The 576716-nt window shown below is 45.9% G+C and overlaps 2 protein-coding genes and 4 long non-coding RNA genes across 14 annotated transcripts; 4 read left to right on the plus strand and 2 right to left on the minus strand.

Moving 5' to 3' along the window:
• The first annotated feature begins 22650 nt into the window (after positions 1–22650).
• Positions 22651–282469, plus strand: TEAD1 (TEA domain transcription factor 1). Of its 9 annotated transcripts, XM_042907370.1 has the most exons (14): positions 22651–22838; positions 108365–108620; positions 211795–211859; positions 214249–214311; positions 214401–214463; positions 227927–227938; positions 228777–228911; positions 230124–230170; positions 231047–231108; positions 232753–232877; positions 248562–248735; positions 271112–271252; positions 275618–275770; positions 281732–282469. In XM_042907370.1, exons 2-14 carry the CDS (start codon positions 108464–108466, stop codon positions 281843–281845), a joined length of 1311 nt encoding a protein of 436 aa, XP_042763304.1. In that variant the 5' UTR covers positions 22651–22838; positions 108365–108463; the 3' UTR covers positions 281846–282469. The 9 variants fall into 9 exon arrangements, with proteins under 9 accessions (XP_042763304.1, XP_042763305.1, XP_042763308.1 ...); XM_042907371.1 differs by lacking the exon at positions 214249–214311; XM_042907375.1 differs by lacking the exons at positions 22651–22838; positions 214401–214463; positions 227927–227938 and adding exons at positions 231630–231673; positions 231725–231766 and having other exon boundaries at positions 108380–108620; positions 231047–231112; positions 232777–232877.
• On the minus strand, positions 110229–148968 carry LOC122201456. The gene is made up of 4 exons (XR_006194175.1): positions 148349–148968; positions 135144–135320; positions 131789–131947; positions 110229–110725 (listed from the first exon to the last, which is right to left on the minus strand). It is a non-coding gene; the product is annotated as an uncharacterized LOC122201456 (long non-coding RNA).
• Positions 189136–193441, minus strand: LOC122201457. The gene is made up of 2 exons (XR_006194176.1): positions 193073–193441; positions 189136–189255 (listed from the first exon to the last, which is right to left on the minus strand). It is a non-coding gene; the product is annotated as an uncharacterized LOC122201457 (long non-coding RNA).
• Positions 282470–335436: 52967 nt separating the features above from the next.
• On the plus strand, positions 335437–337600 carry RASSF10 (Ras association domain family member 10). The gene has a single exon (XM_042905153.1). The coding sequence runs from the start codon at positions 335672–335674 to the stop codon at positions 337184–337186; it is 1515 nt and encodes a 504-aa protein (XP_042761087.1). The 5' UTR covers positions 335437–335671; the 3' UTR covers positions 337187–337600.
• A 31608-nt stretch (positions 337601–369208) lies between these two features.
• LOC122200290 lies at positions 369209–394105 on the plus strand. Its single transcript, XR_006193779.1, has 3 exons — positions 369209–369620; positions 372223–372341; positions 393945–394105. It is a non-coding gene; the product is annotated as an uncharacterized LOC122200290 (long non-coding RNA).
• Positions 394106–513542: 119437 nt separating this feature from the next.
• On the plus strand, positions 513543–521304 carry LOC122200021. The gene is made up of 3 exons (XR_006193698.1): positions 513543–514416; positions 514529–514846; positions 520207–521304. It is a non-coding gene; the product is annotated as an uncharacterized LOC122200021 (long non-coding RNA).
• Positions 521305–576716: the final 55412 nt, after the last annotated feature.

Raw genomic sequence — 576716 nt, forward strand, 5'->3', positions numbered from 1 at the left:
TGCAATCAATCAGAAGGGAAATACAATAAATGAAATCTCATTAAAATGAAGTTTCCCTATCAAAACACAACATCAAGTGAATGAAAATACAAGCTGCTGACAGGGAATAGATATTTGCAGGATACATATCCATCAAAGGAATCCTATACAGAATATGCAATATGTTCTGGCAAACCACTAAGTAGAGGACTTTCCCAAAAATGAGCTGATTTTTTTTAAAATTAAACAAACAAACCACATAAGTGGATGACCAACTGACTAACGAATGAAAAATTGTACAATATCATCAATAATCTGAGCAATACAATTTAAAACAATAATCAGATACTACAATACCCACCCTCCAAAAAGACAACATCAAGTGTTGATGCTAATGTGAAGCAATTGGAATGCTCATACATTACTGAGGAAGTTTAAATGTGGAAAACTGTGGAAAACTGTTTGAAAGTGTCCATTGTATTGGAAGAAATTTATACCCTATGACCTAGCAATTCAATTCCTCGGTATATACCCAACAGAAACAAATGCTTATATCCACCAAAATCACATCCAAGAATATTTAAAGCAAGAGTATGCACAATACCCCCAAACTGGAAAGCACGCCAATGTATATCAACAGAATAGATCAATAATAGATCAATACATGCCGATATGTATCAACAATAGATCAATCAATAAATAACAGTAGAAAAGATCAATGTATATCAACAGGAGAATAGATCAATACATAGATCAAAGCGGAATAGATCATAGAATGGAGTTATCCATAGTAATGAAAAAGTATTAGTAATTACTAAGTGCAAGGAAATGGATAAGTCTTTGAGACATATTGTCAAGCAAACAGAAACACAAAAGAAGAAATTTTATATGATTCTATATATATGAACAAGCAAAAATAATTACTAATTAATTATTATTTTATTATAATAAAAAATAATTAATAATGATTGACATCAGTATATATTCAGGGTATTGACAGTGAAGGTGCATAAGAAACATTCCAAATCCTGACCCACATGATGGTTAAACAGGTTTATATATAGGTAAACTTTCATTTTAGCTGTGAAATTTAGATTTGTGTATTTTGTGGTATGTAAATTACAGTTCAATAGGAAAAACCCTCACACCTAAGTCTACATGAATCTATAGTAATTTAGACAATGTAGCATTTGTGTAGGAATACACAAATGGGTCAGTGTCCTATGATAAAGAACTTGGAATCACAAATATGGGAATGCACATTATAAAGAAGTATTTACACATCAGTAGGTAAAATAAGAACTATTCAACCATGTGTTTCTGGGACAACAAAGCAGCCATCCAGGAAAAACTTAACTTGAGTGCTTGCTTTACACACCAAATGAATTTTGAATAGATCAAATGTTTGAGTTGAACAGTTACAACTATCTATATAGTAAGGAAAGTATTCCTAAATATGATATAAAACACAAATGTCACAAAATATTGATTCATTAAATCAATATTATTAAAATATTATTATTATTAAATATTATTCATCACGAAACCTTCATAAACAAAGTCAAAAGACAAAAACTTGGGGAAAATGTATTTGCAACTCCTGTTACAAAGGGTTAATTCCCCAAATATATAATAAGTTCCTGCAAATTGAACTAGAGTATAAATCCAACAACCCAAAAGAACAATGGGTAAAGGGTATGAACAAGTTTCATGAAAAGAAAGTTAGGGGTGCCTGGATGGCTCAGTGGGCTAAGCATCTGACTCTTGATTTGGCTCAGGTCATGATCTCATGGTTTGTGAGAGAGAGCCCCAGGTGAGGCTCTGTACTGACAGCATGGAGCCTGCTTGGGATTCTCTCTCTCCCTCTCTCTTTCTGCCCCTCCCTCCTTCTCTCTCTCTCAAAATAAATGAATATTTTTAAAAAGGAATAAAGTTAAAAAAAGAAATAGCTATGAAACATATGAACATATCACTTAAGCTTTTAAACTTACTCAGAACAAGAAAGATTCAAGGAGATAGCGTTTTTTAACCCACTACAATAGCTAAGATAAAAAGGTTAATTTTTAAGGATAAGAGAAACAGGAAACTTCATACTGTGTATAGGCACATAAATTGGTGTAACCCTCTGTGAAAGTGACTTGGTAATACATATCAAAACTAAAAGTGTGCATATCTTCAGGCTCAGTAACCCCACTTTTTGGGGGGAATACCTTTTCCATCTCTCAATTCTTTTTTTTTAAATGTTTTATTTATTTTTGAGAGAGAGAGAGGCAGAGTGCAAGCAGGGAGAGGCAGAGAGAGAGGGAGAGACACAGAATCCAAAGCACGTTCCAGGGTCTGGGCTGTCAGCACAGAGCCTGATACGGGGCTCAAACTCATAGACTGTGAGATCATGACCTGAGCTGAAGTTGGCTGCTTAACTGACTGAGCCACCCAGGTGCCCCACCCACCCCACTTTTAATAATATATCTTGCACATATCCACACATATATACCAAATAACGTTCCAGGTCTTCTGTGTGTGTGTGTGTGTGTGTGTGTGTGTGTGTGTGTGTGTGTGTGGTATTGTTTGAAATACAAAAGACTGGAAAGAATCTAAATGGCCGTTAAATAAGCTATCTCCGTACAATGAAATATGCAGCATGTAAAGAGCATTGTGTATTGGTGTGAAATAGTCTTCAAGATACATAATCGTGTTTTTTAAAAACTGAGTTGCAGAATGTTCATCAGTGCAAAATCGGGTAAAGAGAGCAACTGGTTACAAGATAACAGACAGTGTAAAAGGGTAGCAGACAGGGTTGGCCAAGTGACAATCCATCCAACCAGTGGCATGGGGTAGCAATTACCCACAACACAGACAAGAACCTTGTTAGCTCCGCCAATACAGACACTATGGTTGCAACCAACAGCAGGCTTGCTATGGTTACCACCATGAGAAATGATCCCAGCTTTTACTAAAACCCTTTATTCCATTAACATGACAAAAGTGTGTGTATCTTCCGCTGGTCATAGCTTTACATCTGATTTCAGAGAGTAGATTATTAACTTTTTGCAACTTGTGACTTAAAAGAGAGAGAGAGAGAAAGAGAGAGAGAGAGAGAGAGAGAGAGATGTTACTAGAAATGTGATGGTTACCAGGAATAAATACTCCACTAAAAAGGTTGTGGATTATATTGCTTGTCTTCTACCTCAGATTCTTTTTGTTTTATGACTTAACAGTGCTTTGAACTTGGTGAATCTTTTGTTTGACCTCCAGGAGTTAAGTCTTTGTATTCCACAGTAATACAAATTTTAAAGTAGAAAATGCTTGCTTTTACTTTGTAAGATAAGGAAGTATCCATATACACAGATGTGCTCATTCCTAATTTTTTTTAGAGTCTCTTTATTTTGAGGGGGAGAGAGAGAATGCGAGCAAGGGAGGGGCAGAGAAAGAGAGAGAATCCCAAGCAGGCTCTGCCTGCTGTCAGAGCAAAGCCCTACGCAGAGCTCAATCTCACGAACTGTGAAATCATGACTTGAGCCGAAATGAAGAGTCAGACGCCTAGCTGACTGAGCCACCCGGGTGCCCATCATTCCTAAATTTTAACAGAGGTTAGTACAATCAACTCATGAATACACAACTATGCTTACTTGTAATGTATTGTACAGAACATCAGCAGTTGAAAGGTGAAACAATTGTACCGTATTTCCTGCGGCTTTTTTTGTAATGATCGTGGTATTTTATGTTTATTTACCGCAGGTGTGAGTCAGCTCCACGATATCCCTTTTTAGAGGGATATCATGAATATTAGCTATAAAATGAGGAAGGAATCCTCAGTTTCAGTGTCTTGATCTAGTGTTAGGGCAACATTAAGGCACACAATTATTTTATATAAGCCGTTGGCTTTTTGCTAACTTAAACGTTATCAAGTCAAAATTCACATGTTACACAAAAGTTTAACTCTGTAAGTGTTCCTCTTCCCTTTTCAATTGTATGCATATCATGCTGCATTCTGATTACTTGCTCTCATGGTATTTAATGTGGATTGATTTTACAATGTGCTATTCACTTTCAAATGTGCACCTCAGCTGTTTTCTCTTCTGTAAATACAATGATGCTGTAATCTCCTTTTAGAATGGCCATTTTATTTCAGATTTTTTTTTAATGGTTATTCATTTTTGAGAGAGTGAAAGACAGTGCATGAGCAGGGGAGGAGCAAAGAGAGAGGGAGACACAGAATCTGAAGCAGGCTCCAGGCTTCGAGCTGTCAGCACAGAGCCCGATCAGGGCTGGAACACGTGAACCAGGAGATCATGATCTGAGCCAAAGTCGGACACTTAACCGACCGAGCCACCCAGGTGCCCCTACTTCAGATCATTTTAATGGCCATTAAATTGTTTCATTCAAATAAAATACTTGTAAGATAAAAAATCAAAGTGGATAAACAAGATATGAAAATATGATGTAATCCACAGTGAAAAGAAATTAAATAGACCCCTATATATCAATACGGCTAGATCTTAGAAATTTTATTTCAAAAGGCAAGTCACAGAATATGATGGATAGTATAATGTCATATTTAAGGATTTAAAAACATACTCTGGGGGCACCAGATTTAATTAAAATTAAATCTGTTTTGGGGACACCTGGGTGGCTCAGTCAGCTAAGTGTCCAATTTGGCTCAGGTCATGATCTCACCATCTGTGGGTTTGTTTGAGCCCCACGTCGGGTTCTGTGCTGACAGCTCAGAGCCTGGAGCCTGCTTCAGATTCTGTGTCTCCCTCTCTGCTCCTCCACTGCTCACGTGCTCTCTCTCTCTCAAAAATATTAAACATAAAAAAAAATTTTTTAAACAAAAATCTCTTTGGAGCACCTGGGTGGCTCAGTTGGTTTGGCGTCCTACTCTTGATCTCAGCTCAGGTCACGATCTCACCATTCATGAGTGTGAGCTGAGCATTGGGCTCTGCACTGACAGTGTGGAGCCTGCTTGAGATACTCTCTCTTCCTCTCTCTCTGCCCCTCCCTGGCCCACTTTCTCTTTCTCTCAAAATAAATAAACATTAAAAAAAATTTTTAATCAAATCTCTTTGTTATTTACTAACTTTTTAGTCTTAAAAAAGTATAGCTTTATAATGATTTGTTGTAAAAATAGATTTGTCAGTGTAGGAGGGTAAAATATAACAGTTTATTGACTTGATTTAGACCTTCAATATTGAGTCATAAAGTATGTGAGCCTCTATTTGTAATCTATCCTAGACTACGAAAATGTAAGGAACTGCCTAGAAGTAAATATGACAATTTTCAGTTAGCAATTTTCAGTTCTGAGTGGTGGAAACACAACTATTTTACATTAAACTATTTGTTGTATTTTATGATCAGTTAAAGTTTTTTTTTTAATGCCGAGTGGTTAGTTTTATGATATAGTACAATGGGTGATACTTATTTTCTCCTTTATAATTTTCTCAATTTTAATATAATGAACATGTGTTGTTGTTGTTGTTGTTTTAATCAAAAAGAACAAAAAGGATTTTAAAATGTAAGCAAGCCATTTGGAATGAAGGCAATTTTAAGAACCTGATCCTTGTATGGGCCTGTTTGAGCTTTTTAATATTTAAAGGAAAAACCGCTCCCACAGGCCCGGTGAGTCCTTCACTGACATGCACCAGTCATAAGTACAACAGGGGTTTGGAATGTAGGAGTTAAAGAGAGAAAGTTAGGACAGATCTGGTCAAGTCAGTGGACTTCTAGGAACACAAACATACCCCAACTGGGATGGACAGTGGAAATGGGGAGCTGGGGGACCGGCAGTCAAGGATCTTAGGGCACATGAACTCAACCCTACCTTATAGGATATTGCTGTCCAGTGTTTTAATTGTAGCCAGGATTCCTCCACAATTTGACATTATTTTTAAACTTTTATACAATGTTTGCTTAGAGTTACTGACATATTTATAAACATGTTCATCATTATTTCACACTCCTCACATTTCCATATGGGTTCATTTTCCATTTGGCTGAGGTAAATCCCTTAAAATTTCCTTTTGTGAAGATCTGTGGGTGGTGTAATCTCTGATATTTGTATCTGACTGAAGTTTGGGGAGTTTTTTTTGTAATATTTTTTTTTTACTTCTAGCCCATTCTTGAAATATATATATATCATATATATATATATACACACACACACTTTATATTTATATATTTATATATATTTATATATTATATTTATATTATATATATGTGTGTATATATATACATATATATGTAGTTAAGTGGATTAGAATTGTAGCTTATTTTCTCTAAGCATAATGAAGATGTTATGCTTCTGGCTGGCATCAGATCTTCTGCTGTTGAGAAGTCAGATAACAATCAATGGTGCTCCTTTATAGGTGATGTGTCTTTTGTCCCTAAGTGCTTTTAAAATCTCTTTTTCTCTGGTGTTCTTCAATTATCTGATGATGTGTCTAGAGATGGGTTTTGTTTCTATTCACCCTGCTTTGGATTCACTGGAATTTCTGCCTTAAAATTTTTTTTAAGTGTTTATTTATTTTTGAGAGAGAGAGAGACAGACAGACAGAAAGACAGAGCGTGAGCAGGGGGAGGAACAGAGAGAGGAGACACAGAATCCGAAGCAGGCTTTAGGCTTTGAGCTGTCAGCACAGAGCCCGATGTGGGACTTGAACTCACAAACTGTGGGATTATGACCTGAGCTGAAGTTGGACGGTTAACCCACTGAGCCATTCAGGTGCCCCCAGAATTCCTGCATTTAAAGATATGTTTTCAACACTTGTGGAAAATTCTCAGTTATCATGAATTTGAATATTTTCTCCTTCATATTTTCTTTATCTGTTTTTTAAACAGCTTTATTGATACGTAATTTATGTGCCACAAAGATCACCTGTTTAAAGTGTATCATTCTTGAAAGAACAAATATTGTTAAAATGTCTGTACTACCCAAACCATCTGCACATCTAATGTACTCCCTAACAAAATACCAACAGCATTTTTCATAGAACTAGAACAAATAATCCTAAATTTTGCCTGGAAGCACAAAAGACCCTGAATAGTGAAAATAATCTTGAAAAAGAAAAACAATTCTAGGTTTCAAGTTAGACTACAAAGCTGTAGTAATCAAAACAGTATGGTACTAGCACATAGATTAATGGAACAGGATAGAAAGCCAAGAAACAAAAGAGGCAAGAACATGCAATGGGAGAAAGACAATCTCTTCAACAAATGGAGTAAAAGAATGAAATGGGACCATTTTCTTACACCAAACACAAAAATAAACTCAAAATGGATTAAATACCTAAATGTGAGACCTCAAGCCATGAAAATCCTAGAAGAGCACAGGCAGTAATTTCTCCGACATGGGCTGTAGCAATAATTCTCTAGACATGTCTCCTTAGGCAAGGGAAATAAAAGCAAAAATAAAAAGCTTCTGCGCAGCAAAGGAAACAACCAAAAGAAACTAAAAGTCAACCTACTGAATGGGAGAAGATATTTGCAAATGACATATTTGAAAAAGGGTTGGCATCCAAAATATGTAAAGAACTTATACAACTCTACACCAAAATAATAACAATAATAATCCAATTAAAAATGGGCAGAAGACATGAACAGACATTTCTCCAAAGAAGACATACAGATGGCCAACAGACACATGAAAAGATGGTCAACATCACTCATCATCAGGGAAATGAAAATCAAAACCACAATGAGATACCACCTTTCATCTGTCAGAATAGCTAAATTCAAAAGCACAACAGACAGCAGTGTTGGCAAGGATGTGGAGAAAAAGGAACCCTTGTGCGTTGTTGGTGGGAATGCAAACTGGTGCAGCCACTGTGGAAACCAGTAGGGAGGTTCCACAAAACATTTAAAATAGGACTACCCATATGACCCAGTAATTGCACTACTGGGTACTTACCCCCCAAATATGAAAAAGCTAATTCAAAAGGATGTATGTACCCCTGTATTTATTGCAGCATTATTTTTCAATAGCCAAGATATGGAAGCAACCCAAGGGTCCATTGATATATACATGGAGAAAGATGTGGTAATATCTACAATGGAATAGTGTTCAGCATAAAAACGAATGAAACCTTACCACGTGCAGTGACATGCATGGAGCTGGAGAGTATAATGCTGAACAAAATAAGTCATAGAAAGATAAATACTGTATGATTTCACTCATATGTGGAGTTTAAGAAAAAAAAACAAATGGACAAAGGGGGGAAAAGAGTGAGACAAACCAAGAAACAGACTCTTAACTTTAGAGAACAAACTGATAGTTACCAGAGGAAAGGGAGGGGTGGGGAATGGATGAAACAGGTGACGGGGATTAAGAGTACACGGATTTGATGAGCACTGAGTATGGAAGCGTTGAATCAGTGTTGTACACCTGAAACTAATACAACACTGCATGTTAACAACACCAGAACTAACATTTACCACTTAATAAATAAACAAATAAATGAAGCGTATAGTTCCATGGTTTATAGTATATTTAGTGTTGTACACCATGACTCTGATTTAATTTTAGAACACTTTACCTCCAAAAGAATCACTGTACCTGTTACTAGTCACTACTAGGCATCTCTATCCCACCTGCTTAGTTCAAGGAAACCACTCATCTACTTTCTTTTCCCAGAGATCGGCCATTTTGAACATTTCATAGATTGGCCTATGTGGGAAATTTCATGTAAATAGAATCCTACAATACGTGACAATTTGTTAGTGGTTTATTTCATTTGCCATAAGGTTTTGGGATTCATTCACGGTGTAGTACCTTTTTATTTCCAAATAATATCCTATTGTATGGATCTACCACATTTTGGTTTTCATTGGTGACTTGGGCTATTTTCCCTTTTTGGCTATTGTGAATATGCTGCTATGAGCACCTGTCTGTAAGTTTTTGTGTGGAGGTATGTTTTTATTTCTCTCTTGTAAATACTTAGTAATGGAATTTCCAGGTCCTGTGTTAACTCTGTGTTTAGGATTTTTTTTTTCATTTTTTTTCATTTTTTTAATGTGTATTTATTTTTGAGAGAGAGACAGGGAGCGTGAGCAGGGGAAGGGCAGAGAGAGGGGGAGACACAGAATCCGATGCAGGCCCCAGGCTCTGAGCTGTCAGCACAGAGCCCGACGTGGGGCTCGAACTCACGAACCACGAGATCATGACCTGAGCTGAAGTCAGATGCCCAACCGACTGAGCCACCCAGGCGCCCCATTAGGATTTTTTGAGGAACTCTCAGACTGATTTCCAAAATGGTTGCACCATTTTCCATTCCCACTAGCCGTGTGTGGTGGCTCCAGTTTTCCATCCCCATTATCCCTTTTTGGAAAGATGACTAGATGAATACTAGACATTCTCCCTATATCCAACATAACTCGTAACCTCTCATTTTTTCAATCTCTTTGTATTCCAAATAAATCCTTTCACTCTATCATCCAGTTCACTAGTTCTGCCTTCAGTGGTAGAACCCGTCTTCCAAATGAGTTTTGTTTTCTTTGTTTTTTTTTTTTTTTACTTTCAACCATTAAAATTTTAAGAAGGCTCCACACCCAGTGTGGGGGCTTGAACTCACGACCCTGAGATCAAGAGTCAGATGCTCTACCAACTGAGCCAGCCAGGGCACCCCCTCAACCATTAAAATTTTAATTTGGAGAATTTCTATGTGGACTTTTCTCAGTTCTGCCAAATTATTCCATGCTCACGTTTTAAGCTTGTCATATATTCATATATTTATTTAAACATATTGTATTAGGTAGCTCAGTCTGCCATAACAAAATACCATAGATGGGATGGCTTTAACAACAGACATTGATTTTCTCACAGCTTGAAGACTGGAAGTCTAAAATCAGACGCAAGCATGGTAGGGTTCCTGGCGAGAGCATCTCTTTACCAAGTGTTAAGATGGGAGAGAAAGAGAGGGAGGGAGGGAGGGAGAGACAGAGAGACAGAGAGAGAGAAAGAGAGAGAGAGAGAGAGAGAGCGAGCACCAACTTTCTGGGGTCTTTTCCTATAAGACACTAATCCTATCAGGGCCCCACCCTTATGACCTCATTTACTGAATTATTTCCTTACTCCAAATACTGTTACATCAGAGGGTTAGGGTTTCACATAAAATTCTAGGGAGACGTAACTCACTCCATAACACGTATTGTACTTGGTTACTTTTAAGTCTTATAGTTTAGTATCTGAATACATAAAGGCTCTTCTTTGGCCTGGTATTTTATTTTTTTTTCCTGCTGTTTCATATAGATAATGCCTTGCTTCTTAGTATGTTTTGTGATTTTGTCTTACAATAGATTTCTCATTTTTGTTGGAACTTCCTCTGTAAGAATTTTTGGAGGCCTGGATTGAGTGTGAATTTTTCCAAGGAGGATTTACAATTTGTACCTCTCAGTTAACGAGGGACCTAACAATAGGGGGCCACCTTAAACAAATAACACCATCAGCTTGCTCCCCATGCCCCTCAGAACTGTGTGAATCCATGGGATGGTCAATTTGTGGCTACAAATTTTCAGGGATTCTTTTCCCTGACATCCAGCACCGAGGACAAGTCATTTTTCCTGCTGTGTCCTTCTCAGTAACATTGCTTTTCTCATTCACTTTACAGTGAGGGTAGGGTCCCAGCTTTATGTAAGATCTCACATCTGATTTGCTGCTTTTCTTAGCCCTCAGCTTTGCCTTCTATTTCCCACATGCCACCTAACTATTAAATATGAAGTAAGTTCTTTCCGGCTCAGAGAAACATTTAAAATAATGTTTAAGGGCGCCTGGGTGACACAGTCGGTTAAGCATTCGACTTTGGCTCAGGTCATGATCTCACAGCTTGTGGGTTCGAGCCCCACGTCAGGCTCTGTGCTGACAGCTCAGAGCCTAGAGCCTGTTTTAGATTCTGTGTCTCCCTCTCTGTCTGCCCCTCCTCTGCGCAGACTCTGCCTCTCTGTCTCTCTCTCAAAAAACACTTTTTTTCAAAATAAACTATTAAAAACATTTGAGGGTAATGGGGTGCCATGTCAGCAACTTCCTCTCATCTTTTCTGAATATGAGATTATTGAGAGAAAAACATATGTTCTGTTCAACCCAGCGAAATGATTCAAACTACTTGAAACAGAAATTATATTGGGGTGCCTGGGTGGCTCAGTCAGTTAAGCATCTGACTTCAGCTTGGGTCATTATCTCACAGTTTGTGAGTTCGAGCCCCTTGTCAGGCTCTGTGCTGACAGCTCAGAGCCTGGAGCCTGCTTCAGATTCTGTGTCTCCCTCTCTCTCTGCCCCTTCCCTGTTGACACTCTTGTGCTTGCTCTCACGCACTCTCTCTCTCTCAGAAATGAATAAGCATTAAAAAAAAGATTTTTAAAAAATTCAGTTACTTTAAATTTGAGCAACACAGAAAAAGCCAGAGGAAAAAAGAACATCACCTATAATCTATAATATTTTGGAATGTAGCTTTCTGGTCTCTTTTTTTGTGCATACATATGTATTCACATATACTTTTTAAAAAATGTATTTATTATGAGAGAGAATGAGAGCAGAGGAAGGGGCAGAGAGAGAGAGGAAGGGAGAGAGGATACCAAGCAGGCTCCGAGCCTGACACGGGGCTCAATCCCACTAACTGTGGGACCATGACCTGAGCTGAAGTCAAGAGTGGGTTGCATAACCAACTGAGCCACCCAGGTGCCCCCACACTTTCACCATAAACCTCTCCTGAGGCCAATAATATTCTTTTGCAACATAGAAATAAATAAATAAATAAATAAATAAATAAATAAATAAAAGATTACTTACCGATTTTTGTATATCAAGTCAGCAATGAGGCTGAGATCCAGGACAAATTTTGTCTGCCTCCACAGCCTACATTTTTTTCTCTCTGCCCTCCTGACCTTCGATCACCACTCCCTACGTTCCCCCACTGCCTCCTTGCCCTCAGACAGGAGAAAAAACCAAAACAGCACAGATTTTTTTTTTCTCACCCCCCTGAAATGTATCAATAATGACCCTGATGTGAGCCAGCTGTGTAGTTCTGCAACCCCCCCCCCCCCCCCCCCCTCCCATTCCCACATGTCTTCGCAGGCTCTCCCAAACAGGTGTATTACTTTTGAATGCACCGGCTTCATCCTCAGGGCATTTGCATAGCTAAGTGCTTTCACAGTCCCCATTTTAGGATATTCTTTTCAAGAGGTTATTTGAAATAATGCCCCCTGGTATGCCACTGGCCCCTTTTGAATTGGTGATGGGATATGTCTTGGGAATGAGTCAATCAACCGTTATATCCGCTGTGCACAAGATTCTGCATTCTTCTAAAAACTCGGGAGTGCCAAGATGGGAATGCTAATTCCTTGCCAGGAAGTATTCTGAAATTCGACTAGAGGGAGAAGAGGAAGGTCCACACAACACTACACAGTAGCATCAAGCAGCCTGAGCTCAGTGATGGGAGTCAGAGAAACATGAGGAGATTTTATTATCATAAAGACTTTACCAGAAAGGTGGGGCTTGAGCTCAGCCTCTATTGGTGGAGGGATGTATGTGGAGGAAGTATTTTTGGCAAGAGAAATAATAATGATTAAGATACAGTGGCAGGAATGTTTTCGACACGTGTGGTGGATGGTGAAGAGACGGGTGTGGCTAGAAGGTAACACAAAAAATGGGTAAGACGTTAGGCCAGTGAGGTGCCTGGCTGGCTCCCTAGGTAAAGTATGTGACTTTTGATGTCAGGGTCATGAGTTCCAGCTCACGTTGGGTGTAGAGCTTACTTAATAAAAATATAAAATAAAAGATTAGGTCTTAAAAAAAAAAAAAAGTGAGGCCAAGGACTGATTGTGGAGAGCTTTGAATGGTGTATGCAGAACAAATTTTCTTAAATGGGAAGCATCTGGGTTGGATGAGTGCCGGGTCCCAGGTGGGACTCTACATGAGGATGTAAAGCTTTTTTGCAGACAGCTCCCTAGAGCCAATTGGTAGGAAAAGAAAGGGCAAGATGGGTGGTTCTAAAGAATCAGTGAAAATTATTGACAACACTGGGGAAGCCATGCCTATGTGAAGGCTAGAGAGACAGTGCTGGTAGAGGGGAAGATGAGACACAATGAAGGGACAGAGAAAAATTAGTGGAGTGAGTTCTCCAGTGAGGTGAAGGGGAGCAGATTCCAGGATACACAGGTTGATGGAGAAGTTGGGGGAGCGCTTGTCTTTCAGAAGGAGGCAAGTCACATACTCTGAGACAGGAGGGACAGAGACTGGCCTAAGTAGGAAGAAGGAATGGTCTGGAGCGGAGAGAAGGGTGAAAGATGTGTTATCCTGGGCTAGGGCTAGGCTCCGTGGGTTGAGGGAGTGGGCAAGGAGTGATCTGGTTTGGAGAGTAACGGTGATTATGTAAAGTGAGTTTAACAGTTCAGAGGATGGATGGGAAAGAGGCAGAAAGCCTGGTGACAGAGTGCAGACCTGCAGAGGCAAATCCGTGCCCGGGCCCCATGACTAGGGACCACTGCCCACGAGTGAGTTGGGGTTCTCTTTGGGGTAGATAAATTTCTCCGTTCCTGGTTTTGCCTTCTCCCATGGCCTTGGAATTCTCTGGGGCTAGGATTACTCAGGTTCTCTGGCAGCTCGGCTGAGTAGAATTTTCTGTAATGATACAAGTGTTCTATATTTGCACTTTTTACTATAGGAGCCAATAGCTACGTGGTGGCTTTTGAGCACTTGAAATGTGGCTAGTGTGATTAGGAACTGAATTTAAAATTCTTATTTAATTTTCATTAATTTTGAAAGCCACAAATGACTGACTAGTGGTCACCTCATTGGACAGAGCAGCTTTTGAATGGCCCTTTTCTTCTTAGTGAAAGAGATAGGACAGGAGTGGAGAAACACATGGGGTCAGGTAAGTGTTAGTTTTTCCCAGGGACTACTCTGGCGGACCTTCCCAAGAATAGGTTCATAGTTTCAGAAACTTCACATTCCCTTTATTTTGCTCATGATAAACAAACTCACAAGGATCGCTTATTTTGGAGAATTTTTTTTTTCATGGCTAGATTCTGGATAGGTATTTAAGGATAGGCCTGTCCTTGAATCTGTCTACACCTGGGAAGCAGAATTCGCTATCCCAAGGCTTCTTGAAGAGGAAATGTGGAAACTGAGGAGACCATTGCACTCAGGCCAAAGTAGCTTCTGTGGTCATAGGAGGAAGTCTAGAGTTCTAGAAATAGTTCTGGCTTAGCAACAGAGAGATCTGGATTCAGACTTTGGTCCTTAAGCAAGTTAGACAAGCATTTAAATTTTACGTCTATAAAATGGAAAGAATGATACCTATCTGAAAGGGCTGTTGCAAGCATTTCATATGATGAATAACATTCATATTTATTACACATTGATCGCCAGCTAATGTACCAGGTACTAGGAATAAAATGGTAGGCAAAGCAGGTATGATTCTTGTTCCGCTAGCTTATTTCACTACCTTATGTTTTAGTGTGTAAAGATAGACATTAACCAAATAATTGCAAAGTATATATTGCATCTTTATAATATAATTGTGCTATATAAAATTACAGAGTGTGATAACGGCAGGAAGGAAGAGTACAGGTGGTATGATTTTTTTTTTAAATTTTTCTTAATGTTTATTTATTTTTGAGACAGAGAGAGACAGAGCATGAACGGGGGAGGGTCAGAGAGAGGGAGACACAGAATCTGAAACAGGCTCCGGGCTCTGAGCTGTCAGCACAGAGCCCGACACGGGGCTCGAACTCACGGACCGTGAGATCATGACCTGAGCCGAAGTCAGCCGCTTAACTGACTGAGCCACCCAGGCGCCCCAGGTGGTATGATTTTTAAAATATGTTGACACTTTTCCAAAGAAGACATCCAGATGTCTGACAGACACATGAACAGATGCTCAACATCACTCATCATCAGGGAAACACAAACCAAAACCACAATGAGATGCCACCTCACACGTGTCAGAATGGCTAAATTAACAACACAAGAAACAACAGGTGTTGGTGAGGACAAGGAGAAAGGGGAACCCTCCTGCACTGTTGGTGGAAATGCAAACTGGTGCAGCCACTCTGGAGAGCAGTATGGGGGAGTTTCCTCAAAAAATTAAAAATAGAACTACCCTACAACCCAGCAATTGCACTATTAGGTATTTACCCGAAGGATACAAAAATAAAAATGTAAAGGGGTACATGCACCCCAATGTTTATAGCAGTATTATCAACACTGATAGCCCAAGTGTCCATTGACTGATGAATGGATAAAGAAGATGTGATACACACACACACACACACACACACACACACACACACAGGAATATTACTTACCAAAAAGAATGAAATCTTGCCATTTGCAATAATGTGGATGGAGCTAGCATGTATTATGCTAAGTGAAATAAGTCAGTTGGAGAAAGACAAATATCACACGATTTCATTCATATGTGGAATTTAAGAAACAAAACAGATGGACCTATGGGAAGGGGCAAAAAAGAGAAGAGAGGGAAACAAACCACAGAGACTCTTAATGATAGAGAACAAAGTGAGGATTGATGGAGGGAGGCAGGTGGGAGATGGGCTAGATGGGTGATGGGTATTAAGGAGGGCACTTGTGATGAGCGCTGGGTGTTGTATATCAGTGGTGAATCACTCACTTATACTTCTGAAAGCAGGATTGCCCTGTATATTAACTAAAATTTAAAAATGTTTAAAAAATATGTTTGCAGACTTTTTGACACTCTGCCTCTAAAAGGCAGTACCTAATTCTTCTCTTATTGAATGTGGGCCAATCTTAGTGACTCACTTCTAATGAATAGAATATGGTAGCAGTGGTATTATTTGACTTTAAGTTAGTACGTAAAAAGGATAGAGCTTCTTTTTCTCTCTTTCCTTCCCCCAACCTCCCCTCCATTTCCTCCCACTTTCTTAATGTTTAGCTTTGAATTCAAGTCACCATGTTGTGAGAAAGCCCAAGAAATAGGGAGAGGCCTATGTAAAGGGAAACTGAGTCCTCTTATCAACAGTCAACACCAACTTGCCAGCCATTTGAACGAACCGTCTTAAAGGGGAAGCTCCAACCCCAATCAAACCTTCAGGTAACTGCATTCCCAGCTGACATCTGACCACAGTCTCATGAGACCACAAATTAGAACCACCTAGCCAAGCCATTCCCAAATGCCTGACCTGTAGATACGATGAGTGACAATAAATGATTATTACAGGGTTAAGACATTAAGTTTTGGGGATATTTGTTACCCAGCACTAGGTAACTAATGCAATAAAAAAAACCCATGTGATAAAGTTTGGGGTACCAAGAAAAACAGGAGAAAAAATAAAGAGCAGAGGAAGATATTTTTTTTTAAATTAATGCTTATTTATTTTCGAGAGAGAGAGAGAGAGCGTGAGCAGGGGAGGGGCTGAGAGAGAGGGAGACACAGAACTCAAAGCAAGCTCCAGGCTCTGAGCCATCGGCACAGAGCCCAACATGGGGCTTGAATTCACAAACTAGGAGATCATGACCTGAGCTAAAGTCGGACGCTTAACTGACTGAGCCACCCAGACACCCCAGAGAGGAAGATATTCTAAAGAGCTGTCATAACACAAACAAGGACCCTGTGAGCAAGTAATTGGTTTAAGGACTAAAAGTTATCCAGGGTGCTAGGAGCACACAGTTGACAGGCAGAGATGCAAGATGACTGAAAAGGCAGGGAGGGGTTAGATCATGCAGAGCCAGAGAATGACTTCTCCTAAATGTGGTAGGGCACTCTTGAAGAGTTTTTAGCATGTAGAGAATGTATGAAGCCCTAACAGCTTGGTTTCTGGTGCTTTTCCTAGAGATAGGAAACACCCAATGAGGACCATACTCATAGTGGAAGACCATGGTTTTGGACAGGTTGTTTGACAGGCTTGTAAGAGACCCAGATGATGTTGTCCAACAGGACATTAGATATACACCTCTAGAACTCCAAGGAGAGATATGGATTTGCATGTGCATGGTTGTAAGACAACAGCAAACACATAATAATTGAAATGAATGGAATAGATTAGCTAGAATTAGCTGCAGATCGGATGTAAAGTCAGAATGGAAGAAAACCTAGGATCTAGAACTACACAATTTAACAGCTAGCTACAGGAGAATGGGCCAGCGAAGGACAGTGAGATACAACAGAGGAGTAGGGGAAACCAGGAGATTGTGCCAGGGAGAGAGATGGTTTCAGAGAGGTGATAATCAACCATGTCAAATAACCCAAGATGGGGTGAATCAAAGGCCCACTGAACTAAATAAACTGAGTCATGAGGGCTAGAAAAACATCTGTTTTGAGGGAAGACGTGATGGAGACATGAGCCTGAATGGAGAGTGTCAAAGAATAGTGGGAGTTAATGGAGATGAGGTCAGACAATTCCTAGTTCAGTTGAGAAAGGGAGGAGAGGGCAGAAGCTTCCGTTGAGGTTGGGGCAGTAGAAGGTCATTTTTTTGTCATTGTTTTTAAGATGGGAGGCAGACCTCTGTTTACATGCTGAAAGAAAGGATCCCATAGAGAGTGAAGTTTGTGGTCTGGATAAGAGGGAATGGTGTACATGGAAAAGATATGAAAATGTGAGGGGATGAGATTCAGAACCAGATCAAGCCCTGGGCACATGGGAAGCCCTGGAATATGAGCAGCTTTTTTTTTTAATGTTTATTTTCAACTTTATTTAAACATTTTTTAATGTTTGTTTCTGAGAGAGAGAGAGAGAGAGAGAGTGAGAGAGAGAGAATGTGAACAGGGGAGGGGCAGAAAGAGAGAGACAGAATCTGAAGCAGGCTCCAGGCTATGAGCTGTCAGCATAGAGCCTGACGTGGAGCTCGAACTCACAAACCGTGAGATCATGACCTGAGCTGAAGTTGGACGCTTAACTGACTGAGCCACTCAGGCGCCCCTATTCTTAACTTTAAAAAATTGTGAAATACAACAGATACCTAGAAAGGAGTTCCTAAAAGAAGTCCGCCCTTATCCATGGTTTTGGTGTCTGAGGTTTCAGTGACCCAAGTTCACCTGTGGTCCTGAAGCAGATGATCCCATCATCAGGAGGGCAGTAGTAGCCTAGCACTGTGTCCCAATGCTTGGGTCAATCACCTCGTTTTACCTCAACACAGGTTCATTTTTACCTTCTTATACCATCGCAAGAAGAAGGGTGAGTGCAGTAGGAGATATTTAGAGAGCAAGAGAGACCACATTCACGTAGCTTTCATTACAGTGTATCGTTATCATTGTTGCATTTTATTACTATTGTGAGTCTCTTACTGTGCCTAATCTATAAATCAAACTTTATCATAGGTACATATGTAAAGGAACATAGTATATAGAGTGCTCAGCACTATCCATGGCTTCAGTCCTCCACTAGGGTCTTAGAATGTCTCCCCTTAGATAAGGGGGGGGGGACTACTGTACAAAACTTAATGGATCATTATAGTTAACATCCATGTAACCAGACAAAAATATAACATTGCCTACATTTCAGAAGTCTCCTCTCGTATTTCTTTTCTTTGTCCCAATGCCCTATTCCTCGTGGTAAGCACTATCCCAGATTTGTTGGTAATTCACGTTCTATTTTTTTTCTTTCCAGTTTTACCATCTATGTATATATCCCCAGACAATGCTGTTAAATTTTACTTGTTTTTGAACTTTATATAAGCACAATTATACTATATGGATTCTTTTATTTCATGCTTCTTTCACTCCACAGTATATTTTTTAGCATCATTCATGTTGCATGGGCCTCATTTATTGTCAACCCTGTATACTATTCCACTGTATAATTATATCACAATTTATTTATTCTTTCTGCTATTAGTGGACATATGGGTTCTTTCTTGTTTTGTTTTGTTTTTTAAGTTTGTGATCCTCTATTTAAAAAAAAAAGTTTACTTATTTATTATGAGAGAGTGAGTGGGGGGAACAGGGTAGAGGGAGAGAGAGAATCTTAAGCAGGTTCCGTGCTGTCAGCATGGAGCCTGATGCAGGGCTCTGTCCCACGAACCATGAGATTATGACCTGGGCTGAGATCAAGAGTAGGATGCTTAACCAACTGAGCCACCCAGGTGCCCTGATTCTCTATTAAAAAAAAAAAAAAAATTTATCTATTTAATTTTTAAAAAAGTAATCTCTATGTCTAATGTGGGGCTTGAATTCACAACCCCAAGACCAAGAGCCAGATGCTCTACCAACTAAGCCAGCCAGGCCCCCTCCTGTTTGGGGTTATTACAAAAATGCCCCCCCCCCCCCCAACATTCTTGAACGTGTGTCCTAGTGCACACACACCTGAGTTTCTCTTGGCTGTATTCCTAAGAGGAGCTTGTGGGTCATAGAGTACGCATCTCTTCAACTTCACTAGTTACTACCAAACCTCCCCAAAGAGGTTATACCAACTTACCCTACTGTAAGTTGCTCAACTGCATCAGAAATGAGACAAACTATATCTTTACTATTAAATAACACATCTTGTTTTCTAAGCAGTGTCTTTCTGAGCCAGGTGCTTCCTTAAGTAGGTTCTAAGGGGTCAGCTCTCCTTTCTAGCTTAACATGTTACCATTAAGTGGGTCACTGTTTCTCTTACGTGTTACCAGTTAGGTTGTTTTGTTAAGACTTGGGAGTAACAAACTCTCTTTCATCATAGGTGATACATATAATTGTTACATCTCAGGGTGGATCACCCCTACATGTGGTTGATCTTTTGCACCGCACTGCATTTGAGCGACTAAGTAGAAGGTTAAGAGCCTGAAACATGGCGCTGGACTGCCTGGGTTTGGATCCTCACTCCGTACTTTCTAGCTGTATCTCAACCAAATTATTTCACCTCTCTGTTCTGGTCCTCTGTTTGCTAATCTACAAAATGAAAATAATGAGTACCTATCTCATGGGATGACGTGGGGATTACAATGAGATAATGAATGGAAAGTATTTAGAAAAGTGCCTGGCATCTGATTGCTTTGTTATATATCCACGTTAGTTTGGGGAGCAGTAGGATCAGTGATTTTGAACATGGGCTGAAGTCGGAGGGAATTTAGGTCTTGGCTCTATTCTCTCCTGACCGTGGATCATTGGGTGAGTCATGTAAACTTCCTATACCTCAGGTCCTCACCTGTATAAACTGGGCTACTAATGGTTACCTCAGGTGCCATGAGGCTTGAGATGGCCAATTCAAAATGCCAAGTGCTGAGTATGGGTGTAGTACATGTTTAGTTGCTGTCATTTTGGCCGGTGGCAGTTACTGTTCCTGCCCTCGGATGCTGGGGTTGAACAGCTGCTGGGTCCTACGTCCATAGGTCCCATGTGCTGACCAGTGGGTGGCTGAGGAGAGTGAAAATGTGTGTAGGGACAAGAGTTATTCCCATTTGTGTGTAGGTCCCAGACAGCATACACTTAGCTAAATGAGACCCAGTCTCCTTTTAAGGGCTCAGATATGGGGGCAGCCCAATACACCGTTAACAGAATACAATAGTGTGTCTGGAGCAAGTAGCTTTGAGGGTCCTGGGGAGGAAATACCTAGTTGGGCAGTCTTCCTAGAAGAGGTTTTTAAGATAAGTCTCAAGAAACATCCATGTAAATGGGAAAAGTCGGAGAAAATATTGGTCATGAAGAACTTTGAATTCCAGGCCAAGGTACTTTTACTCTTAATTCAGTAAGAGATGGAATGCTTTATGTTGCCAGGTGGCTGGGAGATGGGAGCTGGAGTCTGAAAAGTGGTCAGGTGCACTGGGCCAACAGTGGTTGAGCAGCCCTATGGTCTGGCTTGCACCGCCGTCCAACTCTGGTGCTTTTAGAAGATGATATTTGGAGAGGGATATGCCTGGGGCAGTTTTAATGCCAAGTTAATTATGTTTTTCTAACACATTTCCAAAAAAACCAGTGCTAAGGTGGCTGGGGTCGCTATTTTAACCCTCATTGTATCATCTTATTGCATGCAAAAAAGATAAAATACATGAGATCAAATACGTGAGTACCTGCCTGGGGTGGTGGATACCTACACAAGTGAGAAAATTGTATGGAAATACATGGAAATTGTGGGTGTTCGGCACCCACAAATGAGTACAGTGAAGACTGGGGAAATGTCACTAAGACCGGTGGATTGGATCGATGTCAACATCCTGATTGTGATACAGGATACTTTTGGAAGACATGACGGTTGGGGAGAACTGGGCAAAGTGAACAAAAGATTTCTTTGCACTATTACTTTTTACAACATGCGAATCTTCAATGATCGCAACCAAAATTTCAAGTGAAAAACATTAGTAAAAGTTAGGTTTTGTAGAAAATGTGCCACAGCAAGTCATATCCTGCTTCCCTCAGTTACGCATATTTAGGGGACTTGGGGACACATAAAATAGGCGCCATTGTTTATCCTGGGACCTCAGCTGGAAAGGAGAGCAAAGAGCTTAGAAGGAAAGACGGCAACAATGCAGGAATTGCTTCATTACATTGATCTTCCAGAAACTTCACTGACAGTTACCTGTTGCCCAGCACTTGATAGACTGTTCTGCCACAGAAGGCCGACTTGCCTAGCTGTCTTGCCACCGGGTCTGCTACGTCACTTTCGCGCCTCCGAAGGTAGCGTTAAAATTATTTTTATTATAGAAGTGAAGTTTATCCACACACACAAAAGCGGTGACCTGAAGTTACCGGATGTAACATTTTAAAAACTCGAGGAATTTTTACCTGATCCATTACTTTCGGAGAGGACAACCCGCAAGGAGGAGTGGGCTTAGCTTTTTGGGCAAGTTGGAGAGGACCGTGCTAGCAGGGCAGGGTTATCACGAACTCTGTAATTACACTTTCTCGGCTATGCTACAGGTTTCGCTTCCCAACAAAAGGGCCGACTTCGACTGGAACGAGCGCTCCGAACTTTTAAAGTGAAAGAGGGGAAGACATGGCAGGCTGGGAATCCGGCTCCCGGAAGGCTTCCACGGCGCTGGAGAACCACCACCGAATTTCCAGAAAAGAAACGTCTCTTCTCCGAACTTGCAGACCTCCGCGAGTCTCGGAGCGCTCTCAGCGGCCCGCCGAGCTTCCGCGCCCCGGACGAGGGAAACTGAGGCAGGGCAGGCGCGGCGCGCGCAGCTCCGGCCTCGGCGCCCGCCGGGAGGAGGGAACCCAGGGTTCCAGAGCTCTCCGCGCGGGCGCGGGCGCCTCCTCCCCGCCCTCCTCCCCGCCGCCCCGCCCTGCTCGGGACAAAGCCCAGGCCCGCGCCGGGAGGGGGCAGGGCGGCTCCCGCGCGCGCCCCGCTCCCCCGTGGGCGCGAGGCTCCGCCCCGCCGCCCCTGCCGGGGGAGCCCGCGCCCCAACGGCTAGGCGGCCGAGCCGGGCCCGCCCCGAATCCCCATGACGTCACCGGCGGCGGCAGGCCCCGCCCCCGGCCCCGGGCGGCAGGCCGCATGACGTCACCGAGGCCCCACCCCTCCGGAGCGAGTTCGGTCCTGGCGTTCATTTCATTCCTGTCCTCATTCCGAACATTCTTAGCATCGCTCGCGCCGCGCCGCGCCGCCCGAGCCGAGCCGAGCCTCTGCAGCCGCCGCCGCGGCCCCGCCGCCCGCCGCGGGCGCCCACCAAGCACTTTGCAGACTCGCTTCCACCCTGCGGGCCGGTCCGCGCGGCGGGGCCCGGGCCCGGGGCGGCCGCGTCCGGGGACAGGCCATGCAGTGAAACCCCCCCACCCCGTCCGCCTTTGCCCGGAGCCGCGGGCAGCAGCCCAGTGCGCCCAGCCGGCCCCGGGGCAGGAGCGGTGCTAGGCAGGGGTGGGGTGGCCCGGCCCGGGGACCGGGAGCCGGGGAGGGAGCCGGGCACCGAGCTGCGGGCGGGGGAACCGGCGCCGAAGTTTGCCTCGGACTCGCCGGGCGCTGCGGCGGCTCCCTTCGCCGAGGTAAGTTGGCGCGCGGGGCTGATGCAGGGTGCGGGCGGGCGGTGCGCGGGGCGCCGGGGGCAGGGGGCCGGCGGCGCGTCCCGCTCGGGCCGCTCTTTCTCTCGCGGCTCCGCTTTGTGTGCGGCGGGCGGGCGCGCGAAGGGCCGGGGCCGGGCCCCCGCGCCCCGTTCAAGGTGAGCGGCCGGGCGCCGCCGCGCGAGTTGCCGGGACGCCAAGTTGGGCCGCGCGCTGCGGAGCCCGCGCGGCAACAGGCGGCCCCCGGCGGCGGCCCTGGAGGCGGCCGGCCGCGCCGCGCCCCCCGAGCCCCCCTCGCCCGCCCACACGCGCGCACACGCACACACCCTCACACCCTCGGGCAGTTTGCACGGTTTTCTCGGGGAAGTCAGAAGTTCGGAGCGGGCGCGGGCGGGGAGAGCCTCCGGCGCCGCCTGGGAGCCCGCAGCCGGCCGCCTCCCCCCAACCCCACCGCCCCCCCCCCCCCCAACCCACCCCGGGCGCCGGGACCCCCCGAGGCCGGCCCGGGGTCCGCGCCGACTCGTGCTGCTGGCTGGGGTTCGCTCCTTCTCAAAGATGAAAGAAGGCACGGTCGCCTTTGCCGCTTCTCCAGGACTGTTGCTGCCGCCGCCGCCGCCGCTTCATTGCACATTCAAGTGGAAAATTTTCAGGAGTCAGCAGAAACATTGTGTCCAAAAAAGACTGAGTCGCAGTTACCACCAAACCCTGGAGGAGACTCTCCCTGGAAAACTTCCCTTCGGTAGGAAATACTGGGGGATTTGTTTGTTTATTGGAAGAGAAATGATCCCCAGGAGAGGAGAAAATCAGGGTGTACTTCTAGTCTTTGTTCGTAGCAGCAACACTTGTTTTCAAAAGTCCAGAGGCCCGCTTTCAAGAAAGTTCAACTTCTATGAGTTTCTTTTTTCTAAAATGCATTTGTATATTAAAAAAAAAAAGCAAAACTGAAGCAACATTTTAAAAGAGTTGAAAACAATGGAGGGCTCACACTTCCCTTATTCTCCTCCCACGAAAATAAATAAAATCCAGATCATAATTTTCTCTGCTTTTTAATTGTCTTTCTTTTTAAAGATTTATTTAAAGCTGAATGGTGTCACTGTATAAAAATATTTATGAAACAATGAAATAGCAGCCACCAGCATTTCTCAGGAGGCTTGTTAACTTCTCAGAAGCAAGTGACTGTCTGTGATTTGCAGAAATGAAAATTGACCTCCGTAAGCGCTGGAAACTTAGAGACGGATGATGTTCCAGGAGAGGGTCATGTAAAAAGGCCTGTTTTAAAAACAGTGCCTTGGAGGGAGCCCAGGTCCTGGGACAGAAAGGTCTGCAAAACCTATCAGATTTCAAAATGGTTAAACAAACAAACAAAAAATTAAAATACTACAGATATTGCAGAGGAGCAGAACACTAACAGTTCAGGGCAACCACAAGTTTCTCCCTCCCCACCCTTCTCCTTGATTGTTTCTGGAAGTTTTGCTGGTCTGATCGCTTGTGGTGTGCTGGGTGCCTGCAGGTGGTTACCTGAATAGACGGATCCCTTGTGGAACATGTGATCAGAGCAGGCAGTGTGGGCTTCTGTCTCTGCAGTGACTCTTGCTGGCGTGTGGTGCCCGGGGGTTTCTCCGCCAGGGTACTCTGAGGCACTGGTTGGGGAGCATAGCTCAGGCTGTGCCTAGTGCTTCATCCTTTGACTCTTGGGTTTGTGCCCTTTTGTAGATAGCAGGATCTTTAGGGCCGGACTTAAATCCAACTTTGGTAAGAATCTTTCCTCTTCAGAAGGAAACAGTGGAACTAATTACAAAGTGACTCAGGAAAGACAAATGGATTAGTTGAACCTTTGTTAACAGTGAGGTTTTGAATTGTTGATTATGTTTTGGGGGGAAAAACTTATTTTTCTAATCTCAATATTTCCATAAATGGGCACAGATATTTTTGTTTAGTATTTTGTATGTGCAACTCAGTGTTGAGCTCTCAGGTTTCAGGTTTTAAACAGGGTTTATAATTCTTTGATTTGTTGTTGGTATATAAAAAAAAATGGACTGATAAGCTGTATCCATTACTGTTTCTTGCTGATGGTATAAAAGTGCCAGTGTGTAGACCATTTTATTTTTACTTTAATGGTAAGTATTATTTGGTCTGCAGTTTTAGGGTCGTAGTTTAATATCTTCCCCCCCCCCCTTTGTTTTTTTACAATTTTCAAACAAAACTAAGTGACTCTGCCTTGACAGTAAGATTTTAAAAATATAGGAAAGAATCTTTGTATAGACTCCTCGTCTCTGTGATCTTTCGTAAAGTAAGAAATAGAACTCCATCCAGAGAACATGCTTGAGAGATTGATGGAGGGTTTTTTTTCCCCCCTTTTCCCCAAACATAAACCAGGACTCACCACCATATATCCTTAATGAAATTTAATTTAAAGAGGGATGGCAACCTAGTTTAGTTTGAGCCGGATTGAAACAAATTTCTCATGGAGAGGCGCTTTTTGCATTGCGGCACTATGTGTGCTTAGGCCCTAGCGGCAAACTAATTATCTGTTAAGGGCAGGTTTGGGGCGGGGCGGCGGGGGTGGGGGGAGGGCACCACGGGAGAAGTCAGCTTCTTCTCTTTCCCTTTTCCTCTACCTCTCTGTCTTTATACAGCAGGAATTATGTATTTGGATACTCACTTTGGGGATTAATGTTCCCTTTTATTTAGAAAAAGGACAAGCAGATCAAAAGGAAAAAGGTGTTCTGTTTTTTTTGCTGCTTGAGCTTCAGTGATTTAGAAAGCGTTTTGAATTCTGATACTGCAGAACAAGTATAGGAAGGCATTTCTTAATGGGACAGCTGAAGAAGAATATATGTGTATCATTTTCTAGATCATATTTGTTACATCTTCAGTAGAAAAGTATGTAACAGGAATAGAGACTGTAGGTCCCAAATGTTAGATAGGCCTTTGAAGAAATGAGCTGTGCCATTAACAATATTTTAAGGTTCCTTGTTTTAGAAATGGATCAGTGTGACGTGGTGGTCGAACAAGAGTCTGTGCATCTGTGGGATTACTTTTCTTTCATGTCATGTATTATTACATGTTAATTGCGAGCATAATTATACTGACTGCAAATGAAAATTGTGGTGTTCTATCACTCAAAAGGTTGGTGCAGATAACTGCATGTATGAGCCAGTGTCCACATGTGGACAGTAGGTAGGTAACACTTCTAAGCTTGTATTTTAGGCACATTGACTTGTTCCCAATAAAGAGATTGTGAAAGAATAAAAAACACTGCTGAGTGAAAGCTGGGTCTACAGTTTGGATCCATTTAGTCATAAAACTTTTTTTTAGGTCTGTTTTTTTTTTTCCCCCAAAGACTGGAGGATACTGGTCAGAGCAAGCGTTGAGCTTTTTCTGTAGAACTGCAGGGAAATCAGAGCCCACCTTTCTGCTGATAAAGGCACGCATTGCAGCTTCCTCTTTAGAGTTCAGTGACTGGAACTGCAGAGGCTAGTGTCCTACTTCTGAACTCAGGGTGGGGGGTGGGTCGGGGTCGGGAAGTATATTGTAAGCTAATATATTGCCCTTTGACAAACTTGGGCTGTGCTGCTGGGCTGTTGGTATTGGGGACTGACCAATAGCTAGAATAATCTTTTATAGCTGCCTGGTGCTGTTTCTCATTTTATCTGCAGAAGTCACAGATTACCCGGTGGTGTTTCAGTTAGATCCCAAGTCAGGTTTGAACAGTATCAGTGATGCATTTGATTCTTTCATATTCACAAGGGTGATAAAATCAGGTAATTCAGGTCCATCTGAAGCCCTTAATGTTTCAGGGTTGGGCTTTTTGACAAATAGCAGTTTAGTCCCCCTTGTATTGTAATTACTACATGGTTTTGAGATCTGGGAAGTTTGAGTCTTCCCTCTTCTGGGATAGTTTGCGGAACCGTAGAGTATTTGGATCGAAATATCTGGAGTGTTTTGATTTTCTTTTGTTTCAAAGCTGTGAGCTATTGAGAGTCCCCAACCCGTTAAGCTTCTCTTCATAAGCTTCCTTGACCCTATTCCATATTTGAACTCCTAGCTGAAATTCAGTCACCTCTTCAGATACATTCAGTCTTCCTAGTGGTGCCTAGTAAGAACATTTTGAAATATGTATTTTTATTTTAGTGAAACCGAATGGGATGCCCTGAAGGGTGGGTTTTGAGGATGGTGTTTCTTACAGGGTGGGTCCCTCTCGGCTCTCAAGTTCTGTCCACTGGCTTTTTGCATGGTTGGGAGGGTTCTCAAAGTAGTTTCCATAGTCTGGGAGTCCTCGCTAATGGTGAAACCACTTGTCTGTCTTCTGATTGGAAAGAGGGGAGGGGGATCCTAGAGGCTGGTCTTTTCTATTTTGGGGTAGGCCAAGGGAAGTCTCCATCCTGGCTGTATCTGCCCCCACCCCTGCAAATTTACTTTCCCCATCAATATCTGCTATCCTCATGCAGTGCTTTCTGCCCCTTTTCACATTAGTTTTTAAGGCTGTGTCCTAGGATTTTATTAGCAGTTCTAGTTTGGGGAACAGAGCCCAGCATTGGAAAATGGGTTGAAAAGAAAAAAAAAGGAGCTTACTAATGAACAAGTTAAGCACCACCATCGTCTCCAGTGGGGAATTCTGGTTGCTTTTAGGCCTCTGACAGATTTAGATGTATGTGCAAAGTGACTGAAACACTCTTGACTGGGAATATACAGGAATGACGAGTGCTGTTGTTTTTACTGATATATAAACTGAAACACTGCTGCTAATGGTGGGAAATGTTAATTATGTGAGAACATATTGAACTTATATTCTCTGGCATGAACTTTTAAAAAAAAAATGCATGAACTGCACCGCTTTTTTATAGGCACAGCTTTCTAATTATCATAATTCAGTTCAGCTCCGCTCTTGGATGGAGTTCAAGTGCAATCTCCATTTAACTTGAAAGGAGATTTTTTTTTTTTTTTAAACTGAGAGTGTTTAAGAAAATTTGAAAACTTCATCCGAGAATGTTGTCTGCTAAGGTGTTGGTAATTGGGGGGGTTGAGATGAGCACCTTTCCATAATAGATAACTAGATCTGAATGTTAGGTTGACTGTCTTTTTTTTTTCTTTTTGCTTTGCCCTGTTTCCAGACCTGCATCTTGTACATTTTTGCATAACCAGATGCTGTGTGTTGCTGAGTTCCCTTTGAAGACCAGTGTCTTTGCCCAAATAGATAAACCAAATAAGTGAATATTTTATTACCATTAATGATATAACCTCTGTGAAGATAGGAACCTCTTTACAGAGTAGAAAGAAACTAAATGCGGAAATCTTACGAATTCATTTGCCGAAAATCCCCATTAAGCTGTGATACCAACCAAGCCTTTAGAAGGTGATCTCCTCATTTGTTCGACTTTGCATCTCAACTTGATGGCATTCTGTGACAGGAGTCATCTTTGACAGCATTCATTCCACGGTCTTGTGTCCTTTAAATTTTCTATGAGCTTAGTGCCTTTTCCAAGAAAAAAAAAAAGCTAATGAAGCCCAGGCGCCAAATCCTCTGTGGAATCAATTTTAATTGGAAGAAAGAACAACTTCAGCTGGACCTTCCGACTTTCGTCCAGCCTGACTTCTGCTGAAATGCAAAGGGAGCCCGCAGAAACCAAATGACTTCATTTGCTCTGGCACTTAAGAGCCGAATTCACTTCCACGGTGGTGAAATAAAAGGAGCCAAGTGTTTTAAATAGCCACTCCCCGAGGCCCGCCCGCCCGAGTGTTTTGAGAAAAGCGCATTGTCTGCTTGGAGCTCCAGCCGGGAGCCTGCCTGACCCGCCCTCCCCCACCAGGCAGCTCCATTTCTGGGGTTGACATCTGGTTTGTTCTGTTCACCTGATGTATACCTGCGCGCGCGGCGTGCACGCGCGTGGCCTGTAGGTAACGCGTCTTTTTGACATTGAACGTGTGCTGGGTTTCTGGTCTCTACGGGGTTCGGGGGAGGCACGGAGCTAATGGCACAAAATAAAATGTAAACACAGTAGCCGCCCCACATGCCGCTGCTGCCGGGTTTCTGTCCGAAGCTGCTTTCTGGGCAGGCGCGCCTATTGTTGCGGCAGCAACAGGCGGCAGAAGTTGGGGCACCATATGGCGGATGTGGGCCTCAGATAAGCTGTCTGGTAATTTAGCTTATCAATAGCATTTTGATATGCTCCGTTTTCAGATCACCCGTCCCCGTGGCTGGAGATGTCCTGGGGGCGAACTGATTGCGAACCATTGAAACCATTGTGAGCCAAGCTTCCTTTGGTGGAATCTCTTTGAACCCATTCTCCGTGGGGTGCCGTTTCATCTCCCAGCCTTTGGGAGACCACGGTGGTTAGAGTTAGAACCCCGTCAGCTGAGGGGACAGCAGCCCTGTCCTGTAATCTAGAACCGTTGGAAGACCTCCTCAGGTGTTTTCACTGAGAGAAAAACGGAAGACAAGCTACCTAATAGCATTTTTCTTGCAGGCAGAGCGGAGAAATTCCCATAATTCAAAATCTGCTTTTGTTTTAAACGCTGGAGAGCTAAGAGAAGGCCGATATTGCGCTTTCTTTGATAAAAGGTTTCTAGTTTTGTTGTGTGCTCAAAAGACCCTCCCCCGATATTCTTTCCCCTCGGAGTTTTACCTTAATCATAAAATATAAAAATGACTAATGCCTATATAACTGGAAACCAGGAGAAGAGTCATCTATGATTTGGAGGGAGGAAGCAGCTTCCTTTCTTTTTTTTTTTTTTTTAACTGGGAACTGTTAAAGAGGGAATGGCTTCTAGAACAGTTCTAGTCAGGTGTCTTAGGGGACCTTGGGCAAAACTACCCTGCCAGGAGGGGACTGACGGGGGTTCTTCCTGCCTCAGTTGCTGGAGCCGGCTCGGGATTTCTGCACACAGTAGGTGGCTGTGTGGAAATTTGAGGGTGTTCATCAGTCTGTCTGATCAGCCACGTGAATCTTATTCAGCAAACATTTGTGCCCCCGACACGTGCCAGGCACCAGGGAAGCAGGGTGAGACTGTCGGGCACCTTTCCCAACACACCCTCCTTGGATGTTCTCGCTCATCCCCACACTTTGACTTCTGGGTTTGTAGTTCACTGTCCATAGATCCTTTTGCATGGCTAATTCAGGATGATCCTGACTCCAGTCCATGTCAGCCTCTTTCCACTCCTGTCCCAGGGAGCCTCTGTCCCACCAGTGTTCCTACCTGCCATGTGCACTGCGGCCTTCACGAATCTTTCAACAGTCTGGACGTTACCCCTGGAGCCTTAGGAAGGCTGGGCTCGGTGCAAAGTTGCTGTGCATTTAAGAGGTCCATAGAGGTGTCCACCTCTAGTTGGGAACCATTGCTGTAGATACTCTTAACGCTTCTCCTCACGCCCGGTCAGACTAAATTTGGCCACCCCTCCTAACTCTGTGTGTGTTACCCCTTGGGAGTGTAGCGGTTGATTCCAGATGTGATTATAGAGGTGAGGTGTGTGTCAGGCTGGCTGGCAAGGGGTTTTTCAGGGCTAATTCTTGTCTGGCGGCTTGCAGAAGCGGTTTTACTTTCTGGGTAGTGGGACTGCTCATGGAGCTCCTCAGGTGGTATCCCTGACGTTGCAGGAGGGGATGGGAAGGGTGATCCTACCAGCAGCCCAGAGATGAGCCAGCTGCCGCTAAGCCTAAGCCGCACGTGCCTTTCGTTCCTTTCTTCTGTCTTCCTTGCACCTCGGGCACTTTGAAATCCAGATGCTCCCAGTTTTGTGTCGAACCGCTACTTGCCCCTGGACATTTGAACATTTACAGGTGCTATTGGGTGCCAGGGGTTGGGTGATCGGTAAAAGGTGGTCAGAGAATGGCGAGCAGTAACATGTCCCTGCAAAGTTTGCAGTTTAGCAAGGGAAACAGGCCTGTAAAGAGATCATCACAATCTGGTGGGGAAGCTGTGTATATTTTGTATGTCGTGAGTTCTAAGATGCGATGTTTTATATTTGAACACCGTGGGGGTGGGGATGTGTCTTACAGTCGTGGCTGGGCAGGCAGTGGTCCTGACCTGGTATGTGGTTGCACACACTCCTCAAAGCCTGTACAAAGAATGCAGGGAGGAAGAGCATTCGGGGGTCCGTTGTGGGGCGCTCGTTAGGATGCTCTTGTCACGAGGGTCGTCGTGTGTGCCAAAGCATGGGTGTTGATGTCTCGGAGAAGCTGTTTGAGGTATATATTACCTAACCTACTTTGCTTATTATTTTCCTCTTTATGTGCAAGACTGACATGTGATTAAAAAAAAAGTTTCAATATGTATGAAATTTCGATTTCTGAATGATAAGGCAGCATTCTGGCACGGTTGGTTTCATAGCAATGTTTCTTAGAAATCACGCTGCATGTTACACTCAATGGTGTCTTAGAGTTGAGGAAATGCTGAAGAAACACGTTTACATCTCCACCCAAAAGGATCTGAGGGATCTTTATATTATAGACAGGGGTTGTTTTGAGGGAGTGGGTCAGGAAGGGGCTTTCACTTTTTGAGCATGTGTCATTCTCAGGAGCATGAATTTACTTGTTTAACACCAGAATAAAGGGAAAATAGCTCAGTTGTCTAAGTGCTCTCGATAACATGCAAACAGCCGTGTCCCTCAGTGGTTGGGACCGAGGAACCCTTTGCAGAGGAAGTGGTGTTGGAGTTGGGGCTTGAAGGGAAAGGGTTTTATTTTCCTTTTCTTTTGGGGTGTGTGTGTGTTGCCAGATGCCATTTTGGGAGCAGAGCGGAGCTGAGTCAGTAGAAAACAAAGGACCCCCTGAAGTACTCTCCAGAGTACTGAACTCAACCCCGAGAAAAGGTGTATTGCCAATCTTTAGCTCCTACAGATCTGAAACTTGGCTTGAAGAATTAATTGGAGGAAGCAAAAGGGAAGAAAGCGGGGAGGCACCTGGTTGACAAGGGGAGTGGGAAGTTTCTGGATTCTGGTTTGGAAAAAGGCAGGAAAATAATGTGGTTTTAAAAGCACAGATTTGGAGGGGCGCCTGGGTGGCTCAGTCGGTTGAGCGTCTGACTCTTGATTTCTGCTCAAGTCATGATCCCAGGGTCATGGGATCTGGCTCCGCACTGAACGTGGAGCTTGCTTAAGATTCTCTCTCTCTCTCTCTCTCTCTCTCTCTCTCTGTCTCTGTCTCTGTCTCTCTCCCCTGCTTGTGCGCATGCGCTCTCAAAAAAATTAAAAAAAAAACAAAAACCCACAGGTTTGGTTGGAGTAGGACACTCCTCTGTTGGACCCTTGGCTCAGCTACTTACTGGTTCTGTGGCCTTGGACAAATTACCCTCTGAGTCTTGGTGTCCTCATCCCTGAGTTTCAGTAGAATGCCTCCTGTATGTCTGATACGGAATACATGCTTGGTAAATAGGCATTTCAGGTGTTCTTCTGAATGTCAGGTCTTCACAGCTTTCCTGCCAGGGCAGCCTGACAGTGTGACTCTTGAGGAATACCCAAGGCTGAGGCAGAGTTACTTGAAGAGCTGGACTGCAGGTCTCAGGCAAATGGATTCAAATCCAGGAGTGGCTGAGGTCTGAGACCATTAATCACATTGAACCGTATTTCCTCTATTAAGAAGTGATGGAGGAAACCCATCAGTACATATATAACAGGTGAGGTCGTTCCTTGCCAAGTGGTGGTAGTTTGAATTAAATGGAAATGCTTCCAAAGGGGGATAGCGGGGTGCGCCTTCTGCACCGAAAGGAAACCTCTTTCTTAGATTGCTGCGTGGAAGTCACGCTCCTAACTTGGGATTGGCTTCTAAAAGGTCTCTGAGATGAGTGAATGGAAGTCATGTTTTCACAGAGAAATTATACCTGGGGCCCTGGACCTGCTGGGGAAACCACTGAGGAATCGCCCATGGAGGTTGAAAGGATCAAGCTTCAGGTGTGAAGGAAGAGGCAGAGACGTACCTTGCCCTTCCTTTTGCTGCCCCCGTTATACTGTTTGTTTTTAATTTTCTTTGGTATCGTACTTTATTTTTTAGAGTACGCTTCACACTCAGCGTGGAGCTTGAACTCACGACCCTGAGATCAAGAGTGCATGCTCTCCTGACTGAGCCAGCCAGGCTGCCCTCCCCGCAACCACTGCACTCTTTAATACCTGTTTGGGAGCAGGTTGCTTAACTTCTCTGCTCTCAGTTTCCACACATGGAAAATGGGGCTGACGCTACCTACTCTGAAGGGTTGTGGGCAAGTTGAGGTAAGAGGCAGCTCAGCAGGCCAGAGTCCCAGGTGTGAGCACTTTTAGAACCCAGACCATCCTGTTCACCTTCGTGCTCCAAGCTCTGAGATGAAGTCTTTGCCCCTTTTATTAGACTCCTTTCTGTCTGTGGGCCTTAAATATACTTCACAGAGTGATTCACGCTTGTGGGAATGGCAGCCCATCCATCGTTTTCCCAGTGTTTTTGCATATTAAGGAGAATGTTTGTTAGTCTAAGATGAATGTCTCTTTGGGTTAGTACCCAGGCACTTCCTGGATAGATGAGCTGGACCTTTTCTGGAAGCTGGCGGGTCTCAGTCTTGTGCCCTAAGCTGGTCCTGCTGTGCTCAGATAGCCAGCTACGCTTCAGGGTGTGTCCGTGTCCCCATGCTTTAAGACTTGGGCCACTCCCTGTGACTGGTCTGAGCAGGTAAGATTGCTTTGTGTGAGCCTGGGCTTGGGACCACCAGCATTTTATTGACATCTCTTCCTGCTGCCTCTTAACCAGGTCACACAGAACTGTGTGTGAGTGAATCTGGTTCCCCAGTCTTGAAATTAAAAAATTAAAATTAGAGATTGTTAAGAGAGATGAGTGGACTTGGCCGGGGGATAGAGGCTTTTGGAGATAGGCAGGCTGACAGCTGAGGAGAGGAGAGAGGCACATTTAAAGACAATTCACAAGCTGTAAGTCTACTAAAAGCCACTGAATTACATAATTTTAAAGGGTAGGTAGATTTTATGGTGTGTGACTTCTATCTCATAGAATCAATACAGTGCTGAATCTCGTTATCGCACTGAACAACTTTGTACTCACTTGGAGCCCCTCCCACGCCCCACCTTGCATTTGCATTTGTTTTGCTGGTCAGATGATTAAGGTTGATACTCAGAGTGATGTCCTAATATGAGTTTCCATTTTTGCCTGTTTGCTGGTTTATAGTGAGAGGCCTTCAGGTACCCATTAGAAGTATCTAAGATGTAAGATGTTTTCACTTTATTTTTTTTAATGTGTATTCATTTTTGAGAGAGAAAGAGAGAGCAAGCAGGGGAGGGACAGAGAGGGGGGAGACACAGAAACCAAAGCAGGCTCCAGGCTGTCAGCACAGAGCCCGATGCGGGACTCGAACTCATGAACTGTGAGACGTGACCTGAGCTGAAATTGGATGCTTAACCAACTGAGCCACCCAGGCGCCCTGGATGCTGTTACTTTAGAAGGAGTGATTTCAGGGCCTCCTGGGTGGCTTATTTGGCTAAGCATTCGACTCTTGGTTTTGGCTCATGTCTTGATCTCACAGTCCAGGAGTTCGAGCCCTGCATTGTGCTCTGCTGTGACAGCACAGAGCCTGCTTGGGATTCTCTCTCTCCGCTCCTCCCCTGCTCGTGCTGTCTCTCTCTCTCTCTCTCTCAAAAATAAATAGACTTAACAAAAAAAAGAAAGTAATCTCAATAATGCGGAATGACTTGCTCCTTACTGATACGTGTTGGCCACATTGACTGCCCATATGGCTTACACTTGAAGCCAGAAGCAATCCAAGACCTTAATAAATACCAACAAGGAAAAACTGGGAGATCATGAGAAAGAGACACTCGAAAGTCACCTGAGGCCACAAGTCGAGTATTGAATCTGATTTGTAAATTGTCTTAAGCAGGGAAGAAAAGAACCCAGAGTCAGGTTAATTTATACCCCAACTTTCAGGTTCTGCTCTGCCCAGTTTTTGTTTTTGTTTTTTTTTAATATTTATTTACTTTTGAGAGAGACAGAGCATGAGTGGGGGAGGGACAGAGAGAGAGAGGGAGACACAGAATCCGAAGCAGGCTCCAGGCTCCGAGCTGTCAGCACAGAGCCAGACACAGGGCTTGAACTCGTGAATTGCGAGTTCATGACCTGAGCTGAAGTCGGATACTTTAACCCACTGAAGCGCCCAGGCGCCCCGGCGCCCCTGCCCAGTTTTTTCTTAATTGTAATTTGGTCTTGTTTTTTTGTTCTCCCATGAGATGCTCCCTGTCTTCCTCCTAATAACTGTTTGTGGCAGTTTTTATCCATTGGTATTTTGTAAATGGTTGTCTTCTGTTTCTTGTGGCTATGTAACTGCTTGCCTGATACAGTCCTGCTTCTTGTCTGTATGTAAACAGTAGTTAATAGCACCCTCTTTTACTCTCAGATGCCCCGTTTGGATGATAAACTATACATACAGTCATTTCACTGTTAGGAAACTGTTGAGGAAACTGGGTGACCTCCTCGAATTAAGCAGAATGGAGAGCCTATCTTGGACAGGGGGCCTTGTGCCCAGGGGTTGAGCTCCTGACAGAATTAATCTGGAAAGTCTGTCCCAGGCTGTTTCTGAGACCAGAGCTACAGTAGAGGAGCTATTCCTATAAACCTGTGTTGCATTTAACCAAGTTGCTTCAAACCCTCTGCTCTTCTGTAGATCAATTCATAATGTATTAAAAAAAAAAAAGTGTCCATTCATAGGAATGATTCAGCATTGGTTCATTTCCTTTTAGACTAGCAAAGTTTAATTGAGAAGTTTTTCCCAGTGGAATTCTGAAAGGTTTGTATTGTGTGAAATTCGGGAATTTCAGATTATATTTTAGGACTTGTGGTCTCAGTACTCTTGACATTCTTAGGTTTCAGGCTTGCTTGTCTGTTCTTTGGGAGACTGTGGGATCACGTCCTCTGATGTACCTAAATATATAAGGCAGGCAGGGCAAGTGGAGTGGAATTTAAGACATTTTAGTATTTTGCCTAAAACCGAAAGTAATTGTAACGATACTGCTCAGTTCCAGGTGGTTGTTTTGACACCACTGTTTACTTAGTTATTTTGTCATGCGCTTTAGGCAGTAACTTGGGCAGGTGTTCAGCCCACTGTGGTGTCTTTCAGGCCTGAGCTTGGAGAACTGTTTCCTTGTCGGGGCCATTCATAGGGCAAAGGCATTTTCGAGGGTCCACCAGGGGCCAGGATCTTGGTCCCTCCACTTCCAGCTGTGTAGAAAGAAGGCGCGGTTGGACAGCCCCTGCCATTAGTTCCCTTGTGCCCTTGGGCAGGCAAGTCACTTGAAAATCTTGGTTTCCCTCTCTGGGAAGACAGTGCTGGGCCACCTGTCGCCCTGGCCCGCTTTCGAGCTGAGCTTTAAAGAGATAAAATGTGAGAACCTTAGGCAGAAAGGTCCTGGAGAACTGCGTCTTTATCGGTGTCATTCCATACACAACCCCAGACACCCCTCCTAAAGGCTGGATATGTGGACCAGGAGCAATACTGCTGGGTGCCCCAATTCCCGGGCCACTCTGGGGGAGTTTGGGTAAGGAAGAGGCTGACTGGCCAGGTTCTGTCTTAAGACCGTTCTTTAGCATTACCTCATTTAAACCTAAGAGCTCCATTTGTAGTCGAAGAAAGTGAAGCTCAGACAGGTTTTAATTCCCTGCCAAAGGTCACACAGCCAGTGTGACTGTGTAACAGGGCCAGTGTTTGAAGCCAGTTCCTTGATCTGTGACTCCTCAGCTGCCAGGCCAGAAAGATTGCATATTAAGTCACCTGTCAGGTTTTATTATTATGGCATTTGAATGGAGTTAAGATAGATTATGACATTGAAATTAGAGGTAAGCTCCCCTCACTTGGTGTATTTGTGCAGAAAAGGTAAATAAAGTACACAATACCTTTGTTTTGTGTTCTTGGTGACCTGTTTTACTCTGTCTTCCAAACAAACGTGTGGCTAAGGTCCTAAAAAGTTGGGTGTGACTCTGTCAAGCCTTTTATCAGGGAATTGTCTCACCCGGTTTTGTCTTCTGGAGAAGGGGCAAGAGTCACCTCTGTCTTTTGGGTTTAGTCCTCAAAAGACTATCGGGACTCCAGGGGTGCCTGGGTGGCTCAGTCGGTTATGTGTCCGACTTTGGCTCAGGTCGTGATGTCACGGTTCATGGGTTCGAGCCCCACATCAGGCTCTGTGCTGACAGCTCAGAGCCTGGAGCCTGCTTCCCTCTCTCTGCCCCTCCCCCGCTCGTGCTCTGTCTCTCTCTCTCTCTCTCTCAAAAATAAATAAATATTAAAACAAAACAAAACAAAAAGACTATGGGGACTCAGTACCCCTCAGTGCTCAGGGTATACTGGCCATTGAAAATGAGAGGGTAAGGCTCCTGGGGACTGGGTTGATCTGAACTCCTTTGTGTTTGTGTGTATTGTGTGTGTGGAGGGGAGGTTGATATGGTTTGGAAGCGTGGGTTGATGATCCATATTGCTGTGTGTGTGTGTGTGTGTGTGTGTGTGTGTGTGTGTGTGTGTGTGTGTGGAGGGCCGCTGATGCTGTTTGGAGACCTAGGACTGGACCTTCCAGTTTCTCTGGTTTTTCTTTGGAATGTGCTCTGTTGGCAGGCTGTCAGAATATGTCAGCGCCCCCCTCCCCACCTGAAGGCCTGGATATGGAAATGGCCTTATGCCGGGGGTAGGATTTAGGCAGGCAACCTTGACTTCACTCCTTGTTAGCAAGGGTGCTTGGGAACCTGGGAGATGGGATCAGTTCCTTCCCTTCCCCGCCCAGGTGACCACCTGAAAAACACACCTTAGGCTATGTGGGGAGCAGTGGCAGAGGCTGAGGGAAGAAAGGGTTAATGGGCTTGCTCAGAGCCCTTAATAATAAGGCCCCTGAAGAAGACCTTAGGGTCTTCAAAATGGGACTGCTAATGGGGTTGCTACCCATCTTTGACACCTTGGCTGGTTTTTAGTGAGAGTGGGCTGGTTGATCCTCCTTTTCTCCTTTTCACCTGGTTCTGGTGACTTTGGTCCAAAAGGGCAAGTTGGGGCCACTGGTGGCCAATTTCTGGGCTCTGTGCTCTCGTCTTTCCCTCCTTCCCAGTACTGGCCCACTCCTTTCTTGGAATCTTCATGCTCCTGTGCCTTTTGGGTTCTTCCGCCGTTGGCCATTTTGGTTTTGCCCTAATTTTGTGTAGTTCTCTTTGTGTAGCACAGTAGCCAACAAGCATGGTTTTGAGGTCAGACCCTGGTTCTGGCTCCAGTCCTGCTTACTGGGTGTGTGATCTCAGGTAAATTTATTCTGTTTCCTCATCTGAAAACTGAAAATAATAATATGGTAAGGTGACCTGATGGAATATGGCAAATGGCCCACAGTGAGCTTCTGCATTGTCTTCCCCAACAGTTTCTGCAGCCCCCTGCCTCCGGTCCCCACCTCCCCCCAAGGTTCTGAGGGCTTTGTCCCGGCCAGAAGGGACCAGTCAGACTGGAACGCGTTTATTTGCTTTTCCATCTTCCTCTATTGGCTTTAGTTTTAAGCTTTTTCCCAGCCTCCACTCTTGCTGGATTTCCTGCTCTGTGGTATTTCTCCCTTCAGACAATTTCCCTTTTGCTTCCACGTTTTCACGCACAGACACGCATCTGCACATGTGTGCATGCCCTCTACTTTTCACCCGTGATCTTCTACTCTTGTCACTTGGAGATCTTAGAAATTGTCCCTGCAGTTCCCTAAGGTTCACCAAAAATGGCCCTCAGAAAAGCCCCATTTATCGATTCTGGTACCTTTAACCCTGGAGAGCACTGAATCTTTTTTGGCTTATGGAGTTAGCAGCACTCTCAAGAGTTGTTCCTGTTTTGAAAAGACATAACTGATAACTACATGAACTTGTAGAATTACACACATTTCTCCTACTCCTCTCTTTGACCTTGGGCAACCTCTTTAATCTTTTGGAAACTCAGTTCCTTTACCTGTAAAATGGACACAGTAGTGCCTTTTTCTCAGGTTACAGCAAGATTTAGGATGGCACCTGACAGAGAAGGCAGTGTCCCATAAGTGTTAGTGGCTGTTGACCACTGTGATTACTGTCACCCAGCAGCTAAAAATTAGAGTGCCAAGTACCTCTTCCTGTAGCATTTTTCTCTCTGAGGGAGTGGGATAAGAATAGTATCTTACTGTATTTAAAATAAAAAAAAATATTTATTTTTGAGAGAGAGAGACAGAGTGTGAGGGGGTGAGGAGCAGAGAGAGAGGGAGACACAGGATCTAAAGCAGGCTCCAGGCTCTGAGCTGTCAGGACAGAGCCCGATGTGGAGCTCGAACCCACGTACCGCGAGATCTTGACTTGAGCCAAAGTCGGACACTCAACCGACAGAGCCACCCTGGCACCCCGTGTCTTACTGTATTTTATTTCAGATTGGTCAGACTTTTTATTATGGGTGAATTCAGTACAGTAGAGGGCCTTTGTGTCCCATCATCACTTAGTAACAATCATCAACGCATGGCCATTCTTCTTTATTTGAGAGAGAGAGAGAGAAAATATGAGAGAATGAATCTTAAGCAGGCTCCCACACTCAGCGCAGAGCCTGATGTGGGGTTCGATCCCATGACCATGGGATCATGACCTGAGCCGAAACCAAGAGTCAGTGCTCAACTGACTGAGCCACCCAGGTGCCCCAACTCATGGTCATTCTTGTTTCTTCCAAATGCCTGGCTCCTCTCCCACTAGACTTCCATTCTGAAGCAATCCCAGATGTCATACCATTACATCTGTAAAGTTTCCAGTGTTTAAAAACTATCACTCCTTAAGAAAGAAAAATACTAACTGCGATATCATCACATTTTAAAAATAATTCCTTAATATAAAATATCTCTATCTATAAAAGTCATTTTTCAGATTTCCTTGATTGTCTCGTCAACGGTTTCCCACAGTTGGGTTTGTTTAAGTCAGGATCCAGAGGAGATCTACAGCTTGTGTTTGGTTATTGTGTTTCTTAAAACTCTTTAGACACCTCTCTTTCCTCCTTTACTTTTCCCCTTGAATTGATGTGTTACAAGAGCCTTGTGGTTTCTGTCTTGAGTTCCCCTCCTTCTGGATTTTATAGCTGCATTTGCATTCTCAGGGTGCCGTGTGTCGTGTTCCACAATCCTGTTTTTTCCCATAAGCGGGAATCTAGATCTATCAGCTCCATCTGGTTCAGGTTTGTGTATATATATATATATTTTTTTTTTTTTTTGAGAGGAATACTTTTTTCTCTTAAAAAATTTTTTTTTAATGTCTGGTTTTTTTTTTTGTTTGTTTTGTGTTTTTGAGAGAGTGCAAGGGGGGGAGGAGCAGAGAGAGAGGGAGACACAGAATCTGAAGGGGGCTCCAGGCTCTGAGCTGTCAGCACAGAGCCCAACTTGGGGCCCAAACCCATGGAACCGCGAGGTCATGACCTGAGCCAAAGTTGGATGCTTAGCTGACTAATCCACCCAGGTGCCCTGACAAGAATATTTCATAACTAGTATTCCCACAAGAGGTACATAATTATAATGTCCAGTTGTCTCTCTCTTTGTGATATTAACAGCCATTGATTTTTCATCTCTGCCTGTATCTGTTATTTCTTGTGGTCTTTATAAACCGCTCATATTCCAGTCCTCTTGTTCTTTGTTTGTGAGCTAGAATACTCTTACATAGAGAAACTTCTCTTATCAGTTATTTGGTTAACCTGGTGTATAGTTTGTACAAGAAAGGCAGGTTTCTGGTTTTGTTTTTTGTTTGAGTATCACTAGGCAATCATAGATTTTTAAGTTATTGGGTACATTGTAGTTCCTCCTCTGATATTCAGATTGTACCATCTTTGGCCAATTGGAGTTTCTTTAGTGGGTTCCTGCTGTCCATTTATTTGCTGTGTTCTTGAACAGAATGAACCATTTCTGCGGGATGTTGGGTTCCTTTTAACGGAAAACAGTATTTCAAGGCTACGGTGTGGACGCTGGGGTCTCCGCTCCCCCTCATCCCCACCTTGTTCAGAAATGGACCCCGCTTTCCACGTCAACGCGTTGACCCAAGGTAAAACCTGTCCTTGCACACTTGTCTCATGCTGGCCCCTTTGGCTCTCAGTCATATTTCCACACCCTTGCTTGTCATCTTGTCCTTTTCTCCCTTAAGAAAAAGGCCAAATCAAAGAATTCCCCAGGGACAGTTCATGGTTTGACACTCCTCATGAAGGCCAAAGCTCACATTAATTTAGGCTTTACAGAAGACTTCAGTCACTGCCCTCAGTCATGCCTACCCGATAGTTTGTTCTGGTCCTTGTTTAAATAACCAGAAGGTGAGAAATTCCTTATCTTATTACCTTTCGGAGCCATTCAGACTGCAGGCTCTATTTTGATGAGATTGTTGGGGTCATTTACACACATCTGTTTGAATAAATACTTGTTGAATTAAGTTTTGTACTTTGCTGTCTTGAAGTGTTTAAAATAGAACATATTTAATCTCTTGGTCATTTAAAGAATTTATCACTAATACATTATTTTCATAAGCCAAAAAAAAAATGTTAAAGCGGTGTGGTTTTAGGCAGATTTATGCAGTGGAGTCCTTAGAACACAGCAAGTGTGGTGCTGTTGTGGGAACCTGAGAGTAAGCCACTAAGCCTAAAGTGAGTGCTGTTAGACTTATTTTTAGTAATCCCTATCTTTGTTTCTTGGAAATTGTTTTGATGCCCATGTTGGTTCATTGCAGAATGTGACTGAGGAAAAAAAAATTACAAGAAAATTAAAAGCTCATTTCAAAGAGAAGCTAGAATGCTCTCCTCAGAGGGTCCATTTGGGCCTGGACTTTCAGCTTCAGTAATACTTTTTTTTTGTTTGTTTTGTTGATGAAACAAAGCCATGTGCGTTCACAGACCAGCCAACACAGCCACACAACAGAATGAGTGAATAATCCTGAAATTATCATCATTCGTGACATCCCTGAGAAATTAATCAGCGTCCTGGCCTGTGAAATTTTGGATATGCATTTAAATATGCCCCCCCATTTTTACTTTCATTTTTTTTTCTTTTTTTTTTTTGAAGGCAGTGAGCTTCATTTAATGGTTCCTCTGTATTAAAGCAATGTACCGCATTGTAGGGGTTCTTCCCTCCCCTTTCCTCCATGGGCATAGAGGGCAAGGAGCCCTGTAATTCATAGGCAGGCAGGCCTCTGTGCCCCGAGGTAAACTCGGTTCCACAAAGGGAATTTTCATTGTGGTCCTGTGGCTCCCTGACATAGTGGAGGCTTCAGGAGGCTAGTGGTAAAAGCTACCAAAGAAAAAGCTGGACCGGAGCCACTGACGTCATGTCAGTAAATCTGTTGGAGGAGCCCCACCGAGCAGCGCCTGCCAGCCGGCCCCTGCACTTTGGCCTTGCCTGGTCAACTGTTCTCGCTGTTTCCTCCACCCCCACGCCCCCCCCTCGCCTACATTGTTGTTTTCTTTTCCTTTTCCCTCTGTGTGGCTGGGCTTGTGTTGAAACCCGTACACTCTTTGAAAATCACCCCTGAAACTGGTCCTATGTTTGATGCCCTCCCCCGGGGGAAGGGAAAACCCAGGGATTGGTGGGCAGGGGAGGATTGAAAACTTGCCCCCTAGCAGGACTTCTTGATGACGAATGATCCATGAGGACATCATGGGAAACAGCCAAGGTGCCAGCTCCTGACTCTGTACTTTTAGAGAGCTTTGCTCTTCAGTACTGGGTGCGTGTGTGTGTGTGTGTGTGTCCCCTTCCCCATTTGTCTGTTTGTACACACATGTGTGCGTATGTGTGCGGCAGGGGAAAGAGAATAATGTCCAGCAGCAGAGGTTGGTAGAAGTCCCGAATTGCAGAGTTCTGCAGAGGGTGATTTAGGAGAATGAGTTCCACTAGGACCCCTTTATTACCCATTACTCATCGGTCAGCTGACCCTGAACTCTCTCCCTGGTTTGTAACTCTAACGGTTAAATCTAGAGCTACATGCTTCTTCACATCTTGGGTATTTAGAGTCGCAACCCCAGATGCGCCTGAATTAAAATATTGCTGTGCTAAATCTATTTTTACATCTAGGGCAATGACATCTAAAAATAAACCTTATCCCACCTGTTACCCACTTTTGAGAAGTTTGGATGCTTCAAGTCCTAGCTCACAGACCAGGCTCTTGATCATGGCTTCAAATGGGATGTCCACATACCACTTTTCCTGCCATTGGCGTGATGTTTTACTTCATTAACCATTGTCCTCCTGTTTATTTTTCTGTGAATATTCATTTGCAAATAAGAGTGAAGCATAGGTTCAGATTGGTTTTGAAGTTCCTGAGTCTTAGGGTCAGAAACATATTAAAAGCAGTATCTTATCCATGAATCATTAGATGAGTCAGTTCCTGAAACCACTACAAGCCTCATAGTTCTTGGCTACAAGCAAAAGCAGGAAATCCAGGCTTCAATAACTTCCTTTCCCAGTCCTGGCTGTAGTCGCATTGGCGGTTAGGTTCTGCTGCCTGCCTTTGTAAGCGGTAGGAAGATGTATGTCTGAGGAACAAAGGCACTCAAGTCAATTTACTGAAACTGTTTATAATTTGTGGTCTTGATCTGAATGTGAGGCTGCATTGGCATACCCTCTCTGCTGTGCAGCCGTGCACCTCAGCCAGGGAGGGCGGTGGGCTGGGTCCCCTGAAATGCCCCTGCAAACACAAGCCGAATGTTTCAAGGAGCTTTAATGTTCCAGTGAATCCTCAAACTTGTGGGCATGGAAGCAGACATCAGGCAGAAAGCTCTGGAGTCCATATGTACAGCTGAAGTATCAACTTCTTTTGTTCTCTGGGTTGAGAGAGAGGGAGGGTGGAGGCAGGGAGGAGAGAGAGAAAGAAAGAAAGAAAGAGGAGAGAACACACCCATACCAGCCAGCCCGAGCTCTGGCTTGTCTCTTGCTTTCCCTTGCAGTTTACTTCCTTATAAACCGGGTCTTTTTTTTTTTTTTTTTTTTAAATCCTTTTGCAGTGTTTTTCAGGCCAGTCTTACTGACTTCAAAATCGGCTCAATAACTATTTTATTAAATGTTTTAAAAAGTAAGGGGGAATATGAAGTCCTTATCTCCCAATGTAATGGGTTCACTGCAACTTGAATTTCTCTTCTTTCCCGAGCAGTCCCTACTTTTCTGTGTTCCGAAGTCAGAGCAGACATAGGTTTGTGTCTCTGCCAATTTAATGCTTTGCTTGTGAACTTATGGACTTTTCCGATTTTGAAAAAAAAAAAGTTAAAATTGAGTGTGATTCATTTTCATTTATCAACTCCTCTGTTCTTTTCCTACGCTAATTGGTATTGGCTAGCTGTGAGAAAATGGGACTGAACTTGGACTTTTTTCCCACTGGGTATATGCGGAGTCCTTGGAAGTTCTGATAGAAGTCTAAAAATAGAGTGGGCAGGCAAACTCTGTGAAAGAGATGAGGAAAAAGAAGAAGGAAAAGTGAAGTGATGAGCAGTCAGTCATACACTGATGCTGTCTTTCAGATTGAGCTTGTTTCCAATTCATGGCTGGCAATGACTCAGAAAGGTCAAATTCTATTTCAGCCTTTGTCAAGGATAAAATAAAAGCAAATGCAAAAGTTTGCCTGCCTTTTTAATGAAGCATGGCTGATTCAGAGCACAGCCAGGCTGGTGAGTGCCACTTTGTTCTTACTTGTCATTTGTATTTTGTGTTTGGGTAATTCTCGGTTCAACTTCAGTCTAGACTGGAAAGGTTCGGATAAGCTGTTGAGAAAGTTACGCTCGTTTTGATTTTAGAGGTTTGACTGAGAGTCATAATATCAGCCTTTGGTTTTCCAGATTTCAGGCTTGTAAGAAAGAAAACAAAACAAGACCCTTAGTCCTAGGTGAGTGTGTTAGGAAACCACTGGAAATATATTCCTCTTATTAACGCAGTAAGAGTTATTGTCTAAACTTGCAAGATATTTTTCCTTATGTTGTGAGAGATACAAACCCAATTATTTTTATTTGTCCTTCATCGATCTGAGCATTAACTTCTTTTTGATGTAAATTTCAGGCTGGGAGTACAGACTGAATCTGGATTGCTTACTGTCGCTGGACCAAGTTGTTCAAGGCCAGGGATTGATTCATTAATTAAAATCAATGTAAATGGATTTGTAAGCCTCCTGTAACAGATTATCTTATTAGCAACCACACAGAGCAGCCCGTGATCTGTGAGGAATGTGTTTGTTGCCCTAGGTGAAATAGACCCCGACTGATGGACTCTTTGGGGCTACTTTATGAAAAACCCAGCGGCTTTTGGGAGGAAGGAGCGAGCCTTGCTTAACCTTTACACTGCGCAGTTTCTTCCAATGGAAAATTACTTTTAGTGTGTCTGCCCCAGACAGCGTCAGTTCTGTGTATGTGTGTGTCGAATATCCCTGCAGTGGCTGCCTCTCTCACCCACCTTTGCATTCATGATCCCAGGGACATTTTCGTGTATTGGCCAGGTTCTGCCTGTTTCCAGGCAGGATTCCTGCCGAGAACCTTCCTCTAAAGAGACAAGGAAGAACCAGAAATAACTTCCCATTTGATAACAACAAAATGCTTTTTTTCTTCGACCCAAGCAACCAACAAGCAAGCTACAAAGGAGACACTTATCTGTTATTTGAGGATCTGGCTGTACAGCTGTGCTTCCTTGGAGTGAGGGTAAGGAGACAAGATGGTACCTTTGGAAAACCTTGTGGCTTTAACAAAGGTCAGAGTTCATTAAGCTGTCATTTGTATTGTTACTTGTTGTAACTGTCCCAGACACGGAGATACCTTCTGCAGTCAGACCAGCTTACCCACCTTCCCTCTGATAGTTGGATCAAGGGAGTTCATCTCCCCCAAGCTGAGTTCAACTGTCTCCTGAATATTTTGGGATTGGGACAGCAATCCTAGTTTGACTATCATGTTCGCATTATAGTTCAGGGAAAATCTAATTGGGGGGTTGACTCACGGGTGCAGAGAAGCATGGAATAAAACTGCTTTGCAGAGAGAAAAGAACAAAGCAGTTGTGCAGGGCAGGAAGACAAAAGACCTTGGGAAGTCTCGTTTGTGGATGGTTTTCCATTTCTTGGTTTCCACTTCCCCTGAGGGCTGGCTGCAGATCTTGACTCAGGGTCTTCTTATAGACCCCTTGGCCTTATTCAGGGTCTGCTGATAGACCCCTTGGCCTTATAATGAACCATGTTCTATCTTTTGTCTCCCCCGCCCCACCCCCTTAGGTTAGTGGGAGTGGGTTACTGTTAATTGAAGCCAAATGGTCTCTGGCCAACTAGTTTGCTGGGAAATAGGCCCCGTGTGGTGTTCTGGAGAAGCCCTACTCACAAAGGCAGCTAACTGTGGCAGCACATGGCTTCTGCTTGGCTTGCCATGCAGGGCTAATGTTCTGGACCCTGTTCTCCAGTGTGGATTCGGTCTGACGGAACTTGATTTTATTCCCTAGGTGTTTGGCTAACTGGGTAGTAACAATAAGGGTTACCCCTTAACTTGTGTCTCCGACTGGAACATTTCAAGGCCTTCCTTAGGCTTTTCTCCTGCTTGGTATGCCCTGTGGATTTAGGTTGTGTGATGCTTCATTCAAACGTGGCAGGTGAGGAGGAATTTTCCCCGTCATACCCCAGGGCACTGGGATGATCTGGTTGGCTGAGCATCTGGAAAGAGGCAAGCCAGGTGTGTCATTAGACCTGAGTGTCCTGCCTGGTGGCACCACCCTTCACGTCCTCCCCTCCCGTCTCTCATCAGTGTGGAAAGCATGCTGTCCGTGGCCTTTGGCAAATGCTTCCTGATGATAAATCCAATGTGTACATTGTGCACGTGCTTCAAACTTCTTCTCGGGGAATCTTCCAAATTCGTTGGGTTAGCAAATGGATGAAATGGCAAATGCCTTCTTGAGGAGACCAAATGTGTGCCCTCGGGGATGGGGTCAGGTACTAAATGCCTGCTTCCGCTACTGTTCTCCAGATTGGGGGGGCGCGGCGGGGAGAGCAGTATAAACGAGCAGGGAGGAAGACATTTAGAAACGACAAAGTAGAAGCAGTTAAAGAAGGTAGAATTTGTTCTGGAAATCCTTGTCCTGCACATTAGCAGATGTATATGCAGTATTTGTTGGCATCTTTACAGAGTTGAAGCCGTTTTGAGTTTAGGCTTGATATGACATGTTACGTTCTACTCAGTTCATAAAGTTTAGTCTGTATATTTAGAAAGTAGACACCTGGAGAGGTTTTTTTTTTTTTTCCTCCTGTAACTTGAGAGGTAGTGGGAAGGGGAAACTTGGTGGAACATTATCGGGATGTGGATATGAGGAGGGCGGATTTATGGAAGTGCGTTCCCAAAAGTCCCATGTTTAATCAAAAATAATGTTCATCTGAAGCTCTACAGTTCAGATAGTTCTTTCAGTAGGTTGACTCACTTAGCCCTCATAACAACTTGGCTTTTGTAAATGAGCAAGTGGGGTCTCAGAGGTTAGGAGGCTTGCCCAGGGTCACAGAGCAAGCAGGCAGACCGTGCCCGGGGTGCTGCTGAATCATGCTGGAGGCCTCCTTTGCTGTGTGCTCTCCAAGCTGCCATGGGAGTAGAATGTGTTAGGACAAGGCTACAGAAGGGTGACATGGGGGTTGGGGAGGGCAAGCAGGTGGGGTCTGGGGACAGGAAAGGAATAATCTTTAAAAAAAAAATTTTCTTGAAGTTTATTTATTCTGAGAGAGAGAGAGAGAGAGAGAGAGAGAGCGCGAGAGAGCATGCTCATGAGCAGGGAAGGGTCAGAGAGAGAGAGAGGGAGAGAAAGAATCCTACGCAGGCTCCACACCTACAGTGCGGGGCTCGAACTCACGAACCCGTGAGATCATTCTCTGAGCCGAGATCAAGAGCTGGAAGCTTAACCGCCTGAGCCACCCAGGTGCCCTTGGAAAGGAATAATCTTAAACTATCAGTTCAGACAGGTCTCTCTGCAGTGTTCAGAGCACAGAAAGAGCTGGAGTGGTCTCAGATGATCTGTCCACTGGATTGCAAACCAGGCCGAATGTCTTCGTCGCACAAGGAGTTTTTGTTTGTTTGTTTTAAATACTGATTCCTGCTGTTCACCCTGGATCTTCTAAGTCAGATTGGCCAGTGGTGATGCTTGGGTGGCCAGTGTTCTGAAACCTTCCCAAGTGATTCTTGTTAAGGTATCTGAGTCCCTCTTAATTCTGGCCCCAGGTCTCTTTAACTAGGAAAGTTCCATAAAATTTAGCTACTTGGCATCTCCAGGGAGCTTGTTAGACTAGCAAAATCTGAGCCTTCCTCCCCTCCCCCACCTCCAGGCCTGCTGAGTTAGAATCTTCATTTTAATAAGATTCCAGGTAAATAGTCCAATACCATTTGAGAAACACAGCTAACATCTCAGGGAAACCAGGAGACTGTGGGATGGGTAATTGCACATACACTTTGTAGGGCTGTCTTTTGCCTTTTGGGTTTCCTTGTTCTGTAATGTTTCCATGCAGAAATTAATTTTAGAGCAGATTTATCAACTCTTCCTTTATGGCTTCTAGGTTTTTCATTTGCGTGCAGACTTTCTTACTTTGAAATAATTGGAAGAAAGTCTTCTACTTAAAAAAAAAGGTCATACTTTACATACTTGAGTGTGTCTAGAATTTATTTGGTGTATAAAGAGTGACGTAAGGAATCTAGACTTTTGTACCTAATGCTTGACTTGTCCCGACACTGTTCATTGAATCTTTTCTCCATGGGTCCAGACACTGAATTCATATTGTTTGATTATCTACCTGGAGCTTTAATTACTGTAGCTCTGTCACAGGTTTTGATATCTATTTTTTTTCTTTTAAAAAAATTAACGTTTATTTATTTTTGAGACAGAGACAGAGCATGAACGGGGAGGGTCAGAAAGAGGGAGACACAGAATCCAAAACAGGCTCCAGGCTCTGAGCTGTCAGCACAGAGCCCAACGCGGGGCTCGAACTCATGGACCGCGAGATCATGACCTGAGCTGAAGTCGGCCGCTTAACCAACTGAGCCACCCAGGCGCCCCAGGTTTTGATATCTAATACAGCCACGTACTTTTCATTACTCCCCATCTTAAGATTTTTGTTACCTGCCTTTTTCTCACCAGTTTGGTTATCTATGTAATTTTACAAACACTTTGTGTAGTTCAAGAAATTTTTCAGAAACTATTTTTATTTGGGTTCTATTAAGTTTATCGATGAGTTTAGCCTCATCCCACTTGTTTTATATTTTTTGTCTTTTCTAAATTATATATCCTAGTTATTCAGAATATTTTCCAGTAACAGTCACACCAGCCTTTGTAGCAGCTATTTTGAAAGTTGTGAGAATGTATCTTCTGCAGGGTTTTATCTTTGGAGAGCTTCTCCTGATTATCCTATCCAGTAGGTGTCTTTCTCCTCAGCCCAGCTGCTGCTTATTCTGAATCACTGTGTCCTTTTCATTTCTCTCAATAAAATAAAAATAAACATCCGATTATGTGACCTACCCCCTAGATTGTAAGCCCTTCAAGGGAAGGCTCCATGCCTGTTTTTTTTGGCCAGTGTAGTTGCTCAGTGTTTAGGAAATTTCTGGCAGTTAGCGTTCAATAAATAAGGGTTAAATGAGTTGGAATGGAGAAATCCCAGTTACCAGAGCTCCTGGCCCTTTAGTTGAAGGTTAGCTTTGTGTAGAATTGTCTGGATTTGGATCCCACTTTGAATCCACCGTTGGAGGAATGACTCACGCGGATTAAAGCGAACGTGTGGTCCTTGGGGGAAGCGTTTGTTATCTACCCCTGAATGGAGGACAGGCCTGGGAGTGTTTTCATCTGTGAAAGCTGACAGGTGGTATGAATTGGTTCTGGAGAGAGGGGCTTGGTGACCACCAGTGTCCGGTGTAGCTCTGGTCACCAAGCAGGCCGTCCTTTTGGTGAAGAACGCTCTGACCCGGATTCTCCTGCTTCGAGTGTAGCCGCATCCCCCCTTTAGGTGGTTCTGTTTGTGTTTACAAATTCTTTTCAGACTAGGGAAAATAAAATATTACTGCAAAGAACTTTGCATCTTTTTTCTGTTTCTGAAAATCCTTTAGAGAAAACAGCATCACCCATTTCTTAGACCCTTTGGTTTTAAGTACAAGCACCCAACTTGTGAGCTCCACATGGACGGGAACACAATTTTCATTATTTTTATGTCATTAACACCCAAATGCTCAAGTAGTGAGGGAAACCAAAGTATAAACGTAACAGTATACATATATTTTTTTCAATTTTTAAAAATGTTTTATTTTTGAGAGAGAGAGAGAGAGAGCGAGCAAGTGGGTGCAAGCATGGGAGGGGCAGAGAGAGAGGGAGACACACAATCTGAAGCAGCTCCAGGCTCCGAGCTGTCAGCACAGAGCCCAACGTGGGGCTTGAACCTATGAACCGTGAGATCATGACCTGAGCCGAAGTCGGATGCTTAACCGACTGAGCCACCCAGGTGCTCCTATGTATATATATCTTTTAATTTTTTGTAATGTTTTTATTTTTGAGAGAGGGGGAATGCATACACGTAAGTGGGGGAGGGGCAGAGAGACAGGGAGACACAGAATCCGAAGCAGGCTCCAGGCTCTGAGCTGTCAGCACAGAGCTCGACTCAGGACTCGAACTCCTGAACCTGAGCTGAAGTTGGATGCTCAACCGACTGAGCCACCCAGGTGCCCCTGTTTTTAAATTATTATTAAAGAAAAAGCGACGTTTTATTGGACTGCAGCGGAAAGAAGTTCTGTGTATATTTTAGTTTCTGCTAGCATTCGTAAAAGTCACACTGGTCTTAAAAACTTTTCCTCCTGCAATGGGAGAGTTTCTAGAAATTGTACTTCTCGACTCTCATTGTTTCCCTTCACTCAGAGGCGAGAAGGGTGGGATGTTTGGATGGGGTTGGTCAACCACTTAAAACACTGCTGCTTTTGCTTCTTAGTCTATGATTTGAGGCCTATATTTGGGATAATTCAAAACTCCAGTAGTGTTTGAGGGCTTTAACACATTTGGTGCCAAGGGACTTGGTTTTGTAGGTTGTAAGTAGTTCAGGTGATTGTGTCTTCAGTAAAAATTACTTTCAAAACAATCACTGTGGCGACACTGCCTGAATCCACAGCCGTCTCCTTGAGCTGAGTTCGTGGGTCAGTGGGACAGCTGACCCTGCACGGGACAGAGCAAGGACACCGTCTCTAGCACAGGGCCCACCTTCCGGTTCAGCCTTTGGGCAAAACCATAGCAGCCCCCACCGGTGCCCCCATTGTCCCACCCCCTTTGCATTTGCCTTCGCTTCTTTGTGTGTACCGTGTATAGTATTTGAAGAGTGTAAGCCCGTGGTGTTTTCTTTAATAAAACTGCATTTATCCTTGTGTGGACACAGCGTGTTCTCAGAGAGTCCGCATTCTTAGAGAACATTGGGAACAGTTGACTTACATTTTTTTTCTGTTTCTTTAAATACAGCCTTCCTCTGATTTGTCAACTTTAAAACTGTTGAAAGTCAGTAGAAAAAGTTGATTGCAGGGAGAAGGGGCTATTCTGGAGTGTTTTAATTTAGTAACTGCACTTGGGAGTGCTAAGGGCTTTTACTTTTCTAGAACCTGTAGCAAAGCACAACTAAGATCTCAAACCTAAGTTGGGCCTTGCGTTTGATCTGGGAAATTGGGAGTTTGGAAAAATCAAACGGGCCTGGATAAATGAGTTGCTGCCATACTGAAAGGGCAAAAGTTGAGTCATTGGAGCATGCCGTGCCTGTGAGTCCTCACTGTCTTTTTTGGGTTCCAAATGATGGCACAAACTTTGAATTTATTGTGTGTGGGGGTCTGTGTTGGGTGCTGAGGATTTGGGGAATGAGAACTCTAGGCTGGTTCAAGGAACTTCAGGGAAGCAGTGTAGTGGGGGAGAGAGCTGTGCTATGGGGATTATCCCAGTCTCCTGTGGTGAGTCATGTGGTGGGGTGGGGTGAGGGTCTGCCAGAGAAGAGACTTGGGGCTGGGGGTCCTGAGTTCCTGCCGAAGCTAAAATAGAGACAACTTACATAGAGAATGTGAGCGGCTCATCTTTTTGGCCCCGTGGGCCATGTAGACTTTACTCCACATAAACGAGATGAATTCCTACATGGAATGCCAATGAATGACAGTATGGTGTAGGAAGCGTGAACCGTCTAGCCCCCGAGGGTGAGCGTTCTCACCCCCGACTCTCTCTGGCTGGCTCCAGAACCCTTCTTTGGATCTGCTCACGGTCTCTGTAACTGGAGACCTGGAGGAGGTAGAGCCAAGCTATGGACCTCCTTCACCCTAGTCTGTTCTGGAATGGTGAATTCTGCCTCCTCATCTGCCCTTTGGACCAGAGCCTTTTGTGTATTCTGCTCTGTGCACTGTGGCGGCCTCGGGTGTCCGTGGTCCTGGGCTGTGCAGGGCGCGGAAGTTGGAACTGACCCTCGGGCTTACCGCTGGGGAACATCACAGACGGGGTGAGCAGAGTTTCCCTCTCCCACGGCTCGTTCCTCAGACTAGTCCCCTTCTCGACTGCCTCTTGTGCTTCCTGCCTTCTATCTGTACAGCGCTTTGTGCCTTAGTGTCCTGTGGCCAAGTCTGCTGTCCTAGTTGGTCCTCACAACAATGCTGAGGGTGGAAAGTGTCAGGCTTGTTAGCTCCATTTTAGAGATGGAAGACTTGAGGCTCAGAGAGATGCACTCGGGTGTGTAAAGAGCAGAGTCCAGCTGGGGCGCCTGGGTGGCTCAGTCGGTTAAGCGGCCGACTTCGGCTCAGGTCATGATCTCACGGTCAGTGAGTTCGAGCCCCGCGTCGGGCTCTGTGCTGACAGCTCAGAGCCTGGAGCCTGTTTCAGATTCTGTGTCTCCCTCTCTCTGACCCTCTCCTGTTCATGCTCTGTCTCTCTCTGTCTCAAGTAAACATTAAAGAGCAGAGTCCAGCAAGGAATCCTGAGTCTCTGTCAGGTGCTTGTATGGCGACTCCGCCGTATGTCGCTCCGGCACCGCCTTTCTCCCAGGCTGCAAGCCTCGGTGGACCGTCTCTCTTCCCCTTGCAAAAACGATTGCTCATCTCCGTAACTTCCTTAACATTCCCTCTGGAGCTATGACCGTCTTCTCTTGTCTGGATTTCTCTAGCTGTCCCTGAGACGTGTCCGCTGTGGTTAATAAAGTTCCTACGCCATCACTAGCAGGACCCAGCAATACCTCTGTAGAGTTCTTACTGTTGGCCTTACACTTAGAGCTTGCAGCTCATTTAATTTTCACAGTAATTCTGTGAAGTAGGTGTAGGTGGTATTATCACCTCCGCTTAATAGAAGAGGATGTGGAGGCACAGAGAAATGAAGTATCTTGTCCAGAGTTGCACAGCTAGTTTCAGAGCTGGGATTCAAACCCAGACTGGCTGGCTTCTGTGGCTTTTAGTCTCTACATCTGACCCGAGACTCTGATTTCTCGAGAGCTGCCTCTTTCCTGTTTCATCACCCAGCCAGTGGGCACGTGCTCTTTGGCCTGGCACGTGAGGGCCCAGCAGCGTGGTCTCAGTGTCTCTTTCCAGCCTGGTGTCCTACGAACGGGATATTGTCATTTCCCAGATGTCCCCTATGCATGCCATTCCCTCTGCCAGGAAGGCTTCCCTTAGGAGGAATGAGGACTTTGGTGTGTGGCTGTGCCACCAGTGAGGTGTGTGAGGTCACTCCTGCTGGCTGAGCTGGGGTTTCCCTGCCCGGTCCGTGGAGGAAATGTCCCCTCACACACGGCTGCTGGGATTTAAGTGGTGCCGAACATGTGCTCAGAGAACGCCACCTGTTCTGTTTTGTTGAAATCTCCTTGTTTTGTCTGCAGCTGCCTCCTTCAGGAAGTCTTCTCCCAGCCCCTTCCCCCTTCACCAGAAGAGGATTTTTACTTCCTTTGACCCATCAGTGTCTCAATGGCACCCTCGCCATCCAGCACGTTTACCGTACTTCATACATGTCCTTCCTTCCTCCTGAACTGTAAACTCTCAGGGTGCAGACTGCGGCCCGCACACCCTCGTATCTCCACCGTGCTTTGCATACGGCTGGCATTCAGAATAGATCCATGGAGTGAGTGAATGTGGCGCCACTGGAATCCAGTTATTGTGTCCCTTGGAGAGCGGGGTGAGCGGAGCCCGGTGTCAGTGGACCTGCGGGAGCGACCATCTGTCGCCTGGGCTCTGGGTTCTGCTGCTTGTTAAAATCCTTCCCTGATAAAGCTGGAGATCCTTCCTCTTGTTTTCAAACCCAGGCTTGTGAGGTATTGTGAATTTGCACAGGCATCTTCTTTTTTTTTTTTTTAATTTTTTTTTCTTTTTAACGTTTATTTATTTTTGAGACAGAGAGAGACAGAGCATGAACAGGGGAGGGTCAGAGAGAGGGAGACACAGAATCTGAAACAGGCTCCAGGCTCTGAGCTGTCAGCACAGAGCCCGACGCGGGGCTCGAACTCACTGACCGCGAGATCATGACCTGAGCCGAAGTCGGCCACTTAACCGACTGAGCCACCCAGGCGCCCCCGCACAGGCATCTTCTAAGGAAACCAGCTAAAACCCCAAACCTCTGGAAGCACAGTGGCCCTGGATGTGCTTTTATTTTATTTTATTTTATTTTATTTTATTTTATTTTATTTTATTTTACTGATATTTGGTGAAGACCATTTTAATTATTTAAAAAATCTTAATTTTGAAGTATAGTTCAAACAGTATTATTTGCTTCAGGTATAGAACATAGGGATTCAACAGTCATATCTGTTACAAAATACTCCCCCTGGTAAGTGTACTTACCATCTGTCATCATACAACGTTATTACAGTATTATCGACAATATTTCCTATGCTGAAGTCTTTATCCCTATGACTTACTTATTTCGTAAGTGGGAGTTTTTACCTCTTAATTAACCCTTTACCTGTTTCGTCTGTCCTCTCCCCCGTCTCCCGTGTCTGGTGACAACCACTTCTCTGTATTTATGAGTTTCTTTCTGCTTGTTTTTTTTTTTTTTTTTTTTTGTTCACATCCTAGATTCAGATGAAATCACACAGTATTTGTCTTTGTCTTATTTCACTTAGCGTAATATTCTCTAGGTCCATCCACGTTGTCACAAATGGCAAGATTTCATTCTTTTTTAGGGCTGAGTGATATTCCGTTGCACATACACCACGTCTTTATCCATCCGTCAGTGGGCATTCAGGTTGCTTCCTTATCTTGGCTATTGTAAATAACGCGGCAATAAACATAGGGGTGCAGAAAGCTTTAAGAATTGATGTTTTCGTTTTCTTTGGTAAATACCCAGGACTAGAATTACTGGACTGTATGATATTTCTATTTCTAACTTTTTAGAAGAACCTCCATGCTGTTTTCCACACTGGCTGCCCCAGTCTACATTCCCGCCAACTGTGCATGAGGGCTCTCTTCTCTCCGCATCCTCGCCAACACTCGTTATTTCTTGTCTTTTTGATATTAGCCATTCTGACTGGCATGAGGTGATATCTCATTGTGTTTTTGATTGTGGATTTGCTTTTTATATTTTTTCATTTTTATTAATTTTTTTGAAGTTTATTTATTTATTTTGAGAGGGAGAGAGAGAATGAGCAGGGGAAGGGGGGTGCAGGAGGGACAGAGAATCGGAAGCAGGCTCTGAGCTGACAGCAGAGAGTCTGGTGTGGGGCTCGAACTCATACCGTGAGATCATGACCAGAGCCGAAGTCAGATGGTTAACCGACTGGACTGTCCAGGCATCCATCATGTGGATGTGCTTTTAGAGCCTGGAAGGAGGTATGTTAGAGGAACCTGACTTCTGCCAAGTCAGAGACATGTATGTATCCTGTATTCTGGCTTCATTGGCATTGTGGTTGGTTTGTTTTGGGAACTCCCCTCCATGTACCTAGACCAGAGGAAGGTGATGTGTGTTATGGGCAGTTCCCCCTACCAAGCCGAGGGAGAATGCAGTGTGACCACTCAGTTTGGTAAGTGGAATTTGCCGGAGGAGCTGCCCTTTCCCCTCTTGAGAAGTTACAGGTGACTGAGGTGTCTGAAACCAGATAGCCTGCGTCGTATTAACTCTGCTGATGAGAATGTCGCAGTACTCTCTTACACCCTCCTGGCCAGCCACTCCCACTCAGTATTCCTCGATTTCAGCCATGCTCAGCTGTCCCTGATGCCTCCCTGCCTTCTCTCCCACCTCTGTCTACCTGTGCTGCACCCTTATACCCTTGTCATTGTCCAACTCTTGTTTCTAAAGAGTAGAATGTACGTCATTTCACAGAAGCCTTCCCAGTTCCTGCAGGGCGATATAACTAAGCCTGCTTTTGTCTTCCTTAGTAACCCCACACTGTTCCTCTGCATTAGCGTCCATCGCATTGACCCCTGTGTGTTGGATTTATCCCATTCTCTCCCCGAGACCCTTGAGGGCAGGAACTTTGTATCCTGCCTGGTACACAGGAGCTCAAAGCATGCTTGCACAAGTCAAAATATTTGGATGTGATAGTCATAGCTAACATTTGCCAAGCGCTGTAACTGTTTTTTTTAGCAGGTGAGTCCTGGTTATGGTGATGGTCACTCGTTTTTGGTATCCCGTTACTTTTGAGGATATTGCAGAGCTGTCCAAAATGAAGTACAATATTTATGCTAATAAAGACATACACCGTGTGTATGCTCCAGCGTTTGCCTTGCAGAGTAGATACCCAGTGCATATCTGTGGAATGACTGAATTAATGAATGAGTGAATGAATGAAAAGAGCCTCCGTCCTCAGGGAAGGCAAGAGGGGTAGAAGGACTAAACTTCTGTACCACCCTTGAAGCTGAACTTGGTGCTTGCCTTGAGGGCTGAGGCAGGGGCTGAGCTGACGGAGCTCTCTGGGAATCCACATTTCTTCTTTGTAGTCCTTTCTGCTCTTGAGAACCAGCAGGTCTTGTGTATCTTGCCACATTTTCCCAGACCCCAGGGTTTTTCCTCTGTTCTTCAGAATCCTAGGATTCTACCACCACGTTTCAATCGAACCTGGAAAAAGTACTCATCGTTTCAAAGTCCTCACCTCGTAGTTTCAAAATCCTCTGTGAAAATAGTTGGGGTCACCGTAGCATGGTTCAGTACAGCGAAGCATCCCAATGCGCAAATGCTGGATGCTCGCCGTGGTCAACAGAGAAGCCCCACGGCTGGATTATGCGTGCTCTTGGGATCCCACCTGATGGAGGAGGGGAAGGTGCAGCTGCCAGCATCCTGCTGGCATTTGTATGTATTTATCCAGGCAAACTCGAGGACAACCGGTTCTTCGAAACACTTGACACTTAGAGAAATGAAGAGAATTTTGCTTTACGCTGTGAGAACAAGGCAGCAAAGATGGCCGAAATGCTGGTTTGTGTACCAGCTCGTACCGAAAGTTCTGTTGTGTATGCCAACATAACTATTGTATATGTGTAATATACAATGTGTATTTGTGTAATAAGCGATGTGTACGTTATACTAAGATATGCTTTACTTTTTTTAAAGTATTAAAAAAATTTTTTTTGATGTTTATTTATTTTGAGAGAGAGAGAGAGAGAGAGAGAGACAGAGTGTGAGCAGGGGAGGGGCAGAGAGAGAGGGAGACACAGAATCCGAAGCAGGCTCCAGGCTCCGAGCTGTCAGCACAGAGCCCGACGCGGGGCTTGAACCCACGAACTGCGAGATCATGACCTGAGCCACCCAGGTGCCCCATCTTTTACTTTTATGTTATGTGTGTTATAGTGTAGATAAAATTTCTTAGGAATCTCCTTTTTCCTACTGCCATTTGTTGAGTACTCAAAAAGTTTTAGCTAGAATATGTCAAATGAGGTGACAAATCATTTTTCTTTTTTTTACAGGCGTGCCTGGGTGACTCAGTCGGTTGAACGCCTGACTCTTGATTTCGACTCCGGTCATGATCTCATGGTTCATGAGGTTGAACCCTGAGTTAGGCTCTATGCTAAGCATGGAGCCTGCTTGGGATTCTATCTCTCTCCCTGTCTCTCTCTCTCTTTCTCAAATAAACATTTAAAACAATCAGTTTTTTACACTGGCTGACAAACTCTATTGCCTGAATCTCTCCAGTGTAATCTGGTAGCCCTTACTTAATGTATCTTGCTGAAACTTTTAAAATAAATTGAATGGGCTCCATTAGGCAATACGGGCCTGTGTTCTCACCATGCTTATTTACAAAGGCGGGTAAAGTGTCAGTGATGAAATCGAAACTTAGTTTGAACTCAATGTGCGAAACAAAATAAATTTGACTCTTTTGAAGTTTTACATAAATATCTGTCAGAGCCTGGTACGGAGTATCTGGGGATTTTTAGGGCTGACCTCATTGAACATTGAATTATTATGTTGTAGGAGATACATTTTAACAGTGTTTTCCTCAGAAATAAAGGGCTTAAACGGGCCAGTGAAAGTACTTCCACTCCCTCCGAGTTGAACATTTTCTGATAAGAACTATTACCCAACCTTAAAATAAAAATTTCCTGTTGCCTTACCTTTGGATTTCTGGGTTACTTTAATTGAATGGATTTCTGAGGCTGAGTGTAAAAGGTTAAAATAGGTAACATTTGCAACTAAATGTGAGTTAGGATTTTCCATATACTGTAGGCATAATAAAAGAGAAACATATTGTGGTTTAAACTTCAGTTAATGAGAGCAGTTTTATTGTATTTCTAATAAATAAGAGCTGTAACTTAAGAAATTCTAATCTCACTTTTTATCAGTTTTGTTACATATGAGGGTTATACATAAGATTTCCTTTGACGGGATGCTTCTGCCGCTAAAACCATTGCCATCTGTAAGGTAGACAGTGGAGCCACTGGGCTGCAGCATGCACTGTGACCTGGAAACTGGTCACTGAGCTCCTTTCTTACCTGCCTCTTGCGAGGACTATCAGGGTCCTCTGGTGCAGCCAGACCAGATGTGACGCTCCTGATGCACGTGTCCCTCAGTTCACGAACACTCCACGCTTGACTTGGAAGGTCAGCCTGGCTAGCGCCTGTCTGTGGTCACAGTTGTAATCTCCTGACCATCTCCATGATGCTTCTCTGCATCCTGTTTTACACTGATGGGAAAACCAGGCTGAGAGAGGACATGTAACTGGTCCAAGGTCCTCTCTTGACCTTGGCCCCAGCAATCTTTTCACCATGTGAAGTTGCACTTGTAGATCTCAGTTGCTGTGTCTAGGAGGAGGGCTTTGGTTTACAAAACTGTCTCCAAATCATTGGCTGGTTGGCGATTTTCCAGACAGTGTAAGTATGGGAAAGAAAGAACGTTTGTGGCACTTGCTCTTCAGCAGAAGCCACAATGGCGGTGGAAGACCTGTTCACTCATGGTGCTGTGCTTGTGTGACTGGGTGTTGGTCCCATGGGATGTGGAGGAAAGCAGTTGATGTGTTTGTTCTTTTGAAAACACTGGCCCGAGACCTAGGATCGCCCCTTCCACTCCTCATGCCTTCTGCTTTGGTGGCCAGCCAGCTGCCTGCCTTTGTGTTGAAAACAAGATCCCTCCACCCAAGGACATGGTAGAACTGCCTGCAAGCCACGTTAAGGCACATATTCAGGTGTAATGATGACGTCTGAATTAGTTTTCACAAAGCCTGCACCCCAGAACTTACAGATTTCACTCACAGGTGACTTCTCTGCGCTCTGCTTGTTTATTCTTGACGTATTCACGTTCCTAATGTGCTTGATTTCTCATGGCAGAAATGGCTGGAGTGGGGGGCGTTTATGGCTCTAAAGTAGACAAGGGCATCTGGTAGGGTGAGAGCTGATAGTGTAGGGAGAGGGGAGCACGACCGTAGGCACGTTAAAAAGCATGTTAAACTCAGTAGCCCTCATTGCCCTGTTGCTTCGAGTGGTCAGCTCGATCATCTAGCACCGTGGGGCACTGGGTGTTCGTAATAAGGCTGCGATCTTTCCAAGGCATCTTTCCCTATTAACGAAGACAGGGATTGAAGAGATATTCTTCAAAGGGGCGCCTGCCTGGGTGGCTCAGTCGGGAGACTGCCCGACTCTTCCTCTCAGAGTTGTGAGTTTGAGTCCCATGTTGGGTGTAGAGATTACTTCAAAATAAAATCTTTAAAACATTTTTTTGGTGGTAAAGGAATAGTTAAGTAAATCCCAGGGAAACCATATAGTATTATGAAGCTGTTGAAAGTGACGAAGTGGACTTACCTCCTCTTAGGGAGAGATGGTGAAGGGATTACGTGAGAAATTCACAGCTCGGCCTGTGTAATGCAATCCTGTTTTCAGTATATATGTATACATATATATATATGTGTGTATGTGTGGGTGTAAAATGAATACTTTTTTTTAAAGTTTATTTGGAAGAGAGCATGTGGGCAAGAGAGACTGCGCATGTGCACACAAGCAGGAGGAGGGGCAGAGAGAGGGAGAGAGAGAATCCCAAACAGGCCGTATGCTGTCAGCGCAGAGCCTGATGCGGGGCTTGAACTCACGAACCGGGAGATCATGACCTGAGCCAAGATCAAGAGTCAGACACTCAATTGACTGAGCCACCCAGGCACCCCTAAAATGAGTACATCTTACATCATCTTTCTATATGCATTAATTTGGGGGGGGAGAATCTATATCAAATGGTAATAGTGATCATTTATTTAGGATTTAGGATCAGGTAAGGATTCTCATTTTCTACCTCCTACGTTTCTGTATTGTTTGAACTGATTATAAATGGAAAACCAGGAAAAATTTTTAATTTTAGAAAGCCAACCAGCTTGGGCCCCTTTTTGAAGTCTTCCAGTTCTTTGACTTATCGGAACCTTTCTGATGTCCCTTTTTAAAAGGGAGCTTTTTATGCCTTTTAAAACTTCAACACTGTGGCACGCCCCCCCCCCCCCCTCCGCCGCCAACTTCTTAAACTTGCTCAATGGTAATGAGCAAAGAAGTAATGAGGTATTAGCAATTCATTAACGAAAGGGATGAAATTATGTATGTGTGGTTCATGAAAATAATGTGGCAAGCATCACCAGGCATCCACCATGTGCCAGACGTTTGGGTTACAAGGGTGAATGGGACGCGGCTCCTTGTTTTTCAGAGCTCATCGTGAAAGGAGGAGTGGGGTGCTTACAGTGGAAGTGATCGTAAATTGGAAGATCGCTGCTAACTAACGGAGGGCAGCCCAGCACCCAAGTGAGAAGGCAGTAGATGTGGTCCTACGTCCCCTCAGCAAAGAGTGAGCCCCTTGTCTGACCAGGCACCGTTCTAGGCACTGGGGGGCAGAGCAGTGACCAAGGCGGAGAAGACCCTGTTCTCTGGAGCTTATGTGCAGCAGGAGAGAAGCAGACCTATTGCAAAGATCATGACCAGTGCAGGGAGGAAGTGTAGAGACGACGCCTGCAGAGTGAGGGGAGGGAGGCGCAACGGTGATGTGCAGGGGGGAGGGTGGGAGAGAGCAGCAAGGAAGGGCGTGGAGACGGTGGAGCTGGCATTCCAGGCAGAGGCTCCAGCGGGCACTGCACGGGCAGGAAGTCTGCCTCGGTGTTTCCAGGGCTGGGCTGTGAGTGCCGTGTTGAGGAGTGTGGACCGTATCTGTTGGTGACTGGCCAGCCCGCGGGATTTTCACCCGGGAAGAGAGGCGATTGGATTCGTGGTTTAGAAAGTTTCCTCTGACTCTGAGGCTGGATTAAAAGGGAAAGAGACAGGGACCTTAGGGTGTGGTCACGGGGAGGCCACTGCAGTGGCTCTGGAAGAGGCAGGCAAGCCGAGTCAGAGGGCAGAGGGAAGAAAGCAGTAGAATGTGTCGGACTAATGATGGTAAGCCACCGAGATCCTGTGTGGAACAGGAACTGGGAAAGAGTGAAGTAGTTATAAAATAATATTTGTTCGTTGGAATCCACGTTTCTCTGATGCCACCTAAAAAGTCACCGGTGAGCCCTGAAGGCCACACATGGGGATTTTCCCAGCTCACCTGCCGTCTCCCTTCTAGGATATTGCATACCGTGAACCTGCCTGGGAACCAGACAGACCCTTTGTGCAGAGAAGCTGGCTGGCAGGGCTGAGGCCTGAGGGCTAGACCAGTCCTCTGCAATACTCACCTCAGTTCTTCAGTGTCTGCTTCCTGAGCATCGGGGAGAGGGCGTGGGACATGGCTTCCCGAGTCCCCTCCTCCTGTGCCTGCAGACAGGCGCCTTACCGGCTCAGGTTTTCCCGAGAATCACTGCAAGGAAACTGACAAAGAAGCAAAAGTAACAAAGTAACACAGATAGGGTCACAAGTTAACCACAGTAACAATGAAGGAAGCATGGGGTCCCTGGCAAGGTTCTGCTCCTCCTACGAAGTCATTGTCCTGAGCCTGACTCCTGGTGAGGCTGCACCAGGCTTCCTAACCTCCCGTCCCCGGGGGAGACCGTGCCAAACTTTCCTCTTTCCTACAGGTCCTCCCTGCCTCTTTTCCCGCCAAGGGCCCTCAGCCCAGTGCTGGGCCTGAAGGCCTAATTCAGGTAGTCTGGGCTGAAGGTGGAGTGGCCATTTCCAGATCCACTTGGGAAATTTGCGTCTTTTGAGGGACACTCTGTGTAGTAGCCCTTCACAGGGGCAGTCTTGGTATTTCTTCCTGGAATCACCCTGATTCTCCTTAAAAATCTCTCCTCCCCCTACCCACTCACCCATCCATCCATCCACCCACCCACCTACTATTCCTCCCTCCTTTTCTCCATCCAGTAATCTGAGCTCCTTGTTGGGGCAAAAAGCCCCGTTTTTAGCTGTAAAAAAGTCAGAGGGCTCTCAGGTCTCCTCCTACCAGTCTGACCATTTCACCCCTGGGAACTGTGGGTGGAACAGCCTCCTCCTGTGAGGCCCGATCACTTTTTCTGCCCCCACACGGCTTCAGCTCATGCTTCTGTGTGGATGACCCCTGAGCTCTGCCACTGAACTTGCTGTGTGGCCTTGGGCGGGTTCCCTAAACTCCGTCTTGCTGTCCTCTTTTGGTAAAATGGGAATAGTAACATACTTCTCTCCTGGACTGCTCTGAAGATGAACTGACATAATGTGTGTGAAGTACTCGGCAGGTTGGCTAGAACTCATTATGGGCTAACGTATTCCCACCACTTCTGCCACACTGCCGTTTGTGTTCACGCTATCACCACGGTCTGTGGTGCCCTCGGGAACTGTATCCATCATGTGGGGATGCTAGAGAAAAGGTAAAATGAGAGACTGAGTTTTTCTCTGGGTGAGAAACCATCAGATCTGGTATGCTTGGGGTTGATGAGGCAAGCATCAGAGGGCACTTTTGTTTTTTTTTTTTTTTTTAAGATTTTATTCTATTTTATTTGGTTTTAGAGCGAGGGAGAGTGAGTAGGAGAGAGGGGCAGAATGGGAGAGAGAGATTGAGAGAGAGTCTTAAGCAGACTCCACGCCCAGTGCAGATCCTGTTGTGGGGCTTGATTCCATGACCCCAGGAACATGAACTGAAATCAAGAGCTGGCCGCTCAACCAACTGAGCCACCCAGGTGCCTCTAAAGATTTTATTTTTAAGTAATCTCTACACCCAACATGGGGCTTGAACTTACAGCCCCAAGACCAAGAGTCTCATGGTGTACCGACTAATCCAGCCAGGCGCCCCACTGGCATGCCGACCGGAAAGGCTTTGTGAGAGGAGGTGAGTCTTACGTAAAACTTGGACCCGAATTGACGAGAAGCATCAGCTTTGACCCAGACGGATTTGGAAAGGTCTTTGGCCTTGTGTCTAGTCAGAGGATTCTCGAGTTTGGGGCCAGTTATTTCTTAGGGTTGTGGTTGATGTTGAGGGTCTCCTCAAACCCACGGGCAGAGCAGAGGTTGTCTACAGGCTCATTGAATGCAATGTGTGTTGTCTAATGTTAAGCCCGAGTGTTTTTAGATGTGTTAAGAGTTGGCTGTCTAAAACGCAGATTCACTTAAGAAACGTTACTGGAAGCTGTGGTCGTCTGTTGGCCTTTGAGTTTTCGATACTCAAAGCACTACTGCTACCACCCGGGTCATCTGCAGAATGTTTTGTTGTTAAAAAAGCTTCCCAAACTTGGCAAAGGCAAGAACCATAGATTTTTGCCCAGTAAAACCAGAAAGTTGACACTGGCCGCGTCTCGGCTCGTGTAACATAGCCGGAGGCTTTTAGCTGCAAGTGACAGACCTACTCAACACAGCTTTACAATAAGGAGATATTTCATCTCCTAGGATTTAGAAGTCCAGAGTTGTGGTGATCCTGGGGCTGGTTAGCTCGGCAGCTCAGTGACCTAGCCAAGGACCTGGGTCTTTCCATTTTTCACTGTGCCATCCTTTGCATGTCAGCTCCCTTCTTTCTTGGTTAGCAAGTGGCTGCAGCAGCTCCGGACATCACATCATCACACTCATATCCAGAAGTGTTTGTTCCCAGACTGTCTTCTCTCCATAAGGATGGAATGTATGGTGAGATAGCCTCTAGAAAACTCGCAAGTCGTCGCCTCTGAGGGCTCTTCACCTGCCACTCTTGGTCTGGAGAACAGAAGCCTCCTGAACAGCTGGTCCCAGGAGTGGGAAGGTCTGGAGAATGGAGTGATAGAAACACCACCCATATCTGTGTTGCCAGCAGCTTTGGCCTGGTCAGCCTCCAGATAGCGCTCTGGGGAGAGCCTGGCTGCTTCCCTGCCTTTTTTCAACAAGAGGACACCATGTGCCGGCCTAAGAACCCAAGGTAGAATGGAGAACCAGATAGGCATGGACTCCTTCGAATTCCTCCCTCCCTCCCACTCACCCACCCTCCCTCTCTTCCTTCCTTCCTTCCTTCCTTCCTTCCTTCCTTCCTTCCTTCCTTCCTTCCTCTCTCTCTCACTCACCATTCATTCATCCCTTTAGTACTTTCCCAGGGTAGCTGTAACAAAATACCACACACTGGGTGGCTTAAACAACAGAGATTTAGTTTCTCCTGGTTGTGGAGGCTGGGAGGCCAAGATCAAACTGTTGGCAGGTTTGGTTTCTTCTGGGGCCTCTCTCCTTGGCTCGTATATGGCCGCCTTCTTACCGTGTCCTCGTGTGGTCTTCTCTGTGTGTCTAGATCTCCTCCTTTTATGAGGCCTCTAGTCATGCTGGATTAGGACCCACCTTATGAGTTCATTTGGCCTTAGTTATCTCCTTAAAGAAATACCATCACATTCTGAGGCATCTGGGGTTAGGGCTTCAATATATGAATCTTGGGGGGACACCGTTCAGCTGATAACAATCCCATTTTCTCTGTTGGGTGCCAGGCGCTGTCCTAGGCACTAGGGGCATCAATGGGGGTGAAACAGACAAAAATCCTTGCCCATATAGAGCTTACTGTGGGGTAGGGTGTGGTTGTCCTCTGTTACCGATTCTGGGTCCTGTTCAGGACCATCTAACATAGTAGGATTTCAACACCTTCCTCTCCCAAATTCCTTTAAATTCCGTGTCCTGGAGTCATTCCTTCCTCAGAGACAGAGCCCAGGGTTGGAAGCACCTTGTGTTCTAGTGTAACCAGCAGAACAGGCATGAGACAGAGAAGACATCTTTTCTGCCTGGGAAGGGCTTTTTGAGGGATCAGAGAGCAGAACAGCGCTCAGGGTGTGAGGGAGGGTGAGAGGACCCGTGTGTCGGGTTTGGATGGTGGCTAAGAAAAGGACTCTGGGCACAGGGTGCTCTGTTCCTGGGGAAGCTTGTTTCTGGGAGCAGGCCAGCCCCTACATTGGGGCGCCCGGGGAGCTGTCACCCTGTGGGTGTTAGCAGGGCTCCCAGAGACAGGAACTGCCAGGCCCAAGCTTCAGCAGAAGGGGCCGGGGTCAAGGAGTCTCCTCCTGGGTGTGATTTGGATTCTAAGGAGGGTCGCCCTGTTAAATTTGAGTATCAGAACAGCAGTCAGTACATTTTTAGTATAAGTCTTTGAGTTTCCGAGAAGCAATGTTTGTGACAGTTATAGTGAAAAAATTATTTGTTGTTTACTGGAAATTCACATGTAACTGGGCATCTCGAGTTTTTATTTGCTAAATCTGGCAACCAACCCCAGCTCTAGGGGTTCTCAGATTAACAGAGGTGGTGAGGAAGATGGGGATCGAAGGGCAAGGATAATCCTAAATCCTTTTTTTTTTTTTTTTTAAATAATAGCTTGAGAAGGGAATACTGTGCTCACTTCTTCCTAAGTTTACCCTATGCCCGCTCCCTTCAACCTGAGACCGCCATTGGCCTCTTTTGTACTAAGAAACATCACACAGAAGCCTCGTGACTTAGGACAGGCTCCTTGTCCCCTGGGCTGTCAGCTCCCCTCCGAGGGCTGCAAGGAGGAGGTGTGGTCTCCACTCTGGTGAGACCTTGAGCTCAGTCTTTCCATCTGCTCTCATTTTCTGTTGCGCTGGAGCAGGACAAGCCGAGTCACCGGACCCCATCTAGCCTCATTTTCTCTCTCAGCAAAAGGGGGTGTCTCTGAGGTGGATAGGGTGGCTGGAGATGCACAGGGTGTTCTCACATTCCCTGGGCAGCCCTCGTCCCTTCCCCTTGGCTGCGGACCATCAGTCCTTACGGCTGAATCCCTGGACGCGAAACAGTGGTCAGGAAGCGACGTTCATATTTTCCTCCTGGACTCCTTTTTAGGTATTTTCAAGGTCCTGTTTCCAGCACTGCTTTTGAGTCACGGGTCAGGGGTCTTTCCGTAAACGGCCAGGTGGTAAAGATTTTTGACTTCACAGGCCACATGGTCTCTGTCACCACTACTCAGCTGTGCGGTTGTAGTGGGACACTAGCCACAGACAGTAGCCAATATACAGAGCAATGGGCATGATCAATAACATTTTAGTTTTTATTTATTTTTTTTTTTTACGGACAGTGAAATGTGAGTGCTATGTAATTTATCATTCTTCTGACTTTTTAAAAACCGCTTCAAAATGTAGAAAGCGTTCTTGTGGGCCGTACCAAAAGAGCCGGTGGGTTGCAGTTAGTTGGCCTGTGCACTCTGGTTGGCCACAACCCTGTTCTGTCACCAGCAGAGCTGTCCCTCCCCCACTTAGGGGCCGAATGACTCCTTCGCCCCGAGGTCACGGCTTCCGCTGCTGCTCCCAGGTGATCCAGGTGACCGGCTGGGTCAGGATCTTAGGTTTGTCTTTCACGCTTTCTCCAGCGCAAGTACAAACCCACATCCCGCGGTTTGCTCTGCAGAACACTTTGTGCGTGAATCTGTGAGTCTTTGGAGAATGAGCCTTTATCAGTGCGGCCTGCCCGTACGATCAGTATTGTAATGAATGCAGTTTGCGGTGATTCCAGGCTAGGGTATCGAGAGTAATTTTGAGCTGATAATAAATGGGTGAGCAGCAGACCTGAATGTGGGGCAGTTATAGGTAGTTATAGGTCTGTGCTCTAATGCTGCCTTCTGTATACAGTTATGTGTGTGCGTTTGGTATTATGTTTCTAGACGGACAGATCAGATTAGGTTTGACTTTCTGTCACCAGATGGGATCTAGCTGCACCTGAAACGTGGGTCAGGAGGCAGGGCCCTTTATCCCTGGGTGTCCTGACTGATGGAAGTTTCGTGCTTTATGGATGGAAGATGTGCTGGGCGAGGTGGACAATGGAATTACACTTCCCGCAGAAATCACTCCTGGACGGGGAATCAGGTTTGCCCACGTGCCCTGTAGCACTCATTCTTGCCGAATGCTGGGAGATGGGGTGGTTATTAGGTTATGTCAAAGTGGTGTTTGCCTTAATACACGATCCTCCAGCAATAACCCAATAACGGGAGGTGGATGGGGGGGAGCTGACCTGCATGTTTCTGAAGGTTGGAAGCATCTGGAAGTCAAGGAGGCTTTTTTCTGTGGTATTATCAGTGAGCCGTGAGGTTTCTGTACCCCACCCCTCACCCCAAGTCCCTGGCAGGCTTGAATCCACTAACATGGGGACTTCTTCCAAGGCAGTATAGCTTAGTGAACAGCATCTGGGCTCACATCGCCTGGCTCCTGGCCCACCAGTTTCCAGCTCTTTGCTTATGGGCAAATTACTTAACCTTGCTGTTTACAGAATTGTACGGTGGGGGTATTAATCGGAGTACTCGCCTTGAGAGCAGTCCTACGAGTCAAATGAGTTAATGTCTATAAAGTGTTTAGAACCCTGGCCTGCCTCATAGGCATCTTTATTGAGATACATGAGGGAGAAGTGACTTTCTTTCCTGCTAGCCTTATGCTGGAAGGTAGGGTCAGTGCACCTCTGGTAATAATGTCTCCAAGTAAGCTCGCAACCGTACTGTCTCCTCCCGGCATCGCTCATACAGAGCTGCCGAGCATACCTGGGAAAGGTACATGCTGGGTTCTCTGAGTAGTGCTTCATGGATGATGCTTGGCCCTGGGAGGACCTAAGGCTGAGATGCCAGGCCTGTCGCTTGTCTGCTGTGGGGCCTTCAGATGCCTCTACCTCTGGAGTATGAAACAGATAAGCAGGCATCTCCCCCCCCCTTCCTCCCCCCAGGACTGTCTTGGGGACATCAAAGAAGAGGAAAGTGCAAGTGACTGTAAGCTGTAAAATCCATCCTCAGAGGGAAGGCACCACCGCTGTTCCCATCCTCTTCCTCGCTGTCCTCCTGCACCCCCTTGGCCTCCCAGGCTCCCCCACCCCCCAGCTCTTGTGGGTTGAGGCTTTGATATCAGGTCTGTAGAGTCCTGTGGTTCTTCTGTAGAGATTCTGATGTTCTCCCGCTTCCTTTCCAGGTAGAATTATCAACGTGATTCAAACATGAAGTTGTGTGAGAATAGCACTTTGGTTTTGTGGAGGGGTATTTTTGAATCCAGTTTCTTTTCTTTTTCCTTCTCTAAATTATACTCTTATCTTATCCCCAGAGGGTTCTCAAGTACAATCCAAGGCCGGTCTATAGTCAGATGATGTTTTACATTTGTTTTGCTGTGATCTAAGCTTTTTTAAAAAGGAGAAATTTCATCAAATCCCAATAACCTCCGTATGAATGTTACCTTGTTTAAGTATCTTCCTCAACTCGAAATTGGGACTGAGCAGTATAAATTTTACTTCCATATGCTTTATGTGTGTCATTGTGTTCAGTTCAGGGCAGCTCTCTAACTTTCAAGAGTTTAAAAGCATTGGGGCGCCTGGGTGGCCCAGTCGGTTAAGTGTCCGACTTTGATCTCACAGTTTGCGAGTTTGAGCCTCGCGTCGGGCCCTCTGCTGTCAGCACGGAGCCTGCTTCGGATCCTCTGTCCGCCCCCCCCCCCCCCCCCCCCCCGCCCCTCGCCCACTCTATCATGCACACGTGCTCTCGCTCTCTCTCTTTAAAATAAGTAAACGTTAAAAAAAATCTTGTAAAAAAAGTTTGAAAGTGTTGCTCTGAAGTGTTCTTGGGAGTCCGAGGGTGTACTTGGGCAGGGGGGTCTGAGGGTCTTCTGGACAGCCCCTTCCGAGTTGTGGTTGCTTTCTGAGATCCCCGTGGCTGGGGGCACTATCTCTTTGACAGTGCTGTTTCCAGGAATCAGGAACAGGGCTTTACTGTCCTGGCCTGGATCCTCCCAAGTCCCCCCACCCCCCCTTCAGGGTCTCTCCAAGAGCAGCAAGCAGCCCCTGTTTGCTGACTCCGAACAGAGCAAAACTCCAGAGCAGTGTGGGGAGGGATGCAGGTGCCCGAGTGGGAGGGACTGCGGTGGCACTCTGCGGAGGGTGTCCTTGTCCCACAGCCAGATGGCGCTCGCATTAACGAGGGTGGGGTATCATCCCATGAGCCCCCATGAGAGGGAGATGCCAGTGCCTTGCCAGGTGCAGGCCGAGTGCTGGCCGAGGTAGCCCCCAGCCACAGCCACACCTCGTATTATCCCTCCAGCTCTTAGATGCCGTGCTACCTGCTCGTTCCAGGCGGCTTCTCCACACATCTCCTCTCCTCTCCCACTTCCTCTGTTTCGACTAAAAGGCCAGGCGAGGCACAAGGATTCTTTTGTGCTGAAAGGGACAAGCAGTGCTGAGAGAAATCTTAACAACCCTTTCAGAGTTGGATCTGGGAGAAGCCCAGGGTTGGAGCTGGGGTGGGGGGATTGGTTGAAATTGTGAAGAGCCTGATGTCTGGCTCGACCAGTCTTGAGCTAAGAGCTGTGAGACTCTGTGCCTTGAAAATTATGCTTTGGAAAATTAACAGGATCTAGGCTCCCCAAAAAGGGGAGGGCACGCTGGGGGGAGCATGTGCCAGTTAGCATTGCCTACAAGCTAGGGTGTGCTCATTCACTCCCCCCTTGTGGCCAGTATGGAGTCCCGTGATGGAACTCTGTCTACGCCAGAGTCCTGAGATGGAACTCTCTCTACACCACCCTACTTCAAGGCAGCAGTGGCTTGCTTCTTCCAGGACTGAACAAAATGTACTACTTACTAGGAACACGAAAGAGTTAAGCCAGATTTTAGGGCAATATCCAACAAACAGGATGCAGTACACCAATTGTGACAATCCTCTTGATTTATCTGGTCCCTGCTACCAGAACGGCGGTGGGGGGCACGTCTAGTTGACATCATTCCATATCCACATTTCAGAAAGAAATTCAAGTGCCAAAACTAGTTCTACGTGCATTAGTAAAGCTATGTTTACCAGTAAAAAAGAAAGCAAGGAACCCAGGGTGTGTTGGTGGATGGAACAGGCTGTGGTTTCCATAACCTGTAAACCCTTTTTTAATTTTATTTTGATGTTTATTTATTTTTGAGAGAGAGAGAGAGAGCGTGCACGAGCGTGCATGAGTTGGGGAGGGGCAGAGAGAAAGGGAGACACAGAACCCCAAGCAGGCTCCAGGCTCTGAGCTGTCAGCACAGAACCCGACGTGGGGCTCGAACTCACAAACCGCGAGATCATGACCTGAGCCGCATTCGGACGCTTAACCAACTGAGCTACCCAGGCACCCCAGTGAACTCGTTTTTAAAAATGTAATTTTTCTGAAGTTTATTTTGAGAGGGGTGGGGGGAGGGCTCAGAGAGAATCCCAAGCAGGCCCCACGTTCTCAGCACTGAGCCCGACGTGGGGCTTGAACTCATTAACTGTGAGATGATGACCTCAGCCGAAACCAAGAGTCAGGTGCTTAACCCACTGAGCCACCCTGGTGCCTCCATAATGTGTAAACTCCTTAAAGCATGACTGAGTCTTTGCATCTCCAGAGCCTTTTGCTCCATACGTGGTTACCGAAGCAATCTGAATTACAGACTTCTTTTCCTGGCGGGAAAGGATCTTTGAAATCCAGCTTCCTCATTTTGCTGGGGCGCAGGCAGGCGAAGCGACCTTCCAGATCTCAGGCAGTAATTGGTTGAGGCGGAGCTCCTTCCCCAGCTTCTTCTCCTGGTGAGGGGCATTTCTCATCGTATCGTGTTGCTCTTCTAATTAAATCCTGGGCAATGTCTGTGGCATGCTTAATTTCTAATTAGATGACTTTATGGATCAATTTGCATTTAATGTTAAATCTAATGTGGAAATCATTAAAAAGTTAAATCCCTAAGGAGAGGAATAGGTACGAGCTCCATGCCTATTAAAAATAACAAGTATGTGCCCTGCGTTCATACACGAAGCTTTTCATGCAGAATGGGAAAACATTACTAGGGAACGCAGAACATCCAGGTAGTCCCGTGTGCTTGTGAATTGGGGAAATGTGTGATGTTCAGATCAGACTTTACAATGCTTGTAGTAGCTGTTGTAACAGGTATCATTTTCTGCAACTTTACTGGGTGCCTGGCCTGTGGTAAGCCCATTAAGGGGTTGTTTTATTTAATCCTCAGAACAACTCTGTGAGGGAAGCTTGACTATTTCCCTTTACAGACGAGGAAACCGCGGCTTGAGAGATGAAGGTCTTGAGGTCAGCAGATGGTAAAGGCAGGATTTGAATCCAGACCAGCTTGATTTCGGCGTCGGCCGTTGAGTAGCCTGTGAGATGCTCCCGTGGGTGCTCGGTGATTATATCCCACAGAGCTCCCCGGCGGTCTGAAGGTGACATCCGTCGGATTCTGAAGTGTTTGCAGCTGATGGCAATTTGGGACGGTACCATTACTGCTTTAAGGGAGAGAGATGGGCCCCGAGACGACCAGCTGAGGCTCCTTGTCAGTGTCCCCAGGCTTAAAGAGGCAGTGGCTAGCAAGCGCAACCCTCCCCCCACCCCGTGCACAACTTATCTGCCTGGCGCCTCCTCTGGGAAGCAACTTCCATCTTGTGTGTGTGGCTTTCCTTTGGACCGTGGGTCCTTCATTAACTTCACGTAAGTTATTTTAGACTTAAACTTCCTTTATTCCCTCATTTTGTTTGACTACTTTCTGCTCCGTTAGATTGTAAAGAATGTGGTTTTGAGTCCCGTGTCTCTTAATTGCCTGCGTTTAGGGCAAAGCATTTAGTCCTAGCTACCTGTCACTCGTCTACTTGGTGTAGTTGTGAGGTTTCCTTGAGGACCTGCGAGTGTGGAGGTGTTGGGCCTGGGATGTACTCGGCTAAAAGCTATCTATTTCAGGGCGCCTGGGTGGCTCAGTCGATGAAGCGTCTGACTGTTGATTTCGGCTCAAGGTCATGGTCATGATCTTGCACTTTGTGAGTTTGAGCCCCTCATGGGCTCTGTGCTGGGAACCTGCTTGGGATTCTCTCTCTCCCTCTTTCTTTGCCCTTCCCCTGCTTGTGTGATCGCTCTAAACAAACAAACAAACAAACAAACATTAAAAAGCATTAAAAAATAAAAAGCTGCCTGTTCCTTGCTTCTCATTCCCTTCTGTAGGAACAATATCCATTTATGATTGACATGGCTGGATCTGGGAGCACTCACTTTTTTTTTTTTTTTTTTTTTTTGTCTGCCTCTTGCTGGTACCTATTGTGCATTTATTCAACTACTGTTCACATGTGGACAGCACCCCCCACACCCTCTTCTGGTGGCTGGGGACACAGTGCCACTGTGCAAAACACGGGGGATGATCTCTACCCACTCCCACCTCCATGTCTAAATACAGTGGGATGCAGGTACTACCATACTACCTGCTTGTTTATTCATTCACTCATTTTTTTCAACAAGCATTTTGAACACTTACTGTGTTCCCATTACTATGCTAAACACAGGGCATGTGAAATTGGGTAAGATCTGGTAGCTCAGAAATTACTCTGGCAGAAAAAAATGTGTCTGAGAAACACAGGTCCCTCTCTTGGGTTCTAACATTTTAACTCTGAAGTTAAATGCTCATTTGAGTAAATATGGGCTTCTAAATATGTTTTTTTCCTCCCACAGCCCACAGATTTTTTTCATCTTGGGGGGAGATGGACATTTGAGTTTGGGTGTTGGGACTTGGCGGATGTTTGCAGGATTCTTAGACTAGTGGGTCTCAACAATCCCTGTGCCTGAAGAATTGCCTGCGTGGCTGGTGAAATTCACATTCAGGTACTTCAGTCCCAGATACTCTGATTCACTAGGTGGGGTTGGGGCTTTAACCTGCAGCGGGCGTGAGTTGGATACAGGAGGTCAGATTCACACAGTGCTGAAAGAAAGTTTTAGTCTCTTCGTTTTATTAAGGTGGAGACTATTTCCCAGAGAAGGAAAGGACCTTGGAATTAGAGCCCACAGTAGACAGGATGGGCCAGGGTTTTCGAGCAAAATAGTTTGGAGTTGCAGCCGTGTCCGTCGTCCGGTAGCCTCATCCAGCTGGGAATGGGTCGTGTGGCTTCCCTGAGCGTCCCATTCCCGGCCAGTCTGCCTTGCTGGCTGAGGGATGGGATTGGAGGGTCCCAGGCCGGGCCAAGGACAGAGACTCTGTTGTCCCATGCCCAAAACTAGTACAGTGGTTTCCCAGATTCCCGCCTCATCCTCAAGAGTCTCTTGAGTTGAACGGCTGCATCTACACCCCGTGATTTCTCTTTATTTCACAAAATAAAATGCTGTAACCACAATAAAGGCAATGAAGCAAAAGAAAAAAGTTCACCCACAAACTCACCATCCTAACACAACTGTTTTCATTTTTCTTTTAGCCCTTGTCTGAGTGCAGGCATATTTCTGTATAGCTGTAATCATATGTAGGCCCAATTTTGTATTCTGCTCTTTGCAGTAAACCTTAAGCAAATGTTTTCCAAATGGTTACAGAGTCTTCGAGATGGTTTTTAATGGTCTTACAATCTATCATCTCATGGGCTGAATTTCTTTAACTATACATCTATTATTGGGCATTTAGATTTCTTCCCCCCGCCCCCTACGGTTTTGCACTATTATAAATAATACTTGGAGATATGGCTTCATCCTTATTGTAGATTATTTCCTTAGGGTGAATTCCCAAGAGCAGGATTTCTGGGCTAAAGGGCGCAAACACTGTTTGGTCTCTCGATGCATAGTGCTAAACTGCTTTCCAGGAGGGTTGTGCCAGTTCGTGGTGCCTTCAGCAGAACAAGAAGGTACCAGGTCTTTAACAACTTGGCTTGCATTAGATACTGTCGTTTTTACAAAGGTTTGGCTCAGTGGTGCCTCATTGCTCCACTGGTATTTCTGCGATTATGGTCCCGTTTTGGTATGGCTTTATTACTATTTTTTAAGATTTTATTCACCTTCTTTGTTTTGTGTCATAGGCAGGATCTAGCCATTTGAGGTCAGATTTTTCTGCTCAGGATTTTTCAGATTCTTGCATTTTTGCAGTTAAAAAAACCCAAACGAACACAAACCCAACCCAGAGCCTATCTGTATAATAAATACTCTGGACATCTTTTACGGTCGGATTAGCTGTTCGTGATCTAACTTCCTTGCAGGTTGCCGGTTAATGGGGTGAGGGGCCCCCATTTCCTGTCCCCCTCCTCGCCTGTAAGCACTGCTTTTGTCTCTTTGGAGATGTAACATGAAAGGATCAGCTTTTCAGCCATGCCCCCTTCAGCATATAAAATGAAGGTTGCCTAAATTACGTAGCACCGAGCCAGCATAAAGAAAATCACAGCGTTGTAACAAATTGCCTTTAACTGCTCTGCAAAAGTAAGCGTCTCAGGATGGAAGAAAGGTGTGTTTGAGGGTGTAATCTTAGCTTGTGGTGAAGGGTAGTCCAACTTGTTTTTCAAGTTGGTCTTGAATAACTTTGTTCTTTCTGGAATGCTCACCATCCTCAGCATGACAGAGTTTGCCTGATGACAAACCCCTTCACTCTGCCTACATACCACCCCAAGGAACTGGCCTGTTTATTTGCCTGGGGTAAATGACCGAACTGGCCTCTTTTGCAAGAGCACCTGGGATTTGATGGGCCAGTCTTGTCCCCCCAGGCACCCTCTGTTAAGGTGGCCCCTGGAGTCCCCCCCACCCCCCAACCCCGCCAGGATCCTGGTAGGATGCTTACTGTCTTGGGCTGGAGACGGCTTGATTTCAGCTTAATTTGTTAACGAAGCAAGACGGACAGCATTTTCCCTTCCCGCACACCTCTTGGGCTGTTTGAGATGAGGCACAATTAATTTATTTGTACTGTCTGTGGAGGCGTATGCCAGCTAATGCAGTGCAAGAGCTTTTATCTTTCTGTTTGTAATGAAGAGGGGCAGGCTGCTGGCAAATTGACAAGGATTACTGATGACTCATTCTCGGACTGCAGAGTGCTTTCTTCTGAAATCATAAAATGCGTACACAACACACGTGTGTGCACACATAACATGCGAGCCTAGTTCCTGTTTGACATAGGCAGAACCGGTTCGGGGAAAGTTCAGGTGCCGCTGAAAACACTGCAGGAGAGAGAGAGAAGAGGTGGACGGAGCCATGCCCCCAGCTCCCTGGCTAGGCCCAACTGAGGGCAGGACCCCTTGGTCAGTGGGGGCCCTGCCCTTTGAGACAGAAAGTCCCTGCTTCGTGCTCCAGCAGGCAGCCTTGTCCCTCTTCCACCTGCTGGTGGGGCCAGCCAGTGGACTGACCTGGGGAAGCCTGCCCTCCTGGGCTGCTTCCTACCTGAGGTCCCCAGGCAGCACTGTGGGGACTTGGCTTTGTGAGGCCACAGACTCTGGGGCTGTTTGAGGCTAGCCTGCAAGTGCACTGGGTTCTCTCTGGCCTTTGCCTGAGTCCCTAGGCCTGGGCCCTGGCTGCGGCTGTGTCAGTTGTGGGTTGCTCTGTCACTTGACCCTGACATGCTTCAGAAGAAAATAGCGTATGTAGTGGCTGACATTTGTTCGGCCCTGTACGGTACATAAGACGTTCTGCTGTTACAGCAACCCTGAGTTGGTTATATTTTTATCCCCATTTGATGGATGTGGAAATCGAGGTACATACAGGGTAAATGACACAACGATCAGGCAGTTGGCTGGTAGAAAGGTAGCAGCGATGAAAACCAAACCTTGAGAGTCTAAAACCCGACCTTGTGATCTTTTCACAACATTGATTCATTAAGGACAACGTTGAAAATATTCTCTATAAGAAATATATAACTTATTGGCCGGGGAAGGTATTCAAGAGTTCTCTGAGAGACTGTATTCATGTCTCTGCTTCTGTGGGAAAGAAAGCAGGAGGCTCACAGGATACTTTCACAAGACCTGAGAGCAATTTGGTTGTCGCATTCCGAGCAAGAAACTCTAAAGCGTATTCTAAGGAGTGTTCCTTCCTGTGTCAGACGGTTGGTCAGACTGGTTGTGCGGCGAGGGCTGGATGAAATGGCGAAGGCAGTTGACTTGCAGAGCCACGAGGAGCTTTTACAGATGAGGAAACTAGGGCCTGGAGAGAGAGAGAGAGAGATTTTTGTTGGGAGGGATTCCATTCGTTTATCCAGCCATCCAGCCGTGCATCTGGCAAATGTTTATTGAGCCTGTGCTGGGCTGAGAGATAAGGCATAGGCTCTGAATGAGGCAGACACAGTCCTGTCGTCAAGGAACCTAGAATGGTGGAGAAGATGGCCCCGCGGGCACCCGCAGTCTGGCTGCTGGGGCTGTGTTGGGTGAAGCCGGGGTGCCCTGGGCACAGGGGAGGCGCACATAACTGTTGGGCCTGTAGTCAGGGAAGACTTCCTTGAGGGATGGTACTTCCGGTGAGACCTGAAGGGTAGAGCTGAAAGTCCTTATATACGGAAAGCTGTCGACCGAACACGGGCCTCTCCATCCTCAGATCCAGCAGCAGAGTCTGTGCTGGAAGGAAGACGCCAGGTGCTTGGAGACCGCAGGTGGCAGGCTCCGGGAGACTCAGGCGTGTGTAGGAAATGCACAGTCTAGGCCCGTGCTGCACTCGGAAGGTGGCCTCCGAATCAAGATGGCCCGGAGGTACACAGTGACCCCTGGCCTCCGAGGACTTAGCATGGAAAGAGAATGCAAAACCTCCGTGGTTTTTTAAAATACCGATTACGGGCTGAAATACTGTTTCGATGTGTCGAAAAGAAGTTATTGAAATTAATGTTACCTCTTTCTTTCTGCTTTTTTTTTTTTTTTAAGTTTACGTATTTTGAGAGAGAGAGAGAGAGAGAGAGCCAGCACGTGCACAAGGGTCAGAGAGAGAGGGAGAGAGGAGAGAAGACCAAGCAGGCCCTGTGCTGTGGGTGCAGAGCCTGACTTGGCCGTGAGGTCATGATCTGAGCCAAAATTAAGAGTCAGACGTTCAACCGACAGAGCCACCGGGAGCCCCCTCTTTTTACCTTTCTTAATGAGGCGACTAGAAAACGTGCCATGACCCACACGGCTCGCCTCGCATCTCCGTTGGACAGAGATGCTCGGTGCAAAGAGAGACCCGGGAGGGGAAGGGGTTGGTGACAAGAACATAGGATCTCGGGGCAAGAGGTGAGGTTCGGGACCCCAGGGCATTGTCTGGGGGCAGTCCTTACTGTCTCTGTGCCTCACTGCAGCTTCTGTCTCACGTGGCCCTGACAGCTGAAGAGGATGAAGTCAGAATGCTCGTGAGAAGCACATGCCAATGTGGGCCGCGGTTCTCCTGCAAGTGAACAGTCCAGGACGAAGAGGCCACAAACCATGCAGTGCACTGATACTTTAAAAAACAGCTGAGAAATCCGGCCACTTGCAGAATAAGAGGCTGGTGTGTGGACAGGGCGTGCAGTACGCAATGAGCTCCAGACTGGGGGTGGATCTGTGTGAGACGTTGTGGATAAGAAAATTCCATTTCTGTTGCACTTGGCTTGCTCTGCCCCAGGAATTCCCTCACCCCTCACCCGGGAGATTTCATCCCGGCTTGTACGAGTCCTTGTTTCTTGCTTGATCTCAAAAGGCCGTTAAGGGCTTTCCCATTTCTTTCTTTCTTTTTTATCTTCGGCTTTCCCTTGCTGTCCAAAGGTAAAGTAATTCTGTGATTATTTTTGAAAGTTCATTTATTTATTTTGAGAGAGAGAGAGCAAGTGAGCATGAGCATGGGAAGAGCAGAGAGAGGGAGAGAGAGAGAATCTCAAGCAGGCTCAGCGCTGTCCGTGCAAAGCCCAACCTGGGCTTCGAACTCACAAACTGTCAGATCATGACCTGAGCTGAAACCAAGAGTCAGATGTTCACCTGACTGAGCGTGAAGCAAAGAGCATTTCTTCCTTGCTTTTCAAAAGTTCACATTTTGCCAGTTTGCTTTTACGAAGGACCTACATCAGTATGTGTTTTCTCCAACCGAAAGAACCCTGACAAATATTTTCACTTGTACAGGAAAAACTGTTACTGTACTAACATAGGTCTTTCATAAGAATGAGGTAGCATAACTTGAACTTATGGAAGGTAGAGGATACCCATGTTGTAATCTTAAAACCAGGCACTCATTGGGTTGCCTGGGTGGCACAGTCGGTTAAGCGTTCGACTTCGGCTCAGGCCACGGTCTCATGGCTCGTGGGTTCCAGCCCTGCATCGGGCTCTGTGCTGACAGCTCAGAGCCTCTGTAGTCTGCTTTGGATTCTGTGTCTCCCTCTCTCTCTGCCCCTTCCTCAGTCTCTCTGTCTCTCTCAGAAATAGACATTAAAAAAAAAAAATGAAAACAAAACAACAGCAGCCCAGCACTCATTAAGTGCTTGTTGAAGGAGTTGACATTCTACCAGTATTGCCTGAAACCTGGATGTGTTGGGTATCTGCTGGGCTCCAGAGATGCTGTGCCAAGCAGAGGACAGCCCAGCCCCCGCCCTCAAAATTCTCACCGTTGGGAAGGAGACAGTTACCTGACTGAGGGAGAGGACTGTGGGAGGCACGGTAAGCATTCCCAAAGTGCTAAATCCTGTGACTCAAAGGGCGACTTCATGAGAGATAACAGAGGTATGAGCTCAGAGGCAGTTGAGAGAGACAGCACACCTTCTTCGAAATGAAATCAAGGAGCTCAGTTTGCCTGGGATACTACCAGCCCCTGCAGTTTCCAGCACTGTGACCATGTTCCAGACTGATGTCACACCTGTATGTGTATTGATTACACTTTTCATTGTCAGTTTACAGATGCCCAAAGGTGGTGCAGAGCGTGTGGAGCAGACAGCTGTCCTCCATCGGGAGTGGCCCAGGCTAATTGGGAGGCTCTCCGGGGACCAGAGGGGCAGAGGCGGTGTGGCAGGCCCAAGCAGGGGATATTTGATGGGCACGAAGTAGCTGTGACCTGGCATAGAGGTGGCTGGCAGGCAGACGGTCGCTTCAGCGGGAGATGGCATCTGATACTCATCCCTTTGGGCTGGTTTTGTAATAGCGGCACGTAAATAAGCTGCCTCCGGTGTGTTCCCAGAGTATTCTCTGTCTGCAAAATGTCTTTAAGGAGATGTTTGACTTGCAGGCATGTGGCTGATAAAATAAATACATTTTAGAAATGTAAACCACTCTGTGAGTCTCCTCTCTCCTCTGGGAAAAATAAGGCCCTTCTTTAACCTCTTTTCTTCCCTAAGTGTAGAATTCCTGCCATGCTTTATAAGCAGAAATATTTTCGGAATGTAGCACCTGCGGAAATAAAAAGGGGCTCTGCCCACACCATTGGGCCATGGCTATTGTGTGGGTGGTTTCTCGATGGTTTGTGAAGAGATACCAGCCCTGACACTGGCAAAGCATTTGAGGAGCTGGGCCGGGGTTGGGGGAGCTGGAATTCGGAGGAGGGACGTAAGTTGTTTTTTGCTGAATTATTGTGGGCAGGCAGCTATCCTGGGAGATTCTCTCTGATACTGGAGGAGTCTTACCGTTTATTACACCTGGTTAGAACAGGCACGTGGCGCCTCGGCATGTGCCTGGCACGATGTAGGCACTTAATACATGGTTGTTGGACGAGTGAATGAAGGAACGAGGCCCCTTTCTGGGCCTTGGAGATCTTGTAGGGTGAGAGTGCCCCACGGCTTCCCTCTGCTTCTTGGAGGTTGAATGTACCGTTACTTTGCTAGCATGTGCAGTCGCCGCAAATTCTGATTGAGCGGTTCTGGGACATGGCCCTGAGAATCTGCATTTCTAGCACGTTCTGAGATGATGCCTGTGGTGCCGGTCCAGCAGCTACACCGTAAGTAGCAGAGTTCGGTTAGGGTTCAGTCAGATCATCAGGAAGTCTTTCATGAGTGCCCAGCAGCCCTTAGGGATCATGGATGAAGGCAGGGGCCTTGGTCCTAGTCCTAAAAAACGGGTAGCCATAGTGAAAAAGCCTGTAGTCCTAGTGAAAAATGAAGACTCATCCCAGAAGCTGGAGAAGAAGCATTGCAACATTATACTTCGCGGTTGACAAGTGGTCGGGGGAAGCTGAAGGACCAGAGGGCCTTGTCATGCAGGTGGCACTGGAGCCACAGCGTGGTAGAGTCAGGACCTTGGCGGTACGGTTGTGTCTGCTTCCACGGGAGGGGACACCTGTAGCTTGCCCCATCACCTGGCCATCCACCTTCAGCTTTAAATGCTCTCCTGATGGGAACATAACATCTCCTGCTTGTATAGCACTTTACAAAGCAACCCCACAGGCTTTTTCTTGAAAGGTGAGCAGAACCTTCTGAGATTGTATACATTTTACTGCCACTTGGCAGATGGGGAAACTGAGGCTTCTAGAGATTAAGTGACTTGTTCAAGGCCAGATTCTTCTTTCCAGTGGTACCCCTGGGATCCGGACCTTTTGATTCCCAGTTGAATGTCCTTTTAACCATACTCCATTTGGCCGTGATTTGGTGAGAGAGCAGAGAGGTAGACCCTAAAAGCTTGTTTGAGGATTTGAGATTGTAGGGGCCTGGAGCATGGATGCCTGAAGCGTCCATCAAGGAATTGGAGTATGTAGATGAGAGGCAACATTGAGGGTCATTTAGGCGGAGGTAACCTTCCACTCATGGAGGCTTCTCCTACAGTGCGTTCCCAAAGAGCCTTAATGCTTCCTAGAGGCACGTTTCTTTTGATGGGGAGCTCACTACAACAAAGGAAGGGCCATTTATTTAGCTCAGATGGGGTCTCCTCCGTCCTTAGCCATTAATCCTAACCCCCTCTTGCGCTGGAGCCATACATGAACATCTGATTGCTCTTTTCGTAGGGTAGCCCGTTTAGATTTTTTCTTTGTCCATATCAGATTTTCAATATATGTTTACTATGAAATAATAAAAAAGATAAAGTTTTAAACTATCAAGAATTTCACCACTCGTAGTGTTGTTAGCTTCACACTACATAGTCTCCCAGACAGGTTTTAGTGCAATTTTTGATGTGTCTATATGTTGTTTCTACAAAATGAATTATATATAGTCTGTGTGCATAATATTTTGTAATTTTGTCTTGTAAATAGAATTTGATCGCTGTCTTCCATGTCAATAAATATTTGATATTGTACTTGGTATCATTTCATAATGAGATGTGTGATTTTTTTTCCCCTCTTGTCAGATATTTTGTCTGTGCTCCCTTGTTTTTTGGCAATTTATAAACCATGCTATAATAAACATTCTTCTAGAGAGGGCGCCTGGGTGGCTCAGTCGGTTGAGTGTCCGACTTTGGCTCAAGTCATGATCTCATGGTTTGTGAGTTCAGGCCCTGCGTCAGGCTCTGTGATGACAGCTCGGAGCCTGGATCCTGCTTCGGATTCTGTATCTCCTTCTCTCTCTGCCCCTCCCCCACTTGTGCTCTGTCTTTCTCTGCCTCTCAAAAATAAAATAAATGTAAAAAAAAAATTCTTCTAGGTTAATCTCACTGCTTTTATAGTTTACGTATAAACTGTGTCATTTGAAGATGACTCTCATGGCCCCCCAAAGTTGTTCATTCTCTGGCCTCATCTTCTTTGTTCCACTTAGGATATGGAGCCAAGCACTCTTGACTGCTCCTGCTCACCGAAGTGTGCTCACTTTTGGCCACTCATCCCTCCCTGTCTGTGGGATCCAGATTTGCAGTCTCACTTTTCTTACTCTGAATGCAGCATTTCTAATCAGGACAGCCTGATGCTGCATTAGCTTTTATGGCAGCCTCATCACAAAGTCATTGAGCTTGCGGGCAACCCAATCCCTTAAGACTTTCTCATGTGATCTTCTCTACCCTATACTTGTGAGTTGATTTTTTTTTTTTTTTTTTTTTGGTAGTGGTGGGGGGGGAACCTAAGTGCATGTCTTGACATTTATCCTTATTAAATTTCCACTTCGTTAAAGTCAGCCGGTCATTATATCCTTTGAGATCGTATCAGGAGCAGACTGTCATTCTTCATAGTCACCGTCCCTTCCAACTCCCAGCCACTGGCAAATTCCAGGGTCAAATGATTCAGCAAATCCCTGCGATCCTTTACATCTCTGTCTTCCTCACTAGATGGTGAGTTCTTTGGGGGCTGAGACCATATCCTGTTACTTCTCTTAAAACAAAACAAAAAACCACACAGTTTCTACTTCCATGTTATTATAGGTGACCTAGTAGATACCCAGCAAATGTTGCCATGTGAATGATTGTTTTGCTTGAACTCCGAGGATGAAGGCACAGTTGTGGCCGTGGGATCACAGCGATGAGTATAGAGAAGTCCAGGCTGGGTCTCCGGGTGAGGTTGAAGGGACAAAACCTGAGTAACAGGTGCAGTCAAGATACGTTCAGGTGCTGCAGAGGCCGCCCAGGGTAGAGTATTTGGGCTTGAGCTAATTGTTATGATGGATCCCCACGTCTTCCAGAAAGGCTGGCAGTGCAGGGACTCCTCTGGGCACATTAGGCGTGAGTGCTTGAAGCGTGAAAACTTGAGTTGGGACCCAGGGGATGGCAGGGAAGATGGTGGTTGGTGGGAGAGCTGAGGACAGGAAACCACCTGCCCCGCTTTTGAGGACTGTGCTGAATAGTGATTGTATAGAGGGTTCTTACCTGACTCTGTCCTGTGAGTTGTAGAACCAATGGTGCCCTCTCTTTTTCTTGTCATAGTCTCAGAGTTTGAGGCTTGTAGAGTGAAGACCTACTCATGATTGATTACGCTTAGATCAGAAGCCGAACTGAAACCAGACCCCAGGAGCTCAGATCCTTCTCCTGCAGCCAGTACTCTTGAAGCCAGATCTGCGGTGTGAGGCAGCATGATGGTTCCTGCATTTACCCACCTCAGGGGCCTGCCTTGAGCCCACCAGTGCTTCAGAGTTTCAGACGCCTCATTTGTGAGAGGGGAGTAATAACTCTCCACTTGCCTTTTTGGGTTGTCGTAAAACACACAGGATGGTGTTATGAGAAGTAAGCGCTGAGCACTGGGCTTTGGACACAGCTGCTTCTAGGTAAAGGCCCGTTGAATTGGAGGACATTGAACTTTGCTGCATCTCTTAACCTCAAGAGAGTCAAGGGTCAGAATCCTGAGTGTTCCAGGTGCCCCGGTGTGGCTGTGATCTTTTCCAGGCATGAAAGCAGCTCTGGGACCCCTGCTTCCCACCTCCCAAGAGATTTGGGATCCTGGTTAGGGCAAAGGTCCTTGTTTACTAAAAGGGAAGCTTTCCTCCAGGAAGAGAGAGAGAGAGAGAGAGAGGTTCGTTAGGGGCTGGGTCCAGTCACAGGAATTTCGAGACCCCGCAGCACTGCCCAGTGGTTGTCTTGGAAATTTTAAGGGCTTCTTCACTGGCTGAAACCCTAGTTATTTGTGCAGGCTGAGCTTGCGCGTGTTTGAGGTAGACACCCAATTTCCCTGTCCTGCTTTCCCTCGGCACACGAGCGGTGTCTGTCACACTTCCCTCAACCCCAAGAAGCCTACTTTATATTCATCTGTAGATGCTTACCTACGTAAAGAGCACACGCGTCTGTGTGCGTGCACATATATGCATAGGCAAACGTGCATTCACAACTGGGTATACAGAAATACACAAACACACACCTGCATTCTTTTAAAAAAGAAAAAGATCTAAGATTGTGTTTAAGCTTGGTTTAGGCTTTCTTTTAGGTTCGCATCAAGTGTTAATGCGCTGCAGGCACTTTAATTTAGGAAAGGAAATTCAGAGGAGGAGATGGGGAGAAAATAACTCCCGCTAATTGTCAGGAATCCGAGGAGGTCCGGCGGAGTCTGGCCAGCAGAAGCCGAAGCGTTTCAGGTTCTAGCTTGCCAGTCCTTTCCCCCTTTTCCACTTCAGAAGTACCTAGGGTTTCCATTCCAAAGGATGGCCATCTCCTCCCTTCCTTCTAGTTAGCCAGAGGACTCGCTTTCCCTCTCCATTCCACCTCTCACCCCCTTACTTTCTGGCTCATTCCCACTGAGTCTTGTCTGAGCTAGTATTGGGGAAAGGGGTTTCTGCAGGAAGGATTACAAACGGGAGGGGAAGAAGAAGTAGGGAAAAAAGATCTCGTCCTGCAGTGGTTCTGGCCTTCCTGGTCCTTGTCCCAGACAGGGGTAGCAGTGGGTGGAGAGGGGGTTAACATGTCTGCCATTCCAGACGTTTCCATGTATGTTAGCTCCTCTCTGCAGAAGGAGAGAACACATGAGGAGGCCGAAGTGTGGTGACATTGAACGCATGGTCTGGTGCACAGCTGCAGAGTCGTGGGGTGTGTATTCAAAGCCAGGCCTCCACGCGAGAGCCAGGCTCCCTGCCACACTCCAGGTCTCTTGACAAGCCTCTGCCCGCCCGCCCTGCCTCCCAATCTCCTTTTTATCTTTTGAGCACCTACTGTGTGCCACACACTCTTCTAGATTCTGGGGTTATGGCTGACGTTGCTGCCTCTCACGGGACCGTGAGGTCTTTGAGGGGGGGCATGGTGGTTCCCACCTTCATCTCGGGGACGGAGCCTGGCCTGAAGTTGCCCCGTGCGTGTTGAAGGCTAATTGAATGAATGCCTGCATGTGTTTTATGACACCCGACTAAATTATGAGCAGGCTGGCCAGGTAGCTACCAGTTGTGGGTCTCAGCCAGCTGACAGAAGCAGGCCATGCTTTATCTAGACATCTAGAGAGGTCATTGAGGCCGACCCTCAGGCGCTTTGTCAGTGTGCGTGAATTGTGAACAGGGATCTCCTTTAAAATGTTAATATGATTGTGATATTTGTTTACTTTGGCAAATAGTTTGCCTCTCCGATTTCTCTCTATGAATCACCACACAGTGCCCTGCAATTCCAAATACATTCTTTTTCTTCCTCTCATTTGCTATTTTCCACGCATCCTTTTTTCTTCCTCTTTCATTTTTCTTCTCTCATTTACTATTTCTGATCAAAACCAGTACACGTGAACATATTAAGACCAAAGAGCTTATTTTTTTTCTAGCCTTCCCCCCGCCCCCCACATTGCCCCACCTAGAACAAACTATTCAGGAAAGACAGGTTTGCATGGTAGCAATGTATCTTAAAATGAAAGTGAATTCAACTTAAGGAATATAAAACTCAGAAATATTTTATTTAGGATTTTAGAGATCTTATTGACTTCAACTAGTCACTGTTATAAAGTGAGAAGTGAGGATCTCTCTTCCTTTGAACATACAGTTTATCAATGATTATTCTTAAATCTAAAAAAATATCTGTGTCTGAATATTCACTGTATTCTGTTTCACATGAAGGTATAATCTTCAAAGTTTATTGGATGATGCTTGAACATACCGATTTAATATAGAATTTTTGTCAAATTTAATGGTCATGGAATGTGATGGGTTCCAGCTGGAACCTTGATTTTTGATAACATTTGCAAAGAAATACCGTAAGTAAAGCAGGAAAAGAAAAAAGCAGGGAACATTTCTTTGAGATAGCCAAATACAGCTTGCGTCTCTTAAATGAGTTGCTATGAATGAAAATGTTTTTTTCCTTCTAAAATTTATTTATGATTTTATTGTAAGGTCTACTTTTGAAAAGTACCTTTAAAACTTATAATCACCACCTTTTATTATTTTGTTAAGAAATAGTCTGCATCTTCAGAAAAAAAACACTGCTAGAACATATTTAATATGGCCTATATATATGTAAAATATAATATAGTTAGTAACATTTATGGCACTCTAAAGAGATTCACGTTGTGGAGAATGCAGCCATGCATGGGCCAGAAGTCTCTCTGTTCTGGTGGACAGCTGAATGGACTAGAAAGAATATTACACATGAGACCTATCTAATAAAACTCCTGTTTCTGCTCCCTTGCTTACAGATGAGGAAACGGAGGCGCTCAAGGTTTAATTGATAATTAAGTTAATAATTGTTGCGTCCTATCTAACCCAGCACTGGCTCAGCAACTCAGAGTCAGGCTGTGTGTTGACACATTGCTGTCTCCATAATTCCCTGAACATCTATAATACGGACGGTTTGACTAAGTGGAAGACTAAATAAATATAAAATAAATAAGTAAATAAAAGAGGGCAGTCATTATCTCCTTTTAAATAGGCCCTCTGAGTCTCCGCTCCTTTGTCCCAGTGCCTCAAATATCCTTTACCTATAGTATTTCTTTGTAAGTGGGCAAGAATCAAAACCCGAGGCTCACGCAGGGATTTTGCTTCCTGGTTGAGGGTTTCCGCACAAGCCGCCAGCAGCTGCGTGTCTAACATTTACGTCTGCTTCCCTTGTCATTTCAGCACGACCTGTTTGGAGCTGTGAGTAGCCCCAGTGTGTGAATGTTCCAGGTTGGGCTTCCCTAAAGCTGAACTCAAGGCATGGAATCCAGACATGTTTGTGCCCTTCAGTTGGGGTTCTGTGTCCTCTGGCAGTTGGCCGACTTGCGGGGCTCCAGCCCGGAGGAGCCTGGTTTATGCTTGCTTCCCTCTTAAGAGTTTGCTCAGTGACTGGGGGGAGGGGGGGCAGATAAAAAAAAAAAAAGGAAACCTACTTTGCTCAGTAGCAGATTCAAAAATTTGTCCTCCTATGTGATACATAAACTGAGAGTAGACTTGGAGGTGTGACGAGCAGAATGGCATTAGGGGCGATTAAGTAATTATAGCAGAAACACATACAAGAAAAAAATACTGTGCTTGTATCAGCTGCCTTAAAGAATGGAAAGTGCACTATGCAAAGAACAAGCAATTACCGCCCCTGCCTTCTGAGCTGACCTCTCCAGATCAATAAAGATTTAGCAGCCTTAAAGAATGTTTTCTGATTTTAGCCCAAAGAATAGGTGCCTGACAAATTAATCAAACTGCAATTTAAACTTGACCTCAAGAGAATTCAAAGAGGCGCCCTACGCCCTTGTACAGCACCTGGCACCCGAGTGCCAGCCCAGGGTATTGGAAGACAGGCATGGAGCTTTAAGTCTGTGGGGGCTGGAGATGCTGAAAATCACCTGTTCACAGATAAATCCCCCATAGCTGATAGAGGTGGCAGTGGACTCTGGGAATCTCTGCAGGTGGATGGACCCTTGTCCTTTCAGGTTCAGGTGGGAAAATCTTGAGTTTCTGACGAGCATTGGCTTGCGTTCTTGAACCACCACCTTTCAAGACAACCGTGTTCTTGGGCTTTGAAAATCGGAGCAAGTATTCTAGGCCCTTTTTTTTCCAGCAGTTAATGAATTGACTTGGTAATTATGAAAGGTGATATGTGTTGAACCAGGTCCTGAGGACACACCCAAATAAGATAAGGGTGCCGCCTTCAGGGAGCTTGACACCAGGGGGGCAGACCGGTTGACAGGCACTCAGAGAGGTGCTCTGGTACAAGGGCATGAGGCTGTGGGAGCATGTGACCAGGCTCCCCAGACTGGACTTGGGGATCCAGGAAGGCTCCTGGAAGGAGTGCTCTCGCTGCTGAAAGGGGAAGAGTCTTGGAAAGATACATGTGGCATCTGTGTGATGTGTGAGGCCTCTGTGGGCGGTGAGGGCTCTGTCACGGATTCCACTGCCGGTACTCTTGCACTTGGTCTGATTTCTTCGCTTAGAGGTCCCGTTTTACCTTCCTACCCACCTATCTATCTACGTACCAACCTGTTTATCCATAATTTTAATTGTGGTCAAATGCATATAACCTAAATGCACTGCCTTAACCATTTTTAAGTGTACAGGTCAGTGGCGTTAAGCACCGTTGGTTTGCCCCCCGTCCTTGTGATCCATCTCCGTAACTTTTCATGGAAGACTGAAACTCTGTGCCTGTTCATGCTGCGTGCGAGTGCCGCGGGGAAGGTTTTGCCGAAGAGGGGCCAGTTTGGTCTCTGGAGTATGCGCGTCTTAGCTTACAGGGGGCTAAGGGGAGGACATTTTGGAAAAGAGGTGCCTGCACAGCAGCGGGCGAGAGACTCGTCTCTACGTTCAGGCCGTCTAGTTTGGTGGTTGCCAGTTTAGAGCCGTCTGTGCTCAGATCTTGGCCTTGCACCTCTTCTGAGCGAGGCCAGGCAGTTGATCTCTTTCTGGATCTTGGTTTCCTCATTTCTAAATGGGAATGGTGCTGGCACTTTTCTCATAGGATTGTTAAGAGGATTGAATGAATTGACCTATAAAGTGCTTCCGTAGGGCCAGGTCCAGAACGTACATGGTGTAAGCGTCCACTACTGCTGTAGAGTCCTCGGGTCTACCAAAAACAGGCTCCGATCTGTGTGCGTCTGGACTCGAAGCTTGTGACTAGTCCTAGAAAGTGGGAGAATGGCTCCTGGGGGTTCCTGAAGATAGAGAGGATTCAGGTTGACACACACGTCTGACTTCCAAGCTTTTCTTTTTTCATTCAAGTGCTCAAATGTCTCAACTTGTAGCTGATTATTTAAATTTTCTTCAAAAATTGGAGTCATTTTTGGGGCACTTGAGTGGCTCAGTCGGTTAAGCGTCTGACTTAAGCTCAGGTCATGATCTCACGGTTTGTGGGTTCGAGCCCCATGTCGGGCTCTGTGCTGACAGCTCAGAGCCTGGAGCCTGCTTTGGATTCTGTGTCTCCCTCTCTCTCTGCCCCTCCCCTGCTCATGCTGTGTCTCTCCTTCAAAAATAAATAAACGTTAAAAAAAATAAAAAAAAGGTAGAGTCATTTTTTAAAACAATAGAACATAAAACAAGTGTAAGACAAAAACCTGTAATGTCACCCTCCTAATAGTAACTATTTTTTAAAATTTCGGTTACTTTATTTTGTAGGTACAAGCATAAAATCAAAGTTTTAATTGTGTATATACCATACACAATTTCGTGAGTACATAAATATTATATAACACATGTAAGTCTATTTTATAATATATACAAATGCATATACATATAATTTCATACGCACTTCTACACATACAAGTGTGTATTTTCTAATACATATATACACAACGTTGTATTTTGCTTTTGAAAATCAATACTCTGAGAAGCTTTCCTCAATGTTTCAGCCTGTTCTTTTTCATTTTTCTTACAAATGGAGACAGTTTTCCTTTGCACTATGTACTGTGGTTTTCTTAGTCATCCCCCCGTTCATAGTATCATGGGTGATTCTGTAATGTGTATCATTGTGATCCTAATGTTTTTCTTCCATGGAATTCTCTTTTTGATAAATTTCTAGGGCGAGGATTACTAAGTGAAAGGATCCAAGCCTTTGAGGCTCTTGGTCAGTGTAGCCATTTGGGTCTTCACATCCCCAACACCATGGTGCATCCCCGGTGTCATATTCACTGCAGATGTTATTACTGTCTCTACAAGTTTGCTGGTTAGGAGCTTTACAGTAACACCTTCAGCTTGCTCGAATTTGTCATCCTTTCCCTCTCCTAGTGAAGGGGGAGAGTCACATACTTCTGAGCGACTTGTCCATTCATCTCCTTTTCTGGTTGTGTTCTTGATATTTTCTAAAACAAATTTGAATAGTTTACTTACCATAAATATTAGCTTTGTGTTGGAAAAGAATTCAGGTGCAGGAAATTTAAAAAGAGAAGGACAAAGACTCGGAGTGCCTGGGTGGCTCAGTTGGTTAAGCGTCCGACTTTGGCTCAGGTCATGATCTCGCGGTCTGTGAGTTCGAGCACTGCCTCGGGCTCTGTGCTGACAGCTCAGAGCCTGGAGCCTGCCTGGGATTCTGTGTGTGTCTCTCTCTCTGCCCCTCCCCCACTCTTGCTCGCTCTCTCTCTCTCTCTCTCTCTCTCACACACACACACACACACACACACGCAAAGACTCTTTCATTGCCCTGCAGTAGTCAGGCATGCACCCTTGCCATTGTGTTCCGGGGACGGAGAAGGAACCTCTGCTCGCCATGTGCCAGCTCTGCTGGGATGACATGGGTAGAGTCTGGACTCTCCAACGGCCTTGCTTTTCCGTTGCCTTTTGTTGTGAGCAGAAAAACAGAGCGGCTGTCCATTCTCTCGGCCCTAACGGTATGCTCACTGCATTCACAGGGTCTCCCGCACCTCCTGTCCCATCAGCACCCAGTACAGAGCCAGTGGCTAGGAGGCAATCTGTTTTCATCTGTCATGGGTCAGAGGTTAGAATGTGCCTTCCCTGACATCCTTCTCCCTGCTCCAGTTACCAGTACGGCATCCCTGTTAAGAGATCCCTCAGCTATTCCTTGATTACCTCCAGTGATGGGAGATTGACTGGCACAAAAAAAAAAAACCAAAAAACAAAAAAACAGACTTTGGGCTCAAGGTGAGGTGGATCTGGGTTTGAATGTCTCTGTTTGATAGGTGGACAAATGACTTAAAGTTTCTAAACTTCATTTTCTTCATTATCTGGAGAACGGATGTAGTAACGGGTGTAGCTCTACTTAGAGCTGTGATGAGGAGTAGGAGAAATAATAAAAATAACGTCCTGACCCCTGTGCCTCACAGACAGTAGTGTTGAATAATCGTTAGCTGTGGCTATGATTTCCATTTACTACTCCAAGGTATTTCCTTAAGCTTTTGCCATTGTATTTGATATTGTGAGTTAAAAGTGCCTCCCATAGTGACATGAAATTTGGAGTACATTCTTCCTTAGTGGAGATGTTGGTGGGCATTGGCTTTGAGCTGATTCCCGCTCCGGCCACCATCCCAGCTGCTGGGCTGGGCGGGCCTGTAATGCATCCAGGCTGCCTCTCGTTTGGTTTTCAAAGTCCGATTTACAGGCTTCTGGTTTGTCCTTCTCTTTCCTGGCTGTTGCCCCTGCCCTGGCATCCGCAATAGAGGACAGACAGAAACATTTAGAGGAAGCGAAATTCTGTTCCACTTACTCGTTATCTGTTCCCTCACACAGAAAATACTGTAGGTTAGCAAAGAGCGATGAGGTAGAGATCATGCTTCCAACTGCATAGCAATGTGCCCAGCTCCAAAATACTGCATTTACTGGGGTGATAGGTAAGCCAGTACCAGGGTGGTTGGGGCACAGGTTGGGTTGTACTTGACTCTTCTACTTATCTCTAGACTTCAGCATTTCGATATGTTTGTTTTAGCTTCCCGAGAATTATAGTTGATGATCTGAGACTTCCTCTAAGTTTCATATGATTTAACCAGACAGCTTTTATCCTTGAGGAGCCAGTGTCACGGGTGTTCGTACTCGGTGTATGGACCTTATGATTATGATGTCCCTGTTTGTCTAACCCAATTCACTATGCCCTGTAGAGAATAACTCAGTGGCAAGAGCTCCCTGCTAGTGTCTTGGGAAGTGCTTCTTATTAACGGTCCGTTTCGGTTTTAAAAATAAAATATAAAGGATTTTAATGAATTTAAGAAACAGTGCTGGTGTGATAATTACGATTTTAACCAGTGGTCTTTGGGGAGCTGGTGGGGAGGGAGGATGAAGAAAATTTAAAAAGCAAATCTTGGGGCGTCTGGGGAGCTCCGTTGGTTGATCATCTGACTCTTGATTTGGGCTCAGGTCATGATCTCAGGGTCGTGGGATCGAGCGTCACGTCGGGCTCTGCACTGAGCGTGGAGCCTGCTTGAGATTCTCCCTCTCTTTCCCTCTTCCTCTCCTCTGCTCACGTGCGTGTGCTCTCTCTCAAAAATAAAAATAAAAAGCAAACCTTGAGTTATAAGTTGCCTGTGAACAGGAGCGGTATTTAAAATATATATTAAACCATAAGGACATTGACACCAGGGAAAGCACTGGAGGCCCCGGGGTGTTCCAGGCACTTATCCTTCATGGGGATAGAGAGGAGGCCTGGGGGTTCTGGGAGAGGGGGGGCAGCCAAAGGGACAGGGCATTCCACGGGCTTGTACCATTGGCTCTTCACCAACTCGTATGGAAGTATTTCAGTATTGTAGACAACCAGCCTGGCCCTACCGGGGAGGTATTGGTGGGGTTGGTGTGGATAGTACCAGCAGCATCCACATCCCCTTTGACAGGTGTTTAGAGGTGTTAGAGGGACCCCTTGCTTGTGGCTTCCTCTGTCTCATTGCTGGGGGGACTTCTGTTATGCTGGCCTGTTGATCTCCTGGTAGGCGCTTGGAAAGTGTCACATAAGAATTAGGGTTGTCTATTTGAGAAGCACCCAGATGCATTCCTTTATTCAGAAAATACCACAGTGTGACAGGCACAGTCCCAGTCTTCAAGGGTCCCCAGTCTGCACCAGTGGCTTCCATTTTTCCCTGCTCTTGTGGATTCCAGGAATCTGTCCATAGGAGATGATTACAAGGATGTTTGCCATAACAGTGAACAGTTGGGCAACATATGAATGCGCACCCGTGGGGAAATAGTCAAATAATTAGTATACCCACAACATGGGATACTATACGTCTTAAAAATCACGAATACAAAGAATGTTTCAGGACTCAGGAAAATGCTAAGTGTGAAATGAACCCAAGACTGTAGGGAATAATAGTAAATAGTATTGACGAGAATAACATTATTTATGCAAGAAGTACATCAGAATGTGTTGTTAGCACTGACGACTGTTTGGTGGAGGACTATGGGTAAAGTTCGTTTTCTGTGTGTATTTCCAGATGTTCCAGTTTTTTGGTCATCTGTGGGTATGAACTTCACGTTTAGAATAAATGTAATATTTTTAAAATCCAGTTTAAAGTTTTAAACTTAATGTCTAATCAGCAGCTGAGTATGCCGAATTCAAACTTGGAGAAACACATTTAGAGCTTGTGTCAATTGCCTATAAAGGAAGCTGCTGACTTAGTGGGATAAAAATAAGAGCCTAGGTCAGCCTCCTCGTGCGGGTGTACCCAGCTCCTCCAGGTTTCCAGACTGTGAGGGTTCAGAGAGGCCCTAATGGGCTTGTTGAAAAGCTCTACTTGGCTTCTCATTAATGTCCCTCCCCGAGTCGTGCGCTGCTCTGCCGGCTAACCTTGTCCGAAGGTTACCCGTGGCTCTCCAGGGCTCGGCTAATTTTAAACCCGGTCGGCCAGTGCGGTGGCGTGGCATCACACTGTGGAGACACGAACAGCTCCCTGGGAGACACAGCTGGGGAAAGATGAGCTGAGTCCTGGGTTTTTTCTTCTCCTCCTGTAAGTGACCAGGCACGCTGGACAAGCCAAAAGAGCTGGGCTAATAATGAGAGCTTTTATGGTTAAAAAAAAAAAAAAAAAAAAAAAAAAATCAGGATTATTAAAGATCTTTTGCAGTGGCAGTGCCGGTTGGTAATTGCACGGTGTGATGTGTCCTGCATGAACTGTGTGAATTCTGACAGCCTGAGGAGGAACAAGCGGATGAGATCCTCTCTTCCGGGAATTAGACTGTTTCTAAAGACCGAGTGAAACTGCTGTTAATTTCACTGTGTGTGTGTGTGTTAGTCTTCTAAACCTGCAGAACTCAGCCCCGGCTGCTAATAGGTTCCTTCTCTGAAGTTTTGGATGGGATTGGGAGAGGGCTATTTCTTAAAGAAAAAAAAAAAAAAAATGAAGCACATAATCTGCCTGTCTGCGTGTTTACCAGCTGGGCTGGTTGCCACTGTGATTGCCATTTTAAAGTCCCTCCCCCGCCCCTTCCCCTTTAAGTATTTGCAATGGAGTCCTGTTCAGGGCACTGCTTGCCTTCATAATCCTCATAACCCTGCTATTTTAACATGAAACATAGATCAATGACTATAAAATAAGGTCTTGTTGGAGAACCTTTCCTCAGGAAAACACATTTTTTTTTTTAAAGAAGATCTTAAAGAATCTATTTTTTTTTTTTTCTTATTTGGATTTTTTTTTTTTTTTTTTTTTTAATCTGCCTCCCTTTCAACACCTTCCTCCGGGGGATCTAATGTGCTGGGGCTTTCACAGCGGGCTCTCGGATGAGGGATTACAATGGGAAACCAAATCCACCCCCGACACTGCCTGGCCTTGGGTTTTACCTGCCAGCTGGAGAAGGGCATTTCTTGTAACTAGGTCTGCACCCAACCCACCCTCTTATAAAACAGTTGCTAGGAGCACATTACAGAGGCATGGTGTATGGAGTATACCCAGATGAAAGAACAGTGGACGGAGAATCAATAACCTGTTAACTCGCCACCGTGATTGAAGTTAACTTTATTTGAAGCACGCCGGCTGGGTCAGACCACATCAAGCCAGCAGTGTTCCTGCATGAGGGTAGCACGGGGGTGACCTTTGGTTTCATTTTGGGAAAAGGAAAAAAAAAATGTGCGAATGCTTTTTATTAGCCTTTTCTTTCTTGAAGGTCTGTTCCTCCTTCAGCAGAGTTAATTAGCTTTGTCATGTTTGGATTTAGTTTTGAGAAAATTAAAGCTGAGTAATATCAGGGATTTGTTGAATGGGAATACTTGTTAAAACCTTCACTGACCCCAATCTGACTTTTATAAGAGAAGCAAACTAAATAAGAAAAATAAATAAATAAATAAAAATCCGCGCCCGTCCCCCCCCCCCCCCATCTCTTGCCCTAAAATAATGTTTTTAAAAGCACATTTAAAGTAGTTAAGTAGAATATAAATATAAGCTGCTCTGGATGGGACACTAAGTGAATGAGTTATTGTAGGGGCTGTAGTGGTTATGTGAAGAGCGTAGTTGTGAATTTAAAGTATATTTCTTAAAACCCAGTTCCTCTTTGACTCAAACTCAAATGTCTGCTTTTTGTTGTTGTTGTGTGTGTGTGTGTTTTTTTTCCTCCTGGGCTTCTCTTTCTGCACTTGGCCTGCTCGCTGACTGTGCAGGCCCGCTGTTATTTTGCGGTAACCTGACACTTTGGCCTGCCGACTGTAGCCCCCAGGCCCCCGGAGGGGGACTGGCTGTGAGCTGAGAAGGCTGGAACCTGTGTCCCACATGGAGCAGCTGTGGCAGGGCTTGGGCTCAGGGATCGGAGCAGGGATCTCACAGACCTGGGAGGAGGGCCTGTGTGTCATCAGTTAAGACCTCGGGTTGTGGCTCATTAGGTAACAGGCCCTACCTTGAAGGGGGTTCAGCAGAGTTGATGTTGAGACTAGAGGCTAGCTCATCAGGGCCTTTGGAGATTGGAGGAAGGTTTTTCAAGCCAGTGACTTTTTAATTTTGTTCTGTGGGTTTGGTCTAGAGTATGCCCGAGGCTGTCTTTGTGACTCCTTAGACAAGGATGAATTTCTTAATAGTCATAAAAATTGTATTAATATTTTATGTTAAACTAAATCAGGCAATTATTTATTGAGCCGGGGTGGGGATGAGGTGTAGAGATGAATGGGGCAGAGTCCCTGGCTTATGAAATGTCTGTAGTATAGCAGGAAAGACAGATATATAAGCAGTAATTATTCATTAGAGCTATATACATTTGTTCAGCAATTACGTTGAGAACCTGCAGTGTGTCAGCCACAGTTCTAAGATGTGTGTGCACTCATACCCGCTAACCTGTAAGCCTGTAGATAATGATAAATAATGTACGTAATGACTGCCGATGGTTGAGACACCCGTACTTTACACCCACTCATCATCTTTACGACAGGTAGGTAGTACTAATTCTCATTGGCACAGAAGGGGGATAAAAACACCGGGACACAGCTAAAAAGTGGAGAACTCAAAATTCAAACTCCTTGGTATTCCAAAACCCTAGGTACTCTTTATATATATTTCACTGCTTTGACATACAGGCTCTCCAGATGCACAGTGTAGTCCCTCCAGCTCTAGGGGTACCCATGAACGAAAACATGTAGCAGACATTTTTTTGGAGTTCCAGAAACTTGTCTGGTGTTGAGAGAGGATATAGGAATGCCAAGGAACTTACCGATTAGCTGGAGACTGTATCTTAAGAGACATTATGGTGAAGCATGCATGTGTGGGGATTGGAAGTTTATTTGAGGTGCTCTGGGGACACAGATGTGACTTCTCTGAGTGGAGACATCTGCTAAGGCAGATTGAGAGAGGTTGGTAGTTTTGGTCTTGAAAGGACCAATAGATATTCATTAGGCAGAACGGCTGGTGAAGGAAGCACCAGGGCAGAGGGACCCAGGTGGCGGAAGGATTGAAGCAGGCGGCCCGCCGTATCTGGGCACCACGGAGCAGTCACGTGGTCGGAATGGGAGCAGGCTGCAGCTAGGTGGTTCAGGCCACGGGTGCCCCTGTTATGCACTTGGGTTCTGGAGTGGGTGGGGATCTGCTGAAAGATTTTGAATGAGTATATGATGAAAGTCATATTTGCATTTTGGGAGCACAGGAGAGACTTGGTAAAAAAAAAAAATACATTTACTGGGGCCTCTGATTCAGTACTTCTGGCATCAGAGCTGGGATCATATTTTTAAGAAGCCGCCTATGTCGTCTCGACCTATATCCAGAGCTGGGAGCCGGCCAGAACCAGGTTGTCAGGAGTGGTAGTGGTTTGGGGACATAGGCAACTGCCGTGAGACAAGAGCAGAGTCGATGGGGATGGAGGGGAGCGGAGGGCATGCAGCTGAGGGATTGGGGGGCTGAGTGGACACTCTTGGGATTCAGTTGCATCAGAAAGGGTGGGGGGAGCGTGGGATGGTGGCCCCCGCCGTGGGTGCTGTACTCCCGTGAGTCGTGGAGCCTCTCTGAGGGGGCTGTGCTATTGGGTCCCCTCACTAAGGACCTGGAAAATCTCTTCGGGTTTCCTGGCTGCTTTTAGAGACAGACCCTCAGTGCAGAGACATGGCGTTGAAGGTGTCAGTACCCAGTCTGCCCGGTCTGTGCATATGTGAGGGTTTGGGTTTGTTTGGCTTGCTTTTGGGCCGTTTAGGCCTTCAAGTTGAATCCTGTGTGCTGAATCCATCCACATCAGTCAGTTGGACTGATGGGGAATCAACACCATGAACACTGGAGAAAGGGAGAGCCCGAGACAGAGGGAGGGCTGTAGTGCCACTCCACAGGTGGAATCCGCAGTGGATTCGGGTTCAAGGAGAGGAGTTGAAGGCCGGCGTTCCATGTTCCTCTATCAGGGTAGCAGATTGTGTTGGAAGAAGAAGAGATCCTGGACAGAAATATAAACCCAGCCCCCTTAATTTTCTTCTGAAGAGACTCCTTGGGTGTGTATGTGTATGAGTGTGTGTTGGGGAGCTGCAGAAATGTAGACTGAATCCATTTCTGGCCTTTTGCCTCCTTTACTTGGTACGGGGGACTCGCTGGCAGGGTGGGAGGGGGAGGCAGGAGTCTGGTGGCACGCCCTCGTTCAGAGCCTCCTGGGCCACGCGGAAGTGAAGGCACAGGGAGGCTGGATTCCAGAATTGGGTGCCTCAGCCTTTCTCAGTCTGTACTTCTCGTTGCCTGGGGGGTCTTGTCCCACTGTGTGTCCTTGAAGTGTTTGTGGACCGCTTGCATGCTTAGAGCTGGTTGGTGCTGTGCACACAGTAGGTGCTCACGTAGCATCTGACTTTTTTGAATGAGTGGCTTATTGTCTAAAGGGGGAATACTCGCTTATCCTGCCTGAGCCAGTTTCCAGCCAGAGCGCCAAGACTAGTGCTCCTGCTGAAGTTGAACTGGGTGTAAGCCAAGGACCAGGTTTACATTTGGAGGATAGGGATGTGGGCAAGGGTGGGGCTTTAATTGGTGTCTGAATTTGCATCCCTCTCGGTAGAAGACCTGTTTTGCAGCTGCTCCATCACTGTGTCCTCATTACATGGCACATTGCGTCTCTCATTTGAAGAGTGGGGATTCCATTATGTCAGTAACACTGGGACCAGCGGACGTTTGGGTCCACTGTTGTCTTTGGTCGTATGTCTTCGGTCAGATTATACATTCGTTCCTGTGGGCATTAGCTGATGTTTGCATGTTGGCCATTCTCAGATGTGTGTCTGTGTGAGCACAGCAGCTTAGTCCCCGTGCTGGTTTGGGGGTGACTGTGCTGTCGGCACACAGCCCTCTTTGGGGACCAGGGGAATAATGCAGGGTGCTTGAAGACAAAGTCTAATGAGCAGTAATTGAAGATCCGAGTGGAGTTCATCTGGTAGCTCTGGGCTGTTTAAACAAACACATCTGTTTACGCTGTCGTTAAAAACACCTTTATGAATTTGGAATGCTTCAGGGATGGAACACTTGAAGTTACCTAGAGAACTGTTCTGGCCTTGGACCACACTGAAAATGCTTTTGATTAAAAAATTCTGATTGCAAATTTATAAAATTATCTGTTCTTCATCCTTTATTCTCCCAAGCAGATAACACACTCGTGCGCGCGCGCACACACACACACCCCCCTTAGTGGCTTGCACACTCCTGATGTTGCTGGTATTTTCTTGTTAGCCGCTGTATGAAATAGCCCAGCCCTTTGGTCACGGTGTGCGAGGGGCCCTGTGTGATCCGCTTCAGCTTCGTGTTTTAAGCTCTGCTCCAACCTTTCTGCTTTCTTGCTTTGCCCTTCTGTCAGCACATCCCATGCACGGATACTCTTCTCGGGCCCCCCTGAATCCTGCTTGTAATCGGCCTGGTAAGTCCTGTTTAGACTTCCACAGCAGTCTGAACCTCCCCTCCTGTGACCCTCTGGTTGACCCGAGAGGCGGGATCATCTCCTGGATCTGTGCCCCAATAGCACTTGGTTCGTTCCTCCTTTGACATCCTGTATCCATTCCTTGTTCATTCATTCCTTCACCCATGGACTTATTGTTTTAGACCTTCATTCAGTCATCATTTTGGAGGAGCAGTTACTGTGTGCCAGGCGTTCTGTTAAATGCCAGGGGCGGGAAGATGACTAAAGGCATGGACCTAAGCCTTAAAGATCTCACACACCTGCAAAGGCGGCAGACACGTAAATCCCTCCTGTGCAGTGAGTGAGGCAAGTTCATTTGTCCTGGCGAGCCAAAGGCCTTCCCGGCTTCTGGCAGAAAATGAGGGAGGGGTCGGACAGCCTCCCAGAGGAGGGGCTTGAAGTCAGGAAGGATTATGAACTTCGATATCTGTCTCCCAGCTGGAAGGCTGCTCCTTGAAGGCAGGGAGGGTAGCATATTTATTTATCTCTGTTTCTGTAGTGCCTGGCACGTGATGGCGGACAGGGGAGCGGGCTATTAGAAAACAGAAGTACTTTCCGCTTTGTGTTTCTACCCTCTTTGACTTCAGAATGAATTTAAGGCGGCTTGCAAGGCTGTAAAATGGCATTAATTAAAAGGGAAATGCAGGAAAGGAGAAAGGGATGGTGTAGAGGTAAGGCCCTGTAGTGGATCTGCGAATGAAACTAAACTTGCTAACAACCTCCGTGGCTTCTCTGAGGGGCCTGCCGGTGTGGCTCAGGGCAGTTTGCGGCTGGCGAGTAAAGCCAAGGCCTAGTCGGTTGACCACAACGTGAAAAACCAAAGCAGACAAACACACGTTGTCTTGTTCGTCATCGAACTTACCTTTGGGATCTCTGTAAAGAGCAATCCGTGAGATATGACGAAGGACACCTTCACCTTCTTGGAGTAAATCCAGTGACTAATTCTTGGGATGTTCCTTTGTATGCTGATGGCGCTGCATAAAAGCGTAATTAGGTAAAAGCAGTTTACCGAGAGCGCCTGGAATACACTTGTCTCTAACGTAACTGTGGAATCAGAAAGGTTAGTTGTAGCTGCCCTTCTGCCGTGTTCCGCTTTTATGCAGTCCCCTAAGGCCACATGCCACTGTCCGAGGTCCTAGAGGGCTCAGGGGCTCAATTTCTGCTTCCAGGGAGTTTTAGGACTGTGTTTTGGGCTCCAGATACTCCCGTATGATTTGGGATGAGGATCTGTATGCTTAGATCCCTTCGAAATGGCTATTGAAAAGTGGATTGGCCAGACCCAACACCCCCACAAAAAAGGGATATCCTGATTTTTGATGGTTGAGGGGCTGGAAAAGGACATGTGTTGTGTTGCATTGTGTCCTTGGTTTCCTGAAGGTGACAGGGAAGAGTAGTTTTTTCTGGAGCCCAGAGTTTGGATCTTACATTGTGAGTACTGAGGAGGTCCATAGGGGTCTGTTGGATCTTTAGAGAGCATTTCAATGCCAGCGTACCCCGTACAAGAACTGGAGCAGAGCTTGGACTTCACAGTTCAGCACTTTAAAGTTTATTTATTTGTTTGGAGATAGACAGAACCAGCAGCAAAAGGGCAGAGAGAGAGGGGGACAGAGGATCCAAAGCAGGGGTTATGTGCTGACAGCAGAGAGATCGACACAGGGCTCGAACTCAGGAACTGTGAGATCATGACCTGAGCCGAAGTTGGACGCTTCACCAACTGAGCCACCCAGGCGCCCCCACAGTTCAGCACTCTAAAATGCCAGCTTTGTTCAGTTGTTCTTGTTGATGGACTTCTGGCCCAATCAGAAGTGAACTATGGATTTACCCAGTCCTTCTGTCTCCTTGCATACTGTGTAAATGATCCTGGGTAGACATGGGCTCGGCTGGAATGAGAGAAGCACCCTAAGTCATAGGAGCTGGAGAAGGTGGCCCGGGACCATTTCTGTAGGTGGACTAGGGAGGGCTGTTCCTGATGCAATAGAATTCGAACTCCACATCAGCCAGAAGAACTGCATCTGGGCAGGTCAGCTGTTGGGACTCAGCCCAGAGCCAACATATCATTAAGTTGGCTGGCAGCAAGCTGTGTAACTCTGAGTCCCCATGGCCTTTTGTAAGAAGGGTGACACCCCAGTTGTGACCTACAGACTTGCCACCCAGGGCGCAGCACTCTGCTTGTACGAGGCTCATGTGTAGGCACTCTTCCTGGTATGGGACTGAGATGGGCCGTTTGAAATGCTCGCCATCGGGTTTGACCAAGCACAGCGTATGTACCTCCCTGCTGTGTTGGTTTCTTTTAAAATACAAACTGTCTCCTTTTGATTTTTTTTTTTTTAATTTGTATTCATTGCCATTTAAAACGAGAAGGCATCACAGTAATCTGATGGTGAACCTCACCAACTAAGAAAGTAATAGTATCTGTAACTTAGTGACTAAGGAATATTCTTTTTGTGGTGTTTGTTTTCTTTGTTTTAAAGAATCATTGCGGGGGCGCCTGGGTGGCTCAGTCGGTTAAGTGTCCGACTACGGCTCAGGTCATGGTCTCATGGTTCGTGAGTTCGAGCTGCGCGTCGGGCTCTGTGCTGACAGCTCAGAGCCTGGAGCCTGCTTTGGATTCTGTGTCACCTTCTCTCTCTGCCCCTCCCCTGCTCGCGCTCTGTCTCACTCTGTCTCTCAAAAGTAAATAAATGTAATAAAAAAATTAAAAAAAAAAAAAAGAATCACTGGGATTGCTCTGTCCACCTCAAATATATGTTCACTTTACAGACCTACGGGAATTGAAGGGTTAGTTTTGGGGTTTTCCTGGACTGTTACCCCTGGGAAAGGTGGTAAGAATTTTCCTTTTGAACGCTCACTGAGCGCTACTTAAAAGCTAACTCTTGTGGCATTTTTTTTTCTCTTAAAGCAGGAAAGAAACTTCTGTTTCTGCCTTTGAAATGTGTTAAGTAGTCGACCTCCTGGGGCCCCATGGCTCAGGCTGTGGACCATGCCATCCAGCTCCTGCCTTGCATATGAGTGCACTGTCTTGATATCAGGTTTTCACTTTGGAATGGTCAGATTGGATAGACTGCTTGGCTTTAGGTCTGTGGCCTAGTTCCTTTTGAAGGTGTCCTGTGATGAAACAGAGCAGTGATTCGTTTGACTGGTAGTGGCGGGAGGAGAAAGGGAGAGGCAAGAATTTCTGTTCTCCAAACTGAGGGTTGATGGGGGGTGGGAGGGAGGGGAGGGTGGGTGATGGGTATTGAGGAGGGCACCTTTTGGGATGAGCACTGGGTGTTGTATGGAAACGAATTTGACAATAAACTTCATATATTGGAAAAAAAAAAAAAGAATTTCCGTTCTCACTGGCTAACAGATTCCTTAAGGGGATGGGGAAGGTGATGCCACTAAAGGCTGGTAATACAGAGCTGCATGGCATGAAGTCCATCGAAGCCTTTCTTGAACTGTCACCTGGGCAGGTACTTGGGGCTGATGGAGCCGGAGAATTAATCAGAGAAACTCAGGAGGGCAATGCTAAAGTCCTCCCGTGGGGTGCTCAGCATCATGGTCTTGGTGAAGAGGCATTGGCTTGTTGACGGATCCTGTTGTTATGGAAGTGATGTTTGCAAATGAGAAGGAGTAATTATCCACTCCTTCCTGCTGAAATTAGCATCTGTCGGCAATTGGAGTCTATGACACCAAGGCTCACTGGCTACTAATGGCTTTATGTTCTTAGCGTTGTCATTTCCTGAACGTTCTGCTCAGACAAGGACTTAACGTTCTGCAGCTCCATTTCTCTGGAGGTTGCCTCCAAAATCCAGTCTGTCAGGCTTCGCTTGCATTTCTCGGGCTACTTGTTGGCAGGTTTGGCTAGTGTCTAAAATGATGGGAAACTAGTAACTTGTCCCACCTTACGTATGCAAAAGTGATGAACCATCGTGAGTGCCTGACATTCCTACCAACTACCTGGGGAGGTGAGTCAGTATCATCACTACTCATTAGGAATTAATTAGACTGTGCTTGCAGGTGTCAGTTGGAGACAGGGCTGAGCCTTCAGCACTGCCTACATTCTCTCCCTTGGAAATCCAGCCTCCAGCTCACTGTCTAGTGAGGGTGTAGTTGAGTCTCATATTCCCAGGGAAGGTGCGCTGTGTCTGGCAAAATGACTCCTGGATTCCGATTTTCATTAATATAGGACTTTAGTCAACTTAGTTAGGTCTCTGGACCTCATAAGGTGGAGATAATACCCGATAGGAGTAGGGCAGTGATGAAATAAGATACTGCAGGTCAGAGCTTCTGGCATTGTGCTTGAAACGTGGTTCATTGGGAGAAGGTTGAATTTGGATTTGAGGTACCAGTTCACTTTGGAAGTAAAGAATCTTTTTTTCCTAGTCTTTTATTGGAGGGCAGCTTTTCTCTTATGAGGAAAATCTGGGCTGTCACTAAGATCACAGTGACCAAGAGTGATTCTCTTTCTTTAAATGGCTCTCACCTTTGCCTACGTCCACATTCTTCTGAGCTCATAGAAATCTTCCTTAGCATTCCTTTTAGTGCCACTCCTTACTGTTCCTTTTTCATTCACCCGCTCATTCAAATTTGCTTTGTTACCATTTTTCATTTGTTCAGATTTCTTCCTTGGCCACCTCTTGGGTTTCTGGCCTTCACATCCTCACCACTTTGCCTCTCTTATGACTTTTCTCATAGCTGCTATTGTCTGGTTCTATCTTCTCTAGGGGCCAGAAGAAAAGAGAACGAGACAGGGTAAAATATTGTATCTCAGAAATTTCCATTCCACTCAAAATAATGTTTGTTCATCGAAGCAGGAGTTTACCTTCTAGAGGACCCAAACCATATTTGTGTCTTTAACACAGAAGGGCAGTCGGTTGTCAGTAATTGTGATTAATAATTAATAAATTGGGTTAGACAGTCAACTCTTGTCTATCTCAACCGTGCCTGTCTTAAGTCTGTTCTCTTACATCTTCGTAATTGGGTGATTTTCTCTGGGACTCTTCTCCTTAGAACCTTGACCAGATCAGGGTGAGGGATGGGAAAGGGACCAAAGCTCTCACCCTTCTTGTGGAAAGCTTGGGTGATAAGTTCATTCATATTGATGTGAAAGAATGTTCACGTCATCCGGTTGTTGGTTCATTCTTTCATTGAGCATTATTCCACATACTGTGCTAGCACTGGGGATCCCGTGATGAGCGTAAAAGTCCCTGCCCTCAAGGAGATTGGAGTATCGCTGGGGTGCAATAACAAATCAACTTACCAAGTTTTATTATAGGTAGAGTCGATGGGAACACAAGGTAGTGTTGTGTTGGCCTTAGTTGGCTTTCAGTGTTAATGACGGAAACTGATGTACATGGGGGTTGACGAGTGCCCTGTGTTCCTGGGTTACTCAGGTGGAGATAGAGTCGTAATGCCCAGTCCATCCCTTTTCTGGTTGCCTCGTAGAGTACTGAGACATTGCCTAACAGAAGCTGTATGGATTTTTGTGACCCTCATGTTCAGTGGTGTTTCATTAATCAGGAGGGTTATTTAAAACTAACCCCTTTATTTAAGAGCTCTTAAATCACCTGTAAGTGGGTGACGTGCTTACATTATGAGAGACCCATAGAAATTAAGATACAGGGAGCAACAGAATACTGTGCCCTAGGTCATACCCTTGTGAATACGTCCCTTGAATGGAGTCAATGTCAGAAGCACCTGCATTTGACTGTCTCACCCCTTTCTTTGCCCAGACTTTTAGATTAAAATGTGAATTGGTTAACTGTATATATGCTATCACTTCACTGTAATCCTATCACCTTTCTTGAAGTGTCAGTGGGTAATTATGGAAGAACGATCCATTTAGGGAGTGTAGCTATTGGGGCCGTTAACAGGAATATTTAGGTCCCGGGTAACATTTATTATAGCGTGGCCAAGGAGACTTTTAGGAACAAAATGAGCTTTTAGAAAAGTGTTAATGACAGAAACGGAGGCACACAGAGGCTACATGGTACACAATATATCCCCCTAAGTCTCTGCAACAGTCCTGCGAGAGTAGAGTCCTTCTACCCCTTCATGATTTTTCTGTGTTGGGATTGAACTTAAATTTATGTCCATTTGTAGGTTAAACCCTGAGCTTCTACGAGATGAACTAATTTAGTCTGGGTGTTGTGGCTGGTGGATGAGCCAGGTTTACAAGCCAGGTCAGGTTGAGTCTTAATACCACGTGTTCCCTCTCCAGCCCCCGATCCTGGACTTTTCTTCATTTCCTGAGTTGAGTGAAAGTTGACTCCCTTGCTCAAAGGATGTATGAGCCGGTGAGGATGTAAGCTCTGGCACAGATACTCTCTGCTCAACTCATTTGACTAGAGCTTGTTGTTGGTAATAAGCGGGCGTTTGCTGCTGTACATTCAGGGGCCACATAGATTGCGTGGTAGTTTACCAATTCCACACATGCTTAGGATATTCCTAATGTGTGGCTGACACTCTCAGAGCCACTGGACACACGCTTCCAGGATGAGGTGGATTTTGAGCTGGGCTGGAAGGGACCTGAGGGATAGAATGCCAGGATGGTTATTTCAGTATCCAGTACGGGAGCTTTTCTCAGCCAGCCCCAGTCTTGTGATCGGAAACTCTCTGCCCAGACAGGGCCTCATCTTACAATTGGGTTGTAAAACCAAGGGCCTGTAGAACTCTGTGGATTATGTATGTGGTAGCTTCTGGGGCTATGTCCTGGCCCTTGTCCAGAGTAGGTAATTCCATCCTGCTGAGCTCCGGTTGACCAAATTGCAAGAGCCTGGACACAGCGTTCTTCCCTTTGCAGTAAATGAATAAAAACCTGAGAGCATTTAGAGCGCTGCCTGTATTGACTAAGTGGATGGATCAGTTAATGCTAGCTAATGTTGCATGCCCTAACCAAGGACTAGGGAGTTTTAGCTTTAGAGGTAACTTGAAGGGGTTGCCCACCCGACTCTGCTGCCTGTCTTTACGGCACTTCCCTCCTTGTGGAACAGTTCAACTAGCTGGAAAATTTTCCGTATGTTGAGCCAGAAACTTCTTTGGAACTTCTACAGAATGGGTCTACACCCTTCCCATGTGGCAACTCTTAGAGGTTGTTCAATGTCTACGGACACTGAGCTTGACGGTTATGATTCAGAAAGATCTTACCAGCTTTGAGCCATGCCCTAAGGGTAAAAATAATGGAATTTAATAGGAATAAATATAAACTCCCGTTTTTAGCTCCGAAGCCAGTTGCACAAGAGAGGAAATTCAGGAGCAGCACTTGGGAGCTTGGAGGTTTTATGAATCATAGGTTTATGAATCTGAGTGTCATTTATGAAGGGCTGTGGACAAACTGGGATGCATTTATGAGGGCTGGGCAGAGGGACAATGTGAATTATGCCTAGTCTGGAACATAATCAGGAGGCTGGGGGCTATTCCAGCCATACCTCAATGGGTGTTTGTTGGTGGGGGGGAGGGTTGCTCCATTTCTGTCCCTTGAGGGATAGACCCTCAGGGGATGAATAGGTAGAAGTTAACTGGGTTTTAGCCTCCCAGATGGAAGAATCTCAGCACGCCAGTACAAAGGAAGTGGTATTGGGGAGGGAGTGGGTTCCTCGCCATTGGGGATGTTCAAGTGCAGACCGCGTGACCAGCTGATGGAAGAGTTAGAGAAGATGTCAAGCATAGGATCAGGGGGTGCCGCTGTATTTTGGCCTGGAGGCTCTGTGGCTCTCACTCACACGGTGGTGTTCTCCTTAGGTAAGTCACGCTCCCCGGTCCCTCAGCAGGCCCTCACTGTCCTGGATTCTGTCCCTCCACCATCGTGGTTGCATGCTGGGCACATCACCTGTTCATCCTACAGTGAGGCTCCCTGCAGTGAATTCATACTGCTGGGAGCTGCCCAGAGCCCAGAGGGACTGGCCTGTGTTTTTTTGTGCCGTTCATTTTGTTTTGTTCTATTTTGGGGTCAGGTAGAGAAGGAGAAGGCGGGCTGGCCGCTACCTCAAAATGTTTGCTCATATTCTCGTACTTCTTCCGAGAAAGTGCTTTGGAGGTGGAAGCGACTGTCGGGTAGAGTAGTACAGGTCAGCCTGAGTTTTGTAAGACTCCTAAATCCCAACCAAAAAAAATATAATAATTTGAGAATTCGAAAAGCCCACACTGGAGACATCATGGAGTTCATCTGCAGGTCAGTCACAAGACCTTTTCTTGTGGCAGAGTTTATGCCTCAACGTTTGGCAGGTTTTAAAGTCCTGTGTTAATGCATACGTGTTGGTAAGACATGGTAAATATTTTGCTGACAAGCTCCTTGAGTGATGGGTCAATGGCAGCATTTAAAGGCAGACAACCTGAGGGTTTCTTTTATCCAGGTGCTGCTAGATCCAAAAAGCTGTCAGGCTAAGAAGCCAAACGCACCCACCAGTTACACCATTAATTGTGTCATGTTCACATGCCCCTGAGTTTCTGCACCTGGGATCTGTTGATCTATGCAGCTGGGGGAGGGCAGGTGAGAGGGGGTGCAGTTGGGAGCGAGAAGGAAAGAAGACAGGTTGCTTGCTCTCAGGGGACTGCCCTGGAACGCCGAACACGTCCCCTGCGCCCGGTGGGGCTGCCGGCATCTGCTGCCCTTCTGACCGCCTCTGTTGTAATATCGTGTGGACTTGAGGTGTGGAGGTGGATGGGATGGTGGTCACACCGAGCTGTCCCTGCTCCGGTCCTGTGCCTCCCTTCTTCGATCCATCACCAGGCGCATTTCTTCTCCCCTTTTGGGGAAGCCTTTGAATTAATGATCTGATGCCTCTTCGACAAAAGAATATCGATATGTTAGTGTGCAGACGGCAGGGGGTACTGGATTAGATCATTTTCACATTGGTGTTTGTGCCGGTTTGACATTTGTTTGGAAAGCTTATCCCATTATGACCATAGGTTACATGCATAATTTAAGGGGAATAAATCTTTGAGAAAAATTTCTGGTGCTTCTGTAATCTTCAGTGCTACAGAAGAATAAATGAAAAGACTCCCTATGGTTCTCATGTGATCAGAAATTCCAAGCAGGCTACCAGATGAAGTGCCCCGTGTAGGTGTAAAAACATTTCTGCAAATGCGCAGGCCACTTGTCGAGGTCGCAGGGGAGGCGAGGGCAGGGGCGTCTTGGTCCCTGCTGCAGGGTTACAGTCTAGAAGCTGAGAGTGGCCAAGTGAGCTGAGCGTATAGGGCAAAAGCCCCGCAGAGAAATGCTGTACAGAAGCAGATTCAGGGCAGTTGGCATTGGTTTTAGTGGTATGAGTATTTAGGATAACAGTAATCTCCTCCTTCCTCCCTCCTGCCACCGTCTTGCATTCTGGCGATCTCAGTGACACACTGACTGGGCTGATTTGACATTTTTGAGTTCTCGTGCCACTTGCCACAGTGAGGCAGACATCTTTTGTTTTACTTTATTTCCTTTTGAACCACTTGTTTTGCCGTGGACATTGGATTATCCTTGAGTAAAGTGCTCCTGGTAGATTGGAGGCATTCAGTCAGTGGCTTTTGCAGGATTCACTGTGAACTTGTAACTCCGAGTGAGTACTGTTCTCACATCTGTGAAGACTATCCAGTTTCTGCCTGCCATCGCGTTTGCGTATGAGTGTTTAACATGATCCATAAAGAACAAAAGCCGCCTGGACCCCTGGATTCCGTATTCTCCGCTAGGACCTATTTTTCGAGCAAAGCCAGTGACTGAAGAACGGGTAATAGAACTAGTGAAAGCAGTATGTTGGTCATTACCTCGTCCTTATGCTGTCTTTTCATTTCTCTCTTAGGTTTATTTTCTTGAAAAGGCTCCAGGCTCCGGCTTGGAAAATCCAACCGCCAAAATTGAGCCCAGCAGCTGGAGCGGCAGTGAGAGCCCTGCCGAAAACATGGAAAGGATGAGCGACTCTGCAGATAAGCCGATTGACAATGATGCGGAAGGGGTCTGGAGCCCTGACATTGAGCAGAGCTTTCAGGAAGCCTTGGCTATCTATCCGCCATGTGGGAGGAGGAAAATCATCTTATCAGACGAAGGCAAGATGTATGGTAAGTGGTCTGGAATGCTACGATGTGCTTTTGTAATAAGGGACGATTGTCGCTAGCCTCGTCCTGAGATCCATTCACTGGCTTGGGTTCGATGATCTTTGTGGATTTTAGTTGGCCATCAAGGGACTAAATCTCAACTAACCAGAAGAGTCCATAAAGGGCCGTCGGGAAATCATTCTCTGGGGTTTTCTTATCCTTCTACATGCTCAGCAGCATTATAACAAAAGCTCTCAAGGTCCAGGTTGGAGCATAGTCGCAGTGACATGCACAGACCCCCATGTGTCGGGGCTAGTTCTTAGGAGCACGTGGCCAGTCTCATGGAAGCCTGCCGCGTATTAGCTCCCGGTAATTGACTGGTGTCACGTGGAAACGGGACTTGGTGCTACCAGATCTCTTGATTCCCGCCCCCCACACTCCCTCCCCCCAGGAAGAGCTAGCAATATAGATGTTGATATATGAAATCTACTCATTTTTAAAAGCTGGCATTTTTGTTTTTTAAGCACAACCCTGCACAAGCCAGTCAGACATGTATGTGGCTTGCTCAGACCTTCAGACCACAATCTTAACCGCTGTGTTGCCAGTTTGCAGTTGAATGGCCAGACAAGGTGTTAGCCCCCAGGCTCTCACCAGCCTCCCCTTCCGCAAGGGGACGCTTAGCAGTGCCTTTTAAAGGAAACTTCAGGAGTGCCCGCGAAGGGAAGACTGGTTAACCAAATGGCTTGGGGTGCCAAGGGCCACGGCAAGCACCCATCCACTAGTCTGGGGCTTGTGTGCTGGGGTTGAATGTTCCCTGGTCCTTTCTGAGTGCTTCCAGCTGCAGACCTGTGCTTGCTCACCTTTTGGGAAGCAGATGGCAGGTGGTTGCCTGCACGTTCTGCCTGTCTAATTGGGCACGTTGAGTTGACAGAGCTTGTGCTAAAGAGTCTAAAGAGACGCAATCAAATCGCCGAACCTCCAAGAGAACTGGCCCAGCAGCCTACCTGAGGTTGTTAACTTATCATGGAAGTGATTTATTTCTAAATAATTTGAAAGCTCTTCCATAATAGGGTGTTGTACCTTTAATCCTGCGCCTCGTCTATCTGGGGCCGTAGGAGGCTGCTGCTCAAACTAGCACACGCGGCTAAGGAGAAGGCAGATGGTGGTGCAGCTGCTACCAGCTGTGTTCCCTGCCCTCCCCTTCTCCAACTTGGATGATGTAATGGAAACAAGGGAAATTTTGCTTTCTGCAGCCTTGGAGTCTCCAGCCTGTCAGTGTCACACACACAGGGGAGAGAGCCCAAGCCTTCATTTGTTTTATGCTCTCCTGTGATCCCTTGTAGCCAGAGAAGCTTCTTTGTGTCTATTGGTGAAATGGACTCAGGGTGAAACATATCAGCTGCTGTGGGTAGAAAGTTTCAGGGCTGTCTGTTCTCTCTCTCTCTCTCTCTCTCTCTCTCTCTCTCTCTCTCTGTGTGTGTGTGTGTGTGTGTGTGTGTGTGTGTGTGTGTATCTTTCCTGGGCTACCCTTCCTCAGCCTGGGGATATGCTTGCAGGGTCTTGTCTTCATACCTAAAAATGCACCCCCGCCCCCCATTTTAAAGGCAGAGGAAAGTACTTTAATCCTTCCGCCTCCTTTGAAGCTGATTTTATTACTAGTTGTGAAGGCAGCTTCAGGCTGCTCTCCGTTGTACAACTCCAGTTTGTTAGTCCAGAAATTGTTGTTCTCTAAAATATCGGCCGAGTATCGCACATCCTGGTCGGTAGGAACTACTACCCTTCTCTTCTCACAGAGGATACTGGAAAGGTGCTTGTGCTTTAGGAATGAGGTTTGTGGCCGAGAACTTAATTCAGAGCAAAAGTTAATTTTGTCTACTCCCGATTGTGTTTTCTTCTCTGTTGGTTTTACTTTTTAGGTAGCAGCATTGGTAGATTTCACCAGTCTGCCTATAACACCATCACAGAAACAATTTTTTTGTGGAAATCCGTGTGTTAAGTGCTCTTGTTGGTGGTCATGGGGTGTCCGAGGCACTGGGCTGAATATGGAAAAATAACCAAGAAGTTTTGGATTGGAGTCCTTTACCACCCGTGGACAGATTTGCCTTCTGCCTGAATCTCCGTTTTCTCCCCTGTGGAAAGGAAAAAGAGTCAATTAAAGTGATTGATGTCTATGGGTCCCCGAGACTTGTACGTTTGGTGATGCCGGGACTTTGTACCTCAGTAAGAGTGATCAGTATGAGAGCACTTGTTCTTGATGTATGGATTCTTTCTTTCCTTAAACCAACATTCCACCGACTTATTGTGTTAGTAGCGACCAAGCTGATTTAAAATGGGGAGGTCTTTCGAGCAAGCAGCATTAGGAATTACAACGGCTGCGGGGTCACGTGTCCGGATGGGGGGGGGCAGGAAATGCATTTGCTCCGGTGGTCTTGAAGCCATGCCCTCAACCCCCTCTCGGTGGCCAGCATGGAGGGGTGGTGCTCTGACTGGTAATTTGAAAGGGACACATGGAGTTAGCAGGGACTCGAGAGGTGCAGACGACATCCCTCAGGAGGGCTGCTGATGATTCCCCTGTGACTTTGAGGGTAAGAGAAGTTTGACGTGGGAACCTCCATAGTGAGGTCCCCGCCACTCGGGGATTGTGGATTGTGTCATTGAGCAGTGTGGGGCCAGAGGTACTGTTCCCTGGCTTCTGGCTTGTTCCGCATCTTACCATACATGAACCATGCACAAACTAGACCCAGAGTCGAAGTGTCCTAAGGTCCTAAGAGGGTTCTTTTTCTTTTGAGCATTTTGAAAATGAAAACATTGAAAGCATTTTAGATTCCGTGGAATAAAATCAAAATAATCTAATGCTTTTTAGTGAAATACCAAGTGTTTTTGACTTGAGGGGGTTTTTCCAATATTTCTGAGCATTTGTAGAGTGCATTGTGATGTCACTAATACTGAGCCATTTGAGAAGGAAGGTCAAGTGCAGCGCTGATTTATTTTGGTAATGACATTTCCTCCGTGGTCGGCAATAGGGCAAATGCAGTCTTATAGAGGGGAAAAATGGAAAGCTTTCTTTATGAGGAGGTTTGGGCCATTAGAAGAGATGGCTTGATTCTCCCTCTGCTGCCTGGGTCTGTGGGGAAGCTGAGACTTGATGTGATTGGCCTCCACGTGGACAGACTACTTTTCTGCCTTGGGCCCCTCTGTGTGGGCACCTGTCCTTAGGGATAGTTAGGAGATTGAGGCCTCTCTGCAGGCTCACTCTCTCTCTCTCTGTGTGTGTGTTTCCTGTTTTTACGTAGCTGAGTGTCTCTTTTTCTGGTAGATAGTTGGAGAGGAGATAGCAAGAGGACACAATGGGAGAGAAGTTTTTGATCAGCAAACTGGTCTGAGATTAGATTTCACGGGAACAGGCCATTAGTTTTTAAAACAAAGCCGTGAACCACAGGGATACCCAGATGTGTTTGTTTTGCAGCTGAAAACCCTAGTCTAGCACTGTGGTCCCATTATCTCCCATAATCAAACCAGGGTAGGGACAGCAGCTAACATTCCTCCACTGATTGCTTTAGAGACCGAAGAGAGCAGCACTTAAAATTTTGGACTTTGGAATTGATAGGAGGCTTGGCCCTGCCTCTTCTAGATATCAGACTTTGGGCAAGTTGCTTTTCCTCCTGGTGCCTTTGTTTCCACAACCGCAAAAGGGATTTAAATAGATCCTACTTTGGGGGACTGTTACAAGATTTAAACAAACTAATTGTGATCTGGGATTCCCCCTGCCACGTTTGGACGGTGTCTGGCATCCGGTGAGAGCTATGGAAGTGTTTGTGAACGGAAAACGAAAAGTGCTGTCTGCCATGAGCTGGGCTAAAGGCTTTCCATACGCTTTCCATCTACCGCTCCCAATGACATTTTGAGGTGGATATTCTGATCCCCACTGTGTCGACGAGAAAGCACATGACTAGTGTAAATGGTATAGCCAGAAGGTTTCAAATCCAGGTCTGTCTGACCCCCAGACCTGGGCTCTCTTCACGTGCTTTCATTCCTTGCTTGGTGGAGGTCATTATGTGTTAATTCAACAGATCAGTATTGAGCGCCGCCTGTATCCAGCCGGGTGCTGGGGGTTGTCAGGGATACAGCAGTGAACCAGACAGACACGGTCCCTGCCCTCACGGAGCCATCACAAGTTCATGTGCAGGAAACACTGACCTGAGGTCAGGGCTGTGTGCCAGAGCTTTCTGGGAAGTCTGAGGACCCTTTGAAGATGGTCACCTTCCACTTAGCCTTTTGAAACCTGTTCTTGGCCACCAACGTCCGGGGCACCTGGCCCAATGCTGGCAGGAGGAAAGCTTCTCAAATAACGCAGAGGGAGGATCCTAGATCACAAGGCTGGCCATGATGGTGGCCAGGAAGCTGTCTGGAAGATTCTGGTGCCCTGGGATCCTACAGGCGGCCTGGACAGAGCAATTGCTAGGCAATGGTTTTCTCCTTTTATGAGCAAATGTCTTGGGGGTCCTCACCTAGGGACAGCTCCATGGATGGCCCCTTTCTTGCTGGGATGCCAGACCTACTGGTTAGTCCTGGAGAGAAAAACTGTGAGGACAACAGAAGTTTGAGGGGGTGAGAAGGAAGACCCCTGTGGGCCAGTCCTCTCCAGTTGTTCAGGCTGAACCCTGCCAGCTGGGGGAGCACTGGACATGGAAGGGGCCCCTGCCTACTTCACAAAGGCACTGACAGAAAAGGGAGGGGGGCACTTGTAGTGAGGTGACAGCAGGGGATGTCAGAATGGGTGAGCATTAGTCGGTTAGGCAGAGACTAAAATCTGTGGTCCTCCTGGTTTTGAGAACTGGTTGGGAAAATGCAGGAACATCCCCTTTCAAGACCAGGAAAGTGGCCTATGCCTGTAGGCCCCAGAGGCCTTGATGTGGAAATGGCTATAAAATCCAAGCCCTGTGGGATCTCCAGGCCACTTGGAAAAGTGACGCTCGGGGCCTGAGGTGAAGTTGTTTTTCTGCACCTGGACATCATGTGGCATCTTTGATTTCCTCTTTCTGTCTGACCTGTGATTCAGGGTATTATTTCAAGTGAGTTGGCTACAAATGGGAAGCACAAAGAACTGTGCCCTGAGAACAGACTAGAAGCCCCGTAAGGCAAGGACCCCACCCTGACTGCCTTGTCAGACATAGAAGCTATCAGTGATGTTTGTCCAATACATGCATACCTGAATTATCATTGAAAACAGAGAAAGGTTGGTGAGTAATCCTGAGGCCAGAGGGGCCTCTGTTGGTAGAGGCACTGGCTAGAAAGAAAGGGAGAAGAGAATGCAGGGGGGAAAATAAGAGAGAGAAAAGTGTTTGTATATTTAACGGTCTTCCTAGATGAGGAAGAAGAAATCCTGGTTTTTGCTAGGTGCTGGCGAATGCTAATGCAAGAGGTAGGAAGGATTTCTGCCCAGGTGGGCCCAGTGGTAGAATGAGGGTTAATTCTGGACTCCTCAGAACACGTGAGTAGTAGAGGATTTTGAAAGACTTTGGTTCCTGTGAGAAAAGCAAAGCCAGCGTCATCAGCGTTTTGGCTGGGAAGTTTTTTTGTTTTTTAAAAAAAAAAATTTTTTTAATGCTTATTTATTATTGAGAGAGAGACACACAGCATGAGCATGAGAGGGGCAAAGAGAGAGGGAGACACGGAATCCGAAGCAGGCTCCAGGCTCCGAGCTGTCAGCACAGAACCCGATGCGAGGCTCGAGTTCACGAATCCTGAGATCATGACCTGAGCTGAAGTCAGACATTTAACTGATGGAGCCACCCAGGCATCCCTAGACACTCTTTTTGTTTGAGAACGTGTTGTCTTGTTTATTCCTCACGACAACCCAACGATACAGGTACTTGACAGCTGAGGAAGTTGAGGCCCAAGGTCAAATCGATTGCTCAAGGTCACGTAGTAGATAAGTAGTGGAGCTGACATCTGAAAGCAAGCCACTTTATACAATTAACAGTTGATCCTTGAGCAACAAGGGCTTGAACTGTGCAGACCCACTCTATACAGGCTTTTTAAGATAAATGTGGTACAGTATTGTAAGTGTATGTTCTCTCCCTTATGATTTTAAAAATAAGTTTGTGTTTAAAAAATATTTCCTTATTTTGAGAGGGTGGGAGGGGCAGAGTGGGAGAGAGAGAATCCCAAGCAGGCTCCACACTTGATGTAGAGCCTGACACGGGGCTCGAACCCACTACCATGAGATCATGACCTGAGCCAATGTCAAAAGTTGGACACTTAACCAACTGAGCCACCCAGGTGCCCCCAAAATAATTTTCTTTACTCTAGATTACTTTATTACAAGACTGCAGCATATACTACACACAACATATGAAATAGGTGTTCATCGACCATTTCTATTATTGGTAAGGCTTCTGGCCATCAGTAGGCTCTTTAATAGTTAAGTTTTTGGGGAGTCAAAAGTTAAACTTTTGACTCTGTAGGATTTTTGACTCTTAGGGGGTCGGCGCCCCTAACCCCTGTGTTGTTCAAGGGTCAGCTGTACATATTGATCTGGAGGGAAGTGTATGCCCTACTAGAGATATACACAGCTTAGTGGTAGGGCAGTGGGAAGTGATTGTGACTGGGGAATGCACATACCTCTGTTAGAAAATGCAGAAGAATGAAGGAGGCAGAGGCAGAGAGGCAGACTTATCTGAGCTAACTTTGAATGGGAGAAGGCCACGTAGTGTGTGTTTTTCGCTTACTTTGGATTTTGGACCCCTTTGAAAACCATAGAAAGTTGTGGTTCTTCTCCCCAGGGAGATGCATAGTTGGGTGAAGTTACAGGATCACTGCACAAAACTTCAGGTGATGTCGCGCCTAGGCTCAGACTTGCTGCTGTGGCAAGAGACGGAGAAGGGAAAGGCGAACAGATCTAAGCAGACCGTGTGAGAAAGGCACAGAGTCCTGCGAGGGCATCCCTCTGGTGCTCTTAGAAATGAGGGTGTATGTGGGAGGGTGGTGGCAGGCGGGCCTGGGCTGCCTCTGCATCATGGAGGACCGTGAAGGCCACAGCGTGGTGTCTGGTGGTCATTCTGAGGACAAAGGGAAGCCATTACATTTTTCCCGGAGAGATGACGTGACTCAGCCGGTGTTTTACGAAGCTGGCTCTGCAGGCGTGTAGGCAAGATAGATGACTATTGCAGGAGCCCAGTGGGAGAGGAAGAGGCCTGAAGCAGGTACCAGCAGTGTGGGCAGAGAAGTTCCAGATGTGGAACCAACAGGACCGGCCAACCCAGTGGGATTTGTGAAAGAGAAGGTGGGGTTGAGTGATGTCAGGGTTCCACTTTCGATGTCAGGGCCCGGAGGATGAAGTGGGGAGTGGAGACTGGAGAAGCAGGTTTGTAGACAGGAGAGGAAGGAGGAGATGAATTCTGTCAAGAGCTCAAGGCCCTGGGCAGCCACCAAGGCTGGCTGGGGGCTCGCCATCAGAGAAGTGGTCCCTTAGGCACTCCCAGTGGGTCACAGTGAAGCTGGCACAATTTTTAAATGAGGTACCTGTTGCAGTGGGACAATAAAGAGAAGTGTCTTTTTGAGAAAAAGAGAGACACATTGGTAGTTCCCCAGCCTGACCGTCATCAGCAGAAGCACTTGAGAAGCTTTTTAAGCCTTTAAGAAAAAGAAAAGGAACAAAAACTAACTCAAACCAATCAAATGAGAACCCCTAGGAAAATGGTCTGGGAATCTATATTTTTTAAAGCTCCCTGGGAAATTTGGGTGATCAGCCAGGTTGAGAGCCATAGGGCTAGGAGGCTACAGCCTGGGTCCAGGAGGACAGGAGCACATTTTTAGAGTGGGGGAAAAAAAAAAAGAAATGAGCAGAGAATGAGACTGACATTTGAAACAGTCCTTACAAGGTTTGGGTACAGGAAGTAAACTACGTTAGTCAGATTATGTTTCCTCTGTACCGAGACAGAACACGACCATGGCCTAGTCTTTGGAGAGATCTGGCCACACACAGGAGCAGCCATGAGATGGTATCTTGAAGGACGTGAGTAGTTAAAGGAAGACTTCCCTTAGGACAGGGGAGAGTGGTTAGCAGGGGACAGAAATTGATGAGGTGAGGATATATTTGGTGACACAGAACCCAGAAGTGACTTTAAGAGGGGGTAGGGCTTCTTTTACTCTGAGGCACAATGCCAGGACCAGATGGGCGGAGGGTCTGGGGAGGGCCTAATGATCGGGTCTACCGATGAGGGGAGTAAGGCCATGTGGGCCGAGGCGGGTTGCGGGCTTTGGAAAAGTAGATCAGGCTTAGTAGAGATGCTGAGGTGAGCGAAGGTATTGCCCAGCACTGGCAGGAGGCCCTGAGAGAACCTGGAGAGCCTTCTTTTCTTTTTAAAGTTCATTTATTTATTTATTGAGAGAGAGAGAGAGAGAGAGAGAGAGAGAGAGAGAGTGTGCAAGTCAGGGAGGAGCAGAGAGAGAGGGAGAGAGCATCCCAAGCAGGCTCTGCACTGACACGGGGCTCAAATCCACAAACCATGAGATCATGACCTTAGCCGAAGTCGGATGCTTAACCAGCTGAGCCACCCAGGCATCCTGTTTATTTCCTTTTTTTAATTGAAGTCTGTATTGAGATAAGTAGATTCACGTGCCATTGTAGGAAATACACAGTGATTCCCTGTACGCGTTGTCCATTTCCCCCCAATGGTTACATTTAGCAAAAACTGTTACATCCTGTCCCAACCAGAATGTTCATGTTGATAGATAACCCACCAGTGATTTTACTCAGATTTCCCCATTCTTGCTTGTACTTGTGTGTGTGTGTGTGTGTGCATGAAGTTCTGTACAGTGTTATCACCAGTGTCGACTGGTGTATCCACCACCATAGTGAGGGTGCAGAACAGTCCCAGTGCCGCTATGATCCCTGGACTTGCCCTTTTATGACCACACCCAGCTCTGTCCTGCCTCCCCCGGCTTTAACTCCTGACAACCTTTAATCGATCTGTTTCTAAAATGTTGCCATTTCCAACCTGTTATATAATGGGATCATACTGTATGGAACCTTTTGCGTTCGTTTTTTCCATGCCGTATCATTCCCTGGAGATTCATCCCCGTTGTTGGCGTGTTATCAATGGCTTGTTCCTTCTTATTGTTGAGTGTTTTCCGTGGGATGTCTGTTTAAGGGCATCTGGACTGATTCTAGTTTCTGGTTATTACAGATAAAGCTCCTATGGCCGTTGATATACACAGGTTTTTGTGTGAACGTGAGTTTTCATTTCTGCGGGATAAAATGGCCAGCAGTGGTAGTTGGGACTTTCTGGGTTTTTTTTTTTTTTTTTTTTTTTTTTTTTTTTTTTGTTGTTGTTGTTGTTTTTAACCGGTCCCCTGTTTTCCAGAGCAGCTTCACGTTTTCCCCTGCGATCTAGGTTGTCTGCATCCTCACCAGCATTTGATGTTGTCCCTTGTTTATTTTAGCCATTCTGAGAGGTATGTGGTCGTATCTCATGTGGGTTGTAATTTGCATTTCCCTAGTGACTAATGATGTAGAGCATCTTTTCATGTGCTTATTAGCCATCTGTATATTCTCTTCAGTGAAATGTCTGCTCATGTCCTTTGTCCATTTTCTAATTGGATTCTTTATATTTTTACTGTTGAGTTTAGGGAGTTTATTCTAAATACGACTCCTTTGTTGCATATGTGGTTTGCAAATATTGGCTCCTTGTCTGTTGCTTTTCTTTTCATTTTCTTCACATGGGATCCCACATTAAAAGTTTTTAATTTTGATGAGATCCAATTTATTAATTTTCCCTTTTATGGATTATACTTCTGATGGCCAGTCTAAGGACTCATTGCCTAGCCCTAGATCCTGAAGATTTTCTCCGATGTTTTGTTCAAAAAGGTGTATAGTTTTATATTTTATATTTAAGCTTATAATCAATTTTGAGTTAATTCATGTATAGGTAGAGAGCAGTACTTTTTGGGAAGCCCACTGGCGTGATTTTGTGATACATGTATTTTTTTTTCACCAGAGGATTATTGGTTCATCCATATTTTGACAGTTGTCAAAGTTGGGACCTGAGACACCAAGGTGCTGGTGATCACATGGTTGTACCAGCCTAGGTTGGGAAAGAAAGGGACAAGGGGAAGCTGGAGGGGCTACGTCATGGCATGTACTGCCCAGAGCCTCTGTTAATTAGGAGAAGAGGCAGGGTAGGAGGCTGTGGTCACGCATGGGAGAGGCAGCATCTGAGATTAGAGGTGGAGAGATTTCGAGGGATGAGTTTCGAGGTGTGGCCATGAATGTGGTCAACTGATACGAGCGTGGGTGATGACCATTGGTGAAGAGGAAGTAAAACATGGGGAACCTCATCAGCACTGGGTTCATTAATCACTTTAATGTTGAAGTGCATAGTAGTGAAGTGTGAATTTGTAAATAAATGTGCCAGAGTAACCAGATATTGGGAGAAATTCTTTGAGGACATGACCCCATGGATGTGAATGGAATGAGTTAGGTATAAGTGAATACATGGTATGGACATAGTAAAAAGCAGGTGGCAGAGTGGTGGGGTAGAAGGAACATTTAGGGTCACAAGAAGATGCTAACAGTTCCTACTTCCTTCCTCCCAACTTCTCTGGCCGTTCCCATACTATTCCTATTTGTGATGTGTCTTTGGACAGCTGTATTAGCTTTCTGTACTTTGTCACTATCATCTGTAGAATGGGATGAGGAAATCCACATATCTCTCCCTGCCTCTCAACAATGCTGAGAGAAATCCAATTGCAGATGAGAAAGTGCTTTGAACTGAATCCTAAAAAGAGTACTTTTGTGAGGTTAAGCCCCCTTAGGGCCTGTTGGAAAGGTAGGTAGGAATGTTTTGGAGTTGTCACATAGGATTAAGCTTCCCTGTCCTAGGTAGAGGGGTGTTTCGTTAAGGGAGGGTTGAACTCCCCCCTCCCCCTTCAGGGTTTCTGCCAAAGAAGGGGTCGGAGAGGGGAGATTGGGGCAAACTTGTCCAGGTCAGAGTCACATACAGTGCGGGGGACCACTGGGAGCCTGTTGCACCGCAGAGGCTGGGCAGCCCCAGACAAGTGGCCCTGTACAGCCTCCAGGGGGAGAGGGCTTGGACGCACTTGGGTGTTGTAGGCACAACCGTGGATTACAAGTCTTTTTGTTCTTCCCACACTGACTTCTAGAGCTTTAGCTCCACGCTCCCGTGGCTGTGGCCTTGCCTGTCACTTGGGAGCTTGTCTCTAAGTTCTTACTATCATTACTTATTTGTATCCCTCTCCACTGATAGGACGTACAGTGGTCATTTCAATAATTATTATTATGGTTGTGTTCTGCTGATCTCTTTAGTAAAGGTGCCGTCTTAGAGAATGTTCAACTCTGTAAATTTAAATACATAAATGTATCACGTGGTCAGGATCATAGAAATAATCTGCAGGAATTTACAACATAGGAATAGTGGTTGCCACAGGGGTTGGATTATAGGAGACTTACTCCTTTTCCCCTATATATTGCAGTATTAATGGAGTTTCTTTAATAGCGAACATATGTTGCTTTTGGAATTGGAGGAAAAAATAATTATATCAAGTTTATTTTGTCCCTCTGGTTCTGAGTAAGGAATACTCATTAAAGGAAAATGTGGAAAGTACCAAGAATTAGAAGCAAACCATATTGCCTAGGTCCACTTTGGTGTGACGTTCACTAGGGATTCGGTTGGAGGTGTGGGGGGTGGGGTGGGCTTTGCAGGGTCTTGGTGAGTGGAAGGGAAGCTGGTGCCACTGAACTCTTCAGGGCAACAGTCTTGAGGGACAGGTGGTCAGAGAGTGGTGGTGCTGGGGCAGGAAGCAGGACAGAGTGTTCTTATTATAGACTTCAGGACATCGGTCCGGGAGTTCAACAGGTGCCCTGGCCAGTTGGATCTGTCAGTCAGCTGTCCAGACCAACAGTGGAATTATTCTGACATTCGTCTATTATGGTAAAATGGCTATGGGAGAGGTAGAGAAAAGCATTCGAATCCATTCTTCTAATGTCTGCACGCTCACAGCAAAGGGACACAACAATATTAATGGGAGTTAACACACCATAACCCCTGCCGCACCAGTGCTTATCATTTAACTCAAACTTGACAGGAGTAGCGGACATGTTTTATTTTGGAGGGCTGGGAGGGGGCCTCTCTTTAAAAAAGTTTTGTTTTGTTTTTTTTTTAAAGGGTGCCTGGGTGGCTCGTTCGGTTAAGCGTCTGACTCTTGATTTCGGCTCAGGTCATGATTTCACAGTTTGTGAGATCAAGCCCCACATCGGGCTCTACACTGACACCGCGGAGCCTGCTTAATTCTCTCTTTCCCTCTCTCTCTGCCCCTCTCCTGTTCATGTTCTCTCTCTCTCTCTCTCTCTCAAAAAGTAAATAAAACTGCTAAAAAAATTTTTTTAATGTTTTTTTTTTTTTATGATCGTGTTATTTTTTGTAACAGATTCCTAGCAAATAGTCTTGTGTTTGCATTGCCTTTTGGCAGAGCTAGGTGACTTTTAGAGTATGAAAATGCTCTCGAGACTATGGTGTAGTATACATTCTCATTTGATGTAATCATTTGAATTAATAACAGGTAGGTTTCATTTGCTTGATATTTACCTTTTGTGCATAAACTGCAGATTATTCTGTCTGCCCACCTTCCCTTCTCTCAAATGCTTCAAATCCAGGTAAATAATAAAATCAAATTCACTCTTCAAAGCCTGTAAGGATATTATTTCTTTCAAGCCTCTTTCTGTATCATTGTAGTCCCCTCTTTCTTAGCTTTTCAGAGCACAGTCTGAAAGGTGTGACGTTGAAACGTGCTGCCCACGACATTCAATTTATTTAAAAAAAATTTTTTTTTTAATAGCATTACAGCCTTTTCATCACAGGCAATGAAATTGGTCATTAGCTGAAAATTTCCATAGACATTGTTCCTTTTGCAAAGGCCAGAGGAACTTTTAGGCTACCTTATAAGAGAATGCTATGGAGGAAATGCTTTGCAGCATCTGGGGTAATATTTAACATATGTTAATAAGCTGAGGGTTTTTTTTTTTTTCTCCCCCCCAGCCATTTAGAAAAGGTCCCAATTACTCTGTGTCTGCCCTCTTCCCTGGATCTGCCTTGGCTCTGTGACTAGCTTGCCATTGTGTTGAGACAGGCTTTGGCAACTGTCTCTCAGATGAATGGTTCTATTACAAACACAGTAGCTTCCGTGACAGCTTAGAAGAGATTGTTGTTTATGGCTGCTTTTATTGAGAGAGGTTCGGCGCACATTAATGTCTCGATAAAGACATTTGTACCTATAAAGTAGCCACAGCTTTAACCCTATTTGATGGTGAGTAAGGTATTGGGGCTGATGACATGGCCAGATGTGAGGTATCGGATTGCATGTTTATTCAACTGTTTCTGCAGTCTCTGTACTTCGATGTGCCTTTGTATTTGCTGTATCACAGCAACACACAGAATGCAGTGGCGATACGATCCTGCTTATGGAAGATGCTATTTGGGTTACTTGGATCGTAAGCCACGTGTATTAGGAAGCATTCTCTCAGTGCCTTGTGTGTCCTGAGACAGCAACCGCAAACAGTTGTTAGGTGAAGGGATTTGCCAGGTGGGATGACTGCGTGCACTGGGGTAGGGCACTTTTGAGATGGACGGATCTGAGTGAGGCCTGGGCTGACCGGGGCAGGCATTGCAACAGGGATTCACAATAATGATGATGAACATCTAGCCAGGGCTTGCTGTGTGCCAGGTACTATTCTAGACGCTTAACATCAACTCACCTAAGCCTCACGACAGCTCTTATGAATAGCTACTATTATCATTGCCGTGTCACAGATGAGGACACAAAGGCCCGGAAAGGTTAAGTAAATGGCTCAGGGTCATGCAACTCGTAACTCCTGGATCGGAGGTATGAGCCCCTATCGGTCTGACGCCAGCACCGGAGTCTCAACCGCCACTTGTCTGCTGCCTCTGAGGCTTGACAGAACTGTAACCTGAGGTCCTCTGGACTCCGTGTCCCTAAACTGCTGCCTGCCTGGTTTGGGAGAGAGTTTTGGTTCCAAGTAAACAACGAAAAGGGGAGAATGTGCTTTCCTGGTGTCTGGGATCCTCTTTATCCTATTATCTGGCTGGCAAACTCCTACAGGTTCTTTAAGACCCTGTACAAAATACTCTCCTTTTCTCCGAACCCTTCCTTAAACTCCACAAGCAGAGATAGTTGCTCCTTTGTGTGTGTGTGTGTGTGCGCGCGCGCACGTGTGTGCGTGTGTGCGCGCGTACACTTTTTTTTTTTTTTTTAATTAAGTTATTTAACTGTCAGAGCCTTTCAGGCGCAGTTGTTTTTACAGTGTTTGTGTCTCCATGTCCTCGGGGGGCAGGGCAGTGTCATCAGCACGTCTGCATCTTTAGCAGTTAGCATAGTGCCTGGCACACACAAGGCCCTCAAAAAATGTGTGGATTGGTAAAAATTGTTGGTAATAATAATTCCACCTTTCCATCTCTAGCAGGCATTTTTTCCCTGCATTGTTATCACATGTGCAACATTCTAATGAAATAATGAAGGCAACAGTTAGAATTTCATGGATGAGACACTGGGGCACAGAGCCCAGAGGGCTTTCCATTAGGATACCTTATTTTGAGGTAACCTCCTGGTAAAGCAGAATTTATGGTGGAACCCATAGCACCCCATCCCCATGTCTGTGTTTTTCTGTTCTGACCACATTGACCCTGTGCCTGGGTCAATGAGAATGGGAATACCTTTTCTTAGTTTACAATTTTGTGCCCATATCACCATGATTCTGCCCATATAGGATATTCAGTGGCTAGAAAGGATGGCTGAGCCTGATTTGGCTATTGTGGTGACTGAACCCACCTTCCTCCCATCCTGATTTGATTTTTATAACTATAGTAAAACATATTCCTAGAAAGCTAGTCTTTGACAATTTTTCCCCTTTGGACATACCTGCTACAGTGTGTTTGTAAGCTTATTTGACATGTCCTAAGTGGTGTCTATGCATACATATGTGTGTGCCTTACTCTTTTCAGGTTGACTGTGGATTTGGTTTAACCTGTCTGAATGTGACTTCCACAGATTATCCTAAGATGACATTGTTGATCCTCAAAGATTCATTTGAGTGAAACAGTGAACTAAGCAAGCTACTGCTGTGGAGTTTAGAAGGTTGTTAATTTCAGTTAGGGCAGGTTACCAGACCTTTGTGACCAGGTCACAAAATCTGGTTAGCGTAGATTTAACCTACCACTAATCTTGTTAGTGGCTGATTTATATGGGGGTTTGTCAGCCCATAGAAGTAAGTTCATTGTAGTTGTTAAGGGCATGGAGTCAGGAGTGGGGGCTCTCTGGGCTTAAGTCCTGGCTCTGCCGATGTGTAACCATGGATATGTTAGTATTCTTGAACCTCCATTTCCTCATCTGATAAATGGGGCTAATATTAGCACCTATCTTACAAGGTTGATATGAGGGTTAAATGAGATAATGTGGTAAAATGCTTCACATGCCCAACTCATTCTTAGAGAGAAGTATTATCTTGACCACAAAATCAGGCAAAGACATAACAAGAAAACTATCGACCAAAACCTCTTATGAATACAGATATAAAAGTTCTCAACAAAATGCTCATAGACTAAATCCTGCAACATATAAAAAGAATTACTCACCATGACTAAGTGGATTTACCCCAGGAATGCAAGGTTAGTTTAAAATCGGAATTTAACGTAATATACTTTATCAATAGAATAAAGAACAAAAATCACATGATCATCTCAATAGATGGAGAAAAGGCATTTGACAAAATCCACACCTCATCTTGATAGAAACAAACTCCTATGTGCCTACCATACTAGCCTCAGAAGAGAACTTCGTCCCTGATACGGGGCATTGGTAAAAAATCTACAGCCAGCATCATAGTAATATGATGTTTACTTAATAGTAAAACACTGAATGCTTTCCTCCTAAGATCAGGAATAAGACAAGGATGTTTGCTTTCACTCCTTCTATTCAACGTTGTGTTAGAGGTTCTAGCCAGGGCAATTAGTCAAGAAAATGAAACAAAAGGCATCTGTATTAAAAAAGGAAGAAGTAAGATTATCTCTTTCTGATCTTTTATATAAAAAAAATTATTAAAGCTAATAAAGGATTTGGTAAGGTTGCAAGATATGAGATCAATACACCAAGGTAATTATATTTCTGTACATTTGTAATGAACAGTCTAAAAATGAAATTAAGAAAGTAGTTCTGTTTACAGCATTATAAAAAGGATAACATAACTCATGAATAAATTAAAATAGACACGTGTGCCACTTTTACTCCCCAAACTACAAAACATTGTTGAAAGACATTGTAAAAGACCTGAAATAAATCAAAAGACATTCTGTATTCACAGATCAGAAGAGTTAATAGTGTTACAGCCGTCATCCCCAAATTGATCTACAGATTCAATGTAATCCCTATTAAAACTCCAGTGGACTTCTTAGTAGAAATTGACAAGCTGATCCTAAAAGTCATATGGAGATTAAGGGGATTCAGAATAGCCAGGACATAACTTGGAGAAGAAGAACAGAGTTGGAGGACTCATGCTTCCTGATTTCACAACTTACTACAAAGATACAGTCTGAATCAAGATGGTGTGGTACTTGTATAAAGTTAGACATGTATCTTGGGAATAGAAACAAGAGTCCAGAAACAAAATCCTGCATATTTATGGTCAATTGATTGTCAACAAATGTGCCAAGCTAATTCAAAGAGGGGAGCAATAGGTTTTTCGATAAATGGTGCTGGGACTACTGGGTATCCACATGTCAGGAATGAATTTGAACCCTTTCTCCACAACCTACACCATAACTAACTAAAAATAGATACTAGACGTAAATTTAAAAGCTAAAACTATAAGACCCTAGAAGAAAATATAGGAATAAGTCTTTCTATGATCTGGGGTTAGGTAAAGCCTTCTTGAATATGACACCGAAAGCATGAGTAATAAAAGTAAAAATAAATTGATACTTCATCAAAATTACAAACTTTTGTGCTTCAAAGGATACCATCAGGAAAATAAAATAACAACCTGGAGAATAGGAGAAAAATATTTTTAAGCCATAAATCTAATATGGGACTTGTATGTAGAATATAGAAAGAACTCTTGCAACTCTGATAAAGAACGTAAGTAATCCAATTAAAATGTAGACAAAGAACCTGAATAAGCATTTCTTTTGAGAAAATATACAGGTCGCCAATAGCACATTGTAAAGATGCTCAGCATCATTTGGCATCTTGGAAATGCAAATTAAAACCATGGTGAGATACCACTTCATATCCACTAGGATGGCTATAATCAAAAAGACTGATAACAAGTATTGCCATGGATGTGGAGAAGTGGGAATCCTTATGTATTATTAGTGGGAATATAAAATGGCACAGCCACTCTGGAGAACAGTCTAACAGATACTCAAAAGGTTCGACATAGCATTATCAGAAGACCCAGCAATTTTACACATAGGTATAAAACTAAGAGAAATGAAAGCAGATATCCCTATAAAAACTTGTGAATGAATATTTATAGCAGCATTATTCATAATAGTCTCAACAGTGGAAGGACCCCAAAGGTCCATCAGTGGATGGACATAAATAAATATGGGCATGAATAAAATGTGATATATCCAATCAATGGATTATAATTTGGTGATAAGAAGGCATGAATTGCCAGTACATACTACAACATGAACAACTCTTGAAAACATTATGCTGAGTGACAGAGTGCAGTTACAAGACTATATATTGTATGATTCCAGTTGTGTGTAATACTCAGAATAGGCCAGTCTTTAAAGATAGGAAATAGATTAGTCGTTACTTAGGCCTGGAGGATTTGAAAGAAATTGGGCAATTACTGTTAATGAATATGGGGTTTCTTTCTGGGATGATTAATATGTATTATATATTACATATATTAATATATGTTATATATGCATGTGCATGTGTATATATACACATACATATATACACACACAGATAGTCTACATACATACATACTCTGAATATACTAAAAATCATTGAGTTGTACACTTTAAATCAGTGAGTTATATGATATATACATTATATCTCAATAAAGCTGGTTGGTAAATGTATATACTTAGCATCCTACGTGGCCCATTGAAAATGGTCAATAAATGTTAGCTACCATTGTGGTAATTTCCTTCCTACTTTTCTTGCTACTTTTACAGTAGCAAAGATGGAATTGAGAGGACAATGCTGAGAAAGCAGGTGAACCTAGCAATTAATTCTGATCCTGGGTGATGGAGCGGGTAGAAGAAATCTGTAGGGCTCTAGGCTGGGAGCTAAATGCTGATTTAGGAGAGCTAATGGAGAGGTCGAGTGAAGTTACATGGTGCAACTGCCTGGCATAGAATCGGCCCTCCCAAACTCTTAGGTAGATTTGAATTTAGTTACCCTTAAAATGGTGGTCGAACTTAGGGCTCAAATCTGGTCGAACTAAACCAGATGTTCCTCTCAAAAGAATAATCACCACTTGTGTGTTAAAGGCCAGGGTTTTTGTGTCCAGGAGTTACTAAGCCAGATGTGCGTGTTTTCTTTTTAAATCGCAGTAAGCATGGCAAAGACCAGGGTTTTAGTTCTGGGCCTGTATATTTTTCTAGGCAGTGTCTGGGGAACCTCAGTTTCCCAGTCAGTCCCTGGAGAACAGCTTTGCTCTTGGCAGGCTGCCTTTGGGCCTGAGTGTCGGAACCCCTCGAGAGGAGAAGGGCAGAGCCCAGTCCTCATACTCTGGAAGTCAGTCCCTGCAGAAGCTCGACAGCACCATAGATCGCCATGCTAGTTACCAGCGGTTCCTCCTTTAGAACTTGGAAAACATGTGCCAACTGGGCGGGAAGGTTCTCCGCTAAGATGGGTTTATTTCCCAACATGTCTCACGGAATTTTTTCCCCCAAGGATTTACCTATGGAGGGAAGTTCCTATTTCAGTGTTGGGGGAAAACCAAGTGAGCTGCTTTTCAGATGTTTAGCCACACGCTGGCACCCAGGCTCACGCGGTACGGAGTGGCAGAGCCAAGACTCAGAATGTCCCCCATGGCCACCTGGCTGCTAAGACAGTTTGCTCTTAGTCTTAACCACTAGACCGAACTGCCTCTCGGGAATGGACGCAGTTGAGAGAGGGAGAGGTGTGAAGACAAGTGTTTTCAGGAACACTGGGGAGTCTGGAGGGCTGGGTGCCGACAAACACGGACGGAATGGCTAATGAACTGGGAAAAGGAGGATGAGTTTGAGTAACATGGCAGGTGATTGCATTTGAACCCTGAAGATCAGCTTGTCTGTGTGAGTAGCACATTTCTGGAAGAGGGACAGGAGTCATCACTTTTTTGGATACTCAGCTAGTGTTGAAGAATTATTCTGGAAGCCTGAGGAGTGACCCACAAGGAGGTGGAGGTCACTGCAGCACTCCTGTAGGAAAGGAGGATGGCTTCACCTATGTCAGGGGCTGTGGCAGTGACAGCGAGAGGCCAGGGTGGGTTAGGTCAGGATAATAGCGATCAGGCATCCAGATGGCATATAGGAGGGATCAGAAGGCTCTCTAGGGCTTGGTGGCAAGAGAAGAGATAGAGGTGTTTCATCTGTGTGGACAGCAGCGCATTTACAGACACATGGAAAAGCAGATTCTGTGGGGCAGAATTGGAGTCCTGCGTCTGAGCTGTATGGAGCTGGCAGGGCTTTGGGGTTCTCCGGGGGGAGAGGACCAGCAGGCACGTGGAAGTTCAGCGTCCTGGGTTGAGAACAGTTTGGAGGGACAGCATCTCAAGGTTTGGAGTTAAAGCCTTAGAAGTGAATGAGCTTGTGCAGGAGACAGAGAGGAGAAAGGACTAAAGAAAGGAAGGTCTCAGTGAGAACCATTGCAGCCGTAAGAGTCAGGCCCCAGCTCACGCTTGTGTGTCCGTCTTCTTACTGAGCATCCTGCTTGTCACGTGAAACCTTACAAGTGCTGGAGCCGGGGAGCCCGAATGCCTGCGTGTTTATTGTACTAAGTATGTTGAAGTCTTGAAGTTTGTCTCTTCTCGGTGTGTTGATGGGTACTTTTCCTGTGGGTTCATGGGGTGCTGAGTCTGTAGACACGTTCTACTCTGTGGCTCCCTAGGGTGAGTTAATGGGTTAGACCCTGATCCTTGTTCAGCTCCTTCGTTTAACCTAAACCAGATCTGGTCTGGATCTGATGTGTGATTTCCTTCCTCCCAGGCTCCCGGGGAGCATTGCTGGGACCCTTGCGGTCCTTTGCGTTGCAAGGAATCAGCCCCCCACCCTTAACTGTGGCTCCTGTGGGGTAGAAGTGCCTCCTTTCAGAGTCTGCTTCAGCTTGCTCTCTTGGGGCTGGCCCGGAGAGCCCAGGGACAGTAAGCGTGACCTGTCAGAAGCAGGGCCTGCCCTCTCTCTGAACCAGGACTGGGCTCCTGGTAGCCTGAGCCTGGGCGCCGCGGGGGACGTGTGGGCCTGAATGTGCTCTGTGCTGACCGGGGTGGGAGGGGAGCTGAGGGGAAGGCAAGGGCCTCTTCTGTCTGCTCTTCTAGAACCCTGAACTGGAGGGGTCTGGTGTCCTTGGTTTTTATACTTGAAGCTGGCCCAGAGATGCCCTTTCCCCAGTTCCAGTTCTGGGGGCCAGCTGGCCAGGCGTGGTCACAGCTGCTCCTACATGGCTGTTCCCTCCCGTCCCACTGATCCCGGGTTCCAGGGTGCAGAGGTCATTCCCAGTTGCCTAAGATGCCATGTATTTGAATGTCCGAACTAAAACACTTGAGAGAATAAAATGGGGCAGTATTAAGAATAACACCAGGGAAACAGAAATAAACTGAGACCTTTCAGGCAAACCAGGATATGTGATCTTCTTCTCTGTGCTTTCACTTTGGGCTCAGTTCTTAATGTACCCCCCGAAGTGGTCCCACCTCCCCTACACCCCATGACCCATGTGATTTGGGTGCCAGGGACTTACAGATCTCCATCCTTTGAGATTTGGTCTGCATAACAGAAGCCTCAGGGATCTCCCACGTTGGAAGGCCCAGCACAGGAGAAACTTAGAAGTGTGTTTCCTGGAAGTATGTTACAGAGGAGGGTGGGAGGGACGTGAGCATCTGGGCCTCTCTGAGACGAGGCCAAATAGGGGTTTAGGAAGAGAAGGTGTTCCTTTTTGAGAGTCAAGGAGGTGATGAGAGCTCTGTCCGGGGGACTCCTCAGCCTGCATGGGCCCGCATTTCTACGCAAAGCTGGAAGAACCCAGATCTCCATGGGGCCTGAGCGAAGAAGGTCCGAGGAAAGGAGATGGCTTCTCATTTGGTCTTCTCACTGTGTCCTTGAACATCTGCCTTGCCCAGGTGACCTGGATGGCCTGGATTTGACCATTTTGGAGTGAGGAGTAGGGTTGCCAGATTTGGCAAACAAAAATACAGAGCACTCTTTTAAATTCGAATTGCAGGTAAAGACTAATTTTTTTTTTAAGTTTATTTATCTTAGAGAGAGGGAGAGAGCACGGGTAGGTGAGGGGCAGAGAGGGAGGGACAGCATCTGCACTGACAGCAGAGCCTGATGCGGGGCTCAAACTCTTGAACCGTGAGATCATGACCTGAGCCGAAGTTGCACGCTCAACCAACTGAGCCACCCAGGCGCCCCAAGACTAATTTTTCTTGTATAGGTATATCCCACGCCATAATTGTATTCTATACATGACAGTCTTAGTAGTATCTGGCCAGATTTTGCTTGCTTCTGGAACGTGGGGTAATCATTCACAGTTCTGCCTTCACTCAACAGGTATTTATTGAGTCCCAACTGACACGTCAGATGCTGTTGTAGGCACTGGGGGTTTTCATTGAGCGAGAGACAACAGGAGTTCCTGACCTCCTGGGGCTTTCGTCTAGTGCGGGCAGTAGATGATAAGGAAGAGACATAAGGATGTTGGATGGTGACAGTGGGAAAGTGGAAAATAAGGTGAGAAGGGAGGATGGGAGGGGGCGTGGGGAGAGGATTCACACCTGGGTAAGGGTTTGAGGGGATAGGCCAAACAGACGTTTTAGGGGAAGAGCATCCCAGGCCTCAGGCGACGCACACTTCAAGCCCTGGTGTGCCCGGTGCGTTTGAGGAGCCGTGAGGACCAGTGTGGCTGGAGCCACGTCAGTGAGGAGGGAGAGTGTGGAAGCGGAGCCAGTGAGGTCAGGGAGTAGAGCTTGTGGAGGGGCCTCTGTAAGGACCCAGGAGGCCTTTGGAGAGGGTATTGAGCAGGGTGGGGATGTGATCTGATAAGGATTTTGTTCTGTTTTCTTTTTTTTTTGTTGTTTATTTATTTTTGAGAGAGAGAGAGAGACAAAGAGAGACAGAGAGAGACAGAGCACAAGTTGGAGAGGGGCAGAGAGAGAGGGAGACACAGAATCCGAAGCAGGCTCCAGGTTCTGAGCTGTCAGCACAGAGCCTGACGCGGGGCTCGAACCCACACACTGTGAGATCATGACCTGAGTCACGGTCGGTTGCTTAACCAACTGAGCCACCCAGGCGCCCCTGTTCTGTTGTTTTAAATTACAGTATGGTTAACATACAGTGTTATACTGAGCCGATGAGGTTTTATTTTATTTTTGGTTTTGAGAGAGAGTGTGTGCATGTACATGTGCATGTACGAGGGCAGGGGAGGGGCAGAGGGGATGAGAGAGAGAGAGAGAGAGAGAGAGAGAGAGAGAATCTTAAGCACGTTCCATGCTCAGCATGGAGCCCGACACAGAGATCCATCCCATAAACCGTGCAGTCATGACCTGAGCCGTAATCAAGCGTTGGACACTTAACCCTGCTGAGCCACCCAGGTGCCCCTGATCTGATGGGGTTTTAGGAGTCACTGGCAGTTGGTGGAGATCACGCCAAAAGCTGGCCTGGGGTCCTGTTCTGTCACCTCGCCTGCAGAGGTGGGCTGTGGGACTTGAGGTGTGCATGTCATTTAGAATAAAAAGTCGTTGCTACCAGGACTCAGCAACACTTTATAGGATCTTTGCCTTTTTCTCTCCTTTCTGTCTTCTCCATTTGAATGACGCATTCCTCCTAAACAAGGGGAGGGAAGTGTTGTGATTATCTGTACGTGTTTTCAACCCCTGTGTGATAATACCTGGTTCGAGGGACAGTTCCAAATGTTTCTTATTAAGCTTTAGAGGAATGACTTACCGGACACCGTTTACACATCTGAAGTTCCAGATAAAATACAATTCCAAAATACATGAGTTTTTGTTGGTGTTGAAGGAAGTCATTTTTCTTTGGACTAAATAAATTGAAATTTTTTTGAGGTCTCGAAGAGCTTGAAAGCATGTCTTTTGTTTCCAGTCTCTGAAAAGGAAAGGGAAGAGTGAGCTGATCATAGTTTGCAGCTTTCTTACACTTTACTGGGCTGAAGTCTGATTTAAAAATGGAGGAAAAAAAGCCAACAGACTTCACATTGACCTTGACACTAAGGCATATATACAATTAATTAATTTATTAATTTATTAATTTATTTTCAAATGTATTTATTTATCTTGAGAGAGAGCACATGGGCACCCAGGGGTGGTGTGGGAGGGGTGGGGAGGGACATTGAGAGGAGCATTGAGAGGGGGAGAGAGAATTCCTATCAGCCTCTGCGCTGTCAGCACGGAGCCCAACTCAGGGCTCGAACTCACAAACCCTGCGATCATGATCTGAGCCCAAAATCAAGAGTCAGACGCTGAATCAACAGAGACACCCAGGTGCCCCAGCAATTTATTTTTATAAAATATTTATGTTCTTTGGAAAAAAATACTGAGGCTGTAAAACCTAGACTTTTAAGTAAATGGGATCATTTTAAGTGTTAGCCAATTTGGGGGATGAGAATTATAATTCTAAAAGGAGTAGCAAATATTTTCTAAGTATCTTTAACAAGCCTGATGACTTACAGAAGACCATAGTGGTAAATTAACTTTGCTGAGTAAATTAACTTTGCTGAGTAATATTATTAATAAATATTTAAATTTTTACATATATCCATAAGGTTTATTTGAGAAGATGCAAAAAGGAAGCACTTTAAAAAAGGTAATGCAGAGGCGCCTGAGTGGCTCAGTTAAGTGTCAGACTCTTGATTTCAGCTCAGGTCGTGATCTCATGGTTTGTGGGCTAGAGCTGACAGTGCGGAGCCTGCTTGGGATTCTCTCTCTCCCTCTCTGTCTCTGCTTCTCCCCAGCTCACGTGCACTCTCTCTCTCTCTCAAAATGAATAAATGAACATTACAAAATGTGTAGTGTAGACAGACATATCAAATGTGAAAATGGATTCTTTTACCAGAGTTGTGAAGAAAACATCAAGACCAAATCAATATTTATACATATATTTTTTGTTTTAAATGTTTGTTTATTTATTTTTAGAGAGACTGAGAGAGAGCACGCATGTACGGGGAAGGAGCAGAAAGGGAGGGAGGCAGAGAATCCCAAGCAGGCTCTGTGCTGTGAGCACAGAGCTCGATGTGGGGCTCAAACTCACAAACTGTGAGATCGTAACCTGAGCTGAAACCAAGAGTCAGACGTTTGACTGAGCCACCCAGGTGCCCCTCAAGCCAATATTTAAAGTAAGAACTAAGCAGGCTTTTTTGAGGGGCTGTCCCGTGCCAGGTCATGAGATGGGTACTAAGAAAACAGAATCTCAGGGCTGACCACTGTAAAAAGCATCAGGTAAAATTCAATGAGCAGTAAAACACAGGTATGTAAATTGTGCATTTAAAAAGAAGGCCTTTGATGGGGCACCCATACTCTGTCTCTCTCCCTGTCAAAAATAAACATTAAAAAAAAGGCATTTTAGACCAAGCCTGTTTGAGCGAGTTTAGCTACGTCCTTAAGCAGGGACTAAAATCCATTGTAAACCACTTTAACGTAATTGAGTCCCAACCATGATAAATTGAGATTTTTGCCACGCCAGTTTGCATTACAGCCTAGATGCGCATTCACTTTAGGATTAGAAAGATCTAGCATTAGCATTTCTAGCTATAGGACTTGGCCATCTCTAAGCTTTAGTTTTCTGTCTGTAAAATGGGAGTCTTGAAACCAGCCTCATGGAGTGGTTTTGCCTGTTAAGTGGGTGACTCACATCGGGTCCTTGGCCAGCATAGTGAGCTCTCGGGGAGTGATGGCCCGTATCATTCTTACTGGCATTGCTGACGGAGACTCTACAACTTACGTTATTTCTTGATTTCCGAGGCCACCCAAGTTCAAGTTTTGGGTGTGCAGGTAGCATCGTTTGAATGCCTTGAGAGGTGGGGGAGCAGACAGGGGGGTTTGGCTCACAGTAGGTGGGAGGTGGGAACTCAGAATCCTGCTGAATGTGCCATCACACTTGACATCGCCCTCCAGATGGCTGTGCAGCCAGGTTGATAATTAGCTCCAACAGATGCGGGTGGAGAGTCCCCTGGGCAGCTCTTCTGCAGCGTGGGTGTGTAGTGAGAGCTGCACATGGCATCGGGAGGCCCGAGCCGGGTTGGGATGTGCAGCGGGCTCAGCTGGGCCGACGCAGGCATCGCCCTAGTCGGACCCTCCTGGGTCTCAGCTGGTGCACAGACACTGCCCCCACCCCGCAGGCTCGCAGGAGCAGATGCCACCCCTGTGGGGGGCTGTGGCCTCCAGCTGCTTTGCAGCCTCTGTCAGGCCAGGGCTGTTGAAGCTCTTGCTCTGCTATTTAAACCCATCATTGCTGGTGACCGCTTCCAGTCTTAAGTGTAGGTGGTGTATGTGTGTGCGCGTGCTACAGGTTTCAGCTAATTACCGCCGCAGGGGATCTGTCCAGCGACTGGGTGTGGGGAAGGCCAGCCCCACGGCCCCCTGCGTTAGCCCCCACCCCTACAGAGGCACCTGCTGAGCCTGCACCCAGAGAGGGGCCCTGCTGCCCCTCCAGGACCCCCCCCATCGTCAGTGGACCTTTTTCAAAGCAGGGCGAGAACCGGGGTTTTGTGCTCCCGGCCTGTGGGGACTGTGACACCAGGGCTCAGACATTAAGATGTGGACTCTGCCACCCAGGTTGAGGGAGGGCGGGCAAGTCAGCTTACCTCTTGGGATTTGTTTCCTCTATTAAGGGGCAGTGAATTGGGGGGTGGGGGGCTATTAGCCTGTTGTCTTTATCTCCATGTCCCTTGGACACAGTAAGTGCTCATGAAACAATAGCTTCATTTATAAAATGGGGATGACATTGCCCACATCCCTGAGTTGTGCTGGGGAGGAGAGACTGTTCATGTAATTCGATTCAGCTGTGGCAAAAGGGGCATGAGGTGAGGACACTCTCGTTTTCCCTTAGGTTCTGCTCCTTTCATGTCCCCAGTATCAAAACATCTCAGACACTCAGGACTTCAAAAGAAGCCCATTTGTATATCTTCACTAACTAGTTCAAACTTAACTGATTTTGACAGTGGATCTTAATGGACATGTCTTCAGAGAAAGTGTATAAATGGCCAGAAAGCACATGAATAGATGCTCAACATCACTAGCCACTAGGAGAATGCAAATTAAAACCACAATGAGATAGCACTTCATACCTGCTCTAGGAGGACTGTGGTCAGAAAGGCGAACACTAGTAAGTGCTGGCGAGGACGGGGGACGGCTGGAACCTGCATACACTGCGGGTGGGGAAAGTAAAATGGTGCAGCCTCTTTGGAAGACAGTCTGGCAGTTTCTCAAAAGGTGAAAGGCAGAGTAATTCCATTTCTACATCTCTGTCCAAGAGAAGTGAAAACATAAGTCTACACAAAGATTTGCATGCACATATTTATTGCAGTATTATTCTTACATATAGGCTTTGTGTGAATGCCTTGGTTTCTGATATGGACTGGGTGTTGGGACATACTATAAAGATTTTCCTGGGATGGCTGCTCTCCTCTTGGGTCTGTTTTGTGGGGTTCATGCCTCAGAAATGCCTAGCTTTGGCCTCCGTCATTGTCACTTTCAGAGGACAGCCCAAGTTCGGTCTGTGTTTTCAGAACACAAACTCAGGGAGTCTCCTGTAGAGACTTCTGTAGAAACCCTTATCAACTGAAGATGTCTGGTGTCTCCCAGACTTTGGTCTCCTGCATTCCTTGTAATCAGCATGGGGGGGACCCCTTCTTGTGGTGTGAGTTGCTCTCAACGCATCAGGCTTTCGAAGATGAATTCCTGGTCTGATGGAAGATTCTGGCAGTAATGGGATATCTCTTGAAGGTGCTGATAAGGGCCTCGTCAGTTTCAGGAGTGGGCAGGTCTTTCTTATAGAGGTTTCTGGTGACTGGGATACCTGATTAGCAGGCTTTTTCCTGGCCCTGTACAATGACGGGTTATAGGTGGGTGGGCGTGGGAGCAGAGCATCTTAGATATGTCTGTGACATATAGGAGTCAGTGGGTGGTGTCAGCCTCAAGGAAAGGGCCTCTTGATTGAGATTTGGAACTGACTTAAGCCAGTTCTCTAGGCATCTATTGTCTTGCATTAGAAACACAAGTTTTTCCTATAGTAAAACTATAATGGGGGCGCCTGGGTAGCTCAGTCATTTAAGTGTCCGACTCTTGATCTCGGCTCGGGTCATGATCTCACAGTTTGTGGGTTCAAGCCCCACGTCGTGCTCTGCGCCGATGGCACAAAGCCTGCTTGGGATTCTGGTTCATCTTCTCTCTGCCCCTCCCCGACTTGTGCTCTCTCTCTCTCTCAAAATAAATAAACTTAAAAAAAAAAAAACTAAAATGGAATAGGGGAAAATGTTTCTTTAGTAACAGGCAGAATACAGAGAGATAACCGTAGGGAGAAAATAACAAGCACAAGGCAAGCAGCCTTATTTATTTGGAGAACATAGCTGAAATGTTTATTGTACACAAAGCAAGTCGAACTAAAATTTCTGCATGTACTATAGGGTATAATTACAGAAACCTGAAGCTAAAGGACTAGCAGGAATTCCAAAAGAACAAACAAGCTAGACATGGACTCTGCTGTTCCTGTAAACTAAGGGTGGGGGGGCATCGTCTAGAGGTGCCCCCAATGGGAGATCAGGCTGCAGGGTGATGGGAGTCGAGCAGGTGCTCAGGACACTACTCCAAGTACATGGGGAACACTTGGAGATCACCTCACTGATTGGAAAGTTGTTTGGTGAGTACAGAAATCGGACAAAAGTGAGCGAGCATTTTTAAGGGAGATCTCGATCAGGCTTTGTTTGGTAGGTAAACAGTGCTTCTCTGCTCTGGGCCTTTTTTTCTCCAGGCAGCTGTCACTGATTCCACATATTTGGGGAGGAAGGGGCACAGTTCCAAGGGTATTACAAGAATAACCAGGAAAGGAAAGGGGAAAAACTTTTAAAATGTGCTGTATGTGCCATGGAGAAAGGTTTGGGCACAGACATAAAAATATAGGCAAATCTGAAAACTTGCTGCTTTACCAAAAAAAAAAAAAAAAAAAGATTGCTGCCTTTGATATAAGCCCATGTATATTCATGCCCTTGTGATGGGCACTGAAACGGAAATAAGGATGGTTCTCAGCGCCCCCCACCCCCCCTGCCCTGCATTGCTGTATTAAACAGTGTCCTGGCTTTAGAACGTCAGGCCTGGATATGTACAGCCTAGCTGTTAGCTGAGCAACTCCAGACAAGGCTCTCGATCTCTCTATATTTAAAATAGCTGTAGTGCTGCATGCATATGGTTGCTGTGAACATTAAATGAGATGTTTAGCATAAAGTCAAGGATCATGCCAGGAACATGATAAATGTTTAAGTGTTAGTGCCCTGCATCTTAAACAGTGGAAGTTATATGGGGCGCCTGGCTGGCTCAGTTGGTTGAGCGACCGACTTCGGCTCAGGTCATGATCTCACGGTCCGTGAGTTCGAGCCCCACGTTGGGCTCTGTGCCGACAGCTCGGACCCTGGAGCCTTCTTTGGATTCTGTGTCTCCCTCTCTCTCTGCCCCTCCCCCACTCATGCTCTGTCTCTGTCTCAGAAATAAATAAACATTAAAAAAAAATTTAAATGGCGGAAGTTATAATTGGAAATGTTTAGATTTAAGGTACACACTCATTTTTTGTTTTTCTTATTTTGACATTAGAAATAATTGAAAAGCATAAAAGAAATCAAACTCCTATCATCTGTATTTGTCCTGTTTTTCTTTCTGTGCCGATATACGTTTAGATTTTTGCACATCATTGAAAAATCTAGAAAGCTATTTAAAAAATGACCTCGAATATATGCATGTATCTGTGCACGTAAAATACTTTTATTCAGGCATTTGCCTGTTTTTGTTTTGTTTTGTGTTTTTAAAGCAGCGAGAGTAGTTTTTCCCTTCTGCAAGTAACTGAAGTGAATGCTCTTGAGTAATATATGCGATTCTTTCTTTAGGACCAGTTCCAAGAAGTGGAAGGGGATAGATAAAGGGTAGATTGTTTTCTTTAAGAGCTATATGATAATATTGCCAAATTCCGTGTCCGCCTCACTAAAAACGAAGTGGAACGCTCATTTCCCCCAGTCCATGCTCAATGTCAGGTGTTTAATTTTTTAAATGTCTTTGCTCTTCTGATAGGTAGAAAACACCTTATTGTTAATTCAGTTTGTACTTCTGTGGTTACAGGTGAGCTTAAATAATTGTATATGTTTACAGTGTATTCCCATTTCTTTCATAAATCATCGATTTAACATTTCCCCCAATTCTTCTGTTACAGTATTATTTCCTTATTAGTTTGCAGGATGTTGACCCTTCTCATGAGTATTGCAGATATAGCGATTGTGCATTACATTTTTTTTTTAAGCATTTTTAGGCACCCACTGACATGGTGAGGTAAGACTTTGTTGGGAAAAGGCATGCAGGTGTGGAATATGAATGCAAAGAGAACTCAGATGACTTCTTTATTCAAGCCCAGCAGTTGTGTTGCCGTGGGGTAGATGGAAATCTTGCTGAGCGCCTAACTTCTGGGGCCTCATTTCTCATTGCGAGTTCCCCGCAACTGTTCAGAAGCCTTGCTCACTGGGAAAATCAGGACACAGGCTGTGCCTTGAGGGTATCCCAGGTGTATGTGCACTGTACCACTTTGAAGAATTGGTTTGGGATGACCGTATAGGATGACGGAAGCGGACATTTCGTTGTTGGGGCTCTTGGAGTGAAGTGGCCATGACCTTTGGTCTATCCCACCCCATCTTATGTTTTGTTTATTCTGGCCAAATCCGATGGGAAACAGCTGTGGGATGATGGGAAGGACCTGGAACCAGTAGCTCAAATCGTGCCTCTTCTACTTATCAGCTGTGTGACCCTGCATAGATCATGCAACGTTGCTTCGTCTCAATATCCTGGGTTTGCTGTGTTGGTAAAATGAACAATACGTACGATCCGCTCGGCATGTTCTAAGCGTCCAGTAAATGCTTGTCAATTATTTTTTCTCCTCCCGCCAGACCATGAGCTTCTCTAGGCCTGATCTGTGCCATATGCATCTCCGTATCCTCATGCATATGGTGGTCCCTTTGTGATTATCTGTGAATGGGGCCGAATGGGGCTGAGGGTGTGGTGGCTTATATATCAGAGCCAACTGCTCTCTGCAGAGTTGGAATTGACTTTTAAACATTCTTTGTTTATTACTTTTACATCTATATGTAAAAGTACAAAAGCCACCTCTCATAGGTAGTCAAGGTACACTGAGTTGGGAGTGTCCTGCAAAATTTGGGGCTTAGAATCAATCCTCCCTTTAGGACATGTGACAGGCCCTCTCTGGGTTAGGGCCAGGGTGGATACTGCCCCAGCGCTGATTGTTCCCCTCCAGGAGGGCCCTCTGACATTGAGTTTCCCCGCCGTGTGGCCCAGCGGCTGCCTGTCAGAACCCACTGGGCCAGAATGGGCCTCCAGGACCCAGCCAGGCCTGTAATTGTTCCCACTCATGACAGAGCAGGGCTGCTCCTACAACCCACTGGGGGTGCCCGAGCGGGTGTGCAGACACATAATGGGCCCCGCTGCCGGGACAGCAGGCTGTGAAAGCCCTGGGAGAGGCCAGGCGCTGGAAGGCGTCTCCAGGCAGTTACTTTTCCTGGAAAGGGGGATGCCCAGCGCCCGGTGCTTTTCCCTAGCACTTCTCGTGAGGAAAGGAAATCTGGTCCTCGGTGCAGGCACCTTCTGCTGTGGCCAGGTCCAGTCTCCTAGCAGCCCTGTCAGGTGGATGGCAGTGCTGCATGGGGTCAGTTGGCCAAGCCTGCATAACAAAGGACTGTGAGCAAGGCGGCTTCAACCCACAGACATTTGTTGTCTCACAGCTTGGAGGCCAGACCGCGTAAAGTCAAGGTGTCCGTATGGCCACGCTCTCTTGAGACTCTGCGAGAGAATCTGTCCCCTCCTTCCTCTGAGCTTCTGGTGTCGCTGTAAGTCCCTGGCTTCTTTTGTCTTGCAGCTGCATCATTTCCGTCTCCACCTCCCTTGTCACGTGGTGTTTGCTCCTAGTTTGTCTTTACTCTACCTTCTTTTAATGACGCCAGTCACGTTGTGATAAGGGCTCCCTCTACTCCGGTATGACCTCAGCTAATGAATCACATCTGCTTCCATCCTCTTTCCAAATATGGCCAAATTCGGAGGTGCCGAGCGTTTGGACTTCAACCTAACTTTCTCGGGGACACGGTTCGAATCCATAATGCTCATGTTGTGTACAAGGATGCAAGTCACAAGAGGAGCAGTAATTTGGCCAGAGTCACTATTACGAAGTGTCGGGGTCAGGATTGTAACCCAGGTCAGTTTGACCCCGAAGCAAATTCCTTCTCTTTCCACTAAACTTTGGTGCATCAGAATCACTTGGAGAGCTAATGAAAAGCACAGAGGCCTTGGCCCCTCCTCTGCTGCTCCCCCGCCTGTGCCCCCTGGACCAGCAACCTCACATCATCCCGGAGCTGGTGGGAAATGTGTATTCTCAGGCCCTGCCGCAGACCTGTGGAATCGGAACCTACAGTTAACAAGGTCCCAGGATCTGTGTGCACACTCAGCTGGGGGAAGCACGCGACCGGGGGCTAGTTCACTCCGTTTCCACACGGACTGCATATTAGAATTATTTGAGAAGCTTTCAAACAAGCACACAAACAAAAACAATGACAGCAGCCTCACCCCAGGCGGTGTGAATGCGTTCTCTGATGAGGCAGTGGGCATTGTTTTTTGTTTGTTTTTTTGTTTTGTTTTTGTTTGCTTTTTGTTTTCCCAAAAACCTGCCTAGGCAGTTCTCATTCACTGTCGAGTTGAGAACCTCTGGGGCCTGGAGGTGCTCATTTCTGGAAGATGTCAAGAACCTGCAATACTTAAGTTGAGAATCTTATCTGTATAGGGTGGTCCTTTTATTTCCCTAGTAACACAGAGACTTGGCAGGGAGGGGATGTATTTCAGCAAAGACAGAATATTGGAGCAAAGAAAAACCACCCTGCTTTTCTTTCCTGATCTTACCTCTTACAAATGCCAAGTGAAGGGTAGCAACCTACTTACTGAGACCAGGAGCCTGAAAGGGGGGCATGGAGATATAGCACGTAGCAGGCGATCAGCATTTGTTGAATTAAATTGAAAAGAGACCTACACAAACAGCATGGTTTTGTCTTCCTGAGTTTTGTCCTTTAGAGAGAAGTTCTTGTATTACGTTGGGGTACCAGGAAAAGACACAGAGGTAGAGGGCTTAAGATGTTTAGTAAGTCTTGATCTATCAGCCAACACGAATGAGTTCTTGGAAGTTTTGAGACTACAGTGTAATTCTTACCACCTAGTGCTGCGGTGAGGGGGAGAGACCGGTATTCTAGTGGTGACATTTTAAGCTCTAATCCTTCACCACCGTTGGCCTGGAGAAGGAAGGTGACCATGTTCGCAGCCTCTGGCTCCTGTTTTCTCCTTAAACTCAGTGCCCATCCGTCCTTCTTCCCCCAGCTGATCCCCGGAGTGTGGGGAGAGAGCCCAGTTCAGTTTGAGGTTTGGCTGTGGCGTGTATGCAGTCGTCCGGCTGGGGTCCTCAGAGATGGTGGGAACCTCTCTGTGGGCAGGACTGGTGTCCTTCCCTCATTCCTTGGCCTTCTTGATTTCCGGGATACCCGTCCCCTCATCCTGACCGCCTCTCTTGTGAATTCCACAGTGTAGTCCTGATGTCTCGGGTGCTTTCTCGGTCATCTTTTACTGGCCTTTTTCTGCTCGACTCCACTCACTGGTTATCTTCAGGGTTTTATTCTCCTCTTTCTGGGAATTTCCTCCACTTGGTCAACTTTACTACTATCTTTATGCAAAGGACCGCTGTTTCCCTTCCAGATGGATGTCCTTTTGTCCGCAAAATGCTCCACAGGCTCCAAATGGAACCCACCGACTTCTCTTCCTTGTTTTCTTTTTTGTGTCATCGTGTGCAATCTCCTGTTTTTCCAAGCCCCTTATGTTCGAAACCTCCTAGTTAGCCCTACCATTTGATTCACCTGTGAGATATTTGTTCAGTCCCTGACTCTTTCATTCCCCTCTGGGACATCTTTCACTTGTCCATGTTCCTTACCATTCCTTCCACTCAGTCCTAATGGCCTATTTCTATTACTGTCATAGAAATTGCAATTCTTTTCCTCCTCTTCCTTCTCCCTCCCCCGCCGTGTGTGTGTGTGTGTGTGTGTGTGTGTGTGTGTGCCTTAAATTTTTTTGCATAAAATGTAAACTCTACCTTTATTCCCACTTTTATCTTCCACAGTCATCTTGGTGGCCTCAGCCCTCACCACAGTATTTTTTGTTTCCCCACACTTGACTTCCGCACCTACACTCTGTGATTGGCATATGTGAAGCCCCGTGGAAGTCTGCTGGCTGCTGATTGGAGGCGATGCATCCCGTCCTCTAGACTGTCTGTCTCCCCCTGCCTATCCGTGCTTTTCCTGTCTTTGAAGACTCCTGGTTCCAGTTCCGTTTCCACTGTGCCTTTCCTGACCACTCTATCCTCCCTTGATTTCTCCATCTTCCCTTCTCTCTTTTTTTCAATGTTTCTTTTGAGGGAGAGAAAGAGCATGAGCAGGGAAGGAGCAGAGAGAGGGAGACACAGAATCCGAAGCAGGCTCCAGGCTCTAAGCTGTCAGCACAGAGCCCGACGTGGGGCTCGAACTCACAAGCTGTGAGATTGTGATCTGAGCCAAAGTCAGCTGCCCAACCGATGGAGCCACCTAGGCTACCCCTCCGGCTTCCCTTCTGACCTGCAGAGTACTCATCTTCTCTAACACCTTTTCGTAAACTGTCTTGAATTCACTTATATTGACTTCTAACTTGTAGTATGCTGGTGTTCTGTTTCCTCAGACTGGAAGCTCCCTAAGGGCAGGGCTTGCTTGGTGTTCTGCGGTGGCCTTCAGGGGGATGTGTGGGGTTGGCTGTCTGCCTGCGCGCCTCCTGCCCCGCCTCCTCCCAACACACTCCCCAGGGGACTCCTCTGCACAGAGTAGGAACTCGGTGCCTATGGTCACATGAACGCAGGGAGAAAATTGGAACCTGTGGCGGGTATATTTATTCAAATATGTAAACCAAGCATGACTACGATGCATATGCCAAAAGTGTAAAGTTCTCATCTGTAATTACCAATTAAAAAAAAAACAAAAAAACCACTTTGTATTTACAGTGGAGTTTGGCACCAGATCAACACTTGTTTCTCCTTTGGTACAAATGTTATAAAACCTTGACTGCTCTGTTGCCATAAAAGGAACGTGAACTTCTGTGGAGGTGGTGATTTACGGCGGATGTCTCCAGGCCATGCTGTCCCACTGTCCCACCGACAAGGGCAGCAGGGGCGGTGTTGATCTAGGCTCAGTGTGGGGACTGTTTGGTCCTTTTTCTCCCCCTCTCCCTACCTCCCCACCTGAAAAACAAAACAAAACAAAAATCTGGCATTCTGCTTGCCGGTCCTGTATTGAAGTAGAAAGATTTGAACACTTGGTCTCTATCTGTTAATAACTCATTCAGGGGAAGTTTGAGGTGTCACATTAGGCTCCCCTCATCTGTGAGGGAGTTGGAATCTGTCTAAATAGGTGTGGTGGGAAAATGAAGAATACGGACTGATCTGGCCTTTTTTTTCTTGGCTTACCTACCTGCCTACCTTGGCTCTCAAGTTCGCAATGTCTGGTGCAGTCGGTAGAGCATGTGATGCTTGATCTCAGGGTTGTGGGTTCGAACCCTACGTTGGGTGTAGAGATTACTTAAAAATAAAATCTTTTAAAAAATTACAAAAAAAAAGAAATGTGCCAGGCATTGGTCTAGTCTACATGCCTTATGGATATTAATGCATTTAAATTTCACAACATTGTTACCCTCATTTCACAGATAAGGAATCGGGGCACAGAGCTGTTTGAGGGGGTTGTGAACGATCACACACTCAGCTCAGGACAGTTATTTTTATTTTTTTTTAACGTTTATTTATTTTTGAGACAGAGAGAGACAAAGCATGAACGGGGGAGGGTCGGAGAGAGGGAGACCCAGAATCTGAAACAGGCTCCAGGCTCCGAGCTGTCAGCACAGAACCCGATGCGGGGCTCAAACTCACGGACTGCGAGATCATGACCTGAGGCGAAGTCGGACGCTTAACCTACTGAGCCACCCAGGCGCCCCAGGGCAGTTATTTTTAAAAAGACACTTAATGATGACTGTTTTTCCAATAATTATCAAGGTGACTGAATGTCTTTTTTTTTCCCCCAATCAGATGTCCGATTCTATAACTTTAATTCCTATAAATTATTCTCATTCCTTTTTATGGTTATGGCTATACTGTATTTCTCTCTTAAGGTTGGCAACAGCTGTGTGTGTGTGTGTGTGTGTGTGTGTGTGTGTGAGAGAATGTGTGTCTGCATTTCAACACGTACTGAAAAAAATTTCCTACAGCGCTTTACAGTTTATAAGGGCTTTTTCACATGTTATCTCCCTTACTCCAACAGCCGTGGTGAGTAGAGTTATTATTAATTTCCATTTAACAAGTGAGGTAAGTGGCTTAGAGAGGCTAAGAGACTGGGCTGTGACTTCAACACGATTAGTACGTTGGAATTTGAACCCAAGTCCTCCTAATCCTTTGCTTTTCCGGCACCAACTTCTGTTCATGACTTGGGAAGTCCTGTCCTCTCTATTTGTCTTTCTTCCCATTCTTTGTTCTTCTGACCTGGCTCAAAAATGATGTCTTTTTGCTCATATCCCAAACTTGTATCGTAGATGGTGAAAGTAGGGGTTTGAGAATGCAATTTTTTTGAAAGAGGCAAGATTGTCAGATCCCACCAGGCATTCATTCATTCATTCATTCATTCATTTTTTGTTGTTTTTCTTTGGTAACTAAAGATTGAACGCTTTACAGGGTTTATCTTGCTGTCTTTGGACTCAGGCACCCCAGGGGAATGCGCACCTAATGCTAATAATTAAATACAGTTTCTAATAAGGGAGTTCTCTCAGTGTCACCTGCACTGGTCTACAGAATTGGGTGAGAGGCTTTTAAGGAGAGATTGGAAGCTGGAGAGCCCAGATGTATGTAAATACCCAAATCTGAAGATAACTACTTCCTGTACTTCCAGAGCTAAATAGTCTTCTGCAAAAATACTACTGTCACCCCTGTCCAGAATGAATGAGTCAGAGTTCTAGGTTCCAATCCAGTTCTCCCACCCAGCTATGTGATCTTGCATCAATCACCTGCATGCCCTCAACTGAGCTCAGTTCAGGGCGGTGTGGGAGCAGCTATGTGCCCCGCACCATGGTAGGTGCTCCAGATGGATATATAAATTAGATAAGGTCTCTCTCTTGGAGAGCGGGAGACTGCCAGGAAACACAGCTATGTTCCTGTTGTGCTGGAGATAGGCCCGGGGCCTGAAGAAGTGCTGGGAGGCCCTAAGCCATGCTGTAGAGCTGGGTGTCAATGAGGGAGTATGCCCTAATGTTGAGTAAAGTCAGCTTCCCTCCTCTGCCTGCCCATCCAACCCCACCTTCATTTCCCTATAGTATCCCTCCTTGGGTGCTCAGCGTATAGATGTGCTCAGCTTATAGATGGACACAGTAGAGAGTGGGATAGAAATGAATGGTGGTACAGAAAGGAAGCAGAACCTCAGGAGGCATGGTCTGCTCCTCTGGGAATACTGTGGGGCATCTTACCCTCCATTCTCTGCCCCCATCTGTGCCCCGGAGGACCATGTGCTTCTCCCAGCACAGGGCTAATCTTATAGATTGAGAAGTATCCTGCACGTCTGACTGTATCCCACACTGGCCTAAGAACCCCTTGCTAATGGAGTCAAGGTTACATCTTTCTCAGTATCAGCACGGTGCCGGGCACAGAGGTGTTGAGTGTGTGGATAGATGCATGGATGGATGGATGGATGGATGGATGGATGGATGGATGGATGGAGCTTGCTGGAAGCACAGTTGGAAGGAGCAAAGGAAAGAGGCTGAAGTGAGGAGAGGTGAGATGCTCTTGGGTTGTGATTGATGAAATGTAACCCAGGCAGGGAGGGGCCTGGGCTAGAACCTTTTGAAAAGCTGCCAGCTTCAAAGCAAGAATTTAACTCCTTGGTTTCACAAGAGAAGACTGAGCTTATCCCAGAAATGATTTGATTTGATTAGGCCTAATGCCTGTAGTTTGTGCTTTAGCGAAAACTTCTCAAGTTCTAGTTGGTGGCTGGTGTGAAAAGGCCATTGTGGACAGAACTGGGTTCTTGGTGGGGTAGGAAGGTCCCAACCCAGCCACTAAATCCTCTCCTTTTCTGAGCGAATGGGGCTGCCGGAGTAGAAACTAGAGCCTCTGGTAGTTTTACCCCATTTTTAAGAAAAGGGGTAACTTCATGGAGGCCTTTAATTAATAGCTACAATATCTTGAATACCTGCCATAGGCTAGGGACTGTGGTAGACACTTTAATTCATTGAATCCACCAAATAACTTTCTGAGATAGGTTTTAATGTCCTTATTTTGAAGATGGCCCCTGTTGAATAGCTAGTTGAATGGGAGCCTTGATTTGAGTCTGGGCCTGTTTTCTTCCAAAAGCTCATACTCTTAAATGGATTTCAGCAATGCCAGATCGCTGGACTTTCCTGAAGATGTTTATGTACATTATCACCACAAAGTCAAACTGAGAATCATATTATTGTATTTCATTCAGAATCATAACATGCCTTAATCCACATTCTGCCTCGGATAATGAAGGTGGGTGGTTCACAGGCTTTATTGATCCGTGCTTCTGATGGGCAAAAAAAACCCAACAACAACAACAATAAAAACCGGTTTGATTTCTGTTCTGGGGAGGCAGAACGGATCACAGAATAGCTTGGTTGAGTTTGACATTTACTTAATGTAGGTACATTTAGTGTAAGCTGAAATTAGGCAGAGGGCTGAAATAGGCCCTCAGGGGTTGCTGTGGAGTAAAAAGAGGCAGTTACACTCGGCTCCCCTCGTATTTCACGCTTGACTTTAAATATTCGTGAAGGGAACATAGATCTTTGGTTTTAACGGGATGTAGCTCAAAGGTCAGCCCTTCAGAACAGATCATTTCAGTCTCAGGGCACCAATTTTAACCTCCAGAGATGAGACCGCATTTGAGGCAGCCAGAGCTTGGTGTTCAAGAAAATCCATCAGTGATAAATCAGATCACAATTAAGTTTTTTTGTTATTACTTGTTGAGTGTCCACCGTGGGTGGGTCTTAGAAATATGAAATGATTGTGGGTTTTATTGTTTGATTTTGAGAAGTAACTAGTCACCTTTTCCACATGAGGGGGATACTCCTAAAGAAGGGTAGATCTACCTAGTCCCCTTTTGAATTCATGAGTTTTGTTTTCTGTATGATAAAGTGTATACAGTAAAATGTATCGTTTAAAACAACCATGTGTTCCCGTGTCCCCCCCCACACACCCCCACGCACCCCCATCCAAATAGTTCAATTTTGTCTCTGGACAGGGAGGAAGATTCTGTTTATGAAAGTGCCCGGCACATGGTAGGACGTGGTAGGGGGCAAGTCGGTGCCCGTGAATCTTCATTTCCCTGCATGGCCTGCTTCCCGAGAGGGACTGGTGGCCAGGTGCTGTTCATCCAGGTCAAGATGGAGAGAATGCACTTTTGTCATTTCTGCAGGCATGTAGCAAACCCAGCCGGGTCTCAGGTATTCCAGATATGAGCGATGTGCCGATTGCGCAAGGCTGGAAGCATTGCTCACCCAGAGATACAGAGGCCTGCCTGCCCCGAGCCCTTTGTTCTCCTGGTTGAAAGCAGTTAATTAGCAACTGTCTCCATAGCAACTACCTCATAGTCCAAAAACATTGTCTAGTTTTTCAGTTTAGCTTATCACACTGTTTACCTGAAGGGCTTTTCACGGCTCGGAGTCTCATTTGAGTTGGCGGTGTGCCCGTTGGAGAAGTGAATTGTCAAGACAGAAAAAACACCATGGTAGCCAGAAGCCGGGGGGCGCCTTCTCCCTAACATGACCCATGCAGGCTCTGGGTTCCGTGAAGACAGGAGTTGCGAGGGCCTAGCATTTTCACCTGTGTTTTTTGGTTTGCCAGAAAGCTGCCATTCTCTCCACCAGGCCCTGAATGAGGCGGATTTCCGCCCCCCCCCCCCCCCCCCCTTTCCCCGGGAGGCTCTCTGAGCTTTCATATTCCCTGTCTACGGCCTGTGTCTGTTATTAGTCATCTCGAAACCCTCGGTGCTCTGTGCACATTCGAGGAAATTTCACTTCCCTGAGGGTCTTGGTATTTCTGAAGGTCCTTGGATGAAGGATTATGAGGAGGCCTGTGAATTAGTCAGGGAGGCTTTGTTTTTAGTCATGATGAGGAAGGCCTTCTCCTTACCTGTGGCTTGAAGTCGATCGTGTGTGAGCAAAAGAGGACTTCACGTGGCTCGCCGGTAAATAGGAAGGGGAGCTCTGGCTTTTCGTAAGCTGGGCCACAGAGATAATAATCGTCATGGCTTTTGTTGATTGAATGCCACTGTGCTGGGACTTGGTGGAGCTTCAGCTCACATCCGCAAAGGGAAGGTGGGAGGCGGGTAGGGAGAAAGATCCCGCTTTCTGAATGCCTGCTGTGTGTCCCTGTCACGGAGGCAGGTCTTTCACAGAGTGGGGTCCCCTGGACCCCTCACAGCAATCCTGCAGACTACGTTCACTCTCACTGTGCTGAACACTGGAGACACCAGTGTTCTGAGGAGCCGTTGCCTGTTCAGGATTGTGGAATGCCCGCCCAGGTCTGTTGGTATACAGGACACAAGCTCTTGCCTCCGAGGCAAGCGGCATTATGGATGCGGGGCCTTCTGACTCAGGATTTGGTGGTGAGGCTTTGCCCATAGCTGGTGAAAGGCTCGGTTAGGAGGTGTGAGTGACACATGGCAGTTTTCTTGCAAACTCTTGCCCGAGGGGGGTGGTTACGATATGGCGGTGTATGTGTGTACTCAGATGCCTAAGTTATGTCCAGAAAAATCACGAAGCCCGGGCCTTCTGTGAGGTCTTCTCAGGTCCAGTGATAAAGTAGTGGAATTTTATCTTTAGGCACATGCACCAGAGCCCAGGTACCTAAGGAAATGTCTCTCTCTTCAAAGTATTAATCTGGAAAGACTGTGCCTTTTGACGTTTCCATTCTTCACACCTGAAAGAGGTCTTAAAAAGGGACCTCCATGGGAGAAAGTGCTTTCCAAGCTTGCAGCATATGACCTTGAATTCTGTTCAACAGAGCATTGTTGGGCACTTAGCTCCTATCACTGTGGGCTGAAGAGTGTGGCGTTTCTCTTGTGGTCATCACTTGGACCTAGCATGGATTCACTAAGAACGGCTCCTACCAGGTAGTTTCTTTCATAGCAAAGCTAATAGAGCAGAAAACTGCAGTTGATGTAGAGGATAAATAAGGCAGTTTATCTGATTTTTAGTGATGTCTACTCTGTCGAAAATAGACCTGTCCTGTGTGCTCCATGCAAGGGCTCTGATTCTAAAGTGCCGTTGGTTTAACACCTAAGGCTAATGAGCAGGTGGTAACATGGGAGATCATTTCCTGGCTGTTGCCACCATATCTCGTGTCCCAGCTGACATCTGTACGGCGGCCTGGTGGAGATGACATGAAGCTTGGAGAGGGTGAGCATGCTTGGTGTGGGCCTGAAAAAGTCTGCCCTTGCCGGAAAGTGAATCCATCTAAGAAAGAGGATATTTTAGAGGAGAGAAGGTACCCAGAAGTCCCAGCGTGGACAGTAAACATGTGACTTGGCAGTATTACGTGGGTTTTGTTGACTGTGAGATTACAGTTAAGTTCAAAAAAGTGGCCTCTGCGGAAGTGAATGTTGTCTCGGGCTCTGTTGATCGAAGAGAAGGGGATGCTCACCATATTCGATGATGCTTGGAGTCGGGTGTTCTGCTTTCTTCCTGTTTTCCCCCCTTCCCTCCCTCCGCCCCTCCTTCCTGTGTACTCTGTGCAAGGCACCTTTCCATGTGCTGGGACTACAAGGGTGGACACAAAGAAAGCTGCCTTTAAAGGGAACGTAAACATTGTGGAGCTCGTACAGAGAATGATGAAGAGAATAGAAAATCACACGGTACACAGAATCATCGAAGGGATTGGGGGTGTTTGGTCCAGCTTCGAAAAGACTCTCAGAGATATGAGACTTGTTTTCAAATATGTGAAAGATGCTCATGGGTCAAGAGGAAGCAGTTTTGTCCTGTAGACCCTAATTATAATGGAGGCAGTCAAATACTATTTTCTAATTGTCCTACCAACATGGACTTAGGCTTCTGTTCCAGGTAACAGGGAGAAGTATTCAAGCAGGGGTCAAATGACCATTTGGTGGTTTGCTGTGCAGATCAAATGATAAAGTGAGTCTCCTTTAAAATTTCTAGTCGCACAACTATGGTCGGAGAGCAGGCCTGTTATCTGCATGGAAGGCAGATGCTCGCAGTGGAGGAAGATGGGTGTCACATTTAAGATGACTTTTTTTTTTTTTTATTGCTTATTTATCTCTTTTGGTTTAACCAACTGAGCCACCCAGGCTCCCCCATTTATCTCTTTTGGGAGACAGCTGAGGATGATCAATTGAGAGACATTAGGACATTTGTAACTATAGTTTATGAGATGGGCACTTTTCATTGCAGGAGGATCCTTTTCTTCAGAATTCTAGCACAGGCCCAGTTCACGATAATTGTTACGTCATCATTATATACTGCGGGGGTCTTCATTCCTTTCTGAGCCCAGAAGTAAGGATCGTGTAACATATATCCTGGCCATTTAAAAAGGCTTACAAAATAAAAAAGGGGGGGGGGGTGCCAGGTGGCTCAGTCGGTTAAGCGTCCGACTTCAGCTCAGGTCATGATCTCACAGTCCGTGAGTTCGAGCCCCGTGTCGGGCTCTGTGCTGACAGCTCAGAGCCTGGAGCCTGCTTCGGATTCTGCGCCTCCCTCTCTCTCTGCCCCTCCCCTGCTCATGCTCTGTCTCTCTCTGTCTCAAAAATAAATAAAAACATTAAAAAAAATTTAAAAGGCATTACAGTGATTATATAAAACAACCTTTTATGTAGAACCATTCAAGTTGAGGTCTTAGGTCTCTCCGTATTGAATTTATTTCTTGTGTCTTCAAAATGCTTGTCCCTAAAGACGGTACAGATTTCCATGCACGGGACACAGAACAGTGGTCTTTTTGCTCTTGATAATTATTTACCATAGTTTTAAGACAACCCGGGGAGTTTTAGAAATTGAGACAATTTCTGCAAAATCAGGCATTGAGTGATCGGATGAAGATAAGGAGTTTCAGAAACTTGTTGAATCATTGATTCACCCTGTACCACCCAAAAAATTGATCTAGTTAAATTGAGTTAGTTTCACAGCTCTGTTTGGTGTGCCTCTGGGTTGATTAGATAGTTTTAGGGAGTTTTTTATATTCTTTCACTAGGAGTTCTGCTGACCGGTTTTTAATACCTGAATTGACAGGCTGGCTTATAAATTTCGAGGGTCTGTGTGAACTTCTCCTTAGTCTGTTTACAGTGGTAGCACTGTTGTGTTTGAATGTGACCCGACCTGCCCCTAATATTCATGGAACCTGAAGCAAGAGTAGAAGTGGAAGCTCCTATATACCATATGTCTCAATCTTTAAAAGTTTTAAACCAACAAATTATTTTCTCATCTCCTACTCTGATAAATGTACCTTCATAATAACCCAGAACCAGAAAGTTGGGGACCTGTCCCCTTTTGCATCCCACCCCTGGATATGTGGGTTCCCCAGCTGGCATAGGCAAACTCTCCTCCACTCACCACTCCCTTCAACAGCTGGTCACTCCTTGCCCCTGAGGGTACACATACTAGGGACACAAGTGTCCTTTTGAGGCCAGATTCGGGGAACTGGTCTGTGAAGGCCCTCGATGCAGACTGGGGACGTTGGTCTGGGAGTTCTGAAGCCAGAGGTTCTTGCTCCCTGGTCTAAAAGGTAAGGGGATCCCTGAGCAGGCTGTCCCCTGACCTTCAAAGACTTTACCTGGAGAGGAAGAGTATGGTTGAGAGAGGACCGGAGTGGGGCCTTTGAGGCCTACAGTTCCAGTTGGGTGCTGTGGCCTGTGTCTAAGGACAGTATTGAATGCGGATAAAAACATGACCAATTTCTAACTGACTTTCAAGCTTCTGAGCTTGAAACTGAGTTATTTCAACTGAGTAGTTGGGTTGGCCTAAGTAACGTTTGCCATTTAACCTTATAAATGATCTAAAGATCATAGTATGAGAGTTGAGTGAAAAATAGGTGAGCTCATCAGGTCGGGTTTGAATTCTATCATATTTTTTAGTTTATAGATATGGGGACCTGTACTGTGAAATCCCTGCGACTGTGAAATCACCTATAAGAATTGCAGGTTATGCCGAACAATCCAAATGAATTGGTAGGTTGGCTCCCATCGGCAAAATCTTGAGGCTGTTTGGGGCAAAAAATTACAAAATGTAATTAGTAATAAATAATTTGCTTTTCTGGGGAAGCAAATTGCGTTACGGGTTTTTTCTCCCCCTGATAATGTGTTTATTTTTTAATCTCTTAATACTTTCTATTGGTAGCACACCTGATGATTTTTAAGGCATTTTGACCCTTACAGTAGTCATGCATAGCAGATAGGATTATTTTATAGACACTAATCCAGGCTCAGAGGGGTCTGATTTGATCACAGTCTCACCTGGGGCCCAAGTTTATAGTTGCAGTCTTTTTTTGTTTGTTTGTTTTGTTCTTGGTATTTATTTATTCATTTTAAATTTAAATCCCAGTTAGTTCACATATAATGTAATGATGATTTCAGGAATAGAATTTAGTGATTCGTCATTTACGTATAATACCCAGTGCTCATCACAAGTGCCCTCCTTAATGCCCCTCACCCCTTTAGCCCTTCCCCCAACCCAGCACCCCGCCAGCAACCATCAATTTGTTCTCTGTATTTAAATCTCTTATGGTTTGCCTCCCTCTCTGTTTTTATATTATTTTTGCTTCCCTTCCCTTATGATCATCTGTTTTGTTCCACACTTGGGTGAAATCATGATATCTGTCTTTCTCTGACTGACTTATTTTGCTTAGCATAATACACTCTAGTTCCATCCACGTTGTTGCAAATGGCAAGATTTCATTCTTTTCGATGGCTGAGTAATAGCCCATTGTGTGTATATACCACATCTTTATCCATTCAGCAGTCAATGGACATTGCATTTTTTCCATACTTTTTGGGTATTGTCGATAGTGCTGCTATAAACATTGGGGTACATGCGCCCCTTCGAATCAGCACTCCTGTATCCTTTGAATAAATACCTAGTAGGCATTGCAGGTTGTTTTAAAGAATGAGGTTAAAACACTGAACCTAACAGCACAGATAAAAAGGGTATGCCAGTTTTCACAAAAAAATTCTCAAATGTGAAAGCTCTCTTTTTTTTTCTTCATAAATTTATTTGGAAGCAGTAATGTTGGCAGGCACATTGACTTGGGTAGAATAAAATAATTTTTTATCTTAGTTTTTCAAGGAAAGTGAAGCTGGTCAACCTTCAGTGTCCACACAGTTCAGTTTCTGCTCGGAACACAGTCTTTATGAAGACTAATTCTTCACAGGATACATGAAAATGTCTCCTTAACCTTAAACCTCAAAATGGTTGAAGACATTACTATGGTTCGGTGTGGTTGGATGGGTTCTTCTTCTTGGTTCTGCCATTTCTTGGCTATACCTGTGTGACATTGAGCAAGTTCTTTAACCTGTCTCCGAATTTTAGTTTTCTCATTCTGTAAAATGGGTTGAATAATAGCACTTGTGTTATAAGGTGGCTGTAGGGACTAGAAAATACAGGTATAAGAGCTTACTTAGCACATAGCAAACTAGTAACAGTAGTCAGTTCACAGAATAATAAATGGAAACTGATCATCATTAGCTCACTTGTGTGAGGAAGGTTTAAGGGTTTACGTAAAGGCGACATTTTATGGTACAAGAACCTGGGGGGGCCTGGGTGGCTGAGTTGGTTGGGCATCTGATTTAGGCTCAGGTTATGATCTCATGGTTTGTGAGTTCAGGCCCCACATTAGGCTCTCTGCTGTCAGCGCACACAGCCCACTTCGGGTCCTCTCCCCCCACCCCACCCCCACCCCCACCCTTCCTCCACTTCCACGATCTGTCTCTCAAAAATGAATAATCATTAAAAAAAAAAGAAAAAGAAGAACCTTTCCACGAGGACCTATGAAAATTACAAAGGGCTGCAAGGAAAATCCCAATGCGGATAATTTGCCTTCTCCTGGAATTTACCTGTTCAGGTGACATAAGTGATGCTTTGAAGCGCCGGAAGTGACCAGCGCTGGATAGGTGCTCAGGGCTCAGTGGTTCCTTTGGGTGCTCCGTCCCTGCCTCCTGTCCTTGAGAGCAGACTGTGGTCCTCACCCATCCCCAAAGAGTCCTGAGTTGCCAGAGCCCTTGATGTGATTGAATGCTTATCCACAATGTGGTTTTGAAGGATGCGATTTTTCCTCTTTGAGTATGAAGCGGAAGAGGATGGAGAAACAACTGGAAGTTTCTTTTTTCTAAGTGAATACAATGCACAGCCTCAGGAAACCGGGGGAAAGGATGAGAAGGAGAATTATTTTTGTTTCTAAATGCCCTATTCATCCCACTTCCCAAGTAACTTGTAGCTATCATTATTTTTAGTGATTTATGCTTAGTAAATCGTCTCGCTCAGGAATAATCAAATACTGGCCTCAGACATCGTCAGGGAGATTGCAGAGCATAGCAGGCACATACAGTAGGGCCTAGAGGGTTCCAGTTTGGAACTGGACATGGGATGAGGCAGCGGACCGCTAACCCTCCTGTGTCCTCAGGTTAGAGAAAACCCTCTGCTTCATTCTCGGGCTCCACCTTCGGCCACCAGGAACTCAGCTGTACCTTGTGATCTCCCAAGCCCTGCACCCGACAGGTCGGCGGTGTTGTTATGGAAATGCTCCTGAGGCATGAAGGAGTCTTCTTTAGACCCACGATAAAAGGGAAAAATAAAGAAAAGAAAAAACTCCTCTGTTAATCCTAAGTAACTGCTACCAGGTGAAGGCTTTTTAGAAGTGAAGGAGCTTGGGAACTTAGGGACAAATGTATGGAAGCTGGAACATTTTCTCTGTTGGGGTTTAAGCCTGGGAAAATGGCCAGTTTGAACTTAGAGACATTTTCCTGTTTTCTCAAACTAGGGGTGTGCTGGGAGAACTCTGGGCTCGTTGCCCACAGGAGAGCTGAGGAAGCTTTTGTCTTGACCTCTCTGGCTGAGACACATTTTCCTCCCTCTCTCCACGTCCCTCTGCGTCTTTTGAGTGTCTTTGTAGGGTCGCGATGTCTAGTGACTGAAGGCTCTGTGCTTTCTGGTCTGACCAGGAACTGTGCTGTACCTCCCTGGGTCTGGCAATGTCACCAGCAGTGGGTTGATGCCCAGTGCTCTGTCCTACATGCTGATGAGTACAGTAGATAACGTGACTGCAGTATTGTGATTTATAAGGAAAATATATATTTGGTCATGCAGCTGACCAAATATATGTTTTCTTGTATGTCTTTGGTCTCCATCCACAACTCCTGACTCACAGCTCCCCAAACCTGTGGAATTTCCTGTTGAGAGTGACAAAGTTGTCTCTCTTTATGTTAATGAAATGACTTTTGGGCCCCAAGTAAGGATGGGTGGCTGCTGATTGCCAGGAGAACCAACCATGTGATTAGAGGGTTGGAACTTTCAGTCCCATCCCATCCCGATTCCTCCCCACTCCCAGCCTCTGGGGAGAGATGAGGGTCTAGAGGTTGAATCCGTCTTTATTGGCCAATGATTTAATTAATACTGCCTGTGTAATGAGAAGCCTCCATAAAGACCCAAAGGATCGGGTTCCAAGAGCTTCCAGACTGGTGAACATGTGGAGATTTGGGGAATATGGTGCCTTCTGAGAAGGCGCACCCTTTCTCCATGCCTTGCCCTGTGCCTCCCTTCCATCTAGCTGTTCCTGGGTTTTATCCTTTGTAATAAAAATAAATAAGCTAGTAAGTAAGGTGTTTCTCTGAGTTCTGTGAGCTGCTGTAGAAGATTAATCAAATCTGAGGACGGGTTATGGGAACCTCTCATTTATAGCCAGTTGGTCAGAAGCACAGGTAACCACCTGGGCATGTGATTGGCATCTGAAATGGGGAGAGGGGTCAGCTTTGGGGACTGAACCCTTGACCTGTGGAATCTGACGCTATCTCCGAGTAGACAAGTGTCAGGATTGAGTTGAATTCTTTGGCACGCTGCTGGTGTCCACGAATTGTTTGTTGGTGGGGTGGGAACTCCCTGTGAACATTGGAATTTGGGTGCGGGAACCCACTTCGTCATCTTGGAGGTTTCTCATGAAGTTCTTCCCAGAGCTTTTGGTCAGAGAGGTCTCAGATAGTTCTGTGTCCCTGGCCCTGAGAGACATTTCTTCAGGCTACGGATTCTTCCTTACCCAGTGGCTGCTTGCTGTTAATAATTCTTTCCCTGGACTGGTGAGATGGTTGCTTTCATCTCTGCCTGTGACGCTGGGAGTCATTGGCACAGAGGTGGCCTGGGGCTACTTAAGCGCTCCTCAAGAGGCTTATAGAGGACATTTTGGAAGCCTTCTCAGCATCCATTCTGCTCTTCTTACCAAAAGCACACAGGCTAGCCTTCCCCTGTGTCCTTGTTTTTTTCTTTAGTGTTTATTTGTTTTTGACAGAAAGAGAGAGAGAGAGAGAGAAAGGGAACACGAGCAGGGGAGGGGCAGAGAGAGAGAGGGAGAGGGAATCCCAAGCAGGCTTTGTGCTGTCAGCGCAAAGCCTGACGTGGGGCTCGATCTCATGAACCATGAGATCAAGACCTGAGCTGAAATCATGAGTCAGATGCTTAACCAACAGAGCCACCCAGATGTGCCCCCCTCCTTGGTTTTTTTATATCATTTGGGAGGGGTTGACCTCACTCACAACTACATAGGTGGGCCATGATTGACATAAGCCAAACAAACAGCTTCTGTCCATGGGCAACTAGTTACCCAGTCAGAGCCAGTGAAATAGATGAGATTTTTTTCTTGACTTCTGAAAAAGTAAATCTTTTTTTTCGCCATAGATTTTGGTTGAGTATCTCGCATTCTATGGATGGTGTGTGAGGACATGAGGTCTGTAACTATGGTAGCATTTTTCTTTCTAAGGAACCTATGCATGTACTAGACTGGTTGGAACCAGTAGCTAACCTAGTAGGGGAGAGCTTTGTGATGATGTCATCTGAGCTGCTGGAACAAGACTTCTTAGTTAAAAGAACCACTAATCCCCCTTCCTCTGTTCTTTGCTTAAAAGCCAGTTTTAATTGTTTCTTGGAATGTGGTAACCTGATACGAAGACTCTTCCTGATGAGAATTTGGTGAAGAATTTCCAACAAGATCTTTCCAAGTCCTTATCATGAGTGGGCATCAGCCACGGCAGGTGTATTCAGGGCATAACTCCGACCTCATGCCGCTGGGGGGGTGGGGGGGGGGGAGATGTCAAGGCCAGAGATAACTGTCTGTGATTCTGGAGAGAGCCAGAGGTGGGACCCAGAGGCCCAGGGAAGTGCTGAGGAAGAGTGGGTTGGAAGAGAGCCGTGGGAAGGTTTGGACTGGTAGTAGGGAGTGGCCTTGTTCCAGTGGCATCTACCGAAGATCTCAGGGTGGATATATGTCATTAATTTGCCAAAATCCATAAAATGTCCAACAGCAAGAGTGAACCCTAATGTAAACTATGGACTTTGCATAATAATGATGTATCTGTGTAGATTCATTAATTGTAGCCAGTGTCACTCTGGTGGGGGGTGTTGGTAATGGGGGAGGCTATGCATGTGTGGGGGCAGAGAGTACATAGGTAAACTCTGTACCTTCTACTCAGGATTGCTGTGAACCTGAAACTTCTCTACAAAATAAAGTCTATTTGTCTATTTTTTTTTTTTTTAGTTTTAATGTTTATTTTTGAGAGACAGATACAGAGTGTAAGCGGGAAAGGGGCAGAGAGAGAGGGAGACACAGAATCCGAAGCGGGCTCCAGGCTCCAAGCTGTCAGCACAGAGCCCGATGCGGGGCTCGAACCTACCAGCCGCGAGATCATGACCCGAGCCGAAGTCAAATGCTTCACCGACTGAGCCACCCAGGCGTCCCTAAAATAAAGTCTGTTTTTAAAATAAAGTTCCCAGGATGGAGGTGTTGGTCCTCAGTTGTCACAGCCCGTGTGTGTGTGTGTGTGTGTGTGTGTGTGTGTGTGTGTGTGTGTGTGTGGTGGGGAGGGGATGGAGAGGTCCAATTTCTGTCCTGTTTGCAGAGTCTGATTGTTATAGATGTATTTCTCCCAAAGAGATCTCTACTTTTTCTTTCTTTCTTTTCTTTTTTTTTTTTTTTTTTTTTGTTGCTTTGTGAAGCTCTTGCCTCTATGCTGAGAAGAGCCCCTCACAGCTCATCTTGGGGTGTGACAGTGACACACACCTGTGATTGGATAGACCTCACGCTCAGCAGTGATACACCGGCCAGAGCTAACCACAGGGCCGGGGCCGTGCTCACAAATACTCTCTTATGATGCACACGGGCTTTTGGGCTTGTGGCTTTGGCCTGGTGGTTGTGGACGGAGAAAATTGCTTCCTGGGTTTACAGGGAAGGTAGGGGGATGGCCCTCTTGTCACCACTTACGCAGTGAGGGCTGCCTGGTGTGGGCACAGGAGGACGGATGTGAGGGACAGGCAGGATTTCAGGGCTTTGCAGCGAGGTGGCTGCGTGGACAGGGTAGAAGAGGACATCCTCATGCAGGGATAACCCCTCCCTGCTGTTCTGTTGACATTAGAACCCGAAAAAGGTGGGAGTGAAAAGAACACTTACCGTCTGTTGGTCCTGGGAAGACGGAATGATTGAAGGTATTTGCCTCTATCCTGGGGGAGTCTCAGCCTCTTACAGACAACAGATCTGTAAGAAATGTGGTCAGGGTTAATAGAGGGACAGATGCACGTTGGCATAAGTGTTTAAAAAACGAAAAAGTTGTATTTATTTATTTATTTATTGTTTAATGTTTATTTTTGAGAGAGACCGAGCATGAATGGGGGAGGGGCGGGGGTGGGACACAGAATCCAAAGCAGGCTCCAGGCTCCGAGCTTTCTGCACAGAGCCCAAGGCAGGGCTCGAACCCTCGAACTGTGAGATCATGACCTGAGCCGAAGTCGAACGCTTAACCGACTGAACCACCAGGCACCCCAAAATGAAAAAGTTTTAAAAAGAATTCTGAATGACTACCGTTAGCCAGTCTTTCAAATGTAGTATCTAATATGAAACTTAGGAAACTTTCCTAGAGAAAGTTTAATCTTGGAGATGCTGGAAGCCCACAGCTTTTCTTGACCTCCTCTTGGTAAGGATGAATCCCCTAGATTCAGGACCAGAGAGAGTCAGCTGCGTATCTTTACTGAGTCAGTCTCTTTGGGGAGGTGGTGGCTGAGTGCTTTTCTGGGTTCAGGAACACAGAGCCACAGAATCACCCCTAATGGGCCTGAGAGCAGGTCCTCTGGATACCCAGCGAGACTGTGAACACAGCGGTAACATAATAGAATAATACCTCTGACAGCACATGGCCAGGCTGGAAGGAAGGGCTCATGTGCCAGCAGGTGTCTGATATAAAGGAAAGGGTTAGTGACCAGGATATTCTGAACCGAGAATCAGGGCACACGGTCTGTCTCAGCAAGGTGAGTCGGGGCAGAATCGCTGGTGTTTGGATGTTCCATCCAGTGGGCTCTGCTGGGCGGATGTGGCCCCAGAGGAGTAACTAAGCCAGGTGGCAAGAGCCGGCCTGGAGCTGGGGGTTCAGTCCTAGGGAAGATGTTCCTGAGCTGAGGGTGTTGGGGCTGTGGAGGCAGTGGGGGCACGCGGGGGGCTCCCTGCGTGTCCCGGCAGCAGCTGCTACCACATTGAATGCTTGAGAGGTGGAGGGTGCCAGGGAAACCTGTTGGGTGCTTCCCCCCCGCCCCCCTACAGAATACTAGAAATGCTATCTTTCAATCTATTGTTGAGGGGATCTCCTTTAAGGGAGCTTTAGGAGAGCCCAAGTCGAGGCTCAGTGGGGACAGAGGAGCTGTTGAGGTGAGGGGAGCACCATGAGCCACATTCTGCTCTTCCGCCCCCCATGTGGACTGTGCATCCCAAGTCTGGCCTGGGAAAGTAACATTTCCCACAGCGCGTGCGTGTGTGTGCACGTGCACGCACCTGCATGTGTTCCGTTCCTTACGGTGGTACTTTTGATAAGCAGTGGAATGTTAAAGCCAAGAACTGTGCTTTTCATTTCTGGAAACGAAACACGAGAAGCTCAGAGGCCTCTGACAAGTTGAGAGCTGTGTGACTTTGTGCGAACTCCTTACCTTCTCTGGGCCTCCGTCTGCACCTCCTTCGCAAGGAGCCGCGATGAAATGATAGCCCCCGCTTCCCTCCTCGGTGGTGCCAGAGGACAGCACGCTGAACTGTAAGTTCGCCTGGGACCTCCACGTTTTGTTCAGGTTTAGCCGCCATGCTGGTGTCCTCTCCTGCCTCAGGCAGTGTCTTGAGTCCCCGCCCACGGTGGAGGAGACAGGGTGGGGTCCAGCCTGGTCCGGCTCTCTTGGACAAGGTTGAGAGGTGCTAGCCACAAGTCTGAAGCCTTGAAGAAGTGCTACAAGGAAGGTGTTTCTTTCCCCGTTGGCACGGCCTCCAGGTTCTCGACAGTTGGACACAAACAAACCGTTCTGGAAGCTGTTTCTCATTCCCCTTTGCCTCCTGCTTGCTGCCCGCCACCCTTGCTGGTCACTGGGGCTGACGTATGGGGAGGAGTGGAAAGTGGCCGCGCTGACAGTGTCTGTCATTGTTTGCTCTCTGTGGAAGGAGGATGTCTGGCGGAGGGAGAGACCGCACTCTGGCTGTTGAGGCCTGTGCTAAGGCTGCAGGGTGCCCCAGGGGTGCACAGGGGCTTCTGTCTTCAGAGGGTAGTGTCCTGGGCCACTGTTCCTGTGTTTGAGTGCTGGTTCCACTCTTGGAGAGTTTGCTCTCCTTGGAAGCAGATAGGGATGTAGCCAGTGGACGCCTTTGAAGGCGGCAGGGACGAATGGGAGAGGGTGTGAGGGCGCTGGCCAGCTCTGAAGGGGTGGGGTTGACATCCTCGGGGCCCCCACCTCCCCTTGAGCCCCTGCTGGCCTGGCTGGAGAGCTTGTATGGAGGAGGGGGGCTCTGGGGCTGGGCCAGGGAGAGTACTTTTGGCTTCAGGGAACCTGAGGAGCTTGTCCTCATCAAGAATCGCCAGCAGAGTGGAGGGGAAGTCCAGGCCAGAAATGATTGACAAGTCCGTGAATAAAGCAAGAACAGTGGGGAACATTTGTGCATGTTGCCCCCCTTCATTCCCCAGCAGCAGGAAGGGCACAGAGGTGTGGACAGGTTAGCAAATTTGTCACACAGTGAGAGGGCCGGGAATTCTCATCTCCAGTCCAGCCGCCCTCTGACCGTCCAAAAGCACGGTCCGTGTGTGTGTCTGCCCACCCAGTCGCCGCTGAATGCTCCCTCCACGTGCGCAAGGCGCATGCTTTTTCCTTTTATTACTCAGGAACGGGCGTCCAGTGCAGAACTGGGCCCCATAATGGCTGCTGACTAAGTGCTTAATGGAGATATTGCTGCTGATAAACCGCAGTTGAAAAGGGAAAGAGGCAAGCAAGCTGGCCAACATCAAAGCCAGTTCTGTTTTATAGATAAGAGTAGCTTTCATTTTGTGGGCTCCAGAGCCCCTGTCCCCAAATCTCGGAGTGAGTTTTAGAATGGAAGCTGTGTCTGTCCCAGGGAGCTAGAAGACAGGCCGGCTGGGGCTTGGAAGCCTTCCTTCCTTCCCAAAGAGCCTGGCCACTGCCCTCATTTGCAGCGGAGACCCTTGGGGCACGAGGAGGGCTCCCAGCTGCCTCTGGAATGAACAGTTCTGCTCTCACCCCCAAGAATTTCCATGTGGTTTTTGTTCTTCAAAATTTTTCATTCCTACTTAACACAGCATTTAAAATAATTCAGAAATCACAGATGTTAACTACAGGAATCTGGGGGCCCCTGGGTGGCTCAGTTGGTTAAGCATCCAACTTCCTCTCAGGCCACAATCTCCTGGCTTGTGAGTTCGAGCCCCGCGTCAGGCGCTATGCTGACAGCTCAAAGCCTGGCGCCTGCTTTGGATTCTGTCTCTCTCTGTCCCTCTCCCCCAACTCCTTCTCTCTCGCTCTCAAATATAAATAAACATTAAAAAAATATATTTTTGAATAAAAAAAACTACAGGAATCTGGAGAAGAGAAGAAGTCCCAGAAATGTAATGGGCCCAAGTTGCAAACATTGTAAAACACACTTGTGTGGCTGGGTGTGCAGTGACTTTCCCCCTTCGTTAAAACTTAGCGATGACGTGAGGTCACGTCCTTGGTCACAAGTGTTCTGGGTGAAAAATGCAGCTAATTGTAGCCAGGTGATAAGTAGTTTTAATGACTGGGTGATAATTGGACTAAATTGTAATCTAGGCAGAAGCATGGGGGACTTGACAGTCGTAGGGCACGTTTGTGTTTGTGTACGTGTGTCTACGCCCGTCTGTGTGTTGCTTCTATGTTGTTCAGTGCAGGGGTGGGGCCACAGGAGAGATGGGGTGTTTTGAGCACAGTGGCCCGTAAGAGAGCAGGTGCGGGCCACACCAACACATTAAAACTTGTTGCCTGACTTAAAGGTTGAAGGATTCTTCTGTCACTGGCTCGGGGGAAAGAGGCAAAGGCAGCAAGTCAGGATCATAAATATGACATAAACCTAATCCATTTCAATTACTGTTTATAGCACTTCAGTTTTGATTTGGCCCTGACTGAAGTCCTGTTCACTTTTCAGAAGATGGATGGTTGTTAGGACCCCAGGCAGGGCTTCTGTTGAGGCCGGGCAAGCTGGTGACGGGCCTGTCCTCTCTCTGTTGGGAGCCAAGTGTCTTTGTGAGCCATCCACCTTCACACCAGGCCTGCTCTTGGGTGGTTCTTTTGTTCTTTGTTTAAAATCGGCATTAATACCATTGCAGCCACGTCGCACCTGGGGCTGCCCACCTTGCTGTCACCCTCTGTCATTCTAGTGCCTGTGTGACCACGTTCCCGCTTGGCCCTCTGGAAAGCCCCTGGAGGGTTCTGGAAAGGCATACTAGCTGTGGTTCAATTTTCAGGACACTGGAGCCAAGACTGTCAGCCCTTTGCCCCTGGGAGCCTCTTTTCTTCTGAATATTTATTTTGCAGGGGATTTCAGGGTTGGCTCAGCAATTGAATGCAGGCAAGCCCTTTTCTGTATTCCTAGTGGCTTACAAGCCCTAAAGTAACAGAAACCATTTGTCGGCCTATTAGGGGCATTTCCACATTGGGCCCCTAGTCTGGGAGATCTGAAAGGTGGCCCTTTGGGTGACTTTCTGCTCCAGGCGATGCTCCGAATCAGTGCAAGAAAGAGGAGAAATGCAGTTTTTATACACAAGCCAGATGCAGGACTCCCAGAGAGGGAGGGAGAATTCACACCCTGTGGCTGTCTTTTACCACATCTTTTGTGCAGATCTCCAGTGCCAGGAAGGAGGGAGTCAAGGTGAAGAAGCCTTGGTTCTTGCTCTCGACACACTCGTGGTTTAGCAGAGGGGACAGAGTTGGGCACAGCTTGCTGTGTAGCGTTCTCACGTGGAGGTCTACAACTGAGAACTGCTGGACCCTCCCTCTTCTTCATCAAGATGCCCTCTCTGGGCCACACGGCTGGAGGCCTGCCAGCCTGGAATACTGTTTGTTCCCAGCTCAGATGAAGGCTCCCCGCCTTTGGTGGAGCGGCCTGTGTGAAGTTCACGTACACTGCACCACTAAAGAGAAAAGTCTCTCCTGTTCACTAGCTGCCAGATCAACAAGAACCTTGAGCCAGGCGGTCCGCGGACGCATGCAAGTCAGAAGACATTTGTTCTTTCTGGCCACCTGTTAATTTTCTTGGAATAAAAGGTACTTCAGAGCGATGATAGGTTGAGCTGACTCTTGTGTTATCCAGAAGTTAGCAAATTTTACTTTTGAGAGCGGTGGGGATAAACAGACGGTGGTCAGCCAGAAGGGGTACGAATTGCCAGCACTTGGGATTTTTCTATTCTTGTTTATGGAGAGAGAGACTGCCATGGACTTAATTCCCAACTTGTTGATATAGCATACCCTATTTTGTAATCATTTTGCCAGATGTAAACATTTCTTTTGTGAACAGTGAATTAGTACTTGGTCTATCACATTTAATGTATTCTGTGCATGTGAGCACCGGCCTCTTCAAAACTGTCGACTTCATCATCCATGTGCTGTCTCGAAATGAGATCTTGATGCCCCCCAAGTGAATTATGAAAAGCTTTTCATAGTAATATAATTGATCTACTGTTGGCCACACTTATAAAAAAAAAAAATCAATGTAACGTGTTAATATTTCATGAGTGCCCACGTTGCCAGCTTCTTGCAATGGGACCAAACTGTAGAGAATGAGAACTGTTTCACAATAGCCCCAGCACACGGACAGAGTGCCAGGAAAGAGAGTTTGGGGTTGACTTGAAAGTTTGAAGTGCACAGGGCCATTGAAAAACAATCCTCTGACTCATGTCAGATTGTTATAATTATTTAATGCCCACAATGCAGCCTTGTCCCCACGGATTTATACTGGAGAGGTTTCTTACCCACACATTGTGGTTATTAGCTGCAAAGAAAGCAGCGTTTGTTTATAGTGACATGGGGTCTATCTGTATGGCAAAGAAAACACTGCAGATTCTGTCTTCTTGTGAAGGAGGCAGGAATTTGGCAGACAACCTATAGGAAATTGGGAGACAGGCTCTCATTACTTTTCATATATGCGGGTGGTTGCCCCTAATAACCATTAAACACCTTTTATTTTTAACCTTTGTGCTAAACCCTTGAGAGAATGAAATTGAGTGCTGACTTTTCATCCACGTGATACTCGTTTGCCGGTGTGCTCCAGAGTGTATGTAGACTTGGAGTTGTCCTACCTCCATTAAACGTGGGGTCACACGCATTGTCTGTGGCACCGCTGTTAACATTTGTGTAAAGAGTGGATATGTTTTGAGCGGTTCTCACATGGCCACATCTAATTAAGCTCTTTCAAAGGACATGGGATTTGGGGTGTGTGTGTGTGTCAGAGTCAAAAACTAAAAGTTGAGGAAATAGCGCTTTGGGGGCTCTCTGGGGACATGTCTCGTTTGGAGATCAGTGGTGGTGCTAATGACCCAGAGTCAGGGCGTCCAGCTCCTTGGGAAATGAAAGCCCTTTGAGTCCGGAGGGTCAGTCGAGTCCGGCTCCTCAAAACTGCCCTCTGTCTGTGCCTTCCTTGGCCCTCCCCTCTTCCCTCACACGGAACTCTTATAATTGCCTTTGCTGTCAAAGGAGATTCAATATCAATGGGTTTCTCAAGCTTAGAGGGCGACAGGGAGACATTGAACCAGAGTAGTGTGAAATTGTCCTGAGGCACTCACAAGCTGGGGTGTGCAGATGCAATTTATAATTGCACCGGAAATACTTGTAACCTTTATCACGCTTAGTGGTGGAAATGAGAAAATCTATGTGAGTCAGCTTAGGACTGACTTGGGACCCATATAGAAGCAACCGAATCGTCTTAGGTTTGCAAGAGAACTACAAATCGAAAGCAGACACAGAAAATAGGCCAGAGTAACAGCCACTATATTTTGAACCCCAAATTAGGGCTTATGGTATGTTCCAGGCTTTTTTTTTTAATGTTTCTGGCTCAATAGGAAGTCTGGGGGATCCGTAGGAATTTGGGGGCGCTTTTGATGGTTTATGCAAACTTTGGAATTGGAGTTGTCCCAGAAACCCTGGGATGTGTGTTGACTGAAATACAGAGTAGGGTGCTGAGATGTTGCAAAGGACAAGCCAGTTTCGAGAAAGGTTGCATTTCAGTGTCATCCCCTGCCCCCCCTACTGGGTACTGGCTGGAGGCTGCCCCATCCCTTGCTTGTAGGAAACCCCCAGGGCCTTATGCGGAGGGGAGTTTTTGTTGCTGATTTAAAAAATGAGGTCACCAGAGTACTCACATTATCATCCTTCGTTTAGGCAGTGTATTTAGGTCTTACTTTTATGTGTTTATGTTACATTTCATGGTAGAAGATGTTTAAGAAGCAGTCCTATTTTGTCATCTATTGGCCCAGTTTTAAACCATTTGAAACGATGGGTTAAGAACATGTTACTGTGTCCCAGACAACTAAATGGCATATTGATTTTCTTACCCTCATTGCGAGCTTCGTGAGGACAGGGGCAGTTTCTCATTCTTCCTGGGGTTGGAGGTGGAGGAACTGAGTGAGCATCCTAGCCAGGTGGCCGGGAACTTAGGTCCTTGGAGCTTAGGGCCTGCACAGTGAGGGAAGGAGGTAGAAGGCAGCTTAGAGGGCACCGTGTGCCGTGCCGTGGAATATAAACTTCTCCATCAGTGCAGAGCCGGATGGCAAAGGTTTTAAGTGGGGAAGTATGTTGGGGGCGTGATGTGATCCGGTTTGAATGAAATCTGCCCAGGGCCCTTGCCCTGCAGTAATTTTCTGCAGCCCACAGGACCCTGCTGTTGTGGGGAACGGACAGCTCGTAGCCCAAGAGCCACAGGCGCCCCCTGCCCCCACCCACCCTCGGGGGCATCCAAAGCCTTCCTCTCTAATAGCACTTTGTCTCCTGAGAAGAAAGGCACAGTTGTTTTTCCTTTCTTCCTCTCCTCCCGCCCCCAAAGCGTTCTCCTTCTCACCCAAACCATGATCTCAGACCTTAGGAGTTACAAGTCAGACATGTCACGGAGCTTCTTTGAGATCAGTTGTCTACCCTGGTGATGAAATCGAAACACCCTAAAAGAAGCCTTTGGAGGAGGAACTTGCCAGGGTCATTAGGCATGCTTGGCGTGAGAGAGGAAATGTGATTACATGAAAAAGGGAGTACAAAGTGGTGCCTATTCCATGATTGTGGCTACTGTTCCCAGGGATAAGCCCCAGACCAGAAGGGAAGCCAGGCTGAGGAAATCCCTTGCCTTGTAGGGGCTGGGTAAGTGCAGGTTTCCCAAATTAAAATAAGTTCATCGTTGTAATGACTTTGTTGAGCCACTGATACACTGATTTAAAGAAATCAAAAGTGAGTCATTATAAGATGGCAACAGCGAGTGTGAAAATCAAGCTGAGAACCCAGGAAGGTATATTGTACGTCAGTCTATTTCCGGCTGACGGTAGAAAGGGCTTGGCAGAAGGCAAGTGTTTGCAGCCCTTTGGGGGCTCTGTACCTCCCGGCATGCTTTGTTTCATCTTTGCCTTGGTCTCTCCACTGCCCTGTCTGCCCTTAAACTTGGGGAAGTGGCCTCCTGCTGCTTTCAGGGTTTCCAGAAGCAGAGCCCCTGTTCTTCAATTGGTCCAGTTCGCTGCTATCCAAAGCCAGAATCTCTGTGGCATGACTTTGTTCAAGGCCCTGGCATGATGAGCCATTGATGGAAGTGTGTGATTTAACAACCAGTGCTTCTGTAGTGCATGGTGCTTGCTGACTCGGGATTTGTGAATATGAGGAGGCCAATGTTTTGAGTGCTGGCCCCAGCCCCATCACTTTCTTACCCTGTGACCTTGGCCTAGTCCTGAAACCTTTCTGAGTCTTAGGGGAAAAAAAAAAAGGCTGGATTGGACCACATGAAATGATACATGTGAAAACATTTAGAAATTGTCAAAGCTGTATCCACCTGCAAGAGAATATTTTTATTCATAATTGCATTGTATCTTAATGGGGACATAGAGGAGGTTAACCTCTTGCAGAGTTTAGTTTCTTCAATAAAATGGGACCATGACTGAGGCCTTCACTGGGAGTTCCCTCAGCATGCAGATGGAATTGTAGGAGCTCCTCTCCGTGGCCCTGGGGTCGGTAGAATGTCTTTGGGATAGAAGTAGGTTGCCTCCCGTGTGTCCTGAGGAGCCTACAGTGTAGGGGTCGTACTAGGTTTAGAAGAGTCATCTGGGGGCGCCTGGGTGGCTCAGTCGGTTAAGCGGCCGACTTCGGCTCAGGTCATGATCTTGCAGACTGTGAGTTCGAGCCCCTTGTGGGGCTCTGTGCTGACAGCTCAGAGCCTGGAGCCTGTTTCAGATTCTGTGTCTCCCTCTCTCTGACCCTCCCCTGTTCATGCTCTGTCTCTCCCTGTCTCAAAAATAAATAAAACATTAAAAAAAAAATTAAAAAAAAAAAAAAAAGAAAGAAGAGTCATCTGCACCCTGCAGAGGGTGGCCCCTGAAAGGGACACATCGCCGCCTCTCATTTCATTCACAGCTTATCTCTTCGGATTCCACTGGGCCACGTGGGCTGGAATTGTAGCTGCGAGTGAATTACTTTTCTGTGGTGTATCAGGAGTGTGTCCCTAAGGAGATGAAGTTGGTATAAACAGCGTGGGCATCCTGGCTGATGAGTGGGGAGCACTGATACCGGGAAGTTCATCAGGGCTGAGTTAGACTCACTGAACGGGAAATCCCTGTTTCACGTGCGAGTGGAGGTCACACAGCACCAGGGGCGCCCTCGCTTCCGATCTGCCACACTGCGGTTGTGTGATGTCCATGTCCCTTCCCGGCCCCTGCCCCTGGCGGCTTACCTCTTTGCAGCTCAGCCCTTTCACCCACTAAGTATAGTGGCAAAAACAGGGACATCAAAAGAGACAAGACAAAATGTTAGTAATGTTAGCAATTACTTCTGTGATGGGGAGAATTCTCTTGGGCATAAGAATTTAATGTTTTCGTGGGTGCTGTCTTAGTCTGTGCTGCTGGAACAAAACACCATAGACCATAGTCTCTGCTGTTTACATACAGTTCTGGAGGCTAGAAGACTGAGACCAAAGCACTGGCTTGACTCGGTGTCTGGTGGCGAGCGCTAGCTTCCTGGCTCATAGATGGCGGTCTTGTGGCTTGTCGAGTTCTCCGTGGCGGAAGGAGCACCCGGTCTCTTCAGCTCCTTTGAAGGACACTGATCCCATTCTTGAGGGCTCTGCCCTCCTGACCTAATCACTCCCCAAAGGCCTCACCTCCAGTTACCATCACACTGGGGATTAGGATTCAACACGAATTTTGGGAGGATGGAGGACACACACATTGAGTCCCAGCATGTACGTTGATGATGTACACACGTTCTATCACAATAACATTTTTACGTAGAGGGGCTTGTTTTAATCCTCGTAGCCACTTTATGCGATGGGTACTGCCATGTTCTGGTGTGAGAGATGGGGGAAACTGAGACACATGGAGGTCGAGTTCCAGAACAAGCAAGCAGAAAAGCTGGAATTTGAACCCAGGCAGTCTGGCTCCAGAGTCCCTCCTCTGAACTATGATGCCAGTCTGTTTCAAGTTAATGTGCTCCAAATATGCCGGGTATGATATTCTTCTCCCACTTGATGAATTCTCATTCACTCGGCAACACGCAACATGTGTGTGCCACCGTGAGAAGAAACTAGTCTCGGGAAACAGAGTCCTAACTTAGAGTTCCAGGCTCAGTAGAATCTCTCAGTGCCCCAGGGAATGCGTGGTGATCTCTTTCCTTCTGAGCAATGTCCACGTGACATGTCAAGTCCCATGGAGACTAGCTTTTTAGGTACATTCTTGGGGACCTCATGCTTTCTAGAGCTTAAAGAACTATGCCTTTGTATACTAGGGATATCACAGACCACAGTTCACACTGCTTTTTCTCGACCCAGATGCAGACATCTTCCTTTTCTAGCAACATAGAGGTCTGGCCTCCGACTTTTCCAGCATGCACGCGTGCGCGCGCGCGCATACACACACACACACACACACACACACACACACACACACACACACACACACACAGAGCTGCCAATACCTCTTTCTTGCTGACTATAGCAAATGGTCTGGAACCCCGAGCTACCACCTCTTCTAGAGGATAAGATTATTATCTTTTGACTCCATGGTGCTAAGGACATCACAGATACTCAATGGAAGCTTATTGAGAAAGTGAAAATGGCTTTACAGGAAATGCACATCTATTTTCATGTGTTTTTAAGTTATTGATCAGCCTGTGTGGAATCTATAGCCAGATTCGAATTGGCTGAGCATTGGTAACGCGTTTCAGTGCGCGCACCTGGGGGGGAGCACATTCTCTCACTGGACCTTCCGCCTCTGTCCACCGCTCCTTCTCCTGTTCTCTTCCTGTGTTCTTTGCAACTTCCTCCTCCTTTTTCTCCTTCTCTGCTCTGCCTCACCTGCAGGGAAGCTAGAGGTCTAGTTTCTCACACACTGGTCCTCTGTCCGTGAAAACTTAGAGTGCCCCTCTCACGAATGTAGAAATTCTTAGTTATTTTCAAGGAACGATTGCGTTACGTGGTGTACCCACCTACTGTCAGCTGTGAGCTCTGGGAGAGACAGGTGGCGTGCCCTGTCACATCCCCTCAGGATGAGAGCCCAGATCATTTATTCTAAGCCTTCCCACCCTGGCTTCTCCATAGGAGTCCATTGGAAGAGGTGGGATAGACGCTTGCCTGTGACGTGTCTGTCCTGGGAGGAGGAGGGAAGAAGGCATGTAGCCGGAGACTGCAGATGCTTCTGGAGAGGGCCGGGAAGGTGGCCTTGTGCACATGCCCTCTGCTCCTTCCAGCTACGCAGATGCCTGAGAGCTTTCCCCGGCCATGCACGCCTTGCAGAATGGTGCACTGTGGAGCTCTGCTAAAGGAACTTGCGTTTTAGGAGCGCCCCCATTCTGATATCGGCGTTGTTGCATGGATAAAATTAGCATCCGTATTAGTAACGCCCAACCCTAAGAACCATGCAATTATCTCATGATTTTATTTAATGACGGTGCTCTTTTCAGAGCTTATTGGGGTAATCTTCAGAACATGTCCTGATTACATGTTGCATGGACTACTTAACAAGTGAACGAAAAAAGCGATTTAAACCGAGCTCCAGCTTAATTTGTAGTTTTTACATTTCAAGACAGCATTCTTAATAGGTAATTATCCAGCGTCTTTTTTTTTTTTTTGACGTATGTCAATTTTTACTTGTTTTATAATTTCCCAACTCCCCCAGCACATCTCATCTTTGATAGTAACAGTGAGAAGACAGAGCCGCTATCCCAGTGCTCCTTCACCTTGCTAATCAGGCAGTCTCTCTGAGCGCTTTCGGGAATGTTTAATGACTAAAATAAGACCTTGCAGGGCTTGCGTGTGGAGCCTCGGAGGTCATTTCTAAATGGAAAGCCAAATTGCAGGCACTTGCTAGTTGCATGATCCCGGGCAGTTCACTTGACTTCTGAGCTCTGATAGTCTAGCTTCTAAAACGCTCCTACTCTATAGGTGAAGCCTGCTTCACAAGGTTGAGCTGAGGCTTAAATGAGGGACCTCTGTGAGAAGCACCTGTCCATAGAAAGTGTCAGTGCCCCTTTTCTGGGGCAGGGCAGGGCAGGGCGGGTGCTGAGACTGCCCGGGTTGCCTCACTGGTGAGTTGCTGGGGCCCTTCTAGAAGACCCTCTTTGCCTTTCCACCCCGAGATGCTTTCTCTAGTTGGGAGGAACAGGTGGGGAAGGAGAGCAGGCGCTTCCTTGACACAGATAATCTGTTCTCCCCCCAGATCATTGTGATAGTGCATCGAGCTCTGCACGGGGTGGGGTACGAGGCTGCGACGGGCATTACGCTTGTGTAATGCACTAGTGTTGTGTGACAGAAGCGTGAGCTGTGATGGCATACACACAGTGTCCGGTGTTTGGTCCAAAGTACCATTAGCGGAGGAAGGGAAAGGGAAACCTTCACTTGGCACTTCCTGTGTAGCAGGCGCAGGGGCTGCAGGGGTGAGAGGGACGGTGGTGGTTGGGGGTGCAGAGGGCGTGGGCCCTGGGGATGGGAACTGCAGCGGTACTGGGTGAGGTGTGCAGATATGTGGTGCCAGTGAGTGCAGGGCCCTGGGGGAGCCCCCTGAGTGTTGCCACTTTTCCCTTTAACAGACGGAGGTCCGCCTGCTCTGCCCTGAACGAACGGTTCTTCTGGTTCTTGGGGAGACTAAGTGATTTCGGCTTCCCACCTCCCTGAGATACCGGAAAAGGAGAACTTCTGTAAAAGCAGGAAAATGAGCTCTAGTTCTGCCCACACGCTTTGGTTTTTCCCTCTCTATCCCTGGCTAGATCTTAAATCCTTTGAGCAAGTGTTTTGTTTTGAAACTCATTTCTTACGAAATCCCCACCCCGTGACGTCCAGTTTGTTGAACCATCCGTCAGGTTCATTGCCCTTTGTGATGGCCTAGGTACGTTACAGATGACGAGGTACACCGTGGGCCCTGGGTTCTGCATGCTGTAGGCACTCAGCCGTCGTCTGCGGCCTCGTCCGAGGGGGTACACGGTAGTCCTGGCAGGCAGGTGCTGCCGTCCAAGCTGGCGGGTGTGCGCAGGGTAGAGTGCGAGCGAGTCAGAGACAGAGTTCACTCCCACATGTGGATTCTGAACCGCCGTCTGTGCCTCTTGCTGGGGCTTCTCAACTTTCACCTTTCAGAGAAAACAGGGTCTTTGGATCCAGTGCGTTCTTTCAAATAGCGCTGGATGCTGCTCGTTTGTCTCCATCCTGGAACTGCGCGCGCACGCACGTGCGTGTGTTTAAAGAAGTCCACCTGTTTTGCTAAGATAAGAGACTGTTGTGTGAAAATTGCTGCAGGGAACTCCCACTGGAGGCTTCCCTTCTGCCAGACCCCTGCAGAGTTCACTCCCAGCTGGCTTTAGGATGGGGGGAGAGGGCTGGGGCCAGATCGGTGGGTCCCCCGGGTCCGCAGTCTTGGGCAGTGGGATGAGTGGAGGGTGGAGACAGTTGGTGGGGCAGGTTCCAGGCCGGAAAAGCCATACTGACCAGGGTGCTATTAAAGAGCTGGCAGTGGTGCCCTGGTTTGCCCTCTCTTTGCCCTTCCCCTCCCCCCACTTCTCACGATCAGTGCACGAGACAATGCCGCTAAATATATTTAGCGTTCAGTAACTTTTATGTCGTATCTGTTAGTGACATTTTTGGTTCTCTGTTCTTAATTTAAAACACACATTGATTTTTTATAAAGTTGTAAGTATGTTTCCCATTTGTGTGTGATCATGGGTCATCAGTATAAGGAAATATTTATCCAACTCTCTTTTGGAAGGTCCTCAGTAAAGCCTGCGTAGACTACTTTGTACAGATTATGAATACGCATCCTCCTAAGAGCTCAAACAGGCAGGGATGTCCACTCTTGCCACTTCTGTTCAAAACTGGTTAAGGCATTAAAAAAATTCACATTATAAAACTGGTTAAGGCAATAAAAACATTGACATTATAAATGAGGAAGTAAAACTGTCTTTATTTGCAGACGAATTGAGCCTGTATATAGAAAATCCTAAGGAATGCACACACACACACACACACCCCACACCACATGAACCTACCAGAAGCAGTAAGCTCAGCCAGTTTTCAGGATACCTGTCAATATACAAAAATCAATTATATATATAGTACTGACAAAAAAATCTCTCTTAAGATGAAATTAATAACACTATCCCATTCAAAATAGCATCACGAGGGTACCTGAGTGACCCAGTTGGTTAAGCATCCGACTTCGGCTCAGGTTATGATCTCGTGGTTTGTGGATTCAAGCCCCATGTCCGGCTCTGTGCTGACAGCTCAGAGCCTGGTGCCTGCTTTGGGTCCTGTGTCTGTCTGTCTGTCTGTCTGTCTGTCTTTCTCTCTCTCTCCACCCCTCCAAAAGTAAACATTAAATTTTTTTTAATTAGAAAAGAACAAAATGGCATCACAAAATAAAATTCTTGGGAATAAATTTCACAAAAGAATTGTAAGGTTTGCACCCTGAAAACATTGCTGAGAAAAATGAAATATCTAACTAAATGGAATAGAGTCCACGCTCATGGATCAGAAGACGGAGTACCATTAATTCTTTCCACATTGGTTTATAGATTCAATATAACCCCTGCATACTTTAAAAAAAATTTTTTTTTTGTAGAAATTGACATGGTGTTCCTTTTAACACAGAAATGGAGAGGGCTCAGAATAAAAACAAAATTTTGAGAAAGAAGACGATAGAGGACTTACACCTTTTGGCTTCAAAACTTACTTCAAAGCTACAGTAGTCAAGGCAGTGTGTTGTTGCTGGTGTAAGGGTAGGTTTATGGCACTGGGTTGAGAGTCTCAAAATAAACCATAACGTTTATTGTCAATTGATTTTTTTTTTTTCCTACAGAGATGCCAAAGCAATTTAATAGAGAAAAGATAGGATGTTCAAGCAAATAGTGATAGTGCTGGGACAGTTGGATGTCCACATGCAAAAAAAAAGATAAATTGAAACCCTTAGACTCTCTCCAGAGATTACCTCAAAATGGGACGTAGACCTAAATGTAAAAGCTAAGGCTAAATCTTCCAGAAAAAAACCACAGTAAAAAAATCGTTATGACCTTGGGTTCTTAGTTCTTAGACACGTGGGACCAACTCAGTATACCTTTGCTAGCCCTGAAGACTGTCGTTTTAAAAATCTTTCTTCATTCAGTGGGTGGAAAGCAGACACGTGAGGGAACTGTATTCTCCTGTTCACAGCAAGATTGAATTCTTAAAATGTATTAACCACCCAAAGTTAGAATCTCTGGGATCTTTGTCCTGTCTTCTCCTAACCCACCCACCAGACTTTCCCAGAGAAGTAGTTGTTTGGAGAAGAACATCAAGTTGTGGAGCTTTGTACTTCAGATTACACTTTCCCTTGTCAACCGTGGGTCTACTGGGCCTGCACAGAAGGAGATCCGTAGCGATTTTTGTCCTTCCGCAAAGAAAATAGTGGAAGTAAATAGTTTTCAATAAATGAACAGTAGAGAAGGAAATGCACACAGACCAGACTAATAACAGTAATCAGTCAGGTGTGATAAGAAATAGCATGGGATTTGACATCAAACTGCTTGGATTCAAGTCATGGTCTACTTCTTACCGGCTATGCAAACTTTGGGCTAGTTACTTACCCTCAAGTCCTTAATTTCACCTGTACAATGGAGGTAGAAGCATTGCTTTTCCCTTAGTGTTGCTTTGGGCATCAAGTGAAGTAACACACCTAAGGGTTAAGCACTGAGCCCATTGTTAATTACTACAGGTTTGGGTTTCAGTTCCCTGGGTTTGGAACTCTGACTCCAAAGCTTCCATCTTGAACAAGGTTTTCCCAGGCGTCCCTGCAGAGCCTTCTTCTTTACGCTTCAATCGAAAGGTTGGCAGCACAGTCTTTTTGTCACTCCAGACGTGATTTCCTTTGGGGCTGCTGTGCTCCCTCCGGTTTGAATTCACAGAGTAACTAACTAAAGGGCAAGAGAGAATTCCTCTCAACTCTCCGTCTCCGAGAATACCTCTGGGTGCTGGTGAGGTGCCACTCATCAGTTCTATTGTTATTGTTTTTAGGGCTGTGAGCCTTCTGGATAGAACCCAGTGGATTTTCTTGAGTGCAGAAGAATTAAGCGAGGTGAGGGGAAAGCATTTAGACTTTATTATCTCCAGCGAACCATGCCTAATCTCACGTGAGCCCTAAACGTACATATCCTGCCTCTGAGTACCCTGTGAGTTCTTTACAGGCAGGAACTGCATCTTTGAATTCTCTGCATCTCCTAGGCACCTGCCTCAGCGCTAAGCAAACAGTAAGCAGTCAGGAGAGGCTGGGACTGTGCCTGGCATTTTCTGAGTTTCCAAACAGGCAAAGTTATGGAACCATACAAGGTGTCAGATGGTGTTCAGATACATAACCTCACTTTGTACTCTCCGCCATGCTTGCGGGGAGGTTATGAGATGACAACAAGCATTGCCTGTATTTTACAAACAGAAGAATGAGAGCCCAGATAAGTTAGTGCCTTGCTGAAAATGATAATAGCTCTTAAGGGAGAGCAGAGATTTGAACTCAGATCTACTCTACTCTAGGCTGGAAGCTTTATTATGCTTACACTGCAGATGGCCTTGCGCATCTGATACGGCCAGAGCCACAGGTTTGTCCTAGTGACAGACCACGCATCCTGTTTGCTTACCTTCAGATTTGCAGAGGGAAGAAAAACGTTCTTCCACATTTGTTGTGCCAGTAGTGAGAAAAATCCTATTACCAAACATATTTACTCCTGGCCCTTCCCCTCCCCCCCAACTCTGTGGACAACCGTGTACGGACTCGACATCGCGTTTCGCCCTCTTTGTGCCAGGACAGCTCAAGTGGATGCTTTTGTCACCATTTCTGCTTTCTTGGCAAGAGTTGTATCCCTAGCCAATGAAAAAATAAGTGAGCGAGAAAATGACATTTCCGGGGAATGGCAAGTAGCAGTTAGTGAAACTTTAGAAGAGAAGTAGGGTGTGCGCGCGCGCGTGTGTGTGTATGTGTGTGTGTGTGTGTGTGTGTGTGTGTGTGTTTCAGCGAGTAAGAAATGGTCACAGCAGAGTGAGCTGTTGGCTGAAGAATGTATTCGCTCTCATCACGATGGTCACTAAGGATGTTTTGAAACCCCAGGTTGAGTCTCGAGGGCCTAGGGCGCTGCCGTGCCACTGCTCCAGGACGGAGATCTCTTCCTGGTGGACACTTAATTCACAAGTGTGCTAATTATTCATCCTCCGTCAGGACAGCCTGCTGGAACAATCGCCCTGCTTGTTTGGTGCGCAGTGTGGCGTCGGACAGCAGGCCTTTTTATGTAACTGATGGCGCTGTATGTTCATATTGTTCTTTATGTACTTATTTTATAGCTTATGCAGCAGACGCTGGAGTCAATTAGCTTCTTGTCTTGCAAACTGGGCGCTGCTGTTCTAGAACCGAGTTGGAAGGGTGTGTCGAGGGCGACCGGGCCGACCTCTCTCTCCTTTCTTTTTGTGCTGTGTGGGCTGGTTTCAAGTTACAGCATTTTTATTGGCTCTTCTTTGCTGAACCTTGGTTTCAAAAGCTGGCATCTGTGAGTTGAATTTCTTAAAGGCGTAGCTTTTCTTTTCACAAAAATCGAAATCAGGAAGATCCACACAGTCCACTTTTTTTTTTTTTTAGTTGAATGTTATATATATTTTTTACAGTATGCGCTAACTGAAAAATACGAGTGAATCGTTTCTCCACTCAGTCCTTTCCTCAGTATCGGTCCACACAGCCCTTCCTGTAGAGTCCCTGCTCTTGCTTTCCATTTTTCTGTATCCTCTTCCTCCTGTCTTAATTTTAATTTTACTCTTGACTAACTGTTTTCTTCACCTGTATTTTTTGAACCTACCTCCAGTCCTTTGGGGAACAATCCAAGCAAGAGTGTAAATAAATTAGGTAAACTCTGTTATGTCTGTCCCACCAACTATTTCTGCAAAGGACAATGTTTATGAAACATGGATTTGCTGTTTTCAGCTTATGAGCGTTTTTAAATATCGGAAAGAAAATTTATTAAAAAGAAAGAAAGAAAAATGTCTTTCCTGCGTCCTCTTTCCACCTCCTGTTCTGTGGACGTAGCTCTGTGACCTGATTAATGAGTGCCTGGTGGACGAGGAGGCTCCCATGATGGGGGACCTCGTCTTGGACGGAAGTGCAGCAGGCAGAATTTTTATCCAGTGCACTTTGCCCCAGTTGACCATCCAGTTCTGCACGGCACAGACTCCCGTTACCCTTGAATCCTAAGAGCCTTCCATGGTGCCTGGCCCAAGACAAGAGTTTGAGAAAATAGATGAGAAAAATGAACGAGTAAATGAGCCCACTCCATCTTTTCCTCCCTTGTGGAAGCATCCCTTAAGCCTCAACTGCACTAGAAATCGTCCCCGCTGTGGTCACCAGGGGGCTGTAGGTGTGCCTTAGAGAGCAGCTGGGTTCTCCAGAGCAGTCGGGGCCCGCTGTGCTTCGGGCTTACTACATTGCTTAGCCTTATATTTGTCTTTAGAAGAGTTGAACTATGGGGCGCCTGGGTGGCTCAGTCGGTTGAGTGTCCGACTTCGGCCCAGGTCATGATCTCGCGGTTCACTAGTTCGAGCCCCGCATCAGGCTCTGAGCTGACAGCTCGGAGCCTGGAGCCTGCTTCGGATTCTGGGTCTCCCTCTCTCTCTCTGTCCCTCCTTGCTTGTGCTCTGTCTCTGTCTCTCTCTCTCTCTCAAAAATAAATAAAAACATCTATAAAGAAAAAAAAGAAGAAAAGTCAAACCGAAGAAAAGGACCTTGATTTCTTCCTCACTCTTGCCAACTTTGTTGACTGATTATGCTTCTGTTGATCCTCGAGACGAACGGTTTTCTTCCTTTATCTCTGTATTTATTGAACATCTTCTATAGTCGAGGCTCTGCCTCAGCATGGGAGATGGAGAATCTCCCAGTGTGGTGTTCTGCTGACCCCTTATTCCACCTGTAGAGATTAGGTATGGACTTGGGTGTTTGCAGTACACCCGTCATGAAAGCTACAAGAGTTACAGTATATTGAGCACATGCCATATCCTGCAGATGGTGCCTGGCACCTTCCCTGTAATCACTTAGGTCGTTCTTGAGACAGGACACAACGTGTGTTGGCGTCATGAGACTGTTGAAGCCATCTCTTTTTTTTTTTCCTCCGCGACACTCACCACAAGACACATAGAGGCTTTTTAGTGAAACGACTGGGCAGTGGGAGAGTTTGTAGCTCTCTGTTGAAGAGGGCAAGATCAGCGAAGTTTGATGAGTTGTGCCTTGGGAGCGGAGACATTGAGGGAGGACATGCAGGCCAGGGAAGCATCCGAGAAAGGACTTTGGGGGTGACAGAGACCCTCATCCGTTAAGAATTGGAAGAGGGAGGGGCACCTGGGTGGCTCACTCGGTTGGGCGTCCAACTTCAGCTCAGGTCATGATCTCGCAGTTTGTGGGTTCGAGCCCCGCATCGGGCTCTGTGCTAACAGCTCGGAGCCTGGAGCCTGCTTGGGATTCTGTGACTCCCTTTCTCTTTGCCCCTTCCAAGCTCACACTCCATCTCTCTCTGTCTCTCAAAAAAATAAATAAATGTTTTTAAAAAATCGAAAGAAAAAAAAAAAAAAAAGAAGAATCGTAGGAGGGAATTGGAGGAGGGCTGAGAGTGATAGTGACCAAATGAGAAAGAACATTCTGGAGACTGAGCTGGGCCTCACCTCACGTGGGTAGAGAAAGCCAGAGGACAGCCTGCCCTGCGGAGATTCACAAAGGCTGGCGGGCAGGGCACGGGTGTGTGTCCTGATGTACAAAGTGGGGGTGAGCAAGGGGTACAGAAGTGGGAAGACCCCGTTGTGTTTTAGGGGAATCAAATTCCTCTTCCATGTCTGCAGATTCCAGGATGCATGGTTGTTCCAGTGAATTCTTGAGCCTTTCTCTGATACAAAGAAATATCGACTGTGAATTCTAAGGCACTGATTCTTTTCTATTATTAGTATTACTATTATTATTTGAATTTCTGAACCCCTTGGAGGGGTTCATCTTCAGCACTGTTCGTCTTGTTATTTCTCTACTTATACTGTATCTCCTTGTGTTGTCTTGGCAGGAAACGGGCAACCCCCTGCACCCCCCGCCCCCCCCCCCCCCCCCCCCCCCCCCGCCCTGGTTGGCTTGCCTCATTTGTTAGGCTGCCTAGGAAGTTAGCTGTGGCTCTCAAGGGCTGACGCCACATCCCTGAGTCCTGGGTCCTGAGGAGGACTCAGCCCAAACCTGGCTACCCATTTGGGTGGCCTAAGAATTGGGTTGTCCTCATTCCATGCCCCTGAAGGGAAGGCTTCACCCAGTTACCTCTGGGCATGGAGACCCTCATACTTAGAGATGGGCAGGGATTAGGGCCCAGGGTCTCAGGGCCTCACTGCATGTGAGAGAGCTGCCTTTCTGTGCAATACAGCCCAGCCCCACTTGTCCTTAGGTATCTGCTGCTTGTGTGTATTTAATAAACAAAATCAAGAATGTGTTCATTCTTCAAAAAAATCTATAAGCCTGTGTGTAATACACATAAATACATATATAGACACACGTTTTTGCACATGAATTATAAATGAATCATACATATGCTATATACTAATTATATTAATAATTACATTACACACACACACATTTTAGTTCCTATGTGTCGCCCGTGTAACTGTGTAAAAAGCCAAAGATGTCAGGAGAGTGGGCGAGCCACCCTCCAACCCCACACCCATGGTCTCCTTCCCTCCACTGTTTTCTCTGGCTGAGGCTTCTGCCCTGGCCCCGTCATCTGACCCCAGGCCCCCAGTGCTGCTGGTAGGAAGGTGATGCCCTCTCCTTTCCCTTCTCCCTGTTGTGAAAACCATCTCCCTCCATTCAGTTCCCCAAATGAGACCTCTTTGGCAGATGAAGCTCTCTCTGCCTGAAATCCACCCCCCTCACCTACCCTTCAATGGCTAAACCTCCGTGACCACCCCCCCCCCCCAAGAAGCCTGCCGTGTTGGTCTGTCTTCCTCCTACTCCTTTCCAGCTTGTCCTGTCTGCATTGTGGCTTTCTTCAGAGGCTGTCTCAAACACCACTTCTTCCGTGCACTTTGCTGCAGAGTCTGCTCTTGCCCTGGCCGCCTGCCACCTAGAGGCCTTCTCCTTTCCCGAATTCCCCCAGTGACCTGAGCTGATCTTAGATGTGCTTGGTTCACCATTAATTGGGCGCATATTCCCCTCAAACTCCTTGAGGGCAGATGCTCTGCCTCATTATCTTTGTGTCTCAAAAAGGTTGCTTTTATATAGTCAAGAAATACTTGTTTGAATTAGTTTCTTATTGATTCTGGAAAGTTAGGTTTGTGGGTTTTTGTTTTTTTTTTAAGCAAAAGGAAAATGTTGTAATCTCAGTCTATGTATATGACTACTTAAATTGGCTTTATGTATTTAAACTTCATATTGTACTTACTACATATTCCTTATTGAAATATGCCACTTCCTTTAATGCAGAAAGAAACGTTTGTACTTATAATATGCCAAGCAGGAGATTTACTGTTTCCAACAGGTATAGGAGGTAGGAAGCGTCCCTCGCCTCCTTCCCCACCCCCAGACTTCAGCATATGGGATAACTGATCCTAGAACAGTCATGTGACTTGCCCTGAGGCATACAGCCAGGAAGCCAGGATCCCATATTCCCACCCACATCTCTCTGACTCCTTCCAGTGAACCGCACTGCCCCCTAGTAATGATTAAGCTGGTTACTATGTACACACAAAATGCATTAGGACAAGTTTTGCTTGTTTCCAGTTCTGAGCTCTCTCTGTATGTTGGAGCGTCATAATTTGGGGGCATTTGAAGGATTGTCTGTCCCTTAATTAAAAGTGAGCAGACTAACAAAAACCAAGATGGAACAGTGGCGGAGATAGTCACTCAGTTAATCTAGACACTCAGCAAGGGTTATAAATTCAATATAGACAACTGGGGAAAAATACTCAAAAGTTTTTGGTAAATGGTCTCCCAGCCAGACTGCTTCTTAGTAAAACAAGGGAAAAGCAGTAATGTCCCCAAGACTGTGTTTAATCTGTACATTCTTGGTAAGACCTTATCTCCCCCCTCTTTACATTGAGTTTAAGGTTTCCTTTTGCCTCTTGCCCTAATCATTAGGAACTATACTGTTGTCACAGCTCAAAACTTTCCTATTGACACATCAGTCATTTTTAAAGATCTTGAATGTTCCACCTTTATAAAGCTAACCTTTTGCACTCTATTAAAATTTAAGAACCGCTTGATTCTCCGTGAATGCCCCAGCTACTGGATCATGAAAGCATTACCTTGTGCCAAGGGCATGATTCAGTACACTCATTCCTTTTTAACAAATAATAAGAAGTTTGACTTTTCATTTACACATCCTGCCAATCGCTAACAAGTTTCCATCTCGTTCAAACACCAGATTGATCCTAAGAAATTGAAAATATTGATTTAACCCTCTGTCTGATTTGTACCGCAGGCACCTGCTAGTTCAGTCTTAGCACATTACAATTGCTTGCCTGTAATTCCTCAGGGGACCACTAATAACTACCACATCTGTCTTTTCATCTTCCGAAATTATGCTAGCAGTTGTCCAAGTCAATTGTGATTCATTTGATCCTGCTCTCCTTCAAGACATATTGCAACCAAATAGACTTGCTCACCAGTAATATATCTGATGACATAGTTAGTTCTCGTTAATTGACAGAATGATTCAGGCTTTTATGGATGGCATTAATTGGTCCCTTGTGTCCATGCAATAATTGACCAGACAGAAGAAGCAGCATTAGCTTTCACCCAGTCAGGAGAGTGTTGAGATGAGGTAAATGTAGTCAGGATGACAAAATGTCTGTATTTTTAATCAAGACTTTATCAATGAATGGAAGAAAAAGAGATTTGGGGGGAATGCGATCATCTTAATTAGGAACGCCGCACCCCAACCCACAGAGAGTGGTGTGCCGAAACGCAGGTCTGCCTCTCCCCTGGCCTTGTGGGGCTGAAATGTTTTAATACAGGGTACCATGTAGATCTGATCGATACAAGGCAGGAAAGCGCTGTTCTCTGAATTAAGATACTGAAAAAGGAGAAATAAAAACCACTCTTTTGGACATTCATCATTGGCCGCCCAACAAACGGTGCACGTAAAATCTGAAATTGTGGAATTTCGTCTTGAGTCTTGGAGAACAAGTCGGCCCCCAGAATGTTTGGATAAGTTGTCTCATCTTCCCGAAACTTAAATTCACTCCTGTCGCCATGCTGCTGAAAAGAGCTTTGGTTCCCTTTTTCCTGTCGGATCAGGCTTTTCGTGTTTAAAACGTGAACAGTCTATCACCATTGTTGATTCCCCTGTTGTTTTTGCTACACAGAATCACTCGGTATTTCCAGGGTCTGTTATGATTCAGCCATTCTAGACATTCCCACTCATTCTTCAAGAACCCTTTCTGCTGCCTCCTCTGAGTTTCTCAGACCAGATTAGTTGCTTCCTCCTCTCGCTTACTACACGTTTGGTTCCTCGTTTCCCCGACCGGAGTTGGGACTAGCCCTTGGGCAAAGGCTCTATCTGTGTACCTGACACGTATAATTATGTAAAGACTTAATGAGCGTTTGTCGAATTGAGTTGCAATAGTGATATCTTGAGGAATGAGAACTTGGAGTTTGAATCGAAGAAAGAAGGCCTGGGTAAAATTAGACATCAAGCCATGTGTATTATAGCCCGTGTCAACAAGTGGCTGGCAACCAGCGTTGGGGGTAATTACAGTTTGGTGTAAAACAAGCCATTTGAGGTGTGAAAGATAAATTGCTCGGCTCACGTTTGGAGAGGAGAGGGTGAGATAGGAGATATGCAGAATAGATTTTCTAGCATTTGATTTACTTAGATTATTCATCCTTTTTAGGTCATCTGTTACTTAGGCTGGGCAGTGGCTGGAACCGATATCCGTGGAGGCTATGGACTTGTGAATGTCTGACACAACCTCCTTTTAAGGGCAATGTGTTCTGACAGACCTGGGCTCAGCTCCCAGCCTGGTGTTTAGTTGCTGTGCCCTTGCAGTGAGCTCTTTAACTGGTGTGGGGCTCAGCTTCCTCATCTGTAAACTGGGAATAATGGTAGCGTCTGTCATAATAGAACGTCCGTGATAATGAAGGGATTATTTGGGAAGGGTATTGCATAGCGGCTGGTACACACTAGGCACTCAATAGATGATACCCATTACTGATTAAAGATCTTTTGATTCTTCCTTCTGAGAGTTCAGAAGGATGGTGAGTAAATATAGGTGTGTGTATAAGGAGGAAGTGCTTTAGAGTTTTGCAATTTTTTTTTTTTTTTTAAATCCTGCCTCTGGTTGCATCAGATGGCCATTGTCTCTGTGAGATCATGTGTCACTTCCATAGGACTCAAGAGCATCGTGTATGTAGCCCAGAACGTAGCAGAGGGAGGGCAGGAGGTGATGTGCCAACACACGGCAGCGAATACATATAATAGCAAACCTTGTTTGTTTGTTTTCTTATACTGGAAAGCAGCGTATCTGCCATTGTGAGAGTATCTGTCCACTGATTTGGAATAGACTCCCGATCTAGGTCTGGTATTTTATACATACCAAACACTGTCCTGTTTATAGGAGAAGAAATCTGTTTGGCAGTGAGATTTTTAAATGGCGAAATGTATACAAACAAACCTTGGCTTCTAACTTAGGGCTGGCTTAGAAGTACGTATTGTTTTTCTGTTAAACGTGCAGGGTTTAGCAAGGAGACCTCCTCTGCAGAGAGGTGAACCCAAGAGACCTCAAATTTGGGAAACTGGGGCTGGTACTTCTATGTGGACTTGACTGACAGCACACCTCTCCGGTTGAAAGGGTTGGCACACAGGAAGGGTTTGGTTGTGGGGTGGATGGATGGAAGGATGGATGGATGCCTTCATGCTGCTATTGGAGTTTTATTTGAGAGTCATAATCCTCTTTTAAAACATCACTGTCCATGCAATGACAAGTAAAGGGTACTGAGTGTAGTGTAAATGAGGTCAGTGAGATCAATTTCTCTTGACCCCAGCTGGGACTGTGGCATTGCAGGAGTGCGATCTTATGTGGGAGCAGAGAGCAGGCTTAGTAATTTCTGAGCCTAGCTGACTACTTTAGGGCTGGAGTGCCTTGTGCTGGGGGAAAGAGGTAATAGGATTTGGGAAAGAAGTAAAGGTAGTGGGGAGGAAGACTAGGAAAAAAACAAAACAAAACAAAACATTGCTTCCTACTAAATTGGGGAGCAGGTGGCTGAAGTCCCCGTTTTCCTTTTAGCATCCTTGAAGGAAGACAGGTGGTCACTGTTAGTAGTCTTACTCTTATGGGTTAGATTTTCGTGGACTGGTCTTGGGTTTATGAGCTGAACGAGATTTTGTGGATTCGCTGGAAATGTAACTGCAACGCTGTCTTTTCATGGGCCGGGTAATACTACCTTTCAATTTCTGACTTCAAGCCGTGGGAAACAACCCATCCTTACGCTGAGTACTCCCCCTACCCTCTTTTTCTGCCTTAAGGCTTATTTTGAGGAATCCTTGCCACGTTGTATCGCGGACAAAGTGGGGTAAAGGTGGGGAGTAAAAGCACATTGGTCCTAAGAAGAAAAAGTGGATCTCTTTTTCTTTGGCAACGATCACCTTTGAAAAGTGTTGTACTATGAAACGCAGTTTCCTTAAATACAACTAACTCAGCCTAAATGTGTGCTTTTTATTTTGTTCGGCAACTGAGCCCAAGTTAATTAATGCCGCACATCCCGTAGTGACTCTCTCTCAAGCCAGGCACACTCACATATACCCTAGTGCATAAAAGGCAAACAACTTAATTAACTTACTCTCTGTCCATAATTATCTTTAAATTAACTATTTATAACGTCCAAGCGTTTACACTGCGAGCGTATTTTAAAATCTGCTTAGAGTAAAAGGGACTGGACATGGTTGGTTACCCTCTTCATTCCTTTGTTTGCCTGCTTGGCTGTTACTTTCAGATGCCACTCTCGTCATACTCTAAGGCTGTGTGCCTGAAATTAATATCAATTTCTGCAAACACTCAAGGTTTCGTGTTTGTTGAATCTTGTTTCAAGATGTGTTCTTTTCTCCTTGAGCCCCTATGCTGTGTCAGGCCTTGGGCCCTCAGGAGTGGACAGGACAGATGGGGCTGCTGCCCTCAAGAAGTTGAGAGTCTCTTTGGAGGCCACATATGCATTGTGTTAGTTTGCTAAGGCTGCTGGACCAAAGACCACAGACTGGGTGGCTTACACAACAAAAATGGATTTTTCTCAAAAATTGATTTTCTCACAGTTTTGAAGGCTGAAAGTCCAAGATCACAGTGTCAGGAGGTTTGGTTTCTCCTGAGACCTCTCTTCTTGGCTTCATAGACCTCCACCGTCCCACTTTGTCCCTACCTGGCCTTCCCTCTGTGCACACACATCTCCTTTGGTCTCTTCCTCTTTGTACAAGAACACCAGTCATACTGGAATAGGGCCTCACCCTTATGCCCTCATTTAACCGCAATTACCTCTTTAGAGACCCTGTCTCCAGACACAGTCACATGGGAGTTCAGGGCTTCAACTTAACAAATTTGGGGGTGGGACGGACCTACAGTGTAGTCTATAAACCGTGTTTATTGTCAGGGGCTGTCTAAAATGGGAATTGACATAGTAGAAGTAGGAATTGGCTAGGCGGAGAAGAGAAACGAGGGGCGGAGTATCTCATGTTTGAAGCCCCAGAGGATATGAGAGAGAATGCAGTGGATAATTCAGTGTGACTGGACTTAGAGATAGTTACTGGGTTTTTTTTTTTTCCATCGTGATTTTGAATGCCACATACACACAGATTGTACTCTTGAATTGTACCAGCTCTCTAGAACTCAGTGTACCTTGTCCTTGGATTTGTGAGTGGTGCTCAATGTGAAAATGGGATTTTATCTGTGGAGGGTCAGGGTCACCAAATGGTATTGACCAAGTAGCCTTCTCCCTACATACTTGTGCTGCTCTGGTTGGTTGGGTTTCTCGTCTGCCCTCTCGTCCCCCGTGCCCCTGTGTAGGCAGTGTGTGCAGGAGGTAGGCACAGTGGGGACGAGACGGATTCCCCTAACAGAAACCGGAGAATAAGGGTTCCTGGCTGGCCCCAGTCAGTTAAGTGTCCGGCTGTGGCTCAGGTCCACCGTTGTACCGCTTGTGAGTTCGAGCCCCACATAGGGCTGTCAGTGCAAAGCCCGCTTCGGATCTTCTGTCTCCTTCTCTCTCTGCCCCTTTCCTGCTTATGCTCTCTCTTTCTCTCAAAAATAAATAAACGAACAAACGAACAAATGAACAAAAGAAAGAAAGAGAAAGGAGGGAAGGAAGAGGGAGGGAGGAAAGAGAAAGAAAGAAAGAAAGAAAGAAAGAAAGAAAGAAAGAAAGAAAGAAAAGAAAGAAAGGGAAAGAAAAGAAAGAAATAGAACAGAGAAGTGAAAAAAAACCCACTGCCCTGAGCCAATTACTGTTAGCATTCTGGTGTATTTTCCTTCATATGAGTTCATTTTTACTCTACAAAGTTGTGATCATCCTCCATGTTTTATTGTGCTTTCTTCATGTAAAGCATAAGCCTTTCCTATTAAATAATATTTTTTTTAATTTTTTTTAACGTTTATTTATTTTTGAGACAGAGGGAGACAGAGCATGAATGGGGGAGGGTCAGAGAGAGAGAGAGGGAGACACAGAATCTGAGACAGGCTCCAGGCTCGGAGCTGTCAGCACAGAGCCCGACGCGGGGCTCGAACTCACGGACCACGAGATCATGAACTGAGCCGAAGTCGGACGCTTAACCGACTGAGCCACCCAGGCACCCCTTAAACAATATTTTTGAATGCCTGTTTAATATTCTATTCAGAGAAAGTTGAACAATTCCTTATCTTTAGTGTGTTTCTCTTCTTTGCCCCTCACAAACATAACTGTGACAGACACCGCTTAGCAACCTTCTTCCCCAGGATTCCAGATTCTGTCCCTAAATCACACCAGGAACAAAGGTATTGTTAAGGCTTTTCATACATATAATCAAATGGCTCGCCAAAAAGGGTTGAATCAGAGTATCAGTACTTTCCTCCAACAGCAAGGTATGCTCCTGGGAGCAGAGAGGATTATTGTTGTTTTACATTGCATTACCTGCGAGGATGAACCTTTTCCCACTCTATCAAATCATTTCTGTTTCTTTTGTGAACTAGCCTTCCAAGTCCTTTGACCATCTTTGTGTTGGTGCGGTGGTGCTTTACGGGCAACAGAGGTGGGGAGGAGTGCGTGTTCTCTCTTCCCTGGTTTAACTGGCAGCAGTGAATGCTGAAAGTGATGTGAACGAGAAATTATAATGGTAATGAGAAATGAATTTATTTATGTCTGGTTTTGGAGTCAGCTAATGAGTGCAACACATTTATAAGAAAATGGAGGTCCGGGTAAGTTAAAACTGGAATTTTGAACCAGGTGTCCCTGTCCCTAAGCTGGGGCTCCTTTTTCTAAACCAGCCACCTCTTCTATAAGATCTGGTATCTGTGTTTTTACACCGATTGCTGCTGGCCCCTGGAATGCCCAACCCAGTGCTAAGCTGCTCCTGCAGGAGGATGTAAAGAGATAAGCACACTTCCTGGCGATGACAGTGACGCTGGGGATCGCCTTTGGGTAAGGAGAGACTGAAGGCATTGGCCCTCCTGTCTGGAAAGAAGAAAGTTGGAAGAAAGACATAAAGGAAGCTTAAAACCGTCTAGGGTAAATGCAGATGCATCCAGTATTTTTGTAAATGCTTGAATGTAGATGCGCTTAGAAATTACAAAGGAAGATTGTTAGGACAGAGGGTTGCATAATACATTTCACATCTTGTTACTCTGCATATCTCTGTAGCTGAAATTTAAGTGAGTCGGACATTTTGTGGATGAAGGAATGATTCAGAGAATGAATGATTCAGAGAGGAAACGTAGCTGGAGAGAAGACTCCAACTTTTTAAGGCTGAAATTATGGGTCGAGGACCAGAACGCCTTCCCCAGCAGGACATTGCAGGTGCCCACCCAGGGTGGGCTTGGTCTGAGGGGCGGAGCGGGAAAGATGAGCCATGGACGCCCTGGTAGATGGCTCTTCATGGGTTAAAGCAGGGACCGACTCGGCTGCTTTACATCATCATCTCTCATGTTTGAGGACCCACTGGATGCGCTCAAAATGAGCCATTTCACCTCCTCTTACCTCTTCCGCATCATCAACCTGCTTATTAAGAGAGAAGATCTTTCATGCTTTCTCTTCAGAGGAATTTTGGAGCCTATGGGATTTTGAAAACAACACTGTTGCCTCCGAACATACGGCATATCCCTACGAATCCTAGTAACAGGAGTGTTTGGTGTTGACACGGGACCTCCTTTTGTGAAACTGACTACGGTCAGGAGGATCCCACTGTGGAGGGGCCCTTGGAACATTGTAAAGTCTTTGGATAATGTCCAGTGTGGACAGGGCTGCGTGGCCTCTACAAAGGCCTCTGATGTTTTAGGGGGAGAGCGGCCTTTACTTTTTGATTCTGCAGTTACGATCACAATAGACTCCAGGACGCAATTCCACATATATCCGGATTAGGTTTTTCTTTCTAATTGAGGAGAACTTTGGATTTAAATCCTGCTGGAAGCAACGTTAAGGGCCTGTTTTATGCATTTACTAAATGTTTATGATGAGATGCACTTTAAAGAGAACATTTAGCATTTGCGTAAAACGTCGATACAAAACAAAGGTTTATTATTACAGAGTGGATCTGGAATGAATACTTCCCCGCTTTAAACTCATGAGTGGTGGGGATGTGGGTATGTCCCTTGGCTTTTCCTTGCTTGAATTTTGTCATCTGCAAAAAAAGTTGAAATTATTAGATGATCCCTAAAGTGTCTCCTAGAGCTAAACATTTCTGACTCTCTCGTATTAAAGTCTCTAAGACAGTTCCTCTAACAGAGTCCAGGCAGTATGGTTACAAGTATTTCCATCGTTTTTTTTGTGGGTTTTAGTGATAATATTTTGTAATTAAGAGGCTTGAGTAGATGAGAAACCACACACATGGCATGAAAGGGTTTCTCAACAGAAAATCTGTGTGGCTCAAAGTGGAGAAGCAGGCGTATAAATTTCTCTTGACAGAAAACATGTTACCACACAAGGAAATCATGAAAGACCTCTGAGCAAGCATTGCTTTTTCATAGGCTTGGGAAAGTTCCCAAATAATATATTTTTTTTCTAAAATAATTTTTTCTGGGGTACCCGGGTGGTTCGGTCGGTTAAGGGTCCGACTCTTGACTTCGGCTCAGGTCACGATCTCACGGTTCATGGGTTTGACCCCCCCTCACATCGGGCTCACTGCTATCAGCATGGAGCCTACTTTGGCTCCTCTGTCCCTCCTCCCCCCCCCCCCCCCCGCCTCTCCCCCGCTGGTTCTCTCTCTGAAAATAAATAAACTTTTTTAAAAACTTAAAAGGTAAATAGTATTTTCCTTCCAACTTTATTAAAACAAACAAACAAAAAACCTTTTAAGATCCTAAGCTTCAGAAAGAAGTCTGGTGCACACTATGTTTATTGTTGGTCCATTCATTCAGTCGATGTTAATTGATCATCTTGTATGTGCTAGGTGGTATCCTGGGGTCTGGGGATAGAAGGATGATGGGGAAAGCCCCTGCCATCTGGTACCCTGGCCACTTCTAGAGAAGGCGGTCATGGAAGCAAATGATGGATGTTGGGGGCGGTTCTGAGAGCAGGAAAGTACAACGAGCAGGAGCAGAGAAACCCCAGTTGCAGGTTGTGGAAGGCTTTATGGGAAGGTGGATTGCAGGGGCGCCTGGGTGCCTCAGTCAGTTAGGCGTCCGACTTCGGTCCAGGTCATGATCCTGCATTTCGTGGGTTCAAGCCCTGCGCCAGGCTGCTCTGTGCTGACAGCTCAGAGCCTGGAGCCTGCTTCAGATTCTGTGTCTCCCTCTCTCTCTGCCCCTCCCCTGCTTGCACCCTGTCTCTCTGTCTCCCAAAAATAAATAAATATTTTTTTAAATATGTGGATTGCAGTCTGCAGGTAGCAACAAGAGCTGGCATCCCTGCTGCAGGGGACTGCACTGACTGAAAGCCCAGGGATTGGAAGGAGGCACTGAAGACATTGGGAGAAGACTTTGTTTTAATTAAGGCCGCTCTGGTGGTAGCCTTAAGGAAGGGTAAGAGTGGAGGAAATGGAAGATCAGGAAGCAGTTAGGAGGTTACTGGGAAAGATTGGGAAGGAAATGGTGAGGGCCTAGAAGAAGTGTGGATGAGCCTGAGGGACAGATGTTTATGCAATTGTGTGTTTGCAGACGAATGGATCATGTAAGGATGGGAGTCAGAAGAAGAAGGCACATGTGATTGTGGGGGGTTCTAACTTGTGGGTGTTGCTTGGATCACCTCTGAGAAACTCACAAGACGTCACTCAAATGTGACATCTCTAGTTGACTTAGGAAACTGCTTGCCCCTTTGGTGAAACATTTATTTATTTTTAAAGTTTATTTATTTATTTTGAGAGAGAGCAAGTGTGCATTTGGGGGAGGGGCAGAGAAGAGGGGGTGGAGAGGGAATTCCAAGCTGACAGCAGAGCCCAAAATGGGACTTAATGCCATGAACGGTCGATCGTGACCTGAGCAAAACCAAGAATCTGACGCTCAACCAACTGAGCCACCCAGGCGCCCCTCCTTTGGCGAAACTTTTAGAAGCACTGACTAAAAGGGCTGTTGGCCACTGATCTCCTGACAGAAATTTAAAAAAAAATTTTTTTAATGTTTATTTAATTTTGAGAGAGAGAGAGACAGAGACAGAGCACAAGTGGGAAAGGGGCAGAGAGAGAGAGGGAGACACAGAATCTGAAACAGGCTCCAGGCTCTGAGCTGTTAGCACAGAGCTTGACGTGGGACTTTAACTCAGGAACTTGTGAGATCATGACTTGAGCCAAAGTCCGACGCTTAACCCACTGAGCCACCCAGGTGCCTCTGCTGACAGATGTTTTAAAACACACATGTGCGTGCACACACAAACTCAACTGATGCACACACACATATGTTGATTAACATTTTCACTACCATAGAGCACGTGTAGCACACAACCTACAAATACTAATGAAACATACAGTGCTTTTGACTATAAATTCCATGCAGCCAATTGATTCTCACAGTATTTTCACTATCTTCTCTTGTGTTCTTAGCTGGACTGAGGGCAGCGAGCAGAGAGTGGTGTCGCCTGCGCTCCCCAGTCTCTGCTCGCATCTGGGAAAGTGGACCCGCTGCCTCACCTCCCTTACGTACTTTCCCAGAGGGCTGCTGGACACAGGCCTGCTTTGTCAACACTCTGTCCCAGACCACACACCATTCAGTAACTGCCCTTGGGTTTTGTTTCCATTCATTCCGCCCCCCCCCCCCCCATATCCGAGGTCAGTGACCAGAGTCCAGCACATGAGACCATGTGAGTCGTGTAACTTCCAAAGGGCCCTTGATCCTTGGAACCCCACTTGCGAACCCCTGTCTCCAACAAGCCTCATTCTGCATCAGACTGATGGGCGGGCACACCCACAACCACAGCCACTTTTGTCTGTGAGCGTGTTTATTGTCGCTCTTAAGAGATGTAATTTAACGTGTCCCATAACACACAGCTCTCATCCTACTTGACCTTTCTCTAGCATATTAAATGGGTGGCTTTTCGGGCTCTTTTTGCAACTTTTATCTGACCTTGCCCTCCATGATACTACTTGACCAAGTATATTTCTTTTTTCAATTTCTCAACCTCCTCTGTTGACTCCTTCGCCTCTGTTCAACCCTCTGTGCTCTCCAGCTCCCCTTTCCTTCTGTACTCTTCCTGGTGTGATTGGCTGCTTTCAGGCTTACTTATCAGCCAACAGGCTGACTGCCGGACCCATACCTCCTGCTCAGCCTGGATCTCTTAATCCCCCACCTCGCACATCCAGCTGCTTTTACAGATGGCTCCCCGCGGGCATCTTTTTGTGCCCTCAAATTTAGATGCCCAAACGAAACTGATGGCCTCCCTTGCTCCAGTGGCCTGTGTTGCCCGCATTCTTCATTTCTAAGATGCAATACCATCTTGGAACCAAGACTATCAGCTGCCCCTGAAATCTGTCCTTTCCTTCTATACCACACGTGTCCAGAAGACCGGCCAGTGCCAGCCCTTGATCCAGTCCCCTCTCTTGCTTCTTCCGGGCTACTTCCCAAATTCAGGCTTTCTTCCCCGCTGCCCCGGATTGTTGCTCCATCCTCCTTGCCCCCCTCCCTGCCTCCAATTAGCCCCTTCCCGGCTCCTCTTCATTCACTAGTTAGAATTCTCCCTCGAGAGCCCAGGTAGGATGTTCAGGCGCCCTCCTCGAGCACTTCTGATGGCGCTTGGCATTGTCCTCGGAATGCAGCCTTAACTCTCAGCATGCCTGTCTCACTGACGCAACCTCAGCTGGGCCTCTGCTGTCCTGGCTCCTCGCTCCGTAAACCAAGCTAAATAAGTCCTCCCAACTGCTCACTCACACTGAAAGGTCTGTAATTAAATTACAGAGAAAGGTCAATCAAAACTCACATAATGGGGATGATTGTTTCTGAGTAACGGTCTTTCTCAACTTTTACTCGTTTTCATTTTCACGGCCTAAGTGACCGTCGCTTGGCTCCCGATACCTGGGTTTGGCTGAGATGATGTCATCGGGACTCCCCTCTGCATGTGCTTCACGTGGTTTGGGGGTGCTGTGTATGTCCGTAGGCGTGCCCAGCTGGCTCCACATCTCTCAAGGATAGAGGGGCCCTGTTTGCATCGGGAGCTTCTCGGTTTTCTCTGAGGTAAAAAATGAGATCTAGGCTTCATGTTACGGGAGGTCATACGTACACGGTGGCTCCCTATATGTGATCTCGTGAGAGGAACAGAATTAGATTATGTGTGGTTTTCGGAGTTGGGGTCCACATTTGATTGCTCCCCCAGGTAGCAACTTCATGGCTTTCATGGTGGGGAGGGGGGAGATTGTTCTGGAAATTTTACGCTCCGTGTCCTTCAGCCGGTTTGTTGCCGGGCCAGACCTGTCTAAAAATGGAAACAGAATATTGGGATGCTTTCTGTCTTCTCAGGCTATCAGTGGTAGCTGTCAGGAATTTGTTACTGTCTCCTAACGCCTTTTAGCGTGAGAACAGGCTAAAGGCAGTCCAGGTGGAGGAAGTTAACATTATTATGGGGATGCCAGAGAGGGACCCAAGTCTGGACTATTCATATGTGGAAGGGCAAAAAAGGGGAACAGAATTAAAAAGGAAACCCTTAGAAATATCTAACCACCATGGATCTGCCTTTTTTTGTCTTTCCCTAACTGCATCTCTTATACACCATTAGGTAGCTAGATTGTAAGTTCCGTGAGTGCAGAAGCAGTACCTTTTCCTTCCTTTGTCCTCTTCACTGTCCGCCTCCAAGTCATGCCCATAATGGGTGCTCAGAAGCCATTGGCTTTCGCATAGTATCTCTCTGCTCTAGCACAGCTCTTGAGATAGCAAGGAAGGGTGCTGATTAAGAAGTGTGTCCTCACCTTAGCATACAGACTGCACTTAAGTCTCCTCCATCACTATTCCCGGAGGGAAACTCGAAGGTGAATGTTTGCTTTGCCTTGTTTTTGGAAGGGCGACTTTGTAATTTTCTTGGGCTTTTCTAAGAATCCCTCTAATCCCAGCACCCCCCCCCCCCCCCCCCCGCCCCAGACCAGCGCTGCTCTCATAGTAGCTGTCCTTCATGCAGCTACTTGCATTTCCTGGGAAGCGTGCCATCTTCCTTTGGTTTGGGCCGTGGAGGCTCCACACTTTGAGCATTCAGAGGGAGGCAGAGGGTGGAGGACAGGAGGACACCAGAGCTTTCTATTTGTTCTCTGGCCGTTTGTGTTTGGAGGGAATCTAAAAGTAGCTAGATCTCATCATTGTGATATCATAGCATTACAGGGTACTAGCCCTTTGGGGAAACTGAGGCTCAAAAAGGGGTTTAACTTTCCCTAAAGTCAGTGACTAGTTAATGGCACAGTTCTACAGTCTGTATTTTTCCACCCCCCCCCCCCCCCACCGTTTCTGTGGAGGAATCTGGAAAGCTCTCATCTGAAAGTGTGTCCTGACCTCGTGAAGTATCAGCCTCAAGGTTACATATGTTAAAGAAATGCAGTCCGTTTTCCCCAGGTGCTGGATTCTGGTGAGCAAGCTGACTCTGAATTCCTCAAACCACTTCTACAGAGCAAAGAAAAACCAGTCAGACTAATGTTAATCATGGGAGCCTATTACAATGATATATAACTTGTCATAACACATTATAATAGTACAGCAGGTATATTTAACCCACAGAACATTCTCTGGGGGCCCTTAACTCCCTTTAAAATCGCGTTCCAAGTCTCTGTAGCAAGACGGAGTTTCCGAGACCGGTGACGCGGCCACCCCACGATGGACCAAGCCGAATGCTAGGAGAATCCTTTTTGGAAAACCCTGCCCTGTATCCCCGGGCTTAAAAGTATGTTTGGTTTTGTCAGCACCTCCAAACGGGAAGTTGAGATTTGAGGGAAAACCTTTGGTGGCTGTGCACTAAGCTTTCCCTAGAGTCGGAGTCTCGGTCGTCATGGGAACCGCACTGCTACCCCATTTATTAATGGAGGCTTGGTGAACTTCCGGAGGTACTCTTGCCCCGTCCTGTAAATTCATTCTAGAAAAATGCAGGTTGACTCTTCAGATATTTCTCTGTCACGTCTCAGGCATTCGTTCCTGGAGCCTCACGAGCTCCAGAGAATGGCCTGTGTGCAGTTTCAGAACCACTGGTTTTTATCTGGCAAGGGTGCGTGAAGGCCGTTTCCTTTCATGCTTAGATCGTGTTACTGCCTGCCTGCCTTGTTCAATAAGCAATTTTTTTTTTTATTATTATGCCGCCTTTACGAATTATGTGGATTTAAAATAAGGGGAGAGGGAATGGAAAAATTCAGTAATCAAATACATCTAAAACCTTGATAGTGGCTTTAGGAGACTCAGATGTTTCTGAGCCTTTTCTAACTTTTAAAATTCTAAACTTTGTCCTTTATCCAAAGTGAAAGGTTTCTTTCTTCCCACTTCAGTAAAGCACTTTCAGAGAATGCCTCAGACAAATGGCCTTAAAGTAAGTCTAATTTCACTAAACTAACTCTCCCCTGCCAGGCATATATTAACAGTATTGGAAGTTGCCTCCAGAATTTTTTTTTTTTTTAAGCTAATTGTTTATCTGGGAGGATGGAAATGGTGGTTTTAAGCCTTTAAGTCATTCATCATGCCTGGCAGCCTCTATTGTCTCATTGTTGAGTCTCAGCCAAGTGAGACTCCTTCTTGGTCTTGGGAGGGAGGTCCACAGATCTGGTTTTGCCAAATCTGTGTTCTGAGTCCGAGCCCTACTCTAAGGGAAGGTAATGCAGGCAGACTCCTAGGTCCCCTCAGCTTGGGGAAATGGGGACCCACTTTCTTATGTGATAGGAAAGTTTGGAAGTCACTCTCTGTTCAACGTAGAAGTGACGGCACTTCATCTGTTCTTCCCAATGTCTCCGCATTACTGTTAGTTTTAAGTGCATTTTTGTGGACGTAATAAAATATTGTTTATAGTGAGCTACAAAGTAAGTAATTACAATGTGGCGAATGAAATTCAATCTAGCTTTGTCGTGGTTTTTTGAATTTTAATTAAACCAGTCTTAGAGTAAATTATAAATGCTGCTGCTTTTGTTGTGACAAGTGACATTGGCAAAATATTAATCTAATGGATAGTTATTCACAGAAGTTAATGTCTTCTCCCGTCTGCAGGCTTTGGGTGTTTGTTTTTGTTTTAATTTTCAGTTTATGCTTTAAAAAATCCAGAGTAGAGAATAAAGTTTTAAAAACCACATGAAATAAGAACTCCATGTATGGAATATTCCATCACTGATATCTTGCCAGCCACAATTGCAAATGTCTCATTTATGGCACTGAAAACTTTTTTTTTTTTTAAGCCAGATGTCTCTGTGGTCACTTTTTTGGTATCGTGAAAGCTGGGATAAATAACCAACTGTTGACTACAAAGCCGTAATATTAAAGGAATAATCAGCCCGTGTTCCTATTAGATCATTTCCCTTTTATTGTATTTTGTAAATTACCTTGTGGTGTTGCTTAAAAGCTGCATTTTGTTGGTTGCGTGTCCCTTTAATAGCTAAATTATCCAAGCTATTTTCTTAGGAGATTCTCTTAACTTGCATTTATAATTATCTGTAAAGAATATATGTATTTTGAGTATATTAAATATTCAAAAGTTAATTTTTCTTTCTGTCAGTTTATGTGCTTCTCTCCACCCTGGCCTAAAGCTGTTCTTACGTTTTAACATTCTGATTTCTAAAACGAGTGTGAAAAATTTAATGACAAGACCTTTACACTAGTCCTGCAGGAGTTTTTAATATGATGAATTTCAGTCCAAGGGTGAGATCTTTACACATTGTTTATCTCTTTTCACCCTTCAAAGCTGACTTAGATCCCAAAAGTTAGAGTAAAATCAATTTCACCCCATAGTTTTTTCCCTCCAGCGTGCTAGACATTCCCATCGGAAAAGTAGAGCCAGTTATCCCCGCGCGCGTGCATGTGTGTGAGGATGATAAAATCACATCATTGAGTCAGTTTCCAAATACGGTTGTAGCTTGTATTTTTTATCCAGGGATTACATTGTTGCCCCACCACCGCCATCATTAGATCGTGGGGGGCAAGGGTAGAGAAGGTGCGAGACGGTTGGCTGTAGACATCCAAATATGACAGCAGAGAGTAATCTCTGCAACAATATGGCAGCAGAGCATGTGCTGACTTTAGAGTGCCAGATCAACCCCAATATTTTTTCAGGGAGGCTAAATCTCTTGTAACTGCTCAATTGGATTTGTCACTGAATGAAGTATCAGCTGCTGTTGGACAAGGCCATAAAAGCCAGCCGGCTGGCCCTTTGTAGGCAGGGCTTACCCAACGATTGATATGTTTTAGCACTTTTGGGATTATTGTGATTAAGAGGAAACCATTCTGAATGAGAGAGAAAAGAGGGTAAGGATGCACAGCCCACAGCTGGTGAGCAGCATGTGTTTGCTGCTGAGGAAGTCACCATTATGGCTTTCTCCGGGATCCTGCCCTGATTGACGGGTATGAAATCTTTATACGAAGAATCAGTGTCCTGGTTTCCTCCAGCGGCAGCTCTCCTTGCAGGGTGATGGGTATTTGGAATGTTGTGGACTCGAGCATTCTGAATGCTTTCAAAGCCCTCGGGCGCGCATGCTCACACGCCCACAGTGCCTAAACGCATTGGTCTGCGCGCACCCGAGTTAATTGAGTTAACGTGTAGGGATTTCAGGAATAACAACAGAGTGTCCTCTTTCATTTCCCAGACCCAAAGCTCTGTGACAGCCATTAAAAATATCCCTCCATGTAGTTTGTGCCCTAGTCGTTTGTATGGGTGCGACGGCGACACGGAAACGGCACAGCCAGTGGATTTGTAAACTCGAGCACCTGGCTGGGGGTTTCTTTAAGTACGGGAACCTTGCCTTGTCTTTTTAGAACAGGTTTGTTTTCAAGAACCACCTGCTCCCTGGAGCAATAGAGCTCTTGCACGGGTCTTGCACTGGCCAAGGCAAGCCCCTGTGGAGGGCCGATTGGAGTTTGAGGCTGCCCAGTGCTTGCGGGGTTGTGCATGGAGTCCGGTCGCCTCTCTGGCCATCCCGGGGAGACTGTGCCCGGTTCATGCTCAGAGTTTGCTCGGCATCCCGCACAGGAAAGAGGCCGGCTTGCCAGGTCCTGCAGAGTGTCTTTCCAAGCCTGTGAAAAGCACGAATCATCCAGCAGTAGAGCATGCTTACAGCTGGCCCTTTGCTAGCTTTGATCTGCGAATCAGGCCGCTCCATGAATGCCCTTATTGTCATGTTATGTGTACACAGTGTGTGAATTATTGAAAATAGGGAGGCCTGAGCCTCATCTGGTAGAGATTACAGTGCAGGCATGCTGGGCGAAGGTCTGTAATTGAAAATCCCCAGATGCTGTTTATTTGGCCTTTGTCACATGACCTGCTGCAGGAAGATTGTCGGAACAAAATGTTGCCTGCATGGAGAGTGGAGCCCACCCTCCCCCACCCCGAGAGTCTCCGCAGGCTCAGTCTGTACACAGCTTAAACACCTGCCCAGAGGATTTTTAAAGGCTTAAAATAGATTCGCTCATAGCATTTAAATAGAGGGCATCTTGCTTGTTGGTTTAAACTGCTTAAGCGGTTGTTGACTTGTGGAACCTTCTATCCACACAAGGGTTTGCTGGATAATTTCACTCTGAGATATCTTTGCAAAGCAACCTTCAAGTCTAGAGCCATGTAAGCAGAAGTAGTTTGGGCTCTGCCTTTTCTTAAAATCAAACTTGAGTGTGGTGAATGAGCTTGCAGATGAGGCCACGTTGACTGTATGTGTTCCTTGTCTTGAAAAATACTGTGGCTACCCAGAATATGGCTAGCTAGTTCATCTGTGTTTTATCCAGTTCATCCTTACCAATTCTACCAATGAAAAAGTTGGGAGGTTTCTTAGAACGTGTGTTTTTCTCTGTTGGATACTGAACGTTATACTCTTTGTAGGTGGTGGATTGAGGCCGGATGGTAAATCTGAACTTGATCACAGGAATGAAAAGCGTTGTCATTTTGAAGAAGGGTGGGCTGTGGGTTTCGCAGGTGCTTTCTGCCAGGGAATAAAGTAACCCCTCCCCATCCCTTTGCCCTCCCCAGTATCTATCTCAGTTGTGATTATGGGTGCCTCGTACGTTTCTTAGAGCTTGGGAAGAGGAAAGGTTCTTGGGTATTTGCCACTCTCAGCATTCACCTGGACTGTGAGTTCCTCGAAGGCAGGAGCCCCTGTCGTGTTCTCTTTATATCCCAGATATCTGCCAGCACGGTGATTTTCTGTCCTGCCAGCTCTGTCTTCCTCCCTCTCTTCCCGCCTCTTGGAAGAAAACATTCAGTCACCACCTCCTGTGTGCCGTCATGACAGTTCTTCAAATATTTTGCCTTTCAAGATGGGGCTAAAATCAGCAGTGGTGCTATCATGAAGTAGCACATTCTCAGTACTGTGCCGGGAGTTGGGGGTTCGGGGAGACTGGGAGTAGGAGGTGTCCCCTGCCTTCAGGAAGCTGATAATTTGTCAAAGAAGGTAAGTGGAAACACCCACAAGGAGCGTGTAGTATGGTGAGCCCCGTGCTGGACGCACACCTAAAGCCTGCTGAGCGGAAGGGGCAGAGCAGGCTAACGGGCAGGGAACTGGGAAGTGCCATGTGACCTGGGTTTTGGTAAGTCAGAAATAAGCCTTCAGCAGATTTGGGCGGGATGGCGGGGCGGGGGGGGGGGGGGTGCGGGGAGGGGAGGTGAGGTCATTCACACGAAAGGAATAGAACCCAACATGACATGACAGTATGTGTAGAGAGTGACAGGAAAAAAGGCAAAAAACAAGACAAAACAAAAAACGTGGGTTTGTGTATGTAACATTTTAATTTTTTACAGGGAGAATATACTGCATATCACCTGGGTAATTTGAAATTTTTAAAGGAGAATAAAAGGGGTTGACTCTCCTGAATGTGAAACTCGACCAAGAGAGGTATTCTGGTTTGCTTGTTCACGATCTCACGTAGAAAGCCCAGTGCATAGGCCACTGTTTTCTCCTTAATGATCGGCCCGTGTGTTGCTGCCTTTGGCTGCTCTTGGTTTTGCGACCAGTCGAATGTGGCCGGCGCAGCTGCGTGAATGACCGAGCGTGGCAACCACGGGAGAAAACGTCTGGATTTTTATCTCAGACTGTTCTTTAGTTGTCCCTCTCATCCTCATAATGCCCTGCTTTTATTGCTGTGGTATGGCTTTCTGCCTCAGTTTCCCTCCTGTACTCTAAGCCCCTCGAGGGCAGAGAATATGCACTGTTCCAGTGGATCTCCCACACTGCTCCTGCAGTGCTTCGTGTGACGCCTTTTGTAGAGAAAGTATTCAACAGATGGTCGTCAAGCAAGGGAGGGGAGTGCGTCGGGGCTGGATTAGGAAGGACTCGAAAGCAGAAGGACGGGTTGAGTTTTACCCTGTGTTGTAGGTGGTGGATGGAGGACGTTAAGTGGTGTACATTCAGTCCACTTCACGGCGGGGTTGTGCCCCCTTCTAGTAAGATTGTGTTCTCACTAAGCACCTAGTAGTGGCCTTGTGAGAAGTTAACTTACTGGGGTATCGAGGCTATCTTCGGAGCAGTCGGTCCAAAGTCAAGGCGTCATGAGGGTGGAGTCGGACCCCGACTCCCCCACTTAGCAGTTTGGCGACTTGGGTGGGTTTCTGAGCGTTTTGAGCATCAGTCAGCATCCACAAACTGGGAACAAGGTAGGTGCGAGGGTGACGCACACGAGCAAATAAGCCACAGCGCGCTACGTGGCCCTGACGCACAGTAGGTCTTCAGCACACACTGTTGTCCACCTTGCTCCCATCTCATTGCGTCTCTACCCACCACACAGTAGGTTTTTCGTTTCGCTTAGCCCTCAGATTAATATGTCCTCAGTTTGAGTGCAGTTTTTAAAATGTCCTTTATGATCATGGTTTCCATGTTATTTTTAAAAGAATTCCCGAGTGCCTGGGCATTTAGAATCCTCTTTATTTAGCATGTTTCCTAAGCAGTGGGCAGTCCCACGTGAGTGTCCCTTTGACTGAGTGCATGGGTAACGTGCCTCTGTACGGTAGCCGCCTAGTAGCTACAGACGTTTCTTGCTTTATTCTTCTAGTGACGGTTGTATTTACACTAAGAACTAACTTCTGGAAATCCGGCGGGGGACGTGCTATTTAATGCGATGCCGCCAGCCTGTTCATAAAGATAATTTTACAATCTGCCACGGATTACAAGAATTTTGGCCGCGCTTCGCCCTTGGCAAAAACCTAATTCCCGCTATCTTATTCAATGAACAATCCATTCTAAATTAAAAGATTATTATAGCAAGTAAGTAGGCTGCATGATGCCCGGTTAACGTTAAGATATCCTAATAAAGGGCTCCGTTTACTTGGAAACAATTTCTGTGGCCACATCCTTTTGACAGGTTCGCGTGCGGTCAAGATGTCCAGAACGGTTTCAGTGCCGCGTGGCAGAGCTGCTCGGTGTTAAGATCCCAGAAAGTAGAAGCGTTGTAGGTTTATACAAGATGCTGTGTGGCATGGCGCTCTGGACAGAGAAACCTCACATACGCGTTCCAAGCGATGAAAGCATATAGACCAAGTGCAGTGACACTGCATAATAGTCCCAGGACCATTTAAGATCACTTTGAGGGGTGAGACCCTTCCCCTGTCATTGCTAACGCATGCAACAATGCTCCCGAGTGGATCCTTCATCCCCATTTCACAGGTGAGGAAATAAGGCTCCAGAGAAGTTAAGCAAGCCGCCCCCGACTCACACAGCTTATAAGTACAAGTCCAACTTCCCCAGCAAGACTGCAAGTCCTACTTCGGAATCAAAAACAAAAACAAGTCTGCAGCATTGCCACCATTAAAGATTCTCCATGAAAAACCAACAGTTTTTGGCACTTCACATGTGTGGATTTCACACTTCTTTAAAGGCCAAATAATTAATAAATAAACAGAGTGTTCTTAGCAAAGTTTTTCATTAACAAGACTCTCCTGGGTTAATGTTGAGATTAGCTTTCTTTTGGACCAGGTCCATATTCCTGTGGCATTTGGAGGTCGGTGTGAGTAGGAAGGGGAGAGGAGGAAAGGGGCATGTGCTGGTCCCCCTTGTGCCAAGTTAAGAGAGCAGAACGAGGGTCTGGAAAACTTTGCTGCCTGTCATTGCAGTAGTCGTAACTGTAAAGGGGCTTACGGGTTTCAGGTGATACTGTTGGTGCTGCCCACTTTATACGATCTTTTTCTAGATCATTTTTTCTCTGTGTAGGAGACCTCACTCGGTCATTTATTAAAGACATTTACTGAGTACCTACTTAATAGGTGCCGGATCTACAGTCAGAGAGAACTAGATAGATTGTTTCTATGGAGCAGTTATAGCCCATAGATTGTTTCTATGGAGCAGTTATAGCCCTAGACGGGGAATGAATAGTCCCCTAGATGAGTAATCCTCGTGTAGAGCAGCAGGGGGTATGCTGGGCATATGAGAAAATGACTCACTCTGGATGGGTCCCAGAAGACCTTAGGGAGAAAATACTTCAGTTGGGGCTTACAGGGATGAGTAGGAGTTTGCAGGCAAAGGAGAAGGGAAAGAACATATGGTCTGTGCAAAGGCATAGAGGTACGGAAAAGCATGATAGTGACCTTGGGAAGTCTCCAAAGTTCTTTGTGCTAGAATAGAGGAGCCATCTACAGAAATGGGCTAGTAGGCCTAGGTACGGGCTAAGGAGTGTGTGTGTTTCTTACAGTGGCCAGGGACCTGTGGATGTGAGAAAGCAACATAATCAGATGTGGCTTTGAAAGAAAAGGCAGATGCCCCAAAGATGAGTGAAGATTTTCCCTGAGAGCCTGTGGTAGGGGGTCTGTTTAGGTTGCCGTCAAGGGCAACAAGCATGGGTTCCATTCAATCCCATATGCACCTATATTCAATCCCGTCTACACCTTGAGTGTGTATAGACACAGAGCCTACCTTTAAGGAGCTTATGGTCTGTTACACAAGGAGTCTTACTAGAGCCAGAATGTGGGCCGTGCCTTGACACAGGCAGAAGTAAGGCATCGTGGGCCCAGAGCAAAATGGTTATTCTCTGCTACGCTCCCGGCCAGAACCAAGCCATGCTGAGCGATGTGTTTATAACTCACACTATCTATCTTCTGTTACCAGTTTGCTCTGTTGCGCTGTGGTCTTTCCCAGACGCTGGTCTGCTAGGTGAGCTCCAGGCTCCTGACTCTCTGGCTCACTCTTCACATGTTCCCTGCCTTGTGCGTGTTTCAGACGGGGTTTCATGGAGGACACCCCCTCCGAGCTGGGCCTGGAAGGATTTGTTGATGGATCGTCCTAACCGTGAGCAAAACCTCTGAATGGCAGGACGGTTCAGGGAACTGAAAGCTACATTGTGCGTTTTGATGTGGCAAAATGGATTCAGGTGATGGTGGAGGTGGTATGTCATGAGAACGCAAAGTTGGGGCCAGATGGTGGAACAGCATTGAATACTATACTACGGTGGTTTGACCTTTAGACTGTAGGCAGTCGGCCATTAAGGTCTTAAAGCAGTAGCGTGGCTAAGCCAGAGCTGTGCTTTATAGGTAGCCGTGGACAGGATGGACTAGGCAGAACAGGGGTATAAAGTTCAGCTATTCATTCGAGAATTTAAAAGGTGATCATCCAGCATCTCTTTACCGCTTCGCAGAGAATGCACCACCAGAGACGCTTTCTTCATTCATATTTATTTTCCTTCTAGACATAATTACAGCAAGGATTTCTCTCCAATGTAGAAGGACTGTGTTCCATACAAAACATTGGGCGGTTTTACTTGCTTGCCTCTTTGGCCCTTGTAGTCTACTCCGAATGTGCAGTCTGTCAGCTGTCCCGCTAAGAGGAAGGACAAGACAGCGTTTTATGGGGGCCATCCCTTGATAATGTTATCAGCCGCCGTTGACTGGTAGGAGCTCCTAGAAGTGGGATTTGAGTTCTCTCCAGGCCTTTTGAAGGGGTGTGAGGAGTCAGTGCCGACTTGCCAGAGGTTAACATAGCTGTCCTCTGTATTCTTTCTGCTATGGCGATTGCTTCTAAGCCCCTGAGCGGAATGCAGACACAGGTTCTTTAAGGGACTTGCCAATGTTCACCTCCTGAAGGCCATCAGTCCATTCTGTAAACCTTTAGATTGGGAACACACAGCACCAACCCCTCACAACCCAGAACAGGCTGTCCAGCCCTTTCTGGTGATTTTCCACGTTAGTGCTGGTTTTTGGTCAATGATTTATATCAGGGATTAACCGAGACACTGAACTTCCTCATTGGTAGTGCTCTGGGGTTGGTTCAGATGCTGTTTTTTGTTTTTTGGTTTTTTTTTGTTTTTGTTTTTGTTTTTTTTTTTTTGGTGACCCTTCCTTTATTCCCAAGCTTAGCTTTGTACCCTCCTCCCATTCTGGTTGTCCATCCCTGCCATTCAGTCGTTCATCAGTGTGTACTTACTCTTGAGGACATGCTGTGTGCTCGGCCCCGGGGGTACAGTGATGCACAGACCCCAATGTGTGGCCGGTGCTCCTGTGGAACTCCCTGTCTGGCAAAGTGGGAGGGGCAGGCATTTATCACGGAAGCATTCGGATACGTGGGCCGCATCAGCTGTGGTGCACGAGAGGCACAGGCCCGGGCCGGGCGACTGGACTCCATTGTCATGAGGGTCCTTCACAGGTGTAGGTTCCTTGAAGGCAGTGGCATCTTCATACCCCCCCGTGATGCTGGCATATTGCTTGTGCTCTGCAGGTGCCATCAGTTGTCTGACTAGACGGTGACTGACCAGCTTCAGTAGGCCTTTTCCTCCCCGTGTTGCTGGTGCAATGGCAGCCATGTGGAAAACAAGGTTAATTGTTAACTCCTCCCAGGTTAGTTAATAAAGACCCTTGACTGCCTCCTCTGGCAGCGTCCATCCCTATAGACTCCCCATAGATTCAGGAGGAGTATGTGTCCCTTGGTGCCCACATCGTCCCCTACACTTGTGCTTTTGGTGTTGACTTTCAAAGCGTAAGAGAATTTTTCCTTGAGAGGAACCTCAGCTGACAGGGAAAAAAAAGGGGCGGGGGGGATTCGTGGCTACAAAGTATTTTACCACCACCTTAGAGAATCTTGCCCGAGAAAGTACTTCGTAAACCGTCTCTCTGTAGGGCGCCGCTCCTGTGTCGGAGGACAGAGCCACGTCCCGTGGTCTCGTCACCTTGCGTCTTCTTTGCTTCTTTCCACTGGGACATCTTTCCCTTTTCTGTGTTCACTTTATGTTGATGATCCCGTGTCATAGTGCATTGATCGCAGGGATGTAGCAGCCCTGCTTCTGCCCCTGTCAGTGACTCACTCCACAAACACTGAGCTGCCTGGGAAGGGGAAGCAGAGAAAAGAGGAGTACCATTGGTTCTTATTTTCAGCGACTTCTGGTTGGAGCCATGGCGTGTACCGAAACAATAGAATATAAGGCAGAAAGGATATGAACCAGCAGCGAAGAGGCCCAAGTCAGAGGCTGTGGATGTTTAAGAAAAAGGGAGGCCTCTTCTATCCAGAAGGCTCACGAAGGATGAGGCATTTGAAAGATGAGCAGAATCCAGATGTGCAGAAAAGAGTCAGGGCAATACAGGAAAAAGCAGTTGTGCGTGCGGGTACAGAGCTTGGAAAGCTCAAGGTATTAACAGGGAAGCTTCTGGTAGCCAGTAGGGTCATTGAGCTGAGTTAGGGTTTGTGAGGGGCTGTGGAAGAAGGCCCTGAGGTCTCAACCATAGCATCAGTGTCTGTTTGATATGGCTTCGTTCTAGCAGTCTGGAGAAGTTGGAGTTTCCTTTCTGATTTTCTACGTGGTTAAGAGACGTGGGGGATCCTCAGGTATCCCTCCCAGCAAGGAGAGGGCCAATGTGCAGTGACCAGAGCCCCTGCCCTGCCCCTGGGGTGGTCAGCCCTCCCCTGGTGTGAGTTTGCCTCTGAACCCCGGCTACAGCCATTAAGAGAAGGTTCCGTGCCTTACTTCTTTCTTTGTGGCTCCCTGCCTCCATTCAATTACAAAGTGGCTCTTACGCTGTGAAAGCCCAGTGTCTCTGGGCTACAATTTCTAGCCACAGACCCTGCATTTGCTGGGCCTCAAACATGACCTTGAGGCCACATCCCATCACACACCCAGCCCACAACAACGTTAACCAGTCTTCTGTCTGGGCAAGGCAAGCCCTGTGCAGACTCCTCGCCTTTCAGCTGGAGTCTTGCTCCCTGTTGTCCCTTTTAGCGGGAGATTGCACGGCCATCCGGGGCACGGGAGCAGCGATGATGGCTCACTTTCAACGCTGTTATGTTCTTTAAGAGAAAGGAAGAATAAATAAAGGCTGGATTGCGGTGCCTGGTGAGGATCACGGTAGGAAAGTGACGAGTCGGGCTTTGTCTGTCTTTGCTGCTGCCCGCTGCCTGTGGGAAAAGCAAGGGCAGCCACAGCTGCCGAGCCTCAGGCTTAAAGAAGCAAGGGGGTGTGGGTGTCTAACGGACATCTTATGCCCCAGAGTAGCTACAGTATAATGACACTTAGTGGTGAAGTGTGACATTGGCACTGAGCTCTATAAGCTATCACAAATATTGATAGAGAAGTGTGAAGGTGAGGCGTGAATGCTGTGGGCGCTATCGGGTCAGAAACTCTTGGGCCCAGAAAGGAAGTGTGGGACAGTCAAAAGAGCTTCAGGGCCGGCAGGTGTGGTTTTATGGGGTTCCACGTTCCTGCTTCTGTGTGTAAGGAAATGCCGCTCTGCCGTGTGGCATGGCCTTCCTCCCATGCCCCTCCATTCTGCCTGCCAGAATCTGTCTTAGCACTTCAGTTAATGATACTCACATTGAAGTCTTAGGAAAAGTGTTGCCATGCCTGCGGAAACCACCACAACACAAAACGCAACCGCAGCAATAAGATAAGAGCTCAGCGGATGGGCAGAGGAACGGAAAGGCATGTCGAAGCAAGTATAGAAAAAGCGAAGGAGGTGGGTACGTACGTAGTGTGTGCTGTGAGATTCTGCAAAAAAGAAAAAAAAATTCTGTATGTCTGAAATTTTTCATAATAAAACGTGGGAGAAAGTATCATCTGTCCTTAAAAGCCTAGATGATGTTCCGGTACTTTGGGGACAGCTTTCTAGACTTCCTAAATTACTGTGTCCGATTGTCCGTGTATGTTATCAGACCCTCTTCCATGGCGGTAATCCTAGTGTGACCCTTGGAGCTGGTTGGTGCTTTTATCTTAGCTTTTGTGTTGGCCAGTGACCTCCTTGTGGGCAGGCAGTCTGTCTTCTCTTTATATCCCTGATGCACCAGGCAGGCATCGTAGAAGGCGCAAAGAGGTGGTCCCCACCTGCCAGTAGGATTCATTTAGGAATGTCATGCATGCTTAACGTTGCCATTACCTTTATTGAAAGTCCTGTTTGTAATGTAAGGTTACTGGACCACCGTGTGTGTGTGGGTGTGGGTGTGTGTGTGCGCGCGCGCGCGTGCATGCTCACACACACACTCGCGAGTGTTTTAGAAGAAAGAGAAAAATTAGGGTTAACATTTCCAATTCCCAGCATTCTGATCATGACTGCAAAACAAGACTATGCTGTGTGACCCAAGGCCGGCTGCCGGTTACATCGGTGATTGTGGGTGCCCAAGCTCCCAGTCCTTGGCAAGGGAATTCTGTACTATATGGATCCACCCCATTTGGAAAGCCGTACTATAGAAATATATATAAATAGGGCTCAGATGTTCTTGTCAAGGTCACTGACCAAGATCCATTCAGAACCTTGTTGATTTCCCCAAAATATGTCCAACCCCGGGGTAGCCTAATAGATACCCCACGGTCATTTGGAATGTCATCCTTGTTTCCATAATGGTAGGCATATTTTAATTCTGGGCAGATTTAGAATTGAAAACAGAAGATTTTAATAGAATCAAAGCTATAGTGTTAATATTTGACTCAGAGGATTTATACACATTTGATGTTTCAAGTAATTATTTAAAATAATTTGGCCCGTGCCACGGGTGAGCCTTTATTTCCAAATTAAAATGTGCAATGAGGTAATTGGTTTAGACTTGATTTGGGGGAGGGTTGAAGTCTTACTACAATTGTAAGCAGTATTAGAACATTTAAGATAATTCGTTAGGTTTCTAAGAGTTGTTTAAGGGAAGGTTTTGGAAATTCAGTCAAACAATTCTAATAATTAAAAGAATTAAATATATTCTAAGTTAAATACCCAGTTTTAAACGTTTAAAGGACTTTCAATTAGCTTTGTAAAATGGAGCAAACATTATTTGAATGGCCCTTTGAATGTGATTATAAAAATTATAAGGTATGTAAGTTGAGCTTAAAACTTAAGGATGAACTAGATAGAGTGTTTACATCTGTTTTTTTGGTTTTTTTTTTTTAATGTTTACTTTTGAGAGAGAGAGAGAGAAAGCCTGAGTGGGAAGGGGCAGAGAGAGAGGGAGACACAGAATCCAGAGCAGGCTCCAGACTCTGAGCTGTCAGCACAGAGCCCAATGCGGGGCTCAAACTCACGAACCACAAGATCATGACCTGAGCCAAAGTTGGTCATTTGACTGAGCCCCCAGGCGCCCCTTGTTTTTTAAATAAATGAATAAAATACCCATTTTTAAAAACCAGGTAAGCCCAAATAGTGTTTCTGCGTACAAAGCTGCCCGCATGGTGATTAAAAAATTCACACGAAATAAAGTGATTAACCAACACTGTACTTACTAGATCAGGTGGGTGCTCAGAGTTAGTTGAATCTGAATTTAAAAGTCGAATCAGCAGTACCCCTTGTGGAGGCAAGAAACACACAGAAACCTCAAGTTAATTACCCTTCATGGCTTCAAACATGGTATGAAAGAAAGAACGCAGGGTTTCGAAAGGTGATCTTACTTACGTAAAGAACAGGGACGTGAGAGTCACAACAAGCTTCAGTGAAATGGTGGCTGTTGCGTAGTGCTCTGCGCATGCTAGGTGCTCAGCGAGGCCCTGCTGTAGACATGGTAATGTTGAGAAGTTTGATTTGACATCATTTAGCTCCGACGGGTATCATTCGCACGGACCGCAGGGTTGTGTACAGCCAAATGTGGCTGACCTGGATGTTCATCTCCCCGCGGGACCACATGCCATAAGAAATCAGTTATGGAGGTTACGTGTCACACAAGTCACACAACCGCGTCTGCTTTCACAGAAGACGGGTATGGGGGCAGGGCACGTTCCTGCCATCTGGACAAGGTTCGGGTGAAATTGCATGTAATATAGAACCCTGGATTTATTTTGTTCTGGCCACTCAGACAGCCCTAAACAGGGCTCACAGTGAGGCCCTGGGCTGGAGGATGCTTGGCTCGTCTGCAGACATTGTCATTTAGGTCTGGCTTCTGGTAATGAGGCACTCCTGGCCGGGCTGTGCTGTCAGCGAGCCTTTGAGACAAATTGCAAAATCTGTACAACCATTTGAGAGATGGAGAAGCAGACCCGAGGACCCTACAGGGGATATTGGTAGTTCTCAAAAGTTTGAAACAGAATGCTCAGAGAAGCAGTTTAAACCTGAATTTAGAGGTCCTTTTCCTGTGGTTAAAGTGTAAGTTCAGACAAGAATGAGGATGTGAGAGGATCCTGACGGGCTGGAATGATAAACTTAATCTAACAGGATGAAATGCAGTAGCAATAAATGTAAGCTTCTGTATTTGGATCTGAAAAATCCCAACTGTGCATGAAAAGACTGGGCACAGAGGTAGAGAGATATATCTGAGGAGTAGTCTATATGAAAAAGACCTCTAGGAGTTCAAGTGACGTAAATTGACAGTTTATTGTGGGTCCCCAAAATCAAATGCAGTCTTAGGCTGCATTAACAGAAGTAGGGTATTTAGGATGAGGGAGGTGATAGACTTATTCTGCTGTGGACTTGTCATAGGAAGAGCACCACTATGGTTCTGGGCTCCAGCCTATGAAAGGAAATTAGATAAAGGATGCTCACCAGATGGCTGTGGTAGTATTCCAAAAGCTGCCACAGGTAACAGGAACAGAGGAAGTTTGGCCTAGGTACAACTCCAGGAAGACCTGAAAGTTGTTAATATCTGAGAGTCAGTCAAGTGCATAGCCTCGTTCATGTGAAGAGGAACAAGGAGAACCTGGGGTTGAAAGTTCTAAGAAGCTCCAAATAAGGAGGGTCTTTTGTTTTTTTGTGTTTGTTTTTTTTTTTTCCTTTGAGAGAGAGTGTGTGTGAGCAGGGGAAAGGGGCAGAGGGAGAGAAAGAGGGGGAGGGAGGGAGGGAGGGAAGGAGGGGGGGGAGAGAGAGAATGAATGAATGAATCTCGAGCAGGCTCCATGCTCAGTGCAGAACCCCACATAGGACTTGATCCCATGATCCTGGGATCATGACTTGAGTTGAAATCAAGAGTCAGACACTCAACTGACTGAGCCACCCAGGCACCCCTTTTCATTCTTAAATATGGTTTAAGATAAAGTGGACTGCTTCCTTAATTCTATAAGTGCTTGGTTACGTTTATAAGACTCTAGGCTTCTAGCGGTAGGAGCAGATGACCCAGAGGAATCTCCCAGCCCCAGGATCCCACAATTCCTTTGCCTTCCAGTGGTGACCCTGATCTGCATGGTCCTAACACAGACATGCACGGACAGAGCCATGATGACAGGAACCTTCTAGGCAGTGCCGAGGGAGTCTTCAGAATCCTCAGACGAGCTTTCCACAAGTACACTCTTGGGTTGATCCTCATTAGCGCTGCCAGTTTTTTACTGTGCCAGGGGAGATCTGGGGGGGTGCGGTCCCTCTCTGTCACCAGAGGCTGTGTTATTGTCTCATTGGTTCTTTCTGTGTGCCCAGCAGTGTGTTGGGTGCCGGGGAGGCTTTTGGGGAACAGACAAAGCTCTTGTCTGAAGAGGTTCAGTTATGCAGAATGTCTGCAAAGTAAGGCAGCACAAATGAATTCTACAACCAGCTCTACAGCTAACAAATGTGGTTAACTGAACGAGAGGGCTTTTATTTCATGTAGTGTTATTAATACCTTTCCCCACTTAGTTTCAGGGACACATCCTCCCATGACATTATAGTTCTTCGAAGTCAGATTACCTGTTTGTGACATCTCCGTCTCCTGGTGGGGTAAAGCCGGGAGATTTTGCTTATTCTTGTAGGCATTTTCTTTCCCCTACAGGTTATAAAGCTTTGAGGTAGTTAAGTCATTTCTTTTTCTTTTTCATGAACATGATCTCGTGTATAGTTAGTTACTAGGACAGTGACATCTTTCGGGAATGTCGTTAGCCCCTTGTTGTAGGGTTTCTGTGGTCACAGCAGGTCAGTCTCCGGTGGCTCTCATGACTCTAACTGGAGTGAACTAGGGATGGAAACGTGGGTGCAGCGAAATGGGCATGGAAACTAAGACGGAAACAGATTTGTGGATTCCCGCGCAAAGCCTTGTGTTTGTTGCTCGTACAGGTTGACCACCTCTTTAGGCACAAACGTGTAAAGAAACAAAAAGGCACATTTCTACCCTCAGTTGCTGATCCTAGTAATTAAATGCCCTTCATCCTAATTTCCCCTAGCAAATATTTTTGCAAACAATCGTACTGTTTTATTTTTCTGGCATGAATAGATACACAGCTCCAACTTTGAAAATTTTTTGTTCTAACTTCCTAGCTTTCAGAGGCTTTTTTTTTTCTTTTTTTAAGTAACCCATCTTATTGTAAATTCTTCTTTCTTTCAGGTAGGAATGAATTGATAGCCAGATACATCAAACTCAGGACAGGCAAGACGAGGACCAGAAAACAGGTAAAATAACGTACCTGGACACTGTGCATGTCAGCGAATGGCCCGACGAGGCATTTTGGCTGCACTGGCTGGCTGTGCTTTGGCTCCTAGGAGCCCCCAATTTGAGTTCCCTGTAAGGACGTCAGTATTGGAGGTGTTTCCAATTGGCTCAGTTTTCACTGTTCATCATTTCAGTGACCCTTTACGATGTGGTCTCCAGAGTTCTTTTTATACACACATGGGAAAGTCTCACTGCCAAGGACAGTGTATGCACTGGTCTGGTACTGTACTTTAATACTTCTGTTTCTTTCCCGAACTGCGCATCTGTAAATGCTACAGACGCTGCAGGTGCAAGTACACTTGGAAGTCACGAAATTTTGAGATTTTGCGCATTGTAAAATCCTGGAACAATTCTGCATTAGTCATCATTTCGATGCAAAAGTAACACTGGCAGCCATGACTGTTGGCCTGAACATAATACTGAATGATGTGCGTCCAGGGAACTGTTGCTCCTTAAGCTATGGCTTTTTGTCAGTAGCTGCTGTGACTGAAATGAAGTTATAACTTAAATACCTTTGTGCAGAGTAGCGTCAGGAATTTTCCTCTGCCCTTTGTCAGGGCTCTGGCTCTCTCCTCGTTCCTTCTGACGTAAAGCGGTCCAAATCTCTGACCCAGTTCAGAACTGGAATGGATGAGCAATTCGTGTTTAGCTAAAAACGGAGAAAGAAAGAGAGAAAGGCAAAGGGGGGAAGAGCTTCGAACAAACCTCATGGGTGAGCTGTTAACAGAGCACAATTATTTTTTAATATTGACCTATGCTGATCTCTCTGGCATGGATTTTGAAAACTATCATCGTACCAAAAGGCAAGCTTAACTGTGGATCTCGTTAAGTATGAGCAGCAGACTCCAGTTCTCTGCTCAGCGATGAGTTGTTTTCATGAGTGTTTATGACGGGGAGAGCTTTTCCCCAGGAATGTTACATGTGCCCCCGCCAGGAGCCCGACTGCTGAGTCAGCACAGAGGGCCGTGGCTTCCTGCCAGGGCTCAGAGGCAGGGCACTGTCTGTTCGGTGCATGCTCCCCCCACCCTGTGACAATGGACAGTGGCCCTAGGCAAGTCAGAGAATCATGTAATAACAAAATTAGGGGGAGAACAAGTAAAAGCAGGAGCCGGATGGAGGGGTGACGATGATGGGGGAGTTCCCGCTTCTCTGTACTTTAAAAAAAAAAAAAAGGCAACTTGAAAACAAAAATCATTGAAACTCAAAGATAAAGCTAAAGATAAAAGGATCTTTTGTTACCATAAATCCTGTTTTTATAGTCAGTATAGTGTTCGAAATGGAATAACTGCCTCTCAGTCCGAGTTGCTGAACTTTTCAATGGAGGGTTCGAAATTTCCGAAATAGATCCAGTTCCCAGCATACTGAAAGCGGTGGACCTGGGCTATCTCTCTGCTGGGTCTGTGAGCCCTAGTCCCATGCCCAACCCCTTCACCGGGGACTCTTCTAAATTTAACCAAATGTAACCCACTGAAAGAGATGCAAATTTGTTTACCCAGTGGAATCATTGTGTTTCCGAAGCTGGGCTTGGCTTGGTTTCCAACACCCCGGCATCCTGGGGATGTTTTTAGGCAGCAGTTGGTGATACCTCTCCAATGTGAATTTGTTGTTCAGCAAATCGTGTGGTTTTCAACCCAGATTTTTAACAGGATGGCTGGCTGGCTGTATTCACACTTTTCGCTTTGTAATAATATGCAAATCCACTTCGCGCCCAGTCAGTACCCAAAAGAGTGGAAGGATTGAAGATATTTATAAGGGGGGGGGGGGAGAAAAAAACCCCTCTGCTGACTGGGTCTGTCCATTTCTCTGTGAGATCTAATTTACATGTCGGTATTATTTTAACATTTGCTACAGAATCCAGAGCTCTTAATGAGATCAGAATATAACCGACAGCTTCGGCTTTTTGATTCTGCAGAACGTGCTAATTTATGGATGGTCTCTTCTAAATTGAGAAGGAGGGATTTTCCCTCCTGATACTGAGAAGCTATAAATATTTTCATTTACCTCTAGCCCCACCTTTTAAATTTCATCAGGAAAACAACTCCACTCTCCCCCTCTCATCCCGTGCCCGTGATTTCTCCCTGGTGAGAAAACTAAAAGCAGCCTAACTTTCATCCTGAATCAAGTCACTGCAGTGATGACCCAGTCTGAAAAGCTTAGAGCAGCGCTGGGGGCTTGGTGTCTGGCTGGGACTGTGTATTTCCTAACTGCAGAGCTTTGTTGAGATGCAAATAACCTTCCCCCAACCCCCACCCCAAAACCCTCCCAAGGAGTAGCGATTTTATATTTGATTTCCTTTTTTTGTTTTGTTTTGTTTTGTTTTGTTTCCCCTCATAAACCCGAACAATGTAGGTGTCTAGTCATATACAGGTCTTAGCAAGAAAGAAAGTTCGAGAAATTCAAGCCGCCATTAAGGTACGTCTGGCTTGCCCAGTTGTAGGGGGCTTTTCATCTCCATGGTTACAGGCTTTTCCTTTGTTTTCCTCCCTTCCCCTACCCTGCAGGTGTCTAGTCACATTCAGGTTCTTGCCAGAAGGAAATCTCGTGATTTTCATTCCAAGCTAAAGGTATGCGCTTTCCTGCTTTTTGGCTTGTGGTTGCTATGCATCTCACTTCCTGTTTTCCATGGTGACTGGTGAATGCCTGGTGCTGGGATTCTCGTAACCTAGTTTCCTCGCATGTGAGAGCTGTTTACATTTCTTTGTGTCTAATCTCTGTTTCTGTACTAGCCTCACATTAAGCTTAGTGTGTGTGTGTGTGTGTGTGTGTGTGTGTGTGTGTCCCTAATAACAATGCAAATGCAGCAGAAAGCTGGTCTTGATAACTTTTCAGCTCAGAAACATGATTTTTTTTTTTAACCTTCAAATGTCCACCAAACAGCCCTGGGCTGGGAGAGGAAAAAAAGTCCAGAGACACAAAGTTAGCGTAGAAATAGTAAAAAAAAAAAAAAAAAAGTAATAAAGTAAAATAAAATGCATCACTTCTAGAGTAGTTCTCATGATTACTTTAAAAAATATTTAGAAGTCATTTTTTTGTACTTGTTATGTATTTTAGAGAATACTTATGAAAATATGTCTTTTCATGTAATTTTTCAAGTATTCTTTCAAAACAGTATTTTCTGCCAGATTTCTTCCACGTTGCTCAATATTGTTGCGCTCTGTTATTAAAAAAGAAATTTGAGGTGAGGCCTTTAAAAAAAATCTTAAGAGATGGGAAGGCTCTTAATCAAATCCGTGTTTGCAATTCCATTTCTACTTGAGTTTACTTTAATTGTTTTTTACATGTGTCTCATTTTCTAGTCTCTGAAAATATATTTCACAGCAAAAATGGAGGCATTGACATTTTTAAAATGCAAGTTCTCTGTATTTTCTCCCCTTCCAAAATTTGTAGTAAAAGATAAGTGACTTTTTCTTTCCATAATGCCCCATTTTAAAAATGCAAAGGAATTATAGTTTACATAGAAGAGCTTTACTTTATAATAAAAATGAATTTGTGGCCCATATTGTTGCCCTTCCCACATGCCTTTTTTTGTTGTTGTTCCATTTTGATTTTTTCCATACATTAATTAAATTTGTTTTTGTTCTAAACCTAAAGAACGAAGTGCGATTTCACAGCACTGAATGCTGAACACTGGGATCCTTCCCAAAGTCCTCCAACTTTTTTTTTTTATGCAAACAAGGCTGGCTGTGGAACAGGACTAGCGACCAGGAAGGAGCATTTGGTGGCCCTCTGCAGTGGGCTGCATGCTGGCTCGCTCGCACGTGTGGCTGATGGTGGCTGGCTTTTAGCTGACTGGCTGAGCAGTTGGAAGATTAAGATAACTTCACAGATCCTGCTTTTTAACCAAAGGTGCCGTCCTCTCTATGTGGATGTAACTCCCCCAGCGTTCGCTCAAGTTCTGACTCTGTATCTAGTTTCTCTGCGCTAACGAATTAATGATGTACAAACAAGTTTACAGACATCCATTCTGTGTTTCCATCCGCGATGTTATGAATTGCTCTATTTCTGTACCGTCTGTGTGGTTCCTACATGCTCACCCAGGGCACACAGCCCTGGACCAAAAGCCCTGTACGTGATGAATTAAGCTCTCCTGCCCAGAAGGGAGCCCCATGGGATATCGGAAGTACTCGTTTTCTTATTCAGGGATTTTGAGAGCCTTCCTCCGTGGAAACACTTTACCAGTACTTTATACGTACACATACATGCAAACACAGTTGTTGTATTTGTGTTCGTTCTTATTAAAAAAAAAAAAGATGACATTCCCCCTCCTTTCAGCCCTGGCCCACTCTCCTTTGGGACAGACACACGGAGGAGGCAGAAATAGAGGCAGTAGGGTAGCAACCAGCTCAGTGTTTCAGCTCCAAGAACCACCTCCATCTTCTTGCGGTTCCTTTCCTTCCTCCCTACCACATTATTCTTGGGAAAAGGGAGGCCTTTGTTCTTCCCATCAGCTAATACCAATGGAGTGCTCCAGGCATGGTGTCCATCACGGTGGGCAGTTAACAGTCAGCCCCCTATTCACAGAGCTGGCCGTGGAAATAGGAATGCGGAATAGAGGGCACTGTCGGATGAGTGTTAGCAGAAAGCACCCGGAGAAAACGTGGAGGGAATCCCAGGGACAGGCTGCACAGCAACAGTGCTGCTGTTGGGGAATGCAAAGACCGAGTGAGTGTATGCAAAGTCTGTTACGTGTTCTCTCATTCAGTAAGCTCACTCCAAAGTGAGTTCCATTATTCAGATTTTGAGGGATAATATTTAAGAAGCCAGGAGGTCAGTTGGTTTGCCCAAAGCTACCAAGCCCAGCACACGTCACTGCCAAGATTTGAACTCAGGTCTTTCTGACGCCTACCCCACTGGTCTTTGAGGTGGGGTTTCATCCAGTGGAGATGGGAGAGTGTTCTCAAGCAGAAGGTCTTGTGCCAGCACGCGCCATGTCGCCCCCCTTCGTGTCCCTCGGAGCTGGGCGTGCAGTTCTGACCACCAGCCCTCTCTTCAGCACCCACACTTTAGAAACAAGGCGAATTGTGAACTTTGAGCCCTTGGTCAGAATGTGGACCTAATGTGTGATTGGCACTATGGTGATTATCCGTAGTTCAGGGCAGTGAGGTCCTAGTCGCAGAGCCGCTGTGTCACCACCCAGAGGGCATTAGGCCAGCCGAGGAGAATGAGTGAGACTGACTGTCACCAGACTGGCAGGTGACAGCCAGTGGACATGTTGCTGCCTTCGCCTCCCGTGGGCATTTGATGTGAGGGATGCCTTCCTCAGCCTTCCCAACCAGCCATTACCAGGCAGGCAGCGGGCTCGTCAGGAGAGGTAGGTCTCACCGGCTTATCCGTGCTTTCCCCTTCAGGTCTGGCGTCTCCCAGCACGTTCGTGGGAGGCAGGGGTGAGCACTGAGTTCGTTGTGGGGTCAGGCTGACGGCCATACTGCCTTGGCCTCCCACACTCATTAACGAGGCAGACTCGCTGTGGAAGGTTGAAGTCATCCCAGCAGACAACAGCGATAGCTTCTGGGCGGGCCGTGGGGGCGGCAGCAAGGGTCCAGACTTCAAAAAGAGATGCCATGCTTTGCCTGGGAAGACGTAGCCAGGTTCGCCGGAGGAGGTGGCTGATGGCCTGCCCCACCTGCTTCAGCCCCGCTGCTGGGCCTTTTTCCTATGTGCTCAGCAGTCAAGGATTTGTGTTCTCTGGGGTGGACAGAGGCCCTCCTTAAAGAGAACGAAGCCAGGCTTCATCCCTCTGGCCTCCTCTGGAGTCTGAAAAAGTGGTTTGCTCACACCTGGGGCCGCCGCCAGGCGTGGCTTCCATGGGAGCCCTCCTGCCTGTAAGCCTCCCTCCTTCCTGGGGAAGGGTGCGGTCGAATTCTTTAGGCTGGTGACTTTCCAGCCTTTTTTTAAGCTGCAAACTCGTGTTTCAGGTTGAAATCTTTGTTGAAGCATTTCATATATAAATGAGTAAACTATTTTAATTGGGGCTCATGCTCTTTTAGCCTTAGCAATGGCCTCTTGGGGTGTTCCACTGAATACAGTTTGAAAACCACACTGTCTTAGGCAAAGGGAAAAGGAGGTGACTCTCCGCTGTCCCTGCAGCCTTTACAGGACAGTCCATGTTTGGCAGCCGGTTCTGCCATATTCCTGTGAAGAAACCAGTCTCAAGAAGAGCGTGGTCATGCTCATGCCCCAATTAAGGATGAGTCATCCTTACTACAAAAGTCATGCTCTTGAAAGTCTGTTAGAATGAGACCCAAAGGTCAGCCTTACTCTTCTGCTAGTGCAGAAATGGTTCTCAGAGTGCTTGCTCGTAAACCAGATCACCCCAAAATGTGTGGACTTTAGTTTTAGCTGTCATAACAAAATTTGTTTTCATTTTGTGGACATTTAAGATTTCCACAGAGATTTGAACTTTATAAAGCACAGCAAACTTTTCATGGAGAACCCAGTGTTCTAGACCCTCGAGTACATATCGGGCATAGAGAATCAAATTAGCAATCTCTGTTCTTGAGGAACACTTAACATTTCTGTTGTTTCTGGCCACAATTGGGGAAATACTAGATATCCAGTAGACTGCTCCCCAACTAGGGGGCTCTGCAGTGGAAATTGAACAGAGTGGTGCAAAGAATCCAGTGAAAAGAGTGGTCAGCTCTGAGTGTAGAATTAAAGAAAGACTTGGGGAGGGCATGCTGTTAGAACTGGGCACTGAGAAAGGAAGACAGTTCCCCTGAGATGTCGGGGTGTTTGGGGAACCATGAAAAACACTATTACTTGGAGGCACGGGATGGACCTGGGCAAGCCCAACAGAAAGGTTCCAGATCCTCTGTGAGAGAATGAGGTTCATCTCTGAGCCATGGGATGTGCTCTGGGCTGGAAAGTTCTCTCCCACCTTTTTCAGATGGATGGCTAGGTGGAGGCAGAGCTGGAGGCAGGGAGCCTAATTCAGGGGCTGCTGTAGGATCTGAGTGAGAGGGGTGCTGACCTGGACCAGGGGCAGACACACACACACACACACACACACACACACACACACACACTCTCTCTCTCTCTCTCTCTCTCTCTCTCTCTCTCTCTCTTCAGCTGGCTCCCGCTCCGGTCCCCTCGACTGCTGTGCTCTCTTCCTTCCTCAATGTTTTTTAAAGAGTAAATGATGTTTAAAACTTCTCTCCTTACTAAGTCTGAAAAGTGTACACTTTTCAATAGCAGCATTGAACATATAGGTTATTGAAGGTTGGGTTCTGTTAAAGTAATGGCAGCTCACTGAGGGGATGCATCAGTTAACTATGAGTTTCTTGCTGCTGTATTTTAAATAGGACAATATGAAAAAGTGAAGAGAGTTACTATAAAATATTTGTTTCTACCAACCAGAAATGATCATTTTCATTATGATGTATTTCTCTTCATTTTTTTTCCAGTGGAAGAAATCAAATGGCAAAATGGTATTCTTTTTCTAATTTCCTATCCCCAACCTCTTTCCCCAGCCAATCACAATCTCCTTCTTCTCCCCACCCCCTAGCAATGGTATCTTTCCTTGCCATTTATTTCCCTAAGAAAATAAATCCAGTGAAAACTATTTTCTCCTTTTGCCCCTGTCCTAAAATGAGTCTAGATTTTTATCCATCGTTTATTCTGAATTTGTGCTAAAGCCATTGGCACCAACATGAGACATTTTGTTTATGCAAAGCAGCCTAGAGGTGCCTGGGTGGCTCAGTCAGTAAAACGTCCGACTCTTGATCTCAGCCGAGGTCACGATCTCACTGTTTGTGAGTTCGAGCCCACGTTAGGCTCTGCACTGACAGCATGGAGCCTGCTTGGGACCCTCTCTCTCCCTCTCTCTCTGCCCCTCCCCTGCTTGCTCACTCTCACACTCTCCCTCTCCCAAAATAAATAAATAAACTTAAGAAATTAATAATGTATATAGAAGCCTAAGCCAAGATAGACTTGGCTAGCAGTTTGGGATGTCCTTCGCCCCAGACTGTAAGCACAAGGGAGGGCTGCAAGGGGCAAGCAGATCGAGGGGATGGTTGAGGTAGTCGAGGAGTGCTGTGAGGAGACGAAGAACCAGGAGCAGAGAAGCCGGGCCAGTAGGAAGAAGGGGTGAAGGGGTTGGCAGAGTCCCGTTGAGATTCAAGAGCCTGCTAAAATGGATAAGGAAATACAAGGCATTTGTGACCAGAGTGCCAGAATTTTGGACGTTAAGCATACACTTTGCAGTGTTTTATTTTCTGATTTAATCTTCTTGGGCTAACGGGCCTTAAGAGACAAATCAGAGCGCTAACTGGGGGTCTAAGATGGAGCTTATTAGCTTTGAGGGAATCGTTCCGCAGCGCTGGGCATGCCATGTTGTGGTCCCTGCCCAGACAAAATCCTTTTGAACCCACTCCTCTAACAGGCTCTGGGGTGGTTGTAGGTGACACACGGCTTTGTAACTAGGCCTGATTGTAGTTACAAGGTAAAGATGGAGCCACGCAGGTGCAGCGTGGGAAGGACCTGTGGATCGGTGGAACGTGCCTTTAGCAATTCCAAGGATGCCGACTTTCCTCCCTCGGACCTCGTGTCACCAGCTGCACCTGCAGACGTCACCCAGAGCAGGTTCATTTGTTGTCGCGCGTCTCCTCCTCACCCGCAGGTTAGCCCCTCACCGCGATCTCCGGCTGAGCAGTGGAGAAGCGGCAGCCTGTCAGAGAAGACAGCGTGCGGCGTGGTCCCGAGCCTGTCCCACAGCTCTAGAAGTTATTCTCTACTTTGAATTATTTCGCTCACCATTAATTGCCCAAGAGGCCATTAGCCCCCCCCCCTTTTTTTTTTTTTTGGAAGCGCAGGGATTTATTATCCCAGCCTATAAAAAGAATGCAGAAGTGTGGTCCATACATGAAGCAGTCTTTCTTTGCTGCTTAGGGTTCCTACTTTGAGCTTCCTCCTCCGAGTCTCTTATCTCGGGATGTTCAGTTGCCTCGAGGGGTTGTCCAGTCCCTGCCCAGAGGCCTCCCCTCCCTGGCGGCCGCAAAAAGGCGACCTGCAGACCACCCACCCCCTGTGGACCGTCGTCATCTTCCTGAGAAGGTGGGCCGGGCCTCCTGGGGTCTGGAGTGCCCAAGTCCAGATGGTACTCCGAGGAAAAGAGGGCTTCTTCATTCTGCCCTGACCTCAGCAGGAATACATCTTAGGCGGTGGACGTGTTCATGTCCAGCTCTGGACTCGCACTGAAGAAAAGCCAGTACTTGCTGACATTGCGTCATGCCACGAGAGCAGAGAAGGGCCCGCGAGTGTCCGATTGCGTCCAGTCGTTGGTGACTAATTTACGAGCTACATGTGCTCCCCGGGGCCGTTTTCTTCATCCTCACCATGGTGGCCTTTTGTGATTTGATTTCTGAGCAGGCCATTCTTCCCAATCTGCCGTTCCTTCCACTAAGCAGAGAGCTTAAAGTTCAAATTGTTGATTTAATTCTCCAGGAGAGTTCAGGAACTTCGCTGGGGGCGTTGCTGCACTTCACACGGCTACCTCCCGGTTGTGTCACCACCGATGCCGGCCACGAATGGGCCTGTCCACAGGGGAGACACGCCTCACTTCAGCCACGGTGCTCCCCGTGGCCTGCTGAGCCACCCCGCTCCTTCAGGCGATGGCTGTCAGCGGTACACAAGGCCACGGAAGCCTGAAACCACAGCCTCCTTTGTCCCGGCGCCAGTCCTGAGACAGTTGGCCCAGCCGCAGGATTTGGGAAATGACGCGGCACCTCTCCTGATACCTTCCGATCCTCAGGGGATTCTTTTGCACTCACCCTCTCTCCCCAGTGATATTTTCTCTGCCTTGTTTTTAATTTACCTGAGTTCAAGCTAAGGGTGGAGACCGTTTATTTCTCGGGGTTGGGTGTGTTGGAATTAGAACCTCTTATCAACCGTGTGGTGATGCGGAACTCACAGTGTAAACAGAGGGCTGAACACATTTACCTTTCTGTGTGAACTGAGCCAGGGCTGGATTTTCTTTTTAAGGGCAACGGAAACACCCTCATTCTCCGTTTTTATCGCTTGCTAGAGAAATCCCGTTGTTAATCGGCCCCCAGTGTCTACGATGCTCTAGACTACCAGAGAGCTGGAAAGTTCATGTGATCGGGACCAGGGTGTCTTAAGCATTTCGGGTCACATGCGCCCCAGAGACTGCAAGTTCGCTGAATGGCAAGGCTGCGGGCACCCTGGGGAGTGCTTAATGCAATTCCCAAGGCAGTCCTGAAGGCGCTGTTCTCGGCCTCACTTTACAAATGAGGAAGCAGATGCTCAATGGCCAGGTGACTTACCCAGGGTCCCAAGTCTGCATTTGATCTGCATTTAGCCCCAAAGCCCAAACTCTTCACATGATGTCATGCAGCTCTGCCCAAAGAATGCTGGTCAAGGATGAGGGCTCATTTCTCTGACTCAAGATGCTTTCACATCGTCTCTCACTGTTCATCGTGTCTGTATGTTTGAATTATTTAATTTTAATCTTTTAAAATGTTTCTTTATTTTGAGGGAGAGAGAGAGAGAGAGAGAGAGAGAGAGTGAGAGAGTATGAGCCAGGGAGGGGCAGAGAGAGAGAGGGAGCCACAGAATCCAAAGCAGGCTCCAGACTCCAAGCTGTCAGCACAGAGCCCGACGCAGGGCTTGAACCCACGAACCGTGAGATCGTGACCTGAGCCGAAGTTGGATGCTAACCGACTGAGCCACCCAGGCGCTTCTGTATATTTGAATTAAACAGCAGATGAGTGGTGGGAGCTGGAACTCAGTCTGGAGCCAAACTAGAGCCTGCTGCCTGCGTGGGTTCCTCTGGCTCCTCGGGAGAGATTTACTTCCTGCCTCTTACTGTCACCTCCCAGGGGAAAGGGGGCTATGGTCAGAAGGGTGCCTTTTCCCCAGCACCCAGACCTAGCTTTAGCTGACCTCAATGATAGGTTTCCTGGTAGTGTTGTCAGGCACACCTATAAATCGCCTGGATCCTCATCTACAATCTTTTATGATGCTAAGCCCCACATCAAAATTAAAGGAAACACTATTGACAGTTATAAAATACTAAATATAGCTTAGTACATTTAAAAATGAACAATAGTAAAAGCCTTGAAAATTTTTTCTTTGATGTGAATGGAGTCTCTGGCATTTGGAAATACAATAAGATGAATTAATTGCTACTCATTACATGGCAAGTCGGGAGAAGTATGAATGTGCCTTCCCCCCCTGGCATTAGCTGTTGCCCGACCGAAATAGCCCCCTTTTGTATTTACTCCTGCTTTCTCTAATAATAAGTAAATTAGGGATCATGGCTAGAAAAATTCAAGTGCCCTCCATCTTTTCTCCCAAACCATCCTACAGATTCGCGATGTTTTATGTACTCAGGGGCTAGCGCTAATAATCACAGAGGTCATGTGAATCCACATAGTGCAAGGTGAAAGCAACATCTGCAAAATGACTTTTTAGGAGAGCATCCTGTGTTTTGTCTTTTCCTGAAAAAAAGTGGTTTTGCAAGCAAATTGCTATCTTTCCTCTCCTGTACTGTATTTTTGTATTGCTGGGAAAAGTGCACTTGGGGAAAAACATTTAAGAGCTATCCAGAGATTTTGAGTCCGTGGCCTTTTTTTCCAACGTTGCCTATTTTTCCTGGTGTATCAGTGGACTTCCTTACGAATAAAGTAGATTGGAGTCTTTAAGTTTTAAACTGACGGCCCCTGAACAAACTGGAGTATATTGATTTAGTATGCTCTTCATTAAAATGCCATATATAACAGCTATAATATTATACTTGCAAGCTTGTGAACTTTATATTATCTTTAACGTTGTTGATGGCTAGTGCTGGAAAACGATAAGAGAATTGATTCCTCAGAGTAATCAAAAGCCAAGGAAGCAGAGGAAAGTGGGAATAAGACTCCCATACTGTCTGGAGACTGATTCATCACATGTCCTGGAGTCTGAAGAGTGCACTGCTTCAGCCATGTGCATTTGTGACACTGGCCGCCTTCCTGTCATGTATATTACACTGTAGACACTTTCCAAACATCGTGCACATTTAAACCATAATGAGGAGGCCGCGGTCTATGGAACCCAGAGGTATAGCAGCAGCCTTGCTCTGCTTCATGAAATATGAAAGCCTGTTTACTAAGTGGCAATAACAGTTTGGAAGGCTTCAGGCTGAGGAGTTTATGCGTGACACAGCCTGCTGGACCCCGTGTGGCTGAGGCAGGGAAGGCCATTGACAGCATGGCGTGCCAGAAATTGGACAAGGAAGAAAGTCGAGTGGGTTCTGAGACCTGCATCCCTCGGCACAGTGCTGTGTCTGACCTCATTCTTTGTTCTTAAAGCCCCCGTGTTTCCTGCTCCATAAATATTTTGCACATTTCAGACCATGGGCTTGAGTTAGGATTCAGTTGGAAAAGGAGATTTGCCTTTTCTTTCTCCATTCCCCAAATATTCAGCTTTTTTGTGGCCTCATTCTTCGTAATGTTAGGGATGGAGGGACTTAAAATCAGTAATGAGGACTCGGTGTGAAGTTGTCCAGGCTTTTTGCTAGGACGCGGTGTTCTTGTTCATGCAAGGTCACGTATAGACACGCACACACTCAGAGTATTTCCCGTCCTGTAAGACAGCACAGACCGCAACTTGGTATTGACTTAGTAACGGTTTTTAAGGATAAAACAGGGTGCTCATCCTTTGTAAATCTCATGCACATTTCAGAAATGTTGGTGTGAAAACATCTTAGAATAAAAGTATTCTGATGTACAAGCATAACGTATATTTTTGAACTTACTTAAGCATCTGTTATTTGGATAGATTAACAACCGCCCTGCCCCCTTTATTCTGGGGTGAGTGGTAAGGATGGAGTGGGACGCCCAAAAGTCCAGGATATTGGACCAGAGTGACACAGAGAAGCAATTTACTCAGGTCTGACACTTAGAGTTATAATTTCTTCCAAGCCAGGCTTGTATCTCTAGGCTGCAAATGACAATTTAGAGGCCCTTCCATTGAAATCTCAGCTTGGCATCGTTCCGTACTCCCATTTCAGATTAAGTGGGTCAACAGCCAGGCTGTCGGTTCTGATTTCAGGATCTCGCTTGCCGTGCTTATTATCTGCAGGGTTGCTTTAGATTTTAAATAATAAAATTTAATCCTTTTAATTTTCAAATACATATCATAGATAAACGGGGAGATGTTCTAAAATTAGATGAGTAGGTAGAGTGTCTCCACTTCAAAAAGGAAGGAAATCAGAGGTATAGACATTTTAGTCCATTTGCAGAAAATTGCCTATTCTCAAATAGCTAGGTCAAGTGCAGAAAGAACCTCTACTTGAGATAAAATTTCCTCTCCACACTTGGCTTTCTCTCTGTTAGGATAGGTGGCCAGGAGCTGCCCAAATTTTAACATCTTACTATCTTTTCGCCGGTGGTTTCCGGCTGTGTGTGTTAAGACGTATTTGCTTATAAATGGAACTCACAGTCCTCGCCACAAATACTTTTGGAGCCAGAAAGGCTTTAGAGAATAAAGTACAACTCTGTTTCATAGATGAAGAAAATTAGAGCATTCAATGACTTGCCCAAGGTAACGCAACCCACTACCACCGTCAGGCCGAGGCAGGTTCAAGCCAGCCTGGAGAGGCTCCTTTTACTGGCACGGAACAACCTGGTGAGCTAGGAACCACTGATTTGCTCTCCTGCTTCCGGACGTGTGTCCCATTCAGGCACGTCCTGGAACGCTGGGCAGTAAGAGTCCAACCTTACTGTGTTTAGCAAAAGGAAACGGCCATGTTCCGAAGCTGTGTGACATACAAAAGCTGGTGACTTTTCTCCTTTCCCCCTTGACTGATTTCCTTTAAAAAAAAAAAAAAAGCATCAAACTTTCATGAGCTCTTCGAAGAACTTTTCAGTCAGCGCAGCACAGGAGAACATCTCCAGCACCTCTAGTAGAATAAAAATGGGCCATGGAGATGTGGGGGAGTCCTTTCTATTTGGACCTGGACTTTTAATTCTTGAGTCCTTCCATCCACCCAAGTGTGTGCAAACACACTGTATCTGGGCGTGCCAAATCACCCCCGTCGTCAGCCTTTCATCAACAGGGGACTCTCAGGTCTGAGAGAGGCCCATGACGTGCGTTTGAAATTAAAAAAAAAAAAAAAATTGTTTGAAGTTTTTATTTATTTTGAGAGAGAGGAAAAGTTTTTATTTATTTTTGAGAGAGGGGCAGAGGGAGGGAGAGAGAATTCCAAACCAGCTCCGTGCTGTCAGCACTGAGCCCGATTCGGAACTCCAACTCGGGAACCTTGAGATCATGACCTGAGCCAAAGTCAAGAGTCGGACGCTTAGCCAGCCGAGCCCCACAGGCGCCCCGAGGATGGTGCTTTTGGGATAGAGCCAAGCCCACAGATCTTTTGTAGTTATTCCTCAGAATTTGCATCAGCCAGGCCTGCGAGAAGTCTGGGCTGCGCTGTCCCAGCTCCCCTAGCCTGGGCCCCGGAGAAGCTGTGAGGCTTGTTCCTCTCAGTGCAAGGCGCCTGTGGTGAGACCTGTGGCATTACTTCAGTTCAGAAATCACCTTGAGAGGCGTTCGTAACCTCTCATTAGGGGCTAGGTGGCTTCGGGGCTGTAGTACAAAGTGACGGGCCCAGAAGAAAACTGATGTGTTTGTATTCGTGTCAGGGCACTTCTGACGGAGACGGGCTGTAGTGTGACTAGAGCCGGGTTTTCTGTTCACACATGTGGATCACCTTCTGCGGGGATGATGAGGGGGCAGGTGGCAGGTGAAACCACGGGACCAGCTAGGTAGGAACAGATGGACTGGAGCTGGGATCTGTGTGTGTGTCAGGCTCAGCTGGGTTTAGGGCACTTATATACCTAGTCAGTTTATTCCACCATCATCATGACTTTGTCTTTTACGAGCATCGCAGTATCTGAAATGATTCAGATCTTAAAAAAAAAAAGAGAGAGAGAGAGAAGGAGAAGGAAGGAAGGAAGCAAAAATGTTGACAGAGAAAGCTAGCTTTAGGTAGAGCCTTCAGCAAATTAGCAAATGGAGGCTCAGCTCAAAGAATGTCATCTGACCAGAGGCAGTAAAGCACCATTCTAGTCCTCCGGTGCCATTCCACTGGGGACGAGCAATCCTGCAGGCTTCCTGGGCCCTTTGTGGTGCCATTCAGCTGTAGCACGTGCCTTTCGAGATGACCATAATGACCGTGTGCCAGCCAAAAAGCTGCGACATGAGGCTCCTTACTTTTTCAGTTGAGAGCCAGAGAAATGTGACAAGTGTCAAATTTTATGCAAGTGTTAGGCTCTTTGTCAAGGGGCAGCGTAAGCTTTTTGCAAATTCATGCGGTGTTCTGGCAATTACGGGGCAGAGTGATGTCTGTCTTATACCTTGGGAGCACCTAATTTGATCTTTCTTAGAAGCCCCTCGTAGTTATTTTGTAGGCTTTGGGGGGCTTTTTGTTTCTGGTTTTTGCTTGTTCGTGTTTAAATTTCTCCTTTTGGCTTTGCCTTTGGCACCTCAGCATGCTTCTGTGTCACCTCTGGGTAAATCTGTACACATTGAAGCCGAGTCAGGGCTGTTTCAGCCTGAAGTTCCCCTTGACCTTCACTCACTGGCTGACTCTGAACGGCAGCCGTGGTGGGTGCTGTCTTTACTTTACTGTCCCCATTTTGTTCCTGCTCTGATGGAGCCTGGGCCTGGTATAGATTGTATAGACCTTCTGTTAGCAGCCGGGAGGAACCTTGACTTGTTTCCCAAGCATGAAGCCTGTACCGTCAGGACCTGCCTGACCGTTTCTCCATCTGTACTGGGGAAGCCACAGAACCAGCTCGAAGGGGGTTGGGAGTAGTTTCTGAAAGGTTGGAATGGTTGGTAATCGCCCTTCTAGTTATCTGGGTCAGACATCCCTCCTAAAATGTGAAAAAAGACCCACACTCCTATGCATTTTATTGTACCCAATATTTTGTGTTTGTATAAGTATATATGTATTTTTTTAAGTGAAGAAGAAAAATACCCCTGCTTTTGTCCGCAATTCTTTTAACAAATTGTTTATTGTTGTATCCAGGTAACAAGCATGGTAAGTATTTTCACCACATTGAGTATTCTGTATTTTAGCTGTGCTTGGCAGACTTTTTGGCTAGCTTTTGTGTTATCAGCCTTGGCTTTTCTAGAAGTGACCCATCAGGGAAGGGAGAAACCACTTACCCGGTAGCAGCCCCTGTGTTCTCGGCTGTAGAGAGAACCCGTGTGGCCTTAGCCCCATGGTGGGGATACCTGAGAAAGCATGCACCCCGCCAGCATGCTGCTTGGCCCCGTCCTGGCCCCCTGCCCGCCCTGCTGCCTCCCAACCTCCCCTCACCAGGTGTCTGCCACGGCTTCTGGGCCTCGCATGACTCCAGCAGCCCCTGGGAGTGCGGCCCCGTGACTGTGCACACCGATGGGGCCTGCCCGCACCTTGTGGATGGTCCTACCCCAGATCCACAGCCACCCCTCTTTACGCCCCCTTCTCCCATCCGTATGCTTAAAAGCAAGGCCTCCCCCCCCCCCCCGCCCTTGCCTTGAATGTGTTAAGTAATTGGAGAAATCTCCCTATGGAAGCTGGAAAAATAAATACGCTGTCCACTCTTCTCAGAGGCTTCCCATTCTGTTGAAAAACAGATTAAAAACATTTTTTTTTTTTTTTTTTTTTTTTTTTATAAAACCTTGCCACTGGGTAGTCTCAGTAAAGGTTCAGAGTTAACGGTAGGTCGAGTGTGTTTTAGCCTTCTGGCTGTGTTTATTTATCCGTGCATGTTTGCTTCTCCGGCCTCTCTTGTGGCTCTGTATTTAGTCCATGTGCTCGTGGCTGTGCCTGTGGAAGCTGCCTGGTAGCCCTGTGTTCTGTATTAAGTCTGTGTGTCACTGTCACCTTCAAGGATCAGACTGCCAAGGATAAGGCCCTGCAGCACATGGCCGCCATGTCGTCAGCACAGATCGTCTCGGCCACCGCCATTCACAACAAGCTGGGGCTGCCTGGGATTCCACGCCCCGCCTTCCCGGGGGCGCCGGGGGTAAGTCACAAGCTGGTCCTGTAGTGGTGGCCCCCAGGGGTGAGGGGCCGGGCGTGAAGCCATCCACCTGGCGCTTGTTCTTGGCTCCCGGGTAGGGGAGGGAGGGACTACCTGTGGCCAGCTGATGGTGCCGGGGGCAAAGTGGTAAAAGGAGCTGGAGAGAGAAGGAGGGAGGGGGCCTGGAGAGAAAGGAAGAGGAAGGCATCCTTGGTCCCTGCAGACGTGGGATTAGGCATTACTTTGCCAGTGCCCTTCTGGGTTGTGACCTGCTGCTTCTGCTTTTTTTCCTGGCCCTTCATCTCTTTTCCTGTGTCCTCGGGGTCACTTTAAGGGAACTAAGCCCTAAAGGGACAAAGTATTCTGTTACCATTTTCCTTTTGCACCTACCAAGGGCTGAGAAGTTGAATGTTTGTTATAATCCCATTAATCTTTGAAATCATCTTCAGCGGTTCTAGTTATTGTTGCCGTTTTGCAGACAAGGTTACGGAGTAACAAGAGTTTGGGGAATTTGATCACAGTCCCATAGATAGTGACCTCAGGACTCAAACCCGGAGCCTTATGCCTCCTTTTGCAACTCCTTTTACAACAGGCCGCCTCTCCAGCAGGGGTCGGCTGGGTGGCTGGGTGGCTCAGTTGGTTAAGTGTCCGACTTCGGCTCAGGTCATGATCTCACAGTCTGTGAGTTCAAGCCCCGCGTCAGGCTCTGTGCTGATGGCTCAGAGCCTGGAGCCTGTTTCGGATTCGGTGTCTCCCTCTCTCTCTGACCCTCTCCCGTTCATGCTCTGTCTCTCTCTGTCTCAAAAATAAATAAACGTTAAAAAAAAAAAAAAAAAGAATGGAGGAAGAGAAGGGGAGGGGGAGGGGGGGTGGGGGTTGTGCCTGGATAAAGCAGTCAGACAGAATATCTATGAGCCCACCTGTAATGTGCCCAGATCTCTGTTAGGTGTCAGGGAAACATGGAGAAGCTGCTGCCTGGTCCCTGCCCTCAGGGCACTGATCTGGAGGAGGAGCCCTGGGCTGCCAGGCCAAGGATGCCACTGCCATCGTGTGCACATCGGTGGCCACATCTACGTCGAGAGAGGGTCACCGTGCAGCTGATGGAGGGTCTGAACCCACTGTCTTTATTTAGCAGGGGTTGCAGTGTGTAGGCATCCCGAACAGTGCTTCGATGTGAACTCCTAATTCTGACACCTCTTGCGTTTTGCCTTCTAGTTCTGGCCAGGAATGATACAAACAGGGCAGCCGGGATCCTCACAAGAGTAAGTGCAAGGAGGGGCTCCTCAGTGACGGCAAGGGTCACAGCCCAACCCCGGGTGGCGTTTCTCTAGGATGACTCTGCCTCGGGGCTTGCAGGAGAAAGGAGATTTAACCTGAGATCGCCAGAGTCATCTCCCATTATCCACCGAGGCCAGTAGCAGCAAGGAGACTGCTTAAGTCCAGCTCACGGCCACCTTAAGTATTAGTGTCCAGCGGGAGACAGGGAGAGAGGCCCCGTCCCTTCATGGCTTTGGAGGGCAGAGCCCGGGGTCTTCCTGAGAAGTGCCTTCCTGAGAGAGGACGGTGGAGGCGATCCTATAGCCCAGCCCATGCTGGCTTTCCCGGTGGTAAGGGCAGCTAAGAGACCATCCTGCTTGAAGCGGGCCTTGTAAACTGGACGCCGAGGGTGGTCTGGAGATAAAAACAGAAAGGAGATCCTGCCCACCTGTTCTCAAAAGAACTTGAGCTGTTTGGCCAAGAGAAGGAGCCTGAAGCACGTCCCAAACCTTGCCTGGGAGTGGTGACCCCTGACCTGGGTCGTGGCAGGGATGAGAAGAGAGGGTCCAGTAGATGTCACAGCATACAGGAATCGTGCTGGGGCCTCTCCAGCTTGTCCCACTGAAGTGGTGTGAGGCTTGATGGTTGGGTCCCCAGCACCATGCTGGCCCGTCTCAATCAGAGGGAGTCACCGTCTCTGTCTTGGCAGAGCTCTGCCTGGGCTGTGCTACCACCTGCAAGCAGGGAACCTTAATTGGGGGGTGGGGGGTGGGGGGTGGCAGGTTGGGCCCCAGCACTGGGAGACCAAGGCAAGACCTGGGGAGTAGAGTAGCCACTGCTATAGTCTTGATTTATGACTCTGTCCGCCCCTCCGCCCCCAGCGTCAAGCCCTTCGTGCAGCAGGCCTACCCCATCCAGCCAGCGGTCACAGCCCCCATTCCAGGTGAGTCTCCCAGCGGCTCCCTTGTGGAGAATGTCCCACGCAGCTGGCAGCCAGCCCGTCACACTGTGTTCCACGGCAGTGCAACCCCCACCCCCACCCCCCCCACCCTGTAGGTCCGTGGGTGCCCCTCCCTCACCCCTACTCTCCTTAAGGCTGGAAGTCAGGAGGGTCATGGATGTGTCCAGTGCCCCCAGTCTCCGCCCAGGAGCTCTTCAGATGGGTTTTTACAGAAAAGGAAAGCCGGGGGCTTCTGGCTGGCTCAGTCAGTAGAGCATGTGACTCTTGATCTTGGGGTCATGAGTTCAAGTCCCACATTGGGTAGAGAATTTACTTAACAAAAAGAAAGGGAGAAAGATTTAGATATGTCAATTATATCTCAATTGCAAAGTGGGAAGAAAAAAAAAGAAAGAAAAGGGAAGCCCATCACTTTCACCAAGACCCTGGGTCACCCTTGGAAGGGGAAGTTGTGGTGGTTCCTTCCTCATCATAAACAGGCTGGATTGGGCAGTCCACGTCTTGAGAGCAGATAGGGTTTATTTACCATTCCTTATGTCAGTAGGTTTCAGTTCCTTGCACCCTTTCTTTAACGAAGAGTTTCCAGGGAAGGCTTGACCAGGAAACCCAAATCTTGCCGGCGTACCTGCCCCATCCCCCACCTGTGCGCCTGGAGTCACTCAGCTGAACTATCCCCAGATGGGACGTGTGTTCATGTGTTACCCTCTTTTCTGATGCCATGGAACATTCTGAGAGAGAGAGAGAGAATTCTGTAGTGCTCATGACCACAGTCTTAGGAAAAGAGATTGGGGGTTGGGGGGCGCCTGGGTGGCTCAGTTGGTTAAGCGTCCGACTCTTGATCTTGGCTCAGGTCATGATCTCCTGGTTCATGAGACTGAGTCCTGTGTTGGGAGGCTTCTGTCCACACCTGCTTGGGATTCTCTTTCTCCCTCTCTCTCTGCCCCTCCCCTGCTCTCGTGCTGTAAATAAATAAATAAATAAATAAATAAATAAGGGATAGAGGAAGGAAGAAAGGAGGGAGGGAGGGAGAGGGAAGGAAGGAAGGAAGGAGTGAGGGAGGGAGAGAGGGAAGGAAGAGGGGAGGGAGAGAGGAAAGGAAGGAGGGAGGGAAGGAAGGAAGGAGGGAGGGAGAGAGGGAGAGAAGGAAGGAAGGAGGGAGGGAAGGAAGGAAGGAGGGAGGGAGAGAGGGAGGGAGAGAAGGAAGGAAGGAGGGAAGGAAGGAAGGAAGGAAGGAAGGAGGGAGGGAGGGAAGGAGGGAGATGAGCCAACACAAGAAGTGCCCGGTAGTCCCAGTGTCTCAGAGGATCTTTGCAGGATTCACCTGGGCTCTTTCAGCCTCTCTGGCCTTGGTCCCCAGCTGGGCCCCTTATCCAGGGTGAGGTGTCTTCCAACCCTTAAGCTGGGCTGAAGTTGGCCTTGAGAGGAGCCACATGACCATTGTGCCTCCGGGGTCCTTGGCCAGAACCCCACCACCGCCTGACTTAATTCTACCCCTGGACTCTGGCGGAGGGGGACTGTTGGCCTTTCCTCCCGGCTCAGCTGTTGTGCAGGGCCCTGCCCCAGTATTGGCACGAGACCCAAGGGGACGAGGCTCACAGCCTCCTTTAGAGGTGACGATTGGTCTTTCAGGTTTTGAGCCTGCGTCAGCCCCAGCTCCCTCAGTCCCAGCCTGGCAGGGCCGCTCCATCGGCACAACCAAACTTCGCCTGGTGGAATTCTCAGCCTTCCTCGAACAGCAGCGAGACCCAGACTCGGTGAGTGTACTGCGAGGTGTGCCTTGAATCCCATCCCGTTCACCTTCTCCCGCCTCCGCCTTCCTTCTCCTTTCCCCCTGCCTCATGCCTGACAAACAACCTGCATGTAAACGGGCCTGTGGGAGATGAGCCAGGCCGACTTCCAATTAAGTAGAAAGGTATTTGTGTTGACAAATAGATAGAATTTTAGAGCCAAATGCTCTGTGCCTCAAACTCCAGGGAAGGCTGGAGCTGGAAGGGAAAGGCCTTAATAGGCTCTTGTGTTTAATAAAACGTAACAGTAGGTGGCAGTTACTGAACCCTGACATGTGGCTGGCACTGTGCAAAGCTGTTTATATACATGGTCACTTTTTATCCCCACAAAAACCCTACAAGGGCGGGTACCATCTGACAGATGAGGAAACAGAGAGATTAACCTCTCAAAAGTCACACAGGTAATACCTGTTAGATGCGAGATTCCAATTCCTGTCTTTAAAACTCAAGCCTAAGCATTTAGCTTAGTTATTCTATACTGTCTTTGCTTGTTTTCTCAAGATAGCAAGTGGTTCTCTTCTTAAGGAGAAGTAACAAGATGGTATTTTAGCAGTTTGATACAGAACGCGTTGCATTATAATATAAATACCAGTCACAATGGCATCTGGACTCTGTGTGTCATTTTCTTCTTTTCTGTCTTCACCACCCCATCCAGCACCCGCCATACCATTGTTTCTCAGCCTGCGCCATCATTTCCCATACATATGTGAGCCTCCCTTCTTTCCTACCCGATGAGCCCCAGACCCTTCCTTCACTCCCACTCCTTGGCTGTGAGAATGAGCATTGCATCTGTGTGTGGGTGAGCCCACGGCAAAAATGCAGGAATCAGGAGGTTTGTCTTCGGGATCCTCACCAACTTCTTTCCGCACACTCTATCACACCCTCCCCCCACCCCCCGCCCCAGCCCCAATCTCGGGCTCCCAACGCCCAGAGGTCCCAGGCTCCCTGTGAGTTCACCGCCTTGCTGTCATTCCCTCGTCAGCAGAAAGTATCACGGGTGAGTTCACCATCCATTGTAAATACCAGCACATGGAACGATTGGAGGTGACCTCTCCGGGGTGTTTGTACTTGAGCTCAGTGGAGAGCCTCTGATGGTGGCATCAGGGAGACACCGCGAGCCATCACCAGAGTGGAGACCTAGGGGGAGCCTGTGTGTGGACCGCTGACACTTCTGTCTACAAATTGTGAACTCTGGGAGCTGGTAGTAAAATAGAGCCTGCTCCAAAATTAGGGGAAGAAAATGAAGAAAGGGATGTAAAATAAATCATTGGGCCCATTGAGGCAAGTTACTGGGGCCAGGGAGGGAAGGGCCAGCTGGATCGCTCTTCTTACGTGGCTGAGCGGTTTTATAAGAAGGGTGGTGGCGATGGCTTAAAATCTTTCTCTGTGAGAGGCACTGAGATGAACAAACATGAAGATTATCCTCCTGATTCTTTGTTTCTTCTTCTTTCTGGAAAGTACAGAGGATTCTTTGGCCAAAGTCTGGGTTTCGGCCCAGGAATGCTTTTCACTTTGCATCACGTGTGTTTGTATGGCACCTGGTTCCTTACAGAGTACGCTGTAATCGATTATTTCATTCTGTCCCCATAGGGCCCCATGACTAAATTGTTTGCCCTATTTTACAGATGAAGAAACCGGGCCCAGACAATGTTAAGACAACTTAAGATGTTTAGCAAATAAGCAGAGGGATCAGGAGCCCAAATCTATTCCGTTATACTCTTTTGACTACCGTAAACCATCCCCAGTTTTGAAGTTCTCTCTCTTCAGTACACATATCTCCTGTGTGGCAAATCTCTCTCTTTGCATGTGACCATTTTTTAAGGACCAGAACTCCGATGCACTGGGAAGCAAAAGTCCCAAGATGGTAGTTGTTTTCCCTGGTTAAAACACGATAGAATGTTTTATCGCAATAAAAAAATTTTTTTTTAATGAAAATGCTTATGGCAGCCCCGTCTTGTGACTGTCCTCTCCAATCATGGACCCATTAGGGCCCGGAATCTCTAGTCTCTCTTTTTGTTGTTGTTAGTGTTGATTTGGCTTCACGTTGTGAATCCCTAGATTCCTTCAGTCCAATCTGTAAACATTTACGAGCACCTGCGCATGCATGCACGGGTGCAACATCTAATGGGGGGACACACACAAAGCACCAGCCACTCATGAAGAGGTCATTGTGAAGTATGGTGGGGTTTCAGAAGGAAGAGCATCGAATGCCGCGAGCGATTAACGGCACAGGGCAGACTCCCTTGAGGAAGTAACCTTAGGTAGAGGATTGATCTAGCCCGAGGAAGAATAAGGGAGAAGAACATTCCAGACGTAATGACTCTGAGTATATAAAGGAGTAAGTGAAAGTTGGTAAACAGTTTTGTAAAGGCAGGACCCACCACCTCCTTGGAATACAGTCCAGAGATAAGTGTTTCGTACATGTTTAGGATTACACATGATAATCCGACTGGTTCGACTGGATTTGGCCTTTTACCGATGGAGGAAAAGGTTTGGCTCTAAAGACTGGACTTTAGCACATGACTTCAGAGGCCCCGAAATAAATGCAAGGCCTGGCGTGAGTCAACACCCTTGGGCCTCTTGAGAACATAATTATATTTTAAGGGGACACGAGTTGGGGACTGAAAGAAATTGGAATTCATTCAACAGCTACGTTTTAAACACTAACTACATGCCAGACACTGTTTCAGGTGTTAGGGATTCAACAGCAGAGGAAGCTAATCCCCATTGTCATAGAGGCTGTGTTCTAGAGAAGACAAACCAGAAGTGCATACACACACACACACACACACACACACCCATGTGGAGTGATGTTGGTGCTGAAGTGAATATAACAGTCTTTCACAGTGTGAAAATTACTCGTCCTTTAGATTAAAAAAGTATAATTTCTGAAAATAATAATACCATCTAATACATATGTTGGTGTTGCTGGCTTGCGTCATGATTTTAAAAGTATGTCTGTCAGTGCCAACCAAAGCTGTATCACTGTTGTGAAATTATGTCGTTTCCTTTGTAAACACCAGTCTCACTTTTGATGTGGCTCCTCACATTCCTGGGTTCTGGACCCTTAGTTTGCAGGGGTACACAAATGGATTTAATGTGTACAAGTGAATACACGGGGGATTGTGAATAGTAGCATATGGGTTAATTTTAGGAGAAACGTGAGGGCTTGAAGGATGAGTCTTACCGAAGGAGGAAGCAGGGGAACCTTGGGAGAACAAGGTGACTAATTGAAATTTGGGGGGGAGAATTAACAAAACTATTTAAAGCTGAGTGAGAGGGTCTCAAGCACCAGCTTCTCAGATTACATAATGTGTACTTTATTTTGCAACTACAGAGCGCTAGGGTGCTGTTACAATGAATGTAACATTTCGGGCCCAAGGTCACACTGAAAAACGTGGAGCTTGTGGATGGTTTCTTTGGCTCTCAGACTTTCTGTGCTTCTCGGGCTTTAATTTTACTGTATTTTTGTTCCAACTCTAGGAAATTGTAAAGCCATCTAAAAGAAACTCAACTGGTATCTTTTAACAATTTGGGATGTATACAGTGTTTAGAATTTAACATTAGACACGTACACACATACAGATGTGCCCCCACCCCCCCACTTCTTTCTCAGGGCTCAGGCTCCTTGGAGTCACGGGCTTATAGGCAGTGGTGACAAAAGGCAAACAAATAAATGAATGCCCTGCATCTTGTGCTGTTTTTCACTAGTGATTTCTTTCATCTTTATCACAGCCCTGTGAGGTTGGTAATTCTATTCCTTTTTATAGAAGAGGCCTGGAGAGATAGCTGGTTTAAGGGTGGCCGTGGCCAGCGTTGAACCCTGCCGGTACTCTCCCCCAGGAGGAGATGAGGCACGAACACACACTTGTGTAGCAACAGAGGCAAGAGGAGAACCTGGTTTGCCACATCCCCAGTCTAGGGCGGCCTCCCTGGTACCAGCTCTTCTGGAAAGTCACTCTTCGGCGCACTACGCGCATCACCACTGCCGCCACTGAAGACTTCTTCCTGACTGCCATCCCCGGCGATACTGGCTGCTGGTAATATTCCGCAGTACAGTAGAGGCAGTGGCCGACACCGTGCATCATTTTATTTAATCCTGTGACACAGCCTGCCCCATGTTAGGCAGTCACTTGACATTGGACACGGGATGGAGGTCCAGGCCTGCTGACTCTGCAGCCGGAGACGATGACCAAAGAGCTGCAAGATCCACTTGTATCTTCATTTTGTAGTCCGTAGCTCCGCGAAATCTGTGAGAAGCGAAGGAAGAGTAATCCGGGCGGCGAGCGCCCCCTGCTGGCTCTGCATCGTGTACAAACCAGACGGCAGCATTTCCCCAAATCGGTGGTTGTTTATATTGGTGGAAAACCAGCAAGTCAGTCCCTCTGTTACCTTTGGCTCCACTTGAAGCTAAGAGAAAAACAGCAGAGGGTGAAGAAAGGGAGGAAGAATCGAAACGACAAAGACTATTTTAGAAGTGGTTAGTAATGCTTGAAAATGCACTCTTCTGCATGATTTCACTGTTGCGTATCAAAGGACTTCCGAGTGTTAAGTGCAAGATCCTCCACCCAGGGTGGGCTGTTTAGAAGCACCTTGCCTGAAATCTGGCCGAGGGAGCCAGCTGCTCCTTTAGGCGGATGAAAACCTGGGCTCACCGTCTGTGCGTGGGGAGTGGTTTTTCCTGATAAAGCCTAGCCAACTTCCTCCATTCCCTACCCTGGGACGCGGCAGGTTCCTCCAGCCCTCCTGCAGCCCGGGCCACATCCGGCCCCACAGCTGGCAGCCCCCCACTGGTTCAGACTTCCCAGGCACAGGATTGTTCTGGATGCCAGGGCAAGCAGCACCATATGCAGGAAGAGAGTGTGTGAGTTTACTTAGGTAGGAGTTAATACAGCCAGAGAAGGGAAGGCGGTGGATTGGAGAAGGAGGGACAAGGAGAGTATTTATTCTCTTTTGGTTGGGAAGCAGCATTGCTTTGCAGAAAAAGGAGGGGAGCTCTGTGACGGGTACAGGTTTTTCCCTGAACAGGGAAAGCACACCTCGACTCACTATAGCAGCGATGACTGTTGCTGGCACTGACTGAGCTGTTTTAAAAGCACCGTATGCCAAGTATGTTGACATGGATACTGTTCTTCTCTCCAGTCTGTCAGTAAAGGAACAGAGGCTCAGAAACACGAGGGTACGTTATCAAGATCCATCAGCAGGAAGTGGCCATGCCAAGGTTTGGCTCCAGTCGGTGTTCTTAACCACCTCACTGTACCTTTGAAGAAATAAAGAAATTACTCAAACAGAAAGACCGCTGCCTTCCAAACTGTGAGCTCCCTAAGCACAGGCTGGATGTAAACAGTGCCCTTCACCTTGGGTAGAGAGTTGGGCTGGGTCTCCCCCGAGCTCCTTTTCCAACCTGGGACACCATGGTTCTTCTCAGGATTTGGGGCAAAGGAGTAAAAGAGGGAAAGACGATTGCCACCTGGACTTTAGAACACATCTCCCATCATGCTGTAGTGGCAACATGTGTATTCTGGTGGAACGAGAAGGCTCTATCTGAATTCTTACCAGCTGTGTGAGATTGGGGACCAGTGGACTCAGCCTGACTCCAGTCTGTTCATGGACATAATGGTCTTCACTGTATTGCTGTGACAGTGAACGTGAGTAGGATCCCTGGACATGTCGACAGTTCCACAAATCTACTTAAGACCTGAGCGCCTTGTAGTAATGTAGCAGGAAGTTGGGCCAGAGACAAGGAAGGGACCAGGCTCGAGAGGCTGTGCTCACCAGGTGGTTTGGATCCTGTTGAAATTCAGCGGGGAGCCAGAATGATTTTTGTTTTAATTTTCTTTAATGTTTATTTATTTTTGAGAGACAGAGACAGAGCATGAGTGGGGGAGGGGCAGAGAGCAAGGGAGACACAGAATCCAAAGCAGGCTCCGGGCTCTGAGCTTGTCAGCACAGACCCCGACACGGGGCTCGAACTCACAAACCATGAAGTCATGACCTGAGCCGAAGTCCGACACTTAACTGACTGAGACACCCAGGCGCCCCATAGCATGATTTTTTTAAATTAATTATGATTAATTATGATTTGAATACATACACACAGCCCCAAATCTATAAGCATAAAAGAATGGAGGGAGACTTCCCGTCCTTCTAATGCCTATCCTACCCCAAGTAGGTAACCACTGTTACTTTATTGTTGTGAGTCCTCCCAGAGATTTTAATACATATACTGGGTAATGTGAATATCCTCACTCCTCTTTTGAAAGACAAGATGTGGTCGGATGTGTGTTCCAGGAGAATGACCTTGGCAACTGGTTAGAAAGCAGGCTGGGGGAGAGGAGTGACTTTCCAGTCCAGGTAATGTGGCAAGGACCAAACCAAGGCAGTGGCCTGGACATGCCCAGGGGGATACAAAACAGAGAATGTCAGAGGGGAGCGACATCGTGTTGATAAAATTAAAAGGCCTTGGGGATTAATTAGCTGTGGGAGGAAGAGCATAATGGGATGACTGTGTTTTTGAGACCAGGGATGGCGCTGTAATTTGAAGAGCCGTGGAACAGAGAAGAAAGCAGGATTGCTAGGAGCTGGCCAGTCTGCTAATGCTCTTGCTTCTTGTCAAAATGAACTTGGCTGGAGTGGGTATTGGAAACAGAGAACCTCAGCGTCCTTAGGTAGTTGAGCCTAGTAATCAGCTTCTAGATGGCGTGGCCAGATATTTGAAGTTTGTCTGAATCCAAAGCCCATGGTTTAAGGAGGTTGAGGAAATGTAGAAGCAGTAACCACCATTCAGGGAGATCTTATGTTCTAAGCATTCTTCCGTGCATTTCCTCGCAGCGTGACATGGAGGGGACCGGGACTGGGACGATCTTGCGAGGACAAGGATGTGCACCCCAGCCCCACCCCTCCGGGGGGCCCACCTACAGTTCTGCAGGTTACCCCGCAGATAACCTTATTCTTTTCCACGAAGACATGTGGTCACTGTGGCCCCAGGAGCAATTTAATTTTCGTATTTTTATAGCTCCTTTCAACGGCCTAAATTCACAGATCAACGAAAATTCCTTGGTTGGATCACAGATCCTGGTTTTGGTTTGGAAAATGTGACCGGTGCAGCTCGAAGGACATGTACCATTGATGAGGCCTGTGGCAAAAAGAAAGGCAGGTGGTTTGGATGGGGAGTCGATTGGAGAAATAAAGGAATGAGCTCCGATGCAAGGTTAAAACTCCACGGACTGCCAGGAGAATCCCTGCCTGTATCACGGGCAGGGTGAAGACTTAGGGCAGGGTTTCTCTGGAGGAGTTTCTAGGCCCTGCGGTGGCTATTGAGGCAGCGCTTCATCTCAGAATGGGGTCGTGCATTCACAGGAAACGGCTGTTTGGCCAGATCCAGTTGCCAGTCCTTCAGGAGAGAGGCTCCTCCTCGCACCCCAGTTCGTGGCGTGGCAGGTGGATCTCATGAACAGCAGACCTGCCTACCAGCACCTTTTCCTAAACTTGTTTAGGAAGCAGCTCCCTGTGGTTCACACAGAACTGTCCTGTTTACTGTTTCGTTTGCCCTTCACACTGACCCCTGGAGAAGAGCCAGCCAGGTGTCATCTGCGTTCAGATGAGGGAGTCAAGACTCAGAAAGGTTAAGCAACTTGCCCCAGGCCACACCGCTCGGCAACGCCAAAGCCCGGCTTCTAATCCCTGTGTTGTTAATGGACGCCCCACGTGCTTGGAATAAATGGTCAGAGCGCACATTTGGCCTTCCCGGTTCTCCAAGGGAGGCTACAGCTGGTCCGACGGTTGGCTGCGCCCAGTGTTTAAATGCTTCTCCCCCAGGTTTTTCTGGAAGGACACAAGTGAGGCGGTGTTCCTGGGTGACAGCTCAGTGTGGTGTGCTGTGGTTTTCCCCGCTCTGTCTTGCGTGCTGCCCGGCGGTCCCCGCTGCCCATCCTCACCCAGCTGTACCCTCTCACAGCGGTGGGTGGTTTACCCTCGTGTGGGAGCTGCGCTGGGCACTCGCCATCCTTTTTCATTGCCATTGGGGGATGAGGCAATTGAAAGCATCTGGAAATCTGGGTTTTATGGACGTTTCACAGAGGCCCGGCCAGGCTCCCATCTGCTTTCCGGGGCGGGTCAGCTCCCCACGCCCGCCTCCTGCCTGGTTGCCGTCCCCGCGCACGGCCCACGGGCCTTTGCACCTGCACCTCTGCGGGGAAGTCCCGCTTCTCTCTGAGAAAGCAGCAGCCCCTCTCTAAACGTGGTGGTGGAAATGGGAGGCAGGGCCGAGGGGGTGCATCCTGGTGTGAGATCTGGGCAGGAAAGACCCAACTTGCTCCTTAGTCTTTGCTCTCAGTGCTGTTTGTTTCTGAGAAGGGCACAGGGCAGGGGACGAAGCCAAGTAGCCAGGATAGGGCTGGTGCCTCTGAGCCCTTAGCTGAGGAGAGGCCCTACCGGAGTTTGAGCCCAGCCAAGCCCTGCCCGTCCCCCCACGGCCTCCAGGCGCTGAATGTGCAGGTCATTCTGGTTGGCTCGGCCCTACAGCCACTCCCTGCAGGGCCCAGGGGTTATCGCAGGTTGCCCAGGCTGCCCTGGGGGAGGGGTGTCTGGACAGAGCCCAGGCAGGCGAGGGACAGGAAGCAAAGGTAGGTGATTTGTCCCTGTTCTGTTCCAACTTGTACATTAGCATCCCTTGACATGAGTTATTCATCTTGGTTTCTTTAAATTCCTAAGTGGATTATGATTTTTCTGGTGGTATTATTTGACAGCAGTCATTTTTCAAGGTTTTACTACGTTCTTCAAATACTTGGAATTTTTGAAACAAGTTTAGGAAAAGACCGCCATCTTTATGTCGGACGGTGTAGTGCAGCTCTGGGTGTGTCTGAGGAAGCGGCACCAAGGCCTAGGGCCAGGGGTTTTCTCTCCCCCTTTTCACAAAAAGGGAACTGCCTCATCAGAGGTCCCTGAAATAGAATCCGGTAGCAGTTCTTTTTTCAAAAAGGAGAAAAAGTCAAAATCAAACCCGAGTGGCCACTTTGGGGAGTCTGGTTTATCTCATCTGTGGTGATGGGCACTTTCAAGGACAGGTTCTGCGCGCTTCAGAGAGCGGACAGTGACCAGTCTGAAGGATAATAACAAGTTATGTGTAAGCACAGCACTATGTATTTCCCACACATTATCTGCTTTAACCCTTGTGATGCTCCTTCAAGGTGGGTTCTCTGCTTCTCCCACGTTCCACATGTGGAAGCTGTCCCAGAGGGCTGGACCCCACCCCCCATCCCCAGTGACCCCCACCAGGAAGTGGCACCCGCGCCAGATTTGGCCACAGACCCTGACTGACTCCAGAGTTCGGGCCCTCGGGGCTCCCTCTGCAGCCTCCCCAAGCAGCAGAGAGGAGAGGAGAGCCGGGAGCAAGATAGAAAGTGACTTCACAACAGATTTGGGAGAGGAGGAAAAGTCCTTTGTTCAACGTTTTTTTTTTTTTGTTTTTTTTTTTTTTTTTTTTAATTTTTGGGACAGAGAGAGACAGACCATGAACGGGGGAGGGGCAGAGAGAGAGGGAGACACAGAATCGGAAACAGGCTCCAGGCTCCGAGCCATCAGCCCAGAGCCTGACGCGGGGCTCGAACTCACGGACCGCAAGATCGTGACCTGGCTGAAGTCGGACGCTTAACCGACTGCGCCATCCAGGCGCCCCGAAAAGTCCTTTGTTAAACGCCCAGGGTAGCTAAGCCCAGGGTAGCTAAATAACCCGTTGCAAGTTAGCTTTGTTGAGTTTTTAGGGTAACATTCACCTTTGTCACTGTTTATACTGCTGTGAAGAATGGCTAGAGGGATTGTAATGACGAAAAGAGAAAATGAGCATGTTCCCAAGTCAAAAGAAATCTGTGTATTAAGGTTGTGTCAGGGGCTGCCAAGCTGTGAGACCTCCTTGATCCAGGTGGGACTTTGCTGGTGCAACATTGGTGTTTTTGGTGAACCGTCCAGGCAGACAAGGGTGCCTGTTTCTGCTCGGTCATTCTGAGGAGTTGAGCCATAGGAAGGCTCTGTGATCTGACCAAGTTCCTTTTGAGTCCAGGGAACTGTGGCCAACTAGAATAAACATCCTGAAGCACAAGTCTTAATATTTTTGTTTCCGTTTATAGTTCTTTCTCTTCCTCAAAAAAACTCCATGATATTCCAAGATAGTTTCTGATTGGCTGTTTATTTAATTTAATAAAGTCATATGTGTGCTTTGTATATAAGCCAAATTGAACCAGACTCAGCCTATAAAGAAAAGCAGTGGTCCTCTGTCCCATGTCTTCCCACCTCCTGGTCCTTCTTCTTAGGGACAGGCACTTATAAAGCCTTTCAGCTATTTCTTTGTATGTTACTGCCGTATTCCCAAATAACATGATCATACTGTATATCTCAATCCATCAATTTTGGACATTTTTTGTTGACTTCTCGCTATGGAAGACCACAACTTAGCTCTCTAAATAAATTTAGCACTTTTTTCCTGCCCATCCCCCAGTGTGGTTACGTCACAAGTTTTGGTTTGGTTAACACTCAGCGTTTGTATCACAAGCCTGTAAATTTTACATACAGCATGGTTAATGTGTGATGTGTTAGAACCATTTTCTTGATTGTAAACATTTTTTCCTGGGATTTGTCATTGCCTCTTTTTTTTTTTTAATTCAGTTTTTACATGCCCATACAAGTTCATCCTCAACGTTTCTAACAGAGTTCTCATACTCTTCTCCAGATGGTCGCATAAGTCAGGGGATCTTTCAAGTCCATTGTCCCCTTGGTGGCACCCCTCTGGCTCTCCATCCACCCTGGACCAGCTGCCGTCCAGGTCAGGGGCCCAGCTGCTAGCCTGTGCATTCTCTTACCCCTCTTCTGGATTAGGGCCCCATCTCCCTCTTGTGATTTATTCCCTCATTTTGTGAAAACATCCTCCGGCAGCTAGCTGGAATAGTTGGAGCCAGGGCTAATTTTCTGAAACCTTTACAAACCTGAGTGTGTTCAACTCTCACTCAGACGTGATGGATAACTTGTTTCTCATCTTGGTTCCCAACTTAGACTCGTGAACCCTTATTCACATCCCGTGAGTTCCACCTCTGTTCTCCTTGCTCATGAGTAACGCTGTATGGTTAGTGCTGGAGAATAGTCATTCCTATCAAAAGAGCAGGTGAATGCTGATTTAAGTCATGTGATACGAGAGAGGAAATGTTGACTGTCTTTATTCCCGACCTGCTCTATGGGAATCACTGAGAACATTTATTTACATGGGTAAATACATGATTCTGACTGTGGAGGCAATAAACTAGCTCCATATGGTCACTCTATAGGGTCTGTGAAGAAAAGGGTTTTGTGCTATTAGCTCATGGATTCCCTGTGTCTAGCATAGTGCCTGGCATAGAATGGGCCATAGGAGTGCTGGTTTGTTCCACTGAAATCCACAAAAGAAATATGCAGAATGAGCACCTTTTCTGTAGTTGTCATTGAAATGTTGATAATCCACACATCCACTGACCACCGCAGGAGACTTTTTTTTATCATTGAACAAACCAACGCTAACCTTTTTTGGTATCGAGGCAATCTAGTCTTAGGCTTTAGTGTCCATGACTTACTGACATTCACCCTGTTTCTGCTTATACGTTGCCCCCAACACTTAAGATTTTTAGTTGCTGCTACTGGTGTTGTTTTTGCCAATATTTGTTTCCTGCCCTATGTAATAGAATTGCCCTTTTTTGGTGCTGTGTGTCACCTTTAGCTTTGGGGAAACCACCATTGCTGAAAAGAAAATGGGATTTGTATGGGAAGGAGGAAGGGAAATCAGGTATTCACCCTGGCCTTCTTCCCTTATAAGGAGAACTGGCAGGATGGGAAGTAGTTAGAGCCTTACCAAATGGTTTTTAGAGTTTTGATTGCGTCAAAACTTGAACCCAAACATATCCAGTAGATCTCTTCCTTTCAGTCTTCTGGATTTGGGGGCGGAGGGATTCCTAACCTACCCAGGTTGAGTTAAGGGGAGAGGGAAGGCTGTTTGTCTCACTGCTGTGGTCTCCAGGATACCTTCTTTAGTCCTTTGTATTCTTAGAAACAAAGTCACCTCTTGGCAGGAATCAAGCCACCCAGATGCCAGCAGTCAGGGTTTGGTTTCACGTCACCAGCTTTGGAGAGGCAGTGCCCGGTTTCCTTTGGCAAAGACAGCCTGCCCTTCTCCGTTCATTTCAGCCACTCGGGCACAAAGGTAACTTCCTCAAAATAGAAACCTTAGAAGAAGAGTCTGTCTGATGCATCTGCGAATCATTATGTTTATCCTGAATTCTAATTTAACTTCTTAGAATTTTGCAAACACGAGTCAGCTTCTTTCTCTTCTCTTTTCTCAAATCAACCATCAGAAAACATAGATGTGAGTGAGTGAGAAGGGTCTAGACGTTTTCTTCTGGGAGGCGGTATGGTTGACGTTTGCGGCAAATGCTCAGGCTGTGGCATTGACAGGTCCAAGTTTTATTCTTAACTCCGGGACTATTCCCGGAAGTGTGACCTCAGGCAAGTCTGTTCATCTCTGAACTTCCATTTCCTCGTGTGTAATGACCTTAATAAAATGCCCCTGCAGTGTCATTGTGAGGCTGGGATTACCTGAGGTCACATATATAGAAAGCACGTTGCCCGGAGCAGTGAATGGATACAGCGCTTTTCCGTCCGTCGGGCACAGGAGAGGCCTACACCCCGGGAAGCTCATTGTGAGTGGGCCACAATCGAGAATTTGAACGGTCACATGGCTTCGCAACTTGCTCCCAGCTCTTGGCTTACCTGTGCTTATTTTTTCTTTGCTGGGCAAAGGGGTAGCGAAAGCACGAAAGTTCTTTTGCCTCTCCCCCCAGGATGGAGTCACCTCACATAATAGTAAACGACAACAGTAGGAATCTCAGCAGCTACAGTCGGTCCAACACCTCTTATGGGGGAGGCCCTATGCCAGGACCCTCTCTGGATGATCACCTTTCGTCTTCAGACCCGCCGTGTAGCATACATGGTGCGTCCTCGTTGCCCATGTGAGCAAGCTGGGATTTCAGGTTCTCATCTGGCTCCGGGGTTTTTGTGTTCAGCCATATCTTCATGGCCCCCGTGAAAGTGTGGTAAATTTTGCCCCCCGTTCACCTTCCTGTCCTCTTGACGTGCAGAGGTCCTGGGTTCCAGCAGGACGCTGCAGGGACCCTAGCCGTCGTGAGCCAAGAAGACTGCAAGTCCCAGCTCCTCACCTACATCCCAGCTCTGGCTGCCTGTGGGTGGCTGCCAGGGAGGAAGAGCTGGGAGTGCGGTGTTCTGCAGAGAGACTCGGATTCTATCTGCAGGTGTCCCCATAGCTCTGCTTGTGGTGCATCCTTGCCCAGAAACTCACGGCCTGCAGGGGGCACACGAAATGACAGAAACGGTGCCGCCCGGACAGGGCCGGGGAGGGCTGGGAGCTGGCTACCAGCAGAGGTTATTAAGAAGGGTTGGGTGGATGGACACGCACTCGGCCGGTCACCTGGATAAAGAAAGAACAACGCCTTTTGCCCTCAGCTCTCAGAATGGCGGGGAAGTAGAGAAAAGATGATGTGACAGCATTTGGGAACATTTACAGAAAGGTCAGAGACACTCCACTGTGTGGATCTCAGCTCCCTAACCTGGCAGTGGCTTTGACTTTGTTTTTAAAATTCTCTTCCGGTACAGGCATTGTCTGTCCTTGCATAGTGGTCCCCAGCCCCCAGTCTCACCTGAAACCTACCAGGTAGCTGGGCAGAGGCTGGGTCCGTGACAGAGCTGAACAGGTGCGCCCTTTTTCATTTCCCCTGGTGCCTTTTAGGGATTTTGAAGCTTTGGTAAAGATCCCATTCTGATGTTGAACAGAAGAGGGGCGTAGCCTTCTCCCAGAAGATGCTGGGCCCTGGCCGCCATCTCCTTATCTCCAGCACTGTGAACAACTGCCATCGGATGGGGTGTCGAGCCTCCTGCCCTCTGGTCCTGTGGCCAGAGGTCCATGGTCTGTGTAGCAAGTTATGGATTTAAACCAGCATTTCTTCAGGATGTATTTCTAGGGTTTTGTGACCACACAAGTTTAGGAAACTTTGGGTTACACTGTTAAAAACTGTTTTTTAATCATGCTAATATCTACTGTGAATCTCAAGGGTTTTTTTTTAAAACAGTAGCCAGTAATACTAGCTAGCATATATCGTTTACTGTTCATTGAGTCTGTGAGCCTAGTAAGCTCTTTCTACGCAGTTTCTCATTTAAACCCCATAGCATCCCTGGGAGGTAGAGGCCAGCACCTTCCCCATTTTAAAGACCGGGGAGGCACTTGTCTTACCTGGTTTGCCCTGGGCACAAAGCTTTGTGCTCAAGCAGGCTGAGTCCAGACCCCATGCTCTTAACCAGGATATGGTACTCTTCTGGTAGGCAACCTTGACCAAGCCTTCTTGTATTTGGGACTCCTCATTCCCCAATGGGATCAGTACCCCGAAGCACTCTAGTTGGAGAAACGTCCGTTTAAACTTAAAAGGTAAACAGGGGCTGCTCGGCGAGCAGGGGCATAGAATTTCTTGTATGAGTCCTGTTGGGTTCCGCTCTCCCCGCAGCCCCAACGCTCCACCCCCCCAGATGTGTTTGTGTCACGTTAGGTTGGTGTCAAGTGTCTTTTCTGCAGGAGAGGCAGGCACAGAGGACCTGGAGTAGGAAGTGGAGGCCAGTGGTTCTCAAACCTGGCTGCATATTGCAATTCATGTAATGACCACTAAAAATTGCTGATAGCTGGCCTCGTTTTCTGGGATTTCCAGTGAGTCCGGATGGGCTAACCAGGCACTGGTGAGGTTTAAATGTTCTTTGATAACCACTGGTTTGGACAACTCCTTTGTGGTCCAGTGACCATGTCTTCTACCAAAGCAAGGAGAAGAAAGGGTCTCTTTTCTAAGTTAAACGACTTAACAGGGTTTTGGTTGGTTGGTTGGTTGGTTGGTTCGTGACTGAGTGGCCTGTGTTCTCAGATTACTGGCCCCTTATAGCCTTGTACCATGAATCCTCTCCATGGCCTGTACTCCTCACCCTAACTTTGCACTGACAACCATGTACTGACCAGCCCCTCTGCAGAATCTTTAGACTGATTACTGAGGAGAATGGTGGGAAAGAGGCTCGGCACTCTTACTCCCTTTGGAGGAAGTAGGTGGGTACCGCTGCCCAGAGCACTGCATCCGTGCTGTTGCCAGGGGAGCTGGGGCAAGAAGTGCATTCTGGGCGATGCTGTTAGCTGACCACACACACACACTTTTTGTTGGGCTTAACTGCGAATATTGGGCTCCAGAGGGTGTTGCTGGCATTCTCACTTGCATCAGATGAAACTGGGTGAGAGGATAGTTTCTTGGTTCGGTAGTTAAAATAACTTCAGCTGTTATTTACTGCTATGTCTCCAAAAAGCCCTTTTTAGGGAAAACATATGCCCTTGTCAATGAAAGACAATGATTGTTTTAACCCTGAGCTATAATGGCTTTTCTTAACGTCTTCATGTTTTCAAAGGCACAGATCCTAGGCTATTCAAGGCGTTAATTCCAGGATTTCGAGACTATTGCTCTTTTTTTCCAGTTCAAGATGGATGTGCCCCAGGTTGATCAAAGGGTTTGTAATGGGAATGTTTCTGTTGGTTTCTTACAGTACAACAAACACCTCTTCGTGCACATTGGGCATGCCAACCATTCTTACAGTGACCCATTGCTCGAATCAGTGGACATTCGTCAGATTTATGACAAATTTCCTGAAAAGAAAGGTGGCTTAAAGGAACTGTTTGGAAAAGGCCCCCAAAATGCCTTCTTCCTCGTAAAATTCTGGGTGAGTAAGACATTGCTGTGGTCGCGGTGGATGTTGTCTGAATGGTCGCATCCTGTGTGTGAGCGCGGAGCCTGTGCGCGTGCATCCGCAGGAGCGCCTGGGGGGCCATCCCCGTGCTGACCTTGTGATACATCCTTGGGTACAGATGCACCCGGGCAGCATCTAATATCCCTGCCCGAGAAAAAGAGAGATGGAAGGCCTCTTTGGGCTTCAGGGCTCACTCGTGCCATGGCCGTCCTCACAGACGGCTGGAGTCGTGATAGAGGACATGGGGCACGACGAGACCCTTTCTGTTTCTTCTCACTCCATTAAGCAAAACGACCTATAAATTCCACTGGAGCACAGGACCTGAGGCAAAATGGGGCGGGGATGGAGATAAAGTTTCATGCTTCAAGATTTTAGAAGTGTCGGAGAACCTGCAAAGTGGCTTTTCCCCGTAGGTCCCTCATTTGTGCTTTAAAACACCGAGGGCAGATCCCCCCAGCTGCTGGGGCTCGCTCTGAGAGAGGTTTTCTGTTCTTTTCTCCACTAGTCAGGCTCGAGCCAAGAGACTGCTAACAGGTCACAGGCATGAGTACAATGTGTGTATATTGGAGGCAGCGAGACACCAGAGGGCCTGTTAGCAGTGAGTATTTATAAGTCATCCGTCTTTACAAAAATAAAATCACTGCAAACGTTTGCACTCCTTAGCATGGCATTAAAGGCCCTAAGTGAGCTGGTTCCAGGGGGTTCTTTGCTCTCCATCCTGTGCCCAGCAGTTCTGTGTGTCTGATGGATTTTTTTCCTTTTCTTCTCTCCCGTGGGGCCAGCTCCTCCTTCCTTTGAGATGGTGGCTCCTTTATTCTAGCACCTTCCTCACTTAGGCAGACCATTGATTTTCCTTTTACTCCCAGCGCATTTTGCAGTTAATCAGGTCCCATGCTGGGTCATAATTACTTGGATGTGTGTCCCACTCCCCTCTGGACCCAGGCTACCTCCGGGGCACCTCACTCATAATAGGGCTGCCGTTTATTGAATACCTGCTGTGGGCTAGGAGCCGTGCTAACGCTTTACACTCATTTTATCCAGTCCTCACAGTGTTAAGTGGGATTTGCCTCCTATCCAGCTAAGAAAACAGAGACTCAGAGATTACAAAGGACAGGCTACTTGTAGAGGGGGGGGCCGGGTCTTGTAATGAGATAAGTTTGGCTGTTGTGCCTCTGCCTGATTTCCTGGCTGCCTCATACCCTGTGAGCCCCAGCCGGTCAGGGGCAGGGCGCGGGGAGGTGGCGGGGGGGGGGGGGGGGGGGGGGGGGGGGGGGGGGGGGAGTTCTGTCCACTGAGGACTCTCCATTTCTCCAATACTACGCAAACGCCTTACACAAACAAGCCCAACGAATGGGGAAACGAATGAATAAATCAGGGGAAAAGGTATGTTTTAAATTTCTTGGAGGAGAATTTACATATTAAATTTAGTTTGTTTTGTTTCTTATATCTGTCCGTGGCAACTAGATTTCATTTTTCATTCTTCTGTATTAAATTTGGATTGTTGTGGAAATAGCCTTCTACTCATATTAATGTTCTTGGGACAAGTAATACATATGGGTAACCTGAATAAGGAAAAATCCCTTTCAGATTGGGGGCTGCCACTAGAGATTTGAATGGTCACTGGGGGTCAGTTATTATATGGTAACATAGCAGTTTTCAAAGCATGGCTTAGAGTCCCCTGGAGGGTTCATCCATATACTTTCAATGGGCTGAGAAGGCCAAAGCTATTGTCATTATGACACTGGGACATTATTTGGCTTGTGCACACTGCTGATATGCACTCTGAAGGTTCAAAAGAAGTAGGGTAAGGGGTGCCTGGGTGGCTCTATTGGTTAAGAATCTGACTTCAGGTCGTGACCTTGCGGTTTGTGAGTTCGGGCCCCACGTTGGGCTCTGTGCTGACAGCTCAAGGCCTGTGGCCTGCTTCAGATTCTGTGTCTCTCCCTCTCTCTGCCCCTCCCCCACTCATACTCTGTCTCTCTCTCTCAAAAATACATAAAACATTTAAAAATTAAAAAAAAAGTAAGGCAAAACTGCTGAAGCTTTAGCTTAATTGGGCTGGTACTCACGTACAGTTTCAAGAAAAAGAGAACTAGTCACACCAAGAATGTCCTTTATGAATTGTATTACATCTTGAACCCAGAGTACACATGGCAAATGAATGCAGGGAGCCTGCCTGCCACATCAAGGAGAACGGCTGACAATATTTATTACCAAAGAGAAAATCCTAGCTTTCTAGAAAAAATAAGGGTTTTGGAAAACTCATATCCACCTCCGTGAACTTGACAGCTTTCCAATACTTAAAAGACTTGTCTGGTGAGATCCACAGCCAAATCAACAAAAGTGACTTTTTGGTATTGTGTAAGATAAACCAGTGGATTTTAATGTAACCACGTATGAAAAGTTCACGGATATGGTTTCAGATTCCACACTGCAGCTGCGTTTTAAGAAACTGTCGCTTGTTAAGTTTTGGTATGGTATGAAATAAAAATGACCACAAGTATCTGAAGAGCCTATTGAAGTACTCTTCCCTCTTCTAGTTCCCTATTCATGTTAGTCTGGATTTTCTCCACGTACTTCAACAAAAACAACACATCGTGACAAGTTGAATGTAGAAGCATGTTTGGGAGTCTAGGAGTTTACATGAAGACACATGTCAAATACATTTGCAAAGTATGAGACAGTACTACTCTTCCAATTTTTGTCTTTGTTTTTTAAAATATGGGTATGTCCAATTAAAAGAAAAAAGATGTAATGAGTTTATTTTATTTTTTTTTAATTTTTTTTTTTAACGTTTATTTATTTTTGAGACAGAGAAAGACAGAGCATGAACGGGGGAGGGGCAGAGAGAGAGGGAGACACAGAATCGGAAGCAGGCGCCAGGCTCTGAGCCATCAGCCCAGAGCCCGACGCGGGGCTCGAACTCACGGACCGCGAGATCATGACCCGGGCTGAAGTCAGACACTTAACCGACTGAGCCACCTAGGTGCCCCAATAATGAGTTTATTTTTTAAGTAGGTAACAAATAGGGGTGCCTGGGTGGCTCAGTCAGTTAAGTCCGACTTCAGCTCAGGTCATGATCTCACGGTTCATGGGTTCAAGCCCCGCATCGGGCTCTGTGCTGACAGCTCGGAGCCTGCAGCCTGCTTCGGATTCCATGTCTCCCTCTCTCTCTCTGCCCCTCCCTCACTCACGCTCTGTCTCTCTTTCTCTCTCTCAAAAATAAACATTAAAAAAAATTTTTTTTAAATAGGTAATAAATCTTTTTAAGATGTTCTCAGTTTAAATTTCCAATACAGAGAATACAGATAGGTATAACTGACAGAAACAAAAGCCCCTTGAGGTCCTCAATAAGTTTTAAGAGCAGAAGGGGGTCCCTGAGATCAAAAAGTTTTTGAGAGCCACTATTGTGAAGGGTATAAAAAGAGGCCATTCTACTCAAGTTGATTATAATTAATCAGAAATTGTAGGATCCGATGAAAGGAAACCGTTTTCATTACTTTCACGTTAAACAGTATTGGTTTTTAAGGTTAATAAGATTTCGTATAATTAGCATGTTATTTGGATATAAAGTGGAATGGAAAGTGCTTAAAAAGTTATTCTTGTTTTTGCCTCCAAAGCAAAAACTTGGGATGATTTTAATAAACGCTTTCAGTGCTGGGCCCCTTTGGTCATGAATCCCCAAGGAATGAAGTCTAGATTGTAGCGTGTGATTGCTGGTAGGAAGTGTCCAGTTTAGAAACAGTCACTCTGGGATTAGATACTAGTTTATTAAATTAACACTTGCAAGATTAAAATTAAGCACTCCTATGAATGTGGAAGGAGAGTTCACTCCTTGAGTACAATTGTGAGCAGCACTTAACCTTTATAAAGACATTCAGTCGCAACCACGTTAAAATAAATGGGGAAAGGCCATTTGAATTAGGTTTACAATTTGCTGCAATTTGAAGTTGCACTGGCTTCCTCCGATGCCTCAATAAGAATAAATTATACTTAGAATATCTATCCTTGGGTAGCTGGTGTTTCTAGCAGGTGTTTCTGAAGCCGGTTTAACACTCCCTTTGAAATATTTTTTGTATCTGCAATTTGCTTAGTAGATTTTCTTATCTTTGCGTGAATTCAGTAAATTTCAGCAGAGATCCTGTACCCGATCTCCTTTATTCTCCTCCCTTTTTCCTCCTTCTCAAAGTGCCTGAAGTCTCTAGGGTGTCAAAGTCAGGCTGACTCTTCATTTGCCCCTACGATTGCTCCTGAAGCTGTTTTCGGAATGTCGGGCCGGCCACCTGCACCCTGGACTCAGTCGGGCTAGGCAAGGTCAGGAGTTTGCTGCGGAGGAAATACTGAGCGCTACCCTCCGAGTGCCTGTACTTGGAGGCCCGAGCTGTGGGCACCTCCGCCCTTGGCCAGCTGACACTTGAAGGTGAATGGCATGGTGGTGTGCCAAGCAGCAGTCTTTCCACTGTTCGGAGGGTGGAAGACCCTGACTGGCACCCCAGGACTCAGGTCCCCAAACATAAATGACTGGCAGAGGCAAGGGTGCCCATGTGGGTGCCCCTCTACCCTGTTGGCTCTATAACCCCTCATGCCTTAATGGGGTGGGGCACCAAGGGCCCGTGTGGATGGCTGTATATCTGGTGAGATCTTTTTTTTTTTCTTTTAAGAGCCTTATTGAGGCATCATTTACAAACCATAAAATCTACACCTTAGAAATCAGTGATTTTTAGAAAAATGTACAGAGTTACATAACCATCACTCTACTACAATTTGAGCCTGTTTGTATCAGTCCAGCAAGATCCCCCGTGCCTGTATGCAGCCGTTCCCTGTTCCCGCTCCCAGCCCCAGACAGCTACTGATCTACTTTCCGTCTGTACAGATTTGAACCCTTCAGTGTGCAGCCGTTTGCACCTCGCTTCTTTCCCCCACAGTGTTTTGAGGTGCAGCTATGTTACGGCACGCCTCTAGGTAGCCTCTTTCTATTGCCTGGTACTAGCCCATCGTGTGGACATACTGCGTTTTGCTTATCCATTCACCAGTTGATAGACTTGCGGACTGTTGACCCTTTAGGCTTTTCTCCAACAATGCCGGTATGAAGTCTTTGTGTACAAGTCTTTGTGTGGACGTTGCGGTTGCGTGTTCACCATCTTTCTTGGCATTTTTCCATAGCAGTGGAATTGCGAGGTCACATGGTAACTTCTTGCTAACTTAAGAAACTGCCCCAGGTGTTTTCTTAAGTGGTTTCGATTATTTTCCCTTCCCACCAGGTGAGATGTCAAGGGTCACTCACCACCTCCTTCAACCATTATGGCGGCCAGTATCAGGGTAGGGAGAGATGACCTTGAACGCTGTAGATGGATGAGGGGCTGGCTAGGGGGACCAGCAAGACACAGGGCACATGTGAGGTCCATCCAGGTGAGTTCAGGAGTGTTCAGGTATCTTGAGGTGCTTTGCAGCTGGGCCTTCACTCGTATGCGAGGCATAGGTGGGCGACAGATTAGGAAAGACAAGGAATCGGGTTTGATCGTGTCAGCAAAAGGAAGCAGTCAGTGCTTTTAACCATTTTCAAGCCAAGAGAGTATTCAGATTCTTTTTACTAAGAGTTACAGCGACTTTATTTGCATTTTGCCTTCTCTGTTTTTATTCTTTATCTTTTTCTTTTCATGACCCTCTCCTTATTTCCTTTCTCTTCCTTCCTGCCTCCTTTTCATTCACTCTTGTGCATTTTAATTCTTTTCCATATTTAATTACAAAGAGAAGAAGAGGCTTCTGCAGGAAGGGGAAGGAAGGGGCTTCTCACTTTTTCAGCAGTTGAACGTGACTTAATGAGTTCCTTTTTTGAGCCAGGCACTATGCCAGGTAAACATGTCCTTGATATTACTTAATCCTTGTGAGGCCCGTGTGATTTTTCCTACTTTACTTTACACATAAAGAAATTGAGTCAGGGAGAGGCAGAGTGACTTCTGCAAAGTCTTACAGCTAATCAGTGTGGGATTGGCCAAACTGAATCCACACTCTTTCCGTGAAATCTGTGCGTGGCCTCTGCAGGGGGCACAGCTCTGTCCCTAGCCCCTCTCCTGGCCTGATTTCGCTGGAAGCGGGTGACGGTAACCGATGGGAAGCAGCGTGGTTTCTGGCTGAAGTCAGCCCTGTCATCACGGGATGCCCTGGTGCACGTTACGTGGGGGCAGCCGTGAGCAGACGCTGCTACCAGGAAGTTCAGGTCGGACCTCGAGTTTTCTTAGAAAAACTGATACCTCACTGTTAGCAGCCTTTGGGGTGGGGTTAGGGGAGCAGCAGCTTCGTGTTTACATTATGATTCCAAAGGCAATATCGTAACATTCTAGACAGTCTTGGAAATATATAATTTTTCATTCATTCCTAAGTGTACCATGAATATAAGACATGTTTATGTAGCTTGAATCGGGTAATACATTAAATTAAATCTGGTATCCGGCTTTTCTCCCTTACCAGACACCCTGCCAAGTGGCCATATGCCATTATATCCCTAATTACCTTTTTTTTTTTTTTAGTTTATTTATTTATTTTCAGAGAGAGCGCTCACGCGAGTGGGAGAGAAGGAAAGAGAATCCCAGGCAGGCTCCACGCTGTCACCGTGGATCCTGATGTCGGGCTTGAACCCACGAACTGTGAGATCATGACATGAGCCAAAATCAAGAGTCAAACCCTTAACCGACTGAGCCACCCTGGTGCCCCCCTAATTATCATTTTTAATGACTACACGGTATCCGATTTGCTGGTTAAATAAGAATTTAATTATCCTTATTTTATTAAATATTGATAATATTTGTGTGTGTGTGTGTGTGTGTGTGTGTGTGTGTGTGTGTAAATAGCCAAGGTGCTGTTTTCTAAGGCAGTTGAGCGCTGAGTAGAACAGGCATCTGCATCCAGCGTGCATGGACATAATTTAAAACGAAACAACTTTCAACTGTCACTTTGCTTTTTGAATTCCTCTTCGCCTGCAGTTATTTTTTCTTTCTACTCAAAGACCTTAATCCTTCCTCATTCTCTAGAGCAACTTTTTTTAATGTTTATTTATTTTGAGAGCAAAAGAGAATGCACACGAGCTGGGGAGGGCCAGAGAAAGAGGGAGACAGAGAATCCCAAGCAGGCTCCGTGTGTCAGACCTGAGCCCAAATCAAGAGTCAGACACTTAACCAACTGAGCCACCCAGGTGCCCCCTCTATCGAAACTATCAACGAGGTTAAACATACTGTTTCACTCAACTCTGAGACCTATACTTGTTCCCATCTTAGCAGTTCTAGAAGTGGGATGCTGCTTAGAGCGGACACCATCAGTGCCTTCCTGCCCCTCCAGAGCTGTGGTCGTCCTCACCTGCCCTTTGTGACCTGAGCCAACGTGGGAGGCATCTCACCAGCCCCCTGTCGCCTTAGTTAAGTCTTTTGTACTAATAGCGCTTTGGACGACTAGTGCGCGTCTTAGCTTAAACTTGAATCCCTACTGAAAACGTCTCGGAAAAATTACAGTTAGGTGCAGGACTGAAGTTATGATCGAGGAGTGTGGAACCAGACTGGTGAGGCAACCCTTGCACTGGCAGAAAACCAGACATTTTTTCCCCTTATAAAACAGTGATGGATTAGGTGCTGTGGAGGCCCTAAGAACAGAACAGCCCCATCCGCAAATGGACCATTTCCGCACCGAGATTCACGCAGATGGGTTGCCAGTGATACGGCAGACAAGGCAGCTAATTTCAGATAAATGCCAACTGTCTTGGGATTCACCATCGGATTCCCAAAGCTAGACAGGTGTGGGTGTGATTCCGTCGTGAGTCCCAAAAGACAGAAATCCAAAGTATCACTTGCAGCTGACTTTCAAAAGAAGTTCCTTTCCAGCCACGTGTGGTTTCCTGAAGGAAGTAAACAGAATTATGGGTTTAACCAAATAAGAAACACAGCAAAGCTAATATTTTTTGAGGGGCCTCAGAATTCTACTCTCTGTCCTAACAGGGTATTCAAGTGTCAAGCTTGGGGACTCTGGTTCAAAGAAAGCCACGTATGGGGCGCCTGGGTGGCGCAGTCGGTTAAGCGTCCGACTTCAGCCAGGTCACGATCTCGCGGTCCGTGAGTTCGAGCCCCGCATCAGGCTCTGGGCTGATGGCTCGGAGCCTGGAGCCTGTTTCCGATTCTGTGTCTCCCTCTCTCTCTGCCCCTCCCCCGTTCATGCTCTGTCTCTCTCTGTCCCAAAAAAAAAAAAATAAATAAAAAACGTTGAAAAAAAAAAATTAAAAAAAAAAAAAAAAAACAAAGAAAGCCACGTGTTACCAACACGTTACTGATAACCTTGCAGCCTAAAACTATTTAGAAGAATAATTAGTATGATGAAGACTTAGTCTTAAACTTTGCTTGGAATAATGAGTAATGTGAAAATGAAATTTTATGGACATGTACCCTGTTGTTAAAGAAAAATTTTATACGCGTTTATATAACGTTTCTTTTTTCTCTCAAATTATCAAATCAGTGGTATTTTAGAAACCAAGGTATATGATGCTACCCTGTGGTTATGCGTAATATTTTGCTTTTTAAAATTCTTGGAATTGTGATCATTCAGTCGAAACAATTAACAATAAATAAATATATCTATAGTCGTTCAACTTTCTTAACCTATTTTTCTGGGGGAGGAAAAAGGCTAGTTTTACTAACCAGAGCAGATGTGAGAAGGCTTTACAAAACAGAAAGAGAAAGTGAGTTATCTGGAAAGAGGGCAGCTGTTAGAAGATGCTTTTATCTTGGTAAGAACGGAATCACATTTGTTGGACAAAATGACAGTCACTATAAATAAAACCGCTGGGCTTTATGTAAGAGGAGAAACCGGGTGCACACGGGAAGCTGCCCGAATGGCCCCCTGCGAAGTTTCAGCCTGTGTCTAATTGGATTCGGCCTGATTTTGGATTGGAATTGTAGACTGGAGTCTATCATTTGGAACCAAACCCACCCATTCCTGTTCGTGGAAAAGGAAGTTAGCAAAATGGAACGATTTGCTCCGCACATGTTTCAAACTGCTATCAGTAAAGAAAGGGGCTTTCAGTTCAACAAGCCTTCCATGTCTCCGTACTTCGGTCTCATCTCAAAATAGCATCAAGTCCCGAAATTACGAGAGCACTGTCAAGTGGTGGCATGATGTAAGTGGAGGGAAGATCAGCAAGCAAAACCACGGTGTTCGGAGGTATTTATGAGGCTAATACATAATAAATACCCTGGGCCAATTGTGGTTATGTGATCATCTTCACCAGTGGCCTGTTTTTTATAAAAAAAAAAAAACATTGCTTGGGGTGTCTGGATGACTTAGTTAAGCATCCGATTCTTGATTTTGGCTCAGGTCGTGATCTCACGGTTCTTGAGATCGAACCCTGAGTCCGTGTCTGACAGCACAGAGCCTGCTTGAGATTCTCTCCTCCGCTCTCTGCCCCCCCCCCCGCCCCGCACACCCACTCGCTCTCTCTCTCTCTCTCTCTCTCGTGCTCTCTCTCTCAAAAATAAATAAATAAACTTTAAAAAAAAAAAAACATCTCTTATCCACAAGTTCTGGTACTGCGTGTGGAGGGCTAGGCGAGTGAATAAACTTGCACACGCATCCAGTTTGGTTTGATTTCATAAGAGAAATGTCTGGAGCTTGCTGGCATTTTCTGCTTTGACTGCTGTCTCTTGCTGCTTCCTTCCTGTTTTCCCGGCCCTGCATCCTAAACTTCTTTGAAGGCCTCCCCCACCGATCAGGAATCCCATCTGTAGCTTTTGTTTACCCGGCGGTGTGGTGTATATAGCAGATTTTTTAAGTGTTTTAAAAAAATTTGTTGGCTGAAGAGTTCTTTCACTCAGCACACGTAGAAAAATTGCTATACATCAGGTGCTATAATACACCTGCCAGTTAGCCAGCTCAGATGTCGTGTACTGATAGAGTAAGCATCTGATAGTTTATGGAGTGATGCTTCTAGAGGCATTTGCCAGAGTAGGGGAGGACACCTTGAAAGAGCCCCCACGGAAGCTTTTTTCCGAGCTATCTCTGGAGTTCTGTTAGGTTCTTATAGAAATGGTTTCTTGTTTTGCATTAGTGACAGACATGTACGTCACTAGTGAGTCATTCAGTCAACTCTCAGTGCACTCTACTTTGATCCTAGAGAGCTGGGAAAACAGACTTGATAAGAGGCCGACCTTGGTGTCAGGTCTGGGATGGCAGACACATAGGCAGGTAAGTGACAGCACCATGGGATAGGAGCTGTGATGGAAATGTGGAAGCACAGAATGCCTGAGAACATTCCGGAAAGCCTCACAGACACATGGCATTTGAGCCGAATCTTGAAAGAATTTGGTCAGCGGAAGGGGAGTGGGAAGGAGTTCCAGGAAGTGGACGCTTGTTCAGAGACCGGAAATCTTACTAGGAGGTGTTGGCTGCTGAGTCTTCCAGAACTTGGAGAACGGTGAGGGTTGGGTTGGAAACAGTGATCTCTGTGGCCATCACTTTCTATTTAAAAGACTTTCTGGATCCCCCTGAAAACAAGGCCACACAGGACAACCTAGAAAATGGAAGATGCTCATTCTGCTTTTTCCTCAATCCCTTAGCCTCAGCCACAGTATGGATACTTTTTTTTTTTTTTTTAACTTGAATGCTTATGCACATCTTGGCGGGATGTAAATTGGAGTTCCCTTAAGCCCTTGGGAGACCCCATCTGACAGCTGTTCCTCTAATGCTTTCTGTCCTGGGTCATTTGGCTCAGTGGTTGCTAACAAAGCCCAGGTCAGGGGTCCATCTTTTCTTGCGCTGGGCTCTTTAACTCTGCTCCCTGCCATGGTTCCAGGCTGAGATGCTAAGCCACTGTCCCGCACAAGCCACTGCTAAGCAGAGGTCTGGGGAAGCAAACACGTGACGTCTCTGCCCTTCCCAGTATTTGCCCCATTGTTGGCGGCATGATTGGCTTGTCTGTAACTTTGCCTCAAGAGAAGCCTGAGAAGGAGAGAACTAAGGTGGCACGATCCGGGTGGTTCTTATTGCCAGACCCAGTTTTGCAAGAATAAGTGGATTATCTGGACATAGTCATCCGGACATCTTGGTCGGTTGTCTAAATACACGTAGGCCCTTGGTGATATATGACATCCTTTCTCACAGGTGGCGACCCAGAGCACATCCTACCCACCCACCACATTTGTATTTACTTTGTACATTGCAAAAGCAATATAAGCTTATTATAAATAGTCTAAGGAAATCAATAGACTGGAGAAGAAAACGTGAGATTTCCCCCCACCCCCACAGCCATGTATCCTCCTGGACTTTTTACACACATTTACAAACATTATCCATCATTCGATTGTACTAAAAAAGAATTATGCTCCATGTATGATTTGGGGGCTTTGTTTTTTTCTTAAAATATCCTGAGCAGAAAACGTCTTTGAGGGTAAGTCCCAATCTTTGTTCTTTTTGTTAACATGACTTGTTAGTAGAGTTGCCAGATTTTAGCAAACGAAAATACAGGCCACTCAGTTACATTTGAATTTCAGATAAACAACATACACGTTTTTAGTGCACACAACTTCCCACGTGATCCTTGGGAAACACACATAATTAAGAAAGTTTGTTGTTTACCTAAACATCCAATGGATCGAGGTGTCCTGTATTTTATTTGGCAACTCTGCACTTGTTAATTGATTTGTTGTCATTCTGTATAGGACTTTCCTTGCACAAAAACTCTCAACCAGAAAAAGGGTCCCGTTTCCCGATTTGGAAAGGGTGGTCTCGGGCCAGTGTTCACACACCTGATGAATGTGCTTCGTAACGGGCCGGCTCAGCTGGGAGCCCAGTACTCATTAGCTGCCTCCATTGGAAAGAACTGGCCTGTGCAGCTGCTTTGTGCTTGGGGCTGAGACCTTGGCTCTTTCATCCCAGCTACTGTGTGAAGTCACCAGTGGCAGTTACCTGAAGTCCTGTGGGTGATATTAATTGACATTTTTTAAATGAATGCCGGTATTTGTAGGAATTTGCAATGCAAACAGTCAGCCTTTCAAGCGGTGCATATTGTAATTAAAGCAAGCTTTTAAGATTCTTTGAAGTACTAAATGTTTATGAAATTCAAATAGGGGTGCCCGATCTGCACAATAAAGGGGCTCTTAGTGGAGTTTTTTTTTTTTAAATCTTCTATTTTGTAGATGTAAATATATGCCATAATTAGTGGAAAGTAACTTGAAGAGCGAGGCTGAGTTTATTCCTATTATTCTTATTTAAAACAGCTGTGGCAGGAGCCCTACAGCTGCTGTCCCGTTGTTTGGGCAAGGGCACCATGGTCCCAAGTGAACACGCTCAAAGACTCACTTCCCTATGAGCAGCTCCCTCGCTCTCCCCCAGTGCAGGTTGCCATGCGGGAGTTGTCCCATGGTCATCCCGGTGAAATTCCCCCACCGCAGTCCTCTGATGCCAGTGGGGCTGGCTTCAGGGGTCTGGGCATATGCAAATGAGTCAGGGGGGAGGGTGTGGGAGCAGCCTGCACCCTCAGAGCCTCCCCCCGCCCCCCATCAGCACTGCCTCCTGGGCTACTTCTGCCCCACCCCCCTCCCTGCTCTCTGCCTTGTTGCCCAGTGCGGAGTGATTGTCCTTTGGCGCCTGCGGGAGCAGCTGCAGGCCTACGCGGTGCCCTGCCCGGCGGAGCCTGGCCATGTGGCAGGCCTGGACGGCCGCCCACAACCAGGCCCAGCTCCCAGTGCCGCCTGCCAAGGAGCAGATGCTGCCATTGGAAAAAATTGCTTCACAATTTGAAATCTTGGTCCTTTGATCATTGCTCAGAGAGGATGAAGAGGAGAGGTTCAAAGTGGTGGTTTGAAAATGCCAGCGTCTCCTTGCCTCCATCAGTGCCTATTAGACTGTCTCTTGTCAGGGACAGTCCTCTTGATGTTTTCATCTTTGCAACCAAGCAATTCCCACTCAGCCCTTGCAAGCCCTCGGGGTGGAAGGGAGTGTCCAGCTGCCTCCTCCTTTCCTGACCCGGTGCCCCTGCTCTGTCCCCTGCCTGTGGGGTTATCTGCTTCCCCTCAGTGCCGGCAAGCTTTTACCTTCTAGAAGCTCACGGCAGAGTTTGTCACCAGCCCAGCACTGCTCCTGCGTGAGCTGTGCGTTTCCGTTCTTTGCTCAGCACCTGTAGTGCTCACGCCCTGGTCCTTCAGCCACCTGGAGCCAGGTTTTCAGAGCCCTGGAGTTGTGCACAGAGGGCCCCCTGGCCCGACCCTCCCCTCTGAGAACTCTGGATCCTACTTACCAGGGCGAGGCCTCATTTTTCCTCACCCCTAGAATGGGAAGGATCATTCTTTGAAGTATATTCCTTTTTTTAATTTTAATGTTTATTTATTTCCGAGGGGTGAGAGGGGCGGAGAGAGAAAGGGAGAGAGAGACTCCCCAGCAGGCTGCAGGGCTCAATCTCACAAACCATTGAGATCATGACCTGAGCTGAAATCAAGAGTCGGACGCTTAACCAACTGAGCCACCCAGGCGCCCCTGAAGTATATTGCTTTTATACTTCAAATTTCAAAAACATAAAACTAAACAGCGGAACAGACACATGAATAAATGGGCTAACTAAATGAGAAGTAACAGAGGAGAAACTAATCTAAAGTCTTGCCTGGTGACTGAAACGTTTCCGCTGCATTTATAATGAGTATAAGACAAGGATGATTTAGAGAAGGATTAGGGAAAATTTGATGTTTCCTTTTTTTGTTATTGTTTCTTTGCTGTCTGATGCAGTCAGCTCTCTCTGTGTGGCATTATAACTTGCTTCCACCTTGACTTTGTATCATTTCCCAGGACTTGCCCACCAGTGGACTCTGAAGTCTTTAATTGATTCAACACGCCTTTATTAATGATGGCTTTTTTGTTTTATTTGCAGAAAGAATTCTGTGACCTCTCTAATTAACTCTTTGTGGGAAAGATGGTAATTTTGTGCCTGTGTGAACAGTTATATCCAAAACTTAAGACTCGTCATAAGCTCACAGAGCAGAAAAAGTGCTTGCTTTTTCTCTTAGGAAAAAGCCATCGTGTGTCTGTACTGTGCACCTGATCCTTATAGATGGGGGCTCAGACTGGCTCTGTGGGCATTGTTTTCTGTCTTGGTTATTGATTATGAACAACCATCTTTATGCGGTTACGTCTCTGTGGATATGACTCAAGGCTCCGTCTGTATCTGTCCTAAGTGCGTTTTCGATCACTGAGTTACTAGGAACAGTTGTCAGCGTTTTTAACAGCTGCCATTTTGTTTCATGTGCCATCTCTTCCTATCACTGTGGTGGCTTCGGGAAGCAGGTCTTTCTTTGTGGTTAAAAATGGAGAAAGAGACTGAAAGAAGTGACTGCTGTCCATGCTGTTGGGTAGACGTCTGGAATGAAATAAGGATAGGTGAAAAGTCAGAATTCACAGACATCTGTAATGGATGGAAGGGGGGTCTGAAATCAAGATGGGGTTTGATAAAAATAAATGTAGGACTTGAATCCGGGGAAGCAGATGGGACCTGAAGAGCCTTGTGGGTAAGAAGAAGAAGAAGACAGGTAAGAGTAGGGGGGAAATGAATGAAAATTGCAGGATTACAGAGGTATTCTCAGGTCTGTGTGATTCCAGAAGGCAGAGCACTGGGGGGGGGAGTTGCAGGGACACAAACTGCAAATTGAGGGGTGTGGTAGGCAGAGTCACGTCCCAAGTCCGTAGCCATCGTACCTGTGAATATGTTACATCGCACATAAAGGGGAATCGAGGTTGCTTATCAGCAGCTCGGGCGAGGATCTTGGATTATCTGAGTGGGCCCAGAGTAGTCACCAGGTTCCTTAAAAGCAGAAGAGGAGGGGAACCCAGGAAAGATGAAAGTAGGCAGTGGGAGAAGGACCCAGCCTGTTGTTGCAGGCTTTGAAAATGGGGAGAGGGGCTCACATAAGGAATGTGAGTGGCCTCCAGATGCTGGAAGAAGCAAGGAAAACCAATCCCTCCCCAGGGCCTCGGGAGAGGAATACAGCTCAGCCAGGACCCTCATAGACCTGGGAGACCAACGTCGAAGTCTCACCTGCAGAAGTTTGAGATTGTGTATTTATGTTGTTTTAAGGCACTCAATTTACTCATTTGTTAAAGCACCAATAGATAACTAATATAATAGGAAAAAGAACTAACAATTAAGTCTACCCTGCATGTAGTTTTTTCTTAAAGCAATGATTTTCCTATATCTAAAGATATTTAGCCCAAAGGCAGCACAGGTCAGGATACCATAGAAAGGATTCCTGCATTTGGCCTCCAAGCCTAGTTCATATATGGGGTCTCTGTTCTAAGGCAAAATGGGCAAAGATTCCTTAAAAGGGCCCATTTGCCTGGACATCCCCCCTCCACAGCCACATCTGCCTGTGCGTGTGTGTTTAGCACTTCATAGCCCAGCCCGGACCATTTTAGGTTGGCTTGTCCCCAAAGGAAAGGATGGGATATGGTTTGAATTTGGGATTTATTGGGAAGACAAGTTTGCTGGATTTTAGCTGTTTCTTGGATTTTTATATTTATTTGCTTTTAGAAAATATCGTGCGGTCGGATAAAGCTGATGAGGCAGAAATAGTTTGTATCTGATACCAGCACATTCTTTCTTATTTTCTTGCCTTCAGAACTGTCGGAAACAGGGGGCACCTGGGTGGCTCAGTTGGTTAAGCGTCCGACTTCGACTCAGGTCATGATCTCACGGTCCGTGAGTTCGAGCCCCGCGTTGGGCTCTGTGCTGACGGCTCACAGCCTGGAGCCTGTTTCGGATTCTGTGTCTCCCTCTCTCTGACCCTCCCCCGTTCATGCTCTGTCTCTCTCTGTCTCAAAAATAAATAAAGGTTAAAAAAAAGAACAAAAATTAAAAAAAAAACAAACAAACTGAAACAGGTTTGCCCTGAGTTTTCAGTTGGGAGAAACAGGTAGGGGGGGTGGAGGGTGATGAACTACATGTGAATCTCAGACTCAAATCACAGAGTTTGCCTCCTTTGTTGTTGATTCAATACTGGCATTCTTTCTTTGATATTACCTTTGCTCCATGGGAGCTCAGTGAATGCATTTCTTTCTGGGATAATCGGAACATCCTCGGCTGACAGACAATTATCTCTCCCATCAATACCTCCTCCTAGAAAATTCCCAAAGAACAGCTGTTGATGTGGTGGGATGGCTACATGATTATTTCCCACCGTTCGAGAGTAATTGCGGAGAGTTGTAATAGCAAATTGGTTATTTACTGTTAGTCGAGAAGCCTTTTAAAAACTAACCTGATAAATGTATACTGATAATTAAAGTTTTCTCAACTGTTAGAAAAGCAAGATCATTCCAAAACCATCTGTCCCTGTTATCTAAATAAAAGCTAAAATGTGCACAGTCCTCATGACCCAGCTGTTCCACTCCTGGGAACACCCAACAGAAATGCATACACGTGTTCATCAAAAGCATGTGCAGGGGTGTTCAGAGTAGCTCTCTGATTTGGAAACATTGCCAGGGCCCGGCAGTGGTAGAATGCCTAGATCGTGGTATTTTTCACTTGGTGGAATCGTCTAGCAAGTAGCAGGTGAATGAACTGCCCACAACAGCATGCGTGAATCTCCCCCCTAAGGCTGAGTATATGAAACTGAGCACGAAGGAGTCAATCTGTGATTCCATTTATTTAAAGTTCAAAACACCAGACAGAACTAACGGACAGTGTTTTCCCCTCAAGATCACCCCTATGAGGTAAAGGGGTGATTGTACTCGAAGACAGCATGAACGGGAGGGCTTCTGGTTTCTTCATCGGGGTGCTGGCTGCATGAGTGTGTTCACTTTATGAAAATCAATGGACTGTAAACTTGTGATCTGTGCGTCTCTCTGAATGTATGTCAGACTTTAGTTTTAGGTAATAAATAAATAAGTAAATAAATAAATAAGCAAACTTCCACAACTTTAGAACTCCTAACTTGTTGAGCTAATTTCTGAGCAGGTTTTCGTAATGTATATATTTTAATAGCTTCATTTTTGATACTTCCTGTCATTAAAACCATAGATCCTCCATCACCAAGAAAAACTCATTAAAATTATTTGGGGACTTCGAAGGGACAGTGGTGAACCGAAGGTGGGATAGTAAGGACGGTCTGCCCAGGTGCAAGGCAGTAAGGACGTCCGTGGTGGTAGAGAAGTTTAATGGTCAGACCACCTAAAGATCGTTGTCACGTTTATGATCGCCATGTGCCCACGGTTCTGAACAATGCCGTTGACAAAATACTTCTAAAGAGAAAAAAATATTTTGTTGACCTAAGTCCTAAACGATTGGTGAAGTTAGTGTTTTTATTCCATCTATGCACACATATATATGCTTCAAATTAGCACACTTCTATTACGTGGCCGTTGTGTGACTTACTCTTTAGTAACACATGTGGACTCAGCCTGTGTCCGTTCCTAGGAGTAAGTTCTTGACAGTTTGGAGTCGTTTGGGCTGCAGTCCCCGTGGCTAAACCATAGACCCGGAAAGGCACCCTGATAGCACAGTCATTATGCAGACGGCAAAACAGAACTGGAGTCACTTCAGTTCTGTCACTCTGTTACTACTTTGGGAGTTCTTGCATTTAAAATTTAAAACCGTGAAACAGAGTGCCGAGTCTTACTGAAAATAATTTTGTCCAATAAAGAAAAGAGGGTCTTAAAAATGAATCCAGTCTGCTGAGGTCCACGCAGTGCGCCGCTGCCCGGGACCGCTGCTTTCTTTCACCAGCATGACTCTACGCGCAGCAACTCTGAGAGATGGGGGCATTTCTGGGAGACACGGGAGGCTGTGGACATTTCCAGCAGTTTTGCTAACATCACATTATGGCAGATACCATTCCAAACATTTTTAAATTTTATATATAGACAGATTATTTTGTGCGTTTGTTTCTATGTTTGCTTTAGATTTTAAACGTCTGAGTTAGTTTGCATCATCAATGCCAGTGAAGTGAATAAAGTAAAAAAATGGAGCATTTTTTTTAAAAAAAGGGCAGAAAAGAAAGTCTTGTGCCTAGGGAGCTGAGGTGCAGTTCTGAAGACACCTCCCTCCTGGTCATATCACTGACATAAGTAGAGGTTGGTAGTTTAAAAGAAGTAACCCAGGGTGCCTGGGTGGCTCAGTCGTTGGTTAAGCTTCTGACTTCGGCTCAGGTCATGATCTTGTGGTTTGTGAGTTTGAGCGTGTCGGGCTCTGGACTGACAGCTTGGGGCCTGGAGCATGCTTCGGATTCTGTGTCCCCTGCTCTCTCTCTCTCTCTCTCTCTCTCTCTCTCAAAAATAAATAAACATTTGGGGCACCTGGGTGGCTCAGTCGGTTGAGCGGCCGACTTCGGCTCAGGTCACGATCTCGCGGTCCGTGAGTTTGAGCCCCGCGTCGGGCTCTGTGTTGACAGCTCAGAGCCTGGAGCCTGTTTCGGATTCTGTGTCTCCCTCTCTCTGACCCTCCCCCGTTCATGCTCTGTCTCTCTCTGTCTCAAAAATAAATAAACGTTAAAAAAAAATTTTTTTAAGTAAATAAATAAACATTAAAAAAATTTTTTTTTAAATAAAGTAACCCACCCGGTTGCCTGTGCCGTTAACCACCTCCTTCCTATACTTCTCTCCACTCGTCACATCAGACTGCTTTTAACTGTTCATTGACCACATTCCCTATACTTCGCTCCTCACACCAGACTGCCTTTGACTGTTCACCAGTCTTTCAAAACAACCCGATTGTGTCAAAAACAATGAGTTTCTTTGTAACTCAAATACTATCAGTTTATTTATAGCCCATTGAAACTCTTTCAGTGCTGGAAAATTTTTTAAATGGAAGGAAAGGAAATGAAAAGTAATTTCTAATGTACCTTTCCTGCTACACATAAACTCATTATTGTATCCATGTTGGGAAGCAACGAACTATTCATCAGTAGAGCACGCAGTAATTATTATGCTGTGCCTGGGTAATGAAATAGTATGCAGTTACGAAAATGTGAGGCTGCTCACGTTTTTAAATGGCTAGTCTTTTTAAAACTGATTATTTCCGTATCAGTACTGTATGAGTTCTAAGATGTAGCTGTGTATTTTTTTGTGTTTAGTTTTTAAAGTTTATTTATTTTGGGAGAGAGAGCACGGAGATGGGGCAGAGAGAGAGGGAGAGAGAATCCCAAGGAGGCTCCACACTGTCAGCACCAAGCCTGACATGGGGCTTGAACTCATGAACTGTGAGATCACGACCTGAGCCGAAATCAAGAGACGAACGCTTAGCCAACTCAGCCACCCAGGCATCCCAACTGTGTGTATGTATGTGTGTGTGTGTATGTGTGTGTGTGTGTGTGTGTGTGCGTGTGTGTGTGTGTGTGTGTGTGTGTGTGTGTGTGTGTATATATATATATATATATATATATATATATATATATATATATTTTAAAGCAAGGTTTGAAGAGTGCCACTCTTTGTGCAAAAAAGAGGGCAGGTGTGTGCTTGCTTATCTAAGTGCTAACTCTCTCCAAAAAGACGCTTGGAAAACACTGATCACCAGTGGAGAGATTGGCAAGTTCAGGGGTAGAAATAAAATGTACACTCTTTTTCCAGTTTGATTTATTTTCTTTCTTTTTTTTCTTTTTCTTTTTCTTTCTTTTTTTTTTTACTTACCACATATATGTTTTTACTTTTTTCAGAAAAATACTAAAACCTGTTGGCACAAACTATACCATGACTGTGAGAGCATAAATCCCACCACTGAAACATACCTGAGCCACTTCTCAGAGCCTCATGTCCTCAGCTGGTGGCAGAACAAGGCAGTGGTTCCTGCGGGCCCACGTGCACGTCACATGGCAGGTAGAAAGCTAGATATAATTCTGGGCTCCCGCATGCCTGAGACTCGTTGGTAACGTTCTCCTCTGGAGGCTGGAGCTCAGTAGACCCAGAGAGCTTGGGCATAGATGTCAGTCAGCATCAGACATCATCGTTTCTTGCTAACCTGCTCTTTTCGCGGAGTCAAGCGTCAAACCTGCAAAAAACCTGAAAATGTACACTTGGGTATTTTTATTTATTTACAATCTGTGCACCATATAATTCCAAATGGCAGAATGTGAGGGAGTGTTACTAAATTTATGGGTAATATAAACCTGGACAAGTACAAGTAAAAGCAGATTGGAATCCAGTAAAAGGAGCTATACGCTGGTTGTTAGTTGCTATTAGAAATACCTGGGACAGGTAATTACTGTAGTTGAGCACTGAATTTAGCTTTGAATTTCTTGGCATGTAAGAAAAAAGGGGGAATTTAAAGCATATGGTTCTTTTTATTTGAGGCCAGGAAATCTGCAGTTTTGCCTAAGGAAAGGGACACTGTCTTGATATTCAATTCAAATGCAGATCCTCATTAAAAATATATATAGGATGACTCAGGTCTTCCTAGTGGTTACTGCCTGTCAGGGTTTGAGAATCAGCTGGTCAGAATGTGCCAGACCTCACAAACTGTGGTCTCATTTATGAGTCCGGTCCACCTGTCTCTCTCTAGCCCCCACAGTGGTGCAGATACCGTCCCTTGTCCGGACCACTTTGACAGTTTTCTGACCTGTCTCTGCCTGTGCTCTCACTTTTCCAGAGTCGTCTCCATGCTGTGTTTGGGGTGCCTTTTAGGAACTCAGATCCAGCCATAACTTGTCACTGTGCCCGTCCTGGGCACTTACAACTCCTGCATCCCTTGGTTTTAGGATCTAAGACCTAAACCCTCCTGCCTCTCCTGCCACCCTCTCTCATCCCAGCCTTTTCGTGGCCTTGTTTCTGGTTCTGTGCACCTTGTCCACACTCTCTCAGGACACATTCACCCGCCTACGTCAGCTCTCCTACCATCTTTGGATCTGAGCTGCATCATCCTCAGAAGCTTCCCTGACCCCAAAGTTGGTTCTCATGGCCCTCGATGCCTCTTTCAGGAGTGCTCATCCCTAGGGTGATGTCCTCCCTGCTAAATTGTGAGCCCGTGGCAGCAGGGACTGGCCCAGCTCGTGCTTACTCTGATCCCCAGCTCCCCACCCAGTGCCTGGTGTGCCATAGCAGATCACAAGGTACCGGAGGGGAGGGAGCCGTCAATCAGTGGTCCGGCCACTGCAGTGGCCTCGCAGCCTCCCTCCACAGTGGACACCAGACCGCACTGAGACGTTGATCCCTGAAACACAGCTCGGTTCACAGCACCTTCTTGTGCCAGAGCTTTCAAAGGGTCCCCATTTCCTGCAGCATGCAATCCACACCCCTTTTTTTAGCCCTCCATGGCCTGGGTCCTGGTTGCATTTTCCAAACTCACTGCTCCTGGTGGCCTCAGTCCTTAACACTGCAGCTGGAAAGAGGCACCCTAGGCTGCTTCTACCCCCACTGTCCCCTAAACCCATCTCTGCATGTTCACTTTGTAACCACCCCGTAAGTAATACCCCTGGTTGAAAGTAATGCCTTCCCTTGTCTGAACTCTGAGCATCTTTGACGTGGTAGTATTTCTATGTCCCTTGTAGCTCTTTTAAGACATACCTCTCACTTGTGGTCCTGTATAGTGTCTAGCATAAACCTCACACAGTAGGTAATCCTACAATACCTTAAATGAGTGGGAATTACCAATGACTTGGCATCTTTGCAAACCAGTCTTGAACAGGAGCCATTTCCCTCCTGGATGCTGTCATTTGTAATGAAGGTTCTGTTTTTGTACGTATAACAAGTGGCTAGCCAGCTGCAGATCTCCTGTTCTTTTAAATCTGTCTCCAGGTCCTGGGGCGCCTGGGTGGCTCAGTCGGTTAAGCGGCCGACTTCAGCTCAGGTCATGATCTTGCGGTCCGTGAGTTCGAACCCCGCGTCGGGCTCTGTGCTGACAGCTCAGAGCCTGGAGCCTGTTTCAGATTCTGTGTCTCCCTCTCTCTGACCCTCCCCCATTCATGCTCTGTCTCTCTCTGTCTCAAAAATAAATAATAAACATTAAAAAAATTAAAAAAAAAAATCTGTCTCCAGGTCAGTGAATGTGAGCCCAGGGCATACACTGCTTTCTGCACATATTTCAGAGACCTCCTGGATCCTTTATAACAAGGATAGAGTATTATTCTATACTGGACGCAAGAAAGCAAACTGAATAGATGCGTGTACCATTGTCATTTCACGGGAAGATTGCTGGAGTTAGTGTTCTCTTCAAAAAATGACCAGTGGGCTGCAGAACTTGTTTCTAGATCAGCATCACCTCACCACCTCCCTGCCCCCCACCCCTGCCCTCTGCTCGGCCAGAAGGATTGGAGATCTCCGCCCCCCCCCCCCCCCCCCCACCGTCACTGCTCATTGCCGTGACTCCTGTAAAGAGAAAATAACCCCCACCTCCGTTTCCTTTCCAACAGGCCGACCTAAACTGCAATATTCAGGATGACGCTGGGGCCTTTTATGGTGTCACCAGTCAGTATGAGAGTTCTGAAAATATGACAGTCACCTGTTCCACCAAAGTGTGCTCCTTTGGGAAGCAAGTAGTAGAAAAAGTAGAGGTAAGTGGGCATCTGCAGACCAGAGCCTTCATTCGGGGGCACCCTGCTACCTTCCTTTCGGCTTTCACCGGGGCAGAGAGTTTTACTTTTCTGGTGTCTCCTCCTTCTCCCCCTTTCTCTCACCTCTTTTCCCTGTCACTTCTAAAAAGACACAGCGATTTGCAAGCAAGTGGAAGAAGCCCCCACGCCACCCCTCCCCGACTGCAGGGGCCCTGCCTTGTGTGGCCAGCAGTGTTCGGTGCCCTGGTGTGGAAGCTGCTACAGACAGGCCCCGCCCCTAGGTCCGAGGGCACTTCCGGGCGTTGTAAATAGCACCTGCTTTCTAAAACCCGGACACCTCAAGCCTGGTGCGGGTGCTTCTGCCCCTTCTACTCCTTTCATTGTTCCAGACAGATTCCAGCGTGAACTGGGGTCGAATACCTATTCATAGTTTTCCTGTTGCATACCTCCCTCCCTTTCAAAAAACGTGTGTTCTTTTCAGCAGGGTGGGTTGCTTTGTGTGAATGTTTGCGGTTGACATTCCACGTAAAGCTGTATTTTCCGACGTCTTCTGCCCGTTAACCCGGTCCACCCGTCATGGCGGTCCTGGAGCTCGAAGGCCCCAGGGCCCAGCCTGACTGTGCCAGACTTGGTGCCGAGGCAGGAGAGAGAGGATGCCCTGGGCGGGAGGAGAGGTTTGAAGACTTTGGGCCGAACGATGAGGATCTGGGCTGCTGCACAGCCTTTGGCTTCCTGAGCACAGGAGGGGCATGCTGTGGATGGTGTTGAGGAGGTTACACTGGCCAGAGTGGATAGAAGGGAGTTGACTAGATGGTCGATGTCAGCTGAGGCGTCCTGAGCTTCATGAACATGGCAGCAGTGGGAATCCAGTAAAACATTTTGAATGGAACTTAGAGACTCACCAGATATTAAATACTAATGAGGAGGAAGAACCAAAGGTCACACATTTTGTGGTTGCAAGGGCCGCGCTGCCATGAGCAGAGATTAGAAAGTAAGGTATTCAAAAGCAAGTAGTCAGGGGATGATTCTAGATGCCAGACTGGAATTTGGAAGACTGAGAATACCAGTTGGGAATCCTAAGCATTAAGGAATTAAAGCTATGGGAATGGAGGGCTTGGTGCAGGGAGGGCGTGGGAGCAGTAGCCAGCCCTGGAGTGAGTGAAAGGGACACACCAGCAGAGGAGCAGAGGACAAAAATGGCTGAAGGAATTGGGGAACCAGCCCAACGCATGTCTGGGAAGCCCAAGGAGAGGGGAGGTGAGAAGGTGACCGACCGTGTAATGAGACAGGTCTGGGAGGCCTACGGCCAGATGACCTCCCATCTCCTCCGAGCAAGAGGAAGCACCATTACTGGTCAGTGGTTGGGAACGTGGAATGTTCGTGGACAGCATTGCTGCTGAATAGCCGAATTGTCAGGGCTCACCTCTAGATGGACCACCTGCCCGCACAAGATGAACCAGACAAGTTACTCTGTTTCCCAGATTCCAAACTCATACCCAAAGCTGTATATAAAGTTCAGGGAGCAGGAAAATGTTGCCTTTGACTGAAATCCCAGGAGTTTTCATGTAGAAGGTAACGTGAGTGCTGGTGGAGTTTTGTAATTAAGCGTTTAATCCATTTCGAATGTATTTCCGCATTTGGTGTGAGATGGGTGTCCGCTTCTGTTGTCTTCCAAATACACAGGCGTTTGTGTCAAAACCGTTGATTGGGGCGCCTGGGTGGCTCAGTCGGTTGAGCGTCCGACTTCAGCTCAGGTCATGATCTCACACTCTGTGAGTTCGAGCCCCGCGTCAGGCTCTGTGCTGACAGCTCAGAGCCTGGATCCTGCTTCAGATTCTGTGTCTCCCCCTCTCTCTGCCCCTCCCCTGCTCATGCTCTGTCTCTCTTTGTCTCAAAAAAAAAAAAAAAAAAAACATTAAAAAAGATTTTTTTAAGATAAAATAAAACCCGTTTATTAAACGATTCATCCTTTTCCCACTGAGTAGATCTTAGATGTACCCCTGTTAAGGTCCTGCATATCCTGGGAGCCATTCCTGGAGTCTGTTTGATTCCACCCTGTTTATCTCTCCTTGTCCCCCTCTACCATGTTGATTTGATTACACGGGCTTTATCGTATGTTCTTACACCTGCTAAGGCAAGTCGATCTTGCTTTTCTTCTTATCCATATATTTTGTAGGCAGATAACCAGCACTTATTCTTCCAAATAATTAGATCACTTTAAAAAAAAGTAAAGAAAGCCAAAAACCTTTTGATCAATGTAATTATAATCGTACTGGATTTATATGTCATGTGGGGATAAACTGCTACATTGCCAGTACTAAGTCTTTCCAGTGAAGGACGTATTTGCAGGTCCATTTACTTATCTTAATAAGATTTTGTAGTTTTTACATATACGTTAATTTATATTAATTTGTTAATGCTATTTCCTGTTTCTAGATTTTAATTACCAGAAGAGAGACAAGTTCTTGGTTTTAGCAAAAATATGTTCTATCTGGCCATCTTGCCATATTCCCTTATTTATCTCTACTGGGTTTTGCCCCTAGGTTCTTGGATTTTCTACTTATGTGGTCATAGCAGCAGCAAAAAGAGCGGCTTTATTTTATTTCTTCTTTTCCAATGTTTATGCCACTTTTCTGTTACTATTATTTTCTCGCTTTCTTTCCATTTTCTAAAACCTCCAGCACACCTGTAAAAAGAAATAGGATGGTGAGTATCCCTGTATAGTTAGTTACTGCTGCTCATAGAGATGGATTTGGTGCTTGGCCATTTAGGGTTATACTTACTGTTGGATTTTATAAATGGTCTTTATATGTAAGTGCTTTCTTTGTGTTCTTGTCATACTGAGGGTTTTTATTAGTAACAGCTGCAATATTTTACCAAATGCCTGTTCAGCAACTCTTACTATCATTTTTCTCCTATTCGTGGACATCACGAGTTAATGCATGTCCTGTGTTTGAGCCACCACAGCATTCCTGAACAAAGTCCTACTTTGGACGCACTGATGTGTTCCATTTGCTATTTTACGTTAAGATTTTTGCATCTCATAAGTGATAATCACCTTTCCTCTTTATAGTCTCTCCGTGTCCATCGATTTCCTAAAAAGAATTGGGACACCTGGTCTGATGTAGTTTCCATAACAATGAAAACAGTTGTTCCTTAAGAGTTCCATAAAACTCAGCCATCACACCAGGTGGTCTTTATGCCTTTTTCAGGGGTTCATCTCTAAACAAGTTTCTAGGCATTTCCACGGCAATTGAGATATTGGAGTTTCCTATTTTTTGGTTCAGTATTAGTAGTTTAAGTTTTGCTGGGAAAGCATCCTCTCCTCTACGGCTTTTTGCCTTACAGCGTTATGTGAAGTAACCTTTTACAAATCTCCCAATCTCTACTGTCATTGTGGTTTCGTCTCTTTTCTTCCTTAACCTTGTGAAGGCTTTATTTTATTTTGGCTTTTTAAGAACCAGCTTTTTAAAATTTATTCTGTCTCCATTTCTTATTTCTGTTAACATAGATTTGAGCTTTTATCTTTATTCATTTCCTATTCTGGGTTTTCTTTGGTTTCTTTGTGGTTTGGGTTTATTTTTGTGGGTTTTTTTTTAATCGAAGATGTGGTTTAGTTCTATAATTTTTCGTCTTTAATGATGAACTCATGAAGCTACATCATTAAGTGTCCTCCAAGTATAGCTTCATCGGGTCCCATAAGTTTTGATGTAAAGGATTTTCCTTTTCATTATTCTTGAGATAGTTTGTAATTTCCTTTTTAATTCCTCTTTGATCCAAGGCTATCTAGGGGTGTGTTTCTTATTTCTGAGTGCTTCAGTGGGAACTTCAATAGCAGTATTTTTTTTTTCTTTCCTTTTTTATTAAAGACATAAATAACTCACAGTCAGGAGCTCATGATCCGTGTTAAGTAGTTTTTTCCAAGGTAGAGAAGTTAGCTGCATTGGTTGTTGGCTGTGAGGCCTTTATAACAGTGACAGAGGATTTTCTCTGGGCTCTTTGAAGAATTGTCATTGGCTGGGCCCACTCTCCCAGGTTTCCAGGTAGAAAATCACTAAGTAGGTGATTATATTTCTTTCCAACCTTTGCTTTCTTTTCTTTCTGACCTGTACGACACTTCTTTAAAGCTATTCTGTTTACACATTTTGTTTTTTTAATTTCCAGAAAAATCCTGGATTTCTGAGTATGGCATTCAGTTTGGAAATAGGATTTTTTTTTTTTAATTAAGTAAACTACATAAATAGTACAGCATCTAGTGGATGATTCATGTTGAAAAGGAAAAATGCTTTTGCAGGCAGCAATAGCTTTTTTCATGTATCTTGAAGTCAGAAGTGTAAAAGTGCTCAACTCCTTTTTCCCTCACAGACGGAGTATGCGAGGTTTGAGAATGGCCGATTTGTGTACCGGATAAACCGCTCCCCGATGTGTGAATATATGATTAACTTCATCCACAAGCTCAAACACTTACCAGAGAAATATATGATGAACAGTGTTTTGGAAAACTTCACAATTTTATTGGTAACTGTTTTGCCTCTTTCCTCTTGGGGCAGACCCAGCTGGTGGGGAAAGACAGCAAGGTGGCCGGGCCAGGGGAGGTGACCAGGCTGTTGATCAATTACCATTTGAATCCACAGCATCCAGGGCAAGCATGGGCTCAGGTCTATAGAAGAGACGGGGTTTCGTTGGGCTGGGCTAAGCTTTTTGAAGCTTGGGAAAACTAGAATTCAAATGGGTAGTAAAAACTATGGTCCCTACCTTCTAAACTCCAGCTGCACATTAGAAAGATGTGGAGAACTTTTAAAATACTTAAAAACTTGTAAAAGCCTGACACCAAGGCCGCATCCTAGATCAGTTAAATCAGGATCTCTGAGAATAGAACCCAGGCATGAATATTTTTTATAGTTCCCTGGGTAATACCGGTGTCAGCCAAGTGCGAATCCTAGAAGCATTGTCTGCAAATCTCAAATGAGGCCAAAACTGTAAAGTCCGTGGGTTTGTCCTTCAAATACACCTTGACTCATTTCACGAAGGATTGCAAGGCTTTAAAAGAGATAACATACCTTAAGACAGCAAAACATAAACCCTCAGTACCACAAGAAATAGAAAATTAAAATAGAATGTCATGACCAGGAAGAGGGCAGAGGAAGTATTCTCCATAGGCTGAAAAGTATGGTCAAAACGTGGGCAGCTAAAAGGGGAAGTGAAAACAGTGGTGCTCAGGGTCCACGACGCGAGAAGTTTCTGGTTCCCCTGGGCAGTGCTGGGGAGTGGGGGAGGGTCCCCTCAGATTTAACTTTAAAACAAATTTCCCATGGAGGCTTCATTTGGAGACTTGGGAAGGTTGTATGAACAGTGTTGTCCTCAAAAATCTGCCTATAAAATATGCAGCAGTGGGTTTCATAATGCTCATTTTTGAAAAAGTTAGCATTCCTTGATGTAACTGAAGGAAAAATGCCAAAACAGAACTTGGAAACAGTTGTGCTAAAAGGGGGCAGCAAGACGATATTGTGGTCAAATATTCAGCCCTCTGAAGGCCTGCTTTGTTGCTCTGTTTCTAGGATGAAAAACTGGAATACTTAGGGCAGAAGTTGTTTACCAGGAGTTTTTGGATCCTTTGAAACCAGGGTTCTCAGTCAATGGTGTGCTACTTTAAGGGGAAAAAAAAAAAAAAGAAGGCGGCTGTTCCGCAACCTTCCCCAAACCCTTGATTTATTAGCTTTTGCCCATTTCCGTGGTCAGTTTCAGAGTACCAGTGGTTGCCCAGTTCATGAACTTCCTTAATATTCAACTTTCAGAAGCCAGTAGGAGCCAGCTTCTTCACACCAAATGTAAGAACTGAGTAAATAAAGGTTTAGAAATTAGAATCTTCTGCATATCAGATTCAGCCAGGAAGCTTTTAAAAATTCTGGGGCCTGGTCCCCATCTCAGATAAATAAAATCAGAACCCCTGGAGGTGGGGCCCAGCATCCTGGTTTTGTTTCATTTTTACAGCTTCCCAGGTGTTGAGACCCACTATAGGGGATGGCTAAGTGAGCCACAGAGAGCCTCAAGAGTTCACAGACACGTGATCGGCATACAATTGGCGGACAGATCATTTGGCATGTAATTTTCATTTATTCCTGAGAGGGAATCTCCGTGGATTCTCAGGCGTGTCCACGAGAAACTAGCAACCTGAGGGAGAGTTTGGAAAGCCTGTTCTTTAATAACTATTATTTACTAGTATCGTGTTCCCTGATGGTCTTTGGCAAAAACTGAGCAGTTCACGGTTTGGGCTGCTGGCAGGCACCTGTCGTATAGGTGCTTCCTGTTGCTATTTAAGAACAGGTGACTTTTGTGCTCAGATGAGCAAAAGGTGAGTGTGGCACCTTGGGGTGGACGTTGAATAGCCTCACGAATTAACCCAAACTCTCTTGAGTGAATGGGCCAGCCCACCTCTCTTGGAAGCAGCCTTAGGCATTCTTACAAACCAGTTCTAAGGTCTGTTCCAGCATGTTAAGGAATATGTCCTCATTGCCTATAACCCTACCTCACAGAGCATAGCTTGGGAAAAATCAGGCCCAGAAGAAATTAAAAGCATCTGTTGGCCACCAAACTCATGAATACTAGTAATACTCTTTCAGAACACGTGACTTCCAGCAGCTTAGATATTCAGAAAACACACCATATTATGTTAATTTCCAAAATGTATCATTAAACCACTAAATAAATCCTTTTGCTGTGAAGAACTAGGAGCTCTCAATAAATGTCTCTCAGAAATAATATTTTAGCATTTAGAAAAGCTGAAATTAAACCAGTATGCCTGGATTATGAGAGTCACATCCCCTCCTTGATAAATAAAGGAGAAGTAGTACTTCTGAGCTCTTCCTCCCAGGAAGGGTGTAGGAATACGGCCAGGCTGGCAGCTGCTGGACACAGTGGCAGGTATTTTACCAGGTATTGGGTACAAAGCCTCTGTCAGCAAGATCAATCCCAGACCTTACTGGCTGGTGAGCTAGACTCTGATTTCATCAGGATGATAGAGAAATTGAGGTGAACCCGTAAAGGGAAGGCCTTAGTGACAGTATCCAGACTGAGGAAGATAGTAGCTGAATCATAGGCCAAGCGTTCTTGTCCTCTTTGGGGGTATATTCAGACATACATACACGTTGGTAGGGACATTTTTTTCTTTCCTCCTTTTGAATCTCAATCATCAAGTCTAAATAGGACACATTGGGGGTACCTAGCTGGTTCAGTTGGTAGTGCATCTGACTTGATCTCAGGGTTGTGAGTTTAAGCCCGACGTCAGGCCTGGAGGCTACTTTAAAAAAAAAAAACAAAAAAACCAAATAGGACATTTTCTTTCCCAGAAAGTTTGCGAGAAGGTAAGGTAAATCACAGAGGTTCCAGGCACAGTGCTGAATCTTTTGTAGATGTCGTATTATGAAATTCTCACCGCAGAACTACAAGGTCATATTTATTCCCATTTTATGGATAAGGAATGTTAGGCCTCTCTGAGGTCACAGAGCTAAGGACACACATAAATTGAGACTTAAAATGATAGAAAAGACACTTTGCAGGTTATTTCATGATCATGGAGTCTGAAAATGGGGGTTTAAGATCCAACTCTACTTTATGATCTTGGTTTGAGTAAGTTACTTAAAGTCTCTAAACAGTTTCCTCCTCTGTTTACAAACAAAATGCTCACATCTGTATGCTTCACCTCAAAGGTCATTGAGAATATTTTCATTTGTTCAGCTAAACTATGGAGAGATTGTACTAGCTGCCAGAATACAGTACAAATATAACACAGTCCCTTTCCGATAGTAAATCCTGGCCTGGTAGGGGAAAGAGACGGTTACAATACCTTTGTACATTACATGGCTGCAGTATCCTTGAGAAACAGACACCTGGACATACAGAGTAGTGTAACTACCTGAGCAGTTGCCTGTAGTTGGAATGAGGTGGGAGAATTCCCAGAGATGTTAAAAGATGAGGTTTAAGTTGCCTTGATGGATAAACAGACATTTTGCAGATTTACCAAGCAAAGGGCTTTTCGGCAGGTGCATACTTAAGCGTTAGGTGCTGGGATGTGACCTAGATGGGGTGGGACAGCCGTCCTGGAGGCTCCTGAGAGAGGCAGGCGTTCCTCAAGCGATCCATCACAAAACGGATGTAAACCAAACGGTGGCTGCTGGCTGGCAGAGGGAGGTACGTGGTGCCACGAGAGCACATGACAGGAGCATTTGCCTGGTCAGGGAGGCTTCCCGAAGGAAGAAACCATTGAGGCATACCCTCCGGGTGACTAGGCGGAGAGGGTGGAGAAGGGCACTGCAGGTGTGCAGGCAAGTGGAAGGACTGGAAATGGGGGGTGTGGCTGGCGTGGAGAGAGGGAGGAGCCCAGGGAGCCAGCCAGGTAGGAACAGCCACGGGAACAGCCAGACCGAGCGGGGTCTGCTCAGCCATCGGAGTTTTTAAGCAAGAGTGTGTTGTTGTCAGATTTATATTACTTACAGGGGTTTTGTGGCTGCTGTGTGTCCCTGGGAATGTGTGAGCCAGGGTAGCTCCTGGTAGGGGAGTCTGGGTGCTTGGCTGGTCCCCTGGGCTGTGGCGGTAGAGACCGGGATGATTCAAGAGCTGTTCAGGAGGTAAACGCAGGCAGGACATGGCATTTCTTTGGACATGGGGAGAGAGGGAGAGAGGTTTCCAGGATAAGAGGCCTGCATACTTGGAGTCTGGTCTGTGAAGGAAGAGGCAGGAAATAAGACCAGGAAAGCAGGTGGGTACCAATATTGAAAAAAATCTTTATTCCCCAGAAACAATAAATGTAGATAATCTATTATTGTATCAATTCATTTGTCTAGAGCAGCATCGCTTAATGATTAGAAAAAAAGGTCTTCAAAATCAGATCTGGGTTTCTTAGTTGACAGTTGTCTAACCTTAATTTTTTTTCAAACTATCAAGTTGTTTTTTTTGTTTTTTTTGTTTTTTTGAGAGAGAGAGAGTGCAAGTGTGGGAGGGCTGTAGGGAGGGGGACAGAGGATCCAAAGCAGGCTCTGTGCTAACAGCAGAGAGCCCGATGTGGGGCTCGAACTCATGACCGCAAGTTCATGACCTGAGCCAAAGTCAGACACTCAACTGACTGAGCCACCCAGGTGCCCTGACAGTTGTATAACCTTAAATCACCTAACTCCCCTGCCTCCCTCTCTGTCAGAGGGGAGCTGATAGGGCACCTACTCATGGAGTTATTATAATATTACATGAGACGGATGTGTATGAAGCATTTAATACTGAGTAGATGTATACTAAGCAGTTACTATATGTTGGCTATTATGTGGATTGTCATTTATTCAGCAAATATTTATTAAATGGCTGTTGTGTGCCAGACTAGTTATTAGGCAACATGGTCCCTGTTCTTCAGGAATTTATAACCCATTGAATGACATGGGTATTAAAAAAAAAAAAAAAAATCTTACAAATCTGTGTGTACTTACAGACAGTACTGTGTGCTCTGATGGGGAATTACAAGTTGGTGAGACTTTAGTCATCAGTCAGAGACCATACCCTTGGATACCGAGAAGGCAAGGGAAACAACATGGGTGAAGCAGCCTGACAGAGCTGGGGGCGGGGCCCCCGATGCACTGGACTAGGCCCTCAGACTCCAAGTGTTTGAAGGCAAGGGGCTTTTAGAAAGTCCCTTGTGAGAATGGCTCTGAGAAGTAGGGAGGGGCCGCAGGGACCTGGGTCAGATCCGGTCACTCAAGATAGGAACGCAGGCTGAGACCATGGGCAAGAAGAACAGAGAGCTGGAGTCCAGCGACTTCAACCAGAAGGGGAAGTAGATGATGAGTATTGAACTAGATGAGTATTTCAAGTACATTTCGAAAGCTAAAGCCTGTATGAATGAAAAAATGAAAAGAAAGATCCTTTGACAAAATTCTTCCACCATTCCTTACTCAGCACATATTTTACTGAGTCCCAGCACTGCTGGTTAACATTGGTGAGCAGGGCATTCGTGGGGCTCATGTCTATCATTGGCCCTTGTGAAACCAACCTCGTAAAAGTTTAGGTACAAGATGGGAGGCGTTTCCTAGGGGAAATGACCCGTCTCGTGGGACAGACTGCTAGAAAATTGTCTTCGTTGTCAAGAAATTGACCCTCCCCCAAAACCCACACTAATTCTTGTGGTCTCTTTGTGGACCCAGATAATGGGTGAGGCCCTGTCCGGAAGGTATTTCTTACACATGGTACCTAAGTTCACATAGGATTCAAGTCAGACCCAGAATACCCTGAGTTTGTTGGAGAGGGCAGAATCAGGCCAGAACACCTCCAACAGTCTACCTGCTGGACTTGAGACTGTTCCTCTCCAAGCAAATCCTAGTTGTCGTGGTATAGGTGGAGTATGTCTTCATCCATGTGAGTTTTTCTATCTGTATGTATGTGTCTATGTGTGTGTGTGTGTGTATATATATATATATATATATATGCTTTTTTTTTTAACAGGTGGTAACAAACAGGGATACACAAGAAACTCTTCTCTGCATGGCCTGTGTATTTGAAGTTTCAAATAGTGAACATGGAGCACAACATCATATTTACAGGCTTGTAAAAGACTGAACATGGTTATTTATATATATAGACATCTGTATATACACACACACACATACACACACACACATATGTGCGCACACACACTCTCTCTCCATTACTGAATGACTGACTGTAAACCTCACCACACAGGGGGGTGCCCTGGCCCCGAGGTCACCCTGACTTTTTCTAAATCCTGTTTGAGTGAAGTCATTTTTCATGTGTTCATACTATCATCGTAGCTGTGAAGTTCTGGTACAGTTGTAAAAAGAGAAATTGAGTTGTTTCTATGTGTCCTTCAGATCCACAGCCCACAATTTTTTGGGAAGGATGAACCTTAAGAACCCGGGTCTCAGTCTGTAGAGACCTGTTTCTAATTGTGGTAGAAAAAATTTGAGACAGAGCATTTGCCATGGGACATTTACAGCCTTTATACAAATGTATTTAGTTCTTTTTTTTTTTTCCAACATAAAATTCTTGTTTTAAGATACAAGTAAAATTAATCTTTAAATATAAATGTAAATTAGTACACAAAACTAAGAATCTTTAGACTTATCTTTGTAACTAATTAGGGTGGAAGTTATGAAAGAATGTAATTCACTAAATTATTTTTTAAATGAAACTTTCCTTTCTTTTTTGAAACCAAATGTTAAAATATAGCCTTAAATGCTTGGTAGAAATATTCTAATGAGACAAATTTGTACTTTTTTTTTCCTCAAGGTTAAAACTAATCTCTTAATCCATTAAACTCTTGAACAGGTATTACAAAGGAAGAAAACTTCACCCCTTATCCTTAACATATATAGTATATTTAAGAAATATAAAATTGTATTGTACTAATGTGATGATTATTTAATGAAAAAAAAAGATGGCTCTTTTTGCAATAAGTAGATAAATACTGAAAATCTAAACGTACAATGTTTATAGTCTTGTGTGTGCAGTTATATTTTATATGGACAACCAAATTTTTTATAAAGATGAGTAAATGTTTGAACCACTGAAATTTAATAACAAAAATTTAAAATTGGCACGAATACTGCACTGTGAGCTGCAAAATCTAGAAAATCCTGTGGCTGGGAGAAATTTCATCAACCAAACAAGTAAAAGGCTCATCAGTTTTAGCATCTCTGCTCCCCAGAAAACTTGCAAGCATCCTCACCAGCCTGTGGATAAATTATTTCTGGTGAACCAACATGCATATTAACCTGCTGTAACTATATGTGTATGTGTGTGTTTGTGTATGCCTCTATACACATATACATGTGTAGTTATTCAACACATATTTATTGAACATTTAGTGTCACTCAATTTGCTAGGTGCTGATACGTATGTATATCTCAATCTGTGTCCATAGATCTAGCTATATTCTCACAGGACATCCGTTTTCTCAACATCTCTCAATAAGTCAGAGTACTTGTTTGAGGTCTGAGAGGCCCAGCGCCCTCTGACTTTTTCAAAGAGACTCATTTGGGAGGTTCTCTTCCCAGGAGAAATTCGACTTTCCGACCCAAATATTCCAAAGCATTGCCCAGGCACAGCTGGTTTGAAGTGGCCAACATGTCTTGGGTTATTTTTCCATAAGTGCTTCATTGGGAAGGAGAGAGGGCATACTCCCCAACTTCCCAGAGGAAAGTGACATTTTTATATTTGCCAGGCATATGTTAACATGGTGGAATAAGTTCTGTAAGTCACGAACCTTATTAAGACTTTTTCACTAAGCTGGAAAATGAACACCCTGTTCTTTCACCTCCAAGTAACTTCCCCTCTTCCCTGTCCCACCACCTGCCCTGCTTGTGTATTGATTAGTGTCTGGTGGTCATGATCATGAGGGTGTGGCTGGCTTGTGGCAGAGGGAAGGACACTGGACCAAGCCTGACCTGTTCCAAACTCATAAGCCACCGGTTCCTGGGAAGACCAGAGAAGAAAGTGCAGAATGTTTCCCATTTGCAACGCACATCCCTCATTCACACCAGTGGGATGAGATCTGTCTTCCCTCTGTAAAGAAACTAACATTTATTCTCTGATTCTAAGTGGGCCTTGGAAGGATTGGCCCCAGTTGTCCGTTCCATCTGGTCTCCAGCCTAAGCATTTAAGCTTCTTCCATGGTCATCATACGTAAGGACTTCTCTTGGTCACCCCTCCCAGGGATGCTTTTTTTGCTCCTGTCTCCTGCATCTTTCCTCGAAGGAAACCCCACTCACCCAGGACCGGGACCCTACGGAGGGGTGTAAATGACCTGCCATAGCCAGAACCATCCGAGAATTCAGGGAGAGGGGCATCCGATTCACATTCCCACCCAGGAATGGGGTCTTCTGTGCTGCCAGGAGGGCTCCTGAGGGTTTACTTTTCAAAGCACAAACAGACCCCAGAAGAGCAGCTAGAGGGTGGTTCTGTTGGCTGCAGAGAAGGGCAGACCCTGGTCTGCTGAACTCACAGAGACAGGCTGGGCCCTTTAATGCCACCCCGCCAAGTGCCCTCTTCCCCCAAATGCCTTCGTGGTTGAGTTTGGGGCATTTACACGAACATCCTTGAGGACTGCTTTTTGCTCTCAAGACATTTCTAAGATCTTTAAAATTTTACTTCTTGTCTTATTCTTCTAAAACTTTCTCCAGGGCAGATATTTTCCCTATCTTAACCACTGACCCAATCACCCAAACACTTGGCCCTCTCTCCATCTCTCTCAAATTAGGTGCTGGGGTGGGATTTGTGTAGTAACACCTAATCCAGATCTGTCTTTGGCCTTTCACCCTTAATAGCAGAGTCTTCGCCCTTTATATGTAAAGCTTCCTAAACCATAAAGAAGCCTTTCCACACCTCTGTCTTTACAGCTTTGTTTTGGGTACCATCTATCCTGGTGACCCTCTGCTACCAGGATTGAGTCAGGGACATCATGTGCTTTTACTGGAGAATTTGGAGGCTGATTTACCACAGCTTAGACAGGGAGGCACTAAAGAACTAGACTCTGGTCTGTTGGCATTTGTTTCCATCTTAGCAGGAGACCTAAAATTACAATCAGGACTTTTTCAGAACAGGTAGAATCCCAGAAGGCCTAAGCTATGCCAAGCCAGGGTTTCTAAACCTCAACACCGGACAGTTTGGAGCAGTTCCTTGTTGTGCATTGTAGGAAGTTTAACAGTATCCCTGGCCTCTTCCCCACCCTGCCTCAGCTGCCACAATCCAGAATGTCTCCAGACATTGCCTGGTATCCCATGGAGCACAGCACTGCCCCCCATTGAGAAGCACGGCCCTAGGTCTTACAGGTCACCAATAGCATATTTGAGATTTTCTGGTTTCCTTCCATTTCACCCTTAGAAGGTTTGCTCTCCTGGGAGCCTTGTTTCAGGACATTAAGAGGCAGGTAGGAATATTACTCAAATGACATTATGTCCAGGTCTCTTCCAGTTCAGAGCTTCTATTTCAGTGCAGAGTCTGTCTCGCTACAAAGTATCCCTTCCTTCATCCCTGGGGAAGTCGGGAGCAGCTGGTGGCTGTCGTGCGGATAATCCACTTGCACCTCTATGTTAGGTGCATTTGGAATTTGATCTTCATGTTTTCGTGTACCAGCTTGAAAGGAAGTTCCGGCTATTTTCATGATTCCTCAGAAGCTTATGGGTCTCCTGATCGAAGCTGTCATCATTTCAGTGAACTTCCTCTGGTCTTCTACAATCTGCCCTACCTTCAGTGCCGTTGTTAGAATTTATGGAAGCCTTTGGAACACTTCTTTTCATCTTTAGGGATGGAGGAGAGAGGGACCAGTTCTGGAAGAGGGCTGATAGGTTTTTTTTTTTAATTGAGCTACAAGAGGGCACAATCTACTGTCTTTCATTTAGCCGATGAGAAAGTTGAGGCCCAGAGTGGAAGTGACCTGCTGAAAGTCACCCAGCTAGTTAATGACAGGATAAGGATGAGGAGGCTCTGGGACCTTGTCACTTAATCCTTGGCCTCTCCTGGTGGAGGTTGTTCCTCTCCGGTGCTCAAGGCTACCTGATCCCTACAAAGGTGTGCACAAGCTCAGGTCAGAAGAGAGGGGGAAGATTAAGAACCGTCCCCCTCAGCCAGAGTAATAGCATCCCCCCCCCCCCCGCCCCATGCTGACGTTACTTCTCACATGGAGCCTCTGGTCCGCTTAGAGCTACGCGAGACACGCACAAGCAGATATGAAAGCTGATGAGCCTTTTCGCTTACCCTGAGGACAACTCACCTGCCCCAGACTCTGAGTCCAATTTCTTTTTGCCAAACATCCCAGCAGCAAAGTCCCACACTCAGACCAGCCAAAAAAGCAGCCCCGTTTCCCGGCACTTGGCGTTACAGGTCCCCAGAGGACTTAAACCCAAGGCTTCTTTAGGTCTCGATACCGTAGCGGCTTTAGCAGTCTGTTTTTGTACAACCGTAAATTATTTGAATTGTATGAGATGACAGTCGACTTTACCAAACCAGGTACATACAATTTGTATAAGTTTGTATATGCTCTGTCTGGTACACCACACCTGTCCTAACGAAGGGTAGAACCAATTCTGTGCGTTGGTGTTCACACCTGTGACATTGAGAGGAAATGTCTGCATTGCTTCTTTCTTTCTGTTGCTGTTTCTGTGGCAAAGCCCTGCACATGTCATTTCTGAAAAGCCTTAAATCTTTGAGACGTTGCATGTAGGGTGCGCAGTGCAAAAGGCTGCCTCGGAACTGTGAGCCCTTTTGTAAGCTGGAAGCATTTCTCTTACTACTGTTATTACTTTTTTAGGGAGTTTTAAATTCAGAGCTGCCAAAGCGTTCCAGTAAGCAGTGCCTTAGTGATACCTAGTCATGCCGCCGGCCTTTTCTTACCTAACCCTCCACGCCCATTTACGAAATTGGCCCAGCATTTAAAACCACGCAGGCAAAAACCGTTCTCATTTCTCTTGCGTAAGCCCATTTTTCTCCGTTTCTATAAGAAACTGGCCACACTTGGTCTAAAATCGGGAGCCGAACATGAGTGGGTTCTTTGACCGCACTCTCCAATGTATATACCAAAATGGAATGTTTTCCAACTTCATAGTTTACCATGAAAAGCAAATTGTACTTTTAACGCTGCCTTTTAAATTCACGACCAAATACTTAGCTATTTATGAACCTTCTGCGCTCTAGCATGGAAGTGCCTTTGGTTTGAGATTCCAGCTTAGAAAAGTGCTGCCGTGGTAAATTTGTAGAGAGACCAAAAATATTCTGAGATCACCGTAATGCCTTTGGTTTACCAGGATGAGTAACCAACCACAGGCCTCTGTCCACAAGCGTGCGACGCGGACCCTGCCTGTGGCCGCCACCAGTCACCAGTGGCACACCGCGGGAGGAGGGCCCCCGGGAACTGTCGTTGTCCTGTCTGTGTGTGCCAGCGACCCAGGTGTCCCCTCCGCTCGCCACCCAGCCCCGCGTCCACGTGAGGGGACTTGCACACAAACGGCAGACTTCCGGCCGGTGGACAGATCCGTCCTTCCCCTTCTGTTCGTGTCCAGTCTCTGGAGGCTCACTTTTCCATCCGGACGACCGCGCGCACTTACCTGGTTTACCATGTAAAGTATACCATGCCGAGAGCTAGAAGCCTCAAACTGAGACGACCGTGCAGAACAAAAAGCCAGTTAGGGTCATGACAATTGAAGTGTTCTTCTTACGGCGCAGATGTTGACTCTGAGTGTTGTGTATGAATGTGCTATGAGAAACTTCCAAAGAGCACCATTCACAATTCGGCATTTTCAAAGAATGTTCCAGCCCTCAAAAGGGCAACTCTCTAGAGTCCGTGTTGGCTTTTATCCAAACCTTGTGTAGCTTGGGAAAACTGTTAGAGGTAAGGAAGAGGAGTGGAAAGGACCAGAAGGCAAAAACACCAGCCAAACAAAAGCCAGGAGAGAAAAAAAAAAAAAAAAAAAAATTGTCCTTTACCAATATAGACTTCAAAATGACATCAGACATCTTTGAAAGTTAGCCTCTGAACTCTTAATGCGTATGTTCTTTCGTCTCCACCTGGTGTCTTTAAGAATACCCTGTCTGGGCTCTGAAATTTCAGGAGTGATTCCTACCCACACCAAGTTGTGAGTATAGAAATTTCTACAAGAAAAAAAAAAAAAAATCCAGTGATGAAAAGGAAACTGACCTAACACAAGCGCTAGTCAGCTGCTTGTATCCAACCCCTCCCTGCTAGTTTACTCCACCACAACTTGAAAGAAATTAATTAATTACTTGTTTCCCTGCTTCTCTTCTCAACTGTTACTGTGCTTTGTTTGGCAATAGATTTCTCCCATAAACTCATCATCGCTTCTTATCGTTAAGAATGAAGGTTTTGTGTTTAAAATGTATTGCGTTGCAAGGATAGTTTCACTGAGGTCACGCACCATTAACTGAGATGAAATATTTGTATTTATTGTCATACTTCCTAAGCTATCGCTTGTTTTATTCTTCGTGAATTTGCGTTGAGTCGGTCATATGCCACGCCCCATCACTTTAGTTCATTTGAAATGGCATTTATGTCCCCTCCTGTTCCTCATTAAATGGGGTCAGATTCCAGTAGATTCCGCCTCTCTCAGGTAGACTCTTTTGTCTGCTTTCCATTATGGTTTGCCCCTCCCTGGTCTCTGAGAGAGGCCAACAGAATCTAGGTGTAAATCAATTGGAAACCAGTCTCGTATTTCTTTATTTTTATTGTTATTTTTTTGGATCATTTTCTGTGATTAGTTTGACTGTGTAAATTAGATATTAACTGCACTTCTTAAAAAGGAAAAATACATCTCCCTGTTACCTCCTGGAAAGATTCACTTCTGTAGGCCTTTGTCAATAGGCTCACGCCTGCAGAGAAGGGGGAAAAAAAAAGAAAGAAAGAAAACACAAAAACAGTACGTGCCTGAAAAACAACAAAACAATTTTGTAACATTTAAAAAAGAAACCCGAATAGCCTTTAATTCTTTAATATGCTTCAATTTTATGTAAATTGGTTTTGCCACATGTGTTTGTTCACATTCTAAATGACTTAATGGGATTCTCACAGTCTGTGTCTTTGTGTCCCGTGTATACTATGGGCTTGTGACGGAAACGCTTCATCTGTTCAGTGGTTGCTTTGATATTGTACTGCGGCTGGGAGGGGGCTATGGAACCTGCCTGTGGGTAATAAGGTTCCTCTTGGTAGATTGGAGATCTGGGGGTGGGGGGGGGGGCAAATTCTCACACACGTTTTCTTAAACTGTTTGCAGAAACTTTCAAAAGGCATTCGGTTAAACCTCTCGGCAGTACAGTATTCCTGTATTTGTTAACGTCTGTGTTTAGGTACTGGTACCTTTTTGTTTAAAAATGTTCTAAGTGTTGGCTTTAAAGTGAATTTATCTTTAGTATGATAGTTATATGAAAATTATAGGGTTTGTGTGCAGAGAATTTTTTTATAAAGTGCTTTGTAAAAAAAAAAAAAATGTATTCTAGCTTTCGCGGTACATATGTGTGATAACTTTAATATCCATGACAGTTAAGTGCAATTATTTCATCACTCTAAAAATGCTATTTTTGTGTCAGTTCCTGCAGGTGTTTTCATGTCTTTGCAAAGTGACACATTTTGATGCCTTCTTGATAAAGTGGTAGACATTTTGTAGCTTTCTAGAAACTTTGTATTCATACGGTATCAATGAAAAATAAAGACAATGAAAGTGTGGGTTACCTTTTTTATCTGCAAAAGTGTATGCTGTTGAAAATGACATGTGATTATGTGTTGTGGGTGAGCTGTGGGCTCCATGATTCGGGTGTATGAGGCACACCCGTGCATAAGAAAGCCTTTGATTCGCTGAGTTAAGTTTACTGTGTGCTTGGCACTGGCCAAGCGTTTGTGATACAATGTGGATACATTGTTTCCTTTCATTCTTACAATAGTTCCAGTGACAGTGACATTATTACCCCCAATGGAGGCTCAGAAGAGATGGGTCATCCGGAGCCCTAACCCGTGAGTGGTGGAGCCTTAAATAGTTCACCTTCTAAGGCTGGGACTCCTGCCTCGTCCTTCCTCCCCTCTGACCCCCACATTACGACTCACTGAGAATCCGTGGACGTAAGTAGCTCAAGGCTAGACGAGAAATTTTTCAAACAGTGATGACCTTAGGCTTCTGACACAAAGACCAAGTGTACCCTGGGATCCTCCAGTCTGTGAACTAGACCTCAGAGGGTCTTGTTTCTGCCGTTTCTTTGAAATCTGAGGTCAACTGTGCCTCAAACCCCACAAGTCACTGGTGGGAGTGGGAACAGAGAAGAAATAACATCTCCTCTCCTTTGAAAAGAGACCTCTTCGGCAAGCCACAATTCAGGAGGAATGCTGTTGTCCACTGAGCTGCTCAGGGCAGAGAGAGAGGAACTGTGGAACACCTTGTGGAGGCCCTAATGTATGCCAGGCACTGTTACAGTCACTGTGTTCTCTAAACCACACACTCAAATAAAGGAGTCCTTTCCTATTTTCCAATAAAGAAATTGTGGCCCAGAGAAAGTAAGCCCTCGTTAAGGTCATGAAAGCTAGTAAGTGGCAAGAACTGAGAGGTGGAAACGCCTCCCCCCTTGCCGTTCTGACTCCACCACTGACTGTGTGGCACCCTTTGCCCTACAACTCCTCTAAAACCAGGTGCTTCAATACATTAAAAACCTCTTTCGTTAGTGCCTGTGGTTCCAGTCAACTGAAGTTCAGCAAAGATAGAGACACACGAGGTGAACATCACTGAGTAAAGGGGATTTTAAGAGTAAAGGGGAGGACAAATAAAGGCTTCTGTAAGATGAGGGAACGAGCAACTTTGCTGTGAACCCGGATCGTTTCTGACTTACTGTTGCCGTAGACTAACAAACATAGCTATACTTACAGAAAGCCAAATTAGCGGCTGCCGTTAAGTCATCAGTGAACAACTGATAGAGTTCCAATGAAAACAAAATAAAACAATGTTGTGTAAGCCTGTGAAGCCTTAGGGTTTTTTAAACTGCTTTTAGAGACACCTTTGTTCTGTTTAACATCCCCTATGTCAGATATATCTAGGTTGTTTTAACTATAGCAAATAGTCTGCCAACCACCTGACTGCATTTGTTTTTGGTTTTTCCCCAGTAAACGTTCTCCTATTTGTTTTGGCTCCCAAGACATTCAGACTTAAGCGTTGTGTTCTGTGCTGATAAGAAACCAACTCAAATGTAAAGGCATAGAAAGGTTGAAAACAAAGGCTGAAAAATATACCAATAAACCACCAAAAGAAAGCTGATAGATTATTTTCACACTAGGATAGCTCAAGGGAAAAAATTACTACTAGAGTTCATGGGGATTATTTCAAGATGATACAAGTTTTAATTGCCCAGAAAAAAATAGAGACTCTTAACTTGTATGTACTTAATAACATAGGTTCAAATTTATAAAGCAAAATTGGGCATTCTGTAGTGGGAAGGTTTTAAACAACTAAATTCATTGGGTTATTTACAGGCAAAGCAGACCAAAAAAAAAAAAGTCAGATATAGGGGATTTGAACAGCATATTTATTTTATTTTTTTTAACTTTTTTTTTTTTAACGTTTATTTATTTTTGAGACAGAGAGAGACAGAGCATGAACAGGGGAGGGTCAGAGAGAGGGAGACACAGAATCTGAAGCAGGCTCCAGGCTCTGAGCTGTCAGCACAGAGCCCGATACAGGGCTTGAACTCACGGACCGCGAGATCGTGACCTGAGCCGAAGTCGGCCGCTTAACCGACTGAGCCACCCAGGCACCCCAACATATTTATTTTAATGTGCTGTTCTAGTTTACAAAATACAAAGTGATGAACCCAACAATTGGGAGACTACACATTGTTTCCAAGCACATACTGAATTTTTATGAAAATTGACTGCGTTCAAGGCCAGGGGTTTTGAAATTATAGTCTGTGAGCCAGATCTGGCCTGCTCTTTGTTTTTGCAAATAAAGTTTTATTAAAACACACTACTAGCTCCTATTTTATTTATTTGCTGTCATGGCTGCTTTCGTGCTGCAAAGGCATAGTTGATTAGTTGTAAAAGACCTATAGCCTAAAATAATTGCTACCTGGCTCCTTACAGGAAAAAAAAAATGTTTTAGGGCACCTGGGTGTCTCATTTGGTTAAGCATCAGACTCTTGACTGGCTCAGGTCATGATCTCATGGTCCATGAGATCGAGCCCCACATCAGGCTCTGCAGTGACAGTGTGAAGCCTGCTTAGGATTCTTTCTCTCTCTCTTTTTCTGCCCCTCCCCAACTCTCCCTCAAAATAAATGAATAAGCTTTAAAAAATCATTAAAGTATTTTGCCAACTCCCATCCTAAGCCAAAAAAGCAAGGTCCTAAAAAGATGTCTGTGTTTCCTGTTGCCGAGTGTATAGGTATTCTGGCAAATGGCTATCAATTCCTTTGATGCCCTTGATGTGGCATCATAGCATTCTTCCTCAAGTATCCAAGCCTTCCCTTTGATCAGTGAGTTATGGGTCTAAGAACAGGCTTAGATCTGGAAAGGGTGAGGGACAGATAGTGATATTTCACTGGAGCAGCTGACATCTGTTCATCTAATCTTGGATATTTTATGATTAATACAATCAACACCTTCGATGGTTGCCCATCTATCTTGTCCCTATCTTACCATGGTCCACTAGCCATCTTCACAGGTCCCTGAGTGGCTAGATTCCTTGGTTTCCATCCTTTGCTGCCTGTTATGGTAGTTACTACCTTGCCTCTGACAGTTAATTGCTGCTACCTGGTCTCTGCTGTTCCAGAATCTTCGTTCACCTAGGGGAACCCAAATCCATTTCAGGATCTCCTGCCATCAACCTTGGCCTGCAGGCCACCACTGCGTTTCTCAGCAACGCTTATGCCCCGTTCACTAGTGCATTTGCTATTTTAGTGAAGGGACTATTTTCTTGGGCTTCTGGAGCACATAGTTTTATGGTAGGTGTTCTGGTCTTAAATTATACCCCCACCTCCAGGAGTGTTGACTCTTTGAACTTTCTGAGCTCTGCCTCGGTACCAAGTACCAAGGCAGTCCCAACACCTCTACTACATTTCCTCTACGCCATCATTTCCTCCAGATTTCAAGAGGCCACCCAGTAGCACACTGTCCAGCTGACCCAGGATCATCTCCAGATACCCTTACCAGGATATTAAATACTAATTTTAGAAGAGTGTGACCTATACCAAGAAACTCTCCCTAAGCTAGCCCAGTCTCAGGTTCTCAAGATTAATTCCCAGCCTCGTTCTTCTTTTTTTTTTTTTTTTTAATGTTAGCATGAGTGGGGGAGGAGCAGAAAGAGAGGGAGAGAGAGAATCTCAGGCAGGCTACATGCTCAGCGTGGAGTCCAGCTTGGGGCTTGATTCTATGACCGTGAGATCATGACCTGAACCGTTGCCAAGAGTTGGACGCTTAGCCCACTGAGCCACTGAGGCGCCCCCATTTCCAGGCATGTTCTGCCAGTTCCTGCAGGACTGAAGAGTACAGACTAGCCAAATCCTGCATTCTTGGTGATGAGCCCTTCCCTCCTGAATTAAGAACCAGATCTCCTCCACCGGACATCCTGAGGCTCCACCCTAGTAATTGATGAGGTGGGGCAGATCTTGGGGATGCAAGTACTTCATCTTGTGAGGCATCCAGTTCAGTTGAGGTCTTAACATGGTCTCCACGCAGGGGAGGCTGCTATCCCAGCAAGAGCAGGTGTACTACTCGCCCAGAGCGTTCAAAGTCTCAGTGTTTCCACCCAGATGTCCCCACCCCACGTTTCAGGGTGCTGCTACTTACTTTTAAGGCCTGACTGTAACATAGACTTGTGAAGGCTGTGAATTCAGCTCTATTTGTAATTTCTGGCTTCGTTCTCAGCAAAGTCTGCCATCAGCTGCATGAGCTAAGGATTTTTTCAAATGCTGCCAGGGAGACCTTTAAACCAGGCCCTGAGTTGAGCGTGACATTTTCTTCTTTCTGTGCACTGATTGCACTTAGCAATAACCAGCCTGTTCCACAACCGTGAATTAATACCACCCTCACATGCTAGAGCTTGTGTAATTTAGTGCGTCCCCTTCCTTGTAGACCCAGTGCCAATTTATCACAGGTGGCCGTCCTAGTGTGGTGCTACAACATTCCAGGGGACCAACTGTCCTAATTTAGATTGTCCCAGTAGACTCTTTTGAAAAAAAGACTCAAGTGCAAACATTATTTGTGAGCCTTAATAGACATTAAGATTAAATCTTAAAGATGTCACTTCAGATGATATAAGGTTAAATCACTATGAAGGTGAAATACTGTCCATCCCGTCTTAAAGAATATGAAACAAAAACAAGAGAACAACAAAGAAAAAAAAAAATCCAGCCATCTTTCAGTAATTGATGGGATAAGCAGACAAAGACCAGGAAATGTGCATAAAAATTGAAATTTTGATTATATGTATGTGCACGTTCACAGTGTATATCACGACATTATCATTCATAATTTTCAATCACATAGAGAACAATATGCAAACCATGTACTTGGCAGGGGCACCTGGGTGGTTCAGTTGGTTCAGTGGCCAACTTCAGCTCAGGTCGTGATCTCGTGGCTTGTGAGTTTGAGCCCCACATCAGGCTCTGTGCTGACAGCTCGGAGCCTGGAGCCTGCTTCAGATTCTGTGTCTCCCTCTATCTCTGCCCCTCCCACACTCATGCTCTGTGTCTCTGTCTCTCTCAAAAATAAAAAATAAAAACATTTAAAAAATTAAAAAAAAAACACCAACATGTACGTGGCAAATTAAGCAAGTGCCCATTTGTTTCAAAGGATTGCTACAATACACAATATTCTCTGACCATGTGCAATTAAGGTAGAAATTGGTAAAAAAAAAAAAAAAAAAAAAAAAAAAAAAAAAATTTAGAAAAGCCCCATATATTTGGGGATTATTAAGCATTTCTAATTAACACACGAAAATAAATCATGGAAATTAAGAAATAATTAAAACTATGTTAAAGCAATACCACCTATTAAAATATGTAGAATGGAGTTAAAGAAGCATTTAAAGGGCACTAGACTAACATGCTTAGAAACATGCATTTTAGAAAAGAAGACTAAAAACTAATGAGCTAGGCATTTGATTCATGAAGTTAAAAGAACAAAAAAAATGGAAGGAACTAATAAATATAAGAGTAATGAAATAGAAAACAAACATGTTAGAGATCAACAAAGTCAAAAGTTGGTTCTTCAAAAACACTCATAAAATATACAAGCCCTTAGCAAGATTGATAAGGAAAAGAGAGAGTACCAACCGAACAACAGTAACAGCAATGAAAATAGGAACATCACTATAGATCTTACAGATATTAATAAAAGTGCAATGAAATAAAGATATAAACTTTATGTCAATAAATGTGTAATGATAGATAAAAGTGATGAGTTCTTAGAAAACTATAACTTTGGAAAAATGTCTCACAAAGAAATAGAAATTCTGAAAAGAGCAGTGTTAAAACCCTTAAAGAAAATGAAAAACTAGTTCCCCAACAGAAAAACTCAGGCCTAGATAGTTTACTAGGGAGCATTATCAAACTTCAAAGGAACAAAATCCTGTGATCTTACACAAAATATTTCAGTGCATAGAACTATCTAAGCTTAGGTCTTCTAGAAAGCAGAGCCTGAGACAAGGATTAAGATACTAAAACTATTTGGGAAATGCTAACTCCGACAGAGTAGATGAGAAGAAAATGGAAGTCAAACAAGGGAAGTGCAGTGTGCTACATTTATGTATTGAATAGAATATTAGGTCATTCAGCATGTGAGACTAGGGGCTATTGGCATGTGGACCCTTCTGGAAAGGATTCCAGGAAGAACCATATCTTGAAGTAGTCAATGGGAGAGTAATTTGGCTGTCAGGTAACTTCCCATCTCCTAGTTCTCACGGGTCATCACCCCATAGAGATACAATTGCCTGTCCCTCTGGGTGGCACCATCCACCTATTAGCAGCTGTTCAGGAATTCAGATCCCATATCTTGTAATGTGGTGGTGTTTCATTAAAGTCCAAAAGTGGAGGGAAAACGTGGCATGTGTGGGATGTCAGTCAAGGCAGAGAAAGGAGGCAGTCAAAGGTATCTGAGAAGACGCATAAGGTTTTTTTTTAATGTTTATTTTGAGAGTGCAAGTAGGGGAGGGGCAGAAAGAGAGAGAGAGAGAGAGAGAGAATCCCAAGCAGGCTCCACACTGTCACCATGGAGCCTGACACGGGGCTCGAGCTGATGAACTGTGAGAGCACAACCTGAGCCGAAATCAAGAGTTGGATGCTTAACCGACTGAGCCACCCAAGCACCCCTAAAATTTGATTCCAAATATACTCCCCAACTTATTTTATAAAGCTAGAATACCAACAAGGACAATATGAGAAAAGGAAAAGGTTAATCTCTCTCATACGCATAAAATTGACAAAGTATTATCAATTTGAGTATAACAATATGTATAAAGCATAATGCATGATAACAAAACGGGGTTCATTCCAGGAAAGCAAGGTTGGTTTACAGTAGGAAATCAACCCATGTGATACACATCAACAGATGAAGGAAGAAAAATCACAGATCATCTCAATAGAAGAAGATAGATGTACCTGATAGAGTTCAATGTCCACTCATAATTTTTTGAAAACTTCTTGGCCAATTAGGACTAGAAGAAACCTTTTTTTTTTTTTTTTTTTTAACGTTTATTTATTTTTGAGACAGAGAGAGACAGACAGACAGAGAGTACGAACGGGGGAGGGTCAGAGAGAGAGGGAGACACAGAATCGGAAACAGGCTCCAGGCTCCGAGCGGTCAGCACAGAGCCCGACGCGGGGCTCGAACTCACTGGCCTCGAGATCATGACCTGAGCCGAAGTCAGATGCTCAACCAACTGAGCCATTCAGGCGGCCCTAGAAGAAACCTTTTTGAACTGATGGAAGGTGTCTACAAAATAATGAGCTGACAGCCATAGCATTTCTTTCAATGTTGGGAATGAGGTAAAGATGTCTGTATCTACCACTTTTGCTCAACATACTGAGGCTCTAGACAGTAAGGCAAGAATAAGAAAATACATAACGGGAATCTGATCTGTCATTATTCTTAGAAGATAAACTTGTACATGTAGAAAATCGAAAAGAATATATGGATACATTACTAGAATTTGGAAGTAAGTTTAACACGTTGCTGCCTACAGAACAATGTACCAACAATAAATTGCATTTTTGCATAATATTAAGATATAGAAAATTTCCTTAAAACATATGAAGTACTAAAGTACAAACCTAACAGAGGTCATAAGAGATCTTTGTGGAGAAAATGATAAAAGTGCTATTGAAAGGCTTTAAAGAAGACCTACGTAAACGAAGAGATCCAAATGTTCATGAACTGGAAGAATCAATTGCATCAAGTTGTCAGTTCCACCAACTAAATCTATAGATTAAGTGAAATCCAAGTAAAAACTCCATTCTCTCCACTCCCTCACTTACGTGCATGGCAGTGCAAGGGACCAAAAATAGTTAAGAAACTTTTGAAGGTAAGAACAAGCTAGAAGATTGTGCCAGTTATCAATTAATTTTCTCTCACCTCCAAATCCGCCTTCTCGGCCCTCTCCGGGAGACTGGAGCTGGACACCAAAGACTTCTTCCTTGCCGGTTGGCAAAATGTTTTGCTTTGCCAATAGAGGGCACTGGAGTTATACTGCACGACAGCAGCGACAGGAAGGCATTGGGCTCAGTCCTCCATTACCGTTATTTAGCGCAGTAGCCCAGCAGCCCTGGTGAGGCAGCTCCAGCTGTGCCCACAGGTCACCCCTCCCCCCACGGCGGGTGCTTCTATGGGGCTCCATGAGGCCACTTCTACTGTGGCTCTGACTATGCCCTCAGGCAAGTGTCTCCGCCAAGGAGGCAGCTTCCACAGACTAGCTCCATACCCCATGGCAACAGTGGACCATTCTACACACCAGCTCGGGCCCATACGCCCTGTCAGGTTTCTTTGCAACGAGCAGGCTGCATATACCTCGGCCTTCGGTTGGGAAGGCACGTGGTTCTCCAAAGGTTCTAGTTCCTTCTTTGTCCCCACTTCTTTAGCATGGAGATAGGAGCTGCCTGCTATACCGGGACTCCTTGAGTCTTCCTTCACCCCTTTTAGTAGTTAAACCCTTTTTACTAGTTAACAATTCTTTATATTACATTTTCCCTGTTATAGTAACTGGTGTGATTTCTGTGTCCTGATTCTGTGACTGACATAGGAGACTAACCCTACCAAGACATTGGTACTTATTATAAAGCCCTACTAAATAAAACTGTGTGCTGATAATGCAGGATGAGACAAATTAACAAACAGAATAGAATAGGGAGATCAGAAAAAGATCCAAGCATATATAAAACCTCGATACATGACGAAAATGGCACTACAGATCAGTGGTGTAAGAATAGACTATTCAGTAAATGCTGGGGGAGACATTGCTTAACCACCAGGAAGAATGAAAATGTATCTTGACTTTACAACATGCCCTGAAATCAATTAAAGATAAGTTAAAGATAGACATAAGAAAGGCAGAACTATAAAGTATCTAAAAGTAAACATAGAATATTTTCAAAACTTTTGATTAGGCAAGGAGTTCTTAAAAGAGATAAAAGGAAGACCCAATAAGGAAAATTTGATAAATTTAATTACAATTCACAAATTCCATTAATTATAACGATAGTGAAAGTAACTGCCCCAAACTAAAAGATATCTGTAATATGTATAATGAGGGAAAATAACAATATACAAAAGACATCATGAATCAATATGTAAAAATAACTCCGTCAAAAATAGAGAAAGACTTAAACAGTCATTTCCCCCCAAAAGAATCAGCATGGCCAATAAACCTATGGAAAGATAACTCCATTCGTAATAAGAGAAATACAAATTAACATAAGGTTTTCCCAACAGATTTAAAATTTTTTTAATTGGGCAAAAATATGGAGCAATGGAGCTTTCATACATGCGGGGAGAAGTATAAATTAGGGGAGCCTGGGTGGCTCAGTCTGTTGAGCATCGACTTTGGCTCAGGTCATGATCTCACAGTTCATGGGTTTGAGCCTTGCATTAGGCTCCATGTTGACAGGGCAGAGCCTGCTTGGGATTCTCTCTCTCTCTCTCTCTCTCTCTCTCTCTCTCTCTTTCTGCCCCTCCCAATTCATGCTTTCTCTCTTTCTCAAAATAAATGGACTTTAAAAAAAAAGAAAGAAAAAGTATAAATTGGTACAACCACTTTAGAAAACAACCCAGCATTACTTAAGAAAGGTTAGCATATTTATCATCTACAACCCAACAACGATATCTGGCTTTATAACAAATACTTTCAAAAGTGTTCCAGTGTACAAGAATGTTATAGCCCCATGGATCCAATCAGCAAAAAAGAAAAAAAAAAAAAAAAAAAAAAGAGAGGAAGAGCAGAAGAAGGAGAAGGAGAAAATACTGCAAATATCCAGCAACAGTAGAATACATGTGGTGTATCTGCAATGGGGCAGAACTTCCCTTTTATCAAACCCGCAATGGGCAATCAATCATTTGAGTTAATACCGTCGAGGGAGCATTTTGTCCAGGGCCTGCTTGTTTCCAATCCTTACCTAGAATGCCAGGGGAACTGACCCCTGGTTGGTTCTTTCTCTCCAGGCAACTTTGTCAGGTGCCTCTTGGCACCTGGCCCATGGAAGGTTCTAGAAGGAGAGGAAGAAAGGCGAAGCCAGGCCATTGTTTCCCCTCTTTCATTCCAGGAAGAGCAGCGGCTGTGTTTCCTCCAGGGCTCCAGCTCCTGTCTGAGGAACCCATAGAGTTCCAGCTTCTGCCAGTGGTCTGATGCCTCCCCCCACCGCAGCTGGGGGCAGCTTATCCATTCACTCCTCGTCCTGAAAGTGGGAGTGACGTCCTCTTCCTGCTCATCTTGTGCTTTAACCTCTCAGCACCTCCACCACCTGTGAAACCAATTCCCTGCGTCAAATTCCCTTTGTTGTAAATACTCTAAGTGGTTTCTCTTTTCCTAGTTAGTCCCTCACTAATGCAGGGGAAACTCTCTCCACTGCTCTGGTTTCCATAGCGAGGGATTTTTTTCTCTAATTACTCTTGGCTCTATTCCTTACTTGTGCCCACAGAGGTACAGTGAATTCCCCGGTCAGTGGGTGACAGACGTTGCTGCACATTCTCATCCAGGTGGGGCTCTCCTGGCGGAATTTGAGGGTGAACTTTAGCATGCACTTGAGTCACAGGGAGAGCTCTGTCCTCCAGCGTAGCCTGTTTGCAATAATGTTGATACCTGAATCTCCATCTGTCCCGTTTCTGAGTCTGAATCGGTTCCCAAGGCCAGGACAAGGCGTGCTGTTTCTCCCTGGCTTCCTCACACTCCGGCAGCACGCAAGGGAGAGATCAGATGTGCGGTTCTGCTGTGTTAGAGCCAGGAGAAAGTCGCCCCCCTCCCCAGGTCTGGCTTGTGACAGGAGGAGGGGGGAGGAATGGGGCACCCTTTCCCCACCTCTTCTCCCCAGACACGCTCTACTAAATTTCCGTTCCTCAGGGAGCTATTGAGACTATACCATAGACCCAGAAGTTCAATGCCAGGAGGAGGTAAGAACCAGGGAAAGCCAGCTTCACGGGCGTGGAACACGCGCAGCCGCAAAGGGCACCACCCTCAAATGTGCTCGTCCTTCTGTTGTGGCTGTCTTGAAATTCTTAAGACGCTTTCCCACAAGGTGCCCTGCATTTTTCACCGGACCCCTCAGATTGTGTGCTTCCCTTGTCGTGGGGTGCACCTCTCAGAAGGATCGGGCAAGTGCTGCGTGCCAAGCTCCTTGGGATTTTAAGGCCGGCCAAGCTGCCGAAAGCATCCAGGGAATTTTCCAGGCGGACAGCAGAGGGCAGTAAACTGCCGCTTAAGGCCTTCTCGCCCTAGAGGACTAGGTTTGAAGTAAACTTTTCTGAAGTTCATGGGGGGGCTGGGGGGGCAGGGAGAGCAGGCGACAGGAGTGGGGGGTGCTGTTGGCCGGTTGTCTGTTTGCGTTCACTGTGAAACTCTACACTCCTGAGCCCCAACTGCGGCCAGGTAGTGTGTGGCCCGTGCTATTCCAGTGAAGCCTGTCCTTCAGCACGGAATCAGACCCCTGTGGGGTCAGGGGGGAGCCCTTCCACAGGTTGCCTCTAATCCTTAGAGCACGCCAGCAAGGGCTGTGTTTTCATCTGCATGTTCCTGCTGAAAAACCGGATTCAACACATGTTAGCTTGATCCAGCTATGAAGTAAGAAAATGGGGATTTGAACCCTGGTCTACCTTGTGTCAAAAAGGCACACTCTTCACAAGTTCGGTCTGCAAAGAGAAGAGGAAAAAAAAAAAAAAGGAAAAGACCTTTCTTTTCAGCCTTGGCTTTGTCAGGTGGAAAGTTCCCCAGGGCTGCGTCCGGGAGCTGGCGCTGGCTCTCCCAGGGGCAGGGAGGGCAGCAAACAGGAAAACTCCCATCCGCCCGAGGGCTGTGACCTGGGCCGCATCTCTCACCAAGCAAAGAAAGGACTTTTGAAACCTCGTTTCCCACCCCCCCACCCACCCCCATCTCCTTTTTTACAATAATCCAACAGCTCTCTCTCTTGTCTTGGGAGCCCTGTTGTCCTGAGGAGCTCAGCATCGATTCCGGCCTAATGAAAAGCGTCTTCTGTGAGCGCTCGTCCAACATTCCTGATGGGCTTCTAGCGCTTCTGTAGACGGCGTTGCCTTGAGAAGCTCCCCGGAGGACTTTGCAGCCTCCTACAGGCAGGCCCCAAAGCACACAGGTGTCAAAATGAGAGAGCTGAAGTGTTTCACAGTTGATGGAACTACGATTCGGGGCTTGCGAGCGCAAATGCACGCCAGGAGAAAGCAATCCTCGTAACTAAGGAAAGCGGCCCATGTGAGGCGGTGCCTGCCTCCCCGTTGACGGGCGTTCACGATTAAAGCAAAACCACCCCAGAAAACCCACCTGTGCACCTGAGGGCTGAGATTCATTAGCCTGCGTCTAATTTAGCTTTGCCTCAGTGGCTAGGGAGTGCAGGGATGAATGGTTGAGGGGGGTAACAGTATAGGAGAGGCATTCTATGCAGTGGCTGGGCTGAGGGATCTAGACTCCCCCAGTCTGGATTCTGACCCTGATTTTAGCACTGAATAGCGGCGGGTCTTTGGGCAGTTTCTTGCATTTCTCTGAGCCTCAATGTCTTTGTCCGATAGTGGTGAGGACATCTCCCATTAGAGCGCTGTAAAAAGCGATGAGGATAATGGAGGCCCAGTGTTGACTGGACCCCCAAATGGAAGCTCGTATGTTTTCTTTCCACTGCTCCATGCCCATTATAGCCTTTGAAAGCAACTATTCTGCTCTGGCCGAGGAGACCACTCCGTACGATGTTTCCACAGGTTCTCCTGTGTCATGCTTTCTGTGAGACCTCTCAGATGTTTCCAGAAGAAAGGTATACGTTTTCAATTCATAAACAACAACAAAATAAGAAAACCATGTCTTTTTGTGCCCATTGCCCTCCCTTTGGCCCTTCGAGTAAAGAGAGAACAGATCTGGCCCTGAGTCGTTGGTACAGGGACATTCTTGAGTTTCACAGAGGCAACACCAGAGAAGCCAGACCTGTGTGAACGTGGGAAGGGGAGCCTGCAAGATTCCCACAGCATGAGGGCCCCCAAAGGTGGGACCCCACACATCAAGCCCTCCACGGACAAAGCTGGACCCTCCCCCTGTTGAGCTGGGCTGTGGCCAAGAGGCCTTTTAGCAAAGACTGTGGGTCCCACAGGGATTGATCGACTCCCTGCAAGTGTGGCTGCAGAAAGGTCCGAGCTAGCAAGATATGAGGAAAATCCCTGCACCTTCGGTGCCCCCCTCTCCAGCCCATCTTGAACAAAACACCTCTCCAGCACAACCCTGGCACTTCTTTTTTCCTCTTCATTTAATGAAGGAAAGAAAATCAAGGAGGTCACGTTTCTAGACATCTCAAGCTCCAGATCCAAACTCCCGCCCAAGGAACCGCGCACTTTTGGGAGAGCCCAGGGTGTCTCAGACAGCTCTGACATGTAGCTGGCCCGGATGCCCAGTACTGCCTGAGGCTTCTTGGGATGGTAAGTAAATGCACATATTTTAAAACTTGGAGCCAGATTTCAAAGGTGCTTTGTATGTGTTTTTACAATTAAACCAAGAAAAAAAAAAAATCCTCTCTATTTTGTGATGCAGGGATAGCTCTTTTGAAGCCGGGTGGAAAGCCAGATTTATTAAAGTAGTTACCACATGGAAACTTTAGAAGCTGCCTCCGGTCCTTCTCAGGATGACGCCCGGTATGAAAATCAACAGGCAAATACAAATGTAATTAAAATATTATCACAAAAATGTAGATCAGTGTCAACTGGATCCAAGACAAGAACTTTGACAGGGGATTTAGGCAGAGAAAGCCGGGCATTGGTTTCTAGATTTGGAGGTAAGATATGTAAAGTACTGGGTTGGGTCTCGAATACGTTCGCTCTCAAGCTATAATCTGTGAGTCTCTGTCGGTGGGTGGCCTGGGCAGGCTGTAGGGTGGGGGTGCTGATGGGGTCAAATCTGTGATGGGACATTGAGGGGGACTGAATTTCCCCTGAGGAGAGCCTGCTATTCTCACCACTAGAAAAGGAGAATTTGAGAACCTGACCCTTGACTCTTCTCTTCCTGAGATTTCTCTTAGGCTTCCTTCCCCTCCCCCACCCCTGCCCTGCAACCCTCTTTGAAGAGCCAAAGGGATTCGAGTGGCATTCCGTGCACATGCACGGGCTGCCTCCCTGGCTCTCCGCCTACAGGCTCAGGAGACACTTGCCTTGGTCACGGCACCCCCTCTCCCACCTCTCATTTAATCAGTTTCTTCCTGTAATAAATCGGTTCTGAATTCCTATACCGAGAGAACACTTTTCGACTTGACCCTGCCCACCGAAGAGCCAAACCTGAGAATCCTTGGTGACGGACCAACACGTGAAGTCCCTTTCCTGCCCTAGCGTGGAGTTTTACCCTCCCCTTATCACCGACCCTATCTGGGGACTCACAGGTTACCTCTGAACACCACTCTGGGGGCCTGCATGTAAACCACAGCCATTTATCAAGCACTTAACTATGTGGCCCAGATTCTACAGCCTTGCCGGAGGGTATGGCTGTCACCATAGTGGAGGACGTCTCCTAGTATAGGACTTGTGTGTCGTGTTCTCATACTATAGAATGACAGGGGGTATTTAATAAAAGAAAACCAATAATTAAAATAGAGGTGAAAGGGGGTGCAGGCCCCCGGCTCTGGGCTGCTTTGGAGGAGGCAGGAACCGTGAGAAGTGTGGGTCGTAGGCCCTCCTGTGCTTGCTGGGAGGTCATGGCAGTTCATCACTGCGTCGTCAGCCTTTGCCTCATGGACTTGCCCCAAGCAGCCTTCCGCCTGCTGTCTGGGCCGCAGCACCTCCACGCTCTGCCCTCCCACGATCCCATCCAACACGGAATGATCATCCAGAGAGTAATTTACAAGCCGACTCCCCTGACTTGGGCTCCGGCAAGTCCTGGCGGGTGTCTGCTGGCTTGGGTGGGGAAGCAGCCCTAGCTATAAAGCCCCTACGCACCTGCAGGCCCCAGAAGTGTCCCCCACCCACCCTCTCCTGCAATCTCCCGCTGCATCTCGTGTTCCAGCCCAAGTGCAGGGGAGGGAGATCAGACATAAAATTCCGGGGGCGGAAAATTCCTCCCACAAGGACATTCCCGCCCCCCACCCCTTTCCAATGAACCAGAAATTTTAACTCTTCAGGGCAAATTTTCAAAGCTGAGTAACTACCTATTACACACTTAAATCCTGTTATTTGTTAACAGTATTTGAATGAGTAACTTGCTCCCAAAGCCATGGGAGCGTATCTTTTAATAGAGCAGGGGCGATTAGAGATGAAAAGTACCTGTGCGGTGCGCTGCCAGAGGCTGTTCTGCCCTGGCATTCCAAGGCTGGTGAAAAAGAACTTTCTTTAGGAGGATGTAGAAGGGGGGTGGCTTAGCGGGGAGAGAGAGCACAGAGTATATCCGTGTGGCAGGAAAGGTTTGGGAATCACCTGCTTGACCACTTTGTGTGTGTGGTTCAGGGACCTGTCCTGTGACTGTCAGTTGCAGGCAAGTGTCTGTCAGAGAAACAGACCAAGGCTTGCAGGGTAGAGCAGGGATGTCAACTGGAAGAAAAAGGCCCTGAACGCTCTCTCGGGACTCCGTCTCCACCGGTCGCGCTTACAGAGAGTCACCTTCCCACGGTAATGTACGAAAACACCCTCCACTCCCCTAGCGCTGAGCCATGAGTATAGAAACCCTGGAGCAAATAAATGAGTGTCTTGGTGATGCTGAGACCCTCCAGGATGGACACTTCCAAGCCCCTTGCAGTGTGGTGTCCCTAGATGGGACTGCCAAGCCATCAGAGAAAGGTACTGCAGCTAAAGAACGAAGCCAGAGACCTGGGGGATTCTGGCACATCTCGAACACCACCAGGCTCTGAGCTCAGCTCCGAGTGCGAGCTGACACGGCGTAAAATAGCGGGTTCTCCAAGTTGGCTGCATGAAAGAATAATTACACGAAGGAGTTTGTAAAAATCCTGATGCCCAGACCACGCACCCCCAACACTCAGTGATTCAGACTCTCTGGTGGTGGGACCCCAAGCATCGATAATTTCTCAAGCTTTTCAGGTGATTCCAGCACGTACCAAATTTGAGCAGTGGTGGTGCCGAATGGTTGGAATGATTATGAATGAGACTTGGGGACCCACTGGGGAGAGAAGAAGGTTTATCAGCTTCTGGTTGGCAAAGGAAGCATTCAAACAGAGAAGACTCCGAATCTTCCTTCTTTTCGTATGAACGTTGTCACGTCCTTTGGGGGTAAAAATATTGCTCCTTCTTCCTTTGGAAGGGGAACCCTACAGCTTAACTAGCTTAACTTTTTTTTAGGTGGAGGGGTAAACTTGACTTTGTAGTGTTTATAAAATATTTAAAAAACTTTTGGGGGGGAGATAATTTCACACTTAGCATAAGAATTTCAAGAATAATATATAAAGCCCTAGTATACTTTTCTCTAGAGCGCTAGTTAATATTGTCATATTTTTTCATATATATACAGACATATATGTATATGCACATATAATACACATCCCTATATATATGTGTGTGCACACATACACAATCCCTGTGTGCATACACACACACATATGTGCATTGTACATATTTCTTTCTGACCATTTGAAGATTAGTTGCATATACCATGCCCCTCTCTATGCATTGTGCCCTTTTGATTTAATGCCATGGTATATATTTCCCAAGAACATGGACATTATCATCTTCTATAACCACAGTACAATTATAAAATTCAGGAAATGTGACATCCGTACAGTACGATTATCTAATCTACAGTCCATGTTCCAATGTTGTCAATTGTTTTAATAATGTTAGCTTTTATAGATTTTTTTTCCCCCAATTTAGGATCCTACCTAAAATCACACTTTGCATTTGTTTACAGTTTTAACTTCCTAGTAGGGAAGGGAGAGATTTACATTCAAAATTTCCTGCTGTGTAATATAACATAACATAAGGAAGATGTCCTCTGATCTTAAACAAATTATTTCTCATTCCCAAAATTCATAAACCAAAGTTTTATTCAAAGCTTCCTCAAAAGTTAAAAATGAAAAACTTTCTCATGATCTTTCAAATCTTTAGTGTCTCAAAGAACTCACAACATGTTACCATATTTAACCTGTTTTTCTCATAGCATGAACACAACATTGCCGTGTAAGGGAAATCTCCCACAATATGTGTGTGACTCAGGAAGCGTTATCTCTGGTGATGTCTTCTCAAGAGGTAACCAGGAAATGCTTCCTCTGTGAATGAATGAATGAATGAACCCCTTGCTTGGATTACTGCAATAGACTCTCAGCTGTTTTCTAGCTTACATCCTTCCCCTACCTCCCCCCCTGCTCTTTTTTTCATAACCCGGCAACCAGAATGATCCTTTTAAAAACCTAACTCAGAGCGTGTCCCTGTTCACGCTCTCAACGCCTTCTTTGGCTTCTCAACTCATTGAGAAGAGTCGCCATCTTCAAAATTACCTACAAGGCCCCGTGCATTTTATCCTGGGGACCACCCGTGCCCATCTGCTCTCTCTCTCCCTCTCTCTCTCCCTCTCTCTCTCTCTCTCTCTGCTGTCATCTTGACTACCCCTCCATCCCTTGTGTCCCCTGCTGCAGTCACACTGCCATCCGTGTGGTTTTTTGAAGGCACAAGGCACGCTTCTGCCTCAGGGCCTTTGTACTTGCTTATAATTCTATTCTTCCCCCATCTATCCACCTAGCTTGTCCTTTGCTCTTTTCAGGTCTCTGTTCAATTATAAACCCTCTCATCCCTGCCCCTGCTCTGCTCTCCAGGAGGCTCCTCCTTGTGCATTTATCTTCCTCCTCCCTATCTGATGGGCTTTGGGGGCCACATTAAAATTAGCCCATTTAAATTTTATGGAAAGTTGGGGTCCCAAATTTTGACTTCTTTCTTTAACTTCTGTTTACCAACCAGCCAATACTTTTGGAACCCCTCCCCATTGAAATTTGTCAAAGGCAGAAAAGAGCAACAGAAACTTATTCTGTTATCCAAACACTTTCCTTAGACCAGGAGGTGGCAAACAGGCCAAATCCAGCACACTTCCTATTTTTGCAAATAAAGTTTTATTGGAACGTAGCCGTGCTCATTTGTTTACATATTCTCTATGGCTGGTTCCATGCTATAATAGTAGAGCTGAGTAATTTCAAAAGAAACCATAAGGCCTGTACAGCTGAAAATATTCACCATCTGGGTCTCTACCAAAAATTTGCCAGCCCCTGCCTTACACTTCTAAATTCAGATGGCTCATGGTCTGCTTTTCAAGTCTGCAGGCCCAACTTCCCTCACTTTTTGCCAATGCATACCATGGATTGCCACCTTTCTGGACTAGCAGCTAAGCTAATGCCACATAGCTTAGATTTCGGGTATGGCAGTCTGGAAGGTGTGACCTCCAAGGTCACTCAGCAGGTGAAGGAGTACTGTTCTCAACTGCCTTTGCTTCCCTTGGCCAGACTAGTTCTAAAACCCCAGTTTAAGTATAAGGCGGGGGGCGGAGGGGTGACTGGGGGATATCTAGAGGGCTGTTTGAATGTTTGATGAATTCTAGTCCATCTTTGTAACTTTGATCCTTTACCTCCATGCAAGATGAGATCTAAACTCGCCCCCACTGAGACACTCTTGGAGAATCCCATAGCATGGGATTCCACAGAATATTCCAGAGGGCCTGGAAGTCTTTTCTCATATCCAGCAAAAGCATGGAGTGTCTTTTATCTTAGAGCGCTGGGTGCATGGAAGAGGTAATTTGAGGAAAAGGAGTGTAAGTGAAGGAAATGGGGAGGGGGAGAAAAAGCGTGTGAGAAAGAAAAGGATACTGGAAGTCACCAAGAGGGGCAGCCCTCTTCCAGTGACTGAAGGTCTAGAAGCCTGTGAGCTGTGCTTTTCAGAGCCAGGGCACCACTGAAGCCCAAGCTATCATTATGACTACAAAGCTATCTACTTATTTCAATTGTATTATTGAAAATAGTGAATCAAGCATTTTATGACTGGAAGTGACTTCAAAAATAAACTTAGTTTCCCCCCAAGCAATTAAAGAAGAGTTTAGAGTTCACTTCTGCTTAATAGATCAAGGTAGAAAATTGCATTTTCTATTAAAAAAAGTGTTCAGAGAGCTTTGGGGGAACCCTGGGTCGTAGGCCCGAGAGACAGGAGGCTGGGCTCTGTGCCCAGCTCTTTTTTTCCGACCCTGTTCATGACCCTGAGAAGTCGAGTCGTATAACCTTCTTGGAACCTCAGTTTCTCCCTCTGAAACAACCAGTGCTTGCCTCTTTGGGCAAGTTGCATGATTAATAATGACACAGTGTAAGCAAAGTTACTTTGAGGTCTTTGGATGAAAGACAAACTATAAACTCTGCTGGAGATTTACTGTCTTATTAAAGAAATGGCAGCATATAGTACTCCACTAATAAAGGCTGACAAAAGTAAGCGTTCTCCATTCATCCCGGCAAGGACAGGCTATTCATGTATTGCAAGTATGATGAGAGAGGGTGTTTCCAGGGTCATTAAACTTTATATTAATATTGCCCAGGAACATGTTTTGGATCTACGTCTATATTATCACCTGGAGTGGTAGCCAGTAGGGCCAGCCATCTAGATTTATAATTACATAAGGACTAACAACGAACAAAACGGGCATGTAGAGTAGCTTTGTCCCTTGACTTGGATACGAAGGGAATAGGAAGAATTGCCACCCAGCACATTAAGACCAGAATTCTGGTAACACAAGAAAAAGCTATGAGAAAAAGACAGAGCATCGTGTGAGGATCGCCTTGGCTGAGTGTCCTGAAAAATTAGGCAGGAAGGAGGCCTGTGTCGGTCCACATAGGAATACAGAGATTTCAAAGGTGCTCTTAATTCCTAGTATCCACGCTTCTCATCAATCCAACCCAGACACAGTCACCTCCATCTTCTTGGCCATTGTGGGTGACTCTTCTGGTTATGTGGGAAGAGTTAAGGAACGTGAATCCAGAGACTATTAGCTCTGCGATGAGCTGTGCAACCTTGAGCAAACTGTCGCCTGAGCTGTAAAATGAAGGCCCTGAGCTAATAATAAAACTAACGTCTGCTGAGCATATACTAAGTACCAGGCCCCTTTCTGTTCCTGGCGTATGCCCTCTTTTCTTCAGTCCTCTGATGTGGGTCCTATTATCTTCATTTAACAGGTGAAACTGTGGCTCAAAGAACTTGCCAGGTCTTTTATGCACAGGCATTTATTTGATAAACATTTACTAAGTGTCTACTATATATCGGTCGCCAAGAATCAAGGGAAGACATTCAGTCCTCATCCTTGACGAGCTCAGAAGGTGGAAGAGCCTCCTACTGAGAGTCTGCCTTCATCCTTAGTCTGCTCCTGCTGCTAGAACAACATACCGTAAGCTAGGGGGCTTAAACAACAGAAATTTCTTTCTCACGGTTCTGGGGCCTGGAAGTCTCCACGAACTTGTTCTGGTGAGAGCTCTCTGCTGGGCTGCAGACTTTTGACTTCTCACTGTGTCTACCCATCTGGAGATCAGAGAGGAAGCCAGCCCTCTAGTGTCTCTCGTAAAAACACCAATCCCGTTCATGGGGACTCTACGCTTATGACCTCATCTAATGCCAATTACCTCCCAAAGGCCCCACCTCTTAGTCCCATCACAGCGGGGGTAGGGTTTCTACACGTGAGTCTGGGAGGCACACAAACCGTCGGTTCATAACAGAGTCACTACTAGAATATGGAAGACTGGAAATCTGACCTTGGGTCTAAGATCTTAGCCTTGTCGATGTGCTGAATCGGTACGCAAACATGCTGCTATTTCGTCCATCTTAACAAACAAATGGTTTCTCTTGACCCCATTTCACCCACCAGCTACTGCCCCACCTTTTTGCTTCTCCTTCCAGTACTTCTGTAAGGAGATGTCTGTACTCCTCTCCAATGCCACTCCTCCTGTGCTCTCTTACACTCACCCCACCCAGGCCTTGGGTTCCACCAAACCACTGGAGTCTCATCATGGTGGTCAAGCATCTCCACATTACAGTGACTTAGTTCCACGTCCATCCTCGCCACGAGACTATGTGTTCCTCCACGGGCTAAACCGGGCGGTTCTCACTCATCATCTTCCTTGACTCCGCAGGCAACATTGGACACACTCACTTGCCGCCTCCCTCCTCCTTGATATGCTTTCTTAACTTGTCTTCCAGGACACCCCTTCCACTTGTTCGTTTTTGTTCTTGTTGGTCTGTCTGCTGGATTGTCTTTTGTTTCCCAATCTCCTTGCTTGCTCCTTATCAGTCTTACTTGTTAGTGTGTTCTCTTCTCCCCAGATTTTTGGCATGGCAGTATTCCAGGGCTCAGACCTTGGGCCCCTTCTCTTTTCTGTCCACACTCCCTGGGTACTAATGCCTGCTTTCAAGGTTTGTCATACCGCCTTGATGCAGATGAGTCTCCCATTTATATTCTTGGTCCAAACGTCTCTCAGATTTCCGACTTGAGCAACTAACTGTTGCGTGTCACCTCTGATTTGGACACCCCAAATCAGCATGTGCAGACTTACCACCTGCTGTTTTCACTGAAACACGTTCTACTTGCCGCTTTCTCCATCTCAGATGATTCTAACTTTATTCTTTGTGTTTCCGAAGCCAAAAACCTTGACTCACGCTGCACTCCGCTCTTGCTTGCATCCTCTACGTCCAAAAGATTAGGAAATGCATTTGGTTTTACCTTCAAAAGGTATTTAGAAACTGACCAGTCCTCACCATGCCCCTGCTCCTACTCTGGTCCAAACCACCATTAACTCTTACTTGGGCATCTACTCTGTGCTGGGTTTTGTGCTAGATGCCAGGAATACAGATCAGTAGGACCTAGTCCCTGCTACAGAGAGCACAGAGTCTACTGGGAAAGATAGATAAGGAGCCAGATAATTTGCATTGCACTGCAGTAAATGCTATGACAGAGACATGGAAGTCTAGAGAAGGGATGCATTCTCCATATTCCCTTATAGCTCAGATGTTAAAGCTGCTCATGCCAGCCTTATATCTTTAAACTAAGCTGACCCCACAATGTTCTAGGCAACCTAAGACCAATTAAAACAAGGCTCAGGTTCCGTTCATGGCTCCTAGACCCATTTGCTTATAATATGTCAATACCTTTTTTTTTTTTTTTTTTTTTATCTTTGCTTTCTAATTCCCTGTGTCATACTCATCCATAGATAGAACTCAGACCTTCCCAGCATTGACATTCAGTGTGTCCAGAATGTGGCCTACACTGACTTCCTTTCTCCTGGTAACTTTGGCTAATGGCTCACTGGCCCAGCTCTGGCCCCCGGGGACTCAGCCCCAGTGGGCTGGCTGGGGCTGATAAAATTCAATTCCCATTGAATTGGTGCTTCATTGAGAACAACTGGCCTCGGCATCCTTAGTAAGAGAAATGTCTATTTATCCATCCTTTCCATTTGTTTTTCGCTGTTCCGCCGGGATCCAGACTCACTAGTGTCTCTCCTTTCTCCATTCCCTCGCAGCCAATCTTGTACATGACTCTCATTTACATATGCCTAAACAACTGCCTTGGTTACATCTTTTCCAGCTAAAAGCCTTCAAAGGCTCTTTATTACCTACCCAATATGCTCAAAATCTGTTAGCAATCAAGACCCATACTTAGCCTCAAACTTCTGCTGTCTCATGTCCCAGCCATATTTCTGCATAACCACGCCCTGTCTACTCATGGAGACCATAACATGCATATGTTTGTTCATCTCCAGGCCTCTTCTGTGCCCTCTCCTTTGTCAGGAATGTGCTTCTCCACTTCTTCACTGAGGTAATATCATTAACACCTGTGCCAAGTCTCTGCCCCTGCCAGCTCACTATGACCCCTCTGAAGTCACCGTCCTCAGGCCCATATCATCAGCAACTACTCATGTCCTTACTTTCTCAGAGCATTTCTTGCAGTGTAGTTTTTATTATATGCATGTGGGGTTTTTTGGTTTTTGTCTTTTGTTTGTTTTGTAGTTTTACATTGTATTTAGCCCTTTCCTGGGCATGTTTTCTCTCTCTTGTGAACCCTCGGCATGGCAAAAGTGGGAGAGCCTAGACTTTGCAGTCAGACAGACCTGAATTTAATGCTGGTTCTCTCATTGACTAGATATGTGACTTTGAGTAAGCCACTAGATCTGGGACCTCAGTTTCCTCGTCTGTAAAATGGAAATGATAACTAGCTCGCAAAATTGTTGTGACGATCAGAGAAGACAACATACCTGAAGCTTCCTAAGAGTGCGTGGCTCAGTATTTTCTCCCTCTTTGTGTCCCGTATGGAGCCTTATACATAGCACATTTTGAAAATCTTTTGATTTAGTTTTGAAACAAAATGTCTTTTGTGAATTATGTACAATTATAGCACCATCATAGGGTAGATACAGGCACCCATTTCTGCAGTACGCTTTAGCAAAAGGAAAAGAAAAAAAAAAGCAAATACTCAGGATCCATAAATGAAGCAAAAGCTGAAAAAAAGGAGTTTCAAGTAGTATCTGATACTTTGGCTGTCCTTGGGGGTAAAGTCACCAAGTTGGGGTTCCATCTTCCATTCGGGACAGGGACAAGGCCTTCGATGAGGACCCTGCACAGATCCAGTACCTTCTAGGGGCACATTCTGGGAAATAAAGCCCGCCGGTCATGGGCTATGGGGAAGGAAAAAAAATCCCTTCTGAAAAACTGTAACCAGAAGCCAATTGTCACTGAAGGGTTATACCCACCAGGGGTTTGAGGTTCAAATGTATACTACCTGAGTGGCAGGGAGTCCCCAGCAATTCAACATGAGAAACATCCTGAGCTGGTAGCAAGGCTTCCAGAAGCAAATGCAAAACCACTTTGAAGACACCCTCGCCACCCAGGCTACGCAGGAATGCCACGAGCACCGCTGCACGTCAGCCCGCGGTCAAAGTTATGAAACACACAAGGAAACAATCACACAGGAAACAGCAGCCACAAGCAAACAACAAGGCAACAACAAAAGCAGCCAAATTAGACGCCCAGGGTAGCAATAGGTACTGCAGTGGTTAGACCGGAGCCTGTCTTCAAGGGGCATCCAGTCAGCCTGGGAAATAATTCACTAACAGCGTAAGGCAAGGCCGACGAATCCCAGTTTAATAATTACCACAAGGTAATCCGAGTAAGTTCTTCAGCTGTCAGAATGTCATTTTCTTAGAAAGCAATGCTTTACCCCGTAGATCACAAAAGGTTTTGGAACTCACAAGTTAAACCTCTTGAGGACACATAGGCACAATTTCCAGCACTAATTTGTGCTCAATAACCATTGGCTATGGGGCCAATGGAGGTAGAAGAAGGAGAAGAAACAAATTGTATTTTCTCTCCAAGGCAGGAGCCCAGCTGTGTAAAGGAAGCACTTGTGAATAAACAGGTAGAGTTTACATCAGGCACTCTCCCACCAGCCTGCTCTGACTTCTGGAGTTTTCCCAGCATGGACCCACCAAGACTATCCTACTCTCAAATGTCCCCCTGCTTTTTTTTTTTTTTTTAATGTTTATTTATTTTTGAGAGGGAGGAGGGGGAGGGGCAGAGAGCGAGGGAGGCACAGAATCTGAAGCAGGTTCCAGGCTCTGAGCTGTCAGCATAGAGCCCAACATGGGGCTCGAACCCACGAACCATGAGACCATGACCTGAGCTGAAGTCTGACGCTTAACCGACTGAGCCACACAAACACCCCTCAAATGTCCCCCTGCTTTGAATGCCCATCTCTCCAGTGCTGGGGATCGGACTGCCCTGTCCTTGGGAAGCACTCAGGCTGGGATCCGGGTCGGATAGGAAGAGCCATTACCTGCCCACCCAGCGTCTCCGGATGCCTGCAGCTCTCAGGGATGTGTGTTTTCCCGCATGAGTCTCTACTTGCTATGACAAAGTGAAATGAATTTATTCCAGCTATGTGGGCCGGCTGGAGGGGAGGCGGAAAACCTTTATCCAGGCTCCCTTACCATGTCCCCCCTTGGGGTCACCTTCATTCATTGGCTCATGCAGTCAACAGATATCTATTGAATGCCTACTTCCGTTCAAGGCTCTAGAGAGGCAGCGATGAACAAGCCTCTGCTCCCAAGTTTTCCTTTCAGGAGAAGAGACATCCAATAATAAAAACAAATCCTGGACAAAATAAATGCCGAATGATAAATGCTATGGGAAAAAGCCAAGAGGGAGAGGTGGGAGGGACCAACCCTACCTTCCCCCGGTGTTTTACATCTGCCCTATCGCCTCTACTGAACCCAAAGTGGGTTTTTGGTTTTTTTAAGCTTTAGTTTCTTTTGAGCTGCCCGTTTTGGCAGCTGAGTCTGTCTTACAGGCCCAGGGGGACGGGCGCGAGCATACAGAAGTGTCAGAATGTTTGTAGAAGTTGTCTTACCCTGCACTGACAGCTGCTATCACTCCATCTGATTCCATGGCTCACTCACACAGGCGGGAGAAGAATTCTTTCTTAATGTGAATTTTAAGGTTCTGCTGGCTGATCAATGGACTCTCTCTGCCTGCTGTTAATTTCAACATACAAAGGGGAAGTTGTCCCACAGGTAACCTTTTGAAACAAAGGCAGGGCTGGAGTGGTCATCAAGGCAATGGTTAAGCAGGCACAAACAAAATGTGAGCTGGCATTCATTTCAGCCCGCAGCAGCCTGGGCTCCTTCCTGGAGACTGTTGACAAAGGAACTTGAGAAGGCAAAAAAGCGCCTGGAATCACAAGAGGATGCTCTGAAGTGCAGGAACAGCACTCTGCCACTGGCGGCTGAGAGGATCACTCTTCTGAGTCCAGGATTAGAGAGAGCTCCGTCTGCCCACCGATCCCAGACACCAGAGCAGCTGAGAGACTCGAGGGGAGCCTCCTTGCCCACCCCCCCCTCCAGAGGATTGTTCTCCTGGAGAAGCCACCACGTCTGTGTTCCTGTAGCTTTCCAGAAACTCCTTATCCTCTCCAGGCGCCTGGCAGCCCTCAGGGTACGGAAGCCTCAGGCGAACCCCGAGCTCTTACCCGGGGTCTCCAGTCCACTGATCTCAACAGTGTGCAAGAAGCCTTTCATACTTGAAAACCCACAGTCAGGAGAGCTGAAACATCCCCCCTGTGCAGAAAGGAAGTAAAAAAAAAAGTTTCTATTTTTTTAAAAACAGATTTTCTTTATAGACTCTTCCGATGTGTTAATTTCAGGTCTTTTTTATATCTTGAGACTAAAAGGACCAACAAACCAGTGTCCATTGTGCTAGGACTAACTACTCTCTGTCTCTCTCACTCACCGACACCTTATCTGGAGCTCCCAGGTTTTCTGCCAATTCTATTCCGTAGTTACCCTCTCTCCACCCCCACATCCCTGCCCAGCTCCAGGCTTCCCCCATCACCCACCAGGACTACTGCCGTCAGCCTCCTAATATGTATCCATCCTTATGGTCTCCTATCATTTTGTGGGGGAGAGAGGAAAGGGAGGGAAGTGTGGACTGAATATCAGATTTCAAATGACTTCTGGGTTTTCCTTACGTTTATTTATTTATTTTGAGTGTGACAGAGCCCACGAGTGGGGGGGAGGGGCGGGCAGAGGAGAGGAAGAGAGAGAGTCCTAAGCAGGCTCCATGCTGTCAATGCAGAGCCCAGTGCGGGGCTCGATCTCATGAGCTGTGAGATCGTGACCTGAGCTGAAATCAAGAGTTGGATGCTTAACCGACCGATCCACCCAGGCGCCCCAGCTTCTGGTGTTTCTTGTATGGAGCATCATGAGAAGAACTTGGGGTATGTGATCAAGAAACGTTAACAACCGAGAGCAGCCAATATTCAAGAACTAAGGAAAATGCATATGCCATTGGGTCTGATCTGATAAAAATCCTTTGCATATTCATGATTGTTCACCGACAATGATAAATGAATGCTGTCAAAAATCATTCCAATTCAAACTTCTGTGGGCATATACAGATATACAGATTGTATAGATACACATAACAGAATGACAGAAAACACAAATCATTTGCATTTCATTTTTTAAAATGCTTATTTATTTTTGAGAGAGAAAGCATGAGCCCAGGAGGTTCAGAGAGAGAGAGGGACAGAGGATCTGAAAGGCTCTATGCTGACAACAGAGAGCCCGACGCAAGGCTCGAACTTGCACATCGTGAGATCATGACCTGAGCCAACGTCAGACGCTCAATGGACTGAGCCCCCCCAGGCGCCCCTGTATTTCATTGTATACTGTATTTTATTAATGGAGATGAGCACACTCATCAGACATTTATTGGGTTTACCAGACAGATGTAGGGCCACTGTGCAAGAATAAATACAGAGCTATCGTGTCTCTCAAGGGGCTAAACATGGAGTTTCAAAAACGACAGGATTATTTGGTAACTTGAGATCGATAAACAATATTCATTTGATTTCATTTGGTTCTTGAACTGTGTTGTTGGGGGAATCAGGAGGTTCGTCTTTTTTGTTGCTGTGTGCACGGAAGTACCAAATGTTGGTTTATCCATTCATCAGGTGAGGGACATGTGGGCGATTTCCAGCTTTTGGTGACTATGAATAAAGCCATTATACGCGTGTAGGTGCAGGTTTTTGTGTGAGCCTGACTTTTCATTGATCTTGGGTAAATGCCTCTGAGTGCAGTTGCTGTGGGAGCCTTCCAGTTCCTCCATATCCTTGCCAGCACTTGCAGTTTTGGACTTTAAAACATTTTTTAAGTGTTTTTTTTAAATGTTTTATAACTTCAGTCATCTAATAGGTGTGCATTGGCATCTAACTGTGATTTTCATGCACGGTTCCCTCAGGGCCAATGCTGTTTGTCTCTTCATATGCTCATTTGCTTGCTGTCCCCATATTGTCTCCAGCGAAGTAACTTCAAATCTTTGGCTTTTTAGTATTATTTTTTAAATGTTTATTTGTTTTTGAGAGACAGACACAGACAGGGTGCAAGGAGGAGAGGGGCAGAGAGAGAGGGAGACACAGAATCTGGAGCAGGCTCCAGGCCCTGAGCTGTCAGCACAGAGCCCAATACGGGGCTCGAACTCACGGACCGCGAGATCGTGACCTGAGCCAAAGTCGGTTGCTTGACTGAGCCACTCAGGTGTCCCAAATCTTTTGCTTTTTAAAAAATTGGGTCATTTATTTTCCATACGTTACTTATTTTTTAAGGTTTTTATTAGTTTTATTTATTTTTGAGAGAGAGCATGAGCAGGGGAGGCACAGAGAGAGAGAGAAAATGAGGATCCCAGGCAGGTTCCACACAGCACAGAGCCCGACTTGGGGCTCAAACTCATGAACTGTGAGATCATAACCTGAGCCGAAATCAGGAGTCAGACACAACCAACTGAGCCACCTAGGTGCCCCTCCTTACATTATTTGTAAAGAATCTATCCTTCTCGCTGCCTTGGTCCACTATTGTTATGGGTCAGCAACTCCTTAATCCTTATAGGATAGAGTCCAAACATCTTACGATGACATAAACAACACTCATAATCTGGCCCCGGACAGCCTGGCCACCTGTTTCTTTCTGCTCCCAAGCATATTCTTTCCATGGCTGAACCATACTATTTACAAGGTCGCAAGGGCTGCATCGTATTCTAAGTTTTGCACATGCTGGGTTGCATGCCCTTCTTTCCAGGTGAATTCCTACACTGCTCTCTCAAGGCCCAGATTAGAAACTTTGGAATTTTGAGACAGCTAGCAGGCTTCTGAGCTTGTGTTGCTACTGTAATATATCACTCATCTATTGATGCATAACAAATTGCCTAAAACTTAGTGGCTTAAGACAACAAACATTTATGAGCTCACAGATTTTGCAGGGCAGAAATTTGGGAGTGGTTTGGCCGGGTGGTTCTGGCTTATAGGAGGTCACATGACTCCTCAGATACAGTCATCTGAAGACTTGACTGGGGCCAGGAGATCCCCTGCCAACCTCACTTATGTGGCTTAGCAGAAGGCCTAGTTCCTTGATGGATGTTGGACAGAAATCTCACTTCCTCCGCCATTGGGTCTTTTCTCATAACATGGTGGCTCTTTCCCCAAAGTGAGTGATCCAAGAGAAAGAGGCAGAAACTGCAATGTGTTTTGTGACCTAGACTTGGAGGTGCCATACCATTACTTCTATCATGTTCTCCCCTTTTTTTAAAATTTTTAATGTGTATTTACTTTTGAGAGAGAGACAGAGCATGAGATGGGGAGGGGTAGAGAGAGAGGGAGACACAGTATCTGAAGCAGGCTCCAGGCTCTGAGCTGTCAGCACAGAGCCTGACCTGGGGCTCGAACTCACAAACTGCAAGACCATGACCTGAGCCAAAGTCGGACGCTTAACCGACTGAGCCACCCAGGTGCCCCTATCATGTTTTTTTTTTTTTTTCAATTTTTTTTAAAGTAATCTCTGTGCCCAACGTGGGGCTCAAACTCACAACCCCAAGATCAAAAGTCACGTGTTCCACTGACCGAGCCAGCCAGGTACCCCTACTTCTCTCATACTCTATTGGTCACACAAACAGTGGGGAAGAGGAGCATCCAGACTATGAGTACCAGGAGGCCAGGATCATTGGGGATCATCTTGCACACTGTCTACCAACTAAGAGCATAGACTCAAAAAGACCCAGGTTCAAATCCTGCCTCTTGCCGTGTATTAGCTGCGTTGTCATGATTAACTTACTTAACCTCTCTGAGCCCTGATTCCACATCTATAAAATATGCCTGATAGTATTAACCTTATGAGGTTGAGGTTGCACCTAAAAAAGTGGGTTGCCAGAAACCAGCTAATTTATAGTAAACACTTCATAAAAGTTAGATGCCCTTTAGAACCTCCATGTCATTTCATATCATTATTATCCTATTTTTTTTGGCTATATATGTTTCCTCTTCCTTACCTAAATTGCAGTTTTATTATTAACAACCAACGATTGAGTCCCACCCGCCAGACTCCATGTTCATGCCATCTCTCTGACAATCTGGTGCCACTGGAAGAAGAAATGAACATACTAATTGGGATCGTAAGCCCTTCCATTTCCTCCCTAGGACTTCAAGGTTACAAGAAATTCCTTCCAGATTTCTTTTGCCTGAATTATTGTTTCTATGTGTTGGTTATCACCCCCTTCCAACTCCCATCATTCCAAGCCCACGATCTGTCTTTCTTTGCTCTGCTCTGGGCCCTGGGAGCCTAACCCCTCTGGAAAGCATCACTGCGGCCCTTTGCTTTCTGGTTTCCTTTGAGTTCAAAGGGAGGCACCGATTAGAGATCAAAGAGCGGTAGAAGATGAGCTTGGAGTATTTTTTTTTTTCCTGATTCCTCCCTGTTTGGGTGCTGTGCTTCTGGCCAGGGCTGTGTCCCTCTGTGTCCCTCCTGCTGGGGTGGGTGGGACTTGCCTCTATGTTTCTAGCTCTCACTTGGCCCAGAAACACTATTTCTTCCCCATTGCCCTTTCAGGACCAGGGGTGGTGATGCCTTCCAGCTGTTGCAAATTATGGCCAATCCTAAGCTATGGTCTCAACCCCATGAACTTGCAAAATACATTATTCACTGTCATCGTTTTCCCCACAACATCACTTCTGATTAAGGAACACATTTCACAGCAAAAGAAATGAGGCAACAGGCCTATGCCCATGGGATCTACTGTTCTTACCTCGCAAGGATGGTGGGACACCCTACTGAAGACCTACTTCTGACACCCAATAGACAACATCGTGAAAGTTCAGGGTTCTGTGTTATGGGGTGTGGTATACACTTTGACACAGCAACGAGCGTATCTTTCTGTTTTCCCCATAAATAAAATCCACAGGTCCAAGTAGCTGGAAGCACTTGCTCCCAGAACTTTGTTCTGATGTCTTGGAGGTCTGAGGGCCCAAGGGAAGAATGCTCTCGGCAGGTTCCGTCCAAGTCAACCATCATGGGCTCACCGGGTCACCAAACAAAGAGGCAACGAAGGGAGTTGCTGTCCCTGCTGGGGAGTTAGGTTCTGGTAACCAAGGAGAAGGTGGAAGGCTGCCACACAGGGAGGGCCTGGAGGACCATGTCTGCAACCCATGGGATTCTTGGGGCACCTGCATGTCCAAGAGTAACACTTAGTGGACAAAACCAGGCAGAAGCACTAAACAGACCTTTTAGAAAGGGAAGTTGAGGTCATTCTACCAAGTAAAGAACCCACACCTGCTGATATCCTGGCTGGGGGCAAAGGAAGGAAACATGGAATGAGGAGTGGAGGAAGGGAGTTCTAAACAGCAATTCTGCCTGGTTATCAGCTGCGGCAACAAGGACTGTCACGACCATGCACGATTTCTTTCATACATGCTACGTCCATGTGTCCACATACATACACTTATTTCTTCTCTCTCCCTCTCTCATCCTTCCCGTACATTTATAATGTATGTAAGTCTTGGTGGCTGTAGAGGAGGCCCAAAAGGCAAGAAGACAGGGCGGTGAGGTTGTCCTTTTGAAAGATAAGAAGTGGTAATAAGGGATGATTAGCAAGAAGCAAAAGTCCGTGACAAGTTCAGAAGAAAGTGGCAAAGCGGCATATATAATTGAGCCTGAGTTGCTGGTAAACTAACTGTAAGTTAAATACAATTCTTTGGGGCACCTGGGTGGCTCAGTCAGCTAACCCCCCGACTCTTGATTTCGGCTCAGGTCATGATCCCACGGTTCATGGGAACGAGCCCCTAAATGGGCTCTGTGTTGACAGTGTGGCACCTGCTTGGAATTCTCTTTCTGTGCCTTCCCCACTCATGCACCAGCTCTCTCGCTCTCTCTCAAAATAAATAACTTTAAAAAAATAAATAAAATTCTTCAAGGAAGTCCCCACAGCTTGCTCCAACTATTTGATCCTTTCTTCTTTCTAGTGAATCATCAGGACCCGTAATACACAGGGTGACCATACGGCAATGAGATTGATTGCCACAGTCCAATTTCCAAAGTCCAAATCGGTCTCAGCACTTTGGAGCACATCCCGATCAGTGCTTGGTAATAAGGATTAACTTTGTATTCACTGCTGCCAAACTCATCACAAATGCTCTAAATCACCATAACAGTGAAAGAAAAAGGCCTGGGTCTGGGAAGGCCATGTCTCTTAACTAATCATGTAGCATGTTGGGACTTAGTTTCCTCATCCACAAAATGAAGGGGCCACCTGACATGGATGGATGATGCATCAGAATGTTTTTGGTTCTAAGTAAGAGCAAAGCTGGCTCATAGTGGCTTAAATTATAAAGGGAATTCACCGGCTCATGTAATTGAAAAGCCCATAAAGATTTGAAGAGCTTCGGGGCTGGCTCGAACACCTGAATGGGAACCAATTTCCGCCTCACGGGTTCTTGGCTCTGCGTCCTTGGTGTTACTTCGCCTCCGGCAGATCTGGGCAAACCCTTTGGTGGTAAACCGGGTTCCAGCTGTTCCCTGGGGCTGCCTGCGCTCAGGCAAGGAGGCAGGAAGGGAAAATCTTTATGCCGATGAATGTTATCAGCAAAGTGCTTGAGATTTACTCTAACCACACCCTCTGAGGTCAGGTGCCCCTTCCTGAGCCAATCACTGCCACGGCGGTGGAATGTGAGATCCCCCTGGCCTGGGTCCGCAGCTCGGTCCCTTCGCACTGCTTGGGGTGGCTTACAGCCTCCGGACAACTGTGTTGATTCCCAGGTGGAACTGGAACAGGGGGGAAGCAGGAAGGAGAGAAAGAAAGGCGCACAGTCAAGCAACACGTCTTCGTGGTTAGTGCATTTAAACTTTTTGGGGGTGAACAGAACCCCAATATATAACATATACATAATGGAACTTCTTCACTTAGCTGACATACGAGTGGGGATTTAGGACCCTTTCTTCTGTTGTTCCTAAGAGACGTGCTTAGAAACCTAGCGCCTCCTAGCCCAGGAAACAGGGATAAAAGCAATGTCCCTGGGCCCATCAGCTCTGTTCGTTGCTACTGCTTAATAAGCAAATATCTACTAAGATAACTTGTCAGCTGCCTCCAGGCACTTCTGCGGGCCTTGTGCTATTAATTCTGTGCACAGTTCTGTGAACTAGGTAGAACATTAATTTTTATTAAGAATATGCTTTATAGTTCCAGGCTCCTCAACATAAAGATTGATCGGTACCCAACTCTCATTGTTCAAGTTTACCAAAGCTTGCAACCATTTACCTAAGTTTCTGGTAGAGACCAGAGCGATGAAGCCACAGACCAGCACAAGAGGCTAAGGAATCTGACTATACATGGGTCCAGGGAGAAATGGTTTGAAAGCAATAGGAAGATAAAGGCTTTCTTCAAGTGGACAGTTACCAGAAACGTAGTTTCCTGAAAGATGCAGGGAATTAACAAAATATTATATTAAAAAAAAAAAGGGGGGGCACCTGGGTGGCTCAGTCAGTTGGGCGTCCGACTTCAGCTCAGGTCATGTTCTCATGGTCTGTGAATTCGAGCCCCGCGTTGGGCTCTGTGCTGACAGCTCGGAGCCTGGAGCTTGTTTTGGATTCTGTGTCTCTCTCTCTGCCCCTTCCCTGCTCGTGCTCTGCCTCTCTCAATCTCAAAAATGAATAAATGTTAAAAAAAAATTTTAAAAATAATTTTAAAACCCCAAAATATTATATTTACTTTTATTTGTATTTATTTTTATTTTCACATTTATTTATTTTTGAGAGAGAGAGAGAGAGAGAGAGACAAAGCATGAGCGGGGGAGGGGCAGAGACAGGGAGACACAGAATCCAAAGCAGGTTCCAGGCTCTGAGCTGTCAGCACAGATCCTGACCTGGGGCTCGAACCCATGAACGTAAGATCATGACCTGAGCCAAAATCGGACGCTTAACCGACTGAGCCACCCAGGCACCCCAATATTTACTTTTAAAGTCATGTGGAAAGCATTTTACATCTTGAAAAAGTTGCAGATTCTCTTAATAAGCACTTTGACCTAAAAATCTGAAATACTTAGACAAATTATTATTTTAAGTTCTGGTAAAAATGTACATGACATAAAATTTACTATTCTCACTTTTTTTTTTTTTTCAAGCGTATTGCTCAATGGCATTATGTGCGTTCACACTGTGGCGCAATCCTTACCACTGTTCATCTCCAGGACTTTTTTCACCTTGCAAAATGAAACTTCACACCCATAAAGCAACAATTCCCCGCCAGCATCTGGTAAGCACCCTTCCACTTTCTGTCTGTACGTTTGACTACTGTAGGTGCCTCATATAAATGCAATCCTAAGGTATTTCTTTTTTTTATGACTGGCTTATTTCGCTTAGCGTGATGCCCTCAAAATTCATCCACGTTGTAGCATGTCAGAATTTCCTCCCATTTAAGGCTGAATTGTATGTGCATCACATTTTGTTTATCCATTTATCATCTGTCGATGGCCATTGGGAGTGCTTCCACCTTTTGGCTGTTGTAAACGATGCTGCTATAAACCCGAGTGTGCACATCTGTCTTCAAGACCTGTCTTCAAATCTTTTGGATAAGCACATACCAAGAAATGAAACTGCTGAATCACGTGGATGGATAAGATACTTTTAATGACACAGTTCTGCTCTGTGAAATTCTTTAACGTATACTCAAAAGTAGCAAATGCTTGCATACGGAAGAATTCAGTGATTTCATTTTACAGCTGAACAATCGATATGGAAGAGAAAGCGACCGGACAATCTTTCGGAAGATCGAGTGGCTTCTTTCCTATTTACGGAGGTTTAAGTGATTCGGGGTTCCATTGTGTTCTAGGTTTGCATTTGTGTCAGTCTTGAAATCACAAAATCAGGTGTAAGGGATCCATAGTTTAATCCAGGTTTAACTCAGAGCACCGGTCCAAGAAAACAACGCTGTGCTTCAGGAGTGAGACAAAGAGGAGATTCTCCAGCAAGCGGGGAGAGACGGCCGGCATACTCAGATGTAACCTATTTTTGCTTATCTCTCCCACAGCCTTCCTTTTCAATCCAGACCGGCCACAGTGACAATGGAAACATGTCTCTATTTCTTCCTCAGTGGGGGAAGAGAACATCTCCTTGTGAAGATAGTTTCATTGTCTGAGAGTCATTTGTATCAAAGATTCCGTTTAATCAAATTTAGCTTCTTCTAAACATTATTTCTTAAAGGGAGTTGGCGAGTTCTCTGCAGCTGGTGCCAGCTCATAAAACAATCCTGCTTTCAAACCAAGAAATGTGGTATTGAAACTTCTCCCGACTCGATCGACTTCGCTGAAAAAAGAAAGCTAGCATTTTGCTCACATAAAATGGCAGTAACTCAAGCACAGGCCTCGTATTGTGTCCTGGGTGGCGAGCAGCTGACACATAATAATTTGGTGTTGGGACGGTTGGAGAGAGTTTGTATCTCTCTACAATGAAGAAAGGCCACACTTTGGGTCAGGCTGATTCCACCCTGAAAAGGCTGGGGAATGTTTCAGATGTGGCAACGAAGACACTGTCTCGTTCACACACTCATTAATAGGATCACCTTTCATTAATTGGGTAACAACAGATAATGAAAATTAATCGAACAAAACCCCTTTTGACATAGTCTTCAAAGGTGATGTCATAGACCATTGAATGAACCGTGTTTGGTTTTCTCTTTTTTTGCTCGGGAGACTTCTCTCTGACTGTAAGTCATACATTCCCAGGATGATTTGTGAATCAGGAACGAGGCTGGTTTTGTTGGAACAAAAACTAAGAATGTCAATCAAATATCTTCCAGAGTGTCTTTCAGATGACTGATGTCAATGCTACTTGAGACTCTCGTACCTAAACATTTCTACGTTATCACCTTGTAACCTAGGCTTCCAACAGAAGATACAAAGCTTCCACCAGAGATACAAGATTGCAGAGTATAATGAATGAGCCGCTCCTCCCCTACTCTGTCCTGTGTCTTCCTTTCTCTCTCTTCCCTGGGGCATCCCTCGCCTGTCATATGTTGCCAACATCCTACTGTGTGGATGTCCTTTATATGTATGATTACTATTCATGGAGCCAAGGTGCTAAAGAGAATTCTTGCTAAGAGCGTGCTTGTCTCAGGTTTTTTCCTCCTCGTGCAGTTGGGCTCAACTTTCAGTGTGCAGAAGAAGCCCCAGGGGAGATAGCTTTACACACAAATTCCTGGGCCTACCTCTAGAGACTCCAATTCAATGGGTGTGGAGAGGCCCTGGAATCTGCATTTTAATAAACACCACCGGCAATTCTGAGCAGGTGGCTGGCCGACCTCACTTTTAGAAGCTGTGTCCCTGAGGAGGCCCCCCTCCGCACCCCTCACCCCAGCATCTCTGCCCCAGCTCAGGCTGGTGAGGAATGAGCTCCCTCGGTGGAGAGCGGCAGGTCCCCGATTTCCCCCGATGCATTCGAGAGAGCAGCCACGCATTTCCGTAAACACAATTTGCCAGATTATTTTCTGTGGTTAATCGTTAAGAGGAACCGATTCAGGCAGTAAGGTCCAGTCACACTTGTGCACGGCTCAGGATAATTAAGGGCGGAAGTTCCTGTTTGGGGTGTTCCACGGCCGCCATGAACCGTGACTGACAGACTGGACAGGTAGGAATGCCAGACAAAATACCAGCTCCCACAGGGCTCTGTGAGCTGGGAAACTGGCCAGTGCCTGCCCCTTGGCCCTCAGTTTTCTCACGAGCGAGGGAGCTATGTCTCACTTCTCACAGGTATAAGGAAGATGACTCAAAACCCATAGAATCGAATGACTCGCCACCCTTGAGATCCAACACGAGGACATTGAGCAAAGGGCTCTGTCCCCACTGTGAGAACTTCGTAGAAGTTCTGTGTTGCCTTCTTAGAAGCTCCCCTACAAGAGGAAAACGATCCAGGGTGAAGCACATTCACATTCTTTTTTTTCTTTTTATGTTTATTTTTGAGAGAGAGAGAGAGGGAGAGAGAGGGAGAGAGCAAGCACGAGTGGGGGAGGGGCAGAGAGAGAGGGAGACACAGAACCCAAAGCAGGCTCCAGGCTCTGAGCTGGCAGCACAGAGCCCAACACGGGGCTTGAACTCACAAACTGTGAGATCAGGACCCGAGCCACCCAGGTGCCCCAGCATGAAGCCCATTCTTTAAACCAGGTACTCGACTGGACTCCTCCTCAGCCGGTAGCATTCTTAATCTTCACCATCCTTGGAGATAAAGCACCTGAGATAACTTCCTTCAGGTTACAGGGAACGGAGATGCCCTCGTTCCCGGGGCTGTATCCACAGCAAAGAGACACGGGCAGGTGAAGAAAAGGTCTAAAGGAGAAGTAGAACTCAGTGATCCCACCTGAGGCCTCTCACTTTTTAAAATCGTACGCCGTAACTGCATAATCAGGCGATACGTGACTGAATTCCTCTTGTAAAATCATTACAGAGGAAGCTAAGTTCCTCTCTGATCCTCTCCCTCGGCAAACATCTTCTTCCTCCAGGAGAGATTCACTGCTTTCAGTCTGGTACCTTTGATACCTGGCTCTATGCACGCACACACAGATATCAGTACCCCCGGAAAACATACAACGTGGTTTTATGTACATTCGTATGGGTATGTGTTTCGTGTGTATATTTTTTTAAATATCAATGGGATCCCAGCACATACATCCCTCCAAAACTTCCCTTTTGCACAGAACAATGCATCCTAGAGATCTGTTATTGCCTGTGCAGATAAACCTACTGGCTCTAGCTAACACCTCGCCTTCCAAATTATGGTTGTCCCCCAGTGCACTCAGCCAGTCCCTTACTGGTGGACACTTGAACTGTATCCATGGGCTTGCTGAAACAAAAATGGTCCGTTCACACCCCTGTTCATGCCTCCTGAGCATATGTGTGTTTCTCTAAGGTAGATACTAGAAGGTTGAATTGCTGGGACACGGGGTATGCATAGTTTTATTTTTAAGAGATATTACCAAATTGTCTCTAAAATAGGTGTATTGATTTGCACCAGCGGCGAATGAGAGGCTGTATCTCATCTTTGCCAACAATGTTATTACCGATTTAAAACATTTTGCCCATCTGCTGGCAGGAAAAGGGCATCTTGTTTTACTTAAATTTACATTTTCCTGATTTCTGGTCTGGTTGGGCATCATTTCATGTTTGTTGCCATTTATTCTTCCTCTGCTGTAGTCTACCTGTAATCTACCTGTTACCCATTTACACGACGTGTGATGATTTTGCATGATCTTTTTTTAAACTAAATTTTGCGAGTTCTTTTTACATCCTAAATTCTAAGCTTTTGGTACCTACAATGTACATGTTTTCTCCTGAGTTATTATTTAACTTTCAACACCATTGATGATATCCTTCTGTCCTTTTTTCGTCAGAAGTTTCAAATTTTGATATGGTTGTATTGACTGGCCTTTTCTGCATTTTGCTTTTTTAGATGCCCTGTTTGCGAATGCCTCCCCTCGGTTATAAGTATATTTTTGTATATTTTCTCCCATTATGAAGCCTGTGTATTTTTCTGGCTCAGAGCACTGCCTGAATCTATGCGTCTTACATTAGGGCTGGTGGATGAGCAGGGATGCTGAAATCCTGTCCGGGAAGCAACAATGTATGTTTTCAATGGGATCCAGCTGCGGGCGGGACTCAAGAGCGGGCTTCTTAGGCTGCCCAAGGGGACTGGCTTACGTTGCAGCACAAGGCTTTTCTGAGGGACATCATAAAACAAAAAGAAACCTTCCAACTACGAATCCAGAAAAGATATGCAGTGGCTTTCTCTGGAGGTGGCCACGACCCGAGACAGATATGCACTTGTTCAGGACTCTTAGGGTAGCTCCACTCGAAGAGGCTCAAACCATCTGCTCCAAGTTTCTAGGCCTTCCCATAGACAGCGTTGCCTAATGGAAATACAATGTGAGCTACATAGGTATTTATACATTTCTGGTAGCTACATTAAAGAATACATAAAAAGAGGGACACCTGGGTGGCTTGGTTGGTTAAGCGTTTGACTCTTGGTTTCAGCTCAGGACATGATCTCATGGTTCATGGGATCGAGCCCCATGTTGGGGTCGAGCCTGCTTGGGATTCTCTCTCTCTCTCTCTCTCTCTCTCTCTCTCTCTTTCTCTCTGCCTCTCCCCCCTCAAAATAAATAAATAAAAATTTTTTAAAAGAATAAATAAAAAGAAACAAGTAAAATAATTTCAAGGATTTAATCTGATATTTCTAAAACAGTGTCATTTTAATATGTAGTCTCTATAGCATATTGTTCGTGAGGTATTAAACATTTTTTTGTGTGTGCTGAGTCTTTGACATCTAGTGTGTAGTTTATACTCACAGCACATCTCAGTTCAGATGACCACATTTCAATGTCTCCAGAGCCACCTATGTCCATTGGCTACTTGTGTTGGAAAGCACAGCCCTGAGGATTAAAACCGGAATGTCCCTGGTGTGCTGGGAGGCATCTACTCAACGTGTAGGAAGGTGCTTAGGTGACCACAGTCTGAATTTTAAGTCCATTCTTCACCTTCCCCTGCAGCCCAGTCTTCTTCCTAACAAAAGGGCATCATGACGTCCATTGTTCTCAGCTAGTTGTATGGGTTAATCATCCTAAAGCCCAGTTTTGCTTGGATTATTTCCTGGAGAGGATGTTGTTGACTTTTAGGAGGAGGTGATCATTCAGCTGAAACCTGGAGGGTGGGTAGGAATTAGGGGGTCAGAGAGGACGGTATGAACAAGGGGGCAGCTGGAATGAACAGGCTGGGGGTAAAGCAGACATCAGATCCCAAGGGATGTGTAGACTCTACTGAAGTTAATGGGGGTCATCAAACATTTGGCAGTAGTGGGTATGAGAGAAAAACAAGACCAGAGACAAGGAAACTCATGAAGAAAGTGCAGGATCCAGATAAGAAATAAGCAATCCTTCCTCCCTCCCTCCCTTCCTTCCTTCTTCTTCTCCTTCCTTCCTTCCTTCCCTTCCTCCCTTCCTCCCTCCCTCCCTTCTTCTTCTCCTTCCCTCCTTCCTTCCCTTCCTCCCTTCCTCCCACCCTCCCTCCCTTGATTCCTTCCTTCCTTCCTTCCTTCCTTCCTTCCTTCCTTCCTCCCCTTCCCTTCCCTTCCTCCCTGCCTCCCTCCCTCTCTCTTTGCTTCCTTCCTTCCTTCCTTCCTTCCTTCCTTCCTTCCCTCCCTCCTTTCCTTCCTTCCTTCCTTCCTCCCTCCCTTCCTTCTTCTTCTCCTTCCTTCCTTCCCTTCCTCCCTCCCTCCTTTCCTTCCTTCCTTCCTTCCTTCCTCCCTTCCTTCTTCTTCTCCTTCCTTCCTTCCTTCCTTCCTTCCTTCCTTCCCTCCTTCCCTTTCTCCCTTCCTTCCTTCCTCCCTTGATTCCTTCCTTCCTTCCTCCCTCCCTTCCTTCCTTCTTCTTCTCCTTCCCTCCTTCCTTCCCTTCCTCCCTCCCTCCCTTGATTCCTTCCTTCCTTCCTTCCTTCCTTCCTTCCTTCCTTCCTTCCCTGCCTCCCTGCCTCCCTCCCTCTCTCCTTCCTTCCTTCTTTCCTTCCTTCCCTCTCTCTCTCCTTCCTTCCTTCCTTCCTTCCTTCCTTTCTTCCCTCCCTCCCTTCCTCTCTCCTTCCTTCCTTCCTTCTTTCCTTCTTTCCCTCTTTCTTTCCTTCCTTCCTTCCTTCCTTCCTTCCTTCCTTCCTTCCTTCCTTCCACCCTGCCACAAACATTTACCAAATGCCTACTGTGTGCAGAAAACAAAAGAGACAAGACCCATGCCCTCACAGAACTTCAATATACTGTGGGAAAGGAGATAACTAGAGAGTGATGGAGTGTGACACTCAGGTTCCTGATCTCACTTGGTGAATGGTGGGGCCATTGTCTGAGACAGGGGTTCAGGAGCCAGAGCAGGTTCAGGAAAAAAGATGATGGGTTCAGCTTATCTTTTTTGACACATGTTTGGGGTGTTTGGGGGACTCCTAAGTGGAGCTGTGCCACTAGCAGCTGCATGTACCTATTTGGAGATCAGGAGATCCGGAAGGGACACATAGATTTGGGAGCCATGACAGATCAAGGGTATGAAATCCCTGGCAGTGAATGAAAAAATCCTGGGAGGATGTGTAGCAGCAGGAGTCACAAACTCAAAGGTGCACGGCGGTCAGGTGAGTTGCGAGTGTGTGTGAATTGGGTCGTATGTGAGACATAGAAAGTGGTGGGAACGTGGCTACCTGGAAAGGATGCCCTCCACCTAAAACATCCTGTGGGCCACATATAGACCCATTTGCAACCTATAGACTTTCAGAACTCTCTCTGCCGTATCTCCCGTTTCTTATAAAGATTCTCGCGGCAGGTAGCTAGCTGTTCACAAAAATCCACTTCCGGTTCTTTGGGGTCACTGCATTTCCCAGCCTCCCTCGCCATTACAAGTGGCCGTGTAACTGGGTTCCAGCCAGTGGGACATGAGGGGAAGTTGTGTGCTCCACTTCCCGGCCATGGCCTTGAAGAAGGTAGGCCCCCTCCTCCTCTTTTCTTCCTCTGGCCAGATGAAGATGATGAAGTCTATGGGCTTTTGGATCCATCAAGTGGAAGGAACCAGGGTCCCTATATTATTGTCTAGAATAATACCACCTACCAATCAGGACATCTGCTTTTGACTATGACGTCAGTGATAAATAAACCTTTGTCATGTTTGAGCCATTATACATGTTTGGCTCTGTTTGTCACTACAGCCTAGCGTGATCTACCAAATACATTTCTAATCGAACAAATACCAAAGTAGCCCTGTCTGTGAGCTCTCTAAGGGCAGGGACCATGCCTGTCTAGTCCACTGCTGCGTCCTCAACACCAAGTCCACGGTAGAGCATGGAGTAGATACTCAATAAAACTTGTGGATAAAGCTAGGTATGTTTCATTGAGCATTTGCTAGATGAAATGTTAAATCTTTTATTGTTGTACACTGTTTCATTTTGTGTTCCTGGGAACTTTATAAGAAAGGTTCTATTATTGTCTCTTTTTTCCACACAAAGAAAACTTCTAAAAGTTATAGCTGGGTGAAAGGCGAAAGGTTCATCTAAGCAGGATGATTCCAGAACCCACACTCTAAAACACTGGTATACAACCAACCATATGCATACCTACATTAATAATTTAACTCACATGATCTCTCCCTCCAAGGATACCCTCAACCCCTTCCCTCCGCTTCTTCCCGGAACCCCTTGATTACCCTTTAATTACTCCAGCAGGAATTTCATATATATCATTCCTGTAACAGGGATCCCACATATCTGTCTGCCTCTAGAGAGAAATTATACTAACCTTAAGGGTAGCAGAATATCTTAGACATCATTTATTTTAGTGTTCCTTATAGCATCGAGGAAGATAGAGGCACCACTATGTGCCAGGCACTCTCTAGGCACTGGGGACCAAAATATACACAAGACAGTCCATCCAGTCTCACAGAAAGCTCTCAAGTCTTGTGGCATAAACAGATATTTTAAAAAATGTAACTTCTGCATATTAAGAGAGGCAGAAGAAGAGCAAGGAACCCATTCTTTTTGGAGGAGAAAAGAAAGGATTCCCAGAGTGTATGATCTTTGAGCTCAGCTTCTGGAGGATAAGTAGGCGTTTTCCAGTTGTTTAAGAGGGATCCTCATAAGCAGGGAAAGCATGTACCAAAGCATGGATGCATCAAGACATCCGTGCTGTTCTGGATGAGTGAGGTGTTGACTTGCTAGAATGTAGGGTCCACTCATTCCTTTGCTCATCCATTTATCTGACAGATACTTGAGTAAACTTAGAAGGTGCCACACATTGTACTTTAAATGCAGAGGATTCAAAAGTGAGCAAGAACAGGTAGGATCGCTACCCTCGTGGAGCTTAAAATCCAGTAGGGATTACGGCTGAGAACAAAGCTGTAACGATCACGTGTCCGGCGGGAAGGAGGAAGGGATAGCCAAACATGTGAGGACTCGGGGGAATGGGCTGAGCCAGACTATCAGAGACCTCCAATACCATGCTAGGGAGATGGAAATAGCCCTGCCTCTCTGATAGTTCTCAATCTTGTCCAGTCCCCTCACTGCCCCTGCCTACACTCAGTGCAGGCCACCGTCTCCTCCATGAAACTATATGACAATCCTCTAAAGAGACTTTTTGCCTCTCATCCTCCCCCGCCCACCGTCACCCCCAACGCAAACAGAGTGATTTTTTCAAATGAGAAGATCATGTTACGTTCTGTGGTAGGCAGAAGTCTAAGAGGGCCCTATGATCTCCATCACTCTGGTGTTTCTCTGGTGATTACGCTATGTTACACAGCAAAAGGAATTCCGCAGATATAGTTAAGGCGACTAATCAGTCAACCTTAAACACAGGGAAATGATCCAGGTGAATCTACCTGATGAAGCGAGCTCTTTAAAAGTAGAGAGTTTTCTCCAGCAAGTAGAAGGGCAAGTCACAGAGACTCAAATTCAAGGAGGTTTCCCAAGGATTCAACATGCTGTCGCTGGCCTGAAGATGAAGAGGGTCACGTGGAAAGGACCTAAGGAGGGCTTGCAGGAGTGGACAGTGAGCTCCAACCAACAGCCAGCAAGGAAACAGGGACCTCCCTCCTCCAACTGCAAGGAACTGGATTCTACCGACCACGTGAGTGAGCTTGGAAATGGATTCTTTCCCAGAGCCTCCAGATGAGAGCTCAACCCAGCCAACGCTTTGCCAGTAGGCTCGGGAGACTATGCGCAGGGAAGCCAGCCATCCTATACTGGGTTTTTGACTTCCAGAACTACAAACTAATAACTGCGTGTTATTTTAAGCCACTAAATTTATGGCGATTTGTTCCACAGCAATAAAAAACTAATACACCCCCTGGCTTCTAACCCTCCAATGAAACTCCCACCGTGGACTTGCCACGTCTCAGCATCAAAACCTTATCACAGTCCTATTAGGTGGGTATGTTATTATCATGATTTCACCGATGAAGAAACTGAAGCTTAGAGAGTTGAAATACTTTTCCTAAGCTTACTGAGCTACTAAGTGTCAGGGTTGAGATTTTTTGCTCAGCCAGTCTGAACTCATAATGCATACCCTGTGGCCTCTCACTACCCTTACGGTAGGTTCACCTCTCTTCCTGATGGACTCCTGTTCACTCATCCAACCTCATTATTTTTTTTTAATGTTATTTATTTTTGAGAGAGAGGTGGGGGGGGGGCAGAGGGAGGGAGGGGACATAGGATCCAAAGCAGGGCTCTGTGCTGACAGCAGAGAGACTGATGGGAGACCCAAACTCACGAACTCATGAGCGAATAACCTGAGCCAAAGTCGGCTGCTTAACCGAGCCCCTAGGTGCCCCTCATCCAACCTCATTCTTTGACACTACTCTCACTTCGGATCCTTGTAGCCGGAGTAACAGCCACACCACCATACTCTCTATTCCTTGACTTTGCACATATGGCTCCTTTTTTTTTTTTTTTTTCAATATATGAAATTTATTGTCAAATTGGTTTCCATACAACACCCAGTGCTCATCCCAAAAGGTGCCCTCCTCAATACCCATCACCCACCCTCCCCTCCCTCCCACCCCCCATCAACCCTCAGTTTGTTCTCAGTTTTTAACAGTCTCTTATGCTTTGGCTCTCTCCCACTCTAACCTCTTTTTTTTTTTCCCTTCCCCTCCTCCATGGGTTTCTGTTAAGTTTCTCAGGATCCACATAAGAGTGAAACCATATGGTATCTGTCTTTCTCTGTATGGCTTATTTCACTTAGCATCACACTCTCCAGTTCCATCCACGTTGCTACAAAGGGCCAGATTTCATTCTTTCTCATTGCCACGTAGTACTCCATTGTGTACATATGGCTCCTTCTGCCTGGGATGCCACCTGCCTCCTCCCTCGGTTTTCTCTTTGGCTGACCTAAATGGTGCTTTTGGCCTTGCTTAAGATGCTATCTCCCCTGGGGGTGCGGGGGGGGGGGGACGTCTTCCTTGGCTCTCCCAGGCTGGGTAGATACTATCCCAGCATTCCCCTAGCACCTCATACCTCCCTTATCAGAGCACAGAAGCCGCTGTGTTCAACACTCCACTCAGCGGGGCTCTTCACTAGATTGTGAGCTCCTTGCCGGCCAAGACTGTGCTTTGTTCATCACCAAAGTCCTAGCACAGTATCTGGAGCCAGTGGGTACTCAATAAATATTTACCAAGTGAATGAATAAAAGTACTTTATTCAGGAGGCAATGGCAGTCATCCAAGGTCTTGACGCAAGGGAGTGACCTTATCAGACCCGTGCTTACAAGGACAAGCTGAGGCCAAGTCTTGCACGCAAAGGACCACCCTCATCAACATCTGAGGATGAAGAAGTTCATTCACATTGTGGTCTTGGACTTCTTGAGCTGGGAAACTTGGCTCTTCTGTCTTCCTGACTACATCTGGATACTGGATACGCCAGAAACCGTCACGGTCATGGCTAGTGTTCTCCTACGGAGGTGGAACGTGGAAAAAAGCTCCCGACTGGGGTCGAGGGTCTCGAAATCCCACTAGAATTAGGCGCCGCCTGCCAATACAGCTGTGAGAAGCCACCGCAATCTGGGGAGCCACGACCCTGTCCATGCGGGGATCCTGGAGCCAGCCTCCGGAGAGCCCACTCAGGCCTAGCCCTCTCTATCTCCACCGAGCGCACAGTCCGAGTACCTCTCCTTAAATATGCAAATATTGGTTCCTGACAAGTAGGGCTGGAAGGCCTTCCGCATTAAAGGCAGCGCTTACTGCTCCCAGCTGGAGGTCAAGTGATGCGGTCAGAAGAGTCTCCAGTTGAGACGCTGCGCGTCTCGGTTTCCTCGTCTGCGCAAAGGGCACTCCCCAGACGACGCGGCCTTGAAGGACCAAGGGGCGCCGGGAAAGGTGAGAAAGTCAAGATGCGTACAGGTAGCTCTACACGCAAGGAGAGGAGACAGTGGGCCGAGGGAGAGGCAGCGCAACAGAGCGGCGAGTCCGAAAAGGGGCCGGGATTCCCGTGGCGGGCAGCGTGAGAGGGGGGCGGACTCGGCTCCCGGGCGCGGCGAGGCAGCGAGGGGCGGGTCCGGATGCCGCGCCTCCCGCGCTCCGGCCGCGGATCTGGGCGCTGGGGGCGGGCGGGGGAGGAGCCACGTGGGGAGGAGCAAAACCTGGAGGCCCCGGGAACCTTGGGCAGAGCCAGAGCGGCGGGAGCCCGATCCCGGGCGCACTGCCCAGGGAGAGCGCGCCGTCCGGGCCGAGCACGGCCTCGGCCATTCCAGCCTGCGTCGGCGCTTGCGTTCGGTGCGCAACCCGGGAGGAGGGCCAGTGCGGACCGGGCGAGTGTCCCAGGCTCCTAAACTGTCCCAGAGCTGCCGGGCTGCCCGCCGTCGCTGCCGCCCCATTGGGGCCCAGCCCGACCCGCCACCTGCGTCCCGGCTGCACCATGGATCCTTCGGAGAAGAAGATATCGGTGTGGATCTGCCAGGAAGAGAAGCTGGTGTCTGGTCTCTCCCGCCGCACCACCTGCTCGGACGTGGTTCGGGTGCTGTTGGAGGACGGCTGCCGGCGGCGACGGAGGCAGCGGCGGGGCCGGCGGCGGGGAACGGCCGGCGACTCTCCAGGCCGGGAGGAGCTTCGGGAACTCCTGGACGAAGACGAGGAGGACGACGACGAGGCGCTGCCGCAGGGCATGCTGTGCGGCCCCCCGCAGTGCTATTGCATCGTGGAAAAGTGGCGGGGCTTTGAGCGCATCCTGCCTAACAAGACGCGCATCTTGCGCCTCTGGGCCGCCTGGGGCGACGAGCAGGAGAATGTGCGCTTCGTGCTGGTGCGCAGCGAGGCGTCACTACCCAACGCAGGTCCCCGCAGCGCCGAGGCGCGCGTTGTGCTCAGTCGCGAGCGCCCCTGCTCGGTTCGGGGCATCCCCGCGCGGCCCAGCCTGGCCATGACCCAGGAGAAGCAGCGGCGGGTCGTGCGCAAGGCCTTCCGCAAGCTGGCCAAGCTCAACCGGCGGCGCCAGCAGCAGCCGTCGTCGCCCTGTTCGTCTACGTCGTCTTCCACAGCCTCGTCCTGCTCGTCGCCGCCGCGGGCCACCGAGAGCGCATCCGTGGAGCGCATGGAGACGCTGGTGCATCTGGTGCTCTCCCAGGACCACACCATTCGTCAGCAGGTGCAGCGGCTCCGGGAGCTGGATCGCGAGATCGATCGCTACGAGGCCAAGGTGCACCTGGACCGCATGAGGCGGCACGGAGTCAACTACGTGCAGGACACCTACTTGGTGGGCGCAGGCATCGAGGTCGACGGGCCCAGCCCGGTAGAGGAGCCCGAGGCGGCGGCGGCGGCGGCGCCGGCGCCGCCGCCCCTGGACGGCGAGGCGCAGGCGGCCGCGCTGGAGGAGCTGGCCCGGCGGTGCGACGACCTGCTGCGGCTGCAGGAGCAGCGGGCCCAGCAGGAGGAGTTGCTGGAGCGCCTCTCAGCCGAGATTCAGGAGGAGCTGAACCAGAGGTGGATGCGGAGGCGCCAGGAGGAGCTCACCGCGCGGGAGGAGCCTCTGGAGCCTGATGGTGGCCTCGACGGCGAGCTGCTGCTGGAGCAGGAGAGGGTCAGGACGCAGCTCAGCACCAGCCTCTACATCGGGCTCCGGCTCAACACGGACCTGGAGGCCGTTAAGTCGGACTTGGATTACAGCCAGCAGCAGTGGGACAGCAAGGAGCGCGAGCTGCAGGGCCTCCTCCAGACTTTGCACACGTTGGAGTTGACGGTGGTCCCCGATGGGACTGTCGGCTCTGGCGGACCCTCCCGGGAACCGCGGCCTCAGGGCTGCGCGGAGATGTGGGTGGACCAGGCCCGCGGACTGGCCAAGAGCTGTCCTGGCAACGACGAGGACTCGGATACCGGGCTGAGCTCCATGCACAGCCAGGACTCGGACTCGGTGCCCGTGTGCGAATCTCTTGTGTAAGAGGTGTAGACCACGCTTCTCCCTTCCTCGAAGAAAGCAGTGGCCTTGGCCGGCTCAGGGACTCGAAACCAGGCAGGGGGTGGGCGGGAGAGCTCCTGCCAGGTAGCATTGCTCTTCGCGGGGCCGGGGAGGGCTGGCGACACCCGCCCGGCCAGGGAGTGTGGAGGGGGTGCGGAGGCCCGGAGGAGGCAGGCGGGTCTCCATTCCAAGCTCTTTTAGGGGAAGGAAGGAGGGAGGAGGTGAGAACGTCCCGTATTGGAAAACAGTCGCCCCAGGGAAACTGACGTGGTCCGAACCCATTTTCAAAAAAAAGAAAAAGGAAAAGTGTTATGGAGATTTCAGCAATCTTCTGTATGGGAAGGACTGATGGCAGCTAGAACTTTAGTTTGTGGCATAAAGTGCTTTTAAAAGAAACTTGGATGAGAAGGAAATTCCTTGAATGTTAATTGTGACTGTGAACGTGTTAAAACTAGCCAAAGAGCGCTGGTCTCAGCCTTGCTTACATCTCTGATAAAACCCACAGGCACCCAAATCCTGGCTCTTTACATTTCTGCAGATTGGGGGATTTACCCATCTGCTACACTGTTCATCTTTTCTTTTCTTTTTTCTTTTTTTAAGGTTTATTTATTTTTAAGAGAGAGAGAGACAGAGACAGAGCATGAGGGGCGAGGGGCTGAAAGAGGGGGAGACACAGAATCCGAAGCAGGCTCCAGGCTCTGAGCTGTCAGCACGGAGCCCGACTTAGGGCTTGAACTCACCAACCGGGAGATCATGACCTGAGTGGAAGTCGGACACTTAACCGATTGAGCCACCCAGGTGCCCCATCTTTTCTTTTCATTCAAAGGCTGAGCTGTATGGAAGCCTAGCCTCGTATTTCCTCCTAGCAAACACAGTATATGGTAAAATAGAATGCTTTCCCTACAATGACCTTTTATTATTACAAAAGCCAAACATAACCCTTTTGAGATGATAGAGAATCCTGGGACACCTAATCCCTGGATACAGCTTAATGTAGGCCCTTGGGGATTTGCTCCTGCAGAGGTACCTGTGCCGTCCTTAATTTTCATTCATGTTGCCGCTTCATCCACTCAATCACTGCTCCTCCAAGAAAACTAGGAGGAAAGTTGCAGAAGCCAAGTTCAGTACAACTAAATTTGCTATTTAATGAGCACGCCGGTTGAAACTAAGACTTGAAAGCCAAGATCTTTGTTAGCATTCAGCTTTTGAACTAAGCTGTGTGATTAAAACCAACCATGACCTCAAGGTGTTTTACCCCCACCCAAGCCAACCTTCAGTATCTTTGGTCAGAGATTAATTAGTTACTTGTCCAAGCCTAAACGGAGAGGGCAAGTATCCAGGCTTACTAGATAAGGCCCCCCAAAGAAAACAAAAGAAGTCAGTCTAATAGTACACCTTGGGTGAGCAGTTTGATTAACCGTGGCACGTAGCCATAGATAAAAGCATACAAAAGTGAGCTCGAAGACAACTCGAATGACTCTGGCTCCTGCCTTTGCAGCCGCCAGGAGATACAAGCACAACACCTCTCTCCTAATAGCCTGGTGACAGAGCCCTGGTGGGGACTCAGGGTAATTGTTGCAGTTATTTCAATGAAAAGTTATCAGTTGTAGCTAGTTGTTGGCCTGTGGAAGGAGCCTGTTGGCAGTGTTCCCTCTGGAGCTCAGTGCTTCTGAGGAATGCGGGATCTAATCTGTCCTGAGGAGGTATTAACAATGGCGTGTGTGTGTGGTTTGCAGAAGCCCGGTGTCAGCCCAACCATGCAGGGGCTGGCTCTGGTTTCAACACTGCACGTGAAGATAACGTCAGAGGTCTTGCTTTAGAGAGATGTTTCTTTCCTTGGAGAGGTCGCGTCTTGGTCACCAGCGGGGACCTGCTCACCTGACCGCCCTCCAACCATTTCAGCTGTTTCCTTTGGGGAGCCGGCCCTCCCCTGCCCCTTGCCGTTACAATGCACGTGGATGTCGCAGGTTTTCAAGGAAAAGGGGGATTAAAAGGCCGTTTTCTTAATTGATGTTTTCGAAAGACATTAGCCGGTGTAATTACGGTGTTTTAGTTTCGCCCGATGCGGAAAACGTCTACGCATTTGGTCTTGAGCGTGACTGAAATGGGGAAGGGACCGGAAGAGGGCCACTGCCCCCTAGATGATCATTTGATCTCCTAAACACAAAGCCTAATGATAGCTTCCCTTTTGAGGCAGAGGCACAATCCTCGTTAGAGGGTGACAGACGCTGCTTGTCTGAATGGCTTCTGCTGGCAATGGGCTGACCTGGTGGTTTTAAAATTATTGTGTTTTTTTCCCCCCTTTTTTTTTTTTAATCCCCCAGAGTGGTAGGGGAGGTGGTTCTTAGACGTTTATTAACTCAAAAGAGAATACAGAAGTTGGCAGAACAGGACTGCCTGGCAGAAAGGGGCTGTTTTCCTTTTCACTATTATTATTATTTTAAACTTTGACGGGCTGCTGACATCAGCAAATATGCCCGAAGCCTGTAAAGCAAATGAGCCACATCACAGCGAGAAGGGCTGTGAGGTTTTCTGGTGCCCTCTTTCCAGAGCCTTCCTGTCCCGTCTACCTGGAGATGCTTCTCCAGTCAACACTTCGGGCAGCGAGGAGGCTCTGTTTATAACAAAGGGCAGCCCAGTCTGCCCCCTTTCTCCTTTCATCCGAGTCACTTACGTCCCCAAGAGCCACTCCCTGTGTGGGTAGGAGAAGGAACAGGAGGTGAAAAAGAAAGGAGACAATAGTTCCTTTTACTAAGAACTTTCCCACGCCTGAGAAAACGTGAAATTTGGATATCAAAAGGACCGAAACAGTGCCTGTGCCTAGAAAGTGCCTAACAAATGCGAGATATTTTGAAAACGTCATTTCATTTAGAAAATAATCCTCATGGCATATTAAAAAATATGCATCATGAATGCACAGCGGTGGAAGCATCCACTCAGGATGTCAGAGCCCCTGGGAGAAGGAACTCATCTCCTGCTTTCCCCGCAGAACAGGAAACCCCTGGGAAGAAGCAGCAAGCCTGTGCAGGACAGTGTGAAACAGAGGGGGCTCCCACCAACCCACCCCTTCCTTGCTGGGAGCTGATAGAATTTACCGTAACTTTGATCTTAATTATCCCATTCTCCACCATCTCCCAAACCAAAAAGACTTCCCCTGGCATCTCTGTCTGTTTACATATAAAACACGGTGGTGATGATTTGCTAATTAGACAACTTACATTCCATGGTCCTTATGATGAACCTAACAATAACATAAGTAAAAAGAAAGAAAAGTCACTCAAAATCCTGTCACCGAAAGCTTATCGCTACCAAAATTGGGCATGTTTTCCTTCCCAACCTTTTGAATTGTGATTTCATATTTTGCTGGGGTTTTCTTGTTTTTTGTTTTTTTGTTTTTGTTTTTGTTTTTTTCAGAGCACCAGCGGGGAAGGGGCAGAGAGAGGGGGAGAGAATCCTAAGCAGACTCACGACTGTGAGATCATGACCCAAGCCAAAATCAAGAGTTGCGTGCTTAACCACTGAGCCACCCAGGTGCCCCATATTCTGCTTCTTTTAAAATATATATATACTTTAAATGAGGTCGTATGTATGCTTTTATGCTCGGGTTTTGACCTGAGGCTCCATCCATCTGGTGGATACACCATAGTGCATATAACTGTTCTCATGTTAGTAAGTTATTCCCAGTGTTTTTTTTACTGTTATAAAATAACACTATGACATGTTCCTTTGTGCACATTTCTGTTTTCCCCAATAAGATGGAAAGAGACTTCCCAGGCCAAAGAGTGCAAACATTTAAGGACTTGGTACTTAATCATCAACTTTCTTTTCAAAAGATTTGTTCTAATAACAAGCTGCTATGTGTGATGGGGTCTATTTCACCACCCCTTGGCTTTCATTAGATATTACGTTTTGTTAAGAAAATATTTTTTTAATGTTTATTTATTTTAGAGAGAGAGCGCGCGCTAGTGGGGGAGGGGCAGAGAGAGAGGAAAACACAGAATCTGAAGCAGGCTCCAGGCTCTGAGCTGTGTCAGCACAGAGCCCAATACGGGGCTCCAACTCACAAACTGGAAGATCATGACCTGAGCTGAAGTTGGACGCTTAACTAACTGAGCCCCCCAGGCGCCCCATTGTTAAGAAAATATTTTAACCAAAATTAATTAAATAGTTCTTTGTGGCCCCAGGAATGCAGGGCTGGCAACCACTGACTTAAAATATTCTTAAAACAGAAATGTGGGTCATCCAACGGAAGTGTTAAGAGGATGCGGTGCTTTCCCTTCTTCCTGTTTTCCGTGTCTTCCCTGAACACCTGCTTTGGAATAGCGATCCTGTCTCCTATCAGAGCTGGCCAACAATGAGCGAGATAAGGAGAATTAACAAATAAGAGAAACAGATCTATAAAAGACAAACATTTATTATATTTTTCACCCTGAGTCTATGAGAAAAGGTTATTCTTAGAAGGTGATGAGAGAGGGGCACCTGGGTGGCTTAGTTGGTTGAGCCTCCAACTTCGGCTCAGGTCGTGATCCCCCAGTTTGTGAGTTCAAGCCCCACATTGAGCTCTCTGCTGTCAGCACAGAGCCTGCTTCAGCAACTCTTGTCTCCCTCTCTTTCTGCCCCAACCCCGCTCGTGCTCTCTCAAAAATAAACATTAAAAAAATTATTTTTTAAAAAGGGGATGATATAAGTCGCGTTTGATTTTCTGCTTCTCCCTACCCACTCCCATCTGAAATTAAATCAACATAAAATAAATACATAAGCCCATTTGCTTATTAACAGCCTCTAATGAACAGTTTTGATTTTTCTGGGAACTTCTTTCTACATGTAATAAAACACCTGAGCTTATTCTTGGAAGGGGAACATTTGACCATGAAATTTGTAAAACTATGAATGTGGAAATGTTTGAAATATATTGTTCTAAACAGACGGAAAGGAGGACGATAAGGAACTATTTTTTGCTGAGTACTTTCCAAACATCAGATCCTTGGGCTGAGTGTTGTTGCATGCATTTTCTCTGCATTCATCTTGTGAGATAGAACTTTCTAAAAAAATTTTTAATGTTTATTTATTTTTGAGGAAGAGAGAGAGAGAGACAGAGTGTGAGCAGGGGAGGGGCAGAGAGAGAGGGAGACAAAGAATCTGAAGCAGGCTTCAGGCTCTGAGCTGTTAGCATAGAGCCCGATGCGGGGCTCGAACTCGTGGACCTCAAGATCATGACCTGGGCCGAAGTTAGGACGCCTCGCCGGCTGAGCCACCCAGGCGCCCCTAGAACTTTCTAACCTCCACTCTTTACAGACAAAGAAACTGTAGAGCATTGGCATTGGAAGGGCCTCAGAGATGATCAGCTCTTGTCCACGTATTTCCACCGGGGAGGTGGAGTGCCTTTCTCAAAATCGTAGAGCCAGTAAACATCTACTAGGTGGGGATTTAGAAAAAAGACGAAGGAGGAGAAATTCCTGTGTAAATATCTGGGCATCTATCTGTCAGGTGAAGTCCTTGACAGTGGGAAAAAATTCTCACAAAAAATTAATACACTGTGTATCAGCATGGAGGTTTCGATGAATGCCCCCTCCGCCCCCCCAAAGGCACAGATGGCTAGTCAGTCACCAACAGGGACTCCTCGGCCATCAGGGCAGACAGCTGTGTGCTATTCACAATAACATCTGGAAGGTGGTACCAACCATGGCTGTGCCGAAACTGCCCCCAGCATTTTTAAGCAGGCCTTATTTCTGGTTGAGCCTCTGGGCACATGAGAATCAGCAGAGGGTCAAGGGAGGGAACGTTGGGCCCTCCGAGGACCCCTGTGCCCATGGAGTCGTGCACACTTGGTTTAAGCATCTCTGGCCACGCTCTTTCCATTGAACATGTGTAGCCCAAAAATGGATTGCTTTGAAGGCCTGCTGCTTCAGCCTCTGCCCCTCTCATCCATTCCCTTGAAATGTTTTTCTGTTTCAGACACCTCCAGGGTTCGCTAGAGCTTTCAAGGTAAAATCCACATTTCTGAGCAGAATTTATAAGGTTGTTGGTTATCCAGCTCAAGGCCACCTACTAAGGCCCACGCTCCCCTGCCTTAAAATCACAGAATTGAGTGGATCCTGTTTCTCCATTCAGGTCACGCTGCCACTGGCTGTGCAAGGGCCCTCTTCTTTCTTGTTTTACTTCATGTTTTCCTTCCTCCCCCACTCCCACCCCCATTTCTCTTCTTCCTCCCACTGTAAGCAATTCTTCTAGTGTATTTGATCTATGACCTTTCAAACCATCTTACATATTCAAGGCTGTCACGTTGCACACCTCCAGGGGGCACCATCGACCTAGGAAACTGTGTGAATCGTTTCCCTGAAGTCGAGCAATGTGCCAGCACGTTCCATTTGCTCCTATGGGTATATGTATCTTTGAAACGTAGAATGAAACAGTTGTGTTCTGATGATTAATATGCATGACCTTTACTGGACTATACAGCTCACTATATTTCTTTCTTTTTTTTCATGACATTATGTTTGTTTGAGCACTCCACATTGTGCTTCGTAAATCTAGCTCATGATTTTCTGACCTGTGTGGTATTCTGTCACTTTAATGTCTACGTTCCTTTGGGGGAAGGAAACTTAGGTTGTTCCCAATTCCTCACTTTCTCAAACAGTGTTCCACTGAACACAGGCAGAAATCAGTGGCGACATGCGAGAATTTGTCTGAGTTTGGAACCCAGAAGTTTGAGTGCCGAACTGCTCTATCGCTCTCCCGAATGGCTACACTCCCAGGTTGGGCTCTTACTGGCAGTGAAGAGTCTCCATTTTCCCCATTGCCTCTTCAACACTTCATATTATCCAACTTTCTACTGTTTACATTTTGTCTTAATTTGCATTTCTTTGAATTCTACTGAAATTGACCTTCACATGCTTTTTATCCTTCTGTTTACTGCCTGTTATCGCCCATTTTTCCTGTGGGTCTCTCTTTTCTGGCAGATTTGCAGGAATTCCTATGTGTCCTGGACACTAGTTTCTTGTTAATTGTAGAGCAAGTATAAATATCTTATTCTAATTTGACTCCATCTTAACTGTGTCTGTGGTGTCTATTGTTGAAAGATATCTGATTATAATATAGTTAAATGTAGCACTCCCACATCTCCCCATGGCTTATGGTTTAAGGTTCTTGTCTAAGAAATAAAGTCACAGAGATATGCTTCTGTAGTTTCTTCTATTAACCCCATACTTTTTCTTTCTTTCTTCTTCTCTTACTTTTTCCTTCCTTCCCTTCTTTCTCCTCCTTCTCTCATTTCTTCATCGTTGATTAACTGAAGTACTTCCACAGAAAGATTCTTCCCTTTATAAAGTGTTACTCTGAAGGACAGTTTAAAGCCTAATTATCCTGAACTATAGGACAAAAACAACATTCTTACTTTTTATTTTTATTTACTAGGGTTCAAAACAATGTGGCTGATCTCTAGCATTCTCCAAAGGTGACTAATGAGTTTTTCCTTTGTTGTTCATCTTTTGGGGAATCATTGTGGCTTTTCAGATTTAAAATATTTAATGTGTTTCAAACCATTGTGGTTATGGTCCCATCTTTGGCTAGTGGGAGCTTCTTCAGGTTGACTCCTGGATCTTTTTCCTGGATCTATTTCATAGTCTTCGAAAGCTTCCTTTGCTCTTCCTTTGTCAAGATGATCCAGGCTTGTGCTGTACCCTGTCCCAGACCTGAAATCAGCCATCACTACACAGAGCCTTGATTTTTTTCAATGGCAAATGATATTTAGAAACCACAGTCTAGATACTAGGGGTGCTCATTGCCACTGGGTTGGTGATTGTTTTTAGGACTTTCCAGTAGAAATAAAAGAGGAAATACGTTTTATTGTGTTTCCTTTTAAATTTTTTTATTACGGTAAAATACAGATAACAAAATTTGCCATTTAACATGTGTTAAGTATACAATTCATTGGCATTAAGTACATTCACAATGTTGTACAGTCATCACTGCTATCATTTTCCAGAACTTTTTCTTATCATCCCAAACAAAAACTCTGTGTCCATTAAAGAATAATTTCCTATTCTCTCCTCCCCTCTAGCTCCTGGTAACTTCTATTATCTTCTTTGGAGAAGTGTCTTTTCAAATCCTTCGCCTGCTTTGATTGAATTTTGTTGTTGTTCTTGTTGTTGAGTTATAAGAGCTCTTTATATTTTCTGAATAGTAATCCTTTATCAGCTGTGTGATTTGAAAATATTTTCTCCTATTCAATGGATTGTCTTTGTTCATAGTGTCTGTAATGCACAAAAGTTTTTAAAGTTTTGTTCAAGTTCAGCTTGTTTATTTGTCTTTTGTTGTCTATGTTTTGTTGTCTTATCCAAGAAATCTTTACAAATCAAAGGTCATGAAGGGTTTTTTTCTATTTTTTCTTCTAACAGTTTTACAGTTCAAGCTCTCATATTTAAGTCCTTGACAATTTTTTTGCCACTATTCTTTTTGTTTTTATTGACAAGTGACTTTTTGGAGGTCTTTATCCTACAATTCCTACTATATCACTTACAGGATTTCCCCCCTTTTCCTTCTTTCATCGGATGGATAGAATTTTCTTTGGCTGATTGGGAGTTGTACATTTAATTTTGCTCTTCTGCAAAATTACTAGGAGCCATACTTACTGCAAAGTTACTAGGAACCAGACTTATGTTTATTTTTCCTGAGCAAGAAACACACTACTCTCACTTTTCCGGTCTCGCGCCCTTTTCATTCTGGCATCATCTATAATTTCAGTTATAGGAAATCTTACTTAGCTAATAATAACCCTTCTCAGTCTATTTTGTTGGGATCATATGAAGTGTGCATAATATGGAGGAGAATTGACATCTTTATGATGTTGAGTCATTCTATCCAAGAATAAGATAATAGCAAAGCACAACAAATCACTCCCGAGTTCAGTGTGGCTTAAAATAATAATTTATTCTCTCTCATGCATCTGTGAGTCAGACAAGGGTTAGTTGATCCAGGCTCAGACAAACTGGACTCCAATCTGCAGGTCAGGCTTAGGTCTGTTGTATGTTACCCTCCTGGGACTAGAGGCACAGAACTTTCCCAAACATCCCTTAGAGTCGTTACAGAGACATTAGCCTAGACTTTTTCTTTTTTACATATACTTCTGTAGGCCGTGGCTCCTCAGTCTGGGTCAACACACAATTATTAAGTGCCTATTGTGTACCAGGCCTAGGGTTTAGGCCTTCAAAGGTAGGGATCAGTAAAGCAGGTAGCGTTAAATCACTACATGTACTCTCTATGACACGAACATTGGGATTTTAAACATTGGACTCATACTTTTCAGGCAGTGATTCCACTTTTAGGTATCCACAGAGTATTCGTGCAAGTGGGCAAGGATATAAGTTCACGATGGTCACTGCAGCGATGTTTGTAATGGCGAAAAATCAGAAACCATCCTAAATAGGAAAGTGGTTATAGAAACCATGTTATAATCATATTGCTGATAATATGCAGTTACTAAAATAATACAGATCTGCATTGCCGACATGGAAAAATATCTAATATATCATTAAATAAAAAAGCAAGTTAATGGAAATAGCATAAGCTCCTTACTTATTTTTATAACTTTAAAAATTACACGTTTCTTAACTTTATCCCCTGAAAGGGTCTGGAATCAATTATTGCCTGGTGGCAATGAGTACCCGCTGGCACCTATATCATGGTATCTAAATTCGTTTTGAATTTTATTTATTTATTTTGAGAGACAGCATGCGTGAATGAGAGTGGGGGAGGGGCAGAGAGCAAGGAAGAGAGAGAATCCCAAGCAGGCTCTGCACTGTCAGCACAGAAGCCAATGCAGGACTCTATCCCACAAACCATGAGATCATGACCTGAGCTGAAATCAAGAATCAGATGTTTAACCGACTGAGCCATCCAGGTGCCCCTATATGGTGGTATCTAAATACCATATTCTATTAAAAAGATAAAGGCTGCTTGAAGTAATCATAATTCCAAATCCACAGCAAGAAATAGGTAAGATGGGCTTGCCACCTCTTAGGTACTAGAAAGCAAGGAACTGTAAAGACTTAGTAGTTTTATCTAAATTCAGGAGTAACCTGAAGGCACTCCAGTGGCTAAAAATGGGGAAATCAATTTCAGTGAGAATAACAACTGTTATGGATGGAAGCACATGAAAAATGTAAAAAGCTAGGGGTTCACAATGATACTGCAAAAAAAAGAAATTAACTCATTAATCACCTTTGGAAATTGCGAGGATGTCTAGCTGTCATTCTGGAAATCAGTAATAAAGAGAATATTTATTCTCATCTGTACACACCATGCTTCTAAGTCCATCAAGCTGCTTGATGAGGGGAAGTTTTTCTTTACAAGAGAATTTTAACTAGCAAGTGCAGAAGGAACGATTACCCATATACAACCCAGCCCTAATGAATTAGTGCATGTGGAGAGTGGTCATGGATAGGTACTAAAATGAGCAGGTGTCAGGTTAATCGGAAGCTGTATGGGATGATCAGCTGATCACACTGGCACCCATGGAACATTCAGTTACAGTGTGCCTCCCAGTATGATAAAATAGGAAGCACTCAGCCCCACCTATCAAATATGGTAGCCCAAATCATGGCATCTGAATCTAATCAAGAATCTAGTGCTATTGAGGGGGTTGTAGGAAACAGGGAGAACAGAATGTGGCATGATCTTCTGAGTGTGTAATCAGCCAAATCCAGATTGTGGCAAATCCTGCAGGACAAAAGCCTGTATATAAATAGCCTAAAAGAGGGAGTGGAGATGTAATGATTACAACTGTGGATTCATTTTTTTTTTAACATTTATTTATTTTTGAGACAGTGAGAGACAGAGCATGAACGGGGGAGGGTCAGAGAGAGAGAGAGGGAGACACAGAATCTGAAACAGGCTCCAGGCTCCCAGCTGTCAGCACAGAGCCCAACGCGGGGTTTGAACTCACGAACTGCGAGATCATGACCTGAGCCGAAGTCTGACGCTTAACCGACTGAGCCACCCAGGCGCCCCACAACTGTGGATTCAAAGGAACTAAGACATATCAACGAGTTATAGACTTTATTTGGATATTAATTCAAATAAACCAAAGGTTAAAACAATTTTAATGACAATCAGGGAAAATAGAAAATAGACAATTATTAGGGGATTATTGTTTTTAGATATGATAATGGCAAAATGGTTATGTCTTTAAAAGATTTTACCTGTTAGAAATACATAACAAAATGCCATGATGTCTAGGACTTTCTATGATATTCCAAGAAAACAACAACAACAACAACAACAAAAAACTTGATGCAGAGGAGAAATAAGTAAAAATTGACGAATTGTGCCTATTTGTTGAAGCTTGGTGATGGGTACATAGGACTCATTATGCTGCTCTCTGTATTTATGTATTGGTTTGAGGATTTCCATGATAAAAAGTAACAAATAAATTGTAAAAGAGAGCACAAGAAGGAAAAATCGGGTTGTAGAACGATACGTATGTTATAGTTTATGGGTTTTTCCCCCCTTTTAATAAACCAAACAGGACAAAACTCTGTTATACCGTTATCTGGGGTTATATTTGAGAGACGGGATCAAGGAATGGTGTGGGAAGCTGTTTTGTTTTTTTTTTAACAGTATAAACCTGGGGATCTTTTGAATTTGAAATAAGAACATGTAACTTAAGTTACTTTAAAAAAAAGAATGAATAAGGCGTCATAAATAAGATATGAGCAAAGCACTGTGGGGGATTGTTTCCTGTGTCCTGGTTAAACATGGCTGCCAAAAACAGGACCTAAAAGCATGACAGTGAAGGGTGCACCTGAATAACTGGACAGGCTCAGCGTGACCCCCAGCCAACCAATCTGCTATGCCTTGAGGGATTTACAAAGTGATCACACTCTCTGGAAAAGACGGTATTCTCATCTCATCATGTGGAAGCTAAGCAAACTGTCCAGTAGAGTGACCCTGTGATTACATGCCTAAAAGAAAGTATTTAATCTGTTCATCATGGGTTAAAATACAAATTCTTATAGTTTTGAATTAATCTTTCAATGCCGGAATAGAAACAGAGTAAAACCTTGGTTTGTGAGCATAATCTGTTGCAGAAACATCTTTGTAATGCAAAGCATTCGCATATCAAAGCAAATTTCAAGAACCATTGGCTCATGTGACATTTGGCAGCACGTCGTACTTGTATTGCAAGACATTGCTCCCTTATCAAGTTAAAATTTATTAGAAATGTTTGCTCATCTTGCGATACGCTCGCAGAACAAGTTACTCGCAATCCAAGATTTTACTACTTAGTTATGAAGTGTTGTCAGTTAGTTATTCATTTTCTTCCATGTCAGTGATTGCCTGAGTTGGCCCAATTCCAGGGGGGAAATGGTAGTGGGGGGTGTAAAGGGTGGATATTAGCATCAGTGGGTCTGAAACATGGGCTCCTAGCATGCTGGGGTCCACAAACACATACCTCACACTAGGCACAGTCTGTGGGCACCTTTCACATGAATGTTCTGCTACTTTGGGAATTTTTGTAGATGCATAATTGTGATGCATATAATCAGACTCTTCAGATCCTTGCTGAAGTTAGAGGAACATTAGGATGTTATGCAGCAACTGCTGTCATGTGGGGATTTCTAAATCTTTTGATATTAGAAGGGGTTCTCATATGGAGAGAGAATGGGGCCACTGGTCTGGAGTTATGAATTATTCTTTTTAAAAATGTTTTTAATTTAGGGGCACCCGGGTAGCTCAGTTGGTTGGGCGTCCGACTTCAGCCTGGGTCATGATCTCGCAATCTATGAGTTCGAGCCCCATATCAGGCTCTGTGCTGAAAGCTCTAAGCTTGGAGCCAGCTTCAGATTCTGTGTCTCTGTCTCTCTCTGCCCCTTCCCTGTTTATACTCTGTCTCTATCTCTCTCTCTCAAAAATAAATAATGTTTTTTATTTTTTATTAAAAAAATTTTTTTAATTGTAAGTTTTTAAATTTTAGACACAGAGAGAATGGGGGAGGGGAAGATGGGGAGAGAGACAGAATCTCAAGCAGACTCCACGCTCAGCATGGAGCCCAACGTGGGGCCCAATCCCACAACTCTGGGACTGTAACCTGAGCTGAGATCAAGAGTTGGATGCTTAACTGACTGAGACAACGGGACCTTCTGGAGTAATGAATTATTCTTAAGCTGATCTTCAGGGTTGGAATTTGGGTGCTCTTTCCATTTGCTGCTTTTCAAAAAGGTAACACTCCAGGCCTATTTCTGCCAGGCTGAAGACACTTGAAGCTGCTGGGGCTCCCTTCTGCTTGCTCCAGGGTACTTTACTTATTACACAACTCCGTTATGGTTCTTGTAACACTAACTGGGTTGGGTGTTTTACTTGTGTCTCCTCCACTATTATTGGCAGGGGGAGGAGAAGTTGGGAGAGATTGAGAACAGAAATTCATTTATTCAACAAACTTACAGGCATCTGCAGGCTCAGGAGCTAGAGAGAGGTAAAGAGATGAACAAGATACACCCCAGGTCATCACAGAACTCACTGAGTAAGGCAGTGGAGGACAGATGAACAAGTAGACATCACAATACAGTATGGGAAGGTGCTATGGCTTCCATGGGAGAAGAAAGCATCGTTATAACCCAGTTTGTGGAAGCCACAGATACTGGGAACCGATGATGCTTAAACTGTGATTTGAAGAACCGGTTGGAGGTGGCCAAGTTGAAGTGGGGGAGGGAGGGACCAGTAAGTACAAAGTGCAGAGGAAGAGAGCACAAGCCCAGAACTGAGAGGCGGAAAGTGGAGAGAGAGGGGACAAATGCAGAGAGGTTGGCAGGGGCTGGGTCACGTGAGCCTTGTGTGCCATGATGAAGTCTTTGGACTTAATCTTGAGACCAATGGGAACATATTGCAAGTTTAAAGGCAGAAACCTGACCGAGCAGAGTTGTCTACCTAAATCATGACTTGGGCTGGAGTGTGGATGGTGGCTTGGTGTGTGCAAAACTGGAAGTGGGCAGAGGTATCAGGGGGCTGATTCTTCATGCAGGTAAGGTCCAGGCAGACACCTGAGTGAAGGCTGTCGTCGTTGGGATGGAGAGATAACAAACTCGTGGGACACTGAGGAGGTAGAATGGACCCACTTGGTGCTGGGTTGGACGTGCAAAGGGAGGAATCCAGAGGACTCAGATGATGACCAGGTTTCTGGCCTGAGAAATAGGTGGCTATTCCCTGAGAGGATATGGGAGGAGGGAGGGGCTTAGGAGATACAGGAGCCTGCTTCCGGATCCTGTGTCTCCCTTTCTCTCTGCCCCTCACCCACCTGCAGTCTGCCTGTCTCACTCTCTCAAAAATAAATAAACATTAAAAAGAAATTTAAAGGAAGTCTCAAACCACCAAAGAGCATATAAATCTTCCTGCCTTTGGTGAATGGGACTAAATTTTGAACACACATACCAGGAGAGCAATCTGTGCCTGAAGGTCTTACGTGACCACACATTCTTTGGAACAACAACAATGAAGGCAAACTTCTGTGCTTTGCAAAAATGAATACATTTCATTTTCTGAAGGAAAAAAAAAATGTGTCATTTAGAAAAACTCCTGCTAAGTAGAGTAGATAATCAATTTGGCTAATACCAGCTTTATGGAAGGACCTAAAAATAATGCAATTGCTGAGCAAAGCTCTATCTTTGGTGGAAAGTCTAAGACTTGGACCCATGGGTTCAAATCCAGGGTTTTCTACTGCCTCACTCTGTGACTCACTAATTTTATAGTTGGGCCAAATTATGTAACGAGAAGTTAGGAACAATAATAACCACCTCACAGAGTTGTCGTTCAAGTGATCTGTGAATTGTAATGTTGTAAACATATTAAGTTGGATGGTGTCACGTGCCTTGTCCCATTTGTTCCTTAGTTTATCCACACATTCATATGCTCATTTCATTCGTACAGTCAGAAATACCCACTCTAAGTACACACTATGTGCCACCACTCTGGCAGACCCAGAAGATAAGACATTTATTAAGATGTGGTCCTGGGGTGCCTGGGTGCCTCAGTGGGTTAAGTGTCCTACTTCAGCTCAGGTCATGATCTCACAGTTCATGGGTTCAAGCCCCACATCAGGCTCTGTGCTGATAGCTCAGATCCTGGAGCCTGCTTTGGATTCTGTGTTCCGGCTCTCTCTGCCCCTCCCCAACTCCTACTCTGTCTCTCTCAAAAATAAATAAACATTAAAAAAATTAAAAAGACATGGTCCCTCATAGTCCAGTGGGGATGAGAGATTAAAAACAAAAGCAGGGAAGATAGCAATCGAGTGGGTCAACAATTTAGAAGAGAGGTGAGGAGGCTCTGAACTAGGGGAGGGACAAAGCAGAGATCTGAGATACTGGATGGTAACTTCACTCACATGCAGTGACTCATCAATAGTAGAGGACAAGGGAGAAAGAGTAATCTAGAATGACTCCCAGGTTTCCAGCTTGGGCAAATGGAAAGATAAGACTGGGTGATTTCCTTGGATGGGGTGAAATGGGTCTTGACAAGGGGTGGGAATAGGAGGTGGTGAAGTCAGTTTGGAGTAAGTTGAGGTTCCTGTGGGTATCATCTGATGGTGGGGGAAGGGAAGCGATAGGGATCAGATGCTTAAGGAAGGGTACAGAGTGGGAATTTAAGGGGACTAAAGTTGAGCTCTGGACAAGACTAATACTGAAATAGTAGACAGAGGAAGGGAAATTCACAGAGACTAAGAAACAACACAGAAGAAAGAGAAAGTAACATCGTGGAGACCGTATGGGAGGAGTGAGTTTCAAGACAGGGGTGGCCACCTGGACCCGTGTGATTTGGTAATTTAGAAAGATAGCCTTGGAGAGAGGAGTGGCAGTGGATTGGTAGGAGGTGAAGCCGCATTTAGTGGTTTTAGGAGTGAGTGGGAAGGTGGGGACAGGAAGTAATGAGAATTCATTTGCGAAGTCTGGTATGATGTGGGTAGAGGTGTGACTGTAGTCTTCCAAGATGAAGGCCCACAGAAGGAAGAATGGAAGGTGAGGAGGAGAGTGGCCCAAGATGGGATTGGGGAAGTAGGCAAGGGCCAGAACGTGTAGAGTCCAGAAGGCTACAGGAAGGTGTTTGGATTTTTATTTGTAATGCCCTGGGAATCACTGAAGAGCATCAAGCAGGAGAATGATGTGATTAGATCCCCCTAGCTGCTCAAAGGATAACAAAGGAAGGGGAAAACTGGGCTTTGAGTTTCTCAAGGTGTAGAAGGTCTATGATGTTGCTCTGGCAGTAGATGGCTAAAGAGAATGGTTCAAGGCCAAGGTCATCAAAGCTGGGAGGCCAAAGGTGTTAGGAGATATATCTACATGGATGTTGATATATCCACAACAGCATCAGGAATTGAGATGGTGAGAGGAAAAGGTCTTGGGATGAAAGAACAGAGAAAGGTAAATCAGTGGAACCAATATTCTGAATATGGGGAAGGCTTGCATCAGAGCAGTGACTGGGGAGGAGAGGCATTAATGACCCCGTGACTCTGACCACATCTCTCCCTTGCTCAGCTGCCCCAAAATTTCCCTGTTACCCACTGGAGAAAGTTCAAACATCTTAGCACTTCCCTGCACAAGTTCATCTTGACAGCCTCACCTCCTGCCTCCACCCTCCCCCGAGACTCATTCAACTGCTTGAGTTTTCCCATTCACACCTCTCTCCCTTTGCACACACTGTTCCTTTCATCTCAAGTGTCTGTCCCTTCTTCCCACCCTTGCAAGAACCTCTCTTTACCCTTTATGGCTTAGTTCAAATGTCCTACTTCTATAAACATTTTCTCAAATGCCCCAGCTATTCAGGAAGCTGATATTTATTGAAGATCTACCATGTGCCAGACTCTGGGCAAGGCACATTCATTTGGCCTGCCCTCTGTGCTGCCCCATCCAAGCTTGCCAGGTCTGCCAACAGCATAGAGACCGGCCCAGTGTTAGAGCTTCCAGACTTGGCTCAGTAATCACTGAACCTGAGAACCAGGCTCCATTGGAATTTCATCAACAGGAAGGGCTGGGCAGGTTTCTTCTTATTCCCTTACCTTAACCCAACCTCGGCAACTTCTACAGCTATAAACAACAAAGGATACTTAATATGTGAGATGCGATGGTCTGTGAAGCAATGTTCCTGATTCATTCGGAAGTTATGGTCAGGTATTATTGCGGTACATGCTTCCTATTTTGATTTCTGGGTACCCGTGATATCCATGCCTGTAGCTAGATACCAGATGATTTTTCCCCAAGAGTCATTTGCTTTGCTGTAAGCAGAACGGAAATAACTGAGAGACTCTGTTTGGAGGGCATTCATCTTGGGGCAGAGATTACATGTTGGGTGACATAAGCACTCAATCAGAGGCCAATACATAGTCAAAAAATATTTCCCGAGATGAGCACTGGGCCCAGTTCTGAGCTAGACACTGCAGAACAAAGCTAAGCTTGGACCCAGCCTAAGCATCAGTGCTGTTGTGTGAAGAAAACTGCAGCAATGATGCCCTGGCCTGCACACCCTTTCTCATTTTTTGGCTGCCAGCCTAAGCCTCCTTTTTCTGGAAAGCCTTTGATGGGCCCCAGTAGATATGGTGAGTTGTTTATTCAAAACCATTTTCCCTTACGCATAAACTCTGTTTATATTCTGGATAGCATTGTACACAGCTGATAGATTGTACTTGTCAGTCTCCTTTATATTTAGGGGCGGCTATTAAAATGTAAAAGGAATAGGTTGGGTGAGGTTTCTGGCAAATTGCCTTCAAAGAGGCGACTTAGCGGACAGGTGCCTCCTATTTGCCCTCACTCCTGTTCTCCATTTTCATTTCTGGGCTGCAGATATTATGGCTGGAGCTTTCACAGCCATTTTGAATGATGAGGTAATCTTGAAGATGTAAGACACACTAAAAATGACAGAGAAGAAATAGAGGGCCTGGAAACTATTCTAAAAGCCCTGGACTGCCTCCTCCTGGGTGTCTTCATTTCAGAGAAACAAACAAACCTCATTTAATATGAGCCCTTATTTATTCTGCCTGTTCTGTGCAGTTGTGCCTAATCCTAACCAATACACCCCCCAGACTGCTTTATCCCTCGTATCCTGATTCATGTTCCCTTTTTTGCTTGTTTACTTACTTATTTTGAGAGTGAGAGAGCGACTGTGCCTGCATGTGAGTGGGTGGAGGAGTACAGAGAGAGAGAGAGGAGAGAGAGGAGAGAGAGAGAGAGAGAGAGAGAGAGAGAGAGAGAGAGAGAGACCCAGGCAGGCTCCTTGCTATAAGCGTGGAGCCTGACTCAGGGCTTGATCTCACAACTGTGAGATCATGTCCCAAGCTGAAATCAAGAGTCAGATGCTTAACCAACCGAGCCATCCAGACACCCCTGATTGATTTCTCTTTATAGCACTTACAACTACCTGACATTTTTATTTGTCTGTGTCCCCCATTAGAATGCAAGCCCCATGAGAATTTCTCATGGTCTAGAACAGTGCCTGGCCCACAGTATATCCTCATTAAAAAGCTGTGACACTGTTATTGCTGTTGTACATGTCCTTGTGTCATCACACACTTTGTACTTGCAATCACGCCCTTAACATCTATCTTCCCCGCCAGAATCTATACCCGTATACACAGGGGGATATTTCTACTTTGCTTTCTGTTGTATCAGCAGCATCTAACTTAGTGCCAGCATATATGTGATCGATGAAAATGCAACAAGTGGAGCAAATTTTTCTTTGCGAGAATCCTGGGCTGGGGTGGCCGGAGAAGCCAGGCTGGGTTGCCAGGAGTGGTCCCAGTGGGGGAAGCAGTCCAAGTGGGGGTGGGAGCAAGAACGGGACTGTGTCTCCCAGTGATTTGGAGACAATGAAGAAGGTCTCTTGGAAGGATCCTGGGTTGGTTGGCCAAGGGTCTGGAAACAGGATGGAATGAGAGACATGGCAGGTGCCTGATGAGATCTTTCCCCGTGCTCAGCTCCTCACCTGAAGTGAAGTTGCTAAATGCTTGGAATTCTTGATCTTATTGGATTAGTTGTTGAAAATATTGAAGGCCTGCCATTATGGGCACTGTGTGTTGGAACTGAAATAGTTTGAACACAGGAGAGGAGATAGGGAGAAAACAGGAGGAAGGAAGCCATGAGGATCACAGAACTTGGGTGGAAGACTTCAGACGGCCCAAGTGTCGAAAATTCAACTTTCTGGATGATCACGATTTCCCACTGTCCCAGGGTGAATTATGTCCCCTCAAAAAATATGGGTTGAAGCTCTAACCCTAGTACCTCAGATTGTAACCTTATTTGAAAATACAGTCTTTGTAGAAGTAATGAAGTTAAAATTGAGGCCCTTAGGGTGGGCCCTAACCCAACATGACTGGTGTTTCTATAAAAAGGGGCAATTTGGACAGAGACAGTCATGCACAGAAGGGAGATGATGTGGCCACACATGGGAGAAGATGGTCTTGTGATCGGAGTGCTGTATCTATAAGCCACGGGACATTAGGGAGCAGACACCAGAAGCTGGAAGAGGAAGAAGGACTCTCCCCTAGAGCTGGCACTGGTGCCACCTTGATTTCAGGCAGCTGGCCTCCAAAACTTTGAGACAATATGTCTTTGTTGGTTTAAGCCACTCAGTTGGTACAGCTATGTTAGGACAGCCCTCGAGATGAACAGATCTATGAGAGAGGGAGACCCAGCTAACAGCTGGCTGCAAAAATTAATTGAATTGCATTGAATTAGTGAAACTTCCTTTTTTGGCGGGGTGATGGATGCAACACTGTGTCCCAGGGGTTGTGGTAGCATAAAGGAAGTGGGCCTAACCCTGTCTGAGGATGTCAGAGGGGTGTCATAGAGTTGGGTCTTACTAGATGAGTAGCTATTCACTGAATAGGTAAAGAGAAAGGGAATTTCAGCTTATAGGAACAGACTGGGCAAAAACATGGGAGGACCTGGGTCATGAGTATGCTTAGAAAATGACTGGTGATCTCATGTGTGGAGTGTAAGTTACCTGCAAGTCAACAGTAGAGAAAATGCTGTAGGACACAGCTGGGCCAGGTTAGGAAAGACCCATATTTCTGGCTAAAAAGCTTGGGTAGCAACCTTGAGACAATCCAGAGTCCGTGGAAGACTTTAGGCAGCAGAAGTATGTTATTTCATCTCTGTTGTAGAAGACTAACTTCTTGACAGAGAGGAGGATGAACTGGAAGGATAAGTGGTGGTCAAGAGATGGCTGCAAGGGTTGAGGGTGATAATCATAATTGCTTACTATTCAATTAGTATTTTACCGTCTACATCTATATCTACTTTCTAAGCTTTGCTACTGCTTCCCCAAAACCTGAGAAATAGTTAATAATAACTATCCAGGTTTTGAGTTGGGGAGACCAAGAAACTTGCAGTCTAGACAGGTACATTAATCTCTCCGTGGGGGACAAAAGCGGGGGTGGTCAAGTACGTGGACTCTGGAGCGGACCGTCTCTATCGGAATGGGCAATTCTATGTCCTACCTGGGTGACTTTGGGCAAGAGGCTTAACTCCGGTCTCAGCCTCTTGATCCGTAAAATGGAGGTAAAGATAATAATTACCCTTGGGCTGTTGCAAAGATTAGATGAGTATATAAAGAGGTCAGAAAAGTGCCCGTCCTAACCCAGGTGTCATAGGCCTGCTATTACTAGAATCGTTTCGAGAGGCGTGATGGTTTATTTTATGTGTCAACTTGACTGGAACGCAGGCTGCCCAGGTATTTGGCTAAATGTCATTTCTGGGCGTGTCTCTGAGGGTATTTCCAGATGAAATTAGCACTGAATTGGTGCACTCAGTAAAGCAGACTGCCCTTCCCAACGTGGGTGGGCATCATCCAACCTGCTGAGAGCCTGAATAGGACAACAAGTTGGAGAGAGAAAGATTCATCCCTTCCTGCATGATTGCTTGACCTGGACATCTATCTTATCCTGTCCCCGCTGCTCCCAGTTCTCGGGCTTTCAGACTCAGAATGAATCACACTACTGGCTTTCTTAAGTCCCCGGCATGCAGACCGCAGACCGTGGGACCTCTCAGCCTGCACATAATGTGAGCCAAGTCCTTATAATAAATCCCTTCCTATACATAGCTCCTATTGGGTCCTATTTTTCTGGACTATAGAGGACTCTGAATGTTACTCCACATGGAGGGATTTGGAAAAGCAGAGAAGGGACCTAAAAAAATGTATGTGAAGGTGATGTGTGGCACGGGGGGGGGGGGGGCAGGCATTCCAGACGAGGGGAACAGAGGGTATGAAGGCATGAATTAATAAGACCACTGCATGTTAGGGGAGGTAAAGGGTATGAAGCATTGGGTGTGCATGAAGATGGTGGGGAGGGCATGATAGACAGTACACGATGGGGCACAGGATGTGAGCATGAGACCAGAGCTAGCTCTGAAGATCCTAGAGTCAGAGTGTGTAACATCGTCAGATTTGTCATGTCAAAAAGACAGCTGTGGTGGCCCTGTGTGGAGGGAAGAAACTGTGTGCAGAAAGACGAGGAAGGAGGGAAGCAATGGCTTGGGGCCAGGACTAATGCAGTCTTTGTAGACTGCAAGGGAGGAAACAGATGTGAGGCATTTCTGATTTGGAACAGATAGCCCTTGATGTCTGGATGTGGGCAGTGAGGACATCAGAATTGAATAGGAGTAAAAGACGACAGACACCATTCATTTGGACAGAGAATTTAAGGTGGGCTTAGGCTGAGGGTAAGATGTTAAACTGCACTTTGGACATGCTGGACAGGAGATGTTTTTCCGACATTCAGGTAGAGGCGCGTGGAAGGCAGTTGCAAAAACGGGTTTGGAGTTTGGTAAGCAAAGTGGAGGGGGGTGATGCCGGTTGGGTGGTCATCTACGTGTGACCAGCAGCTGAAGCTATGGAATTGAAAGGTCTTACGCGGCAAGTATGCACAACGTGAAGAGGAGAGGGCCCGCGACAGGCCCACCATAGGTCATGGTTTCTTAATTTGGCTCATGCATCAAAATCTACATCCAGAATGGAAATATGGAACTCAGCCAACATCTTGTTAACTTTCAGGATATAAAAGGCAAGGAACTGGGGATGAAATAGGTTTGAGTTTTGACTAGAGGGTCCAGGAACCAAGGGGCCTTGTGCACAACATCAAAAGGAATGAACAGCAGTAAATGATCTTTATAATAATACTTAATAATACCTGACATTTACAGAGCACCTTTCTCCAAAGGACTGGAATCTCTGCTCACACATCATGAATCTTCATAGAAAGTTTGGGAGGTCTGTAAGGGGCAGGGGAGATTATATTAACTTCTGACTCATAGTAAAAATGGGGTTTTGAGAGGACCAGGAAGTTCTCTTTGAGCGTAGAGCTGGAGAGTATTATGGTCTGGCATCCTGGTTCTAAGCCCCCTCCTGGTGGCCAGCACTCTGACCCTGTCTACTTGTCTCCATCTGACAACACAATCATGTGCACTCCCGTTCTTGCCGACCCTAGATCTCAAATCCTGTCCCAAGCCAGTCCAGACACAGAGGATGTGTGTGTTCCAGAAGAGAACCAGTTATAACAAGGCATTCTCTAGTGGAGAGAGTATAGAATTTAGAGTCCGACACACCTGAGTCCCAGGGCCATCGCTGCTTCTCACTAGCTGTGTGACGCTGGGCTCTTTAGTTTCTACTTTGGGGCCTCAGTTTTCCTAACGTCAAAATGAAGATGAGACGAGCAAACTCAGGGCTGTGTGAAAATGTGTTCATTCCACAAATGTTTATTGAGCAGCGGCTATGTGACAGGCACCGTTCTAATCCCTTAGGCTGTATCAAGAAACAAATCAAAGCTCCCTGACTTTGGACTCTTACCTTCCCAGATGGTGAGGAGTGGGAAAGGAGGAGAGACAAATATTCAATAGCGGAATAGCGGAGGAACAGAAGATCTGGTCCGTTAGATGGCGATAAGCTCCAGGAAATGGAGACATAACGTTCTATCCGGCACTTAGCACGCTGTCTGGCGAGGCACACAGTAGGTACTCCAGGAACTGGTGCTGCTATTATCCTAGTTAAGAAAAGATGAAGGGCCTGGGGCAGAATAACAGGCTGTACATTTTTATGAAAACGTGTCTATCTCTTAAACTTCAATCAGAAGTAAGCAGAAAAGTTGCCAGAGGAGGAGGAGAAGAAGATTACAAAGTGAAGAAAAAAAAAAAAAAGACCTGAAATGCTTTCAACTGATGTGTAATCAGCTGCATCTATTCTAATGACCGCTAATTAAACTGTCTCTTGTAGGCTCCCAGAGAACCTCGCTTGCCCAAACAGGTAGACTATGAAATGAACATTATAAGACCTTCAGCGTTTAAACCGAGTTTCATTTTTACCATAACTCAGGGAGCCATTTGGAAAGGTTAGGCTATTTTCTTCTAGCAGGCGGCCTTCACAAGTGACCATTTAAAATACCCATGTGTTTTTAGCTGTATTTTTAAGGAAAAGCGAACGCTATGTCAAGGACATTTCCTCCTCCCTTTCATTCGTGATGCCCTCTTTGGTTGACATAAAGGGATTGTGATCAGCGGTTTGGGCCATTTATTTATTAGTTTGGCTAGCAAACATGTATGTGGTTAATAATAAAAACGAGAGTTAAAAATTCTTCAGTGTGCACCTTTACCCTGTCACACATTTATGTGCAATGCCTAATTTAATTTTCTCAACAACGTATTGGTAAATATCTTTTACATGACGAAACTGAGGTTTATAGAGATTATGTAACTTCGCATGGTCAAAAAGCTAGTAAGAAGTGAAGCAGGATTCGAATCTGGGTGTGACTGACTACCGAGGGCTTATATTTGACCACTACTATGACTGACAAACCTCACGATAAACCAGGTAAGAAAGGTATAGTTCTGGCCTAGGAAGACCTCGCTATTCAATGAGAGAGACAGATAAGCAAACAAATAATTGTAAGACAGTATGTCACCTTGACATAATAGGCATGCTCTGGGAACCTAGATAAAAAGAACTGCCTACTCAGATCGATTGCACTGGGGAGATTTTTCCAGAAGTGATATTTAAGGTGGGTGTTGATGGATGAGTAGGAGTTTGTCTGGAAGCAAAGGGCAGGGCATGAAGGGAAGAGCATATTGAGCAAGCTTTCTCTGACGCTACAGCCCATGCTTTAAACACTAGGCTAGACTAACTACCTCCATTCATGTCATAATTAGTCAGACGTTCACTGACTATTTTTCTTGTACACTCAGGTTTTTTGAGCGAGAAAAAACAGAAACTGGCTTCAGTTCATATCAATAACCAACCTAGAGAATTCAGGTCTTACAAATGCATGTTCTCCTTGTAGATTCTGCCCTGGGGATTTTGAAATGAGTCATTTAGCTGAACTGCGCCCAAGGAGACAAGAAAGATCTCACCAGCAAGGTGCACGGCTCACTGGGCACTTGTCTGAGTATCCCAGAAACTGCTCACACTGGGCTCCAAGCCCTAAGCTCCTCAGTGAGGTGTCCTGCAAACCCTCCAGACACAAAAAAGTTAGTAACCGGGATCGGTTGACAACAGGGTTGAAGCAGAAATCTCAGAACAAGTGGTCAGTGGGAACATAGTGAAAATCACTTGTGTTCTGGACTTGTATTTGTCTGTAGTGAGAGGAAAATGATGGCAATGGGAACCACTTAAGCCTTGTCCCCCCAAGGGGGTGGTTTATTATAATCAAGTCTTTCTGTTCTATGAGAAATGAGCGTGTTTGCATTTCCACTGAGTCTCACCCATCACAGAGCAGAGCTAGGCTCATTACAGATGTTCCTGTACTAAGGGCCGTAATCAAAATGAAAGCCCTTATGTAAATCTTGAAGCGACTGGGCTGGAGATTCGAAAGTCAAACAGGGGCAACATAACTTCTAGCCCAGGTCCAGGAACACAGCTTGTATTCAAGAAGCGTCTGCTGAATGAAGTAAATAAATAACACATTAAATAAATAAAACATAAGGTAACTAGATTGATCTGATCCTCTTTCAGTGTGGACATTGTAATTAAATTAATGGGTGATTTCTGATTACAAAAGCAGAAGGAATCAAACATCTGGAACCAGAGGGACAGCACGTAGATACAGTGGCCGTGGTGGGAGCATGGAAGTATTTCCCGAGGGGTGGAGGGGGAGATGGCTCGATGAGGCAGGGGAGAGTGGGAGATCCTGGCTCATAATTAAGGAGTTGAGAGCAATGCGAACATTCTTGGGTTTCAGGTAGGGGCTGATTTACAGGACCACTGGCTGCTAGGTGGAGAACCAACAGACTGTGGGGAGCAGCAGTTGATGCCTGGAGAGCTGGTTGGGAGACGCCTTCAGGCCCCACTGAGTGACGATGGACTAGGAGGTGATGGAGGAGTTGGGGCGCAGATGGGGGTTCGAGACTGGGCAGGTGGGACCCACAGGACCTAAGGACAAGGGAGGAATTGTCATTGACTCCTGGGATTTTCACCGGAGCAACTAATGGGTGATGGTGTCATGTACTGAGATGGGGAAGAGAAGGTAACAATGTCTGGAGAGAAAGATCAAGAGGCTGGTCATACACCCACTAATTTTTTTTTTTGATCACTTGAGTGACATCCAAATGGAGACTGCAAGCACTGAATATGAGGGTGTAGCCCAGGGAGAAGGTTTAGACTCCAGAGTGTGTGTGTGTGTGTGTGTGTGTGTGTGTGTGTGTGTGTGTGTGTTGTATTAAGCAAAAATAGATTATACTATCATACTGTAGAGCAACCTGTTATTATTATCCAAAATACCACTTGCCCATATTCCTCTGACGACCTTTACAATTTTTCAATTCTTTTGTTTTAATTTTTTTAATGTTTTTATTTATTTTTGAGACAGAGAGAGACAGAGCATGAGCGGGGGAGGGGCAGAGAGAGAGAGGGAGACACAGAATCCGAAGCAGGCTCCAGCCTCCGAGCTGTCAGCACAGAGCCTGACGTGGGGCTCGAACTCATGGACCGTGAGATCATGACCCGAGCCGAAGGCGGATGCCCAACTGACTGAGCCACCCAGGCTCCCCCCTTTTTTTTTTTTTAATTTTTAAAATGCTTTTATTAAATTCTTTTTAATAGCTACATAATATTCCACCATATGAATATACCACTGTTTCCTAATTTAAAATTTTAAATGATGACATATTTGAAAAACAGAAAAGTACAAAACATATAACAGATACCCATGCACCCATCAGCTAGGTTTAATAGATGTTAACCTTTTAAGACATATTAGTCTCAGATCCCTTCATTGGACTTAAAGAAATAAAATAGTTCAGATACAAGTAAACCCCCCGCCCCTCTGCCTCCTTTCCTTTATCCCTTCTCCAGAGCCAATTAACTGCCCCGATGTTGGTATATGGGATTTCTGGGCACATTTTTGTGTACCTGCCAACATGTGTTTGCATCTGTAAATAATATATAATACAGTCTTATTTTAAAACTCACATAAATTGTTTCATGGAGTTGTATATGCCCTTTTGCCATGGCACAGATCACTTAACATTATATGTATGATATTTATCCATCTTTAAAAAGTCCTCTATTAGTGGACACTTTAATTTTATTTTTCACCTGTGTTCCTCCAACACAAATGTAGGGTGGTTTACCTGGATACATAAGCCTGAAGCTCTTCAGCCAGGTGCCATCTGTGAACACTGGCGTGAAAACCACTGCCAAGGTATTTCTACTGAGCCTAGCCCCGGAGTGGCGGCCTTGGATATTAACCCGCGGTGCCCGCAGCGGGCCATGCAGAGCAGGAGTTATGTAACGTCACGTTCTGCGAAGAATGCACGCAAAGCTGCTTTGTCATCACGTCAGCTCAGAACAGGAGCAAAGCTGTTGAATGAGAGGCTCAGAGCACAGCCTGGGCTGTTTTCTGGGTTGGGCGTTGATGGAGCTGTTTGCTTCTCTTCATCTTGGCCCTTTTAAACCTTTCTTAATTGCTTGACTCTGGAGCTGACCAGCCAGTTCTTACATCAAACACTCCTCCTGCATCCATAGGGCTTCTCTCCTCCACCTCCTCCTCCTCCTTTTTTTTTTTTTTTTTTTTTTTAATATACACCCAGCACCTCCCAGCTTTAAAAAAAAAAAAAAAAAAAAAAAAAAAAAACACTTCTGAATGTTTTCAGTCTCAAACAAAGCTTTATAGATTTCTTGGCAGGAAATCCTGAATGGAATTTGCCATTAAACTTTACTAAAGCAACTCTTTAAACAACATGTACGGAACAATCAAACACGTTTAAATGCCGGTCCCCAACAAAAGCATGCATTGTCCCTGGAGAGCCCCAAGTGGCACTAACCTGCTCAGAGTTGGAAGAGTTTACAGAAACGTAACCTATTTCATTTCACAGTTTGCCTGTTGTACGGAACTTTCCACACCCCATCAAAAGTAAGGCTTCCTGATAGCACATTTCAGAAACCTCAAGTAGCTCCTTAATGGGAGACTTCTGCTCCTCTTGGGGCAACGCGACAGCACTTTTTTCCCCCCCAGTTGAGACAGCTTTTTCATAATGACAAAGTCAAACAGAAAGTGTAATTTTGCTCCAACTCTCATTCTCCTCAGCTTCTGGCAAGTCTTAGCTAATATTTATTGAGCACTAATTATGTGCCATGGACTGCTATCTCAAGCATCACGACAACCCTGTGAGATAGGTATTGCCACCGTGTCCGCTTTCCAGGTAGGGGAACTGGGGCGTAGCAAAGTTCATGAACACATTCAGGGTCATAGGGCTTGTAAGAGAGGGAAGCACGATTTGAGCTCAAGGAGCTGGACTTCAGAGCTCATGGTCCCAAGTTGCTGGACTGATTTAACGCGTTCTAAAAAGGCTTCCAAATTTTCAGTGAGGTGGGAAAGAGGGCTTACCCCTAAGGAGCACCCACTAGGGGCTAACATTGCACACATGCTCTCGTTTTTTTAAGTCTCTTCACACCTTTAAGAGTTCTGTTATCTTCCGTGGTTTATGCGCGTGGAGGTGGAGCCTCCAAGGGCTCTCACCTGCAGAGGACGATATCTGGCTTAGGACTGAACCCAGGTTCAGTAGAGAGAACTAGAACTGTCTGACCCTCTAGAAAACGACTGAGCATCTAGAAGGTCTTCAGTAATGCTTTAGATTTATGGGTCTTTGCCCTCTTTGGCTTCTTCTTTCTGATGCAAAGGGTACACATATGGTTCAGTGGGAGAACGTCTGACTCTTCGAGTTTACAAGTTTGTTTAAATAAAGCATTCATTTATGGCCCAGATATAAAAACCTGCAAATAAATCAAAATGTCTGGCCATCGAAGATAATAAACAAGAAAGCAGCTGGTGGAGAAGACCCTCTGTGACCCCCAGGAGTTCCCCCTGTGACCATCTAGTCCTTCGGTGCCATCGAAGGGATGCCCGGCATACGCATCACTAATGTGAGTCAGATATCCACGCACACGCAAAACCATCCTCCTGTCGCCTTAACCTTGGGCCCCCAGGAGCTGGTGCTCTGCAGCATTTTCTCAGAAGTTCCCAAATGCACGAGTTCAGAGTCCTCCCCGTGGGTTGCTGGGTACATGAGCCAAAGTTATGTAAGTTAACCAAACAGAAGAAAGAGACTGTGTGAGCCGAGGTGACGGAATGACACAACCGGTATGGGAGCCACTGGCCTCAGGTGGCTGGTTGGGCTCCAGCGCAGGTGAGGGAGGCAGATCTCCACCTTTGTTTTCTTCAGGCTCCAGGGCAGTCACCAAGGGAACCTGGTCAAGGGGAACTCTGATCGAGCCAAGCTGTGGGGGAGGCCCTGACCCCTGGCAAGGTCCTGGTGAACTCTCGGAAGAGGAGGAGGTGGGGGGGGAGGAGGTCCCCTAGGCAGCGGGTGGGGCCACCAAAGAGGCCGCGGCCTCCTCTTTCCACACGCAGGGAGGACAGGTCCTGTGTTGTTGGAGTCTCCAGGGCTGGCGCGGCGGTCAGGAGGAGAGATGGGGAAGGAGGGGCAGGTGAAGGAAAGAATCTGTTCCAGCTCCGGAGCGGGCTAGGAAACGTTGCTGGAAGTGCAAAGAGAGGGAGTTTGTGCAATCAAGACTGCTCTCGTCATGTTTCAGAGGTGTGGATGTCCAGAATAAAAACACTCAGAGGAAGAAGCGGCCCCGCGTAGTGTGTTTCACATTGCTGTGGAAACAAGCCCTCAATGGCTCCCACTGTCTTCACCCAAGAAGCGGACCTGGCAGCCAGAACGTCTTTTAGAGGCTACCGAACCCCAGAATACACTCGACACGCTTTTTCTGGCGTGTGGGCACTAGCTGGGAGTCCCGCTCCCGCTTTCCTTTACCCCCCCCCCCCCCACAAGAGCTGAATACAGACTACTCTTGAATTCCAGCACACAAGCCCTGTTGAGGGCGTTGAGCAGAGTGAGAGCCCCCGTGGAAGGGGGGAGGCATTTGGACAGCACATAAAAGCTGAGCTGACCCAGTTCTAAGATTCTCATTTTGCCAAGTACAGACTCAAGTCTCCCTCTTCCCCAGCAGCTGCATGGCACTCAAGACGTAGATGTCTTAAAGCAACTGCCTCCGAGACCCTTTCAGTCCACAGGAGGTGAGATTTTTCTACTTCTAAAAATCTGACACACAAAGCCAAGCACACAAGTGCCCACTGAGTTATGAAGTCAAACGTTTCAGGATTTGAATAGGGCTGCCTGGGCCCCTTGTGGCTATTAGAGAAAACTCCCAATTCCTGTACAGAGAAAGGGAAGTTCATCTTGACCAGGGGTCTGGGAAGCATGCAGGCTCCAAGCAAGATGATGTCTTAGGAGAGAATGTTGGTGCTTGCTGGCCCCCAGGCTGTCTTTTTCAAGTGTTTATAGGGCTTTGAACCTCAGGAGAAGGAAGCCATTCAAGGGTGAGGCCAGGGTAGTTCTCATTTCTTTTTCCCTTGGTGGGGGTGGGGGGAGAGGGAAGAGGGGGCAGTGTTTTTACTGCTCTTTAAAAAGCAGTGCGAAGCCTGCTTGGGATTCTCTCTCTCTCCCTCTCTCTCTCTCTCTCTCTCTGCCCCTCCCCTGCTTGTTCTCTCTGTCTCTCTCAAAATAAATAAATAAACTTAAAAAAAAAATACTCTTGATTAGACATTCGGGAACACGTTTCATGGTTGCTATTTTCCAGAAAAGGCCAGGCCCACCACCTGAACCCACTGACCAACCTCAGCATGGCCACGAGCGAGGCGGTCAGCACTGTTGCCTCCTGACGTGGGCTAAAGGGACACACGGAGCACCACTTCAAAGAACCATCGTCAAAAAACCCAAAGCAGTCAAATGTTGAATGCCAATTTCTACCTGGGGGTGGGAAGCGGGGTACGGGGGGGTAAGCAAAGTTAAATTTTACCACAAGGAGACAAATAGACTAGTTTAAAATGGGGGACGTTCTCAGGACAATGGATCTACTTCTTTCAAAGCATTGGCATGAAACATCAAGGAGACACTTGGGAAAGAGAAACTCCCTAGCTTAAAAAGGTTTAAGAGACATAACCACCAAATGCAGCGTGAGGGGCTGGAATTGTGATTCAAGCGTACCAATTGTTTAAAAATAAAAATTAATGGGGCACCTGGGTGGCTTGGTCGGTTAAGCATCCGACTTCGGCTCAGGTCATGATCTCACGGTCCGTGAGTTCGAGCCCCGCGTCTGGCTCTGTGCTGACAGCTCAGAGCCTGGAGCCTGCTTCGGATTCTGTGTCTCCCTCTCTCTCTGCTCCTCCCCTGTTCATGCTCTGTCTCTCTCTGTCTCAAAAATAAATAAACGTTAAAAAAAATTAAAAATAAAAATTAAGAAGGAAAAAAGAAGACCGAGAAATTTGAATATGGATTTGGTGTTAGGTGATACCAGGAGATTGTTGTCAAGCTCATTGGTATATAAAGATGGTCCTGTGTCTAGATTGAAAAAACAAAACAAAGCCCAGTTTAAAAAAAAAATACATACTGAGGTGGGGAGTGAAATAACAGGAAGTCAGGAATTGCATTAGAAAAAAAAAAAAAAGATGAAGCCAATGCAGCAGAATCTTGCTAATTGTCAGGTACATGGGTTCATTATACCGGTTTTTTCTACTAGGTTATTATACAATTATACCACTGTAATTGTATGTTCAAAATTTTTCATTAAAATGTTAAGAAATTAAAAAAAAAAAATGGGGCAGAAACTCCTAAAGCAGAAGAGTCAGGTTTTCCCTTGATCTTGTTATTCTTCCTTTTCTAGCTGCGGTCAACTTGGGCAACGGAACTCTCTGGGGCCTTTTCAACCACGCCAGAACTGGACCGTGACCTTCACTGGCTCAATGACAATTTACTGTCTTTAGGATTTTCATTTATTCTCTTTACATACTGGGTCTGAAAACAACTAGAAGGAAGCCTTTAAGCCTTGAGTTGTGCTAGACACTTTCATAAGGTCGGGGCGGGGCAGGAGGAAGAGGGGAGGACGATCCTGGTGGGGGGAAGGGCAAGCAGACCGGCCAGGCTTGGTGCCCTTGTGAGGCTTACACGGGGTGCTCCAGGCAGCGTGTCAGGGACTGGCTTAGAAACCCGCGGGGTTGAGCACTGGGTGTTGTATGGAAACCAATTTGACAATAAATTTCATATATTGAAAAAAAAAAAGAAATGCAAAAAAAAAAAAAAAACCCCACAAGAAACCCGCAGAGAAGAGAAGGGGAAAACAGCGCAAAAGACAAAAGCAAAACCAGGTAGCTGGGAGATGGTGGGAAGACACTGATGTTGGACTGAAGGGTTGGCTTGGACGACTTGACCTCTCTGGGCTTTAGGAACTTCACCGCCCCCTCCTCCCCCCCCCCGCCCCCCCTCCCCCCCCCGCCCCCTCCCCCGCCTCCCAGCGTGGCACCGGTAAAAATCCCTCCCCGACAGCTACTCAGGGAAGAGGAATCGGGTCTGAGTTTAGAAAGCAAATATTTATTGAGAATCTACTCTGTGCCAGGTGCTGTTATAGGTAACAGCAACACAGGGATTAATAAAATAAGAGTTTTGCCTTTGAGAAACTCTTATTTCCGTGTGTACTTGGCCATGCTGACGAAGTGAGTGAGGATATAGAAACGAACTAAAAAAACAAACGTGTTGAAAGCCTTCTGTGTGACGGTCACTTTGTCCTGTGTTCTGTTACCTCATTTTAACCTCGCGAGGACACTCCAAGGTGTTGTTCGCTTTACAAAGGAGGAAACTGGCCCAGAGACGCTCACCACGTTTGCCAAAACCACGCAGCTTGTACGGAGTTTAGGATGTGAAATCTCCAATCCTCTCTCCTTCTCCACGGTTAGAAGCCAGCCATCTGGAGCGTTCTCATCTTTCCACAGCCAAACCGCAGACCTGTCTATACCAGCATCTAGCCTGTCCTTTCCCCTCTTGTTCAATGGAGAAAGCATGCTTCTCGGTATCACACGGATTCTGGATCCCAGAACTTCTCTTGGATCTGTTTGTAGGTATGGATTATCTTCTTTCACTCCCACTACTCCACCTGGGGCTTTTCCACCAGATCCTTCCCATCAGCGCTCAACACTCAAGCCCCACATGCCTTTCTAGCTCTCGTGCCATCCCTCTGTTCCCTTCCACAGGGACGCTTCTTGAAAGAATTGTCTGCCACCACGGTGTCCTCTGTTTGCTTCCTCACTTCCGGTTCCTCTGACCCAGTCCCTTCCCCTTGCTGCCTGTATTTCTCCAGCAAAGCCGCTCCTGCCAAGTTCAAATGGCCCCGTGATTCCCAATCCATTCTTGTGTGCGTGTGTGTGTGTGTTTTCTTTCTATATTCTTAAAAATTGCTCTTTGTAGAGAGGGATCACACTGCTAAATGTTGTTGCTACCCAGGTAATTGTATCTTAAATTTAAAGAACACTGAACTTTTATTTTATTTATTTTATTTTTTATTTGTAAAGTTTATTTTTATTTATTTTGAGAGAGAGAGAGAGAGAGAGAGAGAGAGAGAGACCGGGGTAGGGGTGGAGAGCGAGGGAGACAGAATTCCCAAGCAGGCTCCATGCTGTTAGCACAGAGTCACATGCGGAGCTCAGACTCATGAACCGTGAGACTGTGCCCTGAGCTGAAGTCTAGAGTCGGTCGCTTAACCAACTGAGCCACCCAGGTGTCCCAACACCAAACTTTTTAAAACCATGATTATTGAAAGATAATTCACATACTTGAAAATTCACCCATTTAAAGTGTACGATTCAATTGTTTTCAGGATATTCACAGAATATCCACCACAGCCTAGAGTTTAGACATTTTTACTGCCCCCAGATAAACCCTTCAGCTATTAGTAAGGGCTCCCCCTCTCTCCCCTAGTCCTTGGCAACCACCAATCCACCTTCTGTCTCTAGAGATTTGCCTGTTCTTGACATTTCATGTAAATGGAATCATACAATAGGTGGTCTTTTATGACATGTTTCTTTTACTTAGCTTGACGTTTGCAAGGGCCATCCGTGTTGCAGCCTGAATTGGTGTTTCATTCTCTCCCACTGTGTGGATACACCCCTTTTTGTTCATCTGTTCCTTAGTTCATGGACATTTGCTTACTGGTCACCCTTCAGCTATTATGAATAATGCTGCTATTGACATTTATGTAAAACTTTTGATATGGACATGGGCTTTCATTTCTTTCGGTCATACCTGTAAAAAGGGAATTGTTGAGTCACATCGTAACTCAACCTTTGGAGAACTGCACGGCTGTTCTCCAAAGGAGCTGTGCCAGGTTGCATGTCATTGGCCATGTATGAGGGTTCCAATGTCTGCACATCTTCCCTAACACTTGTTATTGTCTGTCTTTGGTCTTTGGTCTTTAGCCATAGCTTTTCTTTGTCTATTATGATATTAGCATTTTTGAAGAATTCAGCCCCTCTTCCCTTGGTGTTACTTGGACAGTCTTCATTTTAGGTTTATCTGATGTTTCCTCATGAGTAGATTCTGGTGACACGTCACGGGCCAGAACACTGCATAGATAGTACTGTGTCCTTCTTAGGGTGTCACATCTGGAGGCTCATGATGTCCATCTGTACCTCTTGGTGGCGCTAATTTTGGTCATCCGGTTGAGGTGTTGTTCAGTTCTCCACTCTATAATTACTATTTGTTTTTCTTCTTTGCAACTAATGGACATGTGTGGGGAAACCCTTTAAGATCGCTCAGATATTCTGCTCTTAGTCAAAATTTCCCCTAGATTTTCCTTCCATCGATGGCTCTTGCCTAATTCTATCTTTATAAGGATGGTTGCCAAGTGAGCATTTTCCAGCTACTGTCCTTCCTCTATATTTAGCAGCTGGTTCTTGGCATTAGGTTGTAAGCTAGATTTCTCCCTTATCCATTGATTGATTGATTGATTGATTGATTGTAAGAACATATGAATTTCTATTTTTCCTAATGCTTTATAATTCATTACTGTACTTCACTGATTTGGCCAGTGGGAGTTTCTCTACTCTGTCTCCTTTGTCCTTGTGACAAACCCCAATCCTTCTCTCTTTCTCAGCTCCATCGAGGCATAATTGACTAAATTGTAAGATATTTAAAGTGTACACCATGGTGATTTGCTAAACATATATACATCAGGAAAGGATTTCCAGCATCTGGTTAATTAATACATCCATCATGTCAGATGCTCATCCATCCGTATTTGTATGCTCTTTCTTCTCTTGTGAAAACCCTGGATCTGTACATCAATCCATCCCCTCACTTCTCAATCTTACAATCATATACACTAGTTTCAGAAGGGCTTCCCCTGTACCATTACAATAAACAAACCTACAAAAACGAGTTTGAGATTTGTTTATAATTCTTAAAATTCATAGAAGTGTGTAATGCGTATCATGAGAAATCTGAAAAATATCCTAGGGACTCAGAAACTTTCAATAAAAATCTCTTATAAGCCTGAAATACAAGCTCAGTTCTTGGATTGGAGTTGGATTTGGGGGTATTTTCTTTCTAAGGTGGAAAGGCAACTGTAATTTCCTGAGAGTAGCCTTTAATTGAAGACATGTTTGCAAATCCACTGTGTGATCCCAGAACTCATTCAAATAGGCGTTTGTGCTCGATATGTCTCAGGTTTGGCCTTGTCGGAGCATGCCAACAGACAGCAGAATCACCAGCTACATTTTGCTAAGAGAGATTGTGCCAAACTGATGCACTTGACCGCCCGAGGAAACAACTCCCTGCTCTTCCAGGTGAGACTGAAACCTGCTTACCTTCTTCTTTCTTCAAAAAATCCACAGAAGCATCAAAAATTGTCTTAAATTAGACCCAGGCCAATCTGGAGATAAGCTCCATCCCTGTCTACTCCCCTTCATTATTCCATAATCACCAGTTTGCATTTTTTGACTCACTTCCTTTATCATAAATCCCTCTACATTTGTTGACTTCTGGCCTCGACAACAGGAATGCTTACCAATGAAGAAAAGACTTAGTGCTGTGAACTAGAAGAGGAGACCCTCCCAATCTAGACAGTACAGATTGGAATGGAGTTGAGAGTTCAGGGGCCTAAGAAGTTCCTTTCCTCCTTTCTCACCCATGTAATATACTAGTTGAGAGATAGGAGTCAAGCAGATGGAAATTGACATCTCTTTATTAATGATATATCTAGGTTGGACTATGTTGGTGGATGCTATATTGTACAACCAAAAACCCATTTCAGGAAGGAAGGACTCATTCCCCCAGCTGTACATCTTCCAGAAGATCAGCTGACGGCCCTCTTTGGGGATGGTCTTGGCTGAAGGAAACCATCTTGCCCAATCTCACCTTCCAGAGGCAGCCTATACCCAATGACTGGCCCAACTTCAGAATACCAGGACTTCACCCCACTGCAATTTGGGACAGGTCTGTAGGGTTGCTGAGGCTTCTGCTGGGACTGCATTGCTGCTCAACCTCTCCCTCTACCCAGTTTGCTTCCTCCTCCCACTGTCCAGAGGTATCAATCCCAAGAGCACTGCCTTGTCAATTTCCTATAGGCTAATCTCCAAATTTGTCTGCAGAAGAACCCAGCCTGGGATGCATGCAGTCAGGGAAAGCGTCCTGGAGGTTGCATTTGACTGAGCTGTAAGACTAAAAGTGAGACAGGCAAACCAAGAGTATGTGTGATTCATCCCAGGGAACAACATAGGTGAAGGCCAGAGAACTTAAAATCTTGTGTTCTGAGTCCCAACTTCCTTCCCTGTTCCATTTAGACCTACCCAGGGCCTGACATCATTTTGGTTGTATGCATTAATAAGGATGAGTGAGCTTTTTCCATGTATTTCAGATTGTGGATTGTACCTCTTTGTTTGTTACAACAGAAGCACAGAAACAAACAATGCCAAACAGGAATAATAATGGCTCCCATTTATTGAGCTCTTACTATGCTCTAAGCACTGTATTAAGCACTTGATACATATTCTCTTATTTAGTTCTCCTAAGATCCTCTAAGGCAAATACTATTATTGTTTCTAATTTTATGAATAAGAAAACTGAGGCTTAGCCAAGTTAAGAGACCTTCCTGTTCTCCAGCATCCAGTAGGACTCTTGGCCACCTACTATAGACTCCCTTAGACAGAGAACCATGAGGGAGCATATATGAGGATGGCAGAATCCACAGCGGGTTGTGACCTCTCTTGGATGTGCACAGAGGGCCTGGCCTGAGGGCAGGACCTGCCTCAGGCAGCTTGAGGCTGGGAGACCTGACCTTGTGTGGCTTCCACCTCTCCAGCTCAGGTGGAGGTGGGTAGTAAGCAGAAAGGCCTCAGCAATGAGGAGAGAGCCATGGTTCTGAGGCTGTAGACAGTTGCCTCTGCTCAAACTAAGAGAAACTTGATAGACCAGTTTTTCTTGCCTTTGGAAAAGAAGGTGCCAGCATAAGGCCAGTGCTTAGGGATCATTCAGAGATGTTTTTTCAGGAAACAGAAGGGAGTGGGGCCAGCAAGGCATAAGGGGAGGCGTTTAAAAAAAGAAGGCCTGTGTGTAGGTTTCCCTTGCAGGTGGGGTTTCATTAACAAAAGGCACACCATGCCTCTTGGTTCTTTTGCTCAACCATCCAATCATGCATTTAACAATATCTATTGGGTGCCTACTATATGCCAGGCACTGTTCAAGGCACTCGGGCACAGCAGTGAACAAGACATTCAAGACCCAGCTCTTCTCGAGCTAATATGCTAGTGGGAGAAGATAGACCTACTCTAGTCTCCTAGCTGTCACTGGCCCTGTCAACTCCTGCTAAGCTTTTTTGGCCCGTTGCCTGCTCAAGGGATGGTACCTGGGCTTCTGCATGGTCATGGTCAAGGACGGGCAGGGTGTGGAAGTGTTGCTTGTCACCCCCACTACAACCTCCCTGTGGTAGGAAGGCTGGATTCCACATTATTCTCTTAATGGAAAGAGCTAATGCCAAAGCCATTAGCCTAGGCCTGTGGGTAAGAGGGCCCCAGGAGGCCAGCCCTAATCCCTCTGTGCCCCATCCCTGGCAAGAGGGGTGAGATGAGTCCAGATGGCCCTTACCCATGCATCAGGAGCTACTCTATGGCCAGTTCTCTAAAACCTAGGAGCCTGTTGGGTTGGCACCTATAATGAGTTGGGGCCTCCAGGCCCTGCTGCATGAAACCGAGTTCTTACTTCTCATCAAGGACTTTCTCTTGAGTGGGCAAGTCTGCTGAACTTGGGGCCCCTTTGTTTAAAGCAAGAACTACCACTGGAGAAACAGGTGTAGTGTAGAAAACAGCACTTGGTCTGAAGCAGGAGGAAAGCATGTTCTAATTCCAGGATTGCCACCTTTTAGCTGAGTGATTGGGCAAGTTGCTTGACTTCTCTCAATGAGCGTTTTGGAATATGTTATCATCCCTAACTCACAAGACTAAATAAGGTAATGGGTAAGAAAGGCTCAGGCTTGGAACACTTAGTAAACACTGGCTAGATATCAAATATTAATTGAATATGAAGTGATCTCAAATCAAAGTAGTAACTTTTTTGCTGAGCACTTGAGGGAATTGAAGGAAGTATAAAGCAACATGCCTGTCCCCAAGGAATTTTCCCTAGAGTTCAGTTGTAGTCTTGTAGAGTTCTCTGATGACAATATCGAGTGCTCAAAATTGCTAATAACTAGCATGTGGGTAAGTGTGCAAGTGTTACAAATGGGTTTCATCTACATATACAGAGAGAATTACAGACTAAGCAGGAAAAAACACCGAGGGAGCAAGTGGGCAGTTTTAAGTTCCCATACTGTATCTGGTAGGACACTTACTGGTGGGACGTAGGCACTATTCAAAGTAAAACCTTCTGAATAATGGGATGGGGGAGTGGAGGCACCCAGCCTGGGATTTGCCCTCTTCCAGGGAGTCTAACGGAGGGCTGGGTTCAGCACTGATGACAAGTGGACCTTCACTGACCCTTGGCAGTAGTCACCTGATCAAGTGGATTTTCACTGGAGAAGAACTACAGCTTACACATGAGTTTGTTGTCCAAATAGAAACAAAACCATAGATGGCCAGAGTTATGGAAGATGAAGACTCTGCAGGTGGAAGATCCCACAGCTCACTGATTATTATTGTTTCAGTCCTCGTACAATGAGAGGACAGCCCTTCGGGAGCCAGACGGGATCATGGCGGAACAGGGCCCAGTATAGCATGCAGGAGATCACGGAAGAATCACAAAGATAAGCAAGGAGAGGCATATAGAACAGAAACAGGGAAGAGGCTGTTCTTGTGGCTTGTCCTAGTGGGGAGGGACAGGTAGTGAACACCAGACCCATGTGGTTGTTTTAATTGTATACTTTATTTTCCTACTATAACTATATTTGTGCTTAACAGTTTTGTAATGTAATGTGTGTATAGTTTATCGTAGAGGGTGGGCTCATTTTAAACGAACCATTTTGCTGATATAACCTCCGTAGATATTGCCAAGGAGGGGAAGTGAATGGGCAGTTCCCATGTCCATGGCAGTCACCCGGTGCCCACCATGGGTGCACTGGTTGAGCTATTCCTTAGAGGGTGGTTCTGACTGAGAAGGTTGAGTATGGGCACCTCTCTCTAAAATGGAGAACAGAATGATTGCTGGAGGAATCCACCATACTGGCCGCTCCTTAAATTTCCTCCTATATTTTCTGCACTTGTGAAAACTGTCATCAGCCATATTTGTGGGGGCTTCAGGAATGTGACCCACTCAACCCTGTATCCACTGGTTGCTTGGTTTTAGAAACATCGCTGAGATTTTTGACAAGTGATTTCATGGTTCCTTTATTCCTGTGTGTCAGAGACAGAATATTAACTTTACACTCTAACTCGGATGCACAGAGAAAATATACCTTATTTTTCTTATATCTAGGGTAGCCTTCCCCGCTTCAATCCCACAGCCAACTCATTAGCAAAGAGAAAATGTAAGTGTTCAAATTTAAGCATAACTCAATATTAAATCTGAAAGTTTATTTAGAGTAACCTCTTTGGGATAAAATTGCTCAGTCCCCCAGATATAATTCCTCCTCTGTCTTTTTTGCTCCCAAAGATGCGTCCACATGTGTACATGAGAGGTGGTGGTGGTTTATGTGACGTCACAGCCATAGGGAAGATTCAGGGTCTTTGTTCCTTCTCGTGTACTCCTCACCGTCCCTGGAAGTATGACTCCTGACCTGGCCTTGCTCAGTTCGGTTAGGGCCTTCAAGCACCCTCTGGCTGACTCCCCCTCACCTTGGCCCTCTTAGGCTTTGGCAACTCCTCTGAAGAGACTCCCATTTGGCTTTGGCTAGAGTGTTTCCCTCAGTAGCCTGGGTACTGAGATCCCTCATCCTTCCCATGGTGATCCTTCTGGAAAATTCTTCCACTGGACTCTCAGGCATTTCTGAAACCTGTCTATGCCACACTAGGAACAAAGATGACTCAGGAAAGCTTGAGCCATACGGTCTGCCTCTGCCTGACTGTGCTGGAGTATCAGGGTGAGGAGGTGGTCCCCTCAGCTCAGTGTGGACAGCCAGGAAATTAGCCTCCTCCTCCCAGTCTTCAATGGCTTGCAGAACAGAGCCTCCGGCCTTCTTGGCTCTCTTAGACTTATCTAACCCATGGCCCTCCTAAGTTCACTGGGCAGTAACCAGCTAGAGCAAAAGCTTTGTTCTGCTACCTCCATATGCTTCTTCTGTCTCCTGCTATATCCTGGGCTAGAACATGGAGGGCTTGTCTTTTGCTTCTGTTCCATTTCTTCTTGCACAGAGTGCAATTTGTTCCTATAAGGGCAAGAGTATCTTCTCCATACCATGGAAGCGCTCTCTGAGCCGGGTCCTCCAGGCTTAGATGCTGATACCTAAGGAGGAAGACAAAAGAATTTGGAAAACCATCTCTCAAGACAGTAGCCTTGGGTGCAAAGCTATTATCCTGCTACCTAAATTGTGATTGCTGGAGCTGATTACTACCTTGGTAATTCTTTTTACGCTCTCTCTGTCACAATACCTAATCTTCTGGAAGCATTTGATAATAAAGGTCATGTACTTGGGGAGGTAAGAAAGAAGAACAATCTTAGAGATTTCAAAATGTGAGTTACCCTTCTTAGACCTGCTTCTCTGGAAAGGTCCTTCTACTTGGGCACACTGCAGTGGTGTGGGATGGAAATACCTCCAAGTGGAAAATGTCTTTGTCCCAGTCAGCCTGATAAATCTGGGTCCCAGCCAAAGACGGGATGACAGCAGCTGTAGCAGATGACAGAGGGAGATAAGAGTCCCTGAATTGAAAAACAAGAGGGGACAGTACCTCACCCAATGGGCATCTTGAAGGAGGGAAAAAAAAGAAGATACTTAAAGCATAGCACATAAAGAACTGAAATAGACTTCGTCAAATAAGAACTATTTGCTACTCTACTACTAAATAGCTACTAAATAGCCAGCCGACTGGCAGTCACCCTTCATTTAATAGATATATTTTAATAACATCTTAATTAGCACTTTCTTGTCTACCTCCCCCAACCTCAACCTTGTCTAAATAGTCATTTTCATGTATTTGAACTGTTTCCACTGCTCTGCCTTCCCAAGTGTCACCTGCATGAATGAGGCACCCTCTGTCCTCAAGGTGGAAAATTTAAGCACTAGCATATTGCCCCTTGTTATTCGTTAAGCTTTCTATGAGGAGCCTGGGTTTCTGCAGGGTCCTGGTTTCAAGAAAGCTCACAGTTCAGCAGGGTCACATAGTTCTTGCCCATTTTCTGTGTTGGGTAAATTTGCAACTGGCCGCTGGCAGAAGGCTCTGTCTGCTAGGACTATGCTCTCTTTCACGGGAGCATGTTAGGGGTCAACTTCAAGCACTATTAGCTAGGACTTACTCTCTTCATCTTCCCCATTTCCTCAGCAAGGTATCATCTTGACTGCTAGGTGCAGTACCATATATCTCCTGGAAACAGGGACACCTGAGACTTCAAACCTGTAAGGAGAGATCAAGCCTAATAGCTCAACACAAGTTTTCTGAAATCGCTGACGTAAATACATAAGGATCGCGTGCCTACTTTGTGCTCACACCATGCTTAGCACTGGAAACATAAGTGTGCAAGACAGACATCGTCTCCCCTCTCAATGGAGTTTATGGGCTGGTGGAGGAGACAGGCTTTGTTAAAATATTTGCTCAAACAAATACATAATTACAAGTGGTGATAAATGCTGTGGAAAAAAACGCAAAGTGTGGTGAGTGGAAAGAGCTGACCTAGCTTGAGGGAGGAGGTGGAATAGAAAAGTCTGTCTAAGGAGAATGAGTTTTCAACTGGGATCAAGAGGAGGACAGGTGTGGATAGGAGACCAGAGTCTGTGGACAGGGTATACAAAAGACCTGAAGCAAAATGAGTGTGGCTGCTTTCAGGGACCGAATCACACCAGTGTTACAGATTAAAGTGTGTCCCCTTCAAAAAAGATATATTGGGGGGAAAAATACGTTGAGGTCCTAACCCCGGGTACCTCAGAATACGATCTTATTTAGAAATAGGGTTGTTGCGGATGCAATTACTTAAGATGAGGTCCTACTGGAGACCAGTAGGCTTCTAATGCAATGTGCCATCCTTATAAGAAGGTGGCCACGCGAAGACAGAGACCTGGCGAGAATGCCATGGGACGATGGAAGATTGGAGCAACGCACCTACAAGCCAAGGAATGCCCACGATGCCTGCAAACCACCAAAAGCGAGGCGGAAGCAAGGAAGGCTTCCCTCACGGTTCTGGGGAGAAGCCTGGCCCTGCCAACACCTTGTGTTTGTAGCCTTCTAGCCAGAACTGTGAGACAATGAGTTTCTGTTGTTTAAGGCACTGGGTCTGTGGTACTTGGTTACAGCAGCCCCGGGGAACTTTCAGAGCGGGTGTGGCCAAGTTGTAAAACGGAGCGCAAGGGAGGAGTGTGAGACGAGAGGGGAAGAGCAGGAAGGGCCATAGACCTGTGCTCAGGATTCGGGGCTCTAGCCTCAAAGCAGTGGGGCAGCAGTGAGGAGTTTAACTGCTATCATTCAAGTCACAGTGCACACAGATCGCCGTGGTTGCGGGGTGCAAAAGGACTGGAGACGGGATGAGGGGTGTTGTAGTTTGAGTTCTCCAGGAGGAGACACTGCGATAAAGCCTGAGCTGACAATGCCTCCGCTAACCTGCTGAAGAGCTCTGGAGCGAGGACCGTCAAAGTTGTGCTACCACCTCTCAAATGATCAGACATTCCGGCTTCCCAGGGTGGCCACCTGTACGGGATGCCCTGGGAAAGGCATGACCTGAGGCGAGGTGGCCCGTCAGCAGCGGAGGCAGCCTCGGCAGGAAGAGTGAAGCTGTCTGCGGTCTACATGCCCCACGGCTGGTCAGTAAGTCCTTCCTTGAAGGGTTCTGGGCTGCTCATCTCCTCTTCTGCCACAAGACATCAATGGGGACCCCAGAAATGAAGGGCTCCAGGGGAGAGGTGACAGTGGATTGAGCCGGTGTGGTGGCAGTGAAGAGAGAGAATGTGGCCTGGTTCCGAGATGGGTTAGTAGGTGAAATGCTACATATTGCAGAGATTGAGAGGATTGAGGCTTTAAGGGAAAAGTAGGCATCAAGAAGGGCTTCCAGGCATCTGCCTTTGCCCCACCGAATGGATGATTGGTGCCATTCACCAAGTTAAAGAGCTCTGGAGAAGATCGAATATGAGAAAGTAGAAGGTCGTGCTTTCAGATGTGAAATACTATTGGATGAACTGGATATACCGAGGAATAAAAACCCTGAGAGAAACACACACGCACGCACACGCACGCGTGCACGCACATTTTGGTTCCAAGAAGAGTCCTGTGTGCTCACCTCTCATTCTTGAAAATGCCATCTGTTGTTGTACCACTATGGATTTTACCCTTTTTGCTGGAACCTGAATCAGCATCCATAATTTACCTGATAAGCACGCTGAAAAGCTGTAGTGCAGAAAGATATGAAAAGGAACTCAGACATCTGAGGAGTGAGGATGGCCCCACACACTGCACAGGAAATAATTAGCCAACTCCCGAGCCAGCGGTACCACCCCACCGATGGTATCACTTGCTAATCCAGGACTGTAGTAACTCCAAGGGTGAGGCGGGTAGGTTTGAGAGGTGAGAGAGAGCGGCGACATGAAAGACTGAAGATTAATTTAAGACCGGGAAAGAGTTTTCACCAGAAAACCACTTTGCTAAGCAGAATCTGCGGACAAGTCCAAGCAGAACTTTCCATCCAATCGAAGTTCATCAGCTGAACTGGGCTCATAATTATGCTCCATCCCACCACCAGCTGGGGCTGCCTCCTGTACCGCCCCTTTGAGATGTCAAGTTTTCCGTGGATATGTTCATTGCCTTTGACTCAGTGAGTCCAAATTCTGAAGCTGATCCTAAAGAAAATAGCCAATAAAAGGAAGATGCTGTAGGCATGATGATGTTATCAGCACATTTTATGATAGCGATATATTAGAAAACTCCTTTCATGCCAAGAATGCATCTTCACTTCGTGAAAGGTGTTGACTGTGGTCATTATGAGGGCTGTGTTACAACAGGAGAAGATGCTCGCCTAGTCTCTTTGCTGAGCGGCCGCCCTTGGGAAGCACTGTGATACATCCGAACATAAAAGTAGGCTCTGATGTGGGGAGTAAACCACAAAGATGATACGTAGCCTCTAGGAGGTCACACAGTAAGAGGGAGAGCTGAGATTCTAACCCAGATCAGTCCTTCTACAAAGCCCGACTACCCAGCCACTCATACATTTAACCAACAAATATTTATTGAGTCTCTAATATGTGCCAAGAGCTGTGTGAGGCCATGCTGTTTTGGTGATATCATCTTCCCTGGAAAGAAAGGGAAAAGTGCAGCTTTTCATATGCAGATGCAACTTCTTGTCTGAGAACTGCAATGTTTTAGATGGTGTCTTATAGTTTTTAGAAACTCATAGTCTTTATCCTCCAACTGTTTATCACCTACCCATCTTCAAGACTTCTCTCAGACCCCTTTCCCCATTTCCTCCAGCCACAACAGCTCTCTCCCCGCACTGGGTCCCTTTACCACACAGTTCACACCTAACTAGATCTTGATGAATCCTGATGGCCAGCCCTGGAGATTTATTCTTTGGTATATACTGTCTTACTCTTTACTTAATAGATGCACATGTGTGTGCATGCTCTTCTGCGTGTGTGTGTGTGTGTGTGTGTGTGTGTGTGTGTGTTCTTTCCAATAAGGCTGTAAACAGCTCCATTAATTGAAAATTGTTGAGGCTGGGAGTTCTCTGATTCATAGGCTTCACGTGCTATTGCCTCACCAAAAAGATGGCCGTATTCAAACTAAATAATTTATGTCTTCTTTGCATATTTCAACCCAGCCACGTCAAGCCTGCAAAGACTTAAAAATTGACCCAGACATTTTAAAAACGTCTCACTTAATTATTTCAACAACCTATGAATATGTGTATCAGTAAGACTGTGCTTCGTTAAGCTGTAATAGCAAACAACCCCCTGATCTTCGTTGCTCAAAACAACAATAGGTTATTTTTATTTAGGTCGGTAGGGAATCTGTTGTACTTTAAACCCACTCAGAAGCCCGGATGATGAAGATTTCTGAAATGTTCCCAATCTTTATAGGGTGAGAGGAAGAAACAGGAGCAATTCTTGCACTAGCTTACAGGTTTCCATATTTTATTGGCCAAAGTCAATAGTATGGCCATGCCTAAAATCAAGGGAGAAGGGAAGTGTAGTCTCACCAAATACCCAAAGAAGAAATAGAAATATTTGGTGAAGAGCATTAATAATTACTATGGTTTTTTAGTATTACTATTACTATTTTTTTTTCCTTTTTAGTTTTTAAATACCACGAAACTCAGATGGGTTTAACAACAGGTCCAAGGTCATACATTTAACCACAGAAGAGCTAGGATTTGAACTGAAGTCCGTCTGATAGTGGAGACTACGCCTCTTTCGCTTATTTCAGAGCTGCTTTCCGGAAAGGATGCCTTGCACATTCTTTGGGTTCTGGCTGGCCTCACTTAAATTATTCTTCTCTGTAGGGCTCTTCATTGGCTACTTCAGGTGTATCCTCACCAAACATGATGTCTGTTTGCTCTTCTAGTAGTCGATTCATTGTTATTTCAATTTTTTTAGATTTTTTTAATGTTTATTTATTTTTGAGAGAAGAGAGTGAGGGAGGGACAGAGAGAGAGGATCTGAAGCGGGCTCTTGCTACCTTTTCTTTGACAGAGCAGATGTCAGTAATATCAAGGTGAATAATATTTAGTCCTAGCTTATAAGGGTTTCATCTTTAACTGGAACAATCGCTAAAGGTAGCAAATAATTCCCAAAGCAATGTGACAAGTACTATAATGAAGACCTGCCCAGTCTTTGGATACAGGCTGTCTCCCAAAGTGGAATTAGGAAAATGGAAATGGCACACGTGAGAGTCACCATCACTGGAAGTAACCCAGACCAAGTCTGCAAAGAAAAAGTTGCAGAGATTGTGGAACACGCCTGAGCCTGGCTAGCCTGGATTTTTTTGCAAATAAGAAAGCTCAAAGCTAAACAACAATAAACTGCAGCATGGGACAGGACTGCTAACAGAAAGTAGATGGTTTGATTGGGATTTCTGAGAGGGAGGTATCCCCGATGGAAGTTTATTACTTGAGATGTAGCACTGTCAAAGTCATAGAAAAATATAGCCTGGGGAAACTGAGGCTCAGGGAGAACCAGTGATGGGTCCCAGCTCACAGAAAAATGGTGATGTTGGGATTTCACCCCAAGGCTGTCTTCCCTAAAAGTTGAATGTCCACACGTGTTCCATGTTGCCACCTGCCACTAAGTGAACCACCCAAACCAGCGGCCTGCAAGCCAGAACGTTGATGGCACTTCCAGGGGCCCCGGGAAGACTTTAATCTTGGGTTCTCCCAACCCAGCTGCCACCTTTGATTATTTGAAGTAAAAATTATACCTGTATTGGTATCTTTCAAGCCACTGCTCTAAATCTCTGAAGATAAGCATTACAGATAAATGTATGCTGCTCCGTTTATCAGTCTTTTGAAATCTCCAGTTTAGGAATGAATATGTTGGGTTGTATGTCCCTTTCAGGCTCCACCCTACCCTCCTCTCAGCCCATAGGCTGCAGGGAGAGATGCTACATCCATTTACAAACAGGATGACAGAGTAGTTAATTCTTGCTAGAGCCATTTATTAATATAGCCATGGCTCCATTACAGTGTGAGTTTCTGGAGGTCAGTAGCCAAGTGTTGTGCCTTTAAAATTACTCAGGCTTCTAGAAGAGTCAAGAGAGTTTTTTCATTTGTTTCATTTCTTAAATGCTGTCATATTATTAAAGTAATCTGGGTCAATGGAGAGTGACATGATCTTTTTGGCAGTTTATGGATAATTTCTAAGGAATCTTCCTACACTGTAGGAATCTTTCCTACATTGTAGAAAAAAGGAAATAAAATGGAGAAAGACTCCACTTTTGATCCAGATGGCATAATAATAGGGACTGGGGTTGAAATAACTAAGAAAAGACAAAATATAGAAAATAAAAGTTTTTAAGACACTGATAAGCAGGCAAAGAAAGACAGTGGTCCCGGAGATACAAGGAACAAACGTGGTGAGCCCTATGGTTGCCCAAAGTTACTGACCTGAGCTTCTAGGCCATAACTCAGGGAAGGGAACCCAAGCAAAGCCCAGCAGACTCCTTCAGTTGGGAGATGAAATTGAGAAAGCAGGGAGATCAAGGCAGCTAGAATATACATTGGGAAAAGTACCATAGAGGCGAGAGCTGCACGAAGAGAAAGACCCTTGGATCCACAAAGAGGTCCTCTTGAGTTTTTAGCAGGGTATGATCAGCACATATGTGCAAGAGAACCACCAAAGGTCAGAGAAGGAAGCATTCAAAACGATTAAAGAGGGGCGCTTGGGAGGCTCAGTCAGTTAAGCATCCGACTTCAGCTCAGGTCATGATCTCATGGTTCATGGGTTCGAGCCCCACATCAGGCTCTGTGCTGACAGCTCAGATCCTGAAGCCTGATTCAGATTGTGTGTCTCCCTCACTCTCTTCCCCTCCCCTGCTCATGCTCACTCTCTCTCTCTCTCTCTCAAAATAAATATACCTTTAAAAAATCTATTAAAAAAAAGATTAAAGGAATAGTTCCTAATGCCCATCTAGGGACAGAAATAGTCCTGCTCCTATGAGCCACACAGGAAAAACTTGTAATTCATGGGGCATTGAATAGAATATTCTAGAAGGTCTTGCCTCAGTAGTGAAGAATAATTATCCCTAAACTGATTATTGCTCTGGACCATAAAATATCACTGGATATTTTATGAATCATAAAAGCAAACCCTGAGAGGATTGAACTGTTTCCAAGTAACCGTATCCTAAAACAAAGCTCAAAAATATTTACAGGAATATAAAAATATCCTGTCCCCAACACAATAAAATTCATAGTATCTGGCATCCAATACAGAAGAGTTCTCACTTGGATACCCATCCTGAGTTCTCTCCACCTCTGCAAGACCTCTGCAAATGAAGTGTGCCCTCCCTTAGTCTCTCAGACTGCCATCAACAGAAATCGAGAAAGCAGCCTACAGCAACCCTTGTTGTCTATGAGAGGCTCTCCTCCAGCCTTCCATATGACCATCAGTCAGGAGTCCAGAGAGCAGTCAAGAGCTCTGTGTGCTCCTGACACCCCTTCCTACCCTTCTGTGATAGATAATTTTACATGTCAACTTGACTGCATCATGGGATGTCTAGATAGCTGGTCAAACATTACTTCTGGATGTGTCTGTGAGGGTGTTTCTTGAAGAGATTAGCATTTGAATCTGTAGTCTGCGTAGAGCAGGTGGCCCTCTCAAATGTGTCTGGGCTTCAGTCTGAATAGAACAAAAGGCCAGAGGAAAGTTGACTTTGCTCTCTGCCTGGCTGCTTGAGCTGGGACAGAGATTTGCCCTCATTGCTCCCAGTACTCAGGCCTTCCAGCTACACCACTGGCTTTCCTGGGGCTCCAGTTTGCAGACAGCAGATTATAGGACTTCTCAGCTTCCACAATCAAATGAGTTAAACCTTATCATAAATCTTGTGTGTGTGTGTGTGTGTGTGTGTGTGTGTGTGTGTGTCTGGTATAGATAGAAAGATAGATACGTAAATAGATAGATAGATGATAGATAGATGATAGATAGACAGACATAAAAATAAAATAGGATATATCCTATTGGTTCTGTTTCTCTTGAAAACCTTAGGCGAATACATCTTGTCTGCCTTCAACATTCCAGCTCTACCACCATTGTCTGCTTTGAGACCATCAGAACTTATCTCATTAGTCCTTCTTTATATCAGTCACCGCAAGAGGCCCAAGGTGTCCTGGTTATTCATCATCCCTTAGACTCTCATCCCCACGTGGCTCAGATGTCCCCTTTTTTGGTGAGGCCTTCCTAACCATGCTAATTCACATTGCAATCCAACCCCTCTACACCCCGAGCCCCTTTCCCTATTTTATTTTTTTCCGTAGCACTTACCCCAACTGAATATACTATATATCACTTATTGACTTGCCCACTAGAATACGAGCTCCATAAGGGCAGGGAATTGTACCCATTCACTGCTGCACGCCCAGTGTTTAGAACAGTGCTGGGTACATAGTAAGCAGCCAGTAATTATTTGAGGAATGAGGGACACATGCTGTGTCAGCATTTAACGGCATATCTATGAGTTCCTTCTTCAGAAAAGGCGGGCCCTAGTTTCTGAATGTAACCTGATGCTCAGTGAATTGCTCACAGGGTCCTTTTTGGCCAAGCATTTTACACCATCTCAAGGATCATGTGTAAGCTGCGTCTGAGCACTCACCCAGATCCACCCCCACCACTGAAGTCTCCCGGAGGACCCAAAAGGCGGGACTGTCCCATGGCCAAGAACGTACTCCCAGATCTGTGGCTCCTGCAGTTCCCCTGGCTCCGTAAATGGCACCACTTTTCACCCAGATGCTTGGTCTAAACACTAGGAATTACCTGTGATCTCTCTCTGACTGCTCACATCGGGTCCATCTCCAAAACCACTCGGAACCGGAATACTTTCCGCCATGCCAGGGCCACCGTCTCCCTGAAGCGGCCTGAGATCTGCTGCTTCTACGTCTGCTCTTGACCCCTACTGTTCATTCCCACAGAACAGAGATCTTTCCATTTGTTTACTTCTTGTATTTCAAAAAATATTTCGGTGACTTAGGAAATTGATAAAGTGGAGTACTTGATGAATAAGAATACAATAGAATAGAATAAATAGAATAGAATAGAATACGATCCAAATGTGAAATAGGTACTGAGAAAAAAGCCTAGAAGGAAACACGTGGGTATTTTAAGTGTAATTATCTCTGAGTGGCAGGATTATGGTTTGAATTTCCTTCTTTATGCTATTTAGTATTTCACAAATACTCTACAGTGAGTATGTATAGTTGCTAAGAAAACAGTAAGAAAAATGCTGAGTGACCAGTGAGGCAGCACTAATGTAGGTCAGATTTATTTAATAGATTCAGAATTGTTAATTTATGAATGTAACGAAATTTGGAGTCTGCTCATTTTGTAGATCTCCTCGTGCATCCCAGTCACTGCGCTACTAGGCGCTTTTCCCATACTTTATTTCTGTGGAAAGGGAGCCTTCTTCAAAGAGGCTAAGTGGTTTGCCCAAAGTCACTTAGCTGATAAGAGACATGGCAGATGCTAACGAGGTCTCCAGACCAGACATCCAGGCTCTACTCACTACCCCACATTCTCTTCTCTTACCCAAAGGCTGGGGTCCAGGGCAGACACGGCTGGCAAATGACTGGGTCAAAGATGGCAGGATTGAGGTTATCAGCCTAACTAAGGGGGTGAAATGGTTTGGTGAAGACACTGTCAGCCAATGTAAATCAAGTGACTAGAGCATCGTTTTACAGGCATACTTGAACTTGGAACTTATTAGCAACATGGATTTAATGTCGCCTGTAAAAGCAGCATAAAGGTAAACCTTTATTTATTCTGCTTCCTCGTGCTATAAAAACAGAGCTCATGCTCTGGGAGTTGATGAGTCTGGAAAAAGGGGTGGGGCTAGGCGCTGGCATCTCCACATAAGTCCTGACCTCTTGAGTAGAGAGGGGAGGAGCTGGGGGGGTGGGGGGTGGGAAGGGGCAACTGTGGTTTCCCTCAGTGGTCCTGAGAGACTAATCTTGTAATAAAAAAACCCGCTTCCCATTACACTCAGAATAACACCCACATGCTCTGCACGCAAGGTCCGTGCTTCTTATGTGGCCCACCATCTTTCTTCTCTTTGTCCAGAGCTCTCAGTCCCTGGGCTCTGGGCTCACCAGCCTCTGTGCTTCTGGAACTTTCCGGTATTCTGGCAGGGTCTTCACCGACTCCTCTGCTGCCCCGTTGCTTCTCCTTCATGCCGGTGCTCTGTAGACTCCCTCTCGTCCTTCGGATTTCAGCTGAAATATACACCTGAGGAGAGGCCTTCCCTGGTGACTTCATGTGAGAGACCCCCACTCCACATCACAATCACTCTCTGTGCCCTTAACCCCAGTCTTTTTTATAAGCATAACTTTTAACTGATATAATTTCAAATTCAAAGAATGTGCAAAGGATATACGGAAAAAATAGGTAAGTTGTGAAGCATGATAACATAATAAACACTTATGAACCCACCAATCAATTTAAGATCTAGAATATTAACAATACCTGCTTTTTTTTTAAGTTTATGTATTTATTTCTGAGAGAGAGAGAGAGAGAGAGAGAGAGCACACGAGCAGGGCAGGGGCAGAGAGAGAGAGAGAGAGGGGGACAGAGGATCCGAAGCAGGCTCCATGCTGACAGCAGAGAGCCAAATGTGGGGCTCAAACCCATGAACCATGAGATCATGGCCTGAGTTGAAGGCAAACACTTAACCAACTGAGCCACCCGGGCACCCCCACAATACCTGATTATTTTCTGCATAGCACTTATCAACTATCTAAAACTATATTATGTACTTATTTCTGTATATATTTTCTTTCGTATCTACTGGAAGGTAAGGTCCGATGCCTGTCTTGTTGATTGCTGTATCCCAGAGCTTAGAATGCTGCCTAGAAAATAAATATTTGAGAATGGATGAGCAACGAGGGTGAGGCAGAGAGGTCAGAGGAGTGGGACGTTACTGTCAGTGGTGAGGGGCGGCCTGCACTGTCTCCATGCAGAGATCCACAAGCCCACCAGACACAGCCCACCCCCTATTTCTCTGAAGGCTAGTCACATAACGTAAAGTGTAATGTCTAGCTATGTAGACAAAGGCACGCGAGGCCAGTTATTTTGCCATTTTGAGACTCCATTTCTGTCTCTGATAAAATGGACCATAATAGCTACTTGCGGGATGCCTGGGGTAGAGATACAAACATTCTCACCTTCCTCTGTAATACCTGAGAGAGCAGGGCCACGGAGGTACAGGCAGCTGCTGGCAGCAGGCAGCTTCAGACCTGGAGGCTGACAGGCAGACAGACAGACAGACAGATAGACTCTGGGTGGGCAGAACTGTGGCAGACAGATGCCCAGGCCACCCGGGAAGCAGTGGAAAGCCTCTCCTGCCTTCTCAAGGGCCTGCTGCATGTGCTTTGAGCCCTGCACTGATGCCCGAGGCCAGGCGCAGACCCCTAGAGTGGTGGGATGGCTGGGCCTTGAACTACCTGCTGGCAGGGATCATACAGGGTCTTGGTGCCTGAGTGGAGGATGCATCATAACTGAAAAGAACAATGAAATCTCTTTTCTCTTCAGTGAATCAGGGGAAAACTTCAGTCGAGCCTCGGTTTTTCCCCCCCAGTGCAAGTGTCCTGATTAAGCCAGTCTGTACTAAAATTATATCCAGGGGAACCAGGCCCTCAGGACAGTCTTCAATGTCTTCCTTTGCCTGGCAGGCTAATTAATTAACTCAACCAGCAGTCATCAAGCGACTAGTATGTGTCGGGAGGCCTTTTGCAGGGCCAGGGTGAGGAGGGGTAAATGCATGGGGGCAGAATAGCGCAGTCAGTATTCTCCCCCCTGGGGAAAGTGGAAGCTGGGGGGTGGTGGGGGGCGTGGGGAGGGGGGTGCAGCCAGCTCTGTGAGGGCCAGGCGGAGTGACAGCGAGCTGCTCCTTGCAGAAGGGGGCTTTTGCATTGCGCCTGAAGGATGAAGGAGGCACAGGCCCACCCACGGATGGTGGAAAGCAGTACACATGTGGGCATGGGTGCAGCAGGGAATCATTTCAGAGACATGGGCTGCAGCCACATGTTGACGGCCTTGCTCACTGGGTCCTGAAGGCAGTGGAGCAACACGATCAGGTTTGTGCCTCAGACAACCCTCGCAGGGAACAGCTACTCCTCTGCCTCTCTCACCTTCACTCACCCTTCAGCTGATCAGAACATGTCCGGTTTCCTTTGGGGGCTCGCCCCACCCCCACTCTCAGCTCGCGTGGTTCCTTCTGGTTCCTGAGTCCTGCCTATGATTCAGGCCTGGCCCATCAGTGTATTTCATTATTTTATCCCGAGGGATCGATTCAGAGCTGGGCAGATTCTCCCGGTGGTCCGGTGAGACCCTGTTCGTGGACAGTCATTGGCTCTGTCGGGGAGAAGTCTCCTGTCTGCCAGTCTTGAAGCAGGAAGCCTGCCAACCTGTGGCTGTGGGGCCACCGGTGGGAGAGGACCGGCTTGAGAACGACACCAGCACAAGGGGAAGCAGAATGAAGACCTGGATTGATCAATGATGCTCCGTGCTCTCCCTGCCCATCCTGAGGATCCTGCCAGACCCATGGCAGGAGCAGGTCCCGTGCTTCTGAAACCACCTAATGGGTAGAAACGGGCTTTTTTTCCCTGCTCTGTCTACCGGACACTGACCTTTTTTTTTTTTTTTAAGTTTTATTTATTTATTTTTAGGAGCGAGAGAGCATGCACAAGTGGGGACGGGGCAGAGAGAGAGAGAGAGAGAAGGAGAGAATTCCAAGCAGGCTCTGCACTGTCCGTCCAGAGCCTACCATGGGGCTCATACTCATGAACTGTGAGATCACGGTGTGAGCCTGAATCAAGAGTCTCATGCTAAACCAACTGAGCCACCCACGCACCCCGGGGGATTGACCTTCTTGTATGACTCTCGTTCCATAAAGACTGTGAAAACAAACCCCTCTGAAAACAAATGGGCCATTCGGGAGGGATTTCCAGTTCCTGTAATCATTCATTCATTCATTCATTCCACAAGTATTTGAGATTCTACTTTATGCCACACTCTGCGATAAGCCTATAATTGTGAGCAAAATAAACATTAGGCCCTGTTCTCATGGAGTTTGCAGCCTATTAAAAAAGACAGATGATAGGGGCGCCTAGGTGGCTCAGCCGGTTAAGCCTCCTACTTCGGCTCAGGTCATGATCTCACAGTTCGTGAGTTCCAGCCCCTCATTGGGCTCTGTGCTGACAACTGAAAGCCTGGAGCCTGCTTCGGATTCTGTGTCTCCCTCTCTCTGCGCTCCTCCTCTGCTCACGCTGTCTCTCTCAAAACTAAATAAACATCAAAAAATTTTAGATACGACGGATGATAAAATATGTAGTTAGAATGAATATGTAGTTAAAAATTGTGAAAAGTATCACGAAGGAAAAGTACAGGTAGCTATGAAATGTATTCTGGGGTATCCGATCTTACGGGGGTAGGATGGGTAGGGATCGGGGGAGTTTTCTTTAGGAACCAACAAATGAAATAGGAGCAAAAAAGAGGTGTAGGAGTTGGCTGGGTGAAGGACTGGGAGCAAGGAACTTTCCAGGCAGAGGGAAGAGCATGTTCAAAGGCCCTGGTGTTCTGTCAGCCATCTTGAAGAGCTTCCTCATCCCCACAGGCCCTCCTGGGTGGGAAACGGGGAGGGGAGGGTGGAAAAGGTGGCCTAGGAATCCAGACTTGGCTTTGCTTGGCCCTTAGACACAAATGCAACATATATAACTGCCTTGCTTCACTCCTTCATCTCTCAGTCCCAGGGCACCTTCACTCTTTCTTCCTTAAAGAAAGTCCCTGTGCAAGTATCTTGCATTGGCGACGGTAAGGGGAGGAGGCACATTGCTAGCCTGCCTCGACCATCCTTTCCTCATTTCTTCCACAGCAAGAAGGTTTCAACTGGGCTTATTCAGTTACTATAACTTAAGATTATAGTGATGATTCACTGCTTTTTTTTTTCTTGATTTGGAAATCATGCTGGATATTTAATCTCGAAGCTTTGTTGAAATAACAGACACACAGAAGTTTAAAAGTAGACGTTACATGACACTGAAAACGTAAGCAGAAAAAGAAAAAAGTGGATAAATTGACTTCATCGAATTTCATCGAAATTTAAATTTTTTGTGCTGCAAACAATACCATCAAGAAAGGGAATAAAGAGGGGTGCCTGGGTGGCTCAGTCGGTTAAGCGTCTGACTTCAGCTCAGGTCATGATCTTGAAGTCCGTGAGTTCGAGCTCCACATCGGGCTCTGTGCTGACAGCTCAGAGCCTGGAGCCTGGCTCAGATTCTGTGTCTCCCTTTCTCTGCCCCTCCCCTGCTTGTTCTCTCTCACTCTCCCTTTCTCAAAGAATAAATAAACATTAAAAAATATTGAAAGAAAGAAGAAAGAAAGAAAGAAAGAAAGAAAGAAAGAAAGAAAGAAAAGGAAGGAAGAAAAAAGAGAAAAAAAGACAAGTCGAAGAACGGGAGAAAAATATTTGAAAATCATATATTGGATAAGGGGCTTGTATCCAAAATATATAAAGAACTCTCAGGTCATCATAAAAAGAGAAAGGCCACAGGGGCGCCTGGGTGGCTCAGTCAGTTAAGCGTCCAACTTCGGCTCAGGTCATGATCTCGCGGTTCGTGAGTTCAAGCCCCGCATCGGGCTCTGTGCTGACAGCTCGGAGCCTGGAGCCTGTTTCCGATTCTGTGTCTCCCTCTCTCTCTCTGACCCTCCCCCGTTCATGCTCTGTCTCTCTCTGTCTCAAAAATAAATAAACGTTTAAAAAAAAAAGAGAGAGAAAGGCCACAATCTAAAATGGGGCAGAGGATTTGAATAGACATTTCGGCAAGATCTAGAGATGGCCAATAAGCACATGAAAAGATGGGCAACATCATTAGTCATTAGGGAAATGCAATCAAGGCCCTAAGGAGCGATCACTTCACATCTACTAGGATGACTTTAAGCAAAAAGATAGCAAGTGTTGGTGAGGGCGTGGACAAGTTGGAACACTCAAACACTGCTGGTGGGGATGTAAAATGCTGCCGCTGCTTTGAAAAACGGTGTGGCGGTTCCTCCAAACGCTAAACACAGAGCTACTATACGAGTCAGCCATTCCTTTCCCAGGTACGTACCTAAGAGAAAGGAAGACGCAGGTCTATACAGAAACTTGTATTCTAATGTTCACAACAGCATCGTTCATAAGAGCCAAAAGGTGGAAATAACCTAATGTCTACTAACTGATGATGAAATGAATAGTTGCTTTATCTATGAAATGGAGTATTATTTAGCAATGAAAAGAAAGGCAATATTGATACATGCTACAACGTAAGCCCTGAAAGCACTATGTTGTGTAAAAGAAGCCAGCACATTCAATGATTCCATTTATATGAAATGTCCAGAAGAGACAAGTCTCTAGAGACAAAAAGACTCATGTTTGCTTATGGTGGGTTGATGGGAGTGAACGGGAGTGACTGCTTATGGCTATGGAGTTTCTTTTAGGTGGAATGAAAGTGTTCTAAAATTAGATGCAGCAATGGTTATACAACCCTGTGAATATACTAAAAAACATTGAACTTTAAGTGGGTGAATTTTACAGTACATGAGTTTGTGCTTTTTTTTTTAAGTAGGTTAATGATCTCAAGTAGATCAATCAATATTGTCAGAGCCTGCGGTTGAAGTAAATTTTATCCAGATTCTGGCACAAGACACAGGTCAGTCAGAGAAAACCTCCCCAGGGGAAAAGTGTAGCGATAATAATGGTCACATTATTCACAGTGGTAACTGAAATTGATATGACCTTTATGGTTAGCAAAGAACGTCTGCATTTGCTTGTTTAAATCCTTTCACTCACATGAATCACAGGAGGGAGGCATCATCACACATATCTGACACCCAAGGGAACTGTGGTTCATGGGGTTTAGGAACAGGTAAGATCATATGGGTAGTAAATTCTGGGGCTTGAGGCAGAGCCCTGGTCCACCTGCCCCAGATCTCATGTCACTTCACTAAGCTTGGGAGGGCAGAGGCCATGCTCTGTCTTTTTACAATAGTAGCCCAGTGCCTGGCAGGATGAATACATGAATGAATGAATGAGTAATAAGTTACTTCTCTTTGGACTCTGTGACCATGTAATGCAAAGTGTGTTTCCATCTCCTCCTAGGAAAAGGAGACCAAGAAAGACAAGCTACAGGGGCCATCCTCGGCACACAACTTCGCAAAGTGCTGGCCGGCAGCCTGGTCTCCAGAAGTCACACTGACTTTATCCTTTTATGGGCATAGAGAACAAGGTGGGAATATCTCAGAGCTGAAGGCTTCCCATTTCCCGGGGCCTAGTATATGGTCCTCAGTCACCCAGTGCCCTACTGAGATCATCCTGAGGGGCACATGGATTGCTTCAGCCCCACTCCCCACGTCCTGCCATCTTGAATTCCTGATCAGCATTTGCCCTCCAGAGAAAGGTTGAACCTCCCAAGGCTGAGGTAACCCATAGCTAGTCTGTGCTGTCCAGAAGATGGCATGGGATCCCACAAAGGAGGTACAATCTCACGCAGCCAAAGGAGTCTTTACGGATGAAACCTGAACGGGACAGAGAGAGCTTTGACCTTCTGCCTAACACGTTGAGTCAGCTGGTAGTTGAGTTCGGTTGGTTGGCTGTGTCTCAGATGTCAGTAGGAGACGAAGCAAAGATGTCCTGTTTGCTGAAGTTATCCTTTCTCCATGGACCAGATGTTCTTTTGGCAAGAGCCTTGGATTTGGAATCGCAAAAACCTGGATTTAAACCCTTTTCTGTCATTTACCCTAGTGACCTCCCTAAGCCTAGTGCCCTCGCCTAACCAGTGAAAATCTCACAGTCCCCAGCTGGTAAATGGCAGAGCTTGGATTTGAATCCAGGACTCTTGACTCCACCTCCACCTGCGGTCGAATGATAGATGGCAAAGAGATGTCTAAACTGAACGCAAAAGGGCAGGCTGTGGTAAATATGAACACCTCCTCCCGGTGGCTAAAAGCCAGGAAGGAGTGAGAGAGCAGACTGAGAGAGCAGATGCTAATGTTCTCCCATTAATCAAGCCAGAGTGTGTGCTCTGTGCCCTTAAGAGGGCTTAGGACTTGGAATTGCTTCTGCTTCACAGCCTGTCTCTGGCACAGCCTGGGCTAGAGCCCTGGGGGTACTGGAGACACTGCCCAGATACGTGTCTGCTCACCTACACCCTCGGCCTGACTCCTTTCATGGCCCTTCCATTTCACAACCGTCACTGTGTCCGGGCCACACCCAGGAGGAATGGGATACACATCCCGCCAGTCTGGGTTATCTAGGTCTGAAACATACTTTGTTGCTTTGGTGATTCCATCTGGAAGTCCCCATGGAACTGAATGACTGACTTTCCTCCTTTAGCTTTAATCAAAGGGACGGCCGCTCCTACCCGTCCAAGGATGGGAGTTTCCATGAGATTGTCGGGGTCAGAGGCAAGGGCCCGGATTTTTGAATCAGACAGTGCCCTATTTAATCCTGGTCTCTGGTTATTTCTGTAGGACCTTCAGTCATGCCACTTGACCTCTCTATACTTCATTTTACCTTTCCTATAAAGTGAGGCAACGATCCCTTCGTCTAGGGCTGTGAGGTAGTGTAGTGATGTGGTAGGTGCTGAGAAGACCTCAGAAACCAGAAGGTTCTCTCTCCTTCCCGATTCTGTCTCTTCTCTTGACAGTAGAGTAGATCCACTCAAAGAAGGAAGTAGACTCCACCTGGAACCTGGGGCGGTTTGATCAGACCTCCACTGAGTCCTCAGGTGTATGTGGGGGAGGATTAACGATCTTAGACAAGTCTTCCCGGGAGGAGAGGGGCTGGGAAGTATTGGAGGTATGGAAGGCAAGGGGAGAAAAGACCAGATGGGGATGTGCTAAGTATAGTAATAAGCAGTAATAGTGATAGAGTGCCTCATTTAATTGAACACTTACTATGTGCCAACATTGTACTTGGAAATTTACATGTGTTTCTTAATCCTCCTCTCGTCATCCCCATTTCACAGATGAAGCAACCAGCTGACAAGCGTCTGGATACGCCAGTAACTGCGACTTGAAACTACATGTCACCCAGTGCTCTGGGGAAGGGTGGGAGACGTAGAGGTGGTGGTAACTCAGGCTGGCCTGGAGGTCCCTGCCCTGGGGGAGGCTCAAGTCCTCTGTGGTTTGTGACCCAGCCCGGGTGAGGCAGGAAGTATGGGGCCTCCTCAGGCAGAGGGCCTGTCTCCCCAGTTCAAATGTGAGCACCTCCAAACCAGGGCCCCGTCTGCCTGCTCCCTCTGGTAGGGGCGCAATCTGTGTTTAATGGAAGCAAGAAACACTACCGTTTTCCCCTTTTCCTTGTGGGGTCGCCCTGTGTGGAATGACGTCTTTGACAACATAGAGCTTGTCACAGTTGACAAACCACTTTCCTATCCGTTATTCTGGAGACCACCTGCCACCCAGGAAGTCTCTCCTCCTCCCCACTGCTGACATCTAAGTGGTCACCAAGTCTGGCCAATTCTTCCCTTTATAGTCGAACTCGTCTGTCCTTCTGCACCTTCCTCACTGCCATCACCTAGATGCAGGCCTCTGTCGCTTCCTCCCACGACGGCTCCATGTGCTTGCCCTGTGCTAAGCCCCCAGCTTGCCCTGTGCTAAGCTCCCAGCTTGCCCTGTGCTAAGCCCCCTTTCCATCCAAGAGTCAGAGAGATCTCTCTATCTCTCTTTTTTTAAGTGCATTCATTTATTTTGAGAGAGAGAGAGAGAGAGAGAGCACAAGCCAGGGAGGGGCAAAGAGAGAGGGAGAGAGAGAATGCCAAGCAGGCTCTGCGCTTTCAGGGCAGAGCCTGATGCAGAGCTCGAACTCATGAACCGTGAGATTATGACCTGAGCCGAAACCGAGAGTCAGATGCTTAACCGACTGCTCCCCCCAGGTGGCCCCAGAGAGATGGCTCTTAAATAAGACTCTGCTCATTTCTCTCCTGTTGCCTTAGCACCAAGTCAGCCCCTGCACAGGGCCTGAGCCACCTGCCCGCCCTCCCCATCCTGTCCTTATCTCCTCAGACCCACTTGTCCTCCCCCTGCCTGCCTGGCCAGGAGTGACCCGTGCGGCCACGTGCCTGAATCACCTGGCAGGGGAAACAGGGACCTGGAGGCACATTTCATCCCTCCCTTCATGTCATCCCCTTGTCCGCACACGCACGTCTGTCCCGCCTGGTGAAGTCACGGGCCCGGGTACATGTGCAGTAGCTCGCACCAGGGCTCCGAGGCGGGGGCGGGGTGCGGAGTGATGAACGCCCGGTCTCACTTCTGAGAGATGATGACAGCACGGAGGAAGGTGAGGCAAGACTTGGCACAAGGCACAGTGGGGACGCAGAGTCCCCAGAGCCTCCTGACTGAGAAATATGAACACGCAAACTTGGGTAAATAATGTCACTATTAGCTACCATAGCACTTGCTAAATAAGATACTTACATGGTACTCTCTTCATGCTGGACACCGTTGTAAGCAGCCTACGTGCACTTATTTGATTTGTCTGATGAGTTATCCCCATGACAACTCACTTTACAGACAAGAAAAACAAAAACAAAAAACCTGAGGCACAGAGAAGTTAAGTAACTTTCCTAAAGCAACACAGCTTGGAAGTAGTAAAGCCAAGATTTGGCTCCTGAGTCTGTGCTCTTAACCCCTATGCTCTTTTGTCAGCCTGTAAAAGTCAGGCCTGCCCCCCTGCCCGGGGGAGCGCTGTCCTCCTGCGGCCCCTCACTCACCCGGGCGTGACAAGTGTCTGTAGAATCTCCAGCCCAGAGGCCTCACCTCGCTCTGCTGTCATTCATTATTTCATTGCTGTGAGGCCTCATCCTATTTCTCAGCTGGGTTTTGATCTCCCCATTGCGGGGGGAGCAAACTGAAAGAAGATTCCTGTGAGGCATCGCACCGCAGCATTCCCAGGAATCAAAGCTGAGGGCATCTATCCGCGGAAACACTCCTGTAGGAGAAGGGTCGGTCTGAGGGTGCCCCGGGGGGCACTCCCCAGGCCTCGGTGGGCACACTGGGTCCGCGGCGCCACAGGGGCACGCGGCTCCAGGCAGATGCCATCCTGTGAGCCATCGGTTGTGGGCAGTGTTGAGTCCACAGAAAGAGAAGTGAAGGAGTGAGGAGTTGATAGGAGCAAAGACAAGCCTTGGGGAAGGCCTGCTCGGAGGGGATGAGATAAAGAGCAGGGGTGGGGGGAGGAGAGGGACAGAAAAAAGTGATAGGAGGAGCACACGCACGAAGCAAGAACTCCTATTTGTGCATCATTTTCTCTTATCCCTTATCACACCTATACACACACACACACACACACACACACACACACACACACAACAAAACCTCCGAGTCCAGTGCTGGAAGCAGGTGAGGTACGATTAGTACCACCAGTTTCCGGATGTGAAAACTGAAAACAGCACAGGCTCATGCCCCCCCCCCCCCAACACCGCACCACCACCCCCGCCCCGTGTGGCAGGTGGTAGCTAGCACCCTTCCCCACCCCCACCCCCCACCGTCCGGGAGCTTGTATCCCTCACGCAAGCCACCACGGGAGAGGAAGCAAGGGGGCCACCTGTCACATGTGCCTTTGATCCAAGCAGGAGGCACATGGAAGGAGCAGGCCCGGTGGGAGTGGGTCTCTAAATGGAGGTGTGGGTCGGGTGAGGAGTGGTGGGGGGTACAGAGCAGGTGGAGGAAGCCAGCATACACCCTAGTTAGAGAAACTGGTTCTGGGGAAGGAGAAGCAGGGGGCCCTGGGAGGGGGTTGTGCCCTCTCTCTCTCCCCCTGGTGTCTCCCTCCTCTGGCACTTACGGTCTGCCCGCCCCTCACTGTCTCCCCGCCTGCACCACCCCCTTCTCGTTCCCCCCCTGTCTGTCTGTCTCTCCCCTTTCTCATGGCTTCTTCTCTATTTTCAGGGCCCATTCTGTCTCCATGTTTCCTCTTCCCCAACTCAACTATTCTGTACCTGGAAATCTAAAACATATCTGGCATGAGGTTTGCTTACTGAATAAAGTTTTATGCTACTTGTTTTCATTTGAAAAGCAGGAGGGCAGAAACGTTTTCTTCCTTTCTCTTTGAAGAAGAAAAACCGTCTCTCCAAGGGGGATGCTTTTTAAACACCATCCTTGATGGATTCTGTGGGCAAACTAGTGTCTCCCAAGAGAGAAGACACAGGCTCGCCATCTCTGTGTGAAGGTGCCAGAGACAGACAGTTTCTGAATGAGACAGAAGGGAGACTCTTTCTCACTTTTCCTCCGAGTGACACAGACACCCGTGGGCTCTTCCCCATGATGAGATCACCCAGCATGCCCAGCAAAGTGCTAAAAAATAATTACCCTCAGCGAAGACATACAAATAAATCATTCTGCCTGGCAGAGAAAAAATGTGAGCGTGTCAACAAAACAGGCAGGCAGAGCATTCCTCCAGCTCCTGGGCTCTGAGGACAGACCCACCCCATGCCCCCGGGGCCAGGAGACATGCTGCTGCCGGCAGACCCTCACGACAGTCCCCTGGGCCCCCAGCTCACTCTGGGAGCACAAGTGGAAGTCACTGCACAGCTTTCCTCCTGGAAAGCACGCACACAGTGCGCAGAAGTGTGGCTCCACCTGCTCAGTGGGGAGTTTGTCCAGGGCTGAGCTGTCGCGGGGAGACTTGCGCCTTCATCCCGCAGCCCAAGGGCTACAAGGCCATGCCGTCAGTCATAGCGGCTCTCCATGGCTGTGATTCGGCTTCAGGAACAGGCCCTTCCGGCCACCTACACCTCGGTCAGTGGGCATCCTCGAGCCCTTGAGTTTCCCCACGTGAACTCTTGGACAGATGGAAAGAGAAGCACGTGTGATTCCGACGCCCTTGGAGGGAGGACCGGGTCCCTTCTCCCTCCCCGTCACTGCTGTAATAGGCACTCTTACTAGCTTCCAGCTAAAGCCCTTAAATCACTTTTGCCAATATTAAATAATGAGTTGGCTGCTTTCTTGACACAGCTGACACAGAGATAAGAGATTTCCCATCATCGAATAGGAAAAAAAAAAAAAAAGGCCTAGGTTTGACTCTGGATTTATTTCCTAAGACCAGATTCTTTCATCAGTGAATCATTTTGCTGACTTCCTTCTAAAGCACCTGAGACAAAGGCTGGCATTTTGGGACATGCTCACAGATGATGGAGACGGGATGGCGTGAGGGCCTCTCGCTCTCAGGGCGGAGGGAGGAGACAAACACCTGAATCCGGGTCAGCTGGCGGTGGGGGCTGGGAAGGGAGGGAGGAGTTATAAAGACTGTTCCGGGCAGAGGTAGGCACAGCCTGGGGTCGTATTCTACAGGTGGGAGGCAGTGGAGAGGGAGGTAAAGGAAGTAAGAGGGTGAAGAAAGGGGGCAGAAGAAGAGCAGAGTGAAGACTAAATTCTCACCTCTTCCTGGGTGCCTGCTTCTAAATTTATTCTGTTAAAGATGTCCCGTCTAGGGGTGCCTTAAGCGTCCGACTCTTGATTTCCTCTCAGGTCATGACCTTGGGGTTCGTCAGTTTGAGCCCAGTGCAGAGCCTGCCTGGGATTCTCTCTGTCTCTCTCTCAAAATAAATAAGCATTAAAAGAAAGAAAAAAGATGTCCCATGTAAACATAGCTTTACATTGAGAGATGCGGTACAGACTTGGCATACAGCTCAAGGTCTTTTCAGTCTTGTCGGAGTCTGTTTGGGCTTTCCAATCTGCTCCCATATTTGCACTTCTGGGAAACTTTCTTGGTCTGGATTCCCCCGGAAGCGTACCCTGAGACAACACTGTGAGTGCTGGGGCGGGGGGAGCTGGGGTGAGGAAGGCAGCCACTAAGTGTGGGGCAACTGACCCTTCCTCCCACCGAGCAAGTCTAGGAGCCAGTGTAGAATATGCATTTGGGAGTTAACTACTGCAGGAGCAAGGGGAATGGGTTCCCATTATGATTGGGTGGGAGCTGCTCCTCGGGGAGAGAGAGGGAGGGTGTTCATCCCCAGCACCTGACCTGCCCCAGGTTTGCTCAGCAGTTGGCGCAAGCCTCTGGGCTCAGCGGCCAGCCGGGTGCCGCAGTTGGAAAGGCTGGTACACATGGGGATGGAAAGAGTAGAGGCCATGGGGGTGGGACATCAACAGACTTTGCCAAAGTGACTACAGCAAGCAAGTGACCCAAAGCTGGGCATAGGGCACCTGATCCAGCCAGAAGAAACAAAACCTTACAGGGTTTGGCACCCACTGATGTGACCACTTTGAGCTTGTCGTCGGGGCTCCAGAGACATCTTTGGTCGTGAGGGACGCCAGCACTGGTGGGAAGAAGGAAGAAAAACCAGAAAGAGATAGTCAACCGGACGTGAAAGGGGAGGGCAACGAGAAAAAGGAGCAAGACGTAGGTAAGCCACTGCAAAGGAAGCATGAAATACACAATCCGCAAAACTCCAACGGGACGTGAGGTGAGCCACGCAGGTGGTGTAGCTGGTCAGCTTTTGGGAAGGTGACACAGGAAGCAGCCACAGAGAGATGGGGTTCTGAGTAGGTGGCAAAAGATTCTAGGCAGAATTCAGTCTGGAACACTGCTCTCTTTTTTTTATTTTCTTGTTCTTTCTTTGTTTTTTTGTTTTTTTGTTTTTTGGGTTTTTTTTGGCTAAATCCAGGAAGATCTACTAAGACTTATTATAAAGACAAGGCTACAGCTCTCACCTATCTATGATGGGACAATTAGCAATTAAGAATAGAAACATTAGAGCAAGAACAATAAGAATCACAACAGTCGATGTGGTTGAGAAGTCAGGTCAGGGTGGCGCCCGGTGTGACGCAGCCAGCAGTGGCTGCGGGGGACACAGATCATTGTGGTTTCCGATGTGTGTCTGCAGACACGGCCCAGGCAGCGTATGATCACAGAGGAAGGTCTGGGTGGGTGGGTCCGCACTGTTACAACCTCCAGCTGTTCCCTGTTTGAGGGCCCCAGGGAGGCGGCTCTGGTAATATAAAATGATATTAAATGCAACTCTTCCTGTTGATCCAAAACGTTGGCCAGGAAACCCTAACGTGAAGACTAGGTGAGAAGTGGCACATTGTCTGGGGGAAGTACTAAACATATCCATGCAGGACGTCTACGGTGTTAACAAAAATAGCTCTAGCAGGCGTCGAGCTATCCAGCTTTATAGGGACAAAGAGCTTGGGAGGGGCTCCCTAGGAGAGTCATGGAGGTAAGTAGTTGCCAGCCGAGCCAGGCGTGCTGAGCTGTTTCTCTTGTTCCCATTACCCTAAACCAAGTGAAGGGGCACTGACAACACTGGGGAGGAAAAAAAAAAAAGAGAAGGGTCCTAACTTACAGTCCTGAGATGAGCTGCAGAAAGTGTGGGTCTATGGTGAGAGAGACACTGAGAGCAATGTTTGTTTCATTGGAGTTTGGAGGTATATTTGAACGTAGAGACGGGTCCCTCCTCCCAGCCTTGCCCTCTGCTAAGTTGGGAAGGTAAGAAGGTCGCTGAAGTCCCCCACTAAGGCAGGGTAAAAATAGTGAGCAGGGTGCCTGGGTGGCTCAGTTGGTTGGGTGTCTGACTCTTGATTCCAGCTCAGGTTGTGATCTCCCAGTTGGTGAGTTCGAGCCCTGCATCAAGCTCCGTGCTGACAGCATGGAGCCTGCTTGGAATTCTCTCTCTCCCTCTCTCTCTCTGTCCCTCCCCTGCTCATGTTCGCTCTCTCTCTGTCTCTCTCAAAATAAATAAATAAACATTAAAAATATTTTTAGGGGTGCCTGGATGGCTCAGTCGGTTGAGCATCTGACTCGGCTCAGGTCATGATCTCACAGCTCATGAGTTTGAGCCCTGCATCGGGCTCTGTGCTGACAGTTTGGAGCCTGGAGCCTGCTTCGGATTCTGTGTCTCCCTCTCTCTCTGCCCCTAGCCCACTCGTATTCTCTGTCTCTCTCAAAGATAAATCAACATTAAAAAAATTTTTTTTAAATATTTTTAGAAGAGTGAGCAGAAAAACATCAGCTTTGGTGTGAAAAGGAAGCATGATTTTCCTTTGGGATAAACACACAAATCTTGGGGAAGATTAGGCTTGAAACATGGATTTGGGACCCTGCCAGAGAGCGTCACCTGCCAGTTGAGAGGCAACAGGAAAAGGTTGCAGAGAGGGTCGTTGCAGAAAGTGGCTAAGGGGGTTGCAAGGTTGATGGGAAAGCGCTTCCTCCTGTCATCGGGGAACTGCAGCGGGGCCAGCCATGAACATCTAGAGGCTCCCAGAGGGTGTGGACACGTGAGAGAGAAACCGTACTTGTGGGACAGGTAAGAATAAAGACACGCTTCCCCTGCCCAAGGGAGACACCTTGAAGTGGGTGTATGATTGCTTTATGTTTTAAATTGGAGAAGACCCTTTATATTCACCAAAGTCACCAGAAAGCCCTGAAGGGAAGGACGGCAGTGTGCCTGAATGCCACATCCCCTTTCCTATTTATACAACCATAGAATTTAGGCCATTCAATAAACTAGTTTACAGGCATTAACACCAGATTCACACCATAGTTACACCTTATCATTGGGGTGTGTGTATTTGGGGGTGTGCAATATTTATAAACGCCATACATAGCTCACCCCATAGTGTGGGTTTATTCCTTAGCAATAGGTGGTTTTGTTGTCTCTAATTTATGGTCCTCCGTAAAGAATCCTTCTGGCTATCTTAAAGAGGAGAACCTCAGCCAGTTGACCCCAGTCAATGTTATAGTCCCTGTTGGGGGGCCGCAGGTGGGCAGGGTAGGTTAAGAGCAGTCCTGAGTGAACTAAGTAGCTTCGTGAGAAGGTTAATGTATTTCTGGTGTCTGTGGAAGGGAAGGCAAGAGGAACCTCCTGCAATAATTTCAGGTGGCTTGGGTTCCCACTTGGGAAGAAAAGGCCCATATTTTTACTTTGACTTTTGATTCACAAGTCTTAAAGAACCTGGACTCTGCAGGAATCTGGGTGAACTTGCCCCCCTTCTCTCCCAACCCCCCACCCCCCCACTGTGTCCAGGCTCCCTACCCCATTCCCGTTTTGTCCTTGGGGAGCCATCCTTCTCCTGTCTAGAGCAGTGGTTTTCAGCCTCAGCTGCATATGAGAATCACCGATTTTTCACTGGTATTTCAAAAATACACCCATGCTAAGCTCTTACCTCCAACCATGTTTCTGGAAGTGGGGTGTGGACACAAGTATTTATTCATTTATTATTATTATTTTTTTTTAGAAACTCTTACGGTAACTCTTGTGTTTAATTAAGGTCTTGAAGATTGAGGAAGGTATTAAGCAGAGGCCAAGTGGGTCCGATTGTAGGAGACAGGGGAGGCAACGTTCTGTAGAAAGCATGGCTCCAGGCTGACACCTCTGGGCCTGGCTTTGTGAAATAGAGAAATTCATTCATTCCTCAGATATTCATGGACTGTCTACTATGTGCCCTGTACGGTGGGTATAACAGTGAACAAGACAATTAAAACTCTGTGCCCTGGTGGTGCTTACATTTCAGTAGAGGGGGCTTTCCTGATGGGGAAACACAGGTGAGGCCCGCAGAAACCCCTCTCGGGCTCTCAGGTGGGTGAGGCTGGCGAGCATGCGTCAGAGTGCTAACTGGTTGTCTGGTTTGATTAAACACATTTGCAGCAGACTGTAGGCTCACACAGCTGATCCACATCTGGCTGCTGGTCTCCCGTGTCTGGGCCAATACAGTCCCAAAGGCTCAGAGCAGCAGGAGAGACGTGTGGAGCAGGTGCTCATAGCCCTGCACACTGGGGACGATCCCAAGGCTGTGGGATGATGTTGCGGATGGTGATGATGAGCGTGCTCATTTTCACTTTAGTTTATTGTCTCACATGAGGAATCTGAGGCAGAGCCAGCCCCTGAACCAGAATCTTCCAATGTCTAGTCTAGACAGGGCCCTCTCCTGCCTCTCATCACGGCCATACTTAAGTTACCTTGAGACGAGAGGAAGGACGTCCTAGGAACCTGCTTTGGGCCCTTTTTTGCCCCAGGCTTCATGACCTGACAAATCCCTTCTGCTCGTCTTCCTCAGGATGAGATTTCAGAGGCTGGGATCAGAGGCAGCTTTGATGCAGCACAAGGCAAATGGTTCTTATCACCACCCCCACCTGTGAAATGTGTTTCTGGTGGGAAATGTAATTAGAGCCTCAGGAAGCCTTGGGGGTGGGGGGTTGCTGATGAGAACTTGGCCACGTGCTAAGCAGGTAGTGTCGAGATGACCATCTGCCCAGCCCTGTCCTGCAGGCCCACAGGTCTTGAACCTGTGGAACAGAATGGATGGAGAAGCAGCCTGGCTTCTGTGTGCTTCCAGGTCCCCTTATCCTGGCACAGAAGAGCCTTTAGGTCCGTCTCTGCCCTATTTGCGGGGAGGCCCATTGCTGAGTGTCCCCATTCTCATTTCTAGGGTCCTCTTTCTTCTTCCACCTCTCTCCCTCCCTTGTCCTCTTTCTTCCCTGGTTTGTGCGCATGCCTACTGCCTTTAGGCTGTAGAGTCCTGAGCGGCGTCCACATCTTTGGTGGCCAAGAGGTGGCTGGACCACCAGGCCACTCTGCTCAGTACCTTGGAGCCTTTCGGACTCTCCCTTGGGTTCCGAACACTAGTTGCGGACCATGTGAACTGCACAGAGAAGGGAGAAATGAGCAACATGTGAGCACAAAACTACATGCCCTGAAATGGACAGATAGCCTTTCATCTCATTGCTTGAAACACTTCCGTGGTGTCTTTGTTGCTGGCGTCGACTGAGCCAGTCCTTGTACTCAGTGCTCTACCTGTATTACCTCATGATAAGCCCATGAGCTACGTCTTATTTTCCACTCTACACTTGAGAAAACTGGGGCGTAGAAATCTTAACTTTCCCAAGGTCACACCACTAGCAGGTGCTGGATTCTCCAAAGCCCGTGTGTCTGGACTGGGTGGCCTAGGCATTGGAGGAACTGGCCTGATACAGAGACCCCCGGAACCCAAACCCAAGTGGTTTAATTGGCCCCAAGGGTAATAGAAGGAAAATAGTGGCAAATAGACAATTTCCGGATTCAGCCTGGGAGGCGAGCAGGGGGCAGATCTAACCAGATGAGCCAAGGATAAGCAAATGGAGTGGTGGGAAGGGTGGGAAAGAGGCTTCAGCCTTGAGGGGGAGGATTCAGAATCCAGGTCAGGAACTGGGCCTTGGCCACTGGCTGAGATGGGGTGGGGGTTGGGGGGGGGCGGCTGGCCCAGGGAGGAGGTGTGGCCCTGCCTGGGAATTAAGGAGAAGAAACAGGCAGAGGCCCAGTCTTTGGGGTGGGTCAGCACGGGAAGAGGAGTGGGTGGCTGTGATGTGATAGGATGTGGCAGATACGCAGATGCCCAGTATGATCCCCAATGCAGTGGTTGTTGGGTCCACTGGCACAAAAGGAGACCTGGAGCAGGGGGCACAAGGGATGCCGCTGCATGGGGCTAGACCCCAGATTTAAAGCTGAATTAACAACTACATCCCTGCAAGTCAGAGGGTCAGAGGCCCCTGGTAAATATCCTGATTCATTTTAGATGCGCTCATGAACTCGGGGAGCATGCGGATGCCCAGTTTGAGAACTGGGGAGGGAAGGGTATCAGGCAATGTGCTAATATCCCCAAAGCAAGTGCCTCTGAAATCCTACTTCATCTCTACCTAAATGATGAGGCCCCACTGTTCCTGGCAAAAAAGAGAGCAAGATGGGAGACCACCTAACCAGAGTCTGGGCTACTCCGTTGACACGGAGAAGTCAAAGACTTTTTATTCTTCCTGCCTTATTGCCTGAGAATTATAGGCTTCTTTGTTTTGTGGTGGGGAGTGGTTGGTAATGAGAGTGGGATCAGCATAAGATAAAATAATAACCAATAGATATTGAACAGTTACCATAGGCCAAGCCTAACAACGCCCCCTGAATTAGGTACTGTTATCATTTGTCCTTTTTACTTATGAGGAAAATGAGGCTCAGCAAGTTAATAATTCAAAATCTTACAGCTCATGAGTACAAATTTCACGATTTGAACCCAAGCGTAAGCCTACACGGCAGCCACAGTGTAAAACGGCTATATTCTGTGGAAGCCACGAGCTCCAGGCCAGGATGTCAGATGTAGCAGATCATCGGAATTACATATTGAATGAATGAATCAATGAATACGTGGATGAATAGGCCCTCAAGATATATTATCCAGACCTTGAGGCCGAGGCAGCTCCAGAAGGGGAGGGAGTTAAAATGAAAACTGGGTGTAGGTCCCCCTTGTCACATTAGAATTTACTTGGGAGGATGTCCCAAGATGAGGCCAAAGGCCAAAAGTCTATCAATTGCCGTGAAATGAGGAAGCCAGGCTACCCTACCTCCTTTATGCTCTTAGGTATGATTAGAGAGCATAGATGCGGTCGTTCTCGGGAATGTCACTGCTCTCTTCCTGATGTTTCAAGTCTCGTTTCCAACGTTCTATATTGTTAAATATGAATGCTGAAACAGAGTCCTTACCTGAGTTTTAGAAGCAAGTTTTTGGTTCCAGAATAGACAAATGAGGGAAACAATCCCCTGGACAAACTTGGGCCTGCAGGAGACTTTCTCTTTCACAGACGTAGCATTGAAGAATGGTAAGCGCCCAGGACAGAGGAGATAAAGAGCACTGGGGATCCAGGTCGTGGCTGAACACTGGGGAGGCAGATAATCAGAACCCAGCCCCAAGAAGGGGATGGACAAGCATATGCAGAGCCTGGGGTTCAGGGTAGGGAATGGAGTAGCAGGAGGTGTAATTGATCCAAGACTTTGGGAGGGAGGCAGATGGGGCTCAGCCTTATGGACTGCTTCAACATGGCAGCCCAATGGGGACAGAAGTGCTTGGAGGCAGGGATGTATGATGTCATACACTGCCTCCACTACCACTGAGAAGAGTGGTACTCAGGATGGGGTCCAATTTTCACCAAGTTACAATATCACAGATAAGGGGCCAAGGACAATGACCCATATCTTTCTGGGTTAGGATTACTACACAGTCTGGATCTGCAGGAGGGAGATGGGGGGGCCCAGCTGCCCATTGCCGGGGCATCTTGAGGCTACATGGGAGGAGGGGGTCACCCTCTCCTATATGCCTCTCACTACTCTTGACCCACTTAGTTTGAAGCATGTGCATGGCCAGTTTATGCTTCAGAAACTTAGTCCCACCAAAACAGTCCTCTTGATTGTTGCTTGTTATGCCTAAGACAGCAGTATGATGCTGCCTCTTACTAGTTCTATACTGGCTTTGGGTCTCCATATTCTTTGTGGACTGTGTTGTGGGATACATAATAGCAATGAAAAGGGTGTTTACCCTGTTTTAATTGTGAAGGGTCACTTCCTTCTTGGATCTGAGGCATCCAAGATGCCTTGCAAGATGGCTTGCTCCATCATCCTCCATGTACCCTAACAGTTCCTCTGAAGGCTCCAGATAGTACCTCAATGCCCGGGGATGGCTGCCCAGTTCCTCCCTCTTTAATAGGTGTCCATCCAGGACTGTGTGGGGCACACCTACATTGCCCAGGTGCTTTCCTCTGCGCTGCTTCCAAGGGCAGGTTGCTCCCTTGGTTGTCCTCTCTACTTTACATTCTTTGCCCAGAATGGGCTCCCTCCCTTCCCTCCTCTCCCTGTTGTCAAGGCACCAGAAAGCTTCAAATTCAGAACAGGATGATTAAGTAGTAGAGGAAATCACAAGAGCCTCCAAGTGTCCCAGTGCCGGATCTTTTGGGATCCTCTTTCCCTCCTTTCCTTCACTCTTCTATGCTGATTGGAGACTCTAGGTAGCCCATCCCTCAATTCCTCGCAACTTACGCAACATCCTGATTATTTGTTCAGAAACACATCTAACATCTGGTCACACCTTTTCCTCCCACCCTCTTTGCACCTCCCTTTCCTTTTCCTCCTCCTTGCTGGATCACCACCTGAGTCTCCTCTCTAGGTTGGATGGAGGGCAAGTCAAAATTCCCAGGCCAGGCAACTGCAGGAGTGAAAGCTACAATAAGGAGCTAAAGAATTTGCAAGCCCGGGACTTCTTTTTGTTTTACAACTAATCACCCTATGACTTGATTAGCTGATTTGCTAATGCCAATACATTCAGTATGGTTAATTATAGACTGTGCTATTCAGGTCAGAACACATGCAGGTAAATGAGGTGTTGGGACAATTGCTCTCCCTGAGACCTGTTTTGGATTCCAAACAATCCTAGGGTTGGTTCCTTAGGACTCCTATTAGGCTACTAACTCTTGGTGTAGTCTTGAGGGGGGGGGTTGTCCTTTCTTCTTTCTGAGGGTCAGTTTGCCATGACAGAGGTGTCTTGTGGCATTGATGGGATCCAAAGTGCTTAAAAGGCCTAATCCATTCTACCACTCTGAGGAGCCTTAACCTCCTTTGGCTCCATAACTCAATAAGCCCTAATGCTAATAAAAATGCTTCTGTAGCAGGAAAGGATGGACCTTGTAAATCCTTCGTATTTTGGGTTTGGACTTTCATCAGGCAGGATGTGGTTCAAGAATATATAAGCTTTAACAACAACACCTGGACCCAGACCTTGCATTGGCACCCTCAGTGGCCTGCACAGGACAGATATCTTGATTTATCTCAGCATGAAGAAACTCCTGGCTGCCTGCCTGCTAGTCAGCCTGGTTCTTGCTTGACCCACTTTTTTTTTTTTTAATGTTTATTTATTTTGAGAGAGAGCACAAGCAGGGGAGAAGCAAAGAGAGAGGGAGAGAGAATCCCAAGCAGGCTCCACACTGTCAACATGAAGCCCAATGTGGGGCTTGATCTCATGAACCATGAGATCATGACCTGAGCCAAGGGTCAGAGGCCTAACCGACTGAGCCCCCCAGGTACCCCTTGCTTGACCCACTTTGCCAACTCTCTGGCTACCTAGCCTCTCTCTCCCCTGCCACCTCTCTTACACACACACACACACCCTAGGCTACCTCCTTGCATCACCCATACCACACTCCTCACAGATGTTTTCTTCCTTCACAGCACAGTCTATATAAGAAGATTGAGAAAAAACTTCTAAATATTTTCTTCTTCTCCATTTCCTCTTTCCTCCAACCCCTTTGTCCCCTCTTTCTTCTTCTTTTTTTAAAAATGTTTATTCATTTTTGAGAGAGCATGAGTGGGGGAGGGGTAGAGAGAAAAGGACAGAGGATCTGAAGCAGGCTCTGTGCTGACAGCAGTGAGCCCGATGTGGGGCTCGAACTCACAAACTGTGAGATCATGACCTGGATGACGTTGGACACTCACCTGACTGAGCCGGCCAGACAACAGGGAGATGCAGTCAGACCACGTGCCCAGAAAGAGAACCAGGATGTTTGTAGACAGCACGTCCTGCCTTACTCCACAGCTGTCTGAGCCCCCAGCCTTCAAGAGCCCCTGGAAGTGCTATCCAGCTGACAGTCCCCTCCTCAGTTCACTCCCACCCCAGGCTGCTTGCTGCTCTAAGAGTCCCTTGCACAGGTACCTGTGGAAAATGGATCAATTTAGGTTACAATTATTGCTAAGTGTTGTGAGAACTCCCCCATAGAGGGCAGCTGGATTTGTAGGTCAGAGTGAATCTGCCAGGAGATAGAGAGGACATGGATGGGGAAGCAGGGCAAGGAAGGGAGGACCATTGGGTGGAATGACTGGACATTTGGGATGCCGGAATGTGCTTCTGGCCTGTGGGACACCAACCCCACTCCTTCTTGGGGAGGATGTGTGTTGATATCCCACTGCTTCTGGGTTCACAGGGACTGCTGGATTTGCCCACTAAGACTTGAGCCCCAGGAGTGGCCACACTTGATCTAGACTTTCTTACATGCCCCTGCTGTCCCCAGGCTTCTCTGCTCCAGGGGCCAGCTCCTCTGCCACCAGCTCTCTGCCAGGACCACCTTCATCTCACCAGTGCTGACTGCTCAGGACCAAAGAGTTTCTCTTTGTCCAGCAGGTGCCACAGAGCCAAGGTAAGGTCTTACCCTTCTAGAAATCTATTGGCCTTGTGATATAAGCCCCATGGAGACATAACGCTCTAACCCAAAGGCTACACTCGGTGGGGAAAATTCCAGATTTGGAATCCATAAGCATTTATAGAGTACCTACTTTAATCTGAGCCCTGGGCCAAAAATTCTCTCAACCATTATTTTATTTGAGATAACAAACTTATCAAGTACATCTAATTGTTCCCATTTTAAGACGGAGGAGCCCAAACTCAAATTAAATACCCAAGGATGCAGAGCTGGCAAATGGAAGAGACAGGATTAAAGTTCATGTCTGTCTGACTCCAAGTCAGAAGTTCAGTTGGCTTCCCTTCCCCTTGCAGTAACCGAAGCTCCCTCCCCCAGTCCATGCCATGCCCCAGCTGCCTGTCACTAGCTGCCTCAGTCTAGGTACTCTCAAATGATGGAGGCTCAGGCTACTGATTCAACTTCAGCAAAAGTAGATGGAGCACCCTGCTATAGGCTGGTCTCCTTTCTCTCTCACGCTTTGCCTCATGTGATGCTCAGAGCATCCCTGTTATGGACCCCTTCTATCTGGGCTTTTCAAAGTGGGTATGCAGTGGTGGGCAAAGAGTAGGTAACACCACAGGGAGCCATCCTACATTTTCCTAGCCAGTCAATTTTATTTAAATATTGTTTTACACAAATTACATGCAAATGCATGTGTTGATATGTATTTTTCTGATATATACGTATTTCTGATATATACGTATATTTGTAGTATTTGTATATGTAAATATATTTATAATATATAATATATTATAATAAATTTTCTTTTTTTTTAATATTAAATTTATTGTCAAATTGGTTTCCATACAACACCCAGTGCTTGTCTCAACAGGTCCCCTCCTCAATGCCCATCACCCACTTTCCCCTCCCTCCCACCCCCATCAACCCTCAGTTTATTCTCAGTTTTTAAAAGTCTCTTATGGTTTGCCTCCCTTCCTCTCTAACTTTTTTTCCCCTCTTCCCCTCCCCCATGGTCTTCTGTTAAGTTTCTCAGGATCCACATAAGAGTGAAAACATAGGGTATCTGTCTTTCCCTGTCTGACTTATTTCACTTAGCATAACACTCTCCAGTTCCATCCACGTTACTACAAAAGGCCATATTTCATTCTTTCGCATTGCCTAGTATTCAATTGTATATATAAACCACAACTTCTTTATCCATTCATCAGTTGATGGACATTTAGGCTCTTTCCATAATTTTGCTATTATTGAAAGTGCTACTATAAACATTGGGATTCAAGTGCCCCTATGTATCAGCACTCCTGTATCCCTTGGGTAAATTCCTAGCAGTGCTATTGCTGGGTCATAAGGTAGATCTATTTCTAATTTTTTGAGGAACTTCCACACTGTTTTCCAGAGCGGCTGCACCAGTTTGCATTCCCACCAACAGTGCAAGAGGGTTGCCGTTTCTCCACATCCTCTCCAGCATCTATAGTCTCCTGATTTCTTCATTTTGGCCACTCTGACTGGCGTGAGGTGGTATCTGAGTGTGGTTTTGATTTGTATTTCCCTGATGAGGAGTGACGTTGAACATCTTTTCATGTGCCTGTTGGCCATCTGGATGTCTTCTTTAGAGAAGTGTCTATTCATGTCTTCTGCCCATTTCTTCACTGGATTGTTTCTCGGGTGTGAAGTTTGGCGTGTTCTTTCTAGACTTTGGATACTAGACTTTGTCCGATATGTCATTTGCAAATATCTTTTCCCATTCTGTCGGTTGCCTTTTAGTTTTGTTGATTGTTTCCTTTGCAGTGCAGAAGCTTTTTATCTTGATGAGGTCCCAGTAGTTCATTTTTGCTTTTAATTCCCTTTCCTTTGGGGATGTGTCAAGTAAGAAATTGCTGTGGCTGAGGTCAGAGAGGTTTTTTCCTGCTTTCTCCTCTACGGTTTTGATGGTTTCCTATCTCACATTCAGGTCCTTTATCCATTTTGAGTTTATTTTTGTGAATGGTGTAAGAAAGTGGTCTAGTTTCATTCTTCTGCATGTTGCTGTCCAGTTCTCCCAACACCATTTGTTAAAGAGACTGTCTTTTTTCCATTGGATATTCTTTCCTGCTTTGTCAAAGATTAGTTGGCCATACATTTGTGGGTCCAATTCTGGAGTCTCTATTCTATTCCATTGGTCTATGTGTCTGTTTTTGTGCCAATGCCATACTGTCTTGATGATTACAGCTTTGTAGTAGAGGCTAAAATCTGGGATTGTGATGCCTGCCGCTTTGGTCTTCTTCAGTATTACTTTGGCTATTCGGGGTCTTTTGTGGTTCCATACAAATTTTAGGATTGCTTGTTCTAGCTTTGAGAAGAATGCTGGTGCAATTTTGATTGGGATTGCATTGAATGTGTAGATTGCTTTGGGTAGTATTGACATTTTAACAATATTTATTCTTCTAATCCATAAGCATGGAATGTTTTTCAATTTCTTTATATCTTATTCAATTTCCTTCATACGCTTTCTATAGTTTTCAGCATACAGATCCTTTACATCTTTGGTTAGGTTTATTCCCAGGTATTTTATGATTCTTGGTGCAACTGTGAATGGGATCAGTTTCTTTATTTGTCTTTCTGTTGCTCTGTTAATAGTGTATAAGAATGCAACTGATTTCTGTACATTAATTTTGTTTCCTGCAACTTTGCTGAATTCATGTATCAGTTCTAGCAGACTTTTGGTGGAGTCTATCGGATTTTCCATGTATAATATCATGTCATCTTCAAAAAGTGAAACTTGACTTCATCTTTGCCAATTTTGATGCCTTTGATTTCCTTTTGTTGTCTGATTGCTGATGCTAGAACTTCCAACACTATGTTAAACAACAACAGTGAGAGTGGACATCCCTGTCGTGTTCCCGATCTCAGGGGGAAAGCTCTCAGTTTTTCCCCATTGAGGATGATATTAGCTGTGGGCTTTTCATAAATGGCTTTATGATGTTTAAGTATGTTCCTTCTCTCCTGACTTTCTTGAGGGTTTTTATTAAGAAAGGATGTTGAATTTTGTCAAATGCTTTTTCTGCATCGATTGACAGGATCATGTGGTTCTTATCTTTTCTTTTATTAATGTGATGTATCACATTTATTGATTGGTGAATACTGAACCAGCCCTGCAGCCCAGGAATGAATCCCACTTGATCACGGTGAATAATTCTTTTTATATGCTGTTGAATTAGATTTGCTAGTATCTTGTTGAGAATTTTTGCATCCATATTCATCAGGGATATTGGCCTGTAGTTCTCTTTTTTTTGCTTGATATAATTATTTTCATGTAATACAGCATATTAAGTATATAACTTGATATAATAAACAATATATACAAACATAAAATACATATTTGTACTTTTACAAATATAAGTAAAAATTTATCAAAACAAATTACTATGTGATAAAGTAGGCAGGAAAATGAAATTGACCATGGTAGAAAGAATTCTAGGATGTCCCCAAAGATTTCTTGGCCCTAGTGTATGTAGGTTATGTCACATGGCCAGTTGACCTTAAGATAAGGAGCTTATCTAGGGGGGCATGATGCAATCACCTGAATCTCTTAAAAGCAAAGCATTTTCTCTGGTTGGTAGCAGAAGGGAAGTCCAAGAGATTCAAAGCATGAGAAGAATGGGCTGTGTGGGGTGTTCTCCATAGCTGAGGTGGAGGGGGCCACATCACAAGAAGTTGACAGCAGCCTCCAGCAGCTAAGATCATTGCCATTCTATAGCTAGAAAGACAGCAGGGACTTCAGTCCTACAACCACAAGGAACTGAACTCTGTCAACAAGCAGGGGGAATGTAAAAACATACCTTTCCCCAGTCAAGCCTCCAGATGAAGACACAGCCAGCTGACATCTTCATTACATTATGAGACTCTGGGCAGGGGACTCAGCTAAAACATTCCACATTCCTGGGGTGCCTGGGTGGCTTTGTCGGTTAAGCGTCCAACTTCAGCTCAGGTCATGATCTTGCGGTTTGTAGGTTTGAGCCCCATGTCAAGCTCTGTGCTGACAGCTCAGAGACTGAAGCTGCCTTCAGAATCTGTGTCTCCCTCTCTCTCTGCCTTCCCCCACTTGAATTCTGTCTGTTTCTCTCAAAAATAAATAAACATTAAAAAAGAAAAAACATACCACACTCCTGACTCGTGGAAACTGAGGTCATAAATCTAGGTTGCTTTAAGCTGCTAAGTTTCTGGTAATTCGTTAATACAGCAATAGAAAACCTATACATTGACTTTTCAGCATAAAAAATATTTCGTATTAATTTTTGGCTTGCTGTCAGCTACTATTTGGGCTTATGTTTCATGACTCTGTGAGGTTTGCTGTTTATGCTTCTACAGAGAGAAACTTTAGAGAAATTTTTTCTTTCTTTTGTGTTTGGTAACAAATGTTTATTGCAAATGTCTGCTCTTTGTCAGGTATGACTAGGCTGTCGTGATAGGTGAGACAAGTAAAATTCTCTGCTCTCAAAAAGTTCTGGTCTAGAGGAAAGTCTGACAATAAGAGAACAAATAAATACACAAGATACTCTGAGGAGTCTGAAGTGCCATGAAGACGGTGAAGGAGTGTGGGAATGTAAATAAGCCTGGAGGTAAGGCTGCAAGCTGTGGCCTTAGCTGGGTGGTCAGGGACAGCCTCTGAGAGGATGACTTTGGAGCTGAGACCTGGGTAATAAGGAGCAGCCCCAAGTGAAGAGGGAGAAATGTCAGCTCCAGGGCGTTGTGAGCCTTCCTGAAGGTAGCCCCGCCCCTGGGCATCACCACCAGGAAGGAGCTGGTCAGAACCTCCAGCACCCCAGGGCTGCCTCTGAGGCTTCCCTGAGGGCCAGCACTGCTAAGTCTCCAAGGAGGCTGCTTGGTACAGCCCAGGCTGGGATCCCGGAGACTAGTGCCACCCCAAGCCCCCTTCAGGATATTAGGGAAGGCTTGAAGGACCCGAGGTCCCCCCCAAGAGTTTTCCAGATAATCTGCACCAGTTGGGGTCTGGCCATCAGATCCTCACCACGGTGAAAGTGCTTTGTTCTCACTGGGACCTGTCCTTACGTGTGAGAGGTTTTCCTGAAAAGTGTTTGTTTTCTCTCAGGGCCTACTGCTCAAGGGCCTTCTGAGTGATCTCAGTCCAGATTCTTGCCAATCTTCCCATACCCTGCTCATATTGTTGTAGGGTCTGGTCTTTCCATTGTTTAGGGAGCCCCTTCTGCCCCTGCCCCACCCCAAGCCTTTAATGAGGACCAAGAGGAGAGGCAGTGCCGAATCTGTACAGGCAGGCTTCTCTAGGCTTCCCATCCCTGGTCACACGTGTAACATTGCAGGGCCTGGGAAAGAACTTGAATTCAGGTCCACATACCATATGGCTAAATACTTTAAAGCGATACATCAGGCTGGCAAAGTATATATAAAATGGGTTGTATTGTCAGACTTAAACAGACCTTCACAAAGACTTCTCAGACTCCTTGGAGCTCTATGCTGAATAGGTGGTGTAGGGGGGCAGGCCTCTGGCTCCCAGGCTGCAGAAGGCTGACTTCTCTCCCCCACCAATCCCCTGTTCCACCCTGAACCACAAGGGGCGTCCCTTGAATGCATGTAGACACCCTGGCCCGCATGTCCAAGCTTCACGCAATGCTCCCTGCAAACCTCTGTCCCTCAGGCCTTACAGTGTGCACCCCTTCCATGTGGTCCACTCTCAGGAAGATGGATCCAGGCAACAGGCACATGCACATCTAGAAGTGGATTCAGGGTCAGAGGGCAGGGAATTGTAAGGTTCTGGGTGCTTGGAGGCTCTAGAATGGGGTTGGTGGGCTCTGGGTGGACGCAGCCCTGTGGCCCTGTAGGCTCCTTGGCCTGTTGAGAAGGGACAGGATGCGGATGTCTGAAGTGCAAAGCCCAGTGCGAGAGCCCCTCTTGCCTGGATCTAAGAATGAGAACTTTCTGGCACTTTCCACGGTGCTGCCTGTCAGAAGCTTTTTAAAAAATTTGTCCTTAAAGAAACATTTAACACTCTCAAAATTTCTCAAATTTATGGAAAAGATGCCAAAAGAGTTCGATGAACTCCCCTTTGCTTTCTCTATAAATAACCTACAAAAATTGTGCCGAACTGTTTGAGAGTAGTTGTAGACACTGTGATTCTTACCCTCTAAATACTCTAGTGTGTGTATAGTTTCTAGTGTCTATCTTTGTCTTTTATGAATTGATAGATTTGGAGAGTACAGGCTACACTGTCCCTTGGTTTGGGTTTGTCTGGTGTTTCCTTCTGATTAGGTTGGGCCCATATATTTGGGGTAGGAATACTTCCTGAGTGATGTGCTCTTTTCGGTATATCTCATCCGGAGGCCCATGATGTCAGTTTGCCCATTACAATTCTACATGCTGATTTGCAGGTAATGTTAAACCATAAAAACATCCTGTCTCATCACACTGTTGGAAAGCATACCTTTCCCCATCTTGTAATTTTTATCAAGAACAGTATTGCCCAGGGGTGCCCGGGTGGTTCAGTAGGTTAAGCGTCTGACTTCAGCTCAGGTCATGATCTCATAGTCTGAGTTCAAGTCCCATGTCGGGCTCTGTGCTGACAGCTCAGAGCTTGGAGCCTGCTTCGGATTCTGTGTCCCCCCTCTCTCTGACCCTCCCCTGGTCATGCTCTGTCTCCCTCTGTCTCAAAAATAAACATTAAAAAAAATTAAAAAAAAAAAAAAGAACAGTATTGCCCAGTAGATATATATACTGTAAGTCACATCTTATTTTAAATTTTCTAATAGCTACATCAAGAAGGTAAGAGAAATCAGGTCAAATTAATTTTAATAATGTATTTTATGTCATACAACCTATCTAAAATATGATCTCAAACATGTAATCGATATAAAAAAATTGCCAAGGAGACATTTTAAGGTTTTTTTATTCCAACTCTTTATAACGCTAGAGAATTAATATTAATTCCTAGAAACAGTACAATAACATTTTCTACAGTAAAAGGCAGTCATGGGACTTAGAACAGAAAGGCTCTGTGAGCTCATGAACAAGATGAACACCAAAACCCCACACCTGAGACACTGTAAAAACTTCTGAAGAAACAAAACAGTCCTAGACAAAGGAATGAAAATCAGTCCAGCCTAGAACTTCCCAACAGCAATGATGGATACTAGGAGATAATGGATTTGGCATTTGATAAAAAGCTGCTCATTATTTTGCAGGGGATAATACAAGTCCCACCCCATTCTGAGAGCTTGAGAAGGCTGATGGCACAGTCCTACTGAAAATCAACCATCTTTCTGCATGCACCTGCTCCATCTTGATGAAAGGCACCACTTCCTACCTAGTGACCCAAGCCAGGCTCCTTCAGGGTGCCTTCCTCAGCTCTGCTATCCAAAGGGACACCAATTCCTGTAGCTGTTACCTCCTAAAAATCGCTCCACTCAGGTGCTCCTCCCCATCCGCCACCCAACTGCTCTTCTCCAGATTATTTTTTAAATTTTTTTTAACGTTTATTTATTTTTGAGACAGAGAGAGACATAGCACGACGGGTTAGGGTCAGAGAGAGGGAGACACAGAATCCGAAACAGGCTCCAGGCTCTGAGCTGTCAGCACAGAGCCCGACGCGGGGCTCGAACTCACAGACGGCGAGATCATGACCTGAGCTGAAGTCGGCCGCTCAACCGACTAAGCCACCCAGGTGCCCCTGTTCTACCCCAGATTATAATCATAAAAGGTTCTCAGCCTCAGCATGCCGTGGTCCACTCAGCAACCCGCGCGATCTTTCTTAAGTTCAAATATCACCATGTTGCTGTGCTGCTCGCAAACTTTTGCGACGGTTCTCTTCAGCTTTACGACAAGGTCTGAGTCTTGGGTTCAGTTCACAGGACTCTTCCTGATCTGGCCCAGAACAGCCTCTCCCGCCTCCCTCTGCTCCTTCACCCTGTGCTGCTCCTTGACAAAGCTCCTTGCAGTTGGCCGGACGCGTAGGTTGTGTCATGCCTCGGTGCGTTGACAAATGCACCTCTTCCCAGTAAACTCCTTCTCCTGTTTCCTCTAGCTGAGCACCCCCCGGCCCTCCACAACTCAGCTGGAGCATCACTTTTTCGGCCAGCCCTCATCAGATTTAAATTTGAGAATGGATCCCTTTGGCAGCTGTGAGGAAGGTGGGTTCCTCATAAGCCATGGGCTGATGGTTGGCTTCAGTCTTAAAATGCTACATCAGACATCTGGGATGTAAATTTGAAGAGCTGCCCTGATAGTCACTGCAGACAGATGGTCACCACAGAGAAAAGCTGAGTCATGGTGGTCTGGAAATGGACTACTCCATTCTCCTCACTGAGTCAAGCTTAATCAGGGACGTCATGAGAATTTTGTGTTATCTTTATCTCGAGATGAACTTCCTTTTCTTATCTAGGATCAAGACTTTTCAGCACATTCATTTGCCAGGTTACTTGGGCTGATCTTTCACAGAATAATCAAGAGTGTCAAACGATTTCCTTGTACATGAAACTGTTATAAGAGACCTCAGCTAAGACACCTGTGGCCGCTAAGGGCACACATTCTTCGGGATCCTGTGATCTCATTGGCTACCACCACACTCTTTCAGACATGGTGAGAACTATCTCCTCTCCTCATGACTCCCACGTCAGAGTTAGCTTCCCTTTCGTTGCAGGGTGAGGAGAGAGAACGAAAATCATTTCACACAGCCTTCTCACCTTACTGCTTTCCTCCACACGAACCTAAAGAGGGACTTCTGAAATCTGAGATTTCTCCTCTGTCTTAATGAGTAGAAATTGATGAAAAAATACCAACGTTGGAGGACTAAACCATTGCATTTCAGGATTGGTACCTAGCAGGGCCTGGACACGATACAGAAATATATTTGTTCCAGTAAGCTCCTCTCTAACTTTGGTTTTTGTTTTTTGAACATCTGTCCTTTTCTTGGTGGGATGTGTTCGTTAAAACAATTCGCCCTCGGGGTGCCTGGGTGGCTCAGTCTGTTAAGCGTCTGACTTCGGCTCAGGTCATGATCTCTCGGTCCGTGAGTTCGAGCCCCGCGTTGGGCCCTGTGCTGACAGTTCAGAGCCTGGAGCCTGCTTCGGATTCTATGTCTCCCTCTTCCTCTGCCCCTCCCCTGCTCACGCTCTGACTCTCTCTGTCTTTTAATAATAAATAAATGTTAAAAACAAAATTTAAAAACAATTTGCCCTCCTCCAGGCACGGGTCACTTCTCGAGGGCTACTGGTTGTCGCCCTAATGTTGGATTTTTTTCTTACCAGCTGCTTCCAAATATCTGCCCCCTTCCTTTTCTCCCTTAAACTGGGGGTCCACAAACTTTCTTTGCAGAGGGCCCGGTAGCAAATACTTCCAGTTTTGTGGCCATATGATCTGTTGCACTTACTCAATTCTGTTGTTGTAGCAAAAGTAGCTATACACACTATATAAATGAATGGGTGTAGCTGTGTTCTAATAGGATTTTGTTTACAAAAACAGTCACCAAGCCAGATTTGGCCCAGGGGCCATCCTTTGCCAAACCATGCTTTAGAATATTCCATGCAACAATGTACCCTTACAAAAATTCTCACCTTTCAGGCTCCTTGCACTTAGGGGTAGTCATGGCCAATGAGGCATTGGCAGACTACCACAATGGATTTCTGGAAAAGCTTCTTCTGTTTTCCAAACAAAGGTGTCGCCATTTCCTCTTTCATTGTTTTCTTCCTTTCGTTCAATATAAGCATGAAGCCTGGAGGGACAGAGCAGCCATCTTGTGACAGTGAGGGTATGAGAGTGAAGATGAAGGCCTATATCTAAGATGGAAAGTGTGAGTTCTGACAGCACTGGGGGTCTGGCTCAGCCCTGCGCTCTCTCCCCGGTGACTCCTTTACTTAGTTAAGCCACTGTTAGTCACGTCTTCCGCCCTTGTACTTGAACTCACTCCTAACAGCTACATATCTGAAAGCAACATACGCACACTATAAAAAATTCAGAAAATACAGACAAGCTGAAAGGAGAGGGGAAATCATACCCAGTTTAACCACCCATAAACACATGTCACAGAATGGAGAGGATGTCATCAGTTACCCTCAAACTTACCTTGCTTGGGCCATTGCAAGGTAACTGTGATTATATTTCTGAGTACAAAACCCCAAAAGAATGAGTTTTATTTGCTTTTATCAGTTTCTTCCAAGAAATCTGGATGTTGTAAACCAAAGTTTTTATAGCACTGGAGTGACAGCTCTTGCAACATGTGGTCCATATCATAAATCTTTAAAAGGGGCAGCCTTCTAGTAGCCAAGAAAACCTTTCAGACCTGAAACTCTACCTCAGGATCAAACCCCACCCTTCTCTGTCAAACATACACATGCACACACACATACAAGTGTGTGCATGCACAACCCTCCCTGGTATGGGGCGAGATGCCTTTAGATGAAGGAAAAGACCAGTAGGTTGAAAGAATAGGGTATAAAGCATGGACACTAAAATGCAAGCGGATGGAGTCTAGTATAAAACAATAGAGGGGATACAGCAGTGCAAAAAGGACACGATAGTGAATAAATGGTGTTGGGACAATTGGATTCCTAAATGTAAACAAATGAAATTAGATTCCTACTTCACCCTCTATCCAAAGTAATTTCCAGAAGGATTAAAGACCCAAATGTAAAATGCAAAACTTTAAACCTATTTAAACATATGAGATGCCTTCATGTCCTTGGGGTGGGGAAGAATTTCTTCACAAAACGTATCGTGAAGAAAAGTTATAAATATGGCTACATTAAAATCCAAAATTTTGGTACATCAAAAGACATCCCTTTTGAAATATGAAAAGATAAGCCACAGATGGGAGAAATATTTACATATATACAACTTACAAAGAATCTGTATTCTAAGCATATAAAGAAGTCTATAAATTAATAATAAGGAAAAGACAGCAGCCCAATAGAGAAATGGGTAAAGATAGAAACAAGTAACTCACAGAGAGAGAGAGAGAAAAAATGAACAGAGAAGTAACACATGAAAGATGCTCACCTTCGCTAGTCTATTAAGGCAAAGCAAACATAAACAAGTTATGTTTTCACTCATTTATGTGGCAGAGTTTATAAATAAATGTCAAGGATGTGAGAAAACAGGAAGTCCATTGGTGGAAATGTATATTGGTATAGCCATTTTGGGAGGTAATTATAATGAAATATGTTTTTTTTTTAAAGTTTATTTTTCAGAGAGAGAGACAGAGAGACAGAATGTGAGCAAAGGAGGGGCAGAGAGGGAGGGAGACACAGAATTCAAAGCAGACTCCAGGCTCTGAGCTGTCAGCACAGAGCCCAACGTGGGGCTCAAACTCACAAACCACGAGATCATGACCTGAGCCAAAGTCGGACACTTAACCAACTGAGCTACCCAGACGCCTCCGTAATGAAATCTTTATTGAGTAACAGGGTAGGGCAGAGATCAAGTTTTACTCTTCCCCAAGCCTCGTCTTGAATCTGCTCTGCAAATTTTTTCTCTGTTCATGATAGCTTCAAATGCTATGGACTAATTCATATGTGGAAGCCCTAATTCCCCATGTGACTGTATCTGGAAATAGGGTCTTCAGTAGGTAATTAAGGTTAAATGACTCATAAGGATGGGGCCCTAATCTAACAGGACTGTGGCCTTATAAAAAGGGAAGATTGATCTCTCTCTCTCTCTCTCTCTCTCTCTGTCTCCCTCTCCTCCCCCTGCCCCCTCTCTCTCTCTGCCAAATAAAGACCCAGCAAAAAGGCAGCCATCTGCAAACCAGGAAGACAGGCCTTACTGGGGAACTGAATTGGCCAGCACCTTGATTACAGACTTAGCAGCCTCCAGAATTGTGGGAAATAAATTTCTTTTGTTTCAGCCACTAGTCTATAGTATTTAGTTATGGCAGCCCAAACAGACCAATACACCTAATAATAAATATGCATGGCCTAATATGAAGAAGGAATCCTTCTGAGGTGTAAAAAATGACCCAAATATCCTTGGATTGGGAGGTTCTTCCAAAGTAATAGATACTTAATGGAATCCTATTCAAAATTACAGATTATTCTTTTACCCTAACAAGCTGATTCAGTAATGCCTCAAGAAATTACGTGAAAGGGGCGCCTGGGTGGCGCAGTCGGTTAAGCGTCCAACTTCAGCCAGGTCACGATCTCCCGGTCTGTGAGTTCGAGCCCCGCGTCAGGCTCTGGGCTGATGGCTCGGAGCCTGGAGCCTGTTTCCGATTCTGTGTCTCCCTCTCTCTCTGCCCCTCCCCCGTTCATGCTCTGTCTCTCTCTGTCCCAGAAATAAATAAAAAACGTTGAAAAAAAAAAAATTAAAAAAAAAAAAAAAGAAATTACGTGAAAATGACAAAAATTTTGGAAAATCAAAACAAAGACAAAACAATAATGTGAATGGGGCTATTTTCCCACATTGCAAAACACCATGGATTTGGTGACTTTGGTGTAGAAATAGACATATAGTGACCTAGAAACGAAGAGAGTCCAGAGATCCCCACACATCTGTGCCTATGTATATATGTGCCTGTATGTGTTTGTGTATTAAAAGTAGCATTTCAGGGGTGCCTGGGTGGCTCAGTCGGTTAAGCGTCCGACTTCGGCTCAGGTCACGATCTCGCGGTCCGTGGGTTCGAGCCCCGCGTCGGGCTCTGGGCTGATGGCTCAGAGCCTGGAGCCTGCTTCCGATTCTGTGTCTCCCTCTCTCTCTGCCCTTCCCCCCTTCATGCTCTGTCTCTCTCTGTCTCAAAAATAAATAAACGTTATAAAAAAAATTAAAAAAAAAAAGCATTTCAAATCAACGACAAAACAATGGCATACCTGATACATGGTATTAAAATAATTAGATATTTATTAAGCAAATACGATTCGGTTAGATCCTTCCCTAGCCCCATACACAAGTTAACTTTAGGTCAAGAGTTTGGCATTAAAATTTTAACTAAGTATTTGCGGTGATCATTGTATTTGATCTATTCACCCCAAAGAATTAGTTTAAGGCAATCATGGCAATCATATTTCCTTGGGCAGTAATTGGGCCAGGACATGAGGGAAAGTGTTTTGGAGCTTTGGGAAAATTTTTTTCATGTTTCTAAGGAAGAGAAACAGGAAAATACAGTCGTTTTTGGTGCTTTGGATTTTCTATGAACTCTGCATATGAAATATATATCTGCTCTACCAATCTTGCTGGCAACCTAAAATGGAGGCAGAACCAAAGATGGGATGCCAAGAAGTCAAGTTCAGGATAACCTCATTGGGCCAATGTTCATATCAGGCCTAAATCCACCCTATTTCTAGACATCTTAAGTTAAATAATATATCTCCTTATAAGAATACATGGGAAAATACTTTAAATAATTAGGAATTAAGAAGTAATTTTTAATCAGAACACAAACCCTACAATCTGTGAAAGGAAGATTGACATAATTGACTATATTTAAAAATCCATACGGCTAACTTCATTATAACAAAGTGAAAATAGAAAGCAGCAGAAGGGGAGAAAATAATTGCAAGTTACATAACAGATCAATGGGCTATTGCCCATGATCCTAAGGAGAGCCACAAGTCATAGGAAAAGTTAAAAGAAAAAACTCCAATAGAAAAATAGCAAAGGATATAAAAAGTCACTTCGCAGAAGAAATGCGATGGATAATAAACATGATAAGGTGATTGACCTCTCTGCCTGCCAAGAGAGTCAACAAGAAAACTGCTTACTGAACTGACAAAAATTTAAGTAATGATAATAATACCCATTTTGATGAAGAAGCAAGTATTGATGGGAATATAAATTCATATGGTCTTGTTGAAGGACAATCTGCTAGCATCTACTGAAGTTTTAAAGGTGCTTATACTTGAAAGAGTATATCTATACCAACTTTTCTAGAAAGATGTCCACACAGATGCTCCATCGGAATGTATGAAGGTGTCATTGTAGCATTGTCAGGGGGGGAGGGGGGAGGAAAGAACCTAAATATTCATTTTAATATTGAGCAGAAAAATTAGTAAATGATGGTATAAATTATGAACTACTATGTGGCATTTTTAATGGGGTAGATAATTATGACCTAAAGTAGAAAAATCTCCCAAGTTATATCCTCAGGAGGAGAAAGAAAATCACAAAATATATGTACATGCAGAGAGAGAGAGAAATTATATAAAACAAGTCCATTCTTATACAAAAATAAATGTTAGAATAAATCTATTATAACAATTAGATATTTTTTTACTATGTGAAATTAGAAAGCATCTCACAATTTCTGGCATGTCATAATTTAACTGGTACTGGTTTTTTTTTTTTCCTTAGATATGCAGATACTTTAAAAAAATAGATGCATCTGCCTGGTTCAGTCGATGGAGCCTACAACTCTTGATCTCAGGGTTGTGAGTTCGAGCCCCGCAGAGGATGTAGCGATTACTTACAAATAAAATCTTTAATAAAATTAAATTAAATTAAAATAAAATAAAATTAGATGCATATCAGAGCCAGTACAGCACAGACAGATAGATAAATAGATGATGAATAAACAGGTGATAGAAGACCAAATGTTTGTAACACCTTCACCTCTGTTGAATTCTGTACTGTTTGAACTTTTTACAATGAGAATGCATTTGCGAACTACTTGTGTAAACATTTTAAAAATTCTAGTTCTTCTGTTTAATCTTTACTCCCTTAAATCCTCTCTTGTTTTCCTTTTGTTTGCACTTGCCTGACGGATCCCCACCCCATCCTTTTCAACCTTTCAGTATCATTTTACGACATCTTGGGTGAGCAGTCCCTGGATTGCTTTGCTGTTTTTACTCCAACGTGAGCCTTTGCCTATTTTTAAATGGGTTTTAAAAGTGTTGACATAACCATTATGTGGCGTGTTACTTCTGTCATCTTGCCTCATGCCTTACATTTTGTTCTCCATTTTGTCCTTCACTATAGGGATAGTATTTTGTTTGCTTTAATTTCTGCAGTCATTTGGAAACTAGACTTCCTGCTTTAAATTCTCTCGGTGGTGACTAAATTAGGAAGTAATTCTTAAATTCAAATGTAGCAGCCAGCTCTTGGTCAGGAAAATGATTGTCTAGGTATTTCAGGAATAGAAGTTTACTGCCAGGGCCACACAACTTTGGAAGGACGGGGCTGTGTAGGTCGGTGGATCCCCCACCTAGATCTGAGCCAGAAGGTGTGAGGCCACTGTGAAGTTACGGGACTGCACACTTCTGCGGTCACAACCGCCTCAGGAGAACAACGAACCAATCTTCTCGAGAATGTCTCTCCTGGGCAAACTCTAATCCATATGGAGAAGGAGATTCTAGGGACTGTAGTCTTCCTGGCTTCTCTGGAGCCACGCAGAATGGTAGCAAGTTGTTAAGAGACACCAGAAGAGAACTTGTATTGTTTTACTAAAAAGTGCACATTAACATGGGGCACCTGGGTGGCTCAGTCGGTTGAGCCTCCGACTTCGGCTCAGGTCACAATCTCACAGTCCGTGAGTTCAAGCCCCGCGTCGGGCTCTGTGCTGACGGCTCAGAGCCTGGAGCCTGCTTCCGATTCTGTGTCTCCCTCTCTCTCTGCCCCTCCCCCGCTCATGCCCTGTCTCTCTCTCTCTCAAAAATAAACAAACATTAAAAAAAAATTTTTTTTTTTAAAAGTGAACATTAACATTTCACTCCTCTTTATATGGAATGAGGAATCAAGCATTCTTCCTCGAGCTACGTTTCCCCGTTTCCAGTCATTTTAACTAGACAATTTATAATTACCCATTTTAGTTTTTTATATTTATATTTCTTCTGTCTTCTAGTATAATTTCTTCAGTGTATCCTCTCATTAATACACTTTTTTTTTTTTTTTTGCAGCGCCATATTTATTACTCTTCTGCACCCAAAATGGATGCCAATCTGTACTGCATTTCCAATTCCATGGAGTCTTTTCTAATTTGGCTGACTGTGTTTTCAAGAAGTCTTGTTCCTATTTCGTACAAGAATTTCAGTAACAGTTACTGAAAACACAAGGCAAGTCGTTTCTAAAAATGTTTTTATTCCATACCCAAAAAAATCTACATCGAAAGGGGAAAATTCTATATCTTACTCTAGAATATTGGGCCATTTTTCTCCTCTTATGTTACATTGATTTTCATAGGTCTGTGTTAATTTTTCCCTCTTTGGTTATCCTTTTAGAGTGAGCTATATTCAGGGCGAGACTGGAGACTTAAATATAACTCACCCAGTTCCAGGCTGGAAAGAGAGAGGATAGTAGATTTTCAGTTCAATGAATAAGCAGGCACCATATTTGTACATTTTTGTGCACTTGACCTACTTTGAAGGCTTTCTGGACACCATGAAAGATGGATACTTAAGGGAAAAGCTCTCTCTGAAGCACCACCTAATCCATTAAATGTCCACCAATCAAATGGTGGTTTCTGTCCTAGGGTAGAAATTAAAGTATCTGCAGTGACCAGAAATGGAACTCTGATAGGCTGGCTGCAGTGCTGTCTTGCCAAAGAGCCCAGTGTTGGCTGCGGAGACAGGCTGAAAAGTCAATTCTGAGCCATCGTTAAGGAGATGACTTCACTTTCTCCAGAATCTGGAGAATGCAGATCTCTTGCTCATATATAGGAAGAACTGGCCGGGGTACACAGTGTCCAAATTCTTGGGTCAAATATGAAAAACATGCGATTACCCTGGAAGAAACGGATGGCCATTTATTTGAGCTCCTAAAGATATGGAAAAAAAAAAAAAGACATAGGATTAAAAACAAAAGTGGAATCCTTTCCAAGCAGACTGAGCCAAGAAAGGGGCCCAGGTCCTCCCCTTACCCAGAGCACCCTTCAGTCTTGGCATCCTGTGCTTTGAATCAGAGTCATTGTCTGGCTCTAATGCAAACACAGGCTTCATTGTGATTCTGCAGAGAGCCAGCCCCAAATGCACTGCTTTCTACCCGCCTGGGGCTTCTTTGAGCTTATCCCATTGAGCTATGACTCCGGCAACCAGCCAGGAGGGCCTCTATCCAGGGTGGTGCCTTGAGATTTCTGCTGATTTATTACACAAGAGCTGCCAGGTAAATCCCTTGGCTGTCTCATGGGAAATGTCAAGTCAGGGGCAAAGTTTAGGTGCTGTCCAATTGAATCTGGGGGTTTGGGTCAGAATGGATGGTGGCCAGGACCTTCCTGTTTGTTATATATGCTTCTGAGGCTACTTGGATGGACCTTAAACTCCCTGGAAAGTTCTAGAAAAATTCTAGGTTCCACGAATCAAGCGTGCTAAGGGATTTTATTGAAATCTAGGGAGTGATGCAGTACACACTGAAATGGATGAGGTTCTGTGAACTGAACTTCTCTGTGAAGCTAATAAACATGGGGATTCCTCAGCCACATTCCCCGGACTTCTCATCCATAGGTCTGTGGTTGAGCCGAGCATTCCCAACGGGCTCTAATGCAGGAGGGTCACGTGACAGCTTCCACTGAGAAAAACAGTGATTTGTGGGGATGTTGGCAAAGTAAACACTTGGAGCAGTAAAAGCGTATGGACCAAGAATGTGTTCCTCAGGAACTACAAAAGGAAGACTACATCCCGCTCCCACTGGAAGGTTGAGCACTGCTTTGCACCTAGCCAGATTTCCTCAGAAAGCAGGGTGCCTTGCAGACTCTAATAATATGCATTGCTCTCAGGCGAAGCTCTCCCAAAGGTCAAGGACAGTAGCAAGTAAAGGGAAGAAACCTTTCTTCTGTCAGGTGACTTCAGACTGATGAGCTCAACTGGGAAATCCCAGTGACAGAAACAGTGCGTTGTGATATCAATCAGCGCCCGTCTGCCCACAACCCCTTCTCCCCCGCTAAGGAAAACTACCCCACCCACATCCCCTGATTTCCAGGTGACCACATGAAGTGCCATAAGAAGGTGCATCCCTGGCCACAGCTGATTAGACCAAGGATGGGCGCCTGAACCCCAGGCAGCCAATTTTCAGGTGACATAGGACGTGAACTGGCATGAAAAGATGAACCAGGCCAATCAGATTACTTCTGGGAATCCGAATTGGGAAACATGCAGAACCCAAACCAGTTACCAGTCAGCCATAGTTTATCAGAAGGTCATATCATGGTAAGAGAGGCTAGGGGAGCTTTGATGCACCATGAGTAGGCAAAGAATGCCGGTGAGGAGGGAGAAGAAAGGAGAGCAGATAAGCAGAGACAAACAAATTTTGAGAAAATGTGAAGAATAGAAAAATGAGACACCTGGTTAAGAGCACCAGGTAAAAGCAAACGAGAAATTCTCCCCGACTCAAGGAACCTGTAAACTTATATGAGCAAGCTTGAGAGCATCTCCGTTGCTGGCAATGAGAGACACCCATAAACAGTGAAATGGGACTGACATCACACCAAATGTTCGTGTCCCCCAGGGTTCATATGTTGAACCTAATCCCCAAAGAATCAAGATGTGGTCCCTTTGGAAGATGATTAGGGCATGGTGGGGAGGGGCTTGTGAATGCGATTAGCACCCACATGAAAAAGGCCCCCGAGAGCCACCTCATCCCCTTCCACCACGTTGAGGACACTGCAAAAAGACCGCTGTCATTGAACAGGAAAGCGGACCCTCACCAGACACTGAATCTGCCAGCACCTCAATCTTGGACTTCCTGCCTCCAGACTATGAGGAATAAATTTCTGTTGTTTATAAGCCACCCGGTCTAAGGTCCTTTGTTACAACAGCCCCAGTGGACTAAGACAAACAGTTAATAAGCTCTTATTGCATGCAAGGTACTTGCTGAGTACTTAATGTATTTCTCATTTCTCATTCTTCCTCAGCTATCTCACAACAGCACTAAAATACATACATTATAGTCCTTGCCTGTTCTACTTTATCGTCCTTACTTCAGAGATAAGGAAAATTAAGAGATTGTCTAGCTCTTCACTTCCCAGGATGGTAGCCACTAGTCACGTGTTGCTCTTAAGCATTTAAAATGTGGCTAGTCCAGGGGCACCTGTGTGGCTCAGTCAGTTGAGCAACCAATTCCGGCTCAGGTCATGATCTCACAGTTCACAGGTTTGAGTCCCGCATTGGGATCTGTGCCGACAGCTCAGAGCCTGGAGCCTGCTTTGGATTCTGTGTCTCCCTCTCTCTCTCTGCCCCTCCCCACTCATGCTCTGTCTCTGTCTCCCCAAAATAAATAAACATTAAAAAAAATAATAAAAATAAAATGTGGCTAGTTCAAATTGCGAAGTGCTGTAGGTGTAAAAGCCACACCAGACTTTTGAAATTCAGCACAAAAATTTTAAAGACAACGTAAAATATCTCCTCCATCATTTTTGGTTGATAACAGGTTGAAATGACGTACGTGAAGTATCTGAACATATATCCATTTTTACGTTTGCTCTTGGAAGCCACCACTATCCTATAAAGAAGCTGAACTTGACTACGGAATGGGACACAGAGAGAGAGAGAGAGAGAGAGAGAGAGAGAGAGAGCGGTCATGTGGGGGAGCCCCTTAGTGCCAGACATCTGAACAAAGCCTTCTAGGACCTTCCAGCACAGCCAAAACGGCCAGCTGAACACAGCCTAACGAGTGTCTGAGCCAATGCCATGTGGAGCAAATGACTCAAGCCAAACACAGCCCAAATGGCAGAACCAAGAGAAATAATAAAGCGCTTTTGTTTCAAGCTGCTAAGTTTGGGGGTAGTTTGTTACATAGCAATAGATAATTAAAGTGTGCCTTCTGTAGGCAACACCCTATGATAGACAGACCCCTGGGGCCGTTCAGCCCCTGCTAGTTAAGCACTCCCTGCTGGTTGACAGCCGCTGCCCAGATTTCAGACGAGAACTTTGAGTGGTTGCCTTTCCCTGTTGGGTACCCCAGGGCCCTTTTCTTCTCCACCGAGCCTGGTGAGGAGAGAGGCAGCCATCCCAGCTCTCTCTCCTGGCACCCCTTAGAGACAGGTCCACAGGACTAGCTGCCAACAGGAGCCCGCGGGAAAGCAGGTCGCAAACACGAAGAAGTAACACGGATGCTGGACTCTTACAAGTTTTTATGCTTCATTGGGCCAGACTTTCTGATATCTCACAAAATGTAGTAAACAAGAGTGGGTGGACGCTGTTCACCTCCACTTTCTTTTCTAAGGATGGGGCTCGCCTCCCCTGGCCCCCTTCCGACTCTGTATACCAAAGTTCCTTCCAGGCCAATGTTTTCCCCATCATCATCCAGGCACAACAATAGGTTCTCCTTTGTCTCAAGTTGGCCATTTGCATTTCTGGGGCTTTCGTGCCTGGGTGACACCCACTTGATTAGACATTTGCCCCTGGTGGGCTCACAGCCCCTCATTTACATTTCCCCACAATAGTGAATGGCTTACAGGCCGGTTGAATGAAATACAGTTGCTAAATAGCTAGTGATTGAGCCAGAAAGGCGCCCTTTAAAGGTCGTCCTTGGAACATTTCAAAGCTGTGGACCACCTTTGAAAGTCAAGGCAGTGTGAGAACACTAGGAGCAACTCAACCTTGCCTCCTGCAGACATTTCGATGGCCACTTCCCACCCAGATCTTCATCGATGACCCCGGGAGAAAGGATTTAGGAGTTAAAACCAAAGCCACAAAAGCAGCGTCACCATTTAAATTCTACATAGAGTCCATGCATAAAACAAAAATCACATATGGTCGCAATTATCCTTCAATGCCTGTGAATAGAGCAGACATTGTTGTGTGTTGACAACCCTGAGTAGTAATTCTTAATAGCAGTTGGAAGTTCAAGACCGCTGAGTTACAAACAAAAGGGAGGAATAAAAGTAACGTGGATGCATAGATGTCTGTTTTCAAAGCATTTCACATTAAGACAACTGCTAAATTCCCAGCCACACTCTACACATCTCTAGCGGGAAATGAGGGACAGGTGGAGAATAACAGAAAGTCAACACTCAGCACAGTGAGGCGTTGTGCTCTCTGCTGTGTATCAGCTCACGCAAACTTTACATTCAGAATCACCCCTATTTTACAGAAGAGGAAACTGAGGTATACAGAAGTTGTGGAACTATCTGAGGTTTCCTACTAGCATGTGCTCCCAAGGGGCCGTAGTAAATGAGTTACTGGTGAAGGAAATGTAGGATCTCAATAACTGGAACTGAGAGATGGGGACGGATGTTTGGGGTGAGAGACACCCCGTAAGCAAAGGAATAGAGATGGAAAATACAGGGCAGGTCTGGACGATATGTTTTTGTGGTTGGGTCACGGTGAGGTGATGTGGGCTGGGGGAAGGGTCAAGAAAGAATTCTTGACATGTTTTTGGTGCAAACAGGTGTTTTTAGTGAACCCCGGGACAGGGCTGTGGGAAGAGTTGCACAGGGATTATGAGGAGGGATTAGTTATATACTTTTATGTTGGGGGGGTGTGGTGAGTGCAGTGGCTTGAGATAAAGGAAGTTTCCAAAAGGATGTTCATAAGCTAAAGAAGACTTTCAGGATCCTGGAGGTCGGCTATTGTCAAGCTAAGGTTGCTTTTTGCCTCTAGCAAAGCATGAACATTAAGACAGTTGAGTTCCTTGGGGAATGTCATACTCTGCCTGTGTCAAATCTTTGTCAAAGGGCTGCAAAGTGTAAGGAAATGTAATTTTCTCTACATTTCTTTTGCCTTTGTTCTTCTCATCCAAAGGATGAGTGAGATCTGGCATAGGAATCTAAGGCTGGATAACCTGGTAATGCTTGATTTACATGCCACCTTGGCTGGGCCATGGATGCCCAGATATTTGGTCAAATTTTATTCTGGCTGTTTCGATGAGAGTGTTTCTAAATGAGATCAATATTTAAATAGGTGGACCTTGAGAAAAGCAAATTTCTCTCCCTAATGGGGTTGGACCTCGTTTAAGTAGTTGAAGGCCAGAGTACAACAAAAAGATCGGCCTCCCCCAAGCAAGAGAGAAGACTCCAGCAGCCTGCTTCAGACTTCATCTGCAACATCATCTCTTCCTGGTTCTACAGGGGACAGCTTTCAGACTAGAATTGCAACATCAACTCCCTAGGATCCCCAGCCTGCCAACCCACCCTGCGGATATTGGACTTGCCAGCCTCTGTAATTGCCAATACCTTATAATAGATCTGTTTCTCTCTCTATACACATCCTATTGATTCTGGTCTTTAGAGCCAAACCGTGGGAGAGAGTCACAGAACTTGAGATCTGGAAAAAATCCTTTAGATCTCCCTCATTAGAACAATAGAAGAAGGGAGGGCCGCTTGGGTGGCTCAGTCGGTTAAGTGTCTGTCTCTTGGTTTCAGTTCAGGTTTGTGGGTTCGAGCCCTGACAGCTGTCAGTGCAGAGCCTGCTTGGGATTCTCTCTCTCCCCTTCTCTCTCTGCCCCTCCCCCACTCACCCTCTCTGTCACTCTCAAAATAAATAAACTTAGAAAAAGAAACGTTAAAAAAAAAAAAAAAAACCAGTAGAAGGGAAATAAGACCATGTCTTAGAGACTTCCAGTGGCTTGTGAAGACAGTAAACAGATGTGGCCTAGCTGCTGGCTTGGAACTCCCTTTCCAATCTCTTTTTTGCTGTCCCTTTGACTCACACACAGGATGCAGGTGGGGTTGGTGAGGGGACAGAGCTCTGCTGTGTGTTTCCCAAATACATTCTCTGCTTTCCTTCTCCAAACATGGCATATATTGGTGTTGGCTCCAAACAGCCAGTGGTGGCCGCCACGGCACATGGCCATCCTGCGATGCCAAGCACCTCACAGGTAGGTTGTGCCCAAGAGCAGGCCAGGAGCCAAGTCGGGCAAGCAAGGAGGTCCCTTCTTCTCAGCCTAACCAGCATTGACGGCTTCCTCCCCTGGCGTGATTTTAGGATTTCCCATTCTCCTCCCTACTGCATTTCCTGCTTAAAATAACTTTTTTTCCCAAGTCACTTTGGCTGCTCTCTGATTCAGGCAAAACTAGAGAGGCAAAGAAAAATAAAAACCGGTCAGTTATTTTGGCCCATAGGTCACGCTACAGAGACACCAAAAAATTACCTAATCCTGAACCTCACCCACTCTGCCCCTATCACAGCCCTAAATGTTTGAATGTTTTGCTTGCATTGTTCAAAGACCGGCTTCGTCAAGTTCAAATTTATACCTTCTTGATGGGAAGGACAGGTGTAGGCAAGCATTATGGCTCTTGTATGTGGACCACTCCAGACAAAAGTATGAGACATCTCTGCATTGCCCATTGCTTATCTCCACCTATGTTTCAAACCTACTGGTCTTCCCAGCTGCAAATTTTTTGCTCCAGTCAAACCGGTCTCTTGATTGTTCCCTAAACTTGCCTTGTGTTTTGCAACTGGAAACCTTTGCCCCCACCACCTGCCCCCATGGGATGTCTTCCCCACCTCTTTCGACCTAGCCAAATCAGATTCATTTCACCCTTACTCAACGCCAACGGCAGGTCGGCATTGGGCCAGCACCTACACACGTGTTATCTCATCCTGCAAGGTCCAGCAGAAATTCTTCTTATCTGTGAAGCTTTCTGGGACTCTCCCAACTGGAAGTGACCATTTCCTCCTTTCTCTCATGCTTATTTTCTGTACTACTCGTTTGACACTTAATGCGTCGTAGAACTTTATAAACATTCACTCATTCATTTTATTTAAACAAGTACTCACTGAATGACTATTATGTTCCTGAAACCGTGGTAGGTGCTGGAGGTACAAAGATGAAGAAGACACCCTCAGTTGTCTTCATGAGACTCAGTCTAGTGGTGAAAACCGGCACATGAGGAGACAGTTGTCATACGATATGGCGGATGCGGGTCCAAGAAGGTTTCCTATGTCATCTCTGTCCCGGTTCAGTCTTGATGAATGAGTAGAAGTTGTTCAGGCGAAGGTGGGGAGAAAGAATGTTTTTAAGAAGGACAGAAGGACATGGGCCCAGAGCTGGGGAACAGCAGAGTGCGTAGAAGGAGATTGTAAGCAGCCCCCTCTTGCCGGGGCATAGAATGTTGCTGAAGCACAGAATGTGCAAGACATAATGGGAGAGTCTGGAATACCAGGCTTAGAAGCTTGGATTCATCCTGGGGGTTGTGGTGTGCCATCGAGGGTTTTAAGAAAGGGATCGACCCAAAATTGGCAGTTCAAGATCACTCTGACTACAATGTGAAGAATGGAGAGATTTGAGGGAGGGAGCTGTAAAAAGGCTGTGGTGAGAACCTAGGCAAGAAATAAGAGGGCAGTGATATCTGCCCCAGGAATAAGGATGCTAGATTTGAGAAATATACAAGATGTGAGATATATCAAAGTCAGAGCTTTGAAGGGCTTCACAACTACAAGTGTAGAATATAAATATAATGCAATGTAGGGAATCCATTATGGAGATTGCAAAAGTGTTGTCACGGGAGACAACTGTCTGTTGTCAGGCTGAGACTGTCTTAAAAATATAAAACAGCTCATAGATTCGTCATTCTTATAACCTGGATATTTGTATGCATCACATCTCTTCTCCTAGACTGTAGGCTCCTTGAGGGCAGGGGCCCTGAAGACGCTAAAGCACATCTAGCTCTTGTGACAAGCCAAAGCCTCTGCTCTCCCTGTTCGAAGGAGGTAGATTGCATCCTGGGGAACCACGTTGCACAGCAGGCAGACCAAGAGTTTCTGCAGCAGGGGCAAGGCAGGGAAGAAGAACCAAGACATGTTTCTAACAAACCATGAGGGGGATAGCCATATCACAGCTGGAGCCAGGCAAGGCCAAGTCCACATCTTTATTCTGCCACCAGCTGAGTTGTGTGATCTTGGGCAAGTAAAATTCTCTTAGCCTCACCTCTTTTATCTATTAAATGAGAATAATATTACCCGCCTCCCCAGGTCAATTTCAGTACTATGTGAAATAATCAGTGGAGACCTTCAGGCACGTACCTGGTACTGAGGGAGCACTCATTGTTATAGGCATAGGTGTCAAAGTGTCGGTGTTTTTTCTTTGTTCCCCTCACTGCTCTGCGGGAACTCTGAAGGCAGAGACTATGTCTTACTCATGGTTTACTCCCATTTTCTACCACAGTGCCTGGCACACAGTAGATGTTCAACGAGTTCGTTGAATGAATTTGTATTATACTTAACAGTGTTATCTCAGAGCCCGGCCAAGGGCTGTTATTCCAGATTCACAGCTTACCCCCTGAAAGAGCAAAGCCAGGATACAAATTTGACTAAGATCAAAGGGGCAGAGATTATTCTAATACAAAGTAGAGCATTAGGTTCTCTGAAGCTTGATCCTGTTCTTCCTTTCTTTTCCTCCTCTCCTCTTCCTGTCTCGTTCCATTCTACATCTTGGTCCAAGGCCATCTCATTTGCTCACATGACTTAGATCTATATGTTGATGGCTTTCCAAATGTATGTCTCCAGCCCTGACCTCTCTTCTGAAGTCAAGATCAATAGATCCAACTGCCTCCTTGACATCTCCACCGGCAATTTCATATCTAAAATTGAACCTCAGACATTCCACCTAAACCTGCTCTTCTTCCAGCATGGTGCTTCTCATTGGGTGGCACCATTATCCACCCAGATGCCCAAACTCTTCATCTGGGACCTGCAACACCTCCTTCTCCCTCAGCCTCCACATCCAATAAAGTGCCAGACCTTCAAAGTCTATCTAGGCCCTCTCCTCTGCTCACAATCCCTATATTCAACACCATCATTCACACAGAGAGGGTACAACTCCTCTTGTTGGCCATTCTTGCCAAAACCTGCTTCTTGCTTCTGTTTTTAGACTGGGGCCAGAGGAATATTTAGAATTACATATCAGACCACATTATGTACTTGTGTAAAAGCCTTTAAAGGCTTCCATTACACTTGGGAAATTTCTCAAAATGCTTACCACACGTGACTTGACAGTGCTTCATGACTGGACGTCCTACTGTACCCCTCCCTCCCTCTGCTTCCTCGCCGGCCTCCCTTCAGTTTTGCAAACACCCCATCCTTCTCCAGCCATGAGGGTTTCAAATCTACTGTTTTTCATGGAAGGCTCCTACCCGTCCTACTCACTTGGGTCACTGACAATTCCATCTGCTCAGTTTAAATATTCATTCCTCAGCAGGGCCTTTCTCCTTCAAGCACACATCACAGTTCTTCCATAACCCTCTTATTCCCTTACAGCACTTAACACAATTTACAAATATACTCATTTGTGTGTTTGACATCCATCCCCTCAGCCCCACCCATGTGCACGCTTCTCCCGTGTTACCCATCGCCTTGTCTCTGGAGCCCAGCACAGAGGGCTTGGTGCACAGAACATGGTAGGTTTTTGTTGAATGAATGTGGTAAAGGCTGTGAGAAGCAGGCCAGCCAGGGGTTGGGATTGTGCAGTGGAGGCAGGAGGACCTCTGAATGGTGGTGCAGAGAAGGCTTCCAGGAAGGTAAGGATTTGGAGGAAGGTTTGAAAAATGGGTGGGATGGAACCATCCAGGGTGAGTGAGAATAAAGGAGCCGGTGGAGGAGCTTTCCATGTGGATAGACAACCCGGTAGGAGAAACCCCAGGGGGTTGTGAGAAATGGCGGGTAACCAGGATGTCTGAAATATAGGGCTTGGGACAGGAGGTAGACTGGAAAGGGTGTGCAGAGAGCTGGCTTAAATCTCCAGGAGGTGCTGATGGGTGGCCCACAGGCGTCTCCTGGACCAGATGGCCCTTCTCTTTCTGGAGGGATTGTTCACAAACACTTGTGTCCCTTCATGAGCTTTCAGGAAGGAGTTAGGGCCTAATACGGTTCAGCCCCTGCCGCTCCCTGCCCCACCCCAGCCCCAGGCATCTGGTTTGTAGGTTTGGGCCAAACCCTATTTGCAGTGGAAATGGAATGTTGCTTATTTTATGATGTTAACTGTTTCATCTAGTTCCACATTAGAAAACTTGGGACTCTGGACAATTTATAGGAAAAAAAAATTAGGACAGAATTCAAACAATTCTTCCACAGGCATTTGACTCGTGTTCGAATCATGTCCAGGTGTGAACCCTCTTTTTTTTTTTTTTTTTTTTAAATTTATTTTTGGGACAGAGAGAGACAGAGCATGAACGGGGGAGGGGCAGAGAGAGAGGGAGACACAGAATCGGAAACAGGCTCCAGGCTCCGAGCCATCAGCCCAGAGCCTGACGCGGGGCTCGAACTCACGGACCGCAAGATCGTGACCTGGCTGAAGTCGGACGCTTAACCGACTGCGCCACCCAGGCGCCCCCAGGTGTGAACCCTCTTGACTCACCGTTGAGGCCTCTAGAAAAATTCGTCCAGCTACACACATGACTTTCTGAGCTTGCTGAAAACACATGCATGGCTCCTCTATCCAATGGATTAAGGTTTAATTATTTTTTTAATCTTTATTTTTGAAAGAGAGAGAGAGAGAGAGAGAGAGAGAGAACGAGTGGAGGAAGGGCAGAGACAGAGGGAGACACAGAATCTGAAACCGGCTCCAGTCTCTAAGCTGTCAGGACAAAGCCCGACACGGGGCTCGAACTCACAAACCGAGAGATCATGACCTGAGCCGAAGTCGGACGCTTAACCGACTGAGCCACCCAGGTGCCCCTGGATTACTGTTTTAAAGGGACATTTATTAAGTGTTTTACCACTTACCCTGTTAGGTGCTTTCCATGTGTTACCTCATTTAGTCCCCACCCTCATGCCATCAGAGAAGCACTCAGATTTATCTTGTAGATAAGGAAACCAAGCTCAGAAGGATTAAGTAACTTGCCCCACATCACACAGCTTGTAGGCGTGAAGGCTGCATTTGAATGGAAGTCTGTCTGGCCTACCTCCTGTGCTCTCAGCTGGTAAGCTCTGTGGCTCTCCAAACGCAGGGCATAGTGACTGGGTTTGGGGGAACCATAAGGATTGCTTTTTAAGGAACTTTTTTTTACTTTAAAATAATTACAGACTCACAAGAAAGTTGCACAAAATGTGCACTTGCATAGCTGTAGTACAATATCAAAAACGGGGGAGTGACAGCTCAATCCAGAGTTGTGAGTTTGAAATTCAGATTTCACTAATTTTACCAGCCAGGTTATTTTTTAAGTGGCGTGAAGCTTTCAAGGGTAAAACCAAACCAACAAACAAAACCTGCACACTTTATGAAAGGTCCTTTTGAACTCCTTCTGCCCTGGGCCCTTGAACTCTCACTGATGTCCTAGGCTTCCTGAAACAGCAGATCTGAGGAGGGGAGGAATCAATACACAGAGAGATCCATTTCTGCCATCATGGGCTCCAAGGAAATGCTATATTGCCATGGGACCTCACTGAATCCATGCTGCTTTAACAGGAGAGGGCTTCCAGCAGGGGAACCCAGAGGGACCTGGTCAGACTGCCTGAGTCTGGTTGTTTGGAGACCTCTAAAACCCTTGGGGCTACCTAAGACCTGGCTCAGCCAAAATGTCTCTTTGCTCCCATTGTCTGTCTCCTGGCAGCTGATGATAAGTGATAAGCATGGGAGATAAAACAGGTTTGGGGCTGTGAACCTGCCTGAATCACTGGCAGCCAACCAGGCCATTTTTATCTGGAAAAACTCCCCCCAGTACAGCCCAAATGAGTGTTTGGGAACCTGACTCAGGGAACAATGGCGGGAAATGGAGGCCCAAGCTTGGGCGTTAGGGCCCTGCCACCCACACTCCCCTTGCACTGTTATTCCTGGCGAAAACAGAGATTTGCTTTCATTCAGACAGACTCTGTGGGAAGAGGTGCAAATGAGGTTTTAAAATTAAAAGGAAGTAGTATAATGACAAGGGAAGTGATAGGAGATTGTTTTCCAAGCTTCAGAGATTTCATTATAAATGATTCTGAGAACTCCCTCCCCGGGTATATAATGACAGCCGTACTAGTTACTATGGTAGCTCCTTGCCCACCAGGCCAGATGTCGAAGCCACGTTGGGGGTTAATTTCCTTGCCACACGGTTTCATTTAAGAATTTGAGAGACCCCAGAACAAAGGAGAAGTCAGACCTTACTGATGCAGAAGACGGTCATCCTTCTTGGTGTGGCCATAGGGCGATTGGGTTCTGGCCCCAGGTAAATCTGGTTTACTCATCTTTAACCCTGTGGAGGAGGCCATCCAGTTAGACTGACATGCACCAATGTTGCTAGAGATGACTGCTGTACCAAATGCTCAAAATCTCTCCGTTATGGTTGTGTTGCCCCCAAATTCGCATGTTGGAGTCCTAAATTCAGTGCCTTAGAATGCGACCTTATTTGGAAATCATTGTGGATATAATTAGTTAAGGTGATAGAGGAGAGGAGGGTGGACCCTAATCCAGTACAACTGGAGTCCTCATAAAGAGGGGAATTTTGGACACACACACACACACACACACACACACACACAGAATACCATGTGAAGATAAAGGCAGAGACGGGGTGATGCTTCTCAAGGAAAGCTGAAGACGGCCAGCAAACCATCAGAAGCTGAAGAAAGGCATGGAACAGATTCTCCCTCAGAACCCCTAGAAGGCAACTGCTCTGCCAAACCCCTGCCCTCAGACTTCTAGCCTCCAGAACTAGGAGACCATAAATTTCAGTCCTCGAAGCCATCCAATTCCCACTACTTTGTTAAAACAGCCCTAGCAAACCAATAACACTCTCTCAAGAATTTTGTTTTAGAAACTTGCTCAGAATTGATTTCAAGGTCACTGGCTCATGCTGTGTGAAGTCCACCTGCCTTCCACTTTCAATATTGGAGTGGATCTTGCCATATTTATTTTCCCAACACTTCTGTTCTCAATAACGCCTATAAGCAAAAACAAAGCAAATACCCCAAAAATGTTTGCTGGTGATTATGCTTAAATTAGAGCCAGTCAGCTCTTTCTGAAAACTAAAAACAAAAACCAGAACTAAAACCTAGTTGTACGCCATTCAGGAGATATTTCCTGCTGGTTCTTAGTCCGAACGGGTGAGGAAACACTAATGGTGGAAAAGTACCACTGTGTTCTCAGCAGGCACATCACACCTGCATTGGGCATAAACAGCTCCTTTCCCCTGGTTCTCGGATGCACAGAGAAGGGAGAGGCTCTCTACAGACCCAGGGGAATAACTTGCTGGCAGAAAGATGACCTAAGGAAATGACAGAAGCTGCATAAACATGATCCACAGCCCTGGTGGTGGTGGGGAGTCCTTTCACTGCAACCATCCCAACAGTGCCCTTCAGCAGAGACAACCAGGACCTGGGCTCCAGCAGGCCCTAGAAGGAATCCCTGTGACCAGAGGTCACTGGGACACATATCCCTATAGCCATGGGGTCCTGGCACTTGTGGCCCAGCTCCAAACCTTACTTGCTCTGGAGTGCTGGCTAGACATAGATCAGTTAATCTGGAAGACACCACTTGGAACCCCTAGGACTTCCTGTTCTGTTTTGAGATCCTCTTGGGGCCTCCTCTTGGAGTATAGGTCCAACTTGGGCAGTTGGCTACACGGGTGAACAGAAGGGAGAACAGACTTCTCCTTCCTCCTGTTTCCCCGTGTTCCCTCATGCCTGACACACAGCCTTGCTTGGCCTTTGCAAGGTCCTCTGCTTTCCCACCTAAATGTGAATGGTTTTGTTACAGGTGGGACAACAGAGAGGCATGCAGGTGTGGGGAGTGGGAGAGGGGGTTCTGCCAGCAGGCTGGGTCTCTACATTCCTCCCAGTGGGACTGGGTTTAAAAGATCAGAGCTGTGCCCTTTGAGGAAACAGCCAGAACTCTCCTCCCCTTAAGTGGGAAACCTCTGGTCCTCACCACAGCTGCTCTGACCTGGCTTGTCTCCAGCCTCCCTCTCAGATGACCCATTCTCTGAAGGGTGCCTGGGGCAAAAGATAGGGAGACCCCCAGGGAGTGCCTGAATGGTCCAGCACCACCCAGATGCTCACCCAACTGGAGAACTGACCTCCGTAAATGGCACCACCCCTTTTGGCCATGGATTCACTCATTAATCCAACAGGGTCCACCTTGGAGGCTTTCCAGAATCCCTTTTCTGTCTAGCTTCCCACCCTTTCACCTCCTCCATAGTCACCTTAGTCTTCTCACCTCTCTTTCCCTGCCTGGCCCCACCTCTATCCCCAGAAGGTATAGGTCTCATCCACAGGTGCCTGGGCACCCCAGCAAGAGGCTTAAGTCTTCCAGACTCTGCAGCATACGACATCAACACAAACCTTTCCCTGGCTACTGGTGACTGCCCTTCCTAACTCAGCTCAGATGTTTTTAGGCCAACAAAATCTGTTTGTTTAAACTGTCATACAGGAAAACCCAGGCAGAGGTGAGAAGGGAGGAAAACCCTGTCCCGCCACAGAAGCAGAGCAGCAAAGAAATCCCAGCCCAGCTGCACACCCTGAAGCAGCGACCAGAACTAGGCACTCGGCAGGCACACTGGCCCTGGCCTCACGGCTGCAGCTCAACCTTCCCAGCAGGGCACACAACGGGTTAAGGAACTACATTTCGACGAGTACTGTGGCCTGAAACTCAAGCTCCCAAGGTCTCTTTCAGAGTCCAGGGCCAGGGAAGTGTCTATTGTCAACAAATGCCACCACCGGACCAATAGCAGGCCAGAGTGTGGTTCTGAGATAGGGGCCTCTGCGTGTCACCAGGCAACGGGCACAAAGAAGGCTGGATCAACCAACCGCCCAGCAGACGGTGACAGTGCCCCACAGCCCCCCTGCACCTCCTGCTCCAGCAAAGCCAGGTGGGAGAGCCACTCAGTCCCAGAGTCCCCCAAGATCACATTACCATCAGTCTCATGATTTGGGGGGAAAGGAGATGGTGTAGAAAAGGCTTTATTTGGAAACTCTAGTACAATTTGGTTTATTAAGAGCTGGGCTGATGGCAAAGGTGAAGATTTTCAAGTGAAAAGGAAGTAAATGTTGCTGCAAACCATAGCAAGGCTCATACACCTTTCCTTTGCTCCCTTCCTACAAGTCAGGAGATGGCCACAACCCTAGGATCCCTCACCCAGACCTCCTGGCTTTCCCTGGGGAATGCTGGGTGGGATGCTTGTGACACATTTACTAAATTAGGCTAGAGGAGAATGTAAGGTGAAACCTAAGAATGTTTGTTTCTCATTCCTACAAAGTACACTCCCTTCCTGTCACAGAGCCAGAGCGGGTCCAGCCATCACCCAGGCAAAGCCTTCTGATCTCCAACGAATGGAGACTTGAAGAAACATTTTTATTTCATCACATACATCTTCATTCAACATTTAGAGCAAAAGAGGGCCTCAGCTAGGTGCTGGGGATGCAAAGATGAGCTGGTCATGTTTCCCACGTGGTCTGACCTTCCCCAAAGGTTCACCATCTTACCCACCCTATATGCTGAAGACTCAGATCTATCCTCCCAGCCCAGCCCATACCCCTCCTCTCCTAAGCACCAACCCAATATATCAAGTAGTTTTCTAGACACTTCCTTGTGGTTTTCCACAGGGCCCCATGCTCAAGGCTTCATCTCTCTACCACCAAACCGGTTTTACCACATGAACTCTTTGCATTAGTGGATGATACCACCCCTCCATGGGGTTGAAATGTGCCCCCCTGAAATTCAAATATTGAAGCCCTAATCTCCAGTACCTCATAATGTGACCTTATTTAGAAATAGGGTTGTTAGAGATGTAACTAATTAAGATGAGGTCGTACTGAAGTAGAGTGGGTCTATTCCAATATGACTGGTGTCCCTATAAAAAGGGGAAATTTGGATACACACACAGGAAGACACCATGAGAACAGACCTAGGGAACAGACAACCATCTATAAGCCAAGGAACACCAACGGCTACCAGAAGCCAGGAAAGAGGACTGAAACAGATCCTTCCACAGAGCCTTCAGAAGGTACATGGCACAGCCAACTCTTTGATTTCAGACTTCCAACCTCCAGAATTGTGAGACAATAAATGTCTGTTGTTCTAAGCCATCCCATTTGTGGTACTTTATGACAGTAGCCCTAGGAAACGAACACTACCTCCATTGAACATTGTCCAAGAAAGGAGCCTGGAGGGACGCCAGGGTGGCATGGTTGGTTGAGCATCCAACTCTTGATTTCAGCTCAGGTCATGATCCCAGGTTCAATCTCCATGCTGAGCATTGAGCCTGCTTGAGATTCTTTCTCTCTCTCCCTTTGCCCCTCTCCCCAGATCTCTCTCTCTCTCTCATTCTCTCATTCTCTCTTCTCTCTTGGAAGAAAGAAAGAAAAAGAAAGAAGAAAGAAAGAAAAAAAGAAAGAAAGAAAGAAAAGAAAGAAATGAGAGAAAGAAAGAAAGAAAGAAAGAAAGAAAGAAAGAAAGAAAGAAAAAAGAAAGGAGCCTGGAAGCTTCCATTGTGTCCTCCCCTCCATCAACACTTCCACTCTCCACCTGTAACCAACAATAAACCACTAAACATTGCCCATTACACCTGCAGGACACCTTGCCACCAGCCCACTTGTCTTCATTCCTGCTGTCCTCACCTTGGAGCAGGCTGCCATTATTTCAACAAAATCCTTCCTAACTGCTGCCCCTGCCTCCAATACCACCTCCTGCCTAGCTCTTCCTCAAATTCCAGCTGGAGTCATATTTCAATGTGCAAAGAGGAGATGCCTCTTCCCTCCTTAAAAGATGTCCCCCCTTGCTATTAGGATGGAGTTTTCTTCCCCTACAGGGCTCAAGAGGTAATGGGTAATGTGACCCCTGGTTCCCTCCCTGTCCCCATCTCTTGCCAGTCTCTTTCCAGTAGAGTCCTCCAGCAGTCCCAAGCTTTTTTCTCTTCCTTAAATGCACCAGGTTCTATCTGGCCACCAACACTTACATATGCTGTTCCCTCTGTCTAGAACCCATTTCCCCACCCTCTTCATCCACAGGCCTTTACTTAAATTGTATTGTAATTGCCTCTTTTTCTATTAGTGTCCCACCTCGTTGGTAAGCTCCTAGAATGGAGTAATTCCATCTATTTTTTTCATGGGTATATCTACAGTGTCTGGCATGGTGCCTGGGACATAGTAGGTGCCCACCAATCATTTGCTAATTGGCCAACTGGTAGACAAAAATGCAACTCCTATCCACGATGAGCTCAGTCCAGAGGGAAGACAATAGTGTGGACAAAGAAGCTCAGTAACACAGAAATAAGACCCGCCTTTGACTCAGCCTGAGGAAATCAGGGACATTTCACACAGGCAATAACATTTAAGTTGGGCCTTTAAAAATGAGTAGGAATTGGCCAGAATGGAGAGGGAGCAGGGTAGGAAACTCATTTTAGGCAAAGAAGATGCCAAGAGCATGCTTAGGAAATTGTGAGAATATTTTGTGTGCCTAGAACATGATTCAGCAGATATGGGCTGGGGGCAATGGACTATGAATCTTGCAAGGAACTTATTTTTGCATGTAAACCTCAACTTTTCTTAGACATGAAAGAGCAAAAAGTAAGTTTGTGATCCCTTTTTACAGTCAAGGAAGGGGATCTAAGTCCAGAAGCGCTGTTCCCTGAAAATCCTAATTCTGTTTGTTCCTGGATGTAAAACGTTTACCTCTTCAGAGCTCTGGCTAAATATTACATTTCTCTCTTTTTTTTTTTTAATGTTTATTTATTTTTGAGACAGAGAGAGACAGAGCATGAACGGGGGAGGGGCAGAGAGAGAAGGAGACACAGAATCAGAAGCAGGCTCCAGGCTCTGAGCCATCAGCCCAGAGCCCGATGCGGGGCTCGAACTCACGGACCGTGAGATCGTGACCTGAGCTGAAGTCGGACGCTTAACCAACTGAGCCACCCAGGCGCCCCTAAATATTACATTTCTGCTGAAGCTGAGCATCCGGATAAAAACAGCTGGGACCACAACTGCATCCGCTTTCCCCTACCCCAACACCCTTCAAACTCCTGACTATTCTCAAAAGAACACAGGTTGAGTGAGTAAATGTCTAACTCCTCCAAATGTCCTGGGGGATGGAGGGGAGGGGAGGCTTTCTGGGGATACCCTTTATCATTCTGAAATCTCTCTGGCTCTAATCTAATTTCAGTTCCTCTTGTTAGTCTTTTCACATATAAAGAATAATCTGTCTATATCCCCTGCATAAAATCATTTCCTATACTTGAAAGCAAGAATTAAACCACCCTTTGCCTTCTCTTCTCCAAAGAAAACAAATTTGCTTCCTTAACTGTTTTCTTGCAGAATCTATCGTCTCTTTGCCAACCTTAACTCTTTAACATCATTTTAATATTTCCCTCTCTCTCTCTCTTTCTCTCTCTCTCTCTTGGAACCAATGTATGGACCAGAACAGGAGAGAAATCATAGAGCCAAGATAGTTTTTCTTAAGATAGATGGGTGACCTGGCATAGCAAGAAAAAGAGTCCCTTCTGCACAGGAATATCTGCATGGTCCAACACAGTTCAAGTTCAACCCAGGGAAACATATGTCTGCTGTTGCACATAGCGTGAAGCCTGAGAAGGTGTGCACGGGATAAAGGAAGCCTGCTACCATGCCACCACCCATGGATCTATAGCCTGGAGCCAGCGCTGTGGTCAGAACATGGACAGGTGAGTCTGAGCACAGGCACACACACAGCTCAAGCCCAAGGGTCAGCAGTGGCCCAGCAGTGGCCCAGAGCTACGAAGTCACTTTTTGTGGTACAGGAGTGAGACATCATAATCAGCATGTTAGTACTGTTCAGGCAGCTCAATCTCATGTGAAAGAAATACCATGCCAGCCAGCAGAAGTAATTGGATTGCCAAGCCGCTTCCCAGGGAAAAGGAAAAGGGACATCTGGTTGACCTCATGGATGGGGTAGAGGGTCAGAGATATTCCCCAAGGGAAGAAATAAGGACAAAGCCCACTCAGATCCCATCTGGAATCAGGGCGACCCACCTGGACAGCACTGCTGGCTCTGCCTGGTTCCCAAACACTAGAAAGGCACTTAAAACACTTTAGGAAAGTCACTCTAAAGTGTGTGTGTGTGTGTGTGTGTGTGTGTGTGTGTGTGTTGATGCATGGAGGTCCAAAGGTGTGAGGCCTGGGCAAGGGCTTCTTTTTATCAGAGTCTAAGAAAAGTACAGGCTTGAATTCAGGTTGGAGTGACTTCAAATCACTCATCCTGACCATTATAAAATATTGGGAACCATACAAATCATAGCTTTCTATGACAAAGCTAACATGTCAAGCTTTAGAGAATAGAGAGGAAGATGTGGGTATACCTGCTGCATTGTCCCCTTCCTCCTTGTCCTGTCAAATGTTCTATTCCTGCCCCCCATCTGCTCTCGTCAACCTCACCTTCCCAGTAGGTCCTACCTCCGTCATCCTTCTGCCCTTCCTCCTTCACTTTGCTGTGTGTGAGACGGTCCCATAACTCGGAAGCCAGGCACAAAGCGCTTCACTTTCTGGTCGCATAGGGCTGGAGTGGAGGGTGCATAGGGCAGGATTTGTTGAGCAAGCCAGAGTCAGGCAGACTAACTCTAGGGCAGGGCAGGGCAGGACCTAGAAGAACAAATTGAAGATTAGGGTTATTTATGTGTCCATTTCCAGCCCTAGGCAGTGACTACTTCCCGGGAGGGACCTGCCTGCTAGTCTATCTTCTTGCATCCCTTGTGCCTTGAACAATGTCTGTCACCATGTTTGTGATAAATGAGAGGATAAAAAGATGAAGGGCCAAAGGGCCCTGCCTTTGCCTGTTGAGATTGGCTCAGGACTTGGGGCAGGCTCGACTCTGTAGGTAGAGCCATGGGCAGATCCAGCTATAAGGAATGGAGAAAACCATAAAAGGAGGTGGACCTGAGATTAAATGTCCCTTCTCTCACACCCCAGAGGCATTTCAATGTGGTTCCACTTCCTCAATGGTTGTGGCTCAATGCTGTCCTCATGCGACCACCCTAACCCCACAATAGCAGTGCTGTCCAGGGGCACCCCTCCCTCCCATCAGAGTCACAGGAATCCCTAGGCTTCCCTTTGAACCACATCGCTGCCACAGCAAGCCACATCAGAGTTGTGAAATGTCCAGTGGGTCACTCTTACGTTACAAACAGTCCCCAAGCAAGCCCCCCACTAGCAATTGTCAGCTCGTGTCCTGTGCTGAACCACCTGGGAGATCTATCAGTTGCTGTTTGCAGTCACCCAAGCACCCCAGTTTCAAATAATTAACTGCTCCCTCGGAATGCTTACCTTTGCAAAATACCGCATGCTCACCTGAGCATAAAGAGGCTCCTGATAAGACTATCAAAATTGCCTTTGAATGCTGCATAATTTATGGTTAGGTTCATACCCTTCACTAAGCTCTAGGTGACAGCCTGGCATGCAATTAACAAAACAAAACAAAACCTGGCCTCTGAACTGTTAAAAAGCCTGTCCAATAGTCCTGTCTCACAGATGGTGACTCTCGGTGCCTCCCAGCTGAGAGTAGTCGTGTGGAAGGGAGTATCACTGGAGAGGAGGCCCTGGAAACATGAAGGCAGCTGCTGCCGGCTGTGTTGGGAAAACAAGCTTTGAAACTCAGGGCTGGGATGGGCTAGCGGGGATCAGATATAGCTAGGTGAGGGGGATGGCTAATGCCTTGCTCCCTGAAGCCTGTTTCTCCTGGTTACATGACTCCTACTGTTGCTCTGCCCCCTCTCAAACCCACCCCAGCTCAGGGGAGCCAGCAGGCAGAACTCTGGACAAACTGGCCACAGAGCATCCCCCGATAGTAGGGGGATGCTCATCTGGCCCATGAGCAGCATTACCTTTTTATCAACATTCCAAATGGAATTTTAACACTCCTAGCACCTGTCACGTCCCTCAAGGATTCCTTTCACGCGTAGAAACCTCTGTATGCCACCTCTCTCGCCTCATGGTAATAAGACTCCTTTGAAATAACATTAATAATAACAGCTAATATTAATCATGCCCTTAATACGTGTCAGAAACTGTAGTAAGTTGAAACTATATTCAGAAACTACACTAGGGGTGCCTGGCTGGCTCAGTTGGTGGAGAGTGTGACTTTAAAAAAAAAAAATTTTTTTTTAATGTTTATTTATTTTTGAAAAAGAGAGACAGAGCGCTAGTGGGGAAGGGGCAGAGAGAGAGAGAGAGAGGCACGGAATTTGAAGCAGCCTCCAGGCTCTGAGCTGTCAGCACAGAGCATGATGCAGGGCCTGAACTCATGAACTGTGAGATCACGACCTGAGCCGAAGTGGACGCTTAACCAGTTGAGCCACTCAGGTGCCCTGAGAGTGAGACTCTTGATCTCAGGTTGGGAGTTTGAGTCCCACTTTGGTGTAGAGATTATTTAGAATCTTACAAAAAAGAAACTACAGTGAATATTTCTATAATTGTAACAGTATATGATTAGTCCTATTGTGGGTACTTTATACACATTATCACTCACTCAATCTTTCACAATAAGTCTGTAAATTAAAAAGAAAGCATCCAGGGATGCCTGGGTGGCTCAGTTGGTTAAACATCCAATTCATCTCAGGTCATGATCTCACGGTCTGTGGGTTCGAGCCCCACATTGTGCTCTGTGCTGACAGCTCAGAGCCTAGAGCCTGCTTCAGATTCTGTCTCCCTCTCACTCTCTGCCCCTCCCCTGCTCATGCTCTCTCTCTCTTTCAGAATGAATAAACATTAAAAAAAAAGAAAGAAAGCATTCATTCTTTTACCATTAAATACGACGTTATTTGTGAGTTATTCATAGATATCCTTCATTAGGTTGCCTTCTATTCCTAATTTAAGTGTTTCTATCATGGAGAGGTACCGAATCTGTAAAATGCTTTTTCTGTATCTATTGATATTTTGTCATTTATTCTATTGGTATTGTATGAAATTAATTGATTTTCAGATGTTAAAATAATCTTATATGCCTGGGATGAAGTTGGTCATGGTATATTGTCCTTTTTTTATGCTGCTACATTTGGTTTGCTGGTATTTTAGTGACAGTTGGTCCTTTTGTTCTTATTTTTGCTTCTTGTATGTGACCTGTCTATTTTACCCTGTGCGATGTGTCCTCATCAAAATGGTAAGAATCCAAAGACTGAGAAGGTAGCTGGATCAAGAAGCCAGCCAGCTTGACAATTGTCTGGAGCGCCCCCTATAGGAGGTCTTGGAATAATTACGAAACCTAACTGTTAACTCAAGATTTCTACAAACCACTTATTATATCAGCGGTTCTCAAATTGTAATGTGCAAAAGAATCACCTGCAGTGCTTATTAAAACACAGAGTCTTGGGGCGCCTGGGTGGCTCAGTCGGTTAAGCGGCCGACTTCAGCTCAGGTCATGATTTCGTGGTCCGTGAGTTCAAGCCCCGCTTCGGGCTCTGTGCTGACCGCTCAGAGCCTGGAGCCTGTTTCAGATTCTGTGTCTCCCTCTCTCTGAAGCTCCCCCGTTCATGCTCTGTCTCTCTCTGTCTCAAAAACAAATAAACGTTAAAAAAAAAATCCCACAGAGTCTTGGGTCCAACCTTCAGCCTGATTCAGTGAGTCTGGGGAAAGGCTCATGATTTGCATTTCTAACAAATTCACAAGTGATGCTGATGCTGATGGTTCATTATACTTTTAGTAGAACTTTTTTTATATGACTGGCTAATTGTAAGTTGCTCAGTCTCACTCTGAAATTCGCAGAATCTTACAAAGGAAATAACCACACACACACACACGCCCACCACCGCCTTGAAGCAAAGAGAGGATCCATTATCCTGATCTTCATTTCTAATTTAAAAACAAAATTTTTTTTTAATGTTTGTTTATTTTTGAGAGAGAGACAGAGTGTGAGCCAGGGAGGGGCAGAGGGAGAGGGAGACACAGAATCCAAAGCAGGCTCCAGGCTCCGAGCTTTCAGCACAGAGCCGGATGCCAGGCTGGAACTCATGAACCATGAGATCATAATCTGAACTAAAGTCGGACACTCAACCGACGGAGCCACCCAGACGCCCCTTGATCTTCATTTCTAAATACCATTCTCTGATCCAAGGAAGCAAGGACCCTTGAGAAATAGCTAACTCTAGGGCTGGGACAAAAAAATACAAAATGAGCCTGGAGGATCTTATAATGTAGAGAAAGTAAGGAAATAAAAAGAACAAAAGGATGGAACATATCAAAAGAATGAAAAAAATATCCATGAGTTCATCCTGATATAAATAAGTGAATGAACAAATAGGGAAGAGAGATGAACTTCCTTACAGAAGAATCTAAATAATATATGTAAATATTCTCCCTTCCAGGAGGTGAAACTTAATTCTCATCCCCTTGAGTATGGGCTAGATTTACCAACTTCCAAAGAAGTGGGTAAAAAGTAACTTGATGGTGGAGGAACATGGCAGATACCACGTTGACCAAGTGATCTAGGTCAACATCACCAGTGATAAGTCATCTCTGTAGCATGTGCCCCAATAAGATGCCATGAGAAGGGTACCTTACCTCTGTGATACTCCCCCCAAGTCCCATAACCCCAGTTTGATCATGAGCAAACATCAGATAAACTCAAACTGAAGACACAAACTGGGGGAAAAAACACAAATTATGTAGTTGCTGGAGGACTTGTTTCCAGAATATGTAAAGAATTTTCAAAACTCAGTAAGAAGGAAACAATCTGGATAGTTGGAGACATATTAGGGGTTACCTGGGAACAAGAAGATGGGGGTAGTGGAGAGGGGCAGAAGGGGGCAATTCCTCAGGGGTGCAAGAAAACTTTGGGGACGATGGCTATAGTCACTATCTGGCTTGTAGTGATGCAGTGATCACAGGTGCATATATATGTCAAAACAAACTAACCAGACAGTACATTTTCAATATGTGCATCCTGAATACTCTCAATGACTTTTCCTTATCTTTTCCTAATTTTCCAGAGGATACAGGGGTGAGGGATCTTGTCTCACCGGGGAGAGCCAATACATACCCTTTCCCTACGAATCACGTTCCTGGGAAGGCAAGGCAGCCAGCATTTATTGTGTAGTTATTATGTTCCTGGAACTTTCACACAGTAAACTCAGTGAATCCTTGGAGCAATCCTGAGAGGAAGACAGTAATAATGCCGCATTCCAGATTACAAAGATGAGCCTCAGGCAGTTAGGTAACATGGCTTATTATACAGCTAGTCAATAATGACAGAGGAATTGAAAAATAGTTTATTCAAAACCCAGGGGCAGGAAGGGGAATTTGTGTAACTATATTATCATAAATTACTTCCATCTCTGTTGAGTAACCTAATGCCATCCAGTTATGACTGAAACAAAAAACTCAAATAAATTAAAATAAAATATTGTTTATTAAATATATAGCAATGCTTTATATTGACAATAAGGAGGATCTTTTTTTCATAGTATCTGTATTGCATTTTTATTGAAAATCTGTTTTCTCTATTTCCACCCCATTAAATGAATATGGATAAATATTAAAGCAAATAAGACCTGACTGGGGCAGCCACATGACTCCATCTGGCCTCGGCTCTGGGTCAGATTGTGGTTTAGAAGGAAGGGGCAAAGCAAACCACTAAGGGAGCTTTTGTTATACATGGTAGCCCTGTTTTAGGTGATGCCTCTGCCCGCCTGGTTTTCTGAAATCTCCCCTCTGGATTCTCCAGTCTGGTGTCCACTCTGTGGGATAGCCATTACTTCCAGAATCACTGATGCCCACATTTCCTAAACCACAGCTGGGACTGTGGCACCCAGGGACGTTGCGCTGGACCCTGGACTGTCTGGGCAGCATTCTACGGGTTGCTGGCATGCATGAGCTTCGCACCTCCCACATCACAGACTTCTCTCCTTGTGTCTCCTCTGTCACAATCTCAGCTGGACTCCCAGCCTCCAGGCAGAGTGATCTTTCTGAAATGCAAATCTGATCATGCCATTTTCCCACTGCCAGCCCTTCGCTGATGCCTCGTCACCCACAGGCTAATGCCTGAGCTCTCTGTTTATACACAGCATCTTCATGATCTGCCTCAGCCTATTATTGTAGCTTTACTTCCTGTCCATCTCGCCACCCCACATGCCAACCAACCCCCGTTCCAAGAACAAGCCCCATTTCCTCTTCCTCTGCCAGGAAGACTCTCTCTCTCTCTCTCTCTCTCTCTCTCTCTCTCTGCAAGCTCCTACTCAACCTCCATGTTGAGCATATAACTCAGAGGTCACCTTCTCCAAAGTGACCTCCCTGACTCTTCAGGAGTTTCCTTTTTTACACTCACCAAGTACTTTGTTTCCATCCGCATATAGCCCCAAGCAAAGCTCTCTCTGTTTCCATATCTGGATCTTCCTATAGACTGAACTCCTCAAGATGGAAACTGTTGGGTACATCTTTGTGTAACCATGGTGCCATCTGTCTCTTCGTCTTATAGTTCCAGAGTCCACATGTGTTGTCTGTGTTTACCCCAAGGCCACCTGGGTGCCCAGTTCAATAGCTCTAGACCTCTGATCCATCCAGGAGCAATGCAGACTTTGTGGGAGCAGTGAAGAGTGACTCACAGGGCACACCCCACCACAAACAACTGAAAACTGCTCATCAGTTGTCTTCCCATGGAATTCTTTCCTTGGACAAGCTACAACCAGGGGCTTTTCTCTCTTCCCCTCCTCCAAAGAGTACCTGTTGCCTTGGCTCTTCTCTGTTTTTATATACATGTATATAAATGTTGCTATCCATGAGACTTGATCTTAAAAATGCAAACAGAACAGGGGCCCCTGGGTGGCTCAGTTGGTTAAGCGTCTGACTCTTGATTTCGGCTCAGGTCATGACCTCGTGGTTTGTGAGTTCAAGCCCTGCGCGGGGCTCTGTGCTGACAGCCCAGAGCCTGCTTGGGATTCTCTCTCTGCCCTTCCTCCACTCGTGCTCTCGCTGTCTCTCAAGAATAAACACATAAACTTTAAAAAATGCAAACAGAACATAAGACTGTAAAAAAAAAAAAAATTAAAGTACCATATCTCTTTTAGACCCACTTCCCAGAAATGACTGGTCTGAAGTTTTCATAACTAACTTCTCATACTTAGATCTTTATTTCATGATTTATCCATCCGAGACAGTATCTGTTGACTCCTCAGGATGAATATGGTGAAATTAGTACACATACTACCCCTCCCACTTACCTTCTCTGTTCCCTTTTCTCTTTTTTGATCTTCATGATAGCCTTAATTTGAGTTCTCCAGATGATTATCATTAAACAACATACTTACACCTCTATATCTTGATCTATCAAATTTATACGTACTTATGCACTAGCTCTTTAATAAATGCACCTACACAGCCACCTACTTCTATTTTTGTCAACCAACCACATTTCAACATGTCAAGATGGTCATAATATTTGTATGTTGTACAACAACTATAATTCAGTTTGCTTGGTCTAATGGGTTGATTTTTAAAATAGAAAACCAATAAATAGCATTTAAATAGTATGACTACGTAACTATTATTTGCTCTAGAATCGTGTGGTGTGGCTGGGTTATTAAGGAAATGGAACAGACAGTGGTCTGTGACTGACCCGTGAACGCCTGTGGTCATGGGAACTCTTTTGACTGTATATCTTAATCACCTTTTAGAGTGACAGTAATTGGTCTCTTCAAGCTTCCTTCTTCCTCTTAGGTCATGTGCCAGGAAGTTACCCTTTCCCTCTGAATCCTTGGATTTATTGCCACAGGGTTGAGTCTCCCCCTTTTTCGTTTTTTGTTTTTTTGTTTTTTTTTTTACTTATTCAGTTTTCTTAAGGGTTTAGCTATTTCAGGGAATCAGCTTTATGTTTATTTAAATGGTTAAATAAATGTTACATCTAATTAAACCTTAACAAATCAGGGGCGCCAGAATGGCTCAGTCAGTTAAGCATTCGACAGACACTTGGTTTGGGCTCAGGTCATGATCTCACTGCTTGTGAGATTGAGCCCTGAGTTGGGCTCTGCACTGACCAGCCTGGAGCCTGCTTAGAATTCTCTCTCTCCCTCTCTCTCTCTGCCCCTCCCCTGCCTCAGAATAAATAAGTGAACTTTAAAAAGTAAATTTTAACAAATCAATAAATTAAATTTTAATAAACTCATTGAATTAAATTTAAATTTTGTTTTTATAAATCTCCTCTTCCTAATTTCCTGTTTTTGTTTTTGTTATTTCATTAGTTCCTTAAGACAAGACCTTAGTTCTCTTACTTTTTAGTCTTTCTGCTTCAATTTCAAAAGGATGACAGGCCATAAATTTTCCTCTGAGGACAGCCTTTGCTGGGTCATTGGTTTTTATTGTTCTTTAGCAATAATCATCTCCCTTTTGATTTCCTCGTTGAGCCCAAAACTATCTAGGTATATACTTCTTAATTCCTTTTTTTAATTAAAAAAATTGTTAATGCTTATTTATTTTTGAGAGAGAGAGATAGACAGAACATGAGTCTGGGAGGGGCAGAGAGAGCGGGAGACACAGAATCCGAAGCAGGCTCCAGGCTCCGAGCTGTCAGCACAGAGCCCAATGCAGGGCTCAAACTCACAGACCGCGAGATCATGACCTGACCCAAAGTCAGACGCTTAACCGACTGAGCCACCCAGGCGCCCCTACTTCTTAATTCTTAAATAAAGTCTTGTTGGGTTTTGGGGGTTTTTTTTTACCTTTTTTACTGACTTATTTTTCAAGTCATATTATGATCAGAAATTTTGCCTGGTTATATATCAGTTATACCACGATTTAAAAAAAAAAAAAAAAAAGAATAGAAAAGAAATGTTGCCTGTAAAATTGCTACTAAAAAAACACGTATTTTAAAAAAATTTTCTTTTTGTCTCGGCAAGGGACATCTGTTTGCTAAAAGTAAATATAACCTTTAGTGAATAAGGGAAAAAAACAGCTTTCATTGTTCCTAGTACCGGGCTTAATAACTAGTAAGTGACAATTTTAGGGCTCCGTCAGGCAAGCAACGCAGATGGAGCTAATGCTCTGCTCAGAGAGTGTGATGGCAGCTCCATCCAATGTTGGTTGTTAGTCAAGGACCTTGGGGTCATCCTAGACTCCTCTCTTTCTCTTACGTTTCAGTGAGGCAATCCCGTGGGTTCTACCTTTAAAATATATCCAGAGTCAGGCCACGTGTCATCACTTCCATAGCGGCCACCCTGGTCCAAGCCCTGACATTTCTCTCCTGCCCATCAGTAGGCTCTTTAACAGGGCTCCCTGCTGCCACTCTCGCCCCCTACAGTTTGTTTTTAACATAGCAACAACTTGATCCTGCTAAAAGGATAGTATGTGCTCCTCTGCTCAGAACCCTCCAGTGGTTTCCTGGCCACTCCACGGGGAAGCCCCCTTGGTAGGGCCGTTGGCACCCTCCCGACCAGCTGGAATGGCAGGGAAGTGTCGGAATGAATGGGGAGCCAACCGGGAGAGGAGGAAGAGGGGGAGGGCCCTCTGAAACAACCAAGGGACACTTTAAGGACAGCTGCTTATCAACGATCCAGCTGCTCGGGTTAATGCCATCATTATTTGGGTGTTAAAAAGAAGTGTGACCTTCCTGGTCACAGGCTTTTAAGGCACGAATCATTTATGTTACAGTAAGTTTTGCCAAATGTTCTTGCCTAAATTTGTCTTCAGGAATGAATGATTTGCTTCCAATGCTTCCAGGTGAGTTTTCCTTTGTTGGCTGTTTCTTTGAGAGGTGAAAACAATGGCATTACATTTTCCTTTTAGCCAGAAGCATCTCTGCCTGTGCTTCTAATGACACCATCTGATTAATGCAAACGTGTGGGTCTCTCTGAGCCGTGCACTTTGTAAACCAACCAGTGTTGAAGCCTTTGTTGCAGCTGACCACGTGAAATGGGGTGGGAGGGGGAGGCTTTCTTTCCTTTCCCCCTCCGCTGGTTTGGAGGATGGCTACTCTTTATTTTCAGAGTAGGGCATATCACCCGATATTGCACGCACCGGGATGAACACAAGAGGCCTTTATCTGGGTTACCTGATCACGGTGCTGTACAACTTTCATTACCTGATTAGCTACAAGAGACGAGAAGGGTTTTCCAAGGAAGTCTCAGATACAGCAACACTCCCAAGAGTCAACCGCCTTCTTAGCCAGGGGCACTGGTCGTCCCTATTTTGATAAAGACCAATGTCATTTTTTTTTTTTTACCTAAGGAAGCTTACAATGGGGGTGGGGGGAGTGTACATGCGTGTGTATGTGTGTGTGTGTGTGTGTGAGAGAGAGAGAGAGAGAGAGAGCAAGAGAGAGAGAGAGAGAGACACTCCTGGGATCTATATAGTTTGTCCTCTCTTTATACACCTCAAAAATGTTTCAGAAAGGAACTTCTCTACAATGTATCTTGGGCTGTTTCCGGTCCCCGTTTCTCTGCACAAACACGGGGTTGCTTCTGTGACTAAAACAAAAATCGTCACAGAAAGCAGAACCTCACAGGCCCAGGAACCTCTGCCAAGGTTCCGCTGCCCGCCTCACGTCAGGAGGGAAGGCAACCACATATCTCTTGAGCATTTACTGTGAAGTAGACACTTTGCCTCTTTACTTACCCTAAGCTTTACCTCTTCTTGTCTCTTTTATAGGACTACACACTGAGACTCATAGAGGTGATGGGAAACAGCCCGGCCCCCTCAGTGCAAGTTCTGCCTCCCCCCCACCCCGCCCCAGGTCTCGGGCCTGGATTCTAGCAGCTGCTTTCCAAAGGATCTCTCCACGCCGAAATCTTTCCACCAGCAGCTAGAAGGAAGTTTTCAAAGTACATTTGTGAGCAGGAGACATATACATACCCTTTACCCCCACCCTCACTGCTAAAAAAAAACCCTCCCGGGTTTTTAAATTAATCTTTGCACAAAGACCAGATGCCTCGTGGTACCCGATCTGCCCATCGTCTCTCTCCAGCCTCATCTTGCCCCGCTCTGCCTTCATCCTCTGGGCTCCCACCCACTGTGCTGCACCGTGCTGCTGGCTGGCCCAGGACTCTGCCACGTTCTGGCCTCCACCCCGGGGAGCCCCGCAGGCCCAGCTTCCAGGAGCCACTCGGGCCTCATTCACTCCCATTCACCCTTAAGCTCACAGCTCACCCCTGGCTTCACCAGGCCAGCTACATTTGCTCCCTTAGAGTCCTGTGTATGTCTCCTTCATAGCCCTTGCCACCATTTCAGACGGGCATTTTTATCTTATGAGCGTTTGATGATCTTCTGACTTCCTCTCTAGACTGGCATGGACTGGGTCTTTTGTTCTTTTCACGAGCTGTATTTTGAACACTTTACACGGTGCCAGGCCCAAGATCGGCAATCCAGATTTGCTGTGCAAATATGCCTGAAGGGGAAGGAATACAGCAACACCTGAGTGGATGGAAAGCCAGGATTTAAACACGGCTTGTGTTCATTCCATTGCCTCACACCCTCTCTCCAACTATTTGCCTCCTGACTTTAAAGATATTGGTTAAACTTCTTACATGGTCCTCCCTTGCACAGGACCAGTAAACATAGAATTGCTCATGTCTGGGGCACCTGGGTGGCTCAGTCGGTGAAGCACCCGAATCTTGGTTTCGGCTCAGGTCATGATCTCACAGTTCGTGGGGTCGAGCCCTGCACGGGGCTCTGCGTTGACAGCGAGGAGCCTGCTTGGGATCCTCTGTCTCCCTCTCTCTCTTCCTCTCCCCTGCTCACTCTCTCTCTCTCTTTCTCTGTCTCAAAATAAATAAACATTAAAAAAAAAATTGCTCATGTCTTTTCCAGCTGCTTGAAAAACTGCCACTGATACCAAAACTTTCTGCTTCCACGTTTCCCTCATTAGAAACTTCTCATGTCAGCTTTGAGTAAGGGATGCCTGTTTTCTTGCTCTGTTTTCTAGACTGTCTCCCCATCGTCGCGTCTCATTTCCCTTCTGTCCCAGTCCTCCTAGGCTGAGACTATTCCCTTCTTTGCTCTCCCAGGACTCAGGCATGTGTCACAGCAGCTGGCCCCCAGGAGGCAGTGAGCCGGGAGGATGGGCCATTTGAGAGCACAGGTGAATGGGCACCTGTGAGCGGGAAAATCAAGGTGCAGGTCAGCAAGAGATCCCCCATTTGGGGTACCAACTTCCCACTATGTTGCAGAAACTATGTGACAGGTTAAAAAAAAAATGCATGGTGGACCCAGTAGTGGTGTGATGGCCCCTGTGTGTAGGAAGACCGCCCAGTAGCTGCAGTGAGGAGTCAAGGTGTGCAAAAAAGGACTAGACTGTAAGCTTTACAAGAGTGGGGGTCACAGCCCTGTATCTGGAATTTGCATACACCGCGGCCAGCACGATGTCTGGCATAACGAGGAGCTGGGCAAATATTCCAAATGCAAGACTTGCCCTGACCCCTGTCTTCAAAAATCGCAATCCCCTCCCCCACCATGCTGGGCAGCCTCCCCTTTCCCCCTCCCTTATCGCTGGGCTTATCGCTCCTGGCCAACTCCACGTGTGTCTGGGTCCCTCGAGAGCTCAAGCTCCTCCAGGGCAGGACTTTGACCTGTTTTGTTCACTGGTGTCCCCAGCACCTAATGCAAAGGAGACGCTCAATCCGTGTCCGTTGATAGAAGACGGAGGCCAGGACGCTTGGAGTCTGACAGCTGTGCAGATGTGAGGATCCGGAAAGGGCGACGGGGCAGGGATGAAGACATAGGACATTCGCAGTGAGCCATGTCTGCCCCTGTCCTGGGATGCCCTGGTCAGAGCCTGCCCATCTTTGTGGCTCCTTCTGCAGCTCCCCGTGCTGCGATCTGCAGGGAGTCGGTGTGAGGGACTCCTCAGGTCTCCTGGATGTAAATAGCTAACAGCTCCCTACCCTCTGCTCATCCAGCCAAGGTCCCAAGTGCCCACTGCTTACCTGTGAGCGTTTCATGGGAGGACGGCGTTTGCCACGCTGGCAAGCGGGAAGGAATACAAGGTCACAAGGTATGCTTTCAAGCCCTTGTGTTTTCAGTTCGTGAGATCGAGGCACCTCTCCTCTTTCCCATTGGCTCCGTCTCCTCTTGGACCTGCTCCGAGGGCCCTGCTCCTGAGCTGGTGGGCGTCTCTTCCTGCAGGGGCGGCTTTCTCTCCAGTTGTTTAATTTCCTTTACATGACTTCCTGTGCCTTACCGCTGCCACCAAATACCTTGGACAAGTGGGCCTTGGTAACCTTCCTCAGGATAAATTCAGCCCGTAACCAAACCTCTTCTAGAACCCCAAACGACTAAGAGTGTATAGGCCCTCCAAACTGCTCAAGCTTCCACCTGGGCCACATTTCAGTTCCAAGCCTTCCTCGCGGCTGCTTCTGGGAAACCTATGGTATGTCCTTCATGTCAACAACCCCCCCCCTGGCGACTTGCCCGGGCCTGCCTGGACGTGCCAGAGACTGAGCGGTGGTAACAGACTGGGCTTCTCTGTCACAACCACATTCCAGGCTGTGCTGGCACTAGGGCGGGGACGGAGGGCTGGGACAGGGATGTTGTGATTAGATCCCAAGGCTCCAGGTCCTGCCATCTGGAAAGGGCAGCTGGCGGGGACTGCTCGGAGACTGGGGACGTGGGGGGACCACAGTTAGCAGGCCTGACACGGAGGATGCAGGGCTCATGGTGGAATTCTGAGATAGGTCAGTGTCCAATGGTGAGCTAGCAGCTAAGAGATGGTGTGGACCCTGAGGCGGAATGTTTGAGTCTGGGTGCAGACACTGCAGAGGAATTAAAAACTAAGACAACAGATGTCATCACACACGGCCGTGCCCATTTTCACGAGTTAGGCCTGTTGGGGAAATGACGCCAACAGCCAAAGGCCAAGAGTGTGCTGGTGAAGATGCACAAGAGGAACACGAGGAGGAAGGGGTCACTCAGGCTCCAGCCCCACTGGCTGGGGTCCCTACCACTCGCACTCCATTCTCGCGAAAGCGCACAGCTTGCTTTCAGTTTAGGACCTGTTCTTCCCCGCAGGTGCCCAGACATTTTCCTGGGTTCAACCTTCCATTGGGGTTGATTCCGATGGCTGTAGTACGTGGTTCATTCATTCATCCGCAGCTCCTTGAAGCCGTCAGCAGATCCTGAGTTGGTCCTGAGGTACAGCTTGGTCAAAACACAGCCCCTGCCTGCAGAAATCTCCCCGTCCAGGGGCACCTGGGTGGCTCAGTCGGTTGAGCATCCGACTTCAGCTCAGGTCATGATCTCACGGTTTGTGAGTTTGAGCCCCACGTCGGGCTCTGTGCCAACGGGTCAGAGCCTGGAGCCTGCTTCGGATTCTGTGTCTCCCCCTCTTACTTCCCCTTCCCTGCTCATGCTCTGTCTCTGTCTCTGTCTCTCAACAATAAACAAAACATTTAAAAAAAAAAAAAGATTTTAAGAAAGCTCCCAGTCCGGTGCAGAAGCCAGCTAGTGGCTAGGGAGTTATAAGTCCTATCACAAGGGCAGACCTAGAGGGCCACGGGAGCACATAGGCGGATGCCATCTTAGGTTTGGTCCCCCAGAAAGATTGATGTGTCTGATACGTTCCTGATGTTTCAAGTAATGCTCTCAGGAGGAACCAGTAAAAGAGTGGAAGAAGCAGGACAAGGGAAGAGACCCAAAAAAGTTGAGCACAACTTTGCTTCGAGAAGGTTCCACCTTCTCACTGGAGAACTCTGAAGTGTATGTCAGGCCTCGGTTTTGTCCCAGCAGGAGGGGAAGAGCCTAGGCTTTGAGACTCCTATCCTTCCAGTCATAGGCTAAGGGGGACTGTGAGGACAGGCACATACCTTCCCAGACTCTATGCACGCAGGGGCCAGCGGGCCCAGGGCAGTTCTTCTGGAGAAGAGTCACAGGTACAGGAGGCAGAAAGCCAAACATTCCAAAGGGGAAAACAAGGAAGCTGACAAGCCAGGGAGGGGCACAGAGAAATAGTGAAGGGATCTGAGGGGATCTGGATGGAGGTCAACGTCTGATACAGGCACCCAACCCAACATGATGGGTCAACATAAGCTTTTGGGGAAGGCCATGCCACGCCTAGGAGGCGGAAGGGAGTCATGAAACCGAGGATGTGTGACAGGCTTGAGGTGGGGTGATGGCAGAGGAGGGCGGTCAGGGCAGGAAGCAAATGCTCTGTGATAACCACATTCAAGGGGGCCCCTCCCCTTTCTGGGGTGGCTCCTGTACCCAAGTCTCAGCAATTTGTAATTACCAAGATAACAACATCGGGATACCCACATCTGTTCCCAGGAAAAGAAAACAAACAAGAGCACATACTATTACCTGGTTTCTTTGGAGAAGAATGATGTGTTGTCGAGAACAATGTCCGCTTCTGACATTGTTCAGCCAGTGTGTGTCAGGACCACCAACTCCATGGTAGAGGAAACTGTACCCAAAGCCACACAGCGTGTCTGCTTCTGAGCCCCACTCAGAAGCACCTGCTCTCACCCGTCACCTCTCCTGAAGCCGGCTGCCCTGGGACCCAGGACAGGCTACCAAGTTAGAGGAACAACCTGCCTTCCATTTGTGTCAAATTCTCTTCTGGAAAATAGGAGAAGTGCCCGGCCAGGGGAGGAGATGAGTCTCCTCAACACTTCTGTTGGAAGCATTTTCAAAGCGAAGACAAATTAGCCGGAGAAGACGTTGGCCTTCCTCCAACTCCCCTTTTAACTTTCACAGATATCGGCACTTTCGTGGCCTTTGATTCCAGAACATCTACATCTTGGTGACTGCAGCACAGAACGTGTTTGGCCTCTGGAACACAAATGTAATATTTTTGTCTCTTCTTCAAACACGGACACTTAATTTTTTAACCTGCAGAAAATGCTCAACAGTCACTAAACCTAAAGAGCAGAAAGTCAGACAGATGTGTTTGACAGATGGGGAAACTGAGGCACAAAGAGGGAAAGTGATTACTGGGGAGTGACAGGGACAGGTCTAGAACATGGGTGTTTGGTCACCTGCCTTGCATGCAGGCCTGCTTATTAGGACTTCTGACTCTCAAAACCTACACTCCGCTTTCGCCTGGGAAGTCATGGACACCGCTGAAAACCCTGTTTCGTCGGTGATGGGGTGAAACCCCTCCAGCTGCACTACCGTTGGGAAACGGCGGCCATCTCTTAATCGGACTGCCTAGTCCACGTCACCCAAATGGAAATGTTTTCTTACCCCTCTACCATTTGCTCAGTTTCCGCTGAAAAACCTTAAATCTATTTTAGGACCAAATGAAGCTTCTAGTTGTTCTGCTAAGTATCTCCTCCACAGGTGTTTTCTCTGGTTGTGCAGGAACGACCTTTTGGTCCAGGTGGTCGGCTCCTCCTCCATCAGTGTGTGCTAGAGAAATGAGCAATGGTCACTCCTTAGTGTGCAGATGGGTGTACGAGTCTTGCTTCCCCTCTGGGGCATATGGGTATTTTTTTGTGCCTTCTGTGTTTGTTAGGGTTTTCTAGAGAAACAGAACCAATAAGATACATATATATTTTACATATATACGTCGTAAGGATTTGGCTCTCGTGATTGTGGAGGCTGAGAATTCCCAAGATCTGCAGGGTGAATCGTCAGACTGGAGACCCAGGAAAGCCACTGGTATAGTTCAAGTCTGAAGGATGGCAGGTTAAAGACACAGGAAGAGCCAATCTTTTAGCTTGAAGGCCAGAGAAAAGAAACCACGTCCCAGCTTAAAGGCAATCAGCCTTTTGTTTTGTTCAGGCCTTTAACTCGTTGCATGAAGCCCACCTACAATGGGGTGTGGGGTGGGGGCAATCTGTTTTACTCAGTCTACCAATCCAAATGTGACTGTCATCCAAAAACACTCCCGCAGAAACAGCCAGGATAATGTTTGACCAAATATCTGGGTACCCCATGGCCCAGGCAAGACACATAAAATTAACCATTACACCTTCCTAAAGAAATTCAACCAATTTGTCAGCCAGAAGAGTGGAATTTCTTTGGATGTGTGGGTCTCTCTTGAGACTGCCAGAATTACACAACATAGAAATTAGAAAGAAAAGTCCTTCTTCTTACCCTAATGTTTGAAAAGCCCCATTCCCGGAGACATTTTGCTAATTGAGGCTTCACGGATGATTATTCTCATTTTCCTTATTTTACTGTGTTTGAACTTTGTTACAATTGCTCTGTAAGATGAATTATAGACACAAGTTTCATCTGATACTAATCCAAGGATGAGCCTTCCTTGAGTTTTTCAAATAGCCATTTACAATTCCTTTAATCAAGAAAACCGCACCAAATGATTAATATTTCTCTATGATTCCAAGTCACCTCCCTCCAAAAAGAAAAGAGAAGTGCTCGATTGTAAGAATATGGAACCAAGCTGTGATGAGGCTAAGGAAAATTATCATCTAAGAATCATTTCAAGGAAATAAATAGAAGACATATGCCTTTACTTGGCCTTGATATAAAGGAGGGGGGAAAAAAAGTTCTACCCTAACATACACATCCATGAAAGGAAACTCCAAATGATTTTCTCACAGTTACATGAAGGCAGCAGTAGGTCACGACCATGCTGGTTCTTCCTCCATATGACTCCATCTGAATCACCCTGGGCAGTGACCACGGTCTCCTTGGGCAAATAGCAGTAGGGGAAGTGAGCAGGTAGTAAACTCCAACTTATAAAAGGAGGGGCCAGAAGCCTAGATGATGGTCCGCAGGCTCTGTTTCCACTACTAAAGGGAAGAAGGGAATGAAAGCATGTCTAGGAAGAAGTGAAATCAACCCATCTTGTTCCCCTGGACTCAACTGTGATGTCCCTTTGGGATATCAGCTTTCAATCTCTGTAGTGCAGAATGGCACAAAGAAGCAGTGAGCCCTCCACACGGTGCAGGCTTCAGTGGTGTGACCCAGAGTTCAGTTTCAGGGGCACGGACTTCGCTTCTCTCACCATTGATATAAGCCCATATTCAAGGTTTCCACGAGCATCATCATCACCATCGTCATCACGTCACTATCATCATCCTCAAACCCACAAATGTTGGATTCCCTTTAAACTTGAAAAACTAGAAATCCAGTTCCTGGTTCTTGCAAATCAGTCGACCTGATTTATTTTAGGTAAGTCTGTTTTGATCGTTATTTTCAGGCGGAAACATTCAGTGCAGCCAATACAGTGTGCACGGTGCAGCACGAAACTCCACCGGGGTACACAGGTGGGTGAGGCGTGCTTTGTCTCTGTCTTCCAGGGGCTTCCACTTACAGGAGGATGGCTCAAGGTGTGTGTGTGGCGGGGGGCGGGGGGGGGCGGTGTCAGAAAGGATTCCAAAACAGCGAATGGTTGAGATGAGCCTAAAATTAGCAACTATGTGGTTTGTCATCCAAGTCAGGTCCTTATGAGCTAAAAAGGGAGCCCGGTTAATTATTACTCCTGGGCAGCAAGCACCAACCAGGGCTGTCATGAGCAAACCAGGTACATTCTAGCCTTAGAGGATGCAGCAATCCCATGGTCCCAGCTAAGACCAAAATTACTGATTTCAGGGTCGGGTGCTGTCTTGGCCTTTGGTTGAGAGTAAGCAATAGGAAAAAAAGATGGGATGTGTCACACCAGACTTGGTTGCAAGTAACAGAAACAGCACTCAGACTAGCTTGGGCAACAAGGGGACTCTTTGGGGTCATGTAACCATGGGATGACCCAAATTAGAGAACTGGGATGTGGACTCCGTCAGCCCTCCATTGCTCACGTGTGTGCTGTCTCTCCTGATCTCAGCTTCTCTCCGTGTGTCAGCCTTATCCTCTCAAAGGTGCTTTCTCTCCAAAGATGGACCTATGGTCCCCAAAGTTGCAGGTTCACATCTTCTCTGTCTCACCATCTGAGGAAAGCTTTTCTTGGTCCCATTTAAAAAAAAAAATTGCAGGGGACTGTTCTGATTGGTCTGGTTTGGGTCATGTGACCATTCCCTGGACCAACTTCTACAGCCAAGGGGAGGGTGTCAGTCTCCTCTAAAACCCTGTTGGCTGCCAGGGTTGAGATTCTCCAAATGAAGGAGGGCTATTTCTAGAAGAAGGAGGGAGTGTTGAGTGGGCAAAGTAACACACATTCATGACAGGGCACTTTGAAAATATCTGTATTTCATAAGTATAAACCATCTAGCTGGATATTCTCAATTTGAGAGCAGACTTTGCCCCCTAAGTTTTCTTGTTTGGTTGCCTACACTGACCAAGGACCCAAATGATTACCAAGGAGCCACTGTGCTATGGCCTGTGGAGGAAACGTACAGCAAGGACGGTCATTCCTAAGTCCAGAGCAGAGAATAAATCCCTCAATTTGCAGACAAGCAGTTACAGAGCTCAACCAACCAACCAGCCACGCATTGGCTTCCATGATAGTTTCAAGAAAGTTGCAGAGAGGGAGACACAGGTAAAGGAAAACACACAGAGACTCTAGATCAGAGAAAATAGAATTATTTATAGACTGAAATTTGGGGAAAACTTAAGTTCTTTGATGTTCATCAGTCCCATCTCTTAAATTAAAAGATTAATACCTTCCTCACTGGTATTGAGAGGGTTGAATAATGTATCGTAGATAAAAGGACTAAAAGAATTTGTTTCCTCCTCCCCTGCCTTAAGCCAGTTGAGGAGTTTATATGAATAATTAAGGAAAGTTTCTGAAATATATAGGTCTAGAAAAATGCTTTGAGGGAAGCGATGCCCTATTTCCCAATAAGCTGGCATTAAGGGGCAACACATGAGGATGATTGGTATTTTTTCATTTCTTACAAAGCTGGTTTGGCACCTCTTCCTCTTCTGTTTACATCCCTGTGGCTATTATCATTTTTACCACTCCCCTGGCACAGACCGCAGAGGGCATTGTTCAATTAGCTATTGTTTGATGTGTGTGAATTCCGCCCTAACCCGTGACCTAGGGCACTTGACTTAACCTCTCTGAGCCTCATTCTCCGAGTTTGAAAAATGAGGTTAATAATGCTTTCTTCACAGAGTTGTTGTGAAGATTAAAGATTATGTATGAAAAGTGCCTCGTGGTGTGCCTGGCACATACTAGTCAATATTTCCCTGCCTCTTTTCTTCTCCTGGTGTCCAACCCTTACGAGAGCAGAGTCTAATTGAAATGTTACTCCACTAACACGAAAAGCCTGAATTTTGCTTTGCTCACTAGTCCAGTGCGGGGTACCTCTGTTGAGAGTTGGGTACCTCCGTGTCCCTAAAGTCACAAGATCCCCCTGGTCCTGTCCTTTATGTCCAGCCAGCACGGATAGGTCTTTGCCTTAGATAATGGCAACCAGCTGGGATCCTGATCTAAACTCAATGAAACTTGATGCTATTTCCAATGGACTCTGAGATAAATGACAGAGTCTGCGTTTGGACTGTTGATTATCTCCTCTTGGAGGTTCATCCCTACATTACCATGTAGCCTATCTTTCTTAGCCTATCTTGCTCCAGATTCTTTTCCTTCTCCATAGGCTCATCCACCTCTGAGGTCCCAGCATTGCCTAGGGACTCAACACCTCCAGGTTTTAACAGTGAACCCCGACTTGAGGCAGTCAGGACTGTGCATCATGTAGGTTTTTGAAAGAGCTACCGTGGGATTTCTTTATCAGTCCATGTCTATACTATTTGGACTCAATTGCCATCCATCAGAATTGATCAGATCAATTCATTCTTCACCAAATGTCTTAGGTTAGATTCTTTAGAAACAGACCCTGAGACAAGGATTCAAGTCCATGTGATCTATTAAGGAAGGATTCCCAAGAGAAACCAATAGGAGAATGGATTCAGGAGGAGCAGGAAAGGAAAGGGAAAGAGGACAACCCAGGGCAAGGCTTGAGACCAAGTCACAGCCTCAGCCGGATGCCATTGGGGTTGTGGGAGATAAATGACAGCTCAGAGCTTATCTGAATGCAAGCCAAGGGATCCAGGCTCCCAACCACAGGACCACTGGCCCTTAGAAACAAAGGAACACAGAGGCTGGGAGCAAAGCACAAGAAATAACAAAGGGGGTCCAGGGAGATCTGGGCAGAGCCCCTCCAGTGTCCACTGCTCCAGGTTCCTTGATGGAGGATCCTATTTCCTGTTTTCACACCTTTAAAAAAAAGGGGAACTTACTATTTTATGACTCATCACTTTCCAGTGTTCAACAGGGCTAATATGAAGAAAACTCTTTATAGGGAATAAAATGTGTACCTCTGTAACTTCTATTCATTGGTTCTCAACAACTAACCAACAACTTGGGGTGCCTGGGTGGCTCAGCCGGTTAAGCATCTGACTCTTGATTTCAGCTCATGTCATGATTTCACCATTCATGAACTCCACGCTGTGGTTCCATGCTGTCAACGTGGGATTCTCTCTCCCTCTTCCTCTGGCCCTTCTCCACTCACGCTTGCTCTCTCTCTCTCTCTCTCTCAAAATAAATAAGTAAACTTTAAACAATTAACCAACAACCTATCAAACTCATCAGATATTTGTTGAGCAACTATTATTTGCCAGGAAATATGCTAAGTGCTGGTTTCTGCCTGTGGAGGAACACAGAATAGGTCTAATTCTTTAGCACAGCACATAAGTATTTTGATATAAATATCAAATATACTTAATTATAAATATTTATAAGTAGTTACGTTATTAAATAAATTATAAATATTTACAACAAATTAATATAGCTTAAAAGAGGGCACACCAAAATAGCCCCAAACTGTAAACAACCCAAATGTGAATCAACTGTGGACTGAATAAATAAATTATAGTACATCTATACAAGCAGAATACTATGCAGAAATGATAAATCATAAACTATCACTGTCCCCAACAATATGGATGAAGATTTCAGACTAATGTGGGTCATAAAAGCCTAGACAAAAAGAATATATCCTATATGATTCTATTAGGGATAAAACTAATCTACAGTCAGATATCAGGATAGTGGTTACTGCTGGGGCACAAGGGAATTTGTTCTAGAACTTGATCTGGCAGGGGAGGGAGGCTACATAGGTGTATACAGATGTAAAAATCCATCAAGCTGTGCACATAACGTGTGCACTCTACTGCAGGTATGTTACACCTCAGTAAAAGTGTTTAAGTTAAAATGAGGATACAAAAAAGAAAAAAAGACAAGGCTGAGAAAGTAGATCCAGAAATAAAAGCAATAATGAAGGCCATCCTGGCCTATGCACTTGGTGAGTAGTCTGTGATGGGCTCTAACCTTTCCAGCAGCCATCTAGCATAACCACCACCCACTCCCCTGAATCTTTTTCTTCTCCAGACTGACCAGACCCAGGTCCCACAGAAGTTCTCAGCGTGCATATCTCTAAAACTTCCAATTTCCATTTTCTACATATTATGGTGTGTTACTATCCCTCTAGCAGTCAAAACCTCCAGATAGCGTAGGGCTGTGTTGAAAATCCTCAACTACATTTCTCCCGCTCATCCATCAGTACAGCACGAGATTACTTATGGGAACCATATGATGAGGTATATTGTCTCGAGTCCTTTAACTCCATACCTTCTTAGCTCACTAAAAGAAATTTGTTAAAAAATACTGACTGTAGTTATGATTCAATAAAATGCCCAAGTTCATTACATGAGCTATAGACAAGCCAGTTCTCCATTTTGTCTTTATGAGACCTCATGTAGATATTGCTTGTTGATCCATGTAGAGGACTTATGACTCTAAATTTAATAAGCAGGTCATTAACCTCTGACAAAGGTACTAATGAAATTGTTATGAAGGACAGGATCAAGAGTGGAACCTTAAAACATGTTACTGGGTTTGTATTTTCCTGGGTATAATTTTCAACCAGCTGTCTGAAGCTCCCTGTGTCCAGTGACTTTTTCTCCATCTGCCTCAAATTTCTTGTGGAAATCATGAAGGGATGTACTACATTTATGGCATTTTTCTAATTTACACAACTAATAATCCTTCCCCCAGACACTTTAGTTCTTAGTTAACCCATGCTGCCTCCTAGTGACCATTGCACTTTCTAGATGTTTTAAAATGTTACCAAGTGGTCGGTATTGGGAAATTCTGCTCCCAATATGGTCCATAAGAAAGGAACAAGTCAACAATAACAGATTTAATAGAAATATGACCCTCTGCTAGAGAAAGTCATTCCTACTGTGCCCCGTGCTGAGAAGAAAGGATTTGTAAGTCCTTCTCAGATGGCTGCTTTCCATCTGACTCCAGCAAGCCCATCCAATATGATGGATGGGCCCAATCATCACCAATAGATGCATCAATGCAATACTAAGAAAGTTTCCATTCATGGAACATTTTCTATGATCCAAGCCCTGTGCTGAGTAATTTAACAGAGTAAAATCCTGCCTCTCCTACTTACAGCAATGACCTTATGTTTCTTTTCCTCAATTACTACACCTAAAACAGAGATATTGGTATCTCCCTTACAGACTTGTTACAAGCATCCAGCACAGAGCCCTGCAAGCGGTGAGAGTTGGCTTTTTCCCCTTTTATATTTTATAAAATTCTTATCCAACACCTGATTCTGCCCAGAGAAATATCTGTTGTATAAGAACAATCAGATAACCATTTCAATAGATGCCTCAGGAGCTTTTAATGAAGTCCAGCATCCTATTCTTTAAAACATGTCTAATGTTTATTTATTTCTAAGAGAGAGAGAGAGAGAGAGAGAGAGAGCAGGAGGAGGTCAGACAGAGAGGGAGACACAGAATCCGAAGCAGGCTCCAGGCTTAAGCCATCAGCACAGAGCCTGATGCAGAGTTTGAACTCAAGAACCGCGAGATCGTGACCTGAGCCAAAGTTGGATGCTTAACCAACTGACCCACCCAGGCGCCCCTCTAGCATCCTATTCTTAAAAATAGGAGATAAGAACCAAAGACAGAACTCAGCAGATACCGGAAGGATGAATGTGGTAATAGCAATAGGATCTTTTCTGCACAAGGCATTTGGCAATTTGTGAAGGACTTTAGATATATTATTTCATTTGAACCTCACAAAAAAACCTTATAAGGTGTGCAAAAAACACAATTATGATTCTTTCCATTTTATGAATGATGAACCAAAGGCACAGGGCTTTTAAGAGACCTGCCCAAGGTTATGTTGGAACTGTGACTTCAGCACAGCTCAGTGCTTGAAGAGACTAAAGTTATGTCCTGTGGGTAATTGGTATAATTGTTAGAGTCTCCTGGGGATCCTTGGAAGCCAGGGAACACTGAAGCCAGTGTTTCCTAGACTTGTTCTACGAGACTTAGGAAGCACCATGAATGTTGAATCTCTAAGTCTTCAAGTTAAACTAAGGTTAATTTCTAGTCTATGAGATGCAAATGCAGTGGGTACAATTTATGGGGTGATTCCCTAGTCCTGTGTGATAGGGTGGTAATAACGCAGTCAATACATTTTCAGGGAAAACGATTCTACTTATAATAGAATGGTAGATTTGGGGCTCTTTGGTTGTATAAAACACTTTGACTTGAGAGTCAGGGGATCTGGGTTCCAATCCTGTCCCTGTCAGTGCACTATATGTGTGAATTTGGGCACATTACTTAACTTCTCTTAGTTTTGGCTTCATCACTGTGAAATGGTGAGCAATGCACAGGGTTGGTTCTATTAAACAAGAAAATGCATGTAAAGGCTCCTGCCTAGTGCCTGATGCATAGTAGGTATTCAGTACTTAATTATTGGCATACTTCCCTGCTCCTCACTTTCCTTCACCTTTGTGAGACTCACCTTCATTGTCTACAAATTCAGAATCAGTAACAGAGCAGTGGTTCTCAAAGTAAATGTCCTAGATGTATAGCATCAGCATTACCTAGGAACTTATTAGGAAAGTCTTGGGCCCCACTCCAAACCTACTGAATCAGAAACTTTAGGGATGGGGCCCAGAAATCTGTGGTTCAGACATCCAAACTCCAAGATAGTCCCCAAACGCTCCCCACTTCCTGGAATTCACACTCTTGTGTAGTCCTGCCCTACCTTGAACTAGAATCAGTATGTCTGATGACTAAAATACATCAGAAGTGGCGGTACATCTCTTCCAAGATTATATTACACAATACACTGTGGCTTACCTCTTAGTTATTCCCTTGATCTTTCTTGGATCACTGACTTCAGGATAGCCAGATGCCAGGTTTTCAGGACATTCAGGCAGCTCCATGAGAGGCTCACATGGTAGAGAAAAGAGACCTCACTGCCAGCCAAGTGAGTAAGTCCTAGTCAAGCCTTCCGATGACTGTAGTCCCTCCAAAAAAAACCTTGACGGTAGTCTCATCAGGGACCTTGAGCCAGAAGTATACTGATAAGCCACTCCTGGATTCCTGACCTTCAGAAACTGTGTAAGAGAATAAATTTTTGCTGTTTGAAGCTGCTAGATTTGGGGGTAATTTGTTACATAGCAAATAGACAACTGTCGCGCAAGCCCTGCATGTGATTCCACTGCACGCTTAAGTCTGAGTGCCCCAGGGTAGATACTTCCAAAGCTTCTTGCCAGCTCAAAAATGTTGGAATTTTGTGGCTAATGTTGGGAATTAAAAACCAAACAAGAAATGTCTCCTTCCCCCTACACCAAACAAAAGGACATTGGCCACCAGAGCCCTGGTTTCAGTCCCAGCCATTGACATTCAAGGAAAATTTGGTAAAGCTGGAGAAATTCCAGAGGAGGGCAACGGAGAGAAATTGCAGCCTAGAGCCACTGGGTTCTAAGACAAGCAGAACTCTACTACTGGAAACACTCAGAGATGCTAATCTACAAAAGCACAAGGCACATGATCAGGACTGTGGATCTATTATCCAAGTGAGGGAAAGCAATGTTAATGGCAGCAAATGCAATGGAGGGGACCCAGACCCCAGGGTCAGACAGGCTGGGTCCTGCTCCATAGAAGCCACTCACTTGGGGAAAATTAAATAATCTCTCTGAGTCTCAGCTGCTTCCTCCGGAGGAAAGGAAATAAGACCGTTTGGTAGCCCAAAAATGAGAATTCACATTGATCTGTTTCAAGAACCTGCCACGAAGCAGACTTTTCCAGAAGCGATATTTATCATTGGCAATGAAAGCAAGAAAAGGTGGCCTTTGTATGAGTGCCACTGTGTTCACGTTATCTGTGCTTTCGTGTTGTTTGAAGGAACCTAAGCTAAACTTCCAACTAGAGTCAACATGGGTTTCAGTGAATTGGTGAGTTGGTTTATAATAGGCTATAAGGCAAATGACAGGTGGTTGAGCAATGCCATATGTTTTAGACATTGACATCACAGAGACTGAACACTCCCGGCACGGGCACATGGTCCCTTGGTCACCTTCCACCACCCACCCACCCCTCCCCACCCCCCCCATCACGGAGCAGAATCCCGAAGGAACGGCCCAAGGGGGCAGCAGGACTTCTGACGACCCAGTGGGTGGGTGGTAGGGGGTGGGGAGGATGGAGTGACGGCAAGTCAAAAACAAAGGATGAATTTGCTGCTTCGGGCTTGGATGTGTCCAGCAACGCTTCTGGCTGCTGGCTTCCCCCACTCCTCCAGGCTTGGGTTGGAACAGAGAAATGACTCCACTAACAATCTACACCCACTTTACTGCAGCCATTGTCCCTGAGTACATTACAAAGGTACCAGAATCCTCTCCGAGGGTTGCACGCAGCCCCCCGTTCCCTTCAGAAAGTATTAACGATTTAAATAAGTAATCGTCTAACTCATCCCACCTTCTGTTTGCTTGCTGCCTCACAGCTGTCCCCTGACATGCCCTGGCTTCTTTCTGCTGCGACGCCATTGCTTGGGAAAATATTCTCATCTGGTTCCACGACTGTTGAAACTTGTCCGTAAATGATGAGCCATGTGCTGCAGTGCCACAGCGGAGGGAATTAGTCGCTATTAAAATCGTGTTCAAACCTGGGCGTTGCCAAGGCGCCGACATCTGGGGAAGGTGCCCGGAGGGCGTGGGCTCCCCAACAAAGACTTGAAGATGGCAGGATCTGAACGGGGTTTCTGCATCACGGACAGACAGACACTCTGGGCCTGGAGGTTGCCCGGAGACCGCTCCAAAACCCTCAGTGAGTGAAACCTGCAGGGTTTTTAAATCATCATGCACAAGAGCCTGATGTGGCGGGAAGCATGCAGGTGGAGCCGGGAAACTTCAAGATGGGGACCAAGGCGAGAGGGAAGGTGAAGGAAAGCATGTGGGTGACCCATTTTTCACTTTCCCCGTGACACGCAACCGTTCCTAAGCCCTTCACACTTATCCAAACAGCAATTAACACACAACCTAGCATGTTCCTGCTTGTAACTGAAAGTTGTAAATGGCTGTAAAGTCAGTTGTGTGTAAATGGTGGAGTGACATGTGTGTGTGACGCATCCTGCGAGACGTGCCCACACTTTTAATTTTTGTCAAGTCTGGATTAGCCTGCCAGAGGGGACCGTAGGCATGAATAATGCAAACAGCCAAGGACCTGCAGCTCTCCTTCTGGTTTAGTTTGGGATGTATCTGAGCACTGATCCCCACAGCAGGCTGAAGCTTCCCCTGGCAGTATTCTCCAGCCAATGTGAAGGTTAACTTGCCTTCTGTGATCCACCCCCGCCACCCCCCCCCCCCGCCACGCCCTGGGCTCAGCTGTCCTCGGGGGTGGGCAAGGAGCCCCAGTGGAAGGAGGAGAGGGTGGAAGGTTCCGTGAAGCTCCATAGACTTTTCCCTAGATAAGGGGCCCCTCACACATTTCTTTTACTGTCATAGCTTCTAAAAGAATTTTGACAAAACTATGCACCTGTTGGCACATTTTTAAGTTGACATCTGAAATAGTTCATACTTAAAGAGCTGCAAATAATGTAACTTCTGATACCCTGAAAATATTATTTAAAAAAGCAAGCTGACGTCATTCTTTTTAATGTAGTCAGTGGAACGTGAATGTCGTAAACCTTAATTCCCACTGTCATTCCTTTTGTTATTTTTTTAAAAAGTTTATTTATTTATTTTGAGAGAGACAGAGACAGCAAAAATGGGGAAGGGGCAGAGAGCCAGGGAGAGAAAGAGAATCCCAAGCAGGCTCCTTGCTGCCAGCTAGGGAGCCTGATGAGGGACCTGGAACTCACAAACTGTCAGATCACGACCTGAGCTGAAACCAAGAGTCGGCTGCCCAAACAGTGGTGCCACCCAGGTGCCCCCACCGCCATTCCTTTTAAAAAACACATATGCAAATCTTTTTACTTGTCTAATATTTAATATTGTGGCTTTCTCTTTTTGAATTTGACCTCCACCCCATTTCACATACTGTATTTTAGCCTCATACATCGTTTTAATCTACAATTTTTACTGATTACTCAATACTTATTCTGCAACAAAACTAAACTTTATTGATATCTATCTATATTTATTTCCTGTGACCACAGTGTTAAATTTATTATCCAGTATTCCTTTTTTTTTTTCTTGTAAAAGCAAATAAAAAGGGGTCTAAGTGTTCAGAAATACTTCTTACCTTTCACATGTCATTTTTACTTTTATTTTTCAATTTTTTAAAAAGTGTTTATTTATTTTGACACGCACCTGTGAGAGCATGAGCCAGGAGGGTCTGTCAGTGTGGAGCCATAGACCCTGGGAGACTTACTGGGAGACCTGAGCTGAGATCAAGAATCATATGTTTAACCAACTGAGCCACCCAGACACCCCTCACCTGTCAGTTTTTACTTTTAAAGAAAAGTAATGCTCCTTTGGGGGGAGACAAATGGGAAGCTTACCATTTCCTTTTCCTTGAAATGCAAAATATGCAAATAGACAAGTGTCAAGACCCAGTGAAGGAGCGTGCTCCCTAAACTCTGTCCCCTCACTGCAAATGGAGAAAATGCAGAGAGGCACTCCTTCTAGGAGATTAGTATTTACCTCCTAGGAGGTTAGTATCTCCCAGCATGCTTTTTAAGCATGTTGAACAGGAGTGCCTGGGCGGCTCAGTCGGTTAAGCATCTGACTTTGGCTCAGGTCATGATCTTGTGGTTCACGGGTTTGAGCCCCGAGTTGAGCTCTGTGGCTGACAGCTCAGGGCCTGGAACCTGCTTTGGATCATGTGTCTCGCCCTCTCTCTGCACCTCCCCTGCTTGTGCTCTCTCTCTCTCTCTCAAAAATAAATAAACATTAAAAAAAAAAAAAAAGAATGTTGAGTATTCTAATTTTTTCTCTTTTTTCAAGATTTTGTTTTCAAGTAATCTCTGCAACCTCAGCACGAGGCTCGAACTCACAACCCCGAGATCAAGAGTCGCACGCCCCACCGACAGAGCCAACCAGGTGCCCCGAGTATTCCACTGCTAGGACAGAGAGAGAAACAGAGACAGACACAGAGAGAGAGAGAGAGAGAGAGAGAGAGAGAGTAGAGCTCTGCCTGGAGTTTATCAGTGCAAGGAAATGAGGCACGGCTGCTTCACTACCTCTCACCACCCTCCCCCCACTCCGCTGCACTAAAACAGTGTTACTGGCTCAGTCGGTTAAGCGTCCGACTTCGGCTCAGGTCACGATCTCGTGGTCCGTGAGTTCGAGCCCCGCGTCGGGCTCTGGGCTGATGGCTCAGAGCCTGGAGCCTGCTTCCGATTCTGTCTCCCTCTCTCTCTGACCCTCCCCCGTTCATGCTCTGTCTCTCTCTGTCTCAAAAATAAATAAAACGTTAAAAAAAATTTTTTTAAAAAAGAAGTAAGCTACTCCTTGACAATATTTGAGAGATGTGATTAAATGAAAGCGACCACCCCTCCACCGCAGTCGACAATATAATCTGAAGCTATAACGTCCTCATGTGTACCAAAATCTGTGTTTCTAAGGCCACGCTTTTCTCTTAGTGGAAACACGTGTTAGGCAGGGAGAGAGTCCAACAACGAATCAAGAGTGTCTCGATTAAAGGAAGCTTCATAAATACCAATATTTAAATTGTCTTTGTTTGGAGCCCAGGAGGATTTCTCACTCCAGGGCAAAGCCCTATAGGAAGATTTGGAGGAGAGGGGGTGATAGGTGCCCCTTTTTTTTATAGATAAGGGGCAAGCCGTTGTGACCTCTGTTCAAACGCCAGCGAAAACCCCCACACCCAAATGTCTGCATAAGTGTGGTTACTAGCAGACCCCTGGCTTCTACCCTCATCATGTTTCCCTCCCACCTGTCGAGTCTCATGTGGCTACTTCAGATTGTCAGAGCCTAAATCTCTTATAGAACCTCAGTCGTTTGGGGGGTCTGGCAAAGATAGGATTCTTTATCAGAAAGCATCTAGAAGAAGATAGGAATGGATACTGAGTGATCTGATCCTTAGTATCCATACAACTGGAAAAGCCTATAAAGTGAGAGAAAACTTAGACAAACACCTTAAACTAGACAAGAGACAAATTGAACTTCCCACATCCACTCCTGCTTCCCAAACACCTAAGAACACTCCAACCTTCTTTTCTCTCTTGGGACTCTTATCTCAGTAACGGGTACCCAGCAGTCACCCAAGAAATCAGAACACCCCATTTTGTTCTTTCGTCCTCATTTCAGCCCAGCCCAATTCTCACTCCCTGGTAGCTTTCAGATCCATTCCCTTCCCTCTTTCCTCATGGTCAATGTCTTATATAAAGATTTCTTCCCCCCTTATCTGACGTTACTCAGTCTGTAATATGCCTTTTTGCCACCAGTCTCTGGCCTCTGTATTGATGCAAAAGCAATATAATAAAAGAAACTATGCTGATTAAGTTATTCTAGGACTTTCCATCTCCTTGAGTAATGGTCCTCAATCCTAGCTGCACATTAGAGTCACCTGAGGAACTTTTTTAAGGTCCCAATGCCCAGCCATTCACAAGATCAATGAAATCAGAATTTCTGGGTGGGGCTCAGATATCAACATGTCTTAAACTCCCCAATCAATGCTCAACCAAGGTCAAGAACTTCTAAGTATGCAGGAGATCATCCCCAGTCTGGCTCCAGAGTCAGAGGCTGTGACTCCCACACCCGAGCTTCAGCCACAATATCTCTTGGTCCCCCAAACATGCCCTGCCTCTCACCTCTCCGACTTTGCCTGGCCTGTTCCTGCCACTGCCTGAAAATCCCCTCCTACTCCCTTGACCTGGAAATTCCTACAGGACCATGAGTATACTCTCCCATGAAGTGTGTGCCCTACACACTCTGCACATTCTATCATGACAGCAATTTTCACACTGTGTAATAACCGGGTTATTTGTATGGTCACTTGACCCATTAGACCCTGGGCTCACTGAATACAGAGAACTGATTCATCTCTGTGTCTCCAGTGCCTAGTATATTTCAGCTGATTCTCAGCATACATGGGCAGAATGAGTCCCTAGATGAATGAATGAATGAATGAATGAGGCATGGATGAAGCTGTTGACTGACCCCATGTGTTTCACCCTCTCCCCCAATTCACCATGTTGTACTAAGTATGTTAATTATGGGAAAAGCCTACATCCAATTTTCTCTCTATCAAGTATTTCCTTTCGCATCTCTGGAGCCACATGGGAACGTTAAAACACGTAATGAAAAGCACACAACACTGATGTGATAGTAATATCCAATTTCTCCTTTCTAGAGTAAGGGACATATCTTCATTTCAGTCATAGTTGCATGGTCAGATGCTCATCTCTTTTTAAATTATTATTACTTGGTCATCCTAGCCTGGATTCATTGCAGCAGAATGCATACCTCTATCTTGAGGTCTATCAGGGCTTTTGTAATAATTATAGGGAACTCCCAGTCTCGCTACTTGCAATTATCCAAGCACCTTCTACCTGTCATCCAGTAACTGCTTATTCTGTTGTAGGTTCCCTACTGGCATCTCTCTGCAACGCCAGAAGCTAGGTATATTTGTCTCCTCCAAAATCTGCTGTCTTCGTGCTCTTTCATTCTACGCTTTCTCCTTCTCGCTCCTGCTCTTCACCCTACCTTTTCCCTTTTCTCTCCCTCTGTCTCTCTTTCCATAGCACAGGTCAGAGGTTAGGTGGGGGTAAGCATCCCTGGCAAGATTCTCCCCAACTTGCAGAAATCGTTTACCCTGATTCCTGCCTTTAGTACACGTCCAGACACTCAGTGGCAGCCCTGAGGTGTTCCTGATGAACGTTTAGTAGCCATCGGGTAAGCCTCCACGTAGACACCTGGGTAAAGACCATCTCCTGAATATGTCTCGGGATGTACAATCTCACCTTTGAGAAGCTTAATGGCAGCCTCTCCCATTGGGGAGCTCTTTGGCGTAACATTTTAGAATAAAGCTTTTTGTGATTGTTTCCCTTCATTATAAAAAATAATAGATCAACATTCTTTAAAACTGGGAAACAGGGCAGCCGGGGTGGCTCAGTCGGTTAAGCACCAACCTTGGCTCCGGTCATGATCTCACAGTTGTTGACTTCGAGCCCCACGTCGGGCTCTGTGCTGACAGCTCAGAGCCTGGGGCCTGCTTCTGATTCTGTGTCTCCCTCTCTCTCTGCCCCTTTCCTGCTCATGCTCTGTTTCAGTCTCTCTCTCTCAAATATAAATAAACACTTAAAAAGTTAAAAAAAAAAATAACACTGGAAAACATAGGAAGGTATCCCGAAGACCATAGAAATTCCATAGAATCTTATGGGTAAGACAGAAACCACTATCCCTGTTAAATTTGGTGTGTTTTCTTCTATGCTTTTCCTATTAAATCTAGAGTCCTAGAAGTAGAATTATTATCTCAAACGGTATGAATATTTTAAGACAATTGATAAACATTGCCAACATGCTTTCCAAAACCTTCCAGAAACTTACAGTGTAGGCAGTGTGTGAAAGTGTTCATCTCACCAAACTCATGGCCTTGGTTAACCTCGCAATAGCGTCAACAAAATAAATAGTGTGTGGGAAATAACTGGCGATGTTTCTAATGGGCAGTACATAATCTTTTCTAAACCCTAGAGCCATGGAATGTGTAGCCACTTCTTGACGTTCTTCGTAAACGTATTGATCAACATAGAGTAAGCTAACGTAGCAAATAAACCTCAAACTTGCCGTGGGATGGCATTAAAGGTTTGTTTCTCCTCACAATTTGATGTGAGTTGGATGACGCCTGAGGAGCCCCCCTCCAAAGGATGACTCAGGAAGCCAGAAAGCTTCCGTCTTATAACTTTGCCTTCCCGTAAGCCCTTTGCTTCCAGCCCTCTGGATAAGAAAGAAAGGGTGTGGGAAAGCACACCCACTTTTAGCTGCCCCAGACTGGAGCTATGCAGCACCCTTCTCTTTCATACCCCCCAAAACACTAATTCAAGCACCCATCTGGTATGATGGCTTCTCTTTCCCAGCCATTTCTGCAAATCGCCGAGAAACACTCACATGCCTATCAGCCCATTTGAGTTGTCAGTGGTTAACTCAGCCACCTTGCTCCTCCAACCATTGGCATAGTCTCTGTATGTGGCTACTGCTTGGGTTGAGTTTCAGGTCCCTCCAGGATGTAGTAGTTCACCCCAATGGTGGGCACACATCCCTGCCTCTCCCCTGGATGAGAGCTTCCAGCCCGGCTAGATCCAGGGCGTCAAACTATTACTCCTGTTCAACTCTGCTTTCCTTCGCATTCATTATCAGACATGCTCTGTCCAAACGGACGTCTCTGTCAGCTAACACACTGCTTGAGCACAGCAGTTCCGGTGGTAAAAGAAAGCCTCTTTTCCAACAGTTTCTGGGCAGGAAACAACTGCAGATGTCTGCTACTGAGCCCAGACTAGTGGCAACTGTCCGAAGGTAATACAGTTTGAGCCGGGACGGGATCGAGCTAGGGTGGAATATAGGAGGTGGGAGCCACTGGACCAGAGATGGCAAATAGGTGACAAACGTGCTCACTCCCCTCACCCATAGCAGACATGCTAATTAGTCCTAGTCCTCGTGTTAAAATTTTTTTTTTATGTTTATTCATTTCTGAGAGAGAGAGAGATTGTGTGTGTGTGGGGGGGGGGGGGGGGGGAGGGGCAGAGGGAGCAGGAGATAAAGAATCCGAAGCAGGCTCCAGGCTCTGAGCTGTCAGCACAGAGCCAGCCGCAGGGCTCGAATCCACAAACGGTGAGATCATGACCTGAGCTGAAGTCAGACACTTAGCCCGCTGAGTCGCCCAGGCGACCCCAGTCCTGGCCCTCTTGACCGTGGGGCCCTAGAATCCTTCCAACACAGGGTCTACCAGTGAGTCCTTGAAACTTACCTGCCATCTCTGCATCAAAGAGTGTAGAACTCTACACTCTACACTCAGGCTGCAGAGTTCTTAGCACAACATGAGCGCTCAGTAAATATTGATTTAACAAAACAAAACCAAAGCTGAAATTTGATCCAAGGAGTAAACTTAACAATGGTGTGTCCAATTTTAGGAAACTGAAGGTCAAAGAGCTTCCATGGGATTTGAGAGGAGCGCAGTGCCCAAAGCCAGGAAATCATAAGCCTGGAAAATGTCTGGGGTCATTTAACTGCTGCAACAGCCAGTTGGTCTCCCTGCCTCTGATCTTGACCTTTCCCACCCCTGACAGTGCCTTCTCCAGGCCACAGCCATGAGTCACCACCTTGTTTAAAACCTTCTTTGATTTCCTATTGCTTTTAGGATACAGGCAAGATACTTCCTACAGCTTCCAAGGCTGCCAGACCCTGCCTGTCTCTCCAGACTCCCCTCCACGCGTCCCTCACTAGAATATTTTACACACATGTTATCTCATCTAATCTTCACCATCAGCTAAGAACCAGGCTTGTTAGTCCAATTTTACAGGTGAGGAATTCTCACCTGATCCTCCAAGAGATTATGGGAATTAGCCAAACTCATGGAGCTGCCAAGCCTCTTAAGTGCAATTTCTATGCCTGCCTGGTTCTGAAATCTGCATTCAGGAATAGAGAGGCATTTAGAATTAATTCAGCTTGGTGCATGAGGCACTTTCTTCTCCTTTTACCAAAACAACAAAACAAAACTGGCTATGGGCCCACTGGAATTCATTCACACACACACACACACACACACACACACACAGAGAGAGAGAGAGAGAGAGAGAGAGAGAGAGAAGGGATGGATGGAGGGAGGGAGGGAGAGTTGTCTGATTTACTTTCTGCCCACGGTGTTGGCACAGTGTGGACAGAACTTTCTAGCGTGTGTAACTAGAGCTTACTTCCGGAAGAGGAGAATGGACCAAAGTACTGGATTTCTTTCATTTTCTTCTTTTCTTTTCTTTTTTTTTTTTTTTGCACCCCCCCCCCCGTCCCCCTCCTTCGTTTTTTCTTTTTTGTTCATGGGTGTTCAAATCTTTGTGAGTGAGAAGAGGGGATTCCGGGAAGGGGTCCTGTCGATGAGTCAGCCACTTGTGAGTGGGGAAAGAAAGCACACAACCACGACTTTCTTCTCTTCTGACCCTCATCTCCACCCCGACCAGTAAGTTTGCTTCCCAGCGACATTTGCTCCAACTGCAAAGCGAAGCCCTTCCTGTCCGACTGGAACCGCGCTCAGAATGCGAATGCCCCGGGGCTGAAAAGCGCCTTTCAGCAGAAACTCCGAGCCGGCCAGCCCGGAGTCTCTTTGGCCTTGACTGACAAGAGCATCCATACACCGGGCCACAGGGCCTCCCCTCCCACCACCCCCCCCCCACCCCCATCCCAGCATTGCCCTCTAGCTCAGCCGGAGACTAAAGAACCAGGCCTCCAAGGACGTCCAGTGCTACCCTGCTGGACAGAAGCCCGCGCTGACCACATGAAAAGTAGCACTTGTCTCTATCCGGCAGCCCACTCTGGCTCTGCAGGCTGGGACCTGACGCTGGGGCGGGCTGCACGTCGGGCTGCAGGGGAGCGGAAGGGCGTGGAGCCCTCTGTTAGCACTCGCCCCCTCGAGGGCTGGCGGGCTCCGAGGATAAGGAGCGCACTCTTTCCCAGAAGGGGTTTGTGTCTGTTGCAACATCTCGCAGACATTAACCTCAGGGGAGAGGAGCAGCAAGTCTTCCCGTTTCCTTGTCCCAGGCCAGGCCTGCTTGCTTTTTTACAAGCTCAGAGTGACTAAGGCGGAAGCTTTTCACGGGGCTATCACTTTCGATGACTTTTCCTAGGCTCCTGGAGAGAGCTGAGTTTTGACCTGCGCTTGGAAGGGTCTGATAGATTTCGGGAAGAGGTTCTGCTTACCACTGCGGAAGGCGGTCTGCCCCTGAGAGTCTTTCTTAGAGGTCAGTCAAGGCAGGGAGTGAGCAGGGCAGAGAAGGTGTGCCCAGACACCCGGGCTCTGGACCTCAGTGCCAAGGGATTCTACCTGGTTTGGGGGGGTCACCCGTGGCTCACCACGTCCGGTGGTTGACAGAACACCAGCTGTGGGCATCTCGAATGTTGCCAGAACAAGGAGGCTGCCATGGACTTGAATCTTGAGATGCTTCTGCAAAAAAAAAAAAAAATGGGTGACCTGAACATCCACCCTGTCATTCTCTGAAGCAGGGGGTATCCAGTCTTCCAAAACGAACTGCTGTTTCTACATGAACTGCTGAAAAACCAAGAGTCCTTCATTCCCTTATTTGTTTTTTAATAATTTTCTTCTTTTTTTTTCTTTTAAAGTTTATTTATTTTGAGAGAGAGAGAGTGAGGGGCAGAGAGAGGAGAGAGAGGATCCTAAGCAGGCTCCACTCTGTCAGTATAGAGCCTGATGAGGGGCTCGAACTCACAAACCGTGAGATCGTGACCTGAGCCAAAGTCAAGTCAGACGCTCGACCAGCCGAGCCACCCAGGCACCCACACCCCTTCCGTCCCTTCTTGCTCAATTCATTTATTGATTATATTAAAAAGAGTTTTATTCTCATTCCATGTACTCTTATTAGTTGTACAGAATCGAAATCCATTTAGATACGTTTTGAGTCTCGATTCTTATCTCCCTCCGTGGCATTTACCTGGCTTCTCAACTTGAAAATAGCGGCAAATTTATTGATTCCTAATTTTCTACCTACGTATCCAAGTCATCGTGAACAATGTTGTGCAGGACAAGGGTTAACTCAGAGGCACATGGAGGCCACCTGATACCGTCCCATGTGTGGTAGTAATTCAAATATCCGTCTCCCTTTTGTATAATAAGTCAGCAGTAATTAAGTCTTCCAAGTAGACTATCTGATCATCCAATCCATATTCATTTCCAGATCTTTCGGTAATAATCTCAAAATAGAAGAAGCATTCTCTCAAATGGGTTGTTAAAATCAAAGTACACCATCTCTGCAGTAGCCAACATTTTAGCCTGAATAGAAAAAGAAGGAATTATACCCATAGCATATGTTCTTTATGTATTCAACCAAGTTTATTGAGTGTCTCTTTATGTGAGGCGCTGTGTAGGTCCTGGGGATGGAAGGGTGACTCTGGTAGTCCCAACTCAGAGCGGAGCAGGTGTCAGCAAGAAATCTAGTTGGGAACTGGATTCCCAAGAGCGAAGGGAGCCAGGATGAGATCCCAGCCCTTGGGATTCTAAGCCTGGAGCTCCCTCAGCAAAGGGAGCCATGTCTGTTCCAGAGGCTCTCACTGGCCGAAAAGCTTCCTGCCAACCTGCCTGCCTGCCAGTCCTTCTGGATCTGCAACGCTTCTTCCAGACAGGCGTGCTGGAGGGCTCTCCTTTCTACTCAGGTGCCACATCTCTAGGCCCCCATCCTGCCATCATGTCTAGGAGACTGGCAGCTCCCTTGGCAGCCGGCAGGGCACTTTGTCACAATTAACATATGATTAGCGTTGTTTATCTGAAGGCAGAAAGAGCACTTCGTCTTCTGTGAATGGCTTGAAATCTGCTTTCCCGAAGACCAGCACAAATTGTTCCCTTCCCAGCATTTACCTTCATGGGAGGCACAAAAACAAAAGCCTCTCTGAAAGCAGCCCCTTCCTGGTTGATTGGCTATCCGTCCAGTTTATCAGGGAAAGAAAAACAACGTGGAGCCATCCTGGATTTTTCTCTTTCCCTTACCCGCCACGTGGAATTCTCCAGCAAGTCCTACCCTTTAAATATCCCGACCCTGGTCATTTCTTACTGTTTCCGCAGCTGCCTCGGGATGCAGGCCAGCATCCTTTTTCTCTGAGCCTCCAATGGGGTGTCCCCCCTTCCACTCCCCCCTCCCATACCCCCACGCTCCAGTCTCCCTCCAGCAGCCAGACTGTCCCCTCAGACATATCACTGTAGCTCGGGACCCTGTGCTGCTTGACCCTCCCTTGCTTTCCTGTAACGCTTAAAATAAAACAACCCCTTTCAAAGGTGTCTTTTCTTTGGGGTCATTCCAGGAGGAAACGGTAACAATGTTTCATTTAATGCCACTGAACTTAAGGGAGGCGGAAGATCACGTGTTCCAGGAAGGCTGGTGATCACCAGGAGATGGGGCCGCTTCCCTGTCACCTGAATCTGAAGAGAAGAAGGTGATACACCCCTGCTCCCTGGTCCCTCATCGGAATGGCACACGCAGCAATCCCCAGCCTGCAACTCCCCGTGTCTGAGGCCGGGTGTCGTTCAGAGGCTCAGGCTGGCGATGACCGAGATCTCACTGTGAGCTTGTGAACTGACAGTGGGGAACTGGGCCCCCCTGCCCTGGGGGGTCCTGCCGTATATAACTCAGTATCAGTCGTTCTTTAAAATAGAGAAATATAAAGGGTGTTTGGATGGCCTGTATTGGTTTGCTAGGTGGCTTCGAACAACAGAAATTGAAGGTCTCCGTTCTGGAGGCTGAAAGTCCAGGCTCACGGTGTTGGGCAGGTTGGTTCCCTCTGCCTGGAGTGGGAATCGGCCCCGGGCCACCCTCCTGGCGCCCCGTGCTTGCTGGCAATCTGTGGCGTTCCTTGGCCTCAAGCTGCATTGCTCAGGGCTCTGCCTCCTCTCCACATGGGGTTCACTCTGTGTGCATGCCTGTCTCCAAATAGCCCCCTTGTGTAAGGACCCCAGTCATATTGGGTGAGGGCCCACCCTCATGATCTGGTTTTAACAGCATCCCCTCTGTAAGACTCCATCCCCAAATAAGGCCACGCTCTGAAGTACAGGGGGGTTGGAATTTCAACATATGAATTTTGAGGGAACCCAGTTCACCCCAAAACATGGCCTATCAGCACACCAGCACCATCACTTGTTAACATCACAAATATGAGACCACGGTTTAAAAAAAAAAAAAAAAAAAAAAGCAGTACCCAAAAGCACAAGACTGCTGTGTGGATTGCACCAAATAATGTACAGAAAGGTTTGGTATTTAGAATTTTTTTTTTAACGTTTATTTGTTTTTGAGACAGAGAGAGACAGAGCATGAACGGGGGAGGGTCAGAGAGAGAGGGAGACACACAGAATCTGAAACAGGCTCCAGGCTCTGGGATGTCAGCACAGAGCCCGACCCGGGGCTCGAACTCACAGACCGTGAGATCATGACCTGAGCCGAAGTCGGCCGCTCAACCAACTGAGCCACCCAGGCGCCCCAGGTTTGGTATTTAGTAGGTGCTCAGCTCATCGTAACTTCCCTCCATTCCTGTCCCTCCACATCACCAGCCAGTACTTTCCCAGATGAGAAGGGTTAAAAGATGATTTTTTTTTTAAAGAGAGAGAGAGAACGTGCATGTGTAAGTGAGGGGGGGGAGGGGGAGCAGGGGAGGGGCAGAGAGAGAGGGAGGGAGAATCTTAAGCAAGCTCCATGTCCAGCATGGAGCCACACTCGGGGCTCAATCCCCCTGGGATCATGACTTGAGCCGAAATCAAGAGTCGGACACTATCCCGGTGAGCCACCCAGGTGCCCCCAAAGATAATTTTTCCAAAAAGATAAATTCATGACTCTGCAAATGTAAGATGAGCACATATTAAAGGTTTCATTTAACTCACTAATTAATTAGGGAATGGGTAAGATGTGACGAGTGGCTCAAAGGAGAATTCAAACAATCGCATGTATGTAGGCAAAAGGGAATACTGCTACTCCATCCACACAGTTCATTTGCATTTTATTTATTAATTTTTTTAATGTTTATTTATTTTTGAGAGACAGAGACAGAGCGCGAGTAGGGGGAGGGGCAGAGAGAGAGGGAGACGCAGAATCCGAAGCAGGCTCCAGGCTCTGAATTGTCAGCAAGAAGCCTAACGCGGGGCTCGAAGTCACAAACTGAGATCATGACCTGAGCCGAAGTTGGCCGCTTCACTGACTGAGCCACCCAGTCACCCCATTTAACGATTTTTAAATTGGCATAAATATAATGAAAAGAGGAGATACGCAAAGGATGCACTAGACAGGACAATCACTCATCTGTCTTCTCATTTGAAAGCATTTTGACAAATTTTCTTGACAGAAGTAGATCTTGAACAAGTAAACCTTCTTGCTTTCTTTTACCTTTCAAACAAGGAAATGGTCAGCAAATCTAAACTCATAAAGCTCCCATTTATGAAGCTGTTAAAAGTAAATGTTTTGAAAATCAGGCCAGCATCTCAATTTGAAGAAATAGAAATAGTCGTTAAAAACGTGGGGACATATTGGGGGAAAAAATGTCTCTAGATACCTGCTAATGTCAGAGAACCTACTGGTAGTCACCCTCCCCTAGGAATGTGACTCTGAAAAACCGCAAAAGACAGCCTTATTTGTCATCACCCTTGTAGATCTCTTCTGCTCTCATGCTCCTGAGGTGAGAGCAGGAAGCCTTGTCTTTTTTCTAACTCTAAGGTTTCCTCTAGCCTAGCCCCTCCCACACTGTAACTTGGAGTTTATTAGTGCCAGGAGGACAGTCCCAGGGTCATATTCATTTTTGTAGACGCTTGCACCTGGCAGTGTCTGGCAAATAGCAAAACTCAGTTTATTAAATCAAGTTGGATTGGATTGGATTGGACTGGATTGGTTTGGATTGGATTGGGTTGGGTTGAGTTGCATTGAGTTGAATTGAACTTGCTGAACTGAACTGAATTGGATTTCTTTTTTCAGGTCCCACCCAGCCTTCAAGAATCAGCATCACTGGGAAAGTGGCAACCTTTTAGTCTTATTGCAGACTCAGCTTTCTTTCCATTGCTGTCACTTAGCAGGCAATTATATTGCACAAGAAAAAGGACAAGAAAAAGGTACGTTGTTTCCCCTTGACTACACGGAAGCATGTAAAGTTTGGAAAGCCACGGAGGTACCATTTAGTGGAAGAAAGGCTTGCTAAATAACAATTCCCTTGTCTCCTTTGGTATCAGATCTTTAGTGCCTCTGTAAGTGCCACCCTTCCCACCGCAGAGGCTGAAAACTTTGTGGGAAAGGAACTCATGAATGAATGAGATAGAGTCCTTAGAGCCTAATAATGCTAATAATAACCAACAGTTGCAAAGTACTTTATAGTTTGCAAAGTACTATTCGTACCTATCACCTTATTTAATTCCTACAATCATCCCGTGAGGGGTGGGTCATCATTCTCATTTTAAACACAAGGAATATAGGTCAAGGAGGTGAAGCTAGATGGGTGGAGTTAGAAGATCTGGATCTCCTAACTCCAAGACAAATTCTCTTTCCCTTACCTCACTCCTTTCTGGGAAAGATGAAAGCAGACGGACGCTCACAGAATCACGGACCCTGCAGGTGGAAATGAACGTGGTAAGGTCTTTCTTTAGGTTACTGTTGAAGTGACCAGCTAAGTAATGAGGACATACACTGATGATGGTTCCCTTTCAGTCTGTGAGCATATACTCACCGTGACCTACCCCTAACCCTCAGGTATACCGTATGCATGGAATAGAGGGCTGGAGGGGAAATGAGAGCTAAAGATTAACATCATATAAACCTGAATATTTACCAGGCCTTGTTCTGAGCGCTTTACAAATGTCGACTAATTTAATTCTTATAACCACCTTCTTTTACGTAGAAAGGCAGAAAGGGAATAAAATAAAGGCTAGATCACAGGTCACCAAGCTGCCATCGGTGGACTAAAAAGGTTCACCGCCAAGTTTTTGAGAATAAAGTTTTATTGGAACACAGCCACACCCATTCATTTATCTGTGGGCTATGGCTGTTCTATGCTACAATGGCAGAAATGAATAGTTGTGACAGAGACCACTTGGCTTATAAAGCCTAAAATATTTACTGTCTGTCCCTTTGTAGAAAAATCGTGCCCATCCCTGGTTTAAATGCATATCTCTATTTAGCATATATACAATAAGGATGTTTGTTTGTGTGTGTGACTCTCCCATGAGGCTCTACGATTTTAACATGCAGAGAGTGTACCTTATGCATCTTTGCACTTGAACACCTGGCACAGGGGCTACCATACAGTGGGACTAGAAAAAGAGTTTTGTTACAATACACGGTCAGGAAAACTTGTGAAAGACTTTGAAAGGATAAAACCAATTACTGCATGTCCTTTCTAGAATACCCATAGAGATCTGTGGCACTATAAAACAAACAAACGAACAAACAAAACTAGCATTTATATTGGATAAGAAGAAGAGATGAAAGGGGTTAAGAATGAAAATTACTCAAAGAAATAATGGCTGAAAATGTCCAAGATTTAGCAAAAGACATAAACCCACAGATGCAAGAAGCTCAGTGACCCCCATTAAGATAAACTTCCAGCAAAAACAAACAAACCACACCAAGAGACATAATAGTCAAACTGCTGAAAGCTAAAGAAAAAAACAAACAAACAAACAAACAAACAAAAAACCACTTTGAAAACAGGGGAGTGAAAAACAAAATCTTATCTGTAGGAGAAAAAGAATTCAAGTAACAGTGACTTTCTCATCAGAAACTATGAAGGCTAAAATAAATAGCACAATATTTTTCAGTTGCTAAAAGACAAGAACTGTCAACTCATAATCCTATACCCAGCAAAAGTACCCATTAGAAATGAAAGGAAAATCAAGACATTATCAGGTGAAGAAAAATTAGCAAGTATGTCAGCAACACATTTACCCTAAAGAATGGCTAAAGGAAATTCTCTAAACAGAAAGGAAACAGAGAAGGAATCTTAGAACATCAAAAAGGAAGAAAGAATATGACTTTCTCTGGATTTGGGCTATGTAAGCAAAATATAGGTAAATACAATAAGCTTTCTATTTCCTCTTTAGTCTGCCAAATTATCTTTGGTTGTTGAAGCAAAATCCTAACACTGTCTGATACAGTTATACATGATACCAGAGGAAATCATTAAAGCAATAATATTATAAACAGGGGAAGGTAAAGGGATGTAAAAGGAAGTAAGGTTTCTACATTTCACTCAGACTGGTAAAATAATGACACAATAGACTCTTATAGGTTATATATATAATATAATATGGAGAACAGCCACTAAAAAAGTTATCAAACAGGCACATCCAAAAATAGTATAGATAAAATGGAATTTAAAGAAATGTTGAAGTAATCCACAAGAAGACAGGGAAAAGAAAACAGAAAATAGAAAAACAGAACAAACAGAAAATAAAAAATAAAAAGGCAGACTTAATTCCTAATATATTAACAACACTAAATATAAATAGTCTACAATAATTAAAAGATAAAGATTAGCTGAGTAGATTTAAAAACATGACTCAACTATATGCTGCCTAAAAATAACTCACTTCAAAGACAGTGATATAAACAGGTTGAAAGTAAAAAGATGAGAAAAGGTTGTGTTTATTTTCTATTTCATTGCCATTCCAACAAATTATTCCAAGTTGAGTGGCTTCAAACCACGCAAATTTGTTATCTTAAAAAATTCAACTTCATTTAAATTAAGAACTTCTGTGCTATGAAAGCCCCATGAAGGGAATGAAAAGACAAGTTACAGACTGGGAGAAAATATTTGCAAACCACATATCTGATAAAGGGCTTGTCTAGAATAAATAAAGAACTCTCAAAACTCAACAGTTAAAGAAAATCTACCCAGAAAATGAGCAAAAGACACGAAGAAACATTTCACTGAAGATGAAGGATAGATGGGAAATAAAAACACATGAAAAGACATTCAACATTATTAGCCATTAGGAAATCCATATTAAAGTCACAAGAGATATTCTAGAGAATCATGCTGAGCGAAGGTGGCAATCTCAAAAGGCTGCATATTGTATGATTCCATTTATGTAAAATTCTTGAAGTGACAAAATTATAGAAATGAAGAACAGATTAGTAGTTGCCAAAAAGGATGTGGGAGCAAAAGAAAAGTGGATGTGGCTATAAAAGGGCAACTTGAGGGATCTTTGTGATGGAATGTTCTTTTTTTTTTTCAATATATGAAATTTATTGTCAAATTGGTTTCCATACAACACCCAGTGCTCATCCCAAAAGGTGCCCTCCTCAATACCCATCACCCACCCTCCCTTCCCTCCCACCCCCCATCAACCCTCAGTTTGTTCTCTTGTTTTTTTTTAACGTTTATTTATTTTTGAGATAGAGAGAGACAGAGCATGAACGGGGGAGGGTCAGAGAGAGGGAGACACAGCATCTGAAACAGGCTCCAGGCTCTGAGCTGTCCGCACAGAGCCTGACGCGGGGCTCGAACTCACAGACCGCGAGATCATGACCTGAGCCGAAATCGGCCACTTAACTGAGCCACCCAGGCGCCCCTGTTCTCAGTTTTTAAGAATCTCTTATGCTTTGGCTCTCCCACTCTAACCTCTTTTTTTTTTTTTCTTCCCCTCCCCCATGGGTTTCTGTTAAGTTTCTCAGGATCCACGTAAGAGTGAAATCATATGGTATCTGTCTTTCTCTGTATGGCTTATTTCACTTAGCATAACACTCTCCAGTTCCATCCACCTTGCTACAAAGGGCCATATTTCATTCTTTCTCATTGCCATGTAGTACTCCATTGTGTATATAAGCCACAATTTCTTTATCCATCCATCATTTGATGGACATTTAGGCTCTTTCGTGATGGAATGTTCTGTATCGTGACTGTATCAATGTTAGCATCCTGGCTGTGATATTACTCCATAGTAAGTAATTTTGCAAGATGTTACCATTGAGGGAAACCAGGTAAAGGGCAAACGGGATCGCTCCATTTTTGTTTTTTTTTTTTTCTTACTATTGCATGTGAATCTAAGTCACCTCCAAATAAAAAGTTCAAAAAATTTCATGAAAAATTTTCATTCAGGAATTCATAGTCAAGTTAAGAACAAACCCTTATAATATGGTCTACAGTTTTTCAAGGTGCCTTCACATCTATCATTTCATGCAATCCCTGGCTTATTCATTCATTCATGTAGGTATGTAATCATTAAAAATATTCTCTATTAAGCATTGTGCTTGGGGTCAAATTATAGTTATAAAGCCTACAATTCCTTTTCTCAAGGAGGTCATGGTCTTTTTATTCTCACCAACCACATGAGTTAAGCAGGGCAGTTAATATCATTCCTGTTTTAGAAATGAGAAAACGTACAACCAAAGAATTGTATGCCTTGTCCCAAGTCATCCATTGGTTCACCATGGAGCTGGCTGTAGACACGGGTCTTGTGTTTCCATTTTACCTACAGTAAAGCCAAACGGTGAAAAACATAGTCTTTGGACTCAGACAGTCTGGTGGACTCAGCAACCCCATTTATTACTTTGTGCCCTTGGATGGGTCCCTTCATCACTCTATGCTTTTGTTTTTCCTCTGTAATAGTTCCTATTTTATAGGATTTTGTAAGACTTCAATGAGTTAACATGTGCAGTGCATTTAGAATGGCTAACACATTAAGTAGCCCACTTAGTGTGACTTGATGTTAGAATGTTGCCCTTATACCAAATAAGTAACACAATAGAAATTATAATATGGTAATACACAGTCATAATAGCTCATCCAAGTATATGATATTTCTTCAAATCATCTTAAATCTTCAAACCATCATCAAGTATCCCTTAATATACATATATTGAAAAAGGCAAGGGCGCCTGGCTGGCTCAGTTGGTGGAAGTTGGACTCTTGACCTTGGGATTGTAAGTTCAAGCCCAATGCTGGGTATAGAGATGACTTAAAAGTAAAAAGAAAAGAGGCAAATGGGTAGAAATATGTATGATTGCTGTTTGAGAGAATAGAGAAGTGGCATGTTTGGCTAGAGCCTCAAAATGTCCCAATGATTTGTTGGGACTAAAAGTAAAAGACCCTTTTCTTTCTTTTCTTTTCTTTTTTTTTTTTAATATTTATTTATTTTTGAGAGAGAGAGAGCACAAGCAGGGGAGGGGCAGAGAGAAAGAGAGGGAGACACAGAATCCGAAGCAGGCTCCAGGCTCTGAGCTGTCAGCACAGAGCCTGATGCGGGGCTCGAACCCACAAACTGTGAGATCAGAACCCGAGCCAAAGTCAGATGCTTAACCGACTGAGCCACCTGGGTGTCCAAAAGGCCCTTTTCTTTGTGAATATTTTTTTTAATTTTTTTTTTACATTTATTTATTTTTGAGAGACAGAGAGACAGAGCACAAGTGGGGGAGGGGCAGAGAGAGAGGGAGACACAGAATCCGAAGCAGGCTCCAGGCTCTGAGCCATCAGCACAGAGCCCAACGCAGGGCTCGAACTCATGAACCGTGAGATCATGACCTGAGCTGAAGTCGGATGCTCAACCGACTGAGCCACTCAGGTGCCCCTCTTCATGAATATTTTTAAGAAAATTTAAAAATTAGGCTTCTCCCACATTGGCTGCAAAGGGAAGCTATGGAGTCCATTTATCATTGGTATCTCGTAATCCTCTCCCTTCTCTCCAGCTAGTGACCATATGTCAGGGTGTGCATGTGTTTTAATACAGCCAGATGGGCGAGGCAGAAAGACTGTAGTCAGTTCCCTCCCTCAACAATGCCCCAATTTTTTCACCTGTCTGCCAATCATGGATTAATTATGAGCCTTGTCCCCCCAGCAGGTGGTACCTGTGATCCCATGACCATGTCAGCTCTGCCTCCAGAAGAAGGCAGATAAATAGTCCATCCAGCATTTCTAGTGTAAATGTACATCACCTGTGTATGCAAGGGGGTAGGGCAGGCGTGGTCTTTATCAGACTGGTTTTTTGTTTTTGTTTTTTTTTTTACTTGGTGTTTCCATACCTGTTGACAGAGTTGATGAGGCAGTTCTGAGAAGGCCCATTATGGAATGTCAACTTAAATTAGGCCATGCTAGATCTGACATTCAAAGATTTGCATAACCACTTCCCAAGTGGCACACCAACATGGTCCCATCATTTGCTATTACCTTCCTGGAGGCACGTGGCAGTGGCCAGTGTCATTGGCGGCTTACATCAGGGATTTTTAAGAGTTCCAATTTCAAGTGTTTTGTGGTCGGTCACACAAACTATCAAAGTCATAAAAAATATCTACCTTTTGGTCTGCCTCTTTTACCTCAGATTGGCATAAAAATCCTTTTTCCAGCCATGTGTTCTGATTTGAGATTGAGAAAATAAAGTCACCGTAGTTTAAAGCCCAAAGACTAGGAATCGTTGAGGCTAAATGTAAAGAGAAAGCAAATTATTGTTCCACCATGACACTGCCAGTAAAAGCATGTAGGACGAGGAAGAGGACATGCACAAAGGCTTGACATCAGAGCTAAACTAGCCTCATGTTTCATGGAAAACCACTTGAAGGATTGATCAACTATCGTCATTCGGAGTTGTGTATTTGGCAGATATCTTGAAAATTCATGAACGAAATAGGCCTATCGTTTCAAGACAAACGACTAGTAAAAAAAAAAAAAAAAAACCATTATCCAAATTGGAGCTGTGAGGGGCACCTGGGTGGCTCAGTCGGTTACATGGCCGACTTTAGCTCAGGTCATGATCTCGAGATTCGTGAGTTCGAGCCCCGCATCGGGCTCTGTGCTGACAGCTAGGAGCCTGGAGCCTGCTTTGCATTCTGTGTCTCCTTCTCTCTCCACCTCTCTCCCTCTCGCACTCTGTGTCTGTCTCTCAAAATAAATACACGTTAAAAAATTTTTTTAAAAAATTTGAGTCGTGAAATGAAAATTAGAATTATGGAAAACTTGTGTCTGCAGCTATGTGACTTCCATAAATGTGGGAGATGAGTACTGGGACGTGAATGAGATCCCCAAGGAGATGGGAAAGGAGAGGGCTGAGAAAATACCTTCAGAGAAGTTAGAGAGAAAAGAGGCAGAAAGGGAAGGAGATTACAGATGAGTCAGAAGTGGGAGGAGAACAAAAGGAAGGTCACGGAAGGCAAGAGAGGAAATCAGTAATGCCAAGGCCACAGAGACAGCAAGTGGTGCCCGTCTGTGCAGAAGCCTTGGGTGCCTGACAACGCAGTGGGAGGGGGAAGCTAGTGGTCAGCAGAGACCCAAAGGGAACCAGAAAGGCAGGCAGTAAGTGTGGGAGGTCGTTCTGGGGAAATGTCCAGACATTTGGCTGTCATGTCAAAAGGGGAACTGTAGGGCACCTAGGTGGCTCAGTTGGTTGAGCGTCCGACTCTTGATTTCAGCTCAGATCATGATCCCAGATTCGTGAGATTGAGCCCAGCATTGTGCTTGGCCTGGATCCTGATTAAGATTCTCTCTCTCTCCTTCTGCTGCTCATGCTCTCTTGCACTCTCTCTCTAGAAAAAAAAAAAAAAATTGGAATGGGATCAGGATGGTGGCCTGTAGAATAAGCAAGAGGGAGAGAGATGTTTGTTCGTCCTCACTGGTTACAGACCAGGTGAGACCGGCGCTAAGACCATACTTCAGATCTTTCTCTCTTTCAGGGCCAGATTCTTCTTGGGTTCGGGGCTATGTCGCTTTCTTCCAATATTTCACACAAATTTTGTAAAATCTATTATTTCCAGCTTTGAAATTAATGTATTAGCCTTGCCCTCCTTGGATGCACTCTAAGGAAATACTAACTGCACTCTATTTAGAAGAGCAGTACTTGTGATCCCACTCAGCTTGGACCTGCTTCTTTCTGCCTCCTTCGGCAAGGGAATTACAAAGAAATAAAATAGAACTGCCTTCCAGAAGCCTCGATTGCTAACGTAGGCTCTCCCTGAAACTCTCTACCAACCTTTCTTTGTGAGGATCCTGAGGAATGGTTTCATGCATTTCCCACACCATTTGTACCAAAGCCTAGGATTTTGAGGTCTCTAATACGTCATGGACTGATACTTTGATAAAATGCAATAAAAACGAGTCATTAGAAAAGTGCAATTTAAAAATCTGTATAATACAAGTCGAGTTTTCATTATTAGCTTTGACAAACTCAAAGCTAAATTTCAAGAAATGTCATCAGAACTGGACACAGGAAACAGGGAAAAACCAGAAGAAGTATACACATTGAAATTGTTCGTATATGTGATTAGCAAAGAAAACCATTATTACACTTGCAAGTTTAGTCTCTCCACAACTGTAACAAACAGTGATAAGTAAAATAGCAATATTATCCATATTTTTTACTCATATTAAACTTCTATACTCACACTTTATTACTTTTTTAAGTTTATTTATTTATTTTGAGAGAGAGAGAGAGAGAGAGAGAGTGCAAGTAGGGGAGTGGCAGAGAGAGAGAGGGAGAGAGAGAATCACAAGGTGCCCCGATTCGGGGCTCAAACTCATGAAGAACTGTGAGATCACGACCTGAGTCAAAACCAAGAGCCGGACACTTAACCAACTGGGTGGCTCAGTTGGTTAAGCAGCCAACTTCGGCTCAGGTCACGATCTCATGGTTCATTAGTTCGAGCCCTGCGTCGGGCTCTGTGCTGACAGCTCGGAGCCTGGAGCCTGCTTCAGATTCTGTGTCTCCCTCTCCCTCCCCTGCTCATGCTCTGTCTCTGTAAAAAATGAATAAACGTGTAAAAAATTTTTAAAAAGTACAATATAACAGTGTAAATACTTGCATTTCTAATGTAACAAATGAGCTTGCTTTTTCTTTATTAATTTATTTAATCTAGCTTAGATTGACAACACATTTCTCACAGGGGACAATGTATACCTAAACTCTTTCTATATGTTGTTTTACCAGCACTTGTAGTAGAGAAATCATTCTGCCAGAGGTCTGTTGATAGTGTAGAAGAGATTTAAAGCAATTTCAGAGAGCACATGATATTTGTTTTTAACTTCACACAAAATTAGGCAAGCCAAGATGTACCTGGAAACTTCATCTTCAATCCTTCAACAGTTGCCAGTTCCAATAAAATAGCCCTTAGAATTGAGGCTAAATTGAAATTACCTTTTAATAAAAGAAGTAGATGTTAAATCTATGAATTGCCTTTGCACAGATCTTCACTAGACAGAAAGTAACATTTGAAGACATATTTTTGTGGGGTGGCTGAGTGGCTCAGTTGGTTAAGCATCAGACTCTCGATTTTGGCTCAGGTCACCATCTCATGGTTTGTGAATTCAAGTCCCGAGTTGAGCTCTGCACTGACAATGCAGAGCCTGCTTGGGATTCTCTCTCCCTCTCTCCCTGCCCCTCCCCTACTTGTGTGCGTGCATGGTCTCTCCATCTCTCTCTCTCAAAAACAAAACAAAACAAAATATACTTTTGAGTCTGACAGGTATTCAGTGATAACTTTTCACAGATGCACAGTAACAGATCAACACTTCGCGGATAATTGTTATTACATTATGGAACATGCCCTAGCAGTCTGTAGAAACTCGGTTCTTGCAAGCTTCTAACTTTTTTTTAGATCTTTAGATCTTATCTGCCGTTGAAAAAAAATCTGCTGCCTTACCTCCTTGCATGGGAGTATTATGACGATTAAAATTATCAAAATATCGGACGAATAAGCAAGTCTGGTTGCCTAATTCACATCTCTTAATAGTTGGCCCAGATGGCTTCTAATATTGCAGAAACACAAAGAGTTCATTTTTATAATCTTACATTTTCCCCAGTTTTTATAAACTTTGGAGTTACAGCTGTAAAAGAACCTCCAAATACCGTAAGCTGTAATGCGGTTCTTTTGCACAAGACCCGTGTGCAACTTGCCACGCTCTCTGCTTAGCAAGACATTGGCTAGTCCAATTTCCATTGGCTAGTCCATCAAAGACAATGTCCAGCAAGACATTGGCTAGTCCATCAAAGTCTCTAAATGCTTGCTGTCGATTTTTGCCATTAGCCAGACAGCACGTAGCTCACAACTGGCATGTGTAACCCTGGTTTAGAACTCACAACTCTCTTAAAATCCTCTCTAATCCTCTCTCTCTCTATCTTTCCAGAGCTCAACCACTCTCTTGTTTTCTTCTCTCACAGCCGACTTCTCTGATATTTGTTTCCTCAGGGCAACTTCAGCCACCTTCTTAGTAAACTACCCCTGTCAACTTCACGTTCATAGGCCTTCTGCTTCCTCCCAGCTCAGCAAAGCGAAAAGGCCTTCCTCTGCACCTGCTGCTAGTGGGGTGGGGGCGGCAGGAGAGGGAAGGAGAGAGATTTGGGGTGTGGAGATTGGATTACATGACTTGGGGGGATAGAACTTACAAATACTTAAATTTGGCCTCTCTCTGTCCTTATAACAACAGTGTTTATCACAGAACAAAAACAGAACTATTTTTATTTCTTCCTTTCTGAATGGCCTGATCATGTCTGCGGCTCTGTCTCCTATTTGAGTACCAATTTATTTTTTTCCTTAACTTCTGCAAGGCGTTGATTGTAAATCATTGACATCATCCTTGGAAAACATAAGTGACCCAATTCTATCAGCCTGTCATTTTCCTGGCATAACACATAGCTCGTGGTTAGCGTTCAAAAATGTTCACGTTCACCGGGGGGGGGGGGGGGGGGGGGGGGGGGGGGGGGGGGCGGGGAACTGTGCATCTTCGGTAACCAAAGAAATACCAGCTGTAAGCAACTCGAGGTGCCATTTTTTCATCTCCACATTATTAAAAATGTCAAACAGTGGTATTACTTCATGCTGTGAAGAATGAGTAAGGCTACTTCCCCCAGAGACTGAGGGTAGCAATGTCAACTGGAACATACGTTCACACTCCAGAACCTCTTCAGATTTCCACAAATATTTACGAGGTGCCTATTTACTCTTTCGTCATGAAATGGAATTCGCGCCCGCTGCAATCCCCGTCATTGACTAAATATAATCTGATCTCCAGTCAGATGCAAACTGGCTCTCTGTAACCCATAATGCTTCTAGTCACGAACTCCATGCTATTTAAAAAAAAAAAAAAAAGTTTTTGGAATGTTTATTTAGTTTTGAAGGAGAGACAGACAGAGCGCGAGCAGGGGTGGGGCAGAGAGAGAGGGAGACACAGAATCCAAAACAGGCTCCAGGCTCTGAGCTGTCAGCGAAGAGCCCGATGCGTGGCTTGAACCCACAAACCTGCGAGATCATGACCTGACAGAGCCAAAGTTAGATGCCCAACCGACTGAGCCACTCAGGCACCCCGTAGCTCCATACTCTTTTGACATGATGCAATTTGAAATGAGGTCAAGAGAGTTTGGCATTTTTTATTTCCTCAACTTATCATTAAATCTATGATAGGCAGAAAAGTGGTCAGAGAAACCTGTCAAATAATAATCTGGGGACACGGCATACACGTCATGGTGATGAAAGTTGTCGGTTAAATATTGCCCAATATCCTCCTTTGGAATCCTTGCAAAACAAGAAATCCCCAGTTTCTGTGAAGAAATTAAAAGTGGTGATAGAGGCATCTTTCAGCCAAAGCATTTAAGAAAGTCATTTCTGGAATTCTGGCTTTCCTCTCGGAAGAGGATTTAAGACAGTACTTCATGAATAATTTTGTAAAGTCTGCCCTCTACTGTTCTTCGTAGGCAATGCAGCCAACATCCGTGGATTCACTTTATGTTTTAAATTTTTTTTTTTTTTTTTTTAGCGTTTATCTATTTTTGAGACAGAGAGAGAGACAGAGCATGAATGGGGGAGGGGCAGAGAGAGGGGGAGACACAGAATCGGAAGCAGGCTCCAGGCTCTGAGCCATTATCCCAGAGCCCGACGCAGGGCTTGAACTCACGGACAGCGAGATCGTGACCTGAGCTGAAGTCGGGTGCTTAACCAACTGAGCCACCCAGGCGCCCCCACTTTATGTTTTAGATGAGAGCCTATTCTATCTAGCATTTACAAGCAGCTTCAAATACGCCAGGCAATGAGTAGGTGTTTTACATGCTGGACCCGGTCAATACTTACTCTAGCCTCATGAGGTAAGGAAAGGGCTATTATTTCTACTCCGCATTTGAGGAAACATGCTCAGAGGGGTTAAGTAACCTTGCCGAGGACGCACAGCGGACAAGTTAAAGTTCCCAGATTGTATCCCTGGTTGTCTAATGCTAGCACTAACTTTTCCTCTGGTTGTCCAATGCTAAAACAGACTTTTCCTCTGTCACATTGCCTCCAGCTTGCTTACAGTCTGACAATTTATTAAGCAGATATATCCATATATGTCTTAATACCTGTTATCGTTTCAGAGAGCCATTGCAGACACACATTCAAACACGAAATTGATCACAACGCATACTAAAGACAAGACAACCATTCAAACGCTAACTCGGAAGCGTTGGGACTTTGCAAACGTGCTTTCTAGTCCTGTATGATCCTCCCTGGTCCAGCGGGTGGTCAGGCCACAGCATCTAAGTGCTCCCGGTGAGTTGCTTACGGGGCTGGGGCCGTTTCCCTGCCGCATCTAGCTCTGCGGGGCAGGGCGTGGAGGGAGCTGGTGTGGCCGGAGGGGTTGGGCGGAGCCACGGAAGACAGAAACCAAGCGATCTCACCTCCGGAAACGTGCTTCCAGCCACGGCTGGGTGGTCAGAGGATAACCTGCCAAGTCCGACGGCCACCAGCGCACACCGGTCATCATCTGACTGAGGCGCCCATGCCACCGGAAACCCAGTGGGGTCCCTAAATGGTTGTCAAAGAGCAGCTGGGAGTTCTCAAAAGGGAGAGAGAGAAGGGCAGGGACAGCTTTTTTGTGAGTGAGGAAACTGGAGAATCCTGCTTTGTGTCGGTGTAAATGACGGGGGCGTCATTGCATGTGTCCCGTCTTCACCTGCTAAATAAGACATTTCATTGTCTTTGGTACTTGGCATATATTCAAAACATGTCACCGTAGAAACAACGCTGGGTCCTAGCCATCCACAAATGGTAAAATCATTTACCATTGAATGCTATCCTTTTCTTTCTTTTTTTTTTTTTTAAGTTTATCCATTTATTTTTGAGAGAATGAGTGATGGAGGGCAGGGAGAGGGAGAGAGAATTCCAAGCAGGTCCCATGCTCTGCACTTAGCCCAGTCCGGGGCTCGATCCCACGAACCGTGAGGTCATGACCGGAGCCGAAATCAAGAGTCGGACCCTCAGTTGACTAGCCACCCAGGAGTCCCACCATTGAATGTGACTCTTGATTGGAGGGATCTAAAATATCCCACTGTTGTGACCGAAGTATATGCAAAAAGTTTCTGGAAAAAAAAAAACCCTTTCGGGATTCCAGCCCCAGACCTTGGATTCTCCTGTGTCATCTGTCCGCCTGCCATATCTGCTGGGCAGGAACAGTAGGGTCTCCCCAGCTCTAGGCCAGCGCTAGAATGAGGCGGGCAGGGGCTGCAGCCGTGTGAGAGCAGGAGGGCGCCGAGTGAGGACCAGGGAGGTGAAGCTGGAGACACACTGAGAGCTGCGGATCAGGCCTTGGGACGGCGCTGCTCCCAGTAGAGCGAATTTTGTGTCCTGGGTGGAAATCTAGTCCCTCCCTTTCTTATCTTCCTCTGGTTTTCAGTCTGGCCCAATCCCCGGGCCTGGCCAAATCCAGTGAGCATGGAGGCTGCGGGTTGGGTCATTCGAGTGCCAGGAAAGAGCTGATGTTACCCTCCACCGGACAGCTTAAATACAGAGAGTTTAGGGAAGGGATTATTTAGGAGAGTTACAGGAAACCACCAACACGGTGAAGCACCTTGGAGTATGAAGAGAAGGGAGCCATTACCACCTGTGGGCTGAAGGGACAAGGGATGGGAGAAAGTTCCAGAACCCAGAGAGAAAAACTGAAGGAAAGGGACACTGGTTGGAGCTATAGCTGTCAGTCTAGAGACACAATCAAGCCATGGCCCAGCCGGAGACTCAGGGGAATTAGTAACCTAACCTCACTCCCTTCCTGCCCTCTGACCTCTGGCCTGTGCCTCTCATTGGCCAAATCCAACTAGAAGCCAGAACGCAAAGGAGCCCTTTGATGCAATCCACAAAAGTCAGCCTCAAAGAACACACAGCAGTGTGGAGACGCACTTAGAGTGGATCTGTACCTGGCTCTGTGAAAAATGTATAGTATAGGGGTCTTTCCCTACCTGTAGCAGTAACTGGTCAGGTGATATGGTGGATTGCCTAAAGACACAGGGCTTGTACTCAAAGCGACTGATCCAAAAGCTGGCTCCATCACCTTCTATCCTTATGATTTTGAACTAATCACTTAACCACTCCGAACTTCAGGTTTTTTTTCTATATAATGGGAATGGGGTTCCTTACCACCCCATCTCACCTAGGTATGTGTGCTGCTTTGTTGGTGTTGTTTTTTTTTAAAGCTACAACTGCCCTTCAGCCTGCTAAGAAAAACCATCCTCTAGGGGTGCCTGGGTGCCTCAATTGGTTGCGCATCCAACTCTTGATTTTGACTCAGGTCATGATCCCAGGGTCATGGGCTCAAGCCCCGAGCAGGGCTCTGTGCTGAGCATAGAGCCTGCTTAAGATTCTCTCTCTCCCTCTGCCCCTTTGCCCTGCTTATGTGTGTGCTCTCTCTCTTTCTCTGAAAAAGAAAGAAAGAAAGAAAGAAAGGGAAAGGAAGAAGAAAGAAAGAAAGAAAGAAAGAAAGGGAAAGGAGAAAGAAAGAAAGAAAGAAAGAAAGAAAGAAAGAAAGAAAGAAAGAAAAAGGAAGAAAGAAAGAAACAGAGGGAAGGGAAGAAGGAAGGAAGAAAACCATCCTCTATTTTAAAAGACCTACAGGCACCAGGGTTGTGTCCATGTGGGACCATTAGGATGGTGGTCAGCAGGGTTGTTTCACGGGCAGACATCCTTTCTTGGGTGACATTCAAGAAGCTCCTTGCTTGCATGGAGAATATTTGCTGAGGCTCCATAGCATGGTTGATGGAAAAAGCTTATGTCAATAGCAAAGGATAAGGGGGACACCTGGAGACACTGGCTGGGCTTCCACCCAACTCCCTGATGGTGGCCACAGATCCAGGATTGGCCATTTTTCACTGAAGAAACCACAGCTCTTTGCATGGCTCCAAGTCTAGTCTTCAAAGCACCCCAAACCCTACTTCTTCCAAATATGCTCTCCCTCTTCAGGTCCCTGGGGATAGGTATGACTGCGTTGGGGGAGGGATTATTCTTTTTATTTTTTAAATGTTTATTTATTTATTTATTGAGAGAGAGAGAGAGAGAGAGAGAGAGAGAGAGATCACGAGCAGGGAAAGAGCAGAAGAGAGGGGGACAGAGGATCTGAAGCAGGCTCTGTGCTGACAGCAGAGAGCCCAGCGTGGGGCTTGAACTCACAAACTGTGAGTCAGATGCTTAACCGACTGAGCCACCCACGTGCCCTGGGATTATTCTTTTTTTAATCTATTGTTATGAAACAAATTGACTTTCAGGACCTTATCATTTGCATCTGTAAAATGTCCATCAACTGATGAATGAATAAAGTGTTTATATCCATACAACTGAATATGATTTAGCAATAAAAAGTTATATGCTATAAAATGGATGAACCCTAAGAATATTATGCCAAGTGAAAGAAGTCAGTCACAAAAGACCTAATAATATATGATTCTATTTATATGAAATGTCCAGAATAGGAAAATTTATATATTTAGAGAGAAGGAAAGTAGGTTAGTGGTTGCCTAGGGCTGATATGTGTGTGGGGAGAGGGGGTGATAGGCTAAATGGAGGGTGACTGCTTTTTGGGGTGATGAAAATGTTCTAAAATTGATTGTAGGGATGCTCTGTGGATATACTAAAAAACCACTGAATTTTACAATTTAAATAGGTTCATTGTATGGTATGTGAATTAATCTCAATAAAGTTGTTATAAAGATTGTTCTGGAAGTAGACAGTAGATAGTGAATGTAATTAATGCCACTAAATTATACAGTTAAAAGTGGTTACCATGGCAATTTTTGTGATATATATTTTTTCCACAGTTTAAACATTTTTTTAATTTAAATTTTTGTTAACGTACAGTGCAATACCGGTTTCAAGAGTAGAATTCAGTGATTCATCACTTACATACAACACCCAGTGCTTGTCACAAGTGCCCTCCTTAGTACCTATCACCCACCTAGCCCATTGCCCACCCACCTCCCTCTATCAACCCCCAGTTTGTTCTCTGTCATTAAGAGTCTCTTGTGGTTTGTTTCCCTCTCTTCTCTTTTTTCTCGCCTTCCCATATGTTCATCTCTTTTGTTTCCTCAATTCCACATATGACTGAAATCATATAGTATTTGTCTTTTCCTGACTGACTTATTTCGCTTAGCATAATACATTCTAGCTCCATCCGTGTCTTTGCAAATGGCAATATTTCATTCTTTTTGATGCCTGGGTATTATCACACCATAAAAATATACCACATCTTCTTTATCCATTCATCAGTCAATGGACATTTGGGACCTCTTCTATTTTGGCTATTGTTGAAAATACTGCTATAAACATCAGGGTGCACATAACCTTTCAAATCTGTATTTTGTATCCTTTGGGTAAATACTTAATAGTGCAATTGCTGGATCTAAGGTAGTTCTATTTTTTTTTCTAATGTTTATTTTTGAGAGACAGAGCATGAGTGGGGGAGGAGCAGAGAGAGAGGGAGACACAGAATCCAAAGAGGCTCCAGGCTCTGAGCCGTCGGCACAGAGTCTGATGCCGGGCTCGAACCCATGGTCTGTGAGGTCATGACCTGAGCTGAAGTTGGACGCTCAACTGAGCCACCAGGCGCCCCTATTTTTGTTTTTTTGAGAAACCTCCACACTGTTTCCCAGAGTGGCTGCACCAGTTTGCATTCCCAGCAACAGCGCAAGAGGGTTCCCCTTTCTCCACATCCTCTCCAACACCTGCTGTTTTTTGTGTTGTTAATTTTCGCCATTAAACATTTGAAAAAAGAATGCTCAAAACGACAATACGAAAACTAGCCAACACTGGAAACACCACAAATGTCCATCAATAATGGACAAAAATATTGAAGAAAATCCATACTATACACGCCTGCTATATTCATGCTCTACGTGAATAAAAATGCCACTTGTGTCAACGTGGCCGAATCGCACAAAAATAATGTTGAAAAAGAGAACTCCAACAAGAAAGTGTATGCTTTATTTTTCCACTTTTATAAAATTCAAAAGCAGGCGAAACTAAACTATGGTGTTGGAAATGGGGCTAGTGGCCACCTTGGAGAAGTAGGGTTTTTCCAGAAGGGACATGAAGGTGACTTCTGGATACTGGGAATATTTACTTTCTTTATCTGAGTGAGGAGTACACAGGTATGTGTACTTTGTGAAAATCCATCAAACTGTATACATATATAATTTGTATAGTTTTCTGTAAGTGTGCTAGGTTTCGAGTTTTTTAATTTATTTTTTAAAGTCTTAAAAGTCACAGTCCCCCATGTAATTTTAAACCACAGCCAGGACTAGGGACACCTGGGTGGCTCAGTCATGGGGTATCCAACTCCAGCACAGGTCATGATCTCACAGCTCATGGGTCCAAGGCCCAGATAGGGCTCTGTACTGACAGCTCAGAGCCTGGAGACTGCTTCGGATTCTGTGTCTCCCTCTCTCTCTGCACCCACCTCACTCATGCTCTGTCTCTATCTCTGTCTCTGTCTCTGTCTCTCTCAAAAATACACATTAAAAAAAAAAAGCACAGCCAGGACTGAAACATTTATCTCCAGTATCTTCTTGAGGACCTACCAGAAGACGGCTCCAAATTCTCCTAAAACTCTTTTCTTTTCACAGAGCAATCCTCTCTCTCTTTCTCTCTCCTTCCCCCTCCCCTTTCCTCTCCCACTTTTTGTTTGTTGTTAAAGCTCTTGCTGTTTGATTCTGCTATGAGAAGCTTCTTCATTTATAGCCAAACAAATCCACTAGGGTGTGTCCCTAACAGAGTGTTCACCCCTTCATGGGTTTCTGTCCTCTTTTTAGGTTGACAAACTCAAACTACACCAATATTTTTTTTCTTCCCATTACATTTGTAAACTAACACAATGGCCAGCACATAATAAACATCCAATAAATAAGGAAGGAAGAGGGGCGCCTTGGTGGCTCAGTCGGTTAAGCGTCCAACTTCGGCTCAGGTCACGATCTCGCGGTATGTGAGTTCGAGCCCCGCGTCGGGCTCTGTGCTGACTGCTCAGAGCCTGGAGCCTGCTTCAGATTCTGTGTCTCCCTCTCTCTCTGCCCCTCCCCCGTTCATGCTCTGTCTCTCTCTGTCTCAAAAATAAATAAACGTTAAAAAAAAATTTAAAAAGAAAAGAAAAAATAAGGAAGGAAGATCTGAGATCAGGACACTGGAAAAATGGGACCAAAGACCTGGAGCCAGAAAGAGCTGATGAAGCTTAAGAACTGAAGGAACCAGGCTGTAGAGAGGAAAAGAAAACCAAGTGGGACTTAGCGAGTAGTATTATTAGTGTCTGCTTCCCCTGAAATCCAGGAAAGAGCAAAAAGTGACTCCTTTGTTCCTCTTCCTGTGTTGACTCCGGGCGGGGGCGGGAATCCCAGAGACTGTGTGATCCTGCAGCCAGCATCTGTCGGCAAAGGAGACAAGAACACGCAATGGGGAAAAGGCAACGTCCTCAACAAATGGTGCTGGGAAAACTGGACAGCTACGCAAAAGAATGAAACTGGACCACTTTCTTATGCCAGACACAGAAATAAATTCAAAATGGCTTGAAGACCTCAGTGTGAGACCTGAAACCATAAAAATCCTAGACAAGAGCTCAGGCAGTAATTTCTCTGACATCGGCTAAAGCAACATTTTTCTGGATATGTCTCCGGAGGCAAGGGAAACAAAAGCAAAAATAAACTAGTGGGACTACATCAAAATAAAAAGCTTTTGCCCAGCAAAGGAAACAACCAACAAAACTAAAAGGCAAACTACCAAATAGGAGAAATTTGCAAATGACATATCTAATAAAAGGCTAGTATCCAAAATATATGAAAAACCTTATGCAGCTCAACGGCCAAAAAACAAATAATCCAATTAAAAAATGGACAAAAGCCATGAACAGACATTTCTCCAAAGAAGGGATCCCGATGTACCACGGACACATGAAAAGATGCTCGACATCACTCATCATCAGGGAAATGCAAATCAAAACTTCACTGAGATGTCACCCGTCAGAATGGCTAAAATAAAAAACTCAAGAAACAACAAGTGTCGGTGAGGATGTGGAGAAAAAGGAAGCCTTGTGCATTATTGGTAGGAATGCAAACTTGTGCAGCCACTGTGGAGAACAGTATGGAGGCTCCTCAAAAAGTTAAAAATAGGGGCGCCTGAGTCGCTCAATCAGTTGAGCATCTAACTCTTGATTTTGGCTCAGGTCATGAGCCCAGGGTCATGGGATTGAGCCCCACATCCGGCTCTGAGCTGAGCGTGGAACCTGCTTGGGATTTTCTCTCTTTCTCCCTCTGCCCCTTTTCCCTGCTCTTTCTCTCTAAACTAAAAAACAAAAAAATAAATAAATTTTAAAAAATGGAACTAACCTATGATCCAGTAACTGCATTACTGGGTATTTATCCACAAAATACAAAACACTAATTTTATCCACAAGATACAAAACACAGGATATATTATGCACATCTGTGTTTATTACAGCATTATTTACAAGAGCCAAGATATGGAAGCAACCCCTATCAATAGCTGAATGAATAAAGATGTGATACACACACACGCATACACACACACACAATGGAACACACACACACACACACACACACACAGGAATATTACTCGGCCATGAAAAAGAATGATATCTTGCCATTTGCAACAACGTGGATGGTGCTGGAGTATGTTACATTAAGCGAAATAAGTCATTCAGAGAAAGACAAATACGATATGATTTCACTCATGTGAAGAATTTAAGAAACAAAACAAACAAGCATAGAAAAAAAGAGAGAGGGAAGCAAATCAAGAAACAGACTCTTAACTATAGAGAACAAACCGGTGGTCACAGAAGAGAGGTGGGGGGGGGGATGGGTGAGATAGGTGATGGGGATTAAGGAGGGCACTTGTGATGAACACGGGTGATGTGTGGAAGTGTCGAATCACTGTATTGTACACCTGAAACGAATACAACTGTATGTTAACTATACTGGAGTTAAAAGACATAATGACATACAATTTAAGAAGAATGAGGATAAAAGCAATTTATTCATAAAAGGACCCGGCAGCCTCTGGACAGGACGTTCTATTTGCATTACTCTGCATGCAAAGTGTGTGCAAAGTGTGTCCTGTCCTCAGGCTTGATTGGCTAACCTTCGAAAAAGACTCCCGTGGAGACGGTTTGTGTAACTAGTGTCCACATTCCCCTTTGCCTCCTGGGCATACAACCAAAACTACATTTCCCAGCCTGCCTTGCAGTTAAGGGAGGCCTTGGGACCTGCACCAGGGAAGGTGAGCAGAAAGGAGAACCGCTTCACAGGCCTGACCCCTAAACACTTCCCTACCTGCCACTCACTCTCTTGCTCTGTCTGCTGGCTGCCCAGAGAAGACGCTGACCACCCTGGCCGGGTGCCACCTTCTGAATGAGCAGCCTGAGTAACTCTGGGGGTGCCTCCCCCTGCCAAATAAACCCATTCCTTATGTAAAAAGTTTGGGGCTATTTGTCACTGCTTCTGACTAATTCAGAGACTGCGGTTACGACGTCTGTGTCTCTCCCGATCCTGGAGTCGCTCCCCAAGTTTCAGCTTGCCTTTAGAACTCCAGGCTCTCCGACTCCTTCTCCTGTTTTCCTTCTAGCCCACTCAGGTAACTAATCAGGCATAAAAACTAGGGCGATGAGGTGACATGAGAGTGGAAATCCATTCCAGACGTGTAAATTAGGCTTCCTGGCCTAGAAACTCTACTCGTGGGAATTTATCCTGAGAAGATTAATCAACAGAAGCAAAAAGATGTTCACTGAAGCAGTCAGCATGCTAACAAACTAATTAGAACCTGCCTAAATATTCAGCCATGGGGGAAAAGGTTAGTAAATTATGATCACTTCACTCGGCTAAAGATTATGAAGTAATTAAACATGACAATTAGGAAGTCTGTATAACAGGATGGAAATTTTATTAACGCACTGTTAAGTGCAAAAAAGCAGATCATAAATTGTGTTTTCACAATAGTTAGCACGATAGTAATACGTAAAACTACATACGCGTGTGGATAAGACAAGCACGAACAAGAAAATCAAAACAACTTGATTTGTCAGGATGCTTGAAATATGGGTATGCTTTTTCTTTCATTTCTGTAACTGCTAATGCATTTATAATGGCATTTACGCATAAAATTAAATTAAGCTCTCTCCCAAAACGATATTAGTGATGGGTTGGTTGAGGTGATTATCAAATCAAAGTAACTCATGGAGCATTAGTTTCCCCGTAGGTATTTACATATTTAAAAGATGTTTCGCACTGATAGGAAGCAAGAGAATAGATCCTTGGGCAGAGAGACCTACTGTCTCTTGTTTTACTTGCTGGAAATCACGCCCAGTTGTAGGTCATTGGGGCAGAAAAAAAACCTCAAGGATCATTCATTTGCCTGAACTATTTCAGCGAACACTCAATCATGCAGGAAAAAGACAAAGTTCTAAGTTCTCAGTCCAGCCAATAAGACTTTTCAAGCTAGCCACTTTCTAATATATATATTTTTTAATGTTTGTTATTTACTTTTGAGAGAGAGACAGAGCGCGAGCAGGGGAGGGGCAGAGAGAGAGGGAGACGCAGAATCTGAAGCGGGCTCCAGGCTCCGAGCTGTCAGCACAGAGCCCGATGCGGGGCTCGAACTCACGAACTGTGAGATCATGACCCGAGCCGAAGTCGGACGCTCAACCGACTGAGCCACCCAGGTGCCCCTCAAGCTAGCCACTTTCTATTGGTCCGGGAAATAGAAATACCTTCCTAGATATTTTCAGCAAAGGGATTCTCAGTCCAGAGAATTTGATGCTTGCTGAACACTTGAAAGAGGCTGAAGAAACAAAAGTCTGGGAAAGCCGTGGCTGGCTCTGAGACTTCCTTCTGGGTCTCAGAAGCAGGAAATCACAGCAGTCAGAGGAAACCAGCAATGATCCAGCTGGCTGCAGCCCCAGGGTCAGCGATCCCCAGAGGAAAACCTGGATCTCTGAAATGCCTCACATCTGCAAAGCCACGCCTGCCTGCGTTACTACCAGAGGAACAATGGCTTCCACGGACTTTCCACATTCCAAATCTTGCACAAGTACCCCTGATGAGTGGAATCTGACACAGAACCCTGGCAAGAGATTCTGGAATATTCTAGCACCTAGACTTCCAGCCCTCTCAGTACTGGGTAGAGTAGCTAAAATGGAGAAGGGCGGTCAGCTGCCAATAGACGATCTGGCATAACTGTCCTGGAAGTAAGAGGAACCACCTCCAACGCCTCCAACCCAAGAGTAGTTCAAAGAAAACTTTCTTGACCTTCAAGGTCTTAAAATAAAAGCCCTTTGCTTAGATCTCACACAGGAAATAGTGTGTACCTTCCCATCCTCCTTCCCTCCTATGAGGGCAGTGGTAAACTTATGGTCAGAGCTTCCACAGCTGTTGGGCTGTCTCCTGCAGAAAAGAGTGGAGTAAAGACAGATGTCTTTTGTGGACCCACCCCAGCTGGTCAGTCACCACAGCACAGGGTCACTTACAACAGCTCAGGACTTGAATGGAAGAGCAAGGTTTGGTCTGACCCATTGTCTCTCAGACGGTTGAGAGAGGTCAACCACAATGATTCTGGCTTTATTTGAACAACTGGTTATTCATGTGAATCTGTGCTTTTAAAAATCAGAGATGGCCATAGGGGCACTTGTACCCCAATGTTTATAGCAGCACTCTCAACAGTAGCCAAATTATGGAAAGAGCCTAAATGTCCATCAACTGATGAATGGATAAAGAAATTGTGGTTTACATGCACAATGGAGTACTACGTGGCAATGAGAAAGAATGAAATATGGCCCTTTGTAGCAACGTGGATGGAACTGGAGAGTGTGATGCTAAGTGAAATAAGCCATACAGAGAAACACAGATACCATATGGTTTCACTCTTATGTAGATCCTGAGAAACTTAACAGGAACCCATGGGGGAGGGGAAGAAAAAAAAAAAAGAGAGAGGTTAGAGTGGGAGAGAGCCAAAGCATAAGAGACTCTTTAAAACTGAGAATAAACTGAGGGCTGATGGGGGGTGGGAGGGAGGGGAGGGTGGGTGATGGGTATTGAAGAGGGCATCTTTTGGGATGAGCACTGGGTGTTGTATGGAAACCAATTTGACAATAAATTTCATATATTTTTAAAAAATAATTAATTAAATAAAATAAAATAAAACTCAGAGATGGGGATGGGGATATATCCGGTTGGTTGGTGCATAGCCCCAATTGGGCTTAGCCATGATGGCCACTGCCCAAGATTGGGTTTATTTTTGATTCCCTTCTTAGAAATGCCCAGATGCTTGGTCCATAGAAGTAAAACAATAACATCATAGCTAATATTCCTGAGAGCTGACTTATACAAGATAAAGTGTTATGTATTTTACATGTGTTTCATCTCATTAATTTTGGAAACAGCCTTAAGATAGGCACTACCATCAGACCCATTTGAGAAAATGGAGACTCACAATTTGCCCACGACCCCACAGCAGGCAAGCAGAAGAGCCGCTTCAGACATCTCACTGATCTCCTTCTACTTTGTACAACAGGACTTCTGATTCTCTTTTCACTTCCCCACGTACATTTGCCTGACAGGGGGCTTTCCGACGCAGAAGGCAATGGGAGATTCGTGTTCACTCACACTTTCCGGTAATAACATTCAGGAAAAAAATAATAGGTTACTGGCCGGAAGATGCATTTCTGTACATCGTGAGGGAGGGATGGTTCCTAAGTTCATTTTATCTTATTCTAGACCGGGAGCTCCAGGAAGGAGACAAGACCCGAGCCTCCATCCAGCTGAGGGTAAGTACAAAGATGACTGTGATAAACGTCATGCCCTGAGACCATCCAGACTCAAACAGAAATCGAAAGCAATCCCTAGTGGGCTGGAAATGCAGATGTTAGAGCATGAAGTCTGCTCAACACAGTCTTTGGTGTCCCAAAGCCTTCCGCTGACTTCACAGGTGCCACCGGGAGGGTGTATGTGGCCCTGCCATATTCCTATGCTCCCCTCCCCACTCTGCCCACAGGCACACACGTGTCCCTCCTCGGCCTCAATGGGAGCGTGGCCCAGACCTTGGGCTGGAGGGACTATATCACACCACTCCAGCAGGTGACAGGCACACCCTAGTCCATGGGCACGGCATCCCCGTGAGTCGTGTAGTCCCCAGCCCGGCCCTGCCAGGGTGGATTCATTCAGTGAGGCGTCCAGATGGCGAACCAGACCAGCAGCCACACCTGGGCACTTGGTGCTCCTCGGCTGTCTGGGACAGTTCATTGTGGATGTGTCCATAATCCTCCCTGGAACGACACCCACAGAAAAGACAGTGCCACTCCAAGGAAGAGCCCTGGGCCAGCAGGGAGAACTCTGTGGAGGGGTAGCCTGCTGATTCAATGTCCCAGGAGAAATGAAAGGAAGCTTGGTACTCACCTCCTAACCAGAGGTATAACAACAAAAAAATCGCAGGTACAGCTGGGACACCGTGGAATGGCCTGTGTCTCTTCCTCCCGGGTCAATGACAGGCCAGCAGAGGCATTTGCTCTCCGCCTCACCTGAAAATGTGAGGCCTTTCCTACATCAAAGGTCTGCGAGCTAAGCTGGGTCCCCAAGGCACAGCCTCAGAAAGGCAATCAGTGCTATTCATGACCCAAACGAGCCTCCTGGCTGCTTCAGGGTGACATTCATTTTGTGACCGGGGCAAAACCAGAATTAGGTTCTGTGCTTACCAGGGTTTGCACCAGCAGGGGTTGGAACAGGAGGCTCAGGCCTGAAGCCGTGAGCCCTGCAAGAAGGGGAGTGGGCAGGGAGGGCTTGTAGGGGGCATGAGTCTGTGGTGCAGAGCCAGGCCTGGCCGTTGCGGAGGCATGGGGTGCAGACACTCGCCTGTTTCATCTGTCCCCAGCCCACTCCGCATGCACCCTGTGCCCCCGTCTGAATACACCACTCCCTCTCCTTCTTCCCCTTCATTTCCCCCAACGGAGTGCCTTTGCCCCTTGTCTGCCTGCTCAGCTAGTTCCAGCTCTGCGAAGGGTTTCCTGAAACTCCCCAGCCCAGCCCAGCCCAGTAAGGACTTCCTGCTCTGTATCCCCACAACACCAGCCACAGACCCCATTACGGCAGCTATCACATTGCTGTAATTATTTTAAATGCCTGTCTCCCCTGCTAATCCGCGAGCTCCCTGGGGCAAGGGCCATGTTCTATTCATCTTTCCACCCTTTGCATGGAGCCTGACATAATAGGCGTTCAAAAAGTCAAGTGAATGAATTAGAGAAAAAATTTCCTTGGATTCAGCTGAAAAGGCAATTGCAGTAATTTGAATTGTGCAATTTCCATTGTGTTGTCTTTGAAAAACAGTTTCACGTTTCCTCCTACTACAGATGACTCATTCCTGGGGCAGATAACGCATTTCTGAGGCCCAGAATTTCACTACATCAAATCTTTTGAAAACCTGTTTATTGGTGTTCTTAAAGACAAGAACATGATGAGCTTTCGTAATCCTTCACCTCAAGGTTGAGTGATAGAATACTAGAGATGTTTTGGAGCTCCTTTGCTTACTGCAAAGCATCCAAAGAGGAATGGGTGGGCGGATAATAAAAATAACAATACTAACATTAGCTGCAAGTACTGAGCGCTTAATAAATGGTAGTGAATGTTGGACATTTGTCTAAGTGATTGGTGTCCCTTATCTCGTTCAATCCACGTATAGAACCTTATGAGGTGGGCATGACTCTCCATTCAGATGAGGAAACTGAGAATCAGAAAATGTAGGTAACTTACAGGAAAGTGGCAGAGACAAGATTTGAACTCAGGTCCAACTCCACGATGGCGCTGCTGACAAATGACACCCCCATTCCTCCTAGGATGAGTAGAGAAGGCACACGCTGAACTTGGATGCTGATTTGTGACAACACAGCCCTCCTGCCCATGCATCCCCGGGCATATGTGGTTTCAAGTGGACAGAGGTGCTGCCCCTCTTGAAACTCACATGAACAATCTGCCAGTTCCATCCCACTGACCCCGTGTGTCCACCCATACATGGGTGCATAATGACCCTTTTCTGCTGGGAGCTGGGATTCTAGCTCACTGCTTAATTGCAATGTACCACTCCTTGTCCCGGCAGTACCATGGCAACAAGTAGCATTGGCACAAGAATCCACGGGGAGAAACGTTGCCTAGCAACAGAGTAGTAGGAAGAGCTTCCGCATTCTGGAGGCCTGAGTTCTAGTTCTGCTTCTGACTACCCCCGGCAATGTGGACAGGGCAGTGTTACAAGGTTGTGGCTATGGCTAGGTGAAGAGCAGATCACTCCATGCCTGGAGGATTATTGTCAGGGGCACTATTTTGGGCAGCAAAACAAGCACGTGGATCAAGCCAGACAGGGACAAATTTGAAGGACTCACCAGCTTATGTGACTTATTTCAGCTACTCTAAAAGGAGGATCAGTTGCTAGAAACTTTTTAAAAGGTCCTTAAGTAATATCAGATGAAAGTCTAAGTGTAGTTACCCTTTGACTCAGGAACTTCCCTTCTGGGAAATCCCAGCATATGTTCATAAACATAGACCTACAAGGTGAAAACCAGCAAACAGCCTACTGCGTTCACTGAAGAGGGATATGATCCGTCAACACAATGCAACGCTGTGCAGAGGGTGAAAGGGTGGGGTAGGTCTTGATTCACCCACATGGAGAGAGGTCGAGAATACAATGTGTATAGAAATGAAAGGAAATCATAGACACACACAGATATCCATCCACAAATACACACATCAAAATGCCTCTCGGGAAGCCTGGAAGGAGCTGTAACAAACGGTTAACGGTAGTTACCAACTTCTTGCCGCTCCCCGAAGAGGCCGCAGATGCTTTGGCTTCCCTACTTTTCCTATTTGCCAGTTTCGTCCGCCTGAAATAGTCATCTTTCGCACCTGTGAGACCCCGCCCCTCCCTCAGAGCGCAGGTCATCCACGGATTCCACGGGGGCACTTCACGTTTCCCTCTGGTTTGTATTTTCTCTACCATGACGTTGGCATTTGTATTCCTGTCTGACAGTCCCACAGACTGTGACATCCTTGGGGAGAAAAATCACATCTCGTTCATCTTTGTTTCTGCAGGGCCTGCTCTGAGCCTGACAGCATGCTGAATTGAAACCATTACCTAAAAACATTGCCAGAAAGAAGAAAAACGGCGGAAGCTCTGAGCCCCCGTTTCCCCAAAGGCTACCTCCCAAGCCATGCTTTTGTGACTCTCCATGTCTTAGGAGGTGTGCTGTCAGAGGAAAGAAAAAAGTCGCGCGAAGGGAGAAAACTGGGTAGAATTTGCTTGAAACAAAAATCCAGAGGCATTGAGGTCGGGAAGCCCCTCCCCAATCCGGACAGCAGGTGGCGCAAGCGACCAAGATTTCTTCAACCACCACCGAAGGAGGCCGCAAGGTAAAGCTTTTGGAAAGTCTGGGAAGGTGGGAGTATTATCCTGAGCCTCTCTTTCCCCCGCCCGACTGGGGCACAAGACATAAAGACAGATATCATTGGTCTCCTCTAGGATTTCCGCTCCTAGATGTCTGGCTTTCCCACCTCTGTGTTCAACCCTCTTCCGTCCACCCTCACTGTGGCCCTATTTTGTTCTTTGAAAACCCATTCTTTGCTGGCGGACGTTGAGCATTTCCATTTTCACCAGTGGCTGTGAATATTAGTAAAACCCTTAGGAAGGGCACTTTGGCAGTGCCTATGAAAAGGAGAACCCTGAGCCTAGAGGAGACAAGCAATAACTCAAGAGTTACTTAAAAAGAATTCTCTGCAATCATGGTTGGGATATTTATCATTGCTTGAAGTTCCTCTTCTGGAGGCAAGTCGCTTATTTTAAAGGTAGATGAGGAAATGAACAAGTTACTGATACCATGCTTAATTTATATCTGAATTAGGATGAGGTAGTTATTTGGGTAAGCTTGGCAGTTATTGTCATAACTTTGTGTAATGGATTTATTGATGGAAAAATGTTGGCATGGAAGAACGTAATAGCTACATGGGCTAGTTGAATGCCATACTGTTGCCGAGGAGGGTGGTTATTTTGTTATTGTGCAAAATGTATTTATTCTTTCATAGAACATTTATTAAGCACTTAGTGTTTATGCAAAAATACCGGTGGAGTGACTACCACCTGCCGGGCACGGTGTCAGGTGCTAGGAATAAGATACGCAACACACTCTCTGCCCTTGTGGAGCTTAAATGAGAAACAAATACATATGTGGCAAGTGGTTATAACTGCTATGCAAAAGAATAAGGCTATAAAACTGGGTGTTGTATGGAAACCAATTTGACAATAAATTTCATATATTGAAAAAAAAAGAAAAAAAGAATAAGGCTATAAAAATAGTGATTAAAGCTGTTATTTCAAATTAGGTGCTCATGTTCTATATTATGGGCTAGAGCTTAAATGTTGATCAAAATCAGACATGATTCCTTCCCCCCCCAACCCCCCCCCCAAAACTATAATGTCAGTGGGAGAGAAAGCCACTACTCCAGTAATGACACATATAATGGTCTACTGCTGTTAGTGCCATGAAGAAGTATATACATGGGGTTATGAAACTTTATTAAAGGGAAATTTGCCCTCGTTGGAAGGTCAGGGAAGATTTCCCCAAGGAAGTGATGCCTGCACTGATATGTGAAGCATAAGTGGAAGTTAACTAAGCCAAGGGTATGGAGAATATTCCAGGCAGAGGGGAGGGCTATGCAAAGGCCCTGGGGCAAAGGGGAACAAGGGAGAATAGGAAAGGGAAAGAAGGCTAGAGGGGCTAGAGGGAGAGAATGAATGAGATGAAGGGAAAAATGAAAGGAAACCTGCAGGCCCTGTTCATGATTTTTGTCATTGTCCTAAAACAAAGAAAAGTCACCATGGGTTTTAAGCAGTGTCGATGACCACTTCACAAAGATGCCTGTGGGTGCTCTGTGAAGATGATTGGAGACACTCAGATTAAATATGGGATAGCCCAAACTATAGCAATAGTCTTTGCCAGCGGTCATGCTGACTTGAACTAGGGCATTGAGTTGGAGATCAAGATCAGTAGATAGATTTGAAAAACTTTGACAAGGGAAATGAAAGACCTTGGTGATTAATTGAAGATAGGATGTGTGAGATAAGGAGCTGACAAGCATGACCGTTAGGTTTCTGGCTTGTGCAAGGAGGTGATCAGTGGTGCTGTTTTCTAAGACAGAGAATACCAAGAGGACCGGGCTATCAGGGAGAGGGGGTTTGGCTTGGGGCCTGTTGAGTTCAAGTTGTCTTTGAGATTTCTACATGGAAATATCAAGTCAAGAGTTGGTTCTAAGGACCAGGAATTCAAAGAAGAGGTTGAGAGTGGAGATAGAAATGTCCATGTGAGAGCTGAAGCTATGGGTAAGGATGTAATCACCTAGGAAGAGATTGTAGAGAGAGGGGGAAGGGACATCAGAACTTGATGGTGAGAATGAGAAGGGTAGACCTGAAGAGCGTATGGGGAAACCAGCAAAGAAACCCGGAGAATATTTTGTCTTTAAAGCCAAGGGAAGGGTGTTTCCAGAAGGTGCAAATGGTCAACAGGGTCAGCTGCTTCTTGAGAGCAAGTAAGATGAGACTGGGTAGATGTCCCTTGGATTTCAGGACATGGGGGTCTCTGGTGACCCAAACTGGAGCTGATTTGGTGGCATGCAGGGCAAGCATTGTACGTGGAATGGCATAGGGGAAAGGGCGGGGGGAAATAAGGACAACAGAGGCAGTACGTAGAGACAACGTTTTGGAGGAGCTTAACTGGAAAGGAAAGAAAGAAATGGATGGGGCCATGGTGTTGGATGAGCCATCCACAGATACTGGAGTCAGTCAGGTTGAAAGCAGGGATGACAATGTAAAGGAAGGTGATAGGCAGGTGCCCACATGTTCAGTGGATGAGGGGTAGTGATGGTGGCTGGAAGATGATGGCAACATGGCAGGGAATCCCAAGAACAGTGTTGCTGAATGGCAGAGAAACCATATTGTGGGACTATTGTTTGGGAACAAGAACAGCAACACCTTCCAGCCCTAGGACTGGGTGTGGAGGATGAGAAACCATGACTGGAGAGGGGCACAGGGTGTGTGGTGTCCTCAGGGAAGCCAGCCTGCATTCTGAGGGAGTGGGAAATAGCACTTGGAGAAAAAGTTGGAGACCTCCAGTGGTTTGGTGATCGTGGAACAAGCAATTCCAGAGGGCTCAGTTGTAAGAGTTTGGGAGGTCAGGAGCTAGGTCAAAGGCAGGGAGGTCCAGGATGTGATGGGAGAAATGGACCATTAGCCAAATGATGGCTTGATTACTTATACTTGGGTTATTGACTGAGTACAAGAGAGTATGACCAGCACGGAAGATTTTGTATCAACAACCTTTTTGAGGAGAGTGGGCACAAGGTCTACTGACTGCAGATGGGGTGGTCTGCAATCCCCTGAAACTCTAGGAACATCAAGCTAGGTGGGCTAATAACAGCCACGGCCTTGCTGACCACGCGCTGTGGTCAGGAGGTGGATCGACAAGATAAAGATACTGCTCAAACCATTGTAAAAAGACTCCCCTAAAACCTCACCATCTCACAAATCAGAGCTTGTGAGTTTCTTTAGCTTGCCTTTCTGTCAGATTTGCATTGACTTTTTGTGTTCCTCCAATGTGCATAGTTTTGGACTTTCAGTTTTTCTCCTTGGAACATTACATCAAATGTTTTCTACACTGTTCCATTTGATCACAGTTAACCTTTGATCTGGTGAAAATAATTGTTGCCTTCACCTAGGGGTATTTTTTTTTTTAGCATGAATGTGTAAAGCACCCTGCCCCCAACACATGCATATGCCCCCCCACACACACACACACATAAATAATAAATTCTACATGCAGACATGCACCCCTGCGTGCATCACAGGTTAGCCACAGCCCACTAAGGTACCTCGGGATCTGTTGACTCTTTTGTAATCTTTTTTCTTTAACGCTTGGAACAATTATCAGCCAGCTACCTGCAACCCCACCCCTTTCTCGCCTCCTCTGGAAAACATGCGCATGAGTGAAATTGACATTGTTATAAGAATAACCTTGAATCCACTCCCAATTCATAACAAGAGCAGCTCCTTGGAAAACTTGAGTGCTTTTACTATTAATAGTGCAGAATTACTTGCAGCACAGTTCAGGTTCCAGTGCAACATGCCAGGGATCCTGTCACTGTTGTCAAGGCCCGCAGGCCTACTGGGAAAGACAGACGCTAATTCAGAGAGACGGGAGCGTGGTCAGCACCCACAGTGAGTTATGGAGAGCGCATGTCTTCCCAGAGGAAGTGAGGTTTGAACTGGCTCTTGAAGGAAGTTGCCATTCAGAGCAGGAGGCAAAGCCATTCCAGGTAGGAGTAACACCAACAAAATCTTAGAGGCCTGAATACTTGCTGCCCAGTTAGGGACTGGGGCACATTCTGCAATGGCTTTAATCTGGTGCCTGGAGGGAAACATCTAGAGGTGGTTTGAGAGCCGTAGAAAGCACTTACCCCCCACCAGCCTTAATGAGATATAATTGACAAACATTGGATATATTTAAGTTGTACAGTGTGATGTTTTGATGCACATTATGAAACGATCCCCGCAATCAAGCTAGTTAACATACCCCTCTCCTCACACAGATACCTTTTCTTTCCCTGGTGAGAATACTTATTTAAGATCCACACTCTTAAGAAATGTCAAGTGCACAATATAGAATTCTTAACTGCCATCACCGTGGTGTACATTAGATCTCCAGGACTTGCTCATCTTGTAACTGAGAGTTTGTGCTCTTTGACCAACATTGCCCCATGCTGCCTCACCTTGCTCCCTGCCCCTCTCCCACCAAACCCCTGGCAACCACCGTTCTGCTCTGGGAGTTCCATTATTTCAGATTCCACAGGTGACATCATACAGTATTCATCTTTCTGTGTCTGGCTTATTTCGCTTAGCGCAGTGCCCTCCAGGTTCACCCACGTTGTGACAAATGACAGAATTCCCTTTTTTCCCCAAGGGCTTCATGGCATTCCTCTTATGGACACACCACACCTCCTTCATCCATCCATCCACCCACTGATGGGCATTTGGGTTGTCTCCATGTCCTGGCTGTTGTGAATAAGATACCCCTTCAAGATACTGATTTCACGTCCTTTGGATGTATGGCCAGACTGAGATTGTGGGATCACGTGGCGGTTTTTAAACCGAAGACGATGCTATAGGAGTCCACCTGGGTTTAGAAAATTCCAGTAGAAAGGTTGTGGAGGAAAGAGCACAGAGTGGAGCAGCTGGGGGCCGGGGTAGCAGAGCCAGCTGGGGAGGATGGGGCAGCGAGGGGCGAAGGGTCAGGTAGCCAGACAAACCCGGCAGGTGACTACTCTCTGCACTCAGAGGATTGAAAGGGAGACCCGTGCCTGATCTTCAGCTTTCTGTAGGGTGTCTGCGCCACCCAGGCTGGTCAAGCGGGTGACCACACCCTGTCCGCAGTTTGCAACACTGTATCATCATATTGCCAAAATCACCCCACGACTGAGAACAGGGTCAGGGGGTCCATGAGCTTTCCTAAGGAGAGGGGTTTGGGGAAGGAAATAGTATTATTCTCTTTTGGGGAAAAGAAACAAAAACAACGTGAAGAATAGAGATTCCTCCAAATGAGCCTCTTGCTTTGCTGGTGAATAGAATCCCATGGATTCCATTTTGAGTCTGTGCGCTGCCTCTCACCAGCTTTGTGACTTTGAGCCTGTTACAAAAACTTTGCTTGACCCTCAGTTTCTTCTTCTAGAAAGCGGAGGACGATGGGGAAGTTTCAGTGGGATGAAACATGAGAAGGCTTCTGCCACAGAGCCTCAGTCATATCCCTTCCCGCCCCCTCCTCATCCAGTGTGGCCGTGCAAGGGTTAACGGCACCGCAGACCGGCTGCCAACCAGGAGCTGAAAGGGGCTTGGAGGAAGACGCCAGTGGGTGTCCTTCTAGGCAGAAAGGGAAGCAGAATGAGATCCACCCATTAAAGCTGACTAATTCCCCTGGAATTATGTGGAGGACAAAGGAGATTAATTCAGTACAATCTCTGGAGTGCTTCAAAGAAACACTGTGTGCAGTGAGTCCCCTTCCAAAGCAGGGGCGGAACGGCTGTGGGTACGACCAGGGGTTTCTTAACAACGCGCTGAATTCTAGTCGCTGCGAGCTGCTTCCCCGCCAGGCACCGAGGGACGGGAAGCCTGGACTGAGCCGGCTGCAGCACTGGGTCTGGGGAGGCTCCCCAGGTCTGTGGCCTCGCTGGATCCTGGATGGAGTGACAGCCCACGGCTGACTCACGCCCCCGGCCTGCCAGCTAGCTAGCAGACCGGCCGGCGGCCCAGGGGTGAGCTCATCAACCACAGGAATCGTGAGCAATCCCGTGGCACCAAGACCCACTGTGTCTGTGGGGCAGGGAGGCCCCATCCCTGAGACTGCACCTTGCTCTCCTTAAAGACCACTGGCCCTATGGGGGGGGGGGGGGGCAAGGACCACTTGTCCCTGAATCCCTGGGTGGTCCTGACATCCTGCCATGTTGCCTTCCGTAAAGACAGTTCATAAAATGGCTAATGACAGATGATGTCATTTTTGTGCTGTGGTGAAAAGTTCACGTAACTACATTCATAAAGCAAAACCCAGTGCTCCGTCAGACACCGTGACCCTACTTGGGGGTTGGAAAATATGGTTACTATCAGTATGCTAAACTGAGGTCTTCCTGTCTGTGGTAGAAAAATCCACCAGGCGTGGCATGATTAACCTAAGAAAAGTACCTTCAACAGGCCTGCCTACCCTGCAGAAATTCCAGAAATTCTGCCCCTTCCTGAGGCAGACGGCCCCAGAGAAACCCAGAACACACACACACACACACACACACACACACACACACACGCACACACACGCGCACACACGCGCACACACACGCACACACACACGCACGCACACACTTCCTATAAAACCAAATGCCATTCTTCTGAATAAAAAGGAGTCCTTCTGAGTTTTCGTTCATCTTGTTGGGGCAATTTGGGTCATAGAATAATAGAGATTAATGGTGTCCCTTACAAACAACTAAACGCCAGGAAATATTTCAAAGGAAGGTACCTCTTGGGTGTGGATCATTGTTAGTAACCCACACTCGTGATAATTTGCGACTCCAAGGAAATGGACGGGACTTTGGGGAGTGAAGCCGTCAGTGGCTTATATACCTGGGCTCCAGGAAGCCCTTTCCACTCTCAAGGATTTCCCCATCAGCTCATGCTGTTTTGGAGTTTTCACATTCGTGAAGCTTCCTTTGATTTAAAGGTTTTACTCTCAGAGTCCTCTTTCGAAATATTTACATGATGTCATGTTTGCCTCACCAGCACCAGCCGAGCTTAAGAGATAGCAGATTACAATATCTTGTTGGATTTATTTTCCTCTGTTTCCTTCACGCCTTCTTTGCTTTTTCCTCCTTTCTTCTTCCATCCCTCCCTCCCTCCTTCCTCTATTTCAGCCATTTATTTATTCCATAAATATCTAATGAGCGCACACCATGTGCTAGAAGGGAGTAGGGAACTGTATCGCCGAGTCTGGGGACATGGGTCTAGGCCCTTTGCTTTCTTCCTCCATGACTTAGACATGGCTTAAAACTCAGTTTCCTCGTCAGTCAAAGGGTAACAGTAATGAGACCTATCTCATTGTTAAGGGATTATATGACCTATTATGTGTAACACACTTTGCCCCATGCCTGGTTCTTCCCAAATGTCCCCCAAATATTATCATTATTAGTAAAATAATACAGAATGTACACTGTGTAGTTCAACTGCTCAGACTCGAATCCCGGCCCCTAGCTTCCAGCGACGTGACCCTGGGCAAGTGACTTCCCTGTGCCTTAGTCTCCTCATCTCTAAAATGAGGCTAAGAGTAGATATGCCTGCTTCATAGGGCTTTGAAAAGACTTCTTTTTTAATGTTTATTTTGAGAGAGAGAGAGAGAGAGAGAGAGAGAGAGCGCACAAGCTGGGGTGGGACAGACAGAGAGGGAGACCGAGAGAATCCCAAGCAGGATCCACGCTACCAGTGCAGAGCCTGATGAGAGGCTCAGTTCACCAACCGTGAAATCATGACCTGAGCCGAAATCAAAAGTCAGACCCTTAACTGACTGAGCCACCCAGGCACCCCTGAAAAGATTTCTTGAGATCATATCTATAAGGTACATAAAACAGTGTACTCAATAATATAATAATATAACGTTAATTAATGTTGTTGTTGCCACTATTATTGGTGTTTCCAGAACTATGAAAATGAGAAATAAGAAAAACACTCTGGCAGAACAGCCAGGCAAATAAATGAATAACGACAACATGGCAGGGTTAGGAAAAAAGCAGAAGTTCATACATAGCATGGGACTGAGGTGTAACTTTCGGTGACAGGATAAAGAAACTTCACTGAGGAGGTGCCCCAACCAGAAGTTAAGAGGACCCATGTCCAACCTCTTTAGGAACCACTTCCTTTCCTTTCCTCGTCTTCTCAAATTTATTCATTGGTCTCATCCCAAGTCCAAGTATCTCTAGACGGTTTTCCAAGTTGTCTGTAATCTGGTCCAACTCTCTTGTTTTGCGTACTCTGATATGTCAGCCCACCTTACAGTTGAACATCCCCCGTCCCTCCATCTGACTTTCTGACCTTTGACCCTGAAGTTCCCATTTTTAGAATGCCCTCCCTCTCATGTCCACCTATGTATAAACCCTACTTGACTTTCAAAACCCAGCGAAACTCCACCTGCGCGTTGAAAACCAAGCTCCACATTGGTGTGTTCTTCCTCTGCCTGCTTTGCACTTTTCAGAACCCCGACCTTGGCTTTGCCCCATCCCTCCACTGTGTTTTTCGCCAGGCTCCTTATCTGCCTTCCACAACTGACTATTCACGGGATCCCCGTTTCTGACACGTTACACCCAGTCCTGCTCCTCAGTTTGTCGATCCCCAGGTCCCACCCATTCCTCCTCCCCAGTGACATCACATGGGCTGCTTCTCTGTTCCTCCCCAAAGCCCAGCCCTCCCTCTTCACACCCTTCCAGGCTCTTCCATGGGCCTCTGAGCTGAGTGCCTGAATCCTGGCTCCTACTCCCCAATCTCTTCCGCACACTTTTGCCTCTACAGAGACTCATGGGGGCCCAGGAAAGGGGGGAAAGCTCTAATTTTCACTGTCTGCTCTTCAGCTCTCTCAAAGGTTGCACCATGAGCACAGATGATCTATTCATTAAAAAAAAAAAGAAAGAAAGAAATTTTAAAACAAATGAATACATTGAAATTAAACCTATATTCCTCATCCCTTTTGTCCCCGTTGAGTTGGCAACTCTTGGGAGTCCCCTAACCTGGGATCCAGAGTCTCCTGGCTCTGCCCTATAATGTTTTCCGTCTTATAGGGCACAAGCAAGGCGGCTTCTTAGCCTTCTCAAGTGGGTCTACATGCTCTCCCCAGAGAAGAACTACAGATATGTTTTGAAAGAAGACAGCCAGTAATGACAGCAAACCCTCTGTTGCAAGTCCCTCTTTCTTTAGAATTCCCATTTGCTTGACTTTATTTTTTTTTTTAACGTTTATTTATTTTTGAGACAGAGAGAGAGCATGAACGGGGGAGGGTCAGAGAGAGGGAGACACAGAATCTGAAACAGGCCTCAGGCTCTGAGCTGTCAGCACAGAGCCCGACGCGGGGCTCGAACTCACGGACTGTGAAATCATGACCTGAGCCGAAGTCGGCCGCTTAACCGACTGAGCCACCCAGGCGCCCCTTGACTTTAAAGTTTTTGAAAAATAGGAAGAAACTTCTCCATCCCGGTTCCGATGAGGCAAGAGAAAGCGGTGTCACTATGAGTTTGTGATTCCTGCTCTTGACCAAGGAAGCCTTGTCAGGTCTGGGGTCCAAGCTGAGGGTAGGAAGCCATGGGTGAGACTGGGGAGTAGTTGGCATGGATTTTCATAAGAAACAGAGCATGAGACCCTTTGAGCCATCTGCTCCTTGATATTTACGGTTTCTGTTTCTTTGTAATCAAAAGGCTCCCAAGAGGCAGCCACAATTTTGCAGATTGTAATGCACTGACTAAAGCAAGGACGTATTGCTAGCCCTTTATAAAGCCTGCATGATCCTAAGGTCACAGGGAGTACACACTGGTGCATCCCCATGCTGAGAGCAGAGTGCCTGGATGCTTACCGGCACCCCCCAGGCAGCACCCTGGCATAGGAGGTGAGGGACCCCCTTCTGCTCCTAACTGAGGCCTGGCTCTTCCCAGACCCAGCTTCCCACCTTCAGTCGCAGCAAAGCCCCAGGCTCATCTCTCACCCTGGAGCAGTGTTCAAAGTCTACAAGCAAGAGGCAAAGGAGAGTGCGGGATCGAGTTAAATGGAGAGGACAGAAACAGGTCAGAGGCGGGACACAGGTCTAGGAAAAGATCATAAGGTCCATAGAGAGTGATCTGAGCTGCAACCAGCGAGAAAATGTTCCTCTGGCAACAGTACTCTGCTCTGCCCCCAGTCTGTTTGCAGTTGTTGGTTTATCTCGCCTCCTCCCGGAGTTGCCATCTGACATTTGTTCAGTCTGATCCCAGGTCACAGAATTCAGCCAGTTACAAGCAATTATCCCTGCATTGAGGGTCGCTTTGATCCAATTAACGGGTCATTCAAAAAAGGGCTCTTTGGCTTTGAAACAAGGTTTTCTTCTCCCAATGCTGAATGCTTTGAATAATTTTTTTTAAACAAGTCAGAGTAGCAGCTCCCACTGGGTTGCAGAGGGCGGAGGGAGGGACGCCTTCTGTCCTGAGACTGCGGGGTTCATCACCCCTCCAGAACCGAACCGAGAGGTCAAAAGGTGGGAGGGAGCCAGGCTCCTTCAATGCTTCTGCTCACATATTTCCTAAGGCAAAACAAATTTCAAATTAGTGTTTGCTTTCTTTCTCAATCAAGGGCTTGGCGTTTTTAAGTGAAGTGCCTTCTACCAAGAGGAATTTTATAATCCAATTCGAGGGGATTTCAGCTCATTAAAGAGGATTAGGAGCCATTGGGTAAATGACAAGTGCCAGCATATTTCCTATCAAGAGCCTCTTAAGATTTTTTTCCCTGTCTGGGAGCTCTGCTCTCTTTACTGTAAGAAGCTCAGAAGAGACACATTAGAGACTTCGGTAGTTTTCTCTCCAGAGTGTCGTCGTCTCCTCCTCCTCCTCCTCCTCCTCCTCCTCCTCCTCCTCCTCCTCCTCCTCCTTCCACTTCTCCTTCCCCATCTCCTTCCCCTTCTCCTTCCCCTTCTCCTTCCCCTTCTCCTTCCCCTTCTCCTTCCCCTTCTCCTTCCCCTTCTCCTTCCCCTTCTCCTTCCCCTTCTCCTTCCCCTTCTCCTTCCCCTTCTCCTTCCCCTTCTCCTTCCCCTTCTCCTTCCCCTTCTCCTTCCCCTTCTCCTTCCCCTTCTCCTTCCCCTTCTCCTCCTTCTCCGGCTCTTTGCCTCACATCATTTAAAAAGTCCATGTTGCCTTTTTACACTTAGAGGAAAAACCAAAAATGTCTGGAAAATGAAGACCAAAATTATAACCATTCTTGGCCCCTGGACACAGGTGATAAACTGAACAAGATCTGAATTTAATCTGTTCAGATTGCTATGTCTCCACTGGGCCAGGCACCTCATCCTAGAAAAGGGCAAGACGAGAACATTCTTTCTCCCCGAAGGGCAGCAGTGTTCTAGGCTGGCTTCCCAAGCAGGAGCTATCAAACAGGGTGCCCAGAGACCGTCACCTCTCAGGCGGAGCCCAGGCAGCCAGAGCTAAATTCTGCTGGAGCCTCCCACCCCAGCCAGGCTCTCCCCCAGGGCTGGGGCTCCCATGGCATTCTTCTGTGAGACGTGTCAGCCCAGAGGAAGGGGCAGCAGACCGCCCTTTCCAGCCTCCCTCTGACTCACAGGACAAAAGAAGACTAATTGTTTTTCTCCTGGATGAGCATGCAGGCGCCTCAAAAAGCCACCTTGTGCACGAAGGGAAGAATTGGAACTTGTCTTGATTCTTGCTCTAGCAGTTTGTAGTGTTCACGCCTCCAAGCTTCGCATCTTCCACCTGTACGGGGAAGGGGAATAATGCCCGTTTAACCAGCCATTATCAGGATGAAAGGAATCACAGCACAGAAGAGAGCCAGGCTCCACACAGGTCCGCTAAATTGGAATCATCAGTTACGTTCAGTGGGCAGATTCAGGATTAACAAACCCAATTTGCACAATTCAGAGCTGTGTTTATTTCACCCTCTTTTTATGGTTTCTTACTCCTTTGTTAAAGGATCCCTTTGGGCCTTTCGCTGTCGGTCCTTCACCCCCACCCCAGATAGGGTCCAAAAATCCTCCTCCCCTCCCACCTCCCCTCCCCTTCCCCCAGTGCCTGGCCTGGAGCTCAGCTCCAACTAGGACCCCCAGAATCTCTCTCTTCCGGTGCAGAAATTCTGAACCAGGCCACTCCCTCTGCCTGCAGCTGAGGTGGGAAGCGTCCCAACGTTACCAGTAGAATGATTACATTTTTACTCACATGTTTTCTTCCCTTGTGTCTCTCCACCAATGCTCTTTGAAAGGAACATTTTAAACAATGCTCTTCTGCTGTAATTCCCTTGCCTTGTTTTTCCTTCTCCCGTCTCCCCAGCTTTTTTGTTGGTTGGTTGGTTGGTTGAGTTTGGTTATGATTATGGTGCAATAATAGTCCCAGTTACTAGAAGGGGTGTGAGTGAGACATGCTTCCTTGCTACCAGGACAAATAAAGAAGAAACTTGTTTTTCACTCGTTTGTTCTGGCGCGTTTCCCGAGCTATGTGTCTTCAGGTTACTCTGCTCAGGGAAGGAAGATGAATATGGCAGGGCCAGCTCTAAGGAGCTCAAAGGTTAATGCAGGGACTCAGACCCCTGGATTCAGGGAACTGGGGGGAGGGGGATTCATAGTGTCCATGACCGTCTGAAATTATTGACAAAATTGTTTATGTATATGCACATGGTAAATTTTTCAGGGGGCAAATCTATAGCCTTACCAGATTCTCAAATGTATCCAGAATTTAGAAAGAGCTTTGACTGATTCTCTCTCTCCCTACATCCAATCTGGTGGGAAATCCTTCTGGCTTGAAACTATGTCACAAATTTGTCACTATGTCAGAATCCGTCTGACCTTGAAACTATGTCACAAATTTGTCCTCTCCTTACCACTGCCATTGCTAACACCCTGGTCCCTGACATCAAGTCTGCCTGCAGAATCGCTTTGCCCCTCGTCCCTACCGCCTATTCTTAACACGGAAGCCAGCCTGATGCTTTTAAAGAACAAAGCAGATTATGTCACTCCTCTGCACAAAATGCATCAGATGCTTCCCTGACCATGCAGATTAACTCCAAAAACCTTACTCTCTTCCTGAAAAACCAACATGCTATGCCCCTATCTCTGCGCCTTCTCTGACCTTGACTCTGACATATTCCTTTTCACATTCACTCCTCGTCAGCCTCGTTCACTTCCTGCTGTTCCCCATATATCCCTCATAAATGCCACAGGGCATTTGCATACCATGTCCTCTGCCTACAACACTCCTCCCCCAGATGTCAGCCTGGCTTACTCCTCCCCTTCATTCAAATCTCTGCTCAAAGGTCACTTGATCAAAAATGTCTTTCATGACCAACGTAGCTCAAACAGGACCCCGCTTTGTCTCAACCTTTATTTTCTCTTTCCTCTGACATTAAATAATGTGATTATTTGTATATTGGGCCCGTGCGCAGGCACACACAAACACACACACACACACAGAGAACAGAATGTGAGCTCCTTGACAGACCTTGGTAGGTTCATCATTCTATCTCCGGCCCCCAGCACAGTGCCCCGTGTAGAGAAGTGCATTAAACGTTGGCTGAATGAATAAATGCATGAACTGTGCAAAGTGCAGATTCAGTGAAGTGAGTAATAGTGGCTTCATCTACAGAAGGCTACAGAAACACATGAAAGAAGCAGCCACTAAATCCGATTTGGGAAGGTGAAGGAGAGAAACTGGCCAGGTGAGAAAAGCTTCCAGAGAAGTCGATACACAATACCAGCATGTGACAGGATGAGACCCTGCCACCACAGCTGAGGAGAAGGGCCTATCTGGCAGGGGCCATTCTGTGAACTAAAGCCTGGGGGACACTGGAAAAGCATGGCCTGTTGGAAACTTTCGGTAGCTCCGTGTACCTGGAATATTTACCTAAGGAGGAAGGACACGACTTGGCCTCAGAATTCTCCTCAACACAGTGGACCAAGAGGCCATTACAAAATGTTTGGAGTTGGTAGTCAAGTGTAAATCTGTTTGCTGTCATTCCTTATGTCAGATTTCTGGTGTGAGTGACTCTGTGATGCTGTTGTGAATTGAAATAGAAAGGATGGAAGGAGAAGGCTTTGGCAGGCAAGATTTCAGTTAGATTTGACCCAGTGGCTATGATGGGGGTGGTGGTCTAGATGGAGACCATCAGCCTGGTGGAAGGCAGTACAGAGAGCTAAATACCTCCTGCACACATAACGAACTCCACTGCCCTGCATCTCCTTCCTTATCTCTGTTGTCCTCCAATGTGAGGCCCAAGAGCACACACTTGTCACCCTCCCAACAGTCCTCCAAGCCTCCAGCCTCTGGCCCGCAGGCCACTCCTGTTTGGGATCCTTCTCTCCTCTCTAGCTTTTTCATGTGTTCTTTACTGCCTCTCACTTTATGTTCCAGTCCCTCTCCATCATGTTATTACATCTCCCCCACCCCCCACCCCGAACATTCTGGAACATTCTTTCTCCATTCGTCCAGCTCTGCCTGGTTAACACTTATTCATCTCTCAAGTGCCAACTTAGATGTTGCTTCCTCTGGGAAGCCTTCCCTGATGCCCTCCTATGGCACTCCTGACTTTCGCATCTTAGCACTGCTCCAACCCGTGGCGTTGCGGTTGCCTGGTGCTCTGTCTGTCTCCTCCAATAGCCTCTAATAGCTGGTAAGCCCATGAAGGCAGAGGCCCTGCATCTCATGCTTCTGGTTAACAGAGTAGTCACCTCTCCATACCTGTGGTTTCTTCCTCACATTCCTAAGCAAGTGCTAAGCCCAACCTTGAAGCCTAGGGCCACGTCCCCATATGTAGCTGCAGGCGTGTCCCCATCTGCCTGCCTCCCCACTAGGCATCCTTTGTCCCTCATGCCTCAGCCTGGGTTAAGGTAGAAGAAAATGAGGATGGGGAGGTGGGAGAGGGTCCCAAATGGCCTCTGAGTCACCCAATGGAAGAGGGCTGACGCTCAGAGGTACCTCTCCACCTCCCAAGGGGAATGGGAGTGGAGGGGCAGCTGTTAGGGCTCTCAGATGTTATTTGCATAAATTGGGTTAATCTTCTACTCACTGGTAGAGCAGAATTCATAGGATCTAAAGTGTAAAGCAGAGTTTGGGTGCTGATTCAGTCCTTGGGAGAGATTTGTTTCCTAAGGTGGCCTTTCCAGATCTGAGATGACAGCATCTTCCATTTCATTCTTCCCAGGTGGGTCTCTAAGGGTGCCTACTGGGCAAATAGAAAATCAAGAACAGTTCCTGAACCCTACAGAGAACATCTCTCTCTAATATCCACAGGGAAACATTTCACTAAGAAAGGTTTGTTGAGAAAAGAGGCACAGGGGACCTAAAGACGCCAGTACCTTAGTGCATTTGGGTGCTCATTACATCTTTAGTAGAAAATAGCAACAAAGCAGATGCTGCTTTGGGCTGGGGAGGATAGTTGGGGAAGAATCGGGGGAAGTAGGAGGGTACATTGAGACAATGACACGGAGGGCAAACCAAAAGGAATGGGGAGGCTTATGAGTCACTGAAATTAATGGGGGCCCTGAGAATCTAGCTGATACTCACCTTTTGTATGTGTGTCTTGGGTTAGACATTCATTCGACAAACGTCACCCGCACACCTGCAGCGTGCTAGGGACTGTGCCAGCTGTGACATCTGTGACGGGAGATGCTTAACAGACAGGCTGAGCACAGTACTTTCTGCTGAAAGAACGCAGATGATGCAGTCTGATGGATACAGGTTCAAATCATGGATCTGCTACTTCCTGGCTGTATGGTTGTGAGCCAGCTGGCAATCCCAGGTTCCTCGCTGGTAAAATAGAAATGGTAACGCTTATCTCAGCATGTCGCTAAGACATGAAGCCTAAGCAAGGGGATAGCACAGAGGAAGCCTTCCACAAATGCTTGCTTCTGTTACTCATTCATTTTTCATTTGATAAATATTTATCGAGGACTTTCTACTTTCTCCCGGTGTTCTGGTCCGTATTCTTGCTTGCTCTCGAAATTCCATCATCGTTCGTCTCCATTATTTCAACATCTCCTTGAGGACAGGAAAGGACAGAAAAACACTGGCAATTTGGAATAAGAGCATGTATACACTGACTTGTCTCAACCGGCCTTCTACCTGCCAAATAATTGTGATTTTCCCCCCACAAAGGAAAAAAAAAATCTCTCATTAAATCATTGGGCAGGATGCCTTCTTCCTCAACTGACAGCCGATGTCACTGGCAGTGGTTCTGTGGGAGTGGCTAGCAGGTGACCACCCAAGGTGGCCACAGCAAGTGGTTAACACAGCCCTGACATGAACCACCAGGCCCCCTGGGCAGGTACTACCTGCTTGGAACCCTCTATTGCTGGCCCAGGCCACCAGGCCAGGCAAAATCAAACGTCCAGACAAGAGTCAGGTGTGTCCCATTGTCCCCCAGGGCCCAGAGAGCCACAGTGCTGATCTGGCTTCATTGACAAAGGATGCTCAGGGACAACCATATGCACACTTCAGGTATGCACCCACACATGCCCATGCACACACGCTCACACACAATCAGAGCCAGCATGGGTTTTTCCAAGCACAGACATTCTGCAATGAACCTAGCTGGCTTAAAAAAAAAAACAACAAAACCCAAGGGCGCCAGGGTGGCTCAGGTCATGATCTCACTATTTGTGGGTTCAAGCCCCGCATCCGGCTCTATGCTGACAGTTCAGAGCCTGGAGCCTGCTTCAGATTCTGCATCTCCCTCTCTGTGCCTCCCCCATTCACACTGTGTGTGTGTGTGTGTGTCTCTCTCTCTCTCTCTCAAAAATAAACATATAAAAAATTTTTAAAAACCCCAAAGATCCTATAAAAAGCATTCCTGGTACAATTGACCATTGGAACATTTGAATATAGGTAAGATGTTAGATGATATTAAAAATTTAAGGCTAACCTGCTTACGTGCACGAAGGGTATTGTGGGAAATTGGCCTTATTGGGAAATGTAGACTGAAGTACTCAGAGCTAAAGTGTCATGGAATCTAGAAATTAATTTCAAAAACTACAGCAAGATAGATAGATAGGCGATAGGTTACAGATACAGGTAGATAAACAAGCAGACAAATAAAACAACAGATGATGCAAATATGGCATAATGTTTACAGTTCTTGAATCCAAGTCTAGGTTTATCGGTCTATTCTTTCAACTTTTCTTTATGTTTGAAAATTTTCATAATAAGAAATAGGGGTGGGACGCTCGGGTGGCTCAGTTGGTTGAGTGTCTGACTCTTGATTTCCGCTCAGGTCATAATCTCATGGTTCATGAGATCGAGTCCCGCATCAGACTCTGTGCTGACGGCACGGAGCCTGCTTGAGATTCTCTACCCCGCCCCCCCCCCCCACCCACCATCTCTCTGCCGCTCCCCCACGTGTGTGCATTCTCTCTCTCTCTTAAAATACACAAATAAACTTTAAAAAAAAAAGAAATAGGGGTAAAAAGAATCATAAATAATGAGCTGCAAAAATACTAAAAAGCTGGAATCTTACAACAACACTGATTCATCTTGATTTTTGCACAAGTTATTACCAAGAATACGGATAAGAAGAGTGTAGAGAAATATTTGGGGGGGGGCACTCTGCAGACAGTGGGGGAAGTAGAGAAGCCACATAAAACAATAGGATGAACATCTTTAAAGAACTTTATCCTATTCAACTCCTCCCCTTATATATTCTCACTTAGGCTTTACAAATGGCCCAGTGAATGAAGTAGGCGTTATCATGCTCCAGTTTTTATAGTTAAGGAAACTATAACTGAGAGATATTGAAGTCAGTTCCCTAAAGTGACATGACAGGGGACATGGGACAGAGCCAGGGCAAAGCCCAGGGCTTCTACTTTTAAATCTCGTGCTCTTTTTTCAATCTCGTGTATCTTACTGTGGGCTCTCCCCAAGTGGACGTTCAGACAGGGATTCGAGTACAGTGGGTGTATTGGGGAAGTTTGGGGGCCAGTAGTGGGGGAGTGAGAAAGTGGCAGGGACAAGGGCAGCCCATAGGGAGTGCATTTGGAGCCAGTGACCACCTCGGGCAACTGGAGCTTAATGCCACAGGAAAAAATCTGAGAAACAATAGAAAATACAGGCCTCATAGTTATCCCACCAAAGGGGTGAGGGAGCTGGGATATTTATGCCCCAGTTACCAAGAATCCTTGCTTGACAGCTGCTTCCAGGAGTGTTAATTCCACCCGGCTGCTCTTCTGGAAAAAAAGCCTTGAGATTTACAGGCACAGATAGGTTGGCCAGCACACCGTGGCTCAGACAGTTTGGAGGGATGTAGATATAAATCGCAGACTGACCATGTCTGCTACTCCAAGCTTTAAGGGAGCCCAGCCTCGGCCGATGCCTTCCTCTCCTTACCAGCCAAGCACAAGAAGTAGAGATGGTCTTAGACTCCGGCACAGCCCAGGGGATCCAGCCTCTGTTCCGGGTGAGGTAAGATTTAATGGCACCATTCATTCGGATGGAGCCACATGTGGGAATCACACCCTAGGAGCAGCTGTGGGAGCTCCTGGCCCGGGGTTGGGGGCAGGGGGCAGGGGGCAGACATACAGTCACACACGCGTGCACAGCATTGCCGGCTTTTAAGTTATTTCAAGCCATAGAAGACGAAGAATAGACCACTTGGAGAAGTTCAGCAGCTGTTTACCGGAGTGTAAAAGCAAATGAATGGGGCTCATCATACATGCAGACACCACATCAAGACCCTCATTATGCTCACTTAGTGTTTGAGGACAACCCAGAGATGGGTAACGGGCTGGAATGAATATGGGACCCAGTGGCGTAAACCGGCATCCCTTTCACATGCATTATTCACGCTGCACGCAGTGCTCTGGGCAAGCAGACACATCCAACTGAAAATCACTTACAAATGGGAAAATACTGGGCGACAAGGACTTATTTAAAATTGTTTTTAAGATTTTACAGCCATTATAGCTCCAGTTACAGAACTGAAGGATTTCACCCACAATTCTGCAACCAGGCTGCTGTCATTTTTCCACGTTTCCTTCCAGAACAGTAGACATCTCTCTTTACGGCATAAAGATGATACATGTCACACGAAGGGCAGAGAGAGGCAGGTCACCCAAAGGACACAAGGTGTCCGCCTGCTCTGGGGAGGAGCTGGTCAGCCTGGGAAGTGCCAACCGAGGACAATAGCAAAAGCAAGCCTCAGCCGCGCTTTAGTTAATGGGTTTTGCGTGTTCCCAGTTCTGCTGGTGAAACAATCTCTAGGATAAAGACAGGATATCTTAGCTGGATACTATTCGATACATAATTTCTCTGACTTTTTTCTTCTGGTTCCATGTTTCTGAAGCAACCTTAGGACTGATTCCCTGTAGATCAGCCACACAAAGATAATGTTCCGATCCCACTGACTTGAGTGTATTTCTGATCTTCATGGTAACAAGTTCTCAAAAGAAACCAAGAAAGTCCATTTTTTTGTTGTTGTTTTTTGGCTAGCAATTACAAAGGACTCACTGTGTGCACAACATTGTTCCAAGACTAAGAAGTTTATCTAGACCTACTCATATTAATAATCTTCATGTCAACTCTAGGGAGTAGGTATAACCCATTTTGCAGATGGGTAAGAGAGAGTGTAAGTAATTTGCCCAATGACACATGGCGAATAAGGAGGCAGAGGCAGAATGTGGGCCCAGACAGCCAAGCTTCAGAGCCCACGCTCTTAACCACTATGCTATATATATATTACCTCCCTTGTTAGATTTGGGGGTTTTCTTCGTTTGTTTTTAGTGATTAAATGTACACAAAATGTACCATCTTAACCCTTTTCCGTGTACAATTCAGTGGCATTAAATTCATTCACACTGTTATGCAACTGTCTCCACCATCTATCTCCAGAACTCTCCCATCATCCCAAATGGAAACTGTGTACCTGTGAAACAGTAACTCCCTGTTCTCTCCCCCGCAGCCCCTGGTATCCTCTATTCTGCTCTGTGTTTCCGTGAATTTGCCTATTCTAAGTACCTCATCAAAGTGGAATACTACAGTGTTTGTTTATCCTTTTGTCTGCTTTGTTTCACTTTGCATAATGTTTTCAAGGTTCATCCCTGCTGTAGCATGAATCAGAATTCCATTCCTTTTTAAGGCGGGACAGTACTCCACTGCATGTCTATACCACATCTTGTGTGTTCGTTCATCCATCGATGGGCATTTGGGTTGTGTGTCTCTTTGGGGCTTAACGCCCCCTGTGATTTAAGCCTGTATCACGGCTTCTGCTTCTGCTTTGGCTCACTCGGCTCCTTGCTCTAGGAAGAGAAAGCATCACAGTGGTGGGGCAGATATCTCTGTTCCACATATTTATATTTCTCTTAGTAAATGGGGACATTGGCACCTCAGGCTTTGGTTAATTTAGAGTAAGGACAGCTTCTCAGGGCCTGACACCCCTGGGCTTTGACAAGACTGAGTCTCCAGGTCTTGAGACTGAAGAACCACCAAGCGCACACTGAGACAAAAGATACACAGCCCCAGATACCCGGGTTCCCCCCAGGACAAGCAGGTGTTGTGTGTGTGGATGCTTTTGTGGGCAGCTTTTTGTTTATTTCACATTCATTTCCAAAAGTGCAACATATTCTTTATATACTTAGTTGCTATTTATTCAATGCTTCTCATGCCTCAGGTACCATTATAGGAGCTTTTGAAATTTATCTGGTTTAATCTTGACAACAAGCCTGTAATGACAAATATTAGTACCCCCATTTAATAGAGAAGAGAGGTTAAACAATTGGCCTGAGGTCACACAGCGAGCATCAGATGGCTGTATGCTACTCTATCAGGCAGCTCTACCATAATTTGGTTAGCTGTTGACTGTTTTTGCACTAGGTATTGTATATAAGGGATGAATCACTGAATTCTACTCCTGAAACCAATGTTGCACTGTATGTCAGCCAACTAGAATTTAAATACAAAATTTGAAAAATAAAATAAAATAGTCCTCAAAAAAAAAGAACCCCCCCAAAACTGGAATATTTTCATTGAGTAAAAGTCCCTGTTACTTTAAGTAACTCCGTAAGGAACATCTTCACACACACAGCTGCTAGTTCCTCAGGAAGTGTTTTTAGAAGTCCTATTACTGGATGAAATAGTATGAATATTTTTGTGGCTCTTGACTGGTGAAATATTTTCCAAAAGGCCAGCAAATATGGCCATTCCAAGATTTCATGCCCAGGATCCAGTGTTGGTGAAAGTGCAGATCAGAGAGGCAAACATTGAAGGCTTTCCATCTCGGCCCTCTGGCCTGTGGTTCGTTTTATTTTGTTTTTAATCCAGCATCCTCAGTCTGAGCTTCCAATTCTCTATGAGTCCCGTGGCACCAAGTCCTACTTTCCTCCGGTGATGTCTCACATCCCCAAGACATCCCTTCTCCGGTCTCCTCCCTGACACCCACCCACCCTCCCCTCCAGCAAACCTTTTTTTTTTTTTTTTTTTTTTTTTTTTGCCAGGGCTCGTAAGTGTTATAAAGAAAGGCGCCTTTGAATGAATTCACACCAAGCAATTAAGGAGTGATTACAACACCCAGTGGTAGTTAGTAATTTTTAAGATATAGTGCCTACGGAATTTGTTTTAAGGAATAATAGGACAGGTGCTCAGAGTGGTACGTATGAGGATGTTCCTGGAGGTGTTGTTGACAACAGCAGCTGGTTAGGCAACATAAACATCCAACAACACTGGCTTGTTAAATAAATGATGATAAGCCTTACGACAGAATACCATAGAACTACTAGAAATGACGATGTCGATGTGCACTATTGATTTCAAACGGTGGCCTGCCACGGGGAGGGGGGCAGGTTGCAAAACCTTTAATATAATCACAATATGGTATAGGAATTAAATACGTGCATAGATGTAAAGACCTATATGTACATGTGCGTAAATGTGTATATACACGTACAATTTATGTGTGTATATATATGTATCATCAACAGCCAAAAAAAAAAGAAAAGAAAAGAAAAAGCCTGGAAGGATAGACACCAAAATGTTTTCTTTAGGAAAGTGGGAGTAAGGATAATTTTCCCCCCTAAGCCTATTTTGTAATTAAGATGTATTATTTATGTCATCTTAAAAAAAAAAAAAACATTTGGGGAGAGTTTCTTAGAGCTGGCACTGCCTTGGAGACAAGGACCATGAAAGAACATATTTCAAGTGATGTGGGAGGGAGGGGGAGGGGGGTTGCCATAGGGTGGGGGCTGGAGGCTTGGGACCCTCCAGTCCGCAGACTCCCTCTGGCCACTCTGCTCCTCAGCCCGGCCTCTCCCCGGTGTGCACGGATGGAAGAGAAGCCTCACACCAATTTGCCCCTCTCCCAATGGCTATAAAAAGCAAGTTGATTTAGGATTCCATGAATCTCTACCTACTCTAACATATGCTGAACATTTCTGTTGTGTGCTTTTGTTAAAAATGCTTTTTAAATGAGCTTGTGCCCATATGCCCCAGGAACCTAAAATGTGGCTAGGTAGGCTGGTACAAGTCATGTTTCTTTAATTCATTTCCGTGGGTTTCTAATGAGCTCAGTTAACTACAGCAGAGTTTCACAATCCCCACCACCCCGTAAACCAGGGAATGATGATCTTTTGTGTCCCCCCAGGTCCCCCGCCTCCGCCGCCAGAGAAGGAAAGGAGTAACGGTGGAGGAGTCTTACAATGCTTATCAGTTTGCAAGTATTTGTTTTAAACGGGCTTTAGGTGTTTGCTTTTTCAGTTTTGTTTGTTTGTTTTTCTGTATTCTAGAACATGACAGGCATTGGTGCCGAGGGCATTTAGTATATTATTAAGAACATGGTCCCGGGGGTGCCTGGGTGGCTCAGTCGGTTGAGTGTCCGACTCTTGATTTTGACTCAGGTGTGATGCCAGTGTCGTGGGATCAAGTCCTGCACGGAGCTCCAGGCTCCGCATGGAGCCTGCTTGGGATTCTCCCTCTCTCTCTGTCTCTGTCTCTGTCTCCCTCCCTCCCTCTGTGCCTCTCCCCCCCTCGTGCTCTCTCTGTCTCTAAAATAAGAAAAAATAAATAAAAAGAGCATGGGCCCAAAGTTAGAGCCCAGTTTGCATCCCAGTCCTGTAACTCACCAGCTGGGTGATCTCAGACAACTTACTGAATTTATTCTGTCCTGTTTCCTCATCTGTAAAATGGGCATAATAAAACCTACCTCATACAGTCACTGTGGGGATTGAATAAGATAGTGCCTGAGAGACAACCTCACATAGCCCCAGGCATATAATAGTAGCTCAATACATGTTACTGTTCTCGCTGTAGTTATTGCCGTAGCAACAAGGGATTACACCAGGGTGACACAAGTGCGTGACAGAGGAAGGCCAAGGTTTTGCAGGAAGACATGCCAGGGGCACTTGCTGCAGACATGGGGGAGCTGGGGACCACTTACAGGAAGAAGTGACATCAAAGTCAGAATCTGAGGAATTGGTGGGAGAAGTCAGGTGACAGGGAAGGGCATGGGAGGGAGGAAGGGCAAAGGTCACAGAAGTGCAAATGTTCAGACAGCGGCAACTGCATGCTCTTGAACTCACATTCATTTACATCCATGCAACAGCCCTGTGAAGTAGACAGAATTGTCAGCTCTGTTTTATCAAGGAGAACACAGGCACAGAGAGGTTAATTCATTTTCCGCATATCACACAGCTAGTAAGTGATGGAGCCATTCTGCCTTAGGAGGAAGAGACCCTCCAGCGCCTCTTCATGCTAAGTGTATCCCTGAAGCATCCGTGGGTGGTGGCCCTCGCACACCAATCTCCTTCACTTAAGAAACATGGACTGGATTAGCCTCTGGGGACACAAAGATGATTACAATGTGACCGCTGTCCTTAGGGAACCCACAATCCAACAAAGGAGGAAAACATTTTGATAAGCTGTAATGCTGGACAGACTCCAACAAGTAATAAGCAGAAACTAAGAAAGTCCTCAAGGACTTCAAGCGTTAACCTACTTGAGGGAGAGGGATGATTTTCGAGAGTTGGAGAGCGGGCCTGAAGGAACAGTCTGAATAGAATGGGGCTAAGGTGTGGGGTTGGGTGCAGGCTCCTGTGGGGTCGGCGTGGTGCCTGCAGCCTTATAGCTGAAGGTGGCGAGAGATGAACGAAGGGAAACAACGTTCTAGAAAGACGGTGTGGGGCCACATCACAGAGGGTCACGGATGCCAGCCTGAGGAGGGCAGACTTTCTCCTGAAGCCCATGAGAGCCATTCAAGGTTGCTGAGGAAGCAGGGGACCTGATTTATCCTGGATGACAGGAAGCCTAAACACAGAGGGCTTGGGCTAATGAATGGGATGTGGAGGGCAGGCAGAGGAGATATTCCCAAGGTAGTGGTTAGGACTCTGGGACTGGATGTGGAAGAGGGAAAGGCTGAGCTGAGGTGACCTTTGGAAATTCTGCCCTGGATGCCAGGCAAGGGGGTCAGGCTAAGAGCGAATAGGAAAATGGAAAGCGAAACACAGTCCTCTCCCTGCCACCCACCAAGCACCCCCCCCCCCCGTGCCCGGGGGCCTGTCATCTGGGCTTCTCACACTCATCACTGTGCTTGGTTTTTGTGGAACAGAGAGCAGGTGGGAAGCGATTCATAATTTCTATTTTCTGCCCCTGGAGCATTATCCCCTTTGTACTCCTAGACATATGGTAACTTCCCAGTAAATTCTTTTTAATGGTCGATTGGGTTATTGGTTGATGGAAGGCACTAACAATTTAGTAAACTCCTATGCATTTTCGAGGTTCCAGAATATTAACCCCACTTAATGTTCCTGCCTTAAAAACAAGTTTCCCTAATCATCATTGTAATGGCGCGAGAACACCCAGATATTCCTTTGAATGCTCCCAGGCCAAGACCACTAGCTAAATAGATTTTGAAGATTTGCCTAAGACCACAGTGTGAAATAAAAGCTCAGCCCCACCACACCTTGTCCTGTATCCAGATTGGTGGGCATCACGCCCACATACTGTTCGTCCTCCAAACTGCTGTCTGTATGATCTGAGATTCCCACTGGGGGTAAAAAAGTCATTCACGATGAGCACCCCTTTCCTAGAAAGGCTACGGAAACATCCTTGACACCTGTCCTCCTAAAGCTCACTTCATAGCTCACTCAGTGGTTCTTCCATCCCGACGTTCGTGAAGAGGCACCCAAACAAGTTTTAAAACTGTCACTTCTTGATTAGATTGAGCAACAGCCATCAATTCAATTCTAGAAATGATGACTTTGGAAGCCAGAGAGAAGTAGCACTCCACCACCTTTCAGAGTGCCTATGTCGTCGCTTTTGGCAAGAGGTCTCAAGGAGCACTGCTTAGACTCTAATGTGCCCGGGAGCCTCCCTGAAAAGCAGATCCAGACTCAGGAGGTCTGGGTGGGGGCCCGAGATTCTGCATTACTAACAGGCTCCCAGGTGGTGCCAATGGTGCTGGTCCACAGACCCGCTTTGAGTCGCAGGGATATTAAAGACACAGAGCAAATCACTGGTTAATCCCGCATTCTCCTTGAAGGCTTGTGGGGAACCACAGAGGCGGCTTGGTGTTGAGGAAAAGGACAGGAGCTTTAGAGCTGGACAGATTCAGTTTCAAATCTCACTTTCTCATTCACTGGCTTCTCTGAATCTCAGTTTCTTTTTCCTCCTCCTCTTCTTCTTCTTCTTCTTCTTCTTCTTCTTCTTCTTCTTCTTCTTCTTCTTCTTCTTCTTCTCCTCCTCCTCCTCCTCCTCCTCCTCCTCCTCCTCCTCCTCCTCCTTCTTCTCCTTCTTCTCCTTCTTCTCCTTCTTCTCCTTCTTTTTCTTCTTCTCCTTCTCCTCCTCCTCCTCCTCCTCCTCCTCCTCCTCCTCCTCCTCCTCCTTCTTCTTCTTTTTCTTTCCGGAATTAAGTTTGACAACACACACGAAGAACGTAGTCCAGTACCTGACACAGAGGAATTGTTGAATGAATGGCTGCTGACAACATTGCTTTTGAAAATAAGATCAACAAGGGGTGCCTGGGTGGCGCAGTTGGTTAAGCGTCCGACTTCAGCCAGGTCACGATCTCGCGGTCCGTGAGTTCGAGCCCCGCGTCAGGCTCTGGGCTGATGGCCCGGAGCCTGGAGCCTGTTTCCGATTCTGTGTCTCCCTCTCTCTCTGCCCCTCCCCCGTTCATGCTCTGTCTCTCTCTGTCCCAAAAATAAGTAAAAAACGTTGAAAAAAAAAAAATTAAAAAAAAAAAAAAAAAAAAAAAAGAAAATAAGATCAACAGGAAGATAAGTCATTATTTTCCCATTGATTCCACTGCGGAATTTTGAGCAAAGGAGTGTTTGTGCTCGCGGTGTGCCCACCATTCTTTTTTGAGCACCTGCTCTCGGCATTCTGGAACTTCTCCTCTATCCCCACCGACAACGCCTTGCCCCGTGGCCTGCCGCTCAGAAGCCCGCATTATCTCTACTTGCCCTAGAGCAGCACTGTGGGCTGTCAAAGCCCCAAGTCCCAAAAGAGAGCAGCCTAAATATTGCAGGGGAGAAAACAGAGGCCTGGGAGGAACGGGCCCAGCTTGACGCCCCATCACTCTTCTCAGACCTCCCCTAAAAACCTGCCCTGTATACATCCCATGCTGGTGTGATCTGGAGAGGAACAGAAACCACCTCTCAGCCATCACGGCATATTCTGCCTTGTTGTTCCACCCCCATGGCATCCAATGAAATGCAACCCGGTCACAGAACTGATCCGTGTTATTTGTCCACTAGAACGTAAGCTCCCTGAGGGCAAGAGTTTTCGCTTATTTTTTGCACTGCTGTATCACCAGAGCCTCGCAAAGTGCCTCTCAGTAGGTGCTCAGTGAATACTTGTTAGATGGATGAGTGGGTGTTATTTGGCAGAGGCAGCTGTGATAAGATGGCAGGAACGTGGAATATGGAGCAAGAATGGTTGGCGCCCCACCTCCACCATTCTCGGCTGGCGGGACCGGAGTATATGCCACTTTGAGCAGAGGGCTCGTCGTGTTCGGCCTCAGTTTCTTCCCCTGTAGACTGAGAATAATGCCTCCCCATCCCACGGTTAAGTAAACGTTGTGTACAAAAGTGCCTGATACGTGGCAAATGTGGATATTCGGCTGCTGGAAGCTGAATCTCCAGCCTTCCTCTCTATCATTTGATATCGCCATACTTTTAAATCACACAAACACTTAAAAATAGATGAAATGCAAAGATCTTTTGGAATGCCTCCAAGTTAGAAAAATAGCCTTTGTTCACTGGAGATTTAAATTATTCCTATATATGTACAGACACCTAAGAATGCATATGAATCTGACACTGACAAATGCGGAGCATGTGGAAATGCCAACCACTCTGTAATAAATCTGCTCTGGAGGAGGAGAGCGGCGTTGGCTGGAGATTTTTATCCATTTGAAAATGTTACCGTTCACCCAGGGAAAGCCAGAGAACGTCAGTGGGATGGTTGGATCCAAGTGCCCTGGCATTTCATCGCCAAATGACACCATCAATGAATTTAGAGGCCAGAAGAGATGGCCACGTTGATTCATACGGGGCTGAATTAAGAACGTGGCATATTACAAAGAGGGAGAGAGCTGTCAAAGCCTAAGTTTCTAGTATTCTCTTTTGTCGCAGGCTGTTCCGGAATAAAGTTAAGTGTGGAAATATCAGCGGCATGGAACTCTGGTTGTGAGGAACCCAAGAGCCCACTTTACAATAATAGTTTAATAGCCACTGAGTACCTTTTACGGGCCAGGCACTGGGGCTAAGCACTCTACTTAGAAGACCTTATTGAATCCCCCATAAAATCCCTATAAGATAAAAGGCCTTCTACTTGACAGATGAGACAGATAATTGAGTTGTAGAGGGGCGAAGTGACTTGCTCAGGTCACACAGCCAGGGGGAGGCAGGATGAGGGCTGTAGTCCTGGTCCACGCGATGGCAGAGACCGTCCAGATACCATTGGAAGATTGAGGGGTGGGGCTCGACCAGGCAGGAGGAGAATGGAAACCTCCACTTGACTTGGGATCTGTACAGAGTTGAGAGCATCAGAATCAGACTCCAGGTGATATCCGCCACTTAGTAGCTCTGTGATTTGGGCCATACACTTAGCCTTCCTCACCTGGAACATGACGGTTTTAATTAGTAACAACTAACTTTATATTCCGTGTCAAGCACTCCGTGTTCAAATGTTTGATACGTAGTATTTCTTAAAGTGCTGACAACTCTTATAAAGGAGGTACTATTAATATTCCCATTTTCCAGAAACAGAAACTGATAATAAAGGGCACCGGGCTTAGCATACAGTAAGTGCTCAATAAATGATGGTTATTACCAAGGTGCAGCACTGCCTCCCTGCTCATTTTTTGCAAGCTCTCCTTCATCAGGACCATACCTCCATGACCATCTGAACCCCTGACCTCCTCCTTCTCTTCCTTCCATCAGTGTCTCTCCCACTGCAGAAACTGCCTGCCCCCCAATGTCAGAGATAAAATTTTGCCAATACTCCCTCTAGTGGTGTGGTCCTATGCCCCCCCCCCTTCCCCAACTCGAGTTTATTTGTCTAGAAATACCAAAATTTAATTCCTTAGAATTTACACTCTAGACAAAAGATTCCACCGATGGAGGAGTAAAATATACATGCCGATTATAAAATAAGGCTGATCATAAGAACTGGTTTGGAAACACTGAAAGCGTTCAAAGAAAGTTTCGGGGACTATTACTTGTGACAGGTAACATTTACTGGGAACTTGCAATGTGACAGACACCTTGCTTAGTTTGACTTTTTTTTTTTTTAATGTTTTTATTTATTTTTGAGACAGAGAGAGAGGCAGAGCATGAGCAGGGGAGGGGCAGAGAGAGAGGGAGACACAGAATCCGAAGCAGGCTCCAGGCTCTGAGCTGTCAGCACAGAGCCTGACGCGGGGCTCGAACTCACGGACAGTGAGATCATGGCCTGAGCTGAAGCCGGACGCTGAACCGACCGAGCCACCCAGGCGCCCCTGGTTTGACTTTTTTTAATCACTACCACCAATCTTGAACTAGACACAAAGATTGTCCCTACTTTACAAGTGTGATGACTGAGACAGAGAGTGTAAATGACTTGCTCAAGGTCATAGTGTCAGAAGCTGGTGGAACTGACACTGTAACTCAGTGCTCTGACTTCAGAGCCTGACTGTAGGCCTTTGTGTTCAAAGAGCCCTGATTCAAGCAAGGCAAACTGGTTGGGTTCCAAGCCTGTTGACAGCATGCTGGTAAAATCAGCGGTTGCAGCTAATGATCTCTGAAAATGACAGATCTTTAGGGAAGTGGGTTCTCTTATTTAACCCTCTCCCTGTAGGGTTGTAGGGTTGAAATTACGACCTCTGATTTTACAGACTTGGAAGTGAACATGCAGTTTCCCCAAGGATGTAGGGGGCAGAACCAGAACTGTTTTCTCTGCCCCCAAACTCATGCCCTGTCCCCTGAAGAGGCTGCTTCTCTAAGTCCAGGACATGGCCATCTGTGATTCTAGCCATCCTTCTTTATCCAATCCATCCATTTCTGGAATCCTTGTGAATTCGGGATAAATCTGGATTCCATCCTGGAATCATTTTTGTGATTCCAGGCGTCTTTCTCCATCTCATTTACCCATTTCTCTCCGAACTCTGCTTCTGAGCTAGGCATGTTAATGAAAACTGAAATCAAAATTTCTGTATTTTTCTGAAGCAGCCACGATTTTATGTATTGGTTTCTAACTCTAGAAATCCACAGAAAAATGGCATGAGTTAACTTTTGGGTTAACTTTCAGGACAGCTCATAGGACAAAGAAAAGAACGCATTATAAAAAGTGTACATTCAGGGGAACATAAGTGGCTCAGTCAGTTAAGCGTCGGACTCTTGATTTCTCCTTAGGTCATGATCTCACGGTTTGTGGGATCAAGCCCTGAATAGGGCACTGTACTGACAGTGTACTTGAGATTCTCTCTTCCTCTCTCTCTCTCAAAACAAACAAACAAACAAACAAACATTTTTTAAAAAATGTATGCTCGATGTGAACAAAGGTCCTAGCACCACATTATCCAGATAACGTATTATTCAAATGTTTGTGAATGACCTTTTTTTAGTGACTCAACTCTTTTATGAACATTAACATAAACAAACAAAAAAAAAAGAGACCAGCAATCTCAAAATCCAGAATCTACATAAAAAATTACTGGGGTATATCAAGAATAAACCCACGTGATAAGTAGTATGTGGAATTTATTAGGGATATATGGCTTATAAAAATATCAAAAAATATTAAAACTTTTGTATTATTATATAAAAGATTCCTTCTCTGTCTTTTTTCTGTTTAGAAAAGTTTCTTCCTAGAAATAAATGTTGAATGCCTATTTAAATGAAAAGAGAATTTGACAAAGAAACCAGCCTTAAATCCCAGCATGCTAACACAACTATTTTTTTAAATGTTTATTTTTGAGAGAGAGAGAAAGTGCAGGTGGGGAGGGGCAGAGAGAGGGAGACATAGAATCCAAAGCAGTATCCAAACTCCGAGCTGTCAGCACAGAGCCCGACACGGGACGTGAACCCACCAACTGCAAGATCATGACCTGAGCTGAAGTCAGACGCTTAACCGTCTGAGCCACCCAGGTGCCCCTGCTAACACAGCTATTTTAATGTTTACACATTCTCTTTCATCCACGTTCTGCATGTAGACACATTTTAAATGTGTCTACTAACCTAATATTTAGTATTCTTTGATTTTTTGTACTTAACAAAGCATAAACATTTAATATATTCCTATGTGGCTTTTATTATTACTACTGGCAATGACTTTATACAATTCCAGAGACTGATACACTATACTTTTCTAAATCATTCTCCTCACCATTGGATATTATGGTCCATTTTCCATTTTCTGCTCCTCTAGATCTGTGCCATCTGACATGTAACCACTGGCCACATGTGACTATTAAGCACTTGAAATGTGTCTAGTCTGGGCTGAGATGTAATTTGAGCATAAAATATGCACCAGATTTCTAAGACTTAGGGTAAAAAGTGTAATGTGAATGTTTATATTGATTACTGATGCTGGAATTAAATATTTTGATATATTGGGTTAAAGAAAGTAAATCATTAAAATTAATTTCACATTAAAAAAAGCTTTTAGTATGGTTCCTAGAAAATTTTAAATTACATGTGTGGTTTGTATTATATTTATATTGGACAGGGCTGGGCAGGATAACAATTCAGTGCACAACTGCCCACAGAGAGATTTCTGCTTCTGTTGAATTCTTTCCCCAATCTGCATGTCAGTGAGTGAGCTTATTAAACAAAAGTCAAGTTTGTTCTGAGCTGAGCAAGTTATTAAACCTCTAGGGGCCTCAGTTTCCTCACCTATGACATGGAACCCACACTATCTCCTAAGGTGGTTTTCAGGGTTAAGTGAATATATATATGTTATGTACTTAGCAAATATTAGGGACTATCAAACTGTTATGTGTTATTATGATGATAAAGATTATTTTAATTTTAGAATTTTAGAATCTTTTAGAATTTAATTCTTTAATTATTTTAATTCTGTAATTCTTTGATTACTGCTCAGGAAGAATGTTTATCAGGATAAGGGTTTAATATTTGTTTTTTGTTTATGTAAAGTTTTTCTTTGTGTCCGTAGGTTACTGATCTATTGAGGTCTTGGTCTTTTTCTTTTAAAATCTGAATTACTTCTTCATATACATATATCATGCACTTGACTATTTAATCGTCTTTGGTACAAATTTTTTTTAATGTTTATTTATTTTTGAGAGCAAGAGAGAGAGAGCGCAAGCAGGGGAGGGGCAGAGAGAGAGGGAGACACAGAATCCGAAGCAGGCTCCAGGCTCTGAGCTGTCAGCACAGAGCCTGACTCGGGGCTCAAACTCACAAGCCGTGAGATCGTGACCTGAGCTGATGTCTGGGGCTTAACCGATGACTGAGCCACCCAGGCGCCCAGGTACAAATGTTTTTCAGTTTGTCGTTTACCTTTTAATTTCATGCCACTGTTTTAAATAAGCTTCACATTCAATGTAGTCCTTCATTTTAAAAAATTCCTCCTTTACTTCAAGACTGAAAGTTATCCTCAGCAAGTGGTATACCTTATATATCCTTATCTTCTGTTGGCTCTTTATACATTTTGAGATTGGTTAATTTGTTCAGCTCAGGTTGGATTTTACTAAGGTTTTAGACTTTGATATGGCAGAGGAAACTCTTCCATTTTGGATGCATGGAGACATTAGGAGCATCCCTGAGATGTTATGGTGACTTCATTTGAAAGAGCGGGGGTCTTATGAAGACAGAATTGTTCGCTTCTATATTCAAATGGATCTGCCCCGGGGCCCTTGCTGCGTGAAAAGTGCCTGCAGGTAAAACCGGTCGGCCCTGGGTTCAAATCCTCACTACTTACTAGCTCTGTGTTTGGAGGCGAATCGCTGAACCATCTGGGAGCCTCATTCTGTATTACTGGAGATTAAATGCATATGAAAATGCTTAGCATAGAGCAGCCAAAAATCAAACTCAAGTTTTAAATTCTTTATTTTAATGCAATATTCAAGATTATCTCATTTTTTTAGTGAGTCAGAAAAGGGAGTGGTTCTATATTAAACTTTTCCTTGTTAATCACATTTGGCTACATGTACCAGAAATTAGCTACCCCATAAAAGATGACTAGGATATGCCTGCTGTCTGTTTAGGACGACAAAGCAGTGGCTCTCCTTCTGTTCCACTCCTTATATGAGGCTTTCTCTTGCAGCTGCTCCTTAAAACAAACCTATGCGGAAGATAGAGCGGTTTACTCCTCCCTCCTCTCCCCTCCACCCCTCCCTGCCCCTCCTTTCCCTTCCCTTCCTTTTTCTTCTCCGGGAAAAGAAAACTGGGGCCCAGGAGGGTTTACTGACTTGCCAGGTATAACACAGCAGTGATGCTTCTGACAAAGCAACGGTAGTTTCCAGGTCCCCTGCGCTCCCCATGCAAGTTGCACCCTCTAGGTGCACAACTGACCGAACTGGATGCTCTGTGGTCCCTTCCATACTAACTAACACAGTTTTTAGGATCTCAGGTTCTGGATTCCAAGAGACCTGGCTGGGCCCAAATCCCAACTCTACCACTTGCAAGCCGTGTGACCTTGCACTGGTCAATTCACCTCTCTCAACCTCAATTTTTCTCATCTGTAGTGTGGAGCTGATAATGCCACTGGACTTAGCAGGTCTCAGGGAGGGTGAAAAGGGATGGGGTCAGTAAAGCACGTAGCGTGGAGACTGGCAGGTGGTGAGTGCTCAGAGCTGGTCAGCCGAAAAACAATGCCTCAAAGGAGTTGGGGTTTAGAGGTCTGAACTCAAGTTGGAATCAGGGCGTCCAAATGCTTGAACTCGTAGATAAATATCACGGAGGCTTCTGGAGGTTTTCCAGTGCTGTGGTTTTGGCCCTCATTGGCATGTCAGACACATGGAGACATCCATGTCAACTTTGTGGGTAGGTGCCGTGTTCTTTACTCGTCCTGGCTGGAAAGAGCATGATTGGCTATAACATCAGAGGTGATGGTAATGCCCCAGAGACAGAGTGTTTATCTAGTTAGTTTATCTAGGGCAGGCACTCCTCAGGGGCGGCTGCAAGACACTTCAACTTGACTCCACCTTGCCTTTTAACTATACATTTATCAATTGCAACACGCTGGTCCTCTCCAGCTGCTCCCAAGGCCGCTTTTGCTTCTTTTGCCTCAAGGTACCCCAAGTGCCATTCTCATTGAACTTCTCACATTGGGCTGCAGTTATCTGTACAGATGATGTAGCTGGCCTTCTGGGAGCACCACTGCTCTCACCGACTACCTTGAGCCCAGACTTCACATTCTGGGGGGGGGGGGGGGGGGAAGGGAAGCCAGCTGCAGTGGCAGTGAGCATGTAGGGGACTCTACTGAGGACCTCGCGGGAAGGCCAAGTACAGGGTTACCTCACACCCCAGAGAAAAGTAGATCCAAAGCTCGGCTTTGAAAACTCATTTTCCTTGCACAGCTCTTCCCCCAGGTGCTAACAGCCTGATCTTCTCTTCACAGACCCCCAGCTCCTTTTCGGTGCTCCCAGCAAGGCATTGCCTTGAATGTCCCACGAAAACTTGAGAGCCAGCTCAAAGTCATTTCAACCATCACATCTGTTCTCCCCCAGTCGCGCCTCTAGCATCAAAGCCCCATCCTTGACCATTTCATCAAAGAAACTACCCAACAGACCTTGGGCCCTTCTGCAGGCGTGCATATGGATTCTGTTAAGGAAATCGTGTGCTCTCAGTGACAACTTGCTTGATCTTCATGCTATTCCAGGCTGGCTTGACTGCAAGCTCTTTAATAAGAGCTGACATTTATCCCATGCTCACTATGCCGGACACTGCTCTAAGTGCTAGACAAAGAGTTTTTTCATTTGTTGTCGTGACAAAATTGTATGATTAGCGTCCATCGTCACCCTGGTCTTACAGGTGAACGCCCAAGGGATAGTAAGCGTAAGTCACTTGTCTGAGGTCACACGGCAAGTGGCAGGCCCGGCTTCCGAACTCAGGTGGGTTGGCCCCGAGGCCCACATTCGTAAGCAATATTCCATGAGGGAAAAGCCTGGACAGTGCCCAGCGCCCAGTCCCCAGTCCCTTTTACAAGGGAACTCCTCCCATGAAGTGGTGTTGACTGTTTGCTGAGGAACCAGATTTGGTTGGCCTTCTTTCCTTTCTTTCTATTTTGGAATACTTCTTCTCCTGCCTTCCATTTCATCACCTGATTTAACTCAAGGAAATCACATATGGAATCGTGTGTCCTGTGATAGGCACTGTGCCTGGCAGGGTCCATGGCCTTGAGCGTAAAGATCACTGCAGGCAAGAAAGACACGGAGTCCAATGAAGGTAAACACAGCGCTGATAATGCGTGGAGGGGCATTGGAATACAGAGGTGATGCTGTAGTCAAGGGAATAGTTAATACCCTGGAGGGAGAGGCGAGAAACAGTACCTGGGAGGAATGATAACTGGGCTGGATTGTGAAGGAAATAGGGATGGAAAAGAAAATAACTCGAAGCTATAAAGCGACAGTGTTATGGAAACCCAAGTTTGACTGCTTGCTGCTTGAAAGCCAATACTTGACAGACAAGTGTTGGCTGGAAAGGAAGGTTGCTTTATTCAGGAGCCCAGTAACCTGGGGAGAGGGCAGACGGATGTGCAAAGACCATCTCTGAGATTCCGGGTTAAGGGGCCTTTAAAGGGGAAATTCAGGGTAGGAGATGATGTACATATTGATGAAAAGGACAGGGAAACTTATGACTGTTCGTGAGGAAAGGTGGAGCGTGTGCATTGAGCAAACATCATGTGACATATATCCCACGTTCACTTTGGGGTGGAGACAACATCAGGACAAAGCAAAATTCAGCCCCTGATGACAGGAGGTTATCTTAGGACAAGGGAAAGGGGCCATGGGCGTGCTCCGAGAGCCGGTATAAACTGGATGGGGTCTTGGGCTCGTTATCTGAGGTAAAGAATGTAGAGCCTTGATTGCTTCTAGGCTGAAACCATATCAGTTGACCTTGAGTCCAGGCTTCTACAGAGATAGTCAGTGGGTTTGTTAGTGGGGTCCCAAAAGACACAATAGCTGATTAGGGGGAAACAGTTCTCTGAAATATAAGCTTTAAATGTTCTGCTGGTTCCAACCTCATTAACCCTGTAGGACATCATTTCAACACCATTGGTCCCCAGTCCTGTCCTGATGAATAATATAGATTGAGTGAAACAAAGAGACCTGCCAGAAGGTGAAACTCAGGAGGGGTTAGCTAGGAGCAGCCTTGATTCCTAGCCAACTCCCCGAGGGAATCGAGGAGTCAGAGAAGGACCTGAGCGAAGAGGGGCCAGGGTCCTTCTTTCCTTCTGGAGACAGTAATCTGAGGGCACGATGGAGAATGGATGGCTCAGCAGACCCATAGCTGGCAGACCCTCTAGGACGCTTTTAGAATGATCCATAAAAGGAAGAGACAATGGTCTAAATTGAGGAGGGAAAGGCAGGGATTTGAGGGTGTCTTAATGAGGTGTGGAAGTTTGGGCAGCACGGATTCCACTCTTTTTTTGTTTCAGTGATAGCATTCTTCTTTAACCTTACTGATAGACATTTTCTTAGTTAATTGTCTCAGTTCTCTTGACTTGAGTCAAGACTCCCCGATTTATCAAACTCAGGAATCCGCTCCCCTCTCTGAGTATATTACCTCAAGTCCAAGGGGAAGTAAGAAGCGAGTATCGCCCATCAGCCGTCTCTCATCATCTATCTTTTCCTGACCTCTTTCTCAGAAAGACAGAGTTCAGGAGCTCCGATCTCAGATTCACGATTCTGTGCTGAGATCTTAGAAAATGGAGCTTGATAAAGTGTGGCACACAGTGCGGTAATTTTCCAGCAGGACTGTCTTTGCCGGACCATGTTCCCTGACCAGCTAAATACCCTCCATAAAGGCCAAGGATGCATCTAGCTGACCAGTGGGAAGCCCTGGCAAGATGCGGGCATTGGGAGGGGATGGCTCTTTCTTCGAGTTCTGATGGTATATAACCACACAGACGGGAGGGTGGGCATTGTATCCTAAACACCCATGCACCCACTTATTGGTGGCCGCTCAATGAATCCTTACTAGATGAATAAATGAAGTTAAGAACAGAAGTGAGACAGCTTGTACATGGCCAAATAAACTTGAGCTTGCTTGAATTGTGTCTCTTCAAACTGGTCTCTCCACTTTTGGGAAAATAAGGCAGCTAACCAGTCCATTGTCTAGTCTTCTTTTTAAAAATTTTTAAATTTTTAAATTTACATCCAAGTTAGTTAGCATATCATGCAATAATGATTTCAGGAGTAGATTTCAGTGATTCATCCCCTGTGTATAACAGTCAGTGCTCATCCCAACAAGTGTCTTCCTTAATGCCCCTTACCCATTTAGCGCCCCACCCCCACAACCCCTCCAGCAACCCTCAGTTTGTTCTCTGTATTTAAAAGTCCCCAACGTTTTGTCCCCCTCCCTGTTTTTATATTGTTTTTGCTTCCCTTCCCTTCTGTTCATCTGTTTTGTATCTGAAATTCCACATGAGTGAACATATCCAGTCTTCTTAAAGGGAGGTTCAGATATTGGAACCACAGGCTATAGTCCCAGAATCTGGTACCTGATAATGAGAATGTAAACCCCTGAAACGGAAGCTGTTAAAATCTGACATTTACAGGCTGATACTAGGAAAGCAACCCATCTTCAGTGTTGAGTCTTCTCTGCCTCCAGCTTCCCCTTAGGACGATCCATTGGAGTTGCCATTCTAAAAGGGAGGTCTGGTTGAACCTCTGCCCTGCTGGAAAGAGCACCCCCTCACCTATCCAGCAAAGGGGAAACTAACACTCACTGAGAGGCTGCAGTGTGCTGTGCCTGTGCCAGGAGTTTGCACTTCACCTTGTTTCATCCAAACACCTCACACCCCGTGAGGTGGGCGTGTCCCCATCTTATAAATACAGACGCTGAGACTCAGAGTTAAGGTAATTTGATCTCGCTCACATAGCCAATAGGTGATGGAACTCGGATTCAAAACCAGGTTTGACACACCCACAGGTTGTTTCTCGTCACACTGTATAGACAGAAATCTCTTCCGTTGCACCGTGCTGTGTATCTCTTTGTACAGCTACGGGCGCTTTATGAGCTGACTCCAGCCCGCATTTCCAGCCCCATCCCCTGCCCTCCTTGCCCCTCTCTCCTTGAGGTCCTGCTGCAACCAGCCACAAAGCATTTCAGGCGTGGCCACGTTCTCCCAGGCCACAGAACTTGCGCAGTGCTCTTGGCCTCTTTTGTCTCCACACCTTCGCCTTTCTCCACCTGGCAAACCCCTATTCATCCTTCAAGGTCTGGCTCAAATCTCCCCTCCCTGTGTAAGTTTCTCTGGTCACTCTCCCCCAGCTAGGCTGGGTGTGTGTGGTCCTCTGCCCAGGGCTCCCGTTGCCCTCTGGGTCCACCTCTGCCACTCAAGAAGTTCTCCAGTCTCTTCCTGTCTGGCATCCCTTTGGCCGGGATTCCTAACGTAGGAATCCCCTGCAGGCAGCTTCTGTGTGCTGCCAGCCCTCCAGCTAGGCAGATGCCGCCCCCTCCCTGTGGCAAATGCTCCCGCAGCATTCCCTACAATGAAACCAGGCAATTGTTTGAAAATGAAATCCTTCCTGGGTGGAACTAACCGTCAGGTGAGCTGTGGTTCTATCCACAGCAAAGCGTGTGAATGTGTGGTGGCTCTTCCGGCTTTGCACAAGGCACTACATTCGTCTCCTTTCTTCTTATTACGACTAAGTGGAATCTATGAAATGTATGGGCTATGGAACCTTGACATTAAATTAGCCTCACACTGTCCCTGCTCCTCCCACTCCCGTTCTATGAATAGTAGACTGTGCAGAGAGCACAGGACAAATGGAGCGAAAGTGTCACCACCTTACCGAGGAGCCTGAAGCTCAGGATTTTGGAATCACTGGCTGCAGGCTTGTGATCTGCACACAAACCACGGCATCACTGATGTTCTGCTGCTCTTGCTCCTTCGGCCAGAACCTTGTCTTGCCATCGGCACACTTGACTGAGCTGGTCACGAAGATCATAACTATGATTACTATGATGATAACAAATAGCTATTGTTAACTGCTTACTACGTTCCAGGAAATTTTCGTACGCTTTGTCCTGCTACCCTCGCTGTGTGCTTGCGAATGCACGGCTTTGTGGTTAAAACCAGGTTCTGGAACCGCACGGACGTGGGTTTAAATCCCAGCTCTCCACTTAGATGTGGGACCCCAGGCAAGTTATTCAACCTCTCTAAGCCACGTAAGTAATCCTCGTATAGGTAAAATGAGGCTAGTAAACCTGTACCTCCTTGAGTTGTTGTGAGAATAAGTAGTAGGGAAGGGCTAGCAATCACATATCATCCTACTATCCCTATTCTGCAGGGTTGGAAACTGCCCGTGGTTACACAGCTAGTAAGTAGTAGAGCTCGGATTTGAGCTCTGCTCTGTGTCTCTTTCTGTTTAACGTTTATTTATTTTTAAGAGAGAGAGCGAGCTAGACGGAGTGTGAGCTGGGGAGAGGCAGAGAGGGAGGGAGACACAGAATCCGAAGCAGGCTCCAGGCTCTGAGCTGTCAGCACACAGCCCCGTGTGGGGCTGGAACCCCACGGACCGTGAGATCATGAGCTGAGCCAAAGTCGGACGCTGAACCGACTGAGCCACCCAGGTGCCCCTGACCTGTGTCTCTCAAACACAGCTCTCTCAGTGCATCATCGCAATCCTGCACAGTGGTTAAGAGCACAGCTGCCTGGGGGCGCCTGGGTGGCTCAGTCGGTTAAGCGGCTGACTTCAGCTCAGGTCATGATCTCACGGCCCGTGGGTTCGAGCCCCGCGTTGGGCTCTGTGCTGATAGCTCAGAGCCTGGAGCCTGCTTCAGATTCTGTGTCTCCCTCTCTCTGACCCTCCCCTGTTCATGCTCTGTCTCTCCCTGTCTCAAAAAATAAATAAATAAAAACGTTAAAAAAAAAAATTTTAAAAAAGAGCACAGCTGCCTGGATTCGAAGTCTGGCTCTGCTGCTCACTAAGATTTGTGATCGTAGGCAAGTTACTTACCGTCTTCTCTGTGTCTCCGTCTCCTCACTTGAAAACTGGCTGTGGTGGGTTTGTTGGAACAATTAAATGTGTTGGCAAACATACAGCTCTTACTTTAGTGCCTGAAATACAGTGGGTGCTTGTTGAGCACTTGCTATTACAATGACTTTCTTAATCTTCCAAACACTGGGTCTGGTCGGACTCTGATCGTAATAGTCAAGCTGAGTGATGGTGGAAATTTGGGCAGTTGCTCTGGACAGCCTGCTTTGCTAAGACACTTATCAGGTCCCTAAATCTCCTCCAGGATAAACATTCCCAGCTACTTCAATTGCTCCTAATGACACTATTGTAAATAAACCACGAGCCATGCTTGACATGCTTTGTCTGTTGAGCAGGATTTCTCAGGCTGGGCACTATTGACATCTGGTCTGGGTAATTCTTCGCTGCAAAAGTGGGGGGCCGTCCTGTGTAGTGTAGGATAGTTAGCAGAATCCCTGGATTCTACCCACTAGATGTCAGTAGCCACCCCTCCCAGTGTAACAACAATGTCTCTGACGTTGCCAGATGTCCCCTGAAGGCCAAACTCACCCCTGGTTGTGAATTGCTGGTCTAGCACGTGGCCCCCAGAACTGAGAAGATTCTCAGGCTACAGCCCGGGAGCTGGTTGGGCAGCAATGATCATTTTTTAAGGCAGCCACAGATTACTTTAGTTCTTTTGACAGAGGCAGCCCCATTTTCTCACTGAACTTGCTCACTGCCAAGACCCCAAAGTCTTTTTTCATGGGTGCTGCTGCCTGGGCTGATGGCTTTTTGGCCTTAAGTGCATCTCCGCCCCTCCACCCCAAAATGTATTAGAGACACGTATTATGACCCAGCCTGTATATAATTACCAGGGAGCCCGCCCTGAAAACCACCTTCCCCTGGCCCAGAAGCAGCCACCATCTTCTGTTCTCCATCGTCACTTATCTGCATGGCCTAGCTCAAATGCTACAACCTTAGGAAGTTCTTGCCATCCTTCATTAAAACCCCCCTCTCCCAGCTCTGTCTCCACTGTGCGTTGCGCCCTATGGCCCGTTTCTCCCCAATGATGGTCAGCTCTTGGAGAGCAAGCAAGGGCTGACTCACTGAATCTTACTTTTCCATTCACCAGCTTAGTGTAAAATCGATCCCAATGAATGTTTTTCGAATAGAGGTCTAGCCTGGCCTGCTCCTAAACCCTCAACGTCTCCTTGGATCCTAGGACATTAACATTCAACAGTCCTCCTTGGCATTCAACACCTTCCACACAATAGTCTCCAGTGAGACTCCAGATACATCCTCCAATTTAGTGAACACACTCCGCTTCTGTCCAGGAACGAGTCTGCCTGATAGCCCACAAATAGCTGCTTCCCTAACCCGAACCACCTACCTCCTCTCCAAATCCTCGCCCTCCTCTCTGACATAGCTCAGCTCGTATTTAACGGCTTCAAATCCATTTTGGAATGAAACGGGAAATAACGCACAAACCCTGTTTCCACAGCACGGTCTTTCCCAAGGCCGAATACTAGAATGATTGACATAGGCTAACTGACCAGATCGGCATGGGTGTCGATCCCACATCTGTAGATCCTATAACAGTGAGGCTCAGTTTCCTTGTCTGTAGGGTGGGTATTATATCAGTGCCTGGGTCTGTCAGTAGCATAGGGCAGTAGAGAGGGGTGATATTATGCAATAAAGTGTTCAGCTTAGAGCCCAGCACATGGCAAGCACCCCCAGAAACATGAATAGTCATCAGCTCTTGCCTGACCAATCCACCTTCTACAGATCTCCCCCCCCCCCCGAAGCCCTATAGTCCATACACCATGTTACCTGAGGTATTCCTCCATGATATACTCTCTTATGTTATTCATTTGGATGAACTTAGGACTTGGTTGTCTCTCCAAATAGATAGCTTAAATAGTGCTCGCTTCGGCAGCACATATACTAAAATTGGAACGATAGCTTAAATACTCTGGAGCCAACAGTTCACTCGTTTGACAGATGCTGGGAGTGTCTCACCAAGTGCATTGGACTGGGCAGTGTAGATGGAAAGTGCCCTTGGACCCTGACCCCTGGGAACTTATAATTTAGTGAGAAAGATAAGATGTGTCTAATAAAGAGTTATAACCATGGATAGAGTAATTAGCATCATTGGAAAAGTGTAAAAGTCCAAAGGCAAGAAGGATCCCCTTTGCCTGGTTGATGAGGAAAGATTCAAGAAGTCTAGGTCTTAGAAAGATGGAAGATGGTGAGAGAATGCTTTATGGGAAGATGAAGCCAGTTGTACGAAAGCTTAGAGGTGGGAAGGCAAGAAGCTTATATGGAGAACCAGGGAGTACAGTGTGACTTGAGTTTGGGGTATGTGAAAGGTAGCAGTGGGAGATAAGATGGGACAGCAGGAGGGGCCTTGAATGTAAGGCTAAAGAAGTTGTGCTTCATTTCTGTGGGGTGGTGGTAACTGAAGGCATCAGCAAAGGACTGGCTTGCTCAAATTTGTGCAGCCAGAAGGTAAATCCAGAAGCATGCTGAATGATCAGTAGTGAGACAACACTACTAATTCAGGTACGAGAGACGGGGAGTTAATTTAGGGCTTTGCTGAATCTCAAGCACTCTCCCACCTCTGGGCCTTTGCATTTGCTATTCCGTCTCCTCAAAGCTGCCTCCTCAAAGAGACCTGCTCTGATGAAGATACGCAGCATTCCCACCCATCACTTGCTACGTGCTTTACTTTTATGATAGCACGTGCCATTTACTCACTGGCGTTATAATATACATTGATGGGTTTACTGTTGGTCGTCTCCATAAAATGCAAGTTTCACCAGCGGTCCCTCCTGTAGCCTCAGAATAAAGGAATGAGTAAATAAGGGAAGGGGTATTCAAGGAGACACCAATGTTTCCAAAAGGGAAAATGGGGGTGGGGGTGGGGCAGGGGAGCTACCGTTGACCAAGATGGGAAATACAGGAGTAGGAAGGATTTTGAAAAGGAAAATGAGGTCCAACACTTTCCGACATTTACGTTTGTGGTACCAGCAAGATGCTCTAGTAATAACCGTAGGGGGTAGCTGGGAAAAGGACTAGAATTCAGGAGGATATTAGGCTTTAGGAATAAACCATTGAGAGATGATTACTTAGCCGTAAGCCTGAATGAGCCAAGAGAAGGCAGAGCACCAAAGACCCATCTACAAGGTGCATCCAAAGTAGGGAAACAAGCAGGGGAAGAGAGGCTGTCGATAACTGCCCATTGCTCTTGGGAGTAAATCTCAAGACCCTGCATGACCTGGCTCCTTGTTCATGATTTCGACCTCATCTCCCACCTTGTTGCCTGCACTCCCGCTGCCCTGGCCTTCTTTTAATTTCTTGAGTTTGCCAAGATCCTCCTAACCTCAGTGTCTGCACCGTGTTCCTTCCTTTTCCTGGAAGCTACGCCTCCCAACTGTCCACTCCTCACCCAGCTAACACTTTTTCATCCTGCAGAGCTCAGCTTAAATATGGCTTCCTCACGTTGTCCTTTCTTGACTTCCCCTCTCCCCTACGCCTCCTCCCTGTTATATGCTTTTGTGACACTGTAAATATGTAAATGCACGCCCACACGCGCGCACACACGCACACACACACACACGCGCACACACGCACACACACACACACCGGGTAGCCGATACAGAGAATATATATGACCGTCTCATGTCTCATCTCTTAAACCATACGCTGAAGGAGGCAGTGGGCCATAACATTGCCTGTGTTGTTCACCACTGTATCCCCAGCACCTAGCATAGCTATGGTACATTGCAGATACTCAATAAAAACATGTTGAATGAAGAAGCTGAGAGAGTAGCCAAAGATATAGGGAGAAAAGCAAAAACAGAGTGGCGTGAGGTCAAGGTGGTGTTTTCAAACAGAAGCAGAGCATTGGCTCTGTCCAGTGCTGCAGCTGAGCGTGGCAGGCTGGGACCAAGGAAAGCCAAGACTCAGGGGCCTAGATTATCACGGCTTTAGGAACTCAATTTAAATATGGCGATAAGGGAGGGACAAGAGGTGGTGACACCTAACAGTAAAGGGTGAAGGAGGCAGTGACCACAGTAATTTTATGACTAGAAGAAATCAGGAAAATACTTGATTGTTTTGGGCTGAGGAGTTCCGCGAAACAAAACACAAGACTTCAAAGCCATAAAGCAAGCGATAGTCATAATTACTGACATAAAAACGTGAAGCCTAAAAAGATGCGCACCTTCCACATGACAAGAGACATTACAGTTAAAAGGCAAGCTAAAAATTGTGGGGAAAAATACGTTTAACCTCTATAACAAATAAGAGTTTACGTGCATACTATTTTAAAGCCAAGTCGTCATTAAATTCATAGAGACAGAAAAGAGAAGGGGGGTTGCCTGGGGCTGGGGGAAGGGGGAAATGAGAGGGGAATGGGGGGAGAAGGAGAATTCTGTCTTGCAAGGTGCAAAGAGCCCTGGAGGTGGATGATAGAGATGCCTGCACAACAGAGTGAACGCGCTCTTACAAATGGTGAAGATGGCAAATTTTATGCTGTGTGTGTTTGACTCTAATTTTTTAAAAAAGCCATTAGAAATGAGGACAAAAATGACAGGGCGCCTGCGTGGCTCAGGCGGTTAAGGGTCTGACTTCGACTCAAGTCACCATCTCGCGGTTCGTGGGTTCGAGCCCCACGTCGGGCTCTGTGCTGACAGCTCCGAGCCTGGAGCCTGCTTCCTATTCTGTGTCTTTCTCTCTCTCTCTCTCTGCCCCTCCCCCGCTCATTCTCGTTCTCATTCTCATTCTCTCTCTCAGAAATAAATAAACATTGAAAATTAGGAGTAAAAAAAAAATGAAATTGAAGCCTCTAATAAGAAAATGAGCAATGGGTAGCAATAATAGTTTACAGGTGAATGACACAGTGGTGACTAAAATCTATTCAACTGCAACACTTGAAGACAGAAAAATTTTTTGACCAATAAGATAAGAGAGAGAAAGCATAGTGACGATACCCAGTCATGTCTGTGAAGATGCAGACATTTTTACACACCACGCATGGGCACTGCTGCTTTAGCAATCAGGCTATAGCTCTCAAAATACAAAATGGGAGGCCATTTGAGGCAACAGCTCCACTTTTAGGAATATATCCCAGAGAAATAGCCACTCAGATGTATAAGGGGATTTATCTCGGTACTGCTTGTATATAAAAAAAAAAGTAGGAGCCACCCAAATAGTTATGAAGGAACTGATTTTTTTAAAGCTTTTTTTTTTTAAGTTTATTTATTTTGAGAGAGAGAGAGGAGAGAGCACAAGTGGGGGAGGAGCAGAGAGAGAGGAAGAGAGAGAGAATCTGAAGCAGGCTCCACATGGTCAGTGCAGAGCCCGACGTCGGGCTCGAACTCGTAACCACAAGATTCCAACCTGAGCCGAGGTCAGATGTTTAACCAACTGAGCCACTCACACACCCAGGAGCTGATTCTTTTAAACCATAGTGCAAGTATACATGGGCCAATAATCCATCATTGAAAAATCAAGGTGGGGGTGCCTGGGTGGCTCAGTCGGTTAAGCGTCCAACTCTTGATCGTGGCTCAAGATCGTCCCGGAGGCTGCCTGTGATTCTGTGTCTTCCTCTCTCTGCCCTTCCCCCTGCTCTCTCTCTCACTCTCTCAAAATAAACAAACTTATAAAGAAATCAAGGTTGCTCTCTCTATTCCAATGTGGAAAGGAAAAGAAGACATGGTCGCTGAAAAATGTCACTACACAGTATTATTGTATGATCTGTTTCTTACTTCCTGAAAGGATATGATGGTCCCTTTTTAAAAATTTACTTGAAAGAAAAGACTTAATGTATGCTTGTAAAGGCAGAGAACAGTACTCAGTGGTACCAAAGGTCAACCAGAAACGTGAGAAGGGAAGGGAGCGTGTCACTTTTAACGTTACACACCTCTGTAATGTTTGCCCAAGGTTTTCTAAAAATACCTTCAAGATCTTGTAATAAAAGACACAATTATGGGGAAATGCGGAAGAAAGTCAAAGTGTTTGGGGGAGCCCAGAAACGGGAGTAACTAACAGCCTGGGGAGAGTGTCACAATGGAGGGGACCTAGGAAAAGGCATTGGGAAGCGAGCAGAAAATGTGTTGAGTGGAGAAGGTGAGAGAAGACACCCCCAGCGTAAGGGAGGTATGTTCCTGGGAAGCAAGTTGGGGGAAGCAGGGCCAGGGAGCTGAGTGGGCAGGGAAATGCACCCTGTAACTCCAAGTGGAACGTAGGTTTAGACTACCTTCGTTCACCCAAAAGTCTTTATTAAACCGCTACTCTGTGTTGTGGATACCTTAATCAATAAAACCACATGAACCTTTTTCCTTTCAAGTTGTTGCTTTCCATCTAACGGGAGAGGCAGACTAATATAATAATAATAATAATAATAATAATAATAATAATAATAATTCGTAATAACAACAATAATGATAATTGGCAGGGCTTTGAAGGAAATACTAACGAGGCTGAAAGGGAGAGTGTGAGGCCGTTGAGTGTAGGCCCCTCTGAGGCCGTTATGTTTAAGTTGACGCTGAAGGATGAAGGCATTTCCGTAATGCAGGGGTCAGGGTGAAGGGCAAAGCCTTTCTAGGCAGAGAGAACAGCGTGTACAAACGTTGAGGAGAGGAAAAGCTTGTCTCAGAATGGAAGGCAAGTCAGTGAGACTGTTTTCCAAAACACCACCATGCACGCGCCTTCTTTGGTATCCCTTTGAGGGACCTACCCCTGCTGAGGCCCTGCCGCGCCCTCCTGTCAACTAATCAGCTTTTGGAAACAAGCGGCACTTAGGGTTTTTATTACACGCTAAATTCTGTACCATCAATCTCATTCGCACAGTTAGGAATCTCTGTCTCTGTGGGCTGTGTATGTGTGTGTGAAAGGGGGAGACGGAGAGGGGGACTTGGAGAATAACCCAGGTTCGCCCTCTGTCCGTATGCTAAACAATTAAACACAGAACTCTGTGCACCCTGAAATCATTACCCTCTGAAACTGAACACTGTTAAGTCTGGTGGCGCAAGCCCAGCGTTACTGAAAGTCAAATTGAAATCGCAGAAAGCTGGGAGAAGAAAAGCATGGAGGCCGTCCATTGTTGGGTGTAGCTTCTTTCAAACTCCGACCATCATCTGAGAAAGCAAAGTGCGTAATAACTGATACATAAAACTCCTCTTGGTTTGATTAGACGTTGTTGATTATTCAAGAGCCAGAGATGGATCAGACACACAGGGAAGACTGGCACACGGTGTCATCCCAAACCCGCCAACACCCATCTGAAGAGCGAGCGTGCCTGGACGCAGTGTGACAGAAACACAGATCAGGAGGGGTGGGGGTGGGGGTGGGGGCCCTCCTGCAAGCAGAGGGGAAGCCTGGGCAGGAAGCAGTCAGCAGGAGGCTGGCATTTCAGGTGCAAGGAACAGGGCGACTAAAGAAAGCAGAGCTGACAGCACGCAGTGTGGTCAGCAAAGAACTACTAGGCAGGCGTGATGAAAGGGCCAGGGAGGGCCCGCCAATGAAGCCGAGTTAGGCTGGGAGACCGAGAGTGAAGGGCTTTGAATGGCCTATGAAGCACCGTGGAATTTCTCCCGTAACTGTGTGTGGGGAGGGCTCTCTCAGAGGTTTCTAGGGGCGGGAAGGTGATGGGAGCAGTATTTGGGAAGATCACGGACTCCTTGCGGATGATGGGCACCGCCCCTCCCCCGCACGCCCCAGCCTGGCCTCGGTGGGTTTCGAGGGCGAAGAACAAAAACACCTGTCAGTCCTTTCTCTTCCGCTGCACACCCACCCTGCCCTTTTCTCTACAGATGATGGGAATCGGTTGGAGGGGCAGGGTCCTCAGGCCCCATGCACACCACAACACCTCTGCCGAGGAGATGCCTGTAGGCCCTTCGCAGGCTCAGACAGGGCTGAGACCTGGCTTCAAACCCACCCTCCCTCCCAGAGGGAAAGGGAGGAGGCTTATTTTTTTCCGTGCCCAGGAGAGAATCCAGCTTGGTGCTGGGTTATTTCCTAAGCTGAGCCTTCTTGATTAATTTATATCTCAATTCGGGGAAGCCTCTGTTCATTTAGGAGCTATTTTGCTGGCTGCAGATCAACAATGGCAAACATGGACACTGGGAACGGGCCCAGAGTCCCCAAATGATTAATATCCTGTGTTGTGAAATGTCAGAACGCATGGCTGGCCAAAGCTTTTAGAGAGCCAGGAGGTGCAGTGTGATAGCAGTCGGCCCCCAGAGTCATTTGAGGGGAGGATGCAGGAATTCCATACACTAAGTCAATGGAATTGAATAAAGGATCTGAAGGCAAATCTCCGGGTGGACATTCACTTTCAGGAAGCGCTCTGAGCTGGTGTGCAGAGCTCGGATTCTCCAGGGCTTCTCCTGGCAGCTCGGCCATTCCAGGCCTCCCGTCCTCTTACTCTTGACCCCATCACTTTGGCCAATTGCAGCCCTGCCTGTCCAGACTGTCACATATCAATTGCTTTGTTTATCTTATTGTCGGCCTGTTTTGGAAACACTCTCCTAGACTCCTGTCTGACTCATAGGTTAAGGAGCATGAGTAATTCTTCTGGAACTCACTTGGAACAGGAGGGAACCCTTCCCATTTGATTTCCGGTCCTAAAAAAAAGACAAGATAATTCACACAGGATGCTAATGAGTTTTCCTACTCAACAGTTAGCATGGCCTAGCCCTGTTTGGAAAACAGCCTGTCGTACAGCGGGGTTTAGAAATGTGAGCACCTCCGGCTTTTAATCAGAATTATGAAATGACACCAGAATATCATTCTGTTGTGATTAGTTTTCCTGATGAAGGTGTAGTTGCTCTTACAGGGGAAACCCAGATGGTCTCTCTTAATGAGACATGACAATTAGAAACGAACAACCAGATTTGGCCCCTGACTTTTTCTTGCTCGGCCGTGGGTGTAGGTAACCTCTCATTGTCCTCTTCCTGCTGTTTTTGGCCTGTCCTTCTAAGCAGTGATATAAACTGGCTAAAAGTTCTTTCACCCCCAACGGGTGTGGCTCCTTTTGGCGCGAGAACAGTTTGGCGTCCACGTCCTGCAGCAGAGATGGTAAGAAAGTGACTCCATATCCCTTTGTTTCTACACCAGCTTCAGAGAGGACTCGCCCCTTCGTAGGACTTGGTATTTGAGAGCTTTTCAGCACTGCCAATATGATGTATTTCAGCACCTCTGGGGCAAAACCACAGTGGAAGTTCCAAGTCACACCTTAGGGGCAGGATTATGGGGAGCTTTCGCTTTCTACTTTGCATCAATTTGTACAGTTTGAATTTTCCACACTGAGTCTGGAAAACAGAAAGGAGAAAACCATCAAAGCCTTACCATGTTTACTCACAAATGGTCTCCGTTCTTTTTTGTCTTAGCAGTTGTGTGACTTTGGGCAAGTTAATTAACCTCTCTGTCCTTACCTGTGAATTGAAGATAATTGCAGACCCGTCGTAGTGCTGTTGAGCATTAAAACATATAACGTATGTACGCATTCATACTGAGTGCACATAGCAATAGCCAACAAGCTCTACTATTATTATTGTCGATGATGATGTTGCTCGTTACCGAGGCCCAAGACCCCCTCTCTCCGGAACGGCGATTGAATGGTGCAGAATGTAATTCTCACAGTCTGGATGGAAGGAAGAGAATCAGGCCTAGTTGGAAAGATGTTCTATCAGGAAGATGCTGCAAGATGAAAGTAAATCCACAGGCTTCCCCACTTCTCCAATCCTTTCTCCAGAGAGCAGCTGGAAAGGTCACCGTCCGCTTCATACTTCCTCTCAGGGTACAGTGGTCTAGACCCCTCCCCACAAGAACCTTCCTAAAGGCTTCCACAGCACTTTGAGTGAATCCCTTGCTTGTCCTTCTGGCCCCACGTGGTCTGTCCCTGCCCACTCCTGGATGCTCCACTCTCCACCAGTTCACTGAGCTCTGGTCCCGACAAGCCTTGTATGAAGAGCCGCCTCACCCCACCCTCCCCCACCACTGCTCCCCACAGGTCTTGACTTAAATGTCGCCTTCCCAAGAGGCCTTTCCTGGCCTCCCTCTTCCTCATTCTCCGCATAATGCCCTATTTATTTATTTCACTGTACTTAACCACAAGCTACCATTCGTTTATTTGCTTGCTTGCTTGTCGGCTTTCCCTCTCTTCTAGCATGTAGGCTACAGAAAGGCAGAGACAATGCCTGGGCTGGCACATAGTAAGTGCTCAGTAATTGCTTGTGGAAAGAGGAAGAGGAGAGAAAGGGAAGGAAGGAAAGGAGGGAGGAAAGGAGGAAGAGAGAAACTACAAAGGAAGGGAGAGGCCCAGTACTTAAGTGGGTCAGTTTAAAGCCAAATAAGTAGTAGAATGTGGTAGAAAGAATAATAGTTTGGGAGGAAGCATAAAGTTAAGAGAATAGATTGATGAGTTCAGTTCAAGCACATTGCACTGGAGGTGAAGACAGGCCATCCAGGTGAAACACCCAGCAGATAGACAGATGTAGGAGTGAAGCTCGGGACCAGCCCAGGGCTGGAGCTGGTAGTTGGAGAGTCATGAACGTGCCGTTGAACCTCTCCAGAAGGAAGAAATCTGTAAACATTTGCGGGAACCAAAATCTTTGGGTTCTGGGGGGAAGATGATTGCAAAGCTGAAGCTGAACGGATTCACGTAGGGCAACGTCAGAAGCGCAGCCCGCAGCTGAATGTGACCCAGCAAGGGAGGCATCCTCCAGCCCAGACGGGCAGGCTCAGCGAGCTGACGTCTCCATTCAGGGTGAGTGAAGGTGGACGAAAAGGCACACGCAGACAGGAGAAGATGAGAGAAGGTATGATGTTGAGGCCAGTCGAGGCCGGGAGGGTTGTGAAGGCGATGAAGAATGGAACAAAATGCCTACGAACGCATCACTGATAGCTTAAAGCCTCTGCTTAACTCAGCATCCTGAACAAACGAGTGGAGTGGAGGGTGACGGTGATGATGCCGGGCAAAGTGGTCCATGGAGTTTGTCTTTCCCACCAGGGCTTCCCGCTTCCGTTTTTCCGCTCCTTGGCTGCCGGTGGTGGACTATAGTGGGAACATGGAGAGGAGGAAAGAGTAAGGGCACTGGGTTTGTGCCACCCACCGCCAGCTCTGTGCCTCCGGGCACATTTCCTCTCTGAACGTCAGTTTTTAGTCTTTCAGGTGAGGATGAGAACAGCTTCTTCCTGGGGTTGCTGGGAGTTATTAGAAAGCCTTTGAAAAGTCCCCAGCATGTAGACAAGTGCTGAGCAAATGTTAATTCTCTTTCCTTCCCAGGACCTCCCAACATTCTGCGCCCTCCCATTCTGACCAGACCTTTATCTATTTGTTTGTTTGTTTTATTTATTTACTTACTTATCGATTGATTTATTTGTATGTATGTTTATATATTTTGAGAGGAGAGGGAGGGGCAGAGAGAGACGGAGAGAGAGAATCCCAAGCAGGCTCCGTGCTGTTAGCGCAGAGCCTGACGTGGAGGTCGATTTCAGGAAGCGTGAGATCATGACCTGAGCCGAAATCAAGAGTCGGACGCTTAACTGACCGAGCCGCCCAGGTGCCCCTTACCAGCCGTCTACAATTCAGCGGCATTACATGAGCTCTTCTAAGGGTGTTAGCACTTGAAGCTTTCCATATACTTGTGGAATTCATTTTGTAATTATTCATTCATTCTTTCTTTCCACGAACGTTTTATGGAACACCTACTATGTGTCCCGTGCTGGCCTAAGTACAGGGCATACAAGAGTGACCAAAAGAGATGGATCACGCTTCCCAGCTCAGTAGGGAACCTAGCTCTACTGTTCTCAAGTATACTGAGGACAGTAAGTGCACAGTCGTGGTTCCCAAACCCCAGCATATATCAGAATCACCTGGAGGACTTGTTAAACCAGATTGCTGGGCTCACTCACAGAATTTCTGATCCAGTAGATCTGGAGCGGGGCCTAGGAATTTGCATTCTTTTAAAATTTGTATTTAAATTCCGATCCATTAACATACAGTGTAATGTTACTTTCAGGAATACAATATGGTGATTCAATGCTTCTGTACAATACCCGGTGCTCATCACAATAAGCGCCCTCCTTGATCCCCATCACCCATTTCACCCACCTGCCCACCATCCTCCCCTCTGGTGACCATCAGTTTGTTGTATCTAGTTAAGACTCTGGTTCTTGGTTTGCTTCTCTCTCCTTTTTTTGTCCCTTTGCTCATTTGTTTTGTTTCTTAGGAATTTGTATTTCAGACACGTTCCCAGGTGCTGCTGCTGGCCCAGGACCCACGGTCTGAGAACCACTGGAATAGAGTAGTAAGGAGGAATGGGGATAGGGCACGAAAAGAGAATATTATGTCAGAAGAATCTGACACCTCTTACCTCTACAATAAGTTGTTCTTCTTGATGAGGACAAGCTGACAGCTATTCCAGTTAAGTGCAGTAAGTCCAGAGATTTTGGAGGGACAGAGGAGCCTGAAGGCACAGGAATGTCCCCTCCCAGATGCTGGAGCCCAGCTCCCTTGAAGCCTCGTCTGTCTCTTCTCTGCCTGCAAACTTCTCTGTGCCCTTCACATCTCTCTTCAAATCAAAGCCATTTTCTGACAACTTTCCTCACTTCCCCAGGCAGATTTTGGCCATTCCCCACCCTCATGGCACTGGATACATCTCTCTATTGGGATGACTCTCTCATTGCTCTGTGCCACATTTATTGCCCTCTATTCCCCACTACACCATGAATGTCTTGGTAGATGGGACTGTGTCTTCTTTATTGTGGAATCTTACTTAATACTTAAATGTTTACTGAGTGCCAGGCCGACTGATGGGATAATGCATACGTGCCTTGGGTATTAAAATGTATGTGGTGCCAGAAAAAAAATGATCACAACTGATAGTGTGTGTAGATATGGAGAACTGAGAGCAAGTACTTTCTTGTCTAAAAAAGATTGATTCAGATCTTTGTTCCACTGTTAGCCATAATCTTGGATGCATTAATTATTCTGGGTCTCCATTTCATCTCTGGTAAAATAAGGACGATAATCTTAGCACGTATGTAAGGAATAAATGAAATAATATGTACCAAATGTTTAGCATGGTGCTTGGTGCATAGACAATACTAAATGAAATAAAATTCAATAGTTGGTCAAATAAAGCAAAGCAACCGCTGAAAAATAAAAATTGATTGGAATGGGTAAAAGCAACACTGTCAACTAAAGCTATTTACAATGTTTAGTTAATATTTATGTCTAATTACTAAGCAGCAAAATACCGTTTCCTATCACTTAAGAGATGTCAAATCAACTTTGGTAATTATTTTTCCAGCTTTAAATTTTGTTCATTTGTGTTGTTCTCAAATTAAGGAGACTGAAGACTAAGGAAAAGCCATTTGACTTTAGGATGTCGTTCAGAAAAATGGGTATATAGGGAGATAAGGAAGGATTTTGAAGTGAGTAACAGGAGGCCACAAATATAGACAACCTCTTTTGAGATGTGTGTCAACAATAATGAGGGAGAGAGAGAGAGAGAGAGAGAGAATAGCAATTTTTGTTGAGCAATGTATCTACAGAAAATAAATGTTTCCGTTGACATCAGTGTGGGGATGCACACACACTTAACACAAAGTACCAGGCATTTAAAAAAAAATTTCTTTTACGTTTATTTATTTTTGAGAGACAGAGACAGAGCACAAGTTAGGGGAGGGGCAGAGAGAGAAGGAGACACAGAATCCGAAGCAGGCTCCAGGCTCTGAGCCGTTAGCACAGAGCCCTATGCAAGGCTCGAACTCACAAACCGTGAGATCAGGACCTGAGCCGAAGTCGGACACTTAACCCACTGAGCCACCCAGGTGCCCCAAGTTCCAGACATTTTTAAATCTGAAGCTCAACATTTTTTTTTCTCTATATTCTATGAAGTAACTGTTCACATACACATACAGCTCATTTAATGTTTTATTGCAAGAGTGGTTCCTCTACCAATGGATTCCCAAGCATACTCTTTTAAGCAGCACTTAAAATGTTTCTCTTTTAAGGTTTGTAGCTGGTTTTGTGTTGTTTTTTGTTTTTATATGTTTTTTTTTTGTTTTTTTTTGTTTTGTTTTGTTTTGTTTTGTTTTTTAAGTAGGCTCTACCCCCAGTGTGGAGCCCAACACAGGGCCTGAACTCACAACCCTGAGATCAAGACCTGAGCTGCCATGATGAGTCCGATTCTTAACTGACTGAGCCACCCAGGCACCCTTACAGCTATTTTAAAGGATAGATATTTTTAAGGGGGAGCACCTTGTAGGAGGAAGACCACTGTTCAATAAATCAGATTCTGATGACCCAGGAAGGATAGAGTGAGCAGGACTCTCTAGTTGGCTGAACTGGTCTCAAAAACAGTAAATGCACAGGAAATGGACGACAGCAAATTTCAAAGCACAGCAAAAGGCTCATTAATGCTGAACATGGAAGTCACACTTCAGCTTAAAATTTGCTGAAACAGAAATAAAAAAACATATACGAGGCCTTTCGGGTCTTCGTGTGTACAAAAAATATCAGTGATGTGTTATTCTGTGGGGTTCTATGATAATCAGGTTTGACTGCTTGTTTTTCAAGGAGTTTTTATCTTTAGAATCATTCCAAGGCAGCCCGGCTGGTGCAGTCTCCCTAGCGTGTTCAAGTGCGCACCAAGGACTTGCCTGCAAACAAAAACTTGGAGAGGGAAGCTTTAAAAAAAAAAAAAAAGCTTTCTGCATTGCAGTTAATGGCCTCTTACTGCTTGCTTTGCAGAGGATAAGCACAGTTTAGAAGCATGGTTAGTAACTGATCAGAAAAAAAAATTAAAGCATTATGTATGTTTTCAGTTTTTATAGTCTTTGTTTTATTTTAGAGACAATGTATGTCGCTAGTTCAACCATCCTGGTAGCCCCTTTGCAGAATAAGAAACAAAATGGAATCTTTTTTTACCTTTCAAAAGACCGTGGCACCTAACATTGTAGAGTTGGACCCTATTTTCTTTTTTTTTTTTTTTTTTTTTTTTTTTCAACATTTTTTTTTTTATTTATTTTTGGGACAGAGAGAGACAGAGCATGAACGGGGGAGGGGCAGAGAGAGAGGGAGACACAGAATCGGAAACAGGCTCCAGGCTCCGAGCCATCAGCCCAGAGCCTGACGCGGGGCTCGAACTCACGGACCGCGAGATCGTGACCTGGCTGAAGTCGGACGCTTAACCGACTGCGCCACCCAGGCGCCCCTGGACCCTATTTTCTAATCTTGATGGATTGTTAACTTTCAGATGTGAATGGCAAATAGTCATTTTTAAGACGATACTTTGGAAGTTTGAAAACATTTCTTATGGAAAAAAAAGTTCTTTGCAATGGCTGGATTTTCACACTAGCGCACACAAATCTAGTTAGGGCACAATATACTTTCTGAAAGGACCATAGGAATAAAAGCACTGAGGCAGCATTATTTCAGGGATGGAAAGAACACAGATGTTAGAACCAAAGAGACCTAAAGCCTGGGTTGAAATCTAGGTTAGCTGCTTACCAGTTTTGCAATGCTGGGCAAGTAACTTTACCTCTCCAAGCCTCAGTGGCCTCATCCACCAAATGGGAGTAATGCTCAGATGCCAAGGGAGCTGCTGTGAGGACAGCATGTAGATTGAGGTCAGAGACTGGAGCCGAATGCCCAGTTTTGAATTGGGGTTCTGCTATTTGCTTGCTAATATCCTTGAACAGGTTACTTAAACTTGCTATGCATCAATTTCCTCATCTATATAAAATGAGGATAAAATAGAAACTTACCTCTAGAGTTGTTATGTCCACTGGGTTGGCTTAAGTCAATATAGAGAGACTATTTAGAAAGCCCTGAGAAAGTGGCAGTTACTATTAGGTATGCCTTCTGTCTATTCTTTTTAAAAAATTTTTTAAATGTTTATTTTTGAGAGAGATAGAGTGCGAGCGGGGGAGGGGCAGAGAGAGAGGGAGACATAGCTGTCAGCACAGAGCCCCGATGTGGGGCTTGAACTCACAAACTGTGAGATTATGACCTGAACTGAAGTTGGACGCTTAACTGACTGAGCCACCCAGGTGCCCCGCCTTGTCTATTTTTAAACAACAAAATAACAAACTATCCTACACTTAAAAAAAATGTTTAGGTATATAGTAGAATTACTTTCCTAAGAAATTGATTAGGTTCATGGTAATTTACCATTATATGTGGAGAAGAAATTTCATTCCCCGGAATGTGCAAATGAAGAAATGGAGAAAGAGAGGATTGTGTCTGGCCAAAACCACAATTTCAGACACACCATTCACTTTGTTTTAGAAGAATGTCAAGTGTTACCTATTCTTCACCAGAAGGGAAACAAGCAACAAGTCTCTGCAACCAGGCATATTAAGTATTGTTCTGAGAAAATGGAAGGGAGATCTCAGACATGCTCGGGCAAGAGTATCATACCATTGCCTTTTAATTACAATTACCATACTAAAAATAGTTGCATTGTACTTCATTCATTCATCATTGTCAAAAAGAATTCCATTTGTGGAATAAGAGAATATCGAATGTCTTACAAACGAACACAGCTGGATGCTGAAAACCTGGGATGAAGTATTAAATAGACTGAGAAACTTAATGTAGTCTTTCCCCTGGTTACAATGAAATTGTTGTTTATCAGATCTATCTTTAAGCCCTAGGATTAGGCAGGGGTGGGGAGGAAATATGATTTTACCAGGAAGGCTGCCAACTCTTTTAGTTTCACCTACGTGGAAAGGTTAACTCCTAAATATTGTAATGAACCAGGAGTCACCACCAACCCTCCAAGATGCCAGTATGGCACCCATGATAGGGGAAGACAGTGGAGGAATAAATGAGATAGGAATTACATGGGTACAGCTAATCACCTGCATTTTCTGAAACCTGCTGTCCCTAGGAAACATGAAGTCTCTGACCATGGCCTCTGGGAAAAATATAACTTCCTCTTTTGGGCCCCAACTGGGACTCTTGATTAAGACATTGACTTTGTGTGGGCTGTGGGGTTGTGGGCTTATAGTGTGGTGGTCTCTTAGCTCTCCGCCAGATCCCTAGACAGCAGAGTATATTCCCCAGAGGCAGGGCTTCATGCTGGAGAATATCTGCAAATAAAAATAATGCTAAGCATTACTAGTATGCTGTCAGTTATTTTCAATTTCATGTTGGAACTGGACATACAAAATGTGACTCTTGGTATTTCCCAGTTTATTGAGACAAAAAAGTACGATCCAAGACCTAAGAGCAGATCACGCTGGAATTTTCCAGGGATCCCAGCTCAACCGGGGCAAGTTATCTCAAAGGCTGTACAATTTGGATAACTGGTGACTCTAAGGAGAGAAAACCAGAATAACATGAAGTGGTGCCAGAGAACACATGAAGTGTTCTGGAACACTCGGCTCTCCTGATTTCCTTTAAAAATCATTTTTATTATTATAAACGACTTTGCAGAAAGTCTATCCCATAAACTCTTCAATAAAATTATTGACGTATCTCTAGAAGTCTTGCAAATTTGTCCCTATGTCTGTATCTTACGTAACAAAGTTTTAGTTACTCTGTATGTGATGGGGGTCTTACTTTTCGTGCAGCATTATTTAGCACATTATTTTCTTTGACTTTTTCTGTGTGTTTATGTTCTAACTTTATAGTTGACATTTTAAAGGAGGGCACAATATCTTATCCAGTTGATAAAACAACTTAGTTTCTCGAAGGTGAATCAACGTCCTACCCCTTCTTGCTGGACTCTTTGACAAAAAAATAAAACGACACAATACAAACTGAGAGAGAGCATTCCCCTTATAACTTGCAGGAGAGTTTGTTGTTGTTTCTTTTTATACTCCCTGAAATACTTTATTTGAATGTATTGTCAATTAACTATTAGGTGACAAAACAAAGATTTTGGTAGCAGCAACTGTAAAAATGGCTAATACGTGGCAAGAACACTGCAACTAATTAAAGGAAAAATTGGGGGGAAAAAGTGTTTATTCTGTTGTCCCTATATTATCATGTGAGGGGCTTTCCTGAAGTCTGACATGGCCACTCAAAATGGTGCGACAGTGCTACATTGTGGAATCTTACCTACTCATTTATTCATTCAATCATTCCGCCAACATTTATACATTGACCATACATACGATGGAGACTCTTCTAGGTGTGGGAGATAGAGCAGTAAAAATACCCCTTCCCTATAGACCTCATTGCAGAGAACATACAATAAATAAATACGTAACAAAATGTCACCTAATGGTAAGTGTTATTAAAAAAGAAGATGGGGGGCGCGCCTGGGTGGCTCAGTCGGTTAAGCATCCGACTTCGGCTCAGGTCATGATCTTGCAGTCTGTGAGTTCAAGCCCGTGTCGGGCTCTGTGCTGACAGCTCAGAGCCTGGAGCCTGTTTCAGATTCTGTGTCTCCCTCTCTCTGACCCTCCCCCCATTCATGCTCTGTCTCTCTCTGTCTCAAAAATAAATAAACGTTAAAAAAAAATAAAAAATAAATAAAGAAGATAGGGGCACCTGGGTGGCTCAGTCGTTAAGCCTCTGGATTCGGCTCAGGTCATGATCTCGCGGTTTGTCAGTTCCAGCCCCGCGTCCCACTCTGTGCTGACAGCTTGGAACCTGGAGCCTGCTTTAGATTCTGTCTATCTCTCTCTCTCACTCTGCCTGTCCCCCACTCACACTCTGTGTCTCTCTCCTTCAAAAAAAATAAACATTAAAAAAAGAAGAAGATAAAGAAGGGTGAAGGGGGAGAGAAGGACAGGAATGGGGTAAAATGGAGAGGCTGCTATTTTTCTTAAAATTTTTTAACGTTTACTTATTTTTGAGAGAGAGCACAAGAAGGGAGGGGCAGAGAGAGAGGGAGACACAGAATCCGAAGCAGGCTTCAGGCTCCGAGCTGTCAGCACAGAACCCAATGTGGGGCTCGAACCCACGGACCACGAGATCATGACCTGAGCCGAAGTCGGATGCTTAACCGACTGAGCCACCCAGGGCCCCAGGGTGTCTGCTATTTTTCATGTATTTTTGTACGGAAGTATCATTGACATACCTTGTTACGTTAGTTTCAGGTGTACAAGGTAGTGATTTCACAAGTTTATACCTTATGCTGTGCTCACCACAAGCACGGCTACCCATGTGTCACCATACAGCGCTATGACAATATCGTTGGCTATGTTCCCTATGCTGTACCTTTCCTCCCTGTGACTTCTTCCTTCCATAACTGGAAGGAGGCTGCTATTTTAGAAAGCGTGGTCTGGGAAGTTTTCTTTGATGTGGGCTGGTGATTGGAGGGGGTGATTCCTATATTTGTCTACGAAAGAAGATGTGTGTATGCCTGGAAAATGTACACCTCACTTTTACATCTCTTCACTGTTGTTTATTCACTTATCCAAACAGTATCTGTTTTTGTGAATGTGCTGCCACTTTGATAGCTACAGGAGAGCTGAGTGAACCATAAAGGATGGTATCTGCCTCCCAGAGTCTATAGAAAGACAAGAAATTACAAGTGCGATAGTGCTTTGAGAGAGGAAATACAGGGTGCTTTTATGGCTGGGAGGTCCGGGAAGGCTTCCCTGAGGAAGTGACCTTTAAGCAGAGAAGCAGGTATGAGCCAGTGTAATGTGGACAAAGGCATTGAGAGTGAGGGAGATTTACAAGCACAGGGGTCACTGTACAACTTTGTTTTGCTGATGACTTTCAACTTTGCCACCTATCCAGTGTTCCAATGGCTAAGAAGAAACAGCAGTTGATTATACTTCCTTGCTTCTCTCTGGCAGATGCACAAATGCACAAAGAATTTATTTAGCAGTAGAAGAATAAAAGACATGACATGGCACAAGGGACAAAAATAATAATACAATCAAAACTCAATGACTCCATTTGTGCTCAAGATTTGGATATCTTTATTTACAGTAAGTTTTATTGCAAATCAATCCTTTAGATAGCTGGAGTGCCCTTTGAAACACAGAATTGGGGTAATAAATTTTCCAAAGACCACTTATCAAGCCATAGTCATTTCCAGTTTTGTTTTTAATTGGACGGCATATAAATTTTCTTGTGTCTCTAACGTAAGATTTATGATACAGAGAGAGAAAGAAGCAGTTGCGGGAGGAGACAACACGAAAACTGTCAAGGAAAAATATGTAAGTTTTATTCCTCGTCTACGCTGATTGATTTCTTGAAACCCGGTATGATAATGATGTAGGGTAGGAAAGCTGTGGGCCCATTTAATAAGCGTATACCATACTCAAAACTGTTTACAATTAGGAATAAGAGTTTTGCCTCATGGTGTATGATTCCTCCATGCAATGGTATATGCCATCGCCATTAGGACATCATGTTATAGGAGAAAGCTGAATGGCCTGGAGGAATGTTCATGCTGGATCAGTTTTTTTTTTTAATTTTTTAAATCTTTATTTTTGAAAGAGAGAGAGACAGAGTGTGAGTAGAGGAGGAACAGAGAGAGAGGGAGACACAGAATCCAAAGCAGGCTCCAGGCTCCGAGCAGTCAGCACAGAGCCCGATCCGGGGTTCGAACTCACAGACTGTGAGATCATGACCTGAGCCAAAGTCGGATGCTCAACCGACTGAGCTACCCAGACGCCCCATGACGGATCAGTTTTAAAAAGCAGGATGATAAAAAACAAAGTCAGTGTGATAAAAGGTCACAATATAATATAATTACAAAGAAAACTTCGCCAAGAAAACACATCAATATTTTAATAGGAGTTATATCCGCTTAATGAGATGATAGATTATGTTTAGTTTCTTCTTCATGTGTCTTTCTTCATGTGTTTTCCAAATTTTTTAAGTCACAAACATGTACTAGTTTTTGTAACCTGTAAAAAAAACCATGGATATTTGGGTCTTTTTATTTTTTATTGCAAAGAGAATGCAGGGATTTGAGCAGCAACCTTCTTATAATGGACACACATTCTTGTACAAGATGGGAGTCTTCCTCAGGTAGGAAGTCTCCCTCAGGTAGGTTTTGAATCAGTAGTTTTTACACAAGTGAAGTAAAGGGCCCAGAATTGCTGAAGAGAATCAAACAGGCTTTGTTGCTTGGGGTAGTGCTTGGGGATTATTGGCTTTTATTAAAACAAACAAACAAACAAACAAACAAAAAACAAAACAAAAAACCCAGAAACACCCAAGAGAGAGAGCCAAGGAAATCAGACAACTTTACAAGGAGTAATGCTTCATAGAGGAATTCTTCTGTTACGAATGACAAGTTTAAATAATGTCCCTAGAAGCATTGCCTACATCTCATACCCAACTTTTGACCTTTTAACTAGAATGTGTATGGTGCATTCTTAATAATATGTTGTGGGCCTGTTTGCTGGTTGTTCTTTTGTTCATGATGTGTGTGTGTGTGTGTGTGTGTGTGTGTGTGTGTGTGTGTGTGTGTGTTTATGTAATCCACCTTTGTTTTTATGGTCCCTGGATTTTGTGTTATGTTTAGAAAGATCTTTAAAGTTTGTAAAAATTTTATTCATAGTTTCTTCCCCTGGTTTTTTAAAAATTTTTATTTATTTTGTGAGAGAGAGCATGTGCACACACACGCGATCAGGGGAGGGGCAGACAGAGAGGGAGAAAGAGAATCCCAAGTCGGCTCCACACTGTCAGCACAGAGGCTGGGACTCAAACCCATGAACCATGAGATCATCATTTGAGCTGAAATCAAGAGCTGGATGCATACCCGTCTGAGCCACCCAGGTGCCCTACTTCCCATGTTTTTATAGATTTCACTCTTTACATTTAAATCCTAAATAGTGATGGGTTACATTTTAGGGAGAGAGCAAACTTTATGTGTTTCCATATGGCTAGCTAGTTGTTTTAATACCATTTGTGGAAAACTCCACATGTTTTTCCTCAATAATTTAAAAGTCACCTTTATATTATACTCAATTTTTGTGTCTTTTTGGTCTGTTTCTAGATGCTATGCCTTTTCATTAATCTCTTGATCTGTTTCTAAACCAATACTAGACTATTTTAATTACCACACTCTTATAGCATGCTTTGCTAATGTTAGGTCACATCCCCCAATCAGTCCCCTGTTTTCTTTTTCAAAAGCATATTGTAATTTTTTTTAGTTAATGAGTTTCTTAAATGACTTAACACTTCGCTTTACTAGCCTGAATGGAGATACACACACATACACACATATATATATGCACACATATATAATATATAATAATATGTATGTAACATACATGTGTATATATTATCCAGAGATTGAATTTTAGTGCTGTTCAGTCTAGTAAAACAGGGCAAAAAGTATGCCAGTTTTTTGAAGACAGTGTCTATATGTTCTTCAGGGTTCTGTTGAGAAGTGATGTGGTCACTGGTATTTTAGCTCCCTCTAGCAAACACCC

Source organism: Panthera leo, chromosome D1 (assembly GCF_018350215.1).
Source record: "Panthera leo isolate Ple1 chromosome D1, P.leo_Ple1_pat1.1, whole genome shotgun sequence".
NCBI lineage: Eukaryota > Metazoa > Chordata > Mammalia > Carnivora > Felidae > Panthera > Panthera leo.

What these genes read in the sequence shown, in the direction of transcription:
- RASSF10 (XM_042905153.1), top strand. Translation starts at nt 335,672, where the DNA reads ATGGATCCTTCGGAGAAGAAGATATCGGTGTGGATCTGCCAGGAAGAG.
- TEAD1 (XM_042907365.1), top strand. Translation starts at nt 108,464, where the DNA reads ATGGAAAGGATGAGCGACTCTGCAGATAAGCCGATTGACAATGATGCG. An exon ending in ATTTTCATTCCAAGCTAAAG is followed by an intron (nt 214,464 to 228,776) that starts GTATGCGCTTTC and finishes GTCACCTTCAAG; the next exon opens with GATCAGACTGCCAAGGATAA. An exon ending in AGCAGCGAGACCCAGACTCG is followed by an intron (nt 232,878 to 248,561) that starts GTGAGTGTACTG and finishes GGTTTCTTACAG; the next exon opens with TACAACAAACACCTCTTCGT.